Genomic DNA, 559058 nt, shown 5'->3' with positions numbered 1-559058 from the left:
GGATGGATAATCATATTCTAACTGTTAACTTGAAAAAAACAAAGTATATCACCTTTTCTCCGACACTAGCAGGTCAACCTGAGGACTCATTGCATTTGAAAATGCACTCTAATCCTCACTGCTTGAATGATGGGTTGAACTGTTTGTGCCAACAAATTGAAAAAGTTAATTCTATAAAATATTTGGGAGTGATGGTGGATAGATATTTGAAATGGGATACTCATATGAATTACCTATCTTCTAAACTTAAATTTCTTATTTATAGTTTCTACAAAGTAAATCAATTGAAAGACCTGGATGTAAAAAGATCATTTATTTTGCGTATGCCCACTCGCTGTTTCAATATGCGATTGAAGCTTGGGGTGGTGCATATGATTGTCACTTTAATAAAGTCTTCACACTACAAAAGCATCTTATAAGGGCAGCACTGGGTAAACCAAGACGATACCCAAGCAAGAAACTTTTTGAAGAATTAAGTGTTCCCACACTAAGACAGATGTATGTAACTAGGATTATTTTGCACTTAAATAAGAATAGAAGTAATCTAGAAATTAGAAATATACCGTACCAAACTCGTTCATTAGCATTAAATAATTTCAATATCAACTTAATAAAACTAGTAGTTTGTCGACATCAATTCACCTATCTTTGCAATATATTTTCAAACAAAATTCCGATAAAACTAATTAATTCAAAAATTACTAAAGCACTTATCAAGGAAATAAATGTATGGGTTAAGCAGAATATATATTTTACAATGCCTAAATGTTAAGAAATCTATTCATGATTCTTTTGAGTTTTGAATGTCTTTCTATCTTTTGTATTATTTATGAAAATTGATTAAGCACTGGGATGTGCTCATAACTGAAAATTTCATTTTTTATTGTATTCTTCTTCATTAGTTTGCATTTAGAAGATTTAAATGTAGGCTGTATGACTTGTTTTTGGTTATCATATGTATAATTGGTTTTAACACGAAATTATTCAATTCTTATCATTGTATTATTTATAAGAAGACATGTATTATTTACAAGAAGTATTACTATAATATTTATTACATAGGTATATATTTTTTCCTTTTTTCAGTATTGCTATAGGCCACTTCGTACTGTTTGCTTTATGAACTCACAGCTAGCGCACAAGTTTAACTTTGCTGGCTGTGCCAAATCATTCATGTTTTGTAACTATTATGTAAAAATTTGGCGAAATAAACATTCTTATTCTTATTCTATTCTTATAATCTGGGTACAATTTGGTATAGGCAATTTTAGAGCATCGTTCAAATAGATCAAGAATAATACTGGGGACAGTACTGTACCCTGTGGTAAACCAAAACTAGATAAATGATCTGTTACTGATATTCCACACAATTTTAATGTTTGTCTTCTATCTTGAAGATAGCTTGCTAGAAGATCATTACATATACCCCTAATCCCACATTTCTCTAATTTTTCCAATAAAATGCTGTGAGGGATTGTATCGAATGCCTTTGCCAAATCTAAAAAGACAGCCAATGTTTTCTGTTTAGAATTGAAATTTTCATCTATCAATTTAGTCAGGAGGATGATCGCATCAGTTGTAGACTTCCCATGTTGAAAACCAAATTGATTTTTTTCAAAAAAATTATTACTATTTAGGAAGTTTAAAACTCTTTTTTTAATAATCTTCTCGATAATTTTAGAGAAGCTATTTAAAATACTAATGGGACGATAATTTTCTGGTTGCGATTTATCCCCTGACTTGTGTAATGCAATTATTTTTGCAGACTTGAACGCCCTTGGAAAATAACCCTCTGAAAAACATCTATTTATGATATGTTCCAGTGGACAAACAATATTTTACTCATTAATTTAACACAATGTGTACTGATACTATCTACACCTGGAGAAGCGTTATTCTTCAATTGACCAATTACTTCTAAAATTTCATTAATACTAGTTGGTTTTAGGAACATGCTATCTGTTGGGGGTGCATTTAATGATTGAGGTATTTCAATATGCTTTACAGAATCCAGCAATTTCTTAGCATGCTCAATTCCCACATTTACAAAATATTTATTCAAAATTACAGGATCAATTTTAGGTTCGTGATATTCTTTCTCCTTCCCCAACAATTCAGAAATGCACTCCCATTTTTTCTTGGAATTGTTTCTATATTCAATAAATTTATTGTTGTAGTAATCATTCTTTGATTTTCTTATTAAAGAGTTCAATACATTTCTATAATTTATGTAGTCTTGTTTAAGGCTTGCATTGAAGGGCTGCTTGCCTAATTTGATATGCATCCTATCTCTTTTACGAATGGCTGATATTAAACCCGGAGTAATCCATTTTTTCAACGGTTTTCTTTTATGGGAATACTTAATAACTTCAGTGCATTTATTAATGTTTTCATTAATTTTGTTGGTAAACCTATCAACCAAGGTGTCAATATCTTCTGTCACATTGTCACAAACATCATCCCAACTTTGAGTTTCAAGGCATAATTTTAGCTTACAAAAATTTATTTTAGTTACAGCATCACTTAATTTTATCTTAGATTTAACATCATGATATGTCTCTCTGATATGGAAAACAATACTGTAATGATCAGTAATATTTGATTGCAAGATTGCACCTAGCACGTCCAACTCCTTATTTGATTTACCCTTAAAAAACATGTGGTCAATACAACTGTTAACTTGCCCATTGGCATTATTGAAAGATCTAGTATATTTATTGATGTAAGATTTAAAGCCATTTAATTGCAAAATACTAAGGTACTCATTTGTTAAGTAATTTAGATTATTTTCGTCCATTATATTTATATTTATATCACCCGTTACAATGACAGATACCTCATTTCCAATACTTTGCAAATAGGAATCCAAACTTAGCAAGAAGGCATTTACTTCTAAAGAAGGAGACCTATAAAGTGCGATCATCTCATATGATGAATTTTTTAATTTAAATTTAATTATAATTGAATTTACGTTATCTATTTTTATATTAACTTCTTGAAAATCAATATCCTTGCTTACAATATACATAATCCATCACTCCTCGTGAACCTATTATTTCTATTTACAACAGAGTACCCCTCTATATTAAAAACAAATTCTGAGTCATTACTAATCCATGTTTCAGATAATATTATAATTTCAAATTTAGTTTTACAATGGTTTATGTAATAAATGAATTCATCGAAATTTTTCTTGATGGACCTAATATTCATGTGAATGACATTTACATCATAAGAGTTAGCAATTTTATAATTTAAAAAATCTTCTACAACTAATGTTTCATAATTATCATAAACAATTTGATTTTCAAAGTTCTCAAACGGCATAAAAATATACAAAAGAAATTAATTGGGTCCTGATCCTGAGTCTACAGAGAGTTTAAGTCCTCCTTGCGATGTATCACAATTGCCGCCTGGTTAGTATCTTTGCGAACAAATATCTTCCCCTCTCTCGACCACACGAACTTGTACCCCTTTTCAGAGGCGACCTCTCGTACCTGTTTGAGTTGTTCAAGGATTTGAGGAGGCAAGTGTTGGTGAGCCAATACATTGCCATCAGGGAGGGACTTATTTATAGATTTTGTCGCTATACCGTAACTAGTTTTGTCCATGGATGACATTTTTCTGAAATCAGCTAACCAAGTCTCTTTGTCCTGCCTTCGCACAAATTTCACAACTATCGGTTTGATGCTATTCTTGCCTTTAATTCTAGTAGGAAGTCTGTGTGCTGTACTTAAGTCTTTTGATGTTAGTGGGCTACTAATTGCAGTTGATACACTGTTGAAAATTTCGTAAACCGACTCATTAGCTGTTTCTGGAATTCCAGTAATAATCAAATTGTCCCTACGTGTATATTCATGAATTGAGTCCAATTGTGATTTTCATATGAATACTCGGAATCATAGTAAATCTTTATTACCGTATTATTCCTTTGAAAGTGAGACTCGATCATTAAATGTCTATCAAAATCTAGTACTGTTCAATATTATATAATAATATATCCAACTAGAATTTATCTGTATATTGAATGGATCCGGTAGTAGAATGAAATGAAAATAAAAAATCTGCTTTATATACTGGAATGGGAATTTAAATCTGTTACATGGTAATCTTTGGAAGAATCACATCAAAGCAAGATGGAAGCAAAGGTCAAAGCTTTGTTACATTTGTCATTCCATATTCACAGTTCTCAATTTATATAGTAAATGTACCGGTAAGTGTAGATTCTTATTACACAAATTTTCAAAAATGTATGCAAAAATTGAAGTGCCTACAAGGCTTTACAAGGTTTTCTTTATTCGATTTTCAAGAGTATATCCTAACAGCCAGCTACATGGTATTTATATTAATTTCATTTTGTATTTATTTAATTTCATTAGTTGGAACAACAAGCTACCATTAAAATTCAGACAGTTATATTTGTTAAAAAGTCGGTAGAGTTAATAACAATAGAACTTATACTAATATTACTTGTATGTTTATGAGATTGAATTTTCTATAATACAAAAAAAGATCATTAGAACAATACAATATTTATGAAAAATTATGAATGTGAGCCTGTTTCGTTCTTCATTTTTTTTAATCGAATATAACTGTTACTAGTTCTAGAACTAACGATTGTTTGTTTCTATCCTAAATTAATACTTCAAGTCATTTTACAAGAAGAGTCTTGTAATAGTTTCTCCTTGTTTTAAATTAGCTCATTCATAATAACTGCACTCAATTCAATTCAATTCAATTCAATCCAATTCTTTTTATTTGCCATCAATACAATTTACAATAAATTATTCAAGAAATTCATAGAAATAAAAATAAAACATAGCTTACAATCAAAACAATAATTATAAATTAAATATATTTAAATCAAAATCTATTCATTAAGGCAACAACCCAGCAAGGAAAATCCTGTCCGCTGGGCGTGAGCATCAGTTCAATATTATTATATCAAATATTATTTTATTATTATAAATAAAAATAAATATGGCAAAATTTTAGAATCACGTAAGTAAACAAAAAAAAATAAGGTTGAAAAAAAATGTATATTATAAAATATTATCGAGAGTAACGAAAAATGTCTCAATTATCCATTTATTTATCTGTGCCCCATGTCTATCCTCAGTTAAAAATTGCATACCATTTGGGATTAAATTAATTAATTTTGTGCTTAAATAATTCAATTGTCGACGTAATATTGTTAGGTTAGTGTGATTTATGTTGACTGATCTAGACTGAGCACTAAATTGATATGTTAATTTTTCCCAGTTTCACTAAGCACTCCTGGAGGTTTACACCAGATCTGTTGGTTTTTTCCTTTTCAATTCCCTCGTTAATGTTGAGTTGTCCAAAAGCTGGATTTTTCAATTTCAATTTATTTATTAAAAACACACATAACAAGACAAAACAAAATTACAAAGGATTTGAAACAAATAAAACACAATAAAATGTTACAAATATAAAAAACCATGTTGATTGCCTCAACATTCTGATGAAATTCTTCATTCCGTCATTTAAATTGATTTTTCTTCATTACACTATTGTTGGATTACAAGAGCAATTGGAATAAAGAATTAAGTTTAATCCACCCAATAAATGGAATACGAGTATAATATAAATAGAATTAGACATGGGTGCGTCACTAAATCCTAAAATATGTAACGCTTTATGTGGGTGGGGGTTTATAACAACTTTCCTACTTTACTCATTTAATAATGAAACACTTCTTTCTTCCATAACTATTCCATATTGCAAAGGGGTGATTGTCATTTAGGTTCCAAGAAAGAGGAGAGAATAAAAATCACTGATTTTTCGTTATTTATTTTTGTCTCACATAATAAAATTAAGGGAAGCTCCCCATATGATATTATTGGTTGTGCTGTTGTAATGTGATGTAGGCACCTGCTGGGGCTTCCAGCTAGGTTTGTTTTACAGAGCAGAGATACCAATTCGACTCATGAAGCTCTGCTAGGGAATTCGTTGAATATGAAGCTTCACCATGCTGCAGATGTAGGAACAGCTTTGGATGGAAAATTCAGGCTCCTTAATGGCATGGAACACGTGAGGAAGAAAGCGTGACAAGAGGTCTCTTTTAGCCTGGAATGGACAGTATAGGGAAATTCAATTAGGATAAAAATGTTGGTCCTCTGGGTATGAGCTCTTAATTGTTATTAGGCTGGGGTCCCCCTCTGCCGGGATAAGCCCTTCGTTTTGTTATCGGGTGTGGGGTGGGGCGGGGGAGGTTTCTAATGGCCGGCAAAAGGACTCGCAAAGGTCGAATTAACCGGGACCATGTTTACATTGATTGCAAAGAGCTGCTGGCAGCTTGAGAGTTCAAGTTTGGTAGCAGAGTGGGGGGGGGTTACAGCAATGCAAATGAACCGGCCGATTTATCGCGCTTCTCGCCAACTACGATTGACGGTCCACTCTCATCTCCCACCCCTCCCCACGCCATCTTCGGGGACACATTCGACGCTGATTAACAGCTCCATTCTGTTCGATGGTTTTTCCATTTCCCTTTTTCCAAGTCCCATCACTCATTCGCTCCAATCCGACTTCCGAGAACACTAGCGCACGAAATAGGTCACTGAATAGTGGAGATACAGGTACCAGTTTCGGTAGGACAGCGTCACAGCGACAGACAGCCTTTCTTCCAACCTCCAATTCTAATTTCAAATTATAAGGCGGACACAAGCTATGCCTGATCTAATCACTATGTGTTGTTGGGTTATGTTGACGACGGGTTCCTGGCTACAAAACACTGGACTTTGAAAAGTGTCCAATGTTTTCATTATTATAATGAGCTATTCATTCAAATAGCATTACAACAACAATTATTCAGTCATCATCATAAATTGTTTTCACTCACTGGTTTCCAATTTCGAAAAATACATATGAATGAATTCTGAGAATCATGTACAGTAGAAATTTGGTACTCGATTACCTACTTTTGAGAATATCTTGTTCCGTGACAGAATTCTAAGAAATTCGGTATTCGAGTATCTCTCAGATTAGAAAATTAAGATCTGACTCTCATTGTCAAATTTATGGGTCACGGAAAGGAAAGCTGTGAATTGGGCTCAGGAGTGCTGTCATAAGTCAACTTTCTTTACAAACATGTATCAAAATCGAAATCGATGTCGTGAGATTTGGACTTGATTCATTTGTCTTTCTATTCGGTGTAACGATGCCTTGTTTCAATCTGATCTTATCGTTTTCTCAGGTGAAACCACTGAAAAGCCTCCTTGTATTTTAAAATAATGTGTAATATTTTAACTGGTGATAGAACCATATATTAACAGGGGTTTGAACCTGTCAGTATTTTTCTAATCGTGATTCGTTTCAAAGAACCTTCACATGTTCGTGAAGTTTCAATTTAGTGACAATGACAACATTTTAAAGTTTTCTTCTACTCTTTTATGAATTAGTAATAAAAAGTAATAGTAATTTTATCCAAGTTTAGATTTTTCATCTTAGGCAAAACATTAAACGTTTTTTAAACGCAAAATTTTGCAACGACACGATACCTACAATGTTTTCCGATTGGCCAATGTCCTAATTTTGATTGTTGTGTCGTCGCAAAATCGTTGGGTGGTTGATTGAAAAACAATAATTTCTAAAAATTAATGCATGAAATGTAAATAATACATCAGTCATTGACTACATTCAAGTAATGAATATAATTCAAGCTTTTCTGAGTAAGAGCCCTGGATTCAGCAAGAGCTGTATCTTAAGATTTCATAACTCAACGTCATCTTGTACATTCTTCCATGGATAATCTTGTTTCCAGATCTTCAAGAGCTGTTGTATTCGATGCAAACATCATTTCGGAGTGTGACAAGATTAAAACGCGTTATAGTGTTCATAAAAACCGTTATTATGTACTTGACATTATAACGGGACGGATATTCACGTTCTTCTTCGGAGGGGGAGGTTGGTTGGTTCTCGTTGTTTTTCAGCTGGTTTACTACTCTTTAAAAATTAAACTTCTACTGATAAGAAGTTCTTATTACCTGGGAGTAATCGTCAACATCATGCGATGAGGAAGTGTTCCTGAATATGAAAACTTCGCCGTAATTTATGTTATGAATGATTTAAAAATTTAATGCACAGGTAAACCAAATTTCCTCTTCTTTATTTGGTGAAAAAAATTGTTCCCAAGCACCACATCACAAAATGACTGATATTCACTCTTCTAGGGCTTTTTTAATTTGTTGAAATTTAATTACTCAATTCACTTTCCTACGTTTAGTGAAAAAAGTATGTTTAGAATCACATCAAAATCAATAAAATATATTTTTTCGTATTTATTGTTTTGCTATATTCAATATTACATTGTATCAACAAAGAGACATTGCATTTTGTACTCAAATATTTTCATCTTGCTAAGCTTTTCGCAAAACGTTCTACATTTTGAGCTAAACTTTAATATTCCATGTCAGAGCTTCGAATTATTGATGTAAGAGTTATTGTTATAATATAGAAATGATTCTGTTCACGAAGGTGTAGAATAAGAAAATTTTGCTCCAATTCATGAGGCTTATTATGAGATGCCCAAAGAATTTTCTATGATCGTATTCTTTATATTATATTACAAAAGACAATTCTTTTGATTTCAATCAACCAACCCGTGTAGTGTAAGCTGTCAATTAGTGCATTGGACACCAACTTCGATTTTCTTTGAAAGCTCAGCTTCAAACTTTACTTCCCTAATATGTGAAGCGAAATTATTATTCCAGGGTAATAATGAGTAAGGCTTCCAGGAAATCCTGATTTTAGAATTCATCAAGATCATTGAACCCCTCGGTAACAGGTAACCCATAGGTTCCCCTATGGTCCTCTCTCCACCATAATTTGTCAATTTGTTCATTCAATATCTTCTTCAATTTCCTCTAAGAGATTTACTACAAACTCTACTACATGGGATACGTGAAGTTAAATTACTATTCCAGGAAGTAATGAGTGAGTCATAAATTTACAGGAAATCTGGAATTTGGCATTCATCAACCGATCCCTCCGTAAAACGAGACTGCCCCGTAAATTGTCAATTTGTTCATCCAATATCTTATTCAATTTTCCCTAGAAGCTGGATTACGATCAGATGATACGTGGAGCTAAATTATTGTTCGAGGAAATAATGAATGAATCATGAATTTCCAGGAAATCTTGATCTTGACTTTCACTCCCTGCTTGGCAGAAGGAGGGTGTGATAATTAAATCGCTCAAAAATAGATTGGAGTTGAGCGGTAGCAGCCGAAACAGCCCAGGGCAAGGGCAAGGGTCGGGTGAGGGGTGAGTGGTGAGGGCACAGGGCTGGAGGTTAAATGCAATTTGACATTCAATCAAAAACGTTTGCATGGATAATCCGCTCAGGGCTCTCATGTCTAGCAATAATCCGGACCACTGGCTCGCGTTTAACATTGCCTATAGCAGCATTTTTCCTATTCCAACAACAAAATCATGTAAAAGATACACCCAAACTGTTTATGCCTATATGCTAAACCATGTAAAATGAAAATCTTTATATCTTCATCCAATTAGATTATGTTTCAGTAAACCAGTAAAATAAAATATAACTTTTCAATAGTTTGCTAACTTTTTATGCTATGCTAAACTATGCTAACCATTTCAAATTAAAATCTGCATACCTTCATCCAATGTTCCAATCCAAATCTTCCAAAATTGAATCTATCTGAATTAGATTATGTTTCAGTAAATCAGTGAATATCATATAATTTTCTTATTACCGTGTTAGAAAACTCTAATTAATTGTCAATGACCAACCTGAAGACTTCTTACACAGAAGATTCAAACAGAGAGAGAGAGAGAGAGAGAAACAGATAGAAGGTAATGAGATGAGCTCTACTTATACTGTGTAACTATCATTGAGTTATACTACTTGATAATACTACTCTACAAAGGAAATGCCAGACAATGTGATCAACTCCTCTCAGAAATGAACAAAATACACAAAAAATACATTTCACTGCAAAATATGAAACTAACAATGCCCTAAACTTTCTGGACCTCTCAATATCAAAACAGGACAACAAACCAAGATTTAGTATTTTTAGAAAGCCCACAATGACAGATACACTCATTCATGAAACATCAAATCATCCACCACAACACAAACTTGCCGCTTTTAACTCCATGATTCATAGACTGATAAGCATTCCACTTACAAAAGAAGATTACCAGACAGTATTGAACACTATAAAATATCTGGCACAAAACAATGGCTACTCATCCAATGTAATAGACAAAATACTTCATAAAGTGAAAAACAAGAAACAGAAACCCCCAAATCCCAACAAATACATCACACTAACCTATTTCAATCAAAAATCACAATCCATAGCAAACATATTAAAAAAATCAGGCTACAAAACAGCATTTATAACCAACGACAACTTGAAAACCCAACTAAAAATACGAAAAACAGGGATTCATAAACTAAAATAAAATACATGCCCAAAATTCTATATTGGACAGACCGGCCTTAGCTTCACAATAAGATACAATGAGCACATAAAAGCATTAAATTCAAATTCAGAATCCACATATGCAGAGCATTTAATAGCCACAGGACACACTCACAAAAACATACAAACAGATATTGAAATCCTACACATTTTTCAAAAAAGCCACAGACTCAATACACTAGAACAATACGAAATTTTTAAACACCTCAAAAATGTCAAATCCAATTTAATAAATGATCAAATAAACTTCAAATCAAATTTAATATTTATTTTGGCCACGTAGTCCAACCCATAAGAGCAAGCGCCCCTGGTGTCAGGCTGATGAAGCTCCTCTTCAGGAGTGATATGCATTCCTCAATACTCCAAGAAAAGTAAGTGTTTTTTTAAATATTTACAAGTAACACAGTGTCTGAACTACAACAAAGTTATTATATAGTGTTTCGTCATGGAAAGCAACATCAATTTCAATACTATACTAGGTATTTTGAATTGGTTTATTGTGTCTGATATTGGATATTCCATTTTCTCATTCGCACTGAACACCTAGTCTCAAAAAACAATAAAGTGCAACATATGATAGGGTATTCCATGATATTTATTGGGTAAAATCCTACATAGTTCTTCACCATCCTTCAATACATAGTCATAGTTTCTGGTTAAGGAGCGCATTAAATTTTATCGGTGCTATTATGTCAAATTTAGAAATATTCTATAGTTGAAATGAAAACTAATATGCACAAGAAGTCATCTTCTCAATTCAAGTCCCATAAACGTCGGACATCTTGATATGTGACCCACTTTCCCGATCAAAAGGCTGTTATGAGAATTTCATCCCGACGGCAAAGATGTTGAAATGAGAGCAGTAATATCAACATTGCTGGCAGCAAAGAATTTTCGAATATAAAAAAGTTTTCACGTTACTATCACTTTGAATGAAATGGGTAGAATGAAACGTGCTCGCAGAATGTGAACGGGGAAGTTGTAAAATTTTAGAAGGAGGTGGAGAAGAAGAGTTAGTGAGAAGGGAGAAGAGTAATAAATTTGGGAAAACGCAGAGCAGAGCAGACTGATGATGGTAGTACCTTGTGATGTTTCTAGTCTGCGATCTACTTTCTTGTGTTGCCCTTTCATTTCGTTTATCTCTTTCATCATCAACTTCATGGTGATCGCCATGATTCTCTCTCATTTTTCTGCTTTTACCCTATATTGCAGGCGCTCGCTCACAGAATAGCCACCACGTTTTCATAAAGGGGCGTGAATTGTTTATTTCTAATATTGAATGGCATCGTAAAAGACAGCAGATATCAATTTTGTCACAGAAGAAAGGAAATATTGGGCAAACTGCAACAAAAGGAAAAGTAATAAAATTTCTATGGAGAAAAATTATGCTTGACGGGCTTCAACAGAATCCCTGTTTGAAAGAGGAAAGTATTCGCTTTTTATTGAGCAATAAATCATTTCAAGCCCCTGTACTTCATTTTACAAAAACTGTTGAAAATTGAAACTTTTGTTAAATACAGTTGATAAAGCGAGTACAGTTTATTACAACAAGGCGTTTTTTCCTATTTATGAAATCATTTTTTATTAAACAATTCAAATAAATGGGTAATAAAGTCACTGCATTGACGCAAATGCTATTCGCATTGCTGAAGGTGGAGTAATCTCCCAGCTTATCAATAGGAGAAAATAAAAAGAGGAACTTTATGAGTTTGCCATAAAATCTGGAGTCAATAAAACGTTCCGTCAAAATCGACATCTGAGAGTAAGCTCCATAAAAAAGATGACACTTCTACCTGGTCAGGGATGGATCTCTAACCCTTGTGTACCTTGAGAGGAATACGTTTTAACCTTTTCAAATCGAACCCTGGAGTTTATTGGAGTACAAAAGAAGTTTATGTGGAATTAAGACAGTCTATAGAGTCTTTTTTCCAGTAGATAAGTATGATTAGATAGAGACTCCGACAAATTGTATTGGATTAAAAGTAATAATTACTATACTGATCCACATGTTGGGCTAGTCAAGTAGTTATCTTAGCCTAGTTGAAGGCTTTTATTTTTTTCACTATATTCCTCTAATGGTGAAAATAATATATTTGGGGACCGCTACAAAGGTATTTCAGATGGTAGATACTTTAAGATACATCATCCAAGTTGAATTCAAGTGCAAGGATTTCACAGACAACCTAGTACCAAAATCTTAATTTTTCATCATTTCATTATATTATTTCTATACAGAAATGATAAATTAGTGCAAACTCATTCTTATAGGTTACATTCACCTCCAATCCAGAAAAACATATCCTAAAAGTAGTGAGTACTACTAGTACTGAAAAGTGGTATGAAAATCTTAGGTGGATAAGTTACAAAATATTTATATTTGTAGAGTCTATGATAAAATGTTAGATATGAGTCAGTAAAATGTTTTCATCAACGAAAGGTTCAATGTGTAAATGTTTGGGAATGTATGATGTTTCAGTTTCTGTTGAAATGATGGTTTTTTCAATTAGGAGAGCAACGATACACATGCAGCAGCCGGACTCTGTGCTGTGTGGTGAGGTAGCTGGATATTTTTACAACTTTTTACTGCGGTTACATTTTTCAAAAAGGGCAGCCATATTAAAAAGTATATTTTGGCCAGCGCCAGAGTTAATGGGGCGAGAAGGGCTGCTGTAACTTCCCCTCTAGCTTTTGCTTCAGTCTATAAATTTTGCAAAGCTCAACACCAAGCCAAGGCACAAGGCTACTATGTCTGGAACGTGAATAAACTACACCTCCAATATGGCGTAGGACAGTTTTCACCTTAATGTAAGAGACTATCATAATTCTCCGTCTTTCACATTATGTTCTATGCATGTAGAAGATGTTTGTATTCACTGTGTAGAAGCGTGCAGGGATAAAATGTAAAATATTCGATGATAAATTCAGGCATGAGGAAGATAAAAAAATCAATTTTCTCATACAATATGCTCTTGCTTTCAACGTAGGGAGAGCTTCAAGACGCAAAGTCTAAAAGCCGGTCTACACGCTACGTCTTGCGCCCCGTTTTGCTGTGAAAACATGAAGTTGAAAATATGTAGGACAATTTTCATTTTATCAAAGAGTTCACAAATTCGTTCATTGTTCCTCATCAACCATGAAATACAACATTATACATGAAAATCAACACTTATTCGAGCAATATATGTGTTTCGTTTTTTAACATAATTTGACTTCTTAAAATTGTAAACTAAGGATTCCATCTAGAACAACCTTGACCCTAACCAAATAGGCAGTTCCGTTATCATGATCAAAGTTCTACGCCTCTCTTAAAAATCTCGAAGCTAACTTTATGGCTCCTTCTGAATAGTTTGGACCAGTCTTAGTATCTACATGGAATATCACTTAATTCTTAGAATGAAATCGATATTAATAGATGCTAAGGCGTCCTTAGGCTCATATCACTCTAACAGGGAATGATGGCATGATAGAGAATGAAGATTAGGTGAGCGCAGTAGAGCTCGAAGTTCCATCTGAATAGTTTCTAGTACAGTTTAAACATACATGAACATACTTGGACTAGGTAGGTTGAATACCTTCTCAAACAAACTGAATACTGGCACCAATTGAACTGAGTTAAAGAATTACAGTAATTGTGACGGTGAGTTAGTAAATAATAATTGCATATCTGTGTGATCATGACGATTTGTTTCAATGAAACATCACCGAATTCCTGTAAGATAATATGTATAACATTCATGTTATTTCATTGGAAAAAATGTGTAATTCTAATGATATACTCATTGTAAGAATAAATAAATTTATGAAGGAATGTAGAAAAATCAACTATCCTCTATTAAATGACACATGTTCAACCAAAAACTGTCAGCCTCCCAGATTTCTATGAAATAAATCTGTCAAGAATAAATAAATTATCTGATAATAACTCGCCAAACTATTTATCTATTCATCTATACAAATCATGTTATAATAGTTATCTCTGTCTCCTGTTTCCTCGAGTTTGATGGAACTGAATTCCTGAGATTGTCTGTTTGAATTTGACTCGAACACTGCGCTGTATTCGTTGAAAAGTATAACTTGTAAAACAGTAAGAAGGATGAGCCAGAAGTAACAAAATTCCACAGGACTGCTCAAATCACTTACATATCATCACAGTATCGCATCTTTTCTCAATTAAGCAAATTTTATAGACGTGATATGATATATTGAATTTACATAACTACTAAATTTTTGTAGAGAAATGCAATAGGGGACGCGGTCTCTTTTGCAGAATGGAGTAAAAATGATCGATAACGAAACAAAGGATATAATCGAAGACATGTTGAATAAAAACGTTGATAAAGAATCAACACCTCATTCATGATGTGGGATGCATCAACCAATACTCTGACTCAGAATATACTGTGTATGCAAAAGCATGATCAGTTTCTGAGTTTGTATGAAAGATTGTGTGTGTTGAAATTCTATTTCAGGTTTGTCGTACAGAAATCAATGTCATGCCTGGCGAGATAAAGGTCAAGTGGCCAAGCGGAATGAAGCATACTATCTTAATTATCCATGACAGTAACGTGACAGTCAAAATACTGCGGATGAAATGTGGGGATTGAGCTTGAGAGAGCATACTATTTTGAAATAACAAAGAAAATATAAAAAAGTTATACCAATTTCATGCAAACTATTCTTATTGCATGAGTAACAAATGTAGCTCCTCCACGGTTGTTTAAATTGATTTTAGAAACAGTTAAATAAAAAGACTAAGAAATTGCCAAAAACCACAGATTTTATTGATAGTTTTTCTGACTGGTTTCGGTTGTTACACCATTGTCAATCTCTGATAAACTATCATGGTTTCTTCTCTTTTCTTCATGGTTTCTTTTACTTTGATAAACTATCAAAGTTTAGAAAGAGTTATACCATTTTCCTAGTTTCCTTGTTTTGAAGAACTTGATTTGACACCAATTAATCAAAATTGATTACAAAATGAATTTATACAGTTTTCTCTAGAGGATAGGATTAATTATAGACGGAACTGAGTTGCGAGTTGTCAATGCAGAAGTCATCTGGGAAATTCATTCGCCAATTTCATCACAATCGAGGTCAGCAATGAATAAAATGAAGATATAGATATTGCAAACTGGAATATCTGTTGATTTTGCGCGTTCAAAATGGCAGTATAAATGCAAATGACGTGAAGAAGGAAGGAGGAGGCCTACCCTCAATTCGATATCATCCCTGAATCGCTTGGGATTGACATTTGAGCTGGAAAAAAGCCACAGCTGATGGAGTTTGGATGGAGTGACCTCGCTTGTTTCAACACACACTAATTATGTATGCTCTACACACGATAGATAGCTTGACGCTCGGTGTGCTTTGGTGCCGGTCAACACTAGCTAACATTGAATGGGGAATTGGAAAAATTGTTGATTTAGGGATGAGCAAAGAGCGAACGGAGAGAGAAATGATGTATGCTGACCGAGACTGACGCATTTGTGAGTTCTCGCACAGTTAACCTGCCACGCTCCATTTGCAACATGGCTTCCTCTTCTTTCCTGGAATTGGAGCTGCAGGCTGGCTGGGCTCCGTGCATTATCGATGCCGACCCACCACCAAATTCCAATTTCTCATTAACAGCAGCTCGCAAAATCAAGCAATCCTGCATTCACTAATTCTACATTTGCACTAGGATTGGACCGGACAAGACAAATTTGTCTAGAATAATTGTACTAGAGTAACTACCATGCATAGACATCTAACCCTTAATTATTCGCTTTATCTTTATCATCCATAAACATAATATTTTTAAAGATCATCATCATCATCATCATCATCATCATCATCATTAGTATTCTGCCCTAGTGCAGGTCCATTCCATGAGAATAAAAAAATTAAATGTGAAAAATATGTAGTATAATTGTGTAGATAACATCACTAGTGTATATACTTTGCTGAAAATATATAATTTGCTGAGCTCAATTCTAGACTAGCAAAAAGCTATATCGGAGTTCTTAGCCGGTACATAGTTTTGGCAGTGATCCTCTTTGGTTTTGGATATATTATTTTTTTACATCCCCAAAAACTGTTGACCATTCCAGTGACTGGAATCATAAATACAATTAAACTCCAATATCTTCAATTAGTTTTTCAATATCCGTTCAATTCAATACATTAAATTCATTTTCCAATTCAATTTGATGCACTTGAGTATCAAATAAAACCTTATTATCAAAAGTCAAATTTAACAGACACATGTCTGACGATCAACTGATCATCATTGCAACGTCAACTTGTTTGATTGACAGGCCAGGTCTCAGGTTCCATGTTGGAGAGAAAGAAAGGCCCAGGCTGACTGCGGCATCAGCCTGTGCACCGCTCGATTTCAAACGTGCTTCATTCCCGTTCTCTGTCCTATCATGGGATTTCAATTGTCTGGGAAGCGAATGCTTCTTCGCTTAAAAGGGAAATGATCCTTCCGAGTCAGAGAAGGAAGGCATCTCGAAGAACATGTGAATTATTCAAGTGGTTCGCCACAAGATAGAACGACATCGGTGACACACACGTCTATAGCCTCACGTTCAGGCCCGTTTATAATATGTCACACTTTAGCATTACAAATGTCAGTTTGAATTGTTTTTTCCGAAAGCCTGAGGCAAGTTGTAACATGCAATATGATTTTCGCACGTTTTCTAAGGGATCATTGAGACAGACAGGTTATATTATAGGCTTTCTCATTCTTTTTCACCCTCCCACTGATCCACTTAGCCTATCTTCTGTTTCATTTCCTTTTCACAAACATTCTTCCTATGGCTTCTCTTCATAATATTAAAAATGAATGGAATTTATTCTACATTAAGAAGAGTAATTCTCTCTCGTCTTATTTTGTTACTCCTCAAAATGGCGTTCTCGTAAGTCTCTCTTCATTTCCCTTCTGCAGTTACTTTAATACTCTACATAACATTGGAGCTTATTTTCCTATCCCGTCTTCACGAGACATCACACAATTTCAAATCCATCATTTCAAATTTATAATTTCAAATTCATCATTACTTTTTAAAACTCTTTGAATTCTGATGTTTGCTGACATGTCATTTTTCACGTAATTAGTATATAAGTCTGTACGGTAGTGAGCTTAGCTACATGTTCGCTCGAAGTAAGATTATGAAAATAATTGAAGACACACGAGGTCTGCTATCTCTTCGTAGTGAATGATTTAATAGAACCAACAGTTGCCAACAGTTTGCAATTTAATAATCACATTTTCTTCGAATTTCAAGCTTATTATCAATTTTAGGTGGAATGTTACTGGACATCAATTGCAGAGATTTTCATGCTCAATCTTTTCCACTTGAAATTTTTTGTTTAAATTGTATATGAAGGCTGATGATTGAGAATCTAAAATCAAACTTTGCATAGATGGGGCGGAGCTCCTGGAATTTTTACAGATATAGGACTTGTTGCAGTTGATAGAGCTTATCAATGACTATTTCAGGTATGAATTTGATCAAAATCGTTGGAGCCGTTTTCGAGAAAATCGAGAAAAACCCTGTTTTTGACAACATTTTCGCCATTTTAGCCGCCATCTTGGATTGCATTTGATCGAAATTGTCGGATCCTTAAAGTGTGAGGAACTTACGTTCCAAATTTCAAGTCATTCCGTTAACATGAGATATCGTGTACACTACATACACTCATACACACACACACACACACACACACACACACACACACACACACACACACACACACACACACACACACCACACACACACACACACACACACACACACACACACAGACCAATACCCAAAAACCACTTTTTCGGACTCAGGGGACCTTGAAACGTACAGAAATTTAGAAATTGGGGTGCCTTAATTTTTTTCGGAAAGCAATACTTTCCTTACCTATGGTAATTGGGCAAGGAAAGTAAAAAGGGCGGTATTTGTTGTCTGTGCATTACAGATTATGATCAACAGTTCTAAGTCGTGGAAAAACAGGCAATTTAGTACAAAAAGGATATCGGAGGATATACAATATTGTTTATCCTGCATTCATGATGAATAGGGTGAAACAATCATTTCACCAACTGAAAGAACGTTGAGAAAATTGATATTGTGAATAATTAATTAATTTACATACTATAGGTAGTCTGAATAACATGCTTTCTTCCCTCTCTGAGGAATAGTACAACAGGAGAATAATTTAGTGACTTATGCATTGTTGTTTGTGAGAAGTCTTCTAATGAAACTTCCTGGTAGACCCAAGAAGTTCTTCCTTAAATTTTCCTTAATGTAGTTCTCTCCGTTGAAGTTCCAAGTCGAATGCTACTTTCCACTCCAACCAACATTATGTTACACTTGAACAATATATGACACCGAAGTACATTTCATTGTTACTTGACTACGCTGCGTCGGATGAAAGATGAAATTCAGTTTTCGAACAATGTGTGTCTAAAGTGTGTACTAACTAGCAAACAAATTTCAACTACCTGTGTTGAAATTGAAGTTATGTTCCAATTCATCTTACAATATGTTTTGTGAAGACGTTTTGCACAATTAAATGGAATTCTACCTTTGAAATTGTATTATTAAACTATGAACAATGGCACCGTGAAACAGTATAAGAAATTTGAGGAAAGTTATTATTATTAGAATTTGGATAACACACTCACTTGCTTTTCATACTGAAAATGTTCGGCGAATTTAATCTTCCATTTTTTAGTGCATTGAAATATAATCAAAAATGATTGGAACAAAACAGTAAAATTCCACATAAGTATTGAATGAGCCCTACCACATTAAACCATATTGTATCAATCTGTCTTGTTTATTATAGGTATACCTCGTATGAAACCGAGATCTTGAATTTTTGTGATATAGCTGGCATAAGTAGTTCAATACTTAATATGGTAATTTGAGTCACTCATATTTTTTAACTCATTCCCATTATTCAAAAATATTAATTTCAAATTATCAAGATAAAAACTTACAAGTTTTATCATGTATTGGTGTGCATCCTCTTCAAGATATCATGCATCCGTTTGAACAATCAATTGGTTTTTCTGTTTCTAAACAATTATTATTCAGGTTGGAAATAGAGATTGGTTGATCAGAAAACTAGTTTTTCAATTACACGAATCACCTGCAACTCTTTTTGGTTGTTGCTATGTAGGAAGTAGTTGAGAGAAGTAAGTACACATTTCTCACCCACTATGGTATCAGTAAGGCCTTGAGTTGTTTTTTAAATGCCAGCAGCCAATAAGTTATATTGTTCCAGTGGGCAGGAATACCAACACAGATGGGAGTGTTCATCATGAAGCATGCTGAATAATTTAATTCATCACAATTTGAAAATGTAACATGAATTTATTTATTTTATAAATTCCGATTTGAAACTATGAGAGTTTTGTGATTGGAATCCAAGTGGAATGAACATATCCTGGCTTTCATTATAATATGATATTATCTCTATCTGATGTCTTTCTGTTTATTTTTTGAGGTGATGATGTTCATATTGATATTTAATGGAAAAGACTTGATATTATGAAACCACTTATTCATTGTGAAACAAATTATGACACGAGTTTCGGTTGCTATACCATTATTAATCTCTAGTAAAATGAAAGCTTACATAAACCTTGAGCAGCAGAATGTATAGTAGTAACTTATAGATGAAGCGGGGAATAATGTTGAAAATACCAATATTTATGAAAATGAATGTACCACAGTGAAATATCATCGAGCTGATTGTACGGATCTTATCCGTAACTGTTAACACAGTTACTGTGATTCAATATCATTATGAAAAATAAATTGGAGGACCAGATCGAAATGCTATGTTTCACTATATTATTAAATAGACGTTGTTATTCAAATGACTACCATTTTTAAATATTTGTACAAGCGATAGCAATTTCCTACTTATGATTCAATACCAAAATCGTTATCCGTCTGTTTGTTGGTTTGTACGTTTTATAATAACTTGAGACCCAGTAGCTGGTGCCACCTACTTGCCGAATTGAGAACTACACCAGTAGGCGTTCAATCCACCAATCAGGAAAGAGTATGAGGAGCTTGGAGGCGTGGCTAGCTGCCATTGGTCTGTTATTCTTAAACTATGATTTTGGCATTCTCTATCACTCCCGCTCTGTTTGATTCACATTCTCTGTCTCTATTCAAGTAAAGTTGATGGTGAGAATATCCTTGTGTATCTTTTCTCAAGAATTGACCCATTAACACCCATGCAGAGTAACCTAGAAGTTCTATTGATTCACATAATATAATATGGATTTTTAAATCAGTCCAATAGGCGTGAGCGAGTTCTCCAGCCCGGGGGGCTCATTAGAATATACACCATACATTCTCAAAACTTTATCATTTTCTTCTACATCTCAAGTTGTATACATAGTGATAAATAATTCATAAAACTTGTACTGCGATAATTTTTGAATAGACAGAAGATACTCTGGTGCTTCGATATCCTGGTAAATGGTTGTGAATATGAACGATTCTAATGCAGATTTGAATGTAATTTTGAGTGGTTATTAAAACTCGTTATGAAAACTACAGTAGCCAGAAAAATATTCAACATAATTTCAGTTGACTCAGGGAGAGGCAAGGTGGAGAGGATTAAAAAAAATCCAAATTAATTATTATTTTTTAAATCACAGATTAAAGATAAGCAATATATCGTAAAATTTGTTAATTTAGTGGAACTTCTCCATAATTAAAAAACACTTCTGTTCGTCAACTCCACTTCATCAATTGAATAATAGGACTGCAGTTTCGTGTTGATACCAACACATATTCAGTGTAACTTCATTTATTGAAGTCCTATTACCGTATTAAATTGATAAAAGTGGAGAAGACAAGCGGAACAGTGTAGTTTCAATATTGTAGTCATTACATTTTTCACAGTAGTCCTTTCTACTCAATACTGTTATTTCCATTACACTACCGTAATCCCGTAACTCTGATTACTACCGTAATCATTAACTCTGATTGATCAACCGTATTGATTGATTTTCAATAAAGCAAACTGAAGATCAAGAAGGTTTTCCTCGGTCATGATGAGAATGAGCTAATTTAGTAGGATGATATCGTAGGGGATGATAAGATACAATGTTAATGATAATGGTACAGTGGTTTGGAAATCTGGCTGAGGAAAGATGGCTGGGAAGAGGAGAGGATGTCAATTTTACGACATGCGTGCTGAGGCAGGGTTGAGCAGTGCAGCCATGCGAGGAGACCAATATCCCTCGGGGACAGATAGCAGAAATAGTATCGCCGAGGGTTTCGATGGTGAGGCGTTTCACGGCTCTCAGTTTAAGGGCTTCGTAGAGGCCTGGTTTATAGGCGGCCGCAGGCGCGGGGAGGGGGCTGAGGCTTTCAAGTTGACGCTGGCGAAGGAAAGTCTCGCTGCAAAATCTTCTTCCTGAGCCGCTCTTATTAGGGACTTAAATAGCAGGATTGGGGCGAGCGGGGAGGGGTTGATCCTAAACCTAAAGTGGAGCTCGAGTGGATGGTCTGCTGAAGGGTGAGCGCAGAATGCATACGGCAGCTTCCCTTATCAAAAAAGAGAAAAATCCTCGACGATAGTTTTTATGTACTTTTAAATGCGCATATCGATCGGGGGAAGAATGTAGAAAGACTCACTCCTGTGTGCATGCCGCCTCCCACCGACTGTGTTACATCCGGAGGCAAATCTGAGACGACCCGCCACAAAGGGGCGGCTGCCGAGTCGACGTCTTTGTGCAGTCGAAGCAACTTGCAAAAAACAAAATATAAATTCTACCATCTCAAACGCAGAATTTTCCCGTCAGCTATATTGGCTCGTCGAATGAGGAGACCGCTTTATCTTCTTCAAGACTTCTCTACCCTATCTCCAAACTTTTAACATGCATAAATACACAAACACAACATATTATACTCTGTCTTTCTCCTACCCCTTCAACTCACCACACACGGATATTTGAACACGCTTCTCTCATCTACCTACTTTCATTTAATGCCTCGATAACTGTAAACTCTTATCGGGAAGCCTTATCTTTTGCCCAAATGCTCATATAAACGCACATATTATTTTACAACCCTGGAATAAAGGCGCTGATAGCAAGTCCCTTAAACGATACCTTTTAGAATATGCTCCTTGATCGGGTATAATGTTCAAAATTTGGAAGTTATAGCATATTATATCGACAGTTTGGTATGATGTTTCATTCTTCAATCAGCATACTGATAGCTCAGCTACTCAACTTTCTTCACAAAGTTGATATTTTTCTCCAATCTATAATATACTTGGAGAACATTGTTCGTGTAAACTCAGTTGTACAATGAATACTAGCATTAATAAATACAAAGTTACTGTTATCACTGTGAACAGAATAGGACAGATAGTTTATTCTTCCCAAAATAATAATTGCTTATTTATGAATTGATCAATGATTATACGTTGTCTTAGAGACAAAAATCATACAATCACAACTTTCGACAAGAGCAGAGCAACTGGCACAGACCAAAACTGGTTTCCCCCGAATTTTCATATTATGTATATTCTCCAGAAATCTAAATTCAAGATTCAGAAAAAAACGTGACAACTTCAAACTTTGTTAACATACCAGGTAGGCAAGATACGATTTGAGGTACCGAGACACGTTTATTTTTCAGAAAAAACAACGTTGATATTTTTCTCCAATCTAAAATATACTTGGAGAACATTGTTCGTGTAAACTCAGTTGTAGAATGAATACTAGCATTAATAAATACAAAGTTACTGTTATCACTGTGAACAGAATAGGACAGATAGTTTATTCTTCCCAAAATAATAATTGCTTATTTATGAATTGATCAATGATTATACGTAGTCTTAGAGACAATGACAACTTGACAAGAACAGAACAAATAGCACAGACCTAAACTGGTTCCCCCGAATTTGATATTATTTATATTCTCCAAAAATTTCAATCCAAGATTTAGAAAAAAAAACGTGACAACTTCAAACTTTGTTAACAAAGTACCTTTGAGGTACCGAGACACGTTTATTTTTCATAAAAAACATAGCAGGTAGGTACATATTGTAGAAATTCAACCTTTCTCATAATTATTATAAGCTTCTTGATATTTATTGCCCTATACTGATGAATAACATCTTATTATCAGTATTAACATTTCCTTTATATTATTTTCCTGATATAATATTTTCTAATAATTACTATTCAACCTTAATAGTTTCATTTTTAGAGAGAGAGAAACAAATGAAAGTCCAACCTACAACTGTCATGAGCGGTAAAGCTCACTGATCTCAAAGGTTTAAATCTACGATTCAATCGGTTCACTCCAACATGATTACAGTTTTGAATTACATTTCAATCCCATGGAATTACGATGCATTCTCTACAAAGTATGTTCGTGTCAGCAATAGGAAAACCTGGAAGGAATCGATAGAAACATCGTAGATTGAGTGGCATAAGTTTCAAGTGTAGCTTGACATACAGCAACAAGCGTTATAGAAGCTCGGCTGGATTCCATGTGAAAGGCTAGAATAGATTTATAGATGTGGAAAATCTCGGGCAGGTTTGAAATATGTCCGATTTGCTTTCTTCTTTCTACTCAGTTTGGAAAGGAAGGAAAAATCTTGATAAAGCGTCGCTCTCGAAATCGGTGGGTGGAAATTTGTACGTTGCTTTCGGTAGAAAGTATCCTTTATGTGCAGACATTTAGTGTGCTGTTCTTTCAAGAGGCACAGACGTGACGCATTTTGCCTGCGCGAGTTTTGAAGGCGGCGATAGATGTAGACAGAGCAATGCTGCAAACCTGCTGCTAGACGGGGGAAAGTGAATGTGCGAGAGAGAGAGAGAGTGACGCAACTAAAGAGAGGGGATGAGTGAGAGAGGGGCGCCAATTGGTATTCGACACACGCCGTGCTCGGCGGCTTTGGCCATTCACAGACACGTCTTCGTTACTAATCTTGTTTTATTGTTTCCTCCACTTTTCTCATACTTTTATTCCGACCGATCCAGTTTACGGTGTTTTTCTGCACAAAGCGATACAACGCTTTCCAACAAATGGCCTATTCAATTATCCATAACGCCATTGCAACTGAATTCATTTTATTTTCGGTAATGATTTCGAGTATTGATTGGAAAGGAAAGATTTCTGGTGGTTTAGGTGTAATTTGTAAAAAAATAGAAATCACCTGCGAACTGGATGATTATTAAGTAGCTTTAATTTGTTTTTGAAAACCAACTATATTTTAAGATGCTTCTTCAACTCTAGAATTTTTTCAATTGATTTGATTCCAGTTAAAAACTCATTAGAGACTGAGAATAATCAGTACTACACTTCATCCAAGCTAATGGAATAATAAAATCAACTAATTATAACAAAACCAACTACCTACAACAAACTGTGACCCGATTCACTGATTCACGGACTCAATTGAATTACTATGAACAGATAATTATTCAATTCTGAATCAATGTAGATAATAAGGTTCCTCAGGCTACACATCATTGATTATTGGGTTAGTTGTAGTTGAAGTGTAGTAAATTGTATTAAAATGAGTTTTTCAATGGAATCAAATCAACTGAGAATAATACTTTTCATATACCAAAAGCTTTTCACCATTTTGGAGCGTTGTTTATAAACTTTCTATATCAAATAGTACAACAATTCGTATTATGATGTTATCTCTATTTTTACACTATTTCAAGTTATTCAAATGTTAGAATGTACATGGGGAGCAGACCAAAAAATAGCTCCATGAGCCGTAATGTTAACATAATGTACCTTTTTCTCAGGAACCCTTTGAGGTAGACGTCTAAAATTTCGTACAGTACTACTTAGCACTATTATGAACACTTTAGCGAGAGGTAATTTAGAAATAATTTTTAAATCCCATTTTATATGCCTTTTTGTAATTCAATACTGTGTTTTCGAGCAGTCATTCATGAAAGAATCATATTTAGTGAAAAAAATGTAAAAAACTGAAAAGCTTGTGCTAAGGTATGTAAAAATGTCATGTTATTCAGTGTTCAAAATATCAGGTTGATCGGTTGGATGGATCTCTGGTAAGAGGTACATATTATGTTAACATTACGGCTTATGGAGTTATTTTTTGGTCTGCTTGAAGAGTATAGATTTAACAGTACTTTCTTTCAGTGTACTAATTAATTTCGTAATCTTCAGAAAAGCATGCTCTTATCTTATTTACTGTCCATGACACGAAAATCTTGTGCGTGATGAGTTGAGAGTTCATATAAGTAATTTCTAGACCGAACGACTTGAATTAAACTCTTAACCCTGGAAAGCGATTGCCGAAGTTGTGAGGATTCAGGCCACCAGGCTGAGCCACAGAGAAGGATAGATCCTTTTTATTTTGTGGCTGAGCCTTCTCACCAGCCATCGCACGCTTTACGTGATATTAACCTAATTGAACTACCTCGAATAACCGTTTTACAATTAATCGCAGAGAATGGATGCCAAAAGTCATTTGTACAGTGACATTAGCGCCGGGAAACGCTTGAAGAAGTTTCATTGGACATTTTCGTGCTTGAAAGCCGGCGCAAAATTAGCGCTCGCCGGGCTTGAGGGGTGTAGGAGAAGGCGAGGAGAAGAAAAACGATAATTGCCCATGTCTATCCAAACTTTCTTTTCTTTTTGTCCGGCTCTCTTGAACGAAACGCGACGACAATAGTTCCGGTGAATAGGAGAAGGTTGTGTCTGGAGGGGGGTGGAAGGGTTTCGCGTTGGGGTGGAGGGGGTTAAGGTTATCCGATGTATAAATTGCATGCTCGAGCGCTTTTCTTGCCCGGCGTTCGTTCTAAACGCCACCAGTTCCTGAGACGTGTAACCTCCGGAGAGTTTTTGGTAAACCATTACACTGTGAATAACTGCACTTTAACACGACGCACGGCGCTGCTCTGCCTAAATAAAGACCTTCTGATACAATACACGCACGCACACATTCCTCTTCCACACCCTCGTCACTACACACACCTACTATACAGGTACTTGTTCACTCGAAGCAGTAGAGTTTCCAAAATCAAGTGCGATGGTCAAAATGAATATTCATAAATGGCCAGTGAAAAAGTAACAAGTATATGTTGATAATTATTGTACACTGTTATCAACACTAGGCTTACCAAATAATATCTACTAATTATATACTTATTTCAGCAACTCATAGCTGTTTAGTTTTTATTTTCAACAACTGATAGATAGTCTTTACTTTATACACTCAACTCAAGCGCAAACTTTATGTTTTGTCTCTCCTTTCGATGAATAATACTGAACATACTATAGACCTTCTAATCTTCAACACAATATTTCTATGAATACATACAAAAATAAATCCTAATCTCCAAGACTGTAGATTGTAGTAAACATACAAACTTATAACATTGTGTGTGCAGAAATACAGAAGGAACATCAAAACGCTGATAGTTATCAAAACGCTCGTAGTTATTGTTCAATAATTTCATTGGAATGACATTGGAAATACTGTATTTTGAATCCATTTTCGTGTAGATTGCATGCTGGTAACGTGTTGAGTCAATCATTAGTTTCAAATAACATGGATTATTATTAATAATTAAGCATTTCAACAAATGCAACTTCCAATTTATTTCCATCTGTAACATGAATTATCGTGTCATGAATTTGGACTTTGTCTTTAGACATAGACTTTATCCATAGACCTTCACTTTTGAAGCTTTCTGATAGTAGCTGGAATGCTTTCCCTGTATTTCCAAAGAGATATATTGTAGAATAAATTATATTAAGATAACTACAAATACTTTTAGATAATAAAATAATTCGGATTTTGAGTATATTGTAGCCTTGTTTGATGATTGCTTCTAATTTTTTCAATCAATAAGCAACTTTCCAGGCTTATAATGGTTGCTTCCATGTATAGATTCTCCGAGAAATCTGGATGGATTTCATCCATCCCTTGTAGCAGAAAAGAAAATTTCAGTGTAACGCTCATAGAGCTGGCTAGGCAGCAAACTGAATCCGCTTGTTTATGCTGACTGCTGGCAATCTGCGAAAAACTGGGCAGAGATTATTATGAGAGGAGTTTGGCACCGGAAGTGGTTCGATCGGCCGCACTCTTTTCTGCGCATGCGCAACATAATTCGACGACTGCGAACAACTTGAGTGTGAATTATAGGTTTTGCGGCCGCCTCTCTTGAAAAGCCCTAGCTTCAACAGTTCAAATAGAAGTAAATGATGCGTAACACTTTTATGGCCAAGACTCAGAGACTGAGCTAACGTCTGGTCCACTACTATACTCGTTCTGCACTACCGTACCACCGACAAAAACATTTCAACCCACAACCAAGAAAAACTCGACACTTTCACACTCAGCCCTTCTCTCTCACTCTTCCTCTATTTCGATAGCTCTCTCTCTGTTTCTGCAGTGAAGCGCGGCACCAGTCTGAAAAATAACTACATTTCCTCCGTTCTTTGGAGTATTAAACAGCCGGAATAAAGTACGGTGCCTTGTTACTTTTTCCAACTACGATCAACACTTGAATAGGCCGCTGAGAAATGGCTGTGCTCGCCACCAAACGCTTTTAATCAAGGGCGGCCTCTGAATTGCAAATAATAAATACTCATTTGCGTGCGCGTTCTCTCACTCGATGTTTCGGGTTGACCAGAATATGAATATCTGCATGGGATGAGAAGTATTTTTTTGTGAATCAGTTCTCTTTTGAGAGTGTCTGATTTATCTTAACAGTGGAAGAGTACCATTTATTTATCAATCAACTTGAAAAATTACGTTGAAACCATAATATAATGTACTTAATTGATTTATAGAGTGTATGACAGACGTTCAGAGCTCGGAAACTGAATACATGGAAACTGAATCTTATCAAATTAGTACGAGTTTATTATCAAATTGATACTGAAGCAATAAATACTAGCACTCGTTCAGAGCTCGGAAACTGAATACATGGAAACTGAATCTTATCAAATTAGTACGAGTTTATTATCAAATTGATACTGTCACGTGGTAATTTGAAACCACCAAATATTTTTAAATGAGCCAATGAAATGTAATAGAACTATAAAATTGGAAAGAAGGTTAGACCTACCCAAAGAGTAAATCAACTCAAAGCAAGTATTATTAGCGATTAGGAGTAATAGCATTATCAACAACGATAAGAAAACATGTATTATTGTGATTTAATAATTATGAGAACCCATTGGTAAGATCAAAAAATTATAAAGCGGCATACTTATTATTGGCGGATTATAAAAAAAAAAAAAAATAGAATGCATGAACATTGAGGTTAGAGTTACTTGTTTACATTTTGAAAAGAATTAGTCGATCTTGGATAAATCGATAATTATCAGAACCAATACTGAACGAATCAGCTGATTATTCGATCAACCCATATGACCGGTTGAATCATATAAAATTCACTCATAAAGGATATATTATGTATACTACAGGAAGTCGATGTGTAGAATTACAAACAACTATTATTTCTGTATAAATATTTATTATAATCCAAAAAAGCATGATAAATCAAGAGTATACAAAACTCATATAAAAACTAAATGTATTATCTATTAAAATCGTATGTTACGATTTATTTATGAATTCAATTTAAGATAAACACTCCATATAATTGTATAAAAACTTCTTTTATTTAATTTTTTCTATTATAAAGCCGAGGAAGCCCTGATTCTCAAGGCAACCAATTGAATTGAGTCTATTAAATTGAAGGCCAATCAGAGAGTAGCTTACAGAACTATTCTAGGAAGAGGCAAATTTTTCTGAAAACCTCCTTCTTCTGGCTTAAGATCCCAACCCGAGAGGATGCACATGGAGTTTAGGGTTTTTTCTTCTTCCTTTTAAAAATTTTTAATGAACTATTAAGCCAAACCTTTTTTTAAATGTAATGTATGTTTGTTGAATGTTAATTATTTGTGAACTCAGTGCTGTCAAGGAGTTCGTAATTGTAAAGATTCCCATAAAAATAGCTTTAATTCAAAAGAAACTTATAAAAATCTGGATCACGCGTTAGCCCAGCAGTGACGAAAAGGAGCCTACCCAATTAATTATTGGAAATAATTAATTCAATCCACGAGAACATCTAGAACTTCAGTCAGTGAGTGATAAGTCAAACCAAACGAGCTCGTTTTTTCGTTTTTTCTACGTTCAGTGGGGGTAATTATTAAAACAAAAAGCGCTATTCCCATTAATTAGAATTAAAATAAAAAGTCACCACGTGTTGAACAATATCACATAGTCCATAAGAACATTTTATAAATTTATTTAATATATGTAGGAAGCTTACTTCCATGCACAGCCCGAACTCATATAAATCCCTGAGATCTCATGTTTGAATATTAATTTATTAAATATTAATTTTTGTTTATTGAACAAAGTATACCATATCAAACTTATAGACCGAACAGGTTTTTATTGGCAGAATTTTGTATTGACTGGAAGTCTAAATATCAGCATTAAATATAATATATTTATGAATTTGAAACTCACTATTGTGAATATTAGTAAAGCCTGTGATAATTATTCAGATTTTGAAATAGATTATTTAAGTGAATTAAAGTTATATCGAATATTTTATGCACATTTTTTTTATGGGAATATATTTTGTGTTTCATGTCAGCATACAAACTTATAGAATTTTTTATTATATCCCCAACTCATCTCGTGTTATATAGTTTGAGCTGTTTTAATATCAACAAATATTTTGCAGCATTTAAAATTATTGAATCAAGTAATATTAACCTTATTCAGAGCACTCAATATTTATCATCCTTTGATGATATTCATTTTATCAGCCAGAACAAGTATATTAAGAAATTATATTAATAAGGTTCCAGTTATATCATATAAGGATCCAGAGAGCTTCAAGAACTGGCGTTGTAAGTTCTAAGGAATTTTGAAAGGGTATATTGGTGAACACTTGTATTCACGACGAGCGTTTTAAGAATCAACTAGAAACAACTATAGTTGGTCCTGATTATTCTCTAGTGGTACATGGTTACTGATAATCAGTCATCAAATATTCTTTTAATTTCCTTACTGGTATTCTTCAAGAACTTCATAGAAGCAGCGGTAAGAATTACCAATCACCGATCACTGAACCTTATGGTGATTATTTGTATTTATAAAATTCATGTTTCTACCACTGAGCTAGAGCTGAGGTTTGAACCCAGTAATTTTGCGAGCCGGAAGGCCTTAATTTTTTGTGAATTTATTCGCAAAAGAGGGAATTTAGAGACTGCTCTTATAAATACCAGAAACATCGTATTATCTGTGAAGGAATTACAATCCACAACTTCTCACAATAGCTTCATAACGTGGGACTCTATCATAAGGATAAACCCCCCAGGATCCACAACTACAAAATAATACCTTCATAAGACAACTGCACTTCGAAGAAGTCAAGAATAAACCTTTCGACCAAATTCGATGTAATTCCTCATTTCTAATAACTTCGATAGACTACTATGCATACATTTCATGATTTGTACCGTGAACAATTATTGTTCAATGTGTTGTCAAGTTCTGCTCCTGGGAGGGGCATGAACATGCACTAAAATTGATAATTATAAACTTTCAACAATTAAACCAAAAACCAAAACTACAATCATAAACCATGAGCAATATTTCTCAACGTTTAATGCCCCACGTTGTGTCGGCATGTGTCAGATCCCAGTCTCTGGAGGGGCGTCATGTGTCATGATCTTACTCCAAAGGGGGGACACGGAAATGTATAATTGGAACTATGTGATAATAAATTAGAATTATAATTGTTCGGTCCTGAGTACGATTTCCTTGTACGTTGGGTCTTACCTTGTGTCGGCGAATGTTGTAACCTATTTTGTTCCGTAGAAAGAAGAGGACGTAAAATGAACAAGTAATTGATGGTTAGAATAGTCAGATTAAATAGAATAGTTGAACGGTTGTAATATTTGAGGTTATGATTCAATGATAGATATTTGCAGGTTAGATTGATTGATCTTTGTTTAATCGAATTGTCGATATCACTTAAATTGATGTATCGAAGCAGAATGACTAGTATATGGATGGGACAGATTGAAAAAGTTAATTTGCTCAACAGAGGGTTTGTCGGTCTACAAAGGTAGCCGAAGTAAGGGACCTGAGACTCTAACTTAATATGGTAGGTGGCTATAATATAGTGAGGTGGAATTAAATTCACTTTAATAATAAAATACAGTTCAACTTGAATCTGCTGAAAATAAATCCTGTTGTCACTATGATCAGACAGAGATAGTAACTTTGGAGTGAACCTTTTCTCCAAATGATGACCAATATATCCAGAATCCAATACTTGTGCCGTAATTTGGAAAGATATTAGACCGCATGAAACAACAGGTAGAATGGCAAATCCATGCGAACCAGGTCTCTGATAAATACTATAGGTTATGTAGCGAAGTGCTGGACCAAAATAGTAAATATTTCGAGTACCGAGTTTAATTCTAACGTTGTCTATACGATCTATTACCTCTCTTTTCAACGTTGATCGGCTGATGATGCGGGATTCACTTCACCTCGGTGTAGCAGGCCGGTGGGAGTCGATTTACTATTTGATTCTGTGGGATACTCCCAATGACAGAATTTATTACTTGATAAGAAAAACGACCACCACTTACCACCAGAATAGATAATAGTCTAATGATAGATACTATACTCGCTACTGTCTGGCTATTGCAAAACAGGACGTGTCCTGAATGACCAATGTGTGTCGGTCGAGAAAGAACGAATTTGGAGGTATAATGAAGTAAACCCAGTTTAACAAAACGGTAATATGGATATATTCTGAGAGATAAACTGTTACAGCAAATATGGAATAAATTAATGAACAGATTATGTGAATAATAATTTTCAATAGATACAAAATAAATATTGGTTGATAGCAGATTTGAATCTTTAATTTATAAATATTATATAGAAAGTTCGGTATTCTTCAATTAAACAAAATGAAATGGATAATAGCCCTTGGAAAGGGTCATAAACTGAATTAGTTCAACAAGAAAAAACAAGTTAATATGAAATGGTGATTCAGAAAATAGAATAAATTAATAATTAAAATTATTCTCAGGGTGTGGTTTCGCCTAAGGAAAATAGACCTTTTAGCTAAGTACAGCGTGGATAGTTAAATGTATTTAATATTATAAAAATTAATTATGATAAGTTTTGTACCCTTAAAACTATAGTCATGACTTTTCTAAATGAACGAATTTATACGCTGTACAGTTTTCGCAGATTTATGGGGATCCCCTTTTATATATTCGAACAACTTACGCAGACTTTTGTTTCCGTTTTTTGGTTTTTTCGAAATATATTCGGCCGTAGAATATATCGTTCCGGCTGGGTCCTTCCACGTGGCGAAAAATGTTGAACAGACTTCACTGATATAATTTCAGGGTTTATTTGAATGAAATTTAAAATCTTAATATCACAATTATTATAGGAACTTTGGAACAACTTTTTAAAAAACAGAAAAACGAAGATTAAGTTACATGAAACAGAAATTAAAGCTTTTGAACAATTAGGTACGTGGACTAGGTCTGCATCCTACCGATGATCCTTGCAAAATGGCCTCGAGTCTTCCTCTTCTAATTTTCACTTCAATTTCTCCTCCAAATTTTATCTTGCCAAATTTACATATTAATTCGGGATTGGTCCGATTCTGTGACGTAACCAATACGCCGAATGGGTGGTGTCACTGTGTCCAACTTTAAAGCTTTAAAAATATGGTGAAATTCCTGATTTGAAGTTGTTCCAAATTATCATATAGTTTTTTATAATTATAATAATACATAAATAATAGAATTCGTCTATGATGATATGCTTTTAAATTGGCTTCAATGAACAGCTAATGATTATAGAACATAGACATGCTAGTATAACATACAGTAGACAAGGATATATATGTTTATAACAATAACGAATATCATAATAAATAAATATTTCTTCCTATTTTTTTGTTTATATTGTTTTTTATACGCTAGAATATCGACCCTCAAACGTTATATATGGCTAAGCTAATTTGTTCATATATTTTTAACAAGTATATTTTTCTTTGTAGTTTAAATAAATAAATATTCGGGCTTATTTGGCCTAGAAACGAAAGTATAAAAATGAAAAATTTAATAATATATTATTTCTATGATCGATGTTTAGTTGAACTGCCTTCTCAATTTGCTACTTGTTAATGAGCTAGCCTTGGTTTGTTTCGGGGTTATGTTTTCATTTCGAAACTAACCTTCAAATATAACTTTACTGTTCTAATCCATAGGCATATAAACATATATGGTTTTTTCCATTGACTAATTTTTTGGAAGGCATACAATTACAGATTTATTTATTTCTTGCCTTGTAAGTTAGATAACAATCGTCTATCGACCTCAGATAAGATTATATTGTTTCTACGGTGATAGAAGCTATTCCGTTCTTGTACTAGCCTATGAACAAATTTATTCTGTATTTTGAGGACTGTACGATCATTGGTACATCACAGTGTATATTACAAAAATGTACCGTGAAGTAAAATATTTATTCAGGTGCCATTCTCTTTAGGTTGAGCTTGCAAGGAGAAAAGTTTGACATGTTATGCTCCAGTGCTAGTATTCTCAACCTATTCTAGTATTTGAGCTTTGAAGCAGGTTTGTTCACTACAGAAAAACAAATCACAATTATTTATTGGGAATTAATCAGCGACCACATAATACAAATTTGTACTATGTGGTCGCTGGAGTTAATTCATCTTCTCAAAAAGGAAAACTGTGACAATTCATTTTAATTAAATTTATTGGTTGAATTCTCTTTCACTCAAATCCAATAAATTGAATGTTGCCATTACGATAAAATTGCTATCTTCTCATTTGTGGTTGGTTGAATTGATTCACAATAAACTACCATTGGCAGGAGCGACACCAAACTCGCTGCTCTCTCATTGGCTAGTTCACTCAACTCTCATTGGCTAGTTCACTCAACTCTCATTGGTTAGAGAGTTCACTCATCTCTCATTGGCTGATACTCTTCCAATCGAGATTGACACTCATCAAGACATATGGAGTCGGATTTCATGATTGAGTATAATGAAGTGGAAATATGAACTGGAATTTTATAAATATTTGAAGTAAATAAGAAGAAAATAATCTTGTCTTGTTATCAGAGAGCCACGACCACGTCTGTTGTTGAGCCACGTGGACTCGCTACTTATTCTTACTGTTCATATTGTCCTCCAAATGCTTGGAAGATTACATGCGTTCTTGATCTTTCATGCTATCCGAATAATTCTTTATCTCCTGCTTTAAAAAAGGATATTTTCGACATCAAAGTATTGCATGATTTCATAATATCGTTTCTCTGAATTGTTTTTACATTCGAAATCAAGGAGGTAGCTTACAGTGCATTGTTTACTGAAGAGATGGAATCCCGATTTTCCTTGAAAGCATTTGTTCGAAACTTCAGGTTAAAGATTATCAACTCTGAGCGTGGATATCACTTTTAATACCCCCTTTATTAATTTTTTGTTGACCGAACGCAGTGAGCTCTATGTTTTAACTCGGATTCTCTTTCGTCTGTCTGTATGTATGTAACGCATTTACGGCCAAACGCGTTGATAGAATTATATGCGATTTGGGAAGAATATTCCTTTTTTAACTGCGCTTCGATGTATACATAAGGTTTTTTTGAAATTTTTCATTTCAAGGATAATATGAAAGGAATAGGAATTACCTTCATACTCCGATATCACCATATATATCATTTACTCTGAAAATATAATTAATCAGACTATAGAATTATTCATCATAAATCAGCTGTCGAATGGATTATTAATTGCATGCAGTAGCGCATGCAATTAATATCTCAATGTAACTTGGTAAAAAATCAGCTCCTATATGGACTATTAATATTGCATGCCTCATTGAATGCAATTTTTATGCACTATTAAATGAACTATTGATTGCATGCAATTAATAACTAAAATAACATAGTATTGTCTCTCGACCTTTCTCTGCTTTGAGCTCGGGCTGACCTGTTGTCAATATGTCTTGAAGGAGATAAGTTTTTGATGTTAGCATTTTTGATACACCAACCCCAACAGCCATCAGCCATTTTCACACCGATATTTCGCCGACACGACATACAGACAGGATTTACTCCGATTTACAGTATAAGAGGGAGCTGTGGTTTATAACTGCACGAGGTCTACTGTTCACAGAACTACTAATTATTGCTCATGATATCCCATTTCTTTATACTGTTTTTTATTGTAAGAATATAATTTTGAATAGTTCTCAAAATCATGGAATGAAAAGAAATGATAGGTCTCGAGCAAGCAGCTCGATATTCGTTATCGCTAGATACGACGTCAACAAACTCAAGATTAGATAATAACGGTTCTCCAGGCTACAGTTACGAACAGACAAATGAAAAGGAAAATATTATTGCTATTTATTTAATAATATAAAATATATAATATTTGAGGTCAGGTTCTTTGGTACTTACTAGTCGGCGACCTAAATAATCGGTCAAGCTATACAATTGAGAATCAGCCAGACACCTTGTAGCAAATTTAGTTGTGTTTAAATTGCATTCACTTAAACTATGATCAGAGGGTTAGTAATAAGCATGGCAAGTCAATGTAAAAGAAAAAGCGTTTTAGAAAATACAGAAATATTTATTATGTCATACGAGCATGAACAAAATGTATTAAATAAATAAAAATATTAAGGAAATGGGATGTAACTTTATTCAGTGCATGAATACATTTGTAGTTTTAGGATACACCAATCATAGTGCAGTATTTGACTGGCGGTTGTGAAGTTGTGAATTGTAAATCCTTCACAGATAATACGATGTTTCTGATATTTATAAGAGCAGTCTCTAAATTCCCTCTTTTGCGAATAAATTCACAAAAAATTAAGGCCGTCCGGCTCGCAAAATTACTGGGTTCAAACCTCAGCTCTAGCTCAGTGGTAGATACATGAATTTTATAAATATAAATAATCACCATAAGGTTCAAGGACCGGTGATTGATAATTCTTACCGCTGCTTCTATGAAGTTCTTGAAGAATACCAGTAAGGAAATTAAAAGAATATTTGATGACTGATTATCAGTAACCATGTACCACTAGAGAATGATAAGGACCAACTATAGTTGTTTCTAGTTGGTCTTGAAACGCTCGTCGTGAATACAAGTATCCACCAATATACTCTTCCAAAATTCCTTAGAACTTACAACGCCAGTTCTTGAAGCTCTCTGGATCCTTATATGATATAACTGGAACCTTATTAATATAATTTCTTAATATACTTGTTCTGGTAGATGAGATGAATATCATCAAAGGATGATAAATATTGAGTGCTCTGAATAAGATTAATATTACTTGATTCAATGATTTTAAGTGCTGCTAAATATTTGTCGGTATTAAAACAGCTCAAACTGTATATCATGAGATGAGTTAGGATATAATAAAAAATTCTATGAGTTTGTATGCTGACATAAAACACAAAATATATTCCCATAAAAAAGATGTGCATAAAATATTCGATATATCTATAATTCACTTAAATAATCTATTTCAAAAATCTGAATAATTATCACAGGCTCTGCTAATATTCACAATAGTGAGTTTCAAATTCATAAATATATTATATTTAATACTGATACTTATACTTCCAATCAATACAAAATTCTGCAAACAAAAACCTGTTCAGTCTATAAGTTTGATATGATATACTTTGTTCAATTAACAAAATTATAATTAATAAATTAATATTCAAACATGAGATCTCAGGGATTTATATGAATTCGGGCTGTGCATGGAAGTAAGCTTCCTACATATATTAAATAAATTTATAAAATGTTCTTATGAACTATGTGATATTATTCAACACGTGGTGACTTTTTATTTAATTCAAGTTAATTTGAATAGCGCTTTTTTATTAATTCCCCCACTGTACGTAGGCCTAAAACGAGCTCGTTTGACTTATCACTCACTGAACTGAAGTTCTTGATGGTCTCGTGGATTGAATTAATTATTTCCAATAATTAATTAGGTAGGCTCCTTTTCGTCACTGCTGGGCTGACGCGTGATCCAGATTCTTATAAGTTTCTTTCAAATTAAAGATATTTTTATGGGAATCGTTACAAATTACGAACTCTTCGACAGCACTGAGTTCACAGATAATTGAACATTCAATACAAATACTTTACATTAAAAAAGGTTTGGCTTAATAGTTTTAAAATTTTTAAAAAAGAGGAAGAAAGAACCGTAAACTGCATGTGCATCCTCTCAGGTCGGGATCTTAAGCCAGAAGAAGGAGGTTTTCAGAAAAAATTTTCTCTTCCACGAATAATTCTGTAAGCTACTCTCTGATTGGTCTTCAATTTAATAAACTCAATACAATTGGTCGCCTTGGGAATCAGGGCTTCCTCGACTTTATAATAGAAAAAATTAAATAAAAAGGAGTTTTTATACAAATGTATGGAGTGTTTATCTCAAATTGATTTCATAAATAAATCCTAACATGCGATGTTAATACATTTAGTTTTTATATGAGTTTTGTATACTCTTGATTTATCATGCTTTTTAGATTATAATAAATATTTATACAGAAATAATGGGTGTTCGTATTTCTACACATCGACTTCCTTTAGTATACATAATATATCCTTTATGAGTAAATTTTATATAATTCAACCTGTTATACTGGTTGATCGAATAATCAGCTGATTCGTTCAGCATTGATTCTAATAATTATCGATTTATCCAAGATCGACTAATTCTTTTCAAAATGTAAACAAATAATTCTAACCTCAATGTTCATGCATTTTATTATTTTTATAATCCGCCAATAATAAGTAAGCCGCTTTATAATTTTTTGATCTTACCAATGGGTTCTCATGATTATTAAATCACAATTATACATGTTTTCCTATCGTTTTTGATAATGCTATTACTCCTAATCGCTAATGATACTTGATTTAAGCTGATTTATCCTTTGAGTAGGTCTAACCTTCTTTCCAATTTTATAGTTCTATTACATTTCATTGGTTCATTTTAAAATATTTGGTGGTTTTAAATTACCACGTGACACAGTAAAGGCGAAATAATTCAAAATATACATGTATTTATTATATCAACAGTAAGAAATTGTAAACTATGCAGTACCCAGATTTATGTAACAAATATGAAATAAATATTTAAGATAAAAATATTCGCTCTTTAGGTTGTAACATAGCAGTTTAGTATGGACTATTTTTGACAATTTTGAATCACATCATTGCGTAGTAGTGAGGCTAGTGAGAGCACCAATGAGAGTGGATATTTAAATTATATGCAAATTTTAAAATACAGTTGTATGGTTGTGAAAAGAATAGGGTAGGTCCAAGCCCACTTGCTTGCTAGAGGTCACTGGGGACAGCCACCAATTTATATAGCACATTACTTGATCCCTTTTTTAACGTTTTAGAAATCCAAGCTATTAATAAGAAATTAATTGTATAAAACTCAGTGAAGTTGTAATATAACAGGAGTCATTAAATTTAAATAACCCCCTTGGAAAAAACGATGGTAGCCCACCAGGAAGGCCTAGGGCATCAACGAATCAACGAATAATTGTGAAAATCGACACGTGAGTTTATAATTATTTAGGAGGGCCCTCAGTGCTTTGAATTATCACGATTAAATAAAGCAAGCTGGTCGAAAGGTTGTTTAAATATTTAAAAATAATATCAAAACTTGCGCAAGTATTAAACGTAAAGGGAATATTTTTTAAGAAACGTTTATGAGATTAACTGTTAAATATACACAGAGGGAAATTTATTAATATTTGATTTATTATAATTTTATGCTCACTCACATGTCTTTGGTTAGTAAATTATTAGATTTTTGCAAAGCTCATGTTCATAAGATAAATTGATTTATCTAATTTCCATGAGGCCGAACCCAAGCCCTGAGATATATATTCTGAGATTTATATTTTTTATATTTATATTTCTCATATTAATTTGGAAATGAGATTTATAAGTTTCTATTCGACAAGCAACAGCTGAAATCGTCGATAACTGAGCTATATAATTTGAAAGTATATGCTGATTAAAGAAGCACATGGTAATAATTCGTGCTAAGAAAAGTCATGAGCTATCTGTGATATTGTTTGATATATATTTATTCTCATATTATTTTCATATTTGTTGCTCTATATTTTTCATTTATTGCTCGTTGATTTTTCATGTAATTATATTATTTCTGTGTTTATTGAATGGTGTACCCTTCATTTATTATCCTATCTCCATGCATGATCAATCTTGTTATATTCTACATTATTATTATTATTATTGACATATTATTAAAATTATCAACCAAGTGTATTCTTCACCGAATAAGTTGGATCAATCAGCGATATACAGCAGTGATTATTAAGTCTTTGGAAATAATACGTTCCCGAGATTTATTTAAATTATCCAGGACCAGCACATCTGATTTGAAGAGACTCAAAGGTCATAGTATTAAGTTGCAGCAGCAATATAAATCAATAGAATTTATAAGGTATTCTGATAGAGTGTCGCCTTTGATTCCGCTCGGTATCATTTTTCATTGCTGACCACTTTGGTGAATGGTGGCGGGTGGCATTGGTGGCGATACCGCATTGTCTAGTACGATAATCAGAGCCCTTATATCTGTCTACCTCTACTGCATCTGTATCTGTGGAGTCCACCAAATCAGTCACAAAAACTGTGAACTGTTAAAGCTGCCAACGTTTGCAGCCAGCGAAAGCAGAGAATTATTTGAGCTCCTAGAAGAGCTGGTAAGAAACTGGTGCTATTTTTCTTCCAGGAGTCACGAAAAATATTATATATATTCAAAAATCTTTGCTCTACCGACTGCGGCCAAGCAGGGCACATGTTATGGAAAAATAACATTACATAAAATGTCGCCCAGCATGGATGGCCATGGATACACCATTACAGTATATTATTATAAAAAGAATTCTCATAATTTCCCCTGGCAACGCCCAATGTCAATTTGATTGGTAGTTCTTGCCCAAACAACAGATTTATGATTCATAATCATTAACACTAGCTTCGATATTAATATTATTACCAAGCCAGGTTGCACAAAAGCCTGTAAAATTTTTATCATGCATAGATGTCACAAGATCCAATAATTGAAGGAATTTTTGAAAAAAACTCCGATTGGGTCTTCCTAATATTTAATAACGATTAAAAGTTTACAGTGCAACCGAGCCTCAATATGATAACTTACAATAGTTTTTTATCTATTAGTGAATATTCATTTGCATTAATCAAAAATATTCGATAAATATGAAACATTTTCTGGAATGATAGAGAATAAAATAATCATATTACATCTTAAAGTGCGTACAGATATACGCACCGCGAACATGAGCAATTCACTTATAATCAGCTAATGCTAAGCTTTTTATATCTGTATCTTACCGTTTCTGTAAAAATACAGATATAGTCAGCTGATTAAAAGTGAATTGCTCATGTTCGCGGCGCGTATATCTGTACCCACCTTCAGAATAACATAGTTCACTCTTTGATCATAAGTAGTCTTCTATCATTTTAACTGGTTAATATTCTGAAAGTGAAAAGTAAAGAGTGATCCATGTGAATTACGAATAAAACCAATCAGTACAGTTTCAGATTATTTCGCAGGCAAGACAACTCAATTTTATTGCAATCGAAAGGGTTGGATCGGATTGAGTTGCGAGCAAATAATATTGAATGCTTTCGATATGAGTGTGAGACTGACATGTTTGTTAGCATTATGATACACGACTGTTTGATGCACTCACTCCAGCTACCAGTGTAATTTATTCTACATCACGAACGTACATTTCAACAGAGAATCCATTTGAAATATTAAAGCTCGAATACAATACTTGTGAATCCTTTCCATCGCTCATCCCTCTTCAGCACAAGCGCTGATCCTTCACTCACATCTCCACCACCGCATTGCACTCTTGCACCCCTCACAATAGAGCAGACGCGAAGAATTTGGATAAAACCATATTTCCATCATCCATAGCTTGTGAGCAGAGCAAGTCTAAATGTAGCTCACATGTTCCCTCAATCCCTCAATGCTCCCCTTTCCAATCAATAGTGATAGCAATTTCAATATATCGGAATATTCTCCTCTTCTCTCTTATCTTCTACTGCTGCAATTTGAAAGTGATACCTAAGTTCATAGAATAAGATAACCAGTTCAATCTATTCCAGAGCTTTTTCAGGATTGGTTCACTGCAAAATCCAAAATATTGTGTGCTTAACACTGTACTGTGAAATAACTGTTCACTGACTATAGTAACACTGAATTGTTAACACTCTCCTGGATACTGTATTTTGTGAACAAAGTGGACAAATCTTTCGAATCAGCATCGAATGTTGAAGATAAAAGAAACACTGGAAAACTAACAGAAGAATAGTTAATCTTGAAAGTTTTGATCCACTACCACCTGCAATGTTAATGTCCAGATCAGCTCACCGCCTGAGTGTAGTTGGCTGGTTATAGAATCTTTGTTAGGCTTTCGAAATCCCAGTAATTAGATTGATCCTTACTAAATCTTTCTATTATTATCCCCAACCTCATCAATCGAGAGTCATTACATTTCAGGGAATAGGCAAAAGGTGAATTTACTTCTTCCACTTATGTTAACATTTGTAGTGAAGGCCTATTCATATTCAGTAAATATGACCGTGACCATAACTATTGTAATGTTGAGCGGCAATAGAATTAAATTTATCTAGTAATTTATGTATGCAGTTGAATTGAACAGAGAACCACCAAATTTTACTCGGAACATCAAACTGCATGAAACAAGTATTATTTGTGGTTCTCTTGACAAAACTGTATCAAATTGATTTGTATCGGACCGTGTCCTGTTAATGAATGCATGAATTTGAAAGAACGACTTTTTCTCAGTAACTATAGAAATCAAGATTTTCTGAGATATTACTATTTTGGACGTTCTCTTTCAATGTTCAGAGATGCGAACTTTGAAGCGAAAGGTTAATTATTATGGATGGAAGTGATATAAAAAGGAAAAATATGAGTTCTCAAGCTCTCTTCGCTAAGGTCTATCCTCTTTTCCGGAGGAAATATTACTGTAGCAAAGCTTGGAGAAGAGAGATAACAGTTTTTAATTGAGGAATAAGAGAACCTTCGCCATTCAAAATGGAAAAAGAAAGAATTGAATAGAACGATGATAAAGATGATGATCACGGAGAGGCAAAATGCAGGGCGAGAAGTCAAAGAAACTGCTGACGAAGAAGATGAAAGGATGAATGATGCGAGGCAGGAAGAGTGAGTGAGCACTCGGCAAATCAAAGGCTACAGAAATCCTAAGAATCTGAAAGCGTATAAAATAAGGCTCGGTTATAAAAGACAGGCAGTGGCAAAGGGGTCCAAGTGCTTTGTTATGGGAATAACAAACGGAGAAATATGAAGTCTCAGGGGGACGGACGGGGGCAGTAAAACAGAGAAGAGCGACAGCTATGCAAATGGCGGCCCTCAGGGCTAGGGAGGGAGTAGCGGGGCCAGCGATGGTCCAAGAATTTTGCTACCCTCCAGCAGATATCACAAATTACCTAGTTTACTGCCGGGTCGGCGACGTCATCGGTCATAAAACGCCGTCCTGGCCATGGGAAAATATTGCCGGCCGGCCGATGGACCCCCTCCACTCGCCCCTAACAATGCCCCCCCCCTGCAACATCCGTCGCTACTATCATTTTTTTATTCTAATAATTTCAACCGCTTTCTCTGCCACGCTCAGATCGAACGTAAATGTCTTATTTTTTGTGTAGTAACCCTATGTGTTCAACCCTCGCAGAGATTCATGAACTGAAGGCTGTTTGCATTCTGAGCGCCTATTGCACAACCGTCAATGACACCAATAAAAAATGATAAGAAATCTTGTACAAATGTTTTGACAAAATAATTCTCACCGATGATCAAGAATATAAATGTTGTCCATTCAATTGAATTTCAAGAGTAAGATTACCCACACATGAGATTTCTCCAGGAATTCATATTGAAATGTGTGGAGAAATAATAAGCAACAAATAATATCATGCGTATACAAAACTGCAAAATAAAAATCATGTTGAGCAGTTTTGACCTGAATTAAAAAGTGAAATAAGATGCTACAACCAGTGAGGATAGGATGTAATATTCATTCAAAAAGTATTTAATATTGTAATATTCATTCAATAAATGTAATATTCATTTTTTTTAGATTCTATACTCTCTGGTTACAACACTATTTTCAACTATTTATTCCTGTTATTGTTTAAGGATTGATTCAATTGATATTAAAATATGAAACAGTATTTTATTGTTATTATTCTATTGTTACCGTAACTATAACAGTTTTATTATAGTATTCGGACAAAAAATTTTCTATTGTTGCAGTGCTGGTTGCAGGCCCCGCACACACACATCGATTTTGGTTAATACTGTATTTTCAATACTTACTATTACCATAGAGAAACAATAGCATAAGTAGATATCCCATGGTATAGGGAATTTATGTCGCAACTTTTACTGTTATCTCAAGCCGATTATTGTCAATTTTTACTGTTTTGTTGGGGTGATGGTGTATGAACGGCACAATTTGATAGACTACCAGCGTCACACAGCTGCATAGGAAAGAACTATCGGCTTGGGATATCTATGCTATCGTTTCTCTCTGCTATTACTTAATAGAAGTAATAGTGGGTATTGGTATTTTGCCGTCCTTATAAATTCTATCATATTAAACAGAACTTGACAAACATCATCTGTTTAATCTAATTTAATTTATAAGGGCGGCAAAATACCGTATGAACAAAAATCGATGTGTGTGTGCGAAGCTTTATTGAGTGTCCCGTATCACTGTAACCGCTGACTTTCTAAGTTATTCATACACTGGTACGCTGTGATATAAAAATGATTGATTGTCTAATGTTTGGTCATCTTACAATCAGCTCAAATTGATTCAGTTCAATTCAATTCATTAAAAAACTCAGTTTCTGAGTTACAACATAAAATCCAGGTTTTTTATTGAACAATAAGGAGTATTCAGGAGGATCAGGCAATAATATACGAAAGATCACGCTCGTTTCCATAATATAAGAGTGAATGATGCTCATTGAACTTTCAGCAAATTTTCGACTTAAAGAAATCTCTCATGGAGTGAGAGGTATCTCACTGGAGACATCTATTTTGAAAATTGTAGATATTTTTCAAGAAGAGAATTCGTTGGAGGTGGAATCTCTCCTTCAACAGTAATTCTATTCCTTTGAACAGAAGAACCAGCAAATAAAAAAGAATGATGATTGATTGAAAAAAATGAGTAGATAGAATAAAAAGAAATAAAAATTATTAAAAGAGAATGATGAGCCTCACTCTAATTCTTTATTGCCAATGAACCCTCTCCAAATGTAATTTTTTTCGTAAACTGAATACTCTTCATCTCCTATCCTCAAAATAATTTTAACAGGATAGTAAAATCCTCTCCATCATGATACATTTCAGTTTTCAAGAGCTACATAATTAGTGTCAAGAGTGAGAGCGAGAGAGAGAGAGAGTGAGAGATTCATGACCGGTGTGACAGGGCAAATGCATACATAGTGCGTACACTGAGGAATCGTTCAGCTCCTGAGTGTGCCCCTCAGCTCCTGAGATCCAACGGATGCGACTTGACTTCAAAGTCTAAGCGGCTTAGTGTAATACTAAAGGATCACCGAGTCCTTTCAAGGAAAGATGGTGATGATGATTATCATGGCGATAATGACGATGTCTTATTTTGCCGTCTATTGTTTTAATCAGATTAAATCTTCCAACAGTTTCACATTACTTGGCAGAGAGCGCGTACCCGGCTGATAAGCTCATTATAAATTAAAAATACTAATTAATTTTAGTCCGCTCCTTGGCCATCAATTCAACGGTACGCCTCTTGAAACAGTCAATATTATAAAGCTGAATTTCACACTAATGAAAAAGTATGTTGAACTCCAATTGAGTTAAGGATTATCGTTTAATAAGAAGTGCTTTCAAATGAGCAAAGAAGAGATAGATTTTACAGTTTTCAGTAACAATTTTTTTCTGTAACTCATAACTGATTGGCAGATTCGGTAGATCTCATTATTTGTAAAATTATTATTGAAACATTCTTATTCTTATTCTTATAATCAGCTTCAAAGCTATAAATAAATATAATAAATTCTTCAAAAAGTAAAATTGACTGAATAGTCTTCATCTCACAGAAATGTGTCATGTTCTTATTCAAACTATCAAGACAGACATTCCCAAACAATTTTTTCCAATAATGATGGTCTTCATTCCCAGTTTCCCCCCAAGTTTTTTTTCAAGTAGTTTTTCCCAAGAATTAATGTATTCTTTGATAATTTCAATAAGAACACGACACTTTTTTGTGAGATGAGAAATATTCAAAGAAGAGAATCAAATTCCTAGGTGAAAATCATCACAGCATTGAATACAAAACTCAATAGAATATATAGTATAAAATACTGTATATTATGGCTAATACTATGTAAACTACATAATATGGCATGAGATGATGCAGCTGATGAGATGCAGAAGAATTGATCCTTCAATTGCCGTCGGTTGATCTGAAATTAAGCTATAACTGATAATAATTGTGAAGAATTGTGAACTCACAAAATAATTTACAGTGAGAAATGTATGAGATTCCCTCATCTTCCATTTTTTTGTAGCTTCAATGTTTGTGATACACCTGATAGCTTCTTGCAGCTTCTCTTTCAAAGGAGAAGGTTTTCCTGGCAAGTTAGAGGAATTGCGCTGGAAAATCCGCATGCTGGCTGCATATCATTCCCGTGTGTGCGATTCGCTATGCTCTGCATATAGACAGGTAGCTAGTGGAAATTCAAAGCTCCAAATATTCAAAGCTTGTTCCTGTGTTTCCTGTTTCCATGACAATGTTCTCTTCTGTCTCTGTGTCTGTCTTCAATGCCTTAAGCCCATTTGAGACTGTTACAGTCTCAGCGTATCCTACTCCTACGTGAAATCGCATGATAATACAGTATTGTGCTTCACAATACAGATGTGTGTTAGTTACATTGTGCAAAACTTCATTGTCTGATAAACCTTGGTAATGGAGGTACTGAAAGCACAATTTGTTGCTTTGGAAATTGGTATACCTGCATTGCCATATATTACTTACATATGACTTTCATTGATTTGAAAGTTGAAAAATTTCAAACATATTTCAAATTTCAAATTACCAGATACTGATAATCTTGACCTTTATGTCATGTTTCATAATTGACAGTGAGTTTTCAAATGAGTTTTATGAGATTTCAAATGAATTTTCAGTGAGTTTTATGATTTCAATTATAGTGCATGAAATTTGGTAATTCAATATTAGAGCTTTGGAATACTATGTAGGCGGATTTCTATTAAGAAATGATATAAATTCACCCTACAAGCTTTCTTATGATCGAATCGGAGTACTGAGGATTTTAGGATAACAAACCGTTGTTCTTAAAAAATGATTTGAATAATAATATACTTTCACAATGTTGGTAATCAAACATCTCGACAAATTGACGAGATGTATATTGATGTAATGTGTGATTGATTAATTTCAATAATATCTCACTGTTCAATATCATCTACACATTCTACTTCAGACTTTGAATAACAAAAACTGTTCAATAAAGTCCTCATAACGCTTATGGGTTCATGCTAACGAATCATAACCTCTTCTGGACTAATTTTCAATCAAAATTCGGGAATAGAATGGTAAGGGCTATAAGCCTGTTTGTTCACTTCCAATCATTCCATGATTATTTGTCTTTGTCTCTGTTGAATGAATAAATATGGGTAAATATAATACTACTATATTCTACTCCAGATATTGAATAACAAAAACTGTTCAATAGAGTTCTCATAACGCTTATGGGTTTATGCTAACGAATCATAACTTCTTCTAGACTAGTATCTGGTAACTTTATTGTAACTTGAAAAATTTATTTTTCAATTGAAATATTAATTATTGATTTAATGTTAATGGAGGTTGAAACATTATCGTATTTCATTCAAAGGATGACGTGTTTGCCATAGACAAACAAGTTCAAGCGAGTCAAAGAGAGAATCCATATTCTAGACTTTCATTCTTTTCCTGGAAGCCATGCGAATTTAAAATGCAGTATTCGTAAGGCATGCCATGCGACCGCCACATCCCTTGGGAGCATGATGGATTGTCATTTTCTAATAACATTGTCACTTCTCTGTATGATGAATGAACAGTAATATGAATGATGCGCTTTCCAGTGTAATATTCAGCACCTCATACTTTACTATAGATCCGTGAGAAACCTACCGGTATATTCATCTAATCCCCCATTTTTCTGTATACAGGTCATGGAGCAGATCCAAGATAATATAATGCTATCTACTAGTTTGTTTATCAGTACGCAGTGTAATATTTAACCAATCCACAGCCTTGAATGTTGGGATGGAAGCATGGAACACTTCAAAAGTCCATTCTAACCAATACCTACTATTACATTCAAGTAATAGTAGTTATTGTATTACGTTCAAGTAATAGTAGGTATTGGTCCAACACAGTAATTCTGGATATTTTAATCATTTTGCACAAATCTACTCTTCTAATCTACTTCCTGTTGTCAATGATATTTCCTCCTCTTTCAATCCTAATATTCGTCCTATTAAGGAGCCCCCGCCATCTTCTACGCCAAATACTTTTTAGACTAAACTTCCCTATTCAAATCATAAAGTTCTACAATTACAATTTCCCAAATAAAAACACTATACGAGTATTAAGCTGGATTGGCAGACAATAGTGAAACTGAAAATAACAACAATGAAAATATAATTCCTAAAAGTTCTAACAGATTGTACTATTCCCACTCAGCCAGGCCAATTGAGAATTAATTATGTTTTTACTGTGACTGCTGTGTACGAATCCAGCTTCAGGTTGACAAAATTCCACCATGATAGCTTCAATCAATTCTGAGAAAATTAATTGATAGTTAAGAGATAGTTTTGGATGTTTTCCTGTTTTCCTCGCTATTTCCAAACCTTGCTAGGTAACTATACAGCAATAATTTATTCCAAACACAACCCAAAACTGAAGACACAAGAATTTTGAGAGTCAACTCAGTTCAAGCTTCAGCTCCCCCAATGAAAAAACTCTGGCCAACAGTCATTAATCAGAAGCCGGTTTCGAAGCTGATCGGTGTTCGATGTCATCTCATTGTCGGTATATTAATAGTGGTATTATTAACATAAATGTTTACCGAAACTCATGAAAAGACTCTGTCAATCACTTTTACCGGACTAACGGGTTGGTACAAAGCGGTGCGTACACTTTTCATGCACGGCTGTCACCTGCTGGTCAATTAGAACGCCAGGAGAGATACTTAACTCTTTGTTAGACCCGTGCTGCAGGGGGTAGCTTGATGTCTCTGATGCAACTGAAATTTCTGATCATAGGACACGATGATACCCGTCCTGAACCGGTTGGATCCAATCGGTTGAAAGTTAAGTAACTCGCGAGAAATATGAATCCCTTAGGATCATCATAACATCAGACCACCCCACTCTGTTTCGACAGTCTTTGCTATTGTTGTCAAACACACAGCCTTTCAATTTCAACAGATCCTGATTGTAAAGGCGGACTAGTTGGTTGTGTTTTGATACGCTCTTTCTCTAAGCGAAATAACTTTGACCAATATGAAGTTGACGTGTATGAAACCTCGGACCCAACTTGGCTTTCAAGCCCGAAGCTCAACAAATTGGGTATGCCCGGCTATCGACAATCGACTTTAAACAGTTGTGGTGGGTTCCGAGCCCTGCCCGCCCCTAAGCGCACTTACATAAAACATGCCGCTTTTGTATTCATAACTACCTGACACCTCACCTGAACAATGGATACAGAGGGCTTGCAGGCGACACTTTGCAAACGCATTATTTATAACTCATTCACTAGTTCAGAGCAGCCTCAGTGTTTCTCAGCAGCACCAGCTCTGAGAGCTGTCACCAATCACTATAACTCTACTATTTTATTCATCTGTGTTGAAATCAGGTTCTGTATCAACCATAGAAATGATTCTAAGAATTCAATCAGTTGTCCTGTTCTATTCATGAAGTTTCTAGTTCTAGTTTCCAAGAGTTGAGATTCTTCAACAATAATAGACATTTGCCTCATACATGAACCATGAATGAGCCCTTACCAAACAAAATATTATTCAAAATTAGATAAGCTAGTATTTTCATCTACAAAATATTGTTAGTAGTCAATAAGGTTCGATATGTTAATCTGTTTAATATATTTCTGTTGAAATTAGACACCTTTAAGCCAATCATTTATCATTACTCACATAATAATATTCTATTCAAGAGTCTCTATTTAAGGTGTCTAGAGAAACATCTCTAGATATCTCTAGAGATGCTGTATGTGATGATGATGATAATGATGACGACTTGGGAGCTAATAATTGAATGAGCGAATCGAATTCCAATTTCGATTGGTCTTTGTATGTTCAACCCTAACTGACGAACGCTTTGACCAAATGACTTCAAAATTTGAACACATATTTTGGAGCATTTCTTCAGATAAAGTTCATTGCCTTAAGTTGGAACGTAGTTCTTTGTTAGTTATTTTCTACTCCTAGGATTGACCAGCTGTGAATAAGTTATAAATATCCACAAATTAGATGATAACGAATTCTTCATCTCTGGGAGCTCACTATTCTTAGATATATTTCCATTCAAAGAATCCATGCTAATGATGATTCGAGCGACTTCTCAACTGGGATTATTTCTGATGCTAGTATGCTTCGTGAAACACGATCAATTTTGTTTCAACAAAAAGCTCCTTACCTCGTATGTCACGTGACTCAGTTGGAGCAACAAATTAGCGCACGAATTAAGTTGCGATTAATAGCGGGGCGTGTTGTGGTGCGGGGATGTCGAGGGGGGAGCCGCCAAGTACTCCACAGGGATCGATCTGGGGGTCGGAGCTCTTTTAATAATGCTGCAGCCATGGGGCCGAACCTGGTAAATTACTGCTTTCACTTCACTGTGTTTGTGGAAATTCAACTGAATTTATTTATTTCATATGAAGGCTCACAGAATTTCAAATTACTGAACACCTATTTTGTTCCCAGTAACTATTCTCTTACTAAACAGCTATAGCATCTATGCTTGTTTGAGTACCGATAGTGTATGAAGTAAATAACCGTATGAAGAGTACATACAAAATAGGAAATAGTACTATTCAAAATTACTTAGCCATCGCAACACGATGAAAATAGTTGAGAGCTTGATTATTATATGACTTGCTACTGAACATGAATATTAATCAATGAAATAAAAAACATTGCTGAACTACTAAAATTTTATTTTGGCCATGACTAACAGACATGATACCACAATGGGTCGGTCATAGCGTCATAGTGGAACCACATGGAAGCCCACTGCTCTGCTCCAGCAAAATATCTAATTTATCTTATAATATTATCTTTCCAGGCATACGCATTACTTTTCAATTTCAAATCTTAATATTAACTCTGCAATACCAATTGATTTCTGATTCACACATCTACTTATTCAATACTTTTCATAATAATTACTGTTATGTATTGTTATATTATTTGTTTAGTCATTTTGGGTAAAAATAATCGGAATCCACATTCAATGATTTGTTATAGTGTATTTCATTTTATCTGAATGACTGTATTGTTCTAATGCCACTATTGAACCGCCTTTTATTATTTTCTCTTGTTGATCTCATGTTCAGAAGCACATCTAAATCGTATGTTATTAGCCAGTTATGATCATAATTATCTGAATTATTTTTTCTTGTTGATCTCATTCAAAAGCACATTTGAACCGTATATTATAAGCCAGTTATGATCATACTGAACATATCAGAATTCTTCTAAAGTGATACAATGCTCCTCGTTTTGTTATGTGTTATGAAACGTTACTCCCAAAGTCGTTGTTTTCATCTTACAATAGCGAAGTGACAATTGAGCTCTGCAGGTAAAATCCACGCAAGTGATGAAAGGTGTTTGTTATTTTGGCAAATCGCGAAGTTTTCCAAGACGATGCCTCAGACTGGGTTTTCTCATTGGGGAATTTCCATTCTTCTCGGGCGGCCTATAAAGCGCACACTCCTCGTAAAGTTGAGAGGTTTCCTACTTCACAACCTGCACCGAGGTGTACGCTATAGCCTGGCTTGGTCTGACGTCATAAAAAGGCAAGAGCCGCTGAAATGTGGACTGCACTTTATGGCCGGCCTAAAATTCACTTCACATAATATTTCTGAATTATACAGTGAACAATAAAAGCGAGAGTAACAGCCTTTTAAAGTGTTGTTAGCAAGGAACTGTATTTTTCTGGCTTTGCAGATATTTTATTTGATTGACCACAAATTTCTCTTAAAAATTACAAAAATTTCGATTTCTTACGAGTCAATATGATCAGACAAATATCAGGGTTACCCTGGAGAAAGCTTTAAATATTGTTATCAATCTATTTTTATTGAGTTATTGAAAGGTATTTCCTATTTACAATAGACCTTTTCATGACTACATTCTTATATTTATTTATACATTGTATGTATAAATAAATATTTGAATTATCGGGGGTTACTATTGAGCTACAGAGAAAAAGATATAAAATATATTTGATTACAAATTTCTCATGCAGAAAGTCTTAATAGCCATGCTCAAGCCAAGTGCTCATGTGGGCATCATCCTCAGTAAAAAAAAAAAAAAACAATTGCTCATGAACAAACCCTGTAAGTTGTAGTCTGCAAAGTTATCAAGTCTGTTCAAGTTGTAAGAAGAAAATATACTCTTTAAAAAATTGAGTCTTACTTTATCTCTGGTTCATGGGAGTGATGATCCCTGTTATCAAGATTATTGGGGAAGTTGTGAAATTCATATAATGTTGATCTCTGTAATCAAGAATATTGACGAAGTTGTGAAATTCTTTCTAATCGACTTTTCTAATGTTATTGAAACCAGTATTCCTTACGGTTACCATCACACAACTTCAGTATGTTGCTTACACAGTTGAAACAAATGTAATAACTTCATAGCTTGGTGTTTGCTTTCAGATGAGATTCTTTGTTGCATCAAATACAGTGAGTAATAGAAAAAATAAAGGGACAGGGGCACAGGAGGGGACCAGAAAGCAGGTTTCCGACTTCATTTGAAAACAGGTCAGGTTCGTTCATTTCGTTCTTTATTCACTGTAGCAGTGAAAGGAAGTAGCGAGTCGTACTACGCTTGGCGCACTTGAATCTGCGACCTGGGCCTAAAACAAAAGTTACATCTACGCTCAGCAAAATACTTTTTGCTGTTTTCTATCGGTGCGGGAGGGGATTACCTGGAGGGGTCATGGTTGGGGGGTGCGCTTGTAGTGGTGGGGGGGGGTTGAGTCTCTCAGTGCGAGTCCAAATCCAATTTTCCACTCGCAATTACGGAAATCTTCTATTTTTGCTACATTTCTTGATAATGGAATTCTTTCTTCTGCTTCTCACGAATCTTCTACCCCCCAAGAAATATTTCTCGTTCCACCCCAACACGCTACAGATATAAAGTTTGACATTAAATCACATTTTTCATGAATGCCAAAAATATGTGAGAATGACATCACGTGATAATTTGCCAACTCACCGGGGATAACGAAATGATTTGAAAAAGAAAATAGAAAATAAGATGTAGCATTTCAATATGAACATAAATATCCGGTTAACGAATGTCTCAACTAGAAAAGCCTCATGGCTTTGATGGATAGGTAAACTCTTAGAAGACAAAAAAAGCTGTCCGGGATTTCCTCTAGAAATATTTTGATAATAGTTTTCCTGAAACAGCATTCCAACATTGGAAGACAGATATTATCTGAAATAAATCCATTAGTCGTGTTGGTTATTGGTATTCCTTCTTTCTAGTTTTCAATATCATGGCTATTCATTTTTCCTCAAGCTTTCAATATTTGTTTTTCCTCAACACTTCCCAAGATTAATAAATTATTTTCTAAGTTTTGATTGGTGATGTTCTGAGCTGAATAATAATCTATTATAAATGAACCCAGATGATCAAGGAGGAGTAGCTTGCAGCAAACTGATGATTTATTATAGTATTTGAAATGAAGATCCAGCAAATATAGTTCACCTTATTTTTATATCAGCCAGAGAAATTTTCCTATCACTTCCTAAATTCTGAGGTGATGTGATCCAAAATTGGAGTGAAGTAGTTGTGGACTGAAGTAATCAATATTTATATTGGAAACATTTAGTCTCCATGTCAGCAGCCTCCGTAGTTTCAATATGGTCACATAATGATTCTCCTCCACTTTCAAAATATGAACTTCTTTGTTTTTTTGCCGCAGCGGTGACAGTGCAATATCCGCATCCATAAATTCTGCAGATGGGTGGTGGCAGTCCTGATGTGAGGCTATTTTGTTGAGGCCGATCAATTTTTATGTCACACCGGGCCTCGACTGAGGGAGACATCCAGTGAAAGATGGGAGGAGATAAATTAATTGGAATTTATTCTCTTGCACCTGATTTATTGTCTCAGGATAGGCTTTGTTCAACGGCTTCCGTTTGCTGGTCGGCAACTGTATAGATATATTAAGTGGAACCATATCAATAGGTGCATTATTCTTCGTTGTTATAAATAGATATAATGTCGAGTGAGGAAGTTTATAAGTTGAGCATCACACACCCGGTCGCCATATTTGGTGACGAGGTCGGAGCGCGAGTTTTAAACAAAGGCCTTTCACTTATTATAGCTGTCTCCGCCTTATTCTGAAATGTGGCCGCGTCTTTTGATCTCGATCGGCGAAGCCAGTTGGTCAAGCAGAGTTGTAGAAGCAGGTGCACGATTAGAGGAACCGGGTGTGTTCTTGGTCACTGTCACAGTCACATGTGAAGTTGTGACGCTGTGACCGTCACAGCCCGAACAACGTGGGAGACTCTCATGTACTTCCATTTAGAAACAATTAGCTTCGTGTTTTTTCACTCCACTGCACCCGTGCAATGTGCAGCTTCTTCCTAATAAGGACGCTGCAAACTCCTCATATACACTTGACTTCTATAATCTTTACCAAAGAATCTAAATATGCAACAGGTAGGTAACTGATATTATTAACAACTTTAGAACAGTATTAAGTCGTCCTCAAAAGTCAGGCGAACAATAATTCTATGACAGGGACCTTGAATGAACCTGAACGATACCATCAGCTGTCACTGCTTGAGCTTTTGATATTACATGTACTTTATTTGAAACGACAAGCCCTTGAATTGTTTTTATACTAAACTACTGTTTGTTTTAACAAGTGGGCTTGTTTACTACTATACAACTGAAGTAGATCAAACGATTTATTAATTTGTTCATTGATTTATTTACAACCAGCATACACTCGTGCTTCGCAACGGAACTCCTCTCATCAGATTATTGCTATGTTTAAAGTCAACCCTACTCTCTCTCTCTCTCTCTCTTGCGCACACTCTCTCTCTGTCTCTCTCTTCTATTGTGAATTGTGGAACATATTGCCTGTTGATTTGAGGCGAATCGAGGAAACTCGTCGGTTTGGCGCGGCTGTTTTCAGGTGGATCAGGGGTGGTGTGGGTGACTGGACCTAGCACATGGTTCACTGGCCAGTTTTTCTTTTTCTCAAAACAATTCAATATTTATTATCTCTCTTCCTTCCTCTTCTTCTTCTTCTTTTTCTACTTCTACTTCTACTTCTTCTCTTGTAACATTGTATTATTTTTCAGTTTTTATTCTTCAATTTTTATTCATATCTTAATTATAATTTAGGTATTGTTATTATTTTTTCCTTCATTGATTATTATTTTGTATTTCAATAATATTTATTTACCTTTTTTGTAATATTGTATATATATTTTTCTGAATCTGATTTGTTTAATCCAGTAATTATTTAGAGTTGTATTGGAGGGTTGAGTGTAAGAGAGGGCCGGCTGCGCCCTAACTCCGCCTTCCTAGGTAAAAATAAAGGCAGCTATACTATTCTATTCTATTTTATGTATATTGAAACATACATGAAAAAAGAAATCTAATCTATTCTTTCGTAGATTTCATAACGAGAAGTAACAACATTCCATTCCAACAAACAACCATTTTCATCTAGGACCATCAACTTCAAGAATCAGTAGACAAGCCCAGGCATATAAAAGATAAGCCTATAAATGAATTTTAACTCACACCATTCAAGAAGCTATTTCTGATGTAGGCACATTAAAGATTTTGAACAATATCATTAAGGTGGAATAGAACAACCACAATCATGAACTAGACGACCTACGATGGAAGTTCAGAGGGTAAACTAAGACATCAAGTTTTTTACATACCATGTATATAGGAAACATGTATGAGCCTTATATAAAATAATGTTTTCCACATATTCATTGATAACTGGCTGTAAAAAAATTCCAAACAGCATTTTTCCTATTATGCAAAATCAGCCGAGGATAAATATAAAAAGTAACAGCAACCAATTTAACATATATGAGAAATATACGAACTTTCATATACAATTATACATCATTGATACTTCTGTAAATTCATAGAGGGAAGAAAGCATGAGAAAACTTTGCTATTTTTTCCCTATTGTACAGTACACCTAATCTTCAACAGAAATGGAGTGGAAGAAATCCGAATGTTACGAATCAATGTGTGTGAACCTGCATATGAAATCAATAAGGCTATGAATGGACCATAAATCTGACAGGAATCTGATCTCATTTGTAGAGCAGGGGGCTGTTGTATGCATGGAATGAAGTCAAACCAATCTCTGGTTTGTTTATTTTCCCAAACCAGAGCATCCAATATAGATGAGCGGTATTTTGTATGAAAATACCGAATAGTGGAACAATTCAGAATTATCATCTCAATTGGCCATATATTTTCTTTTTATCTGTTCCGGGGATGGAGTCGCTAGACTTCATTCGAATTGGTAGACGACGACGGTCTCTTGGAAAGGGATTTTTTGTCATGCGCTCTCTCTCACTTTCTCTCTTTCCCCGTCACTCTTTCTCTCTCCCAAGCTTTTGTCTCCGATTGTCGAATTCCCAGACTAGCTCTGTTGTATGCGTAATAAATTCCGACCAGCAACTTCCATTGGGATGTGAGTATTATCAGCAGAGGAAATGCTAAAGGCACAAAATTCCAATTCCTACTCATAACTACTATTGGAAAAGCGGCAGCAATTTCTTCCACGCATTGTAATCTTCATAAAACGAATGAATATATTACTCCAATTCCCTGAGTGAGAATAGAATCCGCAAATTTATAACAATGAATTTTTCCATACGTTATGATCGAAACCACGACAATCTTCAAATCACAGAATGTTGTTCTTTGCCAGGCAATAACTACTCAGATTTTCTTATTGAGTGTGAATTGAATTCAAGCTGATCACAATATCGTTCTTCTCCATGAATTCAATGCTTCAGTACTGTAGTAATATAGTTAATGGAATAATATTAATAACAATAATGTCAATACCTATTGTTTTCTCTATTCAAAAAATAAATAAATTAATAGTATCATTCATTTGTCTAAATAAATTAAAAGAAGGACATGGCTTCAACATGGAAGTAAAAGTAGGTACAGAAGTAAATGTAAAGCAAATTTAAAAAATCTTTACTGTAGTCTGTTTCTTTGTCCTTAAGTTGATTGTAAATGATAAATAAATATTATTAACTATTCAAAATATAGTAAGTATAATTATTTTTATTTCATAGTAAATGTGTTTTTGAAAATTGTTTTCAAATTTCCTCCAATCGCTTCGAAGATGAGTCAGGAAACACCTACCGTACTCATTCTATCTCTCAATTTCAAGAAGCTCGACTTCATTTTCCTGGAAAGCTTTTAGAAATTCTTAATCCTTCACGGAAAGTTGGAATATTCATTGCAGTTTAAAATGTATTACCTGTGTAAAATTTCAATCCACTAATAACGGAAGAAGCTTTTCGAGAATTTTAAGACTTCACTTCAACCTCATATCATAGCGAATATGAACGAATTTTCTTTCCAAATTTGAATTTAGCTTCAGGTACCTTATGAGTTTTTCTACTCAACAAAGTTCGCTCACCACCCGATATTGACTGTTTAGGAAAAAGTATTGAAACATTTTAAAATGTTCACAAAAAACCAGGGGTTTTTTACACAAGGATGGAAACATATTTTCTTCTCCCTCCTTATTTACTCACAAACAAAGTAAGATGCCTTCGTGATGCCAGCATAAATGAAGGCTTTCAAAGAGTTTGTTGATTATTTCTGGTTGGCTCGTATCAACCAATTAGAAGCGTTGTCTAGTCTACACTAGTCGATCAATGTGAAGCGTAGGCTCATATTGAGCTCCACACTCATTTTAGAAATAAAGCTGTAATATCTTATCTCTGGAAGGAGATCTATAATAATTATGTGACTTGCAATATATTTGTAGCATTATTATTATATGGAATGTAATCATCTGTTATTTATTTAGTAGCTGTTCAATTTTTGACAATTTTCGACAAGCAAAGCCTGTTCGTAAAGGTTCCATTCAATTATCTTCTACATTCATCAACCTCTGAACAAAAATTCATTCAACCTCTTGAATATTTGGAGAAAAATGAACTTCTCGACTCCTTCCAGCACGGGTTCCGTAAAGGAAAATCAGTCAAGACAGCAGCAACAAAATTTATCGAATCTGTCATTGACTTGATAGATAACTCGGAAAGAGCAGTCGGGATATTCTTAGATCTCATACAAGCTTTTGATAGCATTTCGCACAGGATTTTGCTTGGTCGTCTTAAAACTTTAGGGGTGACAGGTGTATCTTACAAGTGGTTTGAATCATACATCATGAACAGGAAAATGTTTGTTCAAATAAGTCATATGAATCACAAGGGATTCAGGAATACCTTCAATTCAAAAATGAGAACAAGTAGGTGCGGTGTACCCCAAGGCTCAATTCTGGGACCAATTCTCTTTATCTGTTATCTGAAAGGTATACCATATCTCGAAGGCAATAGTGAGCTAGTTTTGTATGCTGATGACGCAAACCTAAAAATATCAGCCAAATCCCAGAATGAAATTGAGATAATAGCAAAATCAAACCTCTCCACTTTGGCAAAACATCTGATGAACAATAAATCAATAATTAATATGAGTAAAACGAACCTATTGACATTCACTACACAGCAGGTAAAAACATTTTTTCCTTTAATAAATTTGGACAGCAAAGTCATTTCTCAGTCCACCTCTACCAAGTTCTTGGGATTAACAGTAGATCAAAACTTGAATTGGACAGAACATGTCACAAGGGTTTTGTCACGGGTATCGAGTGGATTATATGCTCTTAGAAAAATGTCTCCCTTTTGTAAAATGGAAACGCGGAAAATGATTTATTTTGCCTACATACACTCTATAATATCCTTTGGTATAAGTCTTTATGGATCTACTTCAAATCAGAACATGGATTCAATTCTCAAATCACAAAAACAAGCTATAAGATAATTTTACACCTAGACCCCATAGCATCAGTTGAAGAACATTTCGCTCACTTGAATATAATGACAGTTTACAGTCTTTACATCTTTGAGACAATAATGAGTGTGAAAGTAAATCTTGGAAATATTTTGACGTTAGGACATAATCATAGGTACAGCACTAGAAACAGAGATAAACTTCTACATTTGCAAAGCCATAGACTTGAGTTCTACAAGAAGAAGCCCACATACATTGGAGCCAAGTTCTATAACAAGTTACCGACGCGAATCCAACAAGAGCAGAATCCCAATGAATTCAAATTGGAATTAAAGAGATATTTAACTGGAAAAGCTCTTTATAATATCGACGAATATTTGAATGGATGAGATCAGCTCCTATGAGTTGAATTGTATTGTATGTTTGTATGTTTGTATTGTTGTATTCTGTGGATGTTTTATTTGTTATGTATTTTATTTTTAATTGTATCTAATCAAAGATATATATTTATGACATTATTCATTGTATACACTGTACAAATTTATGAATAAAGAAATTATGATATGATGATATGATAAGAAAGATGTTCAACAATGATGCAAAGAATCTTTCAAGAAATCTACTTTCTAATAAATTATTATGACTATGAGTGGAATGGATTAGCAAACTGAAATTTGGAATATCTTGAAGATTTAGTTTGAGAGTGATGTATGTTAACATACTTACTTATCAATCGCTCTACTGATAAGTGATAACGCTTCCTAAAAATTGACCATCCCATTGCTATCTTTTGAATAGTCGAATTTTATAATGCAGTTTTGATTTATTATCTTGAACATTATTTTTCCACTTGTTGAATTTTTTGTGATTTTCATTTGTTTATTATTATTTATTTTTATTGAGGCCTCTTTATTATCCTGATTAATCTATTTATAATTCTGAATTACCCTTTTAGGACTGATTAATTTATTATTCAAGTGAAGTACGTTACATCTATGAACAGGTAACACATAAAACTGAGTTTCAATATAAATTAAAAAGACTAATATTATGCCCTAATATTCATTTAATATTATGTACGAAGTTTAATATTACCTTATATTATAAACAATTAATTTATGTCTAATATGTCTATAATATCTTGTATAAATTGTCTCTGGTTATTTGTTTTGTTTTTAGGCATATTTCATATTAGAAAGGTGCAACAACAAGATAATTTTGTTCTGCTTATGCTTGAAAATTTATTTCTGTCTAATGGGCATTTCATTTTCAGTTGAGTAATGGAGTTAAAGATTTTTTTCCTTTTCATAGATTTTTCTAAGTTCAGTGATCACATCTTAATATTTTTTTTTGTTTTTGTTTTAATTGATTCTTATTTATTTTTTGTCATGATTGTACTTTTTTCTTTTATAATACTTTTAGTTAAATGTCAATTGAACAATTTCTATTGCTCTTTTGAATTTGAGAAGGCGCGGCTGGTAGTGCGAGGTTTTATTTTTCTTTTTCATTTTTCATTCAATTTTTATTTTCAAAGAGAAAGAAAAACAAATCGTTTTCATTTTTCTTTTTCCAATTTCCAATTCCCATTTTTCTTTTTTATGTCCATAATTCCCATTCATCTATCTACTATCAAAACGTTAGAGGACTTCGTACCAAATCATTGCACTTCTACACATCATTGCTGAGTACCGATTACGATGTTATTGTTTTGACTGAGACTTGGTTACATAGTGGTATAAAGAGCTGTGAGCTTTTCGACGATCGCTATTCGGTTTATCGGAGTGACAGGGGTGGGGGTGATGGCCGTCTGAGGGGAGGTGGTGTGCTTATTGCAGTTAAGAGATCGTTGCAAGCTGTTCTGTGCGATGAGCTCTCTAAAGAGTTCAACGAATATGACTCTGTCGCAATTAAAGTAAAGTTAAATGCAACCTATTGCTACATAAATGCCGTTTATTTTCCCCCTTCAACCCATTCAAATATTCTTCTCCAGTACGCTGAATACGTGGAATCTCTTAGTAATCTACTTAATGGTGATTTTATGATTATTGGAGACTTTAATTTACCAGAAATTTCCTCCTCCGACTATGATTTTTCTATTGGCTCAGTAAAAGCAAGAATTTTGTATAACTTGTTGTCTTTTTATGACCTCAACTCTTATAGCTCAGTTGTAAATGAACTTGGTAGGACCCTAGACCTTGTTTTAAGTAATTTCCCCGTAAGCGTTGAAACGAATGATGATCCCCTCCTTCCTGAGGATGGCCATCATCCTGCATTGAGTGTTGATGCCTTGTATATTGCATTTTCTTCCGGGGTTAATCCAAATAATTCCCTAGAATCTCGTTATAATTATGCTAGAGGTGATTTTTTCAGGTTATATTGTCTCCTAAGAGACAGTTGCTGGGACTCCCTATTTCACTGCACTGATGTGGATAGTGCTGTGGATGAACTATATAAGAAAATCTATTATTGCATGAATGAATGTATACCTAAGAAAAATAGGTATTCACGGAAAAGAGGATCTTCTCCTTACTATGATAATCTTTTCAGAACGTTGCGAGCTTCACTCAAAGCTCGGATTTCCCTTGCATATGATAATTATATTGCGGGTATTCAGGCTGGCATCAGAAGTGACGTGAAACATTTTTGGAATTACATTAATACCAAGAGAAAGACATCATCTGTGGAGTCATCCATGACACTAAATGGGGAGTTCTTCACTGGTTCTAGCATTGCCGAGGGATTTGCTACTTATTTTCAATCTGTATATGAGGCTGATGCACCAATCGCCCCTGGAGGGCGTGAGAGAGGGCCGGAGGTGTCTGGGATGTCTGGATTGATTGTTGATTTAGGTACAGTGTCTGGTAATGAGATTATTACTGATATAGGTGCTTTAAGATCTGGCTGCTCTGAGGGCCCCGATGCAATACCTACATTTATTGTTAAAGGCTGTGCGGATGTTCTAGTAGCTCCCCCGCACTTTATTTTTAATCTATCTGTGAAAACTGGCAAATTTCCTCTGAAGTGGAAAACTGCTAGAATTACCCCTGTTTTTAAGTCTGGTAAAAGAGCTGATATTAGTAATTTCAGACCAATTTCTATCTTAAATTGTTTTTCAAAAATATACGAAAAAGTTTTACATTCTAATATTTTTAAACAGGTCAAGAGCATCATTGCGGATGAGCAGCATGGTTTTTTACCTGGTCGTTCAACTGTCACTAACCTAATGACCTTTAGTGATAAAATATCTCAAGTTTTGGATGGGGGAGGCCGTGTAGATGTTATCTATACGGACTTATCCAAGGCTTTTGATACTATTAGTCATGGACTACTGTTGAAAAAGCTTAGGCGGATGGGTTTAGTGATAATTTAGTGAACCTCCTGCAGAGTTATCTGCAATCAAGAATGCAGTTTGTTAAAATTCAAAATTTCAAATCCAAATCATTCATATGTGCATCTGGGGTACCTCAGGGTTCCAATCTTGGCCCACTTTTGTTCCTCTTGTTTATAAATGATGTCCCACTATTATAAAGAATTCTTCCTGCCTGATGTACGCAGATGACGTCAAATTGTTCAGGGAGATCAAGAATGTAAATGATGGGCTTGCTTTACAGGGCGATATCAACAATTTTTACCAATGGTGTGAAACTAATGGTCTGAAGATAAATGTTACCAAATGTAAGTTCCTAAGTTTCAATCGCCAATTGAGACCGCACATTAATATTTACCACGTAAATAACAGGCCATTGGAACAGGTGACGAATTTCAAAGATCTTGGAGTGAATTTTTCTTCAGATTTTTCCTTCAATTCGCACATTGATTCAATAGCTGCTAGGGCCAACCAACAAATGGGGTTTATTCTGAGGACCTGTTCGCCCTTTAGTGATGTAGAGCCTTTGATTCTGATTTATAAGTCACTAGTGAGAAGCTTGCTAGAATATGCCTCAGAGATATGGAATCCATATCATATGGATAGAATAAATGTTCTAGAACGGCTTCAAAATAAGTTTTTAAGAATCATGTTCTATAAGAAATTTAATCGTTTTTGTCCTTTTGATTTCCCAACAGAGTCACTGAGAACTTTATTCCATATTACATCATTAAAAGTTAGGCGTGATGTTAGAGCACTTATTTTTTTTTTGATCTCTTAAATAATGAAATTGATTCATCATACTTGCTATCTAAAATGAATATTTATATCTCACCTGTGGCTCGTCGATCTGAATTTTCTTTTCTGGTTCCTCGTTCCAGAACACTTAGAAATTACAATTCTCCTCTCAACAGAATTCAGAGAAGCTACAATAGTTTGTCCGGGCACCTAGATCTCTTCTGGTTCTCTCGCGCTAGATTCCGAAAAGCTCTATACAATGGTCTGGTCTGAGCATTGATATTGTGATCTGGTCTACATCGATCATTTTTTCATGTATGTGTGGGTGTGCATATGTTTTGGGACTTGGAACTCATTAATAAGTTATATTTTTGGTTATTTCATTCTTTTAATACTTGTGTTATTAGAATTTTATATTTTCCATTTTTGGACCTTTTATGAGTAGTATTTCGATGCTTGTATTCATCTCATCTTTTCATATTATTTTTTTTTTAAATTATTGTATTTTTCCATATTATCATTTTGTACCTTATTACCATATGTAATAGGATAAATTTTACATAATTCAAGTTTGCAGAAACATAATATGCTACTTTTGAATACTAATTGTTGGATTCTACGTTATCTTCAAACATCAAGATCTCGAAATGTTCAACTGAGATGACCAAGACTCTCTAACGGAGTCAAACATTCATATAGATGACCGAGAGTATCTATGTAATCTATGTATACTGCCTTTGTCGACGCCCAAACTCAGACTGAAATCGTCATTTGAAAAACGTGTAGTTTGCTGTTAATCAAATTGAAGAATTCTTTTCCAGCGCCTATTTGTGCTTTATTTCAAATTTGTTTCGTGCAGAGAAACGTTGATGAGGTGGGAGGTCTGCGTCTTCAAATGCCAGCCTGGGTTTTACGACGGCATACGCAGCAATTTACGTTCAACTACCGTAAGCAACGCCATCCTCACTTTCGTTTTTCAGCGTCTCTGCTCAATTCAGTAGCAGATTAAGATCAGGCAATTACTTTTTTTTACGACTGGAAAGTTATCAGCAAGTGAAGGCTGTCCTGTGCGACTTAAATTTCAATTCACTATCGCTGGAAGGGAGGCCAGCACCAGCAACCCTTAAGGTCGAGACAAAGGCGGCCAAATTAAATGGAGCAGAGAGTGCGCTGCCATCAACTCAATTGCTATCAACCTATCTCTCTCTCTCTTCTAACTGGCTGATAAAAGAGGCTGCATCATAAAGAATCACTTGAACGAAATTTTAGGGTAGCTACAAATGACAGAAATAAAAAGTAAATACGGTAATGATTATTACTAAACGAAAATCCAAATTAAATGCTGTTTAATATCGATTTTCGTTTAATAATAATCATAATATTAGCATTTGAATAAATGCAATTCCTCATTAATTTCCATCTGTAAATACAGTAATGATTGCTTTCAGGCTTAAACTTTATTCGAACTATTTGAAATTTTCTACTACGTGATGAGATACTTGAAATCTACGAATTACAATTTTTTGCGGATGATGCCTACATGAGCTTTTAGCTTGTGCGGGGGTAATGGGAAGTGATGAGTTGATCAAACGTCCATGTCTACAGGCGGGACACGAACCGCGACCAGGTAGCGCTAGCAGACTGAAGGGTGCAAAGACGACAGTCGTCTCGGCTATCCTGGCCGGCATAATTAATTAAAATTTTCAAAATTCTCCATAGAATGAAAATATATTGTATATCTCTGTGTCTTATAAACATAAAATTAACAGATTAATTAAGATTATCAAGCGTAGAAAAGCACTTGAATATATTCTTTAATCTGTTGGGTATGTTTTTCACAGGATAAGTAATGTATTTGTATTGTTTCAATTTTCCTGTAATAGATTTATATTTCTACTTCTATCAATTTATCCAAAAACGTTTATAGTGTGAACAATAGTTAATAGACACAATACAGACTTATAATTTAAGTCTTAGTTTTTTTTATCAACCAGCATATTTGATTGAGGTTTTGAAGCTGCTATACTCTTGATTTATTTTCAACATAAAAGTCTTAGAAACTCCTTCAACTTGGAAAGTAAGGAAAAAGTGATTGCCGTTTTACGTAGTGAATGGTCTCTTCCACTGCAATTAATTTCGCTATTTATGGACGCTCATTAGGTGAGTTTTGGGCAAGTTTACAAGTTTCCCGCGTAAATCTCAAGTCCCTGGAAAATGACTTCATCCTTCAGAGAAACCTACAATTAAAAAGTTACTGTTTTGAAAATTTGAATTTGTCAATAAATGAATCTCAATAAATTATGGTTCCGCTAACTCCAGGTGATACATAGTTTATTTATCACACTTCTAAAATTGTTTTTCAAGATAGAAATGTGTGTGAGTTGAATCTACCTATCCAGTTTTAGTATATATGTCAAATATTTAGTATGTATATTTTATATTTACCTTCATACTGATATGTGTCTAAATGATGAAATATAAGTGCACGTCATACAATCAGGGTCTACGAGGGTCTACATGGTGAACGTTTATGTAAAGAAATAACGTAAAATGATTATTTCTGGGCTGTGTCATACTTTATAACTCATAATTAAAAAAGAGGTGTATTGTGAATCATCACTAATTACATCACATCAGTTATGTAATTACATAATGTTGAGAATCCTTTGACATCCACTGATATAATATTTTGAAATTTGGGAAAATAAATCATAGAAGTTCATAATTAATCTAAATAAATTCCTCTTCAACGAGTGTTGTTCCATTTCTCAATTCAATTGTTGTTATACTAAAATTTATACACTACAAAAATTTATTGTTTATCATTGTAATGATTATTTTAGAAGTACCGTTTAATGACAAAAAAATATGTTGGAGAGATAAGTCTATTGGAATCGGATAGATAGATTACTATTGGCTCTTCAGTGAAAGTTGTATAAAATAATGGAGGTCGAATCATGAATAAATTCATTGTCATCGAATGTGAAGAAGCAATGTTGTGACCTTTTGAATTTTGTATAGTGCTCAGTCTATAAATTACCCAGCGTGCTCCAAATTCTAGTTATCGACCACCGGCTACGAATACATAGAACAAGTGCAGTGCGTTGCCATGCCAACGTCTGTATACGTAGACAGAGCAGAGGATGACAAGCTTTCATTGCAATGCGTAGGAAAGAGACAGGACAACGTTTCTGAAAAGCGCCGTTTCACAGTTCACCGGGAACGTTCATTTGTTTCAAATCATTCATGATATAGCGTTGATTAAAAAAATTCTGATCTATTTAATGCCTCTTTCTAGAAGTCGATTATTTAAAGCACACCTCTCCGTTTTCGAAAATGTAATTTTATTCTAGAACCTACTCGGAAAATTCATAGATTATTTTGATTCGTTCCATACTATGGTATTCAAGTATTCAAAACAGGTATGAATTATTAAATAGGCCTATATTTCTCATTGCAATGATTACTGTAATATTTATTATCATAAAACCATTGTCGAAAGTTTTGTATTATTTATTATTTCTGTAGTTGTACTCGAAATAAGAGAAAATTTTATGTAAAACAGAATACGTTCTTTTCTACCCAGGAAAACCGTTATCAACTTGTTTTCTATATAACTAGAGATAATTGATCTCCGTTCTAGTCTCCAACTGCAGTGAAAAATCAGTGAGAAACTTCTATTGATGATTCACACTATTACCAAGGAGTTGATGATATTTTTGTTCTCAAGAAGAAGAAACGTTTCCTGGCGAGTAATCTCATGTGAAAAGTTCAGATTTGAAATTCCATTGGTCTTACTTATTCATTAAATTAATGTTTACCACATCTCTAACAATGAAGCTTATGTACTGTAGTATGAAAATTTCCACACTTATTAAAATGTTAATCGTAAGTTTTGATTAGTTGAAGAAGAGGATAAGAGATATAGGAGAAATGGAAAAAGAAGAGGTAATACACATTATCATTATCATACAATGTTTGTGTGTGGTGATAATACAAGTCCTCCCAATTTCAAAAAGGAAAGGGTAGTTTGAACAGTGAAGTGTCTAACCAGTGAAGCTAGTATACTTTCTTAAACTTTTCAGATTTATGTTTTCCTGAATAAAACAAGGTAAAAACAAACTGACATTTCTAGTAATGAAGTTAGTTATCACTCGGGTTTTCCTTTCTCAATCTCCCGTGTACAAAATATGAAAAAGAAACCAACAAACTTTCCTAGAAATGAAGTTGGTTATTTCTAGAGTTTTCCTTTCCAAGAATAACTCAACAGTGAAATACAGAGGGGTGAATCAATAAGCTGCAAGTTTTTCCTGACAGGTCTACGTTGAATGCGAGGCAAAAGAAGAAGAGAAACTTTGGAGACGGTAATTAATCATATACATTCCAAGTTGAATATTTTGCCGATGCGCAGCCAGCGACAGCAGCGACCTGCTTTGCAGTGCAAACAACAAACTAAACGGAGCCATGTAATTTATAAGTTGAATGGAGGAGACTCCAAACTTGTTGTACGAAGGAAGCTCTCTGGACTTGTAGAAAATAAACACTGTTCCCCTTGTCAGAAAGGGTTAGCCGAATTATTCTGGAAGAGTGCGATAGAAAGAGAGGAGCATAGCCAGCTGGAGTGAGAGGGAATAATTAAATAGGATTCATCCTAGAGTTCAATCAGTGTTCTAAGTCCTCTCTTGATGAGTCTTGATGATTGGAAGCATTTCTCTCTTGATGAGCTCTGTTCCGAGCGAAAAGACGCTTCTCATTAATTTACAACAGAGGAAACGTTGATTTTCTATCATATAGTTTTTCAAGTACTCTGTATACAAACTAGGATGATCATTATAAAATATAAATCTCAGTACCCATTTAAATTATTTCGTCACAACATATTTGGACACTAATGCCATTTTCAAGTGATTTGAAAATAAATAAATACTGCCGGAGGATTCTTATTTTTGATTATATGTTAATATATTCATATGATTTTATGAACAAGGACTGTAGATTTTGGATTTAAATTTGCATGATTCTTTAAGAAATGGAGTAATTGGTGTCTAATTGAATTAAATTTATTGATATTAAAAGTAGCCCTAAAGAAAAAAGACAATAAAACAGGATGATCATTGTACAGAAAATATCAGTGTAAAATCTCTTCCAAAGGCAAAGGCATTCAATTATTGTAAATTTTCATTCAAGTAATCATTGGTTTGATCAGGGATTGAACATGTCATTCTCATATCTTCTATTCGATTGAATTCATATGATATTCTTCCTACAAACATTCACCCTATTCTCATACTGTACTTCCTATCAGCTTCATTGAACTACATCTTGATTGGTTCACGGGATTGTAATTTCAATCTGAAACTGATTTTAGGAATAAGAATGTAACCCTGTATTTTGATAGTGTCATGAGCTACAAACAGGCCTGATCTTCAAAAGAACGAATACTAGGAATTACTCAAGTGTAAAATGGGGATGATTCCCACTATTATGTATTGCTTTATTCAATTAATTTGAATATTTGTAGCGTTGCTATACCCTGTGTATGTATGTATTCTATAATATATTGTATTGGAAATAAAATTCAAATAATTTTATCAATTTTTGTCAGATAGATAAATGCCTCCATTATTCATTTCACACTTCATAAACATTACAATTCATGTGGGCGGAGTTGAGGCAACAAGACCCTTTCTCCAATTTACCCACGTCATAGCACAGACTATATGAGCTCTGTTATAATAGTTGAAATTGAGTTTGTAGCATTACACAATGTATTTCTCCATTAAAAAACGCATGTGTTAAAACTATATTAATTAAACTTTCAAATGGATTTCCAACCTCTGTTCCATCACCCACAAACTTGAATATTACAGATGCAAACTGAACTATTTTCATAAAATGCACGATTCTCATTTCTACACATGCACCTACACTCCTCCAACGGTTACGCAATAATGAAAGTGACAGCATCGTTGCCATTCTATTCTGCGATTTAGTCGGGGCTAAAACTGGCGCACACAGATGGGCCCCCTGTTTCCCCCCCTGCACCTCACACTCACAGCCCCAAAACGTTTCACAAACATAGGAAGCGCACCAGCGTTCCGTTGTTGTCATTACAACTGTCGCTACCGTTATTGCTGTTGCTCTATCAAATTAAGATTATAAATTCACCTGTCGCACAATCCTCTCACTCTACGCGCCCTAAAAACAGTCTGACAGAGTGATTTCATATTCTTCAACGCTTTTAATCAAGAGTAGATCACTCTATATTGTGACGCGCTGTCTCTTTCGAACCCAAAAAGCGGAATACTGAACTAATTGCACAAAGGCAAATGTTTTTAATGAATCGAAAAGTGTTATCGATGCCAATCGACGATCGTTAAAATCGTTTCTACCATACATCGACAACACATCAACTCACTTCATTCCTACTTTGCTCTCACTGAGTAACACAAATTGATTAGCAAATCAACAAAATAAATCAATTTCGAGATTTAAGATAATTCGAATAGTGAGAGTATTGCTAGATACTAGTATGAATCATCAAATTCGCACACCTCATCATAGACATACAAACACAAAATACCTTATAGTAAATATAAAAATATTATACCGTATAGTGAATATTATGAGGTATGAACTTTGTGTTTTAAATTCGTTACAAGCTTGTGGGTAAGTCCGTTTCAAAGATGACTTTCAACCACCATGATTGAGGATTTGACCACTTATTAAAAGTTAATTTAATAATCGGTTTATGGGATATGCAAAGTTAGACTTATTATTGAATGACTTACCATGTGATCAATCATGGTGTAGGATGCATCAAAGTTTAAAGCATAGCTTGTTTATGAAGTTTCTTTCCTCTACAGTATAATTTTATCTATTGTATAGTATACTTCTTCCAAAAAATTCCAACTATTCCATTTGGAGGAATTAGAAAGGACATGACAAAATTGTAACGTGATATAAATTTTCGGCTCTAAATTTATTGTCTAAATTTAATATTTTCCAAAGTCGGCTTAGTGGTTTTGTGTTTTGTTTCGGTTTTGTATATTTTTGGACTTGAAAAAACTTCATTTCGAAGTGAAAAGTGTAAATTTAAAGTATTGTGCTCACTATAACCTTAGTTTCCGGCGAGGTGGAGCAACCCTTGGGTCTCTCCACCATTAAAAGCCATACGCTAATAATAATGATAATAATAGAAATGACTGGAATCCATATGAAAAACTGTATGAATACAATGATAATAAACAATGAAAAATGCGAATATTTACTTGAATTAACTTAATACGATTAAAAAGTTTCGAAAGTTTTTTCCAGAAGTTATTGTTGCACGTGGATGTAAGTGTGTAAGTTGGCGACCGTTGACCCTTGATGTTTATTCTGTTTGCATATACTTTCGGAAGTTTCTGAACAAACGCTGTAAAATTAAGCCCTTCGAGGGCTAAGATGACATGGTTTTTAATCAAGTCCTACTCACAAACTTCCTTATTATGCGGTTTCAGGAGTCGGCAACAGTCTTACTTCTTTGAAATTAATTTACTAACCGTTGAAGCAGCGGTGTCTGGAGTTTGTAAGTGTCACTTGGCGAGTGAGCAGAAGGCAGGAGGCGCCATTACATACCGAGCTGATGACCAACTTTCGACCCAACTTCACACCAAAGTGAAGCTCCAACACTTGGATGAATATCTTAGTGCCAGATTATGGTTATCATTATGGGTGCTTGAATTTGTTAATAATCTTTTGGCGTCTGATTAGTCATTTGAAGAAGTTAGTAACAATATTATATTTCATGAAATTCAATTCATTCTGCCGAAATTCCGTAACAACTATCGAATTTACTACAGCACTCAATGGATTACAGTCGGACTTTGAAAGTACACAGTAATTGTAAAAATGTAGGTACCGTTGTGAAAGTGATTTGATACAGATAAGCGATCATTGACATTCACTTTCAGTTAGAATGTAATATTTGAAAGAGAAGAAATATTCAGCTGTTTTCATACTCTTTATAATATAGTATAGTATAGATATGGAGTAGAGAATATATAGATAGAAGAAGAATGAGGAGATGAAAAATGAAACCGTTGAATACACTATTTCATCCATGATCACTCTCGAGCAAAGTTAGCAAAATATAACAAACTGGAAGCATGACGAATTGAAAACTTGACAAATTAAGAACTTGACATTATGAAATCTTGAGGAATTGGAAATAGGCCTTTAGCCATCCTTAGTTAATAGAGAATCTATGTGCAAAATTTCAAGTTAATCAGTTCGGTTCAGACGTGATGATACAGCATTCGTGAATTTCCTATCCCGTACGTGTATGAGCCAATTCTTCCCTTTATTTTATTATGATGAGAACATCTATACTATAATAAAGGAAAGAGCTGGCTTATACACGTACGGGACAGGGAAATTATGTTTGACGCATTATCACGTCTGAACTACTGGACTGATTCACTTGAAATTTTGCATATAGATTCTTAATTAACCAAGGATGGATGCCTGTTTTCAATTCTTCAAGATTTCATTACGTCAAGTTTTCAGTTTGTCAAGTTTTAAAATACACCTCTGTGTAGCACGGGTTACCTGCTAGTCATGAATAAACTCCTATACGGTTCACCAAGAACTTATTAGATATTTAAATTTTCTGGGTTGACTCTTGTTAGCTTTAACAATACGACTCAAAGAATCTTATAAGCTGTAACATATTACATTCAACTGATCAATAATTAATCTTTGAATCATGTTGTTTTTTTCAACTACCTCCATACTATTTGTTCCTACTCATAGATATTTCAGTTATTTATAATTGAAATAAATTACTCTCTTGATTTCGTAACTTTTGAAATCATCTAAGAGTAAAAAATTCTATTGACTTTACTTACAATATACAATATTCTAATTGGAATTGATAATTTCTCACACTACATGAATTTCATAAATTCAGCTCTTATTTTATCATCAACGTAGTAGTCATGGATGTAGAAACTTATATTGTACGTAGTTTCACAATAATATTTTTTAATTTTTAAATTATACTTTAACCATCCTTGGCTGAATGAAGTTAATCAATTCATATTATTAAAATATTGATGGTAGGCTACTTGGTCAACCAGACTGTGATGTAATAATGATTAGTTGGTATGTTGGTCGGTAGGCTTAGTCCTTGTCGATACACAGTAGTGTAATAATGTAGCACCAGTTGCCTATTCATCGCCGTGGAATTGATCAGAGTGGGTGTAGGCAGTCCAGATGACAGCTGTCAGTTATCAACTAATCAAAAATGTATATACTCATTCTATTATTCAAAATGACATCTGCTTCTAGTGTTATTATCGTGCGTCCCACAAATTCTAGGAAAATAATATAATTATTTTATTACAGCCTATGAACGATATGACGATATGACCTAAGTATCAAGCGAAAGGCAATAATAATTTTCCTCTGTCCCTATCAATGATGAAACATTATTTCACATCAAATTGGTTGTTTCAAAGATGGGAAAGTAGCCTTTTTTCATAAATTGTGATTTTAGGACACAATAACTTCTTATTTCAATAACTTCTTGACGGCTGTAACCCAACAATATAGCTTAGGTTAACATAGCTGAGGTGTTTGAGAGAAAGATTGGTGAAACGAAGTATAATTTCAAACACTCATCTCAAATCGACGAGAGAGATGTTACAGTGAATTGAAATTTTCGGAATATATCTGCCATAATCTGAATTCATCACAAAAACAAATTCTGAAATTCAATGTAGCTTCTAAAATAAATTAAAACACTTATTCCAGTTGAACCACTAAGCACTTGTAGGGTTTTGGCAGTTAATATAACATATGTTTAATCATTCAATTGGGTTTTCGTATTGTAAGGTAATAATGAAGCAAACAATGAATACTATTTTTGGCAGCCCTATCTTCCTATAACAGACTTCATCTCATAGATGTCGTTGACTTTATATTTTATAGACTCTATCAATTAATTCCTTCATCAATTGAGAATACTCTTCTTCTAATGATTGGAATACTTTTTTAATTTGTCATTGAACTAGTGAATGGAATCTTCTTAATATTGGAATGAAATGAAAACATAATCTATTAGGCGCAGTTGGGACTTTTTAGTACTCTAACACTCAACCTCAAATTTTCTTATTCATAAAACTGTAAGCGAATCTAGGATACCAATTGCCTTGACTGGAATACATGTAAATACTTAACATACGTATGACCTTTAATATTCAGATGCTGAAATATTGCAGAACCCATATTATATGAATTATATGGGTGTAGTTATGAGATGTTGGTGTGACGCCTTGCATGTATCCGTTACACACAGCATCAAGATAAACGGAAAAGGACAGCAGAAAATTGAAATGAGTGAATTGGTCGGCAAAACGAGCCTCTTCCCGAGATGTGTATGGGCTACATAATACAAGGATAATGTTTTAATTTAGATCTAGGAAACACGATAGCTGGCTGTGACAGTACGGTCTTGTGTTTTGTGAGTAGGAGAGCTCCTGACGGCTACATTTTGATTTTTATCTGTTACAAATGCTCGCCGTTGACTTGCATGAGCGTTGAAGTGTTGCCAACCTTCCAGTTTCAGCCTTTTCTGACAACAAACAGATCGTCGACGGATATCGCTGCAGTAGAGTGTACTTTGTATTCCGCTGAAGAACCAAGCCAACAGCAAAAGTTAGTGCTGTTGAAGTGAAGTCGCGATTATATCTTTCTGTAGCTGGCAATTTTCGTTTGCTTGCCTGATACGCCTCCACTCGTCCCCCAACCCCCACCACACCCCCTATCATAGTCAGCACTGAAACTCAATTTGCTCTCGAGTATCAAGTTGTCAATGCGACTGCTGAACTTTTGTGCGCTCGCGTGCGTTTGTTGGTGCCCTCAGGGGAAGTGGAAACTGTTAATTTGGTAACACAAAAGTCAATCATTCCAAAATGTTAATTACTGCCAGGCTTTCTTCCTATCCCATTCTTAACAAAAGAGGCATATGCTCAGTTATACTATAGGTAAATGAGGATATTATGAACAATTTAATTTACTCATAGAGATGATATGGAAATACTGCAGAGAATAATGGAGGTAATGAAAGAAAGCGGCTCATACACTGGTCCAGCATCGCACGTCGTGCTTGCAGGACGGGCCAAAAAAGGAAGGATCGTGCCAGTGAGTGAGGAATGTCGTGCTAAGCACGTCCTGCATTGCACGGCACGATGGCAATCCGGAAAGGTTTGATTTTCGTCGCGTCAGGCCAAAAATATCACTTCCACAACCGACTTCTAGCATGGCACGGAGCAAACTGAATTTGCAGTGTATGGCGCTCATCGTGCCATGCCAAGCTTGTGAGTGGTGCCAATACAAAAAATGGCAGGATGTGCAATGCACGAGCAGTGTATGGGCCGCTGAAATAAGGTCGGGTGAAATTGAAAACCCGAATATATTGTCTAATAACACTAATAATTCAAATCCATAATATTAGACAATATGTAAGGTTTTATTCATTTATTCCATTAAATAACAAAAATACGTAGTGGGAGTTAAACAGCCATAGCCCTTACTATTTCTAATAACACAATTTGTTATACCACAATTTTGAAAAATATAGTCAACATTTTCAGGTTATGACAGAATTTCTGTCTATGCCATAGATTTTTCCACTCAAATAATAAAGCAATGATCAATTTTGAATGTTTGAGTTTTAAGCCAGTGAACACAAAACAGTTCCATAGTTTCATTGAAACTTATGTATAGGTATCATTATAAATCGCCTAATACAGTGTAAGATGTGAAAGAGATACGTTATTCAATCAGATCAATCGGATATTGAAAACAATTGAAAACATGGCTACGGACTAAACCTGTCGGAATAACACTCCATGATCAAGATTTACATACCTTGAGTACTAAAATTTGTAATTTCACAAAAAGAGTAATCACGTTTCCTAATGCTAGGCTGCTCAACACTAAGCCACCGGCCAGCCCTGAACAAGGTTGATTGGTGTGCATTTTTCTATGAAAGGATAAGACCCGCCAAGGCGAAACGACGGCTTCAGGCCTCTTCGCAGTTTGAATACTGACGCACCTAATTAATAGTAGAAATGTAATTAGCACGCAGAACTTGGCTGGGCTTTAATTAGGGGGCGGGATGAATAATGTAGACGCCGGTCTTTGCGGGCTTGTGCGTGCGAGCGAGTGCGCGCACTGCATTATTATTTTTCCGTTTCGAGGATTTTCTTTATGAAAAAAAGAGTTCGGGAGTTGATTTCGAGAACGTTTTGCAATGACGGATGAAGGAAGGGGTGAGGGGGGGATTTGTTTGCAAAGTGAGGGCGGTGGCAGAGTGTTGAAGGTGCTTTGCATTGTTCCGAATAGGAGCTATGACGTCACAGTGGACTCTCCTGTCACCTGCCTCGTCATCATATTTTACCACCCCCCCCCCTCCACCACACCAACCGGCATACCATTCTACAACTTGCACTGCTGAACCTCAGATCTTTCGTGACGAACGGGAGCCGGGAGCTTTCCAAAAAGGCTTTCAGTATCTGGCTCATTATCCTCTACCAGGAATTCCACTCAGCTCACCTTTCCCGCCTTCATAAACCCGTGCTCTGCTTGATCATCACCCCCCCCTCACCTTCTGCATTCAGCGCCTGCAAACACTTTCTCGCAGTTATTTCATTACCAAGATTAAGTTTCGTTTTGAAATATTTCACTTCGAGTTTTCACTTGATACATACCACTTATTCCAAGCAAAGAATGTTATCTATTCCGGGAAAATAAGTTTTTCCAAGGATATTATTCAGAAAGCAAAGTGGACGAGTAATTAATTTTCCAGAAATAGCATACTGAAGTGGCTCTAGTTATATTTACACTTTGAAATCCTTTTCATTCACTCAATTTAACATATAAATGTAAACATCATAAAAAATATATATTAATACAAGAAGAAGAACGAATTATATCATGTTTATGAACCTCTTGCAAATCTGATAAATAATGTATTAAAACAACACCCCAATATAAGCTAATATTAGCTTCATGGGGTAGCCACAAAATCTTAATAGTAATAGGAGATCTAAATTAATTCTTTCAGTTCGTACAGTTATCATTATTATTATTATTATTATATTATGGAGATCTAAATAGATTCTCACGACATATGTGATAAAATATAAGATGTTATTATTTTATGATCACTCTAATGTAAACATATTATGTAATGTGAGAAAAAATTGAATAAAATAAAATAAATTATTATTGCTATTATTATTATTATATTATTATTATTATATTATTATTATTATTATATTATTATTATTATTATTATTATTATTATTATTATATTATTATTATTATTATTATATTATTATTATTATATTATTATTATTATTATTATTATTATTATTATTATATTATTATTATTATTATTATTAGCATACGACTTGTGTACTATAGTGAGGTCCAATTTATAATGGTAGTGGATAAAGATAGGAGAATAGCGATGCCGATTCTCTGCATCAATTACTTGCTTTTTTTATTATTCTTCATTTTTTTTGTTTGTAAGATTTCTTTTTATAAGTGTATTTTTCATTTTTGTTTGTTATATTTTCTATAATAAACTCCCTTCTTCTGGGGGTACCAGGACGAAGGAAAAAGGAAGGAAGGAAGGAATGCGTAACTTTTCTTAAGATTGCTGCTAGGTCCAAAATAATTGGGTTCCAAACTTTTCCTTCTATACTCTGTTTTGAGCATTTGTTGCCTGGACTATTATAGAGCTGCCTCTACTATATGAATGTAGAGTTCGTAAGAATTGAGACATTTTAATATTCTTTCTATCTATCAATAAAAATGAATGATGTAGGAATTTTTGAAGATTTTATTGAAATGTATAGTTTGTTCAGTCAGTGTGATTGATTATTCAATATTGTAGGTCCTTGATATGCAGTAGGCTACTTTATATCTATTTTCTTGAGAATTGTAATTCTCATAAATTATATGGAGTGCTCAATGGATGTTAAGAGATCGATCGCAATATACTATCACATATCACAGAATACATAATCCGAAGATATGAAAGAACAGAATAATATCAAGGAAAATTGTGGAACATTGATATTGTACTGAATTCTACTGAAAAAAATTCATTGCTCAAAAATTCGATTAATCGAGAGTACAATAGGATATTTATGATATGGGAAACAATATTCTAAATTAGTAAAAAGTCGTTTAAATGTTCTTCAGTGTATGATAAACCGCAATTACAGAATTACAAACTGCAATCTCATGGTTTAACTCCTAGAGATGTCTAGAAAAGCATTTCCTCCAATATATCCGCACTAGAAATGAATGATGTAGTAAAAATGTGGTATAATTCGAGAGAGCCACAAACATCGTGCTGACAATTGAAAATTTCAATCTACATAGTCCTAAAAATGCAATACGGCTCGGAATTTTATTTTCTACGCAGTGGGCCAACTTATAGTGCGCGATAAAATATCTAATAGTCGTGAAAATATCATATGTCGAGCATAAATGTTCATGGTGAAGGTTTTTTAACAGCCAACAGTGCGTTTGTTGTTCACGTCTGTCAGAACGCAGTTGATAGATTTTTTTATTACTGCGGGGGCCAATAAACTCGAACCTTCTTAGTTTTTACGAACAGCTAAAATGAACTCGAATAGCATATGCCGTCACAATAGTAAAGGCATAGGTAGGGAGGTTTGTACTTCAATTGAAAGATACTGCATTGTAATGATATAAACACCTCAAGAGGACAATAAAGAATCTCAGTGTCTATGTGACAATTTTTTTGAAGTTATCATTAAAATTTCATTTTAGAACTCTGGTTACCTTTAATATAATATTATATGGTAACTTTAAATATAAGTTTAAATATCGGGGCACCGAGCTTCGCTCCTTATTTTTATTTATTGATAAACAGAACACAATTCTCTAAAATGATCGTGTTCATATGTCATCTTATGAATTTCGGGGATGCGATATTTTGATTTTTCACATACTTACTCGCTTACTCACTTTTTTACTATCCACAGCTGTTTCAGCCAAGGATGAATTATCCTTTTAATGTCGTTCAGCGAGTTTTCCCAAGGATGAGACCTAGTGCAATCGAATTTTTATATCGTAAACCTACTATGTTCCAAATTTTGTGAAAATCGTTAGAGCAGTTTTCGGTTACATAAATAACCAGATATATACAAATATACATAAATTGCTTGCTCAATATAATAGGATATAATTATTCAAATTATACTCTTATATTTGATTCCTTTTATACCAACCACAACTAGATGTGAGTAACTTTTTTAGGAGTTGTTAATTCTGGCTCAATATAATTCTAATTTAATTTAATATAATTTGTTTTCAATTGAATTCATATTGTCGTATTCATTTTCTTTTATACCTATAACAATCAGAAGGGTTCAACATCTCTCTATATATTACATTTTTCAGGGAATTACTTTACCATGACGTAGTTTGGAGAATAAATTGCATTGAATTGAAGATTTTATGAAGGTACTAGCTTACATGGCGAGCTTCGTACCGCCAAAAAGCCAATGTATCTCATGTCACACTTGACTTTATTTGGTGAATCATGTAATTTATTTGACAATCAATATTTTCATTTCAAGATAGACTTCCTATGTGCTTAGTCATGCAGCATTTATTATTCCGAAAACATATTCTTCTCAATCAATTGGTAGTACTCTCTATCAGTAAAGTATTGAAAAAATAGATAGGTTAAATCAGTGTTTCAAAGATGAATTTAATGTTTTCATAGTTGTTGATTGTCAATAGATGGTCCAGAAAATATGCAATGTACGATGAATCACACAGAATTCCACATTCTTTCCATCATCCATTTTAGAATGAATAGGTATAAGCTAAGCTAAATTCAAAAAAATAGTAAATTATTCCGTCATTCTTCAGTAATTGAGGAATGCAATATGAACAAATCTCGTTCATGAGGCGAATAATTTTTTCGCAACATTTTCCAGTTTCTCAATGATAGGTGAGAGTTCTTCTAAGGAACCATTATCATCTGGTACCAATCAACTACACTCAACTCCAAACTACTGTTTTAATAGTCCAGTCAATATAGACATAAAAAAGGGGGTGTGCTTGCAATAATTTATATTGTGAAATAGCTGAAAACTGGAGAATGAGATGAAAATACGAGGTTTTTGGGCCACTCTGTATCTAGCAGAAGGAAATTTTGCATGAAGAAATTGGTTCTGGACTTCTCTTATGTACCCAAATAATATATTAAAAAATCAGAACTACAATATAAATCGCATGCACCAATGTAGATAGTGACTGGACTATAATACCAGTACACAATTTATCACAGAGTGACGTGTTCATTACATCTGGTAAGTTTAGATGCTAAATCATATTATCACAATATGATCTTGAATCATGATCATCTTACCGTTCTTCGGTAGCCGCTTGGCCGACAATTTTGAAAACATAAGTCTGTAAAATTGATTAATAAGTGATTATAATTAGCCCCCCTATTGAAATTTCTGGTCAGAAACCATCCCCAATATTCACACAACATATTCCCAAAGTTTCATGCCGTTCTGTCAAGTAGTTTTCAAGTCTATAGGGAACAAACAAACTAAAACACAGACATTCATATGATAGATATATTCACAGATTAGACATTCACAGATATATAGATATGTTCTACTTACTCTTACAATCTTCACTTTCGATTAGATTCAATCCTTTTCAATGAATAATGAATAATTTCTTCAACTATTCAACTTTCCATCTATCGATCAAAAATGTAATCGAGTGAAAGTAGTCCTCACTTATCCTTCTGAGTAGCAAAAACCAAGATAGCATTGTTTTTTGGCGGTTTGTTTTCTTCAAAGGGGCGATCATAACTTTTCACCAGTTTTTACAGTGGGCCCTTTAATTTAGCGGTTTCCGTGTGCCGCCGACCTGAATAAGAAATAAACAGTGTGGATGGCTGATTGATTGTGGCCAGCAAAAACAACAACAAAAACTTGAAATAAGTCAAGACAGTTGCCGGCAAAGGACTCTGGTTTTTTAGCGGCGCAAAGTTTTTGTTTTTGGTGAGGTGGTGGTAAGGGGTGGGGAGTGAGGGGTCTATTTGCATGACCCAGCGACCGTTGATGGCCGCCACCACGCGATATCATGCTTAACAGCCGACCCGGCGATTATTAAGCTAGCGGTCAATGCCACACGTACCGGTCACTTGTTGTTTCTTCACCCCCGCAAACGTCCGGCTAAAAATAAAGTTCAACCCCTACCCCGCCTCACTAATAGCTCTTTCATACGCGCCGTCTATATAGCTGCAAACGCAGGGCATCAAAGAAAAATGAGCTCATTATTTTCTTACATATTTCACGCAAATTGATGGAAACGCAAGGCCTATTTATTATTTAAAATCTACGCTACTTTGATCTAAATATAGCACGGTACGTATCCGTAGTGGTGAGAGTTATTGAAGGAGGTCACAGAATTTTGTAAAGTTATGGAGTACTGAAGTACCAGTACCAGGTCAGTCCTATCCCTCTTATTTTTTATTTATTTATTACAGAGACAAAAATACATAATCATAAAATGATTGGAAATAGGAAAACAGGCTTTTAGACCTTACTATTCCATTCCCGAATCATGATCACTAACTTTCATCTCGGGTGTTTTAGGGCCAAGCCACACGAAGCGTTTTGTCAGGCGTTTTCAGATGAGTCAGCAGGGTAGGTAGCTCTCCGATTGGCTGCTGATTGCGTTGGCGTTCGGGAATCAGCTGATAATCAGCCAATGGGAGAGCTTCCTGCTCTGCCGACTCGTCGAAAAACGCCTGAAAAACGACGCTACGTGTAACTTGGCCCTTGCGAAACAGCATAATAATATTGTATAAGACAAAAAACAAATAGGACTACGTGACCATTGCGCTGGTTATTTCACAGTTAGAGTTTCTAATCTCTCTCAGTGAACTAGTTTTAAGATGATTATGATTTGTTAGGGAAATAATAGAGATGGGACTTTAGAGTGAAGACTTCGTAGAGTGAAGGTATGATGAGACTTATTAACTTATATTGACGTATTCTATTGTACTTGTACGAAGTAAGACCGTCGCTCAGGTATTAGCCTACATAGCTAAACTCATTTACCAAGGGAAAGTTCTATCAAACTCTGAATTTGCAAAGAACAAATCCGTTAATTGAATTGTAAGTTGAAGCATGTCGTTTGAAATCGGCTAGAGCCAGCTTCTTTGCCGGGAGCTGAGCGCTGGTGGCGGGACGCGGGACGCTTCTGCTTGCTACCTCAATCTATATCAATTAATTACTTTCATTTTCTTCTAGTGACGGGGAAAGTCTCGAGTGCTCAGTTGAGAGGACTATGGAAGTCTAATGGGGATCTGAAATTTATAGAGAGCCGATCGTTGTTATGTTCTGGGTGGAGCAATTTGAGGGGGAGGGGTGTCGCGAAGATTGAGACGCTGGAGCCGAAGGGAGATGAATTTGCGCCTTGCTCACTCCTCACCCCCCACTTGAAGCTTCTTCATCCCCTCCAAGCCGTAGGCGCTTCGTTACCCAACGGGTAATTTCAAGTGCAGTCTCTCTCAAACTTGAGGGGAGAACTCAATTTCGGCACTAGTACTGTAGCTAGACGCCTGCGTTCCAATCTTCACAGCCGAGATTCAAATTCCAATCGAGTCTTTCTCTCATCACCAGACCGACCCACTGTCCGGCCAACGCCTCCGTCAAATATTCCAAAGTAATTGAATTGTAGCAGATTGGAAACACCCACCCCTGTCGCCCCATGTTTAGTTACAGGTGATGGATGAAGATTCGGCTCGTGATATGCGATCAACTGCAAATTAGAGCATTCACCGGATAGCAGGCATTAGACGCCGTTATAAATGGATTGACGCTTCCAGAAATTGGCTTCAATCCCTCAACTATGTGTCGCCTCTTCTGAGAGATGCGCTCTCGTCTTGTGAAGCACTCGTGTTTCCCTGAACACCTTCTTGGTTGAAGACTGACTATATTTAATTAACTTTCTAGATTTGAATCTCGTTCAATAAACTTACTAGGAACATATCTCGGAAATTAGTTCTCTATAAATTCCCAAATGATCAATTTCAAGTGCCACACAAATAGAATGATAACTGTTTGAATACATGAAAATATTTTACTACTGTCCAATATGTACTTGTTGTAATAATGATATCTGTATATGAATTGAAACTTACTGAAACGGCTACTTCTAAATTTAGTTCTATCTGTAAATTTTGAATATGTGGGAAAGTATTATTTCTAAATAAATTTTGAATATGTGGGAAAGTATTCTTCCTAAAAGAGACGTGACAAATCGGGATGAGCAATACGTTTTTGGAATATAATATACGTTTTTTATATTCATTTCCTCACCAAATTTATGAGAACATCGTTTAGAAAATAATGAAAACCATTCTCAATTCTGAATTTTTCATTACTCTAGACTCTATTATAAAATCAGAGGACTTGGATGCTGATATTCAAATATCGGGAAGAATTATTATAGTTGAAGATTTTAAGTTGTCAACTCTAACTATCAGATTGGAATTGTATCGCTTTAAATCTAGAGATTGTTACTGCCGTTGTATTTCAGGTGGAAGCCATTTTCGTTTCACGCGTTACAGCGCAAAGTGGAGATTAACCTTATCGTGAGGTAAAGTCAATTCGGTTAGAAGGCAATTCACATAATTGAATTCTAGATAATCGGCTATTCAAATAACAATTCCATTTTATTTTATGGAGTGCCAGTATTGTTATTACACCTTTTCCATTACCGTGCTCCCAACGTTGTTAGGTTGGGTCTCTGGCTCTCCTGAAAAGAACCCCAACAAAATTTTCTTTGTATTAATCCACAATGAATTAATCAGATTAAATTCATGTATCATACTCGATGTATCTAGAATGCATTCTAGGTACATTTATGCATAACACATTTATGCATAACACTTGTGCATAACAGATTGGTACATTTTCTCAATTCACCAATATGAATTATCATGATGACCATAACAGAGTTATGATGAATTCATTGTTACACTTAGATCCGTATAATGATGTTGTGATTGGAAACATTGGAACCCTATAGCCTATTGTAAGTCTTCTGTTCTATGATCATACAATCATAAAATATATTCTTGATGTGTGGATTTGTATAAAGGTGCGCTTTGGTCGCAAAGGCTTGAGAAATAGATCAGTTTGGAATCTTCTTGACCTGTAACAAATCTACGTTCATTATAAAAATGTGAAACAAATCTATGTTATCTGAACAAATGTTTCATCAAACTTTGCCAATTATCATTAATTAGTTTCTTCAGAGAAAGTTCGAATGCCTATGTTTCTCATTTTTGAATATTCCTATTTACTAACACTGAAATCTATGAATTTAAACATAATTTCAAACTGTTTCTTATGGCACTTCAATACTTGAACTTTTATATTTTCAAGAAGCTGACAATGAAAGTTGATGTTGAGTCAAGGGGTCTTGGATGTTGTTCATTCCTGTACCAGTGTTTCATTTTCAAACGAGATATTGTGAATCTGCCAACCTCCCAGTAACTTAGCTGCACCTCTGGCTCCCACCCTCTTCACGAGGACTGAGTCTAGCGGCAGCAGCAATCATACCGAACTATTGTTCTCAAATCGCACTGCATTGAAATGCTCCATCGGAATGAAGAAAGCTTTTCGCTGAATCTGGTGTCGTTCTCGTTCGATTTGTCTTCATGGACCCATTCAGCCCCCACCCCTACATTCCTTAAAAACGACGCAAACTCTTAATGTTGCTCAATCTGCATCAGTCTTTGCTCTCTTCCATCTTGCCACTTTCCCCCCTCCCCCCTTACCGTCCACAAATTGCGAACTCACTCTCGCGCAATCCGCTCTCTGAAAATCGTTATATCTTCGAAAAAGATACTTCTCTTTAGCTTTCTGAAAAATGGGAAAGGAATGATTCGCTTTCGAAAGTCACTTAGGTAAGCGTTCTTTTCCACTTTATCATTTTTACAGCTTTCAAAAGCGAGCTAAATGATGAATAGGCCGGCATACGTTTTCTCGCAGACTAATCCCCCTATCACCGAATCTTTTTCATCCCGTTCAAACTTTAAGTACTTTGCCGACTTTTTAGCTCTCTACCGTAGGGTTTCAATTTGTTGAGTAATTGATAGCTTTCTTCCTCACAATATTGAGTTTGACACTGCGACTGATGGCATTCGAACTCTTTTTAGCACATCATTTGTTCACTCTACTGGCCATATTTCCAAATACACTCGATTTTCATCTTCAAAACCTTGAAGCTCTCATGGTGATTTGGATGATTATTTACTATAATCAAGGAGGTTTTCCAACGACCCTTCCATCTTTGGCTATCCATCCAAAGGGTTGTGTGGCAGAGAGGACCTAGAGTCCTAACTCCGCTCTCAATAGAGGCAATTATTCAATACAATTCATCCTATTACCTTCATACATTTTTCTAACCGTCTAGATGAGACTATAGTGAAATCCATTCTATGAAGTCAGTACCTGATTAACCGTTGGTTATGTTATACTTTTCTACTATTAGACATGGCAGATAGCTCCATCCTCTTTGTTATCCAAACTCAGTACGGTTGCTACATTGTTTTTAGTCAATGAAGAACTATTAGAATATGTCATGTCACCTATGACAATAATTTATCATTGAATTATGAAAAACACAATTTCTGGTGGATATACTTTATTTTAAGATATATTTCATCATTATTAAAAATAATCAACAATTAATATTAAATCAGAAACACCAGGTAGAGTTAAGTCACATCAATCTATCTTCTACCACAGAAAGCGGTGGAAAAAGGAAATAATATTGGTAACTATGCTGATACATGATTATCATATCATTTCCAATATCGGGGCACCGAGCTTCGCTCGTTATTTTTATTTATTGATAAACAGAACACAATTCTCTAAAATGATCGTGTTTATATTTCACAGCTGGCTATATGTCATCTTATGAATTTCGGGGATGCGATATTTTGACTTTTCACATACTCACTCGCTCACTCACTTTTTTACTATCCACAGCTGTTTCAGCCAAGGATGAATTATCCTTTTAATGTTGTTCAGCGAGTTTTCCCAAGGATGAGACCTAGCGCAATCGAATTTTTATATCGTAAACCTACTATGCTCCAAACTTCGTGAAAATCGTTAGAGCTGTGTTCGAGATCCGTTAAACATAAATAACCAGATATAAAAATAGCCAGATATAAAAATGCAGAAATTGCTCGCTTAATATAATAGGATTTACGTGGATCTCACCATAGATCAATATTTGAATAGCAGACATCTTCCAGGCATCTTTGACTTCATTGATGCTTTCATAAAATCTGAGCAATGCACCACTAATAACTTCTGTGATCCATTCCAGTTGAATTAGTGTACCGTAATGAATCGATAAGGAACTCCCAATCCCTCGCGCAAGAAGTTAGCTTCTCAGCTCAGCCTTATCAGCTGTAAGTATCAAGTCGGTGCAATAATCAAATGGATTCAATTTGCGTTGTGAGCCCAAGCCCTCATTTCTAATGTTCAAAACATACGAGTTTAATCCCAAATTCAGCTTCAGAATAGCATTCAACGCTTAGATTCACAGAAAGGATAAATTTCTGCACAATTATCAAGATTGTTTACAATCATCATTGTTTCTAAATCAATTCTTGCAGTACCCTTTTTATATTGTTATTATTAATTTGTTAAAAAGTAGCCCATGTGAGTGAAGTGTTTTCATTGTTACTAATTATTTGGTTTTTCGCCTTAAATGCTGAATTGAAACTACATTTTTCAACTTTAATCCACATTGTCAACTCTCATTGAGAGACATGTCTAAATGAGTTGATATATTACTGTATGAATTGAGAGGTGAAATAGAACCAGATTCCAAAATATTGCCTGCTTCTCTCTCTCAAACGATATTGCAGCATTTTCAGTTTGTAACTCATCACAACATTGAACCTAGATAATTAATCATTATTGAACTAAATTACTACTTCGATTTTCCTAGGATTTAATCGAGTTTTATATCCATAATATTTCCACCATCATGGCATTTATGTTCTTATCATGTAAACTTAATGAGCAAAACTTATCCTGATTCGTATATTCAGATTGACGATTTAGTGTATAAATTGGAATGGACATAACCTACATAGTATTTGGACAATTTAAGACAAAATTAGGAAATTGAAGAGGTTTTGGGCAACAGCCTGTTTTTTCTTTTCCGACTACTGAATTGTTCACTTTATCCAATAAATAAATAAATATTGGAGCATAGGAAAACAGATGTTTTACAATTATCACTATTCCATATTGAACAGACTTCAAGTACTTTGAATTTCCCTGAATACTTAACTATTATGAGCATTTTTATCATAGATTCATTTATACTGGTTCCCTTGATCTGTGAACTTAATTAGTATTCAGTTCGCGTTCCAATATGAAAATTTCCAACAAACTACTGATAAGGCAACGCGAGTCGCACTGTCTAGGACTGAGGGATGATCCAAGCAAGCTGCCGTTTTAATTAAGTGAACGTTATCCTTGAAAAGGAGCTTCCACGCCACCACCATTCAGTGGGATGAACCACGCCCATACGCGCAGGCACACACCTCAAAATGCAACAGCAACTCTTCCACCTTGATTTATTTGTGGCGCGCTTCTGGCTGACTACTTGCTTCTTATCGCGGCGCGTCACTCTCGAGTCGGCTTTCTTGTCCTCTGAATTGCACTTGCTCCCGCTGCGATCATGTTCGCCGATTGTGTCAACTCACAGCTCAAGTTTAAACTGCGTCAAACCACTCTCTGCTCTGCGTCACCCGCCACCCGCCACCTCACCCTCGCTCAATCACATTGTCCGCAACTGCAAACTTGTCTCAATCACAGCTCACAGCCGCCGGCTCTGTTTTCTGATATTTAAACCACCTTATCATCCCACTCCTGCTGCAAAGTTTCAATCATCTTCGAGACAATCTGCGTATGATGCCGCTCGGCTATGAACATGGAGGCCTCCAGTGTTGATACAGATATTATCTTGTACAGAATTAGATACACCTAACAGGCTTTGCTTGTATACGCCTCAATCCAAATGTTTACTTGGCATGTTAGGCCCCAAGTTGCGATAAGCCTCAACCGCATAACCTGATGTGTTCCCTATGTGCAAGATAACAGTTTACTCTCGATGAACTAATAGAGAGAGCTTAGCGAACTTTCTGTTCTTCCGCGAATTCCTACAACTTATAGGAGGTATACTCCTCCGATAGAGTTCAATTTTAGATTAATCAACATTATTCATGAGTAAACATTTATGTTTATGTAAATAATGAAAAACGTTAAATCTGACTAGTCTTAATCTGTCTAATTCTGACTTGGAATCATATCTAGATCTAGAACTTCTTAACTTGTCAGTGAGTGAGTGGGCTCGAAACCACAAACTGACTGGGCTCTATTTTTTTGAAAAAAAGGTTCAAATCTTGAATGAGATTTTGATTTGAGTACTTGAATCAGTTGTCTTTGTATAACAGCTCCTATTAGTAGAGTGGAGATGGGTAAACTCCAAAATTTGAAAAAGTTATAGTGAAATATATATGTAATGAATGGTCATGCCCTTGCTTAAAAGATATTAGCAGAGGTGAATCAATACATTTGAAACAATAAAATAGTTCATAAATTATTTATGTAGTATTCAATAAATAAAATAAACATATCTTCCACATTTATCAATTTGAATCTATTTAGAAGTTGTTTGTTCAATGATAAAGATAACAGATGGAAATTACTGGGATATCTTTATTTAAATTTATTTAAAGGCCTCTATTCAAATGCTAATGAATTAATAATTATTATTAAACGAAAATCCAAATTGAATGTTGTATACAGCATTTGAATGGATTTTTGTTCAATAATAATTAATATTGAAGATAACGTTATCAATGGTATTATAAATATTATTATAGTATCCGAACGAGATAAATTCACAATAATTTTTATGTTTCTTCCATTGATCCAAATGCCCATGTAAAACTGCAAGCATTGCCAGAATCTAATAATCCTACACTTCCTTTTGTGTCGTTGGAACTAGTTCCTATTCTCCAAGAAAACGTTAGTTTTGTAATTTCCAAGGTTTCGGCTGCATGAATAACATATTATTGAGCTCTCACCTCCAAAGAGAATGTCAGTGTGTACTTTAGGAGCAGTTGAGTGTCTAACAACAGCCTGCGTCGTGTGGATTCACACACATAATGAATAAAGTTCAGAGTTTCATTAAGGCTTCTAATGAAGACTCAACTTGAATTGAGATCTGCAAGAAACACATTTACTGAGAAGCGGATTCCCAGGCTTTCAAATCCCGAAGAACTCAAACTGGGTGTGGCCTAGTATATCCATTCGAGTAGAAGTTTATGTTTATGATGCAAGAAATTCAAATGACCCGAAATCTTATGAATTTGGAGTTTCGTAGATGCTCATTTTCTACCAGCTAATGATTTTGCAAGTTAGCTATGCAAATGAATGGAAGAATGGATACAGTGCAGAGTTGATCCTAGCTTAGCACTTGCTCCACGGGATCTCATACTTTCATACAACTTCAATGCCAATTTTTTTTTCAAAGTCAAGTGCATATGTACCTCTGAATTGTTGTGAAATGTAGTTTATTCATTCAGTATTTGGAAATACCGAGAAAATAAAGAATCCAAATAGTTTTGTTCCTGATTATCAAGAAATAATGTGATTTCATCCTACTAAGAATTAAAAAACAATCTACAGTTATCAAAATTATAGTGAATAATCTAATGAATGTGATATAGTCGCTTATAACAAGTTATTAACAAGTTTTATTATGTAATACATTACCACGAACATGTTCATGTAGGCATCACCCTCAGTGAAAACAGATAAGTCGAAACGAGGCTAATATTATTCCACAAATTGCTCCAAACAATGTACTCTTGTTCTGAAGCAATTTCCAATAATTGTATTTCAATTAATCTTTTGCCAGAGATTCTTTAACTCATTTAATAAAGAAGGAATGATTGTGCGAACTGATACACAATGAGATAAAATGATTCACAATGTCTCATTTGCAATGAAATTACTAACGTAACCGATTTATCAAGAATGCTTTGCGACAACCACAATCTCTAAGGTGACTGATAAACGTTTCTTTGGTGTGAAGGCCCAGCCTATTGGCTTGGCAGAACGGATTTGATCATTCAGTGGAATAAATTCTATGGAGATAGAGCATTATAAAACTCAAGCCGTACTATCTGAGAATGAAGGCTTCTGCCTGAGTCTGCATCTATTCTCTATTAATTATCCACAATATTCTTTATTTATAATTTGCTTCAATTATGTATATTTCAGGACTTTTTATCAATCTTTTGTCTTCCCATTTTTTATCAACCATCTTGATAATCCCCTGAACACGCTCTATAATTGAACTTTCTAGGGATTACATTATTATAACCTCAACCTCAAAACGAGAAACTCCTCACACTCTTCAGAATTATCGACCACCAACTGTGGAAGGATTGACTTCTTGTTTGTTGTTTATGAAGAAAAGAAATCGTGGCTTTAGGCAATGTATCAAGCATCGAAATATCATGAGAATTATTTTGGCAGAGATTCTCCTTATACAAATAGATGGAATTCTGTTCGGCCATCAATTGTCAGATCTAGATCTAGGAGCCGTCGAGAATCGGCCTTTTATGATGGCATTCGATTGCTGTTTACGAGCGTCGAATAAATTTCCCAACATAAAACCGCCCCAGTCCAAGGACAAACACTAACTGCAACGGGAACGCCAATCGTCGATAAATCGTATTCAGATCACCTAACTCGGCATATAATAGAAGTTAACTCGTAAAAATCTATTCTTCTGTTTTGTATTGGACCTTCAACCTCAGACTGAACAATAATGCTATTTTCCTTCAGCATGGGCTTGGTAAACTATCTGAATCTGGTCGACTCTTGATTTCTATTCCCTCGCATAATATCATAGATTGAAACTTTGCCTCGACATCTTGGCATTCAAGATAATAAGTCAGGAGAATGTATGAATGTTGGAAATAACATACAACCACTACTTTAACTGGAAGTAATACAAACAGGGAAATCAATAGCTGTGAGGCATTATTGTCAAAGGTTCTCCCTTCTACAGAATAGTGTGGTACAAAAGAACGTATTCTTCTTCAAGATATTAAAATTAGTATTCTAGTTTTATATTGAATCAATTAGAATCAAATGATTTTATCCAAATACAATTGATTTGAGGTTGGCCCGCCAGGTTGGTCTAGTGGTAAGGAGCGTTACCAAGGTCTAAGTATTCTAGTAATTCTAGTAGAATGTGTAGAATTATGTACTATTCATAGTATTCTAGTAGTATTCTAGTAAGTATTCTATACTAATTTAAAATGTGTTATTTTGTAATATTGTTCAAGGAATATTGCTTAGCTTTGAATTGTAAAATAAATTGTTCCGACAGAATAATAATATTTAGATTCCTACTAGGAACTGAATTGTTGATTTTTAGATTTAATTGATCGGGAACTTGAAACTCTTTTTGAAATTGACCTCGCATATTTCTGTCTTGTCCCAATGCCTTTTAAATCATAATCCTTGAGTTACAAGAATTAGAACAATTTTTCATAATAAATAAATGGATAATTGAAGCATTTATTATTGGAATTTCATTATTGAAAAATTGAAAACCTGAATTCACATATTATCTGAACTAGAATATTGTTTTTAAAATGCAAAATTTTGTTGCAAATTGAATTAGATTGGATTTTCAAATGTACCGCCATAAAGACCCCATAAAATGGCCGCTCCATAAGGAACATGAGTGTCATGACCTGTATTTATAGACCTTGAGCGTTACAAACTTCGGTCTGCTAGCACCGCGGGTTGAATCCCGTTCGTGGGTTGAATCCCGTCGACTGCATGGAAGTTTGATCATTTCATTAATTCAACAACGCACTTTTACTTTTACATCAGGCTCATGTGGGCATCATCCGATATAAAAAACTCTCATCGTAATTAAAGCTCAAGAGAAACGAGGAAGGGTAGAAATTGAAGAAAATTCTGTAAACAAGGCCAAACGGTCTTTAAAAGATTCTCAGCAGGTCATTCAAGTCATAGCAATAGAAAAACTCTAGTGTGGAAATTGAAAGTGAAGAAAATGACATAAGACGTGCAGCAAAGAGTGAGCCTATGGTTGTACGTGCATTGCCATCTCAAGTTGACTTGATTCTATGCAAAAGATCGACTTTGCGAGTGGAGAGCTCGCTTTTACATGGCGGGGATAGGTTGGGAAACTTTTGTTCAGAAATGGGGGAAATTCATTATTCAGAGCCCCCGGAGCGCACGTTGAACAGAGAAGAGATTAAAGAGCGAGGGTGTGAGGGAGAGAGAGGGTCGAGAGTCTGGCAGTCTGAAGAGTCTGGATGAAAGTACTCACGCACAAGGGCATTGTCTGGTGGGTCGTGCTTTCAGCGATGACCAGAAGGGATGGAATACTTGATGAGGGAGGCAGGCGAGACCAACCTCAAATGAGTTATTCAAAAACGTCGGCTCTCCTGACTTCTAAGATAGTAGTCGAGAGTGGTTGCTACTTGCTAGGTGCAGTGTGCGGTGTGATTCGGTCGTCATTGCTTCCATTAGGTTAAAGTCGTCAGTCGTTAGGTGTCTGTCGGTCTGCATCTGCACCCACCAACCATCGATTCCAACTTGCCACATCAGATATTTAGTTTCACGGCACGTTTCAACCGCCTGACCCCTCACCCCCCTCCACACCACACAACAGTACTTCCGCCGACAAATAACTCTCCAAAACATTACCAACTGCCCAAACCCCACATCTATTTGTAAAGCATCAGCCGAGCGACCACTGGCACAGTCATTTGAATTTTACAGCCACTCCAAAACTGGGCGAACCCTTGAATGCGCCTGTAACATTTACAATTCGCAAACAGCGTTCAATCGCAAATTGTGATCCAAATTCAGTAATGACAAGATAACAAGTTCAAAGCTCTCCAGCATCAACTGATTATTTTGTTTCGGTTTGGTTGTTTAGTCGTCGACTGACGATTTTATAGAATCGTTTGGTCATTAGAAATTTGAATCCAAAAAATACTTGCTAAAACGTATTTATGCGTGTTGATGGTATGAAGGTGTGCTAAAAAACACAAATTAAGGGAAAAAATATTGACCGTTTATCTGCATACGGCTGTCTGTTGCTGTGTGTGCTGGCAGTAAGTAAGATGGAATAGGGTAGTTTGTAAAGTCATAATGATTTGATTATCAAATTTATGAGTTATAGTATGATACGAATCTTCTCAAATGGAAGACTTGTTATGTCGCAATTCAGAATATCTCATTTTTATTGGAAGACGATATTTATGCTGTATATTAGAATAAAGAGTTAATGTAACAATAAATCATTCATTTCTTTAGATACTCGTAGAATTTCCAAAGAAAATTTGAGGTTGGTAATGGAACCTATAAGCATTAATCAATATTGATGGAGATATGCATATTAATATATGAAAACCTTTCTCATTTTTATTCTTATATTCAGATAGGTTGTATTGAAATTGGATCTAATCCATCACTAAACCTGGATTTTCAGGTTAAGGTCCTTGCTCCCCATTTGAAAAGAATTGCCAACAATGAAAACCAGATTTCTTCTCTCGAAATTCAATTCAATTCTATATTATCCTGAATAAATACTCTTTAAAAAATAAATTGAGTTATAATAAATGATCGCTCACTAATATAACTCTGTATGACGTGTATCTCAACAACACGGTTACGATTAATTGGGAACTTCCTCATCCCTTTCAATTTCAATACGCTTATCGGTATTTGAATTCTCGAATTTCCACATTACTCTAATGGGACTGAACCTTTTCTGCTGTCAGTGTGAGCAAATTGTAACACAACGATATGAGATTACACTCCTGCTCCTCTCATCAACCTCTCTCTCTCACTCACTCTTTCTCTTTCTCTCTCACAGCAGAGCATTGACGTCTCTGTATTGTTGTGTGATGATAAACAGGCGGCCAGAGTTGAAAAATTCGTTATTTCGCGTGTGCCTTGTGATATGAATCCGAACCTTTGTTTATTCTTCGAAGAATGAAATCCGCATCCTTTTGTGTGAGCACATTGATGTATTACGCACGTATTTTCGAATTGATCCGTTTTTTCCGCTCTACCTGCACAACCGTGTATACATTTGAGAGTTCTGCGTAAAGCAGATATGGTCAGGAAAATTCGCAGGTCGCTTTCATCCGAGAAGCTTCTCGTTTTCCCCGGGCTCATTTCAGATAAATCTGAATATTTCCCCTCAACCCGCCTCGCACTGTACTCGCTACTTCCTCTGAGAACGCTAAAGTTCTCGGCTCCTGGTGTGCTAGTATCCACTTCTCTTCCGGTTCGGTAGCAAAATGCTTTTCACCATAATATAGGAATCTGTCTGTACCTGAACTTTATACAAATATTTGTTACGTTCATTCTCATTTTACAAGTTCAAAAATTCATTCGACCCATATCTAAACCAATCGTTTAAGGTGAAGCTAAAGCAACTGATATATCCTACGATCCTATAGACAGTTTTTTATCTTCAATAGCCTGACGTTTGTTTATCAAGCAAATTATTTAAACCTCATAATTTATCTTTACTTTCTAATACCGTGAACTTCTTAACGCCCTGGCCCTACTACCATTACCTATCGAAATATACAGCAAACAATGAAAGAAATGATTACAATCAGAATTATGAGAATATGATAATACATGCAGGATTTCAATTAGTCATTTGTTATCAGGAAGTCAGAAGTGGTTTCATTCAGCTTAAGTTTACGTGAAAGAGGAAATTATATTCCAATTAATGATAAAATTTGTTGAATGAGAATTGATATTGTGGAATTTTTCCAAAATTGAAAAATTCATCCACATAAATGTGGATGTGACAAAATAAAACACTGTGTTTTTCAATTATATTTCAACTATTAAATTAACTGGTATGAGTCATAGGTATGCATGAATTATCTGCAGAGTTTCAGCAAGCTTAGATACACGATATAAAAAAGTCCTGTATTTATGAGAAACAAAGGAAAAAGGAATTAATGATTTTATTTTCAATGGTAACGAATTTCTATTGAATCGCAACTCTGTTCCTGATTTTTCGAAAAAATCCGTAACAGAGAGGGATGGTAGAAAAAAAAATGAGTGAGGACCCAAGCATGGAATAAATGTAGGAAAACAACAAAATTTGTTCCTTTTTCTTTCCGATGAATGAAATTCAATATTCAATTAAAGCGAATTGTAAACTTCACTCTACTTATTCAGTTACATGTTATGAGAGTGATGCTGACATTTTCGTAACAGGGTGAGCAATTTCAGTTCGGAGAAAGATATTATTTTCTCTCTCGTTTCAAAGAGAATCAATTCATATTTCACGTCAGAGCTGGTAATGCCAGGTCTGTCAGAGGTAGACACGAGTGTTGATTCCATCATGAAAACATAAAAGTAGAGAGAGAGAAAGTATGAGTGAGAGTGAAGTTGTTCGTGCTTTAGCAACACTCTTAATTAGTGTAGTAAATGAAATATTTCCAGTGAATTATTTTTTCCTATCGGAGAAACTTAATAAAATAATTTGTTACATTTATGCGACATACAAATTTACGTAACTTATAATGAACCGGTTCTCATCCATGCTGTAATACATCACAGATTTTTGAAGCAGGGAGCTGGTAAATTAGTTATTACTCCTGCTTCAATACACCGTGTGATAGGATGATCAATGGATAGTTTTCAATGTTTCTAATGCCCGGTTTCACCAAGCCCGGTCAAGACATTACAACATGATCATGTCGGATACGATTTTGACAAGTTGCAATTTGACTGGAGTTTTCTAGTAAGTAACTTTTCCTTTTTAACTTTTTTTTAATATAAATATGCCAGTGCACTCGTTATGAAACTGATTTAACCATTTTCAATTGTCTTGACCGAGTTTGGTGAAAAAACCGAACTCGTACAAGTTTCCTTTTTCATATGCACCATCTACATTGAACACTAAACCACGATAACTTTTTGATATGATAGTTTTTATTATAATGTTTTTTTAGCGGCGAATGTTCGGCTTTCGGCGAACTATTCGTCTTGATATTTGCAGATTAACGAGCACACATCTACACACATGTGTGGTTTGCCGAGCACTTGCTCGTTTTGGGAATATCTAATATTCGTCAACTGAATGTCATCTACCGTCAACATGGATCTCGATATTGAAGATGCTCTTCTTGCTTATCCTGCTTTTATAAATAAACCAAACTAACCCTATGTACCCCGGTCAATAACTGTATAGGACATGAAAAACCCCAGAATTTTAACTTCAATTGATTAAAAATAAATATTTTTAGAAATTTTTAAAACATTTAAAGAATTCAGGTTATAATTCAGTTACCTGGACGGTACTGGTTATTATCTAGTTTTCATCAAGATTTGAATTATTCATTAACTAGCAGGTAACCCGTGCTCCGCAAGGGTTTATTTTAAAAGTTGACAAACAGAAAACTTGAGCGAGTGGAATCTTGAAGAGGTTGAAGATTTGGCCTAGAACCATCCTTGGTTAGTTTTATGCAAAATTTCAAGTTAATTTCAGTCCAACCTCTTCAACTTGGTAGTACCATAATAAAGTGACAGAACTCAAATCTTGTTTAAAAACCTTCCTCAACTTGATGCCAACCTTACAAAATTGAACTGGGTATTAATTCAATTACCAATTTTAACCATCTGTTTCGAAGAGGTAGTATCACTAGATTATAGTTCTATATTATTAACATAATAATATTATGGTATGTACATTTCATGTGCTTTTTGCCGAATATTCGTCCACTTTGATGTTCGACCCTGACCGGGAAAACAAAGAGCACGAATGTTCACTGCTTGCCAAATACCAAACATCCATCCACACTTCGGCGAGTATGCTAGGTGTTCGCCGAATGTCGCATGTCTGGAGCCGGCTGAAGCAACGAGCACGAATGTTCGCTGCTTGCCGAATAGACAAACATACATCCATACTACTAGCGATTCGGCGAGTCGTTGCTCGGTGTTTGCCGAATGACGCATGTCTGGTGAAACACTTCAGATAAAAAATCGAAAAAGTAGTCGAGGTTGTAGATAATTTTCTCCTCTTTCCGCTCCTTTGAATCGCTTTCCTGATTTCAATATCGTTCAAAAGTTACAGCTAATTGGAAAAAATGATAATTTTCATTCTCTTATTTTTTCTTTTGAACCGCCTTGACGAGCTGAGAAGAATGAGCTGTAGTACGAGGAGATCTGATGATTCTGTCAAAAGTTATAAGTGTTTAAAGTTTTGATCCTTGACGTATCCTTATGACATACCCCTCACTAGGAAATACTGAAATTAAATGTTTCTAACGGGTGATTCTCATAGAAAATAGCCCGCGTGAGATGATTTCAGCCGAGATATGTATTTTTTTGTTAGGAAGGCCTTGAAAAGTTATTATAATGAAAAATTTGTATTTTGGCTGTAGGACATGATTTTCTATTTTTGGGTATATTCCCCTCGCCCCACTACTAAATTCAAAAATTCCTAAGGAATCCTGTTCATAATGGATTCTTCTTTCACGTGATGTGTGGTTTTTCATCTATACTGGAAAAATATCCATGTTGTATAGGGTAGAAGTGGTAGGTTTGCATAATTTTGAAAACCCCTTAAAAAATACCCCTTTTTTGAAAATTCGTAGCTCCGGAACCAAGAATGGTAGAATCCTGCACGACGACTCAATTTATTGGACATTTTATTCTCCTTAATTTTGTCAAGAATGATTTTTCTTGAGAAACCCAAGGTTCACGAGATAAAATGGGAAAATTGAAAAAAGTCCGACATTTTGGGGTTTTTTGGGGGTGAAGCCGCCCTCTGGCGTGTCAGCAAATTTCAGATTCGAATTTAGCGCCCCAAAATACATATAGAACCGTCGAGAAAAATTCTTTCAGGGCTGTTTCCTGAAAAACGACCATTTGACTGGACTATTATTTAATTCATAATACAGGCACAAATACTTTGCGATGATTGGAAGAGGACAACGGTCTAAGCCCCAAACAGTCCCTCTCCCGAATTTTGATTGATAAAAGTTTCCAATGAAATAGGATTATGCTATTCATTTATTCACATGGAAATGAAAACAAATCGACAAATTATAATATGAATGACTGGGCCAACAGGCCTCCTCCTCTTTTTATTTAACAATCCTTATTCATTGGTTTTGTATGTTCGTCGGATGATTCAGGAAAATTGAAACGTCAATCAGTGACTGCGTCTGACTGGCAGCCAACGCTCCCTCCCTTCTGGTCGGGGTGGAAAAACGAAAAATGACGATGGGCATTTTCCAAGAGACTGGTCGTCGTTTCCAGTGTCTAGACAGGATGACCCGCGTCGGGCAGCAGTCTGTTGCTGAAGGGTGGAGTGTGTAAGAGAGAGTAAGAGTGGCTAGTATGATGAATTCTGTCTACGAGAGAGAGTGAGAGAGTGCCACCGGCCTAGAGCGCGATAAATCACTGCCGCGGGAGCTTCAAACTGTCCGACAAACATTGTCATTAATCATAGCGCAAATTATTTTCACCCCTCAACACACCGAAACCAAAGCCCGATCTAATTTCAACTAATTCCGGCGCCTTATTATTATTATTTTCGCACTGCTGCAAATGACGCCGCTTTACGGGTGACGGAGCCCCGACGCGGGGATAACGGCTGTCTCCGTCGCCGCATCTTTTGACTCCTCTCTGCCTCCTCCTCCGCCGCCTACACCACCTCCTCCACTGCCTCCTCATCCCACTTTCGAATCAGGACAGTTCATCAATATTCAGACGACGCCCCTTGGTCGGTAGGCTGACGACGTCGAACCCTGGCGGGCGTCGCTGCCCTCTCCACTCCTATCCTACCCTACCCGTCTACCACTCACAGTCTTCCTCCTTCTCCTCAACCCCCCCCCCACACACACACACCCGACAATACCCACGTCGTATTCAGTACGAAACCACGTAAACAACAGCAAAACAGAGGTACCATTCACCCCACCTCACCAAAAACCAACAAAGAGGGGTCACATCAGCATCACTCGCACTCACAGAAGGCGTTAGCAAGTAATTAATTACGTTGTGGCCGACGTTTTCTCACCTCGACGAACTAATCGCTTCCCAGAATTTTAATCAGAAACCGCTTTCGCTCGCCGTTTTTGAGTAGGTCTAGCACTCTTGTTGCTCTTGTGTGTAATCTGTTCCGTTCCCTCCGACTTCACAGTTTTCTACAAAATTACCTCCGTATGCAACTGAAGTATGAGGGCTGTTCTATACTCAACAAAGGTTTTAACCATAAGCAACATCAAAATCCATAGATTTATCCAAGTACAGATAGTACAAGTAATATATTGTATTAGCAATCTGAGGCAACCCATTTTTGCCAACTGGATTAATATTGTATTTTCAACTTTCTGTTAAATTTAACAAATGTTACTAAGGGTTTCCTTATCTGAATGTTAACAGAAGACCATTCTTTCAGGCTGAATACGAAATATAAATATTGAAAACCTCATATCAAGCTAGCCGATTGATCCGCCTCTTCAAATACAGGCTATTAACACATCATATTTCATATCATATCAAGCTATCCGATAGAAAAGCCTCTTCAACTACAACCTTCTAACATAAAATATTATCTGAATGCTGAAAGATATCATTAGTTAATTGTCATTAAGTTAATTTTCGAACAAACAATGCCTTATTTTCTTGAGAATGGTGAAATTAGTGATTTTGAGCTACTTTTCGTAGTTGCCAAGTCAAATGCCCATTTGAATAAAACCAGAGCAAATGCTCATGAGCAAGAGCATGGACCATATGGTTTTGCTCATGAGCAAAAGGTAGAAGCAAAAGCATTTGCTCATTTTAATATGAATAAGCTTCACCTTATACTCTTACCTTATGCTCCTGAACTCTGGAGCAAATGCTCACGTATTTTGAAGATTTTTCATCAGCTGATTCGCTTTTGTAGCCTTAATTTATTTGTTTTTATACCTCACGGAAGCGCTAAATATGCAAGTGAGGTGCACCGCTTGTGTTTGCGTCGTCTGCTCTGTTTTCTATTTATGAATAGAGTTTTAAGTTGGTTGAGTTTAGAATTTTGAAATAATAGCATGAAAAAATGTCATCTCTATAATAATCTTCAGCATATTCTTATACTATCAATAGCCTTCTTATAATCGTCTACACTCTCATCTTCTTAAATTCCTATTTCCTATTTTGTGATGGCTATCTTTATAACAGGTATCTTTTGTATTTATTCTTTTTTAGGGATAATGGTGATATATATCATGGTTGAATCTAAAAAGAGTTTTATAGTTCTCAACTATTGGTTGTGATCGTATCTGGTATAGTTTCCTCTTCCTCATACAAATTAGTTGAGCCATTTTACTATGAGCAAAAGGTGATAAGCTGCTCTAGACTAGACTCACCTTTTTTGAAGCATTTGCTTCAAAAGTTGAGCAAATGCACTAGATTATTCATGCAATTTTGAGCAAAAGCTTTTACTCAGTTCAGTTCAGTTCAGTTCAGTTTCAGTTCTTCGCCACAGTCAATTGACCGGGGAATTGTCAAGTTTTATTATTAATCTCAATATCAAAATTTGATATAAATAAAAAAAATTATTTATTTATTTTTAATATAAATAATCTAATTGTCAAATCTTAATAGTTTATTTTCGCAAGTGCTGGAAAGTATGTTCCTCTGTGTATTCAGAAACTGCATAATATGGCCTTACAATCAAGTATTTTTTTAATTCTGAGACAAATAATTTTTTGCTCTCAATAGTTTTGAGATGTAGCGGGAGAAGGTTGAAGAATCGTGATCCTGTGCAAATTGGAGATCTTCGAAATTTATCTAGTCGGTGCCGAGTGATATTCATATTGGTCTTATTTCTTGTGTTGCAGCTATGTTGATTGCCTCTTAAAGGTGGATTTGAGTTTTTTGCTAGTATTATAGTTTCCAAGATGTATATAGATATTACTGTAAAAATTTTGTTTTCCAGAAACAGAGGCCTGCAGTGCTCAATTACATTCGTTTGAAAAATTGTTCTTATTGCCTTTTTTTGTATTCTAAGTATTTGGTCAAGACAGTTTTGGGGTGCAGCTCCCCAGGCAACAATCCCATATCGCAGGTGCGAAGTAAACAGCGAATAGTAAGCAGTTAGAGCCGTTTTTTCATCCGTAGTATTTCTTATTCGTCGTATCACATAAAGTGCTGAGGATAATTTCTTAGATAAGTAGTCGCAATGCTGTTTCCAGCTCAAGTTCTTATCGACCATCACACCAAGAAACTTAGTAGAGCCCACCGCCAGCATGCTGTCCTCTCTCAACTCCTCATCCTCTCTATTGCAGTTGTTTGGTGTGAAGTTGATGAGCGTTGTCTTTTCTTGTTGATATTGAGTTTCAGACTATTGCAGATTGATGTGGCTTCTTCAAATGCTAGGCTAACTCCACTATTGTTTGCTTTCTGATTGGTAGGTAAAATAATGGTAGTATCGTCAGCAAAAAGGATGCACGTTTTGTTTTCTGTAAGTAGCTCTGGGAAATCATTAATATAAATAAGGAAAAAAAGAGGTCCTAAGATTGACCCCTGAGGTACTCCCCTAGTGACTTTCTTCATAGATGAGTGGATGTTTTGTAAGCTTGTTTCGTTCTGGTATAATATGTCCACGTATTGAAATCTCTCAGAGAAATAATTCTGGATCCAACGTAAGGCCAGTTCGCTTATGTTGAGCTGTCTGAGCTTAGAGATCAGTATATTTTGGTCAAGATTATCGAAAGCTTTTTGGAGGTCCAGAAATAGTCCTGATGCTATCCTTTTATCCTCCCAGATCTCATTTATTGTGCTGCATAAGTCGGCTAAAGCTGTGCTAGTACTCCGCCCCTTCCTAAACCCATGTTGGAAACTTGTTATCAGTTTATTATTCTCCAGATGGTTGACTAACTGATCGTAAACTGTTCGTTCCAGAAGTTTTGATACAATGGGCAGGTTGGCTATCGGCCTATAATTGTTAGGATCTTGTTTGTCTCCCTTTTTGTGTGTGGGATGTACCTTGGCTATCTTTAATTTCGTGGGTAAGGCTGCTTGACTAAGAGAAGAATTTATAATATGTAATATGGGCTTGATTATTTCTTTTTTACAGTATCTTATCATCCTTCCCGATAACTCGTCAAATCCAGTTGAGTTATTTGATTTAAGTCTATTGAAAAGAATGTCCAAATGAGACTGTGTAATTCTTTTGAATGTTAAGAGAGCTGGTATGTTTTTGTTTGGAACTATTTGAGTACTATTCTGTTGGTTAGGATGAGGGTTTGGTGTTGTAAACTGTTCATTGAAAATATTACTGATCAAGTGTGGATCCATAATTTGATTGCCCTTGTCAACAAGGCTGATGTTTTTGGAATGACTGCACTGCTTGTTCCGCTCTTTATTTACATGTTTCCAAATTGCTTTCGTTTTATTATCAGACTGCATGATTTTGATTATGGCATGTTGTTTTCTTCTCTTTTTCACTTCCATATCATAGATTTGTTTAGATTCTTGGTACTTTATTTTATCATTAGTTAATCCTGTAAGTGTATATCTGTCTTGGTCTTGTTTTAAATGAGCTTTCAATTGGATAATTTTGCTGTCCCAAAATATGGCTTTCTTAGTTGTATTAATCTTTTTTGATATCCTGGGCATAATCTGGTCAAGAGAATTGCGCATTATCCTTAAAATTGCGCATTATACTTTTGAGCAAATGCTCAAACTATTTTTTTGATGAGCATGAGCAAAAGGTTTTGCTCACGTTTATTCATAGAAAATGAAGCAAATGCTTCATATTTTAGAAGTATAAGCAAAAGCTCAACTTTATTCATATGGGCCAATATATCAGTGTCAGATAAAAATTACAACTTACTTCAGTTTAATTGAAAACTATAATCTTTGCTCTCATGAATATCATCTTGTAAATAAGATTCTCATGCATACATCTAGCTAGAGAATATTATTGTGAAGTTTCTCATTTTTGCTCTTGTATTGAAACTTGTCTGAGTCGCTACAATAGAGTTGAATGATGTCTAAAAAGAGGGAAAATCGGAGTTTTTTGAGACTTGGCTCTCGACTCGAGGACAATGAGACCGATCGGCGACAGAAATTCGATTTCGCTCCATAGAAATGTCTCGATTGTCGTGTGAGTGAAGCCGGCAGAAACGAGGAGAAGGGAATGCTGCAAGTTGAATGGAGGAAATGTCAGAAAAGGAATGGAATGGAAAGTGTACAGGAAGCGATGCTGGCGAATTTTGAGAGCACCTAGACACCGAAAATGAGAAGACTAACTGCAATGGAAAGGTGTAGAGGTAGTGCTAGTGCTAGAGGAAGGGGATGAGGAAGATGCGGAGGTGGAGGAGCAGGAGAAAGATAAAGAAGTAGAATAAAGAAGGAGGAGAAAGGGGAAGAGTAGGAGAAGGAAGAGGGGAGGAGAAAGAGGAGGAGCGGGAGAAGTAGGAGAAGAAGGATGAAGAAGAAAAAGTAGAGAAGGCGGAATAGGTGAAGGGGGGATGTTTAGGAAAAAAAGTCGCAGAATAGAAATCAGAAAGTATGAGTTGGTGAAGTCAGAGGTGGTTTGGAAGAGTTTTGAAGAAGAAAATGAGAAGCAGGAGAAAGATGAAAAAGTAGAATAAAGATGAGGAGGAGAAAGGGGAAGAGTAGGAGAAGGATGAGGAGGAGGACAAAGAGGAGGAACAGGAGAAGTAGAAGAAGGACGGGTAGGAGAAGAAGGGCGAATAAGAAAAGGTAGAGATGGAGGAATAGGTGAAGGAGGATGTTAAGGAGAAAAAGTCGCAGAAAAGGAATCAGAAAGTATGAGTTGGTGAAGTCAGAGGTAGAATGGAAGAGTTATGAAGAGGAAAATGAGGAGAAGGAGAAGAATGAGAAGAGAGAAAAAGAATAAGACAAAAACGAATAAAAATGAAAATCGACTATGTAGATAGGACACGGAGAAGAAGATGATGGATAAAAACAGAATGGAGGAAATGTAAAAAATAATTGAACTCAGAAAACTCCGTAGAAAATTAGAAAGTCGAAGACAGAGAAAAAGATGGAAAAAAGAGGTGATAGCTGTGAAGAAGATTAAGAATCAAATCATGGAGAAAGAGAAAAAAGAGGGAAGAAAAAAGAGCGATGGGGAGAAAATGAGAGAGAACAACAAAAATAAAAGGAACAAGAAAGCGAGAAAGAATAAAAGAGTAATGAGGCGAAAAGGGTGAGAAATGGGTAAAGCAAGTATGGTGCTGATGTCCGGGTGTCACGAAGACAAGGCAACGCGAAATAAGGCAGCAGGATGTTTAAAGTCGCAATAAGAAAGACGATAATAAAGAAGGAGGCAAGTAGTTAGAAGATATGAATGGGGGGGTCTCCTAGTCGCGACATTAGGGCTGCTATCTCGCCCTATTCACCCCCCCCTCCACCACTCACCCATGTCCGGGCCAACATGATAAACGGCCCTACCCCTCTCCTCGTCATCCCTAAATTCAGTCATTATTGTTGGGACACAATTATGAATGTTGACCTTCTTTCCCCCATTTAACCTACAGACAATCATTTTTCATACACCCTCTTTCAAGTAGGCGTGAAAAACCTGACAAAATATGCATTGCTGTCGCTTAGATTTATGCCAATTTAGAAAATAATGTGACTCGGCACAACTACTGTAATTTATCTCTGACAACTGGCAATCCTGATCTCACCTGATTAGAAGTGATTCCGATTAAACATAATTATTTTTCTCACGAGTCTTTCTTCAAGAAGTTGCTTATTTTTAGTATGACAATTTGCCCTATTATATATTCATTTTGAAGAAGAATAATGTAGTAAGAGAACTATAGTTTTGAGATTACGTTTCTCAATATATGATTAGCCTATTAGTCAACCTGAGTTCATCTGTATATCATTTTCTACATATATGATATATAATCACTTTCAACAAAGTTGAATGTGGAGCATTTATGTGAATGATAGATGAACATGGGATTTTGGAATTGGTGATAAAGTTTGAGAGTGGTGGAATTACTTTGCCTTAATCGTATTTATGAATTCTATGGCATAACATATTTTATTCCAAATAAATAATTCTACTCCACTAATTTTCTATTCTGAGCTGGATTATGAACTGAGCATTTCTCATTCCATTCAGATTTGTAAGGTAATAAGCAGTCAAAATGCCTTGAAGCTCTATAGAAAGAATTGGTGCATAATGTAATGGGTGCTTTCAGAAATGGATTGTCACACGCATATGCGAGTTGAAACCCCTGATGCGTGGAACCTGATGCGTTGATCGTTATCTAGTGTAGAATGTGATTTTGATGAAGTGAACCCCATTTCGTTTTAATTTTGCAGAGTTCACAGCATTGTAGCAATCTATCGTTGTGATGCTATCAGCGTGTTACGTTGCACCGTGCTGGGAGATAACAGCGAATATTGTTAATGGCCAGTGTTAATAGGAAACGCACTCTCGTCGCGTTTTGCTGTTAATCGAGCTCCATTCAGTTAAAGCTAGGATTACAAATATAATCGCTTCAATAAAATAGGAAAGCTTCTACCTTTATGCTAATCGCTGACTACAGCAAAACCAGAATTTCCCGCTAGTAGTTCCACGAGACTGTTCCCTTTGTGCACTATCATTTCATATTTCAATTTAATCCATGAAAAATATAGTATGGTGGTGAATCAACATGATAATTCCATAATAATAGTACAATATATAAATAAATTAATCCTATAATACACCAACATAACTCCATAAAAATAGTACAATTATTATTAATCCTGTAATAATTGTCACTTCTACTAAATCATCACTGGAAATCTATAATTAAGGAAGGTAGGAAAAAAGCTTATATGAACTATTTTTATCGCGTTTCACATTTCAAGTATTTGTTCGTGCATATCGAGCTTGTTGAGTGTTACCCAGATGCGCCGGAGGAGCTCGAAACCAGGAGGCCTAGTGCAAAAGAAATAGCTCTCCGGTATTGCGGAGGGCACCTCCTCTCTCCATCTTCTGTTCAGAGAGAACCTCTCATCTCTCAATTGCTCTGCCATCCTGACCGCTGGCCTTCTGGACTTCAGCTCCCTTCTATATAAATCCAGAATGTCCTGATGGATTGAGAGTAGATGATTGGACGAAATCCTTTCATAGAGCCGAAGGAGAGGCCTACCTGGGCGAGGCTAACGACTTCACTGCAGCCAGTCCCCTGACAATACACTATATTTCATCCCTCGGCGTGCACTTATAAAAGTGTGAAATTTTAAAAATTTGACAAAAAAAATGCCATACGCTAAATAAATAAATAATCGAGCTTGTATCTCCTGTACGATATCGCGCCGGTGTGAACCCCGTCGTAGAATTTAGAAACAGGACCTCTGAGATATAAGACTTAATAAATAACCTTAATTTTAACTTTTTGTAGAGTTTAGATAAAGGTGAAGATTTGAACTTGGTTTCTCCCTGTCTCTAAACATGCTGACTCAAAGTAATATAATAGAATGAGTGTTGGGAATGACTTCTTCAATTGTTTCTGATGGTTTCTCCTTGTTTCTAATCATGCTGAATCAAAGAATAAATATAATAAAATGAGTGTTGGAAATACTGTTACTTACATAATATACACGTACGTTTTGATTCAATTGAACTTGGTGAATTCTTTTTGAGATAAGGAGGAGAACCCTTTTTTATTTGAAACGTTTAAAATCAAAGCTGTTTTGAAAAGGAGTGAATGGAAAGGGAAACTGAAAAGCTATTTGCAAGATGCAGGCTGGTAATGGTCGGTTTTAGCCACTAATGACTACTGAATCCAGCATCCAGCAACCCACTTCTGGTTTCAATGTGTTTGGAAAATGTTGTGAAGTTCTTTCAGCTTCCATGACGTTGGAAACTAGGATCACACAAGATAATCAGCTTCAAATTATAAGATTCAACCCACATGAAGTTTTAAAAAAATTAACTTACCCATTTCTCCCAGCGAAAAGACAAATTCAATTCGTTAATGGGAGTTATTGGTTCATCAACACTCCCATAAAAATATCAAGCTATCCAAGAACATCTAGCTTCTCGTAGTAATGCTAAGGCTGACCCTTAACGATAGGACATACATGATTAACATGTGTGTACACACACATGTTAATCATGCATGTTTTGTGATCAGCGAGAGGTTTCTAAGATAGAATAAACAACCAATAACAATAAATAGGCCACTGAAAAATTACAAATTATAAAGTTACAAAATAATTCAACTAAATACAACAGCGAAGAAACAATAAACAACAAAATATCGAAGATACAGAAAACTAACCACAAGAATTTTTGATGGAACCCTTTCGCTGTGATGACACAACAATGTATGACAACATGTGTGTACACACATATGCATGTCCCACCGTCAGTGGCCAGTCTAATTCATACGGATTTATCATTACATGCAAATGCGTCGACCAACGAGCGATAGGTGAATAGCCGATTGGAAAGATTGACTTTGCTGGCGTTGTGCAAGTATTTATGGTGAGTGTGTGGTGAACACTCGCCTCTGTTGTGGTTCGCACCTAGCAGCAGTGAATTTATCGTGCGTGGTTGCCAGCTTATATCAGTCGACACACTTTCCGGCTACTTTGACAACCTCTCTTCCACCCTTCCCGCTCTCCTGGTGAACCCTTCCCCTCCACCTGGTGAACCCTTCCCATCCACCTGGTAAACCCTACCCCTCTACCTGTTAAACCCTTTCCCTGGCTTGTCACTTTGGTATTGTACAATCGGCAGGGTGGTTGAGGATACAACAAAATGCACCTATACGCTCGGCAGCCTATTGACTGGTGCTGCCCCACTTGGGCTGGGCTGGCCTGCCTTATCGACGCTGGCAGCTGACACAGGAAACCGACGCTTGTTGCCGGAAAGCAGCGCCGTCAATATTGGCAAGTGGCGAGACCGCATCGATTTGATTGGAATTCGGTAACGAGTATAGGCTCGTTCCTCGTTCTTTCTCTCCTGGAAGAATAATACTGTGATTGTATTACTAGGCTAATAATTTGCTGCTAGATGAATCTATGGAAATCGACTATAGTGTGTATTGGGACACCCCAATAACACCCTAATAGGTGTTTTCCAAACTAAAAACCTTCTACCCTGGATTGACTGTTGAAGTACGAATAGAACGTTCAGGTCGATTCAGCTTTCAGTGTAGGTGACGCTCACGATCGACTTTCATGTAACACAAACAAATTGTAAAGCATGGGAGTAAACAGTACAGTTGAGTCTCGATTGTGGCTATAAACGATGACATTCAAATGTTTTTATCATTAACAGCTGATTGGTGACATCGATCGGAACCGAAATCTACACCGCAACCGACTCGTTCTGTTCGCACCTTACTGAGAACACCTTTACTTTATTGGTGAGATCTATTAATTATGGCATCAGCTAATGAGAAGCATTGATGTTGATAGGAGTTTTTTGACTGTTTAAAGTGCTTATCTCGGCATGTCATAAGCTAGTCTAGCTATGTGAAGTTATAAATTCTACCCGGTATACTGAATTATTATCTTGTGGGATCCTCTTCTACTAATAAGATTGTCAGCAATATTAATAATTAATAGTGCCAGAGAATCCAGGGCAAACATTATGTTGTTCGGAGTATAAATCATAAATATGTGTTAGGCATAAGGCCCGCCGCAAAGTAGACCTACGCGAATCCACGAAAAGCAACCCACGTCGTGTGATGTTTAGTAAACCATTGCTAGGCTTCTCCAGACATCTGTGTAATGATAATAATACATGCAACGATTAATCCATTTGTCATCTAATTGATTATGAATAATTCTATAGCAATGGTTTACAAAACATCCCACGGCGTGGGTTGCTTTTCGTGGATTAGCGTGGGTCTACTTTGCGGCGGGCCTAAGGTGGTGTAAATATTCTATGGGATCTTTTGATTTCAAATCAAACTATTAATTAAGAATATAAGATTACTGGAGTTGGAAATGTCGAAATCTTTGATCATATCTTATGTTCTCCAAGCCTTTACCCGAGGCCTCATAAAAATTGATAAATTGTAGGATTCGATTCAACGTATCGTGGTGAAGTGGTTGTTCTAGTCAACGTCTAATAGGCCTAACTCATATAAGATAATATAAGTAGTGAGTGACATACCTAGATACTCTTGTTGGATGAGTCACTGCTTGAGTCAAGCTCCCATAATTAACTAAATAATTATTGACATGATCTAGTATCTAGTTACTAGTACCGCCGATATAGAGCATAAGAGAAGCCGACATGAAATGAGTTGATGGATTGGACAAAATGGAATGAGTCATTTTCTTGCATGATGCAATTGGATAAATAACAGACACAGTCTTATTTATTGTTGTCATCATTCCATTACCAGCCTAAATAATGTTCAAAATACATTAGATGAGTTTGCATGCTAATAAAGGAGCTTAATGAACGCGAAACGCGAACCATGTTAACAATTTCAGCAAAGTGAAACTCCGAAATACGATAAAATGTGCTCCAAAATTATATAGAATCATTTGTGAATGTTGTACATTGCGGCAGCGTTATTATGGAAATTGTCCTTTGTCAGTGAGCTTGTTGCGTTTTGCCACTGTAGACAGAACGGTCGGTGTTTCAGGGAAGACATGCAACTTTACATGCCTAGTTCCAGCTAATGTGATGATAACTGTTGAAATTGCCCTTCCATTTCGCATCTCTATGCAATTAGGTAATGAGACAGAACGTGGATTATTTTACCACCCACATTCGTCATGATAAGAGTTTATTGCTCTAGCTAGACTCTACGAAGTTATTCATTTCACTACCGTAATTGAAAACTCTGCTTTTAGAACATTGCATAGGAATACACCTCCTCTTTTTCAGAAATTGTGGCATATAGATTATAAGTCGAAAGGATTGTCGACCTCTCCGTTGAAATCCTTTTGGAAGACAATAATATTGAAAGAGACTATCGTTTTATATTAATGTCTATAATAGTAGAAATTGAAGTGCATGAATTAAGTGCATATTCTCGATCATTCAATGAAATGAACAACCCTCAGCAAGTTAAACAATTCGGGAATGTTTTAATTCTCGGAGATATAATCATTTTAATATGGCTGTTTTTACACTTTGTGGGCCGACACTCAGAATTGTCCTACAATTGGCTAATTCTCACCAAAAGCTGATTCTCAGCCAATCAGAGCACAATTCTGAGTGTCGGCTGACAAACGGTTGATGGATGCTGAATTTGATTAGGAAAATTTTGAAGATGTTTCAACCATGATAATTTTCCAAATTCATAAATGTACTCTATGCTCTAGTGAAGAGTGATTAGGATGTGAACATTATTTACGAGTAGATAGCGCAAGTGCAGCCCAGTAAGTCAACTAGAGCATTGAAGGTTTTAGTGGGTGAGCTGGAGTGAGGAGAGATGAGTGAGCGAGCGAGCCAACAGACAAAGAGAACAAAAGTGTCGAAATAGAAGAGAGGCCGGTCGGTAGTCTCCGCTTTTTGTGCCCTATCTTTCCAATTTCGCCGGCTGCAGAGGGATTTCTCAATTCAAAAGATTGCAGACGGGAGTAATCAAAATGACTGAAAGGGAAGACGAGCTGAAACTGGGGATTCCCTTCTCTGACGACCATTACCTCTCGAAAGAGTAAATAAGGCTGAGAGGATAAAGCGTGAGGACGCGGAGGCAAGTGGTTGGCATAGATCCCCGCCATCTAATTACTGTCCTCTTCCACTGCTAGATCCTGCCATTGTTTTCCTTTCACGTCCAATGGAAAGGCCACAAGCTGGCTGCTAGTTGCAATCATGTAGCACTGCACACCCAACGCTTCAGGCTCCATTCAACAAATTTCCTTCTTTCAATTTTTTCTTCTATAGCAATCTAGATTTGGGCGAAGTGAGTTGTAACTCTAACGCTGGTTTTTTGTCAGAATTTTATGAGGCCAGCTGGAATTTAGGATCTTGTTGGAAAAATGGGGTATTGCTATGTTCCACCTAATTTCTAGGTTGCACCTACAAATTCAAACATTCTATGTGGATATTATAACTTCAAATAAATTCACTTGCTAGTCTGGGCGCAAATGTCATGAAAAAGGCACTCCGTGGTAATTTTTGGGTAACAGCCGTGAAAGATGTCTCAATTTCTTTATTAGGTCTAGCATGATGATGATAAGTCGAAATCACAGGCACACACCTCAAAACAAGATGACCGCCAAAATTTCAAGGGTTTTGATATATCGCTTGTATTTCAATAACCGTACAAGATATTCAACCGTTTCTTGAACGAAAATATTTTAAAATTTTTCCTCTACAAACTTTGTTCTATGAAATTTTCTTCTGAAACGCATATTTCATTAGTTATAACCTTCAAAAGCCTTGAAGGTAGAGACTTAGAAATGGTATCAATCTCTTCTTATGACGTGCAGAAAGAAAATATCCAAAAGAGATTGCCATCAATCTCATTATATATTCTCTTTTTCAACATAATCACGAAGAGAGTGATAACATTTCGAAGTCTGTACCTTTAAGGAGCCATGAGTTACACGGTTTTCTAATTGTTAGGTTTGGCATATGGTGAAAAAGCGTGTTTTCCACTGCAAACAGTACTTTTCACTGTTTTTCCGATGACGCTCCAGCCGTGAAATAAGACTAACAGCCTTCAATCAGATTTCATTTTGAAGCTTTGGAAATATTCTACAATACTGTTCCAATAATACTAGTGTATGTCTACTGCGAATACATATACAGAGTGGAAAGTGAAATATTGTCCCCGAAAAATGTATGTTTCAAGTTTTTGAAGTTAAATTAATCATGAAAAAAGTAGTCCAAATGAGACGATTGCATTAAATAATATAGATTGGCAAATTCTAAACACTTTGGTGGTAAAATCGATCCGATATCTCTCACAATAACTGAATAGCAAGCGATATGAAAAATTCAGTCAATAATGACCGCCATCTTGAATTTTCTAATGATGTCAATATTTTCGTTGTTTCCATCATCAATATTCTTATTCGGCTTGTTGTAACGAAGAGATTGAGGCCATTTGCAAGTCTCTATCTTGAAGTAGTCATGAAAAGTCGATTTTATAGTTCGAGTATGTTACCTTATGCGTATGGAAAAACGTAACAGAAAAGCTGGAGAATACATTTATTGACATACAGCGCACGAAGATACATAATTTTAAAGCTGAAGAAACGATCTAAATTTCATGAATTTGAAATTACTCTCAATTCCTTGACAAAAAAAGTAAAAATGTAAAGAAATTAAAATATTTTATAAAAAAGTTGTTTGGGCTTTTGAAGGTTATAACTAATTAAATATGCATTTTAGAAGGAAATTTATAAAACAAGATTTGTAGAGCAAAATTTTTAGAACAGAATTTCGTTCGAATAACGATTGAATATCTTTAACAGTTATTGAAATACAATTGATATAGCATAACCCTAAAAATGTTGGCGGCCATTTTGTTTTCGAGGTGTTTGCCTGTGATTTCGACTCATCATCATCACTATCCTTATTATGTTAGACCTAACGAAAAAATTGAGACATCTTCCACGACTGTTACCCAAAAATGACCATGGGATGACATTTGCGCCCAGACTATGACTAGAATAACTTCTAATAAAATCACTCAAGGAAGAGCACAGAGGTACATCAGCTTCAAGAATGTTATGCAAGTTATTCAGTCTTATCTCAATGATTTATTGAAAGAAAACTGCTGTACAAAACTATTCTAAAAACTACTTAGAACAAATGTAAAAATTTATTCATACATCAATAGATTTAACTTACTATTTTAACGTGAAACAATATTTACATATTTGTTATTCATTTCTACAGGGCTCCTGGAGAGTTTCTTATATAGAATGATTACTAGTAACCTCGATTTTTTCTGAAAACACGACCGGTTTCACCCCGAAAAAATGTTTCGACTGGTATTGTCTTCAAAAATAAAGGGTAGGCTAGTAGTAATTATATGAACAACAATATTTAGACGTATATTATTCTGTATAGGAAAACAACAGAGAATAATGTATTGCGTCTCTTGGGAGGGGTATTAATCACTCTCGTTTTCAGGGAAGCTGGAGGAGAAACAATTTTTCTCGCACCTCCCACCTCTCCGCTGACTTCTTGCTGTTCGCCGTTTAATATTGCCCGTCTCAACTCACCCATACTTGCACAACTCCTAATCCTCAGCTTCGTCTGCTCTTTATTACGTGCTCCAGGTTTAATCATGTTGCGCCCTTCTATCTCTTCCTTCCCGCTCTCTCTCTCACCTTGTCAGCCCTCCTGCTTCGGTCCAATTGCTTCCTACTAGAAAGAGCTCAACAGCCGCACTCTCCCTCAGTTGCCAAGTCAGCTGAACCTCGGTGTCTATGGGTTGCAAACCTTTAGGAGATGAGTATTAAAACACTTCTTCCAGGAAACGACTCCTCACATTTCGAGGTAACAGAATTTTTATATTCTATTATTGAATGCTAGAAGGTTGCGTCATCATGTAGTTTGGAATTGCTCTCAATTCAGAATTTCGATGGAACTGACCTAGTATCATAAATAACTTGTTTCGTATTTTTTCTCGATTGGGAGAGGCAACGTTTATTTCAATAAATGGGGGAATCTTTATGAGAAATATGAAATCAACAATTTTATTTTTGGTGGTATGGATTTCAACATCTATTACGAAGTGCGATGAGTTGGTGAACTGACTTGGAGAACAAAAACCTTATTTGCTAGTTGCTGATTATGACTTAATGTCAGTTCCCTTACCAGGAAGTAACAACACTATGGATTAATAATACAAGTTAAAACTACCGGGAAACGGTTCAAGTTCATTTTGGAGTATTATTGCTTTTCCAAACGTCTTTATGAAAGTGGAATTAAAGCCAAAAATAGTGTTCTAATAAGCTGATAATAATATAAACAAGATGTTTTGGCTTTGAGAGCTCAGTCAAGACCCACTACTCATTATTTATTGAGCCTCTCAATCAGATGATGAGATAGTAGAGCTGTAAACAAGTGTTGGAAGAGCGACAAGTCACCCAACTTGTATGAATTATCAATAATTAAAATACTTTCTAAATAACAGATTATACATAAAACTTATTTGTTCTCACTTAAATTATCGTTTCTTCACTTCGTTCGTGTATTCCAACATTTTTGTTCTAGTTATACAATAAAACATTCAAAATAGAAGACTCACAAAGGATGTTTGACTTGTCTCTCAACAACATACTCTACTTGTCATCGCTGTGTCACAACTCGAACGGACTTGTGCAGTCACATGTCGACAAAGCACTGCTTCCTATTTGTGGCATTGTGTGACGACAAATAAACCCAACAAAACTGAACAAAATATGCACACACACACTTTCATATTTAGTAGCTGCAGGATTAACATTGCAGTGAACACGGTTTGTGAAGAAAGACTTGCAAAGTTATATTTAGCTTTACAAAGTGAAACGTCTACACAGGATTGACATTTATTACTGGCTGCCGAGAGCCGAAAGCGAGATTCTCTCTTCTCGTGATCTATCATCCGCATCAATCTCTTTTGAAGGGCAGAAACAGTGAGGGCACGGCGCATTCGAGGCTGGATGCTGCGTCTCCCTATCAACTCACCACTGCACTCCTCCTCCCTTCAAATAACTCGCATTCTAAAACAGCAGCTAACGACCACCTCTTTCCTTCTGACAGTGTTGGGTCGCTGCATCAAATATAAATTGCCCTGATTTGTTATAGAGTAACCGTATGGTGTACTATTTCCGCACAAAGAACGCACTTTGAAGTATGAAATTGACGAATTCATGCGTCATGTTGTGATCGTGAATTACAACACTCATTTACCACCATTACATGATGTTTCTCAACGTTTATTTCAATAAATGGGGGAATCTTTATGAGAAATATGAAATCAACAATTTTATTTTTGGTGGTATGGATTTCAACATCTATTACGAAGTGCGATGAGTTGGTGAACTGACTTGGTGAACAAAAACCTTATTTGCTGGTTGCTGATTATGACTTCATGTCAGTTCCCTTACCAGGAAGTAACAACACTATGGATTAATAATACAAGTTAAAACTACCGGGAAACGGTTCAAGTTCATTTTGTAGTATTATTGCTTTTCCAAACGTCTTTATGAAAGTGGAATTAGAGCCAAAAATAGTGTTCTAATAAGCTGATAATAATATAAAAAGATGTTTTGGCTTTGAGAGCTCAGTCAAGACCCACTACTCATTATTTATTGAGCCTCTCAATCAGATGATGAGATAGTAGAGCTGTAAACAAGTGTTGGAAGAGCGACAAGTCACCCAACTTGTATGAATTATCAATAATTAAAATACGTTCTAAATAACAGATTATACATAAAACTTATTTGTTCTCACTTAAATTATCGTTTCTTCACTTCGTTCGTGGATTCCAACATTTTTGTTCTAGTTATACAATAAAACATTCAAAATAGAAGACTCACAAAGGATGTTTGACTTGTCTCTCAACAACATACTCTACTTGTCATCGCTGTGTCACAACTCGAACGGACTTGTGCAGTCACATGTCGACAAAGCACTGCTTCCTATTTGTGGCATTGTGTGACGACAAATAAACCCAACAAAACTGAACAAAATATGCACACACACACTTTCATATTTAGTAGCTGCAGGATTAACATTGCAGTGAACACGGTTTGTGAAGAAAGACTTGCAAAGTTATATTTAGCTTTACAAAGTGAGACGTCTACACAGGATTGACATTTATTACTGGCTGCCGAGAGCCGAGAGCGAGATTCTCTCTTCTCGTGATCTATCATCCGCATCAATCTCTTTTGAAGGGCAGAAACAGTGAGGGTACGGCGCATTCGAGGCTGGATGCTGCGTCTCCCTATCAACTCACCACTGCACTCCTCCTCCCTTCAAATAACTCGCATTCTAAAACAGCAGCTAACGACCACCTCTTTCCTTCTGACATTGTTGGGTCGCTGCATCAAATATAAATTGCCCTGATTTGTTATAGAGTAACCGTATGGTGTACTATTTCCGCACAAAGAGCGCACTTTGAAGAATGAAATTGACGAATTCATGCGTCATGTTGTGATCGTGAATTACAACACTCATTTACCACCATTACATGATGTTTCTCAACATTTATTTCTCAGGAAAACAAAACTATCGTGAAATTTTCGGAAATATAGTATATATATTACGTCACTTGGACGGAAAGGGGCCTTTTGCAGGCTCGAATTTCATTCGAGCACTGCAAAAGACATTCACGTCCAAGTAACGTACTAAAATAGTTGAGAAATAGAAAACATTACCTGCTTGTGCTGAAGTTACTACTTGCATTCTATAAACATAACCTAGTTTACAAATTCCGAATCAGGAATTCTGCGAAAGTTGACAAAACCTTCACCTGGAGTGTTGAAGGTGGTTTTTTTTGCAGTTTTGCTGTTCCTTTCTCAGAACTAGGAAACATACTCGACTGTAAAGAAAACATGTGAGTAGAGTTTGCTTCAATGAGAATCATATGTTTATTTGTTCTGCATACAGCTGTTTACTGGCTTGATTTAATGCATGGAAAACAGCTGAGACTGAATGACTAAGACAAAAAAATGTTTTGTGATAGTTGAAAGACAAGACTAAAAATTCTCACTCATTTATTAACCTCAACCTACATTAGAAAATGTACTATGATCGAATAGGCTAAATAATTGAAGAATGTGCAGATTATTCGCATCAAACCCTGCATTTGCCCTTTATATTGATGGTTTCATTTCAATTACTGATTCCCCAGGTTCATGACCTCTTAATTTGTTGCTCTGTTTTCAGATGAGGTAATGAGAACGTCGAGCTTGTCCCATTTTTTATTGGTTTTTATTATGACTGTAAGCAGGGGAGATATAAGTCAGCGAAAGCCTTAACAATACTGAGAGTTCGTCGCTGAAATGATTCAATTAAATTATTGGTACATAGTATGACCCTTTATAAATGAATCCCGAATAAATGTGATACGAATACTTCAATCCACAACAGTACTTCAATAGGAATAGAAATTGTGAATCGGAGATTGGAAATGGGTTTAACGGAATTTATTGAGAGTAGAAGTAGAATTTTGTGAATAAAAGAGTTTACTGCATGACAGTAAGAGTTATACATAAAATAATGCCATATTATAAAAATTATACTAAAATGAACTACAAGAATCAATCTGAAAATTAAATTAAGTATAAGTATAGCCAGGGGGAAATGATAAAGATAGTCTAGGTGTATAATACTGGACTAAGCCAATTAAATTAAGGTGCAAAGAATAATAGAAACTTATATTAAAATTAAATAAGAATTATTTATAAATAAGCTGGCGGCAACCAAATCAACATGTTACTAAAAAACCCCTTGCGACTAAACTATTATGAAAATAAACTTGTAAATCTTTTAAATATAGTGATAGTAGCTGAAAATTAGATTGAAAATATGATTTGGCAAAGTTGCATGAATGAAATAATAAATTAGCAGGTTTGGTAATAGCTTTTTAGTATAGAGAATTTTAATCAAGTAAATACTGAGAAAATAGTATCAAAGTAAGAAAAGCAAAGATTAGAGTTATCAGGAATAGACAATAATTGCAAATAATTCAATTGCCAGTGGTTCTTGGAATTATTAATTAATGTAGCTTGTACTACGAGTATCAACATGTAATTTTAACAAGAAAATGGTTTAATACTGTGTAACTCATAAAGGAAAATCACATTAATGTACTCGTGTGTGAATTTAAATGACATTCATAAAATACAGATCTATGAGCTCATCTTATTACATTGTGTTAAAAATTTCAATACTCCCTGATAGTTAATGAGAGAGTAAAATAAAATATTTGAAATAACCTTGAAATATTCAACTGAAACTCATTTTTTCAATAATTACAATCAATTGCTCCAAGTTAACAGGATAATATTTTATAAACTTAATCGAAAGAGAAACATCATATAAACTTTTGGAAAACATCAATAATTAACTAGCGTAAAGACCTTGAATCCTACAAGAAGAAAAAGCATATTTATATTAGTTCATTGTCAAGTGAACATTACGATTCTATAATTTAGAAGTTTATACAAACAGTCATTTCAATATAGTGGAATAATCAATAAATAGAATTTATAAAATTTCAACAATTTATGAAAGTTCTTCAAACATAATATCATTTGCTGAATTCAAAGATCCAAGTAAGTCTTGATATCTTGACATTCACAGCTAACTAAATTTCAACAATAGAATAATGGAATGCATTCGGAATTATCACAAACAAAACCAACAAGGGAATGGAATGTAAAGAGCAGTAAAAAGTATTTTTTCGATAATTTGCTTGAAGAAAATTGTTTTCGAAAATAATGGAACATGATCTGCACTCCTCTTACCCCGAGAACCATAAGTTCTGGGATAGCATCAAATAGTTGTTATCTTAGATATTATCCTATCTTTCCTAGTATTAAATATTCCAATTTGCATTACTTTACATATCTAATCAATCTTTATTTACAATTTTCCAGACTACAATTTGAAATAGATGCAAACCAACAAATTTACAGTGCGAATCCTATAAATTTAACCGATAGAGGTGCATCAATATTCTTTTTCAATTTGATTCTAAACTAAGAAATGAGTTCCGGTAATGTTGATGATCGATTATAAGCTAGAATACTGGTTATTGAAGGCTCCCTAGTGTACAGTAAATATGTATTAGAATCTTCATATTATTATATTTATTCTAAGTACTGCTTTCATATAATAACTATAGTTATTCTGTTACAATACAGACACAACAGCAGCTTCAATATACTCTTTATATATAAATATTTACTGTTACATATTTTTAATATGTTCATCTTATTTCATGGCTATTTAAGAATATGTTTAACTCATATACAATAACTTCTTAACTTTCCAAATTGTTACTCATCACAGCTATTTAGTAAAAATCAAGGAAGATACTAACGGTAAATTCACGTGGTGCAATTTGTCCGATTTTAAATTATTTTTCAATAGTTTGAATAACTGTACATTAGAAAATAATATAATGATAGAGACTTTATATTAATAACAAATGAACAAAAACAGTACTCCCTGTTGATTCCAGTTTCTGGAATTGAATGATTCAGTTGGAGTATGAGAATTCAAAGATTACAATAATATGCTACCCATTCACTATGCAAAACAAACCGGATGATAAACAAGAAAGAATGAATAAAATTTGATCAATATTAATGTGTCTCTAAATCGTAGTTCATTAACGGCTATTTCGATAATAACAACTATAGAAAAAACTAATATAACTGTGAACGTGAAACGACAATTTGTAAATAAAGATGATAAAGGACTAAAATCAATAGAAACCTGACAATTATTGTCACCACAGAGTTTTACCGGCTACAGAATGAGTTGAGCATATCTTCAGTTCAAACTTGCTTTTATACTATCTTCCAAAATATTTCATTTTATTTCGAGGGAGAAATTCGCCTTCAACCCCAATTTACCATTCCAGTTTCCAGGTACATCAAGAATATCGAGCGGTTGAGAATCTAAATTTTTCCACTTTCTCATCATTGTTATTATTATTATTTTAGTTATGATTTTATGGAATACAATTTGAAAACAATGAAGTAATACGTTTTGAAATATTATTTCTTATGTATTCGTTTGGGATACGCAAGTACTGAGAAACATTAGAAAATACATGTTTCCTAACAAAATATTTTCAAAAATTTAGTATAGTATCTCACTTGGATAGTAATCAATATTGTGATATCTATTTCAAAATGGAACTTCGGTTGGAGTTCCTCGTCAAAACAAAGAAAATATATATGACTTGCATAATATGATACAATATTATTAATGGAAGTATTTTTTTATCAGTTTTTGTTGATTGTAAGTTTCAATAGGTATTTTTAAAACGCCTGGAAACTGGAATTTCTATAATAAATTATTAGATAGCAAATGTTGTTAGGCCTGAAGTGAAACTACCATTACAGGCAATACAAAATTAGTGAACCCTCAAAGACTGAACCGAATAATATCACAAAATTTAAAATTCAAAAAGACGTAGTGCAATAAAAATATTTTCTCCAATGAATATATTCGAACCAAAATGTATGTACACAGTTATGAGTAAAATTTTATATCCAAAATAGCGAAGTCAAAAGATAGGAATCAAATTAGTTTATCATACAATTGACTGAGCAATATATTGTTTCACATCGTATCAACGCAGTCCAGTGACTGAGCTAAGATGCACTGTAAGCCTATCAGTCACCGATAGAAAGCTTCAAAATTAACCATATTCAATTTGAAAATTAAAGAAAGTACCTACTGTATATTCTCAACTGAAAGGGAAATATGCTAGAGTATGGAATGTCTAAAAATACTATAATTATCATTAGATAATATAGGGAGTCCCTATTGATTTATTCAATCCTCCTTCGATCGCACTAATCCCAACTAAATCTATTGAAAAAATATTCGGTATTACATAGTTGAACGATGTAAGTTGATCTAATCAAATTCATATCTACAATTTACTTTTTAATTTAGTATTTTTACATTAATTATTAATATGTTGTTCAAGAATCGTAGAGTGATTGGTTGATAGTTATGTTGGCAGCAGCTGATGGCACTCGTGATATCAATTAAACCATAAAACATTAAAATTCTTGCAAGAAGTCATTAATAGAAAAATACTGTATTTAGAACTATTTTTTAAGATTCCCTTTAAACTAATTCAAAAACTTCGAAGCTAATTAAAATCAACATTAAAATCTTCATTAAAAAATACAGGTTGAGTGAAAGTTTAACGGAAATAAAATACTGAATTACTAAGATAAATGGACTACTTGGATTAGAAAGACCTATGAACTTTTGCAAATGATATAATAATGAACCTATCAGAATAGAATGGGATAATAAAACTAGAAGTAAATTTTGTTGAAACGAATAAAGGTTTTTCTAGAAAAGTAGATCCTATTTTACTACATTTATCTCTGTATTTAAGGACCAAGTCATATTCATTAGGAATGTAAAATACTGGAGAATGGAATTAGATAAAACGGAACAATCTTATCATGATTGGAACTACTAGATCAGTTACTGTGGCTAGACTGTTACCGCTGTATATTTACTGTTTAGTTAACTGCTTCATGGTAACAATCAACATACGATTGAAAATTTGACTGTAATCCAGTTGTACAGAAGCTGAAGAGAATCGCTCCTAATTATAGGAGTTTGAAGGATGAATTAATAATACAACTAGTGTAAGAGAGATGTTGTCAAATGGATTCAAAACGAAACCTGCTCCGTCTCCATTGAAACAGCTTCCAGAATTCACGATTTTTTTAAGGGACACAAATTGACAGTGAGATTTCAGAAAATTCAAGATCTCTTGAATGAACAAAATATGAAAAATAAATTTATGATTATTGCAAGAGTTTTCACTAATATACAGTTCCAAAGTAGTTATTTGATGGAAACAGCTTTCCCAAGTTATAATGTTTTCAAGAGGGAAATAAGACTACTAGTTGAAAAGAGCTTCAAACAAATTTTCTCTCAATAGATTCTACGATCGAAAGACAAGGTTAATGGGGAGCCAAATGAGTGAACAAATACTAGTAGTGGCTTAGAATACTGGTTAGATGCGATGAGCTGCTACTTATTGAGAGAGTGGTGTGAGAGAGAGAGAGAGTTTGGTTGGGGGTGACTGCTGCAGTTAGCGCAGAGGCAGACAGAACATGTGATGAAGGATGCCGCCGCGCGATGGCGGTCGCTCCTGTTCGTCCGGCGACGACCGATCCTCTATGTCGAACAGGTCGTCGAAATGGCGGCACCCCCATTCGTGACGTCACACACAGTCCTCCAGCGACATCAGCAGCGGGTTCACGTACTCAAAGCCCTCGAACTCCGACTGGTCGATCTTCTCTATCACCCGTCTGCAACACACAACCAGACAACACTCTTATATTATTACCGAACATAAGGGAAAATTAGTGAATTACATGAAAAATTGTGTGAAATACATACTGAACATTTTTCATCTAGTTTTGTGAATATCGTGGATACCTGGAGATTCTTCAACAGAAGCGATACCAATCTAACAAAGATCGATGATTATAGACTACTTTCATTCACGCACTTCTACTGTGGGCTCACACTTTAATCTTATCGAAGAGGGTGGAGCGTAGGATTGGTAGTAAAGAGCAAACTTAGGGGGAATCCTGTAAAAAATTCGAGAAACTGATATAACTTGTTAAATCACAATGAGATGTTGATAATAAGAATGCGTTGAGAGTTTCTAGCTCAATGAATTTTAAAAAGTGATGGTCGTTTATGGGTCTCTTCACACTTAGCTACGCTACGCTGAAATACGTCCCCATCTACCAATGTTAAGTCCACAAGCGAAGCTTAGCTTTCAATTTTGTGGGATAGGACGGCTACGTGTTCCGAAAACGTACTTCAGTGTGAAGAGACCCTACAAGCAATACGCTTCACAAAATGCTCTCGACTCAATCAGATGATGACGAAGTTTTCATGAGATAAGGACTTGGAAAATGAATTAGAATTTTTCATAATTGTTTCAAATTTTTAGAACGTTGAATTCGAACTTTTTATGATTGTTTCAAATTTTTAGAACGTTGGATTCGAGCTTATCATGATTGTTTCAAATTTTTAGAACGTTGGGATTTTCTTTAGTTTAGCTTTAGGATTGATCAAATGGTAAACTATTTTTGAATAATATACGGTACATTCAACTCAAGGACAATGCAATTCTAAATTACAAGTCACAATATGGAAAAAAACAAGTTGAGATCTGGAGCAGTTCCAGTGAATATTGATTTCAATCATTTTCAAACATCTTATCCACAAAACTTTCTCGAATGAACTCCCCCTCAATGAAGATCTCCTTCACATTGAAATGAATCTTCCGTCAATGCAGCTTGATGCTCATTAGTTATTCGTGCACAATGTAACTGGAGCATCACTATTTAGCGGTGAAGTGACGAGTATCTATGAAACTTGTAAACAAGTCGATCAGAACGTAATGCGCGAATTTGATACGTAACTGGTATCGAATGGAATCGCTCTCTGATGTTGGAGGAAAAATGACAGTGGGGTTGAGACAGAGGGAGAAGGATATTGGATGCAAACGAGCATAATGAGCGAGATGGGTCGGTAATAGCTGCAGCAGTAGGAGGCGAACGACTAGAGACGCACGCTAATTTGGATGATAATCCGGTTGATCGAAACCGAACGACGCCGCCGATTCGGGAGGGGAGGGGCACCCAAGAACGCTCAAAGTTCGATAAATCAAAATGCGATTTGCGCACCGGAACAGAAGAACAAGAAGAAGGATATTAGAACGACGACGGTCTGAGGGAGGATGGAACCTCCTAAGAAAAGGCAAAATAGAATCCCATTTCCTACAGACAACCGGCCTCCTATCTACCATGCTCCACCCATCATCTTTTTGCCCTACTGCATGTTTATTCGCCATACTTTTCTCTTTCGTCTTACTCTTCCTCCATTCAAATTCCTGTATTCCATCCACTGGTACTGGTGCCTTCCGGCTGCACTCGCGGCAGCTTCCTATTTGCTTCGAAACGCACCTCATTTGGACTCCAAATTCGGATTCTCTCCTCACACAAACCTCATCACCAACGCACAATTCTCCACAAATAACTTACAATATCAAAAATTATTATTTTTGGACCAGTCTTATTATTGCAGTTCCTTGCGTTGAAATATGAGTATCGCCACAGGTACTAGAATTCGATTAAAAGTTTATGGTTACGAAACGTGTATAACCTAATTGTTATGTATGTATGTCTTCATAATAGTATAGAATAAACGATAAATATTGTATGATATTTATATATTCTATGATATATAATATTCTAATAATCTATGATAATAGATTGTTTATTGAAATAGTGACAAACAGTTATAATTCTAAATTAATGTAAAAGAAGGGTGGAATACCAAAGCCAAAAGGGTCTCACTTTCAAAATTTGAGAATAGAAAACAGTATATTGTATAGTATTGCTATATGTATGCTATACGTATAGTATGCTTCGATTTGATGATCAAACAGTATTGCAGTACTGTTATGTCAATCTACTCCCTTGTGCACTATCACAACACATATACCCGTTTACTAGATTTCGAAAAATGAATGTTCAGTTCAATCCGATGAAAGAGAATAGAATCAGTACGGTACCGTATTTCCATGTTCAAACAATTTTTTCCCTATAGCTCTACAGCTCATTGTGGGCTTTGGCCTCCTCCGCAACATTCCTCCAAGCATTTCTATCCTCTATAATGATGAAAGAGAATAGAATCGATACGGTACCGTATTTCTATCAAGTTTCTTGGATCGCTTTAATTTTCATGAAAATTCGAGACTGTTTCTGCTTCAACATTACTAAACAGTTCTTGCCATGATGAATGCTCAGAATGCCATGGATTCCTTCTTGAAGAGTTTCTCGTTACTATTCCAACATAGTAAAATAGACTCGAAGTTGGCAAGTAGTTGGAAAAAAAACAGAACCAAAGTAAAGATTAAACCAATCTAGAGGAACTACTCTGATTGGACTATTCACGGAAAATACTATTGAGGTATAATTTAAATTAAATTACATTAATGATGGGAGTTCTCTGCACAGAAAATTGATGACATGGAACTAAACACAGACTTTCCAGTATTCAGGGTAATTTGCCCGAACGTGCTGTTCTAAGGGGGTGAGGGGGAAACAACAACGCACGTCCCAGCTGAAGACCCCCAGCAAAATATGGCGCCATGTAACTAGAAGCAGAGCAGAAGAAGGAAAATATAAAAATAAAAAGAAGTTGCGGCCGGAGTAGAATCTCTCGTTACCATTTACCATAATGAGGGAGATCTGTGCTGTGCACTGTGTGTGTACAAGGTCTTGGGTCTGGTCTAGTTTCAAACAAGCTGTGCAGTGTAGATCCCCCCCCCCCACCAACGGACCAGTGTAAAAAGCGCGCGCTTGTTTCCACGATAATGACGTCTATGCAAAAACCATCCCCAGTTTTCCATTTCACGTATCTCGTCTGCCAGAAGAAATTCCTGTGATAAAAGAAGAGCGTTCCTGTTACAGGGGGAATTTTCGAGTTCGCTTTTGTGAAGAGAAATTCTTTCTTTAGCAGTTCTTTCCTCTCATGAAGAGCCACTGCTGATTTGAAAAAGCTGTAATTTTATTCCTCACGTATGTGTCAGGAGTTGAGAAAGTAGGCTGTAGAATAATAATATACTTCAGGAATTTTGAAATTCCAAGCTAGTCTATTACAGGCTCAAGTTGAAATCTATTTCTACTAAAAATAACAATCTATAGACAGCACATGAGTGTGGTGTTCGCTTGAGGAAGATGCAATGATGATTTATATTTTTCAGTCCTATATTTTTATATTATCTTCGTATAATATTTTTCAAGTCCAGTAAACAACATATTTTGCAACATTATTAAGAGAATAGGATTTCACAACTTTTTTTACATGCTGATACTCTATAAAAAACCTTCAGACGGAGAATGATCGTATAATATATTATTACCAAATTACATTTATTAGAAGGTAGTCTGATTGTACTAAAAAGCTAAACAATAGTGCTTCTATGAATAATTAATATACTTTTAAGGAATAACTCATCATATGTATTCAAATTTCAAATTATAAGTAGCTAATTTGCTACTTCATTGAAACTGTAAAAGTAAGAAAACATTGATAATTGACAATAATGGATTTAAAATACTGTAATATCAATCAAAATTGACTATTTACTGGATGAGTCGAAATAAAGTGAACAAAACTTATGAATCGAAAAGTGAACAACATACAAGACTATGAGGAAAGGCAATTACCGGCCGGGTTGATCTAGTGGCTTCTAATCCCGCCGATAGTATGGACGTTTGATCATCTCATCAATTCACCAAACAATTACACACGTACAAGCAAAATGTTCAAGTGAGCATCATCCTCAATAAAAAAGAAATAAATATATTGTGTTCCGGTAAATCTAAGCTATTATGAGTGAATTACTTCATAGTTCAATAGATACATTTTCTTTGAATTTCTTTCCGATATGGATTGCATAATATATGATGTTTGGAGGAAATAACTATGAAAGTTAGAGGATCCGTGTCAACTGCTGATCACAAAAAATCTGCAAAAAATCCACAAAGATTCACCTCCAGAATTCCCAGGATTGGTCTACTGGAGATAGTGAGTAAGCTACAAGCTTTTTTTTCAGGAAGGGTCACATGGTTAGCAACGGTGAGTTATCACATTTTGTGCAGTAGCAGAAGAGGATGAGGCGAGATTTTCTTTTTTTTGGGAAAAGCTTGTCATGTAGCAAACGGGCCCGCTCGCGATAAGACAGTTGAAATGCAGAGCGCGAGCGAGTGGAGGCAGAAGCAGTCGATAAGCGAATCAAGCGAACTTGGCGGGCGAACTGAGCGGAAGGAAGCGCATCAATGGAGAGAGGTCAACGGAGGGGGGGAGGGGTCTCACATCCAGATTAATTCATCAAACATCATGCAAAACAAACACTGCGCAAGTTGAACAGATCAATCATGTACATCGGCTCTACCACAATCCACGTGCAGTACATTATTGATTCAAAATATTATAGAGTACAATTGTCAAGTACGTTTCAAACCTCAGAAATTCGATTAAAAGTAGGGTTTATATTAGATTAGTGTTTATAATAGGAACACTTATTTTTTTCATAACTTACAGGAATATTCGAAAGTACAGTGGGATGATAACCTAGGTATAATTTCTAACAGTGAAGTTATTGAATAAATATTATCTATAGCGCTGAATAAAAAGACTAGACGTTGTTCATATTCCTGTTGTACGGATAACTACCACAATATCACCTTCACAACTACTCAGAAGATATCTACGGGGATTTTAACTTGAACTGTGATTCTATGCCACTTGAAAATGCAGTGATTGAAGTAGAAAAGTCGATGTTCGTTAGAGATTTTAAACATGATGACTTGATAAACTTGAAACTTGATATTGAGACGTGAGTAACTTGAAGTACATAATATTATTTATGTTAGTGAACAGATCATGCATCTATGTTGGAGAGATGACCAATATTAAGAAAAGAAATTAACATTTTATAAAAATATCAACAATTAGAATTAATATATCAATATCAATTGAAGAAATCAAAATTATGGTTAAGAATAATTTTCAATGATTATTATGAATAATTGGCTGTGCTAATGGTTATAGTCTTTGTAATTTTTGAGGCTTAAATTTTTCCATTTTTTCCATATTTTTGAATTTATAAATGGATATTAGAGTGTAATACTTATTGTTTGATATTTTTATAGATAACCCAGATTCGAAATTATCAGTTTTTGTACTTTTGGATGGTAAATTTTTGTGAAATTATAAGATTTAGAACCTCATTCTGACTGAGACATCAACTATCTAAATTCGTGGAGAAATAGTTTTGGACTACTTTCTGTTGTTTCTCTCCCAATCATTGTTTTGATTTTGTGCAGGTATAAATAAATAAATACATTTAGAAGTTGAGTATAGTTTGAAGTTGTACCCTATATGGAAAAACAGATAATAAGGAAGAGCGGAAGCTTCCTCAAAGCACGTGGCCTGTTTTCGAGTTCCTCGATCTGCGAACATTTTCTTTCTCTTTCTTTCTCTCAGCAGATGTGGGCATTAAATCCATCCAGGGAAGTTTTTCTTTATGCTGCTTTCAGCGTCTCAAATAAATCATTGAAATAGATGACCGCAGACTACGTCTATGTATTGTGCCAAGCCGCACACACAAAAAGAAGAAAATTTACATAATTGGTCTCTAAAAAATCAGCAATAAAAAGTCGAATAAGAATGGGGTTCTCTGTTTGATCACGACTACTAAAAAACTCCATTCCAAACTTGCAGGAATATGAAAGAAGTTTCGTTCTTCAGGAAGGAATCTAGCTAATGAATGGGATAAAAAAATCAGTAGACCTCTGTTATAATCTTGGATCTAATACCTAAAAAAATGGTTATATTCAAGTGGAATATCAATGATGATTGGTCTTAAAATAGGATTTATCTAGAAAATATTGATATAGGCTGCAATACATGTCAGATAATTGAGCGAGAAATAGAATTATGATTTTGATATCGTGAGAAGACTGTGTGGTACCCTAATGAAGACAAATAGCCTTTATACGGTACATTTAACGGTCCGATCTAGGCATTCCGATCTAGCCACAAATTGAGATAAATTTGGATTGCTGGCAGTCAATTTCTATTCAGCATTGACATTTTTACTGCTATAAGCGACAGAATATGAGAATTTCAATGTTGGCAGCTTATACTAGGAACAAGCGGGAAAATTTGGATTTATCTATTTATTTATATATGTGGATACAATTACAAATCATATAAATATGATTGGGAAAGAATAACAGGCATCGCCCAAAACTATTCTATTCCCGAATGTTGATACTGAATAATATGTCCAAAAATAGGTCATGTTTTCATTGCTGAAAGTTCAAGTTCAATTTTCGTCCAAAAATATAATGAGCTAAAAATTTTGAATTTAGAAGAAAAAAACACCAAATTATAGTCAAATAATACACTGAATTATCACCACACATTGAATAAATTAAGATATTTCAGAAAATGTTGAAGACACATAACTACTATTCAAATTCCCAGGAGTAAAAAAGGAATTATGATTAGGAGATAAATTGCGAACAGCCATATTTTCTTCCAAATGAATTGAAAACGCTTGACACGTGTAGAAGAGTTGGAATCTGGGTTCCGAAAATTCAGAGTTGTCTGCTGTCTTATTGTTTGCAAAAATGGCATGAATAGAAAGAAAGGAGGCTTCAAATAAAGTTCAGAATGCGAGGCTGCCGCACTCTGTACTATTCAGAACAAGTGCTTTTCTTCCTCTTTCTCACCATTGAAATATGAAGGAGATTCCAGCCAAGTTGGGAAACTCAATTCACATGGAGCTGAAGTTCATAACCGTTGATTAAGAATGGCAGCCGGAGATATAAGTCGAAGTGAATATATATGAAACAGGAAAGAGGTGGCTGACAGACGGAGAGTTATACTTGAGCCTACAACTCACGATCACAACTTCCCAACTTTTTATTCCAACACCTTTGTTCGTACCTTCTAAGCAATTGAGCACCGTTATTCAATTTTTCTTTTCAATTACTTGACGCTTAATTAATTAATTCTGAGCAGTGAGGGAAGAGAGTTTTCCAAACCGAACAGGAACACTTCTACGACAATTATAGTTGATTAAAGAGTGAATGGAGGAAAACTTTGAGACGCCAGACAGTGATGGGCCGACGGACGGACGGCTTCCAAGTAAGAAGTTGAGGAGACTCCTTCCTGTCAATCATATCAATGATGATTGACACGTCCGATGCCGATTTCACACTCTAGAAACAAAACTAGATCTGCCCGATTCCACTTCTACGATTTGCTAGATCTGCACTTATACGCTTTTCTCTTTGCACTAGCCACAATTTCAACAAGAAACTTTCAGCTTGCCCATCATGGAAATACATAACTTTCGGCACAAAAAAGAATGGAAGGATGTGCAAGGGTGTGTAGATTTCATTAAATCCAGTTTCATGAGAGGAGATAATATATTTCTCAAGAATAAAATCTTCTACTAAAATGTAATCAAAACTCTTCGCACTCCATGCAAATCATTATTTATTGAACTTGGACTATTAACACTGCCATCTTTGTATGTATTGTCATGCTTTACTTCAGTGAAAAAAACTGAAAATGAGTTTATGATGTTAACTAATATACACAAACATAACACTAGAAATAGGAGTAATATAAGAGTCAAGTATTGCCAATTTACAAGTTCTCAAAAAAACTGGCCATACATGTCAATAAAACTTTATAACGTTTTGCCTGAAAATATCAAAAGAATGAGCTTCAATACTTACTGTAAATATTTGAAAAACGTACTGGTCAATGAATGTTTATCTAAAGTTGAAGATTTCTTTGTAATAGATTTTAAAACTGATGTTTTCTGTGTTATTAATGACGTTGTGTCATTTCAATGTTGTGTGACAATAAATTAATGATGGAATTTGAATCAGGAAAGGAGAATCATATGTTCGAATTATATTCAGAAACATGGAGAAAATTGAAAAGGAAAATAATGTACTTTTTCTTCGCAACTTTTTAGAATTGTCATAATATGACACCCCTGTTTTCATGTGTACTTTCGTGAATAGTATCTTAAAACATGTTAGTTATTATGCACAGTTCAGAGGAAAATGAATATTGACGAATTGAATGATATTGAGGGATGACCTCTTCTCGAATAGAATTGCATGTAGGTTAATATAACCAGGTGGCTATGATATAACATGGCGTTTGCATTGCAAGAGAGAAATATTTATAATCTAATAATAACAAAATTGGGACACATTTTTGTACAAATATGGTATGTCAAATCATTAACGTATCCATGCATCTATTTACATGATCACAAAATCATGTTCTCAATTGAATAAGTTCCCCAAAAAAGTTATACTAGAATATATAGTGGAGCTGTAGCAGAGCCAGCTATCGGTGTCTACTTTAGTCGAGCAGCACATATGTTATCAATCAACGTTCAATTTACGAGCCTGTTCCAAGTTGAGCGGCGAGAAGCGAGCACGCCTGTCGTAGAAAGATGTTCACAAAAGCGAAGGCGTACGACAAGAAACAAGAAAAGACGTCGGACTTTGGGCCTGTTTTCAACAAACTAATTCCACGATACAAAGCAATAAACTTTCGTCCGCCCCGGCTTTGACTTCAAACCGAGTAGAAACACAAGAAAGAAAGCCGGGTAAATCGAGCATTCGATGCTCCAAGTTTAGACAATTTCCACAATTAGGTCTCGTCAGTTGTGTGGACCAATTTCCAGTTGTCTGATAACTCGCACACTTTACGACTACAAAACGCTCGAACGGTCTACAGAGAAGACCAGATATTGACGATAAATTTGCATGAAGCACCTCAAATTTATCATAGACTTAGGAGAATACATTTTAAATGCTCTATGAATAAATTCCACATCAGACATTGGAGTGGAAAACTTGCCAATTAGTTTTATTTAGTAATGCTTATGATGATGACAACCGTTGACAGGTCTCATATAAACACGGTAAAATAGGATATGAATTGGGAAAGACCGCTCCATTCTCGATCGTTTCAGACGTCTTCTTCAGCTATCTTCATTTGATTCTCAATAAACAAAGCAAGATAAGTTGCTGTTTTTACATATCTTACAACATATGAACTGGAGGGAGCCAATAAAAAATGTCAACTGCCTTGGAATAAAGATATAATTTTTGGTTAATGAATGTCTCAATTATTCTATGACACGGTACTGATACTTCCGGGTGGAATGATAAATTCCTGGTTTAGACTATTTTCAAAAGATTGCGAAATCGACAAAATTGAAAGTAAGAAGCCATGAATTCCGAATCAATATATACGAAGTATGATAGATAATTTTGAGCGAATAATTTATTGTATAGTAATGAGTACTTTTAATGATTACTTCGTAAGAATATGACCTGAGTAAGAATTTCCTTATACCTGAAAAGCTTACTAAGTTACCTTAGTAACTTATAAATTACCTTATTAGTAAGATAACCTTATTGCGTAAATAACCTCATTACTGAGATTAAGTATGATTGGTGTGGATTTGAAATCAACAGCGATTATATTATGTTGACAACTAGAATTTCTGAGGTTTAAATGGCGAAATATCTGAAGAGTTTCAAGGTAGGCTGCAAACATGAACATGGAGCAATGTTCATAACGCAGAGCACGTTGTTCTTCAGTTCTTGTACGAGGGTTACATTGTTTACAGAAGCTTGAAAAACAAACTTATGGCAGATGGAAACGGAAAAGTTGTGAAGAGGGATGAAGAAATAGGCGGAGTGGGAACAAGGAAATGAGGTCAAGAGGAAAAAGAAGATCAGAAGAAAAGAGCTGCTGAGGCAATGTTTACTCTCGGCTTACGTGTAATTATGCAGGATGCCAGAGATGGAAAGGTGGTGTTTTTGAAATTTCAATACGCAGCCGCTGTTTGAAAGCCTGCAGACCGGAATTGCGATCGGGATAAGTCCACTTGAGCGTGAATAATCTCATCTTGCTGTAAGATGAGATACAAGCAGGGTTGGCAAGAAAAATACGGGTGTGTCGCAACATACGTACAATAATCTGTCACGGAGTTGACTGAAAGGATTATTTATTGGAGGCCGGGAGAGGAGCTGAAAAGGTGTCGTGGAGGGGTTGAGCGACGTTGAAGGCCGTAGTGGAGGGGGGGAGCGGTAGGTGACAAGTCGGACCGACGATGTTGTCTTGATCGCGGTCGCAGGACGCAGGTAGTCGCGTCACCTCAATCAGGCATACCATGTCACTGCTCTCACGCCCGACGCGACTTGACGAATCGAACAGAGTTCATTGGTCAAATGCTAGGGTAAATCACCATCAGCGACTCGGCGCACAAAACTTGATAATCACCTTCTTGCGCATTGTTCACGACGAATAACAAACAAGAGCCCCTCATTCGAATGTCGTTACAACGGGCAAACAAACTGCTCGTCTGCACTCTTGTACAGAAAGGTTCTACCTGTTGGTCTGCATCAATCAACACAAGGTCGACACGCCAAAATTTCACATCATTAATCAAATAGACTTCAGTGTTGATGCTTATCAAACTGGTTGATTCGGTAACAGTTGAGTCTAGCATCTGGGATATGGTTAACCTGGCTTCAACAAAGCGAAATCCAATGATTTCTTGTTGAACCTCAATTGGATTCAATGGGAAAGTAGTAAGGTATGTTACACTTGTAAGAACATTCATGGTTTTACTTGACATTTTGTCAATTATGATAAACAGCGGAGTTTCAGCGCAACCAATAACAAACCAGAGTAATGAAATGAAACTAATGAAATTACTAAGTTAATCCAAACTGGACGATGAGTGAATTATATTTTAAGATACCAAAATAGCCATACCATAGCCTGGGTGTCAATGAGAAAACTGAGTCCCGCATTCAAGCAGCCGAAATGAGGTTACTTCGAGCAGTCAAAGGTTACACTAGGTTGGATTACATAAGAAACGAAGCAATAAGAACCAAACTGAATGTAGAGTCTTTATTGCAAATATTGAAGAAAAGTAGAGAAGACTGGTCTAGCCATCTACTTCGTATGCCAGCAAATGGACTTCCAATTCAAGCTTGGCACTACAAACCCGATGGGAGAAGAGGCGTCTGACAACCGATGAAGAAATGGATGCCGGAACAGGCCAACAGAGCCTAATCCTAGAATGACGATGATGATGATGATGATGATACCATAATAGCCAGAATAAATTGAAATTATTACAATAATAAAATCGAATAGATATTGGAATATTATTAATGATAAAGGGTGAATGGGGAGATTTGAGTCTAATTTTTCTTTTAGGTTTAGGTCTGAGCTATTCTAAATGAAGAATATTGAGTTATACCGGGTGATTGAAAAAGGACTTGACAACTTTGAAAATGCATATAAATCTTATTAAACAAGGTACACAGCTGGTTTCGGTGTTGTTTTAAAGGAAACACTCCAAGTTTTGACTCGGGTATTTAGATAATGGAGAATTTCAGGTATATCTGATTGTATAAGCTGGGAGATATGAGAAATATACGGAATATATAAGTAGAGAAGTATACGGAATATCATGGAGAAATAGAAACCATGATTTTATTTCTATATGAAGGACAAAAGCTTTCAAACTCATATCCTCTTTAGTACTATCAAACTTGAGAAGACAGAAAATAGTTGGCACTCGTTCGAGCAGAACAGTTATTGAAAAACTGTTTACTTTATTAGTTTATGGTAGAAAGAAAATTATTCGAACACACCTTCGCAGGAAGGAAGAAAACACAGCTAAGAAAATGAGAATTTGAACTATGAATATTATCAAGCTGTTATGAGAAAAAATGTTCGAGGATAAGCAAATTGAATGATAGAGAACGGCCAATTTGTTATTCAATACGGCTTTTCGTGAATGGTGTCAGGAATCTATTGCATCACAGGACGCTGACTGGTACTGCTTACTTATTTTCAGTCAGCAGGCTTCATTTTACGTCTCTGCTTCTTCAATTTCGTCCTTACAATGCTCGTAAGCCGGCCTTTTCTTCCAATAATCCTATGCAAAAAAGGAAGAACACCCTTTGCTATGCTCCACACCTTCAGATGAGATTTGGTTCGGACTCTTATTTCGTTCTCTATTATTGATGTTGGTTGACCTCTCAGCTCTCAAAACGCCATAAATCATATCCATTCCATTGAGTCTCAAATTTCTCAGTAGCATTCTGAAAAAATTTATGATGATAGGAATTGAACGTGAAAACAGTGTCCAATCACTAACAAATAATAGCGAATATTTTCTCGGACATGTTATTAATTATCGAAATTTGGGAATAGAGTACTTTTGGGTCCTGCTTGTTGTTCTTTCCCGATCATATTTATATGATTTGTTATTATATTCACAAATAAATGAATAAATACAAACAAATAATCCGAGAGATGTGAGGATATTCCATTTGATTTGAAAAAAACTATTGGGAATTATCAAGGAATAACAACTTTCGACAACGAGAATCAAATAAAACAAGCTGGAAGAGTGTTATAACATGAGTAGAAGGGTTTGTTGAATATTACAAAATATCATATTCCAATTGGATTATTTTACGGTATTTCAATATCACAATCAATTTATAAAAATATCCTAGATCCATACAATAAACTTGGTCTTTGCTATTGATCGTCTGGAGCCTCACATTAATGATCATTCACCAATCTGTGGTTTTCTTTCGTGGATAACATTGTCAGCAGAACATAATACACTAAAAATTGTAGCTGTAAATTTTGGCCATTCAAACTTCATTGATACCACCACAATAATGGTTTATTGACTTGTATTCTTTTCTTCTAGAAGCTGGCGTCTCTAGACGATTCCATAAAAAGTGGAGAAAATCAATGTTGTGGAGCAGTGAATAAGGCCTACAACAGTTGGAGCTGGGTATTTAGTGAGGAAAAATGTTGACAGGGAATGAGAGAGGGCTTGCAATATAAAGTGCTCGGATAGCACGAATATTGTAAGAAATAGGGGAGTTTGTAAGCTATTGTGTTCGCGAATAAAATATATTTCCGACGACAAACATGATCGAGGAGGCTGGGACCAGTTTTTCACCAGCGCTGATAATCTGAAAATACTACATCGATACTTCGCTATCGTCTGGCATCATATTTTTCAGAGACTGCAAGTATGTCTACGCCACGAGAGAAAAAATCATCCCTCACAGACTTCTAAATCGATTGGGGGATGATAGCGAGTCTAGGGGAAAGAAAGAGAACACTTTGTCAAGAGACATACGCGCAGTTTCAAGGAAGGGAAGGATGTCCAGCGATAAGAGATAACCAAAGTACGCCGGCGCTTTCTGGGGAGGAAGATTGGGGTGAATATATTTCACAACAAAGAGTGATATTTCAGACGGGGTTATAGATAGATATGGATGGCAAGGTCCAAGGAAAGCCCCCAATTTGGCGAACCCGTAGCCAATTTGACAAAGCCTCCTCTGCTCCCCTCTCCCCCCACTTCCATAAACAACATTCCACCCACTCCAAACAAGCAAACAACACATTGTTGAACACTCGCAATCACTCTGACCAGGACCGACCAGGAGGAGGACAGTACGCCTTCTGCTTCGAGGCTCCTAACGCTTTTGTTTTCGTCTCTCGTTTGTTGGGCCAAAATATTGTAACAAGCCAATCTAAAAAGACAAAAAATAACAAACAATTCAACAAGGAAAAACTTGTGTACTGCAAATTTGGCGTTCCTTGAAAAACAAATTCGAGCTTTCCCAACAACAGAACTAAATGAATTCGTTCTGATACAATTTGGATTCAATTACGAAATGGAAGAGTTTTAGGAATGTGAGGGAAGAAAAACGACACAACGTTTGAAAAAATTCAATTCTTCCTCTATTGTAACGAAATTGATGACAATTTCTGTTTGAGAAGAAGGATCCTCCCACTTTTTTAAACGTAAGTTGAAAATCTTGCGCACGTTGAATATTATGTTACAAAGAAATAATCGATCATTCGTTATCGGAACAACATAATATAGGCAAATAGGATTGAAGATTACAAAACTCTTGTAAAATGAATCTCACATAATATTATGATACGAAATACTTGATTTGAAATTGATTGAGGATACATAACTGAGTACTAGATTAATAGCTAGAAGACTATAACGTGAGACTACAACAATGGGGAAATAAACTATGGAGATCGGAAATCTAGTCTATTTTTAGTTGAGGGAAGGAAAATAAGTAGACAGCCCTATTAGAATGAGGAAGCGTTGGATTGGATGAGTCGTGGAAATCTCGACTAATAAAAGGGATCCTCAAGTAGGCCCACTGCCGCCGGCAGTCTAGTCACTTCCTGCATCCTACAACAACCTATATCTATAATTTCCACAGTACACACACATATATAACGCAACAGAGCTTTGCGATTGGAGCACTAATATCGAATTATTGGCAACGCCGTCATGGGGGAGCGCAACGTTTTCAGCCTGAAATTGTTTTATTTCGACGATGATGCTGGAGCCGCGTGATAAGGAAATTTATTTACATTTTTTGCAAGCTGCGCTGTGCGTAGTCGTTTCGCCAGGGGATGAACTGGATTACGGCGAATCTCATTTTGCTACGCATGCCAAATGTAAAGCACAACATAAAAATCATAAATCAACATTCCAATGCTCTAGACTGAGCTGCGTTTGAGGGTGCTCTAATAATGAGGTAACCCTTGTTCAAATGCGAATTGCTTGAAATTTGAAATTCAAATTCAAAAGAAACTGAATCCAGCAGTTAAGAAGGGGAAAACAGTCTGAGCCGGAGAGTAGGCAATTTTACTTTGCCTTGGAATGGTAGATGCTCAGTAATCGAATAAAATATATAAACTCATTCACTAATTTTCATTTCTGCTCATAGTCAGTAAAACATACAGACTTTTGGTACACAAGTTTGATTGGATGATTGTCTCTACTAATTAAAACCATATACTGTATTTTGCAATACTCCTGGGAATTTTATAAGTTAGTTACTTGAAAATAGAACCTTCATATGATAATCCCTTTCTGTTAATCTTTTGAGATTCTAATCATGGGACATTTCTTATTTAACATACAGGAGAGCTTCTCCAAATCTAATGAAAACAATTATTACTATTGTAATGATTTTTGTAGGCACTCAATAAGTTGAATATCAAGTTTTTGGAAGTGAACTTGATTCGTCCACATGGTGAAATATTAATCCAGGTTTGGACGTGAACCAGTTGGTTGTTTGGTAAGTTTTGTTCGAGGATAAGATTTCGTGTTGAGCGAATTGGGAGGTTGCGGAAAATATTCCGGTCACACAGCGTCCGACGCGTGACACAAAATGTGTCAACGCAGGCGACACTGACGGAAACAATAATCGTGAAGTTGGTGCAAAAGTAATCCGGAACACAGCAAGTTAGCTGGCTGCTTTCGCCGCCGACTTTTCGCCACCCCACCCCCCACCACCACAACTACTCCACGACGAATTGAAGCCGAAACGTTTTTTCGCCAACTTAATAAGATTATGTTCGTGCCCCAAACTCACCCTGCCCCTCCCCCACCCACAACGCACCAGCTACTGATCTTCTGTCTGGCCTGCTTTCTGCCTTTTATTAAGGAAAAGCGTCTCTCTTCTAAATGGAAATGCGGCCTGAGAGACTTGGAGGCTTTCCAAGGGGCGAGCCGTATAATCCCCGGCGTCTATTCCGTGGCGAGTGCGAGCCCGCCTCTTGAATAGCATTAATAGGAGTAATACTCATCGCTGATGAAAGGGCATATCTCCGTCCCACTCAATAGACACATTATTGCAGCTCCAATTACGCTCCGAATATGTCAATACATTTGAGCATTCAATAAACGTTCGTATTTCACAACCGAAAACGGATAGCAGCCACTTGACCCATTTCATTCCAGTGAGTGAACGAGGGTATTACGAGATTCAGCCAAATGCAAGTTGGGTTTCATACTTTAATACTTGTTGGGAAGTTGGAGGCTATCTATGTGGTCTCTTACTTTCCAACTCAATGATACGATATTATTTATCTGCATTTGGGAAAAGTATAAATTTGGGCTCAGCCTGTTGTGTCTCTCTTATTCTTCTTAATGGGTCGAGTGGTCGGAAAATTAAATAATATAATATACCATAAATGGTATTCATTATGGAATATTGATGGTATAATTGGATTGAAAAGAACTAAAATTCTGATGAAATTAATCACCGAATGATAATTCAAAAAACTATTTTGAGATTTTACGATTTTGAAATATAATGTGGAAGGAAGTGGAATAGGAAATAGAAGAAGGAAGGAAATCAAAATTAGTGTTCTAATTTACTAAATATGCTCATTGTTGAACGCCATATCTATTTAAAAAAAGAAACGAACACTTTGAGCTCTCATGGAAAGTTGAAGTACAGTAGTACTGTGGTAGAACAGTCAATTTATCCACATCCACAATCATACAGAAGATGAATAGCTCTCACATACATTTTGTTTAGAAGAATAGCTCTCATTTTGCACAACAAGAATTTATACAATAAAGTGTACTGTAAACCACAAACAGAAATGCGCATTATTGAGAGAACTGATGTTCAATTGAGCAATTTCAGAGCATATTCTAAATTCATGACCCCAAAACAAGAACTGAGACAATCACATTTCCGAACAAAACAAACTGGAGATTGTCTGCCTTCCTCCATTTCCTCGATTTTCCATTTTCAAATTAACGGAAGCGCACAGCATAATATTGTGGGGGATTGTGGTGAATAAGAATAAATAGAAAAGGGAATTTGGTATCACAAATATTCATAATAATACTGTTGATGTCAACATTGCGCCTTCTTTATTGAGAAGTTCTTCCACGACCGACATGGAGAGTTTTGTCGGGGGCACGAGAGAGACCCCCCCTCACTCGCCAGAGCCGCATGACCAAGTCTAAATCGATGCAGTGGACTGGACGCATGCGGGGGGGGGGTTAAGTAGAACTGGCATGGGGGTGCAGAGAGGAACGGGATCTCAATTTTCCCGACGAGTTGACTCGCTTCCGCTTGAAAACGTTTCCCGCTCCGCTCTCAATCAAATTTCATCCCTATCCTCATTACTGCCGCGTGCCATCATAGCAGCCTCCCCCTCCCCCTCTCTACACAATTCGCAGATGAACGAGCCTCCTCTTCCTCTCTCACCACCCCACCCCGCAAAATTTCCCCAACATTCTCGACCAACACAGAACTACCTTTGGACTACGAACCCACTGGAGGAATACAACCCCCTCTCGCATCCTAGATCCGATTGAAACTGCACCAAAACTATTTCCTAATACCACAATCTTCGGGCCCAACTCCCCAAGTGACAACTGCAGAGCCTCCCGATGACAATGCAAACAATGCGCACCAAGCCGTAACGTAGACATTATTTCGAATCGAATCAAAACAGCTTCCTGATGGTTTAAGGAGCCACACCCCTTCTCCACCCCCATCCTGTCAACACCACTGATCCTGGTGGCATGTCACTGTCCCCAACAAACTTGTGTAATTCAATTGCATGGATGATAACACTTTCATTTCGCACCCAACTTCCACCGTCCATTCGATAACTATCTGATGGAGAATGATTCATTTATCATTATTGGATCTAGAACTATGATTATTACAGGAGATTTGAGCGGAGCTTCATAACGGAGTGAATACTTCACATAAACATGTCAGGGATGGAGAAGAGCAGTAGGGTGTCCAACAATTCATCCATCATTGAACAATGTTAAGTCATTTTGAAATACTCGCACCATGAATTCCAATTACCTACAGCATGTCATGATCGGATCCGTTAATGATTCAACTCTAGATGAATTAAGTTGCATCTGGTAATCTACAATTGAACGAGCGTTAGCGAGTTATCACTTTTGACTTACTCAAGGCCAAAGTCGTTGTCCGTATGTTTGTAAGTTTTAGAATAACTTTAGATCCATCGGCTTCAAATTTTGAAGACGTTGGACAACAAAATTGATTCGCTCCTTCGTCCTTTTTCAGGATATAACAAATAACATTGAAAGTGCATAAGAAAAAAATTGTTTGGAAGCTATCACCATAGAGAAACGATAGCATAAGTTACGCTATTGTTTCTCTATGCTATCACACAGACAGACCTTCATGCGCTGACACATGATTTCAGCTGTTTAATATACAACATAATTTACAACGGGTTGAGATATCAATGTGCGGTTTTCGCCATTCTTTTCCCTTGTAACTCTGTATCGAAATCATGTATCACATGATCACCTTCTCATTCAAAAAAATAGTTTTGATTCATATGAGGGATGATGAAGCGACAAAGCAATTTTTGAAGAGTAATATTCCATTTCAAGTAGGATCCCCAATGAAACCTACTGTCACAATATTCTTGTAAAAGTAATATTTAGCTGTTTCCATAATTTTCACCAACTCTGTATAATTGAAAGTTGAGGCTTTCAAAGATTAAAATACAACAGTTCTCGAGCGAGTTCTCAAACCCAGGGGTCACTAGTATTATTGTTTGTGATAGAAGAATCCTAGTGGAAAGTGGATAGGATAATGGAACAAAATGGAATTCAGGGAATCTCATGACGATTTGGTTCAACATACCTGTATAAAAACAAAACATATTAAAGGGTGAATGTGGGATGGTCATCAGAAATACCACGAAGATGATCTATACAAATAATCAAATTACAAAGGTATATCAGAATTCTATTCATATCAACAGAATGGAAATGTTCATGGAGTGTAAGGAATGTTTACATTGGCTTGTTTCGCAGAGTTTGGAGAGACAAAGAGAGAGAACATGAACGATAGGAGGAATTGTTTGTTGTGATGCGATATTGATGTTTATATTGGAATTGTAGCGTAAATTGAGCTGAAAAGCATCGAGAATGATTTGAGGCTGGTACGGAATAAGCGCTTCAAGTGCCATCAGCAAATGGGAAAATGGTTTATTATAATTATCGCAGCTTACACTTGACCAGTGAAGTGGAGCTTACATCAATAGCAGCACACACATTCGCCATCAAATTATATCCAGGATTTTAGCACATATCTGTAGAGTCCACAAGTACTCTTCCAGGCTAAAGCAGCCTGAGTGCAGCGTTGTTATAACTGACATAAAATTCGCCAGAGATCAATATGAATTACTAATTCAAGTGCCTCAGTCAAGTAGATAGAGAATGGAATTCCTTTAAATTTTACTCTCAATTCCGAGATAATTCATATGAAAATTAAAAATCCAAAATGTGGATAAAATGATCAAATACGGTTCTAAGACAAGCATTGATTGAAAGTACTGGGATACACCGTAAAATAAAAATCACCAAGAATGGTAGGTTGGAGCATCTCATTCCACTGGAAACAAATTTTCACTGGAATTCATATCCTGATTTTTTCCTAGTTACTGAGATGCTTGAAGTATTATTACAATGCCCGTAAATCACAGTCTCCTTCAGTTCTCCGCTAAGCGAAAGAAGGAAAAGACTTGACAAAACTGAAGCAGTAGAATGCCATAAGATTAGAAGAAACTGACATGAAAGAAAAGGGTGGTACTCGTAAATCAAAAAAGTTGGGCAACCTCTTTAGTTTCAAGATATTTCGTCTACGCCCACTCGAGAGCCTGAAGAAAAAGGAGACCAAGATAAAAGAAACAAGAGAATACGGAAGAAGGAGCGGATTCTATTGTAGCTAATCATTGAAAAGACAAAAAGAGATGAAGACTAAGATGAAAAAACACTAGTTCTTAATAAGACATTCTCAGAAAGTATCATAAAACAAAAAATAAGAAAAGCTTCCCCAAATTCAAAGACAAGCTTCTTTGGCTTACATGATGAAAAGACTGCTGGATTTCATTTCAATTAATCCTCGTGGATGAAACATAATGAATCATTCCTAGTTCCTGCGAAATTTTAATAAATCAAAAGTGTAAATGAAAAAGATTCGGAATTTGCTGATTAGTCATTGTGTAGAATTTTGAAAGAGTTAAAACAAGTGAGGCGTGACAGAAATTCAATAATTGAGTTTTAAATAACTAGAGACTCGCTCATGGTTGGAGTACTCGCTCATGAACTGTTGTATTGATCTCTAAGATCCGAAACTTGTAATTATACAGAGGTAGTGAGAATTATTATGGAAACAGCTAAATTATCTTCTACAAGAGTATGATATTACAGTAAAAGGTTCCATGGGAATCCTATTCCAATTAAAAAAAAAAGTTTCTGTCGCTTCAAAACTTTTGTCCGCCATCTTGGATCCGTCATAAGTATCAAACTTCATTTCGAATCCAGCTTAATTTTGAGTTAATCAGCTTTATTTCTTCTAATGGGAAGGTGGCAATGTGATACATGATTTCGATACAGAATTCCAAAGGAAAATTATTGGCGAAACCCGCACATTGATATCTCAAACCGTTTCAATGATTTCAACATAAATTAAAGGTTCTAATAAATGATACAAAAATGAAATGAATGAGAAAGATTTATATTGAATAATCGAGTGTTAGTGAACAGTAGTTTTTACTCACATTTCAACACTTTGAACAAAAAAAATTGTCATAACAACTGTTATCACAAGTAGTATTAATTACGTGTATGTTACAGACTGGCAGATAGACGCTAACGGAAGCGAGTTAATTAATAGAGAACTTATAAATTATTAATGTTGTGTATTATTCAGCTGAAATCATGTGTCGGCGCATAAAGTCTGTCTGTCTGTCTGACAGTATGTGTGACAACTGCCGAATAATAGCATCAGCTTCTTTAAATGGATGGAAAAATTACAGAAATAGCATGCAAATAATTCCAGCTGACTGATAACTGATAAATCAAAACAATTTTTTTTATTCACTTTCAATGTTACTTTTTTATCCTGAAAAAGGACGAAAGAGTGAGTTAATTTTGTTGTCCAACGAACTGTCGGAAAATTCGTGTTCAAAATTTGAAGCTGATTGATCAATTCTCTCTAAAGTCCTTGTCGAATATACAGACAGAAAACGACTTTGGGCTCTACTAAGTCAAAAGTGAGAACTTCGCTAATGCTCGTTCAATAAAACTACATAGTTTATTTGAAATGATATTCATGTTATATCACCCATCTTATTCATCAAGTTATACTCCGTAGACACAGTAAAACAGTGACTAATTTAATTTCTTTCATGAGAGTATTCCGGATTAAATCTACAACAACATAGTAAATTAACTGTAATCAACACTGAAAACACGCTGCAAGTCTCGTCAATACACAAAGTGATAAAATAAATAATTAATATTGTTTTTAACAGAAGCATGATACTGATTTTTTTGAACTAGTCAGACAAGTCTCGTCAATATACTGTATAGTGATAAAAAATAATTGATATTGTTGACCATAGATGAATAATATCGACTTTTGAACTAATCTGGCAATCAGAATTGTATTTATACGAGTATATTATTATGAATACTAGAAAGTAACCAAGAAATGAATATTGTTGACTAAAGTTGCTTGATAATGATTTTTGAAGCTATCAGAGAATTAGAACGATATCTATTATAGCCTATTATGATGAATAATACTCTGTCTATTGATTATTTCAATGACATTTATTCAATTTTTTTTAAATCTTACACTAGAATTGAATCTTATTCCTATAATGTTTGGAACATTGATACAGTAGGAATAAACATTGTTCATTGTAGCAGAAGAGTACATTCTCAACACAAGCCACCGATTGACAAGATGTCCATTCCGCTTCGCAACCAACATACGCTCGTATTTAAATAACCAAGTGAGAGATTGTTTTAAAATTCTGTTCGATTTAGAGTATAGAGGGAGCCCGAGAAATATTAGTTCAACTTTCATTCTGTAGGAAATATTTAGAGAAAACTTTCCCAAATTTGGACTAAATACAAAATTGATAAGATGCCAGCAAAGTAGCGTCCATGGTAGTGGGAAGATGGCTTTTACTTGTAACTCATACAAAGACAAGACAAAAACAGAGAAGAGGAAATGTGGGGCAGAGAGATGATGTGTGAGAAAGAAGTTGGCCTGGCAAAGTAGTGGAATGTCCAAATGAAGGCGGGTGGGCGGGGGCGAGCGGACGGGGGTCTACATCGTAGTCACTTGCGAGTGACGCTAAAAATCTGTCCCTAAGGACGTTTAAGGTTTCCCTCAGAAAAGCGATAAACTCAAGCGAACAACTTTCCTTTTAACACACTTTTTCCTTTTAGTCTGGCCTCAAGCTCACTTCATCTGGAAACTTTTTTCCCACTTTGGTACATATTACTTCTTTCAGGGCCCGCTCGAATTCCCATGTATTCCTTTCTTCTTACATACCACTGATGCTGCTGCTAAGGAGACGCGCTTCCTCCCCATTATCTCACTGAGTTTCCCCACGAGAAGCTGATAACAACGGTCACCGCACTTCCAATACTTACTTACACCCCCTCCAACAAGAATCCGACCCTATTGAGAAGACGTGATATTTTCTACGATTCTCATCCCTCGGGTATCCTCCAGTCTCGAAGCCATTCATCCTTGGCCGCTGCATGATTTATCGACCCTCTACCGCACACTCTAAAATATTTTACGGCTTTATTCAATAAACTGTTAATAGAAGAGAGTAAATTACGATCATTCTACATGAAAGTTGGTTATGCTGAAACCTTTCAACATTTCAAATAAGAAGTGGGTTACAAATCAATTTCCAATTACACTTCTCATAAGACAGGAAATTATTAATATTCAATGAATAACATACAATCTTATTATAAAAACGAAAAAGGTATAGGTAAAGGTAAAAGGTATCCATCTTATAGATAAATACGAAGAAGGTATACAGTGGATGAGTGTGGATGAGTGAGAAGGCAGATAACAAAGTTGAATCGTGTAGCTGGTAACTGAGGTTCTAGCTCACTGTAATGAAAAACTCTTATTAGATCGTTAATGAGGGTTTCGGATATGACTTATTGCCTAACAGACAATATTGAAGATGGAAATAAGCCAATACAAAACTAGGTAACAGACATTCCCAAAATCAATTTCTTGAATTTCTCACAACTATGCTTATTACTTGATATATTTGGAGATTGGAAAATATTAGCTGAAACCTGAATTTTCTCTAATTGGGATAATGTTTTGTAAGGATGAAACTTTGGCTTTGATTGAATTAGAACGGATAAAATAGTTCACATTATTTTCAGATCAAGTAAGAGTCACAAGGCATTGTTTGAGAAAGTCTATAGGTGCGTACAGATATACGCGCCGCGAACATGAGCAATTCACTTTTAATCAGCTGACTATATCTGTATTTTTACAGAAACGGTAAGATTCAGATATAAAAAGCTTGGCATCCGCTGATTAGAAGTGAATTGCTCATGTTCGCGGCGCGTAAATCTGTACGCACCTTAATAGAATCTTGGTAGAATAATCTATTGAGATTGACCATTACAATAGGATAATTAAAAATATATTTGTGGCTCTTCATAGATAAAACAGAATCCAAGGACAGAATAGAAACCTCATTGACAGGAAGTATATATTAAATTTCATGAGTCAGATTTCCCATTCTGAATTTGATACACTCTCGGGAACCTAGACATCTTCCATACAAATGATGACGACCGAGATCACTGAGACCTTGCTAGTAGAACGGAGAACAGGAATTGGAATTTGAGATTAATGATGAGATGCATAGAGGTTGAAAACTTGTAGCATGAGTTTTTTAGATTAATGTTTGTTGCAAAAATCATTTGCAAGCGAGGTGAGCTCGGGCGGGGGCCGAGTAGACTACACCGCTACGCACAACAAGAATAGCGTAACGATTATTAACGATGCACTGGCAACAAACATGTCGCGAATTGCCGTGACTGGGAGTCAGAGTTGAAAAAATGTCGCAACCACGATATTTGATAAGCCGTAGAAAATAGGGGGGCGTTTTCGCTAAGAAAGACTGTTAATCAAAGGGTCAACTACTGTTGGGGGCTGTGGGAGGGGAAGCAATCTACGATTAAAATGGCAGCGAACGGTCAAAGTAGAGTGTTTGTTAAATGTCGGAGTATCACAATTTCACAGAGACAACGTCTAGGGCCAGGGCGATTAAAAGCGACGCGACAAATCAGGCGTAGATCTCTGCTAAGCTAGATTAATAGCTGTACGGTGCACTCACTCCCCTGCATCACACCGGTTCCCTGGCCAGCCTATGCAAATATTTCTTTGCCCTCTGTCCAGTTCAGCAGGCTTCACACTCGAAAAACGGCTCCGTTTCAGTATTTCGCACACAACAAACGACGTTCTTATACGCGTCCAAACTGCGTGACACATTGAGCGCAACTTGAATCTGGAGCAGCCCTGTCAATAACGGCAAATCCCTGGCCCTTGCTGATATTCCGCAAGAAAATAGTGATTACAATGAGTGGAGGAGGGAGAGAGTAGATCATTGATATAAATCTTCATCGAAGCAGATGATTACTTCGTCCGTAACACCAATCTCTATGGATATTACCTTTTTCCCATGGAAAATTTTCATATAAATGATATCTCTAACTTTCATTTCACAAGAAATCATCACTATGTGCGAGCCTTGGCCTTATTATTATTTGAGCAACATTCTCATCAGATGAACATCATAGATATTCTTGTAATATTTTAGTTATTTTTTCCTACATAAGGCAATTCTTCATTTGATATCATTTTAGTTAATTTATAATAGTTAATTTTTCCAACATAAGGTTCTTCTTCATTTGATATAAGAACTTGATTCGAGAGTAGCATACTTCTTACAAGAGTATTTTTTTGAATAACTTTCTAAAATAACTCATTTAATCATCATGAACAAAGTTCACAATATAGTAGTGTCTTGATAGAAGTTTTAGAAAATACTCATCAAGAAGATAAAAAAGTAATCTTCTGCATAATCCGTAGACCACGAAACGATCATGAAATTATTAGAATTCATGACTAATTATCGCACATATCCATGAGTTTACGATTATTACTCACATAATTATTCAAGCAGAATAATGAGGATCTATTAAAAGATAATAAAGTTTGGATAAGAGATTGTGAACTTCTCTTTGAAGCCTGGAGCGGTTCAAAACTTCAATTGTTAACTTTTCTCGCTCGAAGATATTCAAAAGTTTCAGTTCTAAACCTGAGCGAAGAGACCCAGGAATAAGTTCATTTCGTTATTTGTAGACTATTCATTTGTTAAAAGTGGGTTGATCACAAATCATCAATTCAGAAGTAAATAGATTGTAGTTTTAAGAATAGAATTATTATTGGTATAGGATAAACTGATAGTCATTGTAACTGCAAGCAATCCATAAAACTACAAGCACTGAACTCGCAAGGGCCAAGTGAAGAAAAAGCATCAGACATGGTTGTGATTCTAATAAGACGATTCATTATATAACGCCACGCGTATTATGTTATCGATATGTGTTATAAATATTGTTCTATGAAGCAAATAAAGTATTTCAATTTATTTTTAAAAATAGCAAGAGATTCCAAAAACATAGGACAACAACTTCTTCGTTTTACAATATAGAATGACCAAATCGACAATAGATAATGCTCGATGATGATATTGAATCTGGAAAGAGTGATTACTTTAAAATACAAATACTGGAATCAATTATTCAATAATTCGGGAGATCTGATTCTGTAAACTTGAATAACACTCAAGCCTTCAGAATTAGCTCTCCTGAATTATTATTGACTTGAGTATTTTTATTTAACGTAAACACTCTTTCCAAACTCTATATCATCATCGAAAACAATTTTAAATATTTACCGACGTCATCATTAACATCGGTAATCGTTAATGATGACGTCGGTAAAAATTTAAAATTGTTTTCGATGATGATAAAGGATTTGGAAAGAGAGTTTACGTTAAATAAAAATACTCAAATCCAGATTAGATCCAGTTAACCAGATTAACAATCATATTACAAATTATAACTAGAGAATATTACCAGTTATCAAGTCTGATTTTTGTGAGAATTGGAGCTGAATTGAATAAACTCACTCTATTACAAAAGAAATATTGGTAACAGTGTATTTCGTCTAGATGCCAAAAAAAGAAAGGACCAGGAAATCCTGGGGTTTGATGATTTAGTACTTAGAAGAAATGAATCACATTTAAAGCAATCAGCTGTAGCCAGTGACTTTAGCCGTAAGACATTTATTATCGATTAGGGCCAGGGGTGAGCCTGTGAACAGTGCCTGCGCAGAACGATACTAGCTGGCAATATTATTATTTTCCAATCTGCCAGTAAACCTGATTTCTACGTGCAGCGAGAGTGGCCTGTGAAAAGTGCTCTTGTATCCCGGGTGCAAGTCGAAGCGAGAAGAAACATAGCCGTCTCCCTCACTCCACTTCGGTCTCCTTGCTCCTTATCTTTCTGCACGTGCGTACCTTTTTGCTATAGCTCTCAAAATTTAATTTGACGCTCGAAATACGTCAAGCGCTGTATCTCTGCTCTCCAATAGCCCGCCGATAGTGGAGCCTGCATCTGAGTCACCCACCTTTCATTTCAGACCGAATCTTATCCCCGACCCGATTTTGTTTCTGGAGAACGAGGACACGTACGTGAGCAACTCATCCAGACACTGGACACCGACAGAATATCAATTGCCAACGATAATATCTTGAATAATTTACAAACGTTAACATTCTTGCATAATAGATTGCCTTGCACCTCACCTTGAATTCAAATGCAAAATTTGAATTTCTAGAATCAAATATAGAAAATTCATGAGTAAAATTAACCTTGAGAGGTGAGTAATTCAATATTATTATATTTTGTGATATATTTTAATTGGATGTGATACCCTATTGTAAGACCCTATTGGATGCAACACACTTTTTATGAAATCAAGCTTTCGAAAATACGGATCGACAATGTGAATAGTTTTAGGATTTGAATCTCCCAACAAACAAAATTTGGATTATTCTGTATTCATCAAAATCAAAAAGAAGAGAACTAATTTATTTTTAATTATCTATATCCATTCTATAGTGTTTCATTCTTGTGTTATAAATTTAAAAAAATATTTGTCATGGCTTCCTTGTATTGGTCTTTTTGAGTTTGTCATTTGCTTGTAATTTTGTTACTTTATCTTATCGTTTGTAAAGATTGAGATGTGACCTGGTTTCCGTAATTTCATTCATTTTAGTGGTTTGAATAAACTCTGTTTTCTTTCTATTGACATGTTTGCTGTACCTAGTTGTTCGAACTCACTGCCGGTGCACAAGTTTTTCTTTGCCGGTAGTGCCATTTTGTAAGTTATAATATTTATTTTATCAATCTGTATTATTTTATGTCAAAATAAATGAATTTGAATATTGGGGTCAGTATGTTTCACATTGTTCTGATTAAAAAATTTTGATATTTTTTCAATATAATGATGGGACCAGATCCAAAGTATATCAGGATTCAATTAACATGAATTACACGTTTACACCACACAACATCGGGAGTGTTGTTCTAAACAATACCAGAGTTGGTGAGAGGAAAAACAAAGCTGGTAAAAATATTTAATTTGTTTTTTCTTGTTAAATGCGATGTAAAGTATTGGTAGAAAATATTCATTTTCGAAATACTCAATTTGGATTTTAAATAACAAGTCATTTCCAATTATTTTCTCTCAACATGGATTGGTGTGCAAGACATTTTCATTAATGCAAGCGAAACACGAAAACCTGACAATGATGACGAGTAACAAATAAATATACAAATCATGTAAACTCCATTGCTGAAAAATTGAGTTTATGACGACACAACTGAAAACAATAGAATACCGATGGAGAAGTGTTATAGCAACTTCAATGACAACTCTCAATCCTATTTTAAATTATCTCAAGCGAAGAATTTGTTGTTGACAAGGATAGTGGTATTTTCATTCATTTTGAGCTTGTTATTGGAAGTGAATAACCTTCGAGCTTTCGAAAAAAGAGTCTAATGTATTGATAAATAGGATACGGTACTGAAAAAATGAATAAAAAATCACTGAGCTGTGAGAAAAGGGAACATTTGCAATTTTTTCATACTGACCATGACGAGTTGCAGTGATATGAATTATTAATTTCAACGGCTCGACAAAATCTGTCATAATGATATGATATCATTCACACTTTTTCAGATGCAACATGACAAAAAGTTCAGACGAGTCAAGCAATAAAAATGACACGTTTGAAGTTGGAGATGGGAATGTGACATAAGCTGAATACAACAATGAGCGAGATTTTCATTCTTTCCGACAAGTTATAAATGAGCCAGGGCAATAAATATTGTTCACCCACTCACTGACTACTAACCACCACTAGGCAGGCAACCGGTTGGCTGGCAAGGCAAAAAGTGGAGCCGATTTGAGAAGGCTGACAATGTTAAAAACTCGCAACAATATTAAGACGTGTTCGCTACCGTTCAATTGGCGAGTGCTTTGACAAATGATGTTTGTGAGAAAGGAAAACGGCCTTGGGAGGGTGGGTGAGGGAAACCACTTAATCAGTCAAGGCGACGTGAAAAGATGTCAGCGGGCAAGAAGGGTGGACAACCACGACATGGCAGCAGGACAGATGTAAGACGCATCCAATTCTTTTCAGCTCAGCTTTTTCTGACAAGAACCGTTTTGCTCATGCTATCTGCCCTCCCCCGAATTAAGCCGGTGGCGTCCGGAACTTCGCCAAATTGGCAAATTGAGAACAGAATTGACTGATAGGTCAAGAAGGATGACAGATTGCACGATAATTCCAAATGTAGTAGCTATAACAAAGTTGGAGGAATTGCGAATGATTAAAGGGAAAATTTCTAGGTTTCATGCCATTCAACTATTATCTTGATATGAGTAACCATTCAAGAATTTAGATTCATTTATTGAGACACACATAGTGCCCTAATGGAGATTATAAAATATGAATGATCTTGAAAATTACATAAGTCGAAACATGTGAGGAATAGAATAACGTTTTAAAAAGGGTACTCTGATTTTCTTAATTTTTTCATAAATGAAAGTAGCCTTCAATAAAAACCTTCAATAAATGAATCCAAGAAAGTGAATCATGAATAAGGAATATCTCATGAAATATTGATTTTCGGGATGAAATAATGTCATCATCGAAGAAAGTTTGAAAATACTTTCCAATTTCAACAACTCCTGAGAAATGTTTAGTCAAAATGAATTGCCTATTATGAAGTAATTGTGATAGAAATAGTGAGTTTTAAAATATTTGGAGTTGCTGTCGACAAGAAGCTAGCATAAATGATCAAGCAGCAATGCTTCGAAGATCTCTTTTGAAATTGATTTCAAATTCGTTATTCCTACCAGGTAGATCATTGTAGTAAAACAAGAACAGAGATAATTTTCAACAATAATAATCCATGTAGAATTTATTCAATTCCATAGTTTCAAACATAATCCTTTTAAAACAATCCGATGACGTGTTGATTGACAAGTTTCATGAATGACAAGCTGCTACATTGTGGTGTGAGTGTGTGCGTGAGCGTCATCCCCAGGTTTAACATGATAGTTGTGGTCGTTGTATGCTGTTTTATTCAAAAGAGGGGTTGTCGACCAAAGACGTCCTGAATCCTTTGATCCGGGGCCCTTTAGAGCCAGGGGCCACAGCTCCATTATTCGCATTTCTCCTGTACAGTCGCACATAAGACTTCCAAATTCAATTCAAGCTATGTGCTAACTCATTTGAATATTTTGTCAATAGCATAAAAGACACATCAACTATCAGTAGGATGAGCGGCCAATGTTATTGCGATATAAGCTTCCATTCTTGCGTTCTCTTCTCCTTTTTTCTTGTTTGAAGCCTCATTCCATCTCTCTCATCTAGGCTTCATGCCTGATTATTCAATCTGCGCAATAGTCATTCTAATGCGAAAGACTCATAGGAGCACATGAATGACTGTTGCTGATCAATGTAACAATATTCAATGGAAAGAAGAAAAATATGGATATAATACAAAATATGCTCAATAATTCACTGCCAGGTGAGGAAAACATCTATGTTATTGTTGATACACACTCCATGGTATACTGCAATGTTGAGACCACATTACATTCCCTTGATCTAGTTTCAGACACAATAATAGGCTATCTGCAACATTTCACCATGAAGCAATTCTACTACGCGTGTGAATGAATTGCACGTGTTCGTGATTGTGCGTGGTCCTTGTAATAGGCGAGAATTAAGATGAATTCGACGTAATATAGTGCAGGATGAAAGGGTGGTTTATTACGAAGACTGATGCACAATTATTGTTATACGGTGTACGGTGGTTGGATGCCAAATCACTGATATGTTACAATTATTTGGAGTTTTATATTGTAATTAAACAAAACATGAGAATATTTCCAATTTCCATAGGAAATCATTTCAAGTAATGTTCAAGCGGTAGAAAATAGGATTCGATGTGGGTATAATTCGGTTGATCGTTATTACCATCATGCTATTACCACGCAAAATATTTGTCTGCCTGCCGAGAGCGAAGATGATGATGCTAAACAATAAGCTGAAAGGCTTCATTAATAATTTGAACAACGGCTTAAAAATCTTGCCGCAAGGCGCAACAATGAGAAAAGATGCTTTAATAGGAGGCGTTTCCATTAATAATGGAGTGCAGGTGAGAAAGCGCAGAGATGTTTGTTTGGAAGAGGGCGGCGACAGGGTGACAGGGAACATCTACAAGAGGCAGAAGGCAGGAGGGATGTTTGAACGACGCGACAGAGCGGCCTAGCCGTCGTACATAAGGAGAGAGAGGCTGTTACTTTTAATAGCCGAGCCAGTTTACTTAGCAGACGAAAGTGGCAGCGACGAAACGAGAACAGCGAGCGTAGCATAAATATTTTATTGCGGAAAATTTTCGAGGATAATGGAAAGAGATAGAAGGCAGGCAGGCAAAGGGGTGTTTTGCACGCTTTCTCAAGACGGAGGGAGACAAGTGAATGGGAATGGGCCAGCGACATGGAAGACTCCACTAAATGATAACTGCCGATACACATGCACGTGTAGACGTTCGCACATAAGTTTGCAGCGAATCATTGAAAGTGTTCTGGTTACAGCGGCCGTTCCGCCTTATGTGCTCTGTGTTCTCTGGAAATATGATAGGCCGGCACCAAAAGGTCGAGCCAGCCAACGAGAACACAAAAGAACAAGAACAAAATTACTGGACCGTAGAGGGGAGCCAGAAAGAACTTTACCGAAATAAAATCCATTTGTCCTTTGGCAACAGCTCATATCAACTTTTAGTTCCGACTTTATTAATCCATTGTTTACCAGCCGGACCAAGAGAGGAATTCGAGGAGAGAGAAGCATGACGACGAACAGAGCAGAAAGCTGAAAAGAACAAAGATCTCGGCAAAAGAAAGGGAAAAGTTTTCGGTGGAAGAAACGAGCGCGCGCCTATATCAAATTTACGATTATAGTTAGGGCCGACTCAAGAGAAAACGAGAACGTCTAATAAAATCACAAAAGAAGTTTTTATACTCTCTAAATAAAAAGGGAATAAAACTACGCGGGAATGAGTTTTCGGAAAGATACTCTTCAGTATTCACCAACACACCCAGCGAGAGGTGATGACTGGCTGCAGTAACACAATAACTAATCACAAGTTACTTTCAAAGTTTGCTGGATGCCATTCTGCTCTTTAATGGAAACCAACCAGTCATGTCTGTCCGGAGAGCAGTAACTAACATGGAGAGAGAATTAGGGCAGGGCATTACTTAGTCACAACTTATGAGACTTCCGCACTCGAGCAAAATTCTCTAATTGAATTCCGTGATGGATACTAGCGAAAAGAATATTTTACACCAGCAGCAGAAACTGTCCCTACTTCAAAATTAGAGTGGTAATAAAGTTAGCTCAAAATATCATTTTTCAGAATGTGTGTAAACTATGACCGAATAGGAGGTACTGGGTGAAGGAGAGAAAGAGAAGTTTTCAACAGAATCCGAAATATTGTGATGTAAAATATCAATACTTCTATTTAACCAGAAACGAGTAGGAAGGCCTACTGTTCAGAAAGTACAAAGAAGTTTATAATTTCTCAATCCAGAGTAATGATAACAAAATATTATTCATGTGAAATATGACAAAATACTAAGATATAAAAAGAATTATTGGAAATATGAGAAAGTTCAGGAGAAGATAATTATTGACATCTGACATGATAGAAGGTGGCGTGGACTGTATGTAATACGGTGGACTTTAATCCGAAACTCTCAAAGCCAGTAACACACACATCGATTTTTCCGTCCTTATGAATTCTATCAGATTAAACGGAACTTGACAAACATCATATATTTAATCTAATAGAATTTATAAGGACGGAAAAAAATCGTACGTCTAAAAATCGATGAGTGTAACTAGCCTGGTATGATATTTCCTGAGAAGTATAATTCAACCGTTGTCTTTGCTAAGAACTGTTTGTATTTTGTATACTGATGGAATACCATAAATCAGTATCGATAAAATGTTAACAGTAATTGAATGAATGAATACAGTACAGAAACACAATATGCTTCGATCGAAAGATTTAAAACCATCAATTCTTTTTTTACCATCAACTGTTCATGAGATGAGAGCACTAGAGAATATACTAAACTATAGAATTTCAATACAGTTTGGCTCCCACATATCACCAGAAATAGCTACTCCACAGTGCCATAAAATATTAGCAGGGTTACATTGGAGAGGTTATGAAAGGTAAGATGCGCACAAGAAGGTTAGTGTACATATATACTAAGTTGAGGTGAGCAAGGCAATAGCGAAGTCGGAACGACACTAGCGCTTAATGCAATATGAGGAGAGCCATGAAAGTTGGCGATGATAGCAATAAGAAGGATATCAAAAGTGAAGCGGCCTTATTGCGGTCAGACGCCAACCCTTGAAGTAGGTTCAACCCGTTCATCTGTCCGGTATAAGTGTCGGATTATGAAACGTCTACTGGTGCCGCAGAGGGGAAGGGCAAGGCGAAGGGAAAGGGAAAGGCTGTTCTTGGAGAAGAAGGCCCTTCGGCCGGAGCTTACAACATTTAATTACGCCCTTAAAGGCGGCACCCAGGGGAAGGGACGCAGGCTGGACCGCATTAACCGAGATAGAATCTGCGGACCGCGTTTCAGTTATCTGCTTCTCGGCCCCAGAGACACCCGCTCAAATATTTAGTCGCACCTTCTCAGTTGCCTCTCTCTCAAGACTCCAATTCTACGCACCTCCACTTCCACCTCCACCTCATCAAACGTTAAAGCCCCATCCGTCCTCCAGCCCAAACCCCGCACTACAGTGCACCACTTTCTCTGCCAACATCATCAGCCAAGTGTTGATTCAACTATCAAAATTATATGGATACGAGATGTGCTTTCAATCAAATTATTCAATGAATTCTCAATCATGCGATCAAATTATAACGGCCGACGCCATCTCTGCCGCACAAGATAACTTTCACAGAAAACTGTGATTCCACAGAGAAATATTCGACTGTGCTTCTCATTGAGGATGAATTTACTGCACAGTATTTTATTCTTTTTCAGCAAATAAGACAGGGAATGGAAAAAATCGAAAACCGGCATTCATTCAATTGCAAGTGAATCCATGAATTTGCAATCAAATTATTGATATCGAATGAATCAAACAATCTAGAATGACGTCAATGAAAGGAAACCTTTATCCTAAAATTCATATGAAGAATTTAGTCAACTCATTTTCAAAATACTGGACTTCAAGCTCCATTCTACACATTCATTGCCAAAAGACAAATAAAATAGATACATTCTAAAAATGTCCTATTCTTTCAACAATGGGAATGATTAGTTTCTTTCAGGTTCAGTTTCTTCTTATGAATTCATGATTTGACTGTTCAAATTTGACAATTCATTGTCAAATCATCACTTGACAATTAATCTAGAATTTCAGAGAACATAGTATAGTGGAATAAAGGACAACCGAGAGAATCAAGCTTTGAAAGTTAGTGAATAGGCATTATTAATATTTTCAACATAATCATTTGAAATCTTATCAAACCTGGATATCCTATGAGATACCAAAAAAATCTCACAAAAATTATCATCACAACGCGATGACCTATTAAGCATTACTAGTTTGATTGATTAAACTTTTCTATCTAAAACTAGTAATTAGTCTATATTATCCTGCAAATAATATCATTAGAGCATTTCTGAATTTTAGAGCTCCAACAAACATTGCCCATGATGATAAAACTCAACTTTAAAACATTAGGGCCCGGTTTCTGAGACACTTATCAAAACTAATGAACCTGTCGGTTTAATGGAATCCATTTAGACGGATTGCATTATTCATAGGAAACCAAACTGATAGGCTTAATGGACATATAATGGTCAATTTTATCTAATACGTGTCCTAGAAAACAGGCCAATAACGGGGCATATAAAAAATCCATGCTTGAAAGCTTTTCTAACAAACATTGTTAGAAAATACAACATGCATTCCCATTTCTCTAGTGAATTAGGTGTTGTGCCGAGTCCTAGCATATAAAATAAAAATCAATCAATCAAACTAGCAATCATCACATGAAACTTGTTACATCCATCAGAGAGCTTCAAAAAACATTTCATTTCTATCACTCGAGTCTCCCCCACTACAAAGCCCGTTGGGTGATGAATTGGATGTGGTGCGGATTAAAAAGAGGTGAAATTGTGCGAAGAATGCGAGAAGTGGTGAGTTGATAGGAAGAAAGTGCCAGGTCGTCGGCCACTGGCTGGACAGTCGACAGACGACAGATAACAAACGAGAGAAAGTGCATGTGACGCGTTTGCTGCTCAAGCAAACGACAAAACCTGCCCAAGAGGGATGGCAGAGTGCTAACCCTATTCCCAAATTGAGCGCCGTACTCCTTCCGCCGCCACAGAAACAGAACATGATGAGATGGAACAAGTCTTCCTCCTTTCACCCCCTCCCCACACTTCACCAAACGATAATCCTTATTTCGCCTTGTCTGCCCCTCCCCCACCACCAACTGCCAGTACCACTTCTATTCCCCCAATACAAAGTCATGAACAGCATCATGTCTACCGTGAACACTCACATTGACACATCAACACGCACACACACTCTCCAACTTCCATCTCAATCATTGGCTTCTTTCCACACGAGAGCAGAAAACCGGCGAAAAAGTAGAAGCAGCAAGAAAAGCGCCCGACATCCAGTGGGTTGTAATCAGAAATTGTCATTTTGGAAAATTACATCATGCGTCACATTATTTTTTCGGATTACTCGTCGATCTTCAAATCAGAAATTTTCTAATCTTGGCCTTCGTCAGTGTAAAACACATTTTGAAGATGAGATGTCGAGTTCTATACAAAGCTTTCTCAAGGTCTAGCGAGAAAGTGTGGAAATTCAGTACGCATATCTTGAAAAATAAAATCATTCCTTCTACCACTTTCACTAGTACTTGCTCTAAAGACAGGCAGAAGACAAGTACAAGATTAGCTTCAACTACTTCTCCTACTTTCTAATTCTAGCTTAGACAATGAAATGAATGGAATCAAGTATGGACATTATTTTATTCATTATTGCGACTTTTTTGTGGATACGAATAGGCCTTAAAATGTGTGTATTTAGGGCTACTTATTTTCAATTTAGTTTCAAATTGGGGTTTTAATCTGTTATTTAATATTAAAAACTTTTCAAAAAAAGGGAACTATGATGTTAGTTTATAAACGAATAGGCCTATCATAAATATTCCCTATAAGTACAACATAGAGCTGCTCCCAGTCAAAGCTGAAGCGGTTAACAAATTCAACATCCTACCTATAATCAAAAATTGAAACTCTCACCAAAACCAATTTTACATCTAGAAGACAAATTGATGAATTTTGATATTCCTACAAGGAGCAACTCCTGAATTAGTATTAACTGAGACAACTGATACAAGTTGTCTTTACTTATGCTATCTTTTCTCTATGGTATCACGCTTCAGAAAGCTCGCCGACACCACCGGGCAATAATGACAAACATCCGGTGTATCATTAACATAGACGACAGACAAAACAAGAAATAATTAAAGTGTGAAATGGGTTTGTGTAGGGGCGAGGTGAGGTCTATCGCCGCCTTATTACGACAGCATCGAGCGATCTACAGCTCGATAAGTGCAATAAAGAATGCGTCCAGCGCGCAAACAATCATACAACTACATGTATAACAATGTTAGAGAAAGACAAGTAAGAAGCAGCCAGAAATGAGACTTGGCCAATGATTGGCTACGCAGTTCCTCCGCCCTCCTTAACAAGCAGTCCACCTAATTAAGATGTCTGCAATTAGATGTTCAATAACAGCTTTTCCAAACGCCTCGCACTCATAAATGATGTCATTTACATACTAGCCAACATAATTTGGAGCCTTGTTAGGCAGGATGGTCATTACTGCGCTCGGATTTCGGGTCCAATTAACAACAACCTGCAATAACCAAATTCACGCCTACAATTCCTAGTAATTGACGTCGATACACAAAGCTGGATTCGCTCACAGCTCAAAAACTCACTAACAACTCGCAATCACAACAATAAGAAGCACTAAATGGAAATTAGTTTATACCACGTGAATATTCAAAACTTTTACCAAAAAATTACTCGGGTTGCATGTTATCAACGATGATATTATTCAATGATTTAAGTTATCATACAGATTACCAAAAACCTTAGTGCTTGTAAAATATGAATCTTTCAATTTATAAAGACAATCATAATATGAATATTTCTTGAATAAAATGATAATAATCAATACGTTTTAAAAAAAACATTTAAAATGATGTAGCCTACCACACAATGGGTGTTTACATTTGAAATATTCGAGTTACAAACCTTAAGTCAACCCCTTATGAGGGGTTGAAATTCAGTTGTACGTCAAAAGGTAGAGTATTCGACCAATAACTCATCCGGAAAGTTACAGTATTATATCTACAACAGTCTCCAACTTATTGGAGGGTTGCCTCACTTTGTATGTTTGGAAAGTGGCAATTTTGAATGAAGAATAGATTCATCTTGAATGATGAATATTGAATGAGAATTGAATTTAAAGTTTTCAATAATATTTGAAAATGTTTTAGTAACCCCCTTTTTTAATTTAGAATTTTGATAGATGAACGCATTATGAATCAATGAATGTTGATTGAAACCAAATAACTTGAGTAATGAATTCTATTGCCTCGCCTTGACTTGAATGCAAATATCTTATTTGAATATTTACTTAAATTATACTTATTGGGAAGCGAAAAGCAAAATGAGAGGGATCGGCATAATGAGGATTAGAGAACACTGATCACTTGAAAAAATCAGAAAAAAAGTTCAAGTTACAGATCTTGAACTGTAACTTGAGGCCCTCACCCCTCAGGAGTTTGTTCCTGTCGGAGATGGCCCTCATCGCCCCTCCGATGTGTTTGGCAATTTCATTAGTAGGCACTTGAAAAAGACCTCCCGGCATTGACTACCATCACTGCTTTTTCCAAGTCACGTAGACATCATCACACAGATCTCATTCCAGATTGAATACCAGATTATAGATAAGAATTTTTTGAATCATGATGGGTAACCCAGTAGAGGCAAGAGGAGTCAGTGACTTGCGAAGGTGATTTGCAAATTTTAATATTTTGCTACTAAAATTTAAATTGAAGCTTTAAAAACTCACAAATACTTGACTAATTTATATAGAAAACAATTTATTAATTACTCTGTTTAATAGAAATATATCTGTGGATTTGTTTCATATAATATATTATGTGGATACAATTGTAGATTTCTCTGTAGCTCTATATAGAGCATCTATAAGACAAATTAATTCATTAACCATTCGAATATTGTAAAATATGTAAAATATTACTATAAACGAAGCAATATGCGTAAATATGCTAAAGGCCTTGATGCCTCATGCACTAAGGCGAGTAAAAAAAAGAGTATCAATTTGTGAGATTTTATTTTATGTCATAGAGGCCTTCAGGTGAGGAACTGGAACCAGTCCCATACAGACAAGGGATTATTGTCAACTAAGCCAACAATGAAATTTCAAAAAATCAATACTTGAATTATACTAAGGAAGCATACTCATTCTGTATGCTTATGCCTATGTTACAATTTCAATTCAAGGTATTATTCCGTAAGAACGTAATTTTTAGTTACTATGGGGATAATTCGTAGGTATTATCTTCATTTCATTGAATAGGCTAATATTATAAAAACACCCTCACTTTTTTGAAAAAAAATCTGAAAATAACAAGGTAAAAGGGTGCTGTCATGGAGATTGCAAGCCGATAAAAACAGAAAATGTGAGAAGTTGGTAGGTGATTAGTTCTATGGTGCACAGTTAGTGATATTTGGCAATCTTCAATAATTTCTCATAAGAATATACATCAGTAGCCTGGAACCACCAACGGCCTATTAATTTAAGTTCACAACTGCAAATGAGTCAATCAAAATACGGACACAAACTTAAAAAGCCGGATAGTAGAGGTTGCAAGTGCTAATTAGACGACAGAAGCAGTAAACAAGAGTAATTTGCACAGTGATGAAGTGATCAGAACGACAAACCAAGTGACTGTCATAAATTGTAACTGCTGTTGTTATTACTACAAGTTGCAATGATGTCATCCAAACTTTTCCTTCGTTAAAACACCCCTGGGCCATTTCTTAATTATGAGCACGATACTATCTACCTGTCCCATCTAATTCCTCTCGAAATATTCATATCTTTCGCCTGAGTAGACAATTAATGTTTGGAATGATACAGCAATAAGAACTTATTCAGAATGAAACCAATACTCATTCTACTTATGGAGACAATAAGTACAAAAAATGAGATTTAGTAGAATCTCTACATTAAGAAAACATAATTCTGATTTTTAAAACAACTTAAAAAACAAGAATGCTATCACCAGTTACAGTTTTATTTCCATTAGTTTTTGAATTATTCAGTAGTGTATGAAGGAGGTGCGACATATAATATAGCAATATTAGTATATATCTCAGTTTGGTTTTTATTTTCATTCAGACTATTTTTAAGATGCAATAATAAGTATCGATTCCGCAATTTTTATTATAGAAAATGAAATAGTAATTATAATATACATTATTAGAATTGGTAATTATTAAGAAAACATAATTCTGATTTTTAAAACAAGAATGCTATTACCAGTTCGTTTCAAGAACCACTCCCAACTTCAAACTTTCTAACCGACCAATTTCAAGATAATCAGACTCCTTTCATCTTCAAACATAACAATGTTACTTCTAAGCGAATAAGCCGGCAAGTTTCAGGGATGGCGAAAGATTTTCAACGACAAGATTAGAAAGTTGTATTCGATGTATGTAGTGGCAGCAAGAAGAAGTTTTAGATTTGCGGTGTAGTGGAAGAGATACTCGGCTGCCTGGATAAATATTTGCCTCACGGAAGAAGCATCGTAAAGAAGAGGGGGAAGAGAAGTAAGATAGGGAGGAGAAGGAAGAGAAGGAGGTACAAGATCGAAAGCAGAACATTGAAGAGGGAGTTAAATCCCAAAGGATAATACGGATGCGGCCGCCGATCGATCTAACGGTAGGGTCCAATGTAAACAGAACAGAGTGTAGATCATTTCCAGTAGGGATCCATCTTCAATCCTGCAAGTAATATTCATAGCTCCGTCTTAGTGGTGCATCAGACTTTCCATTGCCACGTCGATAGGAAAAGCTCACACTGTACTCACTGGTTCACTTGTGAGAGCTTAGATTTGTGGCCTTGTGGTTTTTTGCAGTAGATTCAATTTCCAATAGCATGTATTGGAGGTACAAGGTTCTTTCCATTGAATTTAGTTTTCAGAGCTATTGAAATATGTGCTACGACGAAAGAAAGACGTTGAATGTGAAAGTTTGAGGTCAGTATTCTCAATGGCGCTGAATATTGGCATGATTTTGGAAGGGCGGTTGTACAACGAAATCAAAAAAATCTGTGTATTACTGTGATTGGAGCAGAATTTTATCAGATCACCAAATTTAAATAATTCAGCATAAAGGGTAGTGAGTCAAATAATGGAAGGATGAAGTTTTTTGCGTTGAAGAGAATGTGATTATAAATATCCGAACTTCCTTAGTAGATTATCAATGAAGTGTTACGGTACCAGTACTGAGAAGATTAGTATTATAGATAACTTCTTGAATTGGTATTCAATGTGATGTCAACTAACAGCTAAATTATTGATGACAATGGGTTAAATATTTATTAGTAATCAATTACTGGGTTATTCAGGTTATCAGGATGAATAGTCCATGATTATTCAGTAGTTAATCAATATGATAACCGAGCAAGTATGAGTAGTTAGTTAAAATAATAAAATTGAATGAGAGGTTCAATTTTCAAAGTTGTGAATTACCCAGCCTGGTAACATTCATTTATTCATTCATTTATTTACAATGTAAATGACACTAATGTAATAACATTGAAAGATGAAATAATAAGGTAGTCCTTGTGCTATTTTTCTTCCAATTTATAGGTGTTTATTCATCGTGTAGCCTACAAGATACTAAATATGAAGATATATATAAGGAAAAGTTACATCAGTACCTCCTACATACTAGGTACCGGACCTGCTTACCAAGGAAAAATCACTAATCAGCTGTTAGAGAGCGTCTCAGTTCGTCTAGTTCCCGTTTAAAATATCATTGCAGACCACCACATACGGCGGCCATTTTTTTTTTGTAGGCGCAGGTCCGGTATATAGGAAGTCCTGGTTACATAGAAACCTTAATTGATTTTTCAAAACGAATGGTTGAATGTATGAACAATTTTGAATAATAATATGTCTTCTCGCACCTAGTGTCATTGATATTGTTTCACACCTTACTATTACCATCACAACAAAATCTCTTGGGAATCCAACTTAGTATTGGAACTCAAAATTATACTCAAATTACCGGCGGACAAAAACCCCGAAAGTACAACAGATCACAATATTCTTCATTGTAGAGTTGTGGAGTGAATGAGACGGCCTGGCAATGCAGGATCATTATTATGATGAATGGGTAGCCAGGCGAGATTGGAAATGGCATCTGGAATTAGCGGGATTTATCGTCCATGGCATGTTTCCGGTAGGCGCTCCCAGATCGGTCGGAATTGCACTCAGCAGACGAATAACTAATGAGAACCCATGGGCCAAAACAAGAGATGTGAGAAAATAAAGATATTCTGTTCTGATTACATCTGATAAGATTGTCAAAAATCCGACACAGTAAACAATAACAATTATTCGTGCAAGAGCAGCACAGTTTACTAATCAGTGTAATGGCAACAAAATGCTAATTACAATACTGAACAAATTATCAGACGAGAGAGGAAATTAATTTATGAGTAGATTGATAAATATTGTTTGGTAGTGTACAATCAACGCACAGGTAATCAACATGATTTATTAGCATATTATATTCATTCAAAGAATAATTGAAATGGTGGGTCATAAATTCTTTGAAGTGAATTATTTTATAGCTAGTTATTAGAACTAGCTACCGAGTGAAAATATTAAAAATTCAATTGTACCAGGGCTGCAATTTCAAAACATTTCTAGGAGATTACATTCATAATTGGACAAACAATTTTAAATAGATTCCATTCAGACCACAATTCAAGAAATTAAAATAATCTTGAAATTGTGTTTTTTCCTGCAAGGATCTACTAGGCAAGGACAGTAAATATTTTTTGAATTACAGAACTTCGTTAATCTTACACAATAAAATGTATTAAATTTGTCTACTAAAATAAAATATAAATATGTATTTTTTCTATCAAAGTAAAGATTTTCATGTAATCTATCAACATGTATGAGCTCCTTCCAGTAATAATTTCCGATATGATAAGAAAATTAGCCTCTATGCCATTTTCAGGGAACCTGACATTATTGGTGTAATTAAAGGAGAAAGAATAAGATTGGCAGGACATGTCCAGAGAATGAATCCGGCAAGGGCACCAAAGAATGTACTGTACTTCACAGTACAAGGAAAAAGGAAAGTGGGACGCCCAAAACTCAGATGGCTGGATGAACTGGAGAAGGACTTGAGAGAACTGGGAATACGACGATGGAAGACGACTGCACTGGATAGAGAGAGGTGGAGACTGATTGTAGAGCAGGCCAAAACTCGACTATCGGGTTGTAGTGCCACATAATGATGATGATGTGCAGTGAATATTTTCAAAATAATTTAAAGATAAAAATTGAAATCTATAATAAAGAAAAGTTTTTTCGTCCAATACTCTAAAATAACAGCACTTATGACTCCTTAATTTCTCTAGCAAATATTTCACAGTAAAACAAATATTCACTTCTATTCATTCAATAATTTTTTACCATTTCGAAATGCAATTCGGTTATATTCACGAAAACAAACCTGCAAATCTGTACAATTGAAGAATATAGGAATTTACAAGGCAATGCATTTGTATTGAATATATTAACAATATGAAGTAATGTGGTTATAGAAGAATACAAATGGAATAGAAAAAGCAGCAAACGAGCAACATTAGATAGATACAGTTATAACGTGATTTTCATGTCAGTGGGTATAGAATTTGAATCCTGGATGCAAGTAGAAACATAGAAATATGAGCATGTTATATTATAGTGTTCCACATAGAATGAAGTTCAACTTTATATTGATGGAAACAGTATTTGAAATACTAAAAACCATTTGTGAATGTAAATGTGACTTTTTACTACCATCCATTACATTCTTGAATTGAAGCCTCATTACCATATAGCGCTTTATGCAATTTCTTCAAAGCTTGAATATTTTTAATATCTACTTTCAAGACTTCATGTATTTTTTCTCAAAGAATTTTCGTTATGACAACCCTACTAAAAAATCTTTGCAGAACAATAATCCTTGAACAACAACTCCATTTTTCCAAAACTCTCTGGCACTAATCTGGAGATAACGTTATGATTGCATTGTTGTTACAACATGTTTTGTGTTTATGGAGTAACTATGTTGCCATAGTGTACTCCTACATTAATAATGGACCCTGTATTATTGGAAATTGAAAAATAAATACTCCACATTGGATTCACTAGTCTATGACTTGTCTAAAGGACTATTTCATTGTTGTTGTGTCGGTGCACTCTAATAATGTACTGTGTTATTTTTTGCAGGATTGTCTTGAGCCATCGGTAATAATAATAATTATTATTATTATTATTAAGCCAGAATTATTATTAAGCTGAATTATAAAGCCACATATCAAAATGAAGCTGAATTATAAAGCCACAATCGAAAAGCTATAGTTTATTGTAATGACTATATGCTTATTCCTTATAGTTGTATGACCTAGCAGTTCTTGATAGATATAATATATTTCTGTAAATTTAACTCTTATTAAGTAAGTGATCTTATAGCCTTAAAACATGATAGCAATTATGATATAGCAATTTCATGATATTGCAGTGTTTTAAGAATCTTTTCAAAAAGGTAATGCTTCTGAAGACCTCAGAAGCGGTTACAATAAAACACGGTATATAGAAGAAGACGGTAGGTGTCACGCGCATGTTTGTGCTAAATTTCTGGTGTAGCTGACGTAGTTTTATATCCAATCATCTGTTTTTAACAAATACGTTTCATAAATTGCCAATAGGTGTTAAAAACCTCGGTTGGTGGCGATGACGCAATCTAGCTGGCTGGCCACTGCGCACACATTTCGTGACCCCTACCGTTTTCATCTAAATACCGTGCAATAAAACATATTCTATTCTATTTTTATGTAGTATTTTTGTGCACTGGATGTAACAATAGAAAATTATTGAACTGAATTGAATCAGATGCAGGAAAGATGCAATAGTTTTACTGGTATGAATTGAAAATAGAATGAAACGTATTGAGCTAGATTGGATTTGCATGCAGAGAGAGAGAGAATGAAGCTTGAAGCGTAGGGTGGGTGACTACTTACGAGTCGTCAGGCGTGAGATGAACCGGCTCGTCGGTGAACTCAGGCGGGAAATTGGCGAGGTCGCGGTCAGAGTCGAGCCGCGGCTTGTAGGGTGGGGGCACCTGCTTCTGCTCCAGCTGGAGCAAAACGCAAAGCACTTCTTGTCAGCTCAACTATCAGCTACCGGCTAGCTTATACAACTAATCGCATTCACAGCATCTGACTGCTTCACGCTCATCTGATTGATTCGGTAACAGATCAATATAATGTTACCTATATTTCAGAAAATAATATAGATAATACAGTTATAGATAATGGATATATAATACAGATATAGATAATATAGCCAGTTACACACACTTTAATTTTTGGATGTTCGATTTTTCGCGGTCCTTATGAATTCTATAGTATTCTATATTATGTTCTATTGGTACATGACTTGGCAAATAGATCATGTGTTCATGTGTTTCCCACGTTCAGTTTAATCTTGTAGATTTCATAAGGAAGGTATAAGATCGAACGCAGAAAAATCGATGTGTGTGAAACTGGCTTAACAGTTCATTGAATTTGAGAGAAGAACAATTTTGGACTGGTCCTTTGCTCTATGCCAGTCATAGCTGGACCTATACGATTTGAAATTGTATAAATAATGCAAAATGACACAATTACTGGTTAATAATGATTAATTATTATAATAATAATAAATACATAATTAAATAATAATTAATTATTATTAAACGAAAATCAAAATTAAATGCTGTAATATCTCAGTAATTTCAATCTGTAGAATTACTGGTTCTTATGTGACACAAATCTGCATACTTTTCAGAAATTACCTCTTTAACAGTATTACATTCTCACAAAATTTGAAAATGTAAAAAACAAATGTATTTTCTGTATCTTTCAAATTTGACAAACAAAATTTGTGTGAAACATTGCTCAGTAGGTATGTCAATGTTAGAGAAACTCGATTGAAAACTACAATTTTGCTGTTTTCAATTACTTTGAAGACTAAAACATTTTTGAAGTGTTGATTTGAATACTAAAGCTTGAAAACATGTGAAAAGTCACAACTGTTATATGAAGACTGGAAATTAAAAATATAGAATGTCAATTCACTATTTTTAGATAATTATTTTAATAGTAGCCCATTTTAACAGAAAAAATACAGAAATTATTATTCTTTATTTGTATGATACTAGTTTATTTATTAGATAGATTAAACAATATAATGATCGGAAAAGAAAAACAGGCTTCTTCCCAAAACTTCTTCAATTTCCTAATTTAGTTTCAAATTGTCCAAATATTATACATAGGTTATGTCCATTTCAATTTCTACACCAAATCATCAATATGAAACTATGAATCAGAATATAACAATATAAATTGTACTTTGGACTTTGTCACCTATGAATTTGGAAGAAAATAGCACAAGGACTACGGTACCTTATTATTTTATCTGCCAATGTTATTACATTAGTGTCATTTGCATTGTAAATAGATAAAATAAAAAATGATATTGTTTGAATAACAATATGAGTTTTCAGTCAGATCAGATGAGCGGAAAGCACACAGATTCAAGAGCATTGAACTATTGTACATAACAAATAATTTTGAGAACATGATAATAGAGCTAGAATAATAACAAGAGCTAGAATAAAGAGAATAGAGTAATAAGTAGAAGAGGGATGCGGCGGCGGTGGCAAGTGAAGTTGGCCAGGGCCAGGGCAGCAGACAAGCGGCTCGGGTGCTATCTAATCAAGCCTCGCCTCAAGAAAGCAGGTTGCACTACCTACTATCAATTGCTAGATATTCCACATGTTTATTGAAAAATGCTATTAAAATGAGTAGAAAAGGCTAGAAGGAGAGAGTGACAGGACTCACTCGTCGTCGGGGTGTCAGCTGGACCGACTCCTCGGTGAACTGGGGGTCAAAGTTGGTCAGGTCAAGGTCGTCGTCAAGGTCAAGGTCAGGCACGAACGGTGCTGGCACCTGGCGGCCGTTCAACTGCAACCGCACGCACACAAGTCAGCTGATTCAAAACAGCTGATTGCTGCTTTCAAGGTAATGGTCACTGATATCTGCTATAGATGGTTCCATTCAGTCACAAAGATATGTTCCAAATTGCTGAGGCATTAAGGGAATAGAGTAGTGCAAATGTCGACTGATTTTCTTGCAGCAAACTGTTTTGCAGCCTAATAACCTAATCTAACCTAACCTATCCTAAACGACAGGGCAGCCAACCTCACGTCCTATTTACTAGCCAAAAATATTCTTGTGACTGAACTATCTATATGATAATATTGATTCCCATGATTGCTATGTATGTGGGTGATTGTGACCAGTTAACTATATTGTTCAGCTGCCAGATGACTAGGTTCGCGGTCATAGAAACATATTATAGATCTACAAAGATGATTTCTATGATATTAGGCTAGTCTAAGAAGGCCCAAATAAATCTTGACTGTATAATTTATCCATCATTTTCATGAACTGTATAAAAAATAAAGATGAAACCATTATATACAATAGTCAGAATAGAATTAATTTTAGTATCAATAATATGACTTTCCCAATATTTAAAAGTAATATAAATACATCATGCATGTCTCATCTACTTCCATTAGCACATTTTGATGTCTCATTTAGGCACCACTTTCAGCAGAAAATATATATTCCAGATGAACTTATCCTCTCTTTATACTACCCCCGGTATATACTAAATAGTAGGTGAATGAGTCTTTAACTCAATAAGTTGGTGACTCCTTTGAAATTGTTCGAACTTCATTTTTGTGACAATGACTTTCTATGCTTATATCAGCCTCCCTTTTCTATAACGACCTACTGAATGCCTAAATTTGAATGAGATGTTTCAATAAGTTGTCATAAACAATAATTGCTGAGAATTATGCACCCTAATTCTACAGCTGAACATTATAACCTATAATTTTCATGTGGTGGAAAATTACCTCAGAGAATGCATCATAAAAATGGGGTAATTGGTAATGTGGCTATCATTCAATGATTTTTTTAATATACTAAAAATAATCCTTCAAGCAATTTAAAAGAAATAATGTTTAATAATATTTTTAAAGTGAATGGTTCAACTAGATGAGTTAAATTTCAAATAAGTTCGTGATTCCTATTTCAGATACGTTTCAAAAATTAATCTGTTGGAGGTTCATATAATGAATATAATTGATCCAATAAAGGAACTAGATCAGGGTCGTCATATGTTGGAGATCGAGGCTGAATAAAATGAATATAAAGTTAATCTAATGTAGAAACTATATTTTTCAAGTAGGGGTCATTAGCATGGTGTACATCACACATCATTCTCTCAGGACATCAGAAAATATTCAGACAATCTTTTCATCATATGAAACTATGTGAAACAATCTCATTGATTGTGAATTGAATCAAATATAAAAACAGAAATTGGGAAGTAGTGGGGCAAGAAATTCAAAGTGTTAATGATAAATTTGATCATCAGGCATATATAAAAATTGTTGCGGAACAATGATCTTAGACACTATATTTGACACTTTTGGTACCTTAATTTTTTTGGAAAACTTTCCTTATGTACGGTAGTAGGGCAAGGGAGATAAATAAGATAAAATCCTATAAGCAATATTGTGTATAAACACCATATTCATTCTCATAACTCAAGAGAACTGCTTTTAATGCTTCACTCTCAAGAGTTACAAATATCCATTCTGAAGTAGGCAACGGTTTTCAAGTTGAAGACGATAACACAAGAGATTGTTTGGCTCGTTCAAATGTAAAATCCTATTGCTGTTACATAAACGAGGCAACGGACCTCTACTCACGTCATGTAGCAGAGTATGGACTTTGGCAACGGAATTCGCAAATTGTCGAGGACAAAAGAGCCTACTAACAATTTAATCTTATTGCCTACAGGAGAGCGGCTAGCACTTGAGAAACTGCTAAGGGAAGCCAACTTGTGCCCAACTTTGTTGCGAGTCGAAAGCTCTGCCTTCCTAATTTCACTTCTCGTGACGTCACTACTCTGTAGGCCCACTTTTGCAAGCACCATCAAAGATGTTCGAGTTGGACTCGAAACTCGAAACTAATCTTCAGAGACTGCAGCCATCAGATCGAATCGATATCAGACCGGCAAACATAGCCATACACATCTAATATGATCTTCTGAAGCAGGCTTTAGACATCAAATTTGAAGGGCCGTGTAATTTGCATTGGCCGCATCAACCAACTGAACAACTCTCATAGTAATGCTACTCGAAATAACGCTACTCTGTCCTATTAACAAGAGCTTGACACGACTTACAAGGGTTGAAACTTCCTTAAAAATTCCTCATAAAATGAATATAGGTTAAAATCTACTATCATAGTGAAAAATGTGCGAAATAATTAAAATTGGAAACTTTTTCACACAAGTACAGATAAAACAGTACTGACAAATGACAGAAAAATTGAATCATTGTAGTCAGCTATGGACCTTGAAAAACCAATTATCAATAAAAAATTGATTGGACAATGATTTTTTATCATTTTTTTTCAAAATGAATTTCTATCCAATACTGGAGGAGGCCTTTGTAGTTTCCTATTCAGATTTATTCCTTGAACCACATTATGTCCTCTAAAAATTAGATTCAGATGGTAAATTCAATACGAAACGCAATTGTATTTATTTAGAATACTATTGTGAATAATGATGGACATTTTCTAGCCCTAATGTGCTTATTTGTAGAAAAGTTTTCTTATTTTGATATTCTGAACTAACGCTTGATCATTCTATAATTGACAAATATAAAAACAATATAAAACCTTGTAGTAACTTACCCTTTATTATCAAAAACTTTAAAATATTTCAACAACGTCTAGTTTCGACCCTAGCTTAGGTCATTTTCAAGTTGAAATCAACAATTAACGACCTAAGTTAGGGTCGAAACTAGTCGTAGTTGAATATTTTAAAGTTTTTAATAATAAAGGGTACTACAAGTTTTTCATATTGATGAAATCAACAACTTGAAAATGACCCAAGTTAGGGTCGAAACTAGACGTTGTTGAAATATTTGAAAGCTTTTCATAATAAAGGGTACTACAAGGTTTTTATATTGTTTTTAACAATTTGTACAAAAATAGCCCATGTAAGTGGAGGGTTTTTTGACAAATACAAATATTATTTCTTGATACTTGTGTACGAGATTTAGCATATCATCATAGATACTCATCAACTCCATCATTTTTAAATCCTTGAATCAAATTTTAAGTTAATTTAGCCTATTATATAATATTAATTAGTTTTTCAAAGCCGAGTAAACTTGGTCAAGTGAAATTATTTACAGAACACTAATCACAAAGTGGAGTTAAAATGTATTTTATAGCCAAAGTAGGACAAATACTGCAGGGGTAGGGGTAGTGGAAGGCCTATATATCATGGAAGTACACGAGCAAACTCTTCTAATTTATTTTTAATTTCATCAAAGCCGGAAACTTTGTTCTGTATTATGATAAGACGGTCGACAATGCGTTTTAAGGAGGGGAGGGAGTTGAGAAGTATGAGTGGAGAGATGGGGGAAGTATTTCTCCGGCTCATTGTAAACATTGAGAGCTTCAGTAGTATAATATAGCGCACCTCTTTGCCTGTATTAGACTTTTTACGATCACGCGCCATGTTAAGCCATCCATTTTCAAGAAACATAGAATGAGAAACAAGGAAGAGAGAAAGACAAGGCTTTAATAAATGAAGCAAAACTGCTGTTTCTAGCTTCAAACCTCAGTTTTTATAAACTGGCATCTATAACACCGGCTATAAACAACAGAGCAGCCACCCTTTTCTTCATCACACCAGCAGGCTGACAGAAAAAAATAATTTATAGTTTGGGTCGACATCAAAAGCCTTTGGAACAAACTCTGCTTCCATGATTGAGTTTTTTATACACCAAACATTTTATTCTCTCGACGCTTGAGGAGCATATAGAAAATTTCAAAGCACCAGTAGCAAGTTATTAAAGAATGTTAGTAATGTGAAGTAACGAATTCTTCTCCATTTGAAATAACCATCAAATTCATAAAAATCTCTAATGTGAAAGATAACACTACTTTAATTTCAAGAAAACTTCCATTTGTATTTTTATTCTCAGAAAACATCCATTTCAATAAAAAATTACGTTCATTCTAACTAACTAAATACGTATCATTCTAAAAATGATCATTTTGATAGGGAATGATAACATGATGTGAAAAAGTGCCACCTTCTCATTTTAGGGACCTGATTCATCACAAACAATGAGCCTCCTTAAAAGTGAAGATAATATTGCCATTTGGAAATAAAATTACTGAATGAATTTTAAACCTAATTTTCATAAGATGCGTGGGTATAATTTCGAGAATAATGTTATAGAAATACTGTGAATAAAGTTTTCAATGAGTTCTATTGAACAAAGGATGATGGTCAATTCATTGGAAAAATTATCGAACAAACTATTAAAATAATAATTTATATGAATGTTGAATTCATTTTTTAAACATGTACTGTAAATTATTTCAACTTTGTATGCAAATTCAAGTATTAGCTTGCTCGCTTGGTTCACTAATGATATGAATAAGTTATGTTTTGAAACCTAACATTGATAAATAAAGTGAAGATTCATTCTACAAAAATATTTTACTATTCTTTCGATTCCAGAGGGTTCACCAAAGCTGATAAAAACTTTAATATTGGACACAATATCTACATCAAATGTAGATTAGGATTCTCAATCTTATTAGTTATAATCGGGACTTCTTATTTCGAGTTTTTAAATTATTTTTTCGTCATTCAGCATGAGAACATTATTTTCGGTTATGATTCGTCTGATTCTATATTATCAAAATGTCTTTTATATAAAGATTATCCTGTTCAAACTCAAATATCAGTATAAATCACTACACCTTTTCCAATTTTATTTGAGAAAGTATCAAGTTAATTTGAGAAAGTATCAATTGTATTTGAGAACAGTCACTTGTAATTAAGAGAATGTCAGATGTAGATGAGAATAGTCAATTGTATTTGGGAAGTCATCACATGTAATTGAAAATAGTGAATTGTATTTGAGAAATCGTCAAATGTGAATGAGAAGATATCATTTGAAAATTTTCCAATTGACATGTCGTGACTCTTCTGTAGCCTACAGTACAGGTTTGATTTGAGCAGGAAGGATATTTTACTATTATGTACACAGTATTCCAATTACTACCGTAGGCCTTGCATGGGGGCGAATTAATATTTTCAATGGTGAAATTACTTCCCCTGTACTGTTTACGAATGATTATAATGAGTATGATTTCTATGTATGTATTGGCAACGTGACTTTTGTCTCCAAACATTTTGTGAAACATTGCACTTGATGAAGATCAAATTCTCTACGTTTACGGCGCAATTGAACGTTATCATCAATCAATTGAATCTCTTGATCAAACAGTTCGGCAATTCTTCAATGAATTTTGGGGCTTGAAAATAATGTTCTATTAAAAAACTAAACGTTTATTTGAATATTAAATATATTATCTATTATTATATGAGTACAGTTACTGAAAATATAAGTACTGGAAGTAATGGTTTTTTAAAATCATTTCTCAATTACAACTGTCAACTTCTCGATTTCAAATCGTATGTTCTCAAATTGAATTTTTTTTATTTTTTATTTATTTATTTATACGTGGATACAATAACAAATCATATAAATATGATTGGGAAGGAACAACAGGCTTGGCCCAAAACTATTCCATTCCCAAATTTTGATTACATGTCCAAAAATAGGTTATGTTTCTTCTGTAAGAAGTTCAAGCTCAACTTTCGTCCAAAAATAAATATGAGATGCAAATTTTAAATTTAGAAAAATTATAGTTAAATATTACACTTAATTATCACTGCACATTGTATTAATTAAGTTATTTTATGAATTTTGAAGCCAAATTACACACAAATTCTCACTAAGAACAGCTGATGATCTAATGATACTTTCTCAAATAAAATTAACTATTCTCAATTACAAGTGATGACTTCTCAAATACAATTGGCTATTCTCATTTACATCTGACGTTTTCTCAAATACAAATGACTATTCTCAATTACAATTGATACTTTCTCAAATAAAGTTGGAAAAGGTGTAGTTGCAGTATGAATTGGTTTTATATAATGTATTCATATTTCAAGTAATTATAGTTCAATTTCACATTAAAGCAGAATTTTGATTAAATTATAACGAATTTCAAATTAAGATTGGGATTTTCAACCTTCAGAAAATTGTAGTATTTATTCATTTATGTCATATTCAAACCAAAAATGTAAGCTGTTTGTTATTCAATTTAAAATTTTAGCATAATTAAATTTATATTACATAGCCTATAATGAATTTGATTTGACTTAATCGAATCAATGTTGAGATTCTTGATCATTACAAAAATAGAAAATAGTGTATTTCCAGGCTAAGGACAACTACTTGATGGAGAAAACCTTCAGGAGGGAAAGAAAGTTTGGTGATGTAACCACTAAAAACCCGGTTTAGAATATTACGTTACAGAATGAGAGAATTCAAAATTTCAGCTGAAAAGTATAAGCTGTAGACTGTAGACTAAGATATAAGAATGAAAATTCTAGTGAGATAAATTATTGAAACATGCATTTGAATACCAAATCGCGGTTTCAAATTTCATGGCTATCATGCAAATTATTTTTTGGCTGAGAAACATCACACTGTTCATGATGTGTGAGTACAGAAAAGCATTAAACATGTTGGTCTTGGACAATATTTCAATTGGAAAATTGAGTTGAATCTAAAAATTACGCTGGCCAGTTCGTGTAACTGAGCTTGAATTGTGATTCAAGTATTTCTATTGGAGTGACATCTCCTTGTTTTCAACCAGTCCTGATTGGTAAAATGATATACTGAGTTGAACTCACCCATAATAACTGATACTCATGCCAGCAGGCTACACCAAGAGGCCTTCACAATAGAAAAAAGGCCTGTTTATTTACAGGATTTTGCAAGTTTTTTCTGAGTAACAAGTTGCACAAAATGTATTTGAATTCATTTTGAATATGTCAAATGGATTAATAATGGGTATCACCAAAATCAAATTACAAAATATGAAAGAAGCATGATAGTTCTTGATTGGAGAATTAATCTTTGAATTGTATCAACTTAATAGCTTTTAAGAAATTGATTGTTTTGAACAGATATTGTGGTATTTCTGCATGAATGAGACACAGATGTTGTCAATACCACTTTAATTTTGTTTTAACAAAGGACCATGGTTTCTAGTGACCTAGACTAGCTGAGGATGGGGCAGGTGTAGCCCCGAAGCCATGGTCCTTTGTTAAAACAAAATTAAAGTGGTATTGACAACATCTGTGTCTCATTTATTCATTAATAGCTTTTATTGAATCCTACAAGGAACAGTAAAAATCTGTTTAGTATAAAATTATTATGTTCGAACTATCGTGTAAAGTGTAAACCAATGTTAACTTTCTTTTTACATGACATGAAAATAACTGGAGCTTCATTACTTTTTATCTCTTATTACCATTTTTAAAAAACTCAATTCAATGTCAATATTTGAAAGAGAGCAAAACATATACGGTATAGGCTAGTGAGATTCAAGTTCTTAAGTCAGCATCCGATCAAAATTTATTTGCTATCCTTGTCTGACAGTAGACAAGTCAGATAGCTCCATCCTTTTCCTACTCCTCACCCTTGCCGAATTGCCAACAATGTATGTTGGCTGTGTGGACATATACAATGAACTACCAGAAGATTACATTATAACAATCATTAAGAAACTCTGTTATGAAATCAGGAATAGGAATATTTTAATTATGAATGGAATTCTGATAATTAACAAAAGAACCAACATTTAATACTAGATCCGATATACGGGATAATAACTATCAACTACAAAAGGCGTTGGAGAAGGAAACTGGATACTATGTTCTCCTATGTCAGTGAAATCCATTGATCTTAAACGTATATCTCACAATAGTAAATACAATTAGGCCCGGTTCCAATCAGAGAAAGCGTTTTTGAAGAGACGGCTTCTCTGATTGGTTCTCGTGGAACTAATCACGGTTAAAATTTAACCGGCTGTTGTGCAACCGGCACATAATATTATAGTAAAAGAGAAGTGACGTGTGCATGAATGAATACTTCAAAAAAAAATGCGCCAATTCAATGATAATAAAGTTTCTCAATTATAGGCTTACATAGTCCGCGAGGATTGTCTTATAAAAAATTATCAAGCTAATATGAGGAATTATCTCCAAAATGATGATAATAATATTGAGGGTGATGCCCACATAAGCTCTTAGGCTTGTGCGTTGGTAATATCGCGTTATTTTGTAATAACGGAACGCTCTACATTATTTTATTGGGAGAATTAGTATTGAGGATTTTTTTGATATCCTATATGAATATTGTTGTAAAAGGAAAAACTGCAATTTGATCGAGAGAATTTTATAATTTTTATTGGGATTAAACCAAAAAAGAAACACTATTAGGCAAAGTTGCTTTAGCGCAAACCTATTCACCGGTTTGTCAAAATTCATAATTCATCCACTGGAGAAAAATTCACGGTCTTATGTTATGGAAGAAAGCCTATGTTTAAGGTAATAGTAACCTCCAAAATAGGAGGTTAGCTGTAATTTTACACCAGCTTTGGAAACTCACAATGATGTGATGAAAGTGAGACTATCCTTACAGACACTAGGCCTACTATTTTGCCGACAGAATAATAAGAGATTACTTATATCAATAGCGAAACAAAAGTCAGACTAATAAAAAAGGGAATCGAGACTAAAACAAAAGAATGCTCAAATTCAGCAATCTAATTCGAGGGTTTGAAATCGACAATAGATACGTATGAATTTTAAACTTGTGTAATATAGAAATTTCTTAAGATATAGTACAGTACTTCCATTTATTCAAGTTTCCACATATTTAATTAGTTACAATGACCATCCTTCCCGTTTCTGAGGTAATTTTCCTATCCACTCTATTCGAATTAATAAGAAACATGACAAGTACATAATCAAATACTTCAACAAGTTTACCAATTCGAATTGTAATGAGTTTCTCAATTATAGTCGTTCGGAAGAATGTTCTTCTAGAAATAAATTTTCAAGCAAATAAAAGTCCCAGTTCCCTCCTAAGTATTTGTTCTTACAGGTGAAAATATGTTTAATATCTCAACTGAAGCAGTATCTTTATCATATGCATTCGCTTACAGATTCACATTGCCTCCTCCTTGCCTTCTTATCTAGACTATGTTTGTTCAAGTATAGCTTCTTGTATATAGTAATTCGGCCTTCAAGTGCACCTCCACAATCGAACATTTTTAGGAACAAATTAAGCTTCGTTCGTGCGTCATCACACCAACCAACGAAATATCATGAAGCAAACTAAATAATTTCCAACATTAAAATAATTTGCTAGCGTTAGAATTTGTACATCAACCAACAATAGAAAAGGAAATTGTTGTTCTCATTGAGTTTTTCAGTTTTTTAATGAAACGAAATTCTTGAATGATAATACTCATAAATGAATCACCATAGTAGGTATCATTTAATTAATTTCCATCAATCTAATTCTTATTGGCTCAAAGCTATGTAAATTACAACTTCAAATTAAAAAAGTGCAATGATTTTGTATTACACCTTGCCGCCATATTTTCTGACTCTATCCTACAAAAAACATTTTGAAATAATACGTATTCATAATATATTTTGATCTTTGATTCTGAAGAACTCTTGAGACATAGAATTGTGAATGACATATACAAATTTCAATCTTACAGGAAAAATGAGCTTCCGGTAAAGTTGTGGTATCTCTGATTGTTTGAAAAAATTATTTGAGGAGACTATGAACTGATAAGGGATGTATTAAAAACATACAAACAGACCTTCCAAAAATTCTAACAAGGAAAACGATTCCACATGTTTTTGCATGGATCAGGATGGATTCCCTGTATTTTCTAATACTTCATGAGAACGGTCAAGTTCCTTTATTATTGTCAAAACAAAATTAATACCTGAATGATACTTACCAATTCCCAGTCGATACTTTTGAAGAATGGATGATTGATAATGTCTAGGAATCCTGTTTCTCTTAGACAGCCCAGCCTATCGGTTGGGTTTTTGTTTAGAAAACCTTTCAAAACTGAAGCTGCCTTCACGGAAAGTGATCGGGGTATCCTTATTGTCTTCTCCAATATCACTGAAAACAAAATAAGTTCATGATTGAATTTCAGACATCAACTAACTCATTTAAAATGTAGAACAACCAATTTTGTTTGGATGCTATTTTTACAAATGCCTCTCTTTTGAACAAGAGTGAAATCAACTCGAGCTCGATTTTTAATTGTATTTGAATAAGTTTTAAATTTGGGCACAAGGATAAATGTTAATAGAATAATGTAGAAGCCCTTTAATACAGTGAAATGACTCCCACACACTACACGGATGAAATTACCACATGGTTCGCGTTACTATGCGTCTAGTGTGAAAGGGTATTTTGCTTTATATCACTTCTTTACACGAGCCTTCTACTTTATTATGACTTCAGTCCAAGACCCAATAGTCTCATAGTCTCAAAAAGTATTCCAAAGATGGAATTCATTGATATGTACAGTAATTGTTCCAAATTGAAACTTGTTACAAATTTTATTTTTTCAGTTACTGTACTTTTCAAGTCGGGAAACTGTAAAACATCAACTATTTTGTAAATTCTTTGAAAATCTTGGAATACGAACAGAACATTTAGGTTGAGATGAAGATTTCAGTTCGATGGAGTTCTTCTGCATCTATATACAACTTTGCCATCTACTAGGATACAATATACAGATCGTCCCACGATAGGTGTAACAGCCGAAGACCATAGATTCTACACGGAATTTTCAACAAAAAATCCCCGGAAAATTTTCTTTTATCGAACTTAATTTCAGAGATATATCGATTTTTTTCAATATTTTTGATGAACGTCTATAAATAGAAAACTATAAGATAAAATCTAAAATTTAATGGTAAGAAAGAGGAAGAAAAGTTTAATAATATTCATTTAATTTGTTCCCTAGTTCAACGTTTTTGAACTTTTTATGAGTGATCAAAGATGAAGAAAGTAGATTCATAGAGTTAACAAGCCAAATTTCTATCACAGATGGAAATATAAATTAGAAATTTCATTTGTTCAAAAGCTAATTAATGAATAATGAATAATAATTAATGAATTATTAAGTTTAGGATAGTAGCCCTCATGGGATTTCCAGCTAGTTGTTAACTCTGTTTTCAATATTTGCAGTAACAGAAAGAAGTCTTAGGGGTGATTTACAGCAATTAATTAGGATTGTTGTTTAATAATAAATTTCTATCAGTTTGAAAACTCATAAAAAGTTCAAAAACATGAAACAAAGAAACAAATTATATGAATCTTATTGGAAATTTTCTCCTCTTTCCAAACATATCCTTAGAATTTGGACTTATAGTTTTTTAGTTATTGAGGTTTTTCAAAAAATATCGAGAAATCTACAAATCTCGAAAACTAAGGTCGATATAAGAAACTTTTACTGGATATGTTTTGATTAAAATTTCAAGTAGAATCTATGGGTTTCGGCTGTTACACCTTCCGTGGGACACCCTGTACACTCTGAGACTTCCGAATTGGACAGTGACATTGGACATCTGGTCACATGACCAACAAGCTATACTCTGAGATAATCCGATCGGTTCAGAAGCAAGAGTTTCAACCGGTATGGAAACTCTTTGAAACAGGCAGCAAAAATGAGCAAATGAACCTCCGGGAGTAGAAGGAAAGTGTTGAGTGTTGAATAGTGCTTGAGATTTATACACTACTGCCCGGCAGTCAGCACAAATATTTTTTGTATTAAGGCGTTTTTCAAAGAGCACATGTTACTGCACAGAAATTACCCTCCACTTTGTGAAGTTGAAAAAGAAAAAGTTAGAATATCATCTCAACAAATTTTTCGTATGAATTATAGGCTTTGTTGTTAGCCTAACATCTCATTTATTAGAGAAATAAAGAAAGCTAGTTACTTTTTGTGTAATTGAGAAGTTGATATTGTGGTAATTATTCATATTAAATGAAAAAGACCAAGAAATTGTCAAGATCCACAGATTCATTGATACTTAGAAAGACCGGATTCGGTTATTACACCATTGTCAATCTTTGATAAACTAAGCTAATCTTTTTCATTTAAAGCTAGTTACTCCTACGATTGAGAGCAGCATCATTGATGATCGATTTTCAGTTTTTTTGGCATAAATGTTATATCGAGTCAGAGAATGTAGAGAGTAGAGACACTTCTGACTTACTTCTTCGAATACTTTAGCTCAATCAAAAAAATTGAGATGAGTTGATATGTCAAGATTTATGCTCAACACTTTTGATCTTCCATGTTCAAAAATACTTTTCTTTATTCTGCCGTTTGAGAAAAAATCCCATGAATTAATTTTTCAAGAAAATTGGTATAAGTTTTACAGTTTCTTATAGGTTACACCATTTCATGACTGCAGAAATTGAAAGAGCTGAATTTACATGAAAATCATAAGCATATAATGAACAATTACAATGAATGTAAACAAAGAATTATGAATCATGATCGATTGAAACAAAAATCAAAAGTACGAGAGTTTCAAATGTTTACAATAAGTAATACATGTAGCGCTCTGTTCCACTCAGGTTTTTTTCAATTATAGTATAGTATATTATAGTATAAAAAGTATAGTTTATAGTACCTTGGAAAAGGTAGTCTTCAGAGTTTTGGTCAGGATTTTCTGAGGCACCAGCAATGTCAAATGGACTTCGTCCAGCTAACATTTCGTAGAGTAGGACTCCTAACGCCCACCAATCCACACTGTTAAACAATCAAATCGCATATTAAAATAGTGGACATTGAAAAAACCAACTATCAAGAATTCACAATGTGGAATGCAGTAATTTTCAACAACTACATAATATAAATCAAGTGAATTCTAGTAAAAACATTATGATCGAATTAGATGAAAATATGTATTAGAGGAAGTGTTTCATTGATATGATATGATGGGGGACATTGGCATGTCATTTCTATGTACTTAGAAAGACAAAAATTATTTCGTGATAGTAATCAAAATTTTCGTTTGCGACAAGCCTTAAATTGACAAGAAAGCATCTAATGTACGGCAGAAAAAGAACGTTTGTAAATCCCGTACAATGTACTATGAAATTCTGATTCATCTATAAATTATTACTACAGAGTAAATCCCAATTCTTAATCAGAGGGAACAATAAGTTCATATCATATTATAGCATATATATTATGATATTGATATGATTGCCCATACAGTAGCGGTATACCATATACAATTTTTAGAATAGACTTGAATACATTCTGTGGTATTTGAATAACTAAAACAATGTTTGAATTATGATTCATACACCCAAGCTAATTTCCCTTTGCTAACAAGAAGAATCTTCGCTATACTCTTTGCAATTTGAATAATAATGTGAGAAGTAACCAATATTCCATTGATTGGAATAGATAAGTTATTGAAATTGAGACTCTCCCATGTGATTGAATAAAGCGGATGTATTTTGTTTAGTCCAGGTGTTCGATTACTTCAGGTCCTCGATTAGTCTAGGTTCTAGGTGTTCGATTAGGACCTGGTCTAAACGCACACCTCGGCTAAACGAGACTGAATGCTTCGATTACTTTAGGTGTTCGATTACCCCAGGTCGTCTAAACGATACCTGGTCTAATCGAGACACATGACCTGGTGCAATCGAACTACTGTTAATCGATGCATTCCTTTTCGTTTAGCCGAGGTGTGCGTTTAGACCAGGTTTTCAGCTTCATTGTACAGAGTGTCTGATAAGTCACTCCCTATTTTTATAAAGCTATAATTTCTTTATTGATGAACCAATTTTGTTAGAACTACGTTTGTTAGATAGAGCAATCCTTGAGGTTGTGTTCAACACCAATTTTCATTTTTTCAGTTTGAAAATGCCCCCTCTCTTGACTGTGGGAAACAAGACAAAATAGCAGCTAGTTATGAGGTGTAGGGATCTGTGGAGCGAGTACAAAGGTGTTGGAGGGCTGAACGAAGGATCCATGCGAAACTGGATGCAAAAACTGTTAAAAATTTCAATTTCAAATTACTAACAACAGGGAGTGTCACAGATGCAAGACGATCAGGAAGACCATCAACGTTAAGGACAGCAGAGAATGTTGACAGAGTTCGTGAAATGTTCATTAGGAGCCCTAAGAAATCACTGCGTCAAGGATCTTGTGAAAGTGATATTTCACGTTACTCTGTTGCAACGATTCTTAAGAAAGATCTCAGTGTTTTGCATCCAGTGATGGATCTCTCGTTCAGCCCTCCACCACCTTTGTACTCGCACCACAGATTCCTACACCTCATAACTAGCTGCTATTTTGTCTTGTTTTCCACAGTCAAGAGAGTGGGCATTTTCAAACTGAAACAAATGAAAATTGGTGTTGAACACAACCTCAAGGATTGCTCTATCTAACAAACGTAGTTCTAACAAAATTGGTTCATCAATAAAGAAATTATAGCTTTATAAAAATAGGGAGTGACTTATCAGACACTCTGTAGAAAAGGACCTGGTGTAAACGGATCCTGGTCTAATCGAGACACTCCCAATATGAGACATCTCTAGGAGTCCTATTCAATGTGACATCGCTGTATCATCTAACATAATCAGTGTTGTCTCATGCGAGAGCAGTTTGAAGATTTTCCGACCTAACAATAAAGACGACAACTATCGTGAACAATATAAGTGTCTTTTGGTAATATTTTGATAGTTTTTGAATGGAATTTCAGCAATTTTGAACACGTAGTGATCATATTAAAAAGTTTGAGTAAGTAGATGTCGGGTGCGTCTGTGCTGCGTCTACTCACATCACACCAAAACTTGTTCAATCCCAACTCCGTTGACGCAGTTTAGGCGCAAATAATCTGAGTTTTGGCAACAATTTATTACAATTTTATACTTTTCATATTTGATTTATATTTGGATGAATCTCTGAGAAATCAGTGAACTGTTGAGGAGTTGGAATTGTACAAGTTTTGGTTTGATGTGAGTAGACATAGCACCCGACACTCATCATCGACCTACTCAAACGACTGTAAAATAATTGAACGAATAAGACGTTAGTGTTGTCAATACACTATATTTGTTCAAAATCAATTTAAATTACAGAACCAGGTTTCGTGGCGAAATCTGCCTCATCTTCAGCTAAAAACTTGAATGGAGAATTAAATGGAGCAAAAATTAAGAAATACCACATCTCCTCCCATACAATCAGACAATAAAATAAATACTAAGTATGCAAAATGGCTTAAATTCTAGTGGATAGCTGTTCAAATATGATGAGAAAGATTCACCAGATTTTGAATACACAAGGGTTTTCATCTTGTTGGTTCAGTCGGAAACTTTTCAAACTGCACTCGCAGATGACAACACTGTTGGCCTTAGACGATGAATCAGTGTCACATTGAATAGTTCACATGGAAAAGTCGCAATTTCCAACGCCGATGTTTTGTCGACTACAAGCACAAGTATCAACTTACTTTATCCAGAGAATAGTCTGAACCACAGCGCAAAGAGACACTAGCTTATTTCAAAAACGCCCCAGATCCATGCAGTAGGCGCACTCTATCAGGTCTATTCCATATATTCAATTAAGCTTCATTAAATCGAAAATGACAACATTAATTTTATCTAATTCACAAAAAAAGTTTTTAAACAAAACTAAAACTGCACATATAGGACCCCTAAACTTTCTTCTAGCGCCAAGCGCATGAACATTGACCTGATATTACAGCATCAATGAAGTAATTGCATAAATCGGTCAATATGTAAGGATTTACAGGCGGGCCAATACGTGAATAATTCTAATACACTAATTTTAAAATGTTTGTCATTACAATAATCTCTTCCAATGCATAACTCTAACATTGGAAAAAACAAATAAATAGATCAAGTTATAGATATATAAATTTAATTGTATGTTTCACCAACTTTTTTTCAATTGAAATTCATTTCATTCTCAGAAAGTGTGAAAGAGTGAATCAGGTTGTCACCAACCTACTAGAAAAATCCTTCGAAACGAAGAAACTATTGATTTTAAACAGAATAAAACCTGTATATATATAGGACCTCTAAACTTTCTTTTACCGCCAAGCGCATGTGCATTGGTCGAATTTTACAGCATCAATGAAGTTAGCAGTTTTGCATGAATTGGACGTAGTCAAGTAACAAATGAACTATTGATTTATTATTTTCAAACCTGAAACCGTAGTCTTCTCCGCGGAGTATCTCGGGTGCAATATAGTTGGGCGTGCCACAGAACGTGGAGGTGGTGTCACCGGGTCGGATTCCCTCCTTGCACATGCCGTAGTCCGTCAGCTTGATGTGACCCTCATGATCCAGTAGAACGTTGTCTAACTTCAAATCACGGTAGATTATTCCTGAAATACATGGTCACATTATTTATTTATTTGTTGGATAGAGTAAACAATACAGTAGTCGGAAAAGGAAAAACAGGCTATTGCCAAAAACTTCTTCAATTTCCTAAATTTATCTTGAATTGTCCGAATACGTGTATTATGTAGGTTATGTCCATTTAAATTTATATAGTCTACTTAATCATCAATCTGAATAAACAAATCAGAATAAAACAACAAATTTTAAATTCAGATAGATTAATAATAAAACTTTACTTTACTTTCTGTAAAACATAAAACAAACTTCAAATTCGCAAAATAATTCTATGGAAACACATAAATTATGCAATTAGCTCTCAACATTGAAAATATTTTCATTTTATTTCGAACCTTTTTACTGTCCCATAAGTTTACATAAATGTTTTTTGTTTTCGATGAATAAATAAAAATAACATTTATTGAACAATAACAGAACAGTTTACAAATATTACATTATCATTCAGGACGATAAAGCCCAAAGGTATATTACCTGTCATGAATATTTCTTTTTACTTCGAAAACAATGATTATTCATTGATAAATTTGAACGGTCGGTGGTATTGCAGTATAGTTACCATCAACAAGAGAGACTCGTATTAAAATGGAGAAGAACATTGTTGGGGGTTATGTTGGGAGCAGTGTTGGGGGTTATGTTGGGAGCAGTGTTGGGGGTTATGTTTGTTTAATATTCTGTGAATACAAATTTTCAAGGTTGATCTTGACCACATTAATAGTTTGATTATAATAACTAACAAGTAAAGTGGAAACCATAAGAATTTCTCATAATTTACCTCATTTGTCATCTTTTGTTCGTTCATAAGTTGGTTTTGCTCATGATGCCAAAGTAGATATATTACTTGAGCATGAGTAGTAAAGTGTGGAATGATAAGAGTATGAATAAATTAATAGATTCCAGACTAAAGTTGTGGCGCTTTGAACATACAACTAGGCAACACTGGCTCTAATTCATCAATAATATTATAATATTAACAAAAAATAAGTCTAGTACCGTTCACCATGCACCCAAAACATTGATAAAGGTTTATACGGCGAGCTGATCAATCTTTTTTCTAAAAACGGAAGTCATGGAATGAATAAATAAACAAGTGGATTAATATTATTAGTAGTGATGCCAAATGCCAAATGCCAATTAGTGGTATAATTCTTAAAATTCCAACTGCACGAACTTATTGCTCATTCGTCTATTCCAAATATTATGTTAGTCTGAATAGAATAAAATAAGAACTGAGCGTTCAGCCGACCAACTATAAATGTCATCATTACTAGACAATTTGAAGATGCTAGACCTACTCTCTCATAAATAAGCCCATGCGACTGAATTTATTCAATGTAAGATCACTAATGACGTTGGCCGATGCAGCGTTCTTACATTGAATAAATTCATTCACATGTGCTATGATCATTATGACGTATTTATCATGACACATTGGGTGAGCTGGCGACTTTCTCATGATAGCCTTTTTCAGAATATATTCAATGTGACAATGCGGCATCGGCTAACGCCATTACTTGTTCGACTGGAAGCTGAAGTTTATATGACTGAATTCGCTCAATGTGACGACACTCATACTGGCTTTAGCAGCGGTGTCACATTCAATATATTCTCAAAAAATTGGACGCTTGCAAGATTACGGTAAGCATTAAGGGTATTTTGGCGGCTGTGAGCTCTATGCTTGACTTATTTCGATAAGAAAATACAGTCTGATCCAAAAGGAATGACTCAATTTCAAACAATTTTTTCATTTTAAAAATCGAAGCACACAAACCAAATTTCACATCATCATGCGCCTGGTTGAGCCAACTCCTCTGAATGTGATTCATGAGTTGTATAATCGCTTCCCGGTGGTTTGGGACTCACGTAAAATTGTAGGTCCATTCATCTCCCATTATAATCCACCTCATTACCTACGCACATACCTAGAGCTCATGTGGGCGTCACCCTCATATAAAAAATACTCACAGCAGCATCAAGTTTATGATGCTATATTAGAAGTGTTTTATGTGCTCAATTTTTTAAAAGAGGCTCGGACGACATCCACAAATAAATAAGGGTAACCGTCCACTGGAACCGTATTCAACCGATCCGTTCGGCCGTTGGATAGGTCGAATCTGCCGGCCTTCAACACGGCCGAATACGGTCGTCCATTGGAAAAATTTTCGTCATTCCAGTTCAGTAGTTGGCTGGTTGCCATAAAGTGAAGTGGCAAGCTAGTTAATAGGGAAAATTATTCTTCTTCGTGTGTTCACAAAGTCTGTAATATTTCATCCATCGAATGGATTTCAATGAGATTATGCTACTAGAAAGTACCTACTAATTATCAATTATTTATTTATTCATTTATTACATTCCTCACAATATCACAATATCAATACTGTATATATTATTTTTTTTCAATTTTATGATCACATAGGATCACTGTAGTCTCTGGTTAGTCCACTTTCTTCGTTTATTCGCTTCAATTCTCTTCCTTTCTTCCCAGTACCTTTTCATTCTGTCAGATCTTTCTTTTCTCAATTCATCTGAACAAACCTGTTGCCTTAATTGTTTTTATAGATAAGATCCTCCTTCTGTCAGTGATGGTTTCCCTATACTGTAGATTTTTGACATCGTCAATAGTTAAATTTAGTTCCGATATGTCTTTTTTTATTTCCACAAGCCAAGGTATTGTGGCTCTGTCTGTTTTCGCACTCATGAATTTTTACTTTCCTTGTGTATGTGTGTGTGTGTGTGTGTGTGTGTGTGTGGTGTGTGTGTGTGTGTGTGTGTGTGGTGTGTGTGTGTTTGTGTGTGTGTGTGTGTGTGTGTGTGTGTGTGTGTGTGTGTGTGTGTGTGTGTGTGTGTGTGTGTGTGTTGTGTGTGTGTGTGTGTGTGTGTGTGTGTGTGTGTGTGTGTGTGTGTGTGTGTGTATGAGTGTATGAGCGTCTGTGTACACGATATCTCATCTCCCAATTAACGGGATACCTTGAAATTTGGAACTTAAGGTCCTTACACTATAAGGATCCGTCACGAACAATTTCGATCAAATGGCGGCTGAAATGGCGAAAATGTTGTCGAAAACAGGGGTTTTCGCGATTTTCTCAAAAACGGCTTGAACGATTTTGACCAAATTCATACCTAAAAAAGTCATTGATAAGCTCTATCAACTGCCACAAGTCCCATATCTGTAAAAATTCCAGGAGCTCCGCCCCATCTATGCAAAGTTCGAGTTTAGAATCCCAATTATCAGGCTTTAGATACAATTTAAACAAAAAATTTTGAGTGGAAAAGATTGAGCGTGAAAATCTCTACAATTAATGTTCAGTAACATTTTCACCTAAAATTGAAAATAAGCTCGAAATTCGAGAAGATGTGATTATCCAATTGCAGACTGTTGGCAACTGTTGATTTTATTGAATGATTCACTATGTAGAGATAGCAGACCTTGTATGTCTCCAGCGTTATTATCCTGTCACCAGTTGGCTCAGATCTTTGTTTATAAGTAGACTTGAGATGCGCGTGAAAACTAGCGTCAGGTGATCAATTTTCATAACGGCAAGGAAAGTTGTGTGAGTGCGCCACACCAGATTTTTCAATAAGTCTTCTTAACAATCGATTCGCTGGGGTTCTGAGAATATGTCCAAAGAAAGAAATTCTTTTTTTGCGCATTGCGTCAGTTATTGGTTCAATTTCACTATAAATCTGTTCTCTTGGAAGGAGTCTGAACTGGTTGTCAACTACATGTTTTTTGTTTATGCAGGTACTAAGAATCCGTCTTTCAACTCTTCTTATAGTTTCTTTAATTCCATTTCCATCGATATTGAAAAGTGTTTCACTGCAATACATTGCTTGTGATCTTAGAACTGCCTTGTAGTGTTTCAGTTTTGTATGAATGGAAATACTTTTTCTCTTATAAGTGTCCCTAGTTACATGCTGTCCCTTGGAAAGCTTTGAAATTCTGGCCTTCCATGAGGCCTTCTCACTAAGCTTATATGTGATCGTCTCTCCTAGATATCTAAAACTGTCCACAATATCAATAAGACTTCCGTTAATATTAATTTTATTTATACACAAAGGATCAGTTATCATGAATTTCGTTTTTTCGTAAGAAATCTTCAGTCCGACTTTTCCTGCTATTTCTTCCAAAGATGTTATTTGTTGCCGTGCTTCTGCTACTCCATTTGCAAGGAAAACCAAATCATCTGCAAAACCCAAGCAGTTAAGTTTGATGTTGTCTTTATGATAGCCAATTTGTATGGTTTCAGGATTAATTTCTCTCTATTTCCTAATGATGAATTCTAGAGCACAGTTAAAGAGTATTGGGGAGAGCCCATCGCCCTGTCTCAAGCCGGTTTTTATCACAAATGCCTCAGACAGTTCTCCTCTGAACTTTATTTTTGATTTTGTATCTGTTAAAGATAATTCAATCATTTTGATCAACTTCGGGTTGAGACCCAAATGCCTTAAAATTTTCAGTAAAGATGGCCTATGGATGCTGTCATACGCTTTTTTGAAATCAATAAAAGAGAGTACTAGTTGTTTGCCTCGTTTCCTGTAATATTGCATGATTAATTTTAACGTTAATATTTGGTCAGCGCAACTTCGCCACGGTCGGAAACCCCCCTGGTATTCTCCCAATTCTAGATATAGCTGATCTTTAATTCTGTTGTAAATTATTCGCGACAGTATCTTATATGTGCAATCTAGAAGCGATATTCCCCTGTAGTTATCAGGATTGCTTCTGTCGCCTTTTTTGTGCAGTGGGTGAATAATCGCAGTTGTCCAATGTTCTTCCAATCTTTCAGTTTCCCAAATTTTGATTAAATGGTGATGCAATTCTTTTATTGTCTGAGCTGAGGCATTCTTCCAAATCTCTGCAGTCAATGTGTCTTCACCACTGGCTTTGTAATTCTTTGTAATCAATACTGTATATTATAACACAATTATTTCTACTTTCTAATTCCACATCAATGGAATTTTCTACATTTTTCCACATGAATTCAGTTTTTTGCTTAGTTTTTTGTTTTTAGAAACAAAATAAATTAACTCATAATTTCCCAAACACATTAAAATAACAGTTTTAATTCACAGGTATTTATTTATGAACTAGATATCAACAAAAGTAGAAGTAGTTTATCTCAAAAACTTTAAATGATATTGATTGATGACTTTGGAGGGTTATTTGAGGATGAACGCTATGAGACAATTATAGAGTATGATGTGTTGAATTTCAGCCGTCATTGAAATAGAACAATGCTTGTAAACTTGTAAAACATCTTTATGACACAGAAAAACTTCAAAAAACATACAAGACTGTGGAACAATTTTAGGTTAGGAACACTAGTTGTTGTCTCAGCTCGACTAGTTAGTTCGGCCGGATAAAGCCGGAAAATCCCATTCAATTCGGATCGAACAATTGATCGGCCGTGCACGGCCGTATGAACATGTTGCAATGGACGAGCATCTATTCCTTACTTTGTTGGGGGATCGTTCGGAGGAGATCGGTAGTTTCTGGCCGATGCTAGTTCGGACGAAATCGGTTCCAGTGGACGGCCCACACCTTAGGGTCCTTAAACCATAGTATTTGAAAATTCAAAAACCCGTTCACTTTAGGCGAATCTTGTTCATAGCGATGAGGCAACTTTACATGTAAGCTGTAAAGTCAATTGAAATAATATCAGTATATGTATAAATGGTGAACCGAAACCCAGATGAAACAATAGAGCATGAACGAAATTCGCCCAAGTGAACGATTTTGTGCATTTTCACAAACTATGATGTATGGACCCTAATTTTTCATAGATGTCGTCCGAGCCTTAAAAGGAAAGCACATAGAACACTTATAATATACCATCACGAACTTGATGCTTCAGTGAGTATTTTATGTAGAATTGGTTTGTGTGCACCGAATTTTCAAATAAACATAATTTTTTGATATAGGGACATTCATTTTAGATCACTCTATAATGTAGAGTGGAGAGAATAATATATAGTCAGAGCCTTGATGTATATTCGAACCCTTAAGCTGGATTCTCAAAATCAGTGATAGTTTAGTTTTATTCTGAGTCATTGACTAGCGCTGCTGGATAGACTGTGTCAGGGCTTATAAAAAGTCACAAAAAAGTTTCAAAATGTCATCTCACTATCAAGAAATTCACTCAAGCTATAGAATGGATGCTCCACCAAGAGTGATTTCAAAATTGCTCGGAATTGTCTATCACTTCCACTATCCCTGACCCACTCCGGTAGCCTATTGAACATCCTGAAAGCAATGTAAGGATAACACCTCTGAGTCCTTGATAAGCGGCATCTTGGCATGTTGATAAGGTGAGTCTGACGGGTTCCATAGCCATGTATCTCACCACGAGTATCAGCACTCCTAGCTCTGTCTCTGATGCGAACCAGACATTCAAGAATGTACTAATTTACAACAGTAAGCATTCTTAACTTCTTGAAGAGTGGTCTGCAATGTGCCATGTAGTCACTGCCCGTCAGCACTCGAACAGCCTTTTTCTACAGAAGCAGCACATCGACAAGTGGTCCAGAGTGACCCCACAGGTGAAGTCCATAACAGACATGGCTGTGAAACATGGCATAGTGGACAGTAAGGAGGTATCTGGCACCAATTATTTCAGATTTCAACCTTCGCAGAAGATAGAGCGCACTGGACAGCCTGGAGCAAACATTGACAATATGACTTGTCCAGCTTATTCTGGTATTCAAGGAAAAACCCAGCAACTTCACATCAGTTTCAACCACTCGACCAGCCAGTCCCAAGGAGCAGAGAAGCTTCTGTGTCTTGTCCTTGTTCAGCAGCAACTTGTTTTAGTTGAACCAGCTCTTAGCAGACCTCAAAGAATCGTCAGCAGCTTGCCCCAGCAACTGCACATCACGTCCTCTATTGATCAGTGTAGTGTCGTCAGCATATACCAAAGCATTCATTCTCAGACCAATGTCATTAATTGCAATGATAAAGAGGAGAGGACCCAGAACCGATCCCTGAGGTATACCATACTCTACCAATTCACTGCTTGATGTTGCTCCATCAATACTCACCACCTGCCGTCTGTTGTCAAGGTAAGAGGACAGAGTGCTGAAAACTGTCCCACCAATTCCATATGACTTCAGCTTCTTCAGCAGGACACCATGAGATAGTGAACGAGCCCGGTATAGTGAGAATATTATTCGTATGAGTTCTAATGGGTCTATTCATACTCGCTCGGCCTGACTGAGTGAGAATAGTCCCATTAGAGCTCATAAGAACTGTGTTCTTACTGTGCCGGTCACTTTCACTGTCAATGATATGTTGGAGATCAGCTTTATCATGCTTTATAAGCAATATTTGGTCGGCTTGAAGCACAATTCTTGACTTATTACGATCACAGTATATTATAATGTAGAGTATAGTTATAAGTTTTCCGATTGACACATTACATCCTTATCATAGAGGAAATTAAAGGGCTATAGCCCGGATGCATAAAAGCAGATTAAATTTTAACCGTGATTAATTTCACAAGAACAAATCTGAGAAGGCTTTTTTGAAAAGACGGCTTCTCTGATTGCTTCTCGTGGAATTAATCACGATCAAAATTTAACCGGCTTTTGTGCAACCGGCACTAAGCTAGGGTATTTGGCCGGCAGGAGGCTAAGGGCGTGATCACATAATAATAATATCGAGTAACCTGGCTGGCTCAGGTCTGGTATCAAGTTTCCAAGTCGCACCTAATCAATGTCAGGGCCACTGACATTACGTGGAGACTGTTTCTAGGCAGCCGGGACAGACGTATAACGTGTCAATCCGAGACACGGGAGTGGCCCGAGAAAAATATCCTGCTCTGGCCTGGATTCGAACCCTGGTCTCTGAAGTATAAAACCAGCTCAATTACGGACTCTCCATGTGATCACATTGAATGTGTATAAATGTGCAAGTGCAAGCTTGTTTATGCATGACCAAGCGAAGATGAGAAACAAAATATGGAAAGAGCAATAGGGAACTCAGACTGAAACTGTGCACTTGCTGGTTGCGCTCAGTGTGAGCAGCTACATGCAAGTCACAACATGTTTTAATGGCACTTTTCAAATTTTGTTTTTCGGTTCATGCATGATTTGACATGCACTTGCACATATACGCATTAAATGTGATCACTACTTGAATCTTTACTTATTTCGATAAGAGTGTATGATATAGTATAGAGTATGAATAATGTAGAGTGGCTAACCTTTCAAGATTTTTATACATTATTCTGTTATAAGTTGAAAATCAGGTTACATATTACCATAGGGTACTGATAGTGCAACTTACTGATGTACGTAATATCTTCGAATTTTGTACCATGTATCATGTATTTATTTGACTCTTGTATCTGAAGACCTCAGATATGGCTGCAATAAAATTTCTATTCTATAACGAGTACACTTATACTTTTCGCGATTTTCTCACCCTTATCATGTAGGAAATTAAGCGCGAGGGATATCTCGGCGGCGTAGAAGCGCGCATGCTCCTCGGGGAGGCGACGCTGACGCTGCATGTGGAACATGAGGTCGCCGCCGCGCACAAACTCTATCACAAAGAAGAGCCGGGACGGAGTCTGGAAGCACGAGTGCAGACCCACCAGGAACGGGTGGTTTGACGCCGTCTCGAACACGTGTTTCTCCGTCTGCACCCAGTCTATGTCCTACCAAACAACAACACCTCAATAATAACATATCACAGCAAAAGGCAACAAAGACAATAAACCTATACCGAAGAACGGAAATCTTAAAATTTATGTGTTATTGTGAAATTAATGGTGTGATCTATATTTAATGAGAACGAATTGATATTGTCCAATTCACTTACCGTATTTAATATCGGGGCACCGAGCTTTGCTCGTTATTTATAAACTATTGATAAACAGAACACAATTCTTTAAAATGATTGGGGAAGGACTAACAGGTACAGCCCAAAACTGTTTCTTCCCCGAATTTTGATTTATACACTATAAATAGTCCAAAAAGTAGGTTATGTTCCATACATTTGAATTCAGGTTCAATTTTCAGTCCAAACATTTAAAAACAAAAAAGTTCTAATTTAGATTATTCACAAACCAAATTGAATAATAATATAACACTCACTATTCACTTAAAACTGTAGAATAATGATTAAATTTGAATATTATTATATACCATCTCATGTCAACAAATCAGATTATTTTGATCGAGCCAATTAAAATTTCTAGATTTCTCGTGAGATACAGTAAGCTAATTGATTACACAGCTGATCTTCCACACAGGCATACGCATCTTCTGTTATCGACAGACGACGAAATTATCATCTGTTTTCAAAGGATGAATTATCCTTCAGCGAGTTTTCCCAGGGATGAGACCTAGTGCAAACGAATTTTATATCATAAACCTACTATGTTCCAAGTTTCGTGAAAATCGTTAGAACCGTTTTCGACATCCATTGAACATAAATAACCAGATATAAAAATATAAAAATAACCAGATATAAAAATATAAACAGATATACAGAAATTGCTCGCTTAATATAATAGGATTCAAATTATTTGAGATACTATTTTCTCTGTCTGCACGCAGTCTATGTTCTATCAATCATCAACTGCAACATCTCATAGCAAATGGCAACACTAACAATACACCTATAACGGTAACGGAAGTCATTAAATTTATGTGTTTTTGTGAAGGTGATGGTGTGGTCAACATCCATAATATTAATGAAAACGAATTGATATTGTTAAAACCACAATAATTTATTGAAATTATTTGAGATACTACTTTTGTCTGTCTGCGTCCAGTCGATGTCCCAGCAAACATCCAACACAACTCAATAATAACATAACACAGCACTTTCTACATTGCAAAAAGCAACTCTGAGAATAAGTCGGTACCGTATATCTTCAAATTTATGTGTTGTTGTGAAGGTGATAGTGTGGTAGACATAAAATTCCAATTGAAACGAATTAATATTGTCAAATTAGATTCTGGTAAAAATTATTGTAGGATTTATGTTTTTGTGATTCTAAAAAATCATATAATAGTTTTTACCAGAAGCAATGTGGAAATATGAAAGAATGGCAATGTTACAGAGTAGAAATGAGATTCAAAAAAACTTAAAGTGCACTTCATAAAATGATAAGAATAAATAATTTTGATTAGTTTCAGGAAGGAATATTATGTATTGTTGAGTTTAAAATTATTTTAAATTTACAATGAAGATGTATTATGATTTAATAAATATATGTGTCTAACATATGTGAATAAATATATTATGTGAATAACATTAGGTAATATCCCAAAGTGATATCTTGTTAATTGTCGCTTACCGAGCGAAGTCTTTTTCTATTTTATATTTAAGTTGAGTTATGGTGAAATGGACAAAACATAACAATCAGTTACAAAACAATGTAGAAATCTAATCAGGTCGATTAAGAAAACAGAACTATTGTTATTGATTGTTTTATTGTATGTAATGGATTATTTTTATATATTCCTCAAATAAACTTACAGCTACAGGGATACTATCGCACTGTTTTAATATTCGAATAAATAAATGAAAATAAATAAATATTTTTTAAATGTTGATATGGTTGAGAGATTATTATCGATATCAAGTGAACGCATAGTTACTCCTCTTATCATTATTTTGATATCTTGAAGATTTGGTCAGTGAAATCACTGACAAATTACAAGGACATTAATGTTAATTTTCCCAAAAAAATCCTTTAACTACAGGTAAATCTGAAAAAGCAGATGTATCAATTTATCAAACTGGCAGCAAAGATCAGTGAGCACGTAGCCCAGATACGAGGTAGAGAAAAAGGGCCGTTTGGAGAATTAATTCCAAACATGTTAAATTTTTCGTGTAATTATTCTAGAGTATTTGACAGCTTGAATATAGAAAGTTGACCTTCTAGCCCTGGAGCTTTTTACAGTGTGTCCCAAAAACCACGGACATTCGGTTTCTTCTCTTGTTCTCTGCAATTTTCACCAAATAGTCATCAAACAGAAAAAAATCACTCCCGCTTTTCACAATTTTTATATAATAACATTTCGAATAAAATGAAATAGTTCAAAGCTCTCCATTTTTATTGAGTGCTGAGCAGTGATGCTGACTTTGGGGGGCAAGGCACTTTCTGCCCCCTCATTAATCACTCAGGAGGGGGCAAGGCGTGTATTCTGCCCCCAATGTTTATAAGTTACAAGAGAAATTTACATCAATAAGATAAAATAGTATTTTTCCACATCTTCAATTCCAAAAATCTCAAATGGAACCAATTATAAGAAACAATGGACCTGTCTAGCTATTTTTATTCACATCTGGAAAGTGGACAATTGCAGTGTGGACTGGTATAATATAGGCCTACTGCATTATTTTTATAGACTAGGCTACTTTTACTATGTTCACAAACCATAAAAATAATGCATAGAAGCAGTCTTACGTATTTTCACAACCCCCTCCCCCCATCTTCCTATGACATCCCCTATAAATCTTAATGGTGGACTTGCCCCCCAATAAATGAATGAAGTCGGCGCCGCTGGTGCTGAGCTACATTTTTTAAATGGGCCAAATTTTCAAAAAATTCAAACTTGTAGGAATTTCCCTTTTTAATCAACTAAATCTTACAATTTCCACAAATATTGATCTATTGATCCTTGAGGTGCCCTTATGCTCGCCTATCCACAAGGAAATACTAAAATCAAGTACATTAAACGGATAATTCAGATCGAACATGATTTCAGAAACCTATATCATTGTGCAAAATCTCAATGTGAGAACAATGAAGTTGATATTGGTGGTTGAAGCCAAAATTGACATAAGTCTCGCACTGACTCTCAAACCAGATGAAATGGAAGAGGACGACGAGGAGGTCATAGACAATTTTTCAACCAATAAACGCAAGAGGGCAGCTGTCACGAAGTAACCAAAGAATTATCTGCTGTTCAGGAGAAGTAAATTCTTTTTCTCTAGCCAACAAATTATGTAAACTACCATTCAAGGTGCCTGCCCTTTAGGATAAAAAGATAATGGTATGCAATGCAATATATTCAAGGTTTAGAGAAATAGAGAATTTTGCTAGATTGATAGCTGATGAAGCAATCCTTCTAGTAGTAAAATAGATAACTACAACACATGAACAGTGTTGGAAGGAGGCTATATTAATGTATTATTAAGTGTTCATAACAATTGATGCACTAAAGCACCTGTGAAGGGTGCTAATGAGCAATCCTTTTCCACCAATCAAATCAGCAAAGCTACAACTACCAAAAAAACGAATAAAATCCCCTGAAAGGCAAATCAGCTTTCATCTGTTTCCAAACTCATGTTCATCTTTATTGAATATGCTTAGAGCTTCAGTAGCATTTTCACTGTTCTTTACATTCTTATTTATCAACTGATTATTGCAGTATAGCATGTGTGAAGGGTGCTAGTGAGCAATCTTTTTCCACCAACCAAACTAGCAAAGCTACTCAGCAAATCTTAAACTCCCAGGAAGCAAATAAAATTCGCTGAGAGGTAAATGAAAAACAAGTCATCCATCAAATCCAAGAAGAAACCCGCTCAAAGAAATCGCCAATTTGCCCAAAAAATCGAAAATAAAACTATCTAGTCGAAAACGACTTCACTACCAAGACTTCATCAGATTAAAGAAGAAGAACGGCCAAATAAATCGCTAAATTACCAACAAATCCAAAAATAAAACAATTTGTTGACATAAGTCTTGCATTGACACTCAAACCAAATGAAATGGAGGAGGTCGAGGAAGTGATAGACGATATGCCAATTGATTAGCCCTAGAAGGCAGCTGTCGCGAAGAAACCAATGAAGTCTTCGGCTGTTCATGAGAAAACCACTAAACTGGTCGTAAACGACCTCTCTAACTACGACAACAAGTATGAAAACTCATCAAGTATTTTCAGCAGACACAGAAGACGATAGCAGCAATGTGGTCGACTACTATGACGCTTTGTCTGAGCTTTTTGCGACCTGATTGAATGGAGGAGGTCATATAAGTAGAAGATTTGCGCATGGTTAAAAAATGGAGACTTATAAAATGTATGTGCCGCTCAAGACATGAAAACAAAGTTGCCGCCTACCAAGAGGCCATGTCGCCAAGTTTGGTAACATTATAGTCACGTGACTCTCAAACCAGAAAAAGTGGGGGGGACGGGGAGGTGATGAACGTGGATGATTTGAGGAGGACGAGGAGGTGATAATCGTAGATGATTTGCAGCAGGTTGCCAACCAATAAGCCCAAGAAAACAGCTGGTCCGAAGTAACCAAGGAAGGGACTTGAAATTTAAAGAGAAGCGGGAAATTTGGAATATCTTATTCAGATTTTCTCTTATTATCTTGACCTTCCAATCACTCAGATAGCAACGAATCAGACATAATTTAATAGCGGCACCTTTCATTTCAACTTTAATTAGTAATAGTTCTTTCTGCTGTTCAAACTTTACATCTTCTTCTAACTCCCGTCATCTAGAAATTGAGTGTTTTTCGAAATACAATGAACACTGTTATCGGGTGTACTTGGGAATCTGTAGGAGATAGAAGGGCCTACCTTGTCTCAGGTTATAGAGCACAAAATTACGCCCAGAGGGATTTAGATAGAATAATGAATTTAAAATGTGGAAATTGGAAGATATAGTTTATTAAAAACGGAAATTCCTCCAAATTTAGATTTTTCCGGAATTTTGACTAATTTTTGAAAAAATGAAACTCAGCACTCCATGAAGATAGATAGCTCTGAATTATTCCATTTCATGCAAAATGTTATCATTTAAAAAGAAAGAGTTATTTTTTTGTCCTATGGCTCGATTTGGCGAGAATCGTAGAAAAATGGAATAGCAACCAAAAACTCCTAGGTTTTTGGGGCAGCCTGTAAAAAGCTCCAGGGCTAGAAGGTCAAATTTTTGTCAAGGATAAAGATCTAATGAATCATTAAAGAAACAGAAAACAATGTACAATAAGCACGTTTGCTGATTTCCTGCTTTCAAATTTGTATTTACAATCACCACGATTATTGAATGCCAAAAAACTTCAACATAGATATTTTTGCAAGAGCCATTTGCCTTCCGAATTGCAATCAATGCTTTTCAAAATAAATCTCTTGGAAGAAATTCAGTTATAAATATTATTATTATCATTATTATTATTAGTATTATTATTATTATTATAATAATTAATATTATTATTATTATTATATTATTATTATTATTATTATTATTATTATTATTATTATTATTATTATTATTATTCTGCTGCTGGTATGCTTCTTCACAACCAGATGGTTGGTCTTTAGAGTGCTTACGGATCCAAGTCAAGTAAGCGCACTTTACTATTGAGTTTGTTGACTGATGAATATAGTTCGTATTATACATGTAACAATAACATACCTACAGTTGACTAATTTGTTGACTATTGACAATATTAATGTATTATTAAAGTTCATATTATACAAGTATTAGTCGCAGTTGTTTGTCCCACTATTTTTCACTTTGTTGGTATGATGGTGTTGTGTAATAGTCACTTGTTTTCCTCACTGTTATTTTCCGTGATGTTCAGGACCCTTCTTGTTATTGAACAGGTGTCTAAAACAACTGATTTCTGTAGTTGAGTGTACAGGTCAGGTGAAAGATTCAGTTGCTCTATGGATTTGTGAAGTGATTTTGGAATTACGGCTGTTGATGATATTACAATGGGAACTATGTAGACTCGCTCCTGATGCCACATCTGCTTTATTTCGTCACACAGAAGTTGATATTTTGCTATTTTCTCGGTTGTTTTCTTTTGGATGTTGCCGGTATTGGGAATTGTGGCATCAATTAGGTAGGTGTGTTTCATTTCTTTGTCTATTACTGTGATGTCTTGTCTATTGTGTGGGACAGTTCTATCGGTGATTATATCTCTGTTCCAGTAGATTTTGACTTCACTGTTCTCAAGGACATTGCTCGGCTGGTATTTGTAGTAGGGGGTATGATTGTTGACCAGTTTGTACTTCAGTGCCAGCTCCTGATGTAGTATTTTACACACGTTATCATGTCTCCTTGTGTAATCAGTTGGCGCTAGTACTGAACATCCACTTGTAATATGGTCTATTGTTTCTGTTGTTCTATTGCAGAGTCTACATGTGTCGGTCTGAGTTGTTGAGTCCTTCAAAATATATTTTTTGTAATTCCTAGTGTTGATTATTTGGTCCTGTATAGCTGTCATGAATCCTTCTGTCTCAATGAAAATGTTACCTTTCGTGAGCCAGGTGTTTGATGCTTTTTGGTCGATGTGGGGTTGTAATAGGTGATTGATGTGCTTACCATGTAGGGTTTTCTGTTTCCAACTAGTTTTCTTTTTCTCTATTGTATTGTTGTTGATTTGCGGTTGTAAATCTGGATTGTTCAATTTCAATGGGGTGCCGGATGTTGGTAGGTGAGTTATTGCTGAATGGAGGGGTATTGATTGTGCTTTGGCATAGAAGTATTTTCGGAGGCTATCGATTTGTTCATTACACATATTCTTTATATCTATAACTCCTCTTCCTCCTTCGCTTCTAGGGAGTGTGAACCTTTCTGTGGCCGAATGGAGGTGGTGAGCACAAGATTTGTTGAAACTCGTTCTAGTTAGAGTGTTGAGGGCTTCTAGATCTGTCTCGGTCCAGTCTATTATTCCAAAAGAGTATGTTAGTATAGGGATGGCATAGGTGTTTACTGCTTTAACCTTATTTCTTGCTGATAGATGCGTGTTAAGAATAGTTTTTAGGCGTTTCATATATCTACTCTTCAGAGTCAATTTAATTTCGGTTTGTGTTGTGCCTATTCCTTGGTGATATCCCAGATATTTGTAAGTGTCCCCTTCGGCCATATGTTCAATTTTCTCATTGCTGTTTGTTGTGTAGGGTAGCTCCGTGACCTGCCTTCCTTTTCTGATGCTGTTAATTTTGCATTTCTCTAATCCAAACTGCATACATATGTCATGGCTGAAGTTTTCTGTAGTTTTAAGGAGGTAATCTAGTTGCTGTCTGTTGGGTGCAAAGAGTTTGAGGTCGTCGACATAGAAGAAAGGGTGTAAGTATTTTGCTGGTTTCCTTCCAATTTGTAGCCATATTTCGTTTTGTTTAGCATATTGGAGAGAGGGTTTAGGGCTAAACAGAACCATAGGGGGCTTAATGAATCTCCTTGGAAGATTCCTCGTGTTATTCTGATTGGTTTCGTTTTATTTTTATTCATGCTAAGTATTGTCGTCCATTTTGCCATAACAGTTTTCAGAAACTTTATAATCTGTGGGTTCACTCGGTACACCTGCAGTACATGTAGCAACCAGGAGTGCGGGACGCTGTCATAAGCTTTTTTATTATTATTATTATTATCATTTCATTCATCACATGACAAGTGAGTGTTTATTGCACTCAAAGTCGGCCTTTGGCAAGACTTTGGTGCATTATTAAACTGGAATGTTCAAAAATGATCTCACAATGGATGCTGTGCTGAGAACAACTGCTTTTTCCATGGCATATTTTGCACTTTTTGATATTCCCATCTGAAAAAGATTTGCTGACACTTTTTTAGTTACAACTCCAACCGTGGAGATAATGACAGGAACAATTGTGACCTTTTCTTGCATCCAGACATCCTTGATCTCAGCAACCAAGGGAAGGTACTTGGAGACCTTTTCATTATAATACTGGTCCAAGTTGTGGCAGCATGGTATGCCAACATCTATTAGTGTTGTTTCCTTTTCTACCTTATCCATGAGGATGATATCTTGCCTATTATGAGCAACTGTTCTGTCTGTCAGCACCGACCGATCCCAATATAACTTATGTGTCTCATTCTCCAAGACTGGGGATGGCTTGTACGAGTAGTAGGGCAGCTTCTGATTGATGATTTGGTACTTCAGAGCAAGGTCCTGATGCAAGATCCCAGTTACTGAATTGTGGCGCCAGTGATTGACATGCTGACATGATGTGCTGAATAGTCTCAGGTGCCAAGCCACAACGTCTGCATGAATAATTATTTATAGGCAGATTCATTATATGCCTTTGATATTTTTTTGTTGCAATTACTTAATCCTGTATGGCAATCAAAAATCCTTCTGTTTCAATAAACAGGTCCCTGTGCGCCAAAGCCATGTATTGGAAGCCTCCTCATCAACTCCAGGCTGAGATAAGGCAAACGCATGCCTTCCATGAAGCTGCTTCGACTTCCACTGCTCCATAATCTCACTCTCATGCTGCTTGTTTGTTTTGAAGTCCGCAGTAGGCAGCTCAGAAAGATTAAGGGGAGTGTACCCTCTATCAGCTTTCCTCACCGCTGCATACAAGTCACCTTCCTTCTCCATGAAGTATGTCTTCAATCTTCTGATTTGTCTCTCACAAGACCATTTTATATCAATGACCCCGCGTCCGCCCTTCTTTCTTGGCAATATGAGCCTCTCTATACAGGCCTTGGGGTGATGAGCTCTGAACTTAGTGAGGAGCACTCTTGTTGATCTCATAAGATCTTCCAAATCAGTTGCAGTCCAACAAACAACACCAAATGAGTAAGTCAGCACAGGTATTGCATAAGTGTTGATGGCCTTGAACATATTATTGCCATTCAGCTGAGTCTTTAAAAGTCTCCTCAGTCTGGTCAGGTATGTATCTTTCATTTTCTGCTTGACATTCTTCTGGTCTATTTGTCTAGCCTGGCAAAAGCCCAAGTACTCATCAATCATTTGTGCCACGACTTGACCTCTCACAACACTGAGTGTCCTACACTTCTCCAGACCAAATGCCATGCAGATATCAGCAGAAAAGGTTCTAACCAGACCCAGCATTTCCTTCAGTTGATTTTCAGTACCTGCATAGAGCTTGATATCATCCATATACATCATGTGGGACAGTGGATGAATTTCTCTTGCTTCTCCCTTCAGCTTGAATCCATGTGTTGTGGAATTGAGTAATGCAGACAATGGGTTCAGAGCTAAACAAAACCACAATGGGCTCAAACTATCCCCTTGGAAAATACCTTGACAGACTGGTATAGTATTGGTCTGAATTTGTCCAGCATTACTTCTCATTTTCAGCACTGTCCCCCACATCGACATGAGATGCTTCAGCAGCATTATGACTGAGTTGTCAATTTTGTAAATATACAGGACTTCAATCAACCAGGAGTGAGGGACACTGTCAAAGGCTTTTCGGTAGTCAATATAAGCCATATGAATATGCCTTTTCTTTTTGACAGCTTGTCCCATTGCCACTGAGTCAATGGTCAAAACCTCCTTGCAGCCCAGCCCACCTTTCATACAGCCTCTCTGCTCATCAGCAAGCAGTCTCTCCCGACTCAAGTATGACTGCACTTGATCTGTTATACATGCAGTGAGAACCTTGTATAGTGTACATAGGCAAGTGATTGGCCTATATTGGGAAGGGTCATGAGTTCTATCATTTTTAGGAAGCAAGTATGTCACTCCTTTGGTGAGAAATTGTGGAACTCTGTTGGGACTCTCAAGAAATGAGGAAAAGTGACTTGCCATGAATTGATGGAAGATTGGAAGCTTTTTCAACCAAAAATTGTGGAGCTTGTCTGATCCAGGCGCAGACCAGTTGCTGGTTTTTGAGATTGCACTATTATTATTATTATTATTATTATTATTATTATTATTATTATTATCCATAAAAGAGCTTATTGGTCACCATAGCTTAGACATCCACATTTAGTAGCAAGTTGTTTTTTTATAGGAGAAAATCGATTATATCATCGATACCTCCCTCCATACCTAACCATGTAGAGATTCAGTATGTAAGTTTGGTGAGAAAATGAAGCTTATTGGAGAGACAAGTCTAATTTTTAGATAATCAAAAACTAATACATGGAATGAGATTAATTCAAAAATGTTTACCTCATCATCAGTTACTAAAGCCTTCTTAATGACTTTCATCGCATAGATTCTTCTCGTTTTCCTGAGCTCGACCATCAGTACTTTGGCATAGGAACCTCTTCCTATCACTCGGATCAGCTCAAAGTCGGCCAGCGAGTATTGGCGTTGCGAACTTGACTCCAACGTTTCTTCATCTACACAAAAAATGAGCAGGTTATTTCAAAATGTTCAAAAATGTGTATGATAAAATTGAAAACAAAATAATGAAATAATAGTGAATCGTGATGATGTAGAATGTGCATAAAAATTTGGTAGAAAATTATAGAAAAGTGATGGATGATGTTCTAAACTATTGAGAAAAAATTGTTTCAAGAATTCAAAAAACGGAATATTATACAAAATAATCTCGTAAAGAATCATAAGCAAAGAAAAATGAATACTGTGCAAGTAAGGAATAAAAAATGAAGCATGTTTTCAGTTAAATTGAATTACCTTAATACTGCTTCTATGTTATGTTTATAGACCGTGAGGTATCCACATAGTCAAATAGACATTTAGTATGAATGAGAAACCTTGAGTGTTCTCTTCATGTTGAATATTGTTATGAGATAGTTTTGCTAGTCAAATACTGCTAGTAACCCATACATTTGAATGGATATCATGTAAGACTAGGAAGTGTAGAACTTTAAAACTGAAGAACATGTAATTATTTTGAAAGTAAAGATTACAATAAGAACGAATTCACTTGTAATACTATAATCTATAATGTAGACGTATTTTACTGTAGACGTGAAATCATACAATGTTTCAAGTATTACACATTCAAATAGCTTGTATCCATTTCAAGTTTCAGAAGATTCAACTCAATTTGCAATTCTGTTCATGTATGGCGACTCTTATAACTTATACATTTGTCAACTACAAGATCAATTAACATAGCGACTGAATAGTTCATTAATTTTGTTCGTGTGTTTGTCAGTTTATAAAACATATATTATAAATTTCAACTTAGTAAAAATTGCAAAATTGAAAACAAAATTTGATGGAAAAGGAAGAATTATGATAGGAAAAATAATGTTTGGATGATTGAGAAGATATTTCTAGGTATAAAGAGATCTGATACTAACCAAACATGAATATGAAGGATTTTAAATAAATTATGAATATTAGTAATTCATCATTGTGAGAATAAGAAATATAAAAATGGTTAGAATGTGACTGGATGTTTGAAAAAATTAATATTATCTAATATCAGTACTAGGAGTGAGTAGACAGGGGTTTAAAGACGTTAGTAACTTGTAAGCAGTTAGGCAAGGAAACATTAATCATTATGAGATTGTGGAATTATACAATCAAGTACTTTATATGTTTATAATAGTGTCTATTCGTGAAAAATGTCGAATTTTCTTTAGTGGATGATGCACAGCACAGAGTGACTGAAATGAAAGGATTAATTTGAAAAAGCTTTGGATTTTTTAATATTAGGTGGATCATGTAGGAACATTGTTTACACAAGATTTTCTTACGGACTTTGGATCATTACCATCATAAGCTAGTTGTGAGAGTGTATAAAACCTCGAGTACCTTATAACAAGCGGTAAAACTTGTTGTTACATAAAAAATAGCTAGACACATGTATGTGAGTCGACAAACTCATAGATCTGTTGTAAGCATATAATTTCCAAGTTTCAATTTTGCAAGTTACATCGACCTAGTGCATACATTGTGCAAAAAATTGAAGCAAACTGTGTAATCAGTTCCAATTCCACTATAATGTTGAACTTGATCAACATTGAGTGACTTCACAGAAAGAATAAATTATTGACGAACAAACGCGAGTGGATCACAAGGAGTCCAGTGGCAAATTCAAAATTTCAATGGAACTGATGAAACAGATCAAAAATCTATCAGGAACAATTCAGGCTTGGATTCGAATCAAATTTATTAATTGATAACATAATATCCATGAGTCAATATAAAGAATTTTTATCAAGTTCTTTAGGAGCACAATATTATTAACAATCTTTGCTTGTCAAAACAATAAGCTCTAGCTGTTGGGTTGTGTATGTTAGTTAAGCAGACCTATGGTTAGTAAGCTCTCATCAATGTTGAAAATCCCACAGATACTTTCAAATATAAAATCATTTTTCAGTCACTTTGTTCAACGCTGGTCGCAATCAATCATCTAGATACACTGCTTCTGAAAGTAGCATTTTAATTTTGATTATGGAAATCAAGGCAACCTATGGAAAGTTTGGGTTTTCATTGTCATTGCTTTGGAATACACCCATAGCTTATTCAAGAGGATTAGTAAGGAATCAGGATGATGCACATTTCACCAATATGATGGAATATTCAGTTATGATATCCATTCTGAGTTGTTGGATTGCCTTGACAGTCTATTGGATGCAACTCACTCTTAGCTGGGTCTTCAATAGGTACTGAGTCACCTGCAATGTCAAGCGGTGGCTCAGGAAACTCTTTCGGGATGTCCGGAAGCATCTCTGAGGTTGGAGTACCTACAATCAAAATATCACTTTATTCCATAATATACTTTACATCAGATATGAAAGCCTAGGATAAAAGTATAATGAATGAAGTATAAACAAATTATTATATTATGTACATTTAATTATTGAGATCGAAACCTGAGGTTCTGTAGGATATTATTTTCAACTTGACGTTTCCGATAGCATTGTTTATGCATTGAAGAAATAAAATCATTCATATTCTTATATAATATTATCAACATTACCGGAATACACCTATGAAGACTACACGACTGTGTCAAGGGGTGAGTAACAATAAGAGCCACAAACAAAACATAAAATCGATGCATTTTGAAATTTTGTTATTTCAACAATAAAGTTACCTTCCAAACTAGGAAAATTTAATCCAATCGAATTTATATCGATTTGATATGTGAGGGAATTTGTTCAATAGTCTTATGTCTAGTTTATGTCTTGAATTCATGATAAATTAAACTCTATGTTGAAGTTCAGACACCTCGTTTCAAAATAAAACTTTTTTGATTGAGAAATGTGGAATGCATTTCACTCCTGAGGAGAAGCTTCATCAGCCTCATAGGCTATTTCATAGGCTGATGTGGCTCCTCCAAGGGAGTGGAATGCATTACAAATTTTTCATCAAAAAAGTAAGTTTACTTGAAATTATTTTTACTTGTATTACTTGTATTTTTACATTTAATTATTGTGAGATTGAAACCTGAGGTTCTGTAGGATATTATTTTCAACTTGACGTTTGAAGTATTTACTTGAAATACTTTGGAACAAAGAGTCTTCTCTCTAACAGAGTTATTAAGAAGTGTTTAGTCAAGGAAAATTTAATTTTATTCGATGAAATTTGCAAATTTTAATATAGTAATAAATATTACACTGTACATCATGGAATGTTTTTTGTAGGCCTATCAGCATATTCGTTGGAATACTAACAATGAAAATCTGAAAATCAATTAACCTTGGATTATTTAGTTTATTTTATTCAAGTTCAAGAGAGAGGTGATCAAATTGCTGATTCAAGAGTGGTCACTCTTCTATCTCCTCACAAAGCCAGTAATATTATTGTGTTAGCTCTTTAATGATATAATCTTAATGTCATTTTAATTTTACAAAACTGGAGAGTATAGACAAAAATAATAATAGCTGATTTAGAGCTTATAAGAGGTATTTTATCCGGGTAAAGATATTGTTGCTCAAACCGAACAATAATACAGTTTGAATAAATTATGATGAAAAAAAAAATTCTCAAAATGGAACACCTGTGAAATTGTATCAAGAAGGAACATGGTTTGATTGCACTCAAGTAATACGAAAAAAATCACATCATTTTTCTATTTTGGACGCAGTGGTTTTGAAGTACATGCTGAATAATATAATATTTTTTATGGAAAATTGACTAGATACTACTTCTTGTTCTTAAGCATTTTAAATTCTGTTCACTCACGGCTTCATCACAATATGGTTACGCTTCTCGGTTAATTTGAACATACAACACACCAAGTTCAATCGTGGAATATAATGTGCCAGAGCTCTGGCATATTACAAACTAAATGATTACTCCCAACAAGGCAACAGATACAAATTTCTTATCACAGGAATGGAAGTTTGTATTCGTTATCAAGACCTATTGCAAACAGAGCTAGCTCTGGACTACTGCTATATTAAATTCCAATTAGAATTTCATGTCTTATCAGAGATGCATTAATAAAAATTAGCATTCTTATCTACATGAATGAGAATTTATATCCAAAATCTGGACTGATCTATGAGGATTAATAATATTGTTGATTTTGAAAAAAGCTTAATATTTTTGTTTGAGAAAATAAAATAAGAGGAGATTAAAACTTTGAGAGAGGGATTATTAGAATAACAATCAATATCCCGATGAGTAATAACAGGAATAGATAGTATAATTATTACGTAATCGAATAAAAGTATCTGGTTGGATATGAGCGGTGACATATCATGATTGTACTGTATGACGTATTTACGTATATTTTCAAATTGATGAAAGTTTTCTGAGATTAAATTGATCTATTGTAAATCAATATTTATTGCAATAGTTTGATCAGACATATTTGTCTTTCGAAATTATTAGTTGGATAAAATAAAATTAATAAGGCTAGTGATCTTGACAAATTTTGAAACAGGACAGAATATTTCAAAGTTGATGAACTTTGCTAACTGCTCTGATGCTCTGTATCTTCGCCGCTTTACTATGTTTTAACCCAAATGATTTGATGTTGATGTTATATCTGAGCAACAAATTAAAAGTCCACACTAAATAATTCCAAATTGAAAAATGAAAGCCTTACTTTTCCTTCTGATGGATAGTATCAATGTTCCGACCAAATCCGATTTTTTTCAGAAATGGGGCTGTAGGACACTTATAATTTTTTCATATGCTGGATTTTTATAATTGAATAAGCTGTTACCATCTTTCTATTTTTTCCAACACACTGATACAGAGTGGACACGAGAAACATTTACATTTTTGAAATAAAAGAACAATATTAATTTTTTCAAGATACTATTTATTCAACTTGAGTAAAATAGTTGTGAGTATATGCCATTTTAGACACACAATAAGTTACGGTTGACGTGTGAGGCTCTTTGAACCTTTGGATCCTTGAATCCGTTCCTTCAAAACATATGCCACTTACTCTTCGTAGAGAAAATTATGTTAAGATGGTGACGTCCTTCTTCTTTGATTCGATTCTCTATTCTGTTCAGGAAGGTCTTTCACACTCGTTCCAGTGTATCCTTAAGGTAGGCGCACACAGATCGTCATCGGACAGACGGCACGCATCGGACGGATCGGACGATTATATTTGGTGCATTGTTTTCAATTGGAGTGCGCATACCTATCCGCTTCGTATAGGTACACGTATCGTCCGATGACGATCTGTGTGTGCCTACCTTTAGTGATCTATGACATCTTAGTAAGATCGCCGCTTTCTATTAAAGTGATTTTTATTTGTGGGGACATTAATTGAAAGAGCAAGTTTATCGACACAAACCCCGTACTGTAGATGAGTTTAAAGCGGCGATACGTACTGAGGTGGCATAGATCACCAACTATACACTGGAATGAGTGCGGGAGAGCTTCCTGCACAGAATAGAGAATTGCCTCAAGGAAGAAGGACGTCACCTTCCTGACATAGCTTTCTCTACGAAAAGTAAATGGCATATACTCACAACTATTTTACTCAAGTTGAATAAATAGTATCTTGAACAATTAATATTGTTTTTTTTAATTCTAAAATGTAAATGTTTGTCGTGGTCACTCTGTAGTTCAGATTGCATTGATTGTGGTGGGTAATACGTATTTACAATCCATTAATGGAATTCAAATGAGAGGGTCTCAGTCAAGTTCTCAGTTAATGAGGAAGTTGAGGCATTCAGTTCGTCAAGTTTCACGGCATCAAGTTTCCGTTGCAGTATGATACACAGTCAGCTACATCGTTGCACACTAGTTGGAATAGGTTCGAGCGTAATTAGTTAAAAGTAAGAGGTTAGGTTAGAGGAAATGTGAAGGTGAGTACAGATGTTAGACCAATTATAGAATAGACACGGCCCATTGTATATTCATACTGAAAGTCGATGAAGCCAACATCTACTGCCAGATCCACCCATCTTGACGTCACAACAGTAACGTCACGCTATAGAAATTATAGAAAGCTTTTTTGAGTTTGTTGTGTAAGTGTTTGTGGTGTTTAACTTACATTGTTGTTAAACATAGCTTGTTTTCCATAGCAGATTGTTATTTATTTATGTAATTATTATTTATGAAAATGGTAATCTCCTGAGCAGCATATAATTGCACTGAATTTTTTAGGAAATAAAGAGGAATATCTTTTCATGCGTAAGTTGAAATTAATACACATAAATATTGTAAGTTGTAACTGTAATATTATACTTGGTTATGATATAAGTGAACTCATTGCAGCATGACAATAAATTAGTTTTGTAGGCTACCGTACCTTATTATTTTCAAAACACATTATAAGTTTGAAGCCGATATCACATAACACATTATAACTTTAACCGATATCGATTTTGCCCGTAGCTAGAAATAGCCTAAAAACACCATGAATCTGAAATAGACACAATCTGAAAGTTTTCCATAAGATGTGTGACGTCACTGTTGTGACGTCAAGATGGGTGGATTTGGCAGTAGATGTTGGCTTCAGAGGCTAGACTTCCCAGCGTGTCTATTCTATAACTGGTCTAAGGTACAGATATACGCGCCGCGAACATGAGCAATTCACTTTTAATCAGCTGACTATATCTGTATTTTTACAGAAACGGTATAAGATATAGATATAAAAAGCTTGGCATCAGCTGATTAAAAGTGAATTGCTCATGTTCGAGGCGCGTAAATCTGTACGCACCTTAAGGGTTTATACCTTTGGATGGCAAAAAAGAGGTCTTTCATAAAAAAAACAAATTGGGCCATCAGAACTGAATGAGAGATAATTTGTCAGACAACTAGAAAAGGATCTGTAAGGCTAGGCGCACACCAGTTAGTCAAGACAAGACAAGACATGATCAGACACGTTCAGTCACAATACTTCACGTAGTTGCTTATGACGCAACTCACACTGATTAGTCATTGCAATTAGACATGTCTTCATAAGCAACTATGTGAAGTATTGTGACTGAACGTGTCTGATCATGTCTTGTTTTGTCTTTACTAACTGGTGTGCGCATATCCTAATCAGTGTGAGTTGCGTCACAAGCAGATATGTGAAGTATTGTGACTAAACGTGACTAGTCTTGTCTTAACTAACCGGTATACGCCCAGCCTAAGATAGAGGCATCACAGCAAACAACACAATCGAAGAGATGTATGAAGGACAATATGCTGGTATTATTCAGAATATATATTGATAATTCTAGAATTGAATAATAATATATAATATTGTATTCACTGGACTTTCTGAGAGCAGCAGGAACATGAACTCAAACTTGATAAAGTTGGAGTATTTAACTATTCTAAATACATTCTAATGAATGAATACTATTAATTTCAATTTTAAACATGTGGAGATATAGCCTACTGTTACTGTGAGATACTGACCGGTGTTGGGCGTGCTGCCATTGGCCTCATCCCGGATGATGGGTTCGACCGCCTCATTGCTGCATGGCTTCAGCACCAACTTGTGACACTTTTTGTGCACCAGCAGTTTGCACTGGATGCACTTGAATCCTTGTCGGCCAAGGCCCCATATGCGATCTTGGCAGAAGGCACAGAATGCACGCTGCAACATACAATCAACACAATTTTAAACCGCTAAAACACACAATCAACACAATTTTAAACCGCTAAAACACACAATCAACACAATTTTAAAACAACAAACATACAGGACTTGGGGAAAATTATCTATGTACTGTATCCATAACTTATTCAATATCCATTCGAGTATTTGAGTAAATCTATCTTTTTCAACAGCTAATGTTCTTGGTCAAATATAGTTAGTCCAGGCAATGAATACTCAAAAAAGGGTATAGAGGGATAAGTTTGGAAGACAATTTTTGACCCCGCAGTTCTGTTTAGGGTAGTGAGGAAGTAACATATCAAAAGTCCCCACCCCTACCCCCTGTGCTAAGGTGCTCCTGTGCTAAGGGGGTGGGGGTGGTTCAAAGGTAACATTTTTTGGTTTCTCGCATATAACTCGAACATTATGCATTTTACAGACATGACTATTCTATAAGAAATTAAAGCTTACATAATTTCCTATAATATTGATCTTACAACTTTTTCTATATATCTTTCACTTTTGAAGATATCCGCTCTAAAAGATATGACATTTTTGAAAAAATACATTTTCCTTCAATTTTTTGTTATTTTTGCTCTTATAACTTTTTGAATATCGATGGGAAAAATCCATGCTGATTATGAGCTTATAGAGCATCAAATCCTCTTCAATTTGATGTAAAATTTCACAAGTTTACGCACATCCCCGCGACTGTTGCAGCAGCTTCAGTGTTGAGTGTGAGATCTTCAGTTAGGTCAAAAATTGTGTTCTTGTGTTCAAAACATTCTCTCCAAATTCCTTTGTTAATTGGTCTATTTTTGCTTAACTGAAGATCTCACACTACACACTGAAGCTGCTGCAACAGTCGTGGGGATGTGCGTAAACTAGTGAAATTATACAAAGAGAATTTGAGAATTTTAGAGAATTTGATGCTCTATAAGCTCATGATCAGCATGGATTTTTCCCATCGATATTCAAAAAGTTATAAGAGCAGAAATAACAAAAAATTGAAGGAAAATGAGTTTTTTTTTCAAAATTGTCACATCTTTTAGAGCGGATATCTTGAAAAGTGAGAGAGATATAGAAAAAGTTGTTAGTCAATATTGTAGGAAATTATGTAAACTTCAATTTCTTATGGAATAGTATGTCTGTAAAATGCATACTGTTCGAGTTATATGCGAGAAACCAAAAAATGGTACCTTTGAACCACCCCCACCCCCTTAGCACAGGAGGTATGGGTGGGGACTTTTCATATGTTTACCTCCTTACTACCCTACACAGAACTGCGGGGACAAAAGTTGTCTTCCAAACTTTTCCCTCTATAACACTTCGTTGACTGGGCTAAGTGATATTTATACATAATAAAACACTAGAATATTTTCTAAAAATAATACAACTTCATTGAAAAGTTACAAATATTTTTGATCACCTACGGCGTCATCTTCAATTTGATAGTTCGTAATGTTTTTGAATTGTTACACTGATGATGACACCATACGTGTTGAAACATGTTTGCGACTTTTCAATAAAATCGTGACATTTTTAGACAATATTCTAGGCAGGCCCGGCCCCAGAGGTGGGCGGACCGGGCGGCCGCACAGGGCGGCAGGTTTTGGGGGCGGCAAATTTAAAGGAATGGAAAATTTAAAAATACAAATAAATAATAAATTCATAATTTCAAATGTGAATGGTAAAATTATATAAGAAGTTTTTCAACCTCGAGCTAATGAAGACTTTTCTAAGATCAACAATGTCCCAGGAACGTCTGAGTGGTCTAGCGAACATAAAATAGTTCAGTCCCCAGATCTTGAAGAATTGGTGAAGGAATTGCAAAGGTCAGACAAGTTCTAATTAATTAAACAGGTGTGTTAAACAAACTTGTAGAAATTGTAGTTCTAATTACTTAGCAAGTTAAGTAGGCCTAATACTATGTTGCAGTGTACGTCTTAAGGCTGTGCAAAGGCTAAAAATAAACTTTCTTGTACTGGTGATATTTTTCAAAGTTTTTCGATTTGTACCGGTATATATTATCAAAATGAAAAAGTTTTCTTAGGAAAACATTCTCTTCCAATCATTACTTTTTGAGATATGAACGCCTAAAGTTTAAATTTTTGGGACAGGACATTTCAAATTCGGTAAGAGATAAATTCTTCATGGTATTGTTGATTGAATAAAACAAGAAAATTTTGAAACATTTTCTGAAAATATCATTTTTTGAAAAAGTTATTCAATTTACAAAAAAAACTCAACACTATTTTTGGTCATTTTTAGTAAATTGAAAAACTTTCTAAAAATTGATATTTTCAGAAAATTTTTGTTTTATTAAATCAAAAATACCATGAAGAATTTATCCTTTGAATTTTATGGATTCATCTCGTACCGAATTTGAAATGTTCTGTCCCAAAATTTTAAACTTTAGGCGCTCATGTCTCAGAAAGTAATGATTGAAAAAAGAAAACTTTTTCATTTTGATAGCTTGATCCTTAAGCGATCCTTGATCGTGTCCTCGCGCGCCTCTCCACTAGGTAATACTGAAATGAAGTGCAACTAACGGTTGATTCTCATAGAACATGAACTCATGAGCTTATATCATTGTGCGAAATATCACTGTGAGGACAATATAGATGGTGATGATGGTTGAAGCTAAAAATGCCCAGAGGGATTTTGAATTTTACATCTAGATTGTAATCGGGATATATTGTTGATCAAATACTAAATATGATCAAAATTGATTTTTTTCCTTAAAATATCACTCATATTTGAAAAATCATAGCTCAGTACTCATTGGAGATAGAGAGTTCCGAATGATCTCATTTCATTTAGAATTTTATGATCTTAAAAAAGGCAGGAGCAAATTTTTCTGTCCGATCACTGATTTTGCCGGAAATAGCTGAAAACTGGAAAATGAACCTAAAATACGAACTTTTTGGGCCACTCTGTATTAGCACAAGGGAATTTTACATGAAGAATTTTGTTCTGAACCTCTCTCATGTATCCAAATAAAATATTAAAAAATCAGAACTACGATATAAATTGCAAGCAAACCCCCATTTTATGTCTATATTGACTGGACTTTACTGTTCCCCAATATTTATAATTGTCAAATATTTGTTTAAATGTCAATAACTAGTGTTAAACATAATTTTTTAGAGTTTACTGAGATTCTGTGGTGTCGCATCACAGCGGAGACACAATAGTAACGCTGGTTACACACTGGGCGGTTTCTGCCGCGGCGGCGAAACTGCCGTCGCAGCCTCGAAAAAAAGTCAAGCTTACACATTCAGCGGAAAAAATACCGCCAAACATCGAGCGGCAAAATATGATCAGTATGATCAGTAGTCATTGTTGTAGTTCTTCATCGCAAATGTGTTGTGACTTCACTGTTTCATGAGTGCACAGTTAATAATTGTATTTTACACATTTTCCAAAAGTATATATTATTAAGTGTTTAACTTAAAATGGAAAGGCAACAACTTTTACCACTTTTGTTATGCCGAAGGAAAAGAAGACAGCAGAGAAATCGCCTTGCTTGGATTCATTGAAATGAACGTTTTTATTAAATCGACAGCGATATACAACATATTACAGTTTTTTTCTTGTCATCCAAGTTTCAAAATCCCCCCTAATCTCCATACACACTTCCTTCCATGCATTCCTTGTTGCATCTCGATCCTTAAATATGTCGAGGGTTTTGTCCCACAAAACTGGCCTCTGTTCTACAAATGATATTAACAACTCATTGTCTATTAACTTACTCATTTTCTCACACTCGTCAACCACAAACACTTAAAACAATAAATAAATGTTATAAACAACTTACAAACTTTACAACAAGACACAAATTAAAAGGCTGATTTTCAAAGACCTCTGACTTGGAGCAACTGGGAAAGACGACTGATCAGCGGCGACGGTAGACAACCGCCAAATGTGTTAACGCCCATTTGGTCACGTACGCCACTGCGTAGACAAGAGCAGCAAAACACCGCCAGCCGCAGTGGCAGTGGACGGCTGCACAGCTGCCGCCAACGGCAATATAGCCGCGCGGCGTTTCTGCCGCCCAGTGTGTAAGCTTCCATTCAAGTTCATAGACTACTGCTCGAACGGCGGCGACGGCGAAATTACCGCCCCCGGCAGAAACCGCCCAATGTGTAACCGGCGTTAGGCGATCGCTCAAGGAGGGGTGGAACCCGGGATTAACAATTAAAGACGGGATACTTGCGGGGGGGCGGCAGTTGCCGATCTCGCCCAGGGCGGCAAAGTCCCTAGGGCCGTGCCTGATTCTAGGGTTAATTACTATTTTCTTTTCTCTTTTTGTTTTCAACCAGGATTGAGAAGAATAGTAATGATTTTTAAACTAACAAAAATTTCCTCTAGCAAAACACATTCAACATAATTCAACGTACTATTATACTGACTTAAAAAATGAAAGTAAATTTAATGAAAGAGCTCAGTAAAGTTTCATAAGATTCTCCCTGATGTTAGACACTAAGCGTTATTGAATATAATTATTTGTATAATTTTTTTAATAGGATAAATCAATGAAATTTCTCCTACCAATTTACAATATTTTTTCTCAAATATCTTTCAGTAATTAGCATGAAATTTTCAAAATAGTAAAATATATGGTGCATCAACACAATTTAAAATAAGGTGGAACGTTTTAATGAATTTGAATTAATTTTTCATAATGTTACTTAATCGCAATTTTAGTAATTGCAAAGTAAGTAAGTAAGTAATCGCATTTTAGTAAGTGTTTGTTGAAGTAAGTAAGTAAGTAATCGCATTTTAGTAAGTGTTTGTTGAAGTAAGTAAGTAAGTAAGTAATCGCATTTTAGTAAGTGTTTGTTGAAGTAAGTAATCGAATTTTAGTAAGTGTTTGTTGAAGTAAGTAAGTAAGTAAGTAAGTAATCGCATTTTAGTAAGTGTTTGTTGAAGTAAGTAAGTAAGTAAGTAATCGCATTTTAGTAAGTGTTTGTTGAAGTGTATTTTCCAATTATGTGTATAAATTCTATAAAAGGTAAAAGGATAACGGTCAGTACGGTATTCGAAATTCTATTACATTGCATTCAAACAATAACTTCTGGGATTAGTAGCATTGCTGACATGTTTTACTTGGAGTTAATAAGATTTTCTAGGAATCCTATTAAGAGTTTTAACAGAGAATATTGTTTAGAATTCAAGAGACATAGTGTGATTGGTTTAAGAATTGGATAATTTCACTTGAAATTACATGGTCAATAAAAAGCTTCATGAAATTGTAATAACGAATAACCATAAGATTCAGAGAAAATAATATAAAGGATTGGTACTCATGATTCGATTCATGGTAAGTTAATATTGCTAGAAAATAGAGAGGTGGAGTGTCATTTTGCATAATGAAAGAGAGAATCTCGTCAATATTGAAATTACAGGATATTCAGTAGGTTGAATCATTCACCAAAATAAATAATCTATCGAGGCTCTTGAATGAACAAAAACTTGTTCAGAAACGTTTTGATATATTCACTCTGAAACAATGAAAGTTATTATATTTTCTGCGCAGTTGTGAAAAGGTTTTATAGAAATTCCAAACGCTAATAACGTATTTTATCTGAGCTACTTGATTTGTTAGTTGAAAAATGATTTCAAAGTAGGCTACCCTATTAAAAAAAACTTTTTTATGTCAAAATGAGTATATCAAACTATGGAATTATTTTCTAACTAACAATTCCAAACGATTTAGGACAAATGATGTATGGCACTTCATCGATTTTGTACCAATTGAATGATACGAAATCAAGGAATGAGATTTCTTCCAATAGAGGAGGCAAAATCTGTATTTCTGTATTACTCACCCTGTTAAACCTCTTCGCTTGGAAGATGTGACCATTGACTCTGTACAATTTCCTCCACCTGCGAGCTCCTCTCCGGTATATGCTACCTGCAATAAACAACAACAATTCAGTTCTGTTCAATTTGAATTCATTCCAAGTAAATCTCATTTTCGCAATTCTAAATTCAACATTCATTGAATACTATAACATACGAGACATGCTTTTTAAGTAAGTACCGTTTTGGAATTAAAAAAAGACGTGTAAAGATGCCGCAATAATTTTATTTTTACGTGAAAGCCTGAATCTTAATCTACTTTTCAACATAATTTCCGTGAATAATGACGCACTTGTCATAACGTGGCACCAGTTTTTTGATACCCTCCTCATAAAATTCTGCCGCCTGACTTGTTAACCACTGTGTCACAAATGTTTTGACTTCATTATCGTCTTGCAGACGCTGACCACCCAGGTGTTTCTTCAAGTGCAGGAACAAATTGATGGTAGTCGCTGGGTGCCAGATCAGGGCTGTATGGAGGATGACCTACAGTTTCCCATTTATAAGATTTGAGGAGATCTTTGGTCCGATTAGCCACATGTGGACGGGCATTGTCATGCACATTTGTGCGGCCATCTTTAAATGCTCTCACCCATTTCCTTACCATTCCATCACTCATAATTTTTTGTCCGTAAACTTCACAGATCTCACGATGAATATCGATCGGTTTTACGCCTTTAGCACTAAGAAATCGTATAACAGCCCGTATTTCACAATCGGCGGGACTAACGATTGTCGGAGGCATCTTAAATACTCAGTAAACAACGTATACAATGAAGAATCAGACTGTAATAGCGTCAGTGCATAGACAAGAGATGTAGGTAAGCAGCGCGCATGCATGGAACGCTGACCGTAGCACTAAGGCGGCGGAACGGTACTTACTTGAAAAACATGCCTTGTATACAGCTGAAAAAATAGGATGGGTCTACAGTAACTATATTACCCAATGGATACTATAGTTACTGTAGATAGGCCTAATGATTTCGGTAGGTAGATGACTTATATCTAGAGCATATTATTTGGAGCCATAGAATAGAATTACTGGATAGAATGAGAATAGAGATATTATTAGTATGGTAACTATGTTTTCTGTATAGAGTCATGACTCCATTCAGCGTATTCATGAGCAAATGTAATTTACCAATAATTATTCACAATTATTATGATAAGAAAGAAACAAAAAAACTCATGTTTACAGAATATGAACTGGGATGGAAGAAATTCAATTTAATTTACATTTAGCGGTATATTAATAGTTAACTAGCAAATCCAGGTACTTCCATCCAATTTTTTCAAGAAAATGAGTGAGAGGCACTAAATCAATTACTTATTATTAAATGTTAGCCACAAAAACAAAGGTTAAGAAAGAATTAAAAGTTATTTGCTCTCAAGTGAACATCAATTCTCAAATTAATACTGTCTTTCTTAATTTAAAATACACAGAACAGAATTTTTTTAAAAGGTTGAGTTTAAGAGATCTAAAATATTCACAAAAACACTATAGTCTATCAATTTATTAAATCTGTGAAACATTGGGGAATAAAACTTGTAGAAAATTATATTTTTGTGAATCCTATGAAATCTTGTCAACTTTGCCAACCTGCAGTAAGTTATTATTCTCTCTTATTGAATAATCTAGGGTAGCATAAATGCAAATAACCATGATTGTAATAAAACATTGGAGGTAAGTACAAGATTATTAAGCAATGATCAAGACAAGAGTATACTGAATACATTGAAAAGTATTGATACCATTGAATATACTATACCTACTAAACATTCATTTAATAATGCACAGAATGATGAGATTAACAAGAAAAAATAATTATATCTAATAGAATATAGAAACAACATTGCCAATATTCTAGAATGATATAAATAACCTACTTACACATTAAAACCAAACTGAATCTAATCAGTAACTTCCACATTGAGTGGAAATAGGGACTTTTGTTAGTAAAAGAAAAATAGCTATCTTGTTAGTAAAAGAAACATTCTTAAAAATAGCTTAAAATAAAAGTATAACTAAGAAAATTTCAACTATTAGCATAGTCACGTCATTTTCATTCACTATACGAATGAACTTATCAATGAACAAACTTCTACATTATACTACTACATAACAACACACACTTCACAAGCCTCATGGCAGTTAAAAACTAACCTAGTGCCATCAGAATGATTACAAACAACTTCCATCGATACATTTTCTTGCAACTACAGGCAGAATCTCAGTGTAGATTAGAAATGTAATCAGTTCCTGATAACTGTGGTTGATTTACTTATCTTGAGACTATTCTTCATCGGTTAAATAAGTTCAGTTATCCAATAATTTTTAAACTAATATGATAGACGCTTTCTTTATCAGTCCATCAGTCGCCAAGGTTTTCTTTATCTTATTATGGTCAAAACCAACAATCAATGGCAATTAGGTAACACATTTATAAGAAAAATTGAATGAACTTTCTTATAAAAAATCGAAGGCAATGTAGCAGGACAAATGCAATATAGTATCGAGTAGATTAACTGGTTATGTGAACAGGGATAGACATCCCCATAAACTGAAATCAAATCGATTGTTGTTTAACAAACTTCAAACTGTACTCTGCTTGTGGATTTACAGATAAAGAAATCTTTATGACTCACTCTTAATCATCCCACTGAAGATCTAATTTTATTGGAAACACTCCACCAAAATTTCTCTTAATAGCATTTGGTTTATTGCATAGCTTACAATTAGTATCATTATTTTCTTATCTGAGTAAGTAATTTCATAATAAATAAACTAAAATCGATTGTTTTGGAAAGTTCATTCATGATGAATTAAGTTAGAGTTCAACTCACGGTCTTCCCCTTGACAAGGCATTCCAGGAGCAATCGGCACATTGGGAAATACTGAAACAAAAGGAAAAACTAATTAGCCAACTATTTCGACAAAAGTTAACGTGCAAAATATTTATCAACGATCGATTGTTATCAAGATAATTATTATAATTCGCAGGCGTATATTTTTACACAAGTCATAAGGATGGGTACACTCCACTAGGACTCACTTCTAGGAATTTAAACATATATTTTTCATTACACATTATTATACAATTCTGTTTTGTATTGGTTATCTAGTGGAATAAGTAGATTATCTAATTGAAAATGTGTCTGGAAACAAAGCCTATTTGTTCAAGAAAATATCCAGTTTCTTAAATTTTAAACTTTGCATGGTACAGCCACCTCCACTATTATTGGAATAGCTTAATACAGAATAAGCAATTGTGTAAGTAAGAATATGGATTGCATCCAAAAGGAACTAACTGCATGAATATCAAAAGGTGAAATAATTGGAGGAAAAGGAGGGAAAATGATTTTTTATTGAGAATCTTCCACAGAAGTGTATTAAAAATTCTATAGCATCTTATGCTATCTCTTATCTATGGTAATATGTACTTCCAAGGTTGTAGGTAGTACATTTTCTTATCTATTTAGGTTTCTATCTATAAACCGAACATTATGAAAAAAATGCAATATTTAAAATAATGCACACTATTTTACGAGTCTTAGTGAGATATGGGGGAAATTATAGTACCCCCCCATATACTGGAGAAGTGGAATAACAACAATTAGGAGCCACTAAAACTTGGTAATGTCGGAATAGAAATTGAATTTACACCAAACGAAGTGAATTAGTAAATATTTCTTTACAGTATTTTTGTACTCCATATCTGCTGAAGGTAAAGTTATAGTTTTTCTTGCTCACCTACATTCTCAACAACAAGCTATTAGGTATCAACTATTTCTGTTGGTGGAAGAGACTTTTTTCTTCTATGCAGGTTCTTTCTATACAGCCCATTCAATTTCCAGTGGTGAAATAGAGATAAACAAGAGAGGGAAGAAATAACGCTTTATAATAATTCAGTTCAAATAAATAGATAGAAAATATTTCCTTAACATCAATGGCTTTTTTTCGAAATTGAAAAAATTAACCATGTTGGATCTAATAAATGAGATAGTTATCAATATATTTTAAACTCTAGACATTTAGAGAACAATAAGGAGCTCCGAACACCCGAATGGACATAGAATATTCACATATTAATTTTGTTGAATAATAAATAAGAATGGACATAAAATAAATAGTAACTTATTAATTTTGTTGAATAATAAATAAGAATGGACATAAAATAAATAATAACTTATTAATTTTATTGAATAATACATAACAAAACTGTAACAAACTTTCCATTGCTCCTCACCGATTATGAAGTGTATTTAATGAAATGCTGTGCTACTATTGGATTAATATATTATTCATAATGTGTAAAATTCCAAAGAATCGATATGAACAATAACTACTATAATTATTGAGCTTCATCAAATTGGTCGTTTATGGCCCAAATCCATCATCTCTGTTTAAACAGCGGAAGATCAGCTAGCTGCTCGTTTAAACCCGGAATGAAACACATAATGAATGCAACCATACCCACATGTAACCTTAGATTAGCGTTAAACATGGATGGTGGATATGGCCTGAATTTGAATTGAATATAACATGTCAAAATCTAATTATTGTCTTGTCTACTATATTTAGTAGGTCAGAATGGACAACTCATTCAAAAGGTATACAGAATGTATTTTTTCCTTTAGGACTACTTCTGAATATAAACAAAAATATAAATCTGAGTACCTTTTTTAAAATTATTTAATCACGACATGTTTGGCTATATTCGGTATACAGAATACCTTTCTCTTTCATATCGAGATTTTCAGAACTGAGATCCTGGAAAATTCCATCCATGCTCCTGATTGCTTTAAATTTTCACGAAGTTGGAACGAAACTATCAGGAAAACCAACTACAGTACACCATCGTCCCACTTTCTAGTCTCCTAAATTTCTCCACAGAATCACTGAACAAGATGTTGAAGAAGCGACCTTGTATACAGCATTCTGTTTGTGATTTAATCCACTTTATTCTGAGCTTGGAAAGTTGTCTGTAAAGCAGCGGAGATTAGGGAGAAATTCGATTGGCGAAGGAGAGTTGTACAAGAAGAATCCAAAGCGGCAAACGAGATAAGGAGCAAGATGAGGCAGCCGAGCACCGGAATGCATCAGCAAGAAGCATTAAATAAATGATGACAAGAAAGCAGGGCGAACTCGGGGTGGGAAGGGATGTGAATTATGGGATTTGGTGGAGAGTTTCGGCGGATGAGTTGTGCAAAACTGGGTCTGTCCCACGGCACTCGCATCTCGAGAGCTTGTTGCCAAATTATTCAAGTAGGACTGGCACTAGCACCAAGTGAAGGCGGCAGGCAGCAAATAAGAAGTGAATATAGTGCCGGGGTCCGTTCGCTGGGGATTTGCATTCGTCGAAAACTTCGCCAGACCGGTTACTGTGCCACCACCCTACTACCCTACAACCCTACTAGATTCTCGCTAACAACATAATGCTGCCAGACTAATTAACACAAGAACAAACTGAATATAAATGTCCCAGACATTCTAGATGGGCTCTACTGAGTAGATTAAAGTACACAGTTTGAATAGAGCTGTACCAAGGATAGTATATAGGTTTATACTATCATTTATTCTATCCTTGGAGCTATACTGCATGTTATGCTGCTACAAGAGGATGAAACTAGCATGAAGGGAGCACAATTTAGCAGCTTCTTTATAATTGTCCATTATCTTGTCTCATTTCATGATTTAGCATATTATTTCAAATATTCGTTTTGAAACTCCATGAAAAACGTTTCCAATATTGAACCAGGAAAAAAAATCGTTTGATAGTTTGAAAAAATGATAGTTTCCAGATTTGAAATGATAAAATTAAAGGCGTCAATTAGAAAGAGGCTGGAATAGTTATGATAAGTGTAATTTAGAGGCTTCCGTAAGGACGGGTAAGGCTAAACCCAACAATAATTCCGTAAATGTGATTGTCTAGTTTATTAGATTAACTCGTCTAAACTACAACGAAACCAATAAGGACTATTTCAGAGCCCGAATATGAATTAATATTTCTACTTTCATTCAAATTACAATATTGAAAGGTTCTCAGTGGAGTTTAACATTTTCGTGTCACTTTGAGATTGTGGAAAAAATATATTTCTTCACATTTGAAGAATGCTTACGGTATATTGATGAACAAAAGAGCAGTGTGTTTCTGCATATAGATATAACTGCAATTAGTCCACGTTATTGACCAAGTATTATTTTGACAAAATATGAGTATATCAAGGATTATGACAAGGAGTATGACAATTAGAGATACATATACGGATGAAAAGATGAAACAATCTTTCATACATTTTAATTTCTGTTAATACTTATGAATATGATTGAATAATTCAATTCATCCAGGATTTTATTGGAATGTTGTATTCATTCATAGCTGGATTTCATAACTGGAAATTTTTCCCCTCATCACCAATAGTGAAGCTGGAATTCGATGGATAAGAAATTGAATTTATTGAGATTCGAACACCAATTCCCAAGAATAAAAATAATATTACGATGGAGAAGATCACGACCTAGATCACGGTGTTTTCTTGTAGAAACCCACAACATTTATTATTATGTATCTCGAATATTGTACTATACCTTTTGGAACAGAGCCAATACGACTAAAACCCAGAAGACAAACGGCTAACATTTCAAATGAGAGAAAAAATGAAAATTCGCTAGCGAGAGAGAAATGTTGGAGAAAATTCTGCTGGAGAAGGGAGTGCAGCCAGGCATGACAAGCAGGGAGCAGGAAGTCTCCAGAGTGTATGGATATCTTGGAGTTTTCCCAACAATTGGTGAGTGGGTGTGTGCATGCGTGCGTGCGTGCGACGGAAGGGCCAGGTCACTTGCCACAGGGGCAGCCAAGAACACCACACAGGAGTACAGCTCTAAAAATGTGAGTTCTCGACGAGATAATAAAGCACGGGCGCGTCCCACTGGGATACAGATATAGGAAATTCAGAAAATAATGGAACTCCCCGGGAACTGAGAACGAGCTGCAGGCCAAATGTTTCCAATACAAGGGACTCACTCTCACTGACGTAAAATATCTAGATCTTCCACCGCCACCCTTCGATATAAATCAATCATACTTTGTGCTTTGAACGTATCAGAAGAATCTAATTGAACTCGTACAAATGGAATTGCTATTGATTCTCTTAATATATTTTTATCATAAGAGTGATTGGAATTTTGTTTCTGTCTCGTGTCCACTTTAATCAATAATATTTTCCCTATCTACAATAATTATTTATACCAGATAGCTTTGGCACTATATTGTAATTGGAAGAAGTTGAGTGGTATATTTTTGGAAGTTTAATGATATTGGATTTGGTATATTTTTGGAAGTTTAATGGTATTGGATTTGGTCTATTTTTGGAAGTTTAATGATATTGGATTTGGTATATTTTTGGAAGTTTAATGATATTGGATTTGGTATATTTTTGGAATTTTAATGGTATTGGATTTGGTATATTTTTGAAGGTAGATGCAAAAGAATGATGATTCAAGAACTGCAAAGAAAGTGTTCAGATCCAATCCAGGAGGAAGAAGAATGCGCCAGGGGAAGGCCAAGAATGCGCTGATGACGTCAAAACTGACTTGAGGCAGATGGGCATCAGAGGATGGAGAAGAAATGCGAAAAATCGAGACGAATGAAGAGAAATACTGCGGGAAGCCAGGACCCTCAATGGGTTGTAGAGCCAAGGAGTAAGTAAGATGCAAGAGAATGTGGTATATTTATAATAAGTTGAAGATACGATTTGGTCTATTCTCTAAAATAGACGCAATGGAATGAAATAAAACACAATTCAACAATATAGGCTTCAAATAATTATAGACCTACACATCAAGTACAATGATTATATAACACATCAAATTGGTTTGTAAATATTTACTCATTGATTGAACAATGGGCTTACTTTTGAATAAAACAAATAAGAGATTGACAATCAAGATTGTTATATGTACAATGCATTGGAGCAATCCAAATACAATTTCATTGTTTGAAGTTTTCATTTTATTGCTTGGGAATTATTCAATTCCTATTGATATTGAGATTCCCCTGGGGAAAAAGTCAAACATAATAGAATAGAGATAATAAAGTAAGTCATGAATCTAGTGTGAATGTGCGAATAGAAAACAATATTATTTATCAACAGTATATTTATTTATTTATTCATGGACAATAAATACAGGTAAAAACAACAGGCATTCGCCCAAAACTGCTCAAAAACCTTAATTTAGAATACACAGTCTAGAGGTTATTTAAAAATAATAGCTTGATTCACACACTATTTTGAGTCCAAAAAAATGTATCCACTACAATTTTGAATTTATCAGATTAATTGATTTCAAAATACAAATACAAACAAAAATCTTCTTTCACAATCGCCAAAAATATAAAAAATTTCACACAAATCCACAATCAAAATTATACTCATATAATGAAAAGAAAATCTTTTAATTATTAATATGAATGAAAATTTCCATGTGGATCCCACACTAATTTGACAACTTTTGGTTTTTATTCCACAGACTTTGAAAGATGAAAAACTCATGTTGTCACCTCTGGAAATTAAGTACCTACGTGAGTCTAATGAAAACCCGAGATATCCGTCATTTCATTGATATTATGTGGGGAAATAAACAAACAACTGGAGGCGCTTTGGAGATAATAATTGAGGGTAGAGGCTATAGCTACTGTGCACAGATGACCCTGCTCACTGAAAAACACTTTTCAGTCCCTTGATGTTTCATTAATCCTCTTGCTTGTATTCAACAGCCGCCAGGCATTACTTACTGCCATCCAACTGAATGGGCCTCAGATGCCTATTTCCATTGTCCACAGCCTTTTATTCACTTTTTAGTCTTTCATTTTCATTAATGAGAAGTTGCTCATGAATTCAAATTACTTACCACATAATTTGTGGTCTCATTGTTCCATATTTCAGTAGCTACCTTGGTTGATTACAAGCATTAATTACTTTTATAAGAGTAATTCGGATGACATCAATAACTAAATTTGGGATATAGATTAAAGAGCTATCGTCAATTCAATAAATCTATTCTTCATACATTGAGACAATGACAGATGAAGATGAAAATTCAACGAGGACTATCATTCTTAATATTATCAAAAAGCATATCAATATAAATAATGAAATACAGTGGAAGAAAAAATATTAAATAATTTCACGGATTAAACATACATGTGCCTTTTCCTGGTCAATATTGCTTGGGCATGCATAAAAATGCTTGTTCAAGCAACAAAGTAAGTACAAAAGCCATTTTAGGCCAACATTTTTTTGTCAAAATCACACAAATGACCGTAGAGTTAGTTGTTTTTAAAGTTTATGGAAGAATATTATGAACATTTATGGAAGTAGATTGAAGTAGATATATAAGGAATAAAACATGCCAATTAACGATATAATAAATTGCAAGAATATATTTAAAAATGTCACGTATTGTGTAAATTTGTTCTTGTATGTTAGATAATTGATTTGGATGAAACAATGAGAGTAGATTCCAGTGAAACTGTGTTAAGGGCAAAAATTACACCAACTAGGGACAGTCGAAAATTTCAACGTTTGAATAATAATATTCAATTCAGGAATACTGAATAATTTATGACCAACCTCTCCTATGATGCTGATGATATCCAAGTCGGTTAGCTAGCACAGTGGGTCTTTTGGCCGAACTGGACGCACACCCCGTATTATTTCTCGGTTTGGCCACCATATCAAAACAACGGCAAATAAACCACACCGCATTTGACATGAATTGTCAATAGTGACAATGCAGTATAGCTATTTGTGGTTGACTCATAAATCTGTGATTTGCCCGAAACTGCACTCGACCGTACACGGCTGCGATATCACAGAGCGACTGCCGACTACGGCTGCGGCTTCAGATACAATGATGTATGTGATGCATCGCGCGCACATGTGCGTCTGAAAGCGAGACACTGTTTGCTCTCGGACCGCTGATAGAAATAGACTCAATGTTGACCTTCGACTCATAGTTATGATAATCTATTCACATTTTCCTATGACTTCAACACGGGACAGTGTTGACTGCTCGATTTTGAGAAATGACGGAAAGTGTTGGATCATTGTGCGACCTTTCCAGTTAGGGTTCAAAGTACCATAAAAAAGTATTTGGGCAGCTTTCTAGATTCGAAAATTTGGAAAAGTTGGTTGAATAGTTTTTGAGATGATTTCCGGTAATTTCTATTGTGTTGTAAAACCATTACAAAGATGTATTTACTGTGTTGACTGTTAGGTGAATGAACAATTATTCACCACAACCTATTCCCTTAATTGGTTTTTTATGGATTTTATAACTCTAAAAAAAGCATGGTAATAGTTGCATTTATTGATTGATTGTGACATAGTCCTATGGACATAGATACATAAGCATTCATATTAGATCAATACATTTTTCATCGACTGTACAATTTGTTTTATGTCACTCTACAATAAACTCAACAAAACATGAATCACATTATATAATGTGCCGAGCACTATTTTTAATTCAGGCCTTTTCCCAAGTTATAATAGTAAATTTAATACGCAATAGACTAGAGCCATTATTGTAAGTGAGTTAGCGAAATAAATTATGTTCTCTCTCTATTATGAACGACCATGACTTCGAGTTTCCCATGATAGATATTTAAAAATTGTGGCTCCGAGACGTCGAGGAATGTAGATTATGAAATTATCTCTAAAACTTAGCCTTCCTGTCGCGACATAGAGTGCGATAAGTTGGAAAACAGCAAGCATTGAAATTATAACAAACTACCGATTTTGCAGTTACTATTTGGTCCAAAGGCTCTAGAAGCCACGCGACGATTGGTCAAATTGATTCCCTTCGCCCAAAAGGAGACCTGTTTCTAAATACAGTAGTGGGGGGATTCCCCAGCCGAGAGACCACATTACGTTTCGGAGGACACTTTGCTAGGAGCACTACGAGAGTAAAGATGTAGTCACTATGTTTCCCCCTTTTTGGGCAGGTTTACAAGTTTATATCATTAGTTAATGTAGGAGCTAGTTTTATTTTTATTAAAGTTTAAATTTTCTAGTAGTGCCATGTCCTGAAAAGTTTAATTGTGTTTCTTCATCATGTACGAATAATTGTTTCTTCAAATAACCGCTAAGGTACGTAAAATAAGGTTAAAATATAATTTAGGGAATTTAATTGATTGAAACTTCCATAAGAGTATTGTATTAACAAAGCCTGTTATTTTTCAAGTTAATAATATTGATTGAGAATAATCCTTTTGATTTTATTAGTGATGGAAAATAATTATAATTTTTTTTCTAAAGAAGTATAGAAAGTTTTCAGTTACGTTACATTTGAGTTATTGTTTCTGGAGATATATTATCGTAGAGTATTGCTGAAAGTCAGGAAGATAGCCTTTAAATTGGAATGAAATTTTTAAGATTATGTTCATATTGAGTTTAAGACTCAATTTTATATTTTTCTGACTGTGTTTTCTCATGGCGTTAAGGCTTTTAACTGAACGCTAATTTATTAAATTATAACAGAACTTTTGAATTATTTGTGAAGAAAGATCCATTAATTCTGATACAAAGAATCAGTAGTTTAAAGATAAAAATCTATATAAAATGAGGATTCAAATAGAATGAGAGAATTTAATTAATTGTAATCAATAGATAACTCCTGTTTTAGCTTTTGATGAATTGTAGGAAGAGTTAGAAATTAATGCTGTAATACATTTATTTACAGCGGTTCATGTGTGTCCCCAAACCAACTTCATGTACTACCACCACTTTGGTTCCGCAATTTTATGTAACACCGCTTCAAGACACCCGTTCAGACGACAGGTCTAGGGACGTAGGAGGACGTCGCCGTCAAGCCAAATTCAACCGCTAAAAGTTCACCGCCAAAAACAAGGTACTGTAACCCCGACGATAAAGCAACGTACAGACCAACGAAAGTGCAGTGTAGTGAAACAAAGGTTCATTCGAGAATGTCAATCAAAAGTGGGGATTCAAAATTATTATGAAATGGGTTATATGGGTTACTATCGACGAAATTTGGGTTCAACGGGCTTTTCTTTCTTGAGTAATTCATGTTGAAATTAATTTGTTATTTTATGACTGATATTGTTTGGTTTTGTGACGTATTGCTATCTAAACGGGGATAGTAATGCGCCCCGAATCAGATGAAGAATGTCACAAAGTAACATGAAATTGTTGTTTCTGTTGTTCAATTTTAGTTGCCAATGTTTATTGAAGCTGTTTGTATTTTTCAATTATTTCAAATTATTTATAGTATAACCTATTAAATCAGGCATGGCAAGATTAATTGAAGTTTTCTTGACTCTAGCCCGTTCACCTGCATGAATTAGGTATAGACTCAGGTATTTTCTAGATGTGTCTGCCTATTTCTAAATTCTAACTTTTATTCAAAATTATCTTCTTTATCATCTTTTGAAAAGGTCAGGCACAATAATTATTATTATAGAAGTGTTTCAAAATTTACGACGAAAACCCAGCTGAACAAAAGGGGATTTGAATATCTTATAAACGCACATTTTAAGGCATGCTATTATCGGCCAAGAGTGCTAACCGACCAAGCTAATTTTTGGTGAAATAAAATATGGTAAACTTGTACAGTAATTAATGAAAACGTCTTAGAAAGTATTCAACGTAAAAAGTATTCAACGTTCTAGAGTATCAATGTTTTCTTTCATTCTTAACAGAGGCCGATTTCTCATTCAATTTTTTTTTTCGCCTATGAAATTATGTAGGATAGAGTTACCCAGAAAACACTCTTTTAGCTAAAGTTTCTATTGTAGAGATAAAATGAATACAATCAATAATTAAAGAATATGGAATTTGATTATTCAATTCTATCAAACAAACAGGAACATGAAGCAATCTGAAATCTAAAATATATCAATCTCAAAGCTACAGATAGAGTAAGAAGGAAGACCTCAGAAGATTGAAGACATTAAAGACTTGAGTTGCCAAGATGGAACCGATTGTAAGTATTGAGAGTCTCATCCAAGAAGGCTGCAGAGATTACCAGAAATGGATATTAAATTTGATTCTAAGCGGATTATTATTGCCGTCTCATCTTGACGAATTCGGAAGATCACAGAAGTTCAATTTGATCGGATGGAAATATAATTTCTTACCGGAAATACGTTCACAAGACAGAATTGGAATACTAAATCGGTGAATCTACCTTACCTTATTTTGCAGCATGATGTACGGAAGCTAAGTATCTGCATCTGATTCTAATCAAAAGTCAAATAAGCTGGGAGTAATCGCATATATCTCTACGGTTAAAAAATTATGTGTTCTTGATGAACTTACTCGTAGACTTGCCTAAATGATTTGCTTTCTGTAATGTATGAATTTGTGACAAATAAATTTGAATTAGAGTAATTTCACACAAATTCAGGCTACAAGAAAATAATCAACTTCATTCTCATTCAATATATTGTATTTGAAATCTCTCATTGCACGATAGATGACAAACTTAAGACGTTACATAAATTCAAAAATGAAGAAATCATACTCCAAATTTGACAGTTGATAAAGCCTGCTCAAACATTCAGTGGGTTGAATTTCATAAAATCACCAGTTCTTTTTGCAAACCCAATTATTAAGCTATTGAACAGTAGAAATTGTTTCTGAGCAACCAGATCTTTACAAATAATGTTTGAAATCAGAAATCAAACATAAAACATAATTGAAGATGAGCAAGCGCAAAGCCTTATTTGAGAGTTTCACTACTGTAATTCAGTTTGTTGAAGAATTCTCAGTTTTGTACATTCTATGTTGAAAGTTACGTTAAATGACAAAATATATACAGCATAAGTTGGATTATTTGTGGATACTAAATTTAGCTGAATGAGAAAATCTGATCAAACTGCATATATGATTCACCAGTTTCCAGTTTATCATATTTGACAGTGGAAATAAGGAATGAATATACAACATCTTAATAAACTGCACCATCTGTGGATATAGTCCAGTCACTATAAAAACACTTCACTCCCATGGGCTACTTTTTAACAAATTAATAAAAACAATATAAAAATCTTGAAGTTCCTTAACTTAGGTCATTTTCAAGTTGAAATCAACTTGAAAATGACCTAAGTTAGGATCGAAACTCGTTGTTGAACTATTTCAAAGTTTTTAAAAAATAAAGGGTAGGCTACTTCAAGATTTTTATATTGTTTTGGTTGATATGTCCCCCATATGAAACTTGTCCTGCAACATTGATTAAGAGAGTTGAAAATGGAAAGAACGCTCGATTGTTCGCAGTTCAGCCGTGATATCTCATTGGATATGACTTAGAAAAGAAATCGGGGAGTTGGTATGACGTTATTGAATAGATTACTAGGTGGGAGGGAGGGGGGAAGCAAAGTGCAGTTGCCATTCAAATTGTCGAAAGTTGAGTAGAAAGGAGTTAAAGAGTCGGTTAGGTTGCTGACACTTGTCGGCGGGGGTGGCAGTGAGGAGGGATGGCAGGACGGCGTTAAGGACCTCATTAAGGATCTCATTAGAATCGAGCATCTGATGGGTTTGAGAGGTTGCGGTTGGTGAGATAAGGGGCGGAGGGGTTCTCTCTTTATCGCAGTTGGCGAAAAGCATCTAGTCTAGTCATTAGCAGGCGATTGCTGCTGAATACATGACTGCTGCTGCTGCTGAACGCAGAAATCACGCGCGTAACCGCATCGTTAGCTGCTCTTTACTCTTTACTCTGCGAGGGTTGACAACGACATTGGAGGTTCACTGCAAAACACAACGTCCATACGTTTAGTGCACATGAGTGTTTTCCGATACAACCGATTTCTTTCAAAGATTTCCAGACTTTCTGCTGTGCAGTACTTCTGTACTCGACTTTTTCCTGCTTTGTTTTCATCACACAAGAAAGAATGGCTATGATATAGTATTATAATATTGAATATTCATTATATTTCAGGTTCAAGAAGCGACAATTGTGAAGAAATTGGTTAAGTCTATCAGCTTCAGTAGAAAAGAGTATTTGAAGCATCGTTGGAATGTTTCATTTCGTCAAGGAAAAACGTATCCAATTATAGAAATGAGAGAGTAAAGATTTTATCATGATACAATAATAATAATAATATCGTGTGACCTGGCTGGCTGAGGTCTGGTGTCAGAGTTTTCAGGTCGCAACTGATCAATTTCAGGGCCTCTGACATGACCTAACGACTGCTTTTTAGGCAGCCGGGACCGACGGCTTAACGTGTCCATCCGAAACACGGGAGTGGCCCGAGATGAATATCTTGCCCGGGCCGGGATTTGAACCCGGGCCTCTGAATCATAAAGCCAGCATCTGATCCATTCTACTACGGCCACTCCTATCATGAGATAAAAACTATAAAACAGCCCAAACTATTTGTGCAAGCTCTAAAAAAATACCTTTTAGACAATCCACTCTTTTCACGGAAGGAATTTCCAATGAAGAGTGTGATTGACAAGTAGTGACTTCCTTGACGTGCCCCTCATCATTGTAATGTAGGTGGTGAAATAAAAATGAAATGAAAGACCCTGCAATTAATTAATGAATCCTCAAAATTCTACATTTTTTTATTTTCAAAAGAGTAATATACATTTTTATTGAGGTGAAATGAAAGACCACAAAGACCACTGATGATGATGCCTCAGGTGCATTGAATCTATAGTTTGTCTTAAATTAATTATGTGGAGCTGACAGGATCTCTTACATTTCACCGTAATATGGAGAAATTTCATTACATCTCTGTTTCTAGTATAGAATGTATTACTATTTATTGTTTGCACCAGTCTAGTCTCTTGATGGGACGTTGAAAACCTGTCAGTATGAATTACAGAAGATTTTGTTGATATTGTATTTCTACTTATTGTGAATAAACTTGATCTTGCGGGTAGTAACAGCCTCTGAAGGTTCCATTATTCCCTACATACAATCAAAGGGATTTTGCAATGAACCATTATTGCAGCAGATTGTAGTCGAAGAAACTACATTGCAGTTGCATTATATTGCTACAATATTCTCGCGACTTCCATTAGAGTTTCCATTAGTTCCTACAATAACATTGAAGTTCGCTCATCTAACACAAAAGTACTAACTATTGAGTTTCATGAATTGAACTTCTCACTCAAGATTTGATGAGTGTTTCTCATTTCGGTACAAGAGCTTGTATTGGTATCTATAATGGGACATTTTCAGAACAAAAATGAGAATTGGAAAGAATAACGGAATTTTCTTCTTCTTCCCCTACCTTGGTAAACTAACAACTATTAGAAAACTCGTTTAATGGATTAAAAAAGTAATTGTGAATAATAATAATTGAATGGGTACTGCTACGCCAAATGGGATTCTATCATTACAGTTCTGTATTGTTACATAGGATTGTTAGACATTGCCCCTCATTATAGTTGTTGTTAATGAGTTTTTAAAAGGTCAATTTCTCTAAGTTTTTGTAGGGATCATAACATGACTCGAATAACGAGAAAGAACTGACTTTTAACAATTTGAACCATCAAAAGCTCAACGCTTCATTTGAAATTGGATGGGAGAATTGGACTAAATTCTTGGTTAAAAAGTTACTAGAAAAGTTTAACGAAACCCAATAAGACGCATCAACTATGATGTTAACAAGACACAAGAAAGAAGTGTAAAATGGTTAAAACTGTTTAGAAAATTTTTATATGCTGTAACATATTTAAATCTGGGTAGATGAAAAGCCCTAACAGAAATAGTAATAGGTCTAAAAATAAAGTAATTAGCTAATATCGCCAAGCAGATAATAAACATGATTAGATAGCATCAGCTTGTTCTGGCTAAATGGTACAAGAACCTAAAAGAGATTTGAAGAAAGTTTACTACTCATAAATATATATTATAAAATATTTGAAGATTGAGGTAGATAGATGTATTCACAGATCGGTGACCTAGAGATCGATCAAACCGAAGAACATAGAATCTGACCAAAACCCCTTGGCAGAGCTTTATTGCAATCAGACGGTGTGCAATGTGAGAAAACACCCGTCCACGTGGCTAATTATTAGTAGCATGGAATTAATATTATATATAATATTAACTAGCATGCAAAGAGCATAAATATAAAACCAAATAAAAATAATTTAATGTATTCAGGAAATAAGAGTTACCAGGCGCATGAATACCTAATAAAATTTGCATGCACCAATAGTAAAACGGCAGTTAATAGGCGGCAACTGTAGGCCAATTCAAAAATATTTATATATATTCATATAATGTAGTAGATTTTGTGTAAAAATTGTGTAATCTATGTTATCAATATGGCTCGAATGCAAAGAAATTATTAATCATATAATCTAAGCAATATTTTGGCATTTTTGTAAGATCTATTTGAATTTAATGGCGGAGGATTGAGATATTTAAATTTTATGCTAATTTGAAAGTCGGAAAGAGGATCTGTAAAACTTGAGAAGGAAGAACCAACGACTCGCCAGCCAGATGCCACCATAAGAGGACCCCAAATATTTTAGAGCGAAGTACCTTATTAATAATTTTGTAAAAATTAAAGTTAAAGTAAATTATTAAATTTCTTAGAAGACTTCGTGATGCTATTGTGAAGCAGAAGTCATTTTTTCATTTTTATTAAATTTATAACCCCTTGGAGGAGACGATTCCGGCTACCATATCCCGGACCACATGGAGTTGGATCGATATCGGCGACTTACAAGAAGATTTTCAACACGTGAGTGATTTAAATTTGAATTTAGTGATGGGCGCCCTAGTGCTTCGAAATAATCTGATGATCAAAGCTAGCTCGCCGAAAGGGTTATTATAAATTGAGAAATCAATAAGAGTAATACTTGCGCAAGTAAAAATTAGTATTAAAGGTATTAATTGAAAGAAAATATATAGATCAATATTTTTAGAAATTTCTATTTAATCAAAGAAGTACGAAATCTAGGCTATCAAACGTATGCATACAATATTTAATTTTTGCAATACAATTTGCGATAATTTATCATAGTTCTAATTCACTAGATGAATGGCTCTACCTATTCCGTCAGGTGCCGAATCTGCACCCTGAGATAAAAATATATATTCGATACAAATAAATCTACTAAATACTAGAGATTTTAATATATAGATATATTTGGATTATTAGTGGCTAATTTATCAAGCTGATCTTAGAGCACATATTTATGATTGAATTATCCAAGCCGACAAGTATTAGCAAGTACATGTCACAGCTACATGCCAAAGATTGCATATGATTTCAAGATAAAGGCACATGGTAATGATTCGTGCCATAAATCTAGAATATAAAGTTAGCCTGTGATATTTTTATTGATTTCAAATATTGTTCTATTTTTATATTATATTTTTTATCGCTCTATATATATTTTTTGCCTCGACTGATCTTTGCATTATTTGTTAATATATGTGTAAAATTTTCATGGTGTGCAATTCATTTTATATTCCTCATCTCTATAGTATAAGTATCATTTATATATATATATTTATTATTATTGAATTACAAGAGTTATTGGAGAAGCCCATATCTAGGCCTATCAAGATTTTTTAAGACTGAATACTATTAGAAAACCACGCCCTATTATATTAAATCTCATGCTTTACCGACTGATGCCAAGCAGGAGGCTAATCGTTATTTTATATAAAGAATAACGTGACACAAATACATGGCGTGCCAACGTGGGACTGATGATGAGAGCCAAGCTCATTGAATAATTACTTGAAATTAGGTCAATAACCATAGTGAAAATTATAGATAACTTATACGAGTTGTGAGGAAAACTGGCGAAGGAATATTTGTATTACTTTTGGGGAAACAAGAGCTTTAAATAGAGAGAAATTATATGTTTTAAAGAAAATTTTATATTATTAGTACTGTGAAAAATTACATGTTTATAGAGAGAGATTATATTTTATAAGCCTAAACTGCTATTACTTTCTAGTCAAAAATATATTAGGTGTTTAAGCCGGTTGGAAAATAAGTCGCAGCCTGTAAACTAGCCAAAAATAAATCAACAAAACACTGGGGGCGCTAGAACATTGTAAAAAACTTAAGTATAAATACCTGGTTGTAAGAGTATCCAAACACTTTACACATCACTGTTCACTGTAAGTCCCGGTTGTGTCTCTTTTTAAGCATTTTCGCTTATCATTTTTATCACTGTTTAATTAGCATTTATCACATTTGACATAATGAATCACACTCCCGCAAACTCTGAAGTTTCATATATGTACGGCGGTTGCACAGATCCCACTTTGTCGACTCCGAGCACATCAAACCCCACCACGGTAGATGCCAATACGCCACGAGAAAGGGAACCAGGAAGCGTCGGGTCGATAATTTTCGATCCACCAGGTCTGCAACCTCTATCCTCCACTCGAATCGACGCCGCTGACACACCATTGAATCAACGGATAGTAGAGATCAATTTTGAAGGGGGCGAGGAGCAGTCTGCAGAACCCGCATCGCCGGAGGCCGAGTCACACCTGGGCAAACAAAGTATATTTTCAACCACAGAATTAGATCCGCTTCAAAAGGTAATAATGGAACAAACGAGTAGCACTTTCAACATTATGTTACAAAAAACAATGGATAGTATGATGCAGGAAATTAAAAAGGAGATTGCTACAGTAAAAGAGGAAAATAAACAGACAGTGGAACAGGGCATGAAAGAGACCACAGGCGCTATAAAATCAGTAGAACAACGGTTGGATAATATTGAAACTAAAGTAGAGAGTCATAGGGAAGAGTTAAAAGCAATGATAACCCTGCAAAAAGAAAGTCAGGATAAAGTTACGGCAGGATTATCGGAAAGGTTAGATACGGTTACATGTGAACTCAATGAAAGGATAGACAACTTAATACACAAATCACTACACCTATTCAGGATATAACAAATAACATTAAGGCCGATTGCCACCAAGAAATCCACAAACAAATTACCGTTGCCAATCAAAACTTAACAACTACAGTTGACAAAAATATTAACAATATTAAAGAAATACAAAACAAACAGATTAATATGTCCACAAAAATGAACCAACTGCAAGGTAGCATCAATCAAAACACTGAAACCTGTAAAGCTTTAATGGAACTCTACTAATTCAGAAATCCACTCTGACTCAACTAAATCAAGAAATAAACGCAAATAAAATTACACATGATAGTCAATGGCAGATAACACAGGAAAAAATAATAGCATTGGAAAATCATATTCAACAACAACCTCAAGGAATTCAAACAGACAACCTCAACGTACATAGTATATTACAAGGACTAGGAAAATTTGATAACACTGATCGCCATTTGCAACCTCAACCATTCATTGATCAGATAAAATTAGTACAAACTCTTGCACCTACCTCTTGGAATTTTTGGCGTCTCCGTTTGACTAATTTATTGATTGGCGAACCCCTGATGTTTTTTCGGAGTAGAGTCCATGAATTTACATCATTGGATGAGTTTGTAGCTGTCTTCCTGGAACAGTATTGGAGCAGAAGTAAACAGTTGGACGTGCTAGCGGACATTATATCATGCGATTTCAACCCTAACTTAGACGGTGCATGTACCACTTTCGTCACTGCCCTACAGTTTAAAAATTCTCAATTGAGCGAGCCCATTAATGAATCGGCATTAGCAAGTATTATTTTAAAGAAGCTACCGTATCAAGTTAGAATGGCACTCGCCACACAACCCATTACTGATTGTAAGCAGCTGATAAATCATTTATATGGCATACAGTCTGTGATGGCCATATCAAACCACCGTTCAGACCAGAGATACGCACCAAATCAACATAACTCAAAATTTAATCAGTATACCAGCCAAAACTATGAATCAGTACCATATGATTGCTCACGATCTACCCCTCAATTTAAACGCCGCTATAATCATAATCAAAATAATTGGAATAGTAGAAGCTTTCAAAATTGTCAAACAAACCATTATCCACAGCAAACCTACAAAAGAAATTATTATTATGGCCGTGATCAATTTAACACAAACAATGATTACACTCAGAATAATCATAATAGAAATTATAAACCACCACCTCATCAAATTAGTACAAATTATACATTAACGTATGCCACAGGATCAAATCAACAAAAAACCCGGAACCCAGCACCCAACGACCCGCCACCAGATACACAGAAAGCTACAGCTAATAAACCAGGACTATATGGTACCCCCGATATAACAAGCACAAGCTCCAATGAAACAAACCAAGAAAATCAAGATATTTCAACATCATACCCACCTTTAGAAATGATTACCGAAAATATTATTAGAAGAACAAAGCCAATACAAGACAGCCTACCACAAAAAACCGCCGCCAAACATGCAATTAAAGCCAGCCGCAAGCAACAACCCATTTTAAGTATATTGTTTCCCGCCGAAGACCCATCACCGCAGGAAGAGCAGCCCGCACATCAAGAGACCGCCACCATGTATCTGCACACCACACCCGCGCATCATTTGACCCCACAGCAGACCAAGGACCCGGACCAAGAGGACGACACCAGAGAGGACGGCATGCAGGAGAAAAGAGGCATGCATCATAAGGCCCGGAGACGGAAGCGCCCGAGGACACCGGACGGCCGACATCAGGACGGAGAGGACGGCATTCGGGAGAAGAAGATGCATCGCAAGGCCCGGAGGCGTAAAAAGCGAAGGAGGAACCACGCGCGCGCATACCGGCCGCATGCACGCTTCAAGAGGCCAAGGAGGATTCCGGACCGGCACCAAGGAGGACAGGAAGAGATTGCCGACGGCGTGCATCCGCGGCACATACGTTTTAAAAGCCATGATCAGCGATGTGACCGAAAAAAGGAATCAAATAATTGGATTAAAAATGGAGCTGCTCAAGAACCAAATATGGAATCATGCCTGGATAATAATGGAATGGATCACTTGTGGATATTGATGGACAGAAAGTGGTTAGTAAAATCAAGAGCAATAAGGGATTATATTAAGAAAGTGAAAGTACCTGGATATTATATGATGAGAGATAATACTATTAAAGAGATGATAAATGTTTTGTTATGGTGTTTAATGTTTGTAATAATGGCTGTGATATTAATAAAATACTGTGTTGCAGATATGATGGAAAATATTATATTGTTATTATTGAAAGAATTTATTATTGATAATTGGAAAGTTAATATTATAAAAATGTTTATTGTTGTAAGCCTATTGAGTTATAATGAGCCGAGATCAAGAATATTAAATGAACATAAGAGGAAAGATGAATTAAAATTACATGATGATTGGAATAAGAATGGATTGAAAGGAACTACCATTAATGAATCAAGGAATTATTTAAAAAAGTATACAAGATACAAGGGCTTTAAATTTATGGTGAAAAAATTATCAATTAGGACAGCCTCAACAATCACCAACAGATAGCAGATAACCTTACCAGCCTACAACATCTACAAACAGAATGCAAGAAGATGCAAGTAAATCACAACATTTCTACATGCTATATCGTCAAATTTAAAATAATATGATAAGAAATCAAAGAAAACACCACTATCAAGCCAATTACTAACCTTCCTTAATAAATTTAAAATTGGTATAGGACCTCGTGGCAACAATCCAATGTTTTAATTCCTTCCAGCCGTTAGAAGCCTGCAATAAGGAAAAGAACAATTTTAAATATGTAATTAAATTATATACATCAGATAAAAAAGGACACAAGCGGGGATAATAAAATTAAAATTTGTTAATTACCTTTTTAAGAGAAAAAATTGAGCAGTTAGGTTAGTTATGAAAGTCGATAGCAAATTCTGATGTAACATGAAACACTATGAATTGTAGAACAGCGAACAGCTGACCAAAGCCACCCAAATCAAATGAATGTAATATCTGTTGAACATATGTTTATAAAAAGAAGTACTGTACCCAAAGAGTTATTTATTATTGTTATTTATTATATTTATTAATGTCGATATATTTATTTATATGTTTTATATTTATTACTTTTAATTATGCCACGTTTGTTACCTGAAAAGATTAAAGTGAATACCAATTACCAAAACCAAAGAGCCATTAGCAAAAGAAAGTATTGTACCTGATGTATAGAAAATTATTTATATTAAGACCTAAGAAATACTATAAGATATAAGCCCAGAAGTTTATGAATCGAAATTATTGTCTAAAAGGAATCATTTATGAGAATTATGAAATGTGTGTAGTTAAGTTGGCAGCCCTGCAAGCGGCGAATTCAAAAATTACTGTGTTGTAAATGGTGTCAGGAGGAGTACGTTTAGAAGTTTATATTTATGATATTTTTATGTGTGTTGAGGAGGAGAATTTGTTATTGTTTTTGATAAAGGTATAAAGGAGATGCAGCAAATATGACTGCGAAATGTGATAGAAGTAGGAGAGTATAATTTATAAATAAAGTATAGTGTATATCAGTGTATTGAAGGGTGGGTTTTCATTAAAAACATTGTGATTCTCAATATTTTGAATTCAACCCAGGGGCGCGTGTAACATATTTAAATCTGGGTAGATGAAAAGCCCTAACAGAAATAGTAATAGGTCTAAAAATAAAGTAATTAGCTAATATCGCCAAGCAGATAATAAACATGATTAGATAGCATCAGCTTGTTCTGGCTAAATGGTACAAGAACCTAAAAGAGATTTGAAGAAAGTTTACTACTCATAAATATATTATTTATAAAATATTTGAAGATTGAGGTTAGATAGATGTATTCACAGATCGGTGACCTAGAGATCGATCAAACCGAAGAACATAGAATCTGACCAAAACCCCTTGGCAGAGCTTTATTGCAATCAGACGGTGTGCAATGTGAAAAACACCCGTCCACGTGGCTAATTATTAGTTAGCATGGAATTAATATTAATATATATAATATTAACTAGCATGCAAAGAGCATAAATAAAAAACCAAATAAAAATAATTTAATGTATTCAGGAAATAAGAGTTACCAGGCGCATGAATACCTAATAAAATTTGCATGCACCAATAGTAAAACGGCAGTTAATAGGCGGCAACTGTAGGCCAATTCAAAAATATTTATATATATTTATATAATGTAGTAGATTTGTGTAAAAATTTGTGTAATCTATGTTATCAATATGGCTCGAATGCAAAGAAATTATTAATCATATAATCTAAGCAATATTTTGGCATTTTTTGTAAGATCTATTTGAATTTAATGGCGGAGGATTGAGATATTTAAATTTTATGCTAATTTGAAAGTCGGAAAGAGGATCTGTAAAACTTGAGAAGGAAGAACCAACGACTCGCCAGCCAGATGCCACCATAAGAGGACCCCAAATATTTTAGAGCGAAGTACCTTATTAATAATTTTGTAAAAATTAAAGTTAAAGTAAATTATTAAATTTCTTAAAAGACTTCGTGATGCTATTGTGAAGCAGAAGTCATTTTTCATTTTTATTAAATTTATAACCCCTTGGAGGAGACGATTCCGGCTACCATATCCCGGACCACATGGAGTTGGATCGACATCGGCGGCTTACAAGAAGATTTTCGACACGTGAGTGATTTAAATTTGAATTTAGTGATGGGCGCCCTAGTGCTTCGAAATAATCTGATGATCAAAGCTAGCTCGCCGAAAGGGTTATTATAAATTGAGAAATTAATAAGAGTAATACTTGCGCAAGTAAAAATTAGTATTAAAGGTATTTAATTGAAAGAAAAATATATAGATCAATATTTTAGAAATTTCTATTTAATCAAAGAAGTACGAAATCTAGGCTATCAAACGTATGCATACAATATTTAATTTTTTGCAATACAATTTGCGATAATTTATCATAGTTCTAATTCACTAGATGAATGGCTCTACCTATTCCGTCAGGTGCCGAATCTTGCACCCTGAGATAAAAATATATATTCGATACAAATAAATCTACTAAATACTAGAGATTTTAATATATAGATATATTTGGATTATTAGTGGCTAATTTATCAAGCTGATCTTAGAGCACATATTTATGATTGAATTATCCAAGCCGACAAGTATTAGCAAGTACATGTCACAGCTACATGCCAAAGATTGCATATGATTTCAAGATAAAGGCACATGGTAATGATTCGTGCCATAAATCTAGAATATAAAGTTAGCCTGTGATATTTTTATTGATTTCAAATATTGTTCTATTTTATATTATATTTTTTATCGCTCTATATATATTTTTTGCCTCGACTGATCTTTGCATTATTTGTATAATATATGTGTAAAATTTCATGGTGTGCAATTTATTTTATATTCCTCATCTCTATAGTATAAGTATCATTTATATATATATATTTATTATTATTGAATTACAAGAGTTATTGGAGAAGCCCATATCTAGGCCTATCAAGATTTTTTAAGACTGAATACTATTAGAAAACCACGCCCTATTATATTAAATCTCATGCTTTACCGACTGATGCCAAGCAGGAGGCTAATCGTTATTTTATATAAAGAATAACGTGACAATGCAATAAAAACTTTTTCTACTTAATTATGTGATAACTTGAACGTTCAATGGAAGTTGTTGAAAATTTTGAATATTTGAAATTCTATCCACAAAAACCGTTTGAAAAATATCTTCATGAAAACTTTGATTCTTGAACTCTGTAGCTCATTACCTATTACGATCAAGCTCGATGCATCATGAACGATCATATTCTGATATGTTTTATGGAGTGCAATCAATCATCACTGGATAGAAGGAAGAAGTTTTGTACTTTTTCATCGAGCGAGAATTTTTCCCTAGCCATGAAAGTTATATTCATCTTTTATGGAATTAAGAGCTTGATGCTTGAAAAAGTGAAAGAGGTGGGCGTTGCTGCTTCTCTTCAAATTGTCAGCATTAGTTGAAGTGAGGAGGTGTTGATGTTATTCATAAGCGATGCTGACAGTTTATAGTGAATCCCACGTTGCAGAAATTAATGAATATACAGCAGCAAGCGAAGAATGGAAGCAGCGCTCAGATAAATGGAAAATACTAAGAAGCGTGTTGGCGCCAACGAAAAGGAAGCAGAGAGCTGACAAAGAGTAGTTTATAACAAAACGCATCTTTCAGAAAATAAGACAAATCGCATTTGTGCCTTAATTAATTTCGTGTTGAAGTTTGCATGGAACTCACCCCCCCAATTCACAGGTACAGTACTTCCAAATTTACAGACTTCCATGCAAGTTGAGAAGAATATGACATCTTTTCAGCGTTCACTCAGCGCTACACAGGTTTTCCACGTAATCATATTCTGTATTTTATTAGATTTATTCTGTGTCTAAAGTCTGAAGCATTGTGGCAGGGAATGAGATGCTCAAATGCTCAGATGCTCGCTGCTTTGTTGAATTCTTGGAAAGGACTCTTCAACATCAAGTTTTAGGATGGAAATTACGAGCAATTACTGCATATTATTCTGCAAGTGGGCGTATGAATATTCATATCACGATATTCATGAATAATGGAACGATTTATATCACCTTAGTAGATAAACAAATGGACTAAACAAATGGATGAACAACCCGATATAGTCTAAATGAACATTCAGTTTGATTTGCTCAAGAACTTAATTTACAGGTTGATAGGAGGTCTTGCATTAAAACCCCTCAATCTTTCATTCAAATGGAGATTGAATGACATGAGAATCAATTCTATTCCTACTATAGAATGACCGATAATTATTACAGGGTAAAAACACTTCACTCACATGGGTTACTTCTTAACAAATTAATAAAAACAATAAAAAAATCTTGTAGTACCTTTATTTTTTCAAGCTTTTAAAAAAATAAAGGGTATTACAAGATTGTTATATTGTTTTTATCAATTTATTACAGGGTGTTGCATATGATGAAAATTGGTGGCTTGATATATAAAAATGATATCATGTTACGTTTGATAAGAAATCAAAAGATGTAATCAATCAAAGGTTTTTAGAAGCAGTAAGTATTGTGATATAAAAAAAGTCTAGGTGGTTACCTTGATTATTTGAACACGTATTTTTAGTTGGAATCTAGTTATGGAGAATCTCATTCTGGAATTCAACGTTCCGACAGTTATAAAAAGTAGCCTACTCTAGAAAGTATCCAAAACTAGATAATTGAAATTAAATAGATCCTCACACCATTCCTATTGTGATTGGAGGGGAGTGAGAATACATAGTAGATAATAAGATAAACTATGGTACATGACAAATAGCGTGATGATATTAAAGCAATTCTTCAAGAATAAATACAGCTCTATATAAGCAAGATACGATGAATGATAAGATTGAATAATTTGCGGCAGTTATGATGAAAATTAAACTCGTTTACGGCAGTTATTGATCAAATTTTACATAATTATTCAATATTATTATTCGGATTAACAGAATAAGGGTTAGGATGAAAATATCAGAATTTATGAAAACTTATTGAATAGTATTGTATGATCTTTCAATACATTTGACACTCGTTCGTACCAATACAAAATAATTTATCTTGCAAAGAGTTTGTATAAATTTTGATTCAATTCTTTACGAGTATCGTGGGAGATTCTATCCTCGTAATTTCTTTGTAGGCTCTAAAGAAAAATATGGGAAGCTTCAAGTGAAATGACACCAGGTTGGATAAAACTGTATGGGTGATATGGATACTTCTTGAAGACCGAATAGGGTTTACGGGCCAATAAAAATGACAGCCAGCAGCCGGGCCGGTGACGAAACTCAACTCGGAGACAGCCAGGCCGGATATTAAACGCCGACGAATCTGGGACATTCTCCGAGCCACTTCAAATTATAACAGCACTGCTATAAAGGTAAGCTTTTTGCACGACTTCAACCACAACTGCACCCTGCACCCTTCCTTCTTGCTCCAAGATATTACTACTGACTCACTGAACGAATTTATTATTGCTGCCTTCTGCATTATCTCCGCAATGAAACCGCGGTCTCCGTTATTTGCCATGAAAAATCTTGAAAGCGTTTTTCTCTAAATTGCCAGAACTCAACTTTATGTACACATTGCACAGGGGTGTACTACTATTTAATGTCGAAGATAACCGGATGTGGATGAAAAATTCCCAAGTACAATTCAACGAACAGAGCAACTCTATATCATTCAAAATATTAATAAAATTGATTACACACTTCACTCCCACACATACGTATTTGGAATAGAATTGCCAGAGCATTCATAACTTGATGTGCACATTGCATAAGAGGGGCATGTTTTAGTACTACTAGGTTATACTCCTACTATTCAGTGTCAAAAGTGACTAATTAAAGATGAAAAATCCCTTTCTTCAATTGAACGAACTAAGCAAAGCTTTATCTCAGGATGGGGTTAGACCAAACGAGTGAATGCTTGTTTTGAACAAATATTAATAAAAAACTGGATAAAGCCAGTTTGAAAGCTCTGAAGCCATGGATTCATACACTTTTTGAGATATAGTTTATCATGCTTCTTATATGTCGGATTACTTCTATGTGTTTTATGCTCCAGAATTCGTGCTCTAGGTTCGTGCTCGTGCTCGTTCGGTCTACAGAGATTACATACTCTCACACGCATTAATTTGGAAATTCTTGTAGAAATATAGCGTGGAAAATATATTTATATTTAGATTATGAATAACATATTTATTTATTGTATAAAATACTATAATCATAATACAATTATGACATTGGAGGAAAAACTAGACTGAGCTTGTACCATTTCTAAATTTTGATAAAATGTTAATGTTGTCCAAAAGATAAGGTTATATAGTCACACACTGCTTCGTCACTTGATTTTCGGTCCAGAAATGATGATTTAAAATTTTGAATTTTGAAGGTTGATTTTATACTCTAAATGAATCACAGAATGTATCACAATAAATTAAAAACTTTAGAAATATTGCACTTATTTGAAAAATTTGAATCCAAAATCAAAAACCTACTCACTATTTTTGTTATTCACTGATTAATGATTAATGATGAAATAGATTTTGTGTATGGAAATCGACCATTTTTATGAAAAAATGGATGACAGTTTTTCTATAAACTTCAAAAGACTATAATTAGATTATTTCACGATTTCGATGATCCCAAGAGTTCTACTTGATTTTATCATATTGCAAAACATGGTAAAATAGGAGCAGGAGTAAAATGGAGCAAAAATAGTAGAAACGAAATAGTATTTGAAGAACAAAGCTGGATTTGATGGAAGATCGGCAGCCATTGATTTTCGCTTATGGAAAATGAGTCGGAAAAATAAAGGAATCGTGCATCAGGCATCGGCCATGCAACTGGCATTGCAAACGCCAACGCCAACAAATACCCATATCAATTTTCGAAACCCGTAGTTCAGCAGTCATCAACTGCAGTCTCCAACCAACATCCATCGATTTCCTCACTGCTCTATTTTACTTCAATACTTCACGTAATTCAACTTCTGATATAAGATGATCCTTGTATAGATTATTACAGTTGTTGGGATAGATACGATCTTACAACAAATGAGAATATTTTCTCGCGATGATTAACCGATTTTATCAATCTAATTTGGAGAGAGGTTGATTGAATTTTATTTCATCATTTATTATTTTATTAATTCATAATTTAATTATTTACTTCATTAAACTTTATTGTTCCACAAATGGATTGGAATCTATTCAATTTCATATTCAAGTGAAATAAATTGTATAGATTCCAATCCATTTGTGGAACAATAAATAGAACTTTGAGAAACAGAGCCAGGAGAGAGACAAAACTCACATTCTATAAGGTTATGGCTATTCCAACGCTCTTATACGGCTCTGAATCTTGGATACCTAAGAAGAAAGAATGGAGTAGGTCACAGGCTGCCGAGATGAGGTTTTTAAGAGCAGTAAAAGGGTGCACAAGGAAAGGTAGGCTTCATAATGTCGATATAAGAAGCGAGCTCAACCTAATCTCCATATGGCAGAAGATTGAAGAAAATCGGCAAAACTGGAAAGATCATGCTGAAAGGATGGACAGCGACATGATTCCAGGGCAGTCATGTTGTATAACCCGGTTGGAAGGAGAAGTGTGGGCAGACCCCGTAAAAGATGGATGTGATGGTGAGTTTGAAGTCGGAACAGGCAAGTTGCCTAATCCTTGTAGGAAGACGACGACGACTTCATTAAGCTTATTCTTGTATTCATAAATCCATCCTTAATAGTATAAAAATATCAACAAATTTAAAAAAATGATCTGACCGAGAGATAATTTTTCAATATTGTCTTGGAATTCAAGTATCTGTTCTCCATGAAACTTTCGACATCTATTTGCGAAAATGCAGGATTGAACACAACCAGAAAAATAAACAAAATGAAAACCCAGACTGTTCAAGGATTGAACGAGCCTCAACAAGCACATGCCGGTCAATAGAACAATCAAGAAAAAAATATTAGAACATCAAATTCTTTGCATCATTTAGAACATCACGTAATAATCGGTTATGAATTATTATGTGAAAGAGATAAGCTAATTAAATAGACGTTATGTACTCATGTACTACTTATCATGTAGTAAATATTGAAATTAATTTCCAAGGAATGCACAAAAAAATTCCCGCTCTGAAAAAGGTTCATTAGCCTCGTCTTTTCATCCGATAGACTGAATGATGGAAATAAGAATATTCATTCCCATTCACAGCAATATAGAATGAAAATATTGCATTCACCGAATAAAGGGAAATTATTCGCTTCTCCATTTTCGGTATAATAGAGGAATGATGGAGAAATAAGTCCAAAGCCCGACTGAATGCTCCATTGACTATTAACGTTTCCCGAGAGAAGATTCACTTTATTGTTATGCGCATACCAATGTATACAATTTTTCTTCCATCGCTTTAGGCTGCTGTAAGACAAGGAGCCGACTCAATGACATTCTAGCGAGCACCAACTTTCTCTCTTTCAACTTTCAATATGATTTATGAGCAAAGAAAAATATACAGCTTTAATCTACATGATTCTCCAAAATGAAACAACACTTTACCAGCAACATAGGTTTCTTATTTCCTGTTGAAGGTACATTTCAACATAGATTAATCTCACACAATACAGACGTACAAAGATACATGCATTTCATTACCAGGATTAATAATATCACAATATTCCAAAACATATCAATCTAAATTAGGGAGAGGAATATTGAAGGTTTTCCTTGTTTTCCCTCTTCCAATATCATTTTTATGATGAATGATTTTGTACAAATAGATAAAAGAAAAATATACCTTGAGATACTTCCAGCCAAACTGAAGCTTGTGGATTACTCAATAATAAATCAATTCTAAATTGAAAATACAACTAGTAACTTGTGGCCGAGACCTGCAAAATGGAAAACCAATCTCAATTCATCCTTGCAAGCCAGTTCAAGGCTTATTAGAGTTTCAAGTAAAGTAACTAGTTTGATAAACACCTTAGATTGTCCACTCTTTTAGCAAGTAGCCTATCTTGAGGTCAGTTCCACAAGATTTATAATAAAGTATCTCCACAACTTAACATAAATTCATCTTTCGATCCGACATCATCGTCATCTTCTCCTCACCCACTAAAAGTCCAATACTTGAAAGATAACAGGGCAATGAATTCTTTAAAAATCACAGACTGGAATGATTTGTTGTGTGATGATTTCGTGATAACTATAGAATTACATCAATACACTAGCGGATAGACAAACTTATACAAACAAAAACTCACATTATAATGCATTTCACCTTATTATGAATTAATAACTTCCTCAAACCTCATTATTCCAACAAAATTGATTGTAATGCACCACATTCACACAAGTCAGGGAACCCAAGTGGAACTAGCATTAAAGTTCTAATAGCTCGGACAACACTGACTTCTAATTGAAAACAAGCCGATTTGGTCGGGCAGATTCGATAATTCAGCTGTAACCACCACTAGCAAAGGCCAAAGGTCAGCATCAGCCTACAATGCAGCAAGAGAGACAGAGAATCCGCCATGGGACGAGAGTCAGATGTAGAGGGATTCACTTCAAACGCTCAGCATTAGCTTTATCAATGCCTCACATTCATCCGATTCTGATAGTGTGGAGTGAATCTCGGGGTAGAAGTGAGCATCACGCCCCCACAATCAGGGCGGACCTTGCTAATCGCCCGAATTACCTGAAGGGATACTGCAATCTGAACGGTATAGACTTAGAGATATAGGTTTGGGAGGACTGCAGCCTGAACGATATAGATGTAGACTGGGTACATCTACATAGAAGGACTGCGACCTGAACGATATATATATAGGCTGGTTACTTATAGATGTATAGATCTACAATATAGATATAGGCTGGGTACATCTATATAGAAGGAATGCAACCTGAACGATATATATGTAGGCTGGGTACTTCTATATAGAGGGACTGCAACTGGCAAGGCGAAAGGATGTGCTAGTGAGGTGAGATGACCATGGTACTCACTATTTGACAAGGTCCTATTCCCCCCCCCCCCCGGTACATTGTGCAAGATTGGGTGAGTGTCACGCCACACCCTGTACAAAGACAGGCCGAAATTGCGGCGACCGGCCGAGTCCCAACAACACGGCCAATCACGCTTATTGATAAGATCAGTGCCTGCAATACACCGCAACCCCGCATTACCGCCAATAGCATGCAAGTCAATGAACAATAGGATGTGATCGATCAACTTTCTATCGGATAATGAACAGCTCAGCATTTCTGAGCATATGAAAATAGCTCAACATTTTTCTATTAATTAGAATAGAAGTTCGACATCTGACAACATGCAGAGGGATTGAAAAGTAGTATTAACAAGGCAAACTCATTTGAAAATCGTCTCTCGAGTTCCATTAGATATGTCTCAATAATGAATAACTTCCGTATCATTAAGTATAGTGAATGGTGATAAAAAACTTTTAGTATCTCAATATATTTGAAGAATCCTAAACAGAATTAATATTGCATCAGTTTCATTCAAGGTTCAGAGATATAACTTTAATTCATGAACTTTAGAGATTGAACGTATAATTCATCGGAAAACTTCATTAGGTTTGCATCCGATCGTCTTCTGAGGAAGTCTTGAAACATGAACCTGAGTTCAAGAACTTTTGATAAATACAATTAGTAATTATGTTTTGGAAATTATTACTGGGTCTTTACTGTGGGTCTTCAATTCCCACAAAAAATGACATGATGAAAAAAAAGACTGAAAGTAAACAAATAAAAGATGCGTGATGATGTACCGTTACATGGTACAACCATCTCGTAACTCATTCAGCTCATCCAATTGAATTCTACAATCCTCAGTTATTTTTTATGTAATCGAATAGCACGACTGTCAACATCAATTTCATGGAATGTGTAGTGATTTATTGTGAGTTTCGATAACTCACTCAATCCAAAATTATGATTCGTACATAACCCATGTTTTTTGCAATAAAAATCTGGTGAACTCGTTACGATTTTTTTCAAACTCAACCCAGCAGCTATTCGGTATTGTTAAGAATGCGACAGTCTATATATGCTTGGAGCGAGCGAAGTGAGCACATAAAGTCGAGAACAATACTGTTGCCACGATCATATGAAACGGAGATACAAATAGTTTGCTAGTAGCGAATGTAATGGGATTCCAGAGTTTTATGGAATGCATGGCTATTTGCCGGCGTAGACTAAGCGAATTTATTTCGTCGCCAAATATGAGCAGCTAGGTATTCCAGGCGGGTAGCGAGCGAATCGGGAGAAAGTTACGAAAAAAGGAACAAGACAATACGTGAAATGGAAAGAATTCTTTTCAAATATCGAGTTGCCTTTCCGAGGCTTGTCATAGCGAGTGCGGAATCCGACGCAATTTCAGACGACCGCTTTATCCAGGCAGAGGCTACCTTCTCCTACCTACCCTCCAACCTACCAACCCACCTACAACCTTCCTACCTTTCAGCCATATACAGTACAATGCAATGTATACGAGACATTCATTCGTGAATATGGGACAAAACGCAAAACTCCGAAAAGGCATGTCTATCTACTTGGGAGAAAAGTACCATACAGTGATCATATTATTTCAAAGTTAAATGAGTGCTTTCTCCTCCCATACATGGTAGAGGGACCACAAAAATTTCTATTTGATATAAAAGCTTTTGTTCATTTTGTATAGGGAGGTGGAATTATTTACGTTGTATTTCATCTGATCGGGGTTGTTTCTCGTCACAATATACTTTGACAAATAATCATGGCAGTGAAATACCTTCTAGATAAATAATCAAATAAGAAACTGATTATACAATAAAAGCTATTGGCATCAAGTTTTATACATATTTCTGAATACTATACACTCCACGATGTATGGTGCATCTGGATGAAAATACAAATTTCGTTGGGCCATACTCCAACAGTTTGAACATCCAAACTCATACAATGAGGAGAAGTGGCTGAGGAAAATGTCATCTTTTCATAGATGGAATAGATAAAGCTATAGTTGTGATTCAGGAGAATGAAATTCCTCGAGAATTACTTGTTATGTTCTCATCTTTCGAGGATAAGTGTGTTCAGGTAATGTAGCATCAACTGCAATCTATTACAAGCTGAAGAATCAACTCAGGAAAGGAAAACAAAGGGAATTAAAAAAAACTTGAATTTGTTTTGAGCAAACTTTTTACAAATAAATAATTACCCGTAAGTTTTGACTTGTGGTTTATAACTAGCTGAGAGCCCCAGATAATCTGAGATAGTGCTGGTAAAAAGCACTAGACAAGAGCGCCTTTTTCAATTATATTCAGCTGCTCCCAAAAAGGATCAAGTTTTTCGTGAACTATCTCTTCTCGGCAACCTTTCTCTACAAATTAAGGAAGGTTTGTTAAAGTGGAGCGTGCACAACAAATCAGGGGAGAGGTCAACATTTGCTACACAGTATCTCTGCGTTGGCTGCTGGTGGTGTTCTCATCTCATCCCTGGTGACCTCATACCCTGCTTGTAAAACCTTGCATGCATCGGTGGCGCCGGAGACCCTTGGCACAACCTCCCCCTAGTTCCGACTCTCCCCGCACCACCGCGCCACCGGCAACATCTTCCAGCCGCGAATAAAAAGCCCGGAGGAGCAACTAAAACACAGGCTCTATTCTATCCGCTCAGTCACCCTCACTTACTCTCTCAACCCCTCACTCTCTCTTCAGCTCTCATTCTTGCTCTCTCTTTAGCTCTCATTTTTGCTCTCTCTGGCGTGACTTCGCCCACCTCCCTGTAGCCTCGCTTCTCCATTAACCCGTATAGTCGCTCCACAGTAGCTTGAGAATTATTATCGCCGCAACTCCACATTACCTCTGCACAAATCATTTTTCACTGTTAATTTTTAATGGGGAAAGCTTTTACATATACAACGGAGACCAGCCAGCCACTACACTTACCATAAGTTCTCTCAGCACCGGGCCAAATTATCTTGCATACAGAATCCACTGGTTATAGTCTGCTTTAGCATGCATCTACGAGCAGTACAATGGAAATACAGGGTGGTGGTTTGCTATAGGTTAAATGGAAATCCGTTTTTCCATAATTAAACTGAATTCCGAGATTAGAAGAAAAGATTTATACTGTGCCTCAATAATAACTCTTGGGTTGAGAGTAGCTACTGGTTTAGTATTCAAACAGCAATGTGACCGTTATAGATAGTTATCTTCTACATAATTTCCTTCCATTATTGACATTATCTTATTAATCCATAAATTTGAGTAAAGAAGGAAATTTTAATCAACTATTATTCGAATTTGAATTGAATAGCAAAAGAAACGCAATGTACAAAACATATGTGGTGTTCTCGGGATTTCTTGCAACACTAGTCTTACATATATCATATATTGCATTTATATGCATATGGGTATATAAATGTATCCATATATCATATGGATCAATGACAAACATTAAGCCTATTTTATTCTATCATGTAGCTTCTATTTTGTTGTTGCACTCGTTCAGTGGACACCTCTAGCGTCTTGAGACTGATTTCAAAGTATTCACCAATCTTTAAAATTTATTATCGATACTGAAATTTTTAAGCGAGGAATCTGTCCAAGACATCAATTTTCAATCCGTACAAGTATGACATTTTGAACAACCTAGCATTAACAACACATATTTTCCATTTGAAATATGGCAGATGGAAATGCAGAAAATGACAGTCCTTTGAATAGACATTTCACAGCAGAATATTAATTCCGCTGCTCTTAGCTCGATGACAGATGAAAAGAATTCAAGGAGGAATTTCTTTTCACAGGAGATTACTTTTCACATCATAGCGTAATTCGTGGCGATGGGAGTAGTTTGAAAAATGCATGAACAAATCTTAGAAGGCAGAATTATCATGTATTAAATGAAATTTTTCTAAGGGTTTTTATACCAGAAGATCATAAATGAATTTTGAAACCACTTTCAAAATTGGATTTACAAGCATTGTTCATCACTCAAATCTTCTTGATTATTCACCCTTTCAATGAACGTCTCTTCTCCTACTTTGCCTTTCTACTCTTAATGGCTTCATTTTTCAAGGATTTTCTACTCTTGATGAGTATCCTACCATATTTGGAACTTTACCATGCACAACAAAATGTATTTGATAATAACTCAGTCCTTATCTCACCACAGCTAACAACCAACCATCTCATCTTGACTCCTTCAGAAGATTTGAATACATACCTGCAACAAGAGAAAATAATAATTTTCAATAGAATACAACGTCAAATTGGAACAAACAGAGAAAATCTCTATAATATTGGAGGACTGGCATCACCTAAATTTGGAAGAGAAATAACACAAGGATTGTCTTAGTATTTCATCTGCCAATGTTATTACATCAGTGTCATTTGTAAAATGAATAAATAAATTGGATTGCATTATTAGTTGAATATTAGCCTACTTGAATCTTGTAACTGCTAAATTCATTATAAATGACGATAACGTTACGACGTGACAAGAATGATATTGGTAATAACTCAATATTGAAGTAAATTTATTCTTAGAACACATAAAAATGGCATACTTTGTTAGTGAAATCCTAACAATGAGTTTTCCAGAGCCCGAATGGAAATAAAAACAACCAAGTGAATAGTTAGAGAATAGATGAATAGTATGAATGACATTGTGAGAGTAATTATATGTCTTCATTATTAGTTAATTTATAAATTAATACTGCCAGATATTGTCAAAGTGATACTTTGCTATGTGTTGACTCCATCATTTTGAAAAGAAGTAGAGTGAAATATCGTAGTTACTAGTCTGAGTTTAGTAATTGTACTTTTAATTCATCATCCTCCAAAACAAAACATATTGATTACATTTGTAACTACATTAATTGGAGAATGCTTTTACGGGCACATGTTTCAAGTTATTTCTCTAGTAATAATAGTTCTTGGTTTGCCAAAAACAGGAAAGACAAGTTAATTGGGTATGAATGCTATCAGACATTGTCAGACTAACAGCACTTCATTATTTTGAAGTTGGCAAACAACGTGGGAGTTGCTGGTTGTCTGGTTGGCTGGCTGTGCCCTACGTGAAACAAACTAATACATTGAGAGTAAGTGAAGTGTGCAAAGCTCGGTGGCTCGGCTCGCGGTCGCATCCAAGTTCATTACAACAACTTTCGCCGCTACAAGTTGGCCAACTTTCGTGTGTGCCTGCCTGCCTGCCTGCCATGGACATCAACAACTGGAATTTGGAAAAGCACTTTCCTTTGTCCAACTTTGGTCCATTGCCGAATGCGCAACGCTAAATACGTTCCGCGAGACAACAACAGGTGATTGAGACTAACTTTGCCGAGTACTGACCGTGGCCGTGTTGTGTGCTCATTCCCTCACCACTCACTTCCCACACGTTTTTTTATGTTGATTGTCATTAAAACTAGTCTCAGGGACTAACCATTAATTTTCATTTCACTATAAATCTTACACTATGAAAAACTATGAAACTTCAGATTATCCATTGATGGCCCGAGTAGTTCTAAAATTATAAAAGCTGTTAAAATAATATAGTCTGCGTACACTTCATAAATTGATTTTAAACTAGTTCAAAAGGCTTTCTTCTCTTCAGCCTCCTGGTAAGATCTTCGTTGTGTAGTAGTTGGCTTGCCTCAGGGTTGACATGATGATGGAGTCTCGACTCATGACGCATGGCAAATTGACTTATCTCACTGGACACAAATGGAATGCGTAGACTTATCTCACTGGACACAAATGGAATGCGTAGATCTCTATGAAAGTCATAATTTCTGATGTATCAAGAAGCGTTGATCATATTACTTGATACTTTATTTTGAAATTTCTGTATGATATTGATGTTACTTTGACAGGCACATCCCCATAGTTGGATCCCAAACACCCAAATTGGTTTTAAGATTTGGTTGTACAGAATGATCTTGTTTTTCAAAGATAGGGTGGATTGGCGACCAAGCAAAACGAATGATGACGTTTCCACACGTATGATTTGAATTTGGGATGGAAATGTTAAGATATGGGATGGAGGGACTTCATGCCCCTCCGGACATACTTTAAAAGTATAACCTATTTGGCTGATATCTCTAAATCCTTGATGAGATTACAAGAGAAACTAACAATAGTGAGATTACAATATTTTAAAGATAAACTAACAATCAACAATCTTCAAGAATATTAACGATCACTCAACGATGTACTCCAGTTCTCCCCCTTGGGTTAGGCTCACCTATAGGTGAGCCCATATACCCATGTTGAATGGGTTGCCCCATATAACAATAGCAATGGCAAGTCCGCGGATATCAAGTGTCTTTGACTTATTCCAACAAATAATAGCAGAAGAATTCACAAAGAAAATTTAATATAGAAACTGAAAGGGAATTGGAAATTACATGAATATGATAGGTTCATACGGAAATGAAGGTGTATTAAGGAAATTAGGAGTGGTTACTGAATATTATCAAGTTTATATGAGAAATAGCTATAGACAATGGAAATTAGTGTTCAAAAACAATGATTGGAGCACAAGCTGATTGTTGAGCAGCATGCGTGGACTTTGAATAAAGCATTATCATTTTACAATGTATAACTTCAACAACCTGCATAGATCCCATAATAATACACTCAAATCATGCATACGACACTCCAGTTGTCCTCCAAGCACCGATCATTTAGTAGAAGTGGACTATCAAAAAAGTGCCACTTGGAATTATATTCTGAAGATCCCAGGAAGGATAGCATCATTTAAAAGTTCAGCTTTTGGAATTCACGAAGAGTTTTGAAAAATGGAATGAATGGATCGACTGTCAATATTTTTGGCATCGAATCCATTACCGCACCGAGAAGAGAAGGGAGAGAGAGAAAGAGAGTGAGTGAGTGTGAGAGAGTGAAACAGACTGTGACGCTCCATCAGCGCCGCCACTGGATTTCGGAGCAGCTCGCTTTGTAGCTCCTCACCTGACTCTGACTTGCCAGCGGGTTAATGCCGCATGACGTGAATATGAATTAGCTGCTGTTAAAGAGGCCTAAGTGGAAGCGGAGTGCGGCCATGGGGTTGACGGCGGAATTCTTTGAAGGATCCGATGAATAACTGGCTGAGGGGTAGCCCCAAGTACTCACCCTCGATCTAGCGCATTCTCTACTATTACCTTCCTCTTTCACCGCTTTTACGCAAATCGCTTCATCATAAACTCTCTTTATCTCTCCGGCACAAATTTCCCAACTCTCACCACGCAGCTCACTGATAATCGTGGTCACTAGCATGGACTCAGGACTGGCTCTTCAGTAAAACCACACCATCCTCTACTCATTCATTAAACTCAAAGGTCATTGAAACGTATTATACTATTCTGTATCATTGGATTGAGAAGAAAAGCCAATAGAAGCCTTTTCAAATCATCTTAACCTACTGAGTTACACAGTTACATTTAAAATTAATTCATCATTTAAAATAATTTATTCACCTGAGATAGAATTAGAATAGAATTAATATACAAAATATGGAAATTTTGGTAAAAATTGTGGAGAGGAAGCCTTATCTAATTCCTGAATTCCATATGTGCAGTGCTTTTATTATGGGGATATTACTCCACATATCTTTACCAACTTTGGAAGAGTGGCTGCGTGAGATCAGCTTCACTCACTATGAGTATCTATGAGCACACATTACAGTAACTTATCTATGAGCTTTGAAATACCTTCCCAGTGTCTCTTAACCAATCTTAAACTGTAGGTTCAACTTTACATCTTGATTAGTTAAGGAAAACTATTATCTTTATCTACCAACTCTGACTGACGGCTTCGGCCATGCCTAATGAACTTTTGTCAACCATAGAATTGCAATAATTTGTCAACCATAATATTGCTCGTTACTTCATTGGATAAAAAGTAAAGTGTTTATTCTTCGATGTAATTCTGTATCAAGGACAATAAAATTCTTTTCCTATAGGTTCACTAATCTCCAAACAAAGTTCCTCTTTTCCTCCACGCACAAGCCTAGGGTCCATTCTGCATCAAACACAGCCGATAAAACTAGAAATTGGAGTCGCTAATGATGATCAAGGGAAATTACCAGACAAATTTCGATGAGCTCCTGCGATAGGTGGAGTTTGGTGGAGAGTCGTTATCATCGACAATCCCAATGAAGCCTCTCCTCTGACTAATTCGATAACGACAAATTGTTTAGAAAAATATTGCAGTGTTGGTGGATGCGAGACGCAAATACAATTTGGCCGACTCGTTTAATTTCAATCGAATTGCTCTGTGACAATGTCGAGTCGAGTGATATTTAATCGGATATATCGCGCCAAAATAACGGACACATACAACAGCTTCGGGACAGCTGACTAACGATGAGATAACAATGTAACACCGTTTGACGTCATTGCTTTTTAGTCGGCCCAACTGAATTCCCTCAACCGGTCAATGGCTGCAATGCGTTCACATGAGACGCCACTGATCAATATTGCTGGAGAGGAAGGACATTTCAGAAATATGTCTAATTAATATTAAAAGAAACGGACTTTTGAAAAAACATAAAATTTTGAAATCGAAAAGACAAATACACTATTGTGATCCATCAATATTAAGAACATGATATTCTATAGTAGATAGGATAAACAATATTATTGTAAACGAGATCCAACCAGGAGAGGAATAACAACCATATAAAACATAATTATCACAAATGTTGTACATTTGAAGGGAAATGCCGAATTGCTAATGTGCCAAACTGAGATTATTTACATGAAATGTATATTATTGATATGCATGAGAATGTTGTATAGAAGTTGAATGTTTGATTGTTAAACAATCAATTATTATCTCATTTCATCATCTGAATTACTATTCTGATTTGAATTTCGATCAATTTTAATAGTTTTCAATTTGAACAACCATATAAAACATATCACAAATGTTGTACATCCGTAGAGAAATACAGAAATGCTAATGTGCCAAACTGAGATTATTTATATGAAATGTATATTTTTGATATGCATGAGAATGTTGTATAGAAGTTGAATGTTTGATTGTTAAACAATCAATTATTATCTCATTTCATCATCTGAATTACTATTCTGATTTGAATTTCGATTAATTTTAATAGTTTTCAATTTGAACAACCATATAAAACATATCACAAATGTTGTACATTCGAAGGGAAATGCCGAAATGCTAATGTGCCAAACTGAGATTATTTACATGGAATGTACATTATTGATATGCATGATAATAATGTACAAATGTTGGATTGTTGAACAATAAATTATTATCTCAATTACTATTCTAATTTGAATTTCGATAAATTTTAATAGTTTTCAATTTGAACGGGCTTTAATTCGTATGCAGCACTCAATGCATAAAAGAGAGAAATATTGAGAGCATTTTCCAATTTACAGATTGCATGACCCCATTTCAAATATCATGTTGGAATTTGAAAACCAGAATAAAAGTTTAGTGCAATAGGAAGTGAGCCCGCACATAATCGATGACCAAATTAGATGCAAGTTGGAGAAGAATAAATAATAGTTGGCTCTTGATTCTTGAGGCGGAAAATAAGCGAAAAGGAAATGAGCTGAGGGAGATGAGAGGAAGGAAATTCAGTGGCTTCCTCTCTCCAGAATTTTTCATCTCGACATCCAACTCTGACTTGAACAGGACGAATTTAAAAGACCTCTGGTTACTTTTGGTCGAGTGAATTGTATCTTCTGAGAAACTCATTCGAATCTTACAGAGCATCTGGTTCTAGGAACATTTCGAAAGGTAGGAGATCAAATCTCTGAAATAAGAAAGCGGCTTAGAAACTCTACCAGAAAATTGTAAAGGAAAGTAAGGGAAACAAGATTTTTCAAAACATAAATCTTAGAAAGGCATAGAGGATTTCTAATTCTAATTCTCACGCTAAATTAATGGGAAAGCCTCTTACTGGGATGTTATGGACCATGTAGAAACGATTTGAAGGTTTTGGTTTCCATTATTAAATAGATTGAACCTTATTATCCTTACTAGCCTTACTTACACACAAATCGATTTTTGAACGATTTTGCTGTCCATAGAACAATGCTACCAGATTTAACGGAACTTGGCAAACAAATGATGTGTGCAAATACACATACACTATTCTGTTTGCCAAGTTATATACAATCTAATAAAATTTATAAGAACAGCAAAAATCGATGTTTGTATCTGTATTTAGGCTGATTATCAGTCATATTCATTTATATAATTCTTTTCAGTCACTTCTACAATCTCGATTAAAGAGAAGAACATTTCTTCTCACTAAGTATGAATAAAAATATTATTGGAGGAAATGTTGGAAAGTATTATTTGAGTCTTGTTCGCTAAACAGGAAACCCATCAAAAATAAATTACTGAGCATTCCCTCCATTTATCGGGGACTCGAAATCCGCAGTTGGAAAAACTATGTTCTGGATGCAGTGCCCATTCTGCTTTTAATCTGATGCCTTTGCCAAGAGATATGCCGCTAATCATGATTTAGTACACACATTAATCACTAATACCCTCCAAACCCCCATAACACTTATCCAATGCTGATTATCAATGAAAGAGTACTGAAATAGTCCAGCAGAGCCGAGAGACCTTCATGACGAGATCGGATAAATAGCAAATTAGGGCAGCCGGCTAATATTGAATAAAACTGTATACTGTGTACAGTATTCTGATTTATCTTTGGACAAGATCCAATACATTCGTTCTTCAAACAAAGCCGTTTTCATCTAGTTGACGGAAATGAAGCCTACATGCCGAGCTGGCTGGGATAAGTGCCAAAGTCACCCTTCTCAAGGGCCGCGCCAAATTTCTCCGAAAGGGCAAATTATATGACCCTTTTATGTACTGCATATGTGGGCATTTAGCTCCAGCTACCGTCCTAGTTCCAACAGAGTATAAAGCCTACAAATTCAAGGCGAAGATTTTGAAAGGTCTAGATTGGTATTAGTTTAAAGATCACAAAATATGTCATTTCAATACGATATGAATGTAACGGTAGAATAATATTCACACACCAAGAATAAAATAAACTTGTTAATAACATAGTCTATAAATTTCTGTAAATTTAAAAGGTACAGTTACACAGAGTTTTGTTCTGATTGATATTTCGTGAAAATTGACTTTTTTCAAATATTCTCTTAAACTTCCAGTTCTGGGAATTCATATTACATAATTACAGAAAAAAACATGTTCATGACGACTGTGTTCTCTTTACGCATGAGCGGGACAGAAAATCTTCCTTTTTCATTTCAAATTTGCAAATTACTTGTGATTACTATTTTGTAGAACGTGTAGGGAAACAACAGATCGTTTCATTGGGAATACCATTAACAGATACAAAATACAAATTTTTATCTTAAATTCAGAGATGAAAAAAGATTTCGAGTATTTATTCTGAAAATTAACTATGGATGATATTTCAGCATTATAATTCAGATGACAGGATGTAAGCGATATTTCTCCAGAGTTTGGAATTCTCCAATAATATTTCGCATGGCAACTCTCTTCCAACAGCAGCACCCAGCTTTTTTCAATCGTGATTCGGCGTTCATGATTATCTTGTTCACGTGAAAAGTTGAGCTTGACAGTCAATGTTACAAACTTGGACAGTTTTATGCTTGTCAGATTGTCTGCATGACGTCGACGAGACAAGGAGTGCTCCCCTCCCTTCTCCTGTGACTGTCCCCCCCCATAACCAGAGAAGCGATCAGTTGCAATTTTGATACCAGTGGGCCCCCCACCACCCCAACTGACACGCTTCTGCAATACAATTGTGGCGTTCTTTTCTCACCCTCCCCGCCCCGCGCTCCAGTGCTTTGCCGCGAAACGGGAATCCCCAGGGGTCAAGCTGTCGCGACTATGAAATGTTAACCCCGTGGGGTTTGGACAGTGCACGCCAGACAGAGAGCGACAGATCTGGATTCCGCGTAGAGAGAGAGCAACGTGCAAACTTGTACCCAGTTATGCCTGAATTTCCAACTAGGAAAGACGGCACTCATGTAAAATTCATTTTGAGGCGTGGAAACTTGGTACAACAACCCCCTCACACCCTAACATATCACGCTAGTTCGGTTCCGTTGCCCCTTCACTAGAGCAAGCTTGCAACACCTTGTAACGACTCAACAATAGAAATAGACCGACTACTTGACACCATTGTCGATGCATTCATTGTTACACCGGTGGAGTGTAAGTTAATCTCTCACTTAACCACCATCGGGCCAAACATCACCTGCATCACCAGTCAATTAGGCACTTACGCCTACTGAAACGGAAAACGTTTTCTCTGACGGCTCCAGTTAACAGATTATCTGATTGAATAGAGAATCTGTTTATTCTGTTTTGTTTCTGGCCTGAAAAGAATTTGAGATTAAAAACAAATTGGGAGGTTATCTCACAAACTATCATAAGATAGTTATCGCTATCAAGCGATAACTGAACAAATCCAAATAAATAAGATTGGAAGGTTATCAGGATTGAAGTGTTCCAGAAGATGATTTCTTAGATTTTTAATTTTTCAGTTAATTATTATCACAATATATGTTGTGATATTACTTTTGAATCTTACCGCGCTATTATTATGATGGCATAGAAAATTAAGTTGGTATGGTAATGATTGAAGGTTACTTTGAGAAAATAAATTGAAATAATAAAAGTGAATAAATAAAATAAATAAAACAATTAAAGATGAATAAAATACAATTTAATTACAATATAAATATTTAAAAGAAACAGATTCAGTCAAATAACTTATTTTATAAAATTTTACATTGTGTTGAAATAGATACCTATATTAATGTTTAAGATCAATAAATAAATTAATTAAGTAATAAATTAGAGATGTTAAAGTTAGAAAATGAATAAATAAACTTAAATATATATGAAAAAAATACTTGAAAAAGTGAGGTTAGTTTGTTTTTCTGGCGCCAATAAAGGACTTACTGGCTTCTCTGTTTCTGGGTTGTGTGGGGAATGATTCAGGGTGAGTTTTGTCCTATTGTATTTATTATGTTTATGAATCGTTTAAGTGAATTTATTATTAAATATATTTTGGTGAACAGTTTGGAAGTGGTTTATTTGGTACCTAGTAACGAACGTTGCAATGTTATTGTTAATTATTCAACAATTTATATTATTGTGAGGTTGTCTTATCGAAAGAGACCCATCCTCATCACAACAAATTCATAGGTGTGTCAGAGGTAAAATCTTAAGAATCAATACAGGCCGTTCAATCAAGGGTAGCCTACTAAACTACCGATTTTTCATACTTATTTCTAAAAGTATAAGGTTTTATGATTTGGTCAACCAAGATGTACGAACTAATAAGCTATTTGTGAGTCGAAACGGGCAATAGCCTAACTCTTGCACGTAAAGGTGCGTACAGATATACGCGCTGCGAACATGAGCAATTCACTTTTAATCAGCTGACTATATCTGTATTTTTACAGAAACGGTAAGATACAGATATAAAAAGCTTGGCATCAGCTGATTAAAAGTGAATTGCTCATGTTCGCGGCGCGTATATCTGTACGCACCTTAAGATGACGATGATGATGATGATGATGACTGGAAGGTAAGAACATGGACTTATTGTGGATGATTTAGATCGTCAGCTTACATTTTACAGAAAATTTCTAGTGCACAGCTTATCTTCCTCTGCAATAAGCAATAACACCAATATATATATGGCAATAAATAATTCATTATTTTATAAATTATTTTGGTAAGCCTTTGTTTAAGAAATCAATAAATCTATACAAATTGATAACCAGTAAGCTGACCATCAGACGTGCCATGATTCAAAAAGGATAGTTTATCTTGGGGGCTTATAAACTTTATTTATATCGCATCGAGACTCCAATGAAATCAATACTAGAGAAAAACGTAAGTGGATTTAGAAAAGTTGCTGAAGTGACCATCCATGTTTTATGGCACTCGAGCTCATTTGGAGCTCCGTATCAGGTTTTCCTCTATTTACTTCTCAAGCCAATATACGCAGTGCCCCACATATAACTCCTTTCCGATTTACTACTGATCGTAAAAGTGGCTATGCTATAAAAACGGGTATTTGAAGTTTTTCGTAAACACTGTTACTGGCGCAGACAATTTAACTTGGAATTTATCTTGTTCGAAAATGGGGTGAATCACAAGGAGAACCTCATTGGGAAGCAGCTGGTGAGAAATTGATTGAACCTGACTCTAAAGGAAGATGAGGGAAGGAAGAAATAACGATTTCGTAAAAGTAACGAAGAACAATAAAAAATTTGTTCATCGGAGAATTCTATCTCCGACAACAGCTTTACGTTTCCAGAAAATATGTAATAAATTAAGGAAAAGGAACAAGCAGTAGCAAAAAATTATCACAAATAAAAGAAAAATAGATCGTCAACGTTGAGCTTCAAAAGGTTTACAGAGGATGTTCAACTTCACTGCAGATGTTATGTTTTCATTGTTTGATATTCAAATTCAGATACTTGTCTTATTCATTTAGCTATTCTGAACATTAAATTTAGTTTTTTCCTGGTGTATTATACCACATACAAAATGAGTAAGTCCTTGATAATTACTAAGTCCTCTCTGATTATACTTAACATGATTAGTGAATGTTTGAAAATCAAATTGCACTTTGTATAAACTGAAATCAGAATTACTATTGTTAATGATTTGAAGCATTGTGCAAAATGGAAATATACCAGAAAGAATCGATCTTCAATTGCTGGAAATAAATCGTGTGATTAGGGATTTGAAATCAGCCTTCATTCCACTAACGCGGCTCATAAATGCAACTTTTGAAAAAAACTTTGATATTTGCATTATCTATATTCGTTAGGATAATAATAATAATAATAATAATTTATTTTTAATCTGTCACAATAATTGCAATACAAAATAAATCAATTATACCATTTAATGTCAGTTTTTTTTCTCTATGGCAAAGTGCCGTCTGGAGGAGGAGGTGGAGTTTACAATAATTGCAAAGAACAAGAGGTGAGAAATTGAGAAAGTATTGAGAGCTAGCATTTGAGCTCAAAGATATGTATGGGCTCAAGAATGTCAGAATAATCCCAATCGTAATATCTGTGAATGGTCTGATTCTTAATTCAACAGTGGAGAGCTGTAAGGTTATTGATGTCTCAGAAACTCTGGTGAGGAAAATGCAGAAGTCTGTTCTGCTTGATACAGCTCGCATAGTACGCCAAACGCTCCAACATACTTGGTAAAATACTTTATCAATGATAGAAAATAATGCCAAGAGGTTGCATAAATTTTGCCCCTCTTCGCATAAGCTAACCGCAATAAATTGCGTGAAAAAAGGGAATAATAATAAAATGGAATTTCACAATAATTGAAATACAAAAGAAATCAATTATAACATTTACTGTCAGCTTTTTTCTCTATGGCAAAGTGTCGTCTGGAGGAAGAGGTGGAGTTTACAAAGTTTAAAGATAATATCTTGAACGAAAACAATCAAAAATTAAATTGCTGGACTAGGAAGAATCTGTACTGCCATGCCTCCCTGCAGTACCGACTCACCGCCTGGATTCGTTAGGATATTATACCACAATTTAACTGTATCGGACTACTGTATTAATCCTATTACTGTATTGAATACTGTAACTGAATTCAACTGTATCGGACCCTCAGTGATCAATCAATAAATTTTTGTATTATAGCATTTGGGGAATAGTATGACCTGGATTCTCAATCTGGAAGGAAAATCTCCATCTGCAGACAAAGAACTTTGGAGAAAACCTCTCAAACCTTATTCGTAGAATGAAGTTTGTTGGAGGAAGTATCTAGATAAAGATGAACTCACCACAATGTGACAAAAAACCAACAACAAAAATTGCATGAAGCGTTTTATATAGGTTGAATTTTCGACATCCAGCGTAGCTTGTCGAGCTGTGAGGGGATGGAGGCAGTGAAGCAGTGATCCGCCAATGTGGAGAGTAAGCAGTCACGGGCGAGAGGACAATTTTCGTAGGTCAACAACGGTGTCGTAGCCGGTTTATTTGAGAAGGGCGCTTCAGACCACCTAACACCAGTCGCCACCCCTGATCAGCCACCCTCACTGTGGACTATCGATGCCACAACTTGGTCCGGAAACAAGGATCTCACACCCAATGAGTTTGGTTGGTTTTAGTTGTGCGACTGCGACATGGTTTCTCAATCAGCAAGGAAAGCTGCCCGGGAGAGAAAAGTCTGTTTTCTACTGACAAAGAAAACTGGAATCTGAATCTGGATGTGAAAACTCACATCTGTAGTGGTATTTTGACTATTTTCTGTAGTAGTATAATACAAGTATAGATCCTAAAAACCTCACCTGACCACTATATTCTCTATTATTAGTGTGATACGACTATATATCCTTAAAGTATTTGTACAGCATGGCAGATATGAGTATCAAGAATGAAATTAGGATATGATGAGAAACAATGACGGACTAAAGAACAGTTATTCTCTCTGAATACAACTTGCACCAGAACTGATAGATTCAAAAATATTGAAATTCGAAGAGTTCTATCTTTTTACACCTTCTCTTACATCTTTTTACGATAAAAATATCGGGGCACCGAGCTTTGCTTGTTATTTATTTATTGACTTTTTATAAACTGAACACAATAATTCTTTCCCCCCTACACACAGATGGATAGTCTAGTAGGAGGATTCCAAAATATGTTGTATATTGTATTTCTTATTCGTGTATTATGTTTTTTGGAAATAAACTGAATTGAATTGAATTGAATTCTTTAAAATGATTGGGGAAGTACTAACAGGCACAACCAAGAACTGTTTCTTTCCCGAATTTCGATTTATACACTATAAATAATCCAGAAAGTAGGTTATGTTCCATACACTTGAGGTTCAGGTTCAATTTTATGTTCAAACATTTGAAAACAAAAATATTATAATTTAGATTATATACAAACCAAATTAACAAAATAACACTCACTAATCACTTAAAATTGTCAAATAATTATCAACTTTGGAAATTATGATATACTATAGTTTAGGAGGATTATCATGTCATGTCAACAAATCAGAATATGTTGATCAAATCGATTATATTGTCCATGATGACAAAACAGTCATCACAATTCTCAAAAATGATCATATTTATATTTCACAGCTGGCTATAGGCCTACGTCATCTTATGAATTTCGGGGATGCGATATTTTGATTTTTCACAAACTCACTTTTTTACTATCCACAGCTGTTTCAGCCAAGTCGTTCAGCGAATTAATGTCGTTGAGCGAGTTTTCCCAAGGATGAGAGCTAGAGCAATCGAATCTTTATATCATAGATCTACTAAGTTCCAAATTACGCGAAAATCGTTAGAGCCGTTTTTGAGATCCGTTAAACATAAATAACCAGATATAAAAATAACCAGATATATAAATACAGAAATTGTTCGCTTAATATAATTACGATAAAATAACACAAAATAGAAGAGACAGGTGTCAACATTTGAATAGGATGCCTCTAGAATTTCTCTAGAGGCTCAAAGCCCACAGATATGACCTTGATATGACCTTGAGAGGTTGTGAATGAAATTACTACATAATTTCGCTCCTGGGTTTTGGAAGATTTTGTGTTATAAATAGTCACGGATAAGTACAAATTTTGTGTTTATTTCATTATTAATTGTTTCTTGATCACGTGTTATCATTTTGTTCTAGATTTTAATTCTTAATTCTATTTTAAAAAGCCAAACACCGTTTAGAGGTTAGTTGAGGTTAGGTTTTCGAGATTTAAAAATAAACATAGATAGTTTACTTGACTAAAATTATAACCAAATTAAAATCCTATCATTTATAAATCATTTATTATTATTGCAAGTAATATAATTTCTTAGATAGGAAGATGAGCTCAAGTAAAACACCGAAGGTTAATAATAGAAATGTAAACATTGCGGGAGTACTTACGCGTTCCCAAAACCAAAATTCAAAAACGCCAAAACCAAAAACCCCAGTTCTTCAAACTACTTTAGCCGAAAAAGTTGCTCAACTACAAAGTAGCCACACTAATTTAAAAAACCAATTAGAAGTAACTCTAAAAATGTCTGAGGAAGAAAGGTTAGGGATGGTAGAAGAAATTAAATCTTTGGAACTGATTATAAAATTACAAGATGAAGACCATAAAAAAGAAATACTAAATCTAAAAAATCAATGTAGTCTAATGTCGGAGGAAATAAAGAAACTAAAATCTAAATTTGATAATACTAAATGTATGATAGAACCTCCGTCCAAATGCAAAAAAATAGAATCTAACCTAAATGATGGAAATGCTCTGAAAATGGTCGAAATAAAACGTACAGTGAGGTTTTGAAGACAGCAACCAAAAATATAGCTGAGGGAAATAAAGATAGGAAAGGGAGAGTTCTGCTACTGACGTCCAGTCATGGACGTGATTGCAGTGATCTCCTTGATAAAAGATTAAAAAATAAATTTGATGTCCAATGTTTTTTCAAGCCAAGTGCATCAATTAATGCAGTTGTAGAGTCAGCTAGGGAACAAACTAAAGACTTTGATGAAAATGACTATCTAATTGTACTGGGTGGCTCAAATAATATAAATGAACCTAACTTGAATCATCTTCCTCAAGTAACAGAAAAAATCAAGGAAATTGTGCCACTCAGCAAAAAAACAAACTTAATAATAAGTACTATTCCTAATAGGTTTGATAGGCCAGAATTAAATGAAGCAATCAATTCGACAAACAAATCAATCCATAATACAATCAACAGCCTAAAAAATAAGAATTCTAAACAACTGGGGATTTGTTTTCTAAATGAAAGGCTGAAAAGACATAACTTCACTAATCATGGGTTGCATCTAAATCGATCTGGCAAAGTAATCTTTTGTAATAGATTGGCAGAGCTGATTGAAAGCCGTTTGCAATCCTCTGGTTTAAAAACAGTCAAAAAAACAAATAACGATTTTTTAGTAAATTGGCTCAAAACAGGAAAGGGAAATAGCTACAAATGCTAGAGATAGAGTAGCACAAGATGGTAAGGTTTTTAGTATTTATCATCAAAATATTCAGTATCTACGCAACAAAATTGACAGATTAGAAGTATTTCTTAAACAGGAGGATCCTGACATTGTTATTTTCACAGAGCATGGCTTAAAAATAAAGGAAATAAATCAAGTTAGGATTCCAGGCTATTCACTGAGATCGGAATTTTGTAGAATAGCTCATAGAAGTGGTGGTGTATGTATATTCACTAGCAATGCTAAACATACCCAAACTTATGAACTGGATTTTGTTAAGAGATTTTCTGTTGAGATGGATTTAGAGGTGACGGGACTAAGGTTGAAAATTGATGATCGATTTGAGGTAGTAGTGTTAGGTATCTATAGGTCACCAAATGGAGACTGGCAAAAATTTTGTGAGCTGCTCCATACACTTTTGGAAATTACAACCGCTCGTTTCACAAATGTTATAGTAGTAGGAGATTTCAATACCGATTTTGCCAGGCAGGATAAAATGACAGAGGATATTAGAGATATTATTAATATGAATAATTTAGAAATTTAGGTCCACGAATATACAAGAGTAACTCGAACTTCACAGACAATTATTGATAATATCCTCACAAATATAGAAGGTTGTAATGTCAGGTTAGGTAGCTCAGATCTATCAGATCATAACTATCAAATTTTAGATGTTAAGTTGCAGGGCCAGAATCCAAGCAGAAAAAAAACTTTTGTGAAAGAAATTCAGCAATATGAGCTAGGAAATATAAATTGTTTGAAGCAGAAACTGCTTCAAGAAAATTGGAGTAGTGTTTATAACAGTTGTAACCTAAATTACAAATATAAGCAATTCATTGATACTCTAAGATTTCACATTAGTGTATGCTGTCCGATAAAAAAAGTCAAAGTAAAAAGTAAATTAAACAAAGTAGATGAATGGATAACTGAAGATATCCTTACTCAAAGAAATATTGTTAGGGAAGCTTATGAGGAATTTAAATTAGTGAGGGATGTTCCGAGTGAGGTCAAATACAAATGTCTAAAGAAAAACTATGCAAAAGAAGTGAGGAAAGCTAAGTGTAAGAAAACAGCTGAAATATTAACAACTAGTACCAATTTTAACTCTGCTGTTTGGGAGGTAATTAATAGAAATAGGAGAGCAGCTCAAAAGGATACAGTTACTAATGTCCCTAGGATAATCGATGAACATGGAAATTATATGGATGATAGTATAGACATTTGTAACTTTTTCAATAAATATTATCAACAGGTTGCATATAATCTCCAAAAGTCACTGAACACTAATACTTATAATACAACTACATTAAATGCTGAGCCAATTGAAAAGGTATTTAAATTTCATCCATTATCAAGAGATGAGTTGTCAAGAATAATAAAAATTTGAATAACAAAAAAACAGTAGGTTTGGATGGGGTCTCAAGCAAAATTTTAAAAGAATGTGAAAATGAATTACTGGACCCTTTATTGCATCTCCTTAATACTTCACTAGAGCAGGGTATTTTCCCTGATGATCTGAAACAAGGAAAAATTTTGCCAATTTTCAAGAGCGGTGATTCTGAAAGAGTTGAAAATTATAGACCCATTAGTATTCTAAATGTAATAAGTAAAATTTTTGAAAGAGTAGTTTTAAATAGGTTATTGATGCACCTGGAAGAAATTAATTTCATATGTGATGAACAGCATGGGTTCCAGAAAAAAAAAAGATGATTACTGGAACAGGTTATTTAAAAAAATACCCTAATCTTGAAAGTGAAGATTATGTTGATGATGATGATGATGGATGAAACTTTTCGAAGGATCTAAGATAGCAACTATGTTAAAAGAAAATGTAGACGTCAATGAATAAATGAATGAAATGTTTATTTCCCAAAAAAACTAAAACTACAACATCAATAACACAAAATATTAGATAAATTACAATATTACATACAATAGTTAGTTACAAAAATCTTATGTGTCCTCTACTTGTTTAGATTTTTCTGTGTGGAAATTGACCTACTCCACTATGGCGTACCATGTTCTAGAGTAGGTTTTGTTAGTTTTTTTGTGCGTATTATTAATTAGTTAGTGTTTAGTAAGTCATTAGGTCGTTAGTTGTTGTTTGAAATAATGTTTTCTATGTTCTGTCTTCCTTTGCTCATCAACCAATTGTGTACTATTGTTTTGAACTTCCTAGGATGATTAATCTGTTTAAAGTTTGCAGGGAGTAGATTATATAATTTTGGTGCTAAATGATTGAAATGTCTCTGGTATAGAGCCTTCCTTGCAACACTGGTGATGAGAAGATTCCTGTATCTGGTGTTGTGGTTGTGGTTTCTGGTTTGGAATGTTGTTGGGTTCTTGTGTAATCGGCATAGTATCTCCTTACAGTAAAGCTGTCTTGTATCCATCACGTCAAACTCATTGAACAGCTGGTCTGATGAATAGCGTGGAGGCTTCTGGTTGATGACCCTCATGATCAGCTTCTGTACCCTGAAGAGAGGTTCGATGTGCAAGAAGCTTGCACCTCCCAATGGTGAACAAAACCTACTAATTTCAACAGTAGAATTTCAGTTCACTGACTTCCCAGTCATGTGCTAATGAATATCAATCTGGATATCACCACATATCCTTTTCCAAGGAAAGACATTGATATGTTTTAATTTCGCCGTTTTTGCGAATAAGCAGTAGTCTACAATTATCATAAAAACGTCTCGGGTCACTCCCGTGTTTCGGATGGACACATTAAGCCGTCAGTCCCGGCTGCCTGAAAAGCAGTCGTTAGGTCATGTCAGAGGCCCTGAAATTGATCAGTTGTGACCTGGAAGCTCTGACACCAGAGCTGAGCCAGCCAGGTCACACGATATTATTATAAAAACGTCAAACTGCAATCCATGATCACATTTTTGAACAATTCTTCAGTTCATACTCAAAAATGAATAAGATTTCCAGTTATCCAATTGTTAATTCTCATAATAACCAGAAATTGGTAATTGTCATCGTGCTTTTAGCATTGAGTTTGTTTTTTAGTCCTTCTTCAATTCAAAATGATGTCTTTGATATGTGAATATTTCCTATTTTAGTAATAATAATAGCTCTCATTACTCTGTCTCCCTCTATTTGTTTCCATCTCTGTTTCTCCATCATACCACTCACAAACATGTGTGTATTCCATAACACTAATGTGAATTATTTCTTCCATGTTTGGTTTTGAAGCGTCTAAATTTAAAAATCTACTTTGTGAAAATGATTATTAAGGACTTAAATTTCTGTGAAGTAAACAAATACAATACTTATAGACCTATTTCGGACTATGTGTAACCTTAAATTTGGTAGAGGAATAGCACAAGGTTACCTTATTTTTTCTCTCCCTATCATTTTGATAATGAACTTATTGTATGAATGGATGAATGAATTAATTGTCATGAATAGGATTTTCAGTTATCCAATTGTTATTTGTCATGATAACCGGGAAGTAAAATGTTAGTTAGCCTACTTTGTGCAAATGATCCAAAGTAAAAGACAGAATAATTCCGACGATTCATTATATCGATTTGGAGAGTGACTCTTTTTCACGTCCTCTGATGTTTGCTATTGCGGTCTGAGAAAGATTATAAAATTGTTAATTGACATGATATCCGGGAAGTTAATTGTTTATTGTCATGATAACCAAGAAGTAGTGAGGTAGCATATAAATAGTAATCCACATAAATGAAGTAATCCAATCTAATTGATTTTCAGAGAGTGAATCGATGGTCTGGGAGAGAAGAGCACAGCTGCACAGAGGCTGGCGCTGGCAAAGGTCGAGCTGTGCGGATTTCAACTGGCACGAGGTTGGCCGCCTGATTTATGTGCGAGAAACAGCTCGGGCCGTGGACCTTCATTTGTTCAACTCAAAAACAACGCTCGCCTCGCCCGCTCGCTCAGTCACCGAACAGCTCATCCCATGTGAAGCCCATGTGAAGCTCTCACGCCCACAGCTGAGCATCGCTCACACAGTCATGGACTTATCTCGGTCTCACTCAATCCGCCTGTAATGTGCTGCACGACATCACCACGTCTTAGGATGCCATCAAATGATAAAGATGCGACATCACGTCCAAAGATGCTATCAAGTGATAAAGATGCATCATCAAACAAGGGAAACATGCTTGGCTTAAACGTTAACTATCTCTAGTCACTGGAATATTCTGAATTCAAAATATCAAAAACATTTCTATAAATTCTTCATTTGAAGTTTCAACTCATGCGATAGTTGATTTAATTGAATGGTTCAGAATAGCGATGAAATTTCCAAGAAGATCAAATGTATTCTATTTTAGCTCGAATGAATAGAACCCATTGTAAGGGACGTAGCAGTTTCGAAAATCAATTGACAGTCACAACCAACACAGTCATCTCAAAAAGCCGTCCCTTTGTTACTCGCCCAAGTTCAAGCTTGCTCTTTTGGGGAAGTAGTTCCTAATTTTCTATTTTGTAGAATAATTTTATTATTGTAGTGCATATTGCATAGATTCTTGATTTCTTTTCTGAATATTTTAGTTACGATATCATTCCAAAGATCCCTGATGAGTTGAAAAGTGTTTGATTTATAATTTTACTAAGATCTTTGCAGAAACCTTTAAAAGTAAAATATTCTTAGTCAAACTGTTCAATTTTCGTGAAACTATTTAGATTTACGTATAACTAATATTGTTGATCTTGAGAATACTGGGATACTGAGTAAACGACAATGGGAAGAGGATGATGCGATACAAGCCATACGAAATGTGAATCGAACCCATGACCAGTACAGCGTTGACAGATTTCAGCAACTACCTACAAGGCTTTCCTTGTACTACAACTACCTACCTTGTACCTAGCAACTACCTACAAAGTTTTCAGCAACTACCTACAAGGCTACGCCAGAGCTCGCCATTTATTTATTGATGTGGAGAAAAGGTGGGCAGTTGATTGAGTTCTTTCTTATAAATTTAGTAAGATGCATTTTATCACACGTGCTACATAAGTTTGATGCAATTTACATGAGAGTAGAGTGTATTGAGTTGTTAATCAAAGTGTGGAAGTGACTTCTCTGAAGGATGAAAACATTTAAAAACCGTCTTTCAAGTTTTTCTATCCGGTAATTGCCGCAAAAGAGAGAAGTCTGCTCTCGACTTAATATTTATGTTGGAGCAGAGCCGGGCCTCAAATAATAAATATGTAAATAAGCATACCGAATGCGAATTAACACGCGAGAATTTGAAGAGGGCTGCAGCTGAGCCTAAGCACCCTTTGAGTGCGGCCAGACGCGACTCGGCTAATTTCGTTTTATTTGCTTCATCCGGATAAAATTCCACCTGAATAATTAATTCGAAGCGGTGAATTTGAAACTTTGTAATAGCTGGGCGCTGCTCAAAGTGACACCGCACCGACCTTGCTTGAGCCAAACTGAATCATAAGGGCAATAATCATGAGCCAACGTTCTTCCATACCCTGCTCCAGCATTAACGAGACTAACTTGAATATTTATGTTGCCAGCTAATTATATATGGCAAACACAGACTATTTGAAGGAAACTTAGTGTGAAGAGGAATTTTTCTACCGCCGATATTTGAGTCATAAATGATGACGTATTCATTAGTGACAGAGACTTGGTACTTGAAATATAGTGATAAATAAGTTGCAGCCAGGTTATGGGATAATGTAGATTCGAAAGATTTGATGAGATTTTTAGAGTAAATATCGGATAATGATCGGTGAAAAAGTTACAGAATACCGTATTCGATGAAAGGAACTTATATAGAGAGAATGTCTGCAGAAAGGTTTCTCATAGAGGTATAATTCATTTTGATTTGCCAATGTTTTCATAGATATTTTGGTTTGTTTCTACCAAAGTTTGTTATTTGGTGCGTTTGGTTAGTGGAAGATTCGGTTAGTGGCACACTACTGTAATGCTACTATTCTGTAAGTATTTGTGATAACTGAAGATGGAGGGAGAGATTGATAGAAACTATATGAAGAAGTATCACACATATACAATATAAAATATTAGAGAGGAAATATCACAACAGATACAATAATAACGTTGAAATACCCAGACTCTTCACAATATCCCATAAAGTGGCCAACAGAAGTGTTTTTACGAACTGGACATGCAATACTATCATCTACCAGCATCGGACGATAGAAACCATTAGTCAGACGACCGAAAAGATCTCCAGAAGTACTCTACTCTTCTCCCCATTTTCTTTCTACCTTCTGCCTCATTTCTCAAATTTCACGCCATTGTGGTTCGAAGATGAATCGTTCCAAGAATCATGAAATTTCAGAATCATTTTATGAGAGGGAATTCATATTACGGTGCATTCCAAAAGTATTTCATTATTGTTCACTTTATTCTATTGCGTTGCAATTTTCATTACGCAATATTGATCACTGCATTCTATTGCATTGCCATTTTCATAACACAATTTCAACTTAAAACTATCAACAATAACCAAACATTCCGAAATTGTTTATTAGTTCACTTCGATTCGAGACCATCATCAACAATAGCTCAACATTCCGAAATTGTTCAATGTGAGCGTTTTATGATGGAAAGATGGATTACAATGACTTCTCCCTACACAACCAATTTTATGACAGAGATATTAAAATATCATTTGCCTGAACGGAGCTTCATTTCAACGGCAATCAAGGAGAAGGACGAGAACAAGACATATTATTTTCTCAGCCAGGTTCCATCGATTTCGGGAGCGAGAGACGGCGAGGGTTTTGTAGGCAAAGTGACGAGGAACGTATCCCTTCGCAACCCTGCAGACCCCCCCCCCGCCATCAGAGCCGCCGTCATAAATGTTGAATTGAATAGCCTGGCCTGTCGCTGTTGTCAACACACTCACAAACGCGGCGTGCCACGCACACACGCAAGCCTATTAAGCCAATCTCACGGTCTAATAACAACTGACTCGGAACTACCATTTTATAACCGAATAGCCAACGCATTTTGCTCCAATTATAATTAAACTGTCAAACCTACCGACATCCTCACGTCTCATTAAATCCATAGATACGGGCTGGTTTGATCGCCAACAATAAATTGATGTCTGAGAGGATAGAAATGCTTCAGAGATGAAATCAGAGATAATGGAATATTGAAAAAAAGTCGTTCGAGATTTAATTAAACCTATGATTTCCATTGAACATTTCTTCTCATTTCCAGTAGAAAATTTTATTACGCCCAACGAGAATCTACGAGCTGTCTTATGAATTCATTGAAATAATCAATTCGCGATAAATAACCACTGAACATATTTTATTCAATTTTGACATCTCTAGTTATTGTTCGGGTATAATTATCTTTCAACATCTAAAGACTCCACAATTGCTGAGACAGTTTCGTGAAAATTACATTTTTCATTCTAGTAAGTGTTCATAAATTGTAAAAAATACAGGGTAAATTCATTGGATACATCTTTCTTTGTAATCGACATACCCAAAAAAGAATATCTACTTTGAAAATTTTTAGAGAATAGCATTTCTATTATCAGTAGAATAGAAAAATCGAATTAAAAGCTAAGATGAAAATATTATCAATCATTGGTAGATAATTTTTCCATGATGGAAAATGAAAACACTAAATGTTGTCTTTTCTACTCAATGTTTTATTTTTGCTAATTCTATCATTTAAAAATTCTACAACCTCTCTGAACATAGTGTTCAACCTAGTAAATTGTGTTCGTGAAATCAAGTGGGGGATTTCAGAATAGGATGTTATGCATATAATGGAGAACTATAACGTAGAACAATGTACAGATCGAGATTGAGTAAATGGTTGGGGAATTGAATACAAAGCGAATACAAGATAAAGTTTCACTAGGTGATGAGAAAAATCAATTCGGAGCTTCCATTTGCTAGATCTGCCAACTAGATACGAACTTAACTATAATGGACATAGGAGTCGATTGTCGACGAACAATAGGTGAGCAAGACAGTGGTGTGCTGAGCTACCGCGGAGGGAGGAAAGCGGGGCTGAGAGCACTGAGGAAATGGGAAAATTCTAGAGAACAGAGTGGCAGGAAATGGAATGGGGATTATTGTAATTGGATTGAGGGCTGGGCGAGTGGGAAGTGGGATACATCAATTGTGAATGCTCGGTTTGAGCCGATGATGGAACAGTAATTAACGGGATGCGCCACCAAAGATGCCGGCAAGGATAGGCAGGATTCAGGATAAGGAAGGCACAGCTTGCGCAGGACTTTGTGCCGAGTATTGATGATGCAGAGGGTGGGGAGGAGTGAAGGAGAGGGGCAGACTCCTGGAAAACTTCCAGTGCAGACTGTTGGAGCCGAGCTGAACCCAGGTTGGGCATCGCGAGAGAGCGTTTCCTCGCCAGATAATTTTTATCGAATTATTTTCACCGTGATTGCTAGACGTGCTAACTCCATTCAGCTGCCGCTCCTGTTTGCGCCGCCGCATTTTAATCCTTTCAACAGACCTGGGAATTTTCACATATGCTCAACGATCCGATGATTTTCACCGTCTACTCTCTGATATTCTGATTATTCTCTGCGATAACCTGGATAAAGCTCACAATTCATAACACTCTTCTGCCGTATATGTTTGTTATCTACTAAAGCCAGTTACACTCGAATCGATTTTTGGACGTTCGATTTTTTGCCGTCCTAATAAAAAACTACTAGATTAAATGAAACTTGCACACACATGAACACCTCACCTGTTTGCCAAGTTATGCTTAATCTAATAGAGTTTATAAAAGGCGAAAAATCGTAATTTCAAAACTCGATGTGTGTGTAGATGGCTTTAAAGGTATTGCATTGGATTTAAGATAGAGGTTTTGAAGTAAAAAGCAGTCTGAACATCACTTGAAAAGATTATTGAAATCCTCACATCATGGATGACCAAGAAGTATGATAAAACTTGACATTAATCAGCAATATTCTCCTTCCAAACTTTTCATATTCCGCCCCTAGCACAGTTTACGACCACTTGATGCTCCACATTGTTATAAAACAGTTTTTTATTTATGCAAATATAACATTCTTACAGCTTTGGATTCGTATAAGTTACTCATTGAACCAAGATACATGATTCTTTGCCAAAATGTATTACACTCTTACTTTCTTCTTCTAGCTACATAGAACTTGATAGATTACTGTCTACTTAAATACTTACGACTCTTGGAATATGAATAAGTTGTGTTAATTGTGACAACGTCTTGTCAAATAAAATGGATATAGCATGATAAAAGGAGGACAAGATATCCAACGCAATAAATAGTGGTACAGATTTTAACCCTTAATAATGTCGTATTAAGGAATAGAAGGTGGTACAAGAAATAGTTAAAGAAATACATGTTGAAAAGAAAGGTTGTGATCAAATGTTCAGAAAAGGTACCTAGAATACATTCAATTGTCTAGGTACATTGATTGGCTAAAAGATAAAATTCTCAATCAGATCTTGAGTATATGAAATCTTAGTCTAATGACAGAGAAGGTAGATAACTCATGACAATAATTTGGTTGAAATATTATAAAATGTTTAAATAATTTCATTTTTTTTAGGTTTGTTCCGGTTTTATAGATAGGAGTTCTTGAAAAGTTTATTTGTAGAAGTTGAGACTCATCTACAGATACTTCTTGAAATGAAGATCACCTCCAAGAGATTACCAAACATTTCTATTGAAATATGATGAGAAGATTGTTGTTCTGAGTACTTTTGAAGACTTCCGAGGATAAGGATCAACTCCAAGTGGTTGCCAAAAATTTGTAGGTAAATGTTCGATAGCCGATTTGGTTAATGGTAAATCGGGGCGGGCATGACATGGGCCGATGGCGTGTTGAGGGGCCATTACGGGGAGGGGAGGCAACATTATCAGCACTGTTTAGACGTGCAACAATTTCGATCCTTATTGGTTCGCATCGTTGTCGTTAGGAATGAACTGAGGCAGCCCTGAGCTCTTAGCCGACGCCAAGATTAATAACGGCTTTCATTCGCATACGCGGGCCCTAAATCTTCTTCCAGTAGACATCTGCAGTGCAACGTGCTACTACGATGCCACCCCCCCCCCTCCATCTGCAACAACCGCTCAAAACTACTCACTTTTCGGTGCGAACAGTCCAAACTTGCTGTGCTGTGCCCTTCCAGCCGAGCATCCATTAAGTTTCATCAACTTTTATACAACAGTAACTAACTTTTCATCGTTTAATTAAAGGATAATCCAGCGCGCACCATGCAGATTTTAATTTAGCGTCCGTGTCCCTCGTAAGTCAAGTTGACGCGATCAAGAAAGCAATATAGGATAGACTGTGCGGAACAAAGATTTCTGTTGTGAGACGTGCAGCTGAGATACAACTCAAGGATTGGATTTTATTTTATTAGTTGATATGGAGATTCTGTGCAACCAAATAATTATGTCAATAAAATGATGTTGAGCTGTATTTCAATTTATTGTGAAGAAGTAACTAAGGGCTCAATTGAATAATCGATTTAATTATTCCTGCTGAATATTTACTTGAAAATGACTTTACAATCGTATATTTTCAATTTTTATGTAGGAAGTACAGTAGCCTATATAATGTACTATTGACACCGTCGAGTCGTTCAATAATCATATTCGTATTACCATAGAATATGCACTTAAAACGTTTTAGTTCAATTGGAGATTGATTATGTGTAACCCAATACTGAGAGATTGTACACACATCTAGGAGCTAGAAGCTTGTGAGAGCCGTTTTGAACAATCTTTGATTTTCAATGATAATCAGTTCTCTCAGAGACCAATAACTTACACAAATAAAGGGAGAATAAATTTACTTATCATGTGGAGTGAGATTGGTGGAGCCGAATAAAAATAAGAATGGAAGGACTTCGGTCCTCGAAGTTGAGCTGGTTGTTGTGGAGATGGATTTGGGCTGCTCCAATGTGATGGGAGGAGGACGAGGGTGAAGATGTTCAAGGAGGAAAAGAGGTTCGAGGATAAGGATAAGGAGGAGGAGGAGGAGGAGGAGGATGAGATGGAGGAGGGAATGGTGATGAACGCTCGGCATTCGACATGTCTCACGAACAAAATCCGCCCCCGAGATACATGCCGATACTTTCTTGATGTTGGTGAGGTTTGAGGTTCCTTCAGCACACAAGTCGCATCCTTTTCATTCTTTCGCCCTCGAGGCGGAGAGCTGACTGAATTTGTCTCCAAAAGTATTTCCCATTTTGGCAAATTCGGTTCTCCTGAATGATGTACTCTGCATGATTCACCTCCCATTCATAAGGCGTGAATCCCCATTCCTCAATAGCCCCCAGACAACAATGGAAATATAACATGATTCGATATAAATCCGAAGACGTAGATGTTTATTATTCAAGGGTCTGTTATGTAAGAGCCCAAAAAAGGGAACAGAAGGAAATAGTTATTTATTTCGTGGTACGAGTTACTACTTATCAATGTTATAAGATTAGAACATGCATTATTTATTACAAAACATAGACACACTCTTCTCTATAGGGCTACTAGAATTACTGAAACACAATAAAAGTTATCAACTACCCTTTTTTATCTTACTAAATTATAGACTTTCTACCAATACTCGAATGGTCAATTGTCGATGTGGACAATGGCTTAAAACGTTGAACAAGGATTCAGTTGAGATGTCATTCATTTAGGCTACTTCATCCGATTTCTCAGCTATCATGACTATCTACTATTTTGTCCATAATATCTAAAACTTTTGAATCACCTTTCAACAGTCGAATTTTCGCTCTAGCCTTTCCCTCTTCGAAGTCTATTCACTTCATTATCAACTTACAAAGTGTTCTACAACACCATGCTATATGAGTAAACCATAGTTTCAAAACTATTTGTAATTGCACCTGTTACCGAGGTCTATTAGGACCATGTAATGTTCCACAAATATTGTGATCAGAAGATATTTTTTCTAATACAGTACTTTTGCTGAGATACGAGAATAATGGGATAGGCATGTAAAATGATCCTAATTTCAGATTAGGATTTGATTTTCCCAATCATTATCAAATTAGCATCGTAAGCGTTAGAAAAGGTTCTCAACAGTCAACAGTTTACAACAATCTGATATGGTTCATTCGATTGAGATATTTCGTGAAATTGATTCAAAGATAGGATGCAATAATTGAATGAGAATGCGATGGCTGAAGACGAAGCTGTTGATTGGAAATCTAGCGACTAGTAATCGGTGAGCTATTTCCGTCAGGGCGGCAGCGGCAGATTAGATGCGATATGATCTGTGTGCATTGATCAATGATATAACCAGGAGAGCGGCAAGATTTGATGATGCTGGGTGAGGCGGCAAATGCAATCTGCAGGTGGAATCGAATCAAGGGAGACACAGCACAGCGATCGCGCCGGCAATTACGGTGACTCGGGAGGCTGAACAGGGAGAGATAAGTTGTACTTTTGCTCAGGTGACCGGATTAGGAGAATCCGGAGGCTAGAAGGCCGGGCCTTGGCCTAGTTGCAGTCGTGATAAAGTCCTGATAAGGCCCCCCCTGGCCCCGTCGCCATGGTAACCAGATCAATACGTCATATGTCCCGAGACAACAACGCCCCCCCCCCAGCACTACCCACCCACCCTCATCCAAATCAAAGCAACACTTGTTTACGTTCTTTCATAGACACTGTTCAGTTGTGGCCGGTGTGGCAGAATCCACCCCGAGACTCCCACTCCCCGATGACTGAGGACTGAGACTCTCCAGTGTTTGAGGATGCAATTCAGAGTTGACGTCTTCCAACTTCGCAAGTGCATCAAAATATGAAGGAACCTTCAATTCATCTCCTCCTCAAATCATATCCAGAAGAACGCTGACGTAGGTTGTTATAAGTAGCATTGAACTGAATGATTTAAAGACCGGGTGACCGTGAACAGCAAAGCCAAACAGGCTTGGTTGAAAAAGGTTTTGAGGGAGTATTGGATTCAATTGAATTGCTGTTCATTTTAAGCTTATCCAATTTATTTTAAGGTGTATCAAGTTTTGGAAGCGGATTTTTATAACTGTTTCAGCCATTTATTTTTATTAATTCACTTATAAAAGGAATAATTTAACTCAATTTTTGAAGAATTATAATATTCTTGAAACAATTATTAGAAAAACATTTCCAACAAATACTGTAATTGAAAAACTTCTCAACAATATACAGTGAAACTTCTCAAGCTCTTTGTTCAATTTGCACTATCATTATTAATCTATCCCCCATGAATGAAGCTGAATTAGAAAAAAATGGAGCATCAATCAACTCAAAAATACATTCTGAATTATCATAAGCATGTGAAACCATTTTCTTATAGTGAATCACTGGAATCCTCTGAGCCAGAATCCAAAGAAACAGAAAAAATAAATTAAATCCAATTTTTTTATAGTTTATCACCGACATCCTTCCAAAACCCTCTGAGCCACAATCCAAAAAACAGAATCAATAAAATGATGAAGAACGAAACAATAACAAATAATTATCGAGTGAGTTCACTTTCCTAGAGCTTTGAACAACTTACAATCTGAAAACACAGGTCAACTGGCGTTAAAGAACAAGTCTCCTGAAACATCCCCATTATCTTGCTTTACACCATAATTTTCATGTTCTAAGAGATATTAGAGAGCGAATTTCTTCTTCATCGTTCAACTTGTGGCACCCGTTTTCTTACTAGTTGAGGGAAAATAATGAGACAGAAATTCGCTCGACAATATTCTCTCAAAAAGTACTGAAAATAATGACAGCAGGTAGGGACAAAGTTCAAAGCAGGTTAGGGTTAACCAACGTTCAACTCGGTAAAACTGCAAACTCTATTTAAGGCTGCTATAAAATTTAATGACGGAAATTCATATCCTTGCAATGTGGGTGGAGAGAGGGGGGGGCGACGTCAATGGTGTCTGCAGATAACGAGATGCTTTAGTTCACAGCTGAGAGCTGGCAGCGCAGAGGTGTATTTTGTGCAGGACAAGATATGGCTGAGTGAGCCAAGAGGCCCATCCTCACTCGACTATAATAGTATAGACTGGACTATAGAATCGACTGTAAATATAAACTTGACTAGTACAGGCCGCTTATTCAGGACATTCGATAGCATACACCTTAATTATTAATTTTTATGAACATTTAAAATTGGGACGACCATACATTTTGAATTTTTCGTTGTGGATACTGAACTACTTTGATAGAACTGCTACTGACCACCTACTGTAAACTACTAGCATATTTTTGTTTTTGACGTAGGATACCGGAATTACTTTTAATTGGAATTTCGGGATTTCTTATGAATCAATTATGTTGAATAAAAAAATCAATAATAGAGCTGATATGAATAATGATAAATTATATTGCCCTGACCTACAAGGTTGATCTGAGCCCGGGTGGACCTGAGAGTGAAGAGAAATTCATATTAAAAAATTAATATTCATATTAAAATTGATGAAAATTCACGTGGTATATGGTGGTGGTTCGTTTTTGGAACCACGTTTAAAATGACCACAAAATTCAACTCAATTTGCTAAAACAGTTTTTAAATAGCTTTGTAGTCTTGACTGAGTTTAAAGCATAACTCAAGTCAATAAAAGGTTATTTGTACAAGTTGAAATTGAAATGTTGACCAAACACAAGACAAGGACGATGATAATCTTGTGAGTGTTATATTAGATTATGATTTAGTCATAAGATAGAGCCAATAAACCATTTAGGAACAAGCCAGTCTCTTATAGCCTACAGAACGTCTCTGTCAAAAAAAGTCGACTGTCGATTCCAAATATTTGAAACCGGAATAATCATTTAAAATTCATCAGATATGTGTATAAACGTAATATCAGTTCAATTGAAAATATTATAACACCGACCAGTTTTACTTCCCATACAAAATTCTGTAAAATTGAAAATTTACCAAGAAATAATTTTCTTCGTTACGCATTGTTTCCATTTGATGTTTGTCAAATAACTTGGACTATAGTGAGCTCCACGTTATAATGGCAGTGGATAAGATAGAAGAGCAGCATTGCCTGTTCTCTGCCTTAATTAATTATATTTCCACATTGTCAAAATCATATTTGGCATCTTTATGCAGCTAAAAAAGGATAGTACCACCTATTTTGTGGGATGATAGACAAGGATAGCAACATCAAAGTTAACCAAATACTGCCATTATAACGTGGACCGCACTATAGGGCTTATAACCAGAAATACCTCTTGTTGAAGTGAGTCTACTTCCTAATTTCTTGAAAACAACACGGCTACCATAGGTTGCAGTTCCATGCTACAAAATGGAGTTTGTATTGGTAATCGACCAATGAGAGTGAAGAGGCGTTTACTACGAAGGTGTTAGTCGCTTGTGATTGGTCGAACAGTGGGAGTTGTAAGAGAGTTAGAGGAGGGAGATGACTGAGTAACGTATCTGTTCGCTAGATCGCAGCAGCTTATGGGTCAGAATTATTTGTAATCAACAAGATAATGAGATTAATATTAGTCGCATTTGAATGATGATATTTTTCATTCCGCGGATTGATCACAATTATCCAAGAAAAGAAACAACAAACTCAATTATTATAGAAATCTCGTTCTTGAATTTTTCAATTATTACATTAATTTTGAAAATAATTGCCCAGAAGTGTTTCATTCTCTTTCCAATTACATATAGAACGTTAATTTCTGTTTAGAAATAAGGGCACGATTATAATGTGTTCCAAGAAAATTACATTGATAATATTATGAGACTTAATATAATTTGACTAACTGCCTGAAATTTCATTATTGATTTGAAACTGCAGCTCATGAATTGAATTAATTGAATTATGAGTGCATGATACATTTTTTGATAAATCTGATGAGGAATTACATTTTCCTAAATTGTATCACTCCATTATTAATTTGAAATATGATGAGCGATTTGACAATTTCCTCAGAAACTAATTTTACTTTTATAAATACTCGGATAGGGAAGATGATTGAATTATTGGATATTCAGAAGCAATAAAATTATAAAAGTCCATTTCAATTGAACTTTGATAAGTAATTTTCCAACTTTCAAATATATGATTTTTTCTCTATGAATGAATACAATGAATACACATTTTCTCCATTTAATATATCTCAGCTAAATATTTTTTCACATCAATAATATCGAAATGCTTCAAGGGTTATGTCAAAATCATTCATCCATGAAGAAAAAATTAAAATGTTGAATGCAGGCTGTCACTTGTGCTTTTGTTAATTTTCAATTAATTCTGAAATGTAACAGTCAGCAGAAGACCAGCCTTTTTAATGAGAAACTCAATCGGACAGACATTAATTTAAATGAATTGAATGGCAGAATCAGTTGTATTGTTGGGAAGACTGAAACGAATATGCGGGCTCGCTTGTCAGTTGCAAAAAAAAAACAGTGAAATGATATTCCATTTGAAATCAGTACCGCTACCACGACCTGTTCTGCTGGCGCATTATAACATTTTCATTGCAATAATAGTACCGTCGATGGCCATTGTACGACACAATGAAGGCTTCAATGATCAATATGAAAATTCACTCAGACTTTTCTATAGCTCCTGAATACCAGTAATCAGAATATAGAAAATGACCAAGAGAACTAAAAACTATTTCCTCGTACTGAACAAAGGGCTGAATAATTATAACCGTTTGAGGTTGAGAAACTCGTAGAGTATTATTGCCTTGAAAGATCTGAATTTTGTTAATTATTTGAGCTAATCGTTTCTTAATATCACATAATTATAAATTTGTTGTTAGATGTGAGGTTTCTCTATTTTGGATGTACAAGCTAATGGAAATTGGAAATGCATAATCGGGTTTTTACAACTCACTCTCTTACTGCTAATCCCAAGGAAATGTAACATACCTGAAAAGCAAGAAGGAAATCATTAGAATGGGAGGTAAATACAGAACACTCATTGTAGTAAAAGCAGCACAAAAATCTTGTAACGTGTAACAAAGATGGCGCAGCGGCAATTCACACTGCAAAGATTACATGCTTGGCAACTATCATCATCAATACACTATTTACAACCATTACTGCTCAACTTTACACTGTATAATCGTTTACTTGAATTCTTCTCTTGAATGCATCATACTGGTGCACAACATTGTCAAAACATGTCGTGAAATGAAAATTGATTCAAATCAAACCAAATTAATTGCCATAAACAAAAATTTTTATTCCTGATAATACTAGTGTATAAATATGAAGATAGATTTTTTCTACATGATTGGAAAAACTAAGAATACGTAAGAACCGGAAAATACAGTTTTCTTCCTTTCAGCGAGCTCCTTTCTGAATAGAACATGAACTCGTAGATCTACAATGGTACAATGGTGAACGTGGAGCTTCTTGAGTTGTCCGCTTGGAGGCGTATTGTAACAGTTGATTAAGAGCATTGACTCCCCCCCACGGACGAATTCTAATTGAGAGAGCGGCTAAAAGCCGTTACAGAACGGCGACCGGGCTCATCGATGCTAAGTGGAAACACTGTACCGTGCACGGCTAGTTGCAATTTAGAGATTAGCTCGACCTAGCGCAATAAACCTTGATATCCCGACAGCTTTAAATGGCCCGGGCTGAGCAAGTAGCAACGTAAACCCTCACCAAGAAAAGCACTACGTTCAATTATGTTTGCCAGGGGTACTCAATCGTTGTCCTTCATTTCCTGCTAAGCGGCTCCAACAGTCATTTCCTCCCTTCAGTCAATCTTCACCGAGTAGAGATAAGAGCCACGAGCCACCAGACTCGATACATTCGAATCAACCTTCAACAGCCTCTTAGCTATAAGATCCCACTGATAGATTCCACACCTTTCCAATTCCAGACAAGATTTCCATTACAGCAAGTTGTAATCACGTTTACCTTGAAAGTGAACCGATCAGGGAGAAAGTGTCAATTAACTTGACTACAAAAGACGATTCCAAAGTGCATACAATGTATATCTCCTGGAATCTCCAGTACAATCTTCAACATGGAAGAATTCAAGGGTACTTGTAGTTAAACGTATGAGAATAAGATGAGTGTCAACTATTATGATGCATTTTGCAGATCAAATAACGAAACATATGAATGCAAGATCAGGCCAACCTTCAAAGTTTCCAATATAAAAATGAGATTAGCATCATAATATTGGAGCTTTTGAACTAGTGGAGTTCATCTGGAAAGATTCCACACATTTTGATCTTTTAAATGTATGATATAGTTGAATACTAACCAGTGAAAATGATGGTATGGATTTTAATAAGGAAATAAAAAGTACTGCACTTTTATGAGACGATTTTATCACAAGTAATGAATTATAATCTGAAATCTTGGGCTACATGAATGATAAATTGAGAAAAACCAACAATGATTAAATAGAATGCAGTATCTTGTAAAGTATATCGTTACAGTGCCGCTAAGAAGGTAATGTGAGGGAAGTGATATATTCTTCAAAGTGCAATAAAATTATTGTTAATTACGAAAAGGATACTTATCCGAAGTAGCAGTTCTTAAGAGAAATAATATCTTCTCACAAACGTTTAAGAATATTATTACAGCCGAGCGAACAATAGAGAATCGATTTCTCGTCAATTATTATTTTGCTTTATTAGAATTTTTGTAATCAGAGAATGAAAATCTTTCTTCAGACAACAATTTCGTCTATCGGGCACGTTCTAATTTCAGAATCCAAGTCTTCCATCCAGCGACCGGTAATTAATAATAATTGGAGATGGAAGAGGGTGGACGACGTCAGGGGTGGAAGGGGGTCGTAAGAAGGAAGTTGGCCCCAGGCACTCTGTAGACGCGCTGAAGCTGGCTTGAAAAAAGAATACGCTTCCGGAAGAACTGGCAAAGAGAGCCGATGATGAAGAGGTGAAGAGGAAGGAAGAAGAGGGTAAGAAGGAGGAGGAGGAGGAAGAGGAGGAGAAATTGGGCGGCTTAGGCGAGTTTCCACTTCACCGAAACTTTTCTTCTGCTTGTCTCTCTTTTCTTTTCATCCGCCTCACATTGTTATACTGTTTTTGCGACGAGAGATGGGAATATTGTTCTAGTTCATTATTCAACAAAAAGTATGTGCTAAGCACTCGAAAAGAGAAAACTGAAATAGCCATGTCGAGATGGGAATAAGCTCTTCTGAGTCGTACTTTTTAATGTCGAACTGCAGATTCGAGGCTCCAGGGTGACTTGGTTTTCAACTTGTGACAATGTTCTCTCTGTGAGAAGGTAATTGATAGTTCAAGAGGGATTCTTAATGTTTTGAAACGAATACCAATTATTATCAAATGAATATATTTGATTTAAAACAAAACTATGGAGCAGATTCAGCGTTACTAAATAAAGTGAAATAGACTGAAAGAATTTATCAGCATCTCTTACTGAAATTTTTTATCGTTTCCATCATGTCTTATAATTGACTAATTCTGTGTCATTGAAATGAATGTGACTACTCTAAACATTCAAACTACTGAATGAAGTGGAATAGACTGAAATAATTTATCAGCATTTCTTACGGAAATTTTCTATCGTTTCCATCATGTCTTATAGGCTAATTGACTAACTCTACAGTATCGAAGGAGTTGTGACTACTCTATACATTCAAACAAAAAATTAAACCAATACTTAGATTTATGACACCGACAGTATTATCTAGAATATTAATAGTAATAATCATTAGGCTTCTAAATTTATTCGAATTAGAGACTCAAATGATCCTAGAATAATAAAATTTAATGGAGTTTTATTTCCCCACAAACGTTCCTCTTCAAACGTTCTAAACAAAAATAACGGCAAGAACAGAAAGTTCAGGTCGATATGAAGATTTCAGCTTGCTATCGACCTTCTGTATTCATAATATCTAAATCCAAATGTTTTAATCATTGCGCAACTGTTTAGTGGCATAGATCTTCACCGCAACTTACTTGTTCTGTGCGCACCTTTTAATCTAGACTCGGCTTGGATGAATAGAGAAATATGGAAGCAATAGAGGGTTGAAGCAATAGCATATAAGCAGATTGGAGCCTTTTTATGACTTTCATTCTGGGTTGAGACCAACCAATTAGAACAAAACTTGTCTTGGAAACGTAAGCCTGGCCTTCATTTATTCCAGGCCAGGGCCACCAACTGTTCAATTTTACAAATCCGAGGTCTGCAAATGTGTTGCGATTCATCTTCAGAGATTCAAAATACAGATCTGCATCCAGTTAGATATCTGATTATTCCAGATTTATATTCGAGCTCTCCAGCCCGACAACGTAATCTGCATATAATCTTGGATTGATGTATTCAAGCTTGCAGATTCGGGGAGTGTAGCCAATGGCAATGGAGAAGGATCAGTGTGTATGAATCTCAACAATGGAACTAAGCTGTCTTGAGCCGCGCCCGGCCATTCTATCTGGCTTCCAATGTGAAATAGAATAGTTCCATACTTGCACCTCTCTTATACTCTGTGGTAGGAGTTTCGAATGACTATCGCCATTTTGGCTGGAGGATACTGGGGGTGATAGTTCACAATGGAACTGTTCCATATTGAGAGCAGAGATTTGAATTGCAACCGTTCGTAGAGTGCTGGTTCCATGATTCATACAAGATTTGCTCATTTCTGTGAATCATGAAAATCGTTCAAGAAGTGGTGTATGTAAAGATACAAACAAATCTACTTTTATAGTGTACATTTGATTTAAATGTATTATTGAAAGACGTGTTGTCCTGAGAAACAGATTTGTTTTCACGAAGCAGGCTGCGTTGTAACAGATAGATATACATCGCTCGTTTACAATCTACAGTATAGCGGGCAGTGTATGCCAGCCCTCCAGCATGGTTATAGTTCTGAGACAACAGACCTTAGCAAAATGTGAACAAAACAAGAGCAGAGAAGTTATACGAGAAAATTGGAAATAATCGAAATAATGTTTCCAGAAAATGTTAAGACAGATGTGAGTGAGGGGGAATTTACAAATGCAAATTAGTAAAACAGAGAATTAAAATCAGAAAGAAACGACAGTATCTGATAGGGAATTAATTGAAACCAAACAGCAAATAGCACACTCAAGACTTTTCTAGGGGAATATCTATTTGAATTTTTATCAAATATATTTCACTGTGTTGTTAGTTGGAAGGGCAGAATTGTCACTGGGAAAACAGAAAGCACTGAGCGCTCAAAGACTTTAAGCTTCCAAGACTTTCTACAATAAGGTTCAGCTGAACCTTGATGTACTTTAGCACCATAGAGCCAACTAGCCCGTGCGCACATTTCAACATTGGTGAGCAGTGCAGTTTAACATCTCCCGGTAGCGGATTGAGCGTAGCTCAAGACAGATGGATGCAAGGCGGCAAGAAGTGTGACAAGAAACAGAGCAGAGAGCTGCCGCCATCCACACAGGCACAGGTGAACCGAACTGGTGACATAATACAACAAAAGAGGAAGAAAGTGTTGGTGGTGAACAATCGGTGAGGGTTAAAGCTATCCTTCTAGTGGTGCATAATGCTGCCTATTTGTCAGCGCCACCCTTTGTCATCCGATACGTCCAAAAGCAGCAAAATATGAGTTGCCATTTCTCACGCCATACAAATCGCGCCACAAAGAACTCGCCCGGAATGAACACTTCTCATTTCGCAGCCGGGGGCACACGTGCGTCCCCCAAAAACAGATAAAGACAGCGATTATTATGCTCAACGTATCTTATTAGAAATGGGAAACTGTCAGAATGAGAGAAGAATGACCATCTCTCATTTTATTTTTCCACTTTTTTCAATGTTTTAGCCTTCCTCCTCTCAATTCATTTCTCTCATGATCAATTTACAAATGTCTTTCTACATATTGAACTTCATCAAAATGTCAAACGGATTGCACGTTCATTCATTTACACTCACAAGATATAATATAACAAAACAAATATACAGAGTTAATACATTCAAATAAAATAATAACAATCAAATATACATATAACAAGAACTGTGGTGCAAAAAGAGGAATTGGATTGGAAGGCTCTCCAACTATGGTTGGTCATCCATGGACTAGGAAACCTCCAATCCTTGAGAGGGTAAAAAAGGTATCAGGAAAAGTGAAGAGATGGTAGGTATGATAGGATGGGATAAAGGAACATTATTATTAAATTTTCTTCATTTTTTTGCGTTAAGAATTTACAAATCACGAGATTATGCATATGAGATTCAAATGGTCAATAATATAGAGGAATTATTATTTATTTACAACATCAAACAATATTAGTTTTCATTCGCGTATAGATTCAGAACATATTTGGAATGAGTAGAGAAGCTAAGAGAATAGAAATGTTAGTTACAACGTTTCCCCGAGTGAATATGATGTTGGGAGCAGTATAAGAGGAGTGTCATTAAACTAATCATGATTATTCACAATAATAATATAGCTAATGGCGAGGGAAATACTCATGGGGCTCCAAACAATGATTTTAACTCACGATCATTATTAAAGTGAGGCTGCCTTTAGGAGAGAGGAAATATCAGAGCCAAGTTCAATAATTACATTGAGCTCCACTAGCTGAATGGTAATTAATTAAACTTGGGACTTCCAGCCTGCGGTATGTCACTAGGGCTCTTTTACATTGGAACTTTCCATCTGAAATGGAAGAAATTTCCAATTAATTTCAGAATGAGCACTGCCAGATCTTCCTGTATTAGCGAAAACTGGAAATTAATGGGAACTTCCATTTCAAAGGCATGATTAGATTTCAGACACTGCATCGAGTTGAAATTAACTTGAACCGCTTCGGTAATCACAAGGAAGAGCAAGATATTCCTGTATTATAATTCCAATGCTTCCTCTGCTACTGGAGAACATCAAAAGAGACAGTTTATGGATTCCATACATTTCTATGACAATTTCGAGTACAGAATGAGTTAAAAATAAATCTTCATTATTATTATTTATTTACAAATAAATCTTCGGTGACTTATTAAAGAATTGGATTATTTTTTACCAAAGTAGATCGGTCTCATCTAATTTTAAGCATAATGAATTCTAAAACACTAGCTGCCAAAAGTAAGTATAACGACCAAACTTTAATATCTAAAAACTAGATCCATATGCACCATCACGCTTAAAATGGAGATAGATTAGCTGCTGGTTGAAACTACAGTTACTGGATGAAGATTTTTATATAGTTACTTTAGTTTGAACCAGGAATAAAACACATTATAATAAATGCCACCATATCATAATATTATCGTAGATCAACGTAGTTGGGAGATATAGCCTTCAGGCTCGTATGCACCATATCGGTTTAAACGGAGAAACATTAGCTGTTCGTAATGAAAAACATTATCATAAATGCAACAATATTGCCATATAATCGTAGATGGCCTTTAGTAGTCTAAAAAACGGTCAAATCGCACTAGTGATAGTCGGTTATCAAGAAGGTTCTTTTTGGATATGAGCAGAATGGAGTTTAGAATTTTATCTAGAGTCGACTACTAATGCAATATTAGCACATGGTCCAGCATAATGGCGCTTCATTTGACCTGGAATGGCCAGTTCAGCCAATGGGAGAGAGCAAGAGGGAAAGACTGCCCAACCACTAAGCTAGATAACGAAATAATATTATCCCTGGCAATGGAGAGAGAGAAAAGTAGAGTGAGAGGGAGTGAGAAGAAGAGAAATGGCCATCACATCATATAACAACAAACATTGCCGGCTCAGAGTTCAGAGTAATTCGTATAACTGTGGAGGCGAGAAGCGAACAAATATTTGCGAGCTCTCCAGCCTGTCAAATATGAATCCTATTGCCAGCCAGCTCACTCCATATTATTTATTGTGTCGAATTATCAAACGCGAGCTCTAAAATTGGATACCTATTCGCAATTATCAGGGAAAAAGGCCGGCATCGAAATGAAGCACATGCGAAATTAATAGAGCCGTTGGACGCATCTCTCATGTAGGGTATTATCAGATTTCAAGGGATGGACTATTGTCAATATTTTAAACAATTTATCATGAGAATAGTTTGTGAATATGAAATAATCAATTGATATCCTCATTTTCTCTCCATTCTCCATATCTTCAAAGGATTTTATGATTTATGATTTTATGATGGCTTTATGATTCAGAGGCCCGGGTTCAAATCCCGGCCCGGGCAAGATAGCCTATTTATCTCGGGCCAATCCCGTGTTTCGGATGGACACGTAAAGTCGTCGGTCCCAGCTGCCTGGAAAGCAGTCGTTAGGTCATGTCAGAGGCCCTGAAATTGATCAGTTGCGACCTGAAAACTCCAGACACCAGACCTGAGCCAGCCACTCCAAATTATTATTATTATCGGATTTTATGAGACCATTATTTCATATGGAATTCTTGTCAAGATTTGAGATTTGAGTTCATGGGATGTGCAATGGTTGAAAGGGTACAAAACAGAATTTCCTTACCTATTTTGATGTTTTATTTAATAATTAAAAACTCGAAGTAATTTATAATCGGGTGAGTTGGAAATAAGCAATCCCTACAGCAGCACAATAGAATTCGAACAGTAAGAATCCCACTCATTCCACTTAACAATATTTCACTCATCTCATTACTGGAATTTGATTTCTGGGAAAGCTGAATGCTTGATGTGAGCTTACAAGGTCTTTCTCTGTGCACTTCAACAGGGGTCTGCTGTATTTGAGAGGGCTTTACTGCACAATCTGTTTAGTCTGTGTAGTCTTACTAATGGAATGAGAGGGTAGAAATGTTATGACTGCAAGGTACAAGGCTCCAGTGCAAGGATTGTCTGCATAATTACATGGAGTAATGTAAGATCTTCACAATGAATAGAGGATTATTCTTATTACCAAAACATGGGATTGCTCATTTCAAAATATCAACTAATAACATGATGAAAACATGACTTAGTTGACTCCACACAAAGATGATTATAAATGATCTTTATAATCACTGGTTGAGGTACAAGCTCAATGCAAGGATTGCCTGCATCATGACGTAGAGTAATGCAAGATCTTCAGAATAAATAGATTATTTCTCTTATCATCAAAACATAGGATTGCTTCTTACAAAAATACCAACTAATGACAGAGAAAACTTCTATAATTGTATTCTGTGCTAATGACAATAACTGAAAATATGATTAGTTGACTCCATACAAAATTAATATAAATGATGTTTATGATAATTATTATTGAAAAAAACACAGTTTTATTTTTGTCACATCCACATGAATATGGATGTAACCTAAATGTGGATGTGACAAAAATGAAACTGTGTTTTTTCAATTATGGAAGAATTCCACAATATCAATTTCTCATTCAACAAATTTGATCTTCATAATCACTGGTTGGAAAATATTTTGTAAAAAGAATAACACTCACCTGAAAACTAAACTCCCTCATTGATTAAAATTACTCATTTCAACACATTTGCTAAACAGGAGCCATATTGAAGGAATGAGTCATACTTGGAATGACAATTTCAAAAGTTAGAAGCTTAGCTGGAGCTTTATTGAATTTAAGGATTAACCTGACCTCCAATCATGAACACAATCCCTCTATAAAATATAATTATTATGAGTAATCAATGTGTAAGCTAAAGGTGCGTACACATTTACGCGCCGCGAACATGAACAATTCACTTTTAATCAGCTGATGCCAAGCTTTTTTATATCTATATCTTATACCGTTTCTGTAAAAATACAGATATAGTCAGCTGATTAAAAGTGAATTGCTCATGTTCGCGGCGCGTATATCTGTACCTGAGAGCAGTTATAGAATAGACACGCTGGGAAGTCTAGCCTCTGAAGCCAACATCTACTGCCAAATCCACCCATCTTGACGTCACAACAGTGACGTCACGCATCGTATGGAAAACTTTCAGATTGTGTATATTTCAGATTCATGGTGTTTTTAGGTTATTTCTAGCTAATGTGTTTTGAAAATAATAAGGTACGGTAGCCTACAAAACTAATTTATTGTCATGCTGCAATGAGTTCACTTACATCATAATCAAGGATAATATTACAGTTACAACTTAAAATATTTATGTGTATAAATTTCAACTTACGCATGAAAAGATATTCCACTTTTTTTACTAAAAATTTCAGTGCAATTATATGCTGCGCAGGAGATTACCATTTTCATAAATAATAATTACATAGATAAATAACAATCTGTTCTGGCAAACAAGCTATGTTGAACAACAATGTAAGTTAAACACCACAAACACTTAAACAACAAACTCAAAAAAGTTTTCTATGATTTCTTTACGATGCGTGACGTCACTGTTATGACGTCAAGATGGGTGGATTTGGCAGTAGATGTTGGCTTCATCGACTTTCAGTATCAATATACAATGAGCCGTGTCTATTCTATAACTGGTCTAAGATCTGTACGCACCTTAAGGTTGACAATTTTGAAATACATTGTGAACAGCACTCCACAACATTTATAAAGCAAGCCAAATGGAAATGGAAGAGAAGCCATCAATGTGGTAAATAATATTGTACAACTATTTTAAGTATCCTATACTATTATGTGAGTAATTTCTGTTTATATGTTTATATATCTGTATGTGACCGGATCTCGAAAACGGCTCTAACGATTCTCACGAAATTTGGAACAAAGTAGGTTCATGATATGAAAATTCGATTGCACTAGGTCTCAACCCTGGGATAACTCACTGAAGGACATTAAAAGGATAAATACGTCCTTTGAAAAACAGCTGGAAATTTTGTCGTCTGTCGATACCGTAATGGAAGTGAGTGAGCGAGAGCATGTGTGGGTTATTCCTCAGCTGATCTCACGAGAATAATAATCCAGCAAGAAAACCTTAGTTTTGTTTATTTCTCTTTTTTAGAAAACATGTTTACTTCAGAAAGTCCAAAATAGTAACTATATGCTGTTAGTGTAGAATAGTACATAGTATATTCACAAATATTGTAGCAATGATATTGTATCATTCTAAATCGAATTCATAGTATATCTATTTGAAATTGATGATGTGTTTGTTTTTTGAAGTGTGAATAAATTGTTATTTTGATGAGTGATAGTAGTTTAACCAAGATTTTGATTTGAACTGTAGTGTACATTTGAAAAGAGACAGTTTTGGGCAGAAGCCTATTGTGCCTCCTCATATAACTGTAAAAATAATTGTACGACTGAAAAATGAATAAATAAATATAAACTATAAATCCAATCTTTCGTTACAAATTCTCTATGTTGTTACACTTCAGGGCGAAGCTCGGTCCCCCGATATCGGGGGATTATATTGAATCCTATTATATTAAGCGAGCAATTTCTGTATATTTGTATATTTTTATATCTGGTTATTTATGTTCAACGGATCTCCAAAACTGCTCTAACGATTATCACGAAATTTGGAACATAGCAGGATTATATAAAAATGAATATAAAAATATGATGATATAAACATTGATTATGATATAAAAATTCGATTGCACTATGTATCATCCCTTGGAAAACTCGCTGAAGGATATGAAAAGGATAAAAATTATTTATCCTTGGGAAAACAGATGATAATTTCGCGTCTGTCGATAACAGAAGATGCGTGTGTGGGAGAGATACAGAATTATTTCCAGTTGTGTAATCAATCAGCTTACATCACGAGAAATATTAGTCTAGAAATTTTAATCGACTTGATCAAAATAATCTGATTATTTGTTGACATGACATGGTATATTATTCTAAATTAGAGTATATCATAATTTTCAAAGTCAATCATTATTTTACAGTTTTAAGTGATTAGTGAGTGCTATTTTTTATTCAAATTATAATTTATAAATTATATTATTCAAATTTCTATTTTTTTTATCTAAATTGGTACTTTTCTGGTTGATTGGAAATTGGACCTGAATTCAAGTGTATGGAGCATAACCTACTTATTGGACTAATTATAGTGTATAAATCAAAATTCGAAGAAGAAACCGTTTTGGGCTCTGCATATTAGTCCTTCCCCAATCATTTTAAATAATTGTGTTTTGTTTATCAATAAATAAATAACGAGCGATACCCCGATTGTTATATGTATTTCAAGTATTAAAATCAAATCAGAGGAATGTTATTGCACAAAAAACATAATCCAATAATATTGATGTGATATGTGATTTTAAGTTACAGATACACAATAAAAGATTCGAGCAGAGCTTTTTGGAGTGAGCATTGAGGCATGTAAGCTGTAGTCGTTCACTACAGTCGTCTTCTACTTTGCAGCGACCGAATCAGGAAAGATTTAGATAGGACAGACGGGGGGACGCATAAGCCTCTGGAAACAGCTTCGATCGGCAAACAACAATGGACGCCCTCCAACTACAAGGCAGGCCACCAGGTCTCCTCAGTCCTCAAGCCAGATCCTAGCTTCTGGCCAGCAATCAAGCAATCAAGAGGATTAGGAGACTGGACGCTACCAAAACAAACGCCCTATTCACATCGATTAAGTCTACACCTCACATTCAAGTACATCATCTCTAGTTAATACTTGGACTGGAATCAGATTGAGTTATTAGTATTATCATTAAGAGCTTGATTTGTGATTGAATGGTTTTGGCTGACGAAAATCTTTCAGAATCAAGTTATGGAATGAATTGGAGTTTCTATTGAACATTTTCTATGCTCTGAACAGTCTTAGCACTCAGTATACAAACAGATTGATTCCTAGCACTCTAATTTCAATCGATGACATCTTTCGATGAAATGATAAACATAACTAGTATAATAGAAAGTAAAATTTATTTCTCATTTCTATTCAATTTTACCGAATGTCAAATAAAAGATTAGCATGATTAATCTCTATGGTAAGTCTGATAATCCTCTGAGTGAATACTGACAGAAAACAAATTCTCAATCATTTCTCAAGAGGACAGCATTTCACACGAGATTGACTTCGTTTGAACTTAGGCCTAATTTGAACAAGTTTGGATTCCTAGGCTCTAAATGATTTATTTTCCAAATAATATATAAAATATCATAATATCAACCTCTCAAAAAAAAATTACGATGAAAGAAAGAAAATTCCACGTAGTAAAAAAGATGCATAAACTAAGGCCTGCTTGAAGTTGGGTCCTAGATGCTACAAAATGTGTTGTTGCTCTAATCTTAAAAATTACCTTCAGCTGCGTACAGACCTGAACGCCACGAACACGCGCATTTCACTCTTCAACAGCTGATTATATCTGTATCTGTACAGAAACAATAAGGTGCAGATATAATTAGCCGATGAAATGTGAAATGCGCGTGTTGCTCAAGTCCGTACGCACCTTTAGAGGATAATTAATTGGATCGTTACCTCCATCATACTAGGAAGTCAAAATAATGAGAATCAGTGGTACAATGGAATATTTCAAATATTAGAATCAAACGATATCGTCCCTCAAGAGTAAAGACATGATTGAGTTCATATGAAAGATAACTTATGAATAACATAATTCTAACATAAATTAATCGGTGGCTCTTCATACAAATCGATAGAAGGCTAACAGCTTCATACTAATTCAACTAAAAATACGTATACCTCGAATTGAAATAGCAAACGATAAAAGCTATTAGAAACTAGAGATTCAATCAAATTTTGGAACCAAAATCAAAATGACAAGCATCGTCGTGATTGTTTGCGTTTGAATGAGGCATTAACAGCTTCTTATCGACTACATTCGTTTTCTAATTAAATTGACTTCCGGCTGATAGGACGGCAGTGCTGCTGCCTGTCAACTCAACGACTGACAGCGCCAAGGAGAGTGAGAGAGACGGAGGAAGAAATGTACGGAACGAAGAGGAGGAGAGTGAGAGAGACGGAAGAAGAAATGAACACTGCTCCTTCGGAAAAACTAGTAGCCATCATTTCCGCTGTGATGTCACACAAGCGTGCGTTACTGAATATCTTCAAATGGTGCCAACAAACAGCAAGAAACATGTCAGTAATGTCCCTTTCATCCCTTCCCACCTGACACAAAATATAACCGGTAATAACAGACATCAAGATACTTGATGTATGAGGGGGTAAGAGAGGAAAATTGGAATAGTATTTGCCGACAAGAGGGAAGATGTAGGGGAGGACAGCAGACGATTTGCAGCATGTAGTGGAGACACTGCTTGACACTAGCATGTCGACACGTTGAAATTATAAACGTGTTTCCATGTCACATGTCGACCAACCACCGCTGTACGACCATCCCCTCTCCCTAACACTCTCTCTCCACTCTCTTCTATGCACAGTATCACACGGAATTTGCACGCCAAACATGCGCGCTCAACTAAATGTAATTAAACTTTACATCTTCCTACCAGAGAGGAAGTCCTCTTCCTAGGCTTCAAACCAAAAAAAATTGTTTTCTACAGAAATGATCCTGTATCAAACTCTCCATCTTTTCCTCTCTCTTCTCTCTCTCTCTCTCTCTCTCTCTCTCTCTCTCTCTCTCTCTCTCTCTCTCTGGATGTCGAGTGAGTAAACGTGTGTCAGTTCGGCTCCGTCTTCTAACAGATATTTCGTAGGGTTATACAGTTCAATTCACTTCAAATTATACATCTAGTTATTCAGTTTCTCGAGCTTAATTCAATAGTGAAATTATATTTTGATTAACTCACACTCTTTTTATTTATCTTGAAAAAACATTCCTAAATCTTCAGTTCACCTTCTCGCCTATAAAAGTGTAAATCCACCTAACGGTACACGATGGTTCGACCGAATAGAGGCACACCGAAGAATGAGGTCAATGCTCCGAAGCCAGCTATTTCTGGAGCATTGTCCGAAGAGACCCTCCTCATTATTCGACAGCAAATCGAAGAGTCTGTCCACAGTGCTGTATCAATGGCTGTGAAATCTATTTTCGAGGAACTTCAGGCATTGAAGGAGGAGAACAAACAGCTGCACGATAGAATTCGTGAGCTGGAGGTGTCTTGTCACCTGAAGGTCGACGACCTCGAGCAATATGGGCGCCGACATTCTATACGTATTTTTGGGATCCCGGAGAGTGACAAAGAAGACACGGACCTGCTGGCGCTCGATGTCTTTAACAAGAAGCTGAACGTGCCCGTGACTTTGGCGGATGTCAACCGCTCGCATCGCGTTGGAAGGCGTCAACCACCTCAACAAGGGCAAGCTAAACCCAAGGACCGACCCATCATAGTTCGACTCTGCAGCTACCGGACCAGGAAGATGATCTTCGACGCTAAGAGGAAGCTGAAGGGTTCCGGCGTCACCATTCGCGAGGATCTGACTGCGGAGCGCCTCAAGATCCTCAACGCTGCGGCCGACCGTCATGGGCATAGGAATGTCTGGTCATCGGACGGGAGGATCAAGATCTCTATCGGCGAGGGAGGATCCAAGAGGGTCCACACAGTCGAGAGGATGACCGACCTTCAAAAAATAAAGGTAAATTAAATCATTTCAGGATTCGATTACTAAGGTGCCCTTCACTACAAAAATAGGAAATTCGTATTAAAACATTTCACAATAGATATACCTTGGCATTTTTCATGAGCTGGCTTTCTGTTCTATAAATGAATCTTTCCACTGCTATTTATGATTATGTATGAGGCAATTATTTCAAACTAAGGAGATCCACATTTGTTAATACTGATTAATAATTTATCTTGATATTAATTCCCAAAACTACGTTCAATGCATCAACTACTATACTCCAGAGGGTACTTAGAGAATCATTATCTCTATTCTTACTAATAATTATTACATCTCTTACCAAAATTATTTCCATAATTAATAATTTTCGAAATGCTGAATTTCAAATAAATTGGATGATTAACATACGTTATAGATATGGATGTAATCTATAGGTAAAGATAGTAATCTCTTCTATATTAGGTGTACATAATGATATCTCCTACTGTTGCCACAGCTCGAGCAATAGAAGCAAATGTGTGAAGAATTATTGATAGAACGGAGGGGTGGGTAGTCTGTTCATATGCTTATATAGGGGCTGTGTTTCATTTAATGTTATCTTAGACATTCATCACTAAAATATTACAGTTCTCAATTTACTACTTTTATTGTTATTGCAACTCCCAATAGTTAATTATACTTCTAATACTATATAATATTTTTCACACTTCACCGTTCAATCCTATTTAAAACTCATCTAAAATAATCTAGCACTTTCTCCATCGTCTCCTCTACTTCTTATTTTTCTTTCTAATTTCTCTTCTTGATCTTATATTTATAATGATTACTTGAATATTGTTGTTTGCGATGATGATTATTATTCTTTCTATTCTTCTTCTTCTTCTTCTTCTTCTTCTTCTTCTTTCTTCTTCTTCTTCTTCTTTTCTTCTTCTTTTCTTCTTCTTCTTCTCTCCTTGATTAATTCAAGATCACAATACGATGTTCTATTTCTTATTCTATAGTTCAGTTTCATAAGTTCTTCTCAATTTGTGCACATTCCTTCTTTCTCTTCTTTTCTTCCCCATTGTTATCATTATTTTCCCTGTGATTTTTTCACTAGCTATCCAGCATGTTCAAATGTTTATTTCTCTTTCTATATCTATTATCTTCCTACCTTTTCTCTTTCTATCTGATTACCTTCTACTAGTATCCATATATTATATTATAATATCCATATATTTATCCATATAATATTCGATTCTTTCCCACATTGAATCATACTATTCCTCTTCAATTTATGGGGATATTATTCATTATCAGTTCGCGCCTCGGGAGGAAGACTGTTCCAACTCAAAAAGTCGTTTATTCAGGAGAGCAGTTTAAAATTTTCATAGGTATTCAAACTTGATTTTCTGCTCTTAGAATTTTCTGCTCAATTTCTCTGATTCCAACTGTTTTAGTTCACTTATTACTTCTTAAAAGTGGCCTGTATTTATGTTTTCATTCATAATATGGCTTAGTCTTCCTGTAAATGATTGCATTGGTGTTCAAAATAGGAATACTGAACATTCTGTGATATATTATAGAATAATTGGAACGAGTTTTGACTTGGAACAGTCTTCCACCGAATAAAGTGCATAGAAACCAACTAAAATACACAAGATCAAAATTGACAATTTTCGAGTTGGAGCAGTCTTCCTCCAAGGTGCGAGTTGTATTATGTATCTTTTCTCAATTGATAACTTTCTTCAAAGATTTTTCGTTTTTCTGCTGGCTTTTCTTCTCTTTTCAGTTTTTACTGGATCCCATTTCGCTCTATCTCCACCATGAACACGATCTTCCACTACTGGATTCCATCTCTCTCTATCTCCACTTGGACTCGATCTTCCACTACTGGATTCCATCTCTCTCTGTCTCCACTTGGACTCGATCTTCCACTACTGGATTCCTTCTCGCTTACCTCCACTTGGACCCGATTCTTCCACTACTGGATACCTACTCGCTCTATCTCCACTTGGACCAGATCTCCCACTACCAGCTCTTCCTCAATCTTCGTCTTATTCACCATTAGGATTATTCATCACCGGAACTCCACACATCTACATCTTATTGTGTTTAGTGAATTTTGTTTGAACTAGTGCTTTAAATAGTGAAGGGAGCCGAACTGTCAAGGCATGCTGAATGCACTCGAATCAAGAGACTTTTTCATTTAGGTTAAGTTTTATCAGTTTCATCCCCATTTTCCCCGTCATGTGTTGTTCTGAGGTCGGTTCACGATTGGTCTGCTGCTTCCATGATGCCTCTCACTGACACGTCAGCTCGCTCGCCCTCAAGTAGGTATGATTATTTCAATAATAGTAATAATGACGCAGGTATGTTTCTAGCAAATAAGCTCCACTCTTTCAAAAAACTTTTCAAGGCTGCTCACCTTAACGTACAATCCCTCAGTTGCCACATTGATGAACTCAGAGCAATCTTCCGTTTTCAGGACTTCAATATAATCGGAATTTCCGAATCATTTTGAAGCCTAGTATTTCATCAAATTTTGTTGCATTGCCTGGATATAATCTTTTCCGGAATGATAGATTAAATAAAGCTTGTGGGGGTGTAGCAATTTATGTGAAAGAAGGTATCAAAACAAAAGTTTTAATCACATCTAAACAAGAGTATTGTTCCAGACCAGAGTTTATGCTACTTGAATTATCCTTATCTAGTACTGATAAATTACTCGTTGGTATCTGTTATCGCCCACCAAAAATAGGTCATTTCACAGATTTCGAAAGTGCCTTGCTTTCTCTTATGCCTTGTTATAACCGTATACTAGTTATGGGGGATATGAACACCGACTTGAACATGACAAATCGTAACTTTGACTACTTTCAACTGACTACAATTTTCCAATGCCTAAACATGACTATTTTACCTCTCGATCCAACTCATCATACTAATGAATCAGACACACTCATTGACCTTCTCATTGTTAGTGATCCCAATGAGGTTGTTCAAGCAGGCCAAATCTCAGTCCCAGCTATTTCTAGACATGATTTGATCTACTGTGTACTTTCCATAAGATACCCAAGCCAGAACAGAAAATTATCACTTATAGAGACTTCAAAAACTTTGATGAAGCCGCCTTCCTGACTGATGTGGCTCAGACTCCATGGCATCAAATTGAAGCATTACCCTCAGTTGATGACATGGTCAAGACTTTCGAGAATTGGACTTTGACTTTGTATGACAAACATGCACCTTATGTGACAAGGAGGATTAATAGAAAACGACGAGTACCGTGGATGACTGAAGACATACTTAAGATGATGGGACGTAGAGACAAAGCACATAGAAAATTTAAAAAGACATTTGACTTGGACAGTTTGATAGAGTATAGGAGCCTTAGAAATAGGGTTAAACAGGAATTACGGAACTCAAAGATTAGGTACTTGAATTCGTTTATGACAAACAATAGACAAGACTCTAAATCACTTTGGCAGGGAATAAAAGAATTCGGGCTTGGCAAAGAGAAATCGAATCCACAAATTGACTTACCATTGAATAATATAAATGACCATTTCGTTTCACACTCTAACCAACGCGACGAAGTTGTCATTGCTAATCACATTGATGATCTTGAAGAGCAGGTTACAAACTTAGATTTACCAATCACTGATCAATTTCATTTCCATCCAATCTCAGAAGAAGACACTTTCAGAGCAATTCAACGTATTCATAGTAATGCTATGGGTGTAGACAAAATTCCTATTAAATTTATCAAGAAGATGTTATTTGCTGTTTTACCAACCATTACATACATTTTCAACAAGTCACTTGAAGAAGGCATTTTCCCTGAAAACTGGAAGTTTGCTCTGGTTCGCCCTCTAAATAAAGTTCCATCACCCAATAAAGTTGAGGATTTTAGACCAATCAGTATTTTACCTGCATTGTCCAAAGTGCTAGAAAGACTCATTCATGCTCAAGTTGTAAAATTTCTAGACAACAATAGTAAGCTTCATAACTTTCAATCAGGCTTTAGAAAATTCCATTCAACTGAGACAGCTCTGCTTCGTGTCACTGATGATATAAGGTTAGCTATGGACCAAAGAAAATGCACCATCCTCACCCTATTTGATTTTTCTAAAGCATTCGATACTGTTGATCATACAGTCCTTCTGAATAAGTTGGCTATTCTTGGTTTCAGTCACAACTCGTTAGTTTGGTTTAAATCCTATCTATTAGGTAGGAAACAATGTGTATCTGTCGGTGACAAAAAGTCAACTTGGAAAAACGTTATGCATGGAGTACCACAAGGTTCAATTTTAGGCCCTCTCCTCTTCACTTTGTATGCTAATGACCTTTCTTCCATTATCAAATTCTCCAGTTTCCATACTTATGCAGACGACCTTCAAATCTATTTAAGCTGTCCCATAACAAAAATTAATGAAACAGTTGGAATAATGAATCAGGATATCAATTCGATAGTGGAATGGACAAAGAAAAATGGCCTTAAGCTTAATCCCATCAAAACACAACCCATTATAATTGGATATTCTCGTCTTATAAACAATATTGACCTTGAATCGATTCACAAAATTAGTGTAGACGGTAATGACATTCCTTACTGTAGCTCAGTTAAAAATTTAGGCATTATTATGAATAATACTCTTGACTGGTCAGAACAAGTGAACAAAACTTGTAAAAAGGTATTCTCAGCCATGCATGCATTGAAGAAAATGCACGATATCCTCCCTAGAAACATTAAATTACTATTGGTTCAATCTCTCATCTTCCCACATTAATGTATTGTAATTCTGTTCTTAACGATATGCAAGTCACTCTGAATGATAAACTACAGCGTTGCCAAAATTATTGTCTACGTTTCGTCTACTCTCTCCAACGCCATGATCATATCACCCCAGCCCACATTGCTAGTTCAACATTAAAGCTTCCCGATCAGAGGCTTTTTCGAATAGTCAAGCTTGTTAGAGATATCTTGATATACGGTAATCCGAACTATTTTAAAGATGATTTCAAATTTGTCTCTGAAGGTAGGAGGATAGATGCTTCACATACTAGAACCGGAGAAAGTACTTTAAGGATACCCAATCATCGAACTACTATTTTCACAAAATCCTTCTTAGTCAGTGCCTGTCGTGCATGGAATGCACTTCCTGTTTCTATCAGGTCCATCGAGAGCCGAGCGAGCTTCATCCTAACTTTAAAAAAACATCTTTTGGAACAAATGACTGAAACTGTCCGGCCCTAGAACGATCACATGACATCCATCCCCCACCCATCCCACAAATACAAACCTTTAAACCATGTTATAGAACGAATTGTATATATATATATATTATATAAACTCATGTTATTTCAATTATCCACTGCATAATGCTGTAATTACTGAAAGTTGATAACCCTGATCTACTTTCAGCCTACTTCATTTTATTAATCAATTATTTGATCTTATCTACCTATATAATTATTTTACTCTATCAATTTTCTGTTTTTTTTCTCTTTAATATTCATATTGATTAAAACTTTTACAATATTTCCATTAATAAATAAATCCTTAGTTTAAATAACGAAATTAACGTTTTGGTAGAGAGTTAGTGGGGAGGATATTTTTAATATTCTTTCCGAAGAATGGACATTGATATGTCCAAAGCTCCGCCAATTTATGTAGATGCATAACAATATGATTATTATCTATAGTTATTATATTACAAACTGCTTTTTCATATCAAATACAGTTCAATAATTATTTTCTTAGTCTATATTATGTAAATTCATCTATAATTTTGCTGTATTGTAAGCTATTGTATATAAGTGTATAAGCCAGTATATATTGTAATCTACATAAATAAAGTACTCAATCAATCAATCAATCAATCAATCAATGCTATCCAACATTCTAGAGATACACCATCCCTCATCACAAGCTTTGCTTAAAGAGGGATGCAACAATATTATTTAGAATATGATATTTTATGTAAATATTCATTATTTTATAAAGAATTTGTATTTTATGTTTGTAAGTATGAATTGTATATTAATTTTTTGTTGACATAATAAATTGAATTGAATTGAATTGAATTGAATACTGACAGAAACAAATTCTTAATCATTTCTCAAGAGGACAGCATGTCACACGAGATTGACTTCGTTTTAACTTGGCCTAAATTGAACAAGTTTGGATTCCTAGGCTCTAAATGATTTATTTACCAAATATATAAAATATCATAATATCAACCTCTCAAAAAAATTTACGAAGAAAGAAAGAAAATTCCACATAGTAAAAAAGATAGCATAAACTAAGGCCTGCTTGAAGTTGGGTCCTAGATGCTACAAAATTTGTTGTTGCTCTAATCTTTAAAATTACCTTCAGCAGCGTACAGACCTGAACGCCACGAACACGCGAATTTCACTCTTCAACAGCTGATTACATCTGTATATGTACAGGAACAATAAGGTACAGATATATAAGTAGCCTAGCATCAGCTGATGAAAAGTAAATGCACGTGTTCGTGGCGCTCAAGTCTGTACGCACCTCTAGACGATAAATTGGATCGCTACCTCCATCATACTGGGGAGTCAAAATAATGAGAATCAGTGGTACAATGGAATATTTTAAATATTAGAATCAAACGATATCATCCCTCATACAAATCAACAGTAGGCTAACAGCTTTAACTCAACTAAAAATACGTACCTCGAATTGGAATAACAAACGATAAACGCTATTGAAAACTAGTGATTCAATCAAATTTTGGAACCAAATCAAAATGACAAGCATCGTCTTGATTGTTTGCGTTTGAATGAGGCAATAACCGCTTCTTATCGACTACATTCGTTTTCCAATTAAATTGACTTCCGGTTGATAGGACGGCAGTGCTGCTGCCTGTCAACTCAACGACTGACAGCGCCAAGGAGAGTGAGAGAGACAGAACAAGAAATGTACGAACCAAGAGGAGGAGACTGAGAGAGACGGAAGAAGAAATGAACACTGCTCCTTCGGAAAAACTAGTAGCCTTCATTTCCGCTGTGATGTCACACAAGCGTGCGTTACTGAATATCTTCAAATGGTGCCAACAAACAGCAAGAAACATGTCAGTAATGTCCCTTTCATCCCTTCCCACCTGACACAAAATATAACCGGTAATAACAGACATCAAGATACTTGATGTATGAGGGGGTAAGAGAGGAAAATGGGAATAGTATTTGCCGACAAGAGGGAAGATGGAGGGAAGGACAGCAGACGATTTGCAGCATGTAGTGGAGACACTGCTTGACACTAGCATGTCGACACGTTGAAATTATAAACGTGTTTCCATGTCACATGTCGACCAACCACCGCTGTACGACCACCCCCTCTCCCTAACACTCTCTCTCCTCTCTCTTCTATGCACAATATCACACGGAATTTGCACGCCAAACATGCGCGCTCAACTTAATACCAACGTTTCATAATTATTTATACATACGTTTTGAACAACATTTACAGGAACGGTTTCTAGGAACTAGGAATGAGTTACCACCTAAATTTTCGAATTTGATTTAATATTTTGGATGGATATCATGACCTGTATCAACAAATAGACTTTGATGAGTATGAACAGCATAATCAGATACACATGATGCATCGTCATGTATACAATGCATGGAGGCAATAATTTTGATAAAAATAATAATTTTAATTTGGTTCAACACGTGAACTCTTCTCATTCCTTTATATTCCTCCCAATATATTCAACCTTCTATTTGTTAGTAATATAATTTTAGTTATAATATAATATATAGTTAGTTATATTCTAGGTAGTTATAAATCATTTACTATCACTATGGTATCATGTTCAGAAAGGAATTAGTGAATAGAATTTCAGTTAGTTTTGTTGCAGTTTTACATGAAAGATGATGATAAAAGATTGATCACGTGCACTTTACCCTTAGTCATAATACTGTAATGTGATACGGACCGAAAATTTGAAATAACAGTTCAAATAATCAAAGACTCTGCATTAGTAATTGGGTGAGTACATAGCTGGAACTGCTTTAACCAATCATAAGTTGCGTACACATTAATGCGCCACGAACACGCGCATTTCACTTTTCATCGACTGATGCTATTCTTATTATATCTGTATTTGTACAGATACAATAAGATACAGATATAATAATAAGCAAAGTTTCATTCAGATGATTGAAAGTGGAATGAGCGTTTCTGTGGGGCCTAAGTCTGTACGCAACTGAATAAATCTGCAGTCTCGAGAGACGGATAATGTATTTGAAGGAGTAAAATACAAAATTGAATCGAAGTAAGCTCGAATCGAAAAAGTACTGAGGAAACAATAGAATGGCGAATTTCAATGCATGTAATAAAAAAAGTCATTCCGGTGAAACTAACACTTCATACCTTGAAAACTCGAAAAAACACACACAGAACATTGATAGTGTGACATTTTTTTCCACAGTGTTACATTTTTTCTTTTAGGTGTGAGGTTTGTTATGATATTTCGCATGGCGGATATCATGCAAATATTTATTTCGCTTTTTCCGATAGTGTTCTGAGCTGTGCGGCGAAATTCAACAGAAACGTTGCCGCATTGGCGAGTCTGTCCAATTGAACACTTCATATTAATGGACGAGGAGAGTGGAAAAGGGACAGGTGTAACTTTTTCATTCACATTTTCCCATTCAGGGACAGTGGTTGTGAAGTGGGATGAGGAGGGGGAATGACCGAGGGGGCGGAGAGGTTGGCCCTCACTGGAGAGACACTCATGAAAAATGCAACTAGTATTGTTATAGAGCAAACCACTTTGCATGTTTCAATATGAAACGACTATCCATCATCTATATTCTGACACCAGTCGGGTTACGGCTGCCTATTCCTTTGACCTATGGTCCTTTCTTGTATCGGATAGCCAGTATCCAGTTTTGCTTGCAGCTTTTGATAAATATTCGACGACAAAGGGAATATCTTCGCGGAGTCTCTGAAAAGGCCAACAATTGGCCAATGGATCGAATGCACACGAATGGAGTAGAGCTGACTGAATATACCATTCAATTCGTTCTTGTGACGAAACTAAAAGTGCTACCAAAACAGAAAATGTCACTCACACAATACGTCGATCATAACTTTTTTAGTACACCTCAAGTAAATTGTATATTTTCTATAGAGATATGAATGAAATTCATTTCTCGAAATTCTATTAAATCATTAATAATATGGAACAATCTGGAATTGTTTCTGGTACTGAATCAAAATAGATATCTGGAAGTATCAGTTTGAACTGTATCATATTTTAGGACTTATCAACAAATTGAGGAGAAATCTTTTCATTTTCAAAAGATTAGATCATAACAAACTTTAAACAATTAGAATTCAAGGATCAATTATGAAAAATGACAAACTCGAAATGCATGATCTTAATGATTTCTATTTTCATTCAAATTCTTTATTCATTCAAATTCTTTATTCAAAAAAAAATAAAAAAAAAGAAACCATATTTCTCACAGTTCCTGAGATTCCAGGTTCCAGGAACTGTGAGAAATATGGTTTCTTTTTTTTTTCTGCCGGATAGTGTATTCTACAGAGATCTCTGTAGAATACACTATCCGGCATGACTGTACGATTTAAATATGGAACATCCATCTCTGTAGAATACACTATCCGGCATGACTGTATGATTTAAATATGGAACATCCATCAACATCGTCGTCCACTAATGTGAGTATACTATATCTCCATATTAACGTATTTTCCAATTAATTGTAGTGAAATACTGATGATAATGATATGAAAACTTGAATATATCTGGCATGACTTCATAATGTAAATATGGAACATCTATCATCATCACCATCGTCACTAAAGTAAATTAGTTTTATTAATTTGTTGTTAAATATATAATTATTCTCACTTTTTATCATCGTCAACCAATGGAATGTGAGTGCTATTTTTCCACATGAACGTACGTATTTTCAATCACTTTTACGAAAATACTAGTTACAGTTGAAAAAAAAATGTGATATGCAGGAAGTTGGATTACTAGGAACAAAAAACTATCAATAGCATTCATCACAGAGAGATGATCAACACAGAGATGCATGAATTCATTGAGGAGGCAGTTGAAGCTTGGGATGGTACATTTATGATGAATGAACGGCACGGCGGCACACATTGCCCAGATAACGCATTTAGATTAGCAAGAAGGGTGGAATAGGCGAATGGGGAGCCATGAAGCATTTCTATTGTCTAGCGAGCGAGCGTGAACTATTTGCAGGCAGTTGATCGCAGCTTTGTACTTGTAGTCGAATACACAACCCCCTCCCCCGCCAACGCACCTCCACCACCACCAGCAATAGTTTCTGCTGCTGAATTGGCTCACAACCTCGATTGTTTCTCAACTGCGAATCATCATTGAGCATTGTATTGCCAATCCAGTCAGCGATTGAAAATTTGCAACTTCTATTCGTCAATGAAAACAGAGTTATTTTTCATCAAATCCAATCTAATGATGCACTGAATCAATGTATGAATGCATGCAAAGGAAAGAGAATTATTGTTTTGGAACAATACCATTGTGAATATAATTCACAGTGAAAACATTAACATAATCTCGAGTCGAGTTCAGTTACAGTTTGCTCAATAAACTGGAGCAGTGAGCTTCAAAAATGACTTCATAATTACATATTGTCTTGTACGTTTTTATTTGCTACTGTTCATTCACTAGAGAAAATAAGTTTATCATCCTAGAACAAATAATACAATATTGAACTCATCCCTCATTTTCACAGGAAATATAGTTGATAATTGATCAATAGCGTTATTGATATTATTGTGGTCAATACCAGTTGTTCAACTGTATGATTGAGTTTGTATTATTGTTGAACAAAATAAAAAATATTCTATCCTATTCGGTCATCATTCAAAGTTACCAAGTCATACCGGTTGTCAAAGTCACATTCAGATCACTAAAAATTTTTCAAACAAGCCTAAACTTAAGGTGTTGATGAGAAGAACTCTTCTTCCATTTTCCTAGAGATGGTATAGTTTACTGAAAAACTATACCATACTAGAAGAATCCATGATTGCATCTCACTAGAAAACTGGGAATATCTTGAAATAAGCAACAGATTGGGAAAGAGGATAAATTTAAAGTATATCCACTGAGACTATCACAGCCAACTTGCATGGAACGTGTAGTGTATAGAGAGAATTTTCAAGCCACAAAAATACCTCAACAATCAAAACAGATGGCACATATAAAATTGAACACAATAACGATGCGAATAATCAAATACAGTATACACAGAAAATAGTTCTCCTATGGGGCTGGGTACGAATCGCGATAGTTTCTATTATTTATTCGCCACAGGAAAATATGTTGACCTATTTGAAATGTTTTGTTTCGTGCAGGTGGGAGCTGGCGCAATGTTTGATATTATATGCCGATAAATGGGCTTAGTTTGCACCAACCTGGTAAGCTGCTATGCTCAGTGCCTCATTTATTTCCCGGCGGCATACAGGTATCGCAGTCGCACTTCACACGCAAGGCCTCTACTCTCTCCCTCTATTCTACCCTTCAACTCTACCCACTACTCCAAATGAAAAACGCAAGCTTGGCTACGCAAAGCTATACGATCATGTTTCGCTCTCATTACCGACAATACTGCTATAGGCTACTGCAATATCATTTCCTATTTCCACTTCGTCTGGAAAGTTTGCGGTTATACGTATTTTATAAAAATGATGCGAATGTTTCATAAAAATAGTAGGAAACGGAATGAGATTTATGAAAGATAGAGACGAACATGTGAAACTTAGAAATTCCATCGAATGATTGTTACAGGAAGTGGAAATTGTTTGGCACATAATCTAATTTTATTATTATTGAAGTAAGTTGAATTTTTTTTTTTTGTTGTTGTTGTGAATGAGTACGCTGGATATGGAAATAATTTGGAAAATACGATAGTCACGGAGATCGGGAAGAATAAAATTTATTCATGTTTTCGAACAATACGAATCTGAGCTATAAAAACGCAGAATGAATACAATTGTAAAAGGTTGAGTAGACCAAATATAGAGAAATCGCAAGTGTTATTCAGCATGATGTTGATGATTTTCTAGTTAGTTAAGAAGCTTTTGAGAAAATAACCGATTCCCTAATCCCTACAGAATTTCAATCCAAAAGAAATTTGATCTGTTACAAAACTTGTTTATTTTCTCATTTCTCATGGTTTCTCACTCACTCACTCTATTTCTCTCTCCCCCCTCACCACCTGATAATGTAAATTGTCCAAGTTACAAACTATTTAGCAGGCATGTGATATTAGGAGGAAAAGTTGGACGGAGGAAGTGAGAGTAAAGTTGGAGTTGAGATGGCGTTTGGTAAACACCTGCCACTGCCACCAATAACACTCACGTCTCGTTACTCGGCTTCCAACTTCTTATATTGAAAAAGTAAAGATTGAGCTCCACTTTTATATCGGTTACAAGCATAAGTGAAACAAAGTCTTCTGAAACTCTGAAAATGGATTCAAGTTAAGCTCTTGAGAGATTTCCATTTGACAGTACATTTAGAGAATATGAAGAAAGTGTCACAATTCCAAGAGGAATTACTACAGACGTATGAGTGTTAAGCCAGTTACACACACACACACACACACACACACACACACACACACCGATTTTTGGACGACCGATGTGGATCTTAAACTATTGAATCGTCCGCTATTTGGACTATGATGTGTATCCGCTCACATCATGTGGTTGTTTGTTAAAAGTTATGCTCAATCTAATAGAACTGATAATGACGGCAAAGATTGAACGTCAGAAAAACGAAGTGTGTGTAACTAGACTTTGTCTAATCAGTAAGTTCTGAACTAATTCCACTTTCTCAAGTTCAAAAATCAGGTGTGGCGCACTCACACAACTTTCCTTTCCGTTATGAAAATTGATCACCTGACGCTAGTGTTCCCGCGCATCTCAAGTCTACTATTCAGTGATTTGAGCCAGCTGGTGACAGGGTAATAACGCTGGAGACACACATGAGGTCTGCTATCTCTTCATAGTGAATGATTTAATAGAATCAACAATAATTTGCATCTGAATAATCACATTTTCTCGAATTTAAAGCTTATTTTCAATTTTAGGTAAAAATGTTACTGAACATTAATTGTAGAGATTTTCATGCTCAATCTACTCCACTTGATTTTTTGTCTGAAGCCTGATAATTGGGATTCTATCTGCATTGATGGGGCGGAGCTCCTGAATTTTTTACAGATATGGGACTTGTGGCAGTTGATAGAGCTTATCGATGACTATTTTAGGTATGAATTTGATCAAAATCGTTGGAGCCGTTTCCGAGAAAATCACGAAAAACCCTGTTTTTGACAACATTTTCGCCATTTTAGCCGCTATCTTGAATTGCATTTGATCGAAATTGTTCGTGTCGGATCCTTATAGTGATAGGACCTTAAGTTCCAAATTTCAAGTCATTCCGTTAATTGGGAGATGAGATATCGTGTACACACACACACACACACACACACACACACACACACACACACCACACACACACACACACACATACAGACCAATACCCAAAAACCAGTTTTTTGTACTCAGGGGACCTTGAAACGTATAGAAATTTAGAAATTGGGGTACCTTAATTTTTTTCGGAAAGCAATACTTGAAAGGTAATAGGGCAAGGAAAGTAAAAATGAGTTCTGAGCTTTTAAACCATTTTCACTGCCATCTTCTCTATACTTATAAAAGGCTAAGCCCCGACAAACTGAAATCACACCACAGCCCAAACTACTGAGCCTAAAAACTTGAAATTTTGCACAATTGTTTATGGTAGCCTGAAAACATCCACTAAGAAAGGATTTTCAGAAATTTGCCCCCCTGAGGGAGCTGGGGCCCCCCCAAAATTTTGTACTTTTTAACCGCTCATTGCACAGCAAAGTCATGAGGAACTTTTTTGTTCAGCTACGAAAAAAAATTAGATCTATGCAGAAAAATTTCGATCAGGAGCACAGGGGGATCCAGGAGAGGGCATTTTTCGAAAATTTTTATGTAAAATCACACTACAGCTCAAACTAATTGGTCTACAGACTTGAAACTTTGCACAAATATTCTTCAAACATGCTAGACGCGCACTAAGAACGGATTTTTAGATATTTTGCCTCTAAGGATTTCAAAGGATGAAAAAGGATCCTATTAAGTAAGGTTATGAACATGGTAAGGTGAGTGCTATATGGAAATGAGATAATTTATTTATTGACATGTGATATTCTAACATATGTTGTAATCATTGGAAATAACAAAATAATATGATAGAAATCCAAAAAAGAACATCTGTTCTATTATTGCTTTCTACCTGATTCCACTCAACCTCAATAATATTGTTCTGATAATTGATAAATATGTTTAATAATATTATTATTATTGATATAATAAAAGTATTGTTTTAATAATTAATTATTATGATTAATATAATAATAGTATTGTTTTGGTAGTCAATAAATATTTTTATTTTCATAAACTCTGTATAATATAATGGTGAATGTGAAACAGCTGCATCAAAGAAATTATCTCAAAAACATATGTTTAGGAAAATCATAGTTTGGAACTTCGTTTTCCTGATGCAATGTATAGGCCTACACGTGGCTTGGATTATCAATTTTTCAGCTAGAACAGTTTTTTGAGACTGCTAAATAAACGTATGCAGTTTTATCAATGCTGTATCGGCAATATGAAAACGCATGCAGTTAATATGTCTTTAATTAAAGGTGTTGATATTTACATGATAATTATTTTCTGTCATTTTTATTTAATTACAATTTCAAAATTATTCAAGCCTTGATGGAATGATTGACTCACTGTACAGTTAGTCGAAAATTTTAATATTGAAATGAGGGGTATTTTGGCAAGCTGAACAAAAAAATAAGGTCCTATGCTCTTTTTCGATATTTATGTAAATGAAAAATGAGTCTTGTGGGTTGTCAAAGCTCTCCCTGGAAGGGCAACTATTCATTTTATCCTATCTTTTAGTGAAATAACAATGATTTCTTACCAACAAGAATCGAACTCTTTGTGAACTTAGATAAAATATGACCTACACTTTAGATTTATATAATTATATTAATTGAATTCATGGAAATTGAATTACTTTTTTCTGTCAGTTTATGATTAGTTGATGAAATTGATTATCAATAAAAAAATGATTATAATTTTATCAGTACCGAATTAGTTGAATGAATTGTCGATGTACTGAGTTCTTGGTCAACAATAATTTAATATTGGTATTTATCCAATCATTATTTTTCCAGAAGTTATTTCATTTGAATTAGAAAATATTTATAAGCTCCTATCAATTTGTCATTCGTTACAATGAATTGTTCAAAACATGAATTTAATCAAATAAAAAATGGCCCATACTTCTGTATTCATGTTCGCGTGTTTTCCACTTGTGATGGATAGCCAAATATTGTATGGCGAGCTGCACGGCGAACTGATGGACAAACACATTATTAGTTCAGTTTTTGCGTACCTATAAAATTGTAGGATGGGGAGGAACAAACTACGTTCACCTCGACCCCCTTATAAAATTGCAAAAACTAATAATCAAAATCATCAAGCAGAAGCCACTTTCTTCGTTATCCGTCAGACCAGCTCTACAATGGGTTTGGTGTGATGGACGCAAGACAACTCTACTCCCTAGAAATTATTGCAGACTACACAAAAACCCAGAAAGCTTTCAAAACAGAAACCACTGTCATAACACAAGGAATAGAAGCCTTCTCATCACGAACGTGGCTAGGAAGGCAACATACCAACACACTACTTCAATCACCTAGCACCAAAATACCACAATTTACTTCCTGTGCACATCAAGATAATAGAAAACTCAAGAAAATTTAAATGCTCCATTAAAAACTGGATCAAACAACTGGAAGGCATAATATAGGAAACATAAATTTCGAACAATATTTGTAAGCTCACTTTCTCAGGGGTTATTTGCACCCCCACTCTAAACTTAATGTATTACTATTACACCTGCTCTAGAACATGGATTTTCCATAGTTGAGTAGGTTAATTTCCGAAAAAATGAAATTTATTTATATTTGTAAAAAAATTTCATAAATTGTATTTGAGTATTGTGTAAATTTCATTGATTAGATTGCTTATTTGTATATTAATGGGAATAAAATGTATTATTATTATTATTCATTTATATTTTTCCCCCCGACTCAGATGTCCGATTGCTGTCTCATTCACTCAATTATCAAATGAAAAGCCTGTTTGACTTATAGTAAAGATAATATGTCAATTTTTTTACAACATACAGTTTTTATTCATCAGAATCCAATACCAATATCAGTCCAATAAAAAAATCCTTTTCTGTCATGTTCCCCGTAGCGAAGCACGGGTAACTGCTAGTTCAGTATATTTCAATTTCAAGATTGAATCAGAAGAGCCCATTTTTAATAACTAGAAGAAAGTTTCCTTTTAAATCAATATACGTAATCAATGGTTATGGATATTTTAAAATTTGAGATGACAGAATTATACAGAACTGCAGTACCTACTTTTTTCAAGCAAATCAACTGTTAATGAGAAAAATTCTAGGGTTTTGGTAGTTTATAAAGTGGAACATGAGCAGGTAATTCACATTTAGCACTGTTTTTGAAGTAATAGTGACTTGAACTGCTCTACTTCTCGCCGATAAAAGAGAATTTTTTAGTTTCAAAGTACCTTTGAATCATTTGAATAGGTAATCATGAAGTTGCAGCTACAACTGGTTAACATGAAACTGGTATTCCAGAAATCACTGAGCCTATAGCAGTTATCAATGTTGACAATGAATTTCCTATTTGATGTAGAACTACCCATGAATGCTTTCCCTCCAATAAAAAACGTGAGCTAGAAGCCCTTGAATCTGAAAACTACGCGGAAATTTTCGCATGAGCTCATTTACACCCTGTTTTAAAATTTTCTCTAATCTAGTCTTGAATGGATTGAAATGTGAAAACGTAGTAAAAATTGTTGTGAGGGAACAATTCACACGTAGTTCTATTCGCAATTTCATTACACTAAAATCACAAATGTTCGAATTAAGAGTGGAACTGCACAAGAAATAGCAGTGCCACGATGTTGTTGTGAATCAGCATGCTGCTGGTAAATGGACGTCACTAGGGCAGTGGGCGTTAGTGCCGCAGTTTTGCTCACTAAAACCCTTCTTGCTGACTCCGGTTCTACAGTTATACAGCAACACCAAAACCGTTCATATAGTAACTCTGATATAGGAACCAACACCGTTCATATAGGAACTCTGCTCTGCATTGGAATCATTTATAGCGATATAGAACAAACGAGACTCCAATGTTGCCCGTTTTTCCCTACCTAAGAGCCCTTATTTTATAATGCTGCGCTAAGCTGAACCCTGCTCATTTGGTTGGAGGCGGAGTGAGGGGCCCAGCGATTAATAACCGGCAAAAGTGATCGGCATTAGGATACAAGCTATTCCACTGTTTCCATTTAGCGAATTTTGCAATATTATTACAGGGTAATGGGAGAGTAGATTACAATGAATTATAAAACTGAGGAGTTGAGTTGCGTATTTTGTTGAAGACCATCTCGAAATATTGATTGGGAGAAAGTTATTTTGAGAACATGATCCTCAAATACTTCTGAAAATGAGTTTGGAAATAGTATATTTCGCACCTAGAGCAGAAAATAAGACTTTTCCGGCTCAAAATCGGTTTTCAATTGAGAGCCGGAAAAACATTTTTGCCCGTGGTGCGGACGCTATTTTTCGCCACACAGAAAAATAAACAATATATATATGAGAATAGTTGTTTACTAAGCACTTCCGAAAGCAGAAGTGGAAGGTGATAGCTCTAGCAAATCTGAGGTGATCTGAATATCAGGAAATTGTCCAATTATTTTTATTTTTATTCTGATTTGCCTAAATAACCTAAAAGATCATGTTCAATTATGTAGGAGGTTGAGTTTATACTTTTTTATTCTTTCAAATCACAATAAGATGATATTATTATAAATGTTTCAATTATTGAATAATGAACACAAATAATGAAAAGTTTTTTGATCAGCTGTTTTTTTATCACCTTTCTTAGTTGCATGTTAGCGGCTGGAAAGGGTACTCTTTCCGGCCTAGGCCAAAAAGAAACCTGTTCTGACGTCAGACGAGAGTCGTCTGCAAACAATAACTTTCAGATCTACGTAGGGACTGGAAAACAGCTGCTTTCTGTGCAGTGTGGCGAAAATGTTTTTGTGTATTATTTACATTGTCGTTTACAAGCGTGATTCGGAAAGTAGTATCATTAAGCGTAGACATACCGATGGTGATCTGAAAACTGCTATTTTTGGAAGAGAACTATTATTATCTTACTAATATTAACTAATATTAGTTTATACTTATATTAGTTAATACTAATATAATAGTAATATTACTAATATCAACTATTCGTATTATTCAGAAGCGGACTATTAGTAGTAGTTTTATTGAAAATCATTAGTTTATAATTTGTATTATGTATGGTCTACTCTCTACTCTAATCATGAACTGAATTTTATGAAGTTAATCAGAATATTTTCTTGAGTTGCGGACATGCATACCAATTTGTAGTTTCATATAAAGTGATCTGAGTAAGAGATTTTGAAGCTTTTAGGGGAGTAGGGATGACCAGGTGAAACTTTTCATATGAAACTATCAGTCATATGAATAATTTATGTAATGAAATTCGAAAACTATCGTAGCCGTAAACTAACAGTCGGCCCTTCAAGAGAACTGGAAACTATTCATAGAATAATTATACTGATGTAGAACTAACAGATATTCTAGTTCTTGATTCCAATATACGCATCAAATTTCAAATCCACTTTTGATTTCCAACCTCTGAGAAACATTCTTTCAAACATTTCAAAATACGACCCATGAAGCAATTGATCCTTCAACTAATTGATCGATCTCAAACTCTGAGGATTCAAGTATACAGGTTACACCAGTAATAGACATACTTGGTTCACGGGTGACCCAATTAGATGCGAGGCTCAATTACGTAAGGAAACTTTGAGCATTCTGTTACCTCATTAGAAGCGAGGCTAAAAGCAACCGCTTCACAACGAGCTTCTAAGAAAATCCAATTAAAAACTTCCCCACCATCGATATCCTTCTGCACTGGTCACAAATAGGACTACTTACGGCACAAGAGGGAGCAACGACACTAAGACACAGTTAATCCATAAAGAATACATTTAATTGGAGTTTTAGAGACTCAACCACGTCTCTAAAAGCACACTTCTGCACCGTTAACGTTAAGGACTTCCGAGAGCAAATTATAATTTACTGGCACACCAATGTGTTGAATTTGTATGCTAATGAAACTCAACGTATCCTTTTAAGGATTTAACCACAATTCTTCTACAAATCACAAATATTTTCCAAATAAAGCACGAAACATTGGATTAGAAATACAAGTCTGAAATGATATGTCACACAGGTTCAAGTTACAGTAATTGTCTAGCAGTTATCAACTGCTACTGTCTAGCAGTTAATCTGGGCATTAATCTACTTTGAGCCCAAGAGAAGAAAATATCAAGAAGAAACGTAATTTTCTACTTATGAAATACAATACTGGAATTGGATAGGGTGTAACAATGATTGAATCAATGATGAATAAACATTACTGAAATTATCAGCTGGAAAATATGCAGTTTACTTGAAGTCTGACTTTATTCCAAAGGTGAGATTTCTCAGTGGAGAATCTATTATGCAATTTAATGGTGGAAAAGGCAAGTCAGAACAAGTTCCAATGCGTTCCGACGTAAAAGTTATGACACAATAAAAGTCTCACAGAAAAAATTCGATAGTGTTTGTGTTTTTTATTTGAATTGGCTGCATGCATAAAATGGCAGGCGATTGGAGTGTCGTCTCCCAACGGAGCTCAGAAACAACGGCTGGTTGGCAGCGGAAAATTGTCGATAAGTGAAAATTGGCATCAGGGGTGGGTGAGAGTATGATAGCTGCTGGTTGTATAATACAGGTTACAGCATGGATGCAGTGCGGGAATGCAGTAAAGCAAGGGGGAGTGGGGAGAGGTTTAGAAGTGATATTGATGAGGATGAGTCGGTGGCGCAAGCTTGGAGAATCACTAGCTGCAGTGTAGGAGCAGATAATTACTTCTACTCTGACACCTGTCAATACTGACCCTCTTGCTGGCTAATGCAGTTACACGCTTGCACAAACACGATTACACAGTCGACTTTGCCGTTTTATCCGTTTTTGGCACACACCAACTGGCCAGCGCTCCCAAAACGACGCCTTCTCTAACGGCAAAACTCGAAAATGGCGGCCGAAATGAATGACAGGCCAGATGAACGCTTAATCCATCAAATATAATATACGGCGTCGCTTCTCCACGCCACACTAGATGCCATCAATCAACATTTGGATTAATCTTATCAAAAATGCGCTTCACCAAACGGAAGTTGCTGATAATCGAGTGCGAGCAACTAAGACATCTGGAAACAGTAGGTCCGTCCACTCGAGTGATACAATGATGAACCTATCAATCTAACTAAAACCTTTTCTTTCTCAAGATTTCATACCAACATTCAACACTCCTCCAAAATGAGTTAGGTTTAATATTAATCTCTCTGCTCAATCGCTTCCTGAACTATCATTTCAATCAATCATCCACCACATGATTGAAATAAGTGATATGTCTTTTAGGAATCAACTGCAGTTAGAGGAATTATTAATTCAATCCATCAATATTCTCTAATATCTCTACAACATTTTATCACTGGCCTCCTATAACATTTTTTCATTGTCTCTTTTCTGTTTAGGTCTACTTGTAACATAAAAATAGAAAATAATACAAATCTCAGTACCCTTTTTGAATTATTTTATCACATGTTTCGTGCCATTTTCAAGTGATTTTTATAACATTTTTTCAGTATAGGAAATGACATGTTCAGTATTGAAATCGAAGTAATTTTTTTTGCATTTAAAAAGTTAAAATGTACATAGGTAAAATGTATGGTATTTTCCATGAATATTCCCAGCTCAATAATAAATTTCCATTTTTGAAATTATCGTGTTGTTATTCTATCAGATGTTGCACCTGTCATCTCGTAGAACCAGGGTGTTCTGCTTGAACATTTTCCTATTAGGTTTACCACTCATCAGTTTCTCTACCTTTCCTTTAACGGTTCTCATATAACGTATTCAACGTTCATAGCAATCAAATCCCCAAGTAGTCTACACATTAACACGACCCAATATACACAAGCTAATGAAAAACAAGATTTGCTGATTACACGATCCCTGAATTTCAAATATTAATACAAGTCAGTGCAATGTTTTCCTAGTGGAGCACATATATAACTAAGTTATGCACTTGGGGGAACACGTTTGCTTTTACGCGTTGATCTGAATCATTTGGTAGCAGGATATAGGATATGCATCCCTTTGACTGGAGCAAACCTCCCCGGCCGAATCTTTCATCGTCTGATTAAATATTCTGAGCATGTTCCACGCTAGCGAATTTGCTTGTTTTGAAGTGCAGTTCTGCCTTTCAATTTCTGCAGCCGGCTTACTATGAAGATTTCAGCTGCTGATCAGGCATGCAAAAACATCGAATCCACCCAAATAGTCCCATCCTGCTTCCTAATCTCATCCAATAAGCTACAGTGATATCGATACAACAACACTAGCCTACAGTGATCGATACAGACATGATAAAACACCAATTCAATTTGAATGGAAAGCGTACTTACAAATTACAACTCCAAGCTACAACTTCAGTATCATTCATCATCACTAGAGATTTGTTCTTACCTGTGAACAGAATTAAATTCATTAAAGGATATGGAAATGCTTATTAATTGAACATTTAATAACTTGATGTTATTCACTTCCTATAGGTAAATTTTCAACCATTTTTTTTGCAAAAATTCAACATTGAGAGAATATCCTGGATAGGAGTGATTTATGAAAGTGCATTGTGAGAGATATTGAAATAATCCTCCTTAAGCCCAACAGAAACTGATAAAAGCATAATATGAGTGTATTACTGGTATTAATGTCATTCCAAAAGTTGTTTTGCGTTAGGAATTTAGTCCAATCTTCATGATATTTGAATATGTAATGATCAATAAATCCTGTAATCAAGCAATTGATTTCATAATTTATTCAAATTGTTTACATTTTCCCTGAAACTGAATCCAATGTAGACCCTATTTGTTTCCCATGCTATTTGGAGATTAAGAGGCCGTTATAGCCTTCGTCAATTTCATGGAGGGTGGATGTGAATGAGCATCTGTGATATTCCGGGAATGTTGTTATGGTGTGGGCTATTTGCGGGATGCCATCAAAGTGGGACACTTGGGACGATGAGATCGTCAGAGGTCCATCTTCATTCCGCTAGATTAGTCAAATCCATCCCATCCAACATCCAATAACATCGTCACTACATGATAGATGACATCCTACTAATATCATCTTAATGTTTCCACACTAACAGCTCTCCTTTCAACTCTGTAGATAGAGCAAACTTTGAGAAAATAACTGGGAATTTTATCATCCTCCATAAAAATAAAGTCAGAGCATGAAAGACGACTTTTACACGGCCCGGAATGATTTGCGACTATAATTCCCTAGGAGATGTATTACATCACCGCAAGTTACATCCATCCAAGATACTATGTTGATGAAGTAACAACGTGAAATTTTGTTAAAAATCTGATAACAAAAAATAGTGAATTCATTCGAATATACAGAAAGATCTTCTATACAGAAAGAGCTCTTCTACTTCTTTCCACATAAAAAAATACAATCTTTATCCACATTTTTAGTAGCTCTGTTATCATTCTGAACTTAATTCACAATTTCCTTTTTTCTAATATTCTTCATTTTCATTCTTTTGACTTTATCAGGCGATTGTTGTTATTATTGTCGTTGCAGAGGATGATGCTCACATGAGCTCTACGCTTGGTTTACGGATTATGATCAAAGATGAGTGGACCCACAGGATTACGTGAGTGTCAAACCAATAACAATAATTATATTAAACCAATGAGGTAGCGATTCAATAGCGATGAGGTAACTATTCAATGAGGTAGAAACCATTCAGCTGATCATTTTTAGGAGCGAAGCAAGCCCAAAATCGTTCCTCTGCTAAATCAACTCATTGAGTAGACTTACAATACTTCTAAGACCCTGTAGCATAAAAGCGTATTAAATTTTAATCACAATTAAATGCCATGAAAGCCAATCAGAGGAGGCTTTTCCGAGAAGAATTCTGCTCTGATTGGTTCTCGTTGCATTGAATAACGATTAAATTTCAACGGGATTTTGTGCAGCCAAGGTTGAAACTTGTGTAGTTGATTGGATTCAATCGAACCAAATTACAGTACCTGGTCGAATATAAATGCAGTATCAAGATAATTCGAAAAAAATAAAATGATAAAATGAAATAAAATCAAGAAATCTATATTTTTTTATTTATATGGAGAGCAACAAGGAAATTTACAAGTGAATGGCAAGTGAAGGAAAAGGAGTTATACAAACGGCAGTTGTCGTTGACCTACCACAATTTGAGTGACTTGATCAGACAAGAGGACGTTAGGGTTGTTCTTGTTCGTATAGGGTCTACAGTGAGAAGAGCAGGCAGGCAGGCGGCAGTTAGGTAAAGCAGTCGAGCAGCTGATAAGAGTTGCAAGCGGCGGCCAATCGGCTGGCGTTATCAACACTGCCACCTCCATCCATAGAACAATGCTGCTTCCTGCCTCCATCCATTGTGCTCTCCATTATACTCCAAAGCGAGTCTCTCACTCTTTCTCTCCCACCCCCACTACTCACTACCTCTTTCTCTCTCTCTCTAGATCCATATTTGAGCAAGCGTTAAACAGCAAAAGCAGATGCGGCAAAAGTGACAAAGCTAATGGCTTCCTCGTGACTCAAGTAAACGGGAAAAGTCGCGATCATTACCTCCAACAAACCCTGCTAATTCAAACCCCGGTTCAGACAACAAACTATTCAGTTAGCAGCGGAGAGCGGTGTTCTTTTGTTCCTCATATATACGCAGCGCGATGATGAAGCTGGATGATGAATTAGTGAGCAGGATGTTCAACGAAGATGGCGAGAATTTGGGATGAATAGGGCTGAGAATTTAAGTATTGTTACAGAATACCAGAATTGAAATGAAAAATTGAATTAATTTCGAAGTAGGTCATAAGAGCTAAATTGTTGACTGCTAGATAAAGAGAACAACAAAATTCTTTTGAGTGAAAATCTACTGGAGCAATTATTCTGGAATTAGTGCAACGAAGGAATGACTGACGTAATGATTCAGATCAATGATTGCATTGTTATCAATTTGATTCATTGAACAAAGTACGGGTAGAAACGCCAGACTATACGTGGGAAAATTATTCGAGGCATCTGAACGACACTAAATCCCTTCGATCAACATAACTTCATCAAGTTATAGTCTAATCGAGTATTTCTTGGCACCTTGGACAAAGATAGAAAAATCTATCTGGATTTTCGTCTTAGATAATCGGATTGAGGAGTGAACGAGAGATCTATATCAACAACATAGTGAATTTCTACAGAATGATATTCTTTTTTTTTCAACTCTTTCATCAGAACTCATCCATCTTATTTTTTATCATTTAGTTTTACGCTTTTCTTACAGTACAACTCATACTTCTCAACCTCAATTTTTTTCCAACTTCATATTTCTCCTGAATTACAAGGTCTGTTTTGATGGACCTAGATGACACTTGAAACAATATTTAGGGGAAATCAACATTAGATGACACTTCAACACTTATAACAATATTGAGGAAAGTTTAATTAGCCAGTTGACAAACATACAAAGCAAGTCTCCGCCCTTGAAAATAGAGGAATAACTTCCAATATCTTGAATAACAGTAAAGACAGAAAATAACAGTGTTGTGTTCGAACTTGAAGTCGGTTGTTGGCTATGACAGCAATAGATACCGACATAAAGTCGGAAACTGTAGAAGTTATGTGCTGGCAACGAGGCGAATGCACGAACTGCATCTAAGGGGCCCTTCACAGCCCTTCGCAGCCCTCGGAAACCGGTCAATAGCCCTTCTGGGTCTGCTCTGCTCCACTGCCATTGCGATCGATGCCCGACTAACTATATCAAATATCCGCGTAAAGGTTACCCGTTACACAGGCCAGAACCCAATTGACGGTCGTCAAGCCTATTATGTACGTAGTTATCGTTCATGGAACGTATAACAGTCACACACGGCACTCTAGCTTCCCATGTACCAAGGTCGATATTCAAGTATGGGAAATTTGTTGGAAATGATATGGTGAAACAGAATATGAGAATGTCAGGAGATTAGATTAGATAACTTCATTCAATTACAAAACATATCTGCCATTAGGTACTAGAGTAAGATTGTGATTGGTAATGTATGATATTCTAGAAAATTTTTTGTTAATTTAATAACATTTCTGATGTAATAAAATTGGTAGATGAAATACTAAGACAACTTTGTGTTACTTTTTACTCCAAATTTGGTTGATTACAGAGTCCAAAAGAACCAAAGAATTCCTTTATAATTCAAGTACAAAATAAGCATTCAAATGTTGGAGTTTCAGTGCAGATTAAGGATGTGAAGTGCTTTCTCAAAGAAATTGAAAAGGAAGGACATCCTATTACAAGTGAAAAATATGATCAGTGTTTGGACATACCTTCACTATATTACCATATATTGTATCAATCCAAGAAAGTCCCCTATTGAGTAGAGACGAGAAGTGCAATCCTGCAGAGAAATGCTAACATTTCAAAGTTATTAAATATCAACCGACCATTATAACAATAGCCCAACAATTCACTATGATGTAATGACAATTGAAAATATGAGATAAGGGATTGTGTGTGATAATAAATCAGTCAATCAATTTCAAATCTTTGAATGACCTTTCTGGTTCATGCATCATGTTCTGAAGTAATATATTTGATAAATACCATCAAAGATATTGGGAGAATATATCACTAGTTCCTGTTCCACCAAAAGAATAAGAAACTTAGAGATACAGTTTACTGTAGTTTTTCACTGTGATAACTGAGAAAATACTATGTAAAAGCTAACAGACTCATCTTAGTGATGCAAAAGTACACTTCTTTGGAGTCGTTTCGGCCATTACCTCGATACGAAGAACTGGTAGAAAATAAACTTTTCAGATAAGTAAAATGGCAGTTGTGATGGAAAAAGTAGCAAGATCCCGAATCAAGGACGAATAGTGCTTATTGAGTGTTCTTTCTGAAGGAGCCTTTTTCTGGTTCGTTGATCTTAAATGAGCGACAGGGGAGTGACATTCAAATGGATGAATTTGTGAAGGCAGCAGTTGAAGCAAATAGCAAGAAGCGAAGAGCAAGTTGAGAGTCAGAAAGTCGTTCTTGTACATGCTTTCCTATCTTTCCAGTGCAAAAGGACGCAGTTAAAAGTATATTACGAGTGAAATATGAATGTTTTTATCGCGCGAGCAGGCCTGACAAAAAGCGTCTTTTGTTAATGTCGCAGGTCTCTCCCGTTCAAACGAAAATAACCTGCACGGCTCGTCTTCGACTTAACAAGACCTTCGTCTGGAAAGCAGACATCGAGTGACGTCATTCAGTCAGTCTATACGCTTTTTTCAATGGAGAACAACAACCTACTATATGGAATTCTACGTACTGATTTGGCATGTTTGATTCGAAGAATTTTCATGCTTATACATCATTGATATTATCTTTTAGAACAGATTTGGGGGGATATACATGACTGAAATTTACAATAATCGATACAATGGAGGATTTACTTGACGAGTAATTCTGGAAACAATGCTACATAAAAACGCTTACAATAATTATACATACATCAAAAAAGCATCGTTTTATTTTTTCATATCCGCATTTATAAATATGGATGTGACAAAAAAACTGTGTTTTTCGCTTATGCAATCGCTTGTCATTCACCAAATTGTATCAATTATTCATACAATTCAGGTAATGCTTGAGAATTATACTCAAGTATGCAGATAATATGAAAACAAAGAGATAGAGAACTAGTGTTTGGATGCATGAACTATTCTTCATAAGATTAAATTGTAGGAACTACTTTCTAATTGCTCGGATTTAAATGGTAATAATTTTATCCAGTCAAAATTTCAAATATGTCACTAATAACAGAAATATCAGTAAGTATTTGATGAGATAGCAACAGTTATAAAATGATATTCATGAAAACAAGTTTTACGGATCTAGAATATTCAGTTAGGTACTATAGTTAGAATATCATTTTATAGGATTCCGATTAAATGGTTTTAATCTGGCCAAATAGCTAGTTTAAGTTTAAAAAAAAATATTATTTGCCATAGTACTAGATTTGATAATATGCAAGTGGAACCCTTAATGGAATGATGAAACAAAAGAAATTTCGGGCTTTTTATACAAAAGCCAGATGCCAGCATCCTACCAATAAATAATATGATAGCGTGCGTTGGGATTGCATACCCTGCCCCTGCATTCAGCGGCACAGTACACTGGATGGCGCAAAGCATAACACTTGTGGCATTCAGTACAGTTCAGTTCAGAATACTGAAATGTTTCAAAAGAATAATAAAGATCAGTATGTATAAGGGTATGTATAGAGCTCACAAAAATGATGAATGTATTGGACACGCACAACATAATATATTTTTCTGGAGACTACAATACAGTGTCTCAGCCTGTACAAGAATAACCGTACCGAGCAATGCAGCATGTAATTTAATACAGAATCCTGTTCCATTGTGAATAAACTTTTTTTGTAGTTGGAAAAAAAAATGACCTACAGTTTTATGATTAAAGCTCATTATAGTCTTATTTTATTTAGGTCAGCTTCAAGAGTCGTGAATAAAATAATCATTTTAAAATATATAATTTTTGTTTCAATGGAGTATCCTAATCCATATTTAATCTCGTACTAGCAGGTACCCGTGCTTCGCGAGGGTCTAATTAAAACCTTGACCTACTGAAAGCTTACATAATTATTGTAATAGGCCTGTAACCATTCTCGGTAAATTAGGAACATATCTGCAAAATTTCAAGATGAACAGTCCAATAGTTCAGACGTGATGAAGCGTCATTCGTGAATCCCGTAAGTCACTATCCCGTAAGTGTATAAGCCAATTCTTTCCTCTACTATAATTAATTATTATTATAGATTACGATATTGCAATACTTGAACGATGAGAAATGTCACAGCCGAATTTGACATAATGATAATATTAAAAAATCAACTATTTAAAAAAAACTCAATTGCTTTGAAGATAAACCAGTTTGTTGACTATTGACTGTTGTGGCTGTTACAAAAATATGTTTTTAAAAATTTAGAACTAAGATAAATTTAAATCCTAAACCACATAAACATTGATAAACTCGACTGAAAACTGAGAAGATTGTATTTGGTTCTAGTTGAAATGACACCGTAGTCATGAATGAACACTTTACACAACTTTAACGGAAATCCTAAACAATACTACAACACAATATGAACACTACATTGTTGACTTTTGAGTAGAACATCCGCTAAATCAAAGCTTCCGGCGGCCTGCCCAGTGCCCAGCCACTAGTTTACTCCAAAATGCCATTCACAACTGACACTGAATGGACAACAGTGATCTGCGGTTAGCCATCACTCTAATAATATGTGTAATTGAAGCAATAATACTCCGGTCTGGAGGTTATCTGTTTGGACAGATTTCTGCCGCCTAATTAATTCGAATGATATAGTGTCTTGCTCATTTCAAACTAACAATTCGAATCACATTCCTTGTGATTCTTCAGAAATTGATGTAAAATTTATCTTCTGACAAGCCTTGACGTTTACGAGAAGCCAGCTAAAATGATTCTAATAGTCGGTCGATTCTCCTCTGAAATTGGATAGACGTCACTTTAATAATATCTGTTATTGAAGCTATAATACTCCGGTCTGGAGGTTATCTGTTAGGACAGATTTCTGCCGTCTAAATTAATTACAATGATACAGTGTCTTGTTCATTTCAAACCGAATAATTCGGTTCTCATTCCTTGTACCTCTCGACAAATTGATATTCATTTTAATGTAAAATTATGAGAAGCCAGCTAAAATGATTTTGATTTCCAGTCGGTCGATTCTCCTCTAAAATTGGATTGAAAGTAAATCTATTGCAATCAAAGCGCAGATATGAATGGAAACCATCCAGATACGTTATGAATTTTGTGAATTGTGATATTCTAATTCCAAAAACAGATTAAAACTTTTTTTGAATGAAAAGAAAAGACAATACATTTTTTAAATGATGATTGGAAAAATGGATATTGAGAGGAAACATTTTATTTCCCACTGAAACATCCGACACTGCAAATGAAATGAAGTGACTCTTCGAAGGGAAGAGAACTGATAATCTTGAGACGAATTTATAAGTGACAAACGTTCATTGACAAATGGATATTTGGAATCCTCGAGTACAGCTCGAAGGCACACTGAAAGTTAGGCAAGTTGGACAGTAACTCCCAGTCTGTAAGCTCACTTCGAGACTTTCCAGCTCAATAATATTATCCATAATGGAAGACTCATCAGTTATGGAAGACTTTCCCTTCGTGTAGTAAATCAATAAGGTAGAGAAAAGAGAGCTGTTCTTATATTACTTTTGCAGTTGGATTCAATGGAAGTGTGATAATGCCCAGGAAACGTTCAAAAGTGGCAGACGTTCATTGACAGTTGGGTAGCAAGAATACAAGTTGGTCTATCGAGCAAGAAAGTTGGTCTGAATTGTGTGGGCTTGCACTCAAGTCCAAACTGAACCGAGCTTGCAGCCGAGTGTCTCGCGTCTACTCGCGTGTGTGCAAGCACTTTGCTCTCTTCTTTTCCGCTGGTTCTCTTCCTATTTCCAGCAGTGCGCTTCATGCATTCATCACAAATCCACCCTTTCCGCGTTCACAGCCGGAACCTAAGTGGGGCAACTCAAATATTTATATTCTACTTGCGCTCTTCTTGCCCGGCCACTTCACATGTGATTCTCTATAATCGCCTAGATTCTTCTTCTCTTCCCATCTACTCTTCCTGTCTCCGGTAGTTGGAGAAATTGCAATTCACTCAAAACTCAAATTCTTTGAATCTGTTGTCGGAGAACCGGGAATACCAAGATTTTTCAATTGAAAATCACGTCAATAAAACAGACTCGAAAATTGAAGAATTGAAAAGACATTTGGGAATGAGGAAGGGAAATGAAGTGAATATGATAAACAATTGAAAGGAAATTGAGATAACAAGATGTTCACTATCATATAAGGTTAGATCCCCAAGACTCACTACTAGTAGCTGAGGCTTCAACTACTAGCGTCGATCTTTCAGACCTTGAAGAATAATGGCCAAAAACCAAAACATTTTTGAAGAATATAAAGGATATTCATAACTCCCATATGGGATATATCTATATAGATAATATATAGGATATCTTGGACTGAACATGTCACTAATGAAGAGGTACTAAGAAGAATGGATAAACAAAGGGAAATTATGAACACTATCAAGATCCGAAAACTGCAATATTTGGGCCACATCATGAGGAACGACTCCAGGTACTTTTTACTCCAGACAATCGTCCAAGGAAAAATCTATGGAAAAAGAGGTCCTGGAAGGAGAAGAATATCTTGGCTGCATAACCTTAGAAAGTGGACGGGAAAAACATCAGCTGAACTCTTTCGCATGGCTGTGGACAAAATTAGGCTTGCCATGCTGGTTGCCAACATCCGAAAGGATAGGAACCACAAGAAGAAGAAGATAACTCCCAGCTTCCACCTTCAAGTCATACAATAGGCCTAATAATTTACCGAGTCTATTGGTTATGAAAGGGAAAAATCAAAATTCATTACTTTTACATTGTAAAACACAAACATTATTAATGCAAATGAGCCTCATTATAGAATAATGGAATCGACTAACGCGAGTAATGATAAATAGCCGAAAACTTATCACTCCATCGCGTTCTTTTATCGACAAGATACACTCAATAAAGAACAATCAGGGAACATAATCCATTATTGAACATTTATGAGCTGTACCTGAGGGTTCAATTTATTGCCTAGTTATAAGAGAATTGGATGCATACTATAGATAAGGAAAGATTCCTCCATAAATATCACCGTATAACCTGCGGTATTTTAATAACGAATTGACCAAAAACTGCTAGCTGTTCACGTCTACGTGATCTGTGTTAAAGTTGAAGCTATTCATCAAAATAATAAGAGATGAGTTTAATTCATTTTAATGTGCGCGATTGAATTTGATCAATGTCTTTCCACTGCATTTTTATGTGAAATCGTGATGATGTCAGAGCTGATATGAACATTTCGGATCGATACTGATTTCTGCGTATGAATTTTCTCCAATAAATGAACTCGACTGGTATAGGTTGGAATTTGAATATACTAGGAACTTGATCTCTATTTTACCTTGATACGATTCTTCATTCGAATTTAACATGATTTATCATCAACTTATACAATAATGTTGAATCTTCTTATTTCGAGAAAGCATAACAGGCTTTGCAAAATACTATGCCGTTCTCAATGCTCTCTAACATCCCAAATCGAGGTCATGCTTATCCTTCATGAGAAATTATGTACACACTTATGCGCCACGAACACGCGCTCTTCGTTTTTCATCTACTGATGTTCAGCTTATTTGTATAAGTACACAAACAATAAGATACAGATACAGATAAGCAAAGCATCAGCTGATGAAAAGCGAAATGCACGTGTTCGTGGAGCATAAGTCTGTACTCACCTTGAGACCTATTAATAACTTCTGAAAAGACTTGAGCATTCGAAAATGCATTCAAACTATCTGGAGGAGCACAATCCAATAACAGGAAGGTCGGTGCCAAGAAGTGTTACACATATTATGCGAAGTGGAGTTGTGTTGAAGGGGCAGGAAGATGGTATCAGTCCATCTATCTGTTTGCAGGCTTGCGGAAGTGAGGAGTGAGAAATGAGGAATGAGGAATGCTTGTGGCACGAGGCTGTGGCTGTGGCGATGATGGATGGATATTGTTCGGATGGCAGTGCACTGGATGGAAAATGCTGCCATGAATAATTGGATCTGTGGTTGGGTGTGCGCGTGCGCCTGTTAGGTCTACTATTCATCTACACTCCAAACAAGAGCCCCTCATACATGAAGATTCCGTGCCAAAAAGATGAGGTTCTCAAGTGTATCTATTTATATTTATATTTGTGCCAGATGTGAATAGTAGAGTATATAATGTATAAATTTTTGGGATGAGACTAAGTGTATCTATTTATCTTTCTATATGTGCCAAATGTAAATAGTAGAGTATATAATGTATAAAATTTTAGGATGACACTGTGATGAAGGTTTGATTTCAAAATCTCTGTGGACACATTTTATGTATTTTTTCCCAATAAAATTTTAATTTGAAGTTCAATAATTGGGAATTTTTCCTCTTATGATTTTGAATAGAAATACAATTCAAATCAAAATAAAACGAAGCTATTTCCAAGTCAACCCATTTACCGCTATTATTACTATTTTCCTTTTTTACTATCCTTTAACAAAAGCATTATGATATACGAAATTCAACACATTCATTTACACTGACATTCGTATATGAACTAAGATTCCCTCTGTAAATTTGAATTCATGAACTCATCTAGGGATGAGTCTTTCCAGGGATTAGACATGAAGAGTAATGAATGGGAACTACAAACAACATGACTCATCTGGAATAATAGCTTCGATAATCTTCACACAATTCCAGGATTCAACCAAGGCAAAGTATTAGCAGAAGAGCATCTGCCACAGCAAAAATAACTTTTCCTCCACCTACTATCAAAAGTCTCATTTTACACCCTGGAATCGAATACTAAAGTACTACTTTTCCTCCCATGGGACTAAAAATAATTCCCAGCGGGAAAAGTGATCACTTTTACTCCCAAGGGAGTAAAAATAAACCCATAAGATTAACATGGGAAGAAGTCCGACAACGCCGCGATTGAAGAATGAGGAATGTGGCAACACTGTCGTGGTCGGTAGAGGAAAAGTAAAAGAGCTCTATTTCGATCTTTGAAATATTTTAGCTCTAGGAAATAATTGGATCTGTGGTTGGGTGTGCGCGTGCGCCTGTTAGGTCTACTTTATCTACACTCCACTCCAAACAAGAACCCCTCATACATGAAGATTCTGTGCCAAAAAGATGAGGTTCTCAAGTGTATCTATTTATATTTCTATTTGTTCCAGATGTAAATGGTAGAGTATATAATGTATGAAATTTTAGGATGAGACTGTAATAAAGGTTTGATTCCAAAATCTCTGTGGACACATTTTGTTTTTTTCGTAATAAAATTTGAATTTGAACTTCAATAAGCAGGTATTTTTTCTCTTATGATTGTGAATAAAAATACAATTGGAATTAAGATTATATGAAACTACTAGCCATCAGGCTCGCTTCGCTCGCCATATTTTTTACCCCCGTAAAAAATGAGATCAGCGGGCTCGCTTCGCTCGCCATATCTCGCGATATAATATTCCTAGGAATACCTGTGATTGAAGTAGCAGTGCCCAATCAATTTTTCCGCGATAAATGCATTTCAATCTTCAACTTGGTGCCAACCTAACAAAGTCAACTCAACTTAATGCCAACCTGACAAAATTATTAATTTAGTTACCAATTAACAACTGTTTCGAAGAGGTACTGAGATTGGAATAAGAAGAATATACATGCTAAAAGACGAACTTTAAACCCTTAAAAACCACCCTTAGAGTTAAAATATTGCCAAAAGATTTCTTAGTGCGCCTCTAAAGGGGCCAACTAAAGATACCTACCAAATTTTAACGTTTTTGGTCCGGTAGATTTTTAGTTCTGCGAGTGAGTGAGTGAGTGAGTCAGTCAGTCAGTCAGTGAGTGATTGCCATTTCGCTTTTATATATATATATATATAGATTTCCAAGTCAACCTATTTACCGCTATTATTACTATTTTCCTTTCTTACTATCCTTTAACAAAAGCATATACGAAATATACGAAAGCATATGATATACGAAATTTAACACATTCATTTACACTGATATTTGTGTTTGAACTGCGATTCCCACTGTAAATTTGAATTCATAAACTCATCTAGGGATGAGTCTTTCCAGGGATTAGACATGAGAAGTAATGAATGGGAACTACAAACAACATGACTCATCTGGAATAATAGCTTCGATAATCTTCACACAATTCCAGGATTTACCCAAGGCAAAGTATTAGCAGAAGAGCATCTGCCACAGCAAAAATAACTTTTCATCGAGTTAATTTTAGATATAAAGCTAACAAAAGAAGAGTATTTTCAATTCAGGGAAAAACTTTCTCTTACTACTAATATTAACAACATTTTGACATTTTCAATTTCTGTAAAAAAGGATTTATTTTGAGAAATGAGAAAAGATTATTACTTTTCTGAAGGATTCTCGGAACTGAGTTTTCCATTATTCCATTCTCCTGTTTCAGCCAATCACTGAGAATTACCCCTCCAACTCCTGTCACCTCTCTTCCAAGTCCTCAAAAACCCACTTTCAGCTACTTTTTACCTTTAGCACTTCTCGCTTTGCATCGCACACCTCAACTCTCAAGACCTCTGACAGCCAGTCATTCAGATGCAGTCGAACTTGTTTGTCGATGGCTTCCGGCAATATTCACCATTAGAGGCAAATAGGCAGAAGGCATGTGCGAAGAAAATTCGAGACGCTTGCGAGCAAACAAGACTGCCGCCTTTGGAGCTCATCGCTTCAAGGGTTGCTGAACACGAGACGAGAGAATCGACAAAGCCCGCTTTGCAGTTTGCAGTTCACCGCCGAACGGTGATGTTTTCGTTGCGTTCTTTGTCGTTGGCCTCCCTCTCTGTCACAAACATGCAGTCTTTGCATTAAAGTTGAGCGCTCAGCCGCAATGCCATCGCCGGCTCTATGTTCTAATGGAATAGAAAATTTAATGCGAGCAAGCGTGCGCAGCCCGCAACATCATCACTAAAACATTTATTGCGCGCTCGCAACCAACACACGGCCAATAATCGTTCATTCTTGAGGCCTGCGGCCCAATTCCTTCCCGGCTATCATTGGCTGACACTTATTCCAGAATAATGTGCGCTTCACATCAGCAGTAATCCAAGAAATGGTCAAGTTTAGTACACCATGATTCAATCATAAATAAAGTATTTTACGGCGCAGGACATCACTATCTTATCGCCGTTATTTGTGGGGGCAGGCTCATGAATTGTTGAAGAGAACGACTATTTCAATGGAATGGTGTTTCCAGGTGGGTTACTAGTAGTTCTGTGAACAGTAGACCTCACGCAGTTTTCTCATCCAAAAGTATCTGATGACACCTGTTTGAAATGTTAACAAACTCAGTTCACGTTTGAATTTGTATTCCATATGATATGATTCATCCAGTTCCGTGATAATCTTTCCATCTGATAAAAATTAATTTTTTACAATCAAAAATATTATAATTTCTTCAGCATTATCTAGTTCATTTGATTATTTTCAATCACCTATTAAATTTTTTTTTTCAAATGTGAGAATATTGATACTGATGGGCAAGCATAATAATACCATGACTGCAAAACAAAATATTGAAACCAAAGACCTTAAAGATGCATACCTCTTTAAAGTCTTTGATTGAAACTATAAACCTTATAGAAATAGACACAGCTTTTCCAGACATCTGTGTAATTCACTTGTCAACTGATTGATTATGAATAATTCTATAGTCTGATTAATCCTATCTTCAGAGTAGACGATGTATATAGTGATATAGGAGTATGGAGGAATTCATTCTCTTTTTATATTATCCTTAAAATGCATAATTTCAAAAAACCTTTGGTATACATCAACGCGCAGTTGAAAAAGGAATATTTCTGCCAAATCTCATAGAATTCTATCAACGCGTTTGGCCGTAATTGCGTTACATACATACAGACAGACAAAAGAAAATCGGAGTTGAAACATAGACCTCATTACATTCGGTCAAAAATTTGAAACTATCGTGATAAAAGATTGGGGTGTATATGGTTCAAGAAAAATAAGAGCGTTCATGAATATAATCATAGAAATATGGGTCTAATTTCAGGGATAGACAGTTCCATAGCGCAGCTTAGCTAAGCTGATACCTGTGCGTGAATGCATTATGCCGTCCTTCATGATAAAACTAATTGAAATAATATGTTAATTCCATGAGGATTCTAGCCTTCCAGTTTCATTAGTCCTAATGAAAAATCACAATTGGAAAGGGACTTTACTTTTACCATGATTGCTGAGTCTATTTCGATTATTCTGGGGTATTTGAAAGACATTTCTTCAAGATACTAGAGTAGCCACTGGTAAATATGTAGTACTAGAAAAGTACAGAGTGTTAGGAAAAGTGGATAATTTAGTAGAAAATTAGAGAAAACGAGTAGAAAAAGTGAATTAGTAGAGGAAACTTCTATAATTCAGTGCAAAATGAGGAAACGGGTAAACAACAATAGAAAATAAGAATGTTTATTAAATCCAATTTGATTAATTTTTTTTGAAATTATAAAAGTCAGCCAAGATTGGAAAATATGAAGAGTGAGGATAAGTTGAGGATGTAAAGAATCACATCCTTCAATATAAGCAGGAGGATTTGTTTGATTACTCAGCATTTTCCCAATTTCCGTTTTTATCTGACCATACAAAAACTGAATTCGCAGGTAGATAACTTCCATGCCATTGGTAACAATTGATGGTAATTCGAATTTATGGAAGCAAGTTGCTGCGAGCTGACTTCGATAATTCTATAAAAGTCGACAGCAGCTGAAAAACAACTTTTCAATTTGAATAAAGATTGAATTTTGAGAGGCAGGTCGGCCGCCTCCACTCTAATAATATTCAGCTCAACAGAGACGGATGCTCTGAGTCAATATTTGACCCGGCAAAATCGTGTGCAAATTCAATTACACAAGAAAAACAGCGCGTTCTGAAAAAGCGCGAGACACGAGGCGATTCGACTGTTTTTCCACGAAGAAAAGGATTATTAATTAAGTTATACGCAGACGAGCGTAGGATGAAGGCTCGCGTCAAGGGTGGCGAGAGTGAAGGGAGGAACAATAACGAGATCAAACTATGGTCGGAAAATGGCGGGTAATTTGAATATGAAATAAAAGCTAATGTTTATAAAAATTGAAATGTGGTGATGATTGACATCACCAGTAGCAGTGTGCGATGAACTTTGTTTCAAACCACACGCATCGTACATTTTGTGCGCTAATCGCATGAATATTCAACGGCTGACTTAGCAATTATTATGTGAACTGTTTTAGCAGAAGAAGCGGCCATGCATGTAGCATTGGTTGCCTGTCAGACCCCATGGCTTATTATTACTGAATGACCCCTTAGCTAAGCCCGCCCATTGAAATCTCATCCTGCTCTGACAACCCATTTATCGGCCCACCAATGACGGGCTGAGTTTCTAGATAAGTTCTGCACTAAAAACATCCACACTCACTTTGATGCACTGAAATTGGATGTGATGTGATATCTGCGCTGTGCATTAGATGGTTCCGAAAGCCTATTATGTCGAACAGAACTAACAACCTTTGAAATTGAAATTAGCTATCATTAGTGAACTCGTGTTACTAGAGCTCTTCACTCAACATCCCATTTTCATCAACATATATTACATTATTGCTCCTATCATCTATAATAGGAGTTTGCCATGTAATTCATGTACAGCTTCAACATTTTGTGTGCATTTTATCCAGCTAACATCACATTTCATATTTACCGCTCAGAACCAACATTGTAGGTTATGTTACAGCATCAAATTTCATTAAAATTGAGTGTACAAGATATAATGTGCGTAATAACCATTACTCTTATCAATATATTCTCAAAGGGAGCTTTATTCAGTATAATCTGGTTCAATCTCTTGCAAATGCTCAAAACATCTCTCTCATTTCCATCTGCTTTTCAGGGATCTACTGTACATGTAAAAAAGGGGGAAGCAATGGAAGAGTTTATAAATTCAAAAATTTAATTTAAATTTATATTAAATTTGAAATTTCAATTCAAACAAGATTACATAATTGAATTTAGATTGGATGAAATATCATCAACAATCATTCTTTAATTGAGTTCCACGTTTATTACACACTCCATCGTTCAGTTCAGATTATATTGTTTATTGTTTTCTTTTTAGTGGAGAGTTTTGCCATTCATTTCAATATTCCTCTTGTCTGTTTTTCTCTACAATTTTTAGATGACAAGTCATCAACAATCATCATTTAATAAAGTTTGACGTTCAATATTCACTCAATCGTTCAGTTCTGATCATATTGTTTATTGCCTTGTTAATAGTAAAGAAATTTGCCAATCTTTTCTACATTCCTCCTGTCTGTACAGTTATACAATTGAACTACTACAGTTTCTCACTGTACACTACAGTAAAGTGGATGAATATAAATTTCCTACTTGTGACTGTAAAGCAGGCAGAGTTTGCAAATTTTATGCTGCCTCCAACTACTCAAGTTCCAATGCCTTCTTCGCTTTCCATTCATTACCCTTTTAGTACACAGAGGGTAGATGCTGCACATCCATCTTTCTATCTCATTCATTCTAATTTGTTCTCCATCTTTCTTCTCATTTCTCGCAAAGTGGGTTACTTCCCATCCCTCACCACAACTGCATAATAAACCACAACCAACCACGAACTTCAACACAAACTATTTCAATTTGGAACGCAGTTTCTTCCTTTACTTAGCCTACTTACTCCTACTTTCCTAGCCACTTCTTTCTAATCCGACATTCTCAACTCAACCCTAAATCATCTAGCTGCAGTTTTGAGTTTGAAAGTAATATGAATTTCACATATATTCTCGTTTCTCCCTTTCTTTAAACTATTGTAGATTTCGTTCCAAGTTTCAGATCTCGATCCCCTTCTGAGCATTCGCGGCTCCCTGAATCAATACGAATGGAGCTGGTTGGTTAGACATTGTAATTTGTTTCGTTTATAACCATTGCCATTGTAATCATGTTTTGGGACAAATAATTTGATTTTGATTTAATTCAGATTTAATTTGATTTTAAGGCAGCAGCTTATTATAATGTACGGTCATAGGCTCATTTTCTATTCTTCTTTTTAGTGCAACACTAGTATATTGCTGAAAATACTTCGCTGAATCGTTAACAAAGTATGATACATCAATTGAACCTTCTATGTTCAAAATGTGAACCCAGATCTTGCTTTTCAAAACAATTTGAACATTCGTGTTGCAATGAATTTGGACAAGGAGGAAACTATACCATGACAATAATAAAATATTGATATTGGAATACACAAATAATGAAACAATACACTAATCATTTGGTAGAACATAGGCAGATGAGTTATCTCAGGCTATGAATTCCAAAAAGCAGACTCTAATACAATCTTACATCATTATTCGTTCATGTTTGTGACGACCCTACATTTTGTTCTTATTAGCCTAGTCTTTCGATGATTATCAACTCTCAAAAGAGTTATATTATTGATTTCAAATCAATTTGAAAGGTAATTTGGCAATATTGAGCTAATCAGCCATATGCTAGTAACCCAGCCCAGTTTCTAGTACAAAAACAATACAGTATGGTATTCTTGATGAATTGCAAGATGAACAAATGAATAATATTGATATATTATTACAAATAAATTATGGATATTGAACAATTTTTCTATTAATGGGAAATCAGTAAAACATTTTTGGATTAACATCACTAAATGTAAAATTATTCAACATTCTTCCATCACAAACAAGGGTCATTGAAATTTAATATTCGTGACCCTTAGGGTGGGCGTACACCGTTTAGTCATTACTAGACACGTTTAGTCACAATACTTCACATATAGTTGTTGCTTATGAAGACATGTCTAATCGCAATGACTAATCAGTGTGAGTTGCGTCATAAGAAACAATGTGAAGTATTGTGACTTAACTTGTCTGATCATGTCTTGTCTTGACTAACTTGTGTGCGCCTAGCCTAATTCTTCAGTTTTCAACAGTGTTAGTACTCTAGCTAGGAAGTATTTCTGTCATTGATATTTCATGAAAAGCAGCATGGGAGACATAATGAAACTATATAATGTATAGAAAAAGCATGAATGAATATATGCATTTGTATAAACGTTTATTGAAATATACTATTTCAAGTGATTGAGAGGTGGGCTATACGTTTTCAAGAAACCGTCGAACCTATGTTATCACAATTTCTAATGAACTAGACCTATGTAAGAAAGTGATATCCCTTCATTTATTTACGGTGAGCGTTTCATCTAGTATCTCTTGTCAAATCACATAGCTCTGATATTATGCAGTATTAGAAGACTCAACTCATAACCAGCCTCGTTTCCAAACAATTTTATGTTTCCACACATCCATATGCACCTTCTACGTTTAACGCTAAACTAGGTTCACATCAAACATGAAGACACCATTGTCGTATCTATTACAATATGTTACATTCCGGACGTACAGCTGATCAATCACTGTTTAAACATAGATGGTGAATATTGTCCGCAGTTTCACGCATGTAATAAGAGTATAGTATAATAATAGTGTGGATCATACCTGATGCGTATCCAGGTTCTGGGTCCTCGTCCTCGGATCCGGACAGATCGTGAACGCGACACTGATGGTGATGCACGAGGGCGGACGACTGGTGCAGGAAGCACTCGTGCCTCAGGATGGTGGTGGAGGTGGAGGCCGAGAGGCCGGCGGGCCCCGCCATGCCCCGAGGCAGCGAGTTCACGCCAGGTCGGGGCGGATTGCCGCATAGCACCAGCGCTAGGGCGCCTCCAGGCCCCGAGAACTCAATGTCAACGAGCGACGGGCGCCGGGAGAGGGGCGGCGGAGGCGGCGCGTACTCTTCGGGTTCGGGTGGACCGGACGGCTCGCCCTGGTGGCTGGAAGCGACCGGAGGTGGCGGACTGGGCGGCGTCGGGGTGGGGGCGGCTTGGCGTCGCGGCGACCGCCCGCGGTCTGGCACGGTGGTGGCACTCCAGTAGCCCCACGCCATCTACGACTGTCGACTGTGCATTCACTGCGCTAACACTGGACAAACTAGGTGTAACTGGCTGCAATGTTCCAACTGCACGGAGCTGCACTCTGCTCGAAACACGGCTGACGAGTGACGAGTGGAGAACGACCCACCCCGTGCAGGCGGCTCTGCAGGGCTGCCACCCGCCCAGTCCCGAATTTCCCCGGCTGGCAAAACTGACCTCATTTCCTCTCAGCCCTCACACCCTCAACGCCCGCTTGCTTTAGGCAAGGTCAGTTAATTATACCAGGCGCAACACAAATATATTTATATTTTGTTGTCAAGTTGTGTGCACGAACCACGTTCAACAGCCACCCTCTCACTCACTCATATCCATTCAATTGATTTCACTTCAGTTTGCTGCACTGTCAGCTGATGCTCACGCAAGTTTAGGCAAGTTTGCTAGTTTTCTTCACTTGTTTTTCATTTATTGTTCCTGATCAGCATCAAGACATCATTAATTCGTTCATTGAAGCAAGTAGTCTGTGATAAATCAAGATCTGCTCCAAACACTGATTATTCTCTCTTTTTATAGAGAATATCAATCTCTCTACATGACCTTCCACTTATCTTAAGTATTTTTATGGATGTACTATCAACTGAGTTAATGTGCTTGGAATAACCCAAGAAATAAGTAGCTGAATATATTAAAGCTTATACATTTTTTCAACAATAGTAAAACGTCAACACAATTGGAATTAATCAGCTCAATTCAGTTTTGAAAAATTAGTATCTCCAGCGATAGTTTTCGACCTGCATAAATCACGACATATATTTTAAATAATTTTGAATTACTGAACAAATCAAATCAAATCAAATTTATTGCCTTACAAAAAATATTCACAAATGAATACAGATTACAAAAAGTAATATTTTAGAATAAGAAGTATAATTTTTTCAACATAATAATATACTAATTCGGCGAAACCAGCAAAACCACAGTTTGAGTGCCGGTGACGAGTACCAAAACAGAAAACGATACTATTACTTCCAATAGGAAAACTTTGATTCAACAAGGTAAGCTTAACTATAATATTATAAGTATACAATTAAATCAAGGTGAAAGTGGGGAAAACACAAATATATATACTGTATGTAAGTTTGATGGCAATACTAGAGAAAAAAAATCAAATTGTGTTGTGAATTAGGTGAAAAACATTTGTTGATTTAATCCAATCAATTATTTTTTTGTATTTGATTTAGTGATGCTATCTAAAATTAAATTTTCGGGTAACAGGTTAATCAATTTATTTACTACATAGGGGAACTGTCTACGGCATACTATTAGGTCTGTCCTGGAAACACGGTAATTTGATGGCGATCTGAAATTGTAAGCTGGAAAGTATGGAGTGAAAGTATTTTTGGATCTATTGATATAAAGTATTAAACTTTTTGTATAGAGTTGTCTCACTGTCAGAACCGGGAACTCTTCATAAAGTAAGTGACTGGGATATCGTCTCGGCCTTTTGAGAGCAGCTTTTAGTATGTAACCCTGAATCACACCTATTTTATTGAAATGAGTGTCTAAGGTCTAAGGCACCCCCCCCAAACCCTTATACCATACTGAAATATGGATTGGGCATAAGCATCATCAATAACTTTAAATCTCCAACACTGCTCGATCTGTAGAATTTGTGAACAATATACTTCATTTTTTTACACATCTTATCAATATGTGCATTCCACTTCAGATGTTGATCTATTAAAACACCTAGATTTTTATCTTCTCTCACGTTTGTCAGTGATTGACATATACAGTCCCTAACAACAAAATCTGAGTCTGACGGACTACTCCTTTCAGCACAGTCAAACGAATGAATTTTAATTCCACCATTTAACATTTCCGCAGGGATGGAGTTTATTGTACGCGAGAAAGTCATATATACGCTTTTTCTTGTATTTAAAGTGAGCGTGTGCAGATCAAGCCATGACTAAACTGCTGTGAGACCTGATTCTGTTAGAAGTTTTGTTTCTTTCCACGTAGAACCGGAAAAAACTAGAGCTGTATCATCAGCAACAACATAGAGAAATCCTCATTTTCATATGCCAATATGGCATACGATAACAATAGCAATTCACAATATTAACGCCAGACATAAAAATTTTTCTTGAAAATTAATCTAGATTATGCCAAAAGATGCTATGAAATCGTGGAAGATTATATTTTAAAAAAACATATAATTTCTCATTTCGGCCAGTTGATCAAAATCTAAACCTAATCTTCAAGAAATGTTCTGATTCAGGAAGTTTCAGTAGGCAACTAATGGAACCCTCTTTGGACATCCACCACGTACCCGCACTCCAACGATTCAATTAGACAGAAAAGTTTAAACCCCAGAGAGAAAAACTCCATTAAGGCGTTAATTCTTCAAATGATTTGAAAAGTTTCTCTCTAAATTAAGCTGTCATGAGCCAAAGAAAGAGAAGTGGTTGCGAGTACGTATATTGATTGGCATTTCTTCCAAAGTGTATTCGACATAAGAACCGTAAATAGCCGGGCATCACGCACCGGGGCGGAAAGCTTTAGCCGCTCGCTGCTCATGAAAGCTCCATTTCCTAAAAACAGATTGCTTTCGCCAAGAATTAACACTGAGCTGGAATGATCCGCTCATAAAGGCTGAATGAGAATAGTGAACTACTCAGCAGCTTCAACGAATCAGCACTCAGTATTCGTTTTTTCTTGGCACTCACGTGGAGCTTACAAATAACCTGTTAGGACCTATTGGCGTTTTCAATGGATCAATGGGAAAAATTGGATGAACAAAGAGAACCACCACCGTTGCACTATGTACGAAATAAGAGAGGAAAAGCCGCAGTGTTTTCAAAGTAAATGTGTAGTAACCTCTTTTATTATGATAGATGCAAAACTGTGATTAGGCTACTTATAATAGTCAGGCTCCCAAATTATAATAATAAAAAATAAGTCGTTAGTACATATAATTTGCAAAAACTGATAATTTAAAATATTATCTATCAGATTAATAAGGAACTTAATGTGGTCAAAGTATGTAACAAGTACATACAACATACAGTGTACTATTTGCCTTATACAAAGCTTATAAAGACACCATGCCTCTGTCTACTATAGTTTACCCTAGTTTTTTCTTAGAAACTTTGAATTATCCAATAAGAAATAATTTGTTAACCTAATCTAAAGCCCCAACCTAAACTGCTCTTTCCTAAACTGCACATGACCCTAACCTTTGAAACATAACATTGATTCTTGATTTTGCAGGAAATTACGAATCCTCCAGAGTCCACATTATTGGTGATGACTATCTGCGTTTCATGTTTGGAATACTTCTAACTTCTATAATTACTGAACACTAAAAATATCTTATAAATTTAATTGAATAACAAAATTAGTTATTGTTTGATGACATTGAATTACTGACCCCGGATGAAATGGTTGGATTTTAGATAGCCTTTAGATAAATTAGGATTTTTCTCATCCCAACGGACAAACAAAAAATATTAGTAGGATCTTACTAGGATCGCTCACTTCTAAAAATACTTCACCATTAATTGATTTTTTGTTGAAAAGTAACAGATCGAAAATTCAGGCAATTGGCAGACTATAATATGTACGGATTGTTAATTAGCAAATGAAGTCAACTGCACTGAAACCTAAATTTCACTCAATCAGAGCTCTGGTTTTTCACAGGCCAGAATTTGATCATGACTGACTGACTGCACCAGCTTGTTTGGTGAATGGTTGATTTGTACTGGATTGGTTTTTCGAACAGTTTCAACTAAAGCATTCATGAGAATTCAGGTTTCGTGGATAAAAAGGGAGTCAATCAATCGTTTGTCAACAATAAGGGTAGATTGATTTGTCAACTAGGCTCAGATTAGTTAGAATGTCAAAGTATCATTGACACTCATCATTGATTCAGTGTTAATAAACTAAAAAGGAATTTGTGAGGACTCATTCATGAAATTTGCCTGTTTGCCTGCAATACGTTCGTTTGATGCACCGGCTATTGCATTAGTGAAGCCTGCACAACTCATTGAAATTGGATTCCATTGGGAAACTGAGTAATCTATTTATTTGTACACCTGACCAACCTGATTCGCACGCTTGACGACGATTGATTAGAATTCACGGGGGAAATAGTATGTGATTGAAAAACAGCTATATCAACTATAATCCACAACTGGATAAAACACTCATTGAGTGTTGATTAATCATTGAGTGTTGGTTCTAACGTGTTGATTAATAGTAATTTAGCGCTAGATCTTTGAGCAATCAAGTCCTAGAAATCGAAGTGAATGAATGGCTAATTTATAAAATTCCATGAATCGAGAACTGGCATAATATCCAATCACAATGTGACTGTTCAATTACAATTTTTAGCATTCATTCTTGGAAACATCAGATACTTAGTATTGTGAACAATTATTAATTAGATACTTCAGGAATTGATCGATGCTGAGTCGGTCACAGGACAAATGGATTTTTGACTAGTCCGATATACAGGAAAAATTGTTCGCTGATTAATACGGACTGTAGTATCTGTTCTAACATAATTAGTAGAAGAGAATCTTCCAGCCCAAACTATGCGACATCACACGGGTTAGTATCACACGAATTTATGGATATGTTTTAGACATTATAAAATATTGGAAATTTAAAATGTCTAAAACATTTCCCGAAATATGTGTGATACCTCAACCACAACTTTAAGCAATTATAAAATTGGAAATTTATAATATACAAAATTGTTTCATTGCCGAGATGAAAGGTGAGATTTTACAAAGTTGAAAGTTTATTCAAGACCATAGCACCTATGCATTCTGTAGTAATAATACTCACATAGTGTGTTTAATAATAATAGCCGCAGAAACTTTACTGGGAATCAATAAATTTAATAGTCACAGAAACCTATAGTGAGAAATGGGTTGAGAATACATTAAACTAAACCATAATTGAAATACATAAATTAAAACCATACGTAAATTCGAAATATCAAATACTATTAATTGTCACATAATATGTCGATAACGAGGAGTTTTAGCAGACACATATTGAAGTATGTTGATATGCCCTACTTATTCTAAATTCTTTAATAATCCAGAGTTCCATTGAAAAGCTCAGGAATTTCAACAAGAAGACAAAGATATAGAGTCATTCCTAACATATGGTAGGGGGAAGGCGAAAACTGTTGATTGATGTGAATGAATAGCACGATTAATCGAAGCAGAATTCCTTAATCGATTGCCAAGTGAATGGGTGCACTGTACTTGCAGCTCAGTCTCAGATTAATGACATTGTTGGCGGTGGAACAGTGTCGGTGACAACAGTTTCGAAAATTAAGAGGGTATTTGCATGTTGGTCGATGTAGAAGAGATGCAGCAGCAGCACAAGTCTGTACCTGGATGACTACATCGCATCGCACGTTCCACATTCTATAGAAAGTTATCGTCAACATCCCAACACCAACAAACTTTATTGGCGAGGTATAGTCATAGAACTACGTGAATAAATGCAGCATTATGAACTATACATATATATTTGTATGAATATAATGCATGGGCGACTATTTGGATTGCAGACTGAGTGAGAGCGAGAGAGACTCCTCCTAAAACAGTGACAGAGAGCTTTGCTCCATTGTCTCCATCTGCAGCTTCTTCCTGTTTCCTGTACATACCACCGCACATCACTCATGGCCCAATGCAATCGAAATTCCCCTCACCACTTCGTGTCAACTCGTGCTGACTAATCTATGTGCGATTTTTAAACCACAATTGATCATGTCTTTGTTTTGTGAATGAGAAGGTTCTTATTTGTAGTTTTTGTCATGACTCATTTTGATTAAAATTGTGAGAACTGGTATAAGAGGAATGTAACTCTGATGGATAATGATCAACTATATCAAATTCTTTGAATTGTACGTGATGACCAATTGATGATAAGAACAATGAGAGGTATTTCTATTCTTTGATTTAATAAAATTTGAATTATTAGTTCTTTTAGTAACGGAATAGCCTAGTTATCATATTGAGGTCTCTTTTGGATAATTGGATAATTTTTTAAATAATTATTATTGAACCTATTGCTTCTACATTCATTGAATGTGAATATGTGATATGAATTGAAGATTCATATTTTTCCTTCACATTTTCCTTCTACTTCCTCCTTATCTCCCTTCTCTTACTCTCCATAGTACAACTACACCTTGCACCTTCGCCGAAACACAAAACTATTATCCCAACCGAGTCAGTATCACTACTTATGCTCATGATTCTGCATCTCTGAACTCTACTTTAGGGGTAATAATTATCTATTAAAGCATTGTATTAATGTCATCTAGCATAGTATTCACCTAGAAAAAAACAATACGGATTCAAGTATTGATTGGAACAATACATATTTTTATGAACATTGAAGCCTTGAACGTCATACATTTCAATGTATACAAATCGGATATATACACATCACAATACACATTTAGTAAGTCAGTGTTAATTTCAGTTTCAGTAACCCATTTTGACAAGCAATGACATATTAACTCATTATAATAATGTTTTGTTGCAGTAAATAACTAGTGTCTCCAACACTTTTGAATACAAAATCACTATACTGCATAGAGCGCGAATATGAGAATTGTATACCCGAAATATGATATTATGAAGCATCAGTCTGAAAAGAGAGCAATTCCCTTGTTGGTGTCACTTCATTTCTTTTCGGGAAGAAAGAGAGCACTCCATCGTAAAATTGGAAAACATTTTATGATGATGAATCGCAAATTTTTATTTGCTCTTTTCCTGTTCACATTCGACTGGAAGAGGCGAGGTGGTGTATTATTCCTTCCACCGAGAGAAAATTTGAATAGAGAAATATAGAGACGCGAATATTCGAGGAAAATACGGCCACAGGGTAGCAACAATATTTCATCGGTGTTCTATGGGCGAACCAGCGCACTCGCACGAGCGATCACTTGAAAATATATCCAGGAGAGTGTGTGAGAGAAAGGAATAGAGAGAGAGAGAGAATCCAGTGTTGAGTCGCTGGAGAAAGGTCCATACTCATCATAGACGTTGTCGTCTCTATAGTGTCTTTGTGTATTATTTGTGGTTGTTTAGAATTCAGCGGAGCGCGCCACTACACAGAGAGGCGAATGTCTGTAGAACGCTGGATCTCTATTTTATTTTCACTCGATATTGTCATCATAAGAATGCCCAAAGATGAAAATCGAAGATACGTACAGAATGCTGATTGGATTATAGGTTAGTTACTGTCGAGAGGGAAAGGGTTGTTTTTATCAGCAAAGCTCTTACAAGTAATAGAATCAGAACTGATTTTTCTCTACAATTTTCCTTCTTCATCATACTGCTTTCCGAGATCACCTTCAAGGCTTGCAGTGGATATAAGAATACTTCAATGTTACAACAAATTCTCCGAAAAGAAGTGAGATTGAATCATGTGCATGCTTATTATAAGTGAGTGTTCTTGCCCGTGACACGAGCCAAGAAAATATCATTTTCCTGCTTCGATACACGATATTGTGGAAATCTATCATTGATTCATTAAATATTATCTAAATAGATATTTCGTGAGAGAGAATGCTTGTGAGAGCATTACAAGAGTAGAGAATCTATGAAAATAGGAGGAAATAATACTGTAAATAGTATTGTAAAATGAATTGGTATTGTTTAAGATTTTGAATGAGATATGAAGAATCTAGATTAAAGATTTCATTTTCCAAGTAATTGGGAAGGTACTTACTCATCCAAGAATCGATTTTACTAACTGTATAGGCTTACCTGAAACATAAAAGGAGATAAATCAATATATTTATCTGAATTATATGTCAAAGTTAAAAATTTCGTTTCATCAGCAATGAGTAACGTCACTAAAGCCAATAAAGAACGTAGTAATTGTAATAGAACGTAAAAGTTGAAATTTCAAATCAATTGGGAATTGCAAATCAGAATCAAGAATCTATGAGGTAAGAAAAGTACATAGGTTGTTCAAAGAAAATAATTGTCAATCGAAAAGATCAATAATTATAACGTCATATTAAATACTCATAACACCCATAATAATAATAATAATAATAATAATAATAATAATAATAATAATAATAATAATAATAATAATAATAATAATGATAATAATAATCAATTTTTTTGAAATGTGAAAGAGATCACAGCTATGCTTTTGTTTAAAAATTATTTAATTAGTTTCCTAAACAGGTAATTCACTTTTGGGATATTATTGTTCTGAGTGATAATAAATAGAAATTATTCATATAATAACTTATGATAAAATAAGAAAATATCCATATGAATCGACCTGTGTGAGCCTGTTATTCATAATAGTTTTGAATATGAATTACATGATTATAAAACATCAGAATATGGTCTACCCGAATAACTTGTTTACGTGCAACAATGAAGACTGGTTAACCTGCAAAAGCAAATCGTCTCTTAGACATGTGAGACACTCCAAGTAGGGTGAAGCTCCTGGCACAGACAAGCAATCAATAGACAAGGCTACCGCTGCCAAATGATAATCTACATATTATCCTGGTTAGCCATTAGAATTGTCATGAAGTGTACGGAGAACAGATCACATAATTGAACAATGACAATCATGGCCAGGGCTGCTTGCTGCTAATGTGATTGCCTCAACCAGGGCACACACACACTGAGTGCAATGTAACTAGGTTTCTATCAGCGATTTGTGGCAGTTCACCAAACCTGTGCCTTTAAAACAAACCTCTAAACTCTGAGGGGGATTGAGAACACTCCAAATTTGGATTAAGAAGTGTATCAATTAACGTGATCTTATAGTTCATGTAAACTATTGAAGTGCACATAAAATATTTATTCTCTCTTAAAACATAGCCCCATAAAATACAGAATATTGTTTCCATCCAATCATCCACAAGTGAAACTCTGCTGATGATCGAAATGCTTTCAGGCAAAGCTGGTCCTTTTCTAAATTTATAGAAATAGTGAAAATCTAGGTTGAGTACCACACTTCAGTATATAAGCAAATATCTAGAGAAATGAAAGAAAAATTATACGAATGTACTTGAATTTTGAAATGGTTGATGTTTTAATAATAATCCTGGATAAATCTATAAGTACAAAGCTATGTGATATGTATAAATAGATATATGATTGATAGGAAATATTGATATGATTACAACTGATAAAATTACAAAGTGGATTGACTATAAGTTTCTCAAATTTTCAAAAATATATTCACCATATTGTTGAAACACTACATCATAAAATTTGAATAAAAAGAATTGACGATCACATGAATCCATTGATACCATGGCAAACACGATCTTGAAATCCAATTTGGAATCTGCGAGAGCATATGTGAGAGATAATCCCGGAGAAGAGCAGTGGATCAATTGTTAATAAAACAAGCGCATGATTCAGGGGAGGAAGATAAGGAGGAAATGGATAGGTGTTCGGCTGAAAGTTTGCCATTATTAGTCGTTCCAACAACGGAAATGGGAAGTTTTGAATGGGTGTGCGAAGCGAGAGAAATGCCGGTCTTACAATACTATTCGGCATTTGTGGACACAACCTTCTAATAGCACGAGTTACACAAGCAAACAGAGATGTCGGAGCAGCCAAATGGAGCGTGTTAAATATTTACGGCATTAGCCAACCAGTACGACTTGTTTGAAACGTTACAATCAACCTTATCCTCTTCAATAGCTCTTCATCCTCTTCTAATGTATGTTTGCATCCACTTCACCATTCAGCGACTGCAACTAATCCCACATTTGCCGGCCAATGACAAGATTTGCATATCGAAGAATTGGAAAGCAAACACTTGTGGAAAGATCTCAATTTTGAGAAGCATCAGACTGGGATGAGGTGAAGAGCTCATAGGAATGGAGGACCTCAATAAGATTATGGAATCACAGCATGTAGACCTCAGTCTGATAGAATTATTTTTGAAGTTTGCAACAAATTTGTCGCCGCCTTCCAACAAGATTAGGCCAAAAAGTACCGGTTTCGACCTCAAACACTCTCACTGCCATCATTTTCCCAAGCCAGCTAATACAAAGTAGCATACAATACAGATGAATAACAAAATGGACAGTACGTGCCGAAATTACTAACAAGAAAAAATTACAGAACAAAACGCTTAAATTTACAAGAACAGAACGGTAAGGTCGATATTGATTTCAGTAGTCACAAGTCATGATCGCCATCGACCTTCATGTTGCACAACACATTGTAAAGCATGGGTATGAACAGAATACCAGTCATGTCTCGCTTCCCGTTCACCATATGACATTAAAATGTTTTTGTCATCAACAGCTGATTAGTGGTATCGATCAAAACTGAAATCTGCACCGCGACTTACTTGATCTGTTCGCACATTGAGGTGACATAAGATGAAAAGAGGAAAAAAAATAAATGTAATGTTGACAAAACAGTAAGTTAGAGGAGAAAAGATCAATCAAACCCAAGTACCGTATATTAAACAAAGATTTTGTTTGTTTTTTCGGTTTTTTAACGGAGAGGAAATACAAGGTGAAAAATACTACAAAGGATACAATCGAAACTTATCTCTTTTTAAAATACTCAGTTATTCATTTCCAATGTATTGATGCTAATACAAAGTCTGGGCCGATCCTATTTTACTGCAGTGTTTATATATCCACAAACAATGCATGTACTACTCCTGTACAAAATGCCTGTCCTAATATGATTCTGAATCAATATAGTTTATGTTTATTGATTAAGAATCTATCTATAATCTATTACAAAGTCAATGCCGATTCTATTTGATACAGAATATTCTATTGATAAAAATGTATCTGTACTACTCCTTATCAACCCGATAGCCTCTATCGTATGAATCGAAGAAATATATTATTCAACAATGTATCTATGCTACTACAATGTCTAATCAGATCCTGTCTTACTTCGTGTACAGGTAGAGTACAATGCTTATCTATTGACAGAGAATGTAACTGAACTACTCTTTATCAACTGGAGAGCCTCCATTGTATGAATAGAATTGAATGTATCGATTTGTTTTCCAGACATGGGTAAAGCTGAAGCTGAGTTTTTTCCCACCTACATCCACATTACGAGTGAGAGATGTGAGGGTGTGAAGCATCACCGCTGACACCTTGTAACTGGGCAATTATTTCGAGCAGCATCGCAATGACAGCGGCGGATAAGTTGCTGATTGAATTCGATTGAGGATACGGCGGTGGCAGATGGGATTGAACCAATGAGAAGGATGGAGGAGTAGGAGGAGGAGGAGGAGGAGAAGGAGGAGAAGGAGGAGGAGAAGGAGGAGGTGGTGGAGGAGGATGAAGAGGAGAAAGAGATAAGAGCGAGCAGACCTTGATGGATGGTGCGGGTGTCGAGTGTAGTGGAAAGCTCTCCAGCCTAATTAATAGATGGGTCGGTCGGTCGGACGGACCAAGAGCGGGCAAGAGAGCGTCGGCGGCGAAAATTGAAAAAGTTCTTGGGAGATGTGTTGGCTCCTATTCCCAGCGATGTCGACCCACAGACCATCCAGCCGTCCTTTCGCGAATCGATAGGGCAGCAGTAGGAGATAGAGGTATAGATGCAGATAGAGATAGAAATAGAGATAGAGATGGAGATGGGAGTCTCCCAGACACTGCGTCAAATTACCGGCGACATTCGTGTCAAAACATGACAGCTCGCTCGCCTCCATTTGCCTCCACATTCAACAGGATTGGCCAAACTTCGCAGATTGAAAAATGCACTCACCTTTCCAACTTGGTGCAAAATGGATGTGCTCAGCTATCGATCACTACTGAACTTCACAAATCTTTGGTCAACTTGGGAACGCCTGGTTTGTATCTTACTGACGGTAATGGTAGTCTGAATTTAAACATTTGAAGAGTTGGAAGTAGTTTGGGTGAAAAGGAAAGAATGGAAACAATGTAAGTATGGATTTGTTTGGAAAACGGATTTCCAATGGAATAATAATTATTTCTCAGCAACACGATATTTTTTCTGTAGTTTCATTTTTAATAGTATCAGCTCTCCTTTTAATTCACATGTTACATGTTACATGTCTTCAACATTCAACTGGACATATAACTAAAATTCTTGAAATTTTTCAATTTCAAATATTACACGGTACAATGATAAAGTTTATTCGAGAAGAACTACGCAAATAATAAGAAATCCGATTTGGGTATTTGGTGGAAAAAGAAAACATCCCTACAATGAATCACACTAGAGGTTGAGCTATGTTTATTTCATTTCATTTCATAATTTCTTTATTCATGAATTTGTACATTGTATACAATGAATAGTGTCATAAATATATATCTTTGATTAGATACAATTAAAAATAAAATACATAACAAATAAAACATCTACAGAATACAACAATACAAACATACAATACAATTCAACTCATAGGAGCTGATCTCATTCATTCAAATATTCTTCGATATTATAAAGAGCTCTTCCAGTTAAATATCTCTTTAATTCCAATTTGAATTTATTGGGATTCAGCTCTTGTTGGATTCGCGTCGATAGCTTGTTATAGAACTTGGCTCCTATGTATGTGGGCTTCTTCTTGTAGAACTCAAGTCTATGGCTTTGCAAATGTAAAAGTTTATCTCTGTTTCTAGTGCTGTACCTATGATTATGTCCTAACGTCAAAATATTTCCAAGATTTTCTTTCACACACATAATTGTCTCAAAGATGTAAAGACTGTAAACTGTCATTATATTCAACTGAGCGAAAAGTTCCGTAACTGATGCTATGGGGTCTTGGTGTAAAATTATTCTTATAGCTTGTTTTTGTGATTTGAGAATTGAATCCATGTTCTGATTAGAAGTAGATCCATAAAGACTTATACCAAAGGATATTATAGAGTGTATGTAGGCAAAATAAATCATTTTCCGCGTTTCCATTTTACAAAAGGGAGACATTTTTCTAAGAACATATAATCCACTCGATACCCGTGACAAAACCCTTGTGACATGTTCTGTCAAATTCAAGTTTTGATCTACTGTTAATTCCAAGAACTTGGGACAACTTGGGATTTATTCATGACATAAATAAGTACTTTATTTTAAAATAATAAGTAATTTAATATAGATGGATTATAATTAAGTGAATTATACCTTCATTTATGAAATCGGAGTCCGGATGAGAAGAAAATTGATGAGAGAATCAAACGAGCTATGTTCCTCAGAAATAATTGTTACAGATATGTCCAGTATCATCATCATGACTAGTCGGTGAATATGATGGTTTCAAGGTAAATGCTTCAAGTTCAGAATTTGAGGTTGTAATGTAGATTCATATCCCTAATTTCTTCAATTCCTTGTTATAATTGGAAAGTCAGTTTTTCCACGGAAGAAAGCATACTCTCCCAGCAGACAGTTCTCAAAATCCAGGCTTGGCTAGCGCTCAGCCTCCATCGCAAAAATGTAAGACTGGCAAAAGAAACAAACGTCCTTTTCGGTCGCTCGGTACCTGCCAGTGCACCGGCGTTTTCTAAAGCCGTTTGTTGCCGCTGGGACAAAGAGAGAGTGAGTGAGAGGAAGAGTAAGACTAAGATACAGAGAGAGTGAAAGAAAGAGTAAGTAAAATTGACTAAGGGAGAGAGACAGATAGAAAGAGAGAGACAGAAACCCTTCTCCACTTCACCATTTTCACTCTGCAACGACATTGTTTACTCTTCAGTAGGGAAAAAATGTGAAGAACAAGAACAACAACGGGCCAGCAAAGAAAAAACGGAACAGTAGAGCTGTAACTTTTCTGCCTATTCTTGTGCCCTCTGCACAGAGATGGAAATTTTTTCTATACAAAATCGTTAATGTTGGTTTACTTGTTCCAAAAATTAATTCAGATATTAACATCGAATAACTTCCTGGCATTTCATGATAATTTGGTGTGTAGTATAACTTACACAGAAACTGAAAAAAGTTTAGAGAATTTAATATGAGGTAATTTCACTTTTCATTTTAAAAACTAAATTATTGTGATGAAAAAGTCTATTTCTAATCTCTCCCAATGGACTCATTGATTTTGAAGCTGCAATGATTTGATAAGATTGCATTGCTTGGATGAATAATAAAAGACAGAGTGTAAATAGATTGAGAAATGCATAGAAGCATTCAAACATTAAATCTTGTTCACCACATTTTCAAATTATTCATTATCGGCTCATTCAATTTTTCAACTACTCGTATTTAAATTTTTCCAAATAAAGAGTTGAATCTATTCATTCTGTGCATATAATATTATACCTATACACATGTACCTATATAGTATACCTATTATATGCCCATATAATATGTACCTACACATATTATACCTATACACATGTTCTAACCATCGAAAATGTTAACTTTCATGCAATGTGCAATGTGTAAGGCTCGAGGCAAACCGAAACCATCAATTAGTGGATTGAAAAATGGCAAGGATAAATAATGTATTAGATATAGCTTTGGATACGATGATTACTTTTACACTTTGGGAAAGAGAAAAGCTTCAAATATTCGAGGTAATTTGAAGCTAAAATACTATAAACAATATTCTAACCATTAAAATGCATAATAGATTAATTCTACTTTATGCTAGGTGTTACTGGTTACACTATAACACTGTAATTTGATAAACGACTGTTATACTACTTTATGCTAGATGTTACTGGTTATACCATTACCCTGTAATTTGATATACGACGGCTAACTCTGTTAGAGAAACCGCTAAGAAACATTAATGATGGGAGAATGGTGTAAGAGCTAGTGTATGAATATCTTTTGTGTCTGTTAATGTGTGAGAGTGGCCAGAGACGCGCACATTCGCACAATGGACTTGAAAGCTGTTTCATGTCCGTGGCCAGTATTCAGCATGGCTCTTATGAGTTATAATCCAAGTTCTACGAGCCGAGAGACGCTCATCCCTCAGCTAAGCCTTGCTGGCCGAACACCCTTGGTGGTGGGTGGCCGGGGGGGGGGGGGTTTGTCAGGGGGGGAGGGCTTCCAACAGCATGGCCGTAGACAAACCATTCCCAGGCGAGAGCATCAAGGGCTCGATGTACTCTCTATATTTACATTGTCTCACAAGTTATGCTGCTCCGGGAAATTTAAGATACGAGCGAGAGTGGGATGGTAGCCAGAAGAGTGGGAGAGAGGCATACCTGAAGGATAAGTCCGTGGCTCGAACAGTCCCTTGCAATAACAACAGCTACGTAAGACGTTGAATAAGGGTAGGAGGATTAAGGGTTGAAGTGAGAGAGGGCGAACAGCTACTGTTTCAAAATTTGTCTTCTGAAATCCTCTTCCATTCAATAACAGTATTCAATGTGTATTATCAGGCTTCAAATTAGACACAAAGGATTTTAATTAGATACAAAGGCTGCTGGGGAATGTATTGTATATATTAATAATAACTTTGATCAGTATTAGGTTTGTGTCATTTGTGTCAGTATTGATGAAATTTATAGAGCAGTGCTGACAGTTAATCTGCTTAGAGAAAATTGTAGGGAAACTGACAGTTTGAGGTGAATCTCGCTAGAGAAATTTACAGGAGAACTGGTTATCGAAGTAAATAGATGACAAATTATTGAACCTATAAATACTATCTCTTTAGAAACAGAATTGATAGGTTTCTTGTAATTATTGTGAGATAAGATCAAGGACAAGTGAAAGACGTCTTCAATAGGAACACGAGATACTGAATTCAACGAATTACAGGCTCCCTTTCCTAGAAGTAAATAATTGATGATGAAATTCAATGTAATGCTTTAATAGGAGACGACATAATTAATGCATCTCAAATTCTCTTGAATATTACTATCACAACTAATTACGTCATTATTTGTAAATTGCATCACTTCCAAGGAAAGCATCATTTAGATGCTGAACAACGGCGCTTATTAGAATCAGGGTTGCAAAGCTGATTCAGGATGAACGAGGCAAGAATAGACCCGACGAGGAAGTCTGTGGATAGAAGAGATGAGGTGAAGAAAGGAATGGAATGAGAGAAGAGGTGAGAGGGAGGAAATGAGGAGGAGGAGTATGATGATGAGGATGAGGAGAAGGAGGAGGAAGAGGAGGAGGAAGTAGAAAAGGAAGAAGAGAGGACAGCGATGCATCAATCTTACCTGACACAGGCTTGACAGCTATTTCTGCGCATACGAATCGTAGGCATGAGCCCAGCTAGCATTAGCCGAAATTCACTGGAATTTCAGAATTTTCCTGCTTCGAACGTAATTTGAGAAGCCTTCGGGGAATCTGTAATTTCAAGCAGCTCCATCAATCTTAACAACAATTAACCGTTCAATTATTATTAAATACGGATTATTGATGTGGGAGGGCTGCTGCTATCTTTCATCCCGACGGAAGATAATCACAATACGGTATTACAAATACCGTAATAATGTTTTATATCCTGAAGTGAAACTTTACTTTTCAACTCTTAGCTTATAACTTCTTATAACTTTTCGATTCACATCTTGCAACCCATTGGCTAAAAACATGAGTTCATAATATGTATTGTTTTTATGTTTTGTCAACATTCATTGGTACATTGACAACATAATTGGATCCTGGTACAGTAACTCAACAGGAGCAGAATTTCGTAGAATAGAACTATAAATTAAAGTAAACAAGGAATACAATACTTGAGATGTGAATAAGATGAAATAAAATGTGATATTTTATTCACGCATAACGTTGACATAGCGTTGCTCATTGTCGATCTCAACTCACCTGCATTCCTCAATTTAACTTGATAAGGCAAGTCCAAATATTGGGATAAAAATATTTACATAATGTTTCAAACAATAATAATAATTTACATTGAAATAAATCATCTTTGAATTTTAACGAGAATTTTGTTTTTGAAATGAATGGAACATGCCTTGCTTCAATAGAATAAAATATAAAATAATATACTTTATTAATACTCATTTCGCTTGAATTCAAGGGGTATTTATTGCAATGGAAGTTCAATTGGCAAACGATTGTGATTTATGATTCTATTGAAGACTTTGATTCCCTCAAATAGCTGATAGCTAGAGGGATTAAAATATATGTAAACTGTTTTTATTGAAATTGTATATTGAAACAAATAAATTGAAATTGAAATTATCCCACTTGTCATTATGTTTAATATATATTTGGAAAGTGAAATATTCTTGATGATTTGTAATATTGAAAAATTAAGAATAATAAATTAAACTGAATTTTTCGAAAAACATCAAGGTTAACAGCCAAATAAGTTTTACTTAAACGGAAAGCCTCATATTGACAAAGTGTTCCAGTTTTCACAAAACATTGCTTCATCTCTCGTAAATATTGTAAGATCACATTGAATGACTGAGAGCAGACAAGACGAGTCACTGGAAGAAGAGAGAATAAAGCCGCGGAGAAGGAAATAAGTAAAGAAGAAGCGCGAAAGGGATAGGTTGGTAGTCGCCGGTGCGGAAACGGGAAAATGCCCCGCAATGCGCCGAGGAGCCGCAGTCGCCAAACAGCTTATTGCCACTGTCATTGGTCCAGTCCTGCCCTTCAGCACTACTAAACTTGCTACTATCGGCCCTAAGCCACAGATAAATATACTCGACCAACCCTACTAGGATGTGTTATCTAAATAGTTGTTACACTATTTGAGCATGCTGGCAAGTATATTTATTTTGTTATCAGTGATGGAAAATTCCATGATTTCATTCTGACTCATGAACTCCCATTTGACAAACTCGATTAAGATGTGCTGCACAGAATAGAGAGCACCGATTTTTACAGCATGCTAGCGAATATGATACTGTTATGTTATGAGTGATGACAATTCATAGCATAGTTCCTTTTTGGAATGTTCATGAAATCTACATGTTAGAAATTGGCTGCACGGTAATATAAAACGATTAATGAGATGAATATCATCTCTACATTAAGAGATATCCATGAAATTGAACAATATTAATTTTTGAAAAGACCTGAACCGGGCTTCAATTACATGATATGAAAAGTTTTATTTTAAGCAAATTGAAAATAAGACAAGTAGTACTGGAGTAAATTATGAAGCACTAGAAAAATGAAAGAAATTAAATTAATTTCCTGATTTATGGAGATCAGCATCGAAGAACTAGAAAAATTAAGAATAATTTTTGAACTAGGGTATTTACAGAGTGGAATTGAAATATTTAAAACTTTTTTAAAAGCACCTAGGATATGGGAGTAGCAACTAGGATTTGCATAAACAATTTATTGAACTAAAGTTACTATACTGCAGATCCAAAAAAAACATCTAATCAAAATGTTGAAAGAATAAATGAGATCTTATTAATAATGAAATTGAAATCATCGATTGAAACAATATTTCAAAATTCAGTAGTAAAATGATTGCTATAATGCTCATCATGACGTCACTCCATGGAGCGGTCATAATTTTCCATTTTTTCTTGTGAATTTTATTAACGGTGATCTGAACTGAAAATAACAGATGAATAATCCTTTTTGCAAAAAATGATTGAAAAACAAACATAATCGAGTGTAAAACTCTCTTTTCAAAATTTACTGACGCTGATGAACCAGAAGGCACAATCAAAGTGAAAATCATGAACAATAAAAATTTGGTCCTTGAACTGGAAAAACACAGCAGTAAAACATTTCTTGTCAAAGACTTGGTTGTTGAGTAAAAACAATTACTTTTGCACTAATGAACAACGGAAATTACAGGAAAGTGAACTACAGGAATTGATATAAATCTGGGTGATGTGACATGATGCTCTGATGGGATGCTCAAGAATGTTAGTAAAAAGGGTATATTGAAAACCAATCATTGGGTTTTCCTATAAGACTATTCCACCGGAATTTACCAATAAGAAATCTACATCCACTAAAATTCCTGAATATAACATACTACTGAGCTTCATGAGCGAGCCTAATTACCAAACAAAATACAGAAAAAGTTAATAAAAAAGGGATATTTGCTTACTTTTGTCAAATACTGAAAAATTATCGGCCATGAATTCAATGTGAAGAAGTAAGTTTCTGAGAGTAACAGTGCAAATTCGAATCTTCTATTGGGTGAAACTCTTCATTAAAATGTTCCCATTAGATTCAGATGGATTTTTATGATAACTCAATAGTCTTGTTAATATTCAAGTTGGGGGGCGAAATGCTTGAGTTCAGGAAAGAAGATGCAATATCAGCGATTACGATAACCATGCGCTGTTCAAGTGAAATGCTCAAGTGAGATGGTTTTTTACGGGAGGCATAGACTATATCCCAAGAAGAGATGAATACAAATTGATAAATCTATTCAAGTTTATAGATTTTACATCTTGTCGACTCCTGAAATCAATTATATTGAGTCTTTCCGTCATATAAGTTGTGAGAATCACAGTCTAGACTCATATTTGATTTGATGAAATAAGTAACAAAATAGCAGTTTCAACGTTTACCGAGTAAAATGTCATCATGCTACAGAATCATAGATAACTGAAGAACAACTGAAATATAAAGAGACACTGATTGAGAAGAAATACAACCTTCCCCGAGTCTATTTGTGTCCTACAAATCCAATATAGATTGGAACATATTGTGCAACGCTGGCAGAGCAGAATAAAATGTTGATTACCCCAGCGATAGAAACAGTTGTCAGCCAACTGCGGAAAATAGGAAAAGCGCTATTCGATTTTATTGCAGCCCACACGACACGAGAACCTCGCCGACCTCCTCATATAACAGAGTGGCACACAAGTGCTCTCAATGAGGGTACAGATTGATGATTGTAGTGTGGCGTGCTATTCACAGATGGAAAGTGAACAATCACAATCAACACGGAACAACAATTGACGCAGTCTGGCTGTAGAGAAAATTGAATCGAGCTGGGTGTTTCCGACAAACGTTTGATTGTCATTTGAATATAAGATCAGTATCGAATGCAGTTTGCAGAGGATAACACTGTGGATGGGCCCGAAGGTGCGTGACAACCATTGATGAGAGCAGACTAGATTGTTGTGACCTGGTGACAAATTTCGCCTACACAGAATAATGGAAGATTTGAGTTTTTCAAAAATGTAACTACAAAAAGAGGATGTGTTGTGGGGGGAGGGGCAGGGGGCCACCTGTTGGAGCCACGCCCCGTGTTCGCCTATCTGATCGATAGACCTGTACTCTGCTGTGACGTTGGCCTTCTCCTTTCCTCTCCAACACTCTCCATTCATCTCTCTCATTCGCAGAGGGCGTCCACCGATCCACCAAACAAGTGCTCCGCCAATTGTCAAGATTGCCGGCACCCACACACCTAATTGCTAATTGAAAATGATTGCTAATCGTGATCAAATTCTGATTAAGTCATCTCATTTATGACGCGAAGCACATTGATAATAATTAAATCAGTACAGTATCTGTAATTAGTATTACCGTGCATTTTCGATATCCCTATCAATTTCCTGAAATTAATTTTGATATAGTGCAATATTTCCATAATTATTGGAAAATGTAACGTATTCCACTCAACAAACTGCTATATTGAAGTACAGTTATAGAACAGGAAATGTAACTGATACAGTGCAATATTTCCATAATTATTGGAAAATTTAACGTATTCCACTCAACAAACTGCTATATTAAAGTCCAGTTATAGAACAGGTAATGTAACTGATGTGACTGAATTCAGCTAAACCTATTCAATGAACAATTCAATTTCAGTTCTCTCATTGGATTGGAGTTCTTCAAATGAAATCTAAATCACATAGCCGTAGTTCATTCAAACTATTGATTGAAAATAATTATGTGTCAATGAGAAAGAATTTCACATACGATCGACCAGAGAACCTCATTCAAGAACATTAGATATAACTTCAACATGGAATGGCCTTTCACACGATTCACCATAAGTTAAAAATATTAATTGTACTGTAGTTATATCAGATTCCAATTTCATTGAATAAGTGCTTCTTCATTGATGAATGAGCTAGTGTTCAAAGTCGGTGAGGTCGTTGGTTGAAGTTGAAAATCGCTCAAACATCAAAACGATTTTTGCCAGCAACGATGTAGCCACTACTAATAACGAAAATTAGGTGTTGGACAAGGTCTGAGTTGTTGGCAAAAAGATGAGATTAAAAAAGAGTAGCTGGGATAGAGTAGCAAAGTATTATGGTGGAAGAGCAGAGTGAGGAAAAAAGAGATAAGAATCGAGAGAGTTTTCCGTTTTCAGAACTGCGCCATTGTGAAATAGCCTAACAAAGGAGTGGAGTACGCAAAGGGAAAGGGAGTAAACTGATAAAATCTTAGCCAACCCACCAACCAACCACCCACACACCACAACAAGCAGCGGCTTGACCACTGATCGCCTCATCTAATCATAATCGAAAGCACATTGTGGCCAAAAGTAAAGGTGCAACCATCAGATAAGTTTCCAATCAGCAAAAAACGGATCTTTCCGGAATCTCGCTAATAATCTCCGTAACAATTTGCGGCTAAGCTGAACCGCTTCAGTGTCCAACAGAAAAAAGGGTTCAAAAATGATGTTTTCTCGCAGGGATTCTGGGAATTTTCATTTTGGGGATGTGAAGCGTTATCATGTATTGAGATGAAGTACCTACCTAGTTGAGCGCTAAAAGTGTTCCTTCAGTTTTGAGGTTCTGAAAAAATGTTTGAGCCTTTCGATACACGTAAGTACACCATAATATGTATCAATACAGTAAATTTCCGCCAAAAAATTATTGCTAAGCTCAATTCTGATTTCGTAATAATTCATTATTTAGAGGGTTAAGTGTAAGAGAGGGCCGACTGCCCTAACTTAGCCCTCCAAGGTCAAAAATAAAGGCAGACATTCTATTCTATTCTACTATTTCTTCTAAGTAAGATCGGGGTTTATCATATATAAAAATTCTAGATCAATGTATTGAAGCAAATCTGTTGGAGAAAATATCTGTAAATATTATTTTGTGTAGAATTGGAGACAATTGAAGACAAAACACGAGTTAAGTCAAGAGTTGTTTTTCAAGTACTATAAAACCTAGACCTAGACTGTATTCTCATATACATAGATCATCACCAACGAAATCAAGGATATTGAAAAATGTATTTGGGTGATAAACAATCTTGAATTTTTTGTAACGAACGAACAGAAGCCTGAACATGATTTTCGATTAGTCTTTATCCTCTAGTATTGAGTATTGTAGTTTTGAAAATTTTAAATAACCTTCAAGGAAAACTATTCTACGTCGTAAGTAACATTATGATTTGCATCACTCATTCAAAACTATTTCAAAACAATTCTTTATACTAGCTGTTTAGTGTAACAATTTTCAGAGTGAATTCCAAAGGATGCAGACAAGATGATTGAGATACACAACTGACATGACTCATAAGCCATTAATAATAGACGAATAATATTGGGTAGTTTTTATAATAACATCACTTTTAACTAGTTAAGTGAGTGGAAGACCGATTGACTGGAAGCTGGGATAAAAACTAATAACAGACAAGACGAAAGAATAAAAACAAGATGGTTTTCAGCTAACGAAGATTAATGCACAACACGCGTCGGAAATGGCCGTTTTACACTCTACTCGAAAGATAAATGAGCACACTTTTCTCAGTCAGTGTACTTTAGGTACTACGTTTCCATCAAATGCATTAAACTGGTCATACCAATCGATAACTCACATTAACTAACTGCAAAAACTGCCCGGCACATATGAGAGTTATTTTTCAACAAAAAGCGTGATTCATTTATCACGTAAATGGATTGAGATTTTTTGTTCATACCACGTGTATCATTACCAATAATATGTCATGATAAGCTACTAAAACGATGCCATCAAAATGTGCAGGCATCTACCCTCTATCTAAAGATGTCTACACGTCAAGTCATCATCTATATCTATGACGCCTTTTAGAAAGATGTCAATGATTGAAGAAATGTTTAATGAATTTTCTTGTCCTTAATGAAGATTTTTGTAAAATTGGGGGAGAATAGAGCATTATTTTAAGAACTAACATTAGTTTAGGTGATCAATACCGGAATATCGATTAACCTGTTGAAAATCTAAATACGGAAGTTACAATGCATCATAGTTCGAAAATTCGCAAAAACTGGATTCATTAACCAGGAGAAGGAAATATTTCAAGAATCCAGCAAACCATTTCATCCGAGAGTTATTTTCTATCCTTCATATGAAAACACATGAAGTATCCAATCTAAATACGTGTCAATCTACGTATAGAAGTACCACATAAAGTATCCGATCTACGTGTCCAATGGTTATTGATGTTTGAAGTTTAAAATACAGTCAATAATAGAAAACTGTGGATTACAAATAACTTGAAACAAGAATATTATATAAATTATCTGTGTTTTAAAACAGGAAACAATTATCAACGAAGCTCTGTTTTCTGTCTGTAATTCAAGATCGCATTTTTTCACTTCACTCCAATTGATTAAAAACTAAATTCCTCACCTACTTTGATTGCTATGGATCATCTATAAGATAACCTCCATTGAAAATACCAACTTTTCACATCTGAGTTCGTGTAGTAAGGTGAAAAATTGATATCACAGAGTGCAGGAAATAGCGGAAGGGAAGTAGAGGATTGGGAAAAATAAATGAAATGGATGGGATTGAGGTCTTTTTCGAAATAGGCTAGAAATGACGGGGCGGACATTGGCTTTGGCAGGGTTGGTTGGCACAGTTCACTGTACCGGATGGACTCAGGTGCAAAGCTGGATTTCGGCTAGTTGTTTGAGTTCTCAATCCTGCTAAGTAATATCTACAGAGCAGAGCAGAGCTTGGGCAAAGAACCTATTGCACCAGATGTGTTGACCCAACCAGCCATCCTTTGTGACAAACAGTTGGCAACATACAAAGGATAGCCTATTGAACACACAGGTTGCCATATTGCAGAGGGCATCTAGTTTTTAATTACGGGTGAGTGTATTAAATGGAAACTTAAGGAGGAATAGAATGATTATAGCATTGAATAAATAATTAATGTGATGAATAAGGATTGAAACGAACATTTTAATGGTTGAATAAAATGTACTCTAGTACATAATATGATTCAGAAATTAATTTCTAACTTCAATAGCAGAGTAAAATCCTGTCCTAACTGCATTCTATCAAATCATTTTTTTGTAAGTATAGTTTCAACTGAAGTAGTTGTAGTGAACCACCTCAAGTTTTACTACCACAGAAGCCTACCCTTTTATTTAAACATTTTAAAAACTTTTAAATATTTTAACATTGTTAAAATGTTTAAATAAAAGGGGGTTATTCAAGTTTTATATTTATTCATTGTACAAAATACTACAATCATAATTATGACATTGAAGGAAAAACTAGGCTGATCCTGTACTATTTCTCTTCATAAATTTTGATAGAAGCTTAATGTTGTCCAAAGGTTCAGGTTATGATATCACACACTGCTTCGTCACTTAATTTTTGGTCCAGGAATAATGATTTGAAGATTTTGAATTTTGTAGGTTTACATAATTCTTCAAATATTTTTATTAATTTGAATAAAGTGACCCATATAAGTGAAGTGATTTCAGAACTGATGTATTTCATCAACATTCATATCTTAATCCATGTAAGGTTACGAACAAAACAGTAAGTTCGATACGTAGATTTCAGCTCACTATGGACCTCCTATATTTATTATATCTATATCAATGAGTCCAAATATTTTTATCATTGCAGAGCTGTTTAGTGTTATGGATCTTCACCGTGACTCACTAATTCTGTTCACATCTCAAGTGACTGCAATTCTATTCTCAACATTACACGTGTTATCGATTGTAGTAATACCATGGTCCCAGTACCACGTAGTATGAACGAATAGGCATAAAGTACCACATTACTGAAGTACCATGAAACCTCGTCAAGTAAAGAAGCCTACAGCTAATGGAATACAAAATTCAAGTTGAAAAGTGAGCGAACCCTTCAAAAAGTGAGTGAGAGAATAAAAGTGTACATCAAGTGAGAAAGAAAGAGTACATCAATACGTTGTTGAGCATTGTGCTGAGAGTTCCATCGCTGTTGGCATGTGGAATTACTAAGCATTGAGTGAAAAACTGCTAGAAGCAAGGTACAGGTTTCCCCGATTAAGTGAGTGGAAAGCAAATGCAAGTAAACATGGTGAAGGAGGGAAGGGAGGGAGTACAGTGGTGGTGGCATTAGCAGATTTCACTGCTAGCAACTAACTACTTGTGCATAAGGGGGTCTCGCCTCTCGCTAAGCCTACCTGAGCAATGCATGCTGACGCCGTGTTTGGTTTTCACGAGTTGTTGGATGGAAAAAGACGGGGTGGGAGGCTGAGAGGATAGTGGGAGGATCGAAATTCCATTAAGAGCGAAAATCCCTTGCAAAACACACACATGAGACCTCTCTCTCACTCTCACTCCCTCTCTCTCAATCGTGTTCGGTCGTCGTCTTTTCTGCAAATTCGCCGCCGCTCAACAACCAAGTTCAGTCAAGGGTGCAATCAAACAAAAGTCAAACAATTATTCGGAACTAATAACTCGAGCGCCTCTTCACTGCACAACTCGCCCAGCATGAAATTGATCTCAGTTATGAATTTATTATTATGAAATGAAAGCTAATTTCAATTTTTGTCTGTTCCGTAGTTTGTAGAGTGTAGAGGTGGAATTAGAATGAGCAGCACCTTAAACGAGATTTTCATCAATTCAGGAAATTCTTCTTTATATATATTTGCTAAATAAATTTCCCTTATTCAAACTGCTGCACTCCCAATTTGGATGAATTTTCCTTCTTGTATTTACTCATTTCAAACATTTTTCTTATAAATTTCTTCTTGATATTCAACAATATATGTTTTTATGAATCAACTCTTCTAAAAAGAAGTTCCTAAAATGCATATATTTCAAAATTGTATTGTGATGCAGTGGATAATAATTACATTATTTTATTTTAAATATATTCTGTCATATCAATTCGATGCGGGACAATTGGAAACAAAATTGGTTGAAGACAACTGGAAGTTTATTACGTAAAGCCTCGAATAGGAATTTTTTTAAAAATAGATCGTTAGCTAGTAAACACAGACAGGCTTGGAAAACGACATGTAAACTCTCTAATGATTGTACCGACTAACAATGTTACTCTGTCAACATCAAGCAAAATGTGAAAAAATAAAGCTGCATGTGAAGAACTCATAAATTATGAGTTACAATATAATAGCAGCATACAAATCTAAAATTATTCACATAGGCCTTCATCTCAAAGTTTCATATTATGAAATATTTATGAGTTCTTTTAGTCTTTTCATTTTGAACAAATTCAAGTTTTGACAATGAGGTGCATTATTAATCACGCAATGCATGTTGCAATTATTTTATAAAAGCTTAGTAGACCAGCACGAATCAAGTTTAGCATTTTGTAGCCTAACTTTGGGGAAGCAACTGTTCAGTAAGCTTGAGTACAAGCAAACTGTATTTATGTCTAAGAAAACTTGAACATTATTTATTAACAAATTAGAAAATCAAACTACTTATTCATTTATTGAATTGGTTCAATTAAATTATTTTACTACCAGTTTATACGGAGTGATGCATTTAGGATGGTATCAAGGTAGTATGTACTTTAAAACAGCTCATCGGCGTGGTAGGGTATTTCTGTTGTTATGAAAGCTTTATGAGACCCAGTAATGTCTTGAAGCGCTCACCTTCAACTAGGTAGCCTTTGAGAAATTCATGAAAACGCTTGCAATGTACTATCCGCTATGTTACAACTCCTTACCCAAGTGAAATTTTCCATGCTCCATTTTCTCCCTACTATGCGATTCAAATCGCTCCCAGAAGGTTTTTTTTAGTATTTTCAACGAACAACTGGAGATGGTTTAAAAAGTGAGAAAATTACTACGTTTTATGACGAGAAATATGAACTAGTTGAAATTCAGTAGGTTTTAGGTTAATGGGAAAAAGCGATCACTTCTTGGTTTTGGGTTATAGGTACAATGTGGAATAATCACTTTAACAGATGCGAATCAGGCAACCAGTTAATACTACTTAATTAAATGAAAACTACTTAATTTATTAAACTCAAAACCACTAATGTATTACTGTAAAACAATCTTTGAGATAAGCTTTGAAACAAGCTTTGAGATACTACGAGGAGATTCGGTAGACACACCATTAATAACCAATCTCAAGTAAAATGAAAGCTAAAACCTTGAGCAGCAAAATATATAGTATGGGAGAAACCCTGCGATTAGCTATAAACTGTCGACCAATGAAGGTTGAGCTCCACTGTCATTGGCCGAGACTAGACTAGACCGTATTTGGAATACTTGGGTGAGTCTAGTCTCGGCCAATGGCAGTAGAGCTTAAAATTCATTGGTCGACAGCTAATGACCAATCGTAGGGCTTCTACCATACGTTACGATAAATTTCAATCATTATTGTACTAACAAAATTGGATATTTATAATATTAGTGGTAATCTTGAATCATCATGAAATTATGACTGAATACTTTTTCACCTGAACAGAAGCGAATAAAATAGGGAATTGAATCACTTTGTCTAGGTTGAAATTCACATTGAAATGGAATAACACCTTATCGGTTTTGAACAACAAAGTCTAGTAAGAAAAAAATGAAAGTGAGGGAGAAAGAATTGGATAACAGGGAAAAAGTGGAAAGGTGAGGAATGCCAGTAATTCTCTATGGAAATGGGAAAATGATACATAATTGTGTGGGAATATTGAATAATATTTCGATCAGTAATGACATTGAATGCTACAACAATCATCTAGAAATGTTTGAGCTATAGCCAATCGTAGAAGTGGTTTCTAGGCAGAATCTTCATTTTTATTCATGTTTTTAATCAAACTGAAAGCCAATTTTCTTGAATGCGGGAAAGAACGAGAACCCCATGACTATTTCATGAATATCCATGGAAATCAGTCTCATTAGGTTGTTTGCATGGGCCTATTAGAATCACACCTAATATTCTACATTCTTCACAATATGGAGTCATTTCAATTTACTTATTGATATCACAATCTATGATCACCTAATAAATGAAAACATTAAGGGAGGTTCGAGTTTTTTATAGCATAGGAATCAGCATCAATTAATTGTTGAGAATATTGATTTTAATATAGAAACGATGACTGGGAACTAAGAAAATAATATTCTATCGTACACTATAGCATAATTATAACCATTCCGAGGTAATCTAAAAAAACTTTCGATCATGAAAGTTTGAAAATGGATTCTAGCTAGAATTAGATTGTGATTGTAGCTTCTTTCTATGCTTGGAAAAGGAGAGTTGGATTAAATTCCGAGAAACATTCAAGTCCGAATAGGATAAATATGGCTATAATTATTCGGGTACCCTATATTTCCATGGTCCTATGGTTTTTGTTACAACAAATCTGATACTGTTCACCCATAATTTTTACGCAAAAATGCAGAATGCAGACACAAAAATTGGAAACGGTCGGAAATCTTCCCATCTACAAGCATTACTTTCATTCACTACACAAGTGTTATCGGATGGGCACGTTAAACTGACGGTCCCACCTGATATATTATAGCAATCGTGAGGCCCATTGATGGCTTGAATTATATTCTCAGACAAGGTGGTACTTCCGTTAGGCTCCCTGCCAATAGAAGTCATATCAATATTACTTCATTAAAAAAACAATGCAATACAGAAACAATTCAACTTTATCAAATAACTTTGTGATCTACATTCAAACGGATGAGATAAAATAATCTTCAGTATGCTGCTCGAAATTCTTACCAAAATAGTATCAATTCTAGTTTACATTGAGTTCGAGAAAGCACACCCAGCAGGCTAAAAGTGGATCTCACTTCCAATTTGAAAGTAAAGAGACAATCACTGACGAAACAAAGAATAAAAAACGCAGGAGATAAATAGCGCGAAATTATTAGGAGCTATCAACGAAGCCGGAAAAAAGTAGGATAATCAAGATGGCGGTAGATTTCTCGTCTAACTACCCTCGATATAAATCTGAGCTGTTTGTCAACGCTGTGGCAGTGCTCGCCGGCAGTTCTCATGGATTAACAGCAACAGCAGCGGCGGCGGCAAAGTTGAAGCGGCAGCATTAGTCTCCAGTGAAAGTGCCAAAAGAAAGCAAGCCTCTGTTGGCGAACGGGCATTTATCTCCGCGCGCGTTTCAAAACTCCACAAAGTTTCGCAATATTTGTGCCCCGCGCACGTCCGACACACTCCCCCCTTATCACTATCTCAAAAATTTCCCCCCAAAACTTGCTGAGGTCAACTCGTTTTTCTCTTAATTCACTTTTCCCTCCATCTCAACAACACAACCAACGTTAACCTCAAACACAGCAACCAACAAAATCTCAATTATAAGTTTCAGCTAATACCTTCATCTTGCTGCTGACATTACCATGCATCGTTCTCATGCTGAACAAAAAGCCCCTCGGATACCTGTTCAACAGTAACCCACCATCAACACAAAACTTTACGATGAGATTTGCGTACTGAAGTTATTAGCGACTTTCTGTTATCAGCGACTAGTTTATTACTGCATTTTAAAAGGAAACTGACAAAAACCTTGAAAAACACAATTTAAAATTTTACATGTTGTTCCTTACTTTTACCGGTAATACTTACATCCTAATTTCTATCTTGACGTTACTTCTACATAAATTCTTTAGAAAATCCAAAAAGAATGGATTATTCTTCCATCTCGAGTACAGATTTCAACATGCATAATAGTAAAAATTAAACACACTTTCTTCTATGTATCTCACACGACATGCAGTCAAATATTCAAGTAAATAATCAAAATCTTCTACTTACTGACTTTAGTACTTTCAACCTCTTACTACAGTCAGTAAGTAAAAGATTTTGATTATTTACTTAAATATTTGACTGCATGTCGTGTGAAATACATAGAAAAAAGTGTGTTAATACATCGCAGCTCGAAATGGATCAAGAAACAATCACCTTTAAAAATTAGTATAGAATTCATAGCAAAAAATGAATCAAGTGAAAAAACATGCAGAAAAATGTGCAAATAGTATTTGAAAATGTATAAAATGGCTCAAAATAAAAGGGAAGTACAAGTAGTTCGGGGAATATTATTTTATTGAGAATAGTGAAACACTATTAAAATATTCCAAACTAGATCATCATCTTACTGGATCCATTAAGAAATGAGTCAATATGTAAAACGAATGAGAGGCATATAAAAATTTTCACTCTATTGGAATCGGTACGATTTTCTTGAAGAGATTGAGAGCATCATTAAAGTGAAGAAGGTGGGGATAGAACAGAAGATATAGACGAGAAATATTTTCTAAAAAATCAAGTAATGGGGGTTGAAAATGCCAAAAGCTCAGCTCACAATCACTATAGAGATCATCAAGTTTTTCAGTGAGCGAAGCGAAATTCCAGTTGGCGTACAATACAATCGATGATGAAATGGGAAATAGACGGTTTGCTTTTGTGGAAGAAATTCAAACGCGCGAAAAATTCCCGAGCGATTATTATTTTTCTGACGGCAAGATATTTCATATCTTGATGGATAGGAACTGTCGGAATGTGGAGGAGCATTCAAAGAAGGTGTAAAGAGGGAGAAGACAAAGGCAAAAATCCGAAAAACGCTGTGAAGTACTCGCCAAGTTTTGAGTTCAAACAAAAACGGAGATGAGGATGGGAGTTTGTTGTGCTGGTCAAATCGACTGGGAAAATGGGTCAGGATGGGTTGAGATTACAGCCAACACCCAACACCAATAGTCCTTTCTTTCCAATCTGAGCATCGTTCGTGCTCCACTGGATCTCAGTATTCACCCCCCCCCCCCAACATCTTCACTAACTGTGAATCCACATCTATCTGTACCAACTCTTCGAAAACTTGCTCGACCTCCAATAAATGCCAACTTGCCTTCCTCACCCAACTATAACTTAGTTTGCAACCCGAGAACAACTAATATTGTTGGCCAGATATCCACACCTCGCTGAACTATAATGATAAGAAATCATTAGGGGTACACTCCAACTAATGCACAAGAAGTTTAATGGAGGAATTCGAAGATACATGGAGTTTATGGCTAATGAATTGTTTACAGCATGTAATGAGGAGCCACTGAGAAATTACTATCTCACTACTACTATTTTTACACTGACTTACAACGAGTATAATAATTACAGTAAAGATTCTATTGTACAACATTGGCATACTAATTGCTGAAATGGGGCAGATCCGAAAGCGAAGTAGGCTGAAGTCCTCACACCACTCGGCCGGCAAATTTGCACATTTATTTACTCTATAGGTATATACTGTATTCGATAACAAAAAGTAATTCAAAAAGTAGAAACGTATAGAAACGTATCACTCCTAGAGCAAAATCAAATCTACAGCTTTTTTGGTACGTATAGCAGGCATTTGTAATAAAAACTGCTTTTTAAATAGAAATGTTGAATTTTGGGTTTGACAAATCACTCACTAAAATCTCTTACCAGCTATGCTCATGCAAATGAATCGTTCTCAGCAAAAAAATGTCAAAAGGTGAGAATAGAATAAAACCAATCGAGGGTTACTAACTTTTCTTCAGCAGAAGAACAAAATCTAGTAGTCATTCAATACTACTGTATTAATAAATAATATGCTCAATACTGTTATTATTAAATCACATCATTGTGAAATGATAGAGAATTGAAATATTTTGAAAGATGATGACTCAAGTTACTTTCTATTTCAGTAAGCAATATGCTTGGAAACTGATAGTCCTTTGCCATTATTCACAGCTTTGAAACCGAGGATAAATTCAGAAGAAGGAAGTGTCGAAGAAGAAAGGTGGAAACCGAAGACGCCGGCTTAGCCACAGAACCTCAAAGTTTACAGAGCCGCAATATCACGACTGTTGCAAAGCAACAAAATTTCCAACTTGTTCTATCCTTCAGTCTTCCTCTGATCGGAAAATGGATTGAACTCGGCGACTAGCGTATTGTAACTGCTATCAGGAACTTCTCTCAACTATAACCCTCTCAAAGCTCAATCATCCATTCCGAATCAGACAAAGAAGGCCAAGCAAAAACTTTCGCCCTCGGAGAAAGCAAAAACTATTCGCAACAATAACTCACAACAGTCCCATGTTGAACAACATCATTTCACTTTTCAATCTCTTGTTTCCTATTCTATTCCATCTTCTTGCAATACACCTTTTCTCAATTTTATTTCATAAAAAGTAAGAACCTGTTTCATTCTTGAAATTTTAAAGTTGTACAAGTGGAAACTGTATGAGAAATCATGGTATAATGGAGCGGTGAATTCAAAAAATAACATTTTATGAAGGAAATAAGCTTGGAACAAATTATTATTTCGATATCAGAGCAAAGATTCTTTATATCAAGTTTAGGCAAGATGATGTTTGATGGTTGAAAAGAATGAAAGGAATTAGTGATAGTTGGATAGTTAGGGGATTCCTCCTAGAGCTCAAGTACAGCTTTTCTGGGAAGGATATTAGCATGCATTAGTAATAAAAAACTTTTTTAAACTAAATTTTTGGCAATAAATTTACGCAACCATCTCTCTCATGAACTATGCTCATTGATGTGATACTATCAGAGACAAGAAATATACGCTTATCCTTTATCTATGATTATCTAGTATCCCGAATCTGATCCTATTCTGAATTGCAAAAACAGTTAGTTCAAAGGTTATAGTGAGTTAAATGAATAATCTATATATATAAAAGCGAAATGGCACTCACTCACTGACTGACTGACTGAATGACTGACTGACTGACTCACTCACTCACTCACTCACTCGCAGAACTAAAAATCTACCGGACCAAAAACGTTCAAATTTGGTAGGTATATTCAGTTGGCCCTTTAGAGGCGCGCACTAAGAAATCTTTTGGCAATATTTTAACTCTATGGGTTGTTTTTAAGGGTTTAAAGTTCGTCTTTTAGCATGTATATTCTTCTTCTCCCAATCTCTTGATTATAATTGAAATTTCCATATCATATGTTACTATAGAACTATAATCTAGATAGAGTACCTCTTCGAAACAGTTGTTAAATGGCAACTAAATTAATAATTTTGTCAGGTTGGCATTAAGTTGAGTTGACTTTGTTAGGTTGGCACCAAGTTGAAGATTTAAATGCATTTATCGCGGAAAAATTGATTGGGCACTGCTACTTCAATCCTGGGAATATTATATTACTAGCAGTCAGGCTCGCTTCGCTCGCCATATCCGTTTAGCCAGACCTTTAGTCTGGACCCCCGACTGAATTGTCCTAACATATGATAAAAATGCTCAAATGAAAAATGCAGGCGAGCGAAGCGAGCCTGCTGATCTCATTCTTGGACGATCCAGTCGGGGGTCTGGCTAGATGGATATGGCGAGCGAAGCGAGCCTGACGGCTAGTTTATGTATACTCCTCAAACAGTTGATTGAATTGAGAAAAAGTTGAATATTTTGAATGTTGGGAATTGTTTATAGTCTGAAGTGAATAAAACCAGATAAACTATTTAGAGGTTTAAAACACTTGAAGTATTTGTATTAGGAATAGCTTTGATTATTGCATCAATAGCATCAATTATTGAAATGGAAAAGAAGTACTTTTCAAAACAGATAATCAACTAATGAACTTACTTTTTTTTTGAAAAATCACTTGAAAGCAGGAACACTTACCTGAAAACAAATTGCAATATTAGAAAAGAGAAGTCAAAAATGAAATATGTATAATATTAAGCAAGCAATGACACACTCAAAATCCTGGAAACAAATTTAAATGTTAGGAAATGTCGAGAAATTCAGTGATAAAACATTTATAATAATTTGCATGCAATGTAAGATTAACTGAACTTTGAATTCTCTCAGAATGTACTAAGAATCTACCACTCGCATTTCATAGGAAGCTATGAGTGAAGGTTCTAATAAAATGCTGCAAGTGGAATTTCAATTTGCAATCTCAACATAATATTCATTCTCGCTTCAGTGAGGCATGACAAGGCAACTAGATATTTAAACTGTGAGTCCTAAGAGCGTTATCATGGAGCCATTGCAACTCTGTCCTCTTCCCAAAGGACGCTTGTTAAATTGTATTGCAATTTCGGATGGAACAAGATCAACAAGACAAGATTTGAAAATGATGCAGAGCCCTCACACAGACGAATCTGTTATGCGCATCATTTCTGAATTGCTATACAAGTCCAAATAAGATACTCTACTATATTTCACAGCAAATATATTAAAAATTTGAATTATTTTTGTACAAAAAATTTTATACAAAGAATTCCTAATTTCGGAATATTCTTGTACTTCTTATTTTCATTCTCCTAGGATTATGCGACAGATTAATCATTATTTATAAATTTTTCACAATCATAAACCTACTCAATAACCAGTTTATTGATATAATGATGGATAGAATAAGAATTTATTTTTTTTAATTCCGTCATCAGTGAAATATCCACTGAGTCAAGATAAAGCAAAGCTTGGAATGTCATTTTATGTATAAAACAAAATATTTATGAGAAGGAATATACCAATAAATATTGATTTTCTATGAATATCTTAAATTGGACTTAAGGATTAAAATAATTAATACATTTGGTTGTCAAGGTACTGTATATTCAATTTGAATTGAGTAAAGACATGAGTTACGAATTTATCAATCTTGAGTTCACATTTCACATAACAGCTTTTATATGGAAGTGATTACTCATTACTTGTTACATCGGTATTTGAAAAATCCAGGAAGAAAACAGTCATAGACCGAACATTCTCATTTCTAAATTTGGGTACCTTGAGTACAAATCAAAGTTACGTCCAACATTTTTCAACACCTTAAGCTTCGTTTATACCAAAGATATTAACAAAATGTTAATAGCTTAATCCTCATAGATTCTATAAAACTGAACGGAACTTGACAAACACATATGTTCATCATGTGTATAATAAGTTATGTTCAATCTAATAGAATCTATAAGGATTAAGTTATTAACATTTTGTTAATAACTTTGGTGTAAGCGCAGCTTTAGATACTAACCTGTAAAAGATGGAAATCAAACGTTCAAAATAAACGCAAAATTAAACCGATTAAAATAATTCACTGATGAGAATATCGAAAACCGTTTGATAAATACAAACTACAATTCAGTTTACTTTATTTGCAAATAAAGAAATGTTGGACAAAGAACTTACAATAAACTACCTATTTCTTTTAGATCTCAACAACCCATAACGAAGAAATTTACGATATCTTGCGAAAAACGTCGATTAATGGAGTAAGATTCCTAGAACGAGAAAGAAAATGAGCCGTAGAGTAGGGCGAAGTACGGCTGCAATTTATGAGCGGCCTCCTTCCATTTGCTTGCATGCGAAGAGCTGCAGAGCTTTCTTCGCGGCTGTATTTCTTCCTTTTGTAGCAATCATGCTTTTTCGCGTACCGTACATGCTTGGAGAAAATTTTCAAAATCCCTGCATCACATGCTACACTAACGAGCTCGATCCTGCATTCCTCGCTTCAAATACAATCGAGTGCAGAAAAATGTGTTTGGCTTGCAGATTAGTCTATATCTCATGGCACTTACGTCTTACTCTCCGAGTTTTATTTTTGCAACATTCACAAGGACTGGAGAACCCGGGTTTTGCAGTCTGTACTGAACAATCAGTACATTTTTTTTAAAGGATCGCAATATCAAGTGGCTGTAAAACCTTAGGAATAATATCAGCATAAGACACTAATCAGGAATATTTAAGTTTAAATTTTATTTTTATTCTGTATAAGTATGAAGTATTTGTTTTATTTATTATTGTTATCTTTAAAATTGGCAAATAAATTATTTTGATTTTTTTTTAATGTCATGCAAATGATAAATGACATAATCTGGTAAACCTTTTTGTAGGTTATTGGGAGAAAAGAAGATGGTTAATTTGGAAATCTTAATTTGAACTTCAGAAACAGTTTTTAGTCTCTTCTCAATGGTTGAAAAAGAGTAATGAATTTAAAACAATGAATATGTAGATGAGTTGATTGAATATCGAAGCTTAATGGAAATACGGTTTTGAAATAATTGAATTGAATTACTGCCTTTATTTTCGTAGAGAGCGAAGTTAGGGCGCAGTCGGCCCTCTCTTACACTTAACTCTCTATTACAAGATAACAATACAAAAAAATACAAATAATATGATAAAGAAAAAAATATTACAAACAATATCTACTTATTAAAATAATAACAAATTTTAAATAATTGAAAAGAGGACAAAATAAATTAACTTCGAAAAAAATGTACATAACAATAGACTACTGATTAACAGTAGTGATACTTCATTACTGTAGTGAACAAAAAAAAGAGATCCTAATGAATACAAAATACAAAAACGACAACTATAGTGCTATACATTCCATTCCTACATATTATTATAAATCTTGAAGTGAATAAGTAAATCAATGAGATAGTTATAGAAGAACTAGAGGAATCACAATTTATCAGAGATAATATTAGACTAATTGTTCTTCAAGTACCGTACAAGTAATAGAGACGAAAGAATAGCTATGAAAATACCTTAGGTGGACAGCTTATTCAGAAAGTTCATTAAATATCATTAAAGAACAGTTAATTTTGTATTGTGCACTTAAAAATAAATAATCATCAATGTATGAGCCAATAATAGTTGTATACAACATTGTTGACAAGATGACTGCAATTTATGAACCAATTTTCTAATTTGATGGAATATTCATTGAATTCAAGTGTTATTTATTCAACTTTTCTAAATAAATTTTTTTCATTCACCTATTATAGAATTCGTATGGTCAGGGGAAGACATATTAGACTACTATGCTCACAAGAAAGAGTGGTAATAGAATACTAATCCATCTCTTGAACATAACTTATAAGAAGGTTAACATTAAAGTACATCTCATTTTCTCTTTCTACTAAATTTATGTCTATATCTGTATTTTCAAAATGGATGTATGAGCACACAACTAATCAACCTGGTTGCAACAGAGAACACGGTTAGGAACAGAACAGAGATGTGCACAGTATAGGATATTACGTTGACCACAGAGCATAACAGAGCAATGAAATAATAATGGCTGGAAGCGCACTTCTAGCTGAGACAAGGCTGAAAATAGGCGGTCGAATGCGAATGTTTGGGAGGTGATAGATGGTGACAATGAGAGTGCGACAATAATTTGTCCTCTGGGTCATTGCTTGGACGATTAAGTTTTATTCCCTTGTGGGAGAGCAGCATGTAGCCGCAGTAAACAATGAGAAAACTATCCGCCGGACACATCCAGCTTAATTGTAGCTTAAATTTTCAAGTTGTTTCGAACAGTATCGATGCTATTGCAGAGTTCAACAGTACTATAGTGCCAATAATAATTGTAGTAAACAATTAATAAAAACATTTCACTTATATGGGCTACTTTTGTACAAATTAATAAAAACAATATAAAAACTTGTAGTACCCTTTATTAAAATATTTTAAAGTTTTTAATAATAAAGGGTACTACAAGTTTTTATATTGTATTTATTAATTTATACAATCAAAATGTATAATGTATTATACATTAATGAAAATGTATTCTTCTTGCATTGAATTGGAAAATATAACGTTTAAGGACAAATGTAAAGCTTTGATATAGGATATCTAGTTCTAAAACTGAAAATGTAGATCACCTCCTGTTCGTTGAACAGTCACTAACGCTGATTTGTCGATATTTCACCAGCATACAAATTGAATACCAGTGAACAATCTTGGTAAATGTATAAAACATTTTGGAAGAAGTACGGTTTTGGGCCTACGCCTGTTCTCTACCAATCATAATATATGTTCGGTTTTACGTTAATAAAATAAATGGAATGAATAATTACTTCTTCACTTGACAACACAACAAATAGCGACCAATAGTTTGTAATTTATTTCAAGTATGAAAATGCTCTGAATGATGAGTAGTTCATAAACAATAATATGGTGGGTTATTACAAATCAGAGACAGAAGATGTCTGGTGCATGAAGCGAAGTGAAGAAATTAACAACTTAAAAGCAAAAGTTTCATCATATCTACATTAGTTATTTGTGCAACTAGAGCGAAAGTGACAGTTTGCTGCACCGAAAGAAATTTTACGCACGAGCCGTAGGCGAGGGCGGAATGGTTTATTGAGTGCAGCAGAGGAACTTTGTGCACGTATTTCACATTAAATTTTTCCTACAGTTACCATTGAATATGAGAAGTGGTTGATTATGGGTAAAATGATGGCTGAAATTGATCAAATGTTTGTCTGTATAATTTTGTTATTAATAACAACTTTAATTTATTTTTAACTTGATAATCCAATTGAAAATTAATAATCGATCATTTATTCAAATTAAAAATTAAATTAATCAAATTAATTTGAAGATTTAAACAATTTTTATTAAATCATAATTTCTAAATAAATTTTCAACCAATCAATTTATCAATGAAAAAAATATTATTTGAAATTATGAATAATAATATTCGAAATGTATAATTTAATGAGTTCTCATTTTTATTTATTTGAAAATCAGAAAAAATATAGATAGAACAAATTCGCATTGCAAATACACGCCAACAATTTCAACAGCTGATTGGGATAATATGCAAGATATGCAATATTGCAAGATAATATGCAAAGTATTAAGAGTACGCAAAGTAATACTTTGCGCACTAGAGCGGAAAAGTGATTCTTTGCGTTCTGTAATCAGTGCAGGAATGGTTACTTTTCAAGGTAACTGTAGGAAAAAATATAAATCCCATTCAAAATAATAATCTTTGGTATGATAATTAGAGCACTTTTCTGGTTGAAGCCACAGAATTACATTTAGAGGTTGGCACAGAAGTACATTCTATACTCTCTGGTTGGAGCTACACCATGCGTCCCCCAATGAGCAGTGATTACACCACTATGGAATCTTCAAGATGTTTTCCGAATTTTAAAAATGTGGTTGCATAATGAAAGTATAAAGTGGACTTGAGTTAATAAAGGAGCAGCGGTCAGCCACAGTGCACACTACTATACATACACACTACAACACAGTGATAGAGGGTGTGCGTTATTCCAATACTGAATAATACACTAATATAGTGCGCGATATTGCAATATAGAGACGAGCGACGACCTGCGGTTGGTTGGGGGTGGTTCGGGGGTGGTTGGCGTTGATTGGGGGTGGCTCGGGGGCAGTGCATCTCTAGGTCGCCGCCACCGCCGTGCGATTAATCTTGTTCCAGGGCCGCCCTCGCAGATGCAGCCTCCGGCCACAGAATAATTGCAAGATGGGTGAGAAAAACAAGAGAGTAGGAGAAAGCGAGAGAGAGAGAGAGTGTGTGTGTGTATGTGAGAGAGAAATAGGAAGTGAGGAGAAGGAGAACAGAATAAGGAGATGTAGAAGACAAGAGGAGTAGAAGAGGGAGAAAAAGAAGCAAGATTAGGTGGAGGAAAAGGTTGAAGAGGATAAGGAGGGAGAGCAGGTGAATGGAAGGATGAGGAAGAGTAGAAAAGAAGAAAGGGAATTGGAGGTGAAGATGAAGGAAGATTGGGAAGTGGAGAGGGATTATAGGCAAGTAGGAAAAGGATGAGGAAATGGGAAGAAGAAGAGAAATATGAAGGAGGAGGAGTAAGATGAGGAAATGGAGGAGGAGGAGGAGTAAGATGAGGAAATGGAGGAGGAGGAGAAGAAGAAGAATATAAAGGAGGAGGAGTAAGATGAGGCTTAGGATGAGAAGGAAGAGGAGGGAATGAACGCCGACGTCCAGGATAAGAGGGGAATAAAAAGAAGGAGGAGAACAAAGAGGAGGAGAAGAAAGGAAGAGAAGAAAGAGGAGAAAAACGAGGATTAGTAGTGGGGAAGAAAGAAAGAAAGAGAAGAAAGAGGAGGAGAAAGAGGAGAAAAACGAGGATTAGTAGTGGGGAAGAAAGAAGAGTAGAGAGTGGAGAGATTATAAAAAGAGGGGGGGAGGAAAAGAAGAAAAACGACATGAGGAGGAAACGCAGGAAAAGGTGAGGAGGAGAGAAAGAAAGAGAGTGTGTGTGAGAGAGAGAAAAGTAGGAGTTGGAGGAGAAGGAGAGCAGAATAAGGAGATATAGAAGGAAAGAGGAGTAGAAGAGGGAGGAAACGAAGCAAGATTAGAGGAGGAGGAGGAGCAGAGAAAAGGAGAAGGAAAGGAGGAGGAGGGGAGAGAAAAGGAGAAGGAAAGGATTAGGACGAGGACGAAGAGAGGAGAAAGAAGATGGGTGAAAATTGTAGGAAGAGAAAAAGGAGAAGAAGAAGGAGTAGGAGTAGAGATCGGAAGAGGAATATTGGCAAAGGCACTAGGGCACACAGTCAATATGATTGGGCGCCAATTAGCCGCCGCTTATACCTGCACTTGTCTGCTCTACTTGTCTACTTGGCTTGCTTGGTTGCCTCTAAGATGATAACTTGCAATTCACCTGCATAAACAAGCCACCGCCTCTTAAAGCCTCCCAACTATAACACTCATCTGCATTCCGCTTCTAATTGCCTTCTAGCTGGCAAATTCAATTTGCATACATCTCAATTTATTACACTGAATATTGAATGCAGGTGAACGGTGTCAAATTTGACACAATATTCAAAATTTTAGTTGAAAAGCGTGCTCAACTGCAATTAGTACTTTACAACAATGTATATTGAGATAGAAAGACAATGCAATATTGAATCAATAGTTGAAAAAAAATGTGTCAAGCCACAACCATTTCTTCAAATTCTTATTCGAATGAATGAGAAAACAAACAAATACATCCCTAAAAAGCAAATACACTGTTTTCAAATTGAATGAAAAAGACTGAGAAATTGTCAAAAAACCACTGATTGATAAACAGAAAGAACGGTTTCGGTTATTACACCATTGTCAATCTCTGATAAACTGTTTATCAGAGATTGACAATGGTGTAATAACCGAAACCGGTCTTTCTATTCATCAATAAATCAGTGGTTTTTTGACAATTTCTCAGTCTTTTTCATTCAATATGAATAATTACCACAGTATCAACTTCTCAACTACACAAAAAATGTTTTCTAATTCCCAATTTGAGAAATTTTTGAATTTCTAAGTTCTAGATTGAGATTGCTGAGATCAAAGTAATTATTTATTTATTTATACGTGGATACAATAACAATTCATATAAATATGATTGGGAAGGAACAACAGGCTTGGCCCAAAACTATTCCATTCCCAAATTTTGATTACATGTCCAAAAAATAGGTTATGTTTCATACCTATACTTTTCTTTTTGTATTATACTTTTCTTATTCAGAAATAAATTATTGGAGATGTGAATTATTACTAAATTAGATCTCAAAATTTTCATGTTCATATCCACATTGTATCAACTGAGGGGTTGTATAACATTATGTTCTCCATGTTACTCAGTTGAGCTAATCTCAAATTTAGTTTTGTTTTGAAAGAATACTCTATCCATTTCATTTTTCTACTTGAATTACTTATAGTTGAAATAATGACAAGAGTTACAGTTCATCAAGCGAAAAACACTAGTAATCAATTAATATGTTTGATTTTTGTTAATGATTAATCAAAACTGGCTACTCAACTCATCTGGTTAGTTGATGCTCATATTTAACTGCCTATAGTTCATTTTCATAAATTGCAGTTTCAGAATATTATTGAATTACCAATGTTCACTATATTAAAGCATGAAAACTTCAGTAATCCTTTACAAAACTTTAGTAGTAGTCTACTACTTGTGAAATATCAGACTGAGCAAAAGCAGTATAGATGGTTGAACAGAAACGTTTGAAGGCTGTGATGTGATCCACCATACTGCTGCAAGTAGGCTAGCACTGCAGCACACATTTTCCACATCACTCTTGCTAATATTACAGTAAATTAACTTTTTAAAAGCATAGCGTGATGTGCATTTGCTCGCAATGACAAAAAAAGAACAAGCCGTAAATTCAACGCCAACATTTTAATATGATTTACCGAGTCACAGAGGAATAGGAGGGCCGTAAATTTTTAAACTCGCAACACGGTCTCAGATCAAAGATAAAATTATGATAACGGTCGCCGTAACGCTAGGCACCAATGGTTGACTCCTATAGAAAAAATGCTTTCTTGTAGCAATTAATGTCGGAAACTAGCATCACGCATAGAGCTCGATGTTAACATGAACACAAGTAATTCCAGTCGTTACACTTGGTTATAAGTCCATTACACAACCAAAAATTCATAAAAAATATTTGATAACAATTGCTATAAAATTATAAAAAAGTTGTACGACATTTTTTATTGGTGTATTAAGGAAAACATTACAGTCAAGAACAAGGGATCCGAGCAATAAAATTATCCAGTTTTGTTCAATTTCTTGTAATAGGCTTACTAATTTAGATCTATACTAAAATAAAATTACAAAGACACAGTCTTTGGTGGGATGTAGTGATACTTAATCATAATAAAAACACAAAGATGAAGTCAACTATAACAATTTCTATTGAAAAAAAAAACACAAACATGTTCTAACATCTAGCATCTTCACTCAACTTCAAACATTTTCCATCATCTTCAATGTAACAAATAAACTTGTAATTACTTGTGTAAACTACATCTGTTTTCATTGTTAGAAAATAGCAATTGAGAATCAAGCTGAAAGCAGAGACCTCCGATTTCACTATTTATTTATCAATCCTGTCAATATTTTTTGAGTATCGACACTAAAAAAAACTCCAATGAAGAAATGCAATATTCGAGCTTTCAATAAAGCTGCATCATAAAGGACATTGGATTAGGCATTCCCTTCAGAGAATCCAAGGGAAAACAGATAGAAAATCAACCTAACCTAACCTTACTTAGTAGATTGAAAATAATAGAAACACCAACCCTCTAACTTACATCATCCAGTTTCAATCACTAACCTAACTCAAGTACAAGATCAAAAATAATAAAACACCATCGAGTTTCAACAACAAACTATTTCAAAAGGTCCTGTGATTAATCTCTATAATCAGTGAAAGACTTTATTGTTAAAGTTCTGGCAACCTTTCTGGGAAACTTTTCAATATTCGGGCACATAATGAAGGACGCAGCTGTCATAGGGTACCTGCACTGCACTGCTTATGCAGGCGACATGGCATGGCATAGATAGGTACGGCCAGCTATTGGAAAGAAGCCAAATATCCTGTTCCCAGTTGACGTGACATGCAGCCGTAATACTCGGCACTCGGCTGTGGGCTGTCTGCCGGCTGTTCGGCATTCGGTCGTTTTTATGTGGCTGATCGATTGTAGTGAGGAGCTGCTCTTCCTATACTGAAAGCCCTCTGCAGCCCAACTGGAGTGAAGTGTCATCGTTGAGACGGTTTCAGCGTTGACGTAACGAAATAAGTTGTAGTAGTACGGTAGTTGAATGGTTGGTTAAACTAGTTGAGTATTTGATAGACTAGTTGTCAAGTTATTTCAATTGACAACGGAGCGATTTAATATATATTTTGCAATATACTGTAATAAATTACTGGGCTGAAGTAATTAAATTATGTTCTGTTCATCAATTAATAAATAACGAGCAAAGCTCGGTGCCCCGATATTGAATATGATTGGGATAGAAAAACATGCTTGGCACAAAACTATCTTTCTTCCAAATGTTGATAATGAATAACAGTTTATAACAGTAATTGGTGTAAGTGTACGTCCAGTGCCAAAATACCTGTCATCAAATTTTTGGCTGGGATCGATTTAGTATGTTATTTTATTTTAAAAACAATAGTGACCGCCGTTTAATTTTTGTGATTTTGTGCTCAAAATAACATACTAAATCGATCCCAGCCAAAACTTTGATGACAGGTATTTTGGCACTGGACGTACACTTACACCAATTACTGTTATAAACTGTTATTCATTATCAACATTTGGAAGAAAGATAGTTTTGTGCCAAGCATGTTTTTCTATCCCAATCATATTGAATATCGGGGCATCGAGCTTTGCTCGTTATCTATTTATTGATTAACAGAGCATATTCAGGTCCAATTTTCAGTCCAAACATTAAAAAACAGAAAAGTTTTAATTTAGATTGTCTACAAACCAAATTGAATAACAAAATAACACTTAAAATTGTAAAATAATGATTAATTATGAAAATTCTGATATACTTTAATTTTGAATGATATAACATGTCATGTCAACAAATCAGATATTTTGATCAAGTTGATTAAAATTTCTAGATAGTATTATTCTCGTAAAATTAGCTGATTGATGGGCCACCCAGCAGCTGAGTGCATCTGCTGAAAAAGGTTTAAGGTTGAAGGATTGAAAGAAAAATTAATTTTTTTGATGAATTTGGAAACATCGCGAAAATATGTTTTTATTTTAAATATGATTATTATTTTTGATCAATTATGAATAATTTTACCTTTCAAACTCACGGTTTCTTTATCTTTTAGGTCGTGTTTATATTTTACAGCTGGCTATACGTCAGCTTATGAATTTCGGGGATGAGATATTTTGATTTTCCACAGATCACTCACTTTTTTACTATCCACAGACGAAGAAAGTCTCAGGTGTTTTTCCAAGGATGAATTATCCTTTTAATGTCGTTCAGCGAGTTTTCCTAGGGATGAGCCCTAGTGCAATAGAATTTTTATATCATAAACCTACTATGTTGCAAATTTCATCAAAATCGTTAGAGCAGTTTTCGAGATCCGTTGGACATAAATAAACATGAATAAATATAAAAGAATAAATATAAATAACCAAATATAAAAATATATACAGAAATTGCTCGCTTAATATAATAGGTTATGATTTGTAATTGTATTCACGAATAAATAAATGTCTTCCTTCAATGTTTTATTACTGTATACCGTTTTCTTCTAGAAACGGGAATAGTTTATCAACTCCGTCAACTTGGAGTTCATCTTGTTTTCTAGAAATTATTTTCTCTAATCCGGTTGCTCGAAAGCTCAAAAAAAAACTGTTAATGTACGTTAAATACCGTACCCTGAAATCAAACAGATGGGTACCTGAAGAACTCTAACACCGGAGTAGAGTCAGCCAGATCATACAATCTTTTTTATAGATATGTATTTTTATGACCGTGATAAGTTTTTGAAAGAATGAGATTCAGCCTATACAATACAGCTACAGGCGTCTGATACAATACATCCACAACTTTCTGATAAGAGATTAAATAAAGTTCTACTTGCGAAGAAAATAAGAGGAGGTAATAGAGTTTTTTGAAGATATATGACATATTATACTCTGTACAAATTAACTTCAGACTTGGAGGAATATGCGGCGCAGAGAAATGGAGGAAGATCAGCCAATTTCAGTGATGAATAGAGTGAAAGGGAGAAGCGCAGTTGTCAATTTGTCGATTAGAGTCAGTCGACTGAAGGATTCCAGACAGGAAACTCCGTAAGTTTAGCATAAGCGCTTGAATACACAAGAGAAATTAGAGGAATGCTTGCCGGTTAGAACGGCAACTTCGCAGCCGTTTTATCCCTACCTCTGTATGCCTTCTCTGCTGCGCATGTTCCTCCCAAGTCAGACGTTAATTTGTACATAGTATAGTTTCAAAGTTGATAGAAAACGTGTCTACCTTTAATTAATTAAATCTATTCCTATCATTTTCTTCCTTCTCGCTTGCTTCAGTTTCATGGAGCCTTAGATGGACATATTACAAATAATATGGTATTGTATTTAGTAAATAAACGTCTAGATCTTCAATTTGTTTAACAACTGAAGAGATAAAATCTCAATAAGTAATATACCGTTAAGGAAACTAGTTCATTGAATCTACACCTTCTCAAGACCGTTGACTACAACGTGAACTAGTTCGTTGAATCAACGTCTATCTCTAGACCACAGAAGAAACTAGTTGGTTGAATCAACGACGTCCATCTCCAGCAAGAACACAAGGAGGCATCTCGATTTGTTCCGTGTTGCGATGAATACTAATGCAGGACACGGCAGTGGCAATCGACCCCCCCCCTTACCCTTTTCAACCCCCCTCCATCACCTGCGGCATTCATTTGTCCCTGTCCACGATAAACGCATTCCGCTCATATAATATATGCGCTCCTTCTTATCCGTCACGCTCTCAATTCCAAGCAAACTATGATGAAACTCGTGCGTTATGGATGTGCTATTGTACTCCTTGTATTGATGATAATGTGTAGTATCCACAACGAAAGTGGATTCAAAGTGTCACATCCACACACATAAAATAAAGTTGACAATTTAATAAGTTTAGTTGAAATTTTCTTCTACTTGTAATAGAAATGTGTGATAGAATGAAGAGGGTTTCAATCAATAATCTTATTTTTGGTAGGCTATGTAAAAAAAATTAAACTTTGTTCAATTTTGTTAGATTTTCCACATTTTTCTATATCTTTTTTAAATTATTTTGCAATGATTTTCTGAATCATTCAAATATATATTATTATTATCATTTCATTCAAGTTGAGGGGATGTTTTTTAGAAGATGATCGAAATTTGGCAAGACCGATAGAGAATAAACATTTCCTTCAAGTATTGGGTTTGATATAAGGATATAATCCTTATTCTATTTATACAAGTAATTATTATAATATAATAGTTTCTGAATCAAAATTAAGCATTTATTCCACAGAATTACACAGTGAACAATAATATTATTAATAAGATTTTCGGTTCCTTATAATATGATGATGATCGAATGCATGCCACAATTATTATTCATGAATTTATTTTATTCATTCCTAATGAATAAATGAATTTTGTTCAAGTGTCAGGGGCTCTCTAAACTCTAATCTATTATTGAGAATTATTGGCTCTCTAATCTATTATTGAGAATCGATGAGAATATTATTGGCTCTCTAATCTATTATTGAGAATCGATGAGGCTCGGTTTACTCCTCTATCATAGAAAAAATATTCTAGAATTGAATAGATAGAGATAGACAAAGATAGTCTACAAACATGATAGGCATGATTGTCTACAAATAGACAAAGATAGAATAGATAGAATGCCTCTATTGAGGCATAAAACTCGTATTGAGTTTTAGGAATGTGAATTATTTTCATAGCTTCTCATCTACAAAGCGCACAAATCAGTTCAATTATTTTATTGCTTTATTATTGTTAGTACAATCTTCTTCTTCTTTGGCTGTGCCTTATCCCATTCAAATGGGATCGGCATTCCTTTCTCTTAGCCTTATTGTTATTGTACAATAAGTACAATAACAAGTTCAAAACTTGAGGAATTCATCTTTGAGATGTAGAGATCTTACACACTGTATTACTGCACTTGAAATGGAGAAAACTAAGGGACGCCAACCACTAATATATTTTTAATGGAACTTCTGGAGCAGAGCTTGGTTTGTTCAAATAGAATTAATACTGTTGAAAGAAATTTGGAGCGGCGGCTTGAAGTTGAGCCGGCATTCTGCCAGACTCCAGACGAGCGTGGAACGTTGCTAGCAAGATGAATCTTGTTTGGAAGCGAGTGTGATTAATCGTGCTCTCACTGACGTTTTTCGAGGATATGCTCTTAGCCAGCCTTATTTATATTACGAGAAGCGGATTCCTCCATTGGCAAGTGTTGTTACTGGATTAGCCCTACTGCAACTGTCTTAGAATCTAGTTTGTGATCCTGCTGCAATAAAGTGGGACATGGTGAACACATAATGATAGTTTCCCGTGATACAAAATGCTTGAATCGAAAACAAAATTAAGGGTGGGAATTCTATATACCCCAAGTGTAATGTGTAATGTTATTTCATTATTCATTCAAAGATGCAGTAAAATCATTCAACAACTTTTCTATCAAAAAATGCCCATCTTTTTCTTAGAGAATGGGATCATGCTGACTCCAGAGCATGTAAAACCCGCTGTAAAACCTGTCCTATCACTGATTCCTCTATTTCATACCAGTCCTATCACCAACTATACCCATCAAATCCATAAATCCAGTAATTGCATCTCCAAAAATTGCATCTACCTCCTTTCCTGCAATTTTTGTCCTGCCTTCTACATAGGTGAAACCACCACTGCCCTAAATCTCCCGATCAACAATCACAGGGCTTCCTTTAAAAATAATACTTCCCTAGCCATGGCTCTGAGCACAACAAGAACTTTGACCAATGCTTCAAAATCAAAGCCCCCTCCATAGACGTCAAGACGAAAGAATTGGCTTTTATTTGGGTGCTTGGAGCTGCTTCCAGTACTGGTCTCAACAGACAGCAATAGTACCACAGCTATCAACTCTACACCAAATTTTCAATTAAAATAAAATAAATTTCATCACATTATAAATTTCACAGCTATCAACTCTATATTAAATTTCCAATAAAAATAAAAAATAAATGTCATTCCAATTTATTTAATTCTATAATTCTATTTTCTAATTTTAGTCTAATTCTTTTCTGATTTCTTCTTTTAAATCTCCTTTTTTCTATCAATTCATAATCTACACCTTTTCTTATCCATAACCCACTCAAATTTGAAATCTCCCGCTTGTAACCCATAATAGCCCCCCAAATACCCCGTAATACCCCCCAATCTGTACTCCTTTTTCCTACATAGTCAGTGGTCTCCGTATTCCATTTTTTAAAACGAACTCTGTGGTCTTGACCGATGAAAACTCAAACAAAACACCGGCACTACTACAACTACAACAACCGTTGAAGAAGGTGACGCAGTCATCAAAAATTTCGGATAATAATGTAAGTTTTCAAGTTTATAAATGTTTTTTCACCTATTTGTATTGTCTTACCTATTTAAATAAGTATTATAAGACTTATATATACAAAGATACATTTCCAAGATAGTTTCTAGCGACTAGAAACCCGTAAAACAATGATAAATTTGAAATGTTGGAGGAGAGGTGAAGAATTCACTAACACCCAATAAAACTAGTAACATCTCTTGGAATGAGCAATTTGTGGCCGGAAGACGCTGCACGTGGTGCATTAATAACAACTTTACAAAGTGGGTCAGTTCAGTGGGGGCGAAATTTGAAGAGCATCTTGGCGGTGGGACATGACAAGCAAGTGGTGTTTGATCGCAGTTGACACATGCGACCAGCAGCCAGGATGACAAATTAGTCCGTGACTAGAAGAGGCGGCCGATGTAATGGATTGCCTTCAAACGTGCCGTGCATTACACCAGCAGTCCAACTTTCGCCACAACTTGCATTCATCGACAAGACGGGCGGCTGTGAATTCAAAGTCGCCAGGCACGCCAGTCAAGTTTACTCATGATTTACAACTAGTATTGGAGAAGAATTATTGTCCATCACTCCAAAGTTGGACTTAAAAACTCAATTTACATAGATACTTCATCAAAATTAATGACAACCGCTCACTTACAGCACTAGAAGATTTAATACATTAACCAGTTTAGTAGTGGTTTGTATCGAAAACGTTTGCGTTTCTATATATTCTTATGAGTACGTTTCATCTGTATTTTGAAAAAAAATAGTTTATCTTGTGGAAATTGGAAATCAGCTCAACGATATCCCTCAGGTTTTTGATAGAACTACTCGAACTGAAGAACTAGATTCAGTACTCAATAAATAAGTTCAATATCAATGATGAATAGTCCTACTTGAAAAATCAATAGCCTAGTGGAAGATGATCAATTAGTAAAATATACTTTAATCCGAAGTAGATAGATAATCAGTAAAAAACTAATACACTTAGTGTTGACTGGTTAGAAAAAACACTGCAATGGATAGCAATGCAGCCATTTATTGAATTATTAATATTTACGATAACATTACTCTTACATAACAAAATTACATTCTACATGCTTGAGAGATGAATTAAGTGTGGGGGAGATCCATCGCGAATAAAAATTCGAATAATTGCAATAAATATGAACTTGAAAAACAATCATATTGATTACAAAGTGTAGGCTATTTATTTTTTTAATATTGGTAAAACGACATGTTTCTTGTCGTTGGTCACACAAACTAGAATACTTCTGTTAAGAGTCCTACATCAGTTTTATAGAATAATCAACTAAAATTTTCAACTATAACATACTTTTCATGTTTCATCTAAAATGTCATTAGTAACATACCTTTCATCTATGCAATATCCCTAATAACACAACTAGCCGATTTAGGATGAGCATCAACTAGCACTAAAATAATCCATAACTTTCAAAAAAGCGACACACGAATTTGGACGGACCGGTGCACGTGACTTTCAGATGACAAGATGTTGACTGATGCTAGTTCGATGAACGATGACGATGCCAGCAGCCGACTACGGATTACAAAAGAAGAAAAAGAGCTATTCCGGCTGAAAGAGGAAATTCGTCTTGGTCGATCTGTGCAGATTGCTTCTTTCCTTTGCTCTGCTCTGCCCTGCCAATGCCACACAACACAAATTGTTACGGTTCTCGCAGCAATTGCTATTGCTACCGATTTCACTGTGCATATACTCATGTAGCATCACTCGCATCACACCTCACAGTTCAACGTTGAGTGCAAGTTAATAGGCAAGACATAGGTCTTTATCTTCTACTATTAGGTATTTAACTTCTATTTATTTAACTTCGATCGACACCACTTTCACAAATAGCTAATCAATAAGAAGAAACTTGCAATATAAGAACAATTTCTTAGTATTTTTATTGAATATGAATAATATTACCACAATATCAACTTCTCAACTACACAAAAAGTGTTCATATAAAATATAAGAGCAATATAGAGTATTATGCGAATAATCGAGTATATTAGAGAAATCAATTTCATAGGCAACATCAGCCTACTATTCAGCCTACTATTTTATAGCTCCAAACAGTAATAATGTACGTAATATTTCACTTATTTAATTAAGCTTGGAAAAAATTAAATTAATGAATAAGAGGGAAATAGATCGAACTGGCATCCACTGGCACCACTTTCAAAAATAGCTTATCAATAGGAAAAAATGCAACAATATAGAGTATTTTTATTATAAAATCAATTTCATATGCAACATCAGCCTAATATTTACCATTTCATAGTATTCAGCCTAATATTTCATAGTTCCAATCAGCAATAATGTACCTAGATAGTAATTCACTTATTTGCTTAAGCTTGGAAAAAATTAAATAAATGAATAAGAAGGAAATAGATCGGTTGCGAAATTCTGAAAAGCTATATAAGTTGGAGAGATAAAAACTCCTTTAGAAACAGAAAATCAAATATGTGGAATAATATGGAAGTTGAATTGATTGCAAAAAAGGGATGAAGATGAATTTGTATTAATTCAATGTTCATCAATATATTAATACAATATAATACAGCTATAGCTGGAAAAGAGCAGCAGACTTAGTCCAAAGCTGCTCTTCTCTCAAATTTTATGAAAAAAGGAAGATTTTCCTTCCAAACCAAAGAAGGACCTGACCTTTGCAACGAAAAATGTTTTTCGATCGATATGACTATTGATTGTGCTTTTTAATCGATATAGATCATATTTTATCTATTGATTGAAATTTCGTCATCAGATGAATATATTCTAGTATTATATTGCAAGTTCAAGCGCTATGGAGATTAAATCTAACTTCAAAATACACTTTCTGAATAAAAAGTTTTCTCAGTCAGTCGATTGAATCTTGTTTAGAGTTGAAGAATTTTGAGAATGTACATATTTTACTTAATTGGGATGAAATAGTTGACAAGCCAATCCAAAATCATCCATCAACCAAAATCAAAATATTGTTATTAATTAAATTTTTTGAATCCATATTTTAAAACTTTTCCTTGATTGAAAATCAGTGATTCTGTTGTCAATTCCACTTTGGTTCCAAGACGAAATCGCAGTCCTGAAGATCGGTTGGTAAAGTGGAATTTACTACAGAATCAGTGTTTTTTAGATTATCATCATTTAGGACTGCATCAAACAATATTAAGAATTTAAGACTTAACCAATGATAATTACCAACCAATAAAAAAAATATCAACCAATGATAATTACAAATTGAAGTAAAAAAGTGTTGAATGACAATAGGATTTACTTACTTTACTTGAAATGTAATGAATTTAATAAAATATTGTCACGTTATTCTTTATATAAAATAACGATTAGCCTCCTGCTTGGCATCAGTCGGTAAAGCATGAGATTTGATATAATAGGGCGTGGTTTTCTAATAGTATTCAGTCTTAAAAAATCTTGATAGGCCTAGATATGGGCTTCTCCAATAACTCTTGTAATTCAATAATAATAAATATATATATATATAAATGATACTTATACTACAGAGATGAGGAATATAAAATAAATTGCACACCATGAAAATTTTACGCATATATTACATAAATAATGCAAAGATCAATCGAGGCAAAAAATATATATAGAGCGATAAAAAATATAATATAAAAAAAATAGAACAATAATTATATCAGCAAAATATCACAGGCTAAACTTTATATTCTAGATTTATGGCACGAATCATTACCATGTGCCTTTATCTTAAAATCATATGCATTCTTTGCATGTAGCGGCGACATGCACTTGCTAATACTTGTCGACTTGGATAATTCAATCAAAAATATGTGCTCTAAGATCAGCTTGATAAATTAGCCACTAATAATCCAAATATATATATATATATTAAAATCTCTAGTATTTAGTAGATTTATTTGTATCGAATATATATTTTTATCTCAGGGTGCAAGATTCGGCACCTGACGGAATAGGTAGAGCCATTCATCTAGTGAATTAGAACTATGATAAATTATCGCAAATTGTATTGCAAAAAATTAAATATTGTATGCATATGTTTTAATAGCCTAGATTTCGTACTTCTTTGATTAAATAGAAATTTCTAAAATATTGATCTATATATTTTCTTTCAATTAAATACCTTTAATACTAATTTTTACTTGCGCAAGTATTACTCTTATTAATTTCTCAATTTATAATAACCCTTTCGGCGAGCTAGCTTTGATCATCAGATTAATTCGAAGCACTAGGGCGCCCATCACTAAATTCAAATTTAATCACTCACGTGTCGAAAATCTTCTTGTAAGCCGCCGATGTCGATCCAACTCCATGCGGTCCGGGAATATGGTAGCCGGAATCGTCTCCTCCAAGGGGTTATAAATTTAATTAAAATGAAAAATGACTTCTGCTTCACAATAGCATCACGAAGTCTTTTAAGAAATTTAATAATTTACTTTAACTTTAAATTTTTACAAAATTATTAATAAGGTACTTCGCTCTAAAATATTTGGGGTCCTCTTATGGTGGCATCTGGCTGGCGAGTGTGCTGGTTCTTCCTTCTCAAGTTTTACAGATCCTCTTTCCGACTTCAAATTAGCATAAAATTTAAATATCTCAATCCTCCGCCATTAAAATTCAAATAGATCTTACAAAGAAATGCCAAGATATTGCTTAGATTATATGATTAATAATTTCTTTGCATTCGAGCCATATTGATAACATAGATTACACAAATTTTTACACGAAATCTACTACAATTATATAAATATATATAAATATTTTTGAATCGGCCTACAGTTGCCGCCTATTAACTGCCGTTTTACTATTGGTGCATGCAAATTTTATTAGGTATTCATGCGCCTGGTAACTCTTATTTCCTGAATACATTAAATTATTTTTATTTGGTTTTATATTTATGCTCTTTGCATGCTAGTTAATATTATATATATTAATATTAATTCCATGCTAACTAATAATTAGCCACGTGGACGGGTGTTTTCTCACATTGCACACCGTCTGATTGCAATAAAGCTCTGCCAAGGGGTTTTGGTCAGATTCTACGTTCTTCGGTTTGATCGATCTCTAGGTCACCGATCTGTGAATACATCTATCTAACCTCAATCTTCAAATATTTTATAAATAATATATTATGAGTAGTAAACTTTCTTCAAATCCTTTTTAAGTTCTTGTACCATTTAGCCAGAACAAGCTGATGCTATCTTATCTTGATTATTATCTGCTTGGCGATATTAGCCAATTACTTTATTTTTAGACCTATTACTATTTCTGTTAGGGCTTTTCATCTACCCAGATTTAAGATGTTACACACGCCCCTGGGTTTGAATTCAAAATATTTGAGAATCACAATGTTTTTAATGAAAACCCACCCTTCAAATACACTGATATACACTATACTTTATTTATAAATTATACTCTCCTACTTCTATCACATTTCGCAGTCATATTTGCTGCATCTCCTTTATACCTTTATCAAAACAATAACAAATTCTCCTCCTCAACACACATAAAAATATCATAAATATAAACTTCTAAACGTACTCCTCCTGACACCATTTACAACACAGTAATTTTTGAATTCGCCGCTTGCAGGGCTGCCAACTTAACTACACACATTTCATAATTCTCATAAATGATTCCTTTTAGACAATAATTTCGATTCATAAACTTCTGGGCTTATATCTTATAGTATTTCTTAGGTCTTAATATAAATAATTTTCTATACATCAGGTACAATACTTTCTTTTGCTAATGGCTCTTTGGTTTTGGTAATTGGTATTCACTTTAAATCTTTTCAGGTAACAAACGTGGCATAATTAAAAGTAATAAATATAAAAACATAAATAAATATATCGACATTAATAAATATAATAAATAACAATAATAAATAACTCTTTGGGTACAGTACTTCTTTTTATAAACATATGTTCAACAGATATTACATTCATTTGATTTGGGTGGCTTTGGTCAGCTGTTCGCTGTTCTACAATTCATAGTGTTTCATGTTACATCAGAATTTGCTATCGACTTTCATAACTAACCTAACTGCTCGATTTTTTCTCTTAAAAAGGTAATTAACAAATTTTAATTTTATTATCCCCGCTTGTGTCCTTTTTTATCTGATGTATATAATTTAATTACATATTTAAAAATTGTTCTTTTCCTTATTGCAGGCTTCTGACGGCTGGAAGGAATTAAAACATTGGATTGTTGCCACGAGGTCCTATACCAATTTTAAATTTATTAGATTTTCAGTTCCAAAATTATGTGGAAACAGACAATATAGTTTTTATTAAAACATTCACTTGAGTTATTTGTATTGGTTTGAAAAAATTAAGATTGAGTATTTAAATAGATAAGTAAGATTGGAAAATAGAAAGAAAAATAAAAATCTCAGTACCCTTTTTGAATTATTTAATCACAGCAAGTTTCGGACATTTATGCCATTTTCAAGTGATATCACTTGGCATCAATGTCCGAAACATGTTGTGATAAAATAATTCAAAAAGGGTACTGAGATTTTTATTTTTCTTTCTATTTTTATTACAAGTAGCCCTATACAGAAAAGAGATAAGTAAGATTGGGTAAGATTGAAATAGGTAAAGTAAGTAAGATTGAAATAGGTAGGCCTACTTTTCGCTTCAATACCGCTTCAAAAAAATCTTCCAAACCTTCGAAAAAGAGAAATATTTGTTGAGCCTTTTAAAATAGGAACTTTCCAATAATTTTTAAAAAAGTATTGACAGCAAAATCAAACATATCTCAAGAGAACTGCCACTAGATACAACGACGATAAACGCGTTTATATCCGAAATCATTGCTCATACTGCGAATATCTCTCAGCTGCCTACAGTAGGCCTATCGAATGTAAGGATGACGGGGGGGGGGGTGAAATGCTAACAAAATTAAATTAAGTTCAAGAGTATGGTAATAGCAATATAAGGAGCAGAGTGAGCGGATATTCGGCCAGATGTTGTCATTGAAGAGCGTTGATGTGCTGGAGCGACATTATGGGGGGTGAAGCAGGGTGGCAGCCTCCCTCTCTCCCATCCACCCTGGTGCGGTGGAATGATATTTTGAATTTAATAATCTGCTCAGCGCTCACAACTTACTTAGCAATCTGATCTTCCGGCTCGATGAACTCAAAAAGAAGCTGCAACTCCTCTTGCCATTTACCACTGCAGGCCTCAACTGCCAACTCTCGGCTGCCTAGATGTCATCGCAATCAATAACCGAAAACAGATTCGCAACTGCACGACTCTAATACTTTTGGATGTGAACGCCGAAATTAATTAATAGATGTCGCATGAAACGAGGAGCCGAATCGAATTATTCAATTATTTATGAGTTATTGTTTGATTAGGTGATTTAAACAATTGAGGAGTTCAATGATTGAATTTATTGTTCCAATTTACAGAAATATATAATGTTCTGTATAATTTAAAACTTTTACAAGATCACAAGTTTCGCCAATATTACCGAATTCTCAACAGTCATGAGACGTGTGAGATTGATTGAAATGAATTTTTTCTTATGTATTATTGAAGTTAATGTGTGAATGAACTGCATTTTTATCCTCGCATGCCTAGTAGAGGTGACTTATATTAAAGATCCTTCAATACAACGTATTGTTATAATGTTATAATATTACTATATTATTTTCATAATATCACATTATAACGTTGTTATGATTTAATATTTTTGTCTCATCAATTAATTGACAGTTAATTTTAAAGTGACATCATGATGAATTAATGCAATCTATTTACATTTACATTTTTTTCCGTAACTCATCTAAAAAGTACCACGATTTAAAATGAGGTGTAGATGATTATGCTATCCATTGATTCATTTAAATAATATTTTATAATTTTAAAATGTATTTTATATTTGATGCTTCATATCTTAGATTAGTATGAATAAAATTGGGAAGAAAAGTGAGAAACGGTCAATCCCACGAAATAGTAGGATTGTTAATGCTACACCATTACAACAATTATAATATAGAGTTCAAATTGTTTAAATTTTATAAAAAAAAAACACATTTTGAGTTTTAAGAAGAAACTAGTTGTCAAGAAAGAATTTTTATTCAAACTACAGTAATCATATTCTTCTGAACGTAATCTACAACTTATTTTATTGAATATAGATTGATCTATCAAAACGAAAACTTTATATTTACTTATTTTGACAGTATACTACGAAATTTTCCATGTTTAGTTGGAAATTATCATTGTAGAGTATCAAAAATTTAATCAGTATATTAATCTGAAACTATCCATTGTGTTATAAACAGTATAATTATAGAAAATAGATACTCTAAAGTGCACTATTCTGTTTTCATCATCTTGTGTAACTATCTAGCTAAGCAAAAAATACTAGTTTCTTTTAAAAGCTTTTAGTAATGATTATAAGATAATAGCAGAATTTGATCAGCTCTAATTTGATTACTCTAAAAGTGGCTATTGTATTATAAACAGTACAACCATAGTAAACAGATACGGTGCGCACAATTCGGTTTTCATTATGCTGCCATAACTTCTTTCTAGCTGATCTAGAAATACACTTTAATAATGTAAATTTCAATCGGATATTGAATTGAAATGTATTCCAACACGCTACTTAACGAACTTCTATCTAGCTGATCTAGAAATACACTTTAATAATGTAAATTTCAATTGGATATCGAATTGAATTGTATTCCTGCAAAGCAATGCAACAGTAATTGAATTACCTTCAACAGTGAATCACTTCCAAATGGAAATCATTTGAGCGATGATATTAAGCGGAGAGGAACACTTATAAGCCTGCGTTACTGACTACTGTATATTCACATTGGCACAGAGGTAGCAGCGTATAATTGACAACATCCTCTGCCTGATCTGCCTGCCTACACACTCACATCAAACCTCTTATTGGACATCACCATTGTTCTTGCATGTCAAAGGGAGTCATATTTTTCTATTATAGAAACCACTTGAGCACTCATCCAGGCATGCGAGTATAAGACAGTTCATTCACCTCAATGGATGCCTAATTCTTATAGAAATAATAAATAAATATCGGGGCACCGATCTTCGCTCGTTATTTTTATCCTATACTATTAAAAGAGCAACTTCTGTTTATATGTTTAGTTGTTTATATGCTTGTCATATTGACACATATTTTGACACAGTCCCACACACATGAACTCGCTCACTCACTTCCATCATCAACAGACGACGAAATAATATTATTATCATCTGTTTTCCCAAGGATGAATAATAATTATCCTCTTAATGTTCTTCAGCGAGTTTTCCCAGGGATGAGACCTAGTGCAATCAAATCTTTATATTATAAACCTACTATATTCTGATCCAGTCACACTGGATCTCGAAAACGGCTCTAACGATTCTCACGAAATTCAGAACATAGTAGGTTTATAATATAAAGATTAGATTGCACTAGGTCTCATCCCTGAGAAAACTCGCTGAAGAACATTAAGAGGATAATTATTATTCATCCTTGGGAAAACAGATGATAATAATATTATTTCGTCGTCTGTTGATGATGGAAGTGAGTGAGCGAGTTCATGTGTGTGGGACTGTGTCAAAATTATGACTCAGCTGTTGAACTTTTGTAATCATTCAATCAGGTACTTAGTGCCGGTTGCAAAAAAGGCGGGTTATTTTCAATCCTGATTAATTCCAGTAGATCCATCTTTTTGAAATGGTCTTCTCTGATTTGGTTCACGTGAAGTTAATCAGGATTAAAATTTAACCGGCTTTTGTGCGACTGGGCCTTTGTGAGGGAAATTTTTGCATTCCTCTGGGAATTAATCTCAATTTACTGTGATTAGATAGTACATTTCTGTATGAATGTTATTATAATTTCTTCTTTCATAATAAATTTTTTATGCTTTTGTACTCCAGAGCGAATCTCGGTCCCCTATATTTTATTGATAATCAGAACACTCTCTAAAATAATGATCGTGTTTATATTTCACAGCTGGCTATATTGTCATCTTATGAATTTCGGGGATGCGATATTTTGATTTTTCACATACTCACTCGCTCACTCACTATTTTACTATCCACAGCTGTTTCAGCCAAGGATGAATTATCCTTTTAATGACGTTCAGCGAGTTTTCCCAAGGATGAGACCTAGTGCAATCGAATTTTTATATCATAAATCTACTATGTTCCAAATTTCGTGAAAATCGTTAGAGCCGTTTTCGAGATCCGTTGGACATAAATAACCAGATATAAATATATAAAAATACAGAAATTGCTCGCTTAATATAATAGGATAGTAAACCGTGCTCCGCAAGGGTCTAATTAAAACAGATGGAAATTAATTGGAAGTTGCATTTGTCCAAATGCTAATTAATGAATAATTATTATTAAACGAAAATCCCAATTAAATACTGTAAATCACCCCGAAGACTTCTGCTACTGCAAATCTGGCAACAGGGTAAACAGCTAGATGGAAATTCGATGAGCGCTACTATACAAAGCCCGGGAAACAAAATAATTTTTGTATAGTAACGCTCATCGAATTTCCATCTAGCTGTTTACCCTGTTGTCAATATTTGCAGTAGCAGAAGTCTTCGGGGTGATTTACAGCATTTAATTGGTATTTTCGTTTAATAATAATTATTGTGTAATTAAAGACTTGGCATACTGAAATCTTGAAGACTTTGAAATAGGACAATAACCATCCTCAGTATATTGAGAATCTATATGCAAATTTCATGTTAATTAGTCCATTAGTTCAGACGTGATGATGGTCATTCGTGAATTTCCTACCGCGTACATGTATAAGCTAGTTCTTTCATTTATGATATAATAGATTAAAGATGATTCACTTTCAAGACAACCAATAAAAAATGATCAGTTGGGATTTTTTCCAATATTTTTTTATGGAATGTTTCTGTTAGAAGAACTACTTAAATACTCATCCACTCATGCAAGAATAAGGGGCATATGTACCTTCTACGTTTAACGATAATATACGATTCTAGATTACAACTAGAATAGTAGATTATGTAGGGTAATTTTCAGTATAGACAATAATGTCTTCCATGCATTCTTATACCTGAACAGTTATAAGAACCATACCTTCGTAGGTATGGTTGAATTTATCATGATGTGTTGCATTCCGGGTTGAAACGAATAGCTAATCTATCTCTATTTATTTATTATGTATTTATTTACAATGCAAATAACACTGAAAGATAAAATAATAAGGTAGTCCTTGTGCTATTTTTCTTCCAAATTTAAAGGTGACAAAGTCCAAGACTGTTTATTACAGTAGTTTAGGGCCTTGTGAATGTCTGGACTGAGATTAAGAGTGTTACATATATCAATAAAATATTCATTGAATGAGTGCAAGATATCCTCTATGCTTTTGTTAGAAACTGTTTCTGTTAAACATCTATTGTCATTAAACCGAGATGGTGCATAAATGAGCCTGGAAAGTTTGGTTTTCAACTCGATTAATGCTGAATTTTTATCGAGAAATCATAGATGATTAGCTTCAAGGGCAGCTAACCAATTGATGATAAGTTAAAAAAACTTGAGGCAAACTCACACAGCAACAGATGGACATGGACGAATGCAGACAGATGGAGGAAAAAATCCTTCCTCAGGTGTTCGAATGTTGCAATGCACACATTTCTATATGCAGACGTTCCATTTTTCCCCGTCTGTCTGTTGCTGTGTGCGTTGGCCTTTACACTTCAAGTAGACAACTACAGCTACAGCTCAAGTTCACATCAGATATTATAAGAGATCCAACGATAATGGCTACATAGTCCAGTCACTATATATATTGATGTTTGTAAAATATATGCTAGTTCTGATTTTCCAATATATTGTTTGGATACTTAAGAAAAGTCCGGAAATACTTTATATTAGTATTTATGAAATGAAAGTACAGTAAATACCAAACTAATCTATAGAAGAGAATCATCCGTGAAATTTATTATTAATGACATATATTCGTAGGCCTACGTGTTTGCTAACTTTACATATATTGAGTCGTTATGCAAATTATTTTCCTTATTGAGGAATAAGGACATTTAAGATTAATTTCTTGAAATTCCACGAGATTAATTTATCAGCTTTGAATATTTATATTATATTATTTAGATGAGTCCTGTTAATTAAATTTAACCCCTTAGCCTACAAGAATACATATAAAAAGTTATATTGGAAGAACAACTCTGATAAAATTGATTCGCTTATTTCTTGTAATAATAGAAACCCCTAATAGTAAATCAATTAATGCAGATGATAAATGGCTCAATGACGAATCGACAAAGCTCGGGAGGATGCTATAGAGCTGGTAGAAAGTTTGAAGAATTTCAATTTTTGAGACGGAATTTGATTTTACTTGACTCACCATGAATAGTGAGCTCCGAGTCCTTGTTGAACTCGTAGAGACGAATTGCTTCATCCAGCTCCATCTGTGTTGTTATTATGCACGGATCTCCTGAAATTACAAATCAATTATAAATTCATTCAGTTTTACAAAATACATGTATGTGATTTATGTGAGCTGAGTTACTCTTGAATATTACTGTTGCATGTCATTCAATTCAAATTCATAATATCATAAACACTGCCAACAAGTGTTCATCAATCCCAAACTTATAATACTTATTTATGATAGAGCAGATCATGAAGAGAATTATTTCTCCATCTATTGGATTAGAAACATGAAGAGAACCTACAAAATATTTGGACTATTTGATACAAAATTAAGAAATAGGATAAGTTTTGAGCAATAGCCTGTCTTTTCTTTTATGAATATTGTATTTTTACTCAATCCAATTATGGTAGTTTATACAACAGTCTTATGATAAGGATATTTAACACTCGAGTTAGATGTAGAGTTAAGACACAAGTGAGCAAGCGTAGCGAGCGAAAGCGTATCTTAAACACCTCACGAGTGCTTTAAAGACAATATAAAACTGTTGTATACACTATTTTAACTACGACCATGTTATAATGTGAACATTACAACATCACAATAAATCCCAGTACAATAAAATCACAATAAAACAGGGGGCTTTTCGCAATGGATTTTCAAAACTATACTGTAATGAGAACATTATGCAACGACTTGCAAATTTTAACACGGGTTTTGATGCAGGCAAATGATTTCAGTTTGTCAAGTTTTCATTTACCATTAAATTAAGTATTCAGTTTGACAAGTTTTCAATTTGTAAAATTTTCAGTTTATCAAGTTTCAATTCAAGTTTACTGTTCACTCTCTCTGAGTATAGAGAGAGCCTATTATTATTTCAATCTTTTTACCATATAGGATTAGTGGTTGATTTCTTGAGGTGCGTACAGACTTATGCGCCACGAACACGCGAATTTCACTTTTGATCAGCTGATGCTATGCTTATTATACAGAGTGAGTCATATGTATGGGAACCTTTCAATAAATTGGAGACTGTTGTATATATAATACTGTAACTTTCAGGATAAGTTATTGGTCAAACACTCTACCTTTTGACGTACAACTGAATTTCAACCCCTCATAAGGGGGTGACTTAGGGGTTGTAACTCGAATATTTTAAATGTAAAACACCCATTGTGTGGTACATCATTTAAAGGCCTTTTTGTAACACGAAAGATGGCATCGACAAAAATGTTCTATGATACTTGTATGGCGGCTGATTGAAGTTTTAGTTTTAGAAATGATGGGTTGTAACTCAAATATTTTGAACGTAAACACACATTGTGTGATACATCATTTTAAATACCTTCTCAAAACTAGAAAGATGACATCAATGAAAATGCTCCATGATACTTTTATCCAAAATGGCGGCTGATTAAAATTTATTAATTATTTCTTTAAAAACCCAAACTTCAATCAGCCGCCATTTTGGATAAAAGTATCATAGAACACTTTTGTCTTTTTCTTGTTTCAAAAAGGCCTTTAAAATGTACCACACAATGGGTGTTTACATTTAAAATATTTGAGTTAGTCTACAACAGTCTTCAATTTATTGAAGTGTTCCCATAAATATGACTCACTCTGTATATGTATGCACCTTAACCTTACAACAAGTCACCATTGTGATACTTTGCTTGAGAGGTCGTGAATAAAAAAATAAATATGGTCAACATTGTATTTTTACATCATCCAAAATATGGTATTACTGTAAAGACAACCTTACTTGGCAGAATTATGTTGTAACAAACAATACATTGACAATTGTTTTATTATTTACTCTCAAACGCTAACTTTTCTGATGGAAGATTTTATTAGAAATATTGCAGTTAACCAACTGCTGGTATATTATTACTGTACAATTATTCCCAATATCCAATGAAAGCTATATAAATAAAACTGAGGACTTCTGCTACTGCAAATATTGACCGTAGAACTTGATAGCAGAAGGAAATTTTTGGACAGTTTCATTCTTCAATAATTCTTAGTCCTTAATTCTATTTATATAGCTTTCATTGGATATTTGAAATAATTATAATCCGCTAACTTTTCTATTAGGGATGTTGAAGTTTAGTATATTTCTAATAAATTATCTGTACAAATCCACTTTTTAGACATTTAATGCTTTTGAAATTTAGTTTCCATGAGTTTCAGAGAGATGAGATTTGAACATATTGGGAATGTAATCTGTTTTATAAATATAAAATAGCGTTTACTGTTTATAAATGAGTGAATATTTATAGTTACAGTAATACACTAATATTATAATAAACTAGTTATAATTAAGAGTGAATAATAAAACAACTGACAATTTATTGTTGAATACAACATAATTTTGCCAAGTAAGGTTGTCTTCACAGTATCTTAATAACGTATCATCGTTTGAACCATGTAATAAGTAAAATATTGACCATATATCAAGCATCACAAATATTTGGAAAATAAGTAACGCCAGAAGTAGGTGACCACTCCTCAACAATTTTATCTTGATTACGTCATTTGTTAATGACTTGCGTGTGAATTATTAGATGACGAATGACAGTTAATCATTATTTTTAATGTAGAAAGCATGTTTTTGAATGTTGGAAGAATGGTTTCTCTACAAATTTTGAGTAGCTTGGTAGCTTTTTAGTAACAAATTTGAACTTTGTATCTAAAATAATCAGTATCAATGAAAATTCAGAACTGTGTCAAATTAAGAGGAAGCCTTCAAAAATAATCAATCCAATTTCTTATTATAGGTAAGACTGATTATACTATTTTTAATGGTATAGTATTCTTGATAAATCAAAGTTCTACAAACGTTCATCAACTTTGAGAGTCCTTCACAAATTTCAATTGGTTGAATGGTTGGCAAATTTTACTACCAAACATTAATAGAAAACGGCTCTTGGACTTTAAACTTCTAAGTTGAATGATTGATTTAGCAACAATTACTACATGAATGTAATGGAAATTGTTAACTCACCCTCTTCATCAACCCACTTCATGGTGAAAACTTGATCCTGGGAAAAGCGGCAAATCTCTCTCATCAGCTGACTTAGCTGCTCCACTGTTATGTGAGGATCTATGTATGTTATCATTATTTCTCTGTAAATAGAATAGTAATTTACATTATTGATTTATAATAGTATCAACTTACTTGACAGAGTGAATATGTTTTGTTCACTGTTCTTTAGTCAATGCCACATTTTTAAATTTTCAAATAGTTTATATTTTACACTTATATGGTGGAAAAAGACAACCATTGGTTCATAGCAAACTTTGTCCTTTATTCACAACAAACTTGAACATTCAAGTCAATTAAGAATTCATCAAAAGTTAGGATCATTATAGTTTGTTTCCAAGAATATTATTTGTATATTTTACTATAGTGGTATTTATTGATAACCTATAATATCTACTTCATACTCTACTCTACGTTCAATTAATCTATTTTATAGATAAACAGCAAAAGTGAACAAAAATAGTAAGAAGATACTGTAATTTGCCACTTCTGTAATTTACCTAGAGCTTGAACAATGAATAAGGACAATATTAAATAGCAGTTGCACATTAATTTTTTTAATGAAATTCAAAATTTGTTGTTCTAGTGTGTTCCTCTAGTGTTGCCATCTTAATAATTGGAGAGGGAAAAATCGTAGTAAAATTGATTGTGTACGAAAAATCTGTAAAATTGCGTCCGTTTTTTTCAAACACTCTTGCAGATGTTGTAAGAAAATAATGGCAGAGTTCCTTGCCTCATCTGCCGTGGAGGAAACATAGGTGCATAAATGTTGGAATTTTCTGTTTGTAATTGCTGTTTTTGTAGCAATGGGAATACTCGACTGATTGGTGTCGAAATTTCATTATTGGCCATTACTTTTCTGAGAAAACGTCACTGTCAATTAAAACCGTTATCTAACAATGTTGAGTGTTTTTTTCTGTCGCAATTTAAAAGGTTACAAAATCAACATCAATACTGTATGGTTCCAACATGCCATACATCAGAGAATCTATGGAATTTCTAAGGCAGACCTTCACTGGACGGCTCATTTCGTTGCGTGGAGATGTGGATTGAAATCTTCGGTTATCGGATCTGTAACCCTGTGACTATTTTTTATGAGCTGACTAAAGGCACTTGCATACATAAAAAGCACATACAGTTGCAGCACTGAGTGAGATAATAACACAGGTAATTCGAAGGATACCACGTGACTGCATCAGAGGAGTAAGAACAACTTCTCACACAAGTGTATGGACAAAAACGGACGCCATATAACAGATGTTATTCATCAACATTAAAGGAACACACTGTAAGAAATAATTGAGTTGGGCTTGAAAATTAATGTTTAACTGCTACTTTAAATTATCCATACTTCATTGCCCAACCCTGTAGTATAAATTATCGTATTGAAAACCCAAAATACTTTTATAACAAAAAATATCGATCAATTTAGCACATCTCATCCTACAAGAAGTACAGAAAAAGTATTTGTCTTACTAGTTTGCTAGCTTTCTTCATAAGATTTTCCTCTGGTCAGCATTGGACTATACCACCGTCCTCTACCACATCTCTTATTATCCAGTCCTTCCTAAAGCTGCTATGAATTAGAAGTATTCTTAGTATATCGATAAATCACAGTTGGGAGAGCAATTATTGTCTTCATTGACTTTTCTTCTCCATGAATATTTTTCCATTATTAGTTTCCTTTACAGTGTTTTATAAGCTTACGTTTCCTAATATTATATATTGTTATACCTTATCTAGTTTGTTTTTACTTGGCGAAACAAATAAAATGACAAATTGATACACAGTACTATTCTACTTACCCATTATAGGCAGTGTTGACTCTTATGTCAGGCACTTCAGATTCGTTGGCATGGTGCGCGGAAGACATTTTGAAGCTCCTAAGCAATTTACGACTGGCTCGCAATCTACGCCTATAGAATCTAATAACTACTATGTAGGCCTCCCACAAGCAATCCAATGTGACTTGATGGACTGCTTATATCCTGCAATCAATAAAAATATTGTAAAACATTTTTTACCAAATGAAATAAGAAATTCTGTATAATCATACCAGAGTTGCTAAAGCTATCCATGCTGGATGATACTATTTCAATTCTCAATTTTTCTAATGCCAAAAATAAGGAAGAAAGTGCCAATAATTGAAAGTAAATTAAAAATTGAGAAAAGCAACTAGCTCCAAAAAATTCAAATATATTCAACTATTAAAATGTATATGAACTATTACAGTATCATATGTTTTATTTGGGACAACAAAAAGACTAAACTATTAAATTAAAACATTATAAAATTTGAATTGTATATAAAGTACTTGAAGCAGAATAAGTGAACTGCAACTCACTGCCAACACACAAGGTTTCCAACATAAGGCAGTGCCAAATATTACATTGATAATAATTATTGTTGTACTCAAGTCAAAATCAATGTCTATTTGTATTGTATACTCTTGTAATTAATATTGTACAAATATGTATTTGTAATTTTGGCAATAAATTCAATTCAATTCAAAAAATCATGTATAAACATGATCCATTCAAGAAGTATAATAATTATATTTACCATGTCTTCTGCAAACGTATATATTCAGGGCTTATTTGTAAAATAACATCAATAACTTTCTTATTTGTAAAATAACTTCATAGCCTCCTTTTTGAAAACTTTTTAGTATAAAATAAGAAATTAAAAACAACCACTTTCGATTCTTACATTATTTTCTTCAAATTGTAAAGAACATTATGTAAGCATCGAAACTGGTTGTTTTTAATTTGTTATTCTATATTTAAAAGTTTTCAAAAAGGGTACTATGATGTTATTTTTCAAATTTATCATGTCATATCTTTTGTTTGGGGCAAAATGACTAAACTATCAAATTTATGGTCAGACATGTTCCATTCAATAATTATAAATAATATCAACTAATTTATGAATTTTTAATAGAAAAGCACATTTGACGTGGAAACACTAAGTAAGTCTTACTTTTTAGCAGTGAAGACGTTTCAACCTGTTGTCGGTCATTTTATTAATGGTTTAGACACCATTATAATTATGACACCATTCCCTTGAAGCTAGAGTCAGTTTCCTCAGTCTGAAGATGATCAACAACAGGTCAAAACATCATCCCTGCCTAAAATTAAGTGTTTGCACTTCAAAATTGTTCATAATTCGAAGTTTAAATTATTAATAGTGGGAAAGAATGGATTTATAACACAACAATTTATGAATACTCAACTAGACTACTACATAATTATAATATATGGATATAATTCATTCTTGTGAAAAAAAAATTACAAGACATCGATGCTTTTATATTAACCATTAGTCTTGTAGACTTTAGGAGGAAGTCAGGAGATATTAGAGATTAGGAGATATTTCCATCTAGCTGTTTACCCTGTTGTCAATATTTGCAGTAGCAAAAGTCTTCGGGGTGAATGACAGCATTTAATTTGGTTTTTCGTTTAATAATAAAAAGATATTAGTAGGTACTCTTGAAACTGAAACTTTTTAGTATTGTAGATTTGTTGTAATTTCTGGACCAAGAAGTCCAGAATATGGTAGCGTATACTATGGCACACATTACAACTTACCGATTTTTATACAAATGTGAATTTTTATCCATTTATGACAGTTATAAAGTTATACTTTCATTTTCACTTGAGAAACTGATATGAAGTCATTTTCCAACACCAAAACATTGTCGAAAGTGATAAGAAAGCACTAAAGAGTCAGTAGAGTAAAACTTGTAGAAACTGTACCACAAGTTATAACATCTCAGTAATCATGTCGGGCAGATGAATGAATTTTTGTCAGCCAGTACCAACAAATTTAGAAAAAAATATTTTTCAAAAATCAATTCACAACAATAAGGGCCCGGCCACACAGAGAGCGATCACATGGGTTCGTATATCTATATCTAGATCGTAGATTGATTGATTTTTTTATTTTGTGCTAGCTCTAGACAAAGATCTAGATACAGAAACATGTAGCATCGCAAATCGCTCTCTGTCTGGCCGGGTCCTAAACGTTCAACCGTAAGTCCAATCATAGATCATTGTGTATTATTTTCGGCAAAAATTTAATCACCATTATTTCTACCAAAACATTTTTTCTGTATTCAAAAGTTGTCATAGCTACATTTTGTGCGTTCAATAGTACAGAACTTCTCTGCAATATACTCCAAAGACAAAACAAATTTATATAGAATTCAGAATTTATTGGAATAAATAACGTACACCTCCTATTTGTGGTAAAAAGAGCGACCGTTATGTGCACTCGTTTCAACCAAGGAATAACAACCAAGTCGCCGACTACTGGGGGCTGACTGGCCTTCAAAGTTGTCGAGGTAGGGGCTTAGCTTTGTGTTTCAAGATTTGGTTCCCTTGTTTACTTATACTGTGATAAGTGAAGAGGCCCAAGTTCATCGAAACAAAAATTAGGATACTTAGAGCGACAGTTGATTCTCATCCAACAAAAACTCACTGCTATGAGTAGATCCCTCTCAAGTTTAGTTTTCGTTTATAGTGAAATCAAGCCCAAAAATGCTTCTAAGCATTTTAAAATTTCAAATTGTCGTCAATCCTTATGAATAACATCAGTGCTTCGCATTCAAGTGAGTGAATCGCACTATAGCATAGGACAACATAGCTGCAGCTATAGTCAGGTCCACGTTAAGTCTCGGCAGTCGACAAAGTCGACAAAGATACAGTAGCAGATCAACGTCGCTGATCCTCTGTCTTGTCAATACCTTCTATAGACGGTAGCTGATACAGGTTTATTAATGTAATATTAACTGTTCATTCTTCATTAAAATAATCAATTATATTCAATTAAGCAAGAAATTATATTTCACTTTTTGCTATTAGAAAAAACGACTAGCAGTCAGATATTTTACAATAAATGAATTAATCACTCACTGTGACAACGAGATCTTTCGGCAGGTTCGCCATCTTCATTGTAAAATATCTGACTGCTAGTCATTTTTCTAATAGCAAAAAGTGATTTAATAATAAGCAGTTATTGATGGAAAACAACATTGAAGAAATTATATTTTTCAATAATTTCATAATGACTTTTTATGATTAAGATGAAATATTTTGTTAATTATCAATACTAAATTGTTAAAAGATGATCTGGCAACAGAGCAAAGTGAGAAAAAATAGCGCTATCCGCTTTGTTGAATGATAGACAAGGATAGCAATACCATTGCTAATCTAACACTGGCATTATAGCGTGGACCTGACTATAATAGGCTTTAGGACACAGCAGAGAACATATTTTAATTCTTTCTTTATCTATAGTGCCAAATACTAGATGTTGTTATTGAATAATATGCATACTGAGATAATCAGTTTGTATTTATGTATAGGTTGATTTAAAAATTTGACGAATGCAATAGTAAATTTCTTTGGAAGAGCTCCACAGTTTCTATATATTCACCACCATTCACAAACATGCAGTTCTGTACTAAAACATTTTTGATAGAAATTCAGTAGTAAGCAGCAAGTATATAGAATATGTAGCAACTGTGAGGACATGAAACTGAGCTTATGAGCTTAGTTTTATTTATCTTTATCTATTTTTAAGTTGGAGCGTTCAACTAGGCTAAGAAAATATTCTTGCAAGAGCCTTTTTTCAATTTCTAGGTGCCATACCTTCATGAAAACCGAGGTAAGTTTTCAGTTTCAAGTCCTGTTTTAATGATAACTTATAGTCTAAGAACAAAAATGATTCAATTTTGAAAAACAATGAATTTATCAAGTACCCTTTTATCAAATCTCAACTAGTTTCAACTCATTAGAACCATTTTAAAGTGTAAATCAACGAGTTGAAGCTGGTGATTTGATAAAATAAAAATAGTACTTGATAACTTTTAGTAGCCCTATAGAAAATAGCTTTTAGTAGTCCTATAGAAAATGACTTTTAGTAGCTCTATAGAAAAAAAATGAGTGGCTAATTATTGTATATAATGAATCTCTATAAATTGCTTGTTATTGCCATCAACGCATTCATCTATGCATCCTAGAATCACAGTTAGGCCTTTCAAAAATAAGTTATTTTTAGGATAATCAGCTTCCTACACCCAATACTAGAGGTAGGCAAGGAAGAGATGTTTCTCAGGAGATCTACAAGAGCTGATCCTCTTCCTCAACTAAATACATATTTGAAAATCTTATTTGTGTTTGTTCATTAATAGGACAACTTTAGACTACATTGTATTGGAAGAAGAGATAAAGTTTTTACCATAAACTGTAAAATTTATTGTATTGTTTCCTAAACAGCAAATAAGATTTTATTTGTTTGATTTTTTTCAAATATGATCAATTATTTTACTATAGTCTACAGTACTCACAAAAACATTCAAATAATATAATCTTCAAATATATTCCATAATATTTACATTTTTTATGTTGTTTCGAAAAGGTTTTGATAAGAATGAACAAAAATCTTTAGAAACATCTTTACTTGAATTCATGTACCAATTATAAATAAGATATATTTAAGAACTATAAAAAGGACACAATAAAAAATTCAATATGGAATATAATTTATATTAGAGAAATAAGTTTTAACATCTTTAAAAATCTCACATTATGAATTTTAACAAGAGTACCGTATAAAAATATTTATTCTGAAACGAATATGAAAGATGGACTACTTTGGCTAAATGCATAAAGTAGATTTTTATGGAATTCATGTTCGAATTACACAGTTAAGAAATTCATGATAAAGTACCGAAAATACCATAATTGTTTAATTGTTAGTAATTGTATTATACAATCATTTTTTCAAGTATTTTGTGTTTGAATCACACAACTGTAAAGTCATTTGTGATGATCTATTCAAAATACCATGATGTTTTAGTTGTTGAAGATGTAATACAGTAGATTCCAATATTGAACAAATTATTTTGTTAGGAATTGAAATTGATGAATTGAGAAAAATGTTCAACTAAATGAGGATCATCATTTGATTGTAAACTTATTTCAAACTATAAATTAATTCTTCTATTTATACAGTTAATATGTTAATAATATAAATAAATAAATATTTTAATTGAACTCTAGTTAATTATTGTTAGACATTTGTGATAATAGGGAACTTAACTAATAAACTAAATTGACTAATAAACTAAACAAAATTGGAAGGCCACATTCAATTATTATCAGATGATGATTTGATTCAAGTGAGATCAGGAAAGTTGACCTTGCAGGAAATTATCTGACCCATAAGAAATTGTTAAAATTGTTAGGATGTTGTTATGAATATTCATTCTGAAACCCAACCTTTTCACTAAGAAAACTTCACTTGCACGTTGCACGCAACATATTCGAGTAGAGACTACTCAGCACAGCCTACACAGCCTTCCATCACCATTAGCACAGTAACACAAGCACCGTCCGATTGCCTTACAACAGACGACGACCACCTCGTCCATTGACCGTTTTATTGGCCGCGTAATTATTGTAACTGTTGAAACTGCTTACTGTTCCGTTGTAAGCCCTGCCGTTGCCATACTCGTTGTAACTCTGCCATTTGCCAGCTTCATCGGGGTAATAGTTGTAAGAGTCATTGGAAGCGGCGTAGGCTTTCTGCCTGATTGTCTGCAGTATGCTCTTGCCGGCGAATGGGAGAGAGGGTCTCTGCCTCTGCGGCCCCGTGGGGCCGGCCGTGCCAGAGATAGTCTTGGCGGCTTGGATCTGTTGCATCTGCTCCCTGCGAATCTCGTCAAAGTAGTCGGGGATGAGGTACTTGCGGAGTTCGGCCAGTGCATGGGCCATACGCGCATGCGCCTCAGCAGGTGGAGCCAAAACTGATATTTCCACGTGCAGATCGTCCTTCAGATGCGCATATTTCGGGTCGTCTGACTGTCGAAGTTCCTCCTCCTTCTCCTTGTCTCTCATCGATCCTCTTCCCATGATAAACATTCTTGACATTGTGTCTTCCTGCAGTTTCTTGAGCGAGTTGCCCTTTGGACCCAGCAGCTTGCCGACAAAGTTGAAGTTGGGATGAATCAGTACAGGCACGAGAACTTTGGCTGACACCTTGATAACCTTCTCTCTATAGATGTCCACAAATTGAACGTTTTTCCTCGATTTGTGATCCACCTCTTTATTAATCAGTCTCAATGTATTGGGATACTCGTCTTTGTTCAATGACATTTTTTCCTTCATCAGCATCACCAGGTCAACGTCTCCCTCCCCAGCATCCAAATCTGGTTCACTCTTTCCATTGAAATCATCCTTAGATTCTCCATAATTAAATTTCGACTGGTTATTGCTTGTTCTCAGGTCCATCTGCTGAAACCACGAATGAGAAAATAGCCGATCAGAGTGCGAACAGAAGTTATTTTAACTAACATATTAAATGTTTAAAGTACATCAAAGCAAAAGAGTTAGATAAATAATTTTTAGTGCATTAAAACACGTATTTCAAATATTGTTACACAATTGTAAGTTTTCAATAAAAGAGAATCAATAAAGTTCTAGCCAAATCAGAAAATTCAACACCAATCTGTCACACAAATTGTCACAATAATAAACAGTTCAATGATCCTTTGTAATAAAAATTGAACATAATCACAGTTACAATTCGTATTTCAGCAGATAACCATGGAATAATTAGAGCAGATAGCCGAATTCTTCATTTTATCCCCATCGCTTAGCAAAATGTCATTCATTATACATCAACAAAAGCTACGCCGCTTCCAATGACTCTTACATCATGTTACTCTCAAAAATATGAGAGCTTTGTTCAGACATGAAGCAGATGAATTTGGTCAAATTCCTTCTGTATCTTATTCTTCCGCCAGTTAATCATCCAAAAATTAATCCAATATTTTATCCATCGTGTTGATGCACATCTTAATAAACTTTCCACAGCATTCAACTTTTATATTTTATTCATGGTTTAGCCATCACTTGTAAGACTTTACATAGTTATTTTTCGTAGAGTAACATAACTTATCTGTTTTATCAGAAGACTGTTAAAAATGGACGCTTGCCGCCCAAAAGTACTCTAGTCAGTAAGTGAACAAAATGTTTTATTACCATAAATAATAGACTGCATGTTGTTCTTTAAAATTTATCATTGGAATAAGTAACTAAATCGCCATATTTGTTATTAAAATAGTGTCTCCTAGACAGCTACGCTATGATTTTTTTACATTGGATGCTGTTCATGGTACAACTCATAATACTTAAAGATCAAATTTTATGTTTGTAACCAATTAAATAAATAACATTTAATTCATTGAAGATTTTAATCTAAAACAAATTGGTCTTCAACTCCACCATGTGGGTCAAACACATATAAGAAATATGCGCATTGTAAAGCAGAAATCATAATAGTTATCTGACATTTTTAAACAATCAAGACGAATAATTACGTCAAAGTAAGTTTAGGATTACCTCAAATATAAACATATTATAATATATCAACGTAGGATACGATTCAACTTCAACATTAATGTCGTTCTAACTTAACATACAAGTTGCCGTACCTAAATTTTAGCTTAAAAACAGAAATACCCCAACCATACACCTATGCATCAGACGCGCTGAATTTATTTTGCAATATTCTTCAGAATACATGTTTTTTAAGAGAAGCGTCTATTTTGTTTGTAAAGTTTGCCCAATAAGAGACAATGCATCCGGCTAAAAAGCTACAAAAATTCAGCTCGTCTGAGACATTCGTATAGTTATAGTTGGGTCATTAGAATGAAGGTACCTGCAAGATAGAAAATGTTTTTATACAGTAAGAACCCAATTATACGGGCGTTTCGCACGCTCCCCATAAGAGGTAGTTTTTGAAGGCCCGCAAAATAAAATCAGCCCGTGAGACGCCCGTATAATTGGTGCCAAATTAGAAATAAACCACTTAATAACAAAGTCTCATTTAAATGGTTTCTTTCATGTAACTTAACTTAGGTACTAAATAAAAAATTATACAGTAGCCAATACGATGCAACATTTGCAGAACTAAGTTGTTAAAGGTACTTCAATTTCAATATAAGAAATTATTTCTTCTTGACAAACAACATGTTCAGAATAAATATTTATAGAATGGGAATAAATCTTAAATAGCTATTATGCCAAAATACCACTGAAAGTTGTTTGTTCAACGTGTGAAGTAGAAAATACATAACCTCTTATTCGATAAAAGAAAAAATACAATATTACTTGCCTTCAAAATCACTTGGACGTTTGCTGATTAGAAAACAAAGACTGACATCAATATATTTGATGAATTAAAGTTATTATTCAACCTTTCAAAATACTTTATTCCCAAATTTATTTGCAAATTACTTTTGTACAATGATTGCGACGGTGTAGTCACAGTGTAGTCACTCATGCCAACATCCAACAAAAGCAAGCTGATTTTTGGGTGTGTGCATGTGTGATGGGATTTTGGAGTGAGAATGAGTCACACGAATAAATTACATTCTTGTTTCCTCTCACAATTTTAATATTTTCCAGGGAAAATATGAAATGGAAAATTAAACTTGAATTCCAAGCTTCAATTGAAATCCAAAAATCATCATCTGTAATTTGCATTGAAAACACTCTAGTGGAGTAGGCTGGTACAACTGAAAAGTTTAATTTAGCGCTGGCGCCATTTAAATTATTTAAATTTAAATGTAGTGTATTGTATTCTCATTCTTTCCTTTTTTACTACTCTTCACACTTCATTTCTTACTTTTATATCCTCTACCAGCCTATTAAATGAAAATTCATAGTTGGCTATGTATTTTTCATTCCATTCAGCACACCCCACAAGCTTGTTTTTATATTTTTATCAAGAATTTGTATTATGGTTGTAGCCTACTGTATAGTTTTTGTATTTTGAATTCTATTGTGTTTTTGTATTGAATTGAAAATGGTGCTATAATGTTAGATAGGTACCTCATGGATATATGACAAGAATCATTCAGAGATCCCTTAATCAAGAAATACCGCACCTACACTGAACTTTACATGAAACTTTTTATATATTATAAACACAGTCCATCTATACACAAAAAGGAATAGTCTGCTTTTTCTTATCTACACCTTGATCCCTACCTTCATAAAGCTTCAACAAACAGTAGTGGGAAATAATTTCATCCGTGTTTCTTTAATCCAATTTTGATATGTCGCAGATTAATCAAAACGTTAAATGTTTTACTTGTGCTTGTCGTTGCTTTGACAGTTTGGAATTTTCATTGATTTTCAAAAAATATTCCACCTAAAAGGACGCTGCTCTGAATGCTTCTAAAGACAGCTTTGTAAGAATTAAAGAAATCAAACACATATATGATAACGTTCTTAAAAATATCAAACACATATATGATAACGCTCCTAAAATCATCTACTGCTATGCAAAACATTATCATTTTCCTCGTTTAGTACGCTGTACAGCTTCACTACGGGAAGGCTTATTGCATCATGAGCGGTTCTGTATTTCGTCAATAATTCCGCGATTCTGTCCAATTCAATAATTCCGCTTACAACGTGGACGAGAGGTCATGTAGCAGATACCTAAATTTTAAATAAATTTATGTAATCATAATATATTCTCCTATATATCCACCTGTTGAGCCATGATTGAATACCGTAATAAAAACCCAGATTGGGAAATATCCTAATAGAAATTAAACAAAGATAATGAATACCACCTGTATTGTTCAGTTTCCGTCTAATTGAGCTGGAACTTCTAGCTAGCAACAAATCATTAGTCTGTCGACCCAAATACAGACCCTAGAGGTCCATATTGACGATTTATTCACTTGTTTGTATACTGTATGCTTGTTTTATTGAATGAATAATTTGATTTGGATTTAGATGAGATACATGTTATAGATAGCTATTCACATTGATAGCACTTCAGGATTCCTCATGAATGGTAGAAAACTTCTGGCAAAACTGTGGAAATTGGCAGGGGGAGCTTTGTTTGAAGTCCTGACACCTGACTTTATTGCTAGCCACCAAGATCCTGTGACCTCACTACATGTTTGTTGGGGTATGTTGAGCAAGCTCTATCCTCTATTATAAAGGACGAGTTCTGATCACTGTAAAGATCTTAGCTTTGTATCAGATGATAGATACTTTGCATATACTAAATATATTTGAAATATTTTTATAATTTTTCTTTCCATTGGTAGGTTTTATTGTGTGTAAGAAAAATTGGCCATTACTTTAACGATATGAGATTGAAAACATTGTGAAGTAAATGAACCGAAATAATTTCTTCAAGATCAACATTAAAAAATCATGTTTTTGGAATCAGGGGACCTTGAAACGTATAGAAAACTTATTAGGGAACCTTAATTTTTTTGGAAAGCAGTACTTTCCTTACCTATGGTAATAGGGAAAGTAAAAAACCTGATAAACAAACAATTATTATTGCTTCTTACTACTGTGTGGGTCTAGAAGCACGTCAGACTCATTCTAAGTATAAGAAATATCAATGTTGACAAGTTATCTGTCACTGATTATAATCAGTTTTATTATTAGAGTATTATTAAGAGTATAATCAATAAGTATTATTGTTTCGATTTAATTTGATCGTTTATATTGCTATACCATCCAACACTATACAATCGAGGCAATGTACCTAGAGTAGAATGCATTCTAGGTTCATTTAATCTAGGCACTACAATACTACTGGTATCCTATACTTTTTGGATAGAAAAACGTTTTTCAATCAAAAGCTGATTTTCTTAACATTTTTCAAAGATGATGAAAATATTATTTTATAATTAACATAAGGTACTTCACATCAGCCAGGATTTGAAGAGTTTACCAAGAATTTCGAAGCTGGAAATATGAGTCAATAATTCCAAAGCTAATAAGAAAATATTATTAAACGAAAATTATATGTTAACAACAAACAAATGTAAACAAATAAATATGTTATCAATGTTTGATCTTCTTTGTTGAAAACCACAGTGTAAAATGTTTTGTATAACTAAAAGCAAGTAGGAGCCGTGGGAAAGGATTTAGTTGAATTATTTTACATATTTCACGAAACAATTTAATTGAATTTTTGTTTCAGTCTATCAGGTCAAAAAAAATGATCTTGAAAACTCGAATGTAGAGAACATTATTTAATAAAACTAGAAAATACAGAGAATATCACTTCACGTGTTGAAACGAATGATTAAATTGAAATTTTATTTCTCTCTCAGATATTAAAAACGATGTTCGTAATAGACATTTAAAAAAGTTACATTAAAGAACTGGAAGCCCACTGGGTGACATCTGTGGGCATTCCCGAGTAGCGATTCACAGCAGCAGTCACTTGCTCCTTTGTCAGCAGGAAATTGAACAGCTGGAATTCTTTGTGCGAGTTCCGACCCGCTGAGCTTACTGGTGATATGAGCTCAAGATGCTGGAACAGCACAATTTAAAAAGGTTTAATAAGAACTAAAGCATTCATTGGATTGAATTTGTAGCATCATATTAAAGTAGCAACAAAGTAGCAATAGAGAACTTTGAAATGAAAATAGACACAATATTCTAATACTTCATCAATACACATTAATTAATCACAGATAATAATGATTTATCATAGCATAAACAAGGATATTATATATTTATCTTTCGTTGATTTCACTTTTATTTTTGTATATTGATTTCCCATGTACAGTAATCTATTTAAAAATCTATCAATAATTCTGAACTTCCTCCTTCACCACTATAGTCTCAATAATTCGTACAATCCATAATTCCAAGTAGCCTAAACGCTTGGTCCCGTTAACTACAAATTGTAGAGGTTCTACTGTAGTAAATAAGTATTTTTGTGACAAGCACTAGACAAAGTTATACATTGAAATCACAAAACCACACAAGCACACATACCACAATAACACATATATAAATTATTCATATCAATTTCATAATATCGTATTAGTTGTCAGATATATTATTACAGAATTGATGCATTGAATATCTTTACAATAACTTGTCTCTTACTACTTTTTAATGTTTTTTACAACATAAATAGTTTCATTCCCACAATAATGTCATCCGATTAAAGAAATACATAATATTTTGTTTTCATCAACTTGACAAAATTTCATAGAATATAAATTATTTTCTGTTACAACTTTGCTACAGACATTGTTATAGATATTATTTTTATCTGCTACAAATTAATAACATAATAGTTAATTCAATTTTTGTTTCATAAACATGAATAATCTAGTACAATATGTATAGTTTTTTTGTAAAATATTACTAATTGTTCTGTGAACAGTAGACCTCGTGCAGTTATAAATCACATCATCTAATACTGTCCATCAGAATAAATTCTGTCCTGTCGTGTCGACAAGATATCGGTGTGAAAACGTCCGATGGCTGATCGACAATGCCAATCATATGTTTTAAACAACCATAATGTCAACAAAAGCTAATTACCTACAAGACATACTGTCACTGGTCAGCCCGAGTTGAAAGCAGAGAAAGGACGAGAGAAAATACTATATTACTTTGAGTTATTAACCACAAGCGTCATTGCATGCAATTAATAATTCAGTAGTCTGATTGGACTATGAAGGAATTCCTTTTCCTTTTATATTATCCTTAAAATGAAAAATTAAAAAAACTATATACGAACATATCAAATTTCATGAAAATCATTTGCCGCGTTTCATCGTAAATGCGGAACATATAAATAAACATACATGAATCATATAAACATAACAAATGGAAATGCAAAACCGTCGACTTGAATCTTAGACCTCACTTTGCTCGGTCAATTATTTAATAAAGATATATTACCTTTATCCTTTCAAAGGCCTTCAACAAGACTGGCCTCTGCATGATTTGAATGGACGAGTTTTGCGAGGCGAACTTCATGTATCTGTTTGCAATCATTTCAAAATTGAATGGATCCCCATCATAGATTTCGTTTTGATGGCTCATAGCGATTATCTGAAAATTTAAACAAATTATAATGACAAAGTTTATAGTAAAATGAGAATAGCTCATACAAAATTATTACAACTGAATAAAAAATTAATGTTATAAAGTTAATTTAAATAACTTGATATAAATACTGTAAATTCAATTCAATACAGAATCTTAAGTGTGATTTATCCAAGTTGTGAAAGAATTAGGTTAAATGTATGATTGCATAAAATGATAAAAATAATTTTCTAAATCCTAATTATTGCGTTAAGGATAATTGTATAAAAAACTATTCAAGAAAACTGGTCAAGCATAAAATATTTAGGTACAGTATTACTTTCAATGTTTATTTAGTTAGTAATTACTAGATAATATTTAGTAGTTACTTTATAATAAAGCTGACAGTAGTTAATGTTTGTTTAATACAGATAAATACAATATATCCTGTACTTCCGTACTGTATATTGAGGCAATACATATAAACCCAACAAAAATACTGGAAAAACTTTATACTACTCACTAATATATTCGTATTTTGCATTGAACTCTGGAGTAGCGCCAGTAAAACAAATTTAGATAATTTTTTTCTCATACAGAAAAAAGCTGTTAGATGCCTTGCTGGACTTGATTTGGTCAGTCTTGTAGAGGAGCTTTCGTAACTCAGGGTATTCTGACTGTGCCTTGCATCTATATTTATTAATTACTCTTGCTAACATATGATAATAGAGAAGAGTTTTCAACAAACTCACAGGTTCACAAACACAATACTAGAGGCAAGGGTAATTTGTGTGTTGTCTCACATAGGTTGAGGCTTTTTGAGAAGCCTAGTTACATGGGAGTCAAGCGCTTCAATCACCTGCTATCTGCAATCAAGTGTAGAAATCGCAGATATTTCAAAAAATATGTCTTTTCTTTTTTGGTAGAAGGGGCATTTTATAGTGTTGACGGGTTTTTAGATAATGAAACCTTACAATAATAAAAGAAATTACTCATACTGTACGTCATGATTGATGTAGTGGCCTACTGTATGGCATATATGTTTTGATTTTATTTTTGACGATACACTATTTGATACAATTAACTTTTTGTACAACAATGTGTACATAAAGAATTTGATTTGATTTGAGAAACTTGATAAAATAAAATTAATTAATTTAATTGAATTGATTTAAACTAGAAAAATTTGATATGTTATAGTAGTACTTGATCACTCCTTCAATTCAAAACAATAATTGTGAGTACATTGTCGCATATTAATGAGCAGGTAATGTTGTGGATACAGTTAAAACTATAACAACTAAAATGTAGTCAAATAATTAAATTAGTTACCAAACAGATTTCCAAAACTGATAGACCTTCCAGTAAAGTAATTTTGTCATCGTTAGATATTTTGTTATGAGTATTGTGAATCGCATCACTTGTTATAGATGGACAGTCGACATCAAGTTGACAAACTAATAGCATCTGAAAAAAAACATTCGACTTTATTATTTGTAAGTGATAACAACAGAAAACTATGATAATCTTGAAGATTATTTGTGTAACAATTGATGACAGCTTCAAATGTGAATTACTCAAGTAATATTCATAATATGTTTTTGGCAAATAATAAAATTCATTTCGTAAAAAACGATGAAGTTCAATCTACTTGTTTTAAAAAAATGAAACAAACTTGATAATGGATTCAAAATTCAGATAATTCTTAGATAAAACTTTGTAAATTCACTCGCAAAACAGCGTGGCTTCTCCTAAAAATTCAACGATTTTATGGTTTCAAAATAATATGAGAAGAGCATTTATTGAGGTAGTTGGTTGAAGAAAACACCATATCTATTATGTCCGTAGTTAGTTGCAGTCATGGTATTTGTCTTCTAATATACAGTAGAAGTACCTTGAAGGCCTGGACATGTGATGAATAAATGCATATTCTATAATATACTCTATTCTTAGTGCTAGAAAGCCGTTAGATCATGCAACCAGTATTTTCAATTTATTCAGTTTTGATCCTATTAAAATGAATTATTTTGATAATAAAATAAAGCCTGCACATATAGGAGCGCTAATAAACTTTTATTTTCTAAATGTTGCTATCTCGCTGAGATTTTCATCAAGCTATAATAAATTGTATTTCAAGTTTTCTATATTATTGATGAAGTATGCATTTATCAACCATCCCAATCACCTTCTCTAGTAGATGATAACCATGAGCTGGACCATGAACCATGAACTACCATGAAAAATTATAGTTGGAAAGGTTTTGCACCAAGCGCCAACTTCACACTCCAGAACCCAACTCAATTAGCTATATTACAATGTAGTTATTTTGTTTTAAAATGTTTAGTGTCTTGCTTTTTTCTTGATATTTATTGTATTTTTCGTTGTAAATAACATTGAAATTGAAAAATAAATTCTGACAAACCGCTTGAAAGTTGTCCTTAAGAAGGATACTTCATGTTTCACTTGTTTTGAACGAGTCTTTTGATAAATAACACAAATAGAAGAGAGCCACTCACCAGGAACACTCGAAATCCACTCTCACTGCCATCCAATTCCAGTTGTCTCTGAACGCAACGAATGACCCGATTGTCTTTTGCTAGCGACTCGATATTCTTATTCCATTTGTCTCTGTACGCAGAATCTATACTGTTTCGACTGCGATCATTTGGTAGAATAAGGAGCTCCTTGAATAGTTGCATTCTCTTCTCAATAGTAGCAGGTTGCAGCAGTAGTATTTGTCTGTGCGAATACCGAGACTTGACTCTTTTCTCCAGCATTTCCGCCACATCCAGACGGGAAGTTAGGCCAATCACACAGACACCCTATAAAAATATATATAATAGTTTCAATTATTCAACAATTTATTACAATGTTGGGAAAAGGAACAATACATGCTGATCACAAGATTGATACATGGTGGATTGAGAGTCACAAACTATTACTAATATGAGCAGATTCCAAAATATGTCAGTTATGTCATAAATATGTCATTTTTTACGTTACAGTTGGCAGCACTAAATGGTCGGTAGTTGTTCGAAATGTTGCACAATTGATGTGAACGCATTGTCATTATTTAGTAATCACGGATCATTGGAATGGTGTGGAACATACAATAGGAGTAAGAGAATTTTATGATACATTGTCATATCAGTTCTCATAACAGGCTTATTAGAACATGAAGGTGTACTTAATGACATTTTGACCATAAGAACATAAATTGCATGAATTTTCATTAATTATGCTTTAGTTCTATGTTCCTGGTAATAAAATTTCACCATAGCTGGTATTATCAGTTATTCCAGGAAATAATATCATTTCAAAATGATTAAATATGGCGTCCAAAACGCCAACCTGTAAGTTACAAAGTACATTTTAATCTTACTCAAAAAGTAGTGTGATTATGCTACTTATTAATCGGCTTATTTCAGATGAAATCTTGAAGATTTTCACAAAACTTAAAAATTTTACGAAATTTTAACAACTACAATTATTGTTAATTTGCAGGATGAAAATCCGTTAATCTTTATTTCATAATAAGTTATAATTTTATTAATCAATAATTGTATCAAAGATAAATGTCACAATTGAGATACAAATAGCAAACTATTTTGTTATAAACACGGACATGCAGTCAATAATTGTCTTATAAAATTGTAATATACATTATAATATTGTCTTAAATCGTGTTTATAACAACAAAATAGTGTGTTAATACATTGCATTTCGGAATGAATCAAGAAACCATCATCTTTAACATGATGAAATCATTTACGAAGTGGTTTGAGGTTGGAGTCATTATTTTACTGGAAAAATAATACACAAGGAATAGGGTTTGAAGATCTAAAGGTAAGACAAACATTGAAACTCACCCTTGTTGACTGAACAGTATCGAACAGATTGTACAGAAGAGTCTGATTTCTGTGAGCACAAAATAGATGAAATTCTTCTAAAACGAAGATAACAGCTTTTGAAATTTTATCCTCGCCATTTCTAAGAGAGTGCAGAAGCAGCTGCAGATTCTCTGTAAATGGAAAGTCGATTAAAATCAACTATTTATTAGGTTTCGGAAGTAGATTTCTCAAGAGTATATCAATCAAGTTCTACTATAGATGGTGAAGTCACGAGAAATAGCTCGGTCCCACTGCAATTTCAAGATTTTTCTCAAAACTGAACCTTATCTATACTAATATCATCGATCATGTTTCATATATTATAATAATAATGAACCCATTATACAATATCCATAACCATACCCATAACAATAATCAAGAGTTTAAAACTTTGAAATGAGAAGGCTGCCAATCTAGCTATATTTAGACAGTTGGAACTAAATTCGCCCATGTGAGGAGCATTCGCCAAACTATTTATGTATATTTGTTGTACACTGTAAGCGAAGAATAAAAATTAATATAGTTTCATATACACCCGGTTGCTTAAAAGTATGTTACGTTCTAATCCCGATTAAATGAGAACCGATCAGAGAAACCTTCTTTTTAAAAACCCTTCTCTGATTGGTTCTCGTGGAATTTGAACATGATTAAACATGGCTATTGTGCAACCGGGCCAGGTCTTGGTTCTCTAAAGTTGACGAAACTTATTACAATGATAGTATAAGAATAACTTCCCTTTTCCAGGAGCTAGGTTAAACCGTAACGGTCCAAGAGAATAAGCCATTACAATAGTGGAAAAACTTTTGGAAAGAAGAAGTTTTAATTTCTTTTTTTTAAATAAGTCTATACGGCAACACAAAAAATTGTAATTTCCTCTATAAAAATCGTTTGAAGTGGAAGTTGTATAACTGGATTGACTAGTAAAGTAGGTGTTCGAAATAGTATGATCAATATTTCTATCAACTATATTTCACAATCTTACAGGAAAAATACTGGTCGCCTCATTTCCATAAAAGTACTCAAAATCAATTTTTGTTCCAATATGTATCTCAAACTTTACCTGAAAAGTTACTGGTCACCTTGGTTCCGTCAAAAACTACATTCATCTGATGGATGATATCTCTAAGTGCCAGATTATCATCAGTATGGATGAGACCGTTAAGTTGCACACTAATATATTTGTCCTTATCACAGGTTGTTTTCAAATTCTGTAGAGCTTCTTTGACTAGCTGCAAATTACAAAAAATAAATTTTCAGATACATGAATATGGAAAAAGGAAACATCAAATAAACAACAAAGATTAAATTTATAATTATTATTCTGTTTAAAAGTCATACTATTATGTTTAATAATGACAATATCTAGTCTTTCTATTCAGTATGATTTATGTAAAAGAAATTCTATGAAGCGCAAAATTGAATTTCCTGTGAATTACGCGTATGTTCTTGAAAAACAAATTTGGAACGAACTATTGTTTGGACCACCTATATGAAATTTCAACAATGAGAACAAAAATGAAATTTTACAAAATTTTCACTGTGGTAGCCTAGGCCAATAATTATGCTAGCACAAACTGACCCATTCAGTTTGTGATTTTCGTGCAATAGTAGCGGGTGCGGCAGCATAACTTCCTTTTTTAATGTGAACGCCATCCAGTCAGCTGATGTCGTAGTAGAGCAAAATTGATCTCGTTAGAGAGATCACACTATAAAGTTTTCTTCCCGACATGTTCAGCCGCGATCATGCATTGGAACAATGAGAAGCGCGTATTTGCCGTTGAGACTTATTTTTCGAGCGGATGTTCTGTGATCACAAACTAGCAAGCATTTCGAAATCGCTTTAATTTAGCCCCTTTGGCTACTGTACCGGATCGGAAATCAATTGTTACGTGGGTCACTACGTTCAGACAAACTACAGCTGAAGTGCCTCGGCCTATTAGGTCACCTGAGAACATTGAGGCAGTGAGAGTTTCAATGTTGCGATATCACAGCGTTCTGTTCGCAAACATGCGTCTGCTCTTGGATTTTCCGATCGTTCAGTGAGTCGAATTCTTCATTATGATCTTCATTTCCATTCTCACAAGATGGCAATTATGCAGGAACTTTCTGACCGTCACTTCAATAGAGGGAACACTACCAGGACGCCTCATCAATTAGGGGCGATTTGGAGTGGCCAGCCCTATCTCCCGATTTGAACCCTTGTGATTTTTTCTATGGGGATTTTTGAAATACCTTGTTTATGTTAACCGTCCAAGGACCCTACACGATTTGAAGACCAATATCAGGGAAGAAATTTCTTAACATAACGTCTGCAATGCTGGCAGGAGTCATGGTAAACGCCAGAAATCGGTTTACTCAGTGTATGGAGAATAGGGGACGGCACCTACCTGATCTGATATTCAAAACTGACTGAAAAAAGAAACTTTATATATGTGTTTACATTTCAAAAAATAAGTACAAACTTTCTGATCCATAAAAAGTTTTATAAACCTTAAAAAAGGAAGATTCGCTGCCGCACTCTGTATAATAGTTTGGAGCAACAAATCTAATATTGTTTACAGGATATTGATAAAATTAGGTTGTTAGATGAAGACATTAATGATAAGAGTAAAAATGATAACAATTCAATTTTTATTTCTTGTATACCGTATTCAAAATAATTCACGTGATATTCAAGTTGTATATAATTATTGAAATGAAAGAATGTTTATTACCATTGTTTTTCCACAGCCTGGAGGTCCTATAATAAGGACAGAATCACTTTCACTCGCATTGACAGTTCTCTCCATCAAGAATGACACTTGAGAAAGTTCAGAATCAAGATCATCCATTACTCTCAACGAACTGATTTTTTCCTTGAGAAGCCTCCTGCACAAATGCACAGGAGCTGATTTATTTTTTTGATGAGATGGCATTTTTGCTATCTGAAACAGAATGGGAAAAATGTGAGCTGATAGTAACTATACGAGCTCAGCCACCACACATGCATCAATTTTCAACTTGAAAAAAATGTATTCGATATCAAATGAGCAACTTAAAAAAAAAAAACTAAAGTCAGTGTTACTTACTTACTTGCATACTTGTGATGATCCCACTGGAAGCTTTGCAGCCGTGGTCGTCGTTTGTCCGATTCAACTTGAGGTCAGACGTCCTCCCAGAACTCTTTCATGGAATAGTAGTTCTTTTCCAGCAGATATGTCTTCAAAGATTTTCTGAAGATTGCAGGATCACTATACCTCCTTATGTCTAAGGGGAGCCTGTTAAACACCCTGCTGGCTACATTCCTCGTACTATTCAAGGCTAGTGTTGTCCGTTGTCTATCTATGTGGACGTTCCCTCTCTGCCTAGTATTGTGGTGGTGAATGCTGGAGTTTCTTTCAAAATGATCAGGATATTTCAGGATTGTTGTCGCTGACTCCAGTATGTACACATCCGTTAATGTTAACACTTGTAACTTCCTGAATATTGGTTTGCAATGTTCAATATAGTGTGCACCACTTATAATTCTGACTATTCTTTTTTGCAGTAAGAATACTCTTTCTGCTTCTGTGCAATTTCCCCAGAATATGATGCCATATGTTAAAACACTGTGGAAGCAGCCATAATAAACTTTCATCAATACATCAGTGTCCACTACTTTCTGCAGGCGACGTGCAAGGCAACACACTACGTTTAATCTCTTAGCAACATTATTAATCTGTTCTTCCCAACGTAGATTGTCAGCAATGTGTACTCCCAAGTATTTGGCATTTTCATTTAATTGCAAGTGTTGATCACCAATGCGCAAACGTGGACTAAAGTCTCTTTTATTAACATTATGGAACTGCATCACACACGTTTTCTTTTGGTTTAGTACCAGCTTATTTTCTGTGCACCATATACTCATCTCATTCAAACCTTGTTGCGTTTTCTTAATTGCTTCAGAAGAATTCCTGTCTACTAAGAGGTGACACACATCATCTGCAAACATCCAAATCTCCCCCGCTTGTACTGAAGTTGGAAGATCATTCACAAAAAGCAGGAAAAGAACTGGACCCATATTTGAGCCTTGCGGCACTCCTATGTTAACATCCTGTTCCACTTGTGATCTTATATGTCTAATAACATTATCCTTTCCCATGTGACTCACAGTGACCAGTTGTTGTCGGTTTTCCAAGTAAGTCATTATCCAATCCAAGGGTTTTCCTGTGATTCCATACTTGACAAGTTTTAGCTTCAACCTTCTGTGATTAACACAATCGAATGCCTTGGTCATATCGTAGAATATTGTGTACACCTCGTCCGTACAATCTACTTTATCGTACACTGCAGTTAATAAGGCAAAAATTGCATCTGCTGTGCTTTTTTTCTTACGGAATCCGAATTGTCTACCACTTATCAATCGGTGTTGCTCCAAATATGGAATCAATCCTGTATTGTTTTGAGTTATTTTATTTTTAGGTTTACTTTTTGCAACCATACTCCATGTTACGCCTACTTCATTGGATTCATTTTTATTTTCAACTAGATTTTTATTATTATCATCATTTCCTACAGAAATTCCACGATTGACTGGTTGAGCAGATAAGATTGTAGCTGCAGAGTCATTATCAGCAGGCACTATCACGACAGCAGCATCACTATCAGAGCTAATAACCGGCATGTTCAAATCTGTATTTTCTAACCTATTTGATTTTTCAATTTTTTCAACACGACTATTAAGCTGAATATAATTTTTATTCATTTTTGAAAATTCATTCAATATCACACTAATTTGAGCAGCTTCATTTGACTTTGCATCGGTATTATTTTCTTTAGAATTTGAAATATATTTAGTAATAAGACTTCTTACCTTGTGCTTGCACATGTCACAATACCAAGTGATATTTTCACCCATAGATATTATTCCGTAATAATCACTCGTAGAAATATTCACACACTCTATATGGTACCATTCACCACACATTCCTTCACAAAAAAGCCCATTATCCTTATCTTTCACAACTTTTTTACAAGAGCCACAATCAGATTTCTCATTACCGTTCGCCATCTTCTTCAATGAATCTCTATACAAAGGAGTTGTAAAATATACAAACTGTAAAATACAATAGAAAGTTTTTGTTGTAAACCGTCATTTATAGGGTTAATTGAATAAAATAACTTTTTATTAAACATGTTGATTAAATTTGAGTTTTAAAATGGAATATTTCAGATTATTGACCTCATTCATTATTATGTGCTTTATTGCTTCTTAGTGTGGTGTTTAGAGTTCACGGGTTATGTATATGAACACCTGAAGCATCAAGTTGGATTCCCGCATATCAGTATCAGAATACGTGTCCGATACAGAGACATTATTCCCATGAGTTCTGAGACTATTTCCGCTTGGACTTTGAACACTTTTCTAAACCGGGACCAGCTATGCCAGTTTGGTTGCGTTTAAATGTTGTACTTTAAATAATTGACAACAATCAACATTTGATAAGTCAAGATAGCAAGTAATCCACTGTTCATTGAAAAAAACTCATAGAATTTCATAGCAATTCATAGAAAGGGTTGACTTGTTGCCAACGATTGTATTTCACTCTTAATTTCTGAGCAATGAGAGCTTCAAGTTGTCTTGGAAGCTTGTTGTAGATCTTCAGGACAAAAATGGTAAATGAGTCCTTAGTTCTAGATAAGTGACAGCAACCGTTTGTGAATCTGTTTCGGGTGTTACGATTGTGAAAATCATTCCTCCTGTTTTACTTGCAGAAATTCACTTTATATGTACAACAATTGAATATTTGTAGAAGGCTGTGGACTGTTATTATTTCTGTAGACTGGAAAAGTGGTCTACAATGATAAAGGTATGTACTAGATTTGATTATGCGGACTGCTCTCTTCTGCATTTTTACCAGGGCGGTATCATTAACGTAAGGTAATTGTTATATTGTGTTTTTGAGTGCAATAGAGCAACCGAGCAATTTGCAGGTGGAGAGACTATACCTCAACACTGCTCAAGGAAGGGCGGCCATTCAGGCAAAACTTTTGGGGAGAGGTGAGGCTTTTGACAAAGTTTAGGAGGGACAAAAAGAAAAAACCAAGACGGGTGAAACTCCAGGCACAAGTGTGGGTCAAGAAATTGAGTCAAGGGTGGCCAGGCTCCCTAGATGCAATTTGGCGACCCCTTTCCTCAGCCGAAGGACTCACAAAGAAGGCCAGGAGTCAAACTCACGTAGGTGACAAGGAGCAATCAATCTGAAGAGACTGCCAAGCTTATCACACTGGATTGCGAGAGACTAGGGGCAAGGAGAAGAGCTCTGTTTGGCTGCAAGCTACCAGGTGATGAATGGGATGTTAGTATAGAGAAAAACTCCTGGATCTTGTAAAGAACACAGGTATTGGTTTGCCCAACTAACGTACTTGGGACACACAATAAGCTCCAGTTGACGTGTGGGGTTCTTTGAACCGTTGGATCCTTGAATCATTTCCTTCAAACATAACATAATAGGCATTGATGAGCTCTATCAACTGTCACAAGTCCCATATATCCGTAATAATTTCAGGAGCTCCGTCCCATCTATGCAATTTGCAAGTGTTTTAATTACACCATGCTTAGAAACTAGGTAAACAAAAAATACTTATTTTTGAAATATATTTACCTTTTAAAATTAATGTTCATAATAATAGAGCGAATTGGAAAATAACATGACCTAACCTAATTTCATTGGCGATTTTGACCATGCCTAATATTTGGATACATTACAATAAAGTGAAAAGATAAAAAATAGAACTTTTAACACTCAACTAATTAAATCGAATCTTCACTGATGAAATTATTATAATTGATTAGAAAAGAATAAACACAAGCTTGTAATAACTCAAACAGCAAACAACAAATTAAAAACAAATAGACGATACGGGAATACGCGGGAAACAACGACAAATGCCTTCTTTATACTATTTACCGTAGCTCAGCTCAGAAGTCAGCAGTTGCCATGAAGAAAGCACAGGATTAAATCAATTATAAATTATTAATCATGAGTGGGGCCTTTTTTATCCATAAAACATTTTATTAAAGAAATATTATCTACGTTGAAGGATGAAATCGATTTAGTTTTCAATCTTTGGTCGAGTTATACAGTAACTGATACAGCAGGCAGTATATTTAGAGCAATGAATACATACAGAATAAAAACTCTACCAGAATCGTGTTCTAAATCCGCCATCTTGAAGAGAATTAAATTTATCTATAGTGAGGTTCACGTAATAATGGTATAATTTGATTGACAATAGTGTTGCTATCCTTTTCTATTATTTGAAAAAGCATATAGCACTATCTCTTTCCAGCTTTGCAATGAGAGTTTGCCAGAAATCTTTTATTTGTACTTTTGACAGAAACTGTAGGCCCTACTGATGTAAACAAACGATCTTCAGCTGCCATGTTTTTCTTCATTCTATAGTGAGGTCCACCTTATAATGACAGTATATGATCAACTTTGGTTTTGCTATCCTTATCTATCATTCGACAAAGCCGGTGGTACTATCCTTTTCTAGGTCCACAACGATGCCAATTATGTTTTTGACAGTGTAGAAATATGATTAATTAATGCAGAGAATCGGCATCGCTATTCTACTATCTTTATCCACTGTCATTATAACAAAATACTTGTGTAGACAAGTCATATAATTAATTGAAAAATGTATTTCTGGAAAAATGAAATAATTTTAAGATATTACAGTATAAGAAATACTAATTATACCTGAAATTACACTGGATCCTCATGACCCACTTTTTAGAGACACACTACCATATATATATATACATTTATTATTATTATTAGTCGTAGAGCTCCCGAAGTGGAAGACGCTGAGTAAAATCATGATCATCGATTTTTATTAGACTTGGCGGTTTTCTTGTTCGCCCACCAGCTTTTCATTCTCTGAGAAAATGCAGCTTTTCTTTCTTCACTCCATCTTGTGCCAACTCTTGGTGCTTTTATCTCTGGAATAATTTCCCATTTGTATATATACATTTATTATTTTTGCAATTTGAATTTAATGCTTTTCAAAGTCAACCAATTGATCACAAAGTCAATCGATTCTGATTTAGTCCTATAATAATATTTTTTTCATCTTTAGAAGCCTACTCACAGTGACAATCAAATTATCATATTGACATCAGTAGGATTCACTAGTGGTCATGGAAACATTTGAGATCAGGAAATTTCCAATTCCATGATTCCCTAGCAGCTAGAAGTGACAAAAAATTACTAGTCTGATGCCTAGTCGTTTCATGCAGGGTTGAGTGGAAGTAGATGGGAATGGGTTGAGTGCAGGGGTTCCAATACCCCCCATGGACCATGTTGCAAAATTGGCATCCATTTAGGTACTTAACTGGTAGTTCTGTGAACAGTAGACCTTATGAAAAAAAATTGCATAGTTGCCTGTAAAGTTGGTATATGGGCCAAAGTTTTACGTGACAACAACTTTGAGTGGTAAAATAATTTTAATGTGAATATTCATTCCTATAGTAGGAAGAAGGATGAAATAATAGTAACAATTTAAAACATTTATTTATACAAAGAATTATATTTAAAACATTAATTTATACAAAGAATCTCGCACTGAATTTCATATTAACAAAATTCTATTTTTACCTTCACACTTCCTCAACAAAATCACTCTGTCTCTTTCGCTCTTAGGCGAAACTGCTCGATTAACTGTGCTCGATTCAATTTTTTACATAGCAAGTCGCACTCATTTTTTCAAGTTAAACAAATTATTATTGGCTGAGAAACGATTTATACTACTTTTGTGATTGAAAACTACCACAACATTGTGATTACTACAACATAACCTATTCACTTATACCTATTATACTTACACTTATACCTATTCACTTATACTTATTCACATAACCTATTCACTAAGTAGTGGCACAGTCGCAGGAGATTGCTCCGTTTCACTCTCTCTCCAGGTGAATGCCTTCGGGTTGCTGCTGCGTTGCTCGCCACTGCTCCTATTCGTGCTCTTTCCAGACGACCGTGAACTGAAATGAACGCTCTCACTCACTCTCATTGTGAGCGCATAACGTGGGAACGTAACACAGTTTCTTGAAGTGTCACCCGGCAAACCAATTTATAAGATGTTGTCACGTCAAAACAGCAATAGACTGGCTCCTCCACACACCTCTGTAATCACTTGTCAGCTGATTTCAGCTGACTTATGATAAATAATTCTATATTCTCATTTTTACTCTAATATTGGCATATGAGGCTCCTATAATGGAGGCTCCTTCTTCCTTTTATATTATCCTTGAAATGCGAAATTTAAAAAAAAACCTTGTATATACGTCGACACGCAATTAAAAAAAGAATATACTTGTCAAATTTCATGAAAATCTATTACTGCATAAATGTGTAACTTATAAACATTTAAACATTGAGAGAAATGCCAAACCATCGACTTGAATCTTAGACCTCACTTCGCACGGTCAAAAACTGTATATTGAAAAAGTACCCCCAATTTTCCATAGTTCTTTCTAAAAATGCCCCCAAAACTTAGCTTCATGTCACAACTTGCAACATCAAAACATGCTGTTGGCACCCCTGGTTGAGTGGAGCTGAGCATGCTTAATTCCTATTTATAAAATTACTGCATGGTTGCGGGCAGACACTCTCCCAGCTGTATAATCAAATGTTATGCATTTAGTGAGGTCCACATTATAATGGCAGTGAAGAACAACATTACCGATCATGTTTTGATTCGATCAACAAATTAATATGTTTTTATTCTGATTTGAGCCTTCTATAGATGGTAGCTGATACAGGTTTATTGATGTAATATTAACTGTTCATTCTCATTTAAAATCTGCAATTATATCTCATCAAGTAATAAATTATATTTCCCAATAATTTCAAAATGAATTTTCATAATTAAGATGAAATATTTTGTTAAGTAATTGACCGAGCAAAGTGAGATCTAAGATTCAAGTCGACGGTTTCGCCGCATTCACGGCAAAACGCGGTAATAGATTTTCATGAAATTTGACAGGTATGTTTCTTTTTAAATTTCGCGTCGACGAATATACAAGGATTTTGAAAATTTTGCATTTTAAGGATGATATAATAGGAAAAGGAGCGCCCTTCATATCATCCTGATTTAAAGAGTTTGACAAATTTACGACAGAACTTGAGTTTGTGGCCTAGGCCCGACTTAACATTAAACACTGGTGTGCCTTTTGAATGCTTGCTACCATCGGACTCCCCAATATTAGAGTACGCCCATATGCCAATATTAGAGTAAAAATCAGACTATAGAATTATTCATCATAAATTAGCTGTTGAGTGGATTATTAATTGCATGCAATTAATATCTCAATATAACTTAGTAAAACATCAGCTGTCCTGTGGACCATTAATTGCTTGCAGTGAGGCCTGCAATTATTGATAACTCGAAGTAGCATAGTATTTTCTCCCGGCTTTTCTCTGCTTTCAGCTATGTAAGCTTTTGATGATAATAGCATAGCTGTTCACATCAAATTATTAGCATTGTTGATACAAAAACACAAACAGCCATTAGTCGTTTATACACTGATATCTCACCGACACGACAGAATTCATTTTCATAACAGTATGAGAGGAGGTCTAACTGTTCAACTCAAGGTCTACTGTTCATAGAACTACTAGTTATTGATTCTACATTGTTAAAAGACGACTTGGTAACAGAGCAAAGCGAGAAAGAGACTGCACTACCGTATCCGCTTTGTTGAATAATAGACAAGGGTAGCAATAGCATTGCTAATTAAACACTGCCAATATAACGTGAACCTCACTATAGTAGTCTTGATGCTGTAGTCCCGAAGAGGTAGATTGGTCCTTAGTTTCCTCTGTTCAGGCCTGTCAAAAAATTTGTAGCTTGAATCAGCATTGATCAAGTTTTCATCAATCACCGAATACTGGATAACCATGCATATACATTGTTGACCGAGCGAAGTGAGATCTAAGATTCAAGTCGACGGTTTGGCATTTCTCTTAATGTTTAAATGTTTATATGTTGCGCATTTACGGCGAAACGCGGTGATAGATTTTCATGAAATTTGACAGGTATGTTCCTTTTTAAATTGTGCGTTGACTTATATACAAGGTTTTTGGAAATTTTGCATTTCAAGGATAATATAAAAGGAAAAAGGAGCCTCCTTCATATGCCAATATTAGAGTAAAAATCAGACTATAGAATTATTATTCATCATAAATCAGCTGTCGAGTGGATTAAAAAACGCATGCCATGACACATGCAATTCAATAACCCAATGCAACTTGGTAAAAAATCAGCAGCTGTGTAGACTATAAATTGCATGCCTCATTGAATGCAATATTTATGCACTATTAAATAGGATGCAAAGAACTTATAACAGCTTGTCTGGTCGCTCAGATGTATTCTGGGATTCTTGCGCTAAATTCCGCAAAGCGTTATTAATATGATTATTAAATCTTGTGTAAGCATTATCTGATCAAATAAATAGTTGGTGTATCAGTGTGGATGTGCATATGGTTTGGGACGTCATTCAGTTATAAATGTTATTTATTCTATTGATAAAATTTTTGTTCATTTGTTATTATATTCTTCAATTTTTTCATAAGTTTTGAATTTTGAATTCTTAATTTGTTTTATTTTTAATTTTTTCATAAGTATTTGAAATCTTTGTATTTTTCATTTTTGAATTAGGTGGTATTTTTGTTGTTTGTATTATTTATTATTGCATAAGTTCGTATTATTCTTATCATTTTCTTTTTTCATTTGTATCTGTACAATTTTTATTGTTAAGGAGACATATTTGGGGAAACCCGTTGTCTCCATTGTGATTAAATAAATTAACTATTGATTGCGTGCAATAACGCATGCAATTAATAACTAAAATAACATAACATAGCTCTCGAACTTTCTCTGCTTTGAACTCGGGCTGTCCTGTTGACAGTATGTCTTGAAGGAGATTAGCTTTTGACACAGAGTAGAGAAGCACTAACAAACTGGTATGTTTATTCCGTGCTTTTGATGTTGGTATTTTTGATACATCAACCCCAACAGCCATTAGCCGTTTTCACACCCATATCTCTCCGACACGACATACGGTACCACAGAGAAGAGGATGTTCTCCTACTTTGTGGACATAAAGACAGGATTTACTCTGATGAACATTATAAGAGGAGGCTGCGGTTTATAACTGCGCGAGGTCTACTGTTCACAGACTACTAGTCGTAGAATATGTTTAGATATAACATTTTAATCCAAATTGATCTGATTTATTTGATCTCATAGTATTTTCAGAGTGAATATTCTGTTCGAGTAATTTAAAATTAGCGGCAAATCTAATTCTCTTCAAGATGGCGTTTTGTTCATTGAGTAGTACATCTGTACTGATGTTTCACTTGTGTGTGTATTCTCTGTGATCAGAGTGTCAAAAACCGAGAAAGTGAAGTGGATTGAAAACTACCCTTTAAAACTAATTTAAATTCATATTTCTTCAATTATTCTGTTAATAATACTGAGAAAAACATTGATTCATCTTATTAAAATTATTTTACTGTACAAGAGTTGTGCTTTATCTCAGTGTTGTTGATTTAAGTGATTGTGAAAGAAAAGGTTATGTTGTGATTGATTATTTTGTGACTAATAAATTACATAAAACTCTTGTGAAATAGTTATGTTTCATCAAATTGAGTAATGCATTTTAATTTTGCTACTTTGAAATATTAGTAACATCTTCTTAACCTTTTGTTTTGTTGTTGATAAGCACATCTAGGTCTATTTTACTTGAATATACAACAACACAATGGATTACGAAGAAGAAAGTGAAAGGCGTCTTACAAATGATGACTTCAGGAAGTTGTTGATGACTCCTAGGTCTTCTATCCCAGCAGCTATTCCGTCTTCAGTTCCTCAGACACCAGGCACTCATGACACAGTCACTAGTCACCCAGAAGAAGATGACAGGGCTGAAGCTCGTCGTAAAAAGAAGAGCTTTTACGCCAAACTCAAAAAACAGGAAGAATGCAAAATGGCAGAACTAGCTGAGAAGTATAGGGATCGAGCTAAAGAAAGACGCGAGGGTACAAACCAAGATTACCAAGCTGAGGACCCACTAGCTTCTGCTAGTGGATATAGAGCTGTTGCACCCGATGTCAAGTCAGGTCTGGATGCTGCCGAAAGAAGACGTCAAATGATTCAAGAGTCAAAATTTTTGGGAGGTGACATGGAACATACTCACTTGGTGAAAGGTTTGGATTATGCTCTTTTACAGAAAGTCAGAAGTGAGATACAAGTAAAAGAACAAGAACAGGAAGAAGAAATGGAGAAACTTGTTTCAAAACCCAAAAAAGAGAAAAAGAAAGAAGAAGAGGAAATGCAATTTAAAACCAGGCTTGGAAGAAATGTTTACAGAGTAGCTTTGGGTAACTTTGAAGTTGAAAGAAATCCTATGTTTGCTCCAGGCCGCATGGCTTATGTTGTTGATCTACAGGAAGAGATGATTGATAGCGACATACCCACAACGTTGATCAGGAGTAAAGCCGATGTTCCTAGCTTTGAAACCACTCCCACATTAACAACCAATGACATAGTCATCAACAAATTAGCTCAAATTCTGTCGTATCTGAGACAAGGTCCAAGACAGTCAAAGAAATCCAAAAGGAAGGATAAAGCACATGTAAGTTACTATACCTTCAATATAACTAGCCATTTTTTACTTTCGATGGTCAGTTATATAGTTTTGGACTGACATCTGGAATACTTTTGGTCATTTTCAGATTACATTCACTTGAACATATTACCAAGATTTACGTCTCTGGCTCTTATGATTGCTTTGGAACACCAAGCTTTTTATTCTTAAGAAAACTACCGTACTAAATATTATGAGAAATCTGTCCGGAATACTTATAAATAGTCAAAGGTGAAGTGAATAATCATCGAAGATTTTCTTAAGGCTTCAGTTTCTCAATTGGTGTACAAAAAACTAGTTTCTTAAGAAAAATAGTTCAGGTTTCGAGAATAACAATAATGGCCAAGATAGTAGGCTATATTTATGTTAGCCTATGACTGTTATCAATAAATTTCTGAATTTGAACACAAGCAATTAAAGTTAAATTCCCTTGCCCGGTTTCACCAATTTCGGACAAAACATTTGAACATGGTGAAGCCGGGTGCGATTTTCAAGTGATCACTGGAATTATCGATAGTAATAAATTATCGCCATAGAAATTCAAGTTCACTCTTAGTGGTGTTTCACACCAAAGCTGGGCCGAGCCGATCCGAGCGGAATCCGCGTGCGCGCTAACTATGCAGGATTTAGTTGGGAGCATTCAAATCAACGCCGGGCCGAGCCGAGCGGATTTGTGTAGTCGGCTTGACACCGAACTCGAGCGTTTTCGGCCAAGCGGATTCTGCCTTCTTTCAGTTTAGTTCGATCTTCCCACGTAGTGAGTTCTCACTTCAAGGTTGGAAAACCCACTGATTGAATCGGCTTTAGTGCGAACGCAGGCAGACTCCGCTCGGCCCGGCCCAGCTTTGGTGTGAAATGGGCCTTAGTAAATCGTAAATGATTTGACTATGTTTCTCAGAGTTTGGTAAAACCGGCATAAAACTTTGAAATTTTTCGGATTCTATTCATAACTCATTGTGGAAATAATTTTAAAATTAGAATATTGGTTTTTGTCGAATTGCAATAATGGTCGAGAGCTTTAAAATAAATGAATGCCAAGAAACCTGGCTGGATCAGGTCTGGTGTAAGAGTTTTTTAGATCGCACTATCTTCAGGTCAGCTTCAGTTTTCTATCGCTGCACCGTTAATTTTCTTGATTTGATTTCTACATTACGTTTAATTTTATTCGAGTTTTATATTTCAAGACATTTAAAGCATATTCAAGAGAAAACATGTATAATCAATTTTTGAATCATATTTGAGAAAAAACATATATGTCTAGTTAATTGTTTGACGAATCAAAATAGTAGATCATCTCAAGTTTTAACTGTTGAATGTAATGTGGTCGCTGTGTTGCAGGTGGAAGAACCAATCTACCCGGATCTCACCGATTACGTGCCGTCCACCGAGAAACGTTCCGAGTCAAAGAAGAAGACGTCCAAGTACTTTGCGAGCGACGAGCGGGAGGAGAAGGCAGCGGCCACTGCGGCTCCGGCCGCGCCCACTTTTGCTGACATCGACAAGAAGAAGGCGGCCGAGTCGAAGAAGGACACCAAGGCGGTCGGCATCCTCTCCCGGCTGGCTGCCGAGCCCACCGGCTATGCTGAGTGTTATCCAGGTCAGGACGAGATGCAGGACGCTATTGACGATTCTGACGATGAGGTAAGTTACACCGCAGAGAACAGATAGCATTAAAATATATCCCATGGTATAGGTCGTTCATGTTCCAAATTTCAAGCCGTTTTTTTGTCAAGTCAAGCTGTATATAGTCGTAATAGTCGATAGTATTATAAATACTGTCGACTGTTGTTTATTATTACTGTTTTGGCCGGGTGAGAGTGTAATAACGGTACACTATGAGAGACTATAAACGTCACAGTAGTTCTACCAGTAGTTCCACTACTGGGACTATCAGCTTGAGTTAACAGTGAAATTTTGGAACATAGGCGCACTTTCTTCTTCTTCTTTTTACAACTCGATGTGAGCTTAAGCCTCTCGCACTAGAGCCCTCCACACATCACGTTCACATGCCTTTCGTCTCCATACCATAACCCCATCCTCTGGAGATCATCCCCCACTTCATCTCTCCATAGATTGCGTGGCCTCCCCTGCCATCTCCTACTCTTCATCCACTCTTTAATTTGCTTTCTATAAATCACTATAAATTGTACTCCATAAATTTCTCCTCCACTTATAAATTGCTTTCGGCATTCGCTGATCTGCCATTCTCTCAACATGACCAGCCCAGCGTAATCTTTGTGACTTAATGAATCTTACCACATCCTCACCCTTTGGAATTTCATTTATTTAATCATTTGACCGTCTCCTCCAGATTCCATTGACATTGATGCCTCCATATATGCGCGTCATAATCTTTCTTTCGAAAACTCTCAGTTTAAATGTTTCAACTGCATTTAAATTCCATGTAATACTATTGTATTATCAGTGTCTTGTAAATTTTGAGCTTGGTTGCTCTAGATAGTGAACGAGATGTAATTAATTTAATATTCGCAAAGTAGGCACGATTTCCAGCTATCTCTTTTTGATTTATCTCATCACTCACTTTATTGGCACGTCAACACTCAGGTATGAGAAATGCTGTATGCTTTTAAAGGACCTTTCCCCAGCTTTGAAGCCATTTATAACTCTTCGAGCAGCATTTCTTGTCATCATCATAATATGTTTCAAAAACACTATACTATGGTATATCTTCTTAAGCTATCCTCCACCTATGGTTATACATATTCCTTATATTAATAATTATGTTGTGTATAAGACTGCTTTGGAAAATTCATTTCAGAGCATCGTTTGAATAGGAAGCATTTAAGTTTTGTATATTCAATGCTGGCAATGAGGAAGCGGTTGACACAGTGGTCACGCTGATAAACTATCGCTTATGGTGAAAATATATTATTGGAGCGGCGAAACAATCTTGAGTGTTGAATGTAATGCATGCATTTAAATGATGGCGTACATACTGCTCCACTATTCGCCATCAGAATGCGCCATTATCTAATTACATGCATTAAATGCATTACTCTCAAGCTTGAATCTACCTTCGCCGCTCCACTATGTTTCTTTGCACTCTGAGATACCTAAGTCAAGATTAATTCGCCTGCTACTCCCTTTGGAACCTTGACCAATTGCAGAGCCGAGTCATATCCTATATAATCGTTTATGAGTAAATCGCTTCCTGGTGGTTCGGAACACTTACCTAAAGCTGTAGGCTTTATCATCATCATCATCCGTCTTGTTACCCTCGCACAAGCTGTCGCTCATGTGACATCACCCTCAGCAAAACATTTGCTGAGATGAAAGATATTGTCAAGTATTCTTCTCAAATTATAGTTGAGAGAATGGACTGCAAAGTATTTGTTACAAGTTGAGTTGAAAAATTGAAAATTAACTGCTCAGTTGTATCAAAACTAGTAAACCATGAATTTCGGTGAATAATATTAATCTTGGTTGTGAACCTCTTTTCGATTACGTGCATACAACACAAATTTTACTACTCAGGACCATGAGCCAACAATCTTGATAATATAAGCTTCAACTTGATAATGTTTGTAATGTGAGTAAATAGGTTTTTATTGTTATCCTCGACGGTTAAAAATGTGCCCAACAGTGTAAAGACCTGAATCTCACATGAATAGAAAAATATGAGCTTGATGTTTTGAAATAGTTTCATAAAATTCAGTAGCTTATATTCCCACCCACTTCAGAATCCAAGTACGATAATATCTTCATTCATATTTCAAATATGTGGATCATGGTATTCAAAAATGCGCAAGAAGTGGTTCAATCTAAAAATCAGTAGGTCAATAGGTACTTTAAAATCAGAAACGATTACAAGAAATAGACTTTCACGAATTAAGTAAAATGATTGCTTTTTATAATCGTAGCAATTTTTGGAGTTGAGTTTGTGCAGCTCCATATAAAGTGACACAATTCGCACACAACAGTGACAGTGAAATTATAATTCCCACGCGTTCCAATTGAACTATTCGCATTCAGCCCGGCCGATCGAGTATGAATAATCCCATTAGAACTTATGCTAATTATATTTTCACCGTTACTGTTGTGTGCGAATCCAGGTTGATATCAACCTTTTAGATTGTTACTATTCTTCGGAAAATTTTTAAGAAAAATCGGATTAATAGTTAACTTATAACATCCCCCTTGATTAATCAATTTAGACCTAGATTGTTAGTTTTCTTCTAAGAAATTTGTAATCAAATTCGGATTAATAGTTCACTTATATAACATCCCACTTAATTAATTTAGATTGTTACTATTCTTCTGAGAATAGTCAGAAATTTGTAAGCAGAATCGGATTAATAGTTCACTTGTATCACATCCCACTTGATTAATTGCAATGAAAGAAACTTTGTATCTTTTTTAATAATTAATATTCTATATTAACTTGATATTTGATATTCATTTTCATATTTATTATTGGATATTTTGTAAGTGACTTTTAGTTGAAAATGTCATTTTTGTGACAGGTTGACTACACGAAAATGGACCTAGGCAACAAGAAGGGGCCGGTCGGTAGATGGGACTTCGACACTCAGGAGGAGTACAGCCAGTACATGAACACCAAGGAGGCGCTGCCCAAGGCCGCCTTCCAGTACGGCGTCAAAATGGCCGACGGCCGACGCACGCGCAAGTACAACAAGGAGAAGAACGAGCGCGCCGAGCTGGATCGCGAGTGGAACAAGATACAGAACATCATTCAGAAGCGCAAAGCTCCCGAAAAGGACGGATCTTCTCACTTCAAGATGCCCAAGTATTAATCATCGACGCTATATTTTTCCAATAAACGTATGTACATTTTTATGTAGAATATTTTCTTCGTTTAGCCTATTCAAATTTCTGAACTCCAGTCTACTTTAAAAACTAAATGCGTGGATTCACGTGAACCAGTATTCTATTCAGATAAGAGAAATTTTATGAAGATAGAACGCAATATCATTATATGAATAGAATGAAGGTACGTTTGTACTCTGAATAGAACAGGTTGAGACTTGGACAATATACGAGCCTTATTGAAATTTTCCACGAGTACCATCTTACTAAGGTACTGGCATGTCCATAAAAAATAATTTTATTGGCAATAGAGATTAAATAATCCAATAATGAAGTATTTTATTACATCGGATAATGTTTTTCTCGTTTTTATTTTAATCAATAAGTGAAAATATATGTATTTTCTAATGCTGAACTGTTAGTTAACTCGGCTACTCATAAGCAGACGTGAGATTAACTAGGAATATCATTTTAAAAATCTCAAATCGTATCGCATGGATGAATAGAATTGAACTTAAATTTACATGTAAATATACACCTTCAAGTTATCAATAAATTGGATGATCGCGATAACATTTCACTTTTTCATACATGTAATAATAAAAAAATGATTGAGTTTGATTTTCTCCAATACTGTAATTCAAATAATTTCTATTGAAATTAGTAGGACTTTAATTTACATGTATATATGCTCATCTAAGTGATCAATAAATTGGATAATTACGATAACATTTCACTTTTTTCTACATGTAATAATAAAAAACTGATTGAATTTGATTTTCCCCAATACTGTAATTCAAATCATTTCTATTAAAATATTCTCTATGGTCGGTCATTATCTCTCTGATTATCTCACGATTTCGAGAATTTATTTCACGTGGATGGAGGTTGAACGTTTTGAATTCTGCAAAAGAATATAGAGATAATATGAATGATAAATTCATTTTCCCTGATATATATATATATTATTAATTACCTTCTTGGATAAATAGACTGAATTGACTAAGCAAATTATATAAGGCATCCACAAAATTCTCACGATTTATAAACACTGGAAACAATCATAGTTTAAAAGTAGGCATATTTCAACAAAAATTATAGTGTACAGGGGTTGACAAGTATGTTCGGCACAAAAATGTAGTTTAACTGGGCTGATTGAAACCAATAATCTGAGTTGTTTAAACGTTGAGTTTAATTATCATGGAATTATTTAATGTTGCAAATACTTACTCGTGACATTTTTGGCTTTGAAGTACTCGAATATTTCCCTAATAATTTCAAAATCCCGAATAACTCCATTGAACTGTAAGTCTTCCAGTTTTACACATTTGTCGATCAATTCCAAAATAAGGTCATCCAGCATTTCCCGGTTATTTTTTACACTGATTATCAAGTCGACTGAAAAAATCAAATTTAGTTTTCAGAAAAATTTCGGCATAAAAAATATTGAAGTATAGGTAGTATAATTTTTTCTACAAGTAATATTGATTTCAGGTGTATTATTAGTTTATCTTTTTCAAATAAACAATTTTTTAAAAATTCTGTATAAAAAAATCTCACCTAGAGTGGAAGAATACTGGTTTATGAGGAGACTCAAGGAGCTTCGGAGATCTCTTATGATTCTTTGGTCCCAATGCCTGCCACTGTACAAATGGAAACGCCTGAGTGGAATATTTGGAGCTAAAATCGGTACCAGCTCTTCAAAATGACTAAATTTCTCTGAAAATTGAACAAAAATAAATAAGTTGATCATATTTATTAACTGATTTATAAGTAGGGAAGTTAGGGTGATTTGGAGAAATATAATATTCAGAATAATCAGGAAATAAAAACAAAAAATCCAAGTACCCTTTTTTAAGATATTTTGACATCAATGTTGAAACATGTTGTGAGTAAAATTAAAAAAGGGTACGTCGATTTTTATTTTTATTTCTTCATAATTAAGAGTAGCCTAGCCCTAACAAAAAAAGGTATTCAGAATAAGTATGATTAATATTATTAATCATATCTCAACAACTGAACCGCCGGTAAATGACTGGATAAATTGATGAATTTTTGTTTCATTCGTAGATGCACTTATCAATTAAAATTGGTGATTTCATAACTGTTGTATTCATCCAGTAATGAGCAGTAGAGAGATGACTGACTATTTTCAACTTGAAGTAAAATGGAATATTTTATTTTGAAGGCAATTACATATACAGTATTTATTGTATTCTATTCCCTGGGATTAATCTGTAAATTCATATAGTAAATTCTATATCGTCAAGTAAGTTTTACCCATTACTAAATTTAAAAAAATCATTCAAACAAATTGAATGGTCTCTAGATTGAAAAACATACTATTTTTTATGAATCAATCTAAACCAAAGATTTTTATGAATACATTAAAAAAATGTCCTAGTTTTCCATGGAAAAGTAGCCTAATCATATCTGAACAACTGAACCGCCGGTAGATGACTGAATAAATTGATGAATTTTTCTTTCATTCGTAGATGCACTTATCAATTAAAATTGGTGATTTAATAATTATTAAACAAAAATCTACATTAGTATGCTATTACCAAACTGAAAACTTCTGTTTGCTAATATTGAGAATTCGGGTAAATATTGAGGATACAACAATGTTGAGAAAATATCTTTGAATATTTAAAAAAGATGTATTTTGACGAAGGCGATGTATTTTTTGTAAATATTTAATGACTAATAAAATTCTATTCTATTCTAATACAATACTTGTATTGTAAATAGTAATTTCTTCATACTGCAAATATTATGAAAATACGAATTAAAATTATTGAAAGTGAAATGTAATTTATCTTTTTGAAATATTTCTGTTTATAAAATTAAAAGAACTGAGAAATGTAGTTTTGGGCTGAGCCTGTTCCTCTCTTCCAGATCCCCGTTATAATTATCTATATGATTTGTAATTGTTCTAATAAATTAATTAATAAATACATTTTATAAGAGGAAATTCAATTACTGCCACCATGCAAAAATAGAAATGAAAATTGTATACTGTATTTTTCATAATAGTCTTGTATATTATGATATTTAAGACATCATTAGATATAAGATAATATTTATTAAGATATTTTTATAATATCTTTTATTTTGGCGAAATAAATAGTCGTTCTACAAAAACGACTATTATATCCTCTTTGCTGCTACTATCTACAACTTTTCTATTAACATTTGAAAAAAATGAATATCATTATTTATTTCAAACTTTGGTGATTTTCTTAGAAAGTATTCTTATAGGGTTTCTTGAATAGTTTTAATTATTATAGAAAATAGTGGTATCCTCTATATACTCTTTTATATAAACATTTATATAACCACAACTAGTTCCAAGCAGTCATGTCATTTTCAAGTTTTAAAATCAATTCTTTTTGACTTCATATTCCTTTTGAATATAAACACTAGTTGTACTTACATAGAGAAGGTACCTGTAATTTCTATACTAATTTGATGATTTCATTTGAATCGCATATTACCTATCTTCAAGAAGACCTGAAGGTTCGGACAGCTATTATTGAGTTGTTGCCAGGCCCGCTCAGACAGCGGCGCGTTCCAAGAGAGGGTGTCGGAGACAACGATGTTGAAGTTAATGAGGTTACTGTTTGCTGTGGCCATTGCTTGTAGGATGCCGTCAGACAGGACATTGTAGTTGATGCTGAGGTCAGTGAGCACAGACAATCGCGATATGGACTCAATGAGACGCGGGATGGAGTGGAACGGCTGCACCTTCTTCAGCGCATTGCCGAGGTCCACCTGTCGGAGCACGTGACCGCACGACTGAGCGATCACGTTCACCAGTCGCAGCACGTCGTTCGGTCGCACGTGTTCGTTCATCATGCGAAACAGTTTCAGATTGTTTTGGCACCTTGCAACGCAAAATAGTGAATATACGATTATGAGATTTCATTCTTATTACTATTTATTTATTTTACTTTCCATAAGAATGTAAATGTACCAAATCAGGTACATAATCAAAAAAGGACAAACATGACCAGAAGGACTATAATTGATCGGCCTGAGGAGAAAGGTAACATGTCAAAATTTATCATTTTTTATGGTTGAAATGAGTTGTTTACTGTGGGATACATCGATTGGAGCTGAAAGTCATTACAGACATGTTTCCTTTCAACGCCAAACATTCGAAAATCAACTGTCAGTTGTGATTTTTATGCTATTGATAGGTTACATTTCATTCATGCGTTCTTTAAGGTTAGATTGCTTTCGGTTGAGGTGTTTATTGTGAAAGTTGAAGAGTGATAATTTATTATATCATCATGAGTGAAAGGAAGTTAACAAAAAACTCAATTTTAAGGGGTGAATCTTATATAAGTGCTTATACTGGATTAAAATTGTTGTCTTAAAAGAGTTTGCACCCTAATGACGAATACTTTATCTAATACCTAATCACCCTAATACTTTTATCTGTATTCAGTTTTTCTCTCCCCTAAAAAATTCTGATTTTTGACATGTTTCCTTTCTCTTCAGACCGATTCAATTACTATTTGAGTAATTTAGAAATAGAAAGCAAAATAGTGTACAAAAGTTTATAAGATTTTATTCTTCTTACTAAAAATTTTATTTTACTTTCCATAACACGAAAATCATATACTTGATCAAAAAAGGATCAACAGGACCAAAATGATTATAATTAGATTAATTACTGAACTTTGTGAGTGCCTTAAAATAACGCATTGGACAAAATATGCGCGTTTTATTATAGGTAACTAAGTAGTTTAAATAATGAAGATATTTCTCACTAGTAAGATAGGCCTACTATAATAAATTCAATTGATTTGATTATAAAAGGAGTACTGTAAGCTTTAAACAAAACGCTTGCCAACTTACCTAAGAAATTGATTTAAAACTATATTTAATCGGTGTCTAAATGTCCATCTGTAATGAAATCCGAATTCTTTCAGGGTGAGTTCTTCAATTTGAACCTTTTTCTGGTAAAGAGTGTCTAAAAAGGAAACGCCCAAGCCTCTTTGAAATATAAAATGTATTTGAGGATTGGACCAATCCAGTTCCAGTTTGGTAGTGTAATGCCCATACCTGTGGGCAACTTCGATCAAAAGTTCGTTCAGAACAAAGACATCTCGATCGAAGTGAATGGAAATGGTTCGCCACAAGGAAGGCGAGTCAAGGGCTTTCAGCCAAGACTGGCACACTTTTCCAGCGACAAGCCGATCCATTAGCTGCAAATAGTTCAGCACTTTGGTTAAAACTAGAATTGGCAATTGTTCCCATGTTGGCGAAACACTTGTTGTCATTTCCCAAAAAGTTAATAGTCAAAATATTACTGAGGTTTTGGAGCATAACATTAAAATCGAAAGACATATTATTTTAAAATAAAACATCAACTTGAATAGCTAATCCCAAATGTTTTTTGTTGCCTGGTTACCATTTACAAAAATATGATTTCTATGAATAAATGCACATCAATTCATACATCGGTTGTGAAAGAACCAATAAAATGTGTGCATTGCAGGATTGTAGCATAGAAAAAAGATAGTAATATTAGAAAGCTGAGTAACAGACGTTTGTAAATTACTCAATTTTATTCAATTCAGCCAGCAATCCTTCAAGTCCAAGTATATACATTGGTGCTAATTGTGAAACACTATTGTAGCTCTAATTTTTAAGTGTTTTCTTGGATACCGACAAATAAGAGAATTCTAAAGAAGCTGCGTTTACACCAAAGTTATCAAAAAAATGTTAACTTATAGATTCTATTAGATTGAACAGAACTTGACAAACACATATGTTCATCATGTGTATGATAAGTTATGTTCAATCAAATAGAATCTATAAGGATTAAGTTATTAACATTTTGTTAATAACTTTGGTGTAAACGCAGCTTAAAACAATTTTTTTCATGCAAACTGGACTATTCAATCATTTTTAGGGCCGTTTGCACAGTGAAAGATTAAACTGAAATCAATCAGCTGTTGGCTTAAACTAACAATAAATAACATTATAACAAATGATACTACTAGTAGTTCTGTGAACAGTAGACCTCACGCAGTATTCTCATCCACAAGTACCTGATTGAAACTATAGACCTTATGGAAATACAGCAATAGACTGGCTTCTCCACACATCTGTGTAATCACTTGTCAGCTGATTTATGATGAATAATTCTATAGTCTGATTTTTACTCCTATATTGGCGTATGAAGGAGGCTCCTTCTTTATTATCCTTGAAATGCAAAATTTCCAAAAAACCTTGTATATACGTCGACGCGCAATTAAAAAAGGAACATACCTGTCAAATTTAATGAAAATCTATTACCGCGTTTCGCCGTAAATGCGCAACATATAAACACTTAAACATTAAGAGAAATGCCAAACCTTCGACTTGAATCTTAGACCTCACTTCGCTCGGTCAAAAAATAGATATAGATATACAGTACTTGATATAGATTTAATCCAGTTTAAGATGAAATTCAGTTTAAACTGGCACTGTGCAAACGGCCCTCAATATATAAGCTTTTTCATGTATGTAATGTGAAAATTCATCATAATGCATTTTCATTGATAGTTTGTGAAAGACTAATAATCTTTCATGACTGGCAGTTCTTAGTGCGACGGAATGAAGATTAAAATATATTACTTCTTTATAGTGAGCCTCGCAGACTAACTCGCTCAACATGCCGCCGAAATTCTGTCAGCTTCTCTATTGAAAGCAGTGGAAAGTCAAGAGAGTCAAGTAGCAATGGGTTATTAATTGCTTGCAATATTATTAATCCAGCTGTCAGCTAAATTGTTATTTGTACAGATAAATTAATACCACATTTTTTTCTGAAACACTTTCAATGTTACATCCTCAAAAAGAACGAAGGATTAAGTAAATTTCTTTGGCCAACTTTTCAATGGTTCAAAGAATTGATCGATGAGGGGATTCGAAAGTTATTGTCAAATATACAAGAAACGGACAATGACTTGAGCCTCAAGTCAAAAGTGCAAACTCGCTAAATTTTTTCAATAATTAGAAACAAGACTGTCTTTACCAAAATTACTTTATTTTGTGCACAGGAAAGTTTAAATGTTTATCAAAAAACATAAACATCTTAATCCATAAACAATATTAACATTTCATTCAAATTCCTATTAATAATAATTATCAGTAACAAAGGTAAATTTGGTTTGTGAATGATAATATAACAATATTATACAAAAACTCAATGTTCCTAGGTGGCATATTCACAATTCACACTATGGTGCGCCACTCCTAAAGGTGCGTACAGATTTACGCGCTGCGAACATGAGCAATTCACTTTTCATCAGCTGATTATATCTGTATTTTTACAGAAACGTTAAGATACAGATATAAAAAGCTTGGCATCAGCCAATTATTAATAATAATTTATGATTATATCTGTATTTTTACAGAAACGGTCAGATATAAAAAGCTTGGCATCAGCTGATTAAAAGTGAATTGCTCATGTTCGCAGCGCGTAAATCTGTACGCACCTCTAAGCTGCGTACAGACTTATGCGTCAGCAGGACGCGTACTTCGCTTTTCATCAGCTGATGCTATGCTTATTATATCTGCATCTTACTATTTCTGTACAGATACAGATATAATAAGGCGCATGTTCGTGGCGCATAAGTCTGTACGCAGCTCTGTATAAGCATATGGTCCAATGCAAACAGAAGAGTCGTAGTGGCACTTGAGTGCATTGGACCAAATATGTATGAAGGAATGACGTGGAAGAAACAATACTTCGTCACGTCCGTGTCATACCACTGCCGTCTCTACACTGTATAGAGACGGCAGTGACGGTCATACGCCACTTTTGTGTGAATTGAACCTAAAGGTGGAGAGCAAAACATAAGCGAGTATGCACTCTTCATGGTAAAACTTAACAATCATTGATAACAAATAATAATCTAAATTGTGAAGCTTTGTGAAACAACAGCGTAATCATTCTACAGTGAACTCAATCCCAACAACCATCATTAATAGAATAAACTTCTTATGGAAATGTAAATATCTATAACTATTTGAAATAAGAATAAACCGATACATATAAAAATAATTAATTTTCATAATAATTGGAAATCCTAATCTCATATGCAAATAACAATATAAATTTTAGTTGTTGCGAAAAAATAGCAATATGTCTATGTTGACACCATAATTTACCGTCTAATATGAGGGATTCACATCTTCAGGTGATATCATAATATAACGTATATGATGTCATATAACGTATAGCGTATTTTACTGTGACAAATATAATTTGTGGTTTGGCGCAGTGGCGACGCTTCCATGAGGGCCAAGTGGGCCGGGCCCACCCAAATGAAACAGTAAAGTACATTTTAAAATGTTTTAGGTTAGTTATTTAATAAAATACAATATAAATCAATTTTGAACTGACAACTAGAGAAAAATCTCGTTGAAATACCATGCAAATCATCCGTGGCCATCGTAGAATACGTACGAGTTTAACGATAGCCACGAATCATTACGTAGCACATTGAAGGGCTCCACAATTTAGGCCCTTCTAGCTCTCATAAGAACGTATTGGCAAGGCAACGCAAGCCGGCGGCGCTGGACAGGCTGGGATTAATGCATCAGTATACGGAGCAAGTGGGCCCCTTGAGTTGGCCCATTAGACGTTGATTCACACTATTCTCGCTTGGACTGCTGAGCGCTAGTATAGCTTTGTTTACATCGGTTCACCCTCCATCATGTGAATTGCATTCGAATTGGCAAACAGGTTGTTTTATCATTTTATAAAGTAATAAGTTAAAACTCTTACCTTCTTTCGTGCTAATATTTGCATAGATTAATTATTAATCTATGCAAATATTAGTTTATCAATAATCCAATTGTAGTATCTACTTTGACCAGTCTTTTGGTGAGTTACATATTATATTGTTTAAATTTAGTTGATTGGTTCATATGATAATGACATAGAGTACCTGTGTAACAACTTGTAAAGTTGAATATGCTTCATAAAGCACCCCCACTTCCTAGCCCTACCCCCAACAATTCCCACCCAACTGTTCAGGACAAGCGCCGCCACTGGTTTGGCGTAAAGTTCTCAACAACATTAACACTTACTTACTTTACTTTCATTGGCGCTACAGTCCGATGTGGACCTTGGCCTCCTGCACAATTCGCCTCCAATCGTCGAATCGTCCAATGGAGCACATTCTCCCATCCTCTGACGCCCAAAACACGCAAATCGGCCCTCACATCCTCCAGCCATCTCCTCTTGGGTCTTCCTCTTCTACGCGTACCAATCATTTTACTTTTCAACAAATTATGCGGTAGCCTGCAGTGCTCCATTCTCTGGACATGCCCCAACCATCTCAACCGTTGCGCCTTTATAACTCGTACAATATCTTCTGGTCCCATGAAATTGGCAATCTCTTCATTATTTCTAATGCGCCACCCATATTCTGTCCTGACTGGTCCCATGATACGCCTTACAATTTTTCTCTCAAAAACACGCAATGCTTGCTCTTCTCTACTAGTCAGCGTCCACGTCTCAGCACCATAGGTGGCCACTGGTCTGATCAGTGTTTTGTATAGCCGCAGCTTAGACATGCATGATTAGAGCTTTGATTTCATTATTTTCATCGTTTCATGTGGACAAAGTACGCCTTGTTTGCAGCTAAAATCCTGCTTTCCACGTCCGCTCGTACCTTGTTCTCACTATTGAGAAGCGAACCCAAGTACTTGAACTCCCTCACATTTTGAAGCCAAACTCCTCCCCCACATTCCAGATCACCAACATGTCTTCTTCTCTTGTTTGCTGACATCATAAGATACTTAGATTTTTCTATATTAATCTCAAGACCCAACTTCTTTTCTTCATTTTTCAGAGTTTGGATCATGTCAACCACACCAACTTTGCTTCTTGATATAAGTACCACATCATCTGCGTACGCATATGCTTGCTTAGACTTAGTTACAATACTGCCGCTTGTCTGCAATGCTTCAAGAATAACATCAAGTGCCAGGTTAAAGATAACTGCCGAGAGTGCATCACCCTGCCTTACGCCTCTATTCACTCTAAATTGTCAACTTAACTTGTTATCTATTCTGACACAAGCCAACAACATTAACAGGCATTGCTATATTTGTGTTTGTTGTAGAACATACATTGGAACAAATTTACAAAAAATCAAAAAAAGGATGAAATTAGTAGAGGTACAAATCACAGATTGTACATGGAAGAAGTTACATTACATATATGGAACTCTTGAGGATTCCATAAACATTGTTGTTGTGCGTCACCTTCACCAAAAGACTCCTTTCTATGGAATGAAGAAGTAGACATTCAGATATTGAGTTTTCCACTATCTGAGTTTGATCACACCTACAAAAGAGGGTCAGTGGTTTACTACACATGCAGTAAGCAACTCGGAACACCACCCAATATGATGCTATGAACCTGTTTAGGCCACTCCACTCTGTGATTAATGATAAGAAATAGATAATTGGAAATCTATCCAAAAATGAATGAAGTTATTAAAACTATTATAAGATTTCAATTTGTTAACTACGTAGTAAATGTCAACGGACTATGAAATGAAAGAAGGAAATCAGGTTTCCCAGATACTGGCTGGTTTCAATCGATTTCAACAGTATTATTGGATGGAATCGTAAATTAAATATTTTGCATTTTTTCTTTATTGGTTAATGTTACTTGACTTCAATCGATTTCAACAGTTATTGAATGGAACCATAAATTAAATATTTTGCATTTTTCCTCTATTGGTTAATGTTACTTGACTTCAATATAAACATCATTAGTAAAAGAAGGTTCTTCTTTCTGGTTCAAGGAGAATTGATTTGATTGATTGATAATTTACTTTTCATTTCATTGATTCCTAATTTTCCACAATTCACATAATATTATCTGTTCATAGTTTCAATTGCATCTGTTTCAATAAAAAAATAAATGTATTGAACCAGCGTATTCTGGTGGTGTGGAGCATAAGTGCTCTAATATGACAGCCTCTTCCAGTAGACCAACGATCTGGCAACACTGTTATACTAGGGATAGCCCTCAACGAGCTGACAACACTGCAATATACTAGCTATACTGTCACCTAGCTAGAGGTATGGACCAACAAATGCATTGTAACCTATTTCTTCCAAATTTCACTTTCAGAAGCTGTTTGCTTTTGGTTAGGGTGATGCCAACATGAGCACCAGGCTTGTATTTGGCTAATGGGAAGGATGGGGAATGAGTAAACCTACAGCTTTATGTGGTTACGAACCACCGGGAAGCGATTTTTAAACTAATATGGTATTTAACGGACTCTACTCCTCATGTCCAACGGGAATAGCGGGTGCATGAAGCTCAACTTATCAGTGCGACCACGGAGTCAACCGCTTCCCTACTTTCAACTGGGCTGACCAGCTGACTGAACCTAGTTAAGCAACGTTTCTATTTCCTAAGGCAGGGGCATCTTACTAGAGAAGGCTGTCATTGAACTAATTAATAGCAAACAAAAATAATTTAGTTAAAATGTAGTGAAATTCACTTCAAACTGTCAGCATTCCTAATATATTTAATAACAAAGAATTACTACTGGGCTAACCTTATGTTATTTGATTAGGTAGAATCCATTTTAGTAAAAAAAAAACGTAGCATAAAAGGTTACTAGTAATTTGTTTTTAATAAGCTATCAAGTAGCCATATTAAAGTACTGGAATGACCTTTTTATTATTTTACTGTTCAAATTTTATAACTGCATGAATGTATCAGATGTTTATGTTTGGCATGCATGTAAACAATAAGTTTGAATTGTTTATAAAAACAATAAAAAGTTTGCCATTCAATGAATGCTTACAGACTGAAGTGAATATCACTTGAGCACAGCAGCATTGCAACCTCACTACAGTGAGCACTCGACTCTTTGAAACAGAGCGAAATTTGGTACCAAAGAGCTGAAGCCGAAACTAGGAGGGCGCCACCTTGGAGAGTACAGGTAAATCACTATTCTCACGGCAGTACCGTTAGACATCTTTGGGGTCACAGGCACTTTTCTTGTTGTGGAAGTTGAGCAAGGCCTGGAATCAGTGCGACCGTTGGCAGCTCCAAAGAGCTGAAGCCGAAACTAGGAGGGCGCCTTGGCGAGTACGGCCTCAAACAGGTCACTATCACTATTTTCACGGCAGTACCGTTCGATATCCTTGGGATCACAGGCGCTCTTCTTGGTGTGGCAGGTGAGCAAGGCCTGACAGACGAAGGCCTTGCCGCAGATGTGGCACATGTAGGGCCGCTGGCCCGAGTGATAGCGACTGTGGATGACAAGCGTCGAGCGCTGCGAGAAGGCCTTGCCACAGTCCTGGCACTTGTAGGGTCGCTCGCCGGTGTGAACCCGCACATGCAGCGTCAGGTTGCAGCTCTTGGCGAATCCCTTGCCGCAAAACTTGCACACGTTGGGCTTCTCGCCGGTGTGAATGCGCCGGTGGAACTTGAGGTGCTCCAAGCTGCTCAGCGCCTTGCCGCAGATGTCGCACAGGTGCACGTTCTCGCCTGTGTGCGACTTCATGTGCTTGGTCAGCGATTTGCGATGTGCGAACACCTTGTCACATGTCTTGCACGCGTGAACCTGCACAGAAAACACACATAAAAATCACAATTTTGCTCCTATAGTGAGGTCCACGCATAATGGCAGTGGAGAGTGGAGAAAGATAAGAGAACAGCGTTGCCGATTATCTACCTTGCCACTGCCTTCTATAGAAGATAGCTGATACCGGTATATTAGATGTAACATTGACTGTTCATTCTTGTTAAAAATGATAAATTGTATTTTATTCGTCAAGAAAATATATTTTTTCAATCATTCAATAATAAACTATTCAGATTAAATATGAAGGTTCTTCTTTCTGGTTCAAGGAGAATTGATTTGATTGATTGATAATTTACTTTTCATTTCATTGATTCCTAATTTTCCACAATTCACATAATATTATCTGTTCATAGTTTCAATTGCATCTGTTTCAATAAAAAAATAAATGTATTGAACCAGCGTATTCTGGTGGTGTGGAGCATAAGTGCTCTAATAAGACAGCCTCTTCCAATAGACCAACGATCTGGCAACACTGTTATACTAGGGATAGCCCTCAACGAGCTGACAACACTGCAATATACTAGCTATACTGTCACCTAGCTAGAGGTATGGACCAACAAATGCATTGTAACCTATTTCTTCCAAGTTTCACTTTCAGAAGCTGTTTGCTTTTGGTTAGGGTGATGCCAACATGAGCACCAGGCTTGTATTTGGCTAATGGGAAGGATGGGGAATGAGTAAACCTACAGCTTTATGTGGGTTACGAACCACCGGGAAGCGATTTTTAAACTAATATGGTATTTAACGGACTCTACTCCTCATGTCCAACGGGAATAGCGGGTGCATGAAGCTCAACTTATCAGTGCGACCACGGAGTCAACCGCTTCCCTACTTTCAACTGGGCTGACCAGCTGACTGAACCTAGTTAAGCAACGTTTCTATTTCCCTAAGGCAGGGGCATCTTACTAGAGAAGGCTGTCATTGAACTAATTAATAGCAAACAAAAATAATTTAGTTAAAATGTAGTGAAATTCACTTCAAACTGTCAGCATTCCTAATATATTTAATAACAAAGAATTACTACTGGGCTAACCTTATGTTATTTGATTAGGTAGAATCCATTTTAGTAAAAAAAAAACGTAGCATAAAAGGTTACTAGTAATTTGTTTTTAATAAGCTATCAAGTAGCCATATCAAAGTACTGGAATGACCTTATTATTATTTTACTGTTCAAATTTTATAACTGCATGAATGTATCAGATGTTTATGTTTGGCATGCATGTAAACAATAAGTTTGAATTGTTTATAAAAACAATAAAAAGTTTGCCATTCAATGAATGCTTACAGACTGAAGTGAATATCAGTTGAGCACAGTAGCATTGCAACCTCACTACAGTGAGCACTCGACTCTTTGAAACAGAGCGAAATTTGGTACCAAAGAGCTGAAGCCGAAACTAGGAGGGCGCCACCTTGGAGAGTACGGCCTCAAACAGGTAAATCACTATTCTCACGGCAGTACCGTTAGACATCTTTGGGGTCACAGGCACTTTTCTTGTTGTGGAAGTTGAGCAAGGCCTGGAATCAGTGCGACCGTTGGCAGCTCCAAAGAGCTGAAGCCGAAACTAGGAGGGCGCCTTGGCGAGTACAGCCTCAAACAGGTCACTATCACTATTTTTACGGCAGTACCGTTCGATATCGTTGGGATCACAGGCGCTCTTCTTGGTGTGGCAGGTGAGCAAGGCCTGACAGACGAAGGCCTTGCCGCAGATGTGGCACATGTAGGGCCGCTGGCCCGAGTGATAGCGACTGTGGATGACAAGCGTCGAGCGCTGCGAGAAGGCCTTGCCACAGTCCTGGCACTTGTAGGGTCGCTCGCCGGTGTGAACCCGCACATGCAGCGTCAGGTTGCAGCTCTTGGCGAATCCCTTGCCGCAAAACTTGCACACGTTGGGCTTCTCGCCGGTGTGAATGCGCCGGTGGAACTTGAGGTGCTCCAAGCTGCTCAGCGCCTTGCCGCAGATGTCGCACAGGTGCACGTTCTCGCCTGTGTGCGACTTCATGTGCTTGGTCAGCGATTTGCGATGTGCGAACACCTTGTCACATGTCTTGCACGCGTGAACCTGCACAGAAAACACACATAAAAATCACAATTTTGCTCCTATAGTGAGGTCCACGCATAATGGCAGTGGAGAGTGGAGAAAGATAAGAGAACAGCGTTGCCGATTATCTACCTTGCCACTGCCTTCTATAGAAGATAGCTGATACCGGTATATTAGATGTAACATTGACTGTTCATTCTTGTTAAAAATGATAAATTGTATTTTATTCGTCAAGAAAATATATTTTTTCAATCATTCAATAATAAACTATTCAGATTAAATATGCTGGTTATTAATTATATTTCCAAATTGTTGAAAATTTATCTGCTTTGTCGAATGAAAGACAAAGATGGCAACACCAATGTTAATCAAATATTACCATTATAACGTGGACCTCACTATAGATTTTAGATATTAAATTAATTTTTTCAGATTCGATTTAGTTCAGATGTAAAATACGTAACAAGAAAGAAAGACAATTTCCTCAGAAAATAATTAGTAAAAATTTAAATCTTTTCACATAAGGATTGACACACATTTTTTCAGTTGCTATCTTGCCTTATCTAATTCTTATCTTATTTGTATTTCCAACTGCAGCAACTGTCTGTTAACTAACTATATCAACTCTCTAGATTAATTATATCCTATTAAAAGCTTTTGTTCATTATATGATTTAGAATTTAGATGATCACAAGCATAACTAGTACATAATTCTCACTCGAAATACAGTCGATACTAAAAAAGATTTTTACGTTACAGACAGAACAAATGTGAGTTTATGTAAACGTTATAATATGATTAGATATTGTCATTTTGGGGTTGACAAATGTTAGCTAAAACATCATCGTCTTAGGAATGTATGGGTATCTTTATCAATGTTGCACTGCTTTGCGAGCCACTGCCTTGCCGAGTCACATGGAAATAGTTCAAGTCAGATTACTCTTATTGAAGCAGAAGATTGAATAAAAGCAAAGTCAAGTTCCATATTATAATTACTAGGTTATGGCGATTGGTGTAGATGAGGTAAAAATATCCTATGCATTATGTAACGATTATTATCAACTTTTGTAGTTGCAAATGAATGAGGATTACCTTGGTTTCGCCGGGCGGCGGATGGTTGTATTTCTTGTGAGAGTAGAGGTAGCGCGAGTAGAAGAAGCGCTTGTGACAGACATCGCACTCGAACGGTCTCTCGCCGGTGTGGAAGTTCTTGTGCTCCTCCAGCCACGAGGCCACCATGAAGCCCTTGTTGCAGATGTCGCAGCGAAACTTGTAGTCCTGCGAGTGTCTGGTGCGATGCGCGTCTATCCCCGCCCGGTACGGCGTCGAATAGTCACACAGTTCACAATTATAAATCTGTGCCGTACCCAGGTGCTTCTTCCTCATATGCAGGGTCAGCTGATACGCTTTCTTGTACGACTTGCCACACAATTTACACGCATGCGGCCTCTCAGTGCTGTGTGTCAACACGTGAGCCCTCACCAACCTCTTTGTTGCGAAACATTTACCACACTCATCGCATTCAAACTCTTCCTCGCTCTTCTTTTTACACTTGTGTTGTTTCAACAATGTTTTTATACTGAATCCGGCACCACACCCATTACATTCGTAAGGATTTTCCCCTAAATGTGTTCTAACATGATTGTCAAGTTCTCGTTTCATTTCGAAAGGAACGTTACAAAATTTGCAGACAAATCGGTTAGTTTTCCCTAAATGTGTCTCAACATGACTGTCAAGTTCTCGCTTCATTTTGAAAGGCACATTACAAAATTCGCAGACATATCGGTTAGTTTTCTCATCACTGTCGTCAAATTCCTTTCTACAAACCAACTTAGTTTTTCGTTTATTTCCTGATAACCTGGAACTCTTGGTCTCTACAGAGATAAGCCTGAAACAGAATTCAAGCATCCTTCATTGATTTATGTGGAAAACATAGAATAAAACTGCAATAAATGCTTTAATAAAATAAATTTCTTTCAACAATGATCTCAGTCCTACAAATCTGATTATGAGAAGAAAAACAAGATACCTATTTTGATATTTTTCAACAATTATAAGAATTTGACATTATAAGGCAATCTGTTTTTTCACTTTGTTCAAAATATTGCAAAAACATTTGAATGTGGAACTATTTTAATACCTTTAAGGACTGATAAAAATGCGGGCTTGTCATGAAAGTGAAGCAGATTTCATTTTTGTGGAACATAGAAATTAGTTTGATTACCTATATAATTTACTATGATACAGTAATAACATTTTTCAAAAACTATTAAAACTCGACCAGAGCACACCTCACATAGCTTCTATTAAGTTAGCCCCAAATTTCACAATGACTTGGTTGTCTACATTCATTCATCTAATACATCATAATTGCAATCCCATTACTAATATTTTAGAACTTACAGGTTCTAACGATAATTTTTGAGAACTTATAAGTTTACCATTTAATTCACAGTCTCATGTGGATTTTAAAAATAGAATAAGTGTGAGTACCAGTTTGTCCAACTTGTTAATTTCGCATGCTGTCGACTAGATCTGTTTCCGTCCGAACCTAACTGAACTGAACGACAAAAAAAATTATAAGCATCCATTATATCAGACCTGTTTAACCATGAATAGCAAGAGTTTTCAATGACCGGCAATTCATTCGAACTTACGGTCGAAAACGGTTCCAGTGGAGTGTGGACACTACTTGATACTCTTCAGGAATGTTCATCACAGTTGCTTGATATGTCAAGAAATACCTTTCATTTCATGACAAACGTTTAACAAAAAATTAAGAAATCAGAGAATATTCAGTAATTGAACTAATTCATTCTAAACAAAATAATGAAAATACTGATGTGTAATTCTTTGTAATATTGAAAATTGAAATCTCAATGATCAGGTAATTAATATTCATTATAAAAAATCTATTTAGTGAATGCAATAGTAGATTAAACCTGTTTTTGTATTTAATTAGACATTTATTTTTGATTGTGATTCTTTGTATTTTAATTTCTTTTATGTAAATCGTGTTGAATTGAATAAAAATATCGATTGGTTGAATTAAAATTGTCATTTAAATTGAATAGATGCTCAGTCACCAGTTTTGTCATGTTTCATGAATGACGGGGTTGTTTTAGTGCCCTCACTTTTGTGTTGTCATGGTTCAAAAAACAGATAAACCTTAAGAACTGTACGTTGCAGCCAGTGATTACTTGAATACCACGCATGGAAGATAATAAAATGCTGATATAATTTGAAAACTCACTCTTTAGGGTTGACTTCATCAAAACACAACTCTGAATCCTCTTCGCAGCCACCCATAGATACGTCAATGAATGCGATCGGATCAAGGACATCATCCGACTCAACTGCGCTCTCCACTCTACATGTCACATTTCCCACATACTTTGATCCCTCATTGCATCTATTATTTGCATCAACAGCTAATCTATCAAACTTTATTTCATCCTCGTCATTTTCATTTTCTATAATGGTAAAATCCTTTGCTAAATATTCTTGTGATGAATCAGAATCGGCCTCGGTTTTAATTATCATCTGAAAATGAAGAAATCAGGATAAACGACGGAATAGAACCAATTTATGTTTTTCTTTATTCATCAATATTAGAACGGAACCTGGTCAAGTTTGAAAATATAATTTATTAATTTCCAATTTGTTAGTTATCATGTCAAGTATGACTAATCGAAAAGAATACTACCTACCGTAGAGTCATGGCAGATTTGTACTGACAGAACACGAAAAATTTGGGTGTAGAACGTAATGGACGTTGCTTTTTAAATGGTTGGAACATAACATAAAATTCAATTTAAATTTTGAACAAAGTTTTCCTTATTAGGGTAAAGTGAGTGTGATAAGATTCATATACAATTTGTGCGTCATGAAACAGAAAATTCATTCATAGGAACCAACACATAATATTGAATATATTAGGGAATGTTCAAACTTCGATTTGCTGTTTCTAATTTCTTGAAGGAGTACCTGGACTTGTCTTGAAGTGTGTCTTTTTCCTTCAACTGCTAAGAAGGTCTTCTCTTCATAGTAGGTTTGGAATCTAACTTATTTCTATTACTCATTATTATGTATTCTTTAGATTAGTAATGACATTTACTAGCAACATGGATAAAATACAAGTTTCACAAGATTCTTATCCCTCCAATGCTTAATGATCCCTTAATGACATTCAATATAATTTTGATCTTCGGGCCACTAGTGACTCTTCCATCATATTTCCAGCCACACATTCATATTTAATGTGTTGAACTAATGTAATATCGAAGCAGCACAATGATATATCTTATTTTATAAGGAAAATCTAATGAGATATCTTATTTTATAAGGAAAATCTAATGTCAATGTAATCTAATTTTACATTGGTAGTCTAATTGTTTTCAAATTGAAGGCAAAACAGAATTGTTGAAAGATAATCTTTACATTTAAAAAGATCGTACTCTGATTTTAATAAAAAAAACCATCACAACTCTATCAAATCTTACTACTGTAACATTAATTTTTTTCAAATATATACTTTATCAATTACTAATTAATAATCACCCTTTCAAAATTCATACATTTACAAGGTTCTAAAAATATTCTTTAATAGGACGATTACCGAAAGAAGATGCGAAAGGTTTGGAACATCTTATAACCTTGGGAACAGACTTGATGTAACGGTACCTAAACCGAATCTCACAATGTTTAAAAAATTCTATGCTTTTTTGGCGCCAAAATTTTATTATCTATTGCCGGAAACCAAAAGGAAATGAACAATAGAAACATATTTCTCAAATGCCTGAAAGAATACCTAATTCAACTAGACGACACAAACAGCTTTTTCATTTCCATAATATAAATGTCCTACAGGAAAACACTCTATCATTTACAATCAAATTTTATATACTGTACATTGTTTTTTACATACATTTAGCAAAAACTAATATAGTCTTTATTGAAGTTAAAACAAGGTTTAATTGTTCAAAAATGGAGAACGCATGCAATTACCTTCCTTTTTATATATATTTTTCACCTGAGCAACAAGCTAGCTAAATTTGATAAATTGAAGAGAGTTAGCAGGTCTTGTCCTGAATACTGTTATATTTAATTAGAAGTAACCAAATGAATTAATAGAAAATCAAATATTATACTAAACTGATACTCCACCCCCCCCCCACAGGCTAAGCCTCGGCATGTTTTTCTTTTGTTTCCACTAAATTGTAATTATTGATCATTGTGTCAGCGACTATTGATTATATATTAATATTCCTAAGTGTTTCAAACAATTTAACATTTTCCCTAGATTTTCCAGATGTCCAAAATTCACTGAGTATAGAAATGTAATTTTAATATAACAAAAAAAACTTACGTTATCAGCACTGATATTCATCTCTATCTTCCATAAATAGGCGAATAACAAATAGAACATATAATAACACTCGATTATTAAATTTATAGTTTCCTTTACTTAAACCGTCGATCAATCTGAAAATAAAATTTATATAAGTTAAGAAATTCACTATACTTCATCTAAGTGGTTAATATTCGCAGCATACTTTATAATTACACTAATATTACTGTTGAAATAGAACTAAAGGAGCAAAAAAGTGATTTCTAGCAATATTGTTCCTTTTCAAATAATTGCAGATGTAGAAATAAATTGATAGAGCGTTCCGTCTACCTCAACATGAGGTTACTGTATCTCCTGTTAATAAAATCAAGTTCAAGTTTGCTGAGCCAGAATTTATTAAAATCTAGGTAATTGTATGACCACATTGGGTGTACGTAGCTACATTCAATTAGGCTACACGATAGAAAATGCATGACCAAGATGAGAACCAATATCTGGAAAGAAACACGTTGTGACGTGTTCATAGATTTTCATACTGAACGCCACCAGCAAGTGCAGTGTGAGAGTTCCTATTGCTCCTTCATTAGTTTGTTTTTGATCTGCAAGCTTGGTAATGCATAACCAAGTATGCACTTGCATATACACGCATTCAATGTGCATATGTACAAGTGCACATATCATGAGGTGAAAAACAAAATCTGAAAAGTGCCATTGGCACGTTGCGACTTGTATGTGGCTGCTCACACTGAACGCAGCCAACAAATGCTTGCGTTAGTGTGAGTGTTCCTATTGCTCTTTCCAGAGTTCATTTCTCATCTGCTCTGCATAACCAAGCGTGTACTTGCACATATATGCATTCAATGTGATCAGACCTTAAGGCTCAACTCACACTACCTCGACTCAAAGCGTACGACTCCAGTCGAGGATCCTACTCCAGTCTCTCGACCTTAAGACTTTTTTGCTCATTGTCACTGCTTCAGTTCCATGCTACTCCATTTTCTAACCTTACTTTATTGAAAATTCAAGATCTAATTCGTCACTACTTAGCATGTAACAATTTTTTGCAATTAGCATGTAACGACTTTTTTTCTCATTGTCACTACTTCAGTTCCATGCTACTTCATTTTCTAACCTTACTTTATTCAAAATTCAAGATCTAATTCGTCACTACTTAGCATGTAACAAATTTTGAATTTTTACCTCACTTTCATTAAAAATGCACGGTACTATGCTACTCAAGTCGAGGCTCGACCAACATATCTTGTCGACGCTCTACTCAGTCTCACAGTCGTGAGGTCGCGGAGACTAGAATTGACTGGTCTGAGTGTCACCATTTCGAAACACATGCTCTCGACTAGAGTCGAGTCTCTTCTCGACCCGAGGCGCGTAAATGTGAGTTGAGCCTCAAGGGCCCTATACACCTACAGATTTGGCCTGTCTTGGCCTGTGTCCTTGAACGACTCGGAGCAAAATCACTACACGCGAGTAGTAAGCAACGCGAGCCCGGCCTGCCGTACTTTTCAAGGCTATCCTCTCCACCAAAATCTAAATCGTCCAATAACAAAGATAGAGGAATTTTGATTTCAGATTTGAATTCAGCGACCTCAAATTCTTAAAAACGTAAGTCCCATTTTCGAAAATACCCGAAAACAAGGGAGTTATGGCTGTTTTTAATATAGCTTTCTATTATCATAGTAAAAACGTACTTGGTTAATAAGATAATAATTTTTTTGCTCACATAGGTTTTTAGAAGTGTTTGAACACTTGAAAGTTTAGGTCTAAACATTAACATTTTTTAAATTTTTTTTTAAATTTTAAACTTTGAAAAGATGAATCCAAATATGAAATCAGAAAATAAAAAATCAACTATGAATATGAAAAGAGTTGAATATGAATATTACTATGACCATTTTCACTTCCATTTCCTCCTTATTGTTATCTTATCTGTCTCTCTCTCTCTACACACACACTCGCTCTCTCTCTCTCTGACGGATTTGAATTCAGTAAGCTTTTCGAGGTCTGCTGAAGTGCAATTTCATTAACAGATCTTTCAACGCCACTTAAAAGTAATATTGTGCTTCATTTGTAGTTTCTTTTTATATATGTTTTACTTTTATTCTTCATCTCTTCTCCCTGTCCCCTTATTTTTCTCTATTCTCTCTTCCTCCTGGATAGAGCTTTCTGCTATCTTATAATTATAACAATTAATCTGCCATTTTCCAATTATCTAATAATTTCTTTTTTTCTTAATTGCATTAATACCATTTTGTTCATGTTACTATCTTTTATTTTGTTTAATTATGTGGATGTATGTTTTGTAATTTATTTGCTGCTTTTGTGTAATAGGTCTGTCGAGACCTAGCACACCATCAATCAATCAATCTCTCTCTCTTTCTCACACAGACACACACCAACTCTTAATTCACACAGCGTAGCAGTAGATAGAGAATTGAAACCTCTATACTAACCAGCTCCCAATAAGTACGGTATAGAACTCTTTACATCTTATGTAAGATATAGTATTTAAAATACTATGACAATTCATTAATATTAACCTGTTAAAAATAGAGACAAAATAAAATGTGATTCCATTTTAGCTTCCTCAATAAAATTTCCCACAAGTAGACAAAAATAATATAAAAAAGTTCATTTTTATTGAATAAAAAATTGAAATATGTTTATTCTACAGCTAATAATTTTCTTTGGGAAACACTGGTATTATTATTTTACAGTACTAGTACTTTCTTGCTATAAGTTCAACCAAATTCTTCATTAATAACATTAAAGTGCTCACAGAGATTTCATTTCCGACTATTTTAGAGCTCCCGCGAACCATTTTACTAACTCGAGAGCGCTAAATCCGAATCTGAAATGAAAATTTTGCTATCTCGATTTTCAGGCGATTTAGATTTTTGGTAACTACACGCGCCCGGCCGGGAGAGACACACTCACGGATTTCGCCCGAGCCGAGCCGCGCCAGTAGCCCTGGACGGATTTGGCTCGGCTCGCAATTAAATCGCCTACACACTCACGGATTTCGCCCGAGCCGAGCCGCGTCAGTAGCCCTGGACGGATTTGGCTCGGCTCGCAATTAAATCGCCTACACACTCACGGATTTCGCCCGAGCCGAGCCGCGTCAGTAGCCCTGGACGGATTTGGCTCGGCTCGCAATTAAATCGCCTACACACTCACGGATTTCGCCCGAGCCGAGCCAAGACAGGCCAAATCCGCGAGCCAAATCCGTAGGTGTGTAGGGCCCTTTAGGCTGGCCACTAACGACAGGACATGCGTGTACACACACATGTGTATACATTGTTGTGTCATCACAGTGAAAGTGTCATCACTTTGAAGTTTGAACAAAATTCTTTTGAGGTAATATTTATATCATTGTTTTTTCTTCACTACAGAGTTTAAATAATTTTTGTATAATTTGTTTTGTAATTTTCCAGTACGGTGAACCGGAGTGACTTTGTCCCAATTTTGGGGATTTTAAACAGCTTGCAATCAATACTTAAGTTGTAACAAATCTCTTGCAATATTTTTATTGTGTTCTGCAATGTTTGAAGAGTATTTTTTATTATAAAAAGTTAATATTTTTCTCCACTTTAACAAAGATATATTTTTTGAAATTAAGAGACAATGTCAACGAAGGGTTAGGGTGACTGACATTGTCTCACTTTGAAAAATATATTTAAAAAGTTCATTTTAAGAGTTAGACAAAGTGAAACCAACTGTTAACCTTTAAAATGAATAATTTCATTGAAAACAAATGAAATCCACTTCAAAAAATCACAAAGTTTTTGTTGAAAAATATTTCAGTTTCTGCTGCCTAAAAGATCTCTTTTAGCGTCGAGGCATGTTGGCTCCAGCTGCAGAATCAGCTAAAAATGAATATTAAGATCGTATAAATCTCAAGCAAGGTGAATATTTTGTTTTATTAGGTAGAATACATCATAACTATCATATTTTAAATTGTATTTGCATCATATCCTGCATAATATCACAATTTTCACACTGGGACAAAGTCACTTCAATTTTAACCTTAAAGTGAACTCGTTGTATTTAACTATAGTGTGGTCCACGATATAATGGCAGTGAATAAAGATAAAAGAATAGCGATGCCGATTCTCTGCATTAACTAATAATATTTCTACACTGTCAAAAACATAATTGTCATCGTTGTGAACCTAGAAAAGGATAGTACCACCGTCTTTTAGACAAGGATAGCAAAACCAAAGTTGATCAAATACTGTCGTTATAACGTGGACTATAGTAACAGAAGTAACAGGACATGTATGTTCTTGCGTGTAATGTGGTTATATCCTTGCTTGAATAGCGAATATAAAAGGTAGGTAAAATGCAAAGGCCCTGAAGAAAAAGGGTAATTAAATAATGAAGGAATTGACTCAATGAGAATAAAGAATGGCTTAGCCTACTCCTAAAGATATTAAAAATGTAAAAATTTGCGATTTTGAGAGCAACACTTGTGTTGTAGAGAGATATTAGAAGAGTTGAAATTCTCTCAATATTGTTACTAAGTTATTAATTTAATAGAATATAAGGTACCTATATAACAGTCTCTTAAAAACCTTTGTTTAAAAAATACTATCTACTAACAAAACATTGAAATGGTTTTCAACTTTAATATTCATAAAGTATATTGATAAATTAACCTAAATTCCTAAATACATTGTTTGAAAAAAATTGTTATGAAATAGGTAGCATACCTACTTGGACTAATTTTGAAGAGGAGTATAATAATAAACTGTGTTTACAAGATCATAAGTGTATCTGTGCAAGAATGTAAATCTTTTGATCATAAAATTACCTTTTGTGATTTTGACTCAATTAAAATTAAGTCTACTTGCAACTTGCAAAGCAAAGTAGTTTACGTAAAGGTAAGGAGAAGGCTACATAACCTCATTCAAGAAGTCAAGGCTCTTGTTCTTGTTTTGCTTTAATTATTTAATTTTAACAGCTGACTGGGAGGAAAGCACTTGCTGAGATGGTCCTTGGCTGCGATCTCATTCATTTGAAACCAGCAGCCATCTCGTCGTGCGCTATAAGTACAGTACAGGTAGACGCACAAATTCGTGCGAGGCTAGCCTTTTGCGCAATGTGCGTTTATCAGTGCTGAGCATCTGAGCAGATCTTAATCATTTAGTTTTTATCAATTATCATTACTGCCATAGAGAAAGGATAAGCGTAAGTGTTTGTCTTTTGTTTTCTATCGTTCTATTTGTTTGTCTCTGCTACTGCTTTCTGGATTGTAAACTATAAACTTTAGGTCACAAAACTGCTTTTAACGCCCTTCGCACAAAACATCTTAAGTTATGTGTTGGAACAGAACTGAGTAGATGAGAGGTGCTGAAACTGGAGTAATTTTTCTCAACACAGCTTCCCCTCCCCCCTCCAGAATGATATGTACCCTCCCCCACTCATGACCCACCTCCCGCTTTTCCCCCTCACCCCAGAAGAAGATGGTGAAAAAGAAGATGAAGAAGAAGAAGGAGAGGAAGAAGGAAGAAGTAACACTCTATTTCTTAGTGACACATGTCATTTATAGATAGTTACAATCTATTTCAATGTGTTTACTGCTGACAGATTAAAGTGAATCATACCTATGTCTGTTACTGCCAGATTTAAGTGAAACAAAAATCTCATCTTACTTTCAGATTTAACTGAATCGTACCTATGTCTGGTTATATGCTCTATTTCTTAGTGACACATGTCATTTCATTTATATATATAGTTATGCTCTATTTCGATTGGGACTGAATCATCTTAGTGACAGATTAAAGTGAATCTTACCTATGTATGTTACTGACAGATTTAACTAAATCGTTCTTCCCCTCTATACTATGTCTCTCTAACTATCAGATTTTAACCTGAACAAACACTAGTTTCACAATAGTTACTCAATTTATACTAATCTCAGATCAGTGATTTTGTTAGTCTGACTAAAATCGCATAACTATTAACTGAACTGAACTATTAATAGGCACAACTACAAAAGGCATAACTATTAACTGATTTTAACCTGAACAAACACTAGTTTCACAATAGTTACTCAATTTATACTAATCTCAGATCAGTGATTTTGTTAGTCTGACTAAAATCGCATAACTATTACAGTTTTCATTCAAATCAGCCTTCAATTCAATTCAATTAGTTTATTTCCACTTGGCATACAATACATGTACATATTTATATTTGATATTCAACAAAATAAGAATCGCATTTTTACAAAAACAGTAGAAAGAACATATTGATTGAGTGGAATTCCCCCAGTAAGACTATGCGTCTGAGATTGGGGGAAAGTTCCTGCAAGCAGTATTATGCAATAAGTAGTTATAATTATGGTATTATATTTACTATAAATTACAATATGTGTAATTAAAATTACACAACTAAGATTCAGATAACAGTGGGTGAATTATAAGTGATAACATAATATTATAGTGTTGGGTGTAGCTTGATATCTAGAGTGGGAGAGCAAGAGGACCCAAAAACCGGAGGTAATTTATTGTTTTATAAGCCTCTATTATGTTTTGAAACTCTAAATACTTGAACGTAAGGTATGAGTGTATAAATGAATTTAGCATTTCGAAAATTAATGTATAAAGTTATTCTCCAATGCATTTTCTCTTCCTAGGTGTAAGGTGAGTGAATTAATGTGTATTAATGTATAAAGTTATTCCCCAATGCATTTACTCTTCCTAGGTGTAAGGTGAGTGAATCAGCCTCTCAGCTCCAATCCAGCCTATGCTGAAGAGCCATTTCTTCAACGAGCTTTTAAAAATTACATTGCTGCTGCTCTCGGCCTCCCTCACATTATGTGGAACATTCCTGTGTAAAATCTGAGCTAAATAGTATGGTGATTTGAGTTCAGTTCCATGTATCAATCTAGGTATATAATATCCATGGTTGTTCCTATGTCGTGTTTGATAATTATGTTCGATATTGATGAATAGATCTGCTTTATGTTACCTAATATAACTGAGTAATTTTTTGATGTATAGTTGTCTGATGTTGAGCACAGGGAAATCCGAGAACAGCAGCGCTGTGGGGTATCTTGATTCCTTTTTCAAAATTGTTTTTAAAATTGTTCTCTGGGTGACAACAAGAGGTTCAAGACCTGCAGATGACACTCCCCCCCAAACAATAATGCCATACTCCAATACTGACTGTGCATAGGCATGATAGATCCTCCTGCACAGTCTGATATTCAGCACATGGCTCAATTGGGAAAACCCATACAACAATCTTCTCAGTCTGTGTTTTAAACACTGAATATGGGGAACCCAACTCAGACGATAATCAAACATGACCCCAAGATACTTATACTGGTCCACTCTATTAATAGATCCACAAGAGCAGGTTGATGATCCTATATTTCTAAAGGAGTGCATCTTCATTTGCCTTGAGCCTGGGTCTGGTTGATTCCTGGTCACAATGGGCATATATTTGGTTTTGCTCAAGTTTACTGATAGACTATTGTGGTCAAACCAATTTTTAATTTTTGATAGGTCAGAACAGGCATTCTCATAGGCTTCTTCCCACTCTCTACCTGCTGAAATAACAATTGTATCATCAGCAAATAGGAGTACTTTGCTTCTTGTGATCAGTTGGGAAATGTTGTTAATGTAAATCAGGAACAATATTGGGCCCAGGGTGCTGCCCTGAATGACACCGTATTCAACACTATCCCTCTCACTGAATTCCCCTTCAATCTGCACAAATTGTAAACGCTTGTCAAAGTAACTAATGAACCAATGGAGTGCAGAGTTTTTAATTCCCACAGCTTCAAGTTTTTTCAATAGCTTTCCCCTATCGACCGAATCAAATGCTTTAGCCAAGTCAAGGAAAGAAATAATTACTTTATTTTTGGATTTTATTGATTCTATTACGTATCTAGTTACCTCAAAAAGGGCATCATTAGTATTTTTGGATTTTTGAAAGCCATATTGGTTCTTTGATAGAATACCGTATCATTACTTGTCAAGTATTCCATCAATTGTACTTGACACACTTCTCAATAATTTTTGAAACAGAAGCTAAAAGGGAAATCGGTCTGTAATTTGTGAGTTCGATTTTGGGGCCGGATTTGTGGATTGGTATAATTTTTGCAATTTTCAGGTTCTCTGGAAACTGCCCCAAATGAAGGCTCAAATTAACAATGTGATGGATGGGATATATTAATGAATGTATGCTATCTTTAATGATTTTAGTTGGGATAAGGTCGTACCCAGGTGCACTCCTGCCTTTAAGACTATTTATTACATTTGCAACTTCTTCAAGTGTTACAATCTTAAACTCAAATACTGAATCAACACCACAATCATTATCATTAATTTCCGGTTCTCCGATTGGGTTCAATGATGTGGCTAGTGAGGTTCCAACTGAGGTAAAATATTTATTGAAATTTTTACAAATAACATTGATATTTAGATTCAGGTTTCCGTTTAACTGAGGCCTGGCAACAAGCATGGTCAGCAAAGCAGAACATTGACATCCCATTTGTAGCCAAAAGGCCCCCAGGCTTCAATTTGCCTCGTAAAACATGGTCGGCATAGGGTACGAACTCATCATGGTAGATGTGCCTATCTGATGCATAAGTGGGGGAAGGCTGACTCCCCTTTCTGTGAGTGTGGAGCCGTCCAGACTGTGAGACACATCTTGGAGGAGTGCCCCAGATCAGCATACACGGGTGCACATGAAGATTTCCTGGTGGCTAAACCAGCATCAATAGCCTACTTAAATACCCTGGAAGCATGCCTCTAATTTCCAGGTCAAAAGTGACTAAGATATTTTCATTCATTTTATATATGAATTTTCTATTGTTTCCTTTTTTTAGAATTTTGTGATTATAAATGTGTTGTGTATGCTGCCATACGCTAAATAAATCAAATCTCCAATGATCTCATTAGTGATCACACTCAACTTATCAGGAAGAAAGAATCTCCTCACTTTGTTGCTAATGTAAATTTGTTGCTGACATTTTCAGGCTAATGTAAATCTTAAAATGAATTGAAAATCATCCTTCCCCTCGTACTATGACTTGTCATCCTATCAAATGCTTAGTGAAAATGATCTAGCAATTCAAGTAATACTGACAGATTAGAGTGAATCAATCTCAGCCTAGCTGAGGGAATTTTTTGTAAGCTTCTCTCTATTATCCTTCTCACTCCCCATTCAGTTGATAACCTATCAAAACTCCAACATAAATGGAACATCTGTGGACTCTTTCCTATCTCTCTCTCCTCTTCACTCTATATTGTCAGTATAAGTTGAATGGAAGATTATAAGGAATGCAGACAGACACAATCTCACACCCTCAATCTTTCCCTTCAACCAAAATAGGTTCCAGAGCTCTAGCAATTCAACTTATATACTGACAGAATAGAGTGAATGGGCGGGGAAAGGAGGCAAGTCGAAGTTCCTCTTCCTTCTTCTTTGTGGCTCAGCTGGCGTGAACAGCACCTCCTGGTGCTTCTGACGGCTTGAAGGTCGCTCTCTTCTCTGATGACACCACTTTGATGCAATTTTGTATCGGCCTTATGGCCTCGGTTCCGCTCCAGTGAAGTAGGAAAAGGAAGGACAGACAGGATAGGGACGGCAGACACGGTCCGCTGTGCCCTGGGAGAAGAAGAATAGGACGGCAGACAACGGTCCGCTGTGCCCTGGGGAGAAGGAAGGACAGGGACGGCAGACAACGGTCCGCTGTGCCCTGGGGAAATGGGAGGACAGGGACGGCAGACAACGGTCCGCTGTGCCCTAGGGAGATGGAAGGACAGGGACGGCAGACAACGGTCCGCTGTGCCCTGGGGAAATGGAAGGACAGGGACGGCAGACAACGGTCCGCTGTGCCCTAGGGAGATGGGAGGACAGGGACGGCAGACAACGGTCCGCTGTGCCCTAGGGAGATGGGAGGACAGGGACGGCAGACAACGGTCCGCTGTGCCCTAGGGAGATGGGAGGACAGGGACGGCAGACAACGGTCCGCTGTGCCCTGGGGAGATGGAAGGACAGGGACGGCAGACAACGGTCCCCTGTGCCCTGGGGAGATGGAAGGACAGGGACGGCAGACAACGGTCCGCTGTGCCCTGGGGAAATGGGAGGACAGGGATGGCAGACAACGGTCCGCTGTGCCCTAGGGAGATGGGAGGACAGGGACGGCAGACAACGGTCCGCTGTGCCCTAGGGAGATGGAAGGTTAGGGACGTACGGCAGCCAACGGGCCGCTGTACCAGGACAGGAGTTCGGGGACGTACGGCAGCCAACGGGCCGCTGTACAAGGAGCAGGAAGGTTGTGAGCGGAATGCTCTGGTCTGGGGCTCGTCCGGCCTTTAAATACTCCCCCAAAGTGGAGGGGATGGAGTTGTGCCGCCGCCAGAGGCGGTGGAAATCGTCTCGATGCGCGGAAGATGGTGCGCCATCGGTACCTTCCTTATCTCCGCGGTCGGCGCAGCGTTGCTGATAGCTGAGCGTCTTTCTTCAATATTATTAATTATTTAACAATATTTTCCGTCACAATTTTACTTTGTGACACCCCACTCTTACTTGGGGGGGGGGGGGGTCGGAGCCCTCTATGGCACCACCTTCAAAGGCGTGAGCCATCTAGGCATCACCTTAAGAGGTGTACACCTCCCAGGCATCACCTTTAGAGGTGTATGCCACTCACTATGAGCATCATCTACACCCGGTCCACCAGGTACATATTTACATCGTCCATCTGGAAATTGGACTTTTATGCGTGGCTTGCCAGCCCGTTTACGCTTACCAGGTGTTGAGACTCGGTGACACCACACTGGATCCTTATTCCTTGAGAGTCCTGGTTTGGGATCCTGGGACTGTGAGACTACCTCTTTGACAGTCAAAGACTGTGTTTGCTCTTCTACATCCGTATCAGTTGAGGAGGGTATTGACTCCTCCACATCCATGACAGTAGGGGGTGGTGTTGTCTCGTTCACATCCCTCTCGGATTCACCACTTGTGTTGGTGGCTGGGGCATGAATCGTGGCCTGGCGTTCACAGTCAGTCATCTCATTCCTGTGATCCATCACTATTTTGCCCCAGGATGCTTGCCCTGGAATATATGACGATTCCGCCCTGGCATCAATCAAAGCATTGAGTTCAACTCCATTCAAACCAACCTGCATGAATATCCTTTTGTCGCGATCCTTGTTGTCCTGAGATTCGGATTGTACAGCTGATATTGTTGGGACTACTGTTGTCTTAGTCCCCAATAAGAGAGATCGCGACATTATTAGCGGACTTGTAGGATTCAGTTGGAGAGGATCCCACTCTACCTCTCTCGTGAATGTGTGAATATTCACCCTGTTTTCACGCATAAATTCCATGCCTAATAGCAACTCTTGTCCAAGTCCTTCCATTATAGACGCCACTAGTGGAACTGTGATTTGTCCTATAGTTACATTAGTTGTCAGCTTCCCATTTAATGGGGTAGATCGTCCATCAGCTAATATTGCGTGGTGATGAGTTGGTACCTTCCTTATCATCCCTATTTTTTGGAGAACTTCATAAACCTCATTACTCATATAATTAGCTTCAGCGCCACTATCTAGCAATGCCCGACACTTTTTACCACCAATTGTCACAGTAATGAATAGTCTGTTGTCACTTGATGACTCTTCAATCACAGGAATCCCGTGTGCTGTTCGCATCACTGCTGTCTTGTTCGGAGTTTTATTCTCCTTCTGCACATCACAGACACATTACAGTGCTCTCTTTCCGCTCCTTTTAAATGGTGGGATATCGGGACAGTGTGATCTCCAGTGCCCCGGTCTCTTGTATTGCCCACACATGGGTTCAGACTCACTAAGAGATGGTCTGTTACTAGTAGGGGTTATAACTGTCTCAACCTTGAGCCTTGTAATCTTTTTCGTGTCCTCAATCATGTGAACTCTCGAATTCTGTCTATTCTGTTTCTCCTCTGCTTTTATTGTTCATACTCCCTCGCGAATTTTTCCAATTCGTTGATACTATGAACATCTGATTGTCGAATATACAATTTGTACCGTGGGAGGAGATTCTTATACACTCTCTGTAATTTATTCTCGTCTGTAAAACCTCCTCTACGCCTCATGAGTGTCAGTACATCTTCGAGAAATTCGTCAAACGATTCACCTTCCTTTTGCTTCCTTGTCTGAATAAGATTCTCGAGGTCCTCCTCATAGGTAAGTGGGTAGTAGCGTGATCTGAAATCTGTCACAAAATTGTCCCATGATTTCCACTGGTCACGACGATTACGCATCCATAGAGTAGCTTTACCAACTAGTAACTCAGGTAGCGCGACTAGTAGTTGGTTGCCAGTGAGCCCATAAGCTTGTTGTAGCTCGTCTAGCCTTTCTAAGAAGCTGGGAGCATCTGATTGGCCATCGAATGACAGTCTCCAGCTTCTTACTTGTCACATACCGCCCCTGGGTCCATGAGGGGGTTTGTGTGAATGTTGGTTCCAACTTCAGCATGAGTACCTGTTGCTGAGTGTCCGGTCTCCCCACTGCTTCTGCTCATTATACCAGGTCTAGGGCTGGGATAACGTACAGTCATCTTCTTATGTTGTTCTACTAACAACTTTCTCAACTCAGCAAGTGTTCCAGATGACACTATGCCCCAATCTTGTAGAAGATTGAATGCCTCATCCTTTTTCAATCTATAGATCCAGGAAACTCTGGGGTCGGCTATCACCTCGGGGTTTATGTCCTCGACCGACTGATCCTCTGTCAGCTCCTGGTGTTGAACATCTGAATCAGACTCTCCCTGTTCACTCATGATTCTTACTTCGTTGCCTCGTGCTCCACGTTGGGCGCCAATCTATCACGTACACCCTGAGTAGCTTCAGAGGTGGGTGATTGATACCCAGGTGTTGCTCCTGGATGACTTCGCTCAGTCGTAATGTGGGCGGGGAAAGGAGGCAAGTCGAAGTTCCTCTTCCTTCTTCTTTGTGGCTCAGCTGGCGTGAACAGCACCTCCTGGTGCTTCTGACGGCTTGAAGGTCGCTCTCTTCTCTGATGACACCACTTTGATGCAATTTTGTATCGGCCTTATGGCCTCGGTTCCGCTCCAGTGAAGTAGGAAAAGGAAGGACAGACAGGATAGGGACGGCAGACAACGGTCCGCTGTGCCCTGGGGAGAAGGAAGAATAGGGACGGCAGACAACGGTCCACTGTGCCCTGGGGAGAAGGAAGAGTAGGGACGGCAGACAACGGTCCGCTGTGCCCTGGGGAGAAGGAAAGGGACGGCAGACAACGGTCCGCTGTGCCCTGGGGGAATGGAAGGACAGGGACGGCAGACAACGGTCCGCTGTGCCCTAGGGAGATGGGAGGACAGGGACGGCAGACAACGGTCCGCTGTGCCCTAGGGAGATGGGAGGACAGGGACGGCAGACACTCTTTACCTCTCTCTCAATGATTAGCTGTCTCTCTCTCTCTCTACAAAAATTTCCCCTATCTCTCTCAATGATTAGCTGTCTCCCTTCCCCTTATAACTCTTTATCATGAATCTCTAAGATATAAGAAGCCAATTGAAATAATACTGACAATATAGAGTGAATCGAAAATTAAATCATCTAATGTGCTTCACTTGATACTTGTCAGTCTATTGAATGGATAGTAAGTATGCTGTAGCAATTCATTTATACTGACAATATAGAATGGATCAATCTAAGCCTAGCTGAGGGAATTTTTTGTAAGCTTCTCTCTATTATCATCCTTCTCACTCCCCATTCAGTTGATAACTTATCAAAACTCCAACATAAATGGAACATCTGTGGACTCTTTCCTATCTATCTCTCTCCTCTTCACTCTATATTGTTAGTATAAGTTGAATGGAAGATTATAAGGAATGCAGACAGACACAATCTCACACCCTCAATCTTTCCTTCAACCAAAATAGGTCCCAGAGCTCTAGCAATTCAACTTATACTGACAGAATAGAGTGAATCAATCTAAGCCTATGTTGACTCATGAGAGAAGCAATCCCAGACTACTATAGATAAGAAACTCTTTTGTAGCATGTGCTGAAGCCCTATTACTCTTTAAGTTTCTCTCTCTCTCTCTACAAAGAACTCAGTTCTATCTCACTAGCTTTATTCTCAGATAAAAATATGAAAGTAAGGATTATCTGTTTTTGTTAATGACTCACCTAATAACCTCTCCTCTCCTCGTTATTCAGTAATACCATTGTTCTGGTGTTCTCATACCCTCTTGAATTCATTAAATAAAGTTTCCCATCAAAAGAAGTTTGATGAATTTTGAAAAAATTATACCAATGCATCATTATTACAACTTTCCTTGTCTGACAACTCAAGAGCTCTGCTCAGTTCACAGCAGGCTCACATGTACACTTCCATAGCCATCTCTAATACAAGGCCGTGGCCTACGATATTGCAACGTCGCAGCGTAGGCCTACAATCTAATACATGATTGGTGTAAAAGATCAGCTGGTATTTTAAAAAATCTTTTTCACCAATCATGTATAGATAGGCCGCGGCCTTGTATTGAAGGTGGCTATGACACTTCTAATCGCTTACTGGATAAGAATATTGTAGGTTTATTGGAATGAGAATCATTCAAGTATACACTAGAAATTTATTTACACATTTTCACTACAATAATAATTATTCAACACTTCATCATCAATTTTAATTAGTTTAGCAACACACAATTTTTAAAAATTCAGGCAGTCTCTTAAATCGTTTAAATTGACTGTGCTTAAAAAATGTCTTCTAGTTGTTCAACAAGAGTATGATTTTCATGAGTTCAATTGCACTTTCACAGGCGTTGTTCCAATCCATGCAGCTTTCTAAAGCTGAGAATTGAAAACAATTTTTTACAGAAACAATATTACAATTTATTCACTACAATTTACTATAATTGTCAATAAGATTGTTAAATTTTAATAATCTTAATGTCAGTCCAAGTGGTAGTGACATGCTTTACTACAATCGCAAAGTTTTTACAACTGCTGTTGAATTTTTCAACTTTTGTTGGACCAATAGTCTGTGAAAATCTCTGAGGTAGATATACCTCAGATATTTTCTTTGTGGATGCTCTTTTTATCTTGAGGACAATGCATCAACCATGGCAATTTGTTTCCTCACGAGCCACAAGGATGGTGTGGGGGAGATCTTCCTCCAACTTGCGCAGGGGCATCCATGGTTTTGGGGATGGGCAATTCACGAGCTCAATAAATTTCGAGCCTATCCCCCTCCCCCTCCTGCGCTACCTGCTGCAGTAGCAGTGTGAGGGAGGAGTTCTCTCCTCCATGCACGCGTTTCTGTTAAATAAAAAATAAAATCTATGATTAGCAACTTATTTAAAAATTATAATTTGTTTCAGATTATCGAGTTGATATCATCAGATCAGATTATCAACTTTAACACATTCTCTACATAATCTCAACTTGATATCAACAGATCAGATTAGCAACACATTCTCTACAGAATCTCAAAGTGAGTAACTGATTATTTTAAATCATTTGAATAAATAATATTTCTTGCTTCATATTGCAGAATCACACAGTGATCAAATAATAATAATAGTTTCATCAAATGCACACATCAAATTATTAAGCAAGCTCTTGTAATGAGGATTGCAAGAAATAACTATTAACTGAATCATGTTATTATACTAAAAGAATCAGTAATTTTCCTAACACAATTCAAGTAATAATATACATGTCTGATCACTCCAATTTGAAGGTTATATTCCTTGATTTAATAGCACAATAATATGCATGTCTGATCACTTCAAATAATTTAATAGCTCAATTCAAATAATAATATGCATGAGTGATCAAGCATGATCATTTCAATTTGAAAGTTATATTCCTTGATTTCATATCACAACATAGAACTAGCACAATTCAAATAATATGTATGATCAGATCAATTTCAATGGATTAATGATAATATTCATCTTCACATTCTTGAATTCAAAATATACATCTTATTCAATTTTTAACTGAACTCTAATCACTTCAAATAATTATATTTCTCGATTTAATAGCACAATGTGAGCACTGGTGATGTGAACAGATTTTATCCAATGAAAATTAGTTTTTTTTGTTAGTATAGTAAAGAGATTTATCAAATAATAGTTTCATCATAATTATAATAGCAACATAAATATAATAGTTTCATCAAATAATAATTTCATCATATAATAGTTTTTATAGAGATTTAAATTATCTGTTCACATACAAGTTAATAATATTTGAAATAACTAACCTTTGGCTGAGTGAGAATGGTGTCCTCCTCCTCCTCCTCCTCTCCGCTGACATCAATCTCCTCAAACAGCTTCCTCTTCAGCATGTGGCGGTTCTGGTTGGTGATGTTGGTGAGCGCCACCCTGCGAGGCGCCCACTCCAGATAAGGTGATGATGATGGCGGAGTGTCGGGCACTCTTGCTGTGGTGGTGGTGGAGTGTCCGGGATGACGATTTCGGTAGAGAGCAAATCCCTCTCCACGATGATGCCTTGTCTTCTGAGAGGTGACTCGTGGGAAGCAGGAGCAGCAGTAGCAGCAGCAGCCTTCTTCTGCTGTGCAGCTTGCGCTGCCCAGTAAGATGGGAAGCTACTGATAAATATGCTCATACAGGTAATTTGAAGATACATATCAGAAAACTTACAGGAGAAACACCTTTCAGCTGCGAGTATTGTGACTATAAATGTGCTCTATCTGTTAATATGAAGAGACATATCAGAACACATACTGGAGAAACACCTTTCAGCTGCGAGTGTTGTGACTGACTATAAATGTGCTCTATCTGTTAATATGAAGAGACATATCAGAAAACATATAGGAGATACACCTTTCAGCTGCGAGTTTTGTGACTATAAATGTGCTCTATCTGTTAATATGAAGAGACATATCAGAACACATACAGGAGAAACACCTTTCAGCTGTAAATATTGTGACTATAAATGTGCTCAATCAAGTAATATGAATACACATATCAGAAAACATACAGGAGAAACACCTTTCAGCTGCGAGTATTGTGACTATAAATGTGCTCAATCAAGTAATTTGAATACACATATCAGAACACATACAAATTTTCAGCTTGGAGTTGTTTCTCCTGTACCGGTATGTGTTCTGATATGTGTATTCAAATTACTTGATTGAGCACATTTATAGTCACAATACTCGCAGCTGAAAGGTGTTTCTCCTGTATGTTTTCTGATATGTGTATTCATATTACTTGATTGAGCACATTTATAGTCACAATATTTACAGCTGAAAGGTGTTTCTCCTGTATGTGTTCTGGTATGTATCTTCAAAGTACTTGATTGAGAACATTTATAGTTACAATACTCGCAGCTGAAAGGTGTTTCTCCTATATGTTTTCTGATATGTATCTTCAAATTACCTTTAGGAGCACATTTATAGTCAGTCACAATACTCGCAGCTGAAAGGTGTTTCTCCTGTATGTTTTCTGATATGTGTATTCATATTACTTGATTGAGCACATTTATAGTCACAATATTTACAGCTGAAAGGTGTTTCTCCTGTATGTGTTCTGGTTTGTATCTTCAAAGTACTTGATTGAGCACATTTATAGTCACAATACTCGCAGCTGAAAGGTGTTTCTCCTGTATGTTTTCTGATATGTATCTTCAAATTACCTTTACGAGCACATTTATAGTCAGTCACAATACTCGCAGCTGAAAGGTGTTTCTCCTGTATGTGATCTGATATGTTCCTTTAAAGTATTTGACCGAGCACATTTATAGTCACAAAACTCGCAGCTGAAAGGTGTTTCTCCAGTATGTTTTCTGATATGTATCTTCAAATAACCTGTACGAGCACATTTAAAGTCACAATACTCGCAGCTGAAAGGTTTTTCTCCGGTATGTTTTCTGATATGTCTCTTCATATTAACAGATAGAGCACATTTATAATCACAATACTCGCAGCTGAAAGGTGTTTCTCCTGTATGTGTTCTTATATGTTTCTTCAAATCACTTGTACGAGCAGATCTATAGTCACAATACTTACAGCTGATAGGTGTTTCTCTGGAATGTGTTCTGAGATGTATTTTTAAAGAACTTGAATAAGCACATTTATAGTCACATAGCTCACAACTGTAAGGCTTTTCCCCAGTGTGTTTTCTCAAGTGTATCTTCAAATAAGTGATCTGTGTTGTTTTATAGCTGCACTCAGCACAGCTGTAGAGCTTGGTCTTTTTGCCAGCCACAGATGACTCATTGTACGTTTCCAATGGAGAGATTGAATGCTTATTCAGTCCACCCACTTCTGTCGCATTGGCAGTTTCAGATGTGCTGCAGCTTGAGGGCCACATCTCCATTGAACTTCCTTCTGCCTCTTGCTCAACTGCAAACACCAATAATGAAACTTGTAAATGATTGAAGCAGAATGGAGACAATAAAGCAATGATAAAATCTAGTGTGGAACACTCACACAATTTTCCTTGCCTTACCTCAATCACACCTCATTAATTATTATAATAATTATTCACCAATTGATACAATAGTTTATACAACCGGATGTAGAAATAGTATGTAAAACAAATTAAAGTTGAATATTTTGTTGGATCGTGGAAAGTCAGAGGAACTGAGAATTGAATGATGATAACGTAGTAATAAGCACATTTTTCCATGAGCAATTTTTTGCTCTAACAAAAAAAAAAACATTAAAATACCCTCAAATATAATATATAGGAAACTTCACCAGTGTTTTGTCACAAACTGAAAGTAATCAACATTAAAACTAAAACAATAAACTGACAAGAAATTGTCAGCTCTAGTTTGATGAGTGGGGTACCCACTATTCAGAAGAGCAACATGACCACAATTGGCAAACACAGCACATTATTGCACATCAGTTGTGCTGGAAATAGGATGATAATCTGTAGTGAACACAAGTATCTCCTCACATACAATCAAATTATTGAAGGAATGTGTATAAAGGCAACTTATACCTATAATAACTATGGCAACCACATCGGATAGCCATTACCCTACATAATTATTCTTTCATTTCCTATTTTTTCCCATTTACAATCATGTGTTATTATCATTGATGAATAAAAATGAATGAAATTATAACATGAATCTCACCATATTCTTCCTCTTTGATGAATATTAGATTATAGCCAGGGATTAGATAATGTTGTTGGCTGAAATCATCATCAATTGGAGAGCATGCAGTGCTGCACTCTGTCGCTGATTCTTGGCTGCTATCATTCTCCTGCTTAACTCTCGCCATCTGCAATATTGACATCACAAACAATGAGAAGAAAATCGATTATTGTTACATTATTGTCCCCCAGTGCAGTAGGGGTAGTAAAATTGTACCCACAGTAACCTCTGCTTGTTCATAGGAGGCGACTAAAAGGGAACTCCCCTTTCAAGCCCTTCTTCTTCTTCGACATACTTGGATATTTTATTTCTAGAATGGCACCTTTCCATTGACTTAGCTTTGTGCCATTCTTTTGCAGTGCAAGGATACAGGGATGATGGGGGCACCTTGCTTCGGTAAGGTGTCAATCTGTCATCCTGTCGGTCGCGCACTGCTCTCTTTCCCTATCCTGTCCTCCCTACCTTGGGAAAATTCTTCTTGTTCATTCTATTTTTTTCCTTATGCTGCTGCCTTGTAGTTTGGTATTGGTTTATAAAAGGCTAAGGAAGGAAACCCGAAAAAACTACCAGGTCCTCCAGGTTGGGGGTTGGCCGATGGGCTGACCCGCCATCCCTGTGAAAACTCAATGTTCAGAAACAATTAAATGAGCATCGGATTGGTAACCGTAATAAAAGAAAAACATACAGGAAAAGAAATGACTTGAATTTGGAATGCCAGAACATTGTATAGGGGAGGTGCCTTGAAGGAAGTCTTTCAAATAATGGAGAGACATAAAATGGTATTTTTGGCTGTGCAGGAATTAAGATGGACTGGAAGTGGCGTGTCAGACACTAGTGAAGGGACAATTCTCTACAGTGGAAAGATGGATGGCAGACATGAGTTGGGAGTTGGTTTCATTGTTCAGAAAAAGTTTATGCACAACATACTGGATTTCGAAGCAGTGGATGAGCGTATAATGAACCTTGCGAATCAAAACAAAATTCTTCAATAAGTCCATTCGTACATGCAGAAACAGAAGATAAGGAGGGTGATGTAAAGGAACAGTTCTATTGTAAAGTGAAAAGCATTTATGACAGCTTGCCCTAGAATGGTATAAAAATGATTTTAGGGGATATGAATGCTTAAGTGGGTAGAGAATATCACTGGAGGGATATTATTGGCTCAAATAGTCTTCATGAAGTCAGTAACGATAATGGGAGAAGAGTTATAGAATTTTCAGCATCCAGAAACATGGTTGTCACATCAACATAACATCCCAGGAAAAATATACACAAGCAAACATGGACGTTTCCAGATGGCAGAACCTTCAATCAGATTGACCATGTTGTCATCAGTGAAAAAGAAATGTCGATTGTCATGAATATGCTTAGTTACAGAGGAGCAAACTGTGACTCGGACCATCATCTAGTAGGTGTGAAGTTTCGATACCATATTGCAGTTAATAAAGATAGATATCAAGAGCGACCAAAGTTTGATATAAACAAACTGCATGTGGCAGAGAAGAGAGAAGAATATGAAGAAGCACTGAATAGAAAAATGGAAGAGATCTATTGGTCTATTGGAGATATAATGATAGAAGAACAATTACAAAACCTGACCGAAGCGGTAACTACTCTAGCAGAAGCAGTACTTGGCCTGGAAAGGAGAAAAATAAGAGAATTTTGGTTTGATGAGGACGGCAGGAAAGCAATTGAAGAAAAAATAGGAATAGGAAAAATTATCAGGCCCACTCTGCAAAGGCCCACTAGAGCAGAGAGAGAACTATATGAAACGTCAAGAAAGGTATCTAACAAGACAGAAGAAGAAACAGAGAAACAAAATAAAAATGTAGAAAGAATTGAGAAGATTAACTTGGACAATGAGACACATCAAGCATATAAAGAAGTGAATGTTTAAAAAAAAGGATATCAAACCCATACAGTGTTGTGCAAAAACAAAAAAGGAGAAGTGATTGGAGATAGGGAATCGATCAAAGGGATATGGAGAACCCATTTTAGTGAATTGCTGAATCAGGCTGCTCCCCGAATAGTGCAAAATGGAGATCCTAGGTTGGAACAGGATCAGGAAAATGTAGACGGTGTTGAACCTCCAACTCTAGAGGAAATTATTGAGGCCACTAAGCTGCTAAGAAACAATAAAGCTCCCGGAACAGATGAAATTCCAAGTGAACTATGGAAGTATGGAGGCATGTAAATATAGTCGGCTTCACAAGCTGATTGAGCAGGTATGGTGTAGAGAACAGCTCCCAGATGAATGGGAGAAAAGTATTATTTGTCCCATTTACAAAAAGGGAGACATAGACTGCCGAAGCTATAGAGGAATATATCTGTTGAGTACAACATTTATAAAATATTCACTACAGCATTAAAAGCAAGATTAGGGGTGTACGTGGAAAACATAATAGGAGAATACCGCAGGATTTAGGCCAGGTAGATAAACTATTGATCAATTTATTCACCCTCCGACAGATTACAGAAAAATGCTGGGTAAACAATATTGAATCAGGCTTTTCATTAGGGGTGTTACAATGTTGTTTTAGCCAGCTAAAGTGCTATTTGCTAATTCTGGATTGTGAACGCCCCATCTAAAACCATCTGCTATTAGCAAGGTCTATAAATACAGGTCATGACACAATCCTGTGATGCATTGCAAAATCGCCAATTTATGGGGTTCTACCGATCTAGTTCACCAATTTTAAATTCTATTAGCTATTATCATCATATATTGAACAACATGATGTGTTATTTTGTTATATTGTTCAAGGAATATTGCTTGAATTTGAATTGTAAAATCAATTCTTCCCACAGAATAATAATATTTAGATTCCAACTGGGAACTGAATTGTTAATTTTTAGATTGGGAGCTTTTATCTCTTTTTGAGGTTAGCGTTTTGTCCCAATGCCTTATGAATAATAACAAGTTACAAGAACAAGAACAATTTTAAATGATAAAAAATGAATTATTGAACCATTTATTATTAAAATTTCATTATTAAAAAATCGAAAACCTGGATTTACATATTATCTTAAGCATAATATTGGTTTTAAAAAGCATGATGCATGATTTTGTTATGAGCAGATTGGAATATTTCAAATTTACCGCCATAAAGACCCCACATAATGGCTGCTCCATAAGGAACACGAGTGTCATGACCTGTATTTATGACCTTGCTATTAGCTAACTGCAGTAGCGATCCAAGCGGATAATTTGTGTAACTCAAAGTTTATTATAACTCAAAAGTACTAATAGTTCTGTGAACAGTAGATCTCGCGCTCAGTAAGTTACATTGACCTGTTGTTATGTTTTCTCAAAAATTAATAAATAATTTATCAATTTGAAATGTCTAGAAAAAATCCTAAATAAACATAGAGCTTTCTGTCCTATCGTACCGTGACGTGTCGTCCTGGAATGTGAGTGTGAGCGCTGTTATCAGGTCTGGCTGCAACTGTCTACAACGTTGATGGAAAGATATTACATTTTCAAGATGTTCGATGTTTTTGAACGGGTAGCATTATAGTCAACTGTCTACTAACGTTGATGGAAAGATACATTTTCAAGATGTTTGATGTTTTTGAACGGGTAGTATTATAGTCCACTAGACAGCTGATTTATGATGAATAATTCTACAGTCTGATTTTTTGACCGAGCGAAGTGAGGTCTAAGATTCAAGTCGACGGTTTGGCATTTATCTTAATGTTTTATATGTTTTTATGTTGCGCATTTACGGCGAAACGCGGTAATAGATTTTCATGAAATTTGACAGGTATGTTCCTTTTTTAATTGCGCGTCGACGTATATACAAGGTTTTTTGAAATTTTGCATTTCAAGGATAATATAAGAGGAAAAAGGAGCCTCCTTCATACGCCAATATTATAGTAAAAATCAGACTATAGAATTATTCATCATAAATCAGCTGACAAGTGATTAAACAGATGTGTGGAGAAGGCAGTCTATTGCTGTATTTCCACAAGGTCTATAGTTTCATTCATGTACTTGTGGATGAGAATACTGCGTGAGGTCTACTGTTCACAGAACTAATAGTATAGTCCAGTCAATTATAGACATAAAAAATGTACTACACTTCATTCTTCTCGGCTCGTCAAGGCGGTCCAAAATCATGCATCATAAGTCAAATTCAGTCGAAAAGTGGAAAATTTATTGTTGAGTGTACTAAAGCCAATATTCCAATACACAAAAGATCTGGTGTGGCGCACTCACACAACTTTCCTTGCCGTTATGAAAATTGATCACTGACGCTAGTGTTCCCGCGCATCTCAAGTCTACTATTCAAATATTTGAGCCAGCTGGTGACAGGGCAATAACGCTGGAGACACACATGAGGTCTGCTATCTCTTCATAGTGAATGATTTAAATAGAATCAACAATAATTTGCAATTGAATATTCACATTTTCTCGAATTTAAAGCTTATTTTCAATTTTAGGTGAAAATGTTACTGAACATTAATTGTAGAGATTTTCATACTCAATCTACTCCACTTGATTTTCTTTGTTTCAATTGTATCTGAAGCCTGATAATTGGGAATCTATCTGCATTGATGGGGCGGCGCTCCTGAAATTTTTACAGATATGGGACTTGTGGCAGTTGATAGAGCTTATCGATGACTTTTTTTCGGTATGAATTTGATCAAAATCGTTGGAGCCGTTTCCGAGAAATTCACGAAAAACCCTGTTTTTGACAACATTTTCGCCATTTTAGCCGCCATCTTGAATTGCATTTGATCGAAATTGTTCGTGTCGGATCCTTATAGTGAAAGGACCTCAAGTTCCAAATTTCAAGTCATTCCGTTAAATTGGGAGATGAGATATCGTGTACACAGACGCACATACACTCATAAGGTGCGTACAGACTGTCGCTCTGCTCCGCAACCAAACGTCACTCCAGCAGAGCGATTGATGATCGACCGGGGTCCAAGAGTGGTTCGACCGTGAACGCGAGAAGATCTAACATCTTCCGTAACGTTCATGATGGGTGCGTGGGCGGTGCGACTGTGATTCGATGGTGGTACGAGGGCGTTACGAGGGCGGTACGAGGGAGGAGCGTGCTCGGTGCGGGTTGGAAGCACGAATATGTGTACGCAGCTTTACACACACACACACACACAGACCAATACCCAAAAACCAGTTTTTTGGACTCAGTGGACCTTGAAACGTATAGAAATTTAGAAATTGGCGTACCTTAATTTTTTTCGGAAAGCAATACTTTCCTTACCTATGGTAATAGGGCAAGGAAAGTAAAAATGGCCAATTACTATATTCAAAGCTGCATGTCTTTTGAAATACTTTTGATAAAATTTCCAAATCTAGTGAGGATGATAAAATTGTTCTCCTCTACCCACTTCAATAAATAATACTTTCAATTCCAATACACTCAACAATAAATTTCCCACTTTTTCGACCGAATTTGACTTATGATGCATGATTTTGGACCGCCTTGATAAGCCGAGAAGAATGAAGTGTAGTACGATGAAATTTGAGCATTGTGTCAGAAGTTATAAGTGTTTGAAATTTTGATCCTTGAGGTGTCCGTCCTTAAGCGCGCCTCTCCACTAGGAAATACTGAAATGAAGTGCATCTAACGGGTGATTCTAATAGAACATAATCTCATGAACTTAGGTCATTGTGCGAAATATCAATGTGAAGCGTATGTAGTTAGTGATGATGATTGAAGCCGAAATTTTTCAGAATACAAGGAGCATTGTTTTCAGGTGTACCTGGAAATCTATATGTGATGGAGCGCTGTATCTGATCTCAGATTGTAGAGAACAAAAATACGCCCAGAGGGATTTTGAATTATACATCTAAATGGTAACAATTGGAAGATATTGTTGATCAAATTTGATTCATCAAAATTGATTTTTTCTTAAAATTTCACTCATTTTTGAAAAATCATATTTCAGTACTCATTGGAGATAGAGAGTTCCAAAAGATCTCATTTCCTTCAGAATTTCATAATCTAGAAAAAAGGCGAGAGCAAATTTTTCTGTCCGATATTTGGCAGAAATAGCTCAAAACTGAAAAATGAGCCGAGAATACGAGGTTTTTGGGCCACCCTGTATCTAGCACAAGAAAATTTTGCATGAAGAAATTTGTTCTGAACTTCTCCTATGTTCCCAAATAATATATTAAAAAATCATAAATACAATATAAATTGCATGCACCAATGTATATAGTGACTTGACTATTACTCTAATATTGGCGTATGAAGGAGGCTCCTTTTTCCTTTTATATTATCCTTGAAATGCAAAATTTCCAAAAACCTTGTATATACGTCGACGCGCAATTTAAAAAGGATCATACCTGTCAAATCTCATGAAAATCTATTACCGCGTTTTGCCGTAAACGCGCAACATATAAACATTTAAACATTAAGAGAAATGCCAAACCGTCGACTTGAATCTTTGACCTCACTTCGCTCGGTCAAATATTATAAACATATGGCTGCCGTTTTTAACAGACATAGCTAGAGTTAGCGGACTCAAACCTGCGCTATCTAATATCTCGTCTGTTAATTTTTCTAACGTAGCATTGAGTTAACACAGACTTAGCAAATAGCTGGAGTTAGCGAATAGCTCGACTTAGCCAGCTTACACCAAAATTGTGAATAGGCTACCCCTAACATATTCGCAATGTTTGTTAACTGCAGGCAGGTCTACTCAAAGTCATAAACCAGAAGCAGCTACTGAATTTGACTGATGACTTGAATTATGGACATCATTATAATTCCAGTTTAATGATAGTAATTGTATTATTTCTCAGTAATTATGAAATTGCAAGCTAAGCCATTCACATTAAGGTTTACCAAAGAGCTATAACTGTACAGATATTCGTCTGCACTCTGCAGTATACCTAAACAGGCAAGAGCTACTATTGTGCACTGGGTGAATCAGGGGTAGTTGAAGTTGAAATAGGAGCAACCAAGTTATGTTCTCTAGATCTAGATAAACTGATTGCTAGTTTGGTGGGTGTAAACAGAAAACAGACAAGAAAGCTAGTCAAAATGCTTACAATTTATTGTATAACAATAAAGTATGGACTCACTTTTGTATTCAAACACTAGTTCAGACGTGATGAATTATTGTATTTCAGTCTAATAGTTCTTTAAAATTTGAAACAGGAATGATGTGGAGAACAGCCATCCATACCTAACCCTCTCAAGTATGAATTTGCTTGCGAAATGTGGAAAAATGCATTGTAAACTCAATAAAATACTTGAGAAAAGAAATCCTCTAAAAAAAATGCAAATAATTTTAATGTGAATATTCATTCCTATAGTAGGAAGAAGGATGAAATAATAGTAACAATTTAAAACATTTATTTATACAAAGAATTATATTGAAAACATTAATTTATACAAAGAATCTCGCACTGAACCACAACATTGTGATTACTACAACTAACAACATAACCTATTCACTTATGCATGATTATGTGATTATGCATTATTGTGATTACTACAACATAACCTATTCACTTATTCACCTAAGCAGGCGTAGTCACAGAAGATTGCTTGCGGCGCCTGCGCAGGTTGACTGCTCCGTTTCACTCTCTCTCCAGGTGAATGGCTTCCGGTTGCTGCGGCGTTGCTCGCCACTGCTCCTATTCGTGCTCTTTCCAGACGACCGTGAACCGAAACGAACGCTCTCACTCGCTCTCATTGTGAGCGCATAACGTGGGAACGTAACGCAGTTTCTTGAAGTGTCACCCGGAAAACCAATTTATAAGACGTTGTCACGTCAAAAACGCTGGGGAACGCTTGCAAAACGCATTAATAGCACCTATCTATCTATATTGGGCGTATCTTTGGCGTAATTTTAAATTACTCTCAAGACAAAATTTCTAAACCCTAGCTGAACTTCTGTACCAAATCTGAACATGATCTGTCGATTAGTTGACAGAGGAGTTCAGAAGGTATAGAAAACTCAGGAAAACGCTCAAAAACCGCCGAACTTGGGCGTTATTCCAAGATCTCCCAAAACATAATTTTTATACCTCAGCTAAACCTGTGTACCAAATTTGAAAATTTTCTCTTAATTAGTTCTTGCAAAATGTGAGAAAACGTAGAAAAAACGCTAGGGAAAACGCAGTGAAACCGCCTATGTTGGGCGCATCTTTGGCGTAGTTCTGAGTACTCTCAAGAATGCATTTCTAGACCGTTGCTGAACTTTCATACAAAATTTCAACATGATCAGTCAATTAGTTCTTGAGGAGGCCTGAAAAACACAGGAAAAACGCCCAAAAACCGCTGATATTGGGCGGAAATTAAGCATCTTAACTTTAAGTGGAACTTAACTTCCACTACAACATTTTTACACCTCAGCTAAGCCTATGATAGATAGATAAATGAATTTTATTCACACTTTACAATTTCAAAAGTGATGTGGGCGAAATTGAGGCAATAAAAGCCCCCTCTTCCACTTAACCTACCAAGTACCAACCCTATGAACCAAGTTTGAAAATTTTTTGCCAATTAATTTTTAAAAAGCTGAGAAAACGCGATTTCTCAGCGAGAAAAAGCTGATTTTGGGCGTATATTTGGACATTATCTGTTCTTAGTGCGCCTCTTAGATGGCCAACTGAAGAAACCTGCCACATTTGAACGTATTTGGTCCAGTACCTAGATTTTTAATTCTGATGATTATGAATGAATGAGTGAGTGAATATTAATCAGAGCCATTTTGATTTTATATAGATTATGGTTAATTATTTGATAGAATATTTCACAATTTTGAATTTTCATACAGTTCTCCGGCCAAATCTAGAAGAAATGTTTCTATTAAGCAATAATTTTCAAATAGAAATTAAATGACGAGAAACTCAACTGAATTCCTTATTCGGTCTAGTCAAGATGGAATACATGCCTGATTGAAAGTTGAACCATTGTGTGAGGATGACTCATCTTTGACGTTGCTGGTTGCAAATTCCCATTCTCCAAATTCATTCTCCTGCTTCTCGATCTTGATCTGTGAACATAAGAAAGGCTTGTGTCACTTGGAAATTAGACGAATATCAAACTCAGCAAGTAATAGTGCTCAGTATTAAAATATGAGCTGTAGTAGTTGATGTTTGTTTATTTCTGTTTGTCAGAATAGCAATGAATAGATTCAAGAATGCATCCCTTAAATAACAGCATTAATGATTCCTCTAAAATGGGTGTTTAGTTTACATTTAAAATATTCTAGTTACAACCCCTAAGTTATCCCCTTATGAGGGGTTGAAATCCAGTTGTACGTCAAAAGGTATTCGACTAATAACATCCAAGTTACAGTATTATAGCTAAAACAGTCTCCAACTTATTGAAGGGTTCCCATACATATGACTCACTCTGTATAGCAATGAACATTTTCAGCTGATTAGAAGCACTCAAATAGGCAGAGCTTCATTAGTTATCAACAACATAACAGTATTAGGTGAATACCTATTGATCAGTTGACTTGTAAGTAGAGCACTTTCAACATTTTCCAATTACAGTTAGTCTGAGATTTATGCTGGCGAAGTTGATAGAAGATCAGTAACAATAAACAAGAAAATTCCACAAAAAAGATCATTTATGATGGGTTTGAAGAAAAATACGTGCCTGATTCATGGTTAAGCAACTTTATAAAGGTCGACTCATCTCAAACACTTTTTGATGCAGACTAATGCTTATCTTTTAAACACAGTAATATAAATTCCCAAATTATTATTGTTTTGTCATTGTATGAATGGCACAATAAATGGGTTTCTCTTTCAATCCTAGATCATACAGTTACTTGAAGAGCTGAATTGAATTTAATAACTTTTTCCATACAATTATTATTGGCATAGTATCTAATTTTGGTAAAAAGGGACGTTCATTTGTGTTTTAATGAGGGAGATTTATGATATAAGTTATGCAAAGTAAATTTTTATAACTGATCTTGGAACATGTAAAACTAGATTAATTAAAATTTTTGAAAATGAGAAATTAAGAAAAATAATAAAAATTACTGAGTATTCAATAACATTTTGAGAATTTAATTGTGGCCAGTCAAGCGCATGTCTAAAGCACACTGCACACAGGGGCATTAGTAGCATCTGGTAACTACTAGCAGAAATGTGGAATTGGAAATTTCATGAGTTCAAAAATGTTCATGGCATTTCCAATCCCACTTTCACATAGTAGGTAGCTAGTGGATGCCACTAATGTATTTGTGTGCAGAGTGCTTATTGAACACGGAATTGGAAATGCTATCTACATATTTGAGTTGCGGACATTTCCAATTCCACATTCCCGCAACAGCTACTATTGACCCTGTGTGCAGGCTGTTAGTGGGTGGACCTAAACTGAAGCCTTTCCATTCTCCTATAGTATTGACAAGTAGGGAGATGATCGGATTCAACAAAGAAAAAACAATTATTTGATTGAATCTTTATACATAGCTCTGACCAGTCAGATGACTGAAGTTAGCTCCAATGTTAGTCTACCAATCTACCTTAACTCATAATATCAAAGTAATGTATACACAAAATTGATTGAGAAAATGTAAACAGTTTTAGGGTTTGATTACATAGAATACATATATGTGCAAGTGCAAGCTTGGTTATGCATGAACAAGTGCGCAGATGAGAAATAAAATGTGGAAAGTGCAATAGGAGTACTCACAAATAAAGCTAGCACTTGCTAAATGCGTTCAGTATGAGCAGAAACATGCAAGTCATAACATGTTTGAATGGGTTTCAAAAATACCCTGGTGTAGCAACCTCATATTGGCCCAATGAAGGTCAATGACCTCATCCAGCGCCAGTGTGTGGATGTGTGGTTTGCCAGCTCTGGCCTAGATGTGAACTAGGCATTACCATGCTGGGCCAACATAAGGACTAGGCGATATGCCTAGCAACTACCAACTAGCAACTATACATATTTCCTAGTCCACATGTTGGCCCAGACACTGGCAATATATTTTCAAATATCTTTTGAATGAACATTTTCTTTTATAATCTACTATTCTACAATATCCAGTAGCTGAAAATTCCTATAAACCACCAAGTAAATAAGTTGAACTTTTTTAAAGCACAAAAATATACATTTTTTGCAGCATCTCAGAAACTATTGCTAAACAAAAGCTAATTATTGAAAATCAACATGTGATACATGTTTGAACCTTCCCTATCGATAAATTATTATTATGAAAGGTTTGATTGTGAATCTCCAAAGTATAACCTCTACATTTTTGTATTTAGGCCCCTATTAAAATCATTTTAATAGCTTGTACAAAAATTTTCTAGTTTATTAATCTAAAAAAAGATTTGCTTGTCTTGAAGTGTCATTCAGACTCAATCGAAGCCAATTTCAGTAATTCAGTAGTCTCCATCCATGACCAGCACTTGCTGGATAGATTGCATCATAAAAAAAAAACTTGAAACTTGATAACTAGACTGAGATCATGATGGGAGGCCAGTAATAGATCTCAGAAAACATTGGATTGACTCAAGGAGGATAAAGTATTGTAAGAGTGGATCCCACCCCTCCCACCAGAAGCCGCTTTTTTGGACGGCAGCCATCTTGTGGTAGGTAAGAAAGTACATGCTCTTATGAAGGAAAGCTTATTTTTTGCTGATTTTCAAAAATTTATTGACGATTTTTTAAATTTTAATCATGGTATCTTCATGCGCTGCATATGGGTGTACTAATCATGTATCGAGAAAGCCATCTGATGTTACATTTCACAGATAATTATAAGTTTTATAATGTTCATTGCATTTAGATTTAACCTTAGTTGTTTTCTATGAAAAATTCAATGATTTTTCTTTGAAATAGTAGGCTAGATATTCTTGAAAATTTATTTTGTATGAAGAAACAATTTTTTATATTCATTAATTTGAATCATATGTCAACTGTATGAGTGATTGAAGAATTTACCAAAAATGTGACAAGCCACTAACCAAGTCTACACTAAACTTTGATGTAGTTCACCCGCTTCAAATTTATTGTTGTTATCGAATTGCTATTTTATTATGATGATAGTCATGAATTTTGAACTAAAAATTTTAAGAGAATTAACTGGGCAAGTAAAGTGAAGTTCAGTCCCAAAAGTTTTTGAAAAACTTATGCTGGATTCATATGGAAAAATATCTCGAAAATTGAATAAAACTAGTCTGGAAACTGTAGTGTGAGTAGTTTTTGAGAAAAAAGTTGAAATATGCAAAAAATCCAAGTAGAAAAACACAGACTTCTACGTTTGATGCCCAATAACTTTCTTTAATGACCAGTAAACAAATAATTATTCGCAATAAAAATTGTAGATAATTTAATTCTAAAAAGAATCATGTAAGCTGTGTAAACTAAATTTGAATAAAAGTTGAATAAAATTTATTCTTATGTAGTACATTACACTACAAAGATTTGCTGTTTTATGAGGAGAGAACTAATATCTCATAGGTTGTAGCTGATTGCAATTAATAAAACATGGATTTTAATAACAGCTGATTTATTTTGTTTTGAATAAGAAAATATTTAAAAGGAATAATCAGCTGAAAATTATTTTCAGAAATATTTTAGCTCACTGTTGAACAAAAAAATCTGGTGTGGCGCACTCACACAACTTTCCTTGCAGTTATGAAAATTGATCACGTGACGCTAGTGTTCCCGCGCATCTCAAAGATTTGAACCAGCTGGTGACAGGGCAATAACGTTGGAGACACACGAGGTCTGCTATCTCTTCATAGTGAATCATTTAATAGAATCAACAGTTGCCAACAGTTTGCAATTGGATAATCACATTTTCTCGAATTTCGAGCTTATTTTTTATTTTAGGTGAAAATGTTACTGAACATTAATTGTAGAGATTCTCATGCTCAATCTTTTCCACTAGAAATTTGTTGTTTAAATTGTATCTGAAGCCTGATAATTGAGAATCTAAAATCATACTTTGCATAGATGGGGCGGGGCTCCTGAAATTTTTACAGATATGGGACTTGTGGCAGTTGATGGAGCTTATCGATGACTATTTTAGGTATAACTTTAATCAAAATCGTTGGAGCCGTTTTCGAGAAAATCGCGAAAAACCCTGTTTTCGACAACATTTTCGCCATCTTGAATCGCATTTGATCGAAATTGTTCGTGTCGGATCCTTATATTGTAAGGACCTTACATTCCAAATTTCAAGTCATTCCGTTAATTGGGAGATGAGATAACGTGTACACAGACGCACATACACTCATACACACACACACACACACACACACACACACACACACACACACACACACACACCAATACCCAAAAACCACTTTTTTGGACTCAGGGGACCTTGAAACGTATAGAAATTTAGAAATTTGGGTACCTTAATTTTTCTTGGAAAGCAATACTTTCCTTACCTATGGTAATAGGGGAAGGAAAGTAAAAACAAACAGTAAGTTAGGCCTACTGTAACCTCGCTGTGTTTTTTGTTTAATCTATTAACAAGTTATTTGTAACCATTTAACTTTGCTTTTGTGTTAAGTGTTAACTTTTTAAAAAATGGCAGGTAATTTTAGACATTATTCATACTCCGAATTAGCTGACATGCATTTAATGTATGGAATGGGACACTACTGTAATAGTACTGAAGCAAGACGTTTGTATCAAGAGAACTTTCCTAACCGAGTATGTCCAAGTTCAAGGTTTTTTGCCACTATTCATCAACGTCTGTCTGGAACAGATTCTTTGATATCCACAGAGTGCATTATTATGCAGGCAGATCCCGATCTACTATGACTGTTGAGTTAGAAGAACAAGTTCTTAATGAAATTTAAGAACATCCAGAGAAGAGCACAAGAGAATTGTCAGTGCAGTTTAATGTCAATCAATCTATTACAGTATTTGGAGGATACTAAAAGAGCAGCAATTACATCCATACCACCTCCAGAAAGTTCATACTCTATTGCCACGAGACTGTATTCTCCGTGCTGGTATTTGCCGATGGTTTTTAGTAAAACTTGTTCACCCAAACTTTTTAACAACCGTTTTATTTATCGACGAGGCACACTTTACAAGAACAGCTATCGTTAACGTCCACAACCAACATATTTGGGCAGCTGAGAATCCTCATGCCATCAATCCTAATCTTCCACAACATCAGTTTTCAGTGAACATTTGGCAGGAACCATAGGAGATTCATATACATACAAAGATGGCACAGTTAATAGACCAAGCTTTTTAAATAAAGGCCTACAAGAGTCTAACCTATTCACTTTCTCTATACATCTGAGTGCCTTCTTTTGAATCTTAAACACCCTGTCCATATTTTGTTGAGATGAATTACCCCATACTAAAATAGCATACCTAATATGAGATAGTATAAGTCCATGGTAAGCAGTTAACAGTAGTTTTTTATCATTCAGCCTAGCAAGCTGCCGCAGGACAAATACCCCAGATGATATCTTATTACATATCCTCTCAATGTAAGGATGCCATGTTAATTTCCTGTCCAATAAAATTCCCAAGAATGCTACTTCCTCTTCTTGGTCTAATTCATTTTCCTCTACAAACACATTTATTTCTCTATCCTCTACTGAATTATATTTACTTTTGAATTGTAGGAATTGACATTTCTTACTATTTATTGTTAATTGCCTTTGCTTCAAGAATTGGACAATTGACTGTACTCCAGTAAAAGCATTTATTTCTAGACTATCTAATAAATAATTGTTAAAGATAAGCGATGTGTCATCAGCAAACAACAGAGCTCTGTGATCTTTTAACTCTTTTGGTAATTGGTTCACATACAACAGAAACAGTAAGGGACCCAGAATTGAGCCTTGAGGTACTCCAGCCTGGACCTCCAGTTTTTGAGATTTAATTTTTACTATTTCATTCCCATCCACCTTGGTAAGCTCAACACACTGGTTTCTACCTATGAGATATGATTCAAACCATTTTAGTTCTATACCATTCACACCTACAGTTTTTAGTATTTCCAATAATATTCTATGGTTCACACAATCAAAAGCTTTGGATAAACCAAGAAATATTGCGGCTGCCTTCTCACCTGAATCTATTATATCTATTAGTCTTTCAACAAGGGATACTATTGCAGTCTTAGTAGATTTCCCTTTCTGGAACCCATGCTGTTCATCACATATGAAATTAATTTCTTCCAGGGCATCAATAGCCTATTTAAAACTACTATTTCAAAAATTTTACTTATTACATTTAGAATACTAATGGGTCTATAATTTTCAACTCTTTCAGAATCACCGCTCTTGAAAATTGGCAAAATTTTTCCTTGTTTCAGATCATCAGGGAAAATACCCTGCTCTAGTGAAGTATTAAGGAGATGCAATAAAAAGTCCAGTAATTCATTCTCACATTCTTTTAAAATTTTGCTTGAGACCCCATCCAATCCTACTGTTTTTTGTTATTCAAATTTTTTATTATTCTTGACAACTCATCTCTTGATAATGGATGAAATTTAAATACCTTTTCAATTGGCTCAGCATTTAATGTAGTTGTATTATAAGTATTAGTGTTCAGTGACTTTTGGAGATTATATGCAACCTGTTGATAATACTTATTGAAAAAGTACAAATGTCTATACTATCATCCATATAATTTCCATGTTCATCGATTATCCTAGGGACATTAGTAACTGTATCTTTTTGAGCTGCTCTCCTATTTCTATTAATTACCTCCCAATCAGCAGAGTTAAAATTGGTACTAGTTGTTAATATTTCAGCTGTTTTCTTACACTTAGCTTTCCTCACTTCTTTTGCATAGTTTTTCTTTAGACATTTGTATTTGACTTCACTCGGAACATCCCTCACTAATTTAAATTCCTCATAAGCTTCCCTAACAATATTTCTTGAGTAAGAATATCTTCAGTTATCCATTCATCTACTTTGTTTAATTTACTTTTTACTTTGACTTTTTTTATTGGACAGCATACACTAATGTGAAATCTTAGAGTATCAATGAATTGCTTATATTTGTAATTTAGGTTACAACTGTTATAACACTACTCCAATTTTCTTGAAGCAGTTCCTGCTTCAAACAATTATATTTCCTAGCTCATATTGCTGAATTTCTTTCACAAAAGTTTTTTTTCTGCTTGGATTCTGGCCCTGCAACTTAACATCTAAAATTTGATAGTTATGATCTGATAGATCTGAGCTACCTAACCTGACATTACAACCTTCTATATTTGTGAGGATATTATCAATAATTGTCTGTGAAGTTCGAGTTACTCTTGTATATTCGTGGACCTTAATTTCTAAATTATTCTTATTAATAATATCTCTAATATCCTCTGTCATTTTATCCTGCCTGGCAAAATCGGTATTGAAATCTCCTACTACTATAACATTTGTGAAACGAGCGGTTGTAATTTCCAAAAGTGTATGGAGCAGCTCACAAAATTTTTGCCAGTCTCCATTTGGTGACCTATAGATACCTAACACTGCTACCTCAAATCGATCATCAATTTTAACCTTAGTCCCATCACCTCTAAATCCATCTCAACAGAAAATCTCTTAACAAAATCCAGTTCATAAGTTTGGGTATGTTTAGCATTGCTAGTGAATACATACACCACCACTTCTATGAGCTATTCTACAAAATTCTGATCTCAGTGAATAGCCTGGAATCCTAACTTGATCTATTTCCTTTACTTGGATTTTTTGGCTGCACTTTAGTATATGGGCCGCGGAATCCAGCATTGAGACTTACATAGATCGATATTGTCGATTTCCAAGGATTAGCTGAAAAAACATGGCGGAAAGTTCAAAATTTTTATATCATTTTTATTTTTAATAATTTTTTATGGCTACAATATGTTTAAAACTAGTGCAATCTTATGTAAAATTTGACGAGGAATCCAATGAAACTAATTTCAGGTTCGTAACTTCAGTAGTTTTTGAGATATTGCAAAAAATGTGCGAAAAAGTGCAAATTTTTTGTTTAAAAGAGGTGAACTTGTTAGCATAGTGATTGATAGGTATTTTAAACTATTGGATTTAGTAGAATGATAAACTCTGAAGAAAAAATGTCCTGTCACTTGATTACCTAAACTCAAAATTGTTCGAGATATTTGGGCAAATAAAAATATTTATTTTTAAGAAAACGAAGATAAGGAAAAGCTTAGGTTAGGAAAAAGTTGAGGATGGGGAAAGCTTGGGTTAGGAGAAGCTTGGGTTGGGTAAAGCTTAGGTTAGGGGAAGCTGGGTTTGGAAAAAGCTTAGGTTGGGGAAAGCTTGGGTTACGAAAAGCTCAGATTACAAAAAGTTTAGGTTAGGAAAAGCTCAGGTTGGAGAAGGCTGGGTCTGAAATAAACTTAGGTTAGGTAAAGCTTAGATTAGTAAAAGATTAGGTTAGGAAAAGCTTAGGTTCGGGGAAGCTGGGTCTGATAAAAGCTTAGGTTGAGGGGGCTTGGGTTAGTAAAACTTGGATTAGAAAAAGCTTAGGTTAGAAAAAAGCTTAGGTTAAGAAAAGCTTAGGTTAGGAAAAGCTTAGATTGGGAAAACTCTAAGGTTAGGAAAAGCTAAGATTGGGAAAAGCTTGGGTTAGGAAAAACTTAGGTTAGGGAAAGCTACGTTTGAGAAAAGCTTAGGTTAGGGGAAGCTTAGTTTAGGAAAAGCTTAGATTAGGAAAAATCTAAGGTTAGGAAAAGCTTAGGTTAGAGAAAGCTTACATTGGGAAAAAGCGTAGGTTAGGAAAAGCTTGATTTGATTCAATTATTTTTACAATCTTTTAAAGCTTCTGAAGTGCATTGGAAGATGAATAAAATGTGATCTTCAATATCGGTCTGCACTATGCCTATGCAAACATATTAAACTCTTCTAAAGCTAAAATACTACATTTTCTTGTATTTTTTCCAAATATCTTAATAATCTATAGAATTTTCTAACCTCAAATCTATTTTAATGAATTCCCTGCAAAAATCCCAATGAGATTTAGTCAATTTAGTAGTCACTAAAAGTAGTAAAAAAAAAAATAAATATGAGAATTGAAAAGTATTGAGTGTGCAATTTTTTTTATTTTCCCAAATATCTCAAACAATTTTGAGTTTAGGCTATCAAGTGACTGAACATTTTTTCTCTAGAATTTATCATTCTACGAAATCCAATAGTTTAAAATACCTATTAATCATCATGAAAACAAGTTGACCTTTTTTAAACCAAAAATTTGCATTTTTCTGCACATTTTTTGCAATATCTCAAAAACTACTGAAGCTACGAACCTGAAATTAGTTTCATTAGATTCCTCGTCAAATTTTACATAATATTGCACTAGTTTTAAACATATTTTAGCCATAAAAAAATTATTAAAAATAAGAATTGATATAAAAATTTTGAACTTTCCACCATGTTTTTTCAGCTAATCCTTGGAAATCGACAACAATGTCATACATGGTTGATCTCGTATTGATCTCCTCTATCGATCATTGTAGGTCTCAATGCTAGATTCCGCGGCCCATAAACTAAAGTGCCCCCCTAATCAGTGTGAGTTGCGTCATAACAATAATGTAAAGTATTGTGACTAAACGTGTCTGATCATGTCTCGTCTTGTCTAACCGGTGTGCGCCTGGACTTAAATAGACAAGATAATATTGTTACAGCCAAGTCTTGGCAGCATAACAAATATAAATTTTAAAAGGAATTTATTTCGACTATTTTTACGGAACGAGGAACAATAAATTATATGAATTTTATAAATTAACATGAGATGAGTTACTGTTTTTAAGGTTATGTTAAAGATAAAATAATATTCCAAAAACTCACCTTTTTATCCATTATTTTGATAATCAGATATAAAAATATAAACTAACAATAAAGAAAATATATTTGTTTTCTAAATTTGTTTATTATATGATTCTACCTAGTTTTAAGAAAACAATTTAGGCTATACAGTTCCTCGTTGGTTCAATCAACAACAGCATTCTTTTTCTTCTTCTGCATTAAGCATTTTCTCAGGCTTCACAGCACAGCCACTGTATACAATATACAGTCACAGTATACATACAGTATGGAAACTTGGCTAGTACACTGACGCTAAGATCCGCCATCTTGTTAGGAAGCGCCGCATTGTAATAGTATTGATGGTAGGTTCGGATCACTTTAATGATCCGGATCAATTGATCTCATTAACTGCCACGAGCCTATCAGAAGATCAGGATTGGAACTTCCCAAGGTCACGTGACGTGTTTAGTATTGGCGTCATGTAAAAAGCATTGGTTAGATAGGCGATTGATTACAAGTTTCCATTCTGTACCTATTCTGTGATACAGTACGAAAACTTGGCTATACCTTGACACCAAAATCCGCCATCTTGTTAGGAAGCGCCGCATTGTGATAGTATTGATGGTAGGCTCGGATCACTTTAATGATCCGGATCAATTGATCTCATTCACTGCCACGAGCCAATCAGAAGACTAGGATTGGAACTTCCCAAGGTCACGTGACATGTTTATTATTGGGGTCATGTAAAAAGCATTGGTTAGATAGGCGTTTGATTACAAGTTTCCATTCTGTATCTATTTTGTTGCACAGCAGTCTGAGCACTGAATAGGTATAGAATGGAAACTGTCAATAAAACGCTTTTAATGCTTTAAATACAATGCTTTTTACATGGCGCAAATACTATATTAACACGTCACGTGACCTTAGGAGGTTCAAATCCTGGTCTTCTGATTGGCTCGTGGCAGTGAACGAGATCAATTGATCCGGATCATTAAAGTGATCCGAACCTCCCATTAATACAACTTTTTTCTTTATATAGTGAGGTCCACGTTATATTGACAGTGAAGAAAGATAGGAGAGAAACGTTGCCAAGTCTCTCCATTTTGCCATTGAGTGTACACAGCTGTTACTCAATTCATCCCATTAAATTTGATCTAATGATAATTATCATTTCCTCAATTAAATAATCAATTTAATGTCAAATTAATCAAAAAGTTTTTTTCCATGATTAGATTTGAAAATTTGCTTTCATAACTGAGATTAGATTTTTATTTTCATACAAACCTGAAATGGCGGCTAATTAAAAAAGCTGTGATACAACAATCTGAATTTCAAAACAACAGAAATTGAGTTATTTGGTAGGTATTCTATTCCAATTTCTATTATAAATGATCGGAATCCTACTTAAAATAAGTAATTTTAATGAAAATAGTTCTGATATAACTTTTCAATATTATTTATACTGGTACGAGTAGGTCTAACCTATATGTGTAGGCTAACTGAAGCATGGATGAAGTCTAGGATGGTTAGTTATCAACTTTTAAAATGTCATTTCAGGTATTGTGTTTCTCATATGGTAATGTCTAAAAATTATTTCATTGTTTCAAATATACATTTTAAATCAATTATACGACTTGTGTACTCAAGTATTATTTTTTGATTGAGCGAAGTGAGGTCTAAGATTCAAGTTGATGGTTTGGTATTTCTCTTAATGTTTGAATGTTTATAATAATTTGTTGCACATTTATGGTGGAACGCGGTAATAGATTTTCATGGAATTTGACAGGTATGTTCCTTTTTAAATTGCGCATCAACGTATATACAAGGTTTCTGGAAATTTTGCATTTCAAGGATAATATTAGAGGAAGAAAGAGCCTCCTTCATACATCAATATTAGAGTAAAAATCAGACTATAGAATTCATCAAAAATCAGCTGTTGTGTTGACTATAAATCACATGCCATGATGCATGCAATTCAATATCTCAATGTAACTTGATGAAAAATCAGCAGCTGTGTATTCAAGTGACTTGTCATAATTAAAAAAAAAAAAAAAAAAAAATTACATTGAAGGACAGTATGCTATATGCAGTGTTACTGCATATTTTGGAATGGTCTCTATGGGTCTGCCTCAAATGTCAATCCTCTGTAATACTCCTTTGATCCATTTAAGCCCCATATCACTTGCTGCATGCACCTCCTGCAATCCTCCCTCACATGGGAACAGAGGGCAGTTCGAAACCAAGTGCTCCATTGTCTGTGTCTCGCCACATTCACAGTATGTGTCAGGTGTAAAGCATCATAAGGCAAGAGACTGGGCGCATCTTCCAGTAGATGTCCGGAACCTGTTCAAACAGCACCACTGTCGGCAGCCAAGCAGTGTCCCTGGCACCTGTACATTTGGATCCTCAATTAGGTGTTTATTTTTTACTGATGAGGAGGACCACCTTGCCTTCCAAATTGTTTAAATATCATGATTTTTCTCATGGATTCATTTAGCTGCACATCGATCTTTCCCACATGTGCACTATGTGCCCACACAGGTGAGCAGTATTCAGCCACACTGTACACCAAGTCACTGTACTGTCAGCCACACTGGCCACTTTGTTCCGGCATCTTTCTGAACGTGGTCTTACTCTACCATCTCTAAAAGTTAGAAATCATATGAAAGATGCTTGCCTCCTCATGGTGCGGCTGGATAGCTTGACTTGAAAAGGCTAAAGTCAAGTGAACAAAAACGGAACATAACTGCCATAGCGGACTGGCATAACATCTGCCAGAGCCAGGTTGATGATTTGAAACCACCTTATTTCCCCCTCCCCCACCTATCATACCTTTTCCCCCCTTTTCCACACACCTGCTTTTTCCATCATTCTTTGTACCCTCTTTCTTACACCAACCAAGTGGCTCCTAATAAAAATAACATTCTGCATCCCGGGGGTATTGGTATTGGTTGGATATTGGCGATGTAGCACAGGGAAATTATTAATTGTCACTGCAAAAATTAATTGAGGTGCCCCACGGTGTAAGCCTCAGAAAAGCTGACCGGACACAAATGTCTCCCGGTCGAATGGGCCAAAACAGCCCTTGTCAGGGCTCAACACAGCAACACAGCTATTTATTCTATTGATGAAAGTTTTGTTCATTATTTGTTATTATATTCTTTAATTTTTATAAGTTTTGGAATTTTGAGTTCTCAATTTGTTTTATTTTTACTTTTTCCATAAGTATTTGAAATCTTTGTATTTTTAATTTTTGAATTGAGTGGTATTTTTGTTGTTCGTATTATTTATTATTGAATAAGTTTATATTATTTTTATCATTATTTCTCTTTTTTCATTTGTATCTGTACAATTATTTTTATTGTTAAGGACATACTTAGGGAAACCCGTTGTCTCCATTGTGGATAAATAAATAAATAAAATAATGAACTATTTATTGCATGCAATAACACACATGCAATAAATAACTGAAATAACATAGTATTGTCTCTAAAACTTTCTCTGCTTTGAACTTGGGCTGTCATGTTGACAGTATGTCTTGAAGGAGATTAGCATTTTTTATACACCTACCCCAACAGCCATTAGCCGTTTTTACACCAATATCTCGCCGACATGACATACAGACAGGATTTACTCTGATGGACAGTATAAGAGGAGGCTGCAGTTTATTACTGCGCGAGGTCTACTGTTCACAGAACTACTAGTGATAGAATGAAGAAAAAAATGGCGACTGATAATGTATTGTTTACTTTTGTACAGTCACTGTCAAAAGTAAAAATAGAATATTCTGGCCATTGATATATAGAATAAGATTAAGAAGAGCGATATCCGCTATGATGCCACTGCGCTAGTGTAGCTACCAGAAATTTCGGGCAAGAAGTCGGGTATTTGTATTCGCTGTGTAGAAAAAGAGCCTTTTTCAAATGATAATATTTTTTTATTGAAGCAATAAAAATATTCAAAGTATGGTAGTTTCATGCAGTGCTTATGGATGTACGAATCTGCATGCACCAGATAAAAATATTTCTTTTCATACATAAGTATTTTTATATTTTCATCGGTCATGTTTCATGCAGGCTTAGGTTGATTCATTATCATTATTTGCCAAGTTATAAAATATAAGTTTCGGTAATATTATAATAAATATTTTATTTCCATAGATCCAATATAGGTATCCATATTCCATTCCATTAATTTGTCTTATTGTAATATTTTGTGAGAACTATGAAAATATTGTATGCTAAATTGTATTATAAAAATATTATTTTTGCTAAAATTGTCTATAAATTCTTAATCATTGCTATTGTTTTATTTTTCCCGTTCTTATAATATGTAGTTATTTATTATCTATATAAATATAGGAGTATAGAGTATAGTTAGGTACCTATACTTAAGTTGCAAAACGAATGAGAAACAGTTTCACGAAATATTGTAATAATGGTTAATTTATTATTATTTGCCATCTAATAGAATATACAGTAATATCAGCAATCTATAATTTTTGTTTTTTTCCCCGTTTTTATAATATGTAGTTATTTATTATCTTATATAAATATAGAGTATATTAATAAGTATAGAGTATAGTTAGTACCTATACTTGAGTTACAAAACGAATGGAAACAGTTTCACGAAATATTGTGATAACAGTTGATTTATTATTATTTGCCATCTAATAAAATATACGGTAATATTAGCGTCCTATAATAAATGTTTTATTTTCCATATCCTAAATACATGGTAATAGGAAAATATTGTAAAAATGAGATTCATTTCTAATAGAATGGATCAAAATCTGTAGTGAGGTAGGTTCACTAAATTAGATGTTTGGTCGAGTTAAAAATAATGTTCAATTAACAAATCATTGTATCATATGTAATGGAAATGACGAAAAGTTGAAAAAAATTATATTGAAATCCATCAAGTATGTCGAAAGATATAACGCAATGAAAGTCGATGTTTTCCCATATAAGTCTGTCTGGGCGCCTGACTTCTTGCCGATATTCAATGGCGACGAGAAATGAAGGAGGCATCATGCTTCCAAACGCTTGAAGGTATAGCTTAGTCATCTAACTATATATATCAATGATTCTGGCAAACTGACAACATTGCAAAGCTAGAGAGAGATAGCGCTATTTGTTTTGTTGTATGATAGAGAATGACAGCAAAAGTATTGTCAATCGTACACTGCCATTATAACATGGAACTCACTATAGTGAGGTCCACGTTATAATGACAGTATTTGATAAACTTTGATGTTGCTATCCTTGTCTATCATTCGACAAAGCAGGTAGTACTATCCTTTTCTAGCTCCGCAACGATGCCAAATCTGTTTTTGACAGTGTAGAAATATAATTAATTAAGGCAGAGAATCGGCATTGCTATTCACGTTACCTTGGGAAGTTCCAATCCTTGCCTTCTGATTGGCTCGTGGCAGAGAATGAGATCAATTGATCCGGATCATTAAAGTGATCCGAACCTACCATCAATACTATTACAATGCGGCGCTTCCTAACAAGATGGCGGATTTTTGCGCCAGGGTACTAGCCAAGTTTCCATACTGTATGTATACTGTCGTCTGAGTCTGAGGCACACTGGTCGGTCACTGAGGCATACTGAGGAGTGAGGAGTGTTGCAAGTTGCCAATGGCGAGGGACATAATTTTCCCCGGAATCAGTACCAAAAACTCGGAATCATGAATTGAAATCCCCAGAAATAATAAATATGATAATTTTCCTCAATATAAATATAAAATAGTCATTCAATGAAAAAGTAGTTGAGATTGAAACGTATAAATGTTCCTCTACTCAATTTTGTTTTGTGAGTCTCCTTACCAGAGGCACCCGAGGCCTCGTGAGCTGAGGCAAAAGCCTGTGTGTGTGCGTGTGTACTGCTCTACATTAGCAGCTGTTATAATCAAGGCCACATCAAGGCTACCGTTATTATTCTAGTCTTCACGGTTTACAAACACTAATGTCAAAGCGGAAAGAACTCTTTAAATTCAACATTATTTAAATATTTTAACAGTGAGCCAATGAGTGAAAATTTTGAGTTTGCAGATTATTCGTAGTTTGTTACTGCTTAGATCTTACTTTGTTTTAATATGATCATTTCATCAACCATATAAACAAAACAAGTAAAAGTGATGGCAACGTTAATTGAAGCTGTAAAGCGACAAGCTCTATCAACTTTTTCTAAAAATTGTTCTAGCGTATACTTTGAAGAAAACTTGAGCAAGTTAAGATTGTTAGCTAGTAAATTAACCTCAAGTGATGTTGAACTTGATAAATCTTTATTACTTAATAGTGATTTACCCAATACTAATATAAAAAGTTCAAAATCAAGGTTAGCCCCAGTGACATATATAGAGGTTTTTGAAAATCCAGACATTACTATTGGTATTTTTATTTTGAAGAGTGGAGCCAGACTTCCTTTACATGATCATCCACTGATGTATGGAATACTAAAGGTGATACATGGTAAAGTTCGGATTCATAGTTACTCACCTCTATCAAGAGAGGATTTGACCGAGGAACAAGCTTCTGAAACTAGCTTTGTTGATAGGTGTGGTAAGCAGTACAGTTCACATGATGCTGATACATCACCAACCGATCTATTCAGGCAAGCTTGTCTTTTTGCTGTGAAAGAACCAGAATTATAGTTGATCAGTCTGATGATGCATGTTTATTATCTCACAAAGAGGCAATTTACATGAAATACACACGGTAGATGGCCCAGCAGCTTTTGTAGATATACTATCACCTCCGTATGATGCAGATATTCCAGGATTTGGACCTAGACCGTGTAGATATTTTAGGGAAGTAAGTCATTCAAATGAAAATCTCGTGAGCAAATTGATCACAATTCCAAGTCCATCTGATTATTGGAGTGATACTGCCCCGTACACAGGTCCTTCATGTAATAGTGATGAATGACACTACTTATGATTCAACTAAAGTATTTCAGGTGAGTATACAATGCCGTTTCAATTATTTTTATGTCCATAATGTGGGTATTAGACTCCCAGGGACAAGTCAAGAAAAAGCACAAAGCAAAAAACCTGCAATTAAAACAAAGTCAAGATTAGTTTAAACAAAAGCAGTTTTAACAGAAACCCAATAAAATGAATATATTAAAAAATAAGAGATTTCCAAGCTGTTGTCCAACCAAGATTAGTTTAAACAAAAGCAGTTACAGAAACCCAATAAAATGAATATATTAAAAAATAAGAGATTTCCAAGCTGTTGTCCAACATGAAAAACTTGTACGTAGTGAGTACAATGTCTCATCTAAGTATACGCTTTTCAAAGCTTCTATTATTTGCTTGTTCTAGAGCCTGATAGATATGCTAATCCCGACCGAATCCTGTTCAACCGTTGGTAAGGTTATCCAGTCTTAATCTGCCTCTGGTCTCATATGGGTGGATGTTCTGTCTGATTGCAAGCTTTCCATGTGTTTTGCAAAAAGTATGAAAAATATAGAGGGAAAAGACTAGATCTTTTCTATTACTAATAGGGGATGACAGTGTACAATTTCCCCTGCAACATTAAGGATCATCAGGGCTCTTTTTGAATGAGCAAGACTCGTGTCACATCTGTGACTCCATCCCTTAGCGTAAGGTGTACAAAATTACACTATAAAAACATAAATAGTATAGATTAATATAGTATTTGCATTTATATGCAGCAAAACAGCATTTAAAATACCTGAACTGTAAACCCACCCTGCAGCGGACAGCAACAATGTGGTCAGCCCAAGAAAGTTTCCTGTACAGGATAGAACCCAACAGTTTTACTGGCGAAAAATCATATCCATCCACATTTCTGGTGCTGAATATGATTCTCTATTTTTTATTCTTTACTATAGGCCTTTTAACAACGCAGTTTTTTGATTAAGATTGTTTTCAGTGCTTAACTTATAACTTGTTGGTAGTATAAAATTAATATTAATCATCAACTCTTGACTCTTCCTTTAATTTTGTTGTATGGTGAATGAACATTCAAGCTAATATACCTCTTTTATAGTAGCAGTTACAGTTACACATTCACCAATTTATAACTTATAATACGACTTTACTCCTATTTTTTGAAAAATATAAATTCACAATGAGGAATAACTTGAGATTATTTTTATTTAACACGAAATACGGTGATCTATTAATACTTCAGTAACTGAGACAGTAAAACGTTAAGTAGATGAATGGAGGCTTTTCATGCCTTATGCCAAACATATTAATTTTTTAGATAAAGCTAAATAATGAAAAATATTTGAAAATGGTATTTTACTTGGAAGAATATGACTTCACATCGTCTTAGATTATGTCACCATCCCATTCTAATGGGTTTGGCATTCCCGTTGCTCTGATTCAGGGTATAACATAAACACATTACCAGTGCTCATTTCTCAGCAGACCTCTCAATTTTCTAAAATTTAATATGGATCTTTACAGCTTCTTACATACTCAAAGAATATGATGCACCCATTTCAGCTTTCAATAAATATTGAAGCTAAGGAAAGTGACATGTTTTAAGATCTGTGCTGCCAAGAGTACAAATCACTTCTTGGGTCTTGCCTTCATTGAGATGCTGCTTATTTGCTGAGAACCAGTTCTGGGCCTCAGAGAAGGGTTGCTGTTCTCTTAATCCTGCTGCTGTGGGTTCACTACCCTTACTGATTATTGTGGTACCTATCTGATTGAACGCTTGAGTTTGCTAGTCTCAGATCATAATCAGGGATGGCAAAGGTCCAAGCACTGATCCCTGTACCATGAGGTATACATGTTTTTCCTTTGAAGTAGCGTCCATCTGTGAAACAACCTGCTAACGATCCAGCAAATAATATGTTATCATGCTCTATATTTTGTCCTGAAAACCATACCTGGAGAGCCCGGACACCTATGGGCTAATCAATGCTATGTTCAATTATTGTGCACATCCAATTTAACTTTAATCTACATTATTTTAAATTTGCCTCTTATTGTGTTTCAGGCAAGTAATATCCCAGGCAGTACTCCAGACTATTGGCAGATGGCTTATTAAATTAAGTTCTATGATGATAATTTTGTAGCGCTGGCCTGCAAAGCTCAAACTGATCTAGGCAATTTTTACTTACATAATTGACTATCTATAGAAGAATAATTCCTAGTCAATAATTTCCATAGTTCAATCAATTATTCTGATATCAGTCGCCGTTCTATTTTAATGTAGTATTGTTCATTATCTTTGAAAAATAATTATTGCATATCTGGAAATTGCTATCCAACGATCCTTTTTAGTATTTTTGTAGTATCTATGATCTATGAATTAAGAATAAATGTATTTTTAGTCCAAACTCGAATTATTGATTCTTATTATTAGATATAAATTTTGAATAATGAATGCAACTGGTCAAATCCAAATTATGCTGAGCAATGATGATTAAGAGCCCCATTAGTTAGTCATAATTATGTACGGTATGATTATCATATTTTAGTCACAAAGGTATTCGACTAATTTTTATCGAAGATTTAATTCTCGTAAACCCGTAATTCTTTTAGTTCTCTTAAACCCTCTCAAGACAATAAAATATTTGATAATAAAGTATCATACAGGGTGGGTGAAAAGCCCGAGAACTGCTTAATATCTCATACACAAAGGTAATTTTACAGTGGGTGTGATTGGGGATCCTACTAAAATTGAAAATACTACTTTACTATGACTTCAAAAATCTGGTCCGCAATCTTGTATAGGTTGTATTGAATGCAACTTTGTTTTTTTTTTTATAGGAAGGTAGTCATGCGATACATGATTTCGATACGGAATTTCAAGACAAAATGGATCGCGAAAACCGCATATCGATATATCAAACCGTTTCGAAGATATTCACATTATTAATCAATCGTATTCAATGCATAAAGGGAAGAAAAAAGTATGAGAACGGCTTAGTATCTCATGAAAAAATGTGATTTCAAGATGGGTGTAATTAGGGATTCGACTCAAATTTAAAATACTACTTTGCTTTGAATTTGAAAATCTGGTGAGCCATATTGGATCCGCCATTTTGAATGCATTTTTTTCAAATATGAATGTGGTCATGCTATACATGATTTCAATACAGAATTTCAAGAAAATGAATGACGAAAACCGCACATCGATATCTCAAACCGTTTCGAAGATATTCACATTATTACTCAATACCACTTATCTATTTCATTTCTGATTTGCATGCTATTGATTTATAATGTGAATATCTTCCAAACGGTTCGAGATATCGATGTGCGGTTTTCGCCATTCATTTTGCCTTGAAATTCCGTATTGAAATCATGTATCGCATGACCACCTTCCTTTTTAAAAAAACGAAGTTGCATTCAATATGGCAGACCAGATTTTTGAAGTCATAGTAAAGTAGTAATTCCAATTTTAGTAGGATCCCCAATCACACCCACTGTCTTATTACCTTTGTGTATGAGATATTAAACCATGCTTAGAGTTGGCCTATACAAAAAATATAATTGGGTTGTTTCTTAGACAGCCATCACAATTTAAGTTTGTGATCATAAATATTGACAAAAAGCCGTTTTCGGACTTTCCACCCAGCCTGTATAATTATATGATCATATGACTGTGTAAGGTCTTATCTATTTGTACCGAGTTTTCGAGCGAATTAAGACTCGTCTCGGACTCTATAGTGAGGTCCACATAATGGCAGTGTTTGATCAACAATGTTATTGCTATCCTTGTCTATTATTAAACAAAGCGGATAGAGCTATCTCTTTCTCGCTTTGCTCAGTTGCCAGATCGTCTTTAAACAATGTAGAATTAATAATTAATTAACTAAATATTTCATCTTAATATTATGAAACTATAGAAAAATATAATTTCTTGCTTAATAAAATATAATTGATTATTTTAAACGAGAATGAACAGTTAATATTACATTAATAAACCTGTATCAGCTACCGTCAATAGAAGGCATTGACAAGACTGAGGATCGGCAACGTTTTTCTCCTATCTTTCTTTACTGCCATTATAACGTGGACTTCACTGTAGTAGGCCTAAATCAACGTTAGTAGACAAAACAGTAGACTACTAACTTTGGGCCTATATAGCTCAAGGTCTATAGAAACCATGATATAGGTTTTATAGACCTTGATATAGCTATAGAAAACGCTGCTATACATTTAAGTACAGCTTACAACAATTGCCAAAATTGAAATCTTTTTACTTTCCTTTCCCTATTACCATAGGTAAGGAAAGTATTGCTTTCCAAAAAAAATAAGTTACCCCAATTTCTAAATTTATATACGTTTCAAAGTCCGATGAGACCAAAAAAGAGGTTTATGGGTATTGGTCTGTGTGTGCATGTATGTCTGTGTACACGTTATCTCATCTGCCAATCAACGGATTGACTTGAAATTTGGAACTTGAGGTCCTTACACTATAAGGATCCGACACGAACAATATCAATAAAATGCAATTCAAGGTAGCGGCGAAAATAATGTCAAAAACGGGTTTTTTCGCGATTTTTCAACAGCTTCAACGATTTTGATCAAATTTATACCTAGAATAATCGTTGATAAACTGCCACAAGTCCCATATCTGTAAGAGTTTCAAGAGCTCCGCTCCATCTATGCAAAGTTTGATTTTAGATTTCCAATTAACAGGCTTTACATACAATTAAAACGAAACATTTCAGGTGGAAAAGATTGAGCATGGAAATGCGTCCAGTAACGTTTTACTTTCCTTGCCCTATTACCATAGGTAAGGAAAGTATTGCTTTCCAAAAAAAATTAAGGTACCCCAATCTCTAAATTTCCATACGTTTCAAAGTCCCCTGAGTCCAAAAAAGTGGTTTTTGGGTATTGGTCTATATGTGTGTGTATGAGTGTATGTGCGTCTGTGTACACGATATCTCATCTCCCAATTAAATTTTAATGACTTGAAATTTGAACTTAAGGTCCTTACAATATAAGGATTCGACACGAACAATTTCGATCTAATGCAATTCAAGATGGCGGATAAAATAGAAAAAATGTTGTCAAAAACAGGCTTTTTCGCGATTTTCTCGAAAACGGCTCCAACGATTTTGATCAAATTTACACCTAAAATAGACATTGATAAGCTCTATCAACTGCCACAAGTCCCACATCTGTAAAAATTCCAGGAGCTCCGCCCCATCTATGCAAAGTTTGATTTTAGATTCCAAATTATCAGGCTTCAGATACAATTTGAACAAAAAATTTCCAAGTGGAAAAGATTAAGCATGAAAATCTCTACAATTTATGTTCAGTAACATTTCCACCTAAAATTTAAAATAAGCTCGAAATTCGAGAAAATGTTAATATTTCAATTGCAAACTGTTGGCAACTGTTGATTCTATTAAATCATTCATTATGAAGAGATAACAAACTTCGTGTGTCTCCAGCGTTATTGTCCTGTCACCAGCAGGCTCAGATCTTTGAATAGTAGACTCGAGATGCGCGTGAAATCTAGCGTCAGGTGATAAATTTTCATAACGGCTAGGAAAGTTGTATGAGTGCGCCACTCCAGATTTTTCACCTAATATTAAAAATAATCTCGAAATTCTAGGAAATGTGATTATCCATATTATGCAAACTTAATGAGAGAGGCAACTGTTGATTTTATCAAATCATTCACTGGCGGAGATAACAGAATTGATCTCGTCAGCTGGTCAATTTTATATGTAACCGCCCCTGATGGGGGGTAGAAAGAGAGATCTCTAAAATACTAAAGGGCGAGTCATGGGACTGGACAAACAACAAGCTTTTGCATTCTATTTAACTTCTAAGGGCCGGTAATGCTGAAACTAAACAGCTGGAGTCAGAAAATTGGCATTCCAAAACGGGGCGTAGTCGCAGTTCACGTTTAAATTACATTTTTAAAAACAAGAAAATTGAACATAAAATAAATAGAAAGTAATGTAAAGTTTCAGCTATTTCGAACTATTTAGGAATGTTTCATTTCGTCAAGGAAAAACGTTTCCAATAATTATAGAAATGAGAAAATGAAGATTATCATAGAAACTGCTACTGTGCCCCATTTCTGTAAGTCAATTTTCTGACTCCAGCTGTTTAAAGTCTAGAGCTTAGCTAAATGAATTAATCTAATTTAAATTAGGACACCAAATAATCTGCATCGTTCATTGCACATTCTATAAAACTGCCATAGTAGATTTTGCTAACTGTTCGTCTGGAATTTTAACTGTTTTCGAAGGTAGCGTGGACTTGACTCAATTTTCTACTAAATGAATAACTAGGGACTCGTTCATAATTATATAGGGTTTTTTACATGAGCTAGAAAATATAATGGCACTCACCATCGTTTGAATTATATATCTATTAGAATTTTCACTATACTATTGTTGATTCACTAGAAGTTTCAATAAACATTCACACATTAACTTCCCTAATTATTAATAAACTATTTCAACATAATACACGGCTAAAAATAATACATTTTAACAAATTTACACAACAAACAAACACGTTAATTTTGGGCCCTCGAGACCCGAGGCTACCTCTGGAATTAATTGTGACTTCAGCCGCGGCTTGATTCGAACTGAACTTTTCCACGCAAATTATGTTCCCCTTCCACCAACGAGACAACGGTCCACGTGGAGACGAGCATTATTCCGTGGGAAAGGAAAATAATGCAAGTTTGAAATATTCCCAAATACTCCTGTATTTTCCATCGCTAACGGAAGTACAGTTCCTTGAGAATACCTCAACCCTGTATAAAATTTGAGTTTTCCCGGACGCAATTAAGTTCAACAGAAAATAAATTTCACACGATAAAAACTTACACACAAGATTCAGCCACAAGATCACTAAATTTTCAGTGGAAATTCCTAATTCTATACCATTTCAAATGAACCCAATCAATAAATTTCAACCAATCAATCAACACAATACAATATAGGTACCTAAAAGAAATCAAAACACAAAAAAATCACAATCAAAAATAAATTTCCAATATTAATATTTATTCCAATATCACAACTATTAGGTACATATTTCCTACGAGTATAATGGAAATTTTCAGAACGGCAAGGAAAGTTGTGTGAGTGCGCCTCACCATATTCTTTTTAATGCTCACAGACAATATTACTTGTCTGCCAGTATATTATTTATGCATCTAGACGTTTAATTTTTTCCCTCTCTGTTGCTGTATGTGTTTACAAATAATATATTCATAATATAATATAGTATACCTATATAACTAAAATATTATAAAATTTCATGAAAATCTATTGCTGTGCTTCGCCGTAAATGCGGAACATATAAACATATATAAAGAGAAATGCAAAACCATCGACTTGAATCTTAGACCTCACTTCGCTCGGTCAATTATTGACCGAACGTATAGTGAGGTCTATGTTTTAACTCGGATTTTCTTTTGTCTGTCTGTATGTAACGCGATTACGGTCAAACGCGGTGATAGAATTCGATGAGATTTGGCAGGAATATTCCTTTTTTAACTGCGCGTAGACAATAGGCCTACGTATACACAAGGTTTTTGGAAATTTTGCATTTTTGACCGAGCGAAAGATTATAATTATAGTCTAAGATTATACTTAGATCTATATATATATAAGCGAAATGGCACACCCTCACTGATTGACTGACTGACTCACTCACTCGCAGAACTAAAAATCTACTGGACCAAAAACGTTCAAATTTGGTAGAGGTATGTTCAGTTGGCCCTTTAGAGGCGCACTAACGGATTTGCAAGAATTTTAAGTCTAAGGGTGGTTTTTAAGGGTTTAAAGTTCGTCTTTTAGCATGTAAATTCTTCTTATTCAAATCTCTCAATTATGATTGAAATGTCCATACCATATGTTAATATAGAACTATAATCTAGAGAGAGAACCTCTTCGAAAGAGTTGTTAACTGGTAACTAAATTAATAATTTTAAGGGTTGACATTAAGTTGAGTTGACTTTGTTAGGGTGGCACCAAGTTGAAGATTGAAACGCATTTATCGCGGAAAAATTGATTGGGCACTGCTACTTCAATCAGAGCTATTCCTGGGAATATTATATTATATTACTAGCCGTCAGGCTCGCTTCGCTCGCCATATCCGTTTAGCCAGACGTTTAGTCTGGACCCCCGACTGGATCGTCCTAACATATGATAAAAATATGACATAAAATTTCAAATTTGGTAGGTATGTTCAGTTGGCCCTTTAGAGGCGCACTAAGAACGGATTTGGAAAAATTTCCAAAGATATGCCCAAAATCTGCGTTTTTCCATCGTTTTTTTTAGCGTTCTCTCAGCTTTATCGAGAATAAATAAACAGAAAATGTTCAAATTTAGCTCAGCTAGGGTGTTTAATAATGTTGCGTTAGAAGGAATTTGAAATAACGCCAAAGATACGCCAAAAATTAGCGGTTTTTTGCGTTTTCTCAGTTCTTTCATCAAGTAATAAACAGAAAATGTTCAAATTTGGTACAGAGGTTTAGCTAGGGTCTAAAAATTTTGTAATAAGATGACTTTGATATTTCATCAAAGATACGCCCAAAATTAGCGGTTTTTTGCGTTTTCTCAGTTCTTTCATCAAGTAATAGACAGAAAATGTTCAAATTTGGTACAGAGGTTTAGCTAGGGTCTAAAAATTTTGTAATAAGATGACTTTGATATTTCATCAAAGATACCGTACGCCCAAAATCAGCGTTTTTCCAAAGTTTTTCACAGCTTTTCTGCGTTTTCTCAGTACTTTGACTTTCTGATGGAATGAAGCATGCTCGAATGGAAAATGCAGGCGAGTGAAGCGAGCCCGCTGATCTCATTTTTGGACGATCAAGTCGGGGGTCCAGGGGGCGGAGCCCCCTGGCTAGACGGATATGGCGAGCGAAGCGAGCCTGACGGCTAGTATAGTCTTAGATTCAAGTCGGCGGTTTGGCATTTCTCTTAATGTTTAAATGTTTATTCGTTGCGCATTTACGGGGAAACGCGGTAATAGATTTTCATGAAATTTGACAGGTGTGTTCCTTTTTTAATTGCGCGTCGACGTATATACAAGGTTTTTTTTGGAAATTTTGCATTTCTAGGATAATATAAAAGGAAGAAGGAGCCTCCTTCATACGCCAATATTGGAGTCAAAATCAGACTATAGAATTATTCATCATAAATCAGCTACTTATATCATCAACTAAGTGATTACACAGATGTGTGGAGAAGCCAGTCTATTGCTGTATTTCCATAAGGTCTATAGTTTCAATCAGGTACTTGTGGATGAGAATACTGCGTGATGTCTACTGTTCACAGAACTACTAGTAGGATAATATGAAAAGAAAAGGAGTATCCTCCATGCTCTGATATCACTATAATTAAATATCATCAACTTTTAAGATAGGATCAATCAGACTATAGAATTATTCATTTTCAATCAGCTGACAAGTAGATTATTCATGGCATGCATTACACAGATGTCTGGCCGTGTCTATTTCTGACAGTTGGGTTTCAATATTTTTTATGATGCGTGCCCATCAGTGTAAATAATATTCTCACATTTGAAGAACAAATTTAATAGGTGATTGAAAATAAAATAAGAAATGATTTAATGAACTAAATAATGCTGAAGAAATTATAATATTCTTCATTGAAAAGAAATAATTTTAAAATAGTTAATATTTCTATCAGATGGAAAGATTATCACGGGACTGGATGAATTATCATAAGGGGTACAAATTTAAACGTGAACTGAGTTTATTACCATAAGTGAGTTTTTGATCTTGGAGAAAACAAAAATAACAGTTTTTAAGAGTAAATTATGATTCAACTGAATCAACTAGAACAGGTGACATCAGGTACTTGTGGATGAGAAAACTGCGTGAGGTCTACTGTTCACAGAACTACTTGTAATTTATTTGAAAGATTTTTGTGATATTTCAGAATACATAATTCATCTAAAGCAATCAAGAATTGACAACCAATCTTGAGTAATAATCCTTTTTTGAAAATGCCACACCCATAATTTAGTCTTGAGGTCCGAGGTGTTTTGAACAATTCAACTTTTCGCGGGGAAAAAGATATCAAGCGCCAAGTAAAACAAGAGCTTCTCTGTGGCTTCTGTCAATCTGTTAAAAGACAATTTCCTGTCAATGTGAAGACTCAAATGGAACGTGCTTGAAAAGTATTAATTAACGAATGATGGAATCGAAATGAAAAGTTTAGCTTGACAAATGCTGGTACTGAAATTACACTCTGTCACTAAAATAGTCTTAATCAAACAAAACACAGAAGAAAGTTGAATTTAACATTTTTATTTAGATTCAATACTGTTTTTTAAAAATAAATACCTGAGCCTATCTTGAACCCTCCACTAGTTTTTTTGCTGCTTCCAAATTGTGCTGGCAAGCTAAATCTGCTATAAGAGTATAATAAAGGGGTCCATGTTTCAAATTTTAAGCCAATCGAATGGTCGTATGCTGCAGTGACACAATAAAATTATTGAGCATTCAACCACTTATCGGAGACAGTTACAACAAACAGCTTTCTAACAAGCAATTCAATCTGTTGAGAGAGCCTAATGACAACAGGGTTAGGCTTGCTGTTATTAATTTGAGGAGTTATTATTGAAAATATTTATTAGCATAAGATCTTCATTATAAAAATTCTAAGCTTAAATAAATATATATTGGGAATCTACATTTTATATATCTTTTTATTTTCAGCTTTGAGAATATAGTAGCTGTGTTATCAAATCAGCAGTGTTGAAGGTTATATGGCAGGGCAGGAATTGCTTGCTAATTATTATTATTTTAAGAAATGACAATTATTTTGGACTACGTTTCTATTTAAAGGTATGTTGACTATAATTAATAAAGTATATTTTTATAAATTACAATTGTTATATTCCAAACACAATTATCTTATTTATCCAGAGACTAATTTTCCGGGTTAATGACGTCTTGACATTTCCGTGAAACTACTTCATGTTTACATGTAAATCTAAGATATTTCATTATAACTTTATTGTATCATAAGTGTAAAAGCAATTATTCTTTTTTAAGTATTTTACGTTTAATGGATTAATAATATGTTGGTTTTTTGGTGTTATCAAAACTGTAAACATAACCTCGGATGATAGCAATGGTCAATCAGAATCTATTAGTTTCAGAGCTACCTCTGAGATACCTAAGAGGTGATTTAACTTGGAATAAAAAACTACGATATTTAATAGTCTAAATTTAGAAGCAATTAGGTAGGGTGTATTTTATATTAATATACATACATTTACTTTTTAAAGGTACCGTACTCAAATCTGGTTGATGGAATGAACTTTGAACATAAATGTTGCTATCTTGTTGAACATTTGCTCTACATTAACTGGCATAAGTTTTACTTCAAAAACATTTACTCATTTATCTGTGCCTTTCAATGTTGACTATTCTATGAAGTTTTGAGTTATTGTTCAAGTTTTTGATATAGTTTAAGAATATTATGATATTTATGTTAAAGTTCATAAGTTATGGATTTATACTGAAGTGGGCCATTCACTATTCGATTTCTTGTCTAACTTGAGGTATATTTGGGCCAAACTCGGTACTAAATACGGTACAAGGTATAATATTTAATGTTAGATTTAACTTAAGACCTTGATTGGGTTTTGTTAATGCTTGGTTAATAGTATGAGGCGGGATTCAACCATCACCAGGTGCAGATAAGCTGGGTAAAGTTGCGACAACTTGGCCTCATCGAACTATTCTAGTTAACATACTTTCTCTTCAAGTACGGTAGTAGTAGTTCTATTCATAGCACTTTGTATTTTCAAATGTCATATAAATATTAGTTATAGGGTTATTAAAATTGAATTCTTTTCGGATTAATATGATTTTATTCTCTAATATTCATCCTTGAAGTTCGAGAAATTAAAGCTGCGTTTACACCAAAGTTATTAACAAAATGTTAATAATCCTTATAGATTCTTTTAGATTGAACATAACTCATCATACACATGATGAACATATGTGTTTGTCAAGTTTCGCTAAATGTAATAGAATCTATAAGGATTAAGCTATTAACATCTTGTTAATAACTTTGGTTTAAACCCAGCTTTACACTTGAGGTGCAATTCCGTCGCGGCGTCTCGAGACGTGCGTCTAGAGAGACGTGGTTAGACCTTATACCTTCTTCCTCATCCATTACCCACACCTGTGGGGTCGATGGCGTCTTTTCACAATAAAAGTAAAAAACAACAAAACACTAATTTATCAAGATGGCAGCGATCAAGATAAAGCACACTTAGTTAACATCTAAGGCCTTGCTCTTCAACTTACTGGCAAGTTAGCCAGATAGTATTTGAGACAGGTCATCGTTTAAAAATTCCTGTACATCATAAGCCCTGGCTCTCAAATACGCTGGTTAGAGCCGGTTTGAGGTGCAAAAAGCCGCTGGATAGAGCACATAACCTATAACTTTGATATAATGTGATATTATTTGTTCTTATGAATTCCATTATTTAAATTCAATATGTAGGTCTAACAGTTATATTGTACTATTTGTTTCAGAGTGTGACACGACTTGAAAATAATGACATTGCAATGAAATTGCAAATGAATGAGATTGAAGCCGTAGGCGAACAATGGAAGTGCATGACGTAAATGTTCGTGTCTTGTACGATTTTGAGTATTCTACAAAAGATGGAAGAAAGATAAAAATAACAACCGGAGAAAGATTATTTCTTATAGCGAAAACAAATAGCGATTGGTGGCATGTTATTCGCAGCTCCGAAAGACGTCCCTTCTATGTACCAGCAACATATGTTCAGGAAATCCCCAAAGGGGAGGAGAAGGGTGTGGGAAAAGAGAAAAAAGAAGACAGAACAAATTCAAAGGGGCCCAAAGTAAAAAAGGAAATTCCTTCTCCAGATTTGGGCGTAGTTCTAAGTGAATCGGGAAAGGAACATCAAAGCTTAATTCAGGTGATAGAAGAACCGATTGGTTTCAATATGGGCTATAGGAATCGGTCCTGTTCTCTCGAGGATAAGAAGATGTTCTCTGTCAAGCTATCGTCTGATGATAGACAACGAATCCTGAAAGGAAAGCTGGGATTGACTCCTTTGCCGAAATTTGCACCACCTCCAGAAATAGATGAAGATAAAGATGCAGAAGTCGATTATGTCAATCTTAGAAAATCCGAAGACGACAAAGGATTTATAATAGATGATGACGTTGTACCAGATATAAAATTCCCCCAACATTCCAGAAGCGTTGATGTAGATTTAGAAGTTGATGGTGGACCGCTTCAGAGTGAAATGCCTGCTGCAATAGATACTATTGATGAGAAACGGAATAAATCGCCTCCACAGCCTGCTGAGCGTAGTGGATACTCATTTGTTTCCAATCCAATCAAAGGAGAAGATGCAACCACCACCGTCAGCCATGAAATGGATTCATTGTCACCTATATCCCAAGAACTACCACATTCCAATTCATTAGAAGAACTCGCCTTGGAAATTGAACTGAAAACGAACAGCTTGAAAAGTAACGCTGCTAACACTGCAGCTAATACTGGCAGCTTGGAGAAAGAAAAGTATATTCTCCCTTCAACTTCAGATAATTCTGTTGAAAGTAATATAGATTCGGCATTTGATAGTTCAGAATCGATCAAGGAAGTGACCAGAATCAGAGTGGACGACGATGACGATAATCCAATCAGTAGTCCTGTTCCACTGCAAAGAAAACTGAGGTACGTTGGCAGCTTCAAAACGAAACAGGAGAGAGAGAAATGGGCAAGGCAGCACACATCCGATATTCAAGAGTCTGAAACTGGTAGCTGGGGCCCTGACAATCACAGGCAGAAGTCAGCGGCTGTCGAAATAGTCAAACCCACCGAAAACATCACAATTATCAATAAAATGGAGGAAAAGCTTCTTCAAAGCTCTGACAGCAGTACGCATTTAGAACCGAATAACAGTAATACTAAAAATGTACTTTCTATCATGGTCAACTGTGAAGATACATCGGCTGCGAATTTCAATGTCTCGAATTCTTTCATTGAAAGTTCTAGAAAAACTGAAGAGCATCTACTGCAGATCCAACAAAACCTGGGCATAGCTCAAGAGGCTTCAGCTAGAATAGAGAAGTACAGTCCGAAGCAAGCTCTGAGAACATTGATTGACCGTGATTCTGGAATGAATAAGCCCTCTCTTGAATCGATGAGCGATGAGAAGAAAAGTATTGGTAAATATTCTGTAGAGCTTAGAGCGTCTTCATCGTTGAAAGATTCGCTGGAGAGTGTCAAGTGCTCGAATTCTGAAAAAGGCTCTACTGACAGTTTGCTCGACATTGACAAAAATCTGAATAACAGGAAGATTTCAACAACATCCGAGTCCGTGATTCATACTGATGGAGAAGATGTGGATGGCGTGAATAGTGATAGTGAAACCGACTCTGTTATTCTCGGCCTTAGTCGGATGCAACAGAATAAGACTCAGGAACCGCACAAGAGAAAGACGTCCTTGATCAGAAATAGAAGGGTAAGTGGATATTGACTAATTCCATTATATTACTCTGTATTTTTCTGATAACTACAGATCAGCTTTTATTATTCCAGTCAATTCAATCACAAGAAACATCTTGCAATTGCAGCGACCTGAAGTGGACGGAGTTTCATCTCGTGGCTGAACAATCTATTAGATGTTTCGTAGCAAGAACTCTAGTAAAGTATTTTTTTTTGTTTTTTTTTGTTATTTCTATTAAAACTAGTCACTAGGACTAACCATTAATTTTGTTCTGTTATTTCTTATCCTAAATTAATTTTTTATTGCTAAAGTCTTCCAGTGAAGCCTACAGTTCCAATCTATAATTTCACTACTTTAAATTATTTCACTACACTTTTATTCAATATACTTTAATCACTCCACTAGCACTACACCAACTCGAGGGGCTTTGTTCTCTTCAACCTCCTAGTGAGTTCAGTGTTGTCTAGTAGTTGGATGACTTCGGTGTTGTCGTGTTGATGAAGACGTGACTCATGATGGGCTGCCAATCGTCTTATCTCACAGGTCACATAGGGGATGTGCAGATCTCGGTGCAAATCGCTGTTCCTTATGTACCAGGGCGCATTCACCATGTTCCGCAGTACTTTGTTTTGGAATGTTTTAATCTGACTGATGTTAGATGTTCTAGAGCAGCCCCAAAGCTGAATTCCATACGTCCAGACAGTTTTAGAATTTGTTTGTAAATCAATAACTTGTTGTCCAATGAGAGTTGTGATGACGGCCCAACAGCCAATAGATTTTACTGTATTTGAGTCCTAGCTCGCTCCTTTCATCTTGATATGCTCTTTCCATTTCAACTTGGCGTCAAGAGTCATCCAAGGTATTTTGCTGTGTTGCTGTGTGGTACTACATTCCCATTCAGATTTATTCGAATCGGGTCATTGATAATTTTGTTTGTGAAGTTGATATGAATAGACTTCATCTCATTTAATCGAATTCTCCATTTTTTGGTCCAGTCACTGAATCGTTGCTAGCATTCTGTAGTTTTGTGGCTGCTTCTTGTACTGTTTCCCCTTCTGCCAGTATTGCAGTATCATCAGCAAAAGTAGCTATTGTCACTGCATCCAATTCAGGAAGATCGCTTGTGTACAGCACATAAAGAACTGGTCCAAGAACACTACCCTGTGGAACTCCAGCCCTTATTTCCTTCAATTCGGAGACGTCGTCACCTTGTTTTACTCTGAATAATCTGTTGTTGATGTATGAAGTAAAGTATTTGCTGGGTATTTTAGTTAGGCGAAAAATATTTCCTCAAATGATATATGAGATTGTGATTGATTTTTCAAGTATTCTACGTTACAAAATTGAATTTCATCAACAAAACAGTTTACAATTTTTATAAATGAGGTACCATAATGAAAATGCTATAAAATAGGTTTCTATTACATTCCAAAATTGAATTTCATCAACAAAACATTTGACACTTATATACAACTGATATAATGAACATTTTGTAAAATACGTAGTAAAGGAGGCATTAATTAGTAAACAGAAGAAATCTTTCAGAATGAACCAATTTTTAATTTGAATTTTTGCTTTGATGTGCATGAACACATGATTGATGATGATTAACACACATATTTGTGAATATTGTTTTGGTTGCGGATAGGTTGAAGCGTGCAAGACAAGGTCCTATCTACAACAGCCTCCACCGTCTCCGACGCCATCTCAAAAGCCAACAAGAACGTTGTCGGGCTCTTGGAACGAGTTCGTCACATCAGATGGCCGAGTGTTCTTCTACAACACCGATACAGGAGAGAGAAGTTGGAAGCCTCCCAGAAGACGATTCAATTCAAATGTAAGTTCCAAAAACCTTTTAATGCCGAGATTTAACTTATTAGGAAGCGAAAGACCATCTGTTACTACTCTTTGTATACTTGCAACTTGAAAAAAATCATATTGAAGAAACGAAATTGAAGCTTTAGTTCTTTGAATATTTTTCAAATTAATCGCATTTAAAAGTACATCTAAATCTTTTAATAGATTTTACTCTGAGGCACATAACTCAATCCAATGCAATTAGGGCGTTTTTCTTTGAATATTTTCCACATTAATCGTATAGATTTTACTGTGAATAATGTCTTAATCCACCCAATGTAATTAGGAAGTTCCATGGAACACACTATAATATAATACAGTACCGTATAATGAAAGCAGACCTGTAGTTGAATTTATGGGACATAGTCTTGCCAGTACTGCATAGTATTATTCCTACTATTTCAAAGAAATCCTCAATTCATGATAATATATAAAATACAGGCTATCTGTCTATAATGAGAATCATATTATTTTAAAATTATAGTAGTAAGAACATACTTGGTAAGTAATTCATGGGATTATCTTATTTATTATTGAATATGTTCTCTTGACACAGAAAACCCTAGCTTTAGAACTTGTCCGTATACATTTTATGACTCACTTATAAATTATATTGAAATATTGAATTTGAAACAGAATAGACAAGTCAAAACTCAACTTTCTCCAAATATTTAACTCCACCTTAATTATATGAATGCATTTTTTATTAATCTTATAATGGATTGAATAATCAGCTTATCCAATTCTGGTCAATATTGCAGATTTCTAGAAATTTATGAACGCTTCTGTTTTAGGTCGTTTTAGCTCTTAATTTATTATTGTATAAAATACAATAAACAAATGTTTGTGCTGTTTTCTAGGATGACAAGAAGAAAGAAGGCAACTTGACGAATGTATATTCTGGCAGCTCGAGTCCTCTCGCCGAATCTGACGAGCAGCTATTTCAACGCAGCTTGGAGAACATTCCACTGCCAGCCGGCTGGAAGACCAGAGTTGACGAAGAGTCCGGTCTGCCCTGCTACATCAATATTCTCACAGGCGCCAAGGTCAGTAATGCTTTCGTACGTCCTATTCTATTAAGGTGCGTACAGACTTGAACGTCACGAACACACGCATTTCACTTTTTATCAGCTGATGTTACCCTTATTAATACATCTGTTACTTACTGTTTCTATACAAATACTGATATAATCAGCTGATGAGTAGTGAAATGTGCATGATCGTGGTGCTCGCTCAAGTCTGTACGGTACGAAGCTTTAAGCGATCAATTTTTTGTACGAGGGTGAGTCAGTTATTATCCGAAATATAGGTGTATTTTTCTTTATGTTGGTTTACTGTTGATTTACATTGATTATGTATTCTGATGTATTCTTTGTTAATTTGTGCTTATACCTAGGCTAGTTTCAAACAGCTGTTTCAATTCTATCATCACTGGCATGCTGTTAATTATGGCAGCTACACTATTCATCTGCACCAAATAAAAGTATAATGATTAGTGGGATCAACCGTTTTTCGTGGTAGGAGAGTGGACAAAATTTATTGAATTTCATTCATGAACACTCAGTTATGGTAAAACACACTATTACCATATAGCACTGAAAGCTTTGATGAATTTCCCCTGATACACTTTCCGACCTCGGAAATCGGTTCAATGAACGTTGGTGCAAATGACAAGTGGAGCGGCTATAATTAACAACATGTCAGTGATGATGGAATAAAAACTGCAGTTTGAAACTAGCCTAGATATAAATACAAATAAGCAAAGAATGCATTATTAACGCAAATTAACAGTGCTACCAACATGAACAGAAATACATCTATATTGCGGATAATAATTGAGTCACCTCGTATGTTTTTAAGTTGGGTGTGCATGTTAGTTGGACGGATCTCATACGGCTGAAACGATTTTGATGAAGTTTGGAATATAGTAGATTTGCGTAGTACAATTTTTCTGAAACGAGTTTCATCTCTGGGAAAACTCGTTGAAGGTCCTTGAAAAGATTAATTCGTCCTTCGATTAGCAGTTGATCGAGTTTTCCATCGTCTGTTGAAAACGAGACAGAGACCCGGTTGCACAAAATCCTGTTAAATTTTAATCGTGATTAAAAGAAGACTTCTCTGATTGGTTCTCGTGGCATTTAATCATGTAACAGGCTTTAGTGTGACTGGAACAAAGAGAGTGTTGAGCAAATGAAAAAAATTATAACAACTGTTGGGTTATAAAATTTTGTGTCGTTTGAAAACATTGCATAATCTGAGAAACATAATATGGATGCGAGCAAAGCATCGCAAATTAGTATTGAACTTTGAATATACAGTAGTTGAAAGCAATGTTCATTACTAAAGTTGCTTCAGTTCCTGTTATGTTTGAACCACCAGTTGCTCTTTGGATTTACGCAGTTATAAGAGACATACATTATCAAATTTTAAAATCAGCTAAAAAACTAAATTGAAAAATACAGATTATTTCATGAACTGTTTCTAGTCTCCTTCACATTTCACAAAACACACATATATTTGCTATCGATAATATTAACGAGCAAATACTTTGCATCCATGTGAAATACTTTGCGAGTGAAGTTCGCTACCCTGATATTTTTTTAATCTACAAGAGTAATATTTCAATCAATGAAGGTAATATGCACCATCATAGTTTAACATGTGGCATAACACCATCACAGGCTAATCTACTATTAGGCTATATGAAAATATGGTTGCATTTATTATGATGAGTTTAATTTCGGGTTTACACGAACAGTTGATCTTTCTGATCTTAATAATATGTACAGAGTGACCCAAACTTCACTACCCATTAGGTTACGTAACCTAAGCTTTGTGATGGGTAGTGACTGAATGGGGTCCGGTCCCAATTCATTCGGATAATCTGAGTTTTGTATTTGGGTAGCTCATTATATTTCGTCATAGCCCACAAAGGATTTGGTAACGGTGCAGAGTTGCGAAAGGGTGGAACTATCTGCTCTGTGTAATGACACAAGGTTAGCAAACCAATGCTAATCAGGTGCTGACTATAAAACGTGAATCTTCTTATAAATGTGTTCATAGAGTCTTTTACTGAACAATTGACAATTGAATCACTGCGGGTATACAAATCGGTGCAATAACGCAGAACACGGAACTCGGAACGCTCCGTCTGCGCGTAGATTAATCTAATTGAGCAACTAATGCTTTGTCGCTTTGCTGCCAGCTATTGGGACACTGAAAAGTTTAACAAACTCTAGTCTCCGTTAGTTCTGAATTTGGTTTCTTCTATGTTTAGCTTCTCCTCTTATTTTTTACTAGTAGGTAACCTGTGCTTCGCAATGATCTATTTTAAAACTGCAAAATGAAAACTTGACGTAATAAAAAATTAGAAATTTGAAAATAGGCCTATAACCATCCTCGGTTAATGAAGAATCTTTATGCAAAATTTCAAATCAATCAGTCCAGTAGTTCAGACGTGATGATGTGTCAAACATAATTTTCCTACATCACGTACGTGTATGAGCCAGCTCTTTCCATTATTATAGTAAAGATGATGGATAGATGGATGATTTATCAGTATCTTTGAATGAGAATAACTTTTGAACGGTTTGAGAAATCGGTGCGGTTTTGATGCGACAGAAAATCAGTTATTTTTATTCGAATAGGATCCCCAATCATACCTATCATCTAGTGTCCCTTTTAAAAGAAATGTTCAGCTGCTTCTATACAACAACTGGAAGCATGACAAATAGAAAACTTGACGTAATGAAATCTTTAAGAACTGAAAATAGGCATGAATAATCATCCTCGGTTAATTAAGAATCTATATGCAAAATTTCAAATTAATCAGTTGAGTATATTTCAGACGTGATGATGCGTCAAACATCAATGTAATTCCCTATTCCTTACGTGTATAAGCCAGTTCTTTCCTTTATTATAGTATAGAAAGAATACTGAAGAATACATAATACTTGAAAACCTCACAGAATCATATTGATTTTACCAATACATCAATAAATTTTAGTTCGATTAGGATCCTCCTCAATTTGAATCAGGCAGCCTTTTGTTTTCCCAATTCCAAACAAAAACCTAAAATACTCGTTTCACTGGAATTCGTGTCTGATATTATAACTGAAGAATATGAATTATTACTTATTTTATTGTGACCTATTCATGTTTTTCTTATGAAATTCAATGATAGGCCAACAGCATGACAACTATGTCCAATTCATTTGTACTGGTGGCAAAATTTTACATTAAAAATAATTATTTGATAAAATCCAAGTTCAATTGTATTGAAAACAAATTCCTTCAAAAAATAATTGATAATACATTTCTAGGGAAAAAATTAAGAACAAAAAAATTGGGAAGCATCGGGACTCGAACCGAGGAACCATCACTCATAAGCTAGCGTTTTATACCGTTGCGCTACACGGCCGTTCGAAAATGATAGTCTTGTGGATTATAACCTCCTCATAAAAAACCACACTTTGGGCTGCAACAATGTAGCCTATGGAACTTCATGTATGGTAGCATAGATGAATTTGAACATTAATACTGAAAAATCTAGAAGGAAAATTGAAATTTGGGCTTCCAGGTGCACGAAATTGATATTTTTAGAATCTATGTTCAAAATTTGGAGATCTAAATCATTCCCGTTTTTCCGGTATGCAATCCACAAGTTGACATGTTTTGATGCGAACAAACGAACACACAAACAAACACAACCCTACTCTCTCTTATTATATAGATTCTTCACCCTCAACTCATTCGATGGAGTAGATCCATTGAATTGATTTTCGTTTCATTATTTAGAATTTAGAATATTATTTTTAATCTTTTCCCGTTCCTTAATCTGAATGTTTCTTGTAAAAGTTACTCGGCGGAAGTATTTGGTACAGAATTGCTTGTCATCTGACCAAATAGTGAGTAAAGAGTCTGAGGGTCTGATTCCAAGGTTGAGACGTTTTTTAGTGACTTTCGTCGAATTTCTGTTGTAAAATACACGCTTTTTCAACGTCTAATGATGGAAATATAATATTGATAATATTCAAACGGCTGGTCTGTTTTTGTCAATTTTTGTCTGTTTTTCATAATTTTTCCATATTCTGGAAATCTTATGAATCAACTCGAGTACAGTATAAAAGTGTTCATTTTTTTCTTAAATAAAAAACCTAAATTATAAATATAGGCTCTCTGATGAACCTGATTTTAATGACAGGTACCCTTGAGTTGTACATTCAGTTGTTAAATACATTCTTCGTACATATTTTCATGTATCTCAGGGTTCTCAACTGTTCCATTAATTTTAAATTATGAACTTCATTGGTGAACTGAAATTCGCTAGTTTTTTGAGATCAAAATATATTGGAAGTTGCCTTCCCCACAATATTTTTTTTAGTTGAAAATTGTCTCTATTTTTGGGTAGAGTCAATCAAGTATCACTGATGTAATTTTTAGTTGAAAAATTCTCATGTTGCGAACAGACATGCGCGACTCCCAGTTTAATTGAGGTCCCTTCTCCCCCAATGAGTTTTGTGCGTGTGCAGGAAGGTTGGCGTGCGTAGGTACCTATACTACACGATCCTGCAAGTGTTTGCAAGTTCATGATGTCAATTGATTTGACCGCTCCACTCGAAAGGCTGGTTCATTCATAATAATAATGATGACTGTTACTTTGCTGAGTGAATGATTCATCCTACCATTCCTTTGCTATTTGGAGCTGGTGTGTCTGGGCGAGGTAATTTGCCTTTAATTGGTGCTATTTGGTATGTCTGTTTTATTCTCATACTCCATTTCTCTTTCTCAAACTGGTTTCTTCTTCATTCAACTGTTTTGTAGCAGGTGGATAAACGAATTAGCTCGTTATTTTTTACTACTTTGCAACAAAAAATAGGCTCTTCCTCCTGCAGTCATAGTAAACATATCTGTCAGGCTGTTAGCTAATATGCTTGATATAATCTTGAATCATCGTGAAGCATTATACATTATAGTTGTATCTCAACCGATTCTAGACTCAGCCTGAACTGAATGCATCAATGTCCGTTTACAAATTAGAGTCTTTTGAGAAAAGTTGTTGGACAAGTTTATGTTGATTGGGGAAATGCAAAACTCAGCGATACTCTGACTAGACTGTGTTCACAATAATTTTCAGTATTTCATCTATTGATTTTTGGAGTATAGAATGAACTATAGATAGCTATTTTTATAGGTACTTTAATAGTTATATTGATGAATTAATTATCAATAAAATATTTAATCACTCAATTTTTCTTTCATTAACTAGTTCCCTTATTTATTTTTTGCAAGACACAACTAAATTTTATTCTTATCAAATGATAAATTAGGATATTTGATGATGTGTCAATAATTAATTAGTTTCGAAACTGAATTATAATTTTCTGAATTCAGTTTTTTGGTCATAAAATAAGGGCAGTCCTGTTAATTCAGTAAAACTTTATCAATTAACTCTATTGAAATACATATAAAGTCAATTACTTCAATATTATTTATTATTTTTTGGATTGCCTTGAAAAAGAAGCGAACCAATTTGAAAATAGCGTATTTTTTCAAGGAAAATTTTACTCCATTTTTATTTCCACAATCTAAATTCAATGATAAGCTAGGCAAAATCAAAGAATGCTGGATGATTTTTATCTACCACTAAATAGCCGTCAGGCTCGCTTCGCTCGCCATATCCGTCCCCGACTGGATAGTCCAAAAATGAGATCAGCGGGCTCGCTTCGCTCGCGTGCATTTTTCATTTGAGCATGCTTCATTCCATCAGAAAGTCAAAGTACTTCCTGACCTCGAAAATTTGAGAAAACGTAGAAAAACGCTGGTAAAAACACCTGTTACTATATCGGCGTATCTTTGGCGAACAAAATTCTTCCACCTCAGCTAAACGTGAAAAAACGCAGAAAAGCTGAGAAAAACGTTGATTTTGGGTGTATCTTTGATGAAATATTAAATTCACCTCATCACAAAATTTTTAGACCCTAGCTAAACCGCTAATTTTGGGCGTATCTTTGGCGTTATTTCAAATTACTTCTAACACAACATTATTACACCCCAGCTTAGCTTCTGTAGTAAATTTGAACATTTTCTGTTCATTTGTTCTCGATAAAGCTGAGAAAGCGCAAAAAACGCTGGAAAAACGCAGATTTTGGGTGTATCTTTGGCGTTATTTCAAATTCCTTCTAACACAACTTTATTACACCCTAGCTTAGCTTCTGTACTAAATTTCAATAATTTCTGTTCAAAATTAAATTAATTTTCTGTTTAAATTAAATTATAAATCTGAGAAAAAGCAAAAAAAAAAACGCTAATTTTGGGCGTATCTTTGACGTTATTGCAAATCCCTCTAACACAACATTATATTATATTATATTACACCCTAACTGAGCTTCTATACTAAATTTGAACATTTTCTGTTTATTTGTTCTCGATAAAGCTGAGAAAACGCTAAAAACGCAGATTTTGGGTGTATCTTTGGCGTTATTTCAAATTCCTTCTAACACAACTTTATTACACCCTAGCTTAGCTTCTGTACTAAATTTCAATAATTTCTGTTCAAAATTAAATTAATTTTCTGTTTAAATTAAATTATAAATCTGAGAAAAAGCAAAAAAAAAAACGCTAATTTTGGGCGTATCTTTGACGTTATTGCAAATCCCTCTAACACAACATTATATTATATTATATTACACCCTAACTGAGCTTCTATACTAAATTTGAACATTTTCTGTTTATTTGTTCTCGATAAAGCTGAGAAAACGCTAAAAACGCAGATTTTGGGCGTATCTTTGGACATTTTTCCAAATCCGTTCTTAGTGCGCCTCTTAAGGGCCAACTGAACATACCTACCAAATTTGAACGTTTTTGGTCCGGTAGATTTTTAGTTCTGCGAGCGAGTGAGTGAGTCAGTCAGTCAGTCAGTGCCATTTCGCATTTATATATATAGATTAATTATTGTGACTCACTTTTCTATCATTGTCTATATAGTGAGCTCTACCATTCCATTTTCTCAGATGTAGGATCATCTTTATTTTTGATAATACAGGATCAATAATAGGGTGCCGCCAAGCTTGTTTCGTGTGTGTTATAAACACAATAGAACACAATAATTATTGGTTAGCGTATTCTGAACATCATCTGGCTATTTAGTTAATTTCATAGCGATGCAATTTATTTTATAGATTATTTCTCCTCATAAACTACTCTCACTTAGGTTGAGAGTTCATATGGTACTACCGAAAGCTTCATTAAATTTTAGCTCTTAAATTGTGAATGAATCAAATCTTTACATGTTCCAGAATTATTTTAAATTCGTTCGAATATTTCATATCCATTGTACTAACCAAAGCGTAATGTTTTGGAGAAATGAATCACTTTTGCAATATTTCCTCGATTTGTTGAATGTTGTTAATTCGTTGAATATAGCATTTGAAGTGTGATGATTATTTGAGCAGGAAAATGATTTGTAATTTTTGTTTCAGTGGTTTTCCTCTAGCGACAGCGCGGGAAGGGTCTACTATTTCGAAGAGAATAGCAACGAGTCTTCATGGACACTACCTGAGCTCAGCTATGTCACTAACATAAATGAGGTGAGTCAAAATATTCTCTTATAAGTACATTATCTATTCTGACAAAACTTTTTCTCTAGAATAAAAGTTTCTTGTTCAAGTTTAATAATTTATAGCTTGAACTTTTCAATAGCTTCAATTCTCGATGATAATAACAACGACTTGCATGTGGCTAGTAGACCTATGCATTTATTTATTTAAGTGAATTAATATTGAATTCTGGAAATTCCATTTCTCTAGAATAAAAATTTCACGAACAAGTTTAATAATCCACTGCTAAACTACAAGTTGATAAATTATCGATTATAACAACGTCTTGCATGTGGCTCACTGTAGTAGATTTATGCATTCTTGAAAGATAAAGATAATTCAATGTATTTTCCTTGCTTGGGTTGAACGTGTGCGTCATTGCAAAGGCGATCGGATGTGTAGCTTGCCGCGAAAGATATTGAGATATTTGTATGTTGTAGTCCAATGTATTATTTGTTTAGAGTTGCACGGATTTCCCCATTTAAGTAAATAGTAACATTGAGAAAATAACAGTTTTGCTGATCCAGATTTCTTGTAGTCTATTTTAAAATTATCAATAGTACAATTAATGATAATCAGATTCGAGATATTTCTAAATTAAATTACTCAAGAGAATGAATGATTTGCATGCTACTATGGTAAAACTGACCGTGCTCGTACTGTGAAAAATCAGGAAGGAAATCATTAATGTCAAGAAAATTAGGTCAAGATGAATTTGTGGTTGAATTTGGTGTCAACTCTATATTAAAACTAGAAGAAATTAATTTGTTCAAATGTTAACATCAGAATAGCAAAGATCTATTTTAAGATTAATAAACGAATTGTTGTTCATTGAAGTTTTATAAATAAACAGCTAATTAAACACCTAATAACTAATTATTTATAGTTGATAATATTGATAAACTTTGATCTCCCTTAGGCTCTCTTATTGGCCGCTCATCTCGAATTTAATACTTGATCTGTATTATTATTAATTGTGATTATTATCAATTTCAATTGAACATTTTTCAATAACAATGTTATCATTACAATATTACGCACAATTTAGAACACAACATGGTTCAAATATCTAAATCGTTATCTTCCAAGATGGAGCTTCTTAATAACTCAAAATTTACTCCATTCTTGTTAAATTTAAATATCTCAAAGAAAAGTATTTTATCAGAAGATGGATGTCTTTATCCACGTGATTCACTGAAACCGTAATATTAATAATATTAAATAAAAATCAGTTTATCAGAGATTGACAATGGTTAAACAACCGAAACCGGTCTTTCTAAGTATCAATAAATCTGTGGTTTTTGGCAATTTCTTAGTATTTTTATTTAATACGAATAATTACTACAATATCAACTTCTCAACTACACAAAAAATGAATAATATTCGTAATTGAACAATTACTGTTGTATTATTATAAATTCCTCCAGAGCTAAAAATTGTCTTTATTGACCCCGTACTTCGTATTGTCTAAATTTTTATAAATAAGTTTTCCCATTATTGCAAAATCAATTGTTTAAAATTTCCAGAAGAGCATAGCTTAACAAAAACTGTGGTGTGTAATGTTGATAACTCATTTCGATTGGAATTCCGTTTGATAATCGTTCTCGGATGCTCATTTTCCATTACTCACTTCCTGTACTGAATAGCTTGATTTCCTCTTCAAATATTATAAAAAAATGATGAAAATTGTTAACTATTCCATACTTAATAATATTATCTAACATCCATAATAATTATTCAAGATCAAATGAACCTGTCAAAGTTGGAGCTCTCACTTGTATAGCCTACTCCAAATATACTGCTATATTTTTGTTGAATAATTGAGATAAGGTAAACTTATTGAAGTATTTTACAATACTGAAAGTAGTAAAATACTGCTGTTTTCTATAGATGCTTATAACAAACATATTTAATTCAAAAAATTATGAAATATTCTCATTCTTTCAATGATACTAAATATTTTATTCTGTACCTTTAAATGATAATAAATAGGATATATAATATTGACTACATTGGTAGATCCTTTTCTCACGCTTCGACGTACATCAAAACACTTGAAAGAGATTAAGGTTGTAAAATGCTCATTACTTATAAAGTACTCTCACATTGATTGAAGCATTTCAGCGATCTTAGAAAAACTCCGTGTTTCAAAACGAAATTAACCGAATTATAAATTATTTATTGACTGTTAGCAGATTCTGTATCTCTAGAGACCCTTTTCACAAACGCCAATCAAGGTTTGATCATTGATCAACAACCTCAAAACTTTTGAATGTTCGATGATGAAAAAGATTCTCTCTTAAATAAACGGCCGTGTATGAAATTTTAATAGTGCAGAGGGTTTCAATCCATTGTTCAATCTCGTTGTCTTGATATTGGCAGAACTTACGCCAATAATTAGCAATGTGGCCAATTTGGTTTAGTTTTGTCGGTTAGGCTCATAATTTGTTGTCTCCCTTCCACGGCTGTCTCCCTTCGGCAGCTGCGTGGCGCTTCTTAATCATTATTAATGAGTGTACGTAACCTCTTCCCCTCTTGGATAACTTCTTCAGTCGAGATGTGGATCATCATTAGTCCAATTTTGTATTTCAACATGTAATCTAGCCAAAGCTTATGAATGGCTAGGCTTTGTATGGGAATATTTTCAGCATTGTATTCATTGCTTGGGTAATGAATAGTTGTATTAAATTTGATGACTGGAATAAGCTCATTATTTTTCGCAGTTTTGTAATACAGTAGATTCATTGTTGCATGATATTGGTATAATGAATCTGTGCGTGTACATATTAGTCTCCAGTTACTTATGTAGGGTGAAGCTGAATAGTAATATGCAATAGGAATACATAACTTTGAATAACTTCGTTGAGTTGCAATTGTTAGCTAAATAGAATATGAGGAATGTTCATATTTGAATACTGCTTAAAATGACATCTTCCATTCAATACTGATATAAACGGAAATACACTCCTGGAATTGAAAAATTGTTCTAAACAACTTTTCGTCCAACTTGAAATTTTCGAAAAACCTTTTTGAAAGTTTCCAAATTTCAATCTTGGTAAAATTGTAGTGGAAAAAGTTACTTCGTTTTCATTTTATTAGATTGTAAAAAATACTTTTTTAAATTGTACATTAATAAACACTGAAGAATTAATAAACATTATAAACGTTTTTAGTTGTCTCAGTGGAAATAATTTGTACATTTCAACGTATATAAACTGTATCACTTCTTGCAGTGTGGCTATTTCCTTCCTTTATCAAATAAAAAACCTTTCCAATCGAAACTTCATATTACGCTGTCTGATGGTCTGTTCTTCCACCTAAATCAAAAGTTCAATTCTGATTCATATTCTATCAATCCTATTAAAAACGTGGTGATTATGATTGATATTGAACAACAGTATTTATGATTTACAGTATAACAGTATCTATGAACAACAGTCTACATCTCGCAATCCTTCTATCATGACGATTTTTGAGAAATATTTCGTCCAAACCGAGTTTGAGCTGTAGTGTTCCGCCCCCAATCTAGATTAGGGACTTGTTTCACGTGCCCTTCGTGGCAAAACAGTGGGTGTAGTGTCAATGACAACAGACCACTCTTCTGTCCTCGAATGGACCCTTCATCGAGTTTAATCGGCCCGAGCCGAGAGGCAAGTGTTTCACAGGCATCTATCTGCCCTAAAAGCTCGTCCCTTTCACTCTCTCTCACTCTGCAACGGCAGTTGGCGCATTTCTGTGTTAGTTGACGACCTCTTGACGTTCCTTTCTCACAGCCGGCATCTGTCTTTGTCTTTTAACTAACAGTCTCATCTCATCTCACATAATAATTCTCCAAATGTTGATGAAAGCCGGCGTCTGTAGCCGCTACTGTCATTCTGTCTACTTCATTACTTCCACCCACTCTCACTCTCTCTCTCTCTCTCTCTCTCTCTTTCTCTCTCTTTCTAATCCCCACCCATCGATTCTCCTCCCTTCTCCTTGCTCTCTGTCTTATCATCGGCTCCGACAAACTGACCACAATCTTTCTTGCGGCCAAGTTTCAGTTTTTCGTCACGTCCAGTGTTTTTGCCACCGGCTCGTAGTTTCCCTGTGTGCGGTTTCCGTTCGCTTTTCGGCGGTCGGCTTTGCTCAGGTGTTGTTTGATGTAGTTTCCACTACAGAGATAGTGTTATCATCTTCGAAACAACTGTGTTGTGATGACACAGTTTGTGTCAGTTCGGTGTTCTAATTGTGAATAGTGCTACGATTCTATGGAATATTATTGGATATACCTTGCTTTAAAAATCTAATCAGATTCAATAAATATTAGAATAATTTAATGAAATATAATTTTTTCAAGGAAAACTAATTTGTTGGGAATACAATCTTAACTGAGTTTAAATTGAATAATCTATACAATAGGCAGATAGCACTTTCCCGTAAATAATTATTGTGTTTCTAACAAATTTCGTCTAGGATATTGAATAAAGTTCAAAATATAAACAAATGTGAATGTAAATATAAAAATGTGAGAAAGAAAATCTCAATATAAAAATTGTACCAAACTAATACAGCTATCATGCCATAGTTTGAATAATCCTTGCAACTTCACAATCAATATTATATTTTATATTAGAAATATTATTTCTTATTCTTAAAAATGACAAGATAATTGATAATAATCACTATATCAGTGTTTTAACTATTCCTGTAATATTAGGTAAAATGTGTTTTTCGAACATCCTCCGAATATGCGTGATTCACTTGATATTTGCCAAATACAAGAAATATTTTTACTAATAAAAATAATCAATAAAATACAATAGTTTTTGGCATGACTGGAAAAAGAAGCCTTGAGCTCCAGCCACGAGTTCTAAAAATAAGATATACATTTTTTAAATCTAATAACAGCAGCACAAATGAGACAACTCTTTGATGGATGATAATCTATTGATGTTGAATTTTATCAATAACCAAAGTACTTGATAGGCTAAACAAAATATAAATGCACAGAAAAATAATATAGTAATTGTCGAGTTTTTATAATTTTTACACAATAATAAATAATTAATATTGCCAAAATTGGTGATTTATCCAACTCAGTTCTCAATTTTAAAATAATAGTTTTGTTTTACCCACGATTTTATTAATCTTTATTTGGTTTTAGTTATTTTATCCTCAATAAAGGCTTCTAGAATTTGTTGTATATATATTTACTAACATTGTAGCGTTCTGTTTCGTTAGAAAAAAATCATCTAACATGATTTCAATCTAATGATTAATAATTTGAAAACTGTATTTATTACCAAAACATTACTTTCTCAATCAGGATTCATTATATTCTTTGCGCCAATCATTTATTTATTTATTAATTCATACATTGACACATACACATACACATATCATACTCAACTATGAATCATATCATATCAGCTTATTCAAGGAAACTAGATTGAAAATTGAAGATGCAGAATTCAGTGTGAGCCTTGTGACCTATAGTGAGGTCCACGTTATAATGGCAGTGAAGAAAGATAGGAGAAAAACGTTGCCAAGTCTCTCTATTTTGCCACTGACTGTACACAGCTGTTACTCAATTCATCGCATTAGATTTAATCTAATAATAATTATCATTTCCTTGATAAAATAATCAATTTAATGTCAAATTAATCAAGAAAATATATTTTTTATAATTTGATTCAAAAATTTGCTTTCATGACTGAGATCAGATTTTTATTTCTATAGAAACCTGAAATGGCGGCTAATTTAAAAAGCTGTGATACAACAATCTGAATTTTAAAACAACAGAAATTGAGTTATTTGGTAGGTATTCTATACCAATTTCCTTTAAAAATAATAGAAATCCTATTTAAAAATAAGTAATTTCAATGGATTAATTCTGAAATAACTTTTCAATATTATTTATACCGGTACGAGTAGGTCTAACCTATACGGGTAGGCTAACTGAAAGCATGGATGAAGTCTAGGATGGTTAGTTATCAACTTTTAAAATGTCATTTCAGGTATTTTAATTTGTGTTTCTCATACGGTAATGTTTAAAAATTATTTCATTGTTTCAAAAATACATTTTAAATCAATTATACGACTTGTGTACCGTACTCAGGTATTTTGATAGAATGAAGAAAGAAAATGGCGGCTGAGAATATGGTTTATTGGTTTGTTTAGTTTTGTACAGTCACTGTCAAAAGTAAATATAAAATATTCTGACAAATAGACAACATTGCAAAGCGAGAGAGCGATAGTGCTATCTGTTTTGTTGTATGATAGAAAAGGACAGCAACAGTATTGTCAATCGAACTACACTGCCATTATAATGTGGACCTCACTATAGTCATTGTTTGTGAGCTCACAGAGGTTGCTTACTTTGAAAGACTAATAATCATAATTGATTGATAATAATCATCTCGTAATTTATTTCAATTGAACTAAATTTTGCTTTTTCTTATTTCAATTATTCAAACACCGAATTATAAATATTGAAAGATTACAGAGTTTGCGTACGATGAAACACCAATTGACACTGTGATTGACTCCAATTGAACTGAATTATGGTTCCTCTTATTCTGTTTGTTTAAACCCCAAATTTTAAATGTTGAGAAATCTTATCTCAACATTTTTAATGAAACTATTAACTCAGATTTTTAATACTTCAGTATCAAAATATATCTAATGATTTTTTCGGTTGTAATTTCCATTTTATAGCAAGGATAGAAAGTGATTTTTAAATATTTTTTAAAGAACATCAACAGATTTATTAATGTATTTAATCGCATATCATGGACAATCGTGCCAGTGTGAGTGATAGTGATGTAGCAAGTTCAAAACCGGATGACTTGCCTTTAGAAACAGACGATGTGTGTTCTATTGTTAGAAAAATTAGCAGCACCTTTTCTGTACTGAGTCAATTGTACACTGTGAAACCACCTGAGCTGTTATTGGTGAATGATGTTGACGATGGAGCGGTTATTGATGTTCAGCACACAGCGTGGAAGCCGAATCCTTTGTACTCGAATTCCGATAGCCGAATAGAAAGGCAAGCGGGCACATCCATTTTTCATATGCTGAGAAACAATGCTCTAGAATTCGTACAGGTACTGTGCAAACCGGACACCAGTCAAAATCTGGAAATCGGCCCTCCAATGTCTGACACAGCCACCACCTCTGCATTGTGCCCTGAAGCTCGGCATGCCAACAAGAAATCATTGTTTAAAAAAAAGTCCGATAAAAAGTCGAAAAGTAGTTACAAGTACAAGAAGAAAGGCAGGAGTCCTTCCCCGGTGGAACTTCTCGTAAAATGTCCAAACTCTGAGGTACATGACTCACTGCTTCTCAACCACTCAAACATCCTTCGCGACTATTCCAAAGAAATGAGCTCACTCGACGCCATTGAGACTTCAATTAAAACGTTACAAGATAAAATAAACACGTTCGATGAATTCAAAGCAGTTAATTCTGAACTACCAGCTACTTTTGCAGAGTTTTGTAAAGAGATTGATCAGTATTTTATTATCAATTCGAGGAGCTGTAGAAATTCTGATAGGTCTGAAAATTCGTCAAATCGTTCATCGATATGCGAGTCTCCTCCTGGAGAGGAAAGTAGGCACAAGTCAGCCAATCAGTTGTTACTAGTCAATGAAATACGCCGTCCAAAGAGGAAGAAGCTGCCGAAAAACTCCAAACGAAAATCGTGGCTGGGCAATAAATTGGAGCAGGGGGTGAAGGGTCTGCTGTTTAGAGACTCGTATGAACTCAACACTCCCAGACCAAGTTCACTGCTTGCAAATAACTCGAGAAGTCTCCCCAATCTCAGTATCACTGATTCTGAATTCTATCAGCTGTATTTGGACGTAGAGCAGAGACTATCGAACCTGCCGTCGCCTAGTAGTGTTGGAATGGTATCTGATTTCTCCAGTAGTTTGTCTTCGTTGTCCAGAAGTGCTAGTTTCCATTCGGACGCTTCTTTTGCTACCTTCAAGAGTCATTGCTACAGTCCAACACATTCCACTTACGACAACATCAGCTCGGAAGTACCGTCGCTATCCAATATCGCCCACGTAGCGTCACAAGTAGAAGTAGAAAACACGTCATCTCCTAATCTTGATGAATCAAATCCCTCCGAAAACCCGACAATTGTTGTTCAGGAAGTCACTGCGAATGCTTCTAAAAATATCGATAGTGATTCTGAAAATGGTGATGACAAACAAGAACTGCAAAATCTGGAACAAACAGTTGATGCATCTGGTGCTCATGACGAGTCTAGTGGAATCGTGTTGTCGGATTCGTTTGTCTACGAGGACAATTTTGAAAACAACAATAACATTCCCAAACGTAGGAAGAAAGATGACAGTGTTTCCAGTCTGGACTCATTGGATATAGGCCAGCTATTTGGAAGTGACGTCGAAGAGTGGATTAAAGGCATTTTCCTTGGAACTTTGTATGAAGTAGATGAAGATTCCAGACAAGTAATGGAAGAAAAGGTAGATAAATTTCAATATTCAACATTCTGTATTTAAATAAATTCGTCAGCTACTATATAATATAGCATTAATCCCTCTAAATTTTGTTTACTAAAGAAATCAAAAGTGATTTTATACTTTTATATGAAACCTCTTCACTAAGAAAGCTGTACTCTCCCTATTATTTTCCACATGAAATTGATTATAACATTACTTCTACATTACTGGCCTTTGATTCAGGTAAATGATGTCATAAAGTTTACTCAACTTTCAATTATTCAATGGAAATATGTGTCTTCTCATATTAAGTAAGAATAATTATTATTGAATTCATCATTACAATAGTCTCATAGTCTCACACTATGAAGATATTAAGTAGAATCAGAAATAGCACTTTGATTAGCCAGTCTATCTTGGTACATCAAAAAATATTTGGAGGTTGAAAAATATTACTTTGAAATACGAAGTTTTTCAATTTGAATCTTGCAACCAAACGTATTCAAATTATTCATCTACCTGAATCTCATTTCTTTTAAACTATTTTCGAAGTTCTATTTTCATTAAACCAAGTACCAACGATAAACTTTAACTTGCGCGTGAGTTAATATTGAAGCTCTAACAGAGATTAGATAATGTTAGAGCTCGCGTTAATATTGAAGCTCTAACAGAGCTTAAATACTGTTAGGCTGGGCGCACACAAGTTTGTCAAGACAAGACATGATAAGACACGTTTAGTCACAATACTTCACATAGTTGCTTATGAAGACATGTCTAATTGCAATGACTAATCAGTGTGAGTTGCGTCATAAGCAACTAATATCGGGGCACCGAGCTTCGCTTGTTATTTTTATTTATTGATAAACAGAACACAATTCTCTAAAATGATCGTGTTTATATTTCACAGCTGGCTATATGTCATCTTATGAATTTCGCGGATGCGATATTTTGATTTTTCATATACTCGCTCACTCACTTTTTTACTATCCACAGCTGTTTCAGCCAAGGATGAATTATCCTTTTCATGTCGTTCAGCGAGTTTTTCCAAGGATGAGACCTATTGCAATCGAAGTTTTATATCATAAACCTACTATGTTCCAAATTTCGTGAGAATCGTTAGAGCCGTTTTTGAGATCCGTTAAACATAAATAACCAGATATAAAATAACCATTTATAAAAATAACCAGATATAAAAATAACCAGACATATAATTACAGAAATTGCTCGCTTAATATAATAGGATAACCAGATAAATAACCAGATATAAAAATACAGAAATTGCTCGTTTAATAGTATACTAGGATGTGAAATATTATGACTAAACGTGTCTGATCATGTCTTGTCTTGACTAACTGGTGTGCGCCTAGCCTTAGAGCTCGCGTGCTTTAAAAGTAGACTTATATTTGATCAAATGAAAAGTAGATAGATTCTATTCTAATTTGCTGCTAATCTATTTGAGATATTCCAAAAATATTTGTGTTACAGCCAAATAACCTATTGTATCTATCATCAGTAAGTTTGCATTTTATGTTTAACAATGAATAATGTAGTATGTTTACCAACTCGTACAATCTTATTAGGCAAATAACAATATCCCGTCATAGTTGAAAATGAATTTAAATTTAGAAATAGGTCTCTTCAAATTATATCATTCATATCACATAACATGACGGTACTTTGTCCAATGCACTAATACTTTTACCTGAGCAATTACAGTATCTTTGAAACACGATATGAAGACTGAAAAAAGCATTTCGTGAATAGACCTTGAACGGTATGTTAGTTTTTCATTCATTGCACCAAACTACGTCATGATCTCAATTACAAGTTGTGAATGAATTGTATACTGTTACAAGATCTAAAGAACCTGTATGAAAAATTAAAAAAGTATATGCTGACACAAAGTACTAGACATTTGAACCAAATCAAATTCCAGTTTATTCTGTTATCAATGCTTTACTTCTTCTAGAAACTATGATTGAATATTGAGCTGATATCATCAAGTTAAATTGATATCGAAGAAACAGCGTTTCCAACCAATCTTCTATAGCTTGATGACCCAAAAATTTACAATATTTTTCATTTGAATATGCTAAGTCTGTGTTCGTCCATTTGATGTCTCCTTTAATATTGTCCTATAAATCGTAATGAAGACAAATTCCCCAAGCGGGCCAGTGTGCATGACTATAATACAAGAAATAGGAACAACTTTATTATCAAAGAACATAGTAAAGAGAAGTACAAACAAAGCCCGACCTATATGGGCATCAAATTCATCACTTACCTTCCTACTAAGATTAATCATGAAAAAGATATTACAAGGTTTAAAAACAAACTGAAAAAGTATATCGTGGAACTAGAATTATACAGTTATGAAGAAGTTTATAGTGCCAACTCATTATGTATTTAGACTACCTATTGTTGATGTATTTTGCTTTTTTACTTGTATTTATTTTATTATTTTGAAAATAATAAAGAAAGACGCATTCATGTATATTTTGATGTATGTTTTGAATAAAGAGATTGATTGATTGATTGATTGATTGATCGTATAAAAGATTGATACTCGTATAGTTGATCATAAAATGCCCAGACACTGCTTATTGCTTAAAACGACGTAAAATTCCATAGTTTCTGCATTTATTCAGTTGTGAATGTTTTACAGGATTTCTTTATCTACATGAAACAATCACCTGGTCTGTAGCTAATATAACTAGAAATCTTGATTGTAAACTGAAGGAACATGTCTTGAAAAACGATTCAACAGTTTATGAGTTACGAAAAAGTATGATGAATATGAACAAAGTATAATAAACTATGCATAGTCACAAGTCAATAAAATTAAGAAGCACTTGTCTAGAATAATATTTGGTAGTATCGTTGTGCACACATTGTATCGCTGGGATAGTGCTAATTCTATTCGTCGACTTGTCAAAAAACTCTTATAGAATTGTTATTTTCTATAATATAATTTCTGAAGTAATAAGTTATAATTGAGTATTCTTATGAAACATCAGTTTTCTTTGTTGCAGAGTCTAACAAGCGCCAGTACGCAACCAAAACCACCTGATGTTCCCGCTGAAAGAAATTACAATCGAGTCTCCAAATCGAAATCTATGATCTGTGATGATAGGTGAGTCATCAATGTTTTATGTTCATACTTTTTACGGCGAAATCAATTATCCCACTTGTGTTTATCATTATACTATTTAAAGATTTGTACTTATTCAAAATTTATAAGTATTGTACTTAATTCAAAATTTGGAAATAACAAATTTAAATGAGAATTAACATCAAAATTTGGAAATAACAAATTTAAATGAGAATTAACATCAATTTTGCATAGAATTGATAACTTGACAAGTATGTAGCTTAACAATAACTGACTTCATTCATGTGAATGTAAAGCTGCATATATCACTTGAAAGTCATTGACTTCAATTCATTCGACTATTCATTCATTAATTTATTCATTGAAATCAAGGTTACTGTCACAATTCAACCAACAAACTCAAAATTCCATTGAGATGGACATTGCATGCCCTGTATTGTTATATCCCTTTCACAAGAAAATGTTAGAGTTGTATAGAGAAATATAATCTGTTGAATAAATCAATAATCACACTTCTCTAAGTCTATTAAGCAAAGTGATTATTTCGATCATATGATTCGATTTTCCCCAATCATGTAGCCTACCTGTCAAATCTTGTATAGCATTGTAGCATTGATAAAACTAGTATAGCTTCATTTTCTTGTTTCAAACTAAAATTAATAGAAATAGTATTTGGAGCTACATTTATCTCAACCTCCATACGAAAATATTTTCTCTAAAAGTTATTGTAAAGTTTTATCCACTTCTATCAATTGCCGAAGCTTATTTGTCCTATTCCAGTTTACACAGTAGAATTATATAGCTGCGGGTAAGAGAAATGCCCTTGTCAACGCGTTGCTGCCACACATGCATAAGCTCATCATCAATACAGTCAGCAGAGATGCGATTCCTTAGACAAGTCAAAGGATGCACAAGATACACAAGAGAGGATCGAATTCGAAATGAAAATATAAGAAGAGAATGTGATGTTCAACCAGTGTTGATTTGATAAAAACATATAAAAATAAGTGGTCAGTTCATGTCCTTAGAATGCCTGAAGACCGTTTCCCATTGAATGCCCTACTCCACAAGCCAATAGGCAGAAGAAGTATTGGTAGACCGAGGAAGAGATGGACGCCGGAACAGGCTTGAAAGATAAATCCATGACGATGATGATGATGATGACAGTAGAATAGTATGACTGATGAGAATGCAGCCCATATTAAATATTCACAGCCCATAATATTATATTCAAATCAAATCAGGTTTTATTCAATACCAGCAAATAAAGTGAAATATAAATTTGTATACAAGTTTCTCTAGCTTCGTGTACAAAAATATTTAATTTTTTATCTGAAGGAATGGAAGAAGTAATTATTGTATTGTTTGTTCAGGAAAGAGGATGTCCCTGCACCTCAACCAAAACCAAAGAACTGGCCTAACCTGGAGCATGGTGTCCTGGTGAGTTGAAATTGAAATTAATAAAACGGTTACATGCTGATTACTAACTGAAATGAGTAATTCTAAAATTACTCTTCAGATCTTAAGTTTGAGTGGTAGAGAGGACTCTCAGGTCTAACTCCGCCTAATAAAGAAAAAAATTCGCATATCCCACGCCAGTGTAAACTGACTTGATGAGTGAAACATGGGGCTTTCACATCTATGTACCTCAAGTTTATTTATCTCAATTATTTTTACTTCCTCATGTGATTTTTTTCAACAGTTCGTTATGAATAGTATACTTTAGTTCATTTTCAAGATTGTCATCTAATAATATAATTTTTTGTTCATGATTGGAGTGGCCCCAGTCGAGTAGTTTAGACGCTGTCTTTGTAAACCTGATGTCCCGTGATGAATCTCGGCGAGACCAGATATTTTCTCTAGCTACTCCCGTGATTTGTATGGTCACGTTTAGGTGTCGGTCCCGGCTGCCTAAAAGCATTCATGTTAGAGGCCATGAAATTGATCAGGTGCGAATTGAGCCAGCTAGGTCACACGGCATTTTTGAGATACTTGGATGGTATCTATTAGGAAATAGTTTTTTAAATCACCATATATCATGAATTAGCATGCGAATGTCTTCTCACCTTGTGTAAAAAAACTAAAATCAACTACTTGAGCCTAACTAACAAAGGAATAGTCTCAACTCATACTATTGTAGTAGATTGAAGTTCAACTACAGTATTATGAACAATCAGTATTACTTATTATAGCAATACTTTGTGCTATTTGTGCTCTCCATTCACTTTGGGAACTTCAGCTAATACAACTAATACTTAATCATTCTCACATAATTTTTTGTTTATGATTGATTTTTCTTGTGTATCTATAGTATTTCGTGCGTTTCTCAAATTTCAGCGCATTCTACGAGAGGGAACATTGAACAGAACTAAGATAACTGAAAATGGAAAGCGTCTTCGCAAAAATTGGTCTTCCTGTTACGTGGTTTTGAACGATCTTTATCTGATGTTCTTCAAAGATCACAAATCATTCTCAGCTATGGTAAGTCGTCTCCATACTATTTATGTATAATTTATAATTCAGTTTACCTTAGTAACCAGCTTAGTAAAATAGCTAAACGTTTTTTGAAAATTTTCACGAAATTCTATGTTTGGATTGTTTTTATGTGATAAATTACAATTTGAAGCAATTTTGGACATTTATAATGGTAAAGATAATTTTGAAAATGTTTTTTTTCTTGTGAAAATTGAGTTTTAACCTTCTTTAACCTCAAAATTGTTCCAGCTATCCTCTAATATCACATGAATTATTTTTTGTTTCAGAAAAGCGCAACATTGAAGCCTGAAATGTGCATCGACTTGAGCGGCATGCACATTGATCGCGGTGATAAATTTAGCAACAGAAAAAATGTATTCATTATAAGTCCAGTTCTGGCGATGCAGATCCTCATTCAATGTGACAGCAGCAATGGCGCTGACGAATGGCTCGAGGCGATTCAGTCGGCTATTAGTAATCTGGTAATTATTCTCCATCCAATGTTTCCAGATCTATTCATTACACTTTCCAATTTGAATTTGTGAATCAGTATATTCTAATGCAAATCGTTATTAATACAGTCTCCGCAATATTCAAGTATCAACATTCTTATTTTTGCTATCTTAATAATATTATGAGGAGGAATGTGCTTCTTTGAATAATCTCATAGCAATACTAGGAAAATAATTATTGATAAGAAATTTGAATATTCTAGTTTTATTTTTTATGACTTACAATAAAAAAATTAAATTGTTAATTAATGATTAGTTTTACTTGATATGAAATATTCTGTTAATGATATAGCCTATATTATTTAATTAGTTCCAACTGCTAATAAAATTTATCTATTCAATTATGATGAGTAATTGTTATGTAGAATCAAGATTGAAGATACATTTTTCATTCATTCACGTTGGCATCCAACAACGATAAGAAACTTACTTGTTAGACTCAAGAAACACGCAAGGATCTATTATTCTTATGATAGACTAGCAGCAGGTAACCCGTGCTCCGCCCGCAAGAGATCAATTGAAAATTTGACAAGGTGAAAACTTGACGTACTGAAATATTGAATGAAAATAGGCCTATAACCATCCCCGGTAAATTCAGAATCTGTTTGCAAAATTTCAAGTTAATTAGGTCAGTAGTTCAGACGTGATGATGCGTCATTCGTGAATTTCCCATCCCGTACGTGTATAAGCCAGTTCTTCCATTTATTATATTATAGATTAACTCTATTCTCCTTGGTTACACATTTAATCATAGATTTGAAATTATTCATCAGGTAACCCCTGCTCCGCAAGGGTCCAAATGAAAACTTGACCTACTGAAATCTTGAAGAATTGAGAATAGGCATATAACCATCCTCGGTAAATAAAGAATGTATAAGAAAAATTTGAAGTTTATCAGCCCAGTGGTTCAGACGTAATGATGCGTCATTCGTGAATTTCCTATCCCGTACGTGTATAGGCCAGTTGCTTTGGCCTGTGTTATGTATATTGTCGTGTAACATCTTATCAGTATCATTGATACATAGGCTGCCAGCATTTGTATCAAAACTCGTGTATCGAAACATGAGCTGCCTGTATCGAAACACATATTACTACAAGTGTATCTCAACTTCTCTAAGAGCTTCCTTTCTACAAACACATTTTACAACAATGTATGCCGTATGAAATTTCATGTCCCATCAATGAGATTTGAACATTAATTCTGAAAAATCTAGAAGAAAAATTGAAATTTGGGCTTCGAGGTGCACGAGATTGATATTTTTAGAATCTATGAAATCTTGGAAATCTAAATCATTCCCGTTTTTCCGGTATGCAATCCACAATTTGACATGTTTTGATGCGAACAAACACAACCCTACTCTCTCTTATTATATAAAGAAGGTAAAGAAGAAGAAGATGATAGTTGAATGTATATTTGAAGCAATGTCCCAAATTCATATTTTTCTACATTTACATTATAAAACTTCTATTCAAATTGATTTTTGCCATCAATATACAAACGCAATATCTTATGCAGTAGGAATATCAAAATCAATCATTTCATTTGCCCGAAAAGTAATTTTCAAAAAATACGTAACTTATTTGATAAAATATTCAATTAATAAAAATAAATATTAAAGCTTAAAACTCAGAAAACAATTTTTACAGCTTCTTTTCTATACATAGTAATTTATTACCTTTTTTTGTCGACAGCCATGTCAAGTGGATAGATGCATGAGAATTCCGAAGATGAGCAAAGAGCATTCGAAGGATGACGACGCGGATGAAGGCAAGAAGTCGCGCATCGGCAGATCCAAGTCTGTGAAGAGTGAGTTGATTGTACACCTATATTGTTCACATGCTTCTTGTTATGTGTTCTGTGTTGTCAACTAATAACCACCATCATCACTTGCCATTGGAATGTACAAATTGTCTGTCATGTCTGCATTACTTTCACTTTCAACCTCATCTTTCAAGCTCTCTGAATTTGTCATAAATTGAGCACATTAATATTGTTAATCATAGAATGCCTCGGCAAAGATTGAACCAGTATGTATTTTTTCAATCCACTTAATATTTTTCCTGTAATATTTTGTTGAAAAAGTTTGATGAATAAACTCCATATCCTTTTTGCTAATCGATTTTTATTAAAGAAAAATACTAAGAAATTGTCAAAAACCACGATATTGAATCGATTTCTACCAATTGAGTCGCTGATGAGCTTAGAGCTTCAGGATAGAAATTTTCGGCTCTTCAGCGACTATAAAGCTACTAGAAGTCACAATAAGTATAACTATTGTGGCGAGGAGAAAATACTCTTTATAAAAACTAATTTCAAGTTGAAAGAGGTTATATAACGACCCGCTATCTATTTGGAAAACATATAAAAAATAAAAATATACATTTGTTGATGCTGTTGGACCGTGATAATGATATTGAGACCCTCTTTTGATAATATGTACGCCTACAAATGTTTCCAAATTATTTCTTGAAAGGAAATTCGAACATCAAATTATAGTAAAATATAAGTAGTATTGATAAATCTAATTAGATAGTATTCATAATTTAGGCCGTAGAATAGTCTGTATGAAATGTAAATACATATTGGTTCAAATTCGAAAAAAAATTCTTGATAACTCATTATGGTAAATCCATACTACTGTGGATAAAGTCAAGTTGAAAAGAATTCACATTTCCCAGCTGCCTGATTATATTATGAGGCTCGGTATTCTGTGTTACTGATGTTGTTAAAATATTTTTTTATTCTACTCTATTTAGAAAATCAATTACGCTGGTAGGATACCATAATTTAATTGATTAGAACAAATAATTTAGAACACGCTTCTTAACAACACATCATTCCCCTCGTTTTCTTGTGTTTTATTTTTAGTGAAAAAAGAGGGGAGTATAGAGGATCTGTCGCTGACATCAGCTGAGAGACAGACTAAAATAAAGGCCAAGTTAAGGAAGTTTTTTCAACGGAGGCCTACAGTCGAGGCTCTAGAAAAGAAGGGTATCTATAAAGGTATAGCAACTCCACTTTATCCTTTATTCAATTATCAAAAGTGATGAAATATTTAGAAAACCTTCACATAAAATAGTACAATGAAAAACTTTATCATTGTTTTGTATTTCTCTCATTCAAAATGAGAATAGCTAGTGCAGCATATTGTTTTTATTGTGATAGATGAAATGCTGTCATACCTTTTCTTAGATAAATTGAAGAATCTTAGTGCTCAATAAACTCTAAATCTGTATCAGTTGAGAAAATTGTATCAGAATGATATGTTTTGGGAAATAAATAGAGGTAATTAATTGGCAGTCAGATAGTGTTTGTGAAGCACGCATGATACTTGGCTATCAAATGAAGCATTAAAGCATTTGCACACTTTTATGAAACTTTCACTGGTTATAAAGTTTTGAACTATACGTTATATAGTAGAGATAACTGAAAATGATTTATCTGACAAAGATGAGCTCTCCACGTCCTCATTCCTAACAATGAAGTACTAACTGGGTATCTAATATACATTATCTATATGTAACTCTTCATACAAATCATTGTGTTAATCTACACTGCATGTCAACTGCCAGTTGAACTGATTTAACTATAGATGGTATTGAGTAATTTATATATTATTCTAGTCAAAAATAAGCGTTGAAATATCAGTCTTCGTCTGTAGAGTTATTCAATTAAAAATGCAACCCATATTCAATTTTCAAAAACTACTTGTTGTTGAAATCTTGAAATTTTATTGAGAATTTGATATTTTGTTAAGAAATCAATAAAACACTTTTCAATGTTGGCCGGAGTTACAGAATACATAACTTAACTTTACTTTTTAAAAATGAATGGTTGCGAAAAACTTTAATTTAATTTTCAAGAAATAAAAATACCTTGGATCTAATTATAAATGGAACTCTTGTTGTTCTAATGTTCTCTTTCGCTGTTATTATGTTATGCTTTCAATGTTACTGCTCAACTTGTATTATGTGACTCTCTAAATCTACGTATCGATATTCGACAGCTTGAGCATTCCAATTTCAGTCTCTTTTTCAATAAAAATGTGGCTTTTGTTGTATTTAAAGGCGCTTCGATAAAGCTATCTTTTCAACTGAGTATTTTTTGTAATTCTTTAGTTGCTTTCTAACTGTTGAAGATAGAGTTGATTTTAAATCCGTACCAGATTAATTTTATGAGAACTATTTAAAGAAAAAAAAATAATGTCAGCAACCATAATTAAAACTACAACAGATTCCTGCGGTAAATACTTATAAAAATGTTTCCATCATGATAGTTAGATAAGAAAAACTTTTCGAAGAAAGAATATTTATGGTTCAATTGAAAAATAAGTTATAATGATCTAATTAATGAAACAAAGTAGGTACTGAGAGAATAAGGAAACTATTTTCAATAAAGTAGAGTCATGTTCTTTCTTTTTTCACATTTACAATTCCCAGAAATTGTTTCAAAATGTGAATAAGCAATAGGGTAACTCCTCCCACATTATTCCTGAATTTCTTGATTAGAGATTAATACTCATGTCAAATCTTGTAAAATTTAATCTGTGTATGATTAAAGAGTTCAAAAACCTACATTTTAGTTTTGGAAGGATTTAAAAATACTGTTCGGTTTTACCGTCGTTCATGACTAGTAAAGACTCAGAATTCAGAAAATAAATGTTGTACTTTTATCTCGCAAAACCTGAATATTCATTTCACTTTAGTTTAATTTTGTATCTTTACTAATTGACTATCTATTATGAAATGTTTACAGATGAACCAGTGTTTGGCTGTTATTTGGATTGTGGAAACGAGAATCCTCGCGTTCCATACTTTGTGCGTCATTGTATAGAGTGTATAGAGAAAACCGAAGAGAATATGAAGACTGATGGCTTGTATCGAGCTTCTGGCAATCTGTCGCAGGTGCAGAAGATACGACTGCAGGTAATGCAATCTGCAATGTACCTAGTTTTCACTTGTTCTTCAAAAACAATTCATGTCCCAGAACATATTTTTTGCTCTTAGTTTTCTAAGCTCTTCCTCAAATTCATTTCTTTGCTTTTATTGTCAAAAATTTTCAAAGATAATAAGGTATTATTAGTTGATGAGAATCTAATAAGATTGTGGCGTCACAGCCGTAATGTAATTATCATTTATTTATCGAATAGATCAAACAATGCAATAGCCAGAAAAGAAAAATTATGAGCTTAATGGTTCCTCACTAGAATGGTAGACTCTGGGGATACCAGCTTACAGATTATGGTGTTACCTAATAATAATTACATATTTGTCAGTCACAAACTTATTTTCAATGTTTTTATTTCAGGTGGACCAACATAACTGGGCCGTATTAGATCAAGAAGAAGACGTGCATGTCCTCACAGGAGCTTTGAAACTTTATTTCCGCGAATTGAAAACCCCATTGATTCCAACTCAGTATTTCAACAAAGCTATCAAAGCTAGTAGTAAGTATTAATTTCTATAACAAATGAATTTTATTTCGCTGTTCAATATGTTCATCATCATCTTGTTGAATATTCTAGTTATAGTAAATTTGAATGTAAACGTAGATGGTTTTCTCATCACCATTAGGATGAACATACTTGAATCGAGTCATTCAAATTTTCTAAATTTAGAATTTTATATTTCGGTGAAAATTTATCCATGAAACTCTTGTAGAAAATTATGGTTGAAATTAAATTATCATTCTATTCAATACAAATAAGTCGTACTTTTAGTAAATCTTCATTATTGAAAATACGTGAGTGCTAATGATGATAATTGTTTTTCAGTATCATAAGTCATTCTATTTTTGTGATAATTTATTCAAGTTATCCTTTTTCATTTGTATTCATTTTTTTCAGAAAATCATTATCAAAAATACGTCATTGCTGATAATAATAATTGTTTTTCAGCTTCATAGGTAACTCTAATTTTTATGATCATTTGTTCAAGCTATCCTTTTTCATTTATATTCTAATTTTTCAGCCAATCATGTTCGCAGCGCAAAGATATCATCTTTCAAAGATATATTGAAAAATCTACCAAGCACAAACTTTGATACTCTGAAATTTCTTCTTGAGCATTTACGCCGGTAAGTTGGGTTTTTTATATTATTATTTTTAATGTAAATACCATAATATAAAAATAGGGTCTTCATAACTCTTCCTTCCCTTTTGGGACAGGAAACATCCTTTAGTGGCATTCAGTTCGCCGATCAATTTCATGATTTTCATCCTATAAGATAAATCCAAACCCAAGATTATAGAGAACTATATCATAAAAGTAAATCGTATTGCAAAACCTTGATAACATGAAATTTATTACATAAGCAATCTTTTACCACAAATTCTTACTCAAATGTAAAACAGAAACATTTCTAGCCAAAGGTATTCCACGTGCTATATTCACTGTTTCGATATAAGGCTATTGAAAATTGCTCTCCTGAGTTGAAATATTTTATTCCCTAGTGAAATACACAAGAGTACCAAATAATGTTATTTTTATTTTATCCCAATTGCTGTACTCAGTTTTTATCTGTTATATTCTAATTTTTAAAAATCAATTTACAAAATTTTATTTTCTTTTATAATTATCAACATCAACCTCTGTAGTTTTCCTGAATCACCTCAACTTTTTAACGCCTGTGTCAAACCTTCTATCTCTATTTTCCTTTGTTATTACTATCTAGTCTAGAGACTAATGAGCAAAAGTTCTAACCTAGCATTTTTATCTTTAGGTTGTATGCTCAAAGAAAGTGGTCAGGCGTTTCGAGTTACGTGTTCTTGAAAACTGAAGTTTGTTATTCAATTAGTACGAGAGAAACACACTTATCAAATTGATTCCGAAGCTACAGATACTAGATTTCTGCCTGATAGTGTATTATTTTTCTTCAATTGAGAAATCAATTCAATAATTTTCTCTATTGGCTGTGCCAACAAGCCTTTTTTCATTGTAGAAAACTTATTAATTAATTGTATTGTAACTTTGGTATTATCGTATGTTGTAATTTTGAATTTATTCATTAGAAAATAAAAATTATTATTATATTATATTAGGAGTATAATAATTAGTACTTGAGAAACACACTTATTATATTATTATTAATTAAATTGATTCTGACACTATAGATACTAGCTCTCTGTCTGATTGTATATTAGTTTTTCTCCAATTGAGAAATCCAATCTAGAACTTTTTTATTAGACCGCCGCCATCTTGTCCAAAAAAAGAACTTGGTTTGCATAACTCGGAACGCCTGGCCGCTCTCTGTGAGCACACCTTTATTAGGTTCAATAATTTTTGAAGAGTCAATTCGAATCTGAATATGTTGACGTGTTATTTTTGTAGGGTGACAAACTATCAAGAGTTCAACAGAATGCACATACCGAACCTGGCAATAGTGTTCGGGCCGACACTGATGCGCCCCGAGCAGGAGTCTCTGAACATGGCGTTCGACCTGATGCAACAGAACCTCGTCATCGAGTGTCTGCTCATGGAATTCGAAAGCATCTTCGCCAGGTGAATCTGAAGCATCATTTTGTCTCGCTCTGCTCTTCACTCTTCGACTACATTCCCCCGTCAACATCTCCACCACATTTCTAGTCACCTGATAGGCCAAAAATTGTTTGCATCATCAACTCCACTGCTGAGCTCCAACTAGCTACTATTATTACTTTTCCCCAAACTATGCTCTTGAAATTTTCGTGGTTAACAAGTAGTTACAACTGTTTCTCCAAACGTTTTTGTTGGTTGGACGTGTTTGTAACTAGAATCCACTTACAAAAATTTCTAATATCCCACTTATTAATCAAGATTTTCTGACAAATTATGATGGAAAAGATATATCGTTAAGAATCAAAGATAAATCGTAAAGAATGAAAATAATAATTCTCGTCTCATAACAACTCTGTCAAATTATGATGGAAAATATAAATCGTATAGAATTGAAGAAAAATCGTAAAGAATGGAGATGATAATATTCTCGTCTCATAACACAATATACAAGTTAAACTACATTGACATCTAATTTATTTATTTACTGGTACATAAATCATGAAAGAACTATTTGGGAGAGTAATGTTGTTTTGTTGATACATCAGCTTGTACAGAAAGCTTCAAATTCAATTTTACCAATTAATATTATTTGTTTTGGCAAATGATAATCGAAGAGGGTTATAAATCTTCTTTTCCCCTGTTATATTCAAGTCAAACGACACTGATATGTTGTGTTATGTGATTAAAATATTTCAATTTTGTTATGTTTATCTTTGAAACTATTTAAATGTTCAACCACTAATCCTGTTATGAATAGTTTCCTGGTATCAAATGCAGTTAACATTTCAGCAGGAAACTATTTTAATATGAAAAATAACTATATAGTTATTGTTATATTCTTCCAGAACTGTCTAGTTTCGATGTTGCAAACTTAGCTGATGTTGAATTCGTTATCTACGAAAAGGATGTTGAATTTAGAAAGTTTATTCGATGACTTTTGTGAGTGTAAAATGATTTTTCCCAATTATGAATTGAATAGTTTGCAATAAATATTCTAATCTCTGTTTACTCTTAGTATTTATTCTATTTATGAACATGTCATTTATAAAATGATTGGTATATGATATGGTAAATGAGTTTGTTATGATAATATTCTCAAGTGATACCCATATCGGAAAAATTATGAAATTCAATATTGTTGAATTTTTTAAATGTGTATATATAACTATTCTAAAGTACAACATTAGTAGTAATCTAAACCTATTATTTTATTAACAACTTTCACACAATCATAGAGAGAGTTGAAATGGATTCAATACAGAAAATTGTCGTGGAATGATATATGCCTTATTGTGATATTAAGTAGTATTAAACTACTCACATGCGTGATTTTATATTATTGATTAATATTCTATAGAAAAATGACTTTGATTGTGCTACAAAGTTAATATTGTTCACGTATATTACATCTTGAATGCTTTTCTAAAAATTATTCACTCAAAGTACAAAATTAAACTATGCAATACCAATTTTTCATATGAGCACAAACCAAGCCTTCATTTTCCACTTCTTATAACTTTTGGAAAGTCAATTACTCTTTGCTTCTATTCAAAACTAAATAATTGGCCTTATTATTCATATTGGCGAACTTGATTTTTTCTCACTGAAATTCAAAAATGCTTTTTTAAATTATCTTAGGATCTTCTTCATCCACTTTCCTCTAGATTTTTTACTTGACTATTCTAATGAAATATAGCAAAATCTTTTTATTCTTATTCAAATTCATGTCACTTATTAATAAATATCAATCGGAAAATATTTAAATATTTATCCACATGTAAGTAATTCCTATATCTATAACAAAGTGATAAGTGAATAGTTTGGAAATAAGGTACGGTACTGATTCCGTTAAATCCTTTGTAATTTATTGCTTCGTTCTGCTTGTTTGATTGTTATCATCGCATCACTGAGCATAAAGGGTACCATTTTTGACAACTAGAATAATACTCACCTTGTCTCACAAACTAAAGTGGTGTTCATCACAAAAATTATTCCAAGTAAAGATTTGGTTTTGTTTTTATGTTGAGTTCAATACATTCCCATTTACATTTCCCAATCTATTCACATCTATAATCAATTATATTCTTATTCACATCAAACCAACTCCATACATCTAAAAATGTTTTTTTCATCTTATTCTAAATCCATGAAAATTCAAACAATATTAACGTTTCGGGTCTACTACTTCTTATTGCATTTATTTCAACATCACAACATTGTTATATTTTATATGTAATTCTATAATAATTACATAATATATAAGTCAAAATACAAAAAACGAATACTGATTTAAATATGATTGGTTGTCAAATTTCTCATCAATAATTTGTCTCAATTAAAACTATATATTCACAAATAATATTCATTTCCTTTGCTCAGAAAACATGAATTATTCTGTCCCATGCTTTACAAATATGACAATATTATTACTGTAAAGTATATCAAATGATTGTATTTTTATAGAAGTTTTTAAATGATTATTTTCATCAAGAATGATGAATTGGCGTAGTATTGAGTGTTGTACAATTTTCAATTACAGAGAAGCCTCGAGAGAATATTTAGAGTAGTTTCAATTACTGTTTAGAGAATATAAATGTTTTATCAGCAATGTAAAAATAGAGGTTAATCCATTCGGATAGAGCATGATAGAATGTAAATTACTGTTGAATTGTTTAGGAAATTGGAAATACTGTGTAAAATAAATTGGAAAGAGTAGTTGTAAATATAGATTAAAATAATATTACAACGATTCATAAGGTTTGTAGGTACAAACTGTGCATGTTAAGTTTGAACTTTTTTTTATAATCTTCGTACATATAGTTGAATTTTATTTTGTAACATTATTGTTTTAACAATCTACCAATCACGCTTGTATTAGATTGTAGCAAATCAGTTATGTATTGTAATATTAGTGTATAATAATCATTACTGTCATCTCAATCTTCATCATGCACACTCATAGAGATATATAAGTATTAAACTTGCATGCTATGTAGTAGAATCATATACAAAGAATTTTAACTTGTAAATGTATTGTATAAGTAGTTTTCTATTGTTAGTGAAAATATACTTGCTCGGTTATCGAAGATGTTCCATTAAATAGATTAACTATCACATAATTTATTGTAACTGAAGAGCATTGATCCTTCTACAACGTTCGGTCTTCCATATCATGTTATATCATTAGGTCATTCAAACTACGATATATCGTAGAGAAAAAAAGCATACGCTTTTATAGCATGAGCTCATGCTATCTTTCCTCTATGGTTATATATTGATTCGTTGTGTTTATTGTTATAGGCATGCATTTTTATAGAGATTAGTACTGATTTTTTTTACAATCATTCCATTATCTAATTCCCTGTTTTGGATGTTAAATTGTGTTATCACCGCTCAATCTGTGTCAGAAAGGATGGAAAGCAATATCAATTGTTTTGTAAAAATCATTATTCTCTGGTAAGAAGTGTAACAGCTTTATCATTAAAATAAAGACTTGGGATTCAAGTTTGTCCTTTCTACATCTCATTCTCGAATTATCAGATGTAATACAAAATTTTCTCGACCGTAACTTACTTATGTTCTTATATTTTCATTCACATTCTGAGCACTTTCAAACATGAGCAAACATTGATTTGGAGAGAAAGAGTGTGAGGGAGAAAAGGCTACCCATTCCACTCACTCTGTACAGCATATCAAGATAACGAGTTTGAAAATTAACGAGAACGAAATGAAAAATGTATAGTGCTTTCAATTTGTAGGAATGGAACTTGCTTTTAATAGAATAAAATATATTATACATAATCGTAGTTCAATTTCAATTTTGCCTTCCTTCGTAAATGAGCAGATTTCGGTGATTTTATTATTCTAGAATTCTGGATTATTCAGATTATCATTGCACTTAGAAAGATCAAATTTCAAATTCAATAGAAAGATTCAAGAATTTTCACTATTCCTAAATATTCATCCTATTTTCCAATAACATCTTAGTTATAAGGAGTAAAATTAGTACAAAGTCAATGTTATAACTAGCTACTGCTGTGTTGGACTTAAAGTTGAAAATTTTAAATTTAAATGAAAATACTGTAATTTCAACCCTCAATTGATATAAATCAGTACTACATATCATAAAAAATTATGGCTATGGGTCTCTAGCAATGAAAATGAAGGAGTAGAATATGTTTCAACGGAAAATGTAATGTACATTGAAACCATAACAAAAAACTGTTGAGTGTCAGTCTGTTTTAATCAGGAATGGTTTCTATTATTAATTTACTGGGTGGCCTTTGAATTATTGTAACTTGTGTTTTATAAAAAATGCAATGAGAGCAATAACTTATTGATTAAAATTAGAGTTTTTGAGCCTTGTTTCAAATGTAGCCTAATAAGTATAAATTTCATCCCCTTCCTAACAAGTCTTCAAATTTATGATGTTCCATCATTTGAATCCTCATTCTCAAATTGCTTGTTTGTTCAATGAACACCATAGAATTTACTAATCGTGATCATTTACCTATGATCATAAAAACATTTCACTAAACTTTTTTTTAATTTTCCACGTATGAAGTTGGTCCCATTTTCATAAACATTCATCCAAAAGAATACATTGCAAAATGACTACCAAAACTTTCTATCCGTGTTGATGTTTTGCACTTTGTAAAACGTTATTGCAAAACTTAAACAAGTTCTCAGCTTGATACAAAAATAGTCTCATTCACCAATTGAACACCAAATGAAACTTGTTCACATGTATTCACACTGTATTATATTTTGTTAGATCATCAATATTTTTAACCACTAAAAATGCCTTTTAGATGATATATACACTGCTTGTAACATTTGAAATAATGTATATTCCTGTATTATGATATGTATATAGTATGCTGAATGATGAAATGCTCTAACAAATGTTATTTATCACATATATTACATTGAAAATGTTATTTTGAATGTTTTACAACTTGTTTTTATTATATTTGCACAATGAGAATTTTATTGATTATATAAAAATATTGTAACCATAGCCCATAGTATATTTGGTTATTCAAATGAACTATGATATAGATATAGTCTATTATTGTTATTTATTATGTGAATGAAACATTTAGTTTCAATTGAAATGAAAAGAATGGTTAATGTATTTCGTTATTGTGGAAGCATGAATAAAGAATAATTGAAACTGGCAGCTTTGTACTAATTTTTTGACTAGTTTGCTTCTTATTTGCTAATGGATATAAGAAATCTTCTGATTATAAGTTTTTGATTCGTTCACTGATGATAATAATAATTCCGAATGACCTGTCTGGCTCAGGTCCGGTCAGAATTTTCAGGTTGCACCTGATCAATTTCAGAGCCTCTGACATGACTTGACGACTGCTTTTTAGGCAGCCGGAACCGAAGGATAACGTGACCATCCGAAACACGGGATTGGCCCGGGCCGGGATTCGAACCTGGGTCTCTGCCTCTGGTTATCAAAGCCAGCATCTAAA

At 35.0% G+C, this 559058-nt stretch overlaps 10 protein-coding genes and 1 long non-coding RNA gene across 27 annotated transcripts; 4 read left to right on the top strand and 7 right to left on the bottom strand.

Moving 5' to 3' along the window:
• Positions 1-116463: 116463 nt before the first annotated feature.
• Positions 116464-340507, bottom strand: LOC111047809 (atypical protein kinase C). 5 transcript variants are annotated; one of them, XM_039445058.1, is made up of 12 exons: positions 339931-340507; positions 219357-219407; positions 216479-216564; positions 210464-210644; positions 205312-205380; positions 202883-203055; positions 192443-192677; positions 183809-183989; positions 180252-180370; positions 177548-177717; positions 167366-167488; positions 116464-121323 (listed from the first exon to the last, which is right to left on the bottom strand). In XM_039445058.1, exons 1-12 carry the CDS (start codon positions 340376-340378, stop codon positions 121279-121281), a joined length of 1881 nt encoding a protein of 626 aa, XP_039300992.1. In that variant the 5' UTR covers positions 340379-340507; the 3' UTR covers positions 116464-121278. The 5 variants fall into 5 exon arrangements, with proteins under 5 accessions (XP_039300992.1, XP_039300986.1, XP_039300977.1 ...); XM_039445052.1 differs by having other exon boundaries at positions 205279-205380; positions 339931-340506; XM_039445043.1 differs by lacking the exon at positions 167366-167488 and adding an exon at positions 165503-165618 and having other exon boundaries at positions 339931-340505.
• A 33378-nt stretch (positions 340508-373885) lies between these two features.
• Positions 373886-414864, bottom strand: LOC111053821 (atypical protein kinase C-like). 3 transcript variants are annotated; one of them, XM_039445100.1, is made up of 5 exons: positions 414678-414839; positions 406301-406483; positions 404457-404578; positions 401426-401515; positions 373886-374011 (listed from the first exon to the last, which is right to left on the bottom strand). In XM_039445100.1, exons 2-5 carry the CDS (start codon positions 406366-406368, stop codon positions 373956-373958), a joined length of 336 nt encoding a protein of 111 aa, XP_039301034.1. In that variant the 5' UTR covers positions 406369-406483; positions 414678-414839; the 3' UTR covers positions 373886-373955. The 3 variants fall into 3 exon arrangements, with proteins under 3 accessions (XP_039301034.1, XP_039301025.1, XP_039301019.1); XM_039445091.1 differs by lacking the exons at positions 373886-374011; positions 401426-401515; positions 404457-404578; positions 406301-406483 and adding an exon at positions 411183-412792 and having other exon boundaries at positions 414678-414864; XM_039445085.1 differs by lacking the exons at positions 373886-374011; positions 401426-401515; positions 404457-404578; positions 406301-406483 and adding an exon at positions 411183-412789 and having other exon boundaries at positions 414678-414864.
• Positions 414865-417564: 2700 nt separating this feature from the next.
• Positions 417565-430183, bottom strand: LOC111054762 (origin recognition complex subunit 4). 2 transcript variants are annotated; one of them, XM_022341860.2, is made up of 8 exons: positions 429894-430183; positions 425985-426194; positions 424331-424499; positions 423250-423401; positions 421897-422202; positions 420713-420847; positions 419255-419407; positions 417565-417863 (listed from the first exon to the last, which is right to left on the bottom strand). In XM_022341860.2, the coding sequence occupies exons 2-8, from the start codon at positions 426183-426185 to the stop codon at positions 417699-417701; spliced, it is 1281 nt and encodes a 426-aa protein (XP_022197552.2). In that variant the 5' UTR covers positions 426186-426194; positions 429894-430183; the 3' UTR covers positions 417565-417698. The 2 variants fall into 2 exon arrangements, with proteins under 2 accessions (XP_022197552.2, XP_039301005.1); XM_039445071.1 differs by having other exon boundaries at positions 425985-426200; positions 429894-430167.
• A 5467-nt stretch (positions 430184-435650) lies between these two features.
• LOC111048068 (protein Red) lies at positions 435651-441769 on the top strand. The gene is made up of 3 exons (XM_022333912.2): positions 435651-436939; positions 438290-438592; positions 441436-441769. Exons 1-3 carry the CDS (start codon positions 436067-436069, stop codon positions 441724-441726), a joined length of 1467 nt encoding a protein of 488 aa, XP_022189604.1. The 5' UTR covers positions 435651-436066; the 3' UTR covers positions 441727-441769.
• A 291-nt stretch (positions 441770-442060) lies between these two features.
• On the bottom strand, positions 442061-447425 carry LOC111048069 (F-box only protein 39). Its single transcript, XM_022333913.2, has 5 exons — positions 446606-447425; positions 445237-445625; positions 443300-443458; positions 442970-443137; positions 442061-442643 (listed from the first exon to the last, which is right to left on the bottom strand). Exons 1-5 carry the CDS (start codon positions 447028-447030, stop codon positions 442483-442485), a joined length of 1302 nt encoding a protein of 433 aa, XP_022189605.1. The 5' UTR covers positions 447031-447425; the 3' UTR covers positions 442061-442482.
• A 3407-nt stretch (positions 447426-450832) lies between these two features.
• Positions 450833-451321, bottom strand: LOC120354704. The gene has a single exon (XM_039442162.1). It carries the CDS (start codon positions 451319-451321, stop codon positions 450833-450835), a length of 489 nt encoding a protein of 162 aa, XP_039298096.1.
• Positions 451322-453455: 2134 nt separating this feature from the next.
• Positions 453456-466679, bottom strand: LOC111048067 (zinc finger protein 260). Its single transcript, XM_039442082.1, has 7 exons — positions 466486-466679; positions 461773-461888; positions 459658-459947; positions 457497-458292; positions 455929-456425; positions 455214-455220; positions 453456-454344 (listed from the first exon to the last, which is right to left on the bottom strand). Exons 2-7 carry the CDS (start codon positions 461830-461832, stop codon positions 453847-453849), a joined length of 2148 nt encoding a protein of 715 aa, XP_039298016.1. The 5' UTR covers positions 461833-461888; positions 466486-466679; the 3' UTR covers positions 453456-453846.
• A 9611-nt stretch (positions 466680-476290) lies between these two features.
• On the top strand, positions 476291-480184 carry LOC120356154. Its single transcript, XR_005573955.1, has 3 exons — positions 476291-476322; positions 477117-477229; positions 479932-480184. It is a non-coding gene; the product is annotated as an uncharacterized LOC120356154 (long non-coding RNA).
• LOC120356116 (gastrula zinc finger protein XlCGF17.1-like) lies at positions 476353-499786 on the bottom strand. 2 transcript variants are annotated; one of them, XM_039444948.1, is made up of 5 exons: positions 499616-499786; positions 489760-489861; positions 480859-481006; positions 478007-480112; positions 476353-477054 (listed from the first exon to the last, which is right to left on the bottom strand). In XM_039444948.1, the coding sequence occupies exons 1-4, from the start codon at positions 499625-499627 to the stop codon at positions 479424-479426; spliced, it is 951 nt and encodes a 316-aa protein (XP_039300882.1). In that variant the 5' UTR covers positions 499628-499786; the 3' UTR covers positions 476353-477054; positions 478007-479423. The 2 variants fall into 2 exon arrangements, with proteins under 2 accessions (XP_039300882.1, XP_039300892.1); XM_039444958.1 differs by lacking the exon at positions 489760-489861.
• A 5698-nt stretch (positions 499787-505484) lies between these two features.
• On the top strand, positions 505485-508906 carry LOC120348727 (2-aminoethanethiol dioxygenase-like). 2 transcript variants are annotated; one of them, XR_005573942.1, is made up of 2 exons: positions 505485-506536; positions 508558-508906. XR_005573942.1 is itself a non-coding variant. In XM_022333908.2 (2 exons), exons 1-2 carry the CDS (start codon positions 505716-505718, stop codon positions 508634-508636), a joined length of 555 nt encoding a protein of 184 aa, XP_022189600.1. In that variant the 5' UTR covers positions 505501-505715; the 3' UTR covers positions 508637-508906. The 2 variants fall into 2 exon arrangements, 1 of the variants encoding a protein (XP_022189600.1); XM_022333908.2 differs by having other exon boundaries at positions 505501-506191.
• Positions 508907-517249: 8343 nt separating this feature from the next.
• LOC111048059 (rho GTPase-activating protein 12) lies at positions 517250-558754 on the top strand. Of its 8 annotated transcripts, none has more exons than XM_039444755.1 (15): positions 517250-517371; positions 519079-521048; positions 522682-522870; positions 523751-523936; positions 531371-531478; positions 542955-543070; positions 544423-544489; positions 545387-545530; positions 545812-546006; positions 547729-547843; positions 548906-549040; positions 550793-550962; positions 551345-551483; positions 552007-552112; positions 553366-558754. In XM_039444755.1, exons 2-15 carry the CDS (start codon positions 519153-519155, stop codon positions 553538-553540), a joined length of 3741 nt encoding a protein of 1246 aa, XP_039300689.1. In that variant the 5' UTR covers positions 517250-517371; positions 519079-519152; the 3' UTR covers positions 553541-558754. The 8 variants fall into 8 exon arrangements, with proteins under 8 accessions (XP_039300689.1, XP_039300695.1, XP_039300700.1 ...); XM_039444761.1 differs by having other exon boundaries at positions 542970-543070; positions 553366-557529; XM_039444766.1 differs by lacking the exon at positions 548906-549040.
• Positions 558755-559058: the final 304 nt, after the last annotated feature.

This window comes from Nilaparvata lugens, chromosome 1 (genome assembly GCF_014356525.2).
Source record: "Nilaparvata lugens isolate BPH chromosome 1, ASM1435652v1, whole genome shotgun sequence".
Classification (NCBI taxonomy): Eukaryota; Metazoa; Arthropoda; class Insecta; order Hemiptera; family Delphacidae; genus Nilaparvata; species Nilaparvata lugens.
This window is presented reverse-complemented; position numbering and strand designations above follow the sequence as displayed.

Coding starts and splice junctions, on each gene's coding strand:
- LOC111053821 (XM_039445091.1), bottom strand. CDS start 412,789: ATGGACCTGAGAACAAGCAATAACCAGTCGAAATTTAATTATGGAGAA.
- LOC111047809 (XM_039445035.1), bottom strand. CDS start 340,378: ATGGCGTGGGGCTACTGGAGTGCCACCACCGTGCCAGACCGCGGGCGG. Junction 219,408..339,930: donor AGAACCTGGATACGCATCAG/GTATGATCCACA, acceptor CTTTTGTTTCAG/TATTTCCCAATGTGCCGATT. Junction 192,678..202,882: donor CTTTAGTAACTGATGATGAG/GTAAACATTTTT, acceptor GTTGTTTGGTAG/GACATAGACTGGGTGCAGAC.
- LOC120354704 (XM_039442162.1), bottom strand. CDS start 451,321: ATGTCTAAGCTGCGGCTATACAAAACACTGATCAGACCAGTGGCCACC.
- LOC111048068 (XM_022333912.2), top strand. CDS start 436,067: ATGGATTACGAAGAAGAAAGTGAAAGGCGTCTTACAAATGATGACTTC. Junction 436,940..438,289: donor AAAGGAAGGATAAAGCACAT/GTAAGTTACTAT, acceptor GCTGTGTTGCAG/GTGGAAGAACCAATCTACCC. Junction 438,593..441,435: donor TTGACGATTCTGACGATGAG/GTAAGTTACACC, acceptor TTTTTGTGACAG/GTTGACTACACGAAAATGGA.
- LOC120356116 (XM_039444948.1), bottom strand. Junction 481,007..489,759: donor ATGGTTCAACTTTCAATCAG/GCATGTATTCCA, acceptor TCAATATTGCAG/ATGGCGAGAGTTAAGCAGGA. Junction 480,113..480,858: donor CATCAAAGAGGAAGAATATG/GTGAGATTCATG, acceptor TGGTGTTTGCAG/TTGAGCAAGAGGCAGAAGGA.
- LOC111048059 (XM_039444755.1), top strand. CDS start 519,153: ATGGAAGTGCATGACGTAAATGTTCGTGTCTTGTACGATTTTGAGTAT. Junction 531,479..542,954: donor ATGTCACTAACATAAATGAG/GTGAGTCAAAAT, acceptor ATGAAACATCAG/TTTTCTTTGTTGCAGAGTCT. Junction 547,844..548,905: donor CAGATCCAAGTCTGTGAAGA/GTGAGTTGATTG, acceptor TTTTATTTTTAG/TGAAAAAAGAGGGGAGTATA.
- LOC111048067 (XM_039442082.1), bottom strand. CDS start 461,832: ATGTTCTATTTGTTATTCGCCTATTTATGGAAGATAGAGATGAATATC. Junction 459,948..461,772: donor TGAATATCAGTGCTGATAAC/GTAAGTTTTTTT, acceptor CTTCATTTTCAG/ATGATAATTAAAACCGAGGC. Junction 456,426..457,496: donor CGCCGCCCGGCGAAACCAAG/GTAATCCTCATT, acceptor TTTTCTGTGCAG/GTTCACGCGTGCAAGACATG.
- LOC111048069 (XM_022333913.2), bottom strand. CDS start 447,030: ATGACAACAAGTGTTTCGCCAACATGGGAACAATTGCCAATTCTAGTT. Junction 443,459..445,236: donor TCAGGTCTTCTTGAAGATAG/GTAATATGCGAT, acceptor TTCAATTTTCAG/AGAAATTTAGTCATTTTGAA. Junction 442,644..442,969: donor CAAAGCCAAAAATGTCACGA/GTAAGTATTTGC, acceptor ATTCTTTTGCAG/AATTCAAAACGTTCAACCTC.
- LOC111054762 (XM_022341860.2), bottom strand. CDS start 426,185: ATGCCATCTCATCAAAAAAATAAATCAGCTCCTGTGCATTTGTGCAGG. Junction 424,500..425,984: donor CAGGCTGTGGAAAAACAATG/GTAATAAACATT, acceptor TGTAATTTGCAG/CTAGTCAAAGAAGCTCTACA. Junction 417,864..419,254: donor AGGCCTTTGAAAGGATAAAG/GTAATATATCTT, acceptor GTGCTGTTCCAG/CATCTTGAGCTCATATCACC.
- LOC120348727 (XM_022333908.2), top strand. CDS start 505,716: ATGGCAACGTTAATTGAAGCTGTAAAGCGACAAGCTCTATCAACTTTT. Junction 506,192..508,557: donor TCACCAACCGATCTATTCAG/GCAAGCTTGTCT, acceptor ATTGTGTTTCAG/GCAAGTAATATCCCAGGCAG.